Source organism: Schistocerca piceifrons, chromosome 2, assembly GCF_021461385.2.
Source record: "Schistocerca piceifrons isolate TAMUIC-IGC-003096 chromosome 2, iqSchPice1.1, whole genome shotgun sequence".
Lineage (NCBI taxonomy): Eukaryota > Metazoa > Arthropoda > Insecta > Orthoptera > Acrididae > Schistocerca > Schistocerca piceifrons.
In genome coordinates this window covers 866,723,677-867,211,263 of record NC_060139.1, presented here as the reverse complement: position 1 = coordinate 867,211,263, position 487,587 = coordinate 866,723,677, and the positions used below count along the sequence as shown (strand labels likewise).

The 487,587-nt window shown below is 43.7% G+C and overlaps 1 protein-coding gene and 1 pseudogene across 1 annotated transcript; one reads left to right on the top strand and one right to left on the bottom strand.

Moving 5' to 3' along the window:
* Positions 1 to 2,203: 2,203 nt before the first annotated feature.
* On the bottom strand, positions 2,204 to 304,314 carry LOC124775943 (paired mesoderm homeobox protein 2B-like). Its single transcript, XM_047250787.1, has 6 exons — positions 304,223 to 304,314; positions 169,802 to 169,910; positions 141,941 to 142,032; positions 134,695 to 134,796; positions 18,901 to 19,026; positions 2,204 to 2,521 (listed from the first exon to the last, which is right to left on the bottom strand). Exons 2-6 carry the CDS (start codon positions 169,890 to 169,892, stop codon positions 2,204 to 2,206), a joined length of 729 nt encoding a protein of 242 aa, XP_047106743.1. The 5' UTR covers positions 169,893 to 169,910; positions 304,223 to 304,314.
* On the top strand, positions 235,282 to 235,399 carry LOC124778727 (annotated as a pseudogene).
* Positions 304,315 to 487,587: the final 183,273 nt, after the last annotated feature.

The window sequence follows — 487,587 nt, the reverse complement described above, 5'->3', positions numbered from 1 at the left end:
TATTGGTAGTTTCCTGACTATACACGGAATTACGGTTGGGATATGGTAGGACGATTTGAGAACAAGGACTGCATAGAATCTGTAAAATAAATAAATTAAATAAATCACCCACAGAACCTAACTGAAAGCGAAAGACAGTTGAGAACTTCTGGCCGTCAGCCTTCTGATTGCTCTCGTGTGCCAGCCTCGTCATCATCTTAGAGTAGCATGTGCACCTAACGTTCTCAATTCCCTTACTTTTTTACGATCTACAGCTCCCTCATGTATCATGGATATTGCTTGGTGTCTTAGTACATGCGCTGTCATCGTGTGCCTTCTTTTTGTATTTTCCACATGTTCCTCTCCTGGCCGATTTGCGAATAATGTCTTCATTTCTTATTTTATCAGTCCACCTAATTAAAACATTCTTCTATAGCGTCATGTATCAAATGTTTCGATTCTCGTCTTTTTGTGTTTTCGCTCAGTCTATGTTTCACTTCCATACAATGTTGCGTTGCAAATGTACGCTCTCAGAAATTTCTTCCTCAAATTAGGGCCGATGTTTGATAGTAAAAGACTTCTCTTGTGCCGGTACGTCCTCTTTGCCTGTCATATTGTGATTTTTATGTCCTTCCTTCGTGCGTCATGTGTAATTTTGCTTCCAAGGTGTCGGAATTCCTTCACTTCGACTACTTCGTGGTTCCCAATTTACATGTTATGTTTATCACTAATCTCATTTCTGCTACTCATTACCCTCGTGTTTCTTCGGTTTACTCTCAGTTCATATTCTGTTCTCATTAGGCTATTAATCCCGTTCAAAAGGACCTGCAATTCTTCCTCACTTTCCCTGAGGATAGCAATACAATCAGCGACTCTTATCATTGATAACCTTTCACTATGAATTTTATTCCTATTCCTGAACCTTTCTTTGATTACCTGCATTGCTTCTTTGACGTATAAATTGAACAGAAAGGGTGGAAGAGAACATCTTTTATATTTTCTGTATCTTATTCTTGTGAACACTTTGGGTACATGGGCTATTAAGCTGACTGTAGGACATTTCTCGTCCTCATCTGTCCTTGCTATCTACGGGATTGTGTGGATGATATTCTTCCCAAGTATTATGGCATCTCACTGGACACACAGATTCGAGAAACCAACTTGAGTAGTCGTTTAGTTGCCGCTTTACCCAATGGTTAGAAATTCCAGAGGAATGTTATATACGCCTACGCCCCTTCCTTGCTCGCAATTCTTCCAAATCTCTGTTCAACTCTGACTAATACTCGATATCTCCCAAATTATTTGTTCTTCTGTGACCTCATAAGATAGTTCCCAGCCTCACATAGGCTTTAATTTCACCGGTTAATCAATAAAGAGGTTAAGCATAACCTATGAGTAAGTGCATCTAAAATGCAGTCTAGCTGCTGCAAGAATGTTACAAGCGAGTAAGTAATCAACTGTCCGGAGATTAGCAGGAAGAAGGATACACCGGAAGAGCGGCAAGGAAAAATCCATCTATAAAAAAAGTAAACCGTTGTATTACGTTGGTGCGTACGTTCGTAGCATTTTTCCTACAACAGATACACATAATGGAGACTTCAGTAATCAATAACATATTCCCCTTCACTTTTACAGCAGTGTGCCAACGCTAGGATGACTTTCCGATTTCGTAACTGCAGAAATCGCGTGGTTTTGAGGCAAAGAACTCATCGAGTCAAGTTCGGAGATCATTTTCATCCGGAAGGGAAGTTCCTCGGAGGTTGTTCGATAGACGCCCAAAAGGAGAACGTCTGAGGATGCAAGATCAGGAGAATGAATCGTGTGCGGAATCCAGCTCCTGTACAGTGTTCTTTGTCAGTCTAGCAGAACACGGGCGTTATCGTTTACACAGTCTTCCTGGTCGTTGTTCTTGGCTTGTCATTTTCTTGCCTTGCTCTCTCCAGTAGCATTACCCCCCTACACTGGGCAAATGTTCTGGCTGCCTCCGCTGCCGTCATCCCCCTACTAAGCTCAAACAGAAGAGTATATCAGAAATGTTCCGATTTTTAAATTGGCAATTCATTTTCTAGCGTCCAGAGCTCCACTCATTATTTCCAGATGACAAAATGACAACATGCAAATAGCAGCAGTGAACTACAAATAAAAAATGACGGTCTATAAGTAAACCCATGGCAACAGGAATACCAACATGCAAAACAAAAACGCTACGAACTTATGCACTGACCTAATATGTGGGCGATGACGGCGGTACCCACCTGGGACTGTAGGACGCGGGCAGCGAGTTGGCCTCTGCGCCCGCCGCCGCCCCCGCCGCTGACGCCTCCGCCAGCAGGGGAGGCAGCGGGGGCGGCGCCTCCGTCTGCTGCGCCGGCGCGGGGGCGGAAGCGGACGCGGAGCCGGGAGCGCCTGACGCGCCGACGTCGGTGTCGCCAGCGTCGCTGCAGCTCAGCGGAGACCGGCTCGTGTCCGCGTGCACCACTGGCGCAGACGTCGACGCCGCCTCCATGTCCTCTACAGGGCTCGCTCCCTCACGGGACTCCACCTGCGCCCAACCAAAATCCAAGCGGACTCTTGAGCCGGCGTCCGCCATTGTAAGGCTTTGTAAGTAACGAGGAGAAGGCCTCTGACACGGCCAACCGATTCGGCTATTGGGCAGGTCACTTGTGTACAACCAAGTGGAAAAGACTTGTTTTTGAGAAAACCACATTAAAGCTCGTGAAGAGCAGTCAACTAAGAATTGACAAGATCGGTAGAAAATCAAAAACTGAACACTTTTCTTCATTCTACACTAACGGAAAAACAAATCGCAACACCAAAAACTAATTAATGTAGAGTAATGAAATTTCGGGAATACATATGTCTAGTTAACATAGTTAAGTGATTAACATTGTCAGATCGAAGGTTAATGTCAGCGCGAAATAAGCCATTGCAAATGTGAAATGCTGGTGCATAATAACCGGTGTAACCACCAGAATGTTGAATGCAAGTATGCAAACGTGGATGCACTGTGTTGCACAGGTGCTGGATGCCAGTGTATGGGATGCAGTTCCACGCCTGTTGCACAAGGTAGATCAATATAAGGAAGGTTAATGATGTTTGTGGATGACGCTGGAGTTGTCGTCCAATGATGTCCAATATCTGCTCGATTGGAGACAGATATGGTAATCGAGCAGGCCAAGGCAACATGTCGACACACTGCAGAGCATGCTCAGTTACAACAGCAGTATGCTCGCGAGCGTTATCCTGTTGGAAAACACCCTCTGGAATGCTGTTCATAAATGACAGTACAACAGAACGAATCACCAAATTGACGTTCAAATTTGCTTGCAGTCAGGGCGCGAGGGATAACCAGGAGGGTACTCCTGCTCTCATACGAAATCACAGCCCAGACCACGACTCTAGGTGTAGGTCCAGAGTGTCTGCACGCAGACCGGTTGGTTGCAGGTCCTCAACTGGACTCCTTGTAACCAACACACGGTCATCACTGGCACAGAAACAGAACCACCTCTCGCTCGCAACCAGAGAAGACGCAAATGGCGCTGGGGTCAGCAGAAAGCACGCTACAGGGCGTTTGGGTTCCAGCTGAAGTAATCGATTTGTAATAGTTCGTTGTGTCGCTGTGGTGCCAACTGCTGCTCAGACTGCTGCTGCAGATGCAGTACGATGCGCGAGAGCCACACGCCGAACACGGTAGTCTTCCCTCTTGCTACATGGCCGTCCGGAGCCAGATCATCTTGCGAACGTTCTATCTCGTGGCCACAGCTACCAGCAGTCATGTCCGGTGGCTACAATCCTGTCAAGTCTTCCTGCAATATAGGAACATCCAGCCTCTCGTAGCCCTACAACGTGACCTCGCTCAAACTCAGTAAGGTGTTGTCGCCTTAAACGCATTTTTTATTATCTCCACCTCACCATGTCCAATCTCAAAGATAACTAACGCTGACGACCGTTACAGCGTGTATTTAAAGCAAATGTAATTTGCATCCTCAAAGTGGCGATAGTAGTGCCACTTTTATACGACAGGCGCGAAATTTGAACAGATATTTTCAGAAATAGAAACACGCCTGCCAACTTTCCTTTACGTCGCACAACTCCTTCTTCGTGTTGCGATTTTCTTCGTCAGTGTATACGGGATCGGCAAACACATATTTTCCTGGAAAGAACCTTTTTTTACTGTCGCGTATATTCCTGTAAGATGAATGCTGTACAATGATTGCCTCGTTTTGGTGTAGCGACCAAAGCATTTGGTTGAGGAGCAGAGAACCTGTGTTCCAGTACCAAATGCATTCTTCCTCTATTTTTCATTTGTATTTTTTTCCGTTTAGAAACTGGTAGGAATATGAGAATTAATAAAATAAGGAAGGCAAATAAATTTTTCAAATAATTTGAAATAGTAAATTTTGAGCCTCTTTATATGAAAACAATTCTATATGCTTCTAAGTCGAACGTTCGATGCAATTTACCGGATAAAGGGTAAAAACGAAACCTGGCGCATCATAAAATAATGTATTCGTACACGACGTAATATTGCATCACAGTGTCTGTAAAACTGTTGGCCAATGTTCTCCCGTTCTTATAAAGAAGAGATGATTAATTGGGTCCTCGGGGGAAGCAGGACGTTAACTGTTTAACCGACTCGTTAAAAAATGATTACGTCACCTGCTACAAATCCGGTAAATTACAAATTAAATTTACAAAACAAATCTTCAGAATTTATTAAATAAAAAAAATTAATTTAGACGTTTTTGATGCCTAGGCAGGATTTTTTTATTTTTTTTTATTTTTTTTTTTTCCTTATAACAAGTTTAGTTATCCTTTGCCGGCCAGTGTGCCCGAGCGGTTCTAGGCGCTTCATTCCGGAACCGCGCTGCTGCTACGGTCGCAGGTTCGAATCCTGCCTCGGGCATGGATATCTGTGATGTCCTTAGGTTAGTTAGGTTTAAGTAGTCCTAAGTTTAGGGGACTGATGACCTCTGAAGTTAAGTCCCATAGTGCTCAGAGCTATTTGAACCATTTTAGTTGTCTTTTCTTTTTTTTCTCATAAATTAAAGTGCGCTAACTAATTCAGTAGTGCTTTAGAGGTGCTTCAATTGTGTAGCAAAAAAACGTGTGATCTAGAAATTAGAAAAATTTTAAATTAAAAAAAATTTATATCACAAATTGCATTAAGACTACTGTCTCCTCACCGACAGTATCAGGCCTCATATATTGAGGACATTTTAAAACCAAACGTCACTGACAAAAAGTTTTGCCCGACATTGGATTCCTAGGGTGGATAAACAATACTGCCATGTATGATAGCATTTTTATATATGACGAGCGTCAACAGATTTTTTTAGAAATTTGTGGTAAGGTCTTATGGGACCAAACTGCTGAGGTCATCGGTCCCTAAGCTTACGCACTACTTAAGCTAACTTAAACTAACTTATGTTAGGGATAACACACACACCCATGCCCGAGGTAGGACTCGAACCTCCGACGGGGGGAGCCGCGCGGACCGGGACAAGACTCCCTAGACCGCGTGGATTCACCCGATTTCTATGGTAGTAATAGTACCACCGAAGTGTACACCTGTTTTCCAGCAATGTCTACATCTACATGGGTACTCTGCAAATCACATTTAAGTGCCTGGCGGAGGGTTCATCGAACCACCTTCACAATTCTCTATTATTCCAATTTCGTATACCGTGCGGAAAGAGCAAACACGTATATCTTTCCGTATGAGCTCTGATTTCCCTTATTTTATCGTGGTGATCGTTTCTCCCTATGTAGGTCGGTGTCAACAAAATATCTGCGCATTCGGAGCAGAAAGTTGTAATTGAAATTTCGTGAGAAGATTTCGTCGCAATGAAAAACGCCTTTCTTTTAATGATGTCCAACCCAAATCCTGTATCATTTCTGTGACTCTCCCATATTTCGCGATAATGTAAAACGTGCTGCCATTCTTTGAACTTTTTCGATGTACTCCGTCAGTCCTATCTGGTAAGGATCCCACACCGCGCAGAAGAATTCTAAAAGAGGACGGACAAGCGTAGTGTAGGCAGTCTCCTTAGTAGATCTGTTACACTTTCTAAGTGTCCTGTCAATAAAACGCCTTCCCCACAACATTTTCTGTGTGTTCCTTCCAATTTACGTTCTTCGTGATTGTAATACCTAGGTACTTAGTTGAATTTTCGGCTTTTAGATTAGACTGATTTATCGTGTAACCGAAGTTTAACGAAATCCTTTAAGCACTCTTGTGGACGACCTCACACTTTTCGTTATTTAGGGTCAACTGCCGATTTTCGCACCATTCAGATATCTTTTACAAATCATTTTGCAATTTGTTTTGGTCTTCTGATGACTTTATTAGTCGATAAACGACATCGTCATCTGCAAACAACCTAAGACGGCTGTTTAGATTGTCTCCCAAATCGTTTATATAGATAAGGAACAGCAAAGGGCCTATAACACTACCTTGGGGAATGCCAGAAATCACTTCTGTTTTACTCGATGACTTTCCGTCAATTACTACGAACTGTGACGTCTCTGACAGGAAATCACAGATCCAGTCACATAACTGAGACCATATTCCATAAGCAGGCAATTTCACTACGAGCCGCTTGTGTGGTACAGTGTCAAAAGCCTTCAGGAAATCCAGAAATACGGAATCGATTTGAAATCCCTTGTGAACAGCACTCAACACTTCATGTGAATAAAGGGCTAGTTGTGTTTTACAGGAACGATGTTTTCTAAACCCATGTTGACTGTGTGTCAATAGACAGTTTTCTTCGAGGTAATTCATAATGTTCGAACACAATATATGTTCCAAAATCCTGCTGCATATCGACATTAACGATATGGACCTGTAATTTAGTGGATTACTCCTACTACCTTTCTTGAATATTGGTGTGACCTGTGCAACTTTCCAGTCTTTTGGTACAGATCTTTCGTCGAGCAAACGGTTGTGTATGATTGTTAAGTATGCAGCTAATGCATCAGCGTACCCCGAAAGGAACCTAATTGGTACACAGTATGGACCAGAAGACTTGCTTTTATTATGTGATTTAAGTTGCTTCACTATACTTCTACCTACTGGGATAATGTTATTATGGAAATTGTTGAAATTAAACTAGCAACTGATCCCATAAATAGAGAAGCAGGTTTTTGCATAAATTATTCTTAGAATCCCTCTCTGTCTTCGCTCAAGGAACAGATGGACGTAGTTAATGCTACTGGATCTCCAACTGGTGATGAATATTCACTATCGATAACTTCTGACGTTGGTCATCTTTGGTTGTGTTGTGGCATTAGTTGTTTACGATGTGTGTTTGTGGGGGGGGAGGTGTCTTTCTGCATACTCGGCCATCTCAGGGTTTGAATTTATACTACTGGAAAAAGAAAGAAGAACATCTTGACACAAGTGACTAAGGCGTGCCATACTTGCATGGGACATAACGAGGGGGCAGTTAATGCGATGATCAAACACGCAGGGCTGCCGACAATACAGGAACAGCGATATCACCCGAAAATGTTGTAAGCTTCGGAGCAGATGTTCAGCTCAAGAGGCAGTAGTAGCCAGTTTCCGTCTGTGTCTGCAACATTGTCAGCATGCTGCGACAGCATTGGCGTGAACCGTTTCTGCAACTGACGGAGATTGAGCGAGGGGTATAGTGGGTCTGCGGGAAGCTTGATGGTCATATAGCAGAACTGCGCTACACGTGGATCGAGAGATCTCCACGGCGCATCGAGGTTTTCACCAGTGGTCAGCAGAAGGCGCACATCCCCGGCAGCTTGCGTTCGGACAGCGGCAACGCACAAATGCACCCCAAGAGCGTCGCATCTGACCAAGTACCGTATTGGACCGCACCAAGACTTCACAACAAAATAGTGACACTGTTGCTATGAGGGCATCAGCGAGGGCTATTCGCAACTGTCTCTGTGCAGAAGAGCTGCCCTTCTGCGTGCCTTTAGGAAATCTTCCGATCACGCCCCAACATCATGCAGATCGCTTCTAGTGGTGTCGCGATAGGCGCTTATGGAAGGACGATCGAGGACTACTTATCTTCAGTGATGAGTGAGTCGCTTCTGCTTTGGTGCTAATGTTGGTCGTACGCGTGTGTGGCGTCGTGCAGGTGAGAGTGTATACGACAGAGGCACACAGGGCCAACACATGGCTTTATAGTATGGGGAGCGATGTCTCATAACGGATGTTATTCTCTGGCGATCGAAGAGGCAACACTGGACAGTGCACGGTACATCCAAAACACCATTCAACCCGTCCTGTTACCATTCCTGTGCGATGTGCTTTTCCAAGATGGCAGTGCACGTCCACATGTATCCCGTGACACCCAGCCTGCTCTCCACGGTGTACGTCAACTGCCATAGCCAGCACGATCCCCAGTTCTGTCTCCCACCGATCATGTTTGAGACTGAATGAAAGGTTGGAAGTGGGCTGCTTCTGTGTTGGCAGCGCCGTGTAGCGCTTTGCATTGAATCTCTGACTGCGCTTTCTTTGTAAGAGACTCTTTGGCTGGTTGGACTCGTTGTTGGAAGTTAATCGCCAGTAGTGTTGGGCAGTTGGGAGTCAGTGATGGAAGTACTGTTGGGCAGTTGGAGGTGTACAGCCAGCAGTGATGGATGTTAAATGTAAGAAGTTAGCATTGATGAGAGGTAGAGGTCTGAAGTGTTAGCGTAGGCTAACGACCTGGAAGTATCCGACTTGGAGATGAAAAATTATTCATGATTATATATCTTTGTACTGGATGTCAATGACGATTTATATTCATGTTTGAACTGGCTGTCACGTTATTAAGGTAAAAAATACATTATTTGGTTTGCAACAAAATCTCTCCTTTGCTAACCACATGCTTATTAGTAGTTGGTGGCTTTAATAGTTAGAATCTCTTATTTAGCAGGCAGCATTGACGCTCGCTGTATTGCAGTAGTTCGCGTAATGAAGATTTTTCTGAGGTAAGTGCTTAATGAAATGTATAGGTTATTGTTAAGATTTCTTTTTAGTCAGGCCCATTCTTTTGAATTAATCATTTGAAGTCAGGGTGTAATGGTTTTGAGCGGTCAGATTGCATTGCGCTAGAATATTGTGGGTCAGTTTAATTTCACTCAGCAGTTTAAGTAAAATATTTTAATAAAGAAGTTTCAAGGTCAACATGCGCAGTCTGCGAGACCGGCAGGAAATCTGGCCCACCTGAGGCACCAGGCGGAAACGGTATGGCAGCCATTCCGCAAGACTACATGCGTCACCTCTACGATCGTCTCTGCCTGCCTGCATTGCTGCAAAAGGAGGCTATATTCGGCACCAGCGCTGATATTTCGCACGCCCTGTCGACAGTACTCAGATGTGTATGGCTCTGTCGGTGTGATCCGTCGCTTTTCTTCCTTGCAACCTACGTCCTCAATTAGTTGCTGGATGTATTCTAGTCTCTGTCTTCCTGTATGGTTTTCGCCCTGTACTGCTCCCTCTAGTACTACGTAAGTCATTCCTTGGTGTCTTAACAGATGCCTATCATCCTGTCCCTTCTCCTTGTCAGTGTTTTCCACACATTCCTTTCAGATTCTCCGCATAACCACCTCATTCCTTACGTTATCAGCCCACCTAATTTTCAACATTCATCTGTAGCACCGCATCTCAAATGCTTAGATTCTCTTCTGTTCCGGTTTTACCACAGTCCATGTTTCTCTACTGTACAATGCTATGCTCCAAACGTAAATTCTCAGAAATTTCTTCGTCAAATGAAGGCCTATGTTTGATACTAGTAGACTTCTCTTGACCAGGAATGCCCTTTTTGCCGGTGCTAGTCTGCTTTTGAATTCCTCCTTGCTTCGTCCGTCATTGGTTATTTTGCTGCCTAGGCAGTAGAATTCCTTAACTTCATCTACTTCATGACCATCACTCCTGATGTTAGGTTTTTCGCTGTTCCCATTTCTGGTACTTCTCATTGCTGTCGTCTTTCTTCGATTTACTCTCAATCCCTATTCTGTATTCATTAGACTGTTCATTCCATTCAGCAGATCATGCAATTCTTCTTCGCTCTCACTCACTTTGTTCTAAACATCCTCAAGAGTGTCAATAAAATTTCCTTCAGCTGCGTCGACCAAATCATGGTGATCTTTTTTCATTTTTCAGTAGAGTAAATGGACAGCGTTCTCTCGTTGCACTTGTGGCTTGAAAATGAGGGGGTATTCATCTATCGAAACGTCAGCAGACGTCACGTACCTCTATTCCCGTAAGTTGTCTGAGCAAGATAAGGCAAGACTGCACTTTCCCCTTGATGTCCTAAGTACATCGCTGTAGAGGGTGCTCAAGGTTGCCAGGAGACTGGCATGCCACACTCACTAGCCACTACTGTTTATGGACTCAGGCAGGCTAAAATCAGTGTGGAATTACGCATCCGTATCAGTCGTCCAAGTTCTGTTCGATTCTGTGCTCAAGCGGCTTAGAACCGCTGTTGCTGCCTGAGTTGGCCGCCCTGCGCACAGAATTTCACACCCTATGTAGCCCCATATTACCTACAGATTTAATCATGTACTCTGCTACTGTAATGTACATCGATGATAAGTAAAATTTCATCATTCCTGATGTTGCAATTTTAATGGCCGACAGTATAGCCACAGAAGAAATCCCCGGAAAACTGGTGCAACTAGAATACTGAAGTTCGTCCGACTGAGGAAAGAGCAGTCTAGGCACTGCGTTCGGGCGCTACTGTACTTCAGTCACTGCCAGCACAGAGAATAACGGCTAATCTCGTCTTTCTCGGAGAGTCCTCGGGCGAAAGTAATGGATACGTCCCGCGAGCTAATGAATGACGCGGGCGCCGCTGATATTCGAGTCCGGGCGTCGCGAGTACATAAAGCGGGCGTGAGTTACGGCGGCGGTAAATGGCGTGTAAGCAGCCACTTAGCCGACTACTCGCTCTTGGCCGACCGGGACGCCTCCGCAGAATTAATCCGCGCGCGGCGCTGCGGTCGCTCCCGGGGTTAATCACGTGAAGTGCGAGCAGTCTGAAATATGGCGCCGCCGCGCGCGCCGCAGCAAGTTTTGCGCGAGAATTATCGTCTTCGAATCTTGGAATAATTTAGGGCGCTAATTAAAATGAATGCGCCACAGCCGCAGCTGCTAACATCTTAGCAGATGAGGACAAGGAGTTGCTGTACACGCGGCAACAGCCGTCTCCTGCGGCCGGGGGAGATCTTAATTCTGGCGCACTAATAGTAATTAACTACGCGGCGGACTGCCCCGTCTTCCACCCAAGCTGGTGGGCCACAACATTAAGACCACTGCCCACCGCGACACTGAACACTGTAACTTGGCGTTACGGGCACGTGCCACGGTGAGGAAAGTACAAGATTCGTTCAATAATCAATGCCCTGGTTTTCTTTACTGTTCTTAATACGAGGCCCATTTTTAAATTAAGTGCCACTCTTTTCACAATATATATAAATGACCTAGTAGATAGTGTCTGAAGTTCCATGCGACTTTTCGCGGATGATGCTGTAGTATACAGAGAAGTTGCAGCATTAGAAAATTGCAGCGAAATGCAGGAAGATCTGCAGCGGATAGGCACTTGGTGCAGGGAGTGGCAACTGACCCTTAACATAGACAAATGTAATGTATTGCGAATACATAGAAAGAAGGATCCTTTATTGTATGATTATATGATAGCGGAACAAACACCGGTAGCAGTTACTTCTGTAAAATATCTGGGAGTATGCGTACGGAACGATTTGAAGTGGAATGACGATATAAAATTAATTGTTGGTAAGGCGGGTGCCAGGTTGTGATTCACTGGGAGAGTCCTTAGAAAATGTAGTCCATCAACAAAGGAGGTGGCTTACAAAACACTCGTTCGGCCTATACTTGAGTATTGCTCATCAGTGTGGGATCCGTACCAGGTCGGGTTGACAGAGGAGATAGAGAAGATCCAAAGAAGAGCGGCGCTTTTCGTCACACGGTTATGTGGTAAGTGTGATAGCGTTACGGAGAGGTTTAGCAAACTCAAGTGGCAGACTCTTCAAGAGAGGCGCTCTGCATCGCGGTGTAGCTTGCTGTCCAGGTTTCGAGAGGGTGCGTTTCTGGATGAGGTATCGAATATATTGCTTCCCCCGATTTATATCTCCCGAGGAGATCACGAATGTAAAATTAGAGAGATTCGAGCGCGCTCGGAGGCTTTCCGGCAGTCGTTCTTCCCGCGAACCATACTCGAGTGGAACAGGAAAGGGAGGTAATGACAGTGGCACGTAAAGTCCCCTCCGCCACACACCGTTGAATGGCTTCCGGAGTATAAATGTAGATGTAGAAATAAAAATGAAACAACTAGGCTTTTCTTAGCAGTTTTACAGGGCCTTTCAATAAGCAGGTTGGTTTTATTCGGGATTTCAATACACCATATTAATCCCCACTCTTCTGGCTACAAAATTATATTTTTCAATATTCTTTCCATTCAATGGGACGGACTTACAGGACTTTACTGAGAGGGCGTGAATACCCGCATGGTACCACTCTACTGGTGGACATCGTCGCCAACTACTTGCTGCTTCAATAACTGCCCCATCATCGACGTATTGCTTGCCGAGGAGTGAATCCTTCATTGCACCAAAGAGATGGAAGCCCAAAGATACGACATCCGGTCTGTAAGGTGGATAAGGAAGCACAGTCCAATGAAATTTTGTGAGCTCCTCTCGGCCGCGCAGACTTGTGTGAGATCTTGCATTGTCGTGGAGATGGAGAAGTTCGTTTGAATTCTTATGGCCACGAACACACTGTAGTCGTTTTTCTTTAATTTCCTGAGTGTAGCACAGTACCGTCGCCTTAACTTTATCGGCTGAGGATGCGGGTTTGAACTCTTTCTACGGAGGAAAGGTGGTCTAGCGATACTCCATGCACTGCCGTTTTGTTTTTCTGGTTCCAAGTGATGACCCCATTTCCGGCTGTGACGACGCTCGAAAAAAGAATTGCCTCGTAGCGCGCAAGCAATTCCGGACAGATGGTACTTTCTTACTCTTCTTGGTCTTCTGTTAGGTGGCGAGGAACCCGGGGGGGGGGGGGGGGGGGGCATACTCGAACTGGTGGACGATTGTGTCAGCACCGTCAACAGAGACGTCCAGTTGTGCAGCGAAGTGTTTGTGATCTGTCGATCACCTCGAATGAGAGTGTCCACACAGATGCATGCGGCCGACCGGCACGTGGAGATCGGATAGGTTTGCGCGACCTTGTTTCGATGATGCCAGACGCCTCGCCCAGCGACTCACCGTGCTTTTGTTCACTGCCAGGTCTTCGTAGATATTCTCCAAGCGCCTACGAATATCTGCGATGCTCTGTTTTTCCACCAAAGGAAACTCAATGACAGTACTCCGCTTAGAAAGCACGCCCGCTACAGACGCCATTTTGAAGGCTACGTAAAGCGCTGCCACCTATCGGAACTTCATGAAACTACACAGGCTAAAGCAGAATATTCCGTGACGTCTCGCAACAGATATCGCATTTTTTTCAACCAAAGCTGGTCGAGGGAAAGAGTTGTGTTGCATCACTTATTGAAAGCCCCTCTTTTTTTTTTCATAAAAGCCTGCACTTTAATCTACTTTTCTACACAATTCCCATCAACATTAAGCCACTTATCGTATCGTACAACCACCTTTTGAATACCATCCTCGTAGACATCTACCGCCTGATTAGACAAACACTGCAACACGATCGTTGATATCTTCAACGTCGTCATGGCGCTGACCACACAGATGCTTCTTCAAATGCAGGAACACGTGGTAGTCTCTGGGCCCTTGATCGGCCCTGTACGGAGGGTGATCACCTTGGTCCCAGTCAAATAAACCGACCAGCTCCTGGGATTGATTGGCGGCGTGTGGACGGCTGCCGCCATGTAGCAAAACGATCCCCTTAGTCAGCGTGCCACGCCTTTTTTCTTGATTACTCAGCGCAGTTTCTTTGAGGTCTCATAATAAGCTGTAGATTTTATTGTGTCACCACGAGGCAGAAAGTCTGCAAGTAGCACCCCCATACTGGCTCAGAAAAACAGTACAGCCGGCCGCTGTGGCCGAGCGGTTCTAGGCGCTTTAGTCCGGAACCACGCGGCTGCTACGGTCGCAGGTTGTAATCCTGCCTCGGACATGGATGTGTGTGATGTCCTTAGGTTAGTTATTTTTAAGTAGTTCTAAGTCTAGGGGACTGATGACCTGAGATGTTAAGTGCCATAGTGCTTAGAGCCATTTGAAGCATTTGTAGAACAGTACACACGATTTTCCGAGCTGAAATTGCTTGCTTGAACTTCACTTTCTTGGTTAATGTTGAATGCCGCCATCCCATGGATTGCTATTTTGCTTCAGGTGTAAAGTAATACATTCATATTTGGTCGCCTATGACAATTTGGATTCAAAACTCGTCATCTTCCTCACTGCAGTGCTTAAGAAAGTCAAAGAACTGGCTAACGTTTGTTTTTGTGCATTTCAGTCAGCATTTTCGGTACGTAGCGTGAGTATAACTTTCGATAATTTAAACGCTCTGTAACAACTGCACTAAGCACATTTCTTGACGCTTGAGGGAACTCGTAACAAAAGGTTGAAATTGTAAAGCGTCTGTTCACTCTCACTTTATCATCAACTTTCTGTTACAGATCGTCAGTAATGAGTGGAGGTTACGTACATCGTCCCTCATCCTGCATATTCGTACGATCATCTTTAAAAGATCTCTCTCATTTCCGTACCATGCTATCGCTCACAATGTTTTCTCCATACACTTCACTGACCTGACGATGGAATTTCAACCGCTTTCACGCGTTTACCGCTAAGAAGACGAGTCACAGCGCGTGTTTCACATTCGGCGGGATTCTCAGTCGGAGGAGGCATTTAAATTACTTACAAACGAACGTAAAAATGCCGAATGATTCTGTAATGGCGTATGTGGTTTGCCAACAGAGTCCAATACACAATGCCCATGCGCCAAATACCGACCCAGCCTATGCAGCGACGGAATTTAAAAGACGATACTTACTTTAAAAACACGGCCCTGCTTGTCTGTACCTGGGGAACACTTTGAAGATGGTGAGAGCGTAATACATGCAGTGACAACATGATTACGAGTATTGGATAAGAACCTTTACCAACAGGGAACACGTGTTCTTACATAATGGTGGCGTGAAGCCGTAGAGCGTGATGGAGGCTATGTAGAAAAACAGCACACGTAAAAGGAACGTTGATTGATATTTTCAAGTAATTATAATTCTTAAGGATAAATATGTTTTGAGAAAAAGATATGGGGCATTGTTTACTGGATGGCCCTCGTATATAAGTGGAACAGAGATGAATGGGGACTCTACATTTTTCGCTACGCATGGCACCATGTGATAATATACTCTAAAACAAAAAGCGATTCACAACAAAGAAAGTACCGAATGGGACGGAAATCGATGGTTGCGACGTACGTATACAGACAAACAAATGATGACAGTTTCAGAAAAATTGGATGATTTATTCAAAAGAAAAAGCTTCACAACTTGGGGAAGTCAATAACGCAGTCGTCCACCTCTCACTCTTATGCAAGCAGTTATTCGGCTTGGCACTGGCTGACAGAGTTACTGGATGTCCTCCTGAGGTCGCGTCCAAATGGCACGTCAAATCGTCATAATACGAAATGATTGGAAGGTCCTGTCCATAACGCTCCAAACGTTCTCAGTTTGGAAGAGATCCGGCGACCTTGCTGGCCAAGGTAGGGTTTGGCAAGCACGAAGACAAGCAGTAGAAACGCTCGCTGTGTGCGGGCGGGTATTATCTTGCTGAAATGTACGCCTAGGGTAGCTTACAATGAAGGGCAACAAAGCGGGGCGTAGAATATCGTCGATGTACCACTGTGCTGTAAGTGTGCCGCAGATTACAACCAAAGGGGTCCTGCTGTGAAATGGAATGGCACACCAGACCATCACTCCTGGCTGACGAGCCGTATGGTGGGCAGCAGTCAGATTGATATCCCACGGCTGTCCGGGGTGACTCTAGACACGTCCTCGCTGGTCATCGGGGCTCAGGTCGAAGCGGGACTCATCACTGAAGACAATTCTACTCCATGAGATTCGAGCCCGACGGCGTTTCTGGAGACGACACGGACATCGGTGGCACTGTCGCCCGCCACACGGCTCGACAACCAGGGGCCAGTGGTGCACCACCGCGTTATTAACTTCCTCAGTTTGTGAAGCTCTTTCTCTTGAATAAATCGTCGGATTTTTCTGAAATTATAATCATTTGTTTGTCAGTGTCTGTGCATCACGCATACGTACTTGCGTCCCATTCGCAAAATTCTTTCGTGGTCCGTTGTTTAATTTGTGTTAGTGTGTATATAAATTAGGCTTCATCGGTTGTCCTGGGAGGGATCGGGGTGAGAGTGGGATGGGTAGGGGGGGGGGGGTGAGGGAGTTTTGTCGTCAGGAACATAAGCCACTGGATCAGCATGAAGAGAGTGTTGACTGTGGTGAGGGTCAAAAAAATGGTTCAAATGGCTCTGAGCACTATGAGACTTAACTTCTGAGGTCATCAGTCCCCTAGAACTTAGAACTACTTAAACCTAACTAACCTAAAGGACATGACACACATCCATGACCGAGGAAGGATTCGAACCTACGACCGTAGCGGTCGCGCGGTTCCAGACTGTAGCGTCTAGCGCGCTCGGCCACTCTGGCCGGCGCTGTGGTGAGGGAAGGTTAGTTGTGGGACCTGTGCTCTATCTGTCTAAACCATCGACATATGTATCAGGCGGTATGGGGAAATCGCCCTGAAACTTCTTATACACGTTTTGTCAATAGAAAGCAGTCTTCTGTTCCCCTTCCCCATAAAATTTTCTGTATGACGGTTTCAATTTAAGTTGTTCGTAATTGCAATCCGTAGGGTTTAGCTGAACCGACAGCGTAAATCTGTGTGATGTATGATCCAAGTTAAATTTAACAGATTCCTTTTGGCACTTACGAGGATAATTTCAAACTTTTTATTGTTTAGTGTCAACTGCCTTTCTAGGCCGACGAAATATCTCGTGTAAATCATTTTGAAATTCGTTCTGATTTTTTGATAACTTTATTAGACGGAACAGGACAGCATCATCTGCAAACTAAGAGTGCTCCTCAGATTGTCTCCTAAACCGTTTATGTAGTTCAGGAACAGCAGAGGGCCTTGAATACTAACTTGGGGAAGGACAGAAATCATTAGGGTATAGAAAAATATCCACTACCAGTTACGATAAAAGGTTATTTATTTGTCACACGACCGGTTTCGGGCTTGCGCCCATCCTCAGGTGTTTATACATTCATGTAAATGTTTATACTGTTGGAAATTCACAGACATCATTTCTCTTTTACTCAATGACTTTCTGTCAGTTACTAGAAACTGTGACGTTTCTGACAGGAAATCACGAATGCAGTAGCACAACTGTAACAATACGCCACTGGCACGCACTTTGATTTGAATGCGCGTCTGAGGAACAGTTTCAAAAACCTTCTGGAAATCTACAAATATGGAATCCATTTGAGATCCCTTGTCGAAAGCTGTCATAACTTCGTATGAAAAAAGAGGCACTTGTGTTTCAGGTTTCAGAAGAGTTGCTACCAACCTACTCGAAGCTAGAATAAAGTACATAGTCGCAAAGGAAACGGTGTGGCACTTAATTCTTGATTTGTCTGCTATAGACTTCTGGCTTTTATGATATATTAACATTGTTTTCTGCTTTAGTAATTTACTTCCCCAAATAAAATCTTGTATAGAGGAATTGATTATGTATAGCCTTCAGCTATCTGAATATTTTTTGTATTTTTATTTGTGCTGGGGTTAACTTTGGTATCAATTTGATTAACAGCTTGCAAGGTATAATTGTATTGCTATATGTTAATATTCATATTGTTTTATTATTCACATGTAATTTTAAACGTTATTTACAATGTCATATAGAGGAATCTAGTTATGTTCAATCTACAGGCACATACATAACCTCCATACTCAGGAATTGCATGTGAGAGAATCAGGTTTTATTATTTCCTTTTATTCTAAGTATAATTATATTCTTTTTATTAATTATATTAACTTTGGTAACCACTTATATCTAACAATTTATGATTTGTATGTTATCTCATACTTTAATTTTTAAATTTTGAATAGAGGAATCCTATTATGTTTGAACATAGCTGCCTGAATACTTCCTGTATCTAAGATTGTTAATGCAAGAATTTACCAATACCATTATATTTTAATATCCATTATGCTCTTATGTTTCATGTGAAATTCTATCATCATTTATAATCTCACATATAGAAATTTAGCTCAGTTTCATTTTTGGGGCACATGTATAGCCTTACACTCTAAAATTGCATCAGGGAGAACTCGGTTCTTGGTAGATACCATATAGTTTAGAATTCTTTATCTTTGTTTTCTTTTGTGTATATATTTTTATATCTATTTTGTTTTATTTTATACTTAATTAATCATATTAGTCTTTATTAATTATTTTGCATATAAACATCACTCACTGTATTAAAGAGTGTACCAACACACAGAGCAACAGCCAGGGCAGAAACATTAGAAAAAGGTCCGCCTCCACGTGGCAGGGATGGTAACGGAATGGGGACTTGTCAAGCTAACATAACTTGCAAGCAGCCATTACGGCTAAGAGACCTAACACTGCCTGGCTTGTCACTTGTCTTAAGTAGCACACAGCCCACCTTAGTCACCCAGGTGGTGGGCCACTCTGTTGTGTTTTAATGAAAAAAAAAAAAACTCCAGGACCAACACACCCAGCGGTCGCACCCTACTGTAGGCAGCATAGCTACGCCACTGTGGCTAGCATGGCTATATCGCAAGCCACGGCAGAATGCAGTGGCTGAGGAATTGGGTTGGTTGGTGTGAAGCACGGAGAGAGGAGTGTTTGCAATCAGAGCTCGGACTGACCTTGTCGACGTCGAGGGCGTCCTTGTCGGGGTCCCTCTTGCCCCTCTCCTGCTCCTCTCGCTTGCGCTGCTCCTCCTTGAGGCGCTCCGCCTTCCTCCACTTGGCGCGCCGGTTCTGGAACCACACCTGCAAAACGGGTGCCCCGTCAGGCCAACGTCTTTCACATTCATCGGCCAGCTAGCGCCGCAAACGCACACCAGATCGCTCGTCGTTCCACCATACTATCGAGAGAACCACACACCCAACGTGTCACCAATTTCGCTCTTACGATAGTGCAGTGCCTGTGTTATTCTGAATTACGATGCAAAGTTCCTTTGCACACATGCATGCAATCGACTTTCAAGTAAAATGTCTCACGTGTATGGGAATATACGTAATGTATGTGAGAGGTGGCATGAGCCCCCTCTCATATTTCTATCTTATTCTGAGTAATTCGATTTTCCTCTCTAATTGCATGCGGTGAAAAGTTGCTATTCCTTCACACGCGGACTTCCCACACAGCGTCTCTCGTCACCCGGGTGGTCCGGTGACAGGCGGGTTCTGCTGATCTTGAAAGGGTTAAGCCGACGGGTGTGAGGGAGTCGAGTGGATGCTTTCCAGACGCCGACATTGTCATAAGAGCGGCGGCGACACGCTCACAGGGGCCTGACGGAACGGCTGGGCTAGAGATTCCGTTACTTCGCAGAAACTTAGTGAAAACACTTTCTGGCGGGCTACCAGCGAGGCGTGGGAATGACTTGTGTTTCCAGGCAGTCTTGGCGGGCAAATTCCCGCGTTTTCTGCAAAATCGTAACTGTGATTGGCTTGCCCAGGGAATAGCTCTTGCCGTAGCAAAATCGGCGCAGAAATTGGCGCCAAGTATCTCCATTGGTGGAATAGTACTGCGTCGGCAATAGAGGGGAATTTTCCGCCGGTTTTCCAGTTGCTGATTGGAACGTTTAACCACGACCACTGTCGTGGGGGCGGGAATGTTCTGTGTTCGGCTTGTACGGGTGCTCTTGAGAGGGTCGGCTCTCGGCTTTCGGTTGGAGTAAGTTACAAGACTGAGCTCTCGCTGCTCTGGACACCCTGCCTTCCGTTAGCTGTCTAATATACTTTCATTTAATTGTAACTGTTTGACGAAGTTGCTGAAGTTTCGACTTCAACATAACTTTCCGAGTACAGTTGGCAATTGAGCGTTCTGCGTACAAGCGGCCTATGTTGTCCGTCTTGAGCAGTTTTGGCTAAAGTTGACTGTACCGGAGTTACTGTGTGACTTCTCCTTTTAAAATCACTCACTGTACCGTCAGTGATTGAGTAGCGACCCTTCTTCGTCTACTCAGAGGCGTATTTGTGTTGCTAGGAAGTCCTTAGTCTGGAACAACCATATCACGAGAATTTGTTTCGGGCTATACTCACGACATTATCATCACCACTACGGGACGTCGAAGCAACCAGCCATCGCCTCCAGTATGCTAGATCGTGTCCTTGCAGTTAAGAAGACAGCACCAGCAAATCAGGGAATTTTGCTAGGTGATAATCAGAGCTCAGCAGAGCGCGCCTTTTCGTCTTTTCTAACTTTGTTCTGTCTTGGATGTTCATTGTCTGAGTTATCACTACAGTAGCAGCAATTAATGTTGGGTTGGCTGGGTGTTTCTCTTAAGATTTGCAAGGAATTGGCTCCACATACCACTTGGTCATAAATGTCACAATCTAGTTTATGGACAACTTCACCTTCACAGCATTTATTTGAGTATCCAATTTGATGTATTGTAAATGTTTCATGTGTTTTGTTTATTATTTTGAGTTTAGTCATAATAAATCAAATTGTTATTTTGGACAGAACTTTCATTCTGTTAATCGGTAGAGCAACCCTTTCATTTCTCACTACGTTAATGAAACTTTCCTTTATCTAAATAATTTCTATCCAATTAAATTATTGCAGGTGCCAAAATCTTTTCTACTCCACTTGCAGGGTCGATTACAGTCAGTTCGCGTTTCTTCTTAATCCATGTGCAACAGCAAAAGTCGGAGTTAGAAAAATAGGGGGGGGGGGGGGCTTAGAGCATTATTTCCATATGAAGATTCGAGAAGAATTTAGTGCTAAATACACTGCTAGCCCCGGTACCTCGCATATGTACGAGTACAGGTTGTAGTCATATGGTTGACGACATGTGGAAATTTGGGTCTGGTTGTGAGTCGGGGACGGATAGCCAAATGGTAAGGCGGCCACTCGCGATAAGAGGGAAATCCGGGTTCAAGTGCCGGTCCGGCACAAATTTTCATCGTCATTCCATTCTACAGGTGATGGTTGTCCATATTCGCGGCTGCCAACACATTTCATGTATTACATAACGGCTGTAGTCGCCACAGTGCCAGTTCCTTTGGGCATGCATGCATGTCTCAAGGTACTATGCATAGTAATTCGGAATAACGCAGGCACTGCAATATCGTATTTAAACACCGACACCAAGCAAGCTGTTTTCAAGTTGAATAGTTGAATGTCTCACCTGTGCGGGAATATACGAGGGTGAGTCAAATGAAAACCTTAAATTTGCAGTAACAAATTGAAATTTCGCGCCGTTATCCTGTAAGTTGGTAAGCGTGCTACAAACAGCGTGCAGAATGGCCTGCAGATGGCAGCATAGTGCAGATGCACACATACCGTCGCAGTATCAGTATAAAGGTGGCCGCACCACTTGCGACTTGCACCAGAGAGGAACAGCGTTCTGTTATTCGGTTTTTGCGTAGTGAAGGTGTGAAACCTATTGAAATTCATCGACGAATGAAGGTTCAGTACGGTGATGCATGTTTGTCAGAGCAGCAAGTCTGCGATTGGAGTAGGAAGTTCGCAAATGGTGTGATTCGTCCGGGTCAGACGCAACGAGTTGTGACTCCACAGAACATTGCAGCAGTTGAAACCACAGTGAAGGAAAACCGCCGAGTGACACTGAATGACATTGCAGCATGTTTACAGATTAGTCACGGGTCAGCACACCACATTGTGCATGATGTGCTCCAGTTTCACAAAGTGTCTGCAAGATGGGTGCCACGGCAGCTGACTCCTGAAATGAGAGAACGACGTGTTGATGCTTGTGAAGAACTTCTTCGGCGCTTTGAACGAGAAGGTGATGGCCTCCTTGCAAGAATAGTTACTGGGGACGAAACCTGGGTTCACTTCCACCAAACGGAAACGAAGAGAGCGAGCAAGGAATCGCGCCATTCCTCGTCACCAAGTGATTTCCACATGTTTGGAACACTCAGAGACGCAGTGGGAGGAAAGAAGTTCCGTTCTGATGAAGAGGTACGCCACGTGGTGCATGAGTGGTTGCGCAGGCTACCAAAAGAATTTTGTTCTAAAGGAATTTATGCACTTTGTAAGCGCTGGAGGACTTGCGCCGGCCGAAGTGGCCGTGCGGTTAAAGGCGCTGCAGTCTGGAACCGCAAGACCGCTACGGTCGCAGGTTCGAATCCTGCCTCGGGCATGGATGTTTGTGATGTCCTTAGGTTAGTTAGGTTTAACTAGTTCTAAGTTCTAGGGGATTAATGACTTCAGCAGTTGAGTCCCATAGTGCTCAGAGCCATTTTTTTGGAGGACTTGCATTGAGTGTGGGAGAGATTATGTTGAAAAGTGATAAAGCTTTGTACCACTTCTGCACAATAAATAATATTTTAAAAATATTTAAGGTTTTCATTTGACTCACCCTCGTATATGATGAATGCACAAGTACAGGTTGTATACACATTGCATTGTATTGTATTAAACCGGGGCTCTAGAAACGACGGAGATGCTTCGTCCCGCCATAGCCCTCAGTGGTTCACAACCCCACACCAGGCCACAGCAGTCCACCCACCCTACCTGCCACCCCACACCGGACCCAGGGTTAGTGTGCAGTTTGAAATGTAAAGTTCCTTCGCACAGGAAAGCATAATCGATGTACGAGTACAAGACTTAGACACATGGAAGTTTGGATCTGGCCGTAAGTAGTGAATCGATAGCTAAAGGGTAAGGCAACAGGTCGGGACAAGCGGGAAATCCGGATTTCACTCCCGGTCTGGAACCTATTTTCATTGGTGTCATTCCATTATACAGCTGAAGGTAGTCCACATTGACAACCACGAATACATTTAATAAAATTTAATAAATTTATATCAAAACTACATACTGCACCAGTACTTCGTTCAGAAACGTCTCGTAAAAGTAGTAGCACAAACTCAAATTTACGGTACAATGCCGGCCTGAGTGGCCGAGCGGTTCTAGGCGCTACAGTGTGGAACCGCGCGACCGCTACGGTCGCAGGTTCGAATCCTGTCTCGGGCATGGATGTGTGTGATGTCCTTAGGTTAGTTAGGTTTAACTAGTTGTAAGTTCTAGATGACTGATGACGTCAGCATTTAAGTCCCCTAGTGCTCAGATCCATTTGAACCATACGTTACAATAACTTTAGACAGACTTCCTTTTAGTGTCAATGATCTCAATACGAACACAAAAAAAAACCATATACGCCAGTCTCCTACGTTCACATAGCACGATCTACATGTAGACTTGCTTCTAAACGCTGTGACTGCTAAAATATACTACATTCTTAGAAGTAACCACTAGATGTCTGTCTTGAAATAGGATAGGTGGTTTCATACGAAAGGCAGTGGCACTTTAAAAAAATGGTACATTCAGGCAGGAATCACTGGTAGTCAAAGGGTTCAAAGCCACTGTTCGCGGTATGAGGCGCCTTGCCACAGTTCGCGTCGCTTCCCTCCGTCGGAGGTTCGAGTCCTCCCTCGGGTATGAGTGTGTGTGTTGTCCTTAGCGTAAGTTAAAGTTAGATTAGTAGTTTACAAGCCTAGGGACAGATGACCTGAGCAGTTTGGTCCCATAGGAACTTACCACCACCTTTGTCACTGTTTATTTGTATCTTGCGGAGTGCAAAACAACGTGTGTGTGTGTGTGTGTGTGTGTGTGTTGTGTAGAATAGGAGCCGGGTCGCTGATCTGCACAAACCGCGCGAACGCTCCACTGGGCAAGCTTTCGGTGGCGCATATCACACCCCGGGGAGCTGGGGCAGCGAGAGAAGGGCTGTGTGTGTTTGAGCGCAGTGAATGCGTTTTGTCGCGACGCGTCGCCACCCGTGTCGACTGCTCGCAAGAGAGGGAGGGAGGGAGGAGGGGGGGGCACCCAGCCGTCTGGAGTGGCGAGCCCCCCCTCTGTTGTTGTCGGCCGTGTTTGCCTGGCCTGCTCACTGACTGGGCCCTCCACAGCCTCGCCGCAACGCAGTGCAGCTTAACTGCTGCTGCCTGCGTTCCCCTGCTGCCTGTTCTAGAGGGCCACTCCACTTCACAGCTGCGCCACCGCCACCGCACCGGTTCCGCACTCAAGCTTGTTAGCACTGCGGCTCCGTGCAGGACACTGTATCCGACCGATTTCCAGCAGACCTCTTTCTGTTTGCGGAACAGCTGGGCTATGAAGATTGAATTCTCTATACGGTGTGAGCCAGTTGAGATATGACACCCCAAATACACTGCCCGACAAAAAAAGTGCAGCGCACAGAAGACACGGTCGGATGTCAATGTAACTTTGTACACGTACACACAATCTGCGGGTATGTACATTGCTGATATGACATAACTTTACGCTTTTACCGTCATTAGAATCTATGGCGCATTTAAACAATAAGAAATCAGCACAAGGTAGTTAAGTTTGTAGACTGAAAACGTAGCCTGAAACTATGAAATTCTCTAGCTGCCTGGCTGGCCAGCAGCAATTCTCTGTGAAAGGTACAACAGCAGCACATCAGTGTTGTTAACGGCGCGGTAGGGTACATGAGGTGCGTGAACTGCATCAGATCACTCAACAGCACACTGATGCCGCGTACTCGTGTGAAACAGCTTTATCAGCACTTGACGACATAGTCGGCCTCCATGTAGCCGGTGGGCTGAATAGCCCTCTATCCAGATTTTTGGGGGTATTCGACTGTGCCACTGGCCCGATGTTGCGTCGTCGAGGTTTCACTCGACCAAATCTGACCACCACAAGGAAGCATCGCAACATTGTGCACCGAGCACCTCGAACCGCTTCACATCTGCGCCTACAATCCGAGGATAAGTCATCGGCTCCCTGCAACATTCCCTGGCAGCCAGACTGCAGAATTACCACGCGTACGATGCCGTTAACGCGACAACACAATTGGCCCACTTGACGCCATTGGCATAGGATGACACGGCAGTCGGTCGGACCCTATTGGCCCGTCTATGATGAGAACACGGAACTTTACCTTACTTCTGCTGTCTCACGCATGTTATGCTAAAGATTACAGTTATTAATTAATCTCCGTCTACATTTAAATGGATACTCTGCAAGTGACACACGTGCCTGGCAGAGGCTTCGTCGAACCTCCTTCACAACAATTCTCTAAGTATTCCACTCTCGAAGAGCACGCGGAAAAAACTAGCACCTACATCTTTCCGTGCGAGCTTTTATTTCCCTTATTTTATTATGATGATCGTTTCTCCCTATGTTGGTTGGCGTCAACAAAATATTTTCGCATTCGGAGCAGAAAGTTGGTGGCTGAAATATCGTGAGTAGATACTATCGCAAGCGCCTTTTTTTTAATCATGTCCACTCCAAATCCTGTATCACGTTCGTGACGCTCGCTCCCTTCTTTCTCGATAATTCAAAACATGCTGCTCTTCTTTGAACTTTCTCCGTATACTCCGTTAATCCTGTCTGGTAAGGATCCGAGACCACGCAGCAGTACTCCAAAAAGAGGACGGACAAGCGTAATGTAGGTAGTCTCGGGTCTGTTGCATCTTCCAAGTGTTCTGCCAATAAATCGTGACATTTTCTGTGTGTTCTTGTAATTCCTATATTTAGTTGAATTAACAGCCTTTAGATTTGATTGGTTTATCATGAAACCGAAGTTTAACAGATTCTTTATATCCCTCATGAGGATTACCACACACTTTTCATTATTTAGAGTCAATTGTCAATTTTCGCACTATACAGATACATTTTCTAAATCTGTTTTGCAGTTTGTTTTGACAGGTGCAACGACAGAAAATCAGACTATTATTTCAAATGAACAAGCAGAGTTCGGTTAAGTTTAATGTTCTGTCAGTGGCTGATTACATTAGACACGAATTTTCCGTAATTTTTACTCAGTGTCATTAGTTTGTCAAGGTAAGGAGATGTACAGTAAAAACAGCTCTGCAGTAAGGTAGGCACCGTAAGGTGCAATGTTTAATATTTGTGAAATCTCAAGACCAGACATTTTAACTTTTGCTAGTGTACCGAGAGTATGAATGTTATTGTATTTTATACTCAAATAACGTTTGTCTGCAGCAAATGCGCAAAATTCTTGCTTCCAACATCACTATAAGCATCGTCGAGGAAATGACTGCAGCACCTTCTCGAAAATTCCTGGCTATTTATGAATGATTGTCGCGGTCCCAAAACTTCTCACTTACTCGAAAATCTAACTTGAGTTGGTCGCGGATTGTCTAAAGTTTTACAGGTAGCTTTACAGCTGTGCGTTTCCGACCTGTGGCTACCTGGCAAATTTTGCTCGATTCGACGTCGTCTACCCTACTCTGATCTTATTATCAGACTGCTTTTCCCCAACTTGTGCATAAGTTTTATAGAAAGGGACTTATAAGAGGACTTCAGCAACATAACACGCGCAGAACTCAAGCAGCTAGTAAGAAAATACACTATGTGATCAAAAGTATCCGGATACCTGGCTAAAAATGACTTACAAGTTCATGGCGCCCTGCATGGGTAATGCTGGAATTCAATATGGTGTTCACCCACCCTTAGCCTTGATGACAGCTTCCACTCTCGCAGGCATACGTTCAATCAGGTGCTGGGAGGATTCTTGGGGAATGGCAACCCATTCTTCACGGAGTGCTGCGCTGAGAGGTATCGATGTCGGTCGGTGTGGCCTGGCACGAAGTGGACGTTCCAAAACATCCCAAAAGTGCTCTATAGGATTCAGGTCAGGACTCTGTGCAGACCAGTCCATTACAGGGATATTGTTGTCGTGTAACCACCCCGCCACAGGCCGTGCATTATGAACACGTGCTCGATCGTGTTGAAAGATGCAATCGCCATCCCCGAATTGCTCTTCAACAGTAGGAAGCATGAAGCTACTTAAGACATTAATGTAGGCCTGTGCTGTGATAGTGCCACGCAAAACAACAAGGGGTGCAAACCCCCTCCATCAAAAACACGACCACACCATAACACCACCGCCTCGTTATTTTACTGTTGGCACTACACACGCTGGCAGATGATGTTCACCGGACATTCGTCATACCCACACCCTGCCATCGGATCGCCACATTGTGTACCGTGATTCTTCACTCCAAACAACGTTTTTTCTCTGTTCAATAGTCCAATGTTTACGCTCCTCACACCAAGAGAGGCGTCCTTTGGCATTTACCAGCGTGATGTGTGGCTTATGAGCAGCCGCTCGACCATGAAATCCATGTTTTCTCATCTACCGCGTAATTGTCTTAGTATTTGCAGTGGATCCTGATGAAGTTAAGAATTCCTATGTGATGGTCTGGATGGACGTCTGCCTGTTACTCATTACGACCCTCTTCAACTGTCGGCGGTCTGTGTCAGTCAACAGACGGGGTCGGCCTGTACGCTTTTGTGCTGTACGTGTTCCTTCACGTTTCCACTTCACTATCACATCGGCAGCAGTGGACCTAGGGATGTTTATGAGTGTAGAAATCTGACACAAGTGACACCCAATCACCTGACGACGTTCGAAGTCCATGTGTTCCGCAGAGCGCCCCATCCCATTCTGCTCTCTCACGATGTCTATTTTTTTTTTTTTTTAATATAGTGTATAGTGTGGACTGAAGAGATCATCCTTGATGACTTATTCTTCTAGGATGGGATGTAAGGATAAAAGGAAAGCACTTTATTTATTACACATTCAGTTAGGCTTGGGCACGCAATGGGTTCTTTAGCCTGCTGTCTTTGGTGATGCCTATCTCCTGTGGAGGGTGAAATGTGTCAAGGCTGTTATGTGCGACTGCTTCCTCGTGTTATGACAGTTTGCCTATGAGGGGTGAAACGTTATTGACTTCGGTACTCGATACTTGTGCCATCTTGCAGGGTTTACCGTTCCTACAGATTGTAATTGTCGAACTTCGTCCCTAAGGGCATCGATCTTGTCAAAAACTCGTAGAGCCTTGTCATGGACCTTCTCTTGTATAGTGGTCTCGTGGAGTGCGGTGCGGATGTCGACGTTTCTTGTCCACCATGGAGCTCCTGTGATCCATCGATAGCAAATGTTTTGCAGCGCTTGGAGTTTGTTGTAGTTGGAGACGCACGTAGTTCCCCACGAGGTGGAGCCATATAACACTGTGGGTTCCACCTTTGCCCTATACAATTGGAGTTTAGTCTTAGGGTTGAGATCCTTACTCTTCAGGAACGGAATCAACGACCTGGCCATCTTCTGGGCTGCCGTCTTCTTGTCGTCAATATGCTGCGTAAAGAGCAATTTTTTGTCAAGGTAGACACCGAGATACTTCACTCCCGGCGATCATGGGATAAATTGGTCAGCTATTTGGAGTCTGTCGTTCAGAACTGGTTTCCTCCGTGTGAACAGAACGGCTGCCGTCTTCGTCGGGTTGATCGTTATCTTATTTTGCAGCGCCCAGCGTTCCATTACAGCAAGTTGCCGTTGCATCCTAGCAATTAGTTGGTCCAAGTGTCGTCCAGTTGTCAGAAAGGCCGTATCGTCCGCATAAAAACTCGCCGTAACAAGGGGGACTGTTGGGATGTCATTTATATATAAGTTGAAAAGTAGAGGCGAAATGACAGAGCCCTGCGGAATTCCTGCGGAGACCAGTTTCATTTCGGAGTTTTTATCGTCGACTCGGACATACAGTTTCCTGTCCTGCAGAAAGCTGTAGATGAGTCTAATGTAACAATCCGCAATAGGGGTAGTGCGATGCAGTTTGACGATAAGGTTGGGCCGCCACAGCTTATCGTAAGCTTTTTCGATGTCAAGGAAGACACCAATCGTGAAGTGCTGCTTGTTGTATCCTTCTTGTATCCGTTCGGTGATCCGTAGAAGTTGAAGTTCGGCAGATAACTTGTCCTTGAAACCGAATTGTTCGGGTCGTATAACATCATGCGCTGTAAGCGTGTCATGGAGCCTCTGCAACAGCACTCCCTCGAGCACCTTGCCAAGGGTCGGCAAGAGGCTAATTGGCCGGTAACTGTTGGGTTCTGTTGGGTCTCTACCTGGCTTGGGTATTGGAACTACTCGAGCCGTCTTCCATGCCGTAGGAAATATCTCTGCAGAAGACAGCTGTTGAGAATTCGGGTAAGGAGCACAGTTGGCTTGCTGGGCAACTGTTTCAAATCGGTGTTGCTTATGGAGTCGTTGCCCGGCGCATTATTCCGAGTCTTCCGGATAATTTTATGGGTCTCTGCTGGTGTGGTGAGTTGTGGGCGGCTCTGCACAGGCGTAGTACTAAAAGCAGTATAGTCTGCTGTAACGACGGCTTCCTGTTCTTCCAGGCGGACGTCGTTCACGGGGGTCGCTGGTGTAGACATCTGTTCTTGGTAAGTCGTAGCGTACAGCTCTGCCTGGGCGAGTTCGTCATAGAGGAGGCCATCTGGTCCTCGGATGGCTCGTTTAGGTGGCCGCTGGTGTCGTATGTTCTTGACTACCTGCCATTCGTTCTTGGTTCGAAGTAAGAATTCATCCATCTTATCTTCGCAGACCTGCTGTCGCCACTCGGCCACTCTCCTGTGCAGTTCTCGTGTTAAGACGTCTGTTTCTCGTCGATCGATCGGGTTTCTATAGCGGAGCCAACGTCGCCTGCTCCTGTTTCTCTGTGTCTTCAGTTCTTGGAGTAGAGGCGGGAACTCGTCGAAAGCTACTACAGGGTAGAACGTGTGAGTAGTTGCCCTCCGTTTGGCTACCTTTATCTTCTGCGTCAAAGTTTGTACCGCGATGTCGATGGTTTCCGGTGTTGAAACGTCCTGCGTCGGGCAGATATTGTCGTCAAGATATGTTTGAAATTGACCCCAGTTCAGAGTTTATGAGGTTGGGTGTGGAAGGTTGGCCGTTGCGTTTTCCACTATGCTGATAACAGGTCGGTGGTCAGACGAAAGATCGTCGACGGTGCGGAGCTGGAGGTTCGTCTCAATATTTTTGAGGACAGCGATATCTAGGACGTCTGCTTCTTGCCGATCGACGTAAGGAATCCGTGTGGGCTCTCGTGTGCCATGGACTGTGATGCCCAGTTCTTCTTCCATGGCAATCAAAGTTCGTCCACGAGGGTTCGTACGCCGGGAATTCCACGCGACGTGCTTGCTGTTAAGGTCACCTCCTAGGAAGTTTTTGTCAAAATTGGTGAAGATACTCCGTAGGTCGTCTGGCACCAGGTTTTTACCGGGGCTGTTGTACGCCGCAATGAAAGTGATGTTGCCTGCCGCCGATCGAACCGTTACTGCTGTTGCCTCCAGATGTTGGAGGTGTGGTAGTGTTTCATGATGGTGCCGCAGTTCCCTTTTAAGCAGAACTGCGGTCCCTCCACCTCGCTGGCCTTGTCTGTCAGTTCTATAGACGTACATGTTACGAAATCTGAGCTCAGTTGTTGGACGAAGGTGCGTCTCCGATACAAGTGCGATGTCGATTTTGTGACGTTGTAAAAATTCAGTGAATTCTGTTTTCTTGTGTTTCATTCCGTTAGCGTTCCATATACAGATTTTCAGATTTCTCGTGGTCCCAGGGCGATCCATCTTAAGGTGTTCCAAAGGCCTTAAATACACTTTCGATTAAAGAAAGTATCCCCCCTAGTTGTTGCTGCACGGCGGTGAGAAGTTTCGCGACATCAGAGAGCGCTGGAGCTATAGATTCCATCAAATGAGCTGGTGAGACGTAGGTTTCCGGTTCCGGTCGGCGTGGTGATGCTGCGTGGGCGTATGAATAATGCTGGCGGTGCTGTCGAGGTGGAAGTGCTTCAGGAGGAGGCTGTGTTACTGGCTGCCGTGTCGCCGCCGGCTGTTCTTGTGTCGTTTGCTGACGGTGGGGAGGAAGGTGTAGCGTCAGGTTGGAGTTCCGTATGACACGAGTCCTTCGTTGAGAGGGCTGCGGGGAAGACCGTTGTGTATATTTCCTGAGAAGTTCCTGGTACTTCTGGCAGCCACGCCATGTGGCAGGATGGTCCTTTTCACAGTTAGCACATTTCGGCGGAGCCCCTCGGGGATGCGTACATGCTGAAGATCGGTGTTGCCCTCCACATCGAACGCAGCGAGCAGGCAAGCTGCAATAATTAGCTGTATGTTCGAATCGCTGGCAGTGGCGACATTGAACAGGTCCTTCTTGTCTGTTGTAGGTTTCAATAACGACTTTAGTATATAGGAGGTATTTGATGTCGTAAATCTTGTAGTTTTCCTTTTGGGCTGGCAACGTGACACAGTAAGCATCTTGACGTCGTAATTCCTTCGTCTTGTCGTCTCGATTTTTAAACTGGTGGACGTAGATGACAGGGAAACCCTTCTCTATCAGTGCGTCTTTCAGTTCTTCCTCCGTAACTTCGGCAGGTAGACGTTTGACAACCACTTTTAGGTCCTTGTCCTCCGCGGCCTGATGTGTAAAAAAGTGGATGTTATTCGACACAAAGAAATTGATAGCCCGCCGTTGATCTTCATAGGAGTGAAAGTGATATTTGATCATGTCTCGTTGGTAGATGGCCTTAAGACTGCCGTCAATATTCGCTTTCAGCGCCTTGTTGAGTTCCATGTAGTTCTTGGTATGGTAAATAGTAATGGGCGGGACTTTGCGTAGTAAGTTCCGGCCAGAGCCATCTGTCCCCTCTTTATCTGCTTCGAGATTGACATCACTCGTCTGGTCCATACGTTCTGGAGCATCTGTACTATCTTCCGTCGCAATAGCCGCATAACGGTTGGAAGTTTTCAGTTCTTCTGGACGTTGTCGCTTCCGAGAGTTGTTCTGCTTAGGACAAGCGTTGAGTCGTTTTCTTTGGCGAACTAGTGTAAAATCGCCCTCTCCGTCGGCGGGCTGCTTGGTCCAAACTTCTTCAGAGGAGACTCCCTCCATTTCGTCGTCGTCGTCTGGTGGAGAAACTTGTTCCACGTCGTCTACTTGTTCTTCAGGCTGTGAAGTAGGAACTGTACTAGTGGGGTTGTCGTATACTTCCTGACTTTGCAGAATCATGTGTTGTATTTCACGTCTTAGTTCCCGTTGCTGCCCATCGTTCTGTGTTAGCTGATGCCTCTCGTCATAGGGATTTGACGTACGTTGTCCTCCGCTCTGCATTCGCATATCACTCGTCGTGGTCCTGTCCTCATTATGTTGCCTTTCAGAGTCCGTTGTCGTCGCAGGGGTCGTCGCCGTTGTATCCGTCCTGTGGGGAACGGCCGCCGGGACGGCCGGGCAGGCCCCACCGACCGGCCAGCGGCCGGCCCCGGCGCGACCGAGCCGGCTGGCTGGGACGCGCGCGTTCCGTTGTCCGCACTCATCGGCATCGCGCGCTCAACTGACCATGTCTAATGACTACTGAGGTTGCTGATACGGAGTATCTGGCAGTAGGTGGCAGCACAATGCACATAATATGAAAAACGTATATTTTTGGGGGTGCCCGGATACTTTTGATCACATAGTGTACCATGAAGTCGCAAACCACAGTACCGTCGTCACGGGAAGAAGTCTCACGCGCGTATACCCTACCGTACGGTACCAAATGTAAGCAAACACGCAATTCGTGGGTCGCATGTTCTCCTGTACGCTTGAAGCCGATTAGTCAATGCTCTGCTGTCGTAGCTACCAGAAACGGTGCTCGTGGAGGTACTCAGACGTTTACAACGCACAGTGTCTGATCAAAAGAACCCGAACACCGCTATGTGATGCGGAATTTGCCACTAGTTGTCGCGAGAGGCGGACCCGCCATGATAAGAGGTGGCGGGGATTATTACGCTGTCAGTGCAGAAGCAGTAACAGTAGAATGGGGCGTTCAGGAGACCTCAGTTACTGCCAACGTTTACTAGTCACTGGATGTCACCCGAGTAAAAAATCTATCAGGACATTTGTACTCTTCTGAAACTGCCAAAGTCGACTATTGCTGACATGGCTGTGAAACAGAAATGCGAAGGAATAACTACATCTAAGCCAAGACAAGGCACATCGCATGTACTGACGTACAAGGACTGTCAAGCATTATGGAGGGTTGATCTAAAATCTTGGTTGAAACAATCGGAAGTATTCGCTCATGACTTTCAACGTGCTACCAGCACTCCAGACAGCAGAATGACTGTGCGTAGGAAGTTAAAACGAATGCGTTACAATGGTCGAGCAGCTCATCATAGGCCACAAATTAATGTACTGAATGCTGAGTGATGCTTGAGGTGGTGTAAAGAGAGACACCACTGGACTGGAGATGACTGGTGTGGACTGACGAATTACGGTATACCCTTCAGCAATCCGATGAAGGGTTTGGGTGTGGCCAATTCCTGGAGAGCGTTAACTGCCATCACATGTAGTCTCAACAGTGAAGTATGGACAAAGTGGTGTTATGGTATGGCGGTGTTTTCGGTGGTTGCAGTGTGGTCTCCTTATTCCGGTTAAGAAAACGTAAAATGCGGTGGATATGAACACGTTTTACAGCGTACAGTAGAGGAACAGTTTTGAGACGTTAACTGACTGGATCAGCATGAGAAAGCACACTGTCTTATAGTAGCAGCTATCAGGCAATGGCTTATAGTTTACAGACAAGCAGTTTATAGACACTCACATTTATCAAATGGACTGACCTGCCCAGCTTCCCGATACCTTTCAGATGAGTTAGAAACTCGACTTCGCTCCAGATCCCAGCCTCCCACATCACTATGTTCTCTGGTTTCAGTTCTTGAGGAAGAAAAGGCTGCAACTTCTCTAAAGACATAGTATCCGCACCAGAGTTCCAAAGGATTGTAAGGATGGCCACGGGCCTTATTAATGTCCATTAGTACATCTACATCTACATCCTTACTCCGCAAGCCACCTGACGGTGTGTGGCGGAGGGTACCATAAGTACCTTTATCGGTTCTCTCTTCCATTCCAGTCTCGTATTGTTCCTGGAAAGACAGATTGTCGGTATGCCTCTGTGTGCGCTCTAATCTCTCTGATTTTATCCTCATGGTCGCCTCGCGAGATATAGGTAGGAAGGAGCAATATCCTGCTTGACTCCTCGGTGAAGGTATGTTCTCGAAACTTCAACAAAAGCCCGTATCGAGCTACTGAGCGTCTCTCCTCCAAAGTCGTCCACTGGAGTTTATCTGTCATCTCCGTAACACTTTCACGATTACTAAATGATCCTGTAACGAAGCGCGCTGCTCTCCGTTGGATCTTCTCTATCTCTTCTATCAACGCTATCTGGTACGGATTCCACACTGGTGAGTAATATTCAAGCAGTGGGCGAACAAGTGTACTGTAACCTACGTGACCGTGTGTTTCTGATGAGATAGTGTATAAGACATATAATGGTTTTCGTTTATGGCGAATGCTGCCAAACTGTTAGAGCAAATGTCCAGTTGCATGCTGGGAGTCCCGACCGTGCCAACCCCTGACGATCTGTCTTTGGAAGCACTGTAACAACAATTTTGAGAGACTAGATGTGTAAATAGTAAAATAATAATAAAAAACAGCGACTGACGAGAGAAATTTAAGTAACATTTTAGCAGCGCTAACACAAACCCACATGTCACTATGAGTTATCTTGAATGAGCGAATGGGATCAGCCTTAGGAATGTTCTGCGTATACCTACTTCATTCAAACGTAATTCATCCTTTCCACAATTCGCCCCATCAACAGTTTCTTGGCAATGACTTCCTAAATCGGTGAAAGTAGTCCGAAATGTTTCTACGAAAACTGCGAAGAAGTGTGTAGTTTATATGCTCCTTTTGTTTACGGATGAATATCGTTTCTAATCAGGGGCAAATCAGTTTTCGCAGTATGCACTACTGTTCAGTTGGAAATCCACGCTACCTCAAAGAAGTGAATAAAACAGTTTGGTTTGTCACCGTGCTTTCCGAGCTTTTCACGGACCGTATCATCGGTCAGTTTTTATTGATGGGACTGAAAAGAAGAAGAGTTCGTCGGACAAAATATTTGTCATCTTTACAATGGCATTGTACACCGCTGTAGATGAATAACAGGTAACTTGCGGACGTGTGACTGCCCCGGACGTGACAGACTGCGAGATAGGAGCTATCGTGTTTGGAAGTATCTAAGACCACACTGTCAGTGAAGTTGCCAGATTCGTTGGTGTGTCAACGTGCACTGTCCAACGTGTCTACGAGGAATGGTGTCCCACTCGCACCCATCTAACGTGGTGTAACAACAGTGGTTGTAATAAGATCCTAACCGATAGGTCCAGAGACAGGTGTCACGTCTTATCAGTGACAGTAATGGTTTTAAACCAAAAAGAATAACTCTTGTCAGTGAATGTAAATCCATCTAATCCATTTTCGGAGCGAACATTACGAAGAGAACTGCACGCAGTGGACCTTTAGAGTATGGTACCTCACAGCGGAATCTAAAACTGTATGTCATCAATGGGGAAAGCACAGAAACCAAACAGTCATTGACTGAAGGCGTTTGGTGACGTCCGACGAGTCGTAAGTTTGACGATTTTCGAATTATGCGAGGCGTCGAGTGTGTCGGTGGTCCAATGGAGTGTTTAGCTCAAAGGATGCCCGAGATAGTTCTGTGATGTTTTTCATAACACGACCTGAGGTCAGTCATTCACATTACCGTGAACAGGAACCCGGGTGTTTATTTCAGCATTCTAGGTGACCAAGTTTTATAGTTTCTTCTACGAGGGAAAGTCAAAACGTAAAGGGACCTTTAAGAAAAGGAATATTTATTCTAATGACAGAAAACTGAAACCTACGTTGTTTTTCTGCGTAAGCTCCCTGCCCCTCAACACAGGTTGTCCAACGTTTCACTTTTTTGATTCCGTCAGAAAAAAGGTTTTTGTTTGTACCTGTAACCAATTTTGCACAGCATCAATGACTTCTGCATCGGTTGCAAATCTTACTCCCCTTGAGCGTTGGTCCAAACATAAGGAAATCGCTTGGAGCCAGGTCTGGACTGCAAGGCGGATGTTCCAGCGCATTGAATCCAAACTCCTTTCTTGTTCCGGCCGTTCGTTTGGCAGACCGTGGCCGAGCGTTATCTTGCTGCAGAATGACATCTTTTCGCAGTTTTCCGCTACGTTTGGATCTGACTGCAGGTTTCAGTTTCGTTCGCAACACATCACAATAATTCTCATTGTTCACGGTTTCGTCTCCTGGGGTGAAATGAACGGCTACGGCACCTCCTGTGTCCCAGAATAGTGCTGGCATAATATTACCAACTGATGGCTGACATTAAAATTTCTTAACTTCTGGCGATGATAGGTGTTTCCAAACGATGCTCGCAGCCTTACTTGCCGGTTCGTGATGATGCACCCTCTTTGTCTACAGTAACGGATGCTGTAAAAATCCAACCTTCCTCCCGATGATAAAGGGCCAAATGTTTACTAGAGATGTCCATCCTTTGCGCCTTATGCTGCGCCGATAATTCTTTCGTTACCCACCTTGCACACACTTTCCGAAAATTTAGCCTGTGGTGTAAGATGGAATACGCTGAACCGTTACTAATACGTGAAGTATTGGCGATTTCATCCACTGGGATTCGTCTGTTTTCCATCACCATACCTTCAACAACTTCCAAATTGTTCTCAGTTGTTGACGTCGATGGCCAGCCCGACCTTCCCTCGTCACATAGAGAAGTTCCTCCCTGTTTGAAGCGCTGCATCCATTCATAGATCTTGCTTCTCAATAAAGAGTTATCATCATACTGCGCTTGTATTCGACGAGTAATTCACGCAAGTTTAACAGCTTCCGCAAGCAAAAAGCGAATCACTGCCCTCGTTTCCTCCTTGGTGCAGATCGACAATGGAGCTGCCATATTTCACGGTCTGCTACAATACAACGACTAATGCGTGAATAAAAGTGACGCATTGTATGGAATTGTTGCAGACTACAGTACTTCAGCCCTGGATGCTACCAGTGTTACCAAGCCCTACAGAAAGAAATTGCAGAAATCCCTTATTGACTTCCCTCGTCCATCTTTCTGACGAGTATGCTGCGGACATTCCCGCCTTCCAAGACGGCAACAGCCACAATGACAGGGCTGCACGGATGTGTTCGTGGTTTGACGAACACTCAGGTATCTTATCGCAGCAAGACTGTCTTGTTAACCACTCGACCTTAATCCTACAAAAATTAAAAGGGACTATTTGTAACAAGATGAAATTCAATGCTCAATATAATTTGCCCGCAGTTTGGTAGATCTGCGGAAACCAGTCATCAGTGGGTGGATTCACCATCATATAAAATACTTTAAGAATCTCGTGGAATCTTTCCTTCGCCGAGTTAAGGTGATCATCAAGGCTAAAGGCGGAATTACACGGTATTCGCGTGGTGTCACCTGGGTTTGAGTATCTTTTTGTCTGGTATGCTTACTACTATACTATTTTACTAAAACAACATCGGTATCTCGTGGGACTAGTGTCTAACCGCTGTTACCCACACAGAAAATATCTGAGACTGTCTGGAACATAAGGTGAATCGTATCAATCACTCCATCAATTTGGTAGTTTTACGGAACTAATTATGAATGACTTGCTTCAGTTGCATACGACATACCTGAAGAAAATTGACATCTCTTCCTCATCGTATGGAGGCCATTATCTACGCCAGTATAGTCGTGAAACGGTATTAGCTTGATATTTCCTAGGGGTGAGTAATTTTTGGGACCGAGCGAGGTGGCACAGTGGATAGCATACCGGACTCGCATTCGCGAGGACGAATATTCAGCCGTCCTGGGTGACCGAGCGGTTCTAGGCGCTCAGTCTGGAACCGCGCGACCGCTACGGTCGCAGGTTCGAATCCTGCCTCGGGCATGGATGTGGTGTCCTTAGGTTAGTTAGGTTTAAGTAGTTCTAAGTTCTAGGGGACTGATGACCTCAGATGTTAAGTCCCATAGTGCTCAGAGCCATTTGAACCATTTTGATGACCTCGGACGTCCCATAGTGCTCAGAGCCATTTGAACCATTTGAACCACGAATATTCAAACCCGCGTCAGGTCATCCTGGTTTAAGTTTTCGTGACTACCCTAAATTGCTTCAGTCAACTGCCGGGATGGTTCCTTTGAAAGGGCACGGCCAATTTCCTTCCTTAATCCGAGCTATGCTCCGTCTCTAACGACCCCGTTGTCCACGCGACGTTAAACACTAATCTCCTACTCCTCCCTGCCCAACTTCTGGGCCGCTGGGTTTATGACCCATCTCTTATTAAAGAAAAAGTGTCTCCGAATTTAGTTTCCCCATGTATAATAGATTGCGATTTTGCTAAATTGGAAAAAAACTACAGGAAACAATCCCTATGTAGTATTTCATTTGATTAATTTCATTAATGTGCCTATGTAGTGTCACTATCAAAAATGGTTCAAATGGCTCTGAGCACTATGGGACTTAACATCTGTGGTCATTAGTCCCCTAGAACTTAGAACTACTGAAACCTAACTAACCTAAGGACATCACACACATCCATGCCCGAGGCAGGATTCGAACCTGCGACCGTAGCATGTAGTGTCACTATCCAGTCTTTTAGAAAATGTAATAAGAAGTAGCGAGGGGATCGCCGTGAAGTACTATATTAGTAGCTACATGTTGGCAGCCACAGTGTGGTGTTATGTGAGTGACAAAAACGTACACGTAAGGGGATTGGGAGACGAGGCTAACTGCCCTCAGCACAATGGTAATGACCGGAGTGGCCAGGTTGATGTCACTGTACCTGGGGACAAGTCTCTTGTTATGGGCGACGTGACTAGGTGCCAGGTTTTAGTGAAACAAATACACCTCTGAGCGATATAAATATCTCTGAATTTTGAGAGACGAAGCACTCTCGTCGCCGAAGTGCATCACGACGCGAGCGCAAGACCGGACAGAGAAACGACTGGGCTTCGCCAGCACCAGCCACAGGTTCGATACCGGCTGCACCTGTGGCCAGCACTAAGTTCCTCACGGGACTAGCTGCTATAGGCTGACAACCTGCTGTCCGCACCTGCGACTACATGTACTGACAAGGGAACCTCTCCATCGCACCCCCCCTCACATTTAGTTATAAGTTGGCACAGGGGACAGGCCTTGAAAAACTGAACACAGATCAATCGAGAAAACAGGAAAAAGTGTGAAATTATGAAAAAAATAAGCGAAGTATACAAACTGAGTATTCCATGCGTAACATATGCAACATCAAGGACAATGTGAGTTCAGGAGAGCCGTGGTCCCGTGGTTAGCGTGAGGAGCTGCGGAACGAGAGGTCCTTGGTTCAAGACATCCTTCGAGTGAAAAGTTTAATTTTTTATTTTCAGACAATTATTATCTGTCCGTCCGTCCGTCCGATGCGATCACTTTTTTGCGAGTGATTATCAAATCTACAAGAAAACCTAAATCGGGCAAGGTAGAAGAACCTTTTCACCCATTCGCCAAGTGTACAAGTTAGGCGGGTCGACAACACATTCCCGTCATGTGACACACATGCCGTCACCAGTGTTGTATAGAGTATATCAGACGTGTTTTTCTGTGGAGGAATCTGTTGACCTATGACCTTGCGATCAAATGTTTTCGGTTCCCATTGGAGAGGCACGTCCTTTCGTCTACTAATCGCACGATTTTGCGGTGCGGTCGCAAAACATAGACACTAAACTTATTACAGTGAACAGAGACGTCCATGAACGAACGGACAGATCATAACTTCGCGAAAATAAAGTAAGTAGAGTTTCCACTCGAGGGAAGACTTGAACCAAGAACCTTTCCGCAGCTGCTCACGCTAACCACGGGACCACGGCGCTCCTGAGCTCACACTATCCTTGATGTTGCCTATCTTACGCATGGACTACTCAGTTTGTATATTTTGCTTTTTTTTTCATAGTTCCACACAACTTCTTCCTGTTTTCTCGATTGATCTGTGTTCAGTTTTTCAAGGCCTATCCACTGTGCCAACTTATAACTAAATCTGAGGGGGGTGCGATAGGGAGGTTCCCTTGTGAGTTCCCTCTCCGGGACTCAGTATCACAGCGCCAGCCGCCGTCCGACTGTTGCCAGATAGCAGCAGGTCGAGTCCGCGCGCAGCAAGTCTTCACGCCACAGTGGACGTTTGCGGAACTGAGTGGGGCCGTCCCAGGCGTCGTTGCCGACGGAGTAATGGCACGCCACTGACGTCACGACTGTGGCCCACAGAGGCCACCGAACATCCAATGGCCTGCCGTAAGCACTGCTATGCGCTGACTTAGCATCCTCTCACCAGGGTCGAAGCCATTCCTCTTAGGTCGGCGCTGGGCAGCGTCAACCACATGAGATGTGTTTTGACTCACTAGGCCACGACAGCTGTGTTTCCACTGGGCCCTCCAGCCCGTCACCGCCATCACTCACCGCTCCAACTGCACTAGTCACCTGATGCGATAAGCATGAAGAAAGCGGAAATACCTTCCAACGGTGGTACTACCAGTTGAAGGCGGAGGTAACAGGTCTTCAACAGCGCAGGTTTCAATGATAAGAAGCTCACACGAGCACACACCAAGTGAGTGGAAATATTCTGCCTGCACTAGTGTTTTCGTTCCACATTCGAGAGGGTAGTAATATTGTCCGTGATCAGCGTTAAGTCGTCCAACAGCATTAAGCGCATGCTCCCTAAACTGATGTTGGAGCGTGCCGCAGTCATGAACTGCGTTACAGACCTCTTGAGTGTGGAGCTAAAACACCATTACAGACAGAACATTCCCACTTGCCGGGAGTTTTCTCACGTGTGCTTCCAATCAATGAAACATACACTTTCAAAGACTCAAAAAACAAAACAAAAAAATGGCTCCAAGCACGATGGAACTTAACAACTGAGATCATCCCCTAGACTTAGAACTACACTACTGGCCATTAAAATTGCTACACCAAGAAGAAATGCAGATGATAAATGGGTATTCATTGGACAAATATATTATACTAGAACTGACACGTGATTACATTCTCAAGCAATTTGGGTGCATAGATCATGAGAAATCAGTACCCAGAACAATCACCTCTGGCCGTAATAACGGCCCTGATAAGCCTGGGCATTGAGTCAAACAGAGCTTGGATGGCGTGTACAGGTACAGCTGCCCATGCAGCTTCAAGACGATACCACAGTTCATCAAGAGTAATGACTGGCGTATTGTGACGAGCCAGTTGCTCGGCCACCATTGACCAGACGTTTTCAATTGGTGAGAGATCTGGAGAATGTGCTGCCCAGGGCAGCAGTCGAACATTTTCTGTATCCAGAAAGACCGGTACAGGACCTGCAACATGCGGTCGTGCATTATCCTGCTCAAATGTAGGGTTTCGCAGGGATCGAATGAAGGGTAGAGCCACAGGTCGTAACACATCTGAAATGTAACGTCCACTGTTCAAAGTGCCGTCAATGCGAACAAGAGGTGACCGAGACATGTAACCAATGGCACCCCATACCATCACGCCGGGTGATACGCCAGTATGGCTATGATGAATACACGCTTCCAACGTGCGTTCACCGCGATGTCGCCAAACACGGATGCGACCACCGTGATGCTGTAAACAGAACCTGGATTCATCTCCTGTCTGTGATGCATCGTCAAGGGTAACCTCAGCCATGGTCTCCGAGCTTATAATCCATGCTGCTGCGAACGTCGTCGAACGGTTCGGGCAGATGGTTGTTGTCTTGCAAACGTCCCCATCTGTTAACTCAGGGATCGAGACGTGGCTGCACGATCCGTTACAGCCATGCGGATAAGATGCCTGTCATCTCGACTGCTAATGATACGAGGCCATTGGAATCCATCACGGCGTTCCGTGTTACCCTCCTGAACCCACCGATTCTATATTCTGCTAACAGTCATTGGATCTCGTCCAACGCGAGCAGCAGTGTCGTGATACGATAAACCGCAATCGCGATAGTCTACAATCCGACCTTTATCAAAGTCGAAAACGTGATGTACGCGTTTCTCCTCCTTACACGAGGCATCACAACGACTTTTTACCAGGCAACGACGGTCAACTGCTGTTTGTGTATGAGAAATCGGTTGGAAACTTTCCTCATGTCAGCACGTTATAGGTATCGCCACCAGCGCCAAACTTGTGTGAATGCTCTGAAAAGCTAATCATTTGCATATCATATCATCTTCTTCCTGTCGGCTAACTTTCGCGTCTGTAGCACGTCATCTTCTTGGTGTGGCAATTTTAATGGCCAGTAGGTGTACTTAAACCTAAATAACCTAAGGACATCACACACATCCGTGTCCGAGGCAGGATTCGAAGCTGCGACCGTAGGAGCAGCGCGGTTCCGGACTGAAGCGCCTAGAACCGCTCAGCCACAGCGGCCGGCGTCAAAGATTCTTTTATTTCCACAGTCAAGTGGTCGTACTTCCCTTGGAACGTAGCTAGATGTCAATATCACCTTTTCTGCTCCTTATCCTCTCAGGGATCGTTTCTTGCACTTTGTCCCCATTTGGCAAAATAGGCTTGTATATGACTGCAGGCAGTCTGTTAATTACGAGGTACGTTATATGGTAGGTAGCTTGCGGGAGCTGAGTTGAGAAGAAAGCGGCTGGGTAATGTAAAGTTTCGCAAGACTTGAGATAAGTATTTCCTTTACTGTTGCGAAAAACATGGGACAAATATGAAGAGTATTGGATAACTGCTTCCGGTACACGTACACCTGCAGTGTCTCGTACCTTTTGCGGACTTAATTTGACGAGGCCTGGAGGTGGATTAGCCGTAAAGGGTAAGGAGGGGAGCGTCCAGTAATGACATTGGACGGCCGCCTCGGATTTCCGCGGACGGACGACGGCAGATTGCCGCCGGAGCTGATGACACGAGCATCGACCGGGCGCGGCGCCGCAATCTGCGTACGTGTGTCCGGCGGCTCCTGCCCCAGTAACACCACACCGACTCACCTCGCCTTCCGGCGGCAGCAATATTCCCAGTTTTAAGCTGCGCGCCGGAGCTCGGGGCCCGCGCAAGACGTAATGGAATAAATGTTTAATGGAGGGAAACAACATTAAACCGGACAAACTGCGTTTCCCATTTTCCTCGGGAATGCTCGGGCCGGGCTGTGCCGAAAGGGCGAGATTAGATTTTTAGCTTTTAGTGGAGGGAGGGAGGAAAGGGGACGACGGCGTAATCAGCTCAATGTTTTTGAGGAGCGAAATTCGCCGTCCCGTCTGGAATCATCCCTCTTAGGCTGAAATATGAACAAGTTGCGAGGAGCGCGCGCGTGCAATATATTTGTTTGGCTGACGGCAGTGCCCTGTGTTCCTACCCACCCCCGTCTCTCTCTCTCTCTCTCTCTCTCTCTCTCTCTCTCTCTCTCTCTTCCCCCCATCTCCTTCTCCTCTCCCGCTCCACACACTCCTGACACATGCACGTACGTCGTGGCGCGCCTGCTCTCGACTCGACTCCACTGTGCGTTTTCCTCCAGCTCGGCGCGATCAATATTTGAGGCCCCTAAACGAGAAAGTCGCGGCCGATCAGCTTCCGCTACGTCTGGCTCTCCGGTCGGCAGCTGGCGGCAGCTGAGTGGAGGGAGGCGGAAGGCTGGTCCGCTAAATAGCTCAGGTCCACCGGTGGCCTCTCAACACGTAGGGAACTCGTACAAAATCCACGTGTAAATAATCAACTGGTACCAATCCCACCTGAGAGCTGCGCCAGTAAGGTTGGATTTACAACACCTTTAACTTACTCACTTCCGATTACGTAAGATATTTCGGCATACAGTTGTTATGTGATAGACTGTAAAACAAAAAAGGACGGACCACGAGGGAATTATCCGAATGTAACGGAAATCGGTAGATGTGATGTAAAAGTACAGCCAAACGAATGATTACGATTTCCAAAACTGGATGATTTATTTACGAGAAAGGGCTTCAGAGGCTTGGCATTGATTGATACAGAATTGTTGGATACCTTTCTGCAGGAAATAGTGCCAAATTACTACCAACTATCGGGTTAGATCGTCAGAATACCTAGCTGTTGCCGGCCTGAGTGGCCGTGCGGTTCTAGGTGCTACAGTCTGGAACCTGGCGACCGCTACGGTCGCTGGTTCGAATCCTGCATCGGGCATGAATGTGTGTGATGTCATTAGGCTAGTTAGGTTTAATTAGTTCTAAGTTCTAGGCGACTGAAGACCTCAGAAGTTTAGTCGCATAGTGCTCAGAGCCATTTGAACCATTTTTTGAAAACGGGGAGTAGAATGTCGTCGACGTACTGCTGTGCTGTAAGGGTGTCGCGGATGACAACCAAAGGGGTTCTGCTATGAGAAGAAATGGCACCCCACACCATCACTCCTGGTTGTCGGGCCGTATTGCCGGCGACAGTCAGGCTGGTATCCCACCGTTGTCCGGGGGTCTCCAGACACAAGTTCGCCGGTCATCGGGGCTACGTTCGAAGCGGGACTCATCACTGACGACAGTAGTGAGATTCTAGGTCGAAGACGTGTCCGGAAAAGCGTCTCGGTCAATGTGCAGTGCGAGCACCTGTCTCTCTCCCCCGCCCCCCCCCCCTCCCCCACAAATTTCCCTCGCGAGCCGTACTGAAACCAATCACGGGCCGGATCCAGCTTGTGGACCACCGGTTGTCCATCCGTGGTCTACATCTAACTGTTTTGATCGATTCCAGCCTAATTACACTACTGGCCATTAAAATTGCTACGTCACGAAGATGACGTGCTACAGACGCGAAATTTAACCGACAGGAAGAAGATGCTGTGATATGCAAATGATTAGCTTTACAGAGCATTCACACAAGGTTGGCGCCGGTGGCGACACCTACAAAGGTGCTGACATGAGGAAAGTTTCAAACCGACTTCTCATAAACAAACAGCAGTTGACAGGCGTTGCCTGGTGAAACGTTGTTGTGATGCCTCGTGTAAGGAGGAGAAATGCGTACCATCACGTTCCCGACTCTGATAAAGGTCGAATTGTAGCCTATCGCGATTGCGGTTTATCGTATCGCGGCACTGCTGCTCGCGTTGGTCGAGATGCAATGACTGTTAGCGGAATATGGAGTCGGTAGTTTCAGGAGGGTAATACGGAACGCCGTGCTGGATCCCAACGGCCTCGTATCACTAGCAGTCGAGATGACAGACCTCTTATCCGCATGGCTGTAACGGATCGTGCAGCCACGTCTCGATCCCTGAGACAACAGATGGGGACTTTTGCAAGACAACAACCATCTGCACGAACAGTTCGATGACGTTTGCAGCGGCATGGACTATCAGCTCGGAGGCCACGGCTGCGGTTACCCTTGACGCTGCATCACAGACAGGAGTGCCTGCGATGGTGTACTCAACGACGAACCTGGGTGCACGAATGGCAAAACGTCATTTTTTCGGATGAATCCAGGTTCTGTTTACAGCATCATGATGGTCGCATCTGTGTTTGGCGACATCGCGGCGAACGCACATTTGAAGCGTGTATTCGTCATCGCCATACTGGCGTATCACCCGGCGTGATGGTATGGGGTGCCATTGGTTACACGTCTCAGTCACCTCTTGTTCGCATTCACGCCACTTTGAACAGTGGACGTTACATTTCAGATGTGTTACGACCCGTGGCTCTATCCTTCATTCGACCCCTGCGAAACCCTACATTTCAGCAGGATAATGCACGACCGCATGTTGCAGGTCCTGTACCGGCCTTTCTGGATACAGAAAATGTTCGACTGCTGCCTTGGCCAACACATTCTCCAGATCTCTCATCAATTGAAAACGTCTGGTCAATGGTAGCCGAGCAACTGGCTCGTCGCAATACGCCAGTCACTAGTCGTGATGAACTGTGGTATCGTGTTGAATCTGCATGGGCAGCTGTACCTGTACACGCCATCCAAGCTCTGTTTGACTCAATGCCCAGGCGTATCAAGGCGGTTTTTACGGCCAGAGGTGGTTGTTCTGGGTACTGATTTCCAAGGATCTAAGCACCCAAATTGCTTGAGAATGTAATCACATGTCAGTTCTAGTATAATATATTTGTCCAATGAATACCTGTTTATCATCTGCATATCTTCTTGGTGCAGCAATTTTAATGGCCAGCAGTGTATGTTACCCTCGGATTGAAATACCATAGGCCTTGCGGCAGTGGTAATACCGGTTACCTTCATATCACCGAAGTTACCCGCTGTCGGGCTAGATTAGCACTTGGATGGGTGACCATTCGGTCTGCCGGGCGCTGCCGGCAAGTGGGGTGCACTCAGCCCTTGTGAGGCAAACTGAGGAACTACTTGACTGAGAAGTAGCGGCTCTGGTCTTGTAAACTGAGATAAGGCCGGGAGACCTGTGTGCAGACCACATACCCCTCCATATCCGCATCCAGTGACGTCTTTGGGCTGAGGATGACACGACGACCTGTCGGTTGCGTTGGGACTCCATTGCCTTTTCGAGAGGAGTTTAATTTTTTCGGATTGAAATCTAAAGATTGTTGCTACTATAGCTTCAGTTGCTGTGAGCCGTTACAACAGTTTTCTTCCCTATCTTCAACAGTGGTGACCGACTATAAAAAATACCTCCCTTCAGCCACATCGAAACTAGCCATCGACTCTGCCTATTGAGGGCTCAGCCGCAATACAAACACAGCGGCTGGCCGCGGGCGAGAGGCAGCACGCGGGTATTGTGGCCTGGAGTTTCCTAGTGGCCACCCCTGGCGTACCATCTGGCACTGCGGTGGTGGGATTAGCCACCCTGGCGCACACCCCGCTGCCGCAACCCCTACGCCCCATCAGAGGTTTTTATCTGCTCAGCACGCCGCCTCGTGTACTTAGGCGCAATACTGCCTCGCGATAATGATGGCAAATACTAATCCGAACAGCACCTCAGGCAGTGAACGGTCCTTTTGGTGTCTTCTGTTTGGCGTAAATGCGCTGACATCGCACTGTTGTGCTTTCATGGCATACTGACGCTACGACTTATCTTCCATATCTTGTTGAAAAAGACAAACTTTGATTTACGGAATTTGCAAGTGTAGAAAAGCTTTTGACACTGACGACCTGAGAACGCTTTTTAGAATTCTTAAGTTGTAACAGATAAAAAATATCATTGACACAAACGCGAAACGTCATTGCAAGAATGGCTAGAGAAGAAAAGTAAAGACAGATACCGTAAGGAAATCACTGGAGAACGGAGCAGCAGCTGTACGCATACCGTGATTTGAGGTGGCAGGTCATTCCTAAGCAAAAAGGGAGGTGGAAGAAATAAACAGAAAGGCTATAAAAGCAAAGAAACATGCAGACAATATTAAACAATGCGAGTAGGAAGTAGATGAAAGGAAGGTTCGAGATACGATACTGCTTGTCGTTATTGTACACTTCACCTTCAGTTGTTAATTTCATTTGTAAAACGACTCCCAGCTTTCGAAAAATAAGGTACCACGGTCCTATACGACCCATATGCACTTTACCGCCATCTACTAGTACTCGTGCTCCAGATCGGCCCATTGCCTGTGTGTTCCGCTAAGACTTACTAGGGGCTGAGTCTGCATGCGAGGTCATTTCCTCATCGCAACCGATATAGCTGTTTTTTAAGTACCATCAGCAATTAAGTACCTGTAAGCGTTTATCGTAATACATTTACGGGCGTCTGATACCACAATTTCGTGTTCATCCGCTTATCGGCCTTATTTTTCAGGTCCAAATTAGGAAGTTCCTCAGTGCTGACTTGTAATCATACAAGATCATTGGCGGATCTTTCAACATCCGTTGCATTTGATGTTGCCATGATATGTGCGTTATAGAACGTTGGGCAGAGCGTATTGGCTTAAGGGCTTAATGTAATCCAGTCAATGAGTACTTTTCTATCTCCTTCATAATAGGCACCATTAGGTTTTGCACTTAACGACCTCTGATTCGTATGAATGTTGTAGATTTAACCTGAAGGTGCGATTCATTATCGCGAAATCGGTTGTACCTTGATCTTGCAATAAATGAGGATTAGCAGCTAAAAAGCGGACTCAGCATTTTTTAATAAAATTTTAAACCAATTTTTTTTAAACTATAAGTAAGTGTGAGAATCTTTTCTGAATGTTTCCGTAAAGTGTCTCTGAGGCGGGACGTTGCTGCCAGCTTGATAATAAACTAGTGGGATGTGGGAACATAATGGTGACCTCCCGTATGCTGTACTATATCTTAACGGGGTGGAAAAGGTGAGTGACATACTACTAGCCTCAAACAATGTTCATACTGCTCCTGGGAGCTCCACTGCCCTTTCATTTACGTTTCTGTTCTTATATTGGTCGTTGAGAGATGCGGTATCAACTGCCGCGATATAACGTGACAGATGAATGTATTGCCGACTGGTGTGACCGAGTGGTTCTAGAAGCTTCAGTCTGGAACCGCGCGACCGCTACGGTCGCGGGTTCGAATCCTACCTCGGGCATGGAGGTGTGTGATGTTCTTAGTTTAGTTAGGTTTAAGTAGTTCTAAGTTCTAGGGGACTGATGACCTCAGATGTTGAGTCCCATAGTGCTCAGAGCCATTTGAGCCATTAATGTCTTCTTTTTATTTAAGACTTCAAAGAGAGTGCCGGCGGTAACTTGTGTGTGTTCCTGTGATTTAAGTCTATCTGTAAATATTTTACCCTCTGGGCGATTCTTGCCGTAAACTCCCTTGTGTTGAACCGCATAAGCTGGCACTCAAGTTTCAATGTGTCGGACTCGACCAAAGGGAACGACGTGTACCTAATGGGGGCAGACGGAGGTGACGCTCGATTTTTGAATCGATATTCATGATTTTTTTTTTCAATTAAAAAATAAAGAAATTACAAAACTGACTTAAGATGTTTAGTGGACACCATTAAGATTCTATTAAGTTTTTTTTTTTTTTTTTAAGTATAAAGCTTGCGCTTAGAGGACACATCGATGAAAGGCCTTTGAGAAGTGCTAAGGCGATTGCTGTGAGCTCTGAAGGCCACGACTTTCACACTAGAACAACATTTCAAAAATTGATTTGAAACTGATGATACTGTCTAATGTTTTCGACAATAAAACCGATCGAGGTGGCGCAGTGGTTAGCACACTGGACTCACATTCGGGAGGACGACGGTTCAATCCCGCGTCCGGCCATCCTGATTTAGGTTTTCTTTAAATCACTCCAGGCAAATGCTGGGACGTTTCCTTTGAAAGGGCACGGCCGACTTCCTTCCCCATCCTTCCCTAATCCAATGATACCGATGACCTCGCTGTTTGGTCTCTTCCCCCACACAACCCAACCCTCCTGTTTTAAAAGCTCTAGAACGTAATTTTTTTATTGTGCCTGTATTCGTTCTGTCGGCTTGTTGGGACTTGTGTCGAACGAAAAATGTTCATATCAGCTTCTGAACGAAGCTTTTCAGGATGAGATCGCGACGATATTCGTCTGTTACTGGCCTATCTTTTGGCGTTGCAAAGAAACTGTGGGGTATGATCTAAATCTTGTTCGAGTTCTGTCAGTTGTTAAGTTACTGATTCACCCGTTCGCGCCCATACGCTATTTTGCTATTTTTCTGTTGGCGTTTTTAAATAATTTTTGATGCTATATTGACTGGTTGCCTGTTTTCTACGTCGGCGCCTTTAAATTATTTTCGTGTTACTGTATTTGTTTTACTGGCTCTTTCAGACAATTCATTAAGTACCCTACCTATGCTAACTTAATAATTAAAAGCGCTAAGTTTACCAGCGTGTGCCTTATGTACATGGCTTGGATAAAATATACTTGTGAAATTTTTCTGCTGAGTGTGGACTGAGTCTATTTACACTGCTGGATCCCCGCATGCTTACCATTTCAGAATCCAAATCCCTTGCATTTATAATTTTTTAATAGCTGCACGAGAAATTGATATAGTTACATAAGCTACCCTGCTCTCTTTGGTACTATTGTTCAGCCGCTAGTAATCGACGCAAAAACGTAGTGTACTATGTTTCTTCTGCATAAGGATCACACGAACCGACCAAGGATAGTACGGAGAACGGCCCACTGTCTCGTCCAGTCCATTAAATCTAACAGAGCGGGAGGAATCGTGTGAGGGGACTTCAGAGCGCCGCTCTTTCTTTCCGCGGGGGAGACCCGGACGAACCATCTCGGCGGACCAGCGCTGTCATTTTAAGTTCTGCTCCGGAGCTCGGACAGGCGAGCTAAATAAAGTGTATTGGACGCAAATTCGATGTCGTGCGTCAAATTGTGGGCGCTCTATTACATCTGGCGGTGCTGTCAGCCGGGTAGCCGCGAGGGGGGCGAGAGGCGGTTTTCCGCGGAGCGGGCCGGATAGAATCGCGATAATATTGACATTAGCCGGCTGACGGGCCTCTCCCCCTAGCTGCGATCTCCGGGTCTGCAGAGACCACCTCGACCCCGCCGGCCTGCGGTCTACGCTTGCGGCGCAGCGCTAGAGATGGGATGGGTTTTTAAGAAGCCGATGCCTTCAGCCCCCCCCCCCCCCCCCACCTCCAAATCCACTCCCTGTTCACATACGGCGCGCCGCTAACCGGCTTAGCTAGTGGGACCGGTCGGCCGGGACCGCTGAAAATTATTGACATTATTTCAGATTAAATTGGGATTGAAAAAAAAATGTAGGGGGCCACAGGCCCTCGGGCACACGTAGGGGGTGAGGGGTGAGGGTTGAAGATCTCCCCGGGGAGTCGCGGCAGAACGACCGACAAACTCGAGTAGACAGCCGCCGCTGCCGCTTCTACTCCCGGCGCCTCGGCTGCCGAATGAAAACGTGCCACGCAGTTGGCCGGCGGAAAACTTTAACACGTCTCCGTACATCCACCTCTCGGCAGATCATGGAACGGCAGCTGTTACCATATCGCACCCCGGCAAGAAAAGTGGCACAAGTTAAAAAAAAAAAACAAATTACTTTATTTCACTGAAAAATACGGGTGAAGTGCACCAACAGGCTCGAAAAAAGACACGTTTCTCTCTTACAATTTGTCCACTTCAGGGCAGTTGTGTGAAGACGTTGTGGGCTACTACAAGATTCGCCACGGCAAGAAGAGGCTCGTTTCAGCATTGCTACTGGCAAGTGTTGAAGGGTGGCACATTCTGTGTTGTGACGCAGAATAAGGTAAGCTGAATGTGATTAGTTTTTAATTTAATTCATTATTGTAACGTCTATGTGTATACAACGCCTATAACTTACACCACAGTACATGTACGTCTGAAAGAACTCACACTGTTTTGACGATTACAGCTGTTGTAAATATTCCGTTGCAGTTTACAAGGAAAAAATGGAATTTTTTTCTTAAAAAAAGTTCATATTGAATCCTTTTTCTCGGCGAAAAGTATTCCTACATTACATAATCCATTTATGGCACTACGTTGTTGTAAACTGTGTTCCTTAAATTGCAGACTAATTAATGTTCCTTATTAAATTGTGTATTTTGTATTTTTCTTATAAAACAGTTTCAAGTTTTCAGAATGAGATTTTCACTCTGCAGCGGAGTGTGCGCTGATATGAAACTACCTGGCAGATTAAAACTGTGTGCCCGACCGAGACTCGAACTCGGGACCTTTGCCTTTCGCGGACAAGTGCTCTACCATCTGAGCTAACGAAGCACGACTCACGCCCGGTACTCACAGCTTTACTTCTGCCAGTATCTCGTCTCCTACATTCCAAACTTTAAGGAAGTTTCATATCAGCGCACACTCCGCTGCAGAGGGAAAATCTCATTCTGGAAACATCCTCCAGGCTGTGGCTAAGCCATGTCTCCGCAGTATCCTTTCTTTCAGGAGTGCTAGTTCTGCAAGGCTCGCAGAAGAGCTTCTGTGAGGATTGGAAGGTAGGAGACGAGATACTGGCAGAAGTAGAGCTGTGAGTACCGGGTGTGAGTCGTGCTTCGGTAGCTCAGATGGTAGAGCACTTGCCCGCGAAAGGCAAAGGTCCCGAGTTCGAGTCTTGGTCGGGCACTCAGTTTTAATCTGCCAGGAAGTTTCAGTTTCAAGTTTGTTTTGATTTTTTTATTCTAGCTTAAGTAGTAATTTCGCGTGATGGAGTTTCGACAGTCGTATTACGTTACAGTAAGATAAAAAAACACATTTTTAATGGAAAAGTGGCAAAAGTTAACAAGAGAGTCATAGCAAAAACCAAAATAGTTTTGGAAAAACACGAAAAGTGACACAGTTCAAAGAAATAATTAATAATTACCTGGTAACACCTCACGTTCTACGAGAACAGATCTACGTGTTCATATACTGCTGTGTAGAATATAATGGAATTTACTGTCAAAACTACTTACTTAAAATTTGAGGGAAACTTGTACTATTTTATTATCAGTTTTATAGAGTTCTTTAAGTCGGTTTTTCTCGAGTATTGCATTTTTCAGATGTGTCACTATTCTTACCAGGGTGCGATATCTTTATGTAATAGGAATGACGCCCTAGCAAGCTTATTTTTATTGCAATAGATTTCGGTATTACATCACACCATCTTCAGACCCTTGAACACAGTAAACATTCGAACTACTTTACATCAAGACACAGTCTTGTGTTCACCAAATACGCTTGGCGACAAACAAATACATGTAGCAAAAAAAATGTTCAAATGTGTGAGAAATCTTATGGGACTTAACTGCTAAGGTCATCAGTCCCTAAGCTTATACACTACTTAACCGAAATTATCCTAAGGACAAACACACACACCCATGCCCGAGGGAGGACTCGAACCTCCGTCGGGATCAGCCACACAGTCTGCATGTAGCAATAAGAGAATTTCCCACCACCGAAGGAGCTGCTGTTATCAAGTGGCTTGCTTACACACAGAAACTACACAGATAGTCTTAGACAACATCTACGGCAAAGAAAGACGGCAACAAATGGTTCAAATGGCTCTAAGCACTATGGGACTTAACATCTGAGATCAGTCCCCTAGAACGTAGAACTACTTAAACCTAACTAACCTAAGGACATCACACACATCCATGCCCGAGGCAGGATTCGAACCTGCGACCGTAGCGGTCGCGCAGTTTTAGACTCTAGCGCCTAGAACCGCTCGGCCACTCCGGCCGGCAGACGGCAACAGATCAGCAACAATTTACAGTGACTTATGGAAAGAAGTTCTTACAATATATAAATGGAATGTGAAGACTGAGTGGGAATGCAGTGCAATATTCGCTTCCACTGCTCTCTCTCTGAACATGCCAGCAAACATGTACAATGGCTACATTTTTGCCAAGTCTTTGTGCAGTATCGCAGAAGGAATACCCAGCCGCAGTATGCATGCTTACATTCAACATTCTGGCGGTTAGACTGGTAATTAATTTAGCAGGATTTCACATTTTCGATGCCTTACGTCGTGCTTGCATTAAACTGTGATCTTGCAATGTTAATCATTTAAATATGCAACCTCGACAAATGTATTCAAACTCAATGAGATATCGATAAAGGCGTCTTTCTCGCCTCAAAGACATTCACGACTAACATTAATTCAACACGTCGCGACCATTACATCGTGTATTTAAAGCAAACCTGATTTGCATCTGCACTGTCATGCTACTACTGTCACTCTTATGCGACTGGCGCGAAATTTGAATAGACATCATGTGTCATACGTAGAAATACGCCTACCAACTTTCGTTTATGTCGCACAGTTCCTTCTTGGTAAGTCGATTTCTTTTTCTGTCGGTGTACGAGGGTTGCCTAGAAAGTAATGCACCGTATTTTTTTCGTCAGCTATTCTTTATTGAACATAATGAGAATAACACACACGAAAGAATGCTGTTTTATCTACAAACACTATTTTTCCACGGACGTCACTTGTAACGTACAGGGTGTTTCAAAAATGACCGGTATATTTGAAACGGCAATAAAAACTAAACGAGCAGCGATAGAAATACACCGTTTGTTGCAATATGCTTGGGACAACAGTACATTTTCAGGCGGACAAACTTTCGAAATTACAGTAGTTACAATTTTCAACAACAGATGGCGCTGCAAGTGATGTGAAAGATATAGAAGACAATGCAGTCTGTGGGTGCGCCATTCTGTACGTCGTCTTTCTGCTGTAAGCGTGTGCTGTTCACAACGTGCAAGTGTGCTGTGGACAACATGGTTTATTCCTTAGAACAGAGGATTTTGCTGGTGTTGGAATTCCACCGCCTAGAACACAGTGTTGTTGCAACAAGACGAAGTTTTCAACGGAGGTTTAATGTAACCAAAGGACCGAAAAGCGATACAATAAAGGATCTGTTTGAAAAATTTCAACGGACTGGGAACGTGACGGATGAACGTGCTGGAAAGGTAGTGCGACCGCGTACGGCAACCACAGAGGGCAACGCGCAGCTAGTGCAGCAGGTGATTCAACAGCGGCCTCGGGTTTCCGTTCGCCATGTTGCAGCTGCGGTCCAAATGACGCCAATGTCCACGTATCGTCTCATGCGCCAGAGTTTACATCTCTATCCATACAAAATTCAAACGCGGCAACCCCTCAGCGCCGCTACCATTGCTGCACGAGAGACATTCGCTAACGATATAGTGCACAGAATTGATGACGGCGATATGCATGTGGGCAGCATTTGGTTTACTGACGAAGCTTATTTTTTCCTGAACGGCTTCGTCAATAAACAGAACTGGCGCATATGGGGAACCGAAAAGCCCCATGTTGCAGTCCCATCGTCCCTGCATCCTCAAAAAGTACTGGTCTGGGCCGCCATTTCTTCCAAAGGAATCATTGGCCCACTTTTCAGATCCGAAACGATTACTGCATCACGCTAGCTGGACATTCTTCGTGAATTTGTGGCGGTACAAACTGCCTTAGACGACACTGCGAACACCTCGTGGTTTATGCAAGATGGTGCCCGGCCACATCGCACGGCCGACGTCTTTAATTTCCTGAATGAATATTTCGATGATCGTGTGATTGCTTTGGGCTATCCGAAACATACAGGAGGCGGCGTGGATTGGCCTCCCTATTCGCCAGACATGAACCCCTGTGACTTCTTTCTGTGGGGACACTTGAAAGACCAGGTGTACCGCCAGAATCCAGAAACAATTGAACAGCTGAAGCAGTACATCTCATCTGCATGTGAAGCCATTCCGCCAGACACGTTGTCAAAGGTTTCGGGTAATTTCATTCAGAGACTACGCCATATTATTGCTACGCATGGTGGATATGTGGAAAATATCGTACTATAGAGTTTCCCAGACCGCAGCGCCATCTGTTGTTGAAAATTGTAAGTACTGTAATTTCGAAAGTTGGTCTGCCTGAAAATGTACTGTTGTCCCAAGCATATTGCAACAAACGGTGTATTTCTATCGCTGCTCGTTTAGTTTTTATTACCGTTTCAAATATACCGGTCATTTTTGAAACACCCTGTACATCACCTACTGACGGAATTTTGACTGTCCTGCAGCTACGCTACCTGTCGGAAGCGACGGAAACTTGGTGCGCTCACTCAGGAGGCTGCACATAACACATACGTAACATTTCGCATTCGTAGCACTGTTTTCATCTGAGAAAAAAAAAAGCGATGCATTATTTTGTGGGCAACCCTCGTATATTGCGCCTGAGTCATAGGCAACTCGGCACTCCTCTTCGTAGGCTGTGTCCCGTATGGGTGGTCAGTTGCTTGATTTGGGTGAGGGGACCAAACAGCGAGGTCATCGGTCCCGTCATATTAGGGAATGACGTGGAAGGAAGTCGGCCGTGCCCTTTCAAAGAAACCATCCCAGCAATTGCCTGAAGCGACTTAGGGATAGCCGGACGCGGGTTTGAACCGTCGTCTTTCCGAAAGCGAGTTCAGTGTGCTAACCACTGCGCCACCTCCCTCGGTATGTCCCGTATGTTGTAGAGGATATAGCGCATATCGACTTCTGTCGTCCAACGTTCTTTCGGGTGTTGGATGTGCGGAGACAGTACGCGACGTGCCGGCCAATGGGACAAACGTACGGGTTCACAGCTAGCAATATCAGGTGTTTACTTTGTTGAAGGTGGTGTAACGTAACACCGTAATCGATTACATATAAAATAAGACCTATAAAAACAGTTGAAGGTGTCATCCCTACCACATAAAGAACTTAACAGGGGAAGCATCCCCCGGAACACACATTTCAGTAACAGTGTTCATATGTTTACATGTATAAATTTCCAAATTTCAGAGAATAAAGTGGCATAAAAACTGAATCTCAAAAATGGTAAGAAGTTGTAGAAAATTGTAACTGTGTTTCACTTTGTTGCCCACAGTGATAGCATATCGTCCTGACGACTTGTGGAGAACCATGTTAAGGCGCTTATTCAGGCGATCTACTATCAATAGCAAATCCAACACGGTCCGAGTGCATGCAGGTTGGACCGGACGTTCAGTGAGAGGTGAGAGAAGACGGAAAGGACGAGACCTTTTACACATTCTAGGGACAAAATAGAAAGGCTAACTTCCTCGAAGGTAGGAAGAAACGAGCGAATGAAACAGCACTCCTCTGATTTACACTGTATCTCGCACAACCATAGTCTGCCGACCTTTTTCGTAGTGCCAAGTAGTGCCAATACTAATAACGATCAATACCCACGTCGATTTTATATCGTGTGAATTATGATGATGTCAAAGATACAAGCCGGCCGCTGTGGCCGAGCGGTTCTAGGCGCTTTAGTCTGGAACCGCGCAACCGCTACGGTCGCAGGTTCGAATCCTGCCTTGGGCTTGGATGTCTGTGGTGTCCTTAGGTTAATTAGGTGTAAGTAGTTCTAAGTTCTAGGGGACTGATGACCTCAGATGTTAAGTCCCATAGTGCTCAGAGCCATTTGAACCAAACCTTTTCGAAACTTTTTCTCGCTTTGCCCTCCCCCCCCCCCCCCCCCATTCCCAGCCGTCATATACAGACAAAAAATATTGAATGCAAAAAAGTTTATCGCTTATTACATTCCCGCTGTTCATGCAGAAAAGCTTCAGCATCAGGTATGACGTTTTAATTTATTACTTATTTACTACTAACTGTATTTGCAACCCATTCCGCAAATAGTATCTACTTATTCCACGGAACGTGCCGGAAAAATGTATATGATTGTACGACACATAGTTGTAAACTACATTTTCTTGGAGTATCAAATGTGTAAGCCAACGGCATTGCCGCAGTGGTAACACCGGTTCCCGTCAGATCACCGAAGTTAAGCGCTGTCAGGCTGGACTAGCACTTAGATGGGTGACCATTCAGTCTGCCCAGCGCTATTAGAAAGCGGCATGCACTCAGTCCTTGTGAGGCAAACTGAAGAGCTACTTGATCGAGAAGTAGCGACTCCGGTCTCTTAAACTGAAATACGGCCGGGAGAGAGGTGTGTTGACCCCATGCCCTCCATATCCGCATCCAGTGAGGCGTGTGGACTGAGGATGACACGATGGCCGGTCCGTACCGTTGGACCTTCATGGCCTCTTCGGCAAGAGTTTAGTTTTTATTTATCAAATGTGTAACCCATTAACTGATTTGGACAGGAATCAGACGATCGAAGTCGGAGCTCGATTCTGTAAGGAATCGAACGTGTTCACACAGTGGAGGCGGGGAGGGGGGGGGGGGGTGAATTTCCATTTATTATGTTCTAAATACTCATGTAAACGAACTCTTATTATTATCATTATATTCCATATATTAAAATGTCACCACAGGGATATGTGGCACATTAATACTGAGGCTGACGGCTAGTTAAATTTGGGATTAGAGGGACACTGTAATAAACTATGATCTACACCCTCACCCCCATTCTGCTTCTTGCTCCGCCGTCCCTCCACCCTACCTATCTCCATGTACATGATTAGAGTGCAATTCACACTTAAGTGTTTGGCAGAGGGTTCACATCGGATTATTATTCGAACGATTCACTCTCAAAAAACATGTGCAAAAAATGAACATCTAAATCTTTCAGTGTGAGCACTGATTTCTCTTATTTTACTACGAAGGTCATTTCTTCCGATGTAGTGGGAGACAATAAAATATTTTAGCATTTGGAGAAAAAGTTGTAGAATGAAATTTTGTGAATCATATATGTCAATTTATCTCACCAATTTGCGATCATACAAAACGAACTGCCGTTCTTCCAACATTTTCGCTGCCCTTCGTCAGTCCTGTATGGTAAGGATTCCATAACGTGCAGCAGTATTACGGAGCAGGTCGGATAGTATAGACAGCCTAGTGAATATGTTACATCATCTAAGTGCTCTGACAATAAAACTCACTTCTTGTTTCGTCTTCACCGTATGCTCTTTAAGATGATTCTAATTTACGTATTTACTCGTAATTGTAGCCCCTAGGTATTTAACTGAATCTACAGCCTTTACATTTGAGTTATTTATCGTCTAACTGAAATTTAAAGGAATTTTTTAGTACTTATGTGGAGGACCTCGCCCTTTTCTTTGAGTAGGTCAATTGCCACTTTTCATACCATGTACATATTTTATGTAAATCATTTTGCAATTCGTTTTGATACTTGATACTTTACTAGACAGTAAACGACAGTATGCTCAAGCAATTTAAGAACTGAAAATGAAGTTCATCTCAGGAATTCAGTCCGTATCGCACAAAATAAGCTTCACTATTTGCAATAAAACTGCTGTAGAATTCAGATAGTGTTACGTGTATCGTTTTTGTTCTCTCTCTCAATACCGGTTGGCCTACACAAGATTTCCCACCGCGCTAAACAGGTGAAAATTTAATTTTTTTCTGATGTTAGAAACTAGTAGATGAAACAGAAAACTTTAGAACAAGTTAATTGTGAAGCTAGCGATTTGTTTGTCGTAACGAAACCACACTGACACCATTTAGCACATAAGGCGCGAGCTGACTATTGTACGTCTCATTTAACTGAAATTATCTCGTTTTACGGAACACTCACACGGTTATGGTTTGAAGTAGATGAAAATATGATGTATTCATACCATTTATTTCGCATAATGTGTTCAATTTTATTTAATGAAAAAAGTTTACCGCATGTCGAAAATACATTAAGGACACAAGGAAGCGTATTTCATAAATTGATTGTATACCGTTACTATATTAATAAGTATGAGTTTGGATCGCTCTAATTACAGCGTAATGAAATAAAACTTTCGTGCTGCCCACGTTTCGCCTTTATTATTTAAAAGTCATCATCACTAGCCTGAATATCTGTGTTTCCGCTCTTACTTCACATACTGGACAATATACATGGAGGTATAAAGAGATCTGGCACTTTCTGACTTTCTGTGCTGTCATAGTTAGTTGAAATTTCTACTTACGAATTTAGTAGATACTGCTCTAAATGTATTCTTGTTCCAGTTTTATAGTTTTCTTCTCTTTATTTCCAAGCAAAATTTCATCTACACAGCATCAGGAAATGAACAATTGTTTTCTTTGTGTTACACTATTTTGGATGTTGTTCCCCACTGTTGAATGTTATTGCCAACAATCGAATGTGTGTGAGATCTCTCTCTCTCTCTCTCTCTCTCTCTCTCTCTCTCTCTCTCTCTCTCTGTGTGTGTGTGCAATCGAATGTGTGTGAGATCTCTCTCTCTCTCTCTCTCTCTCTCTCTCTCTGTCTGTGTGTGTGTGTGTGTGTGTGTGCGCGCGTGTGCGTGTGCGCGTGTAAATTTGTATTTGTTAGCGCTGTGCAGACGAAATCTCCATGGAGATAAGGGCAAGGACAGCCATAAAATCGGAACAAGAATACATACAAATTAGTAGGTTGAAATATGGCGTCATGGAAAAATGAGAAAGTGCCATAACGGTTTATAAACTTCTATGTCTAATGTCAAGCACGCAAATATGTATATATTTCAGTCCACTGAAGATGTAGAAGAATTCGTTTCATCCAGTTTAGGCGGACCCAAAATGATAATCTACACTAATAATAAATCGGTAAAACTATCGTGTCTGTTTGCTTGTCAGAAACCACGGGACCGATTTCAAACAGACTTGGTGCACATATCACTTATTGTCTGCAAAGACTCGTTGTGGGGGTGAGAACCGCATGCCTAACAAAAGAGTGAGGGTGGGGGTGAAAAAGGAGTGTAGGCCATGACTCGCGAATACTCAGATTTTATTCATCCAGTATTTGAGAACGAGAGTTCTCAGTTACTTGCTACAAACATAATTTCAAACCTTTACGAAAATTTTTTTCGCTGACAGCCCCCCACAAAACGGTGAAAGGAAGAAAGCTTAACGTCTACTACATTTTCGCTGTTCGTGCAGTAAAACCGACGCATCAGTTACGATATCATAACGTTTAAATTTATTGCTTCTTTGCTAGTAACTCTATTCGCAACACATTAAGCAGACGGTATGCACATATGCTGCTGAGTGTGCCTACAAAATTATATCGTTGTATGATACACAGTTCAGGAGATATGAAGGAAGGAGGAGATGGATAGTGAGAGGAGGAGAAGGAGGAAGAGGGAGTAAGCAGGGAAAGGGAAGAGGAGGAGGTGGACAACGGGAAGAGGAGATAGAGAGGAAAGAGGATGAGATAAAGAGAAAGAGGGGAAGGAGGAGTTGGAAAGAGAGAGGAGGGTGTAGCAGATGAACAGAGAGATGGGCGGGATGGGATGCACGGGATGGACAGAGAGAGAAGATGGGCAGAGAGAGGAGGAAGGGAGAGATGGAATAATTTAACTGAAATAAATACATGCCAGGGCAACACCAGGTACTCATACAGTTATTAATAGAATAATACGCGGCTCTGAGGACGAAAGAACAATAAAATTAGATATCTGCATACCGCCTTAAGGGGGGTAGGACGTCAAACGGGCCGTCTTGGAGCAGGAGAGACACCACAAAACATTTTAATTTCCACAGTCTATACTTTTACGAATAAATTCATAAAACTTTGTCAGCATGACCAGGAAGGATTCAGGTTTCACAATCATAGCAGTGGAAGTTCAAAAACATAACAAAATAATTTTTTTTACGTGGGGAAAGTTCATCATTTTTTCACTTCTATTGGCTGCTTTTGTTGCTATAGGTACAAGTTTCTTCACAAGTAAGAGAGATTCTTCGATGAATTTTGCACAGCATACAAACCATACTTGCAGGTGTATGAAAGTCTAGAAATTATTTAATTTATGAAAAAATGAATGTGCTGTTATATTTTAAACTTCATGCTTAGAAAAAACTAGAATTTTATAGTTAATTATCTCAGTTTTTACCACAGTTTTTAATAGATTTGGAAAATTCTAGAATTTCATACATCTGTAAGTATGGTTTGTATGCTGTGCAAAATTCATCGAAGAATCTCCCTTACTTATGAAGAAAAGTGTACCTATAGCAACAAATGCAGCCAATGGTAAGTGAAAAAAAGGTGAAATACAAATGTAAAAAATTAATTATTTTCTTAAATTTTTGAACTTCCACCACTGTAAGTGTAAATCCTGAATCCTTTCTGGTCATTCTGACAAAGTTTTGTGAATTTATTTTTATACTCAGTGGAAATTAAAATGTCCTGTGGTGTCTCTCCTGCTCCAAGTCATCCCGTTTGACGTCCTACCCCCCTTAATAACTTGTTGCCGGAACTGAAGCTAAACGCAGACATAGTGCAGTTGTTCCAGAATACACTCGATACCAGTTCCATATTTGTACACCGAGTAAATTGAGAGTCTGAGCGAGGTGAATGTGATGTGATTCGACGGAACGAGAGAACTCAACACCCTTCACACGTACTCCCGCCGAAGTATCGAGCCTAAAGTAGTTTTGAACAAATTTTACTAAACCAATTTTGCTTTCTATCGCCTGTTGGGAGGGCCTCACATTAACTATCAGGTTACAGTAAATCACTGCGACGTTGGGACCAACACTCGGTTAGACGACACTTACGCATACCTCAGTGCGCGCTACGTCGATAGCTTCTTGAGCAACGGAGTGCGTACGTAAAGGCTCCGGTAAAGGGAAACGGGAAGAAATGAGTAGAGAGAGAGGATCCGCGCTGCAGTTTTCACGGCCTATAGCGCTTTCCGGTTCCCTCCCCCGTCCCACACTGTCTCAGGCGCGCGCGAACCGAGCGCGGTAAACCGAGGTGACATTGATACAATCCCCATGACGGCTTTATTTATGGCGTCTCCGGTTTCCGGGGGATGCAGGGGCGCCGGTTTCTGCGGGCGGAAGAAATACTCTGTAGAGACACTTGGCTCAAACCATCCAGCAGTCCCCCACTCTCAAATACAAGCCGATGTCCCAGACAAAAGTGACTCGCACCTTGTAACTTACCCGTGTATCAGTTCGTATCTCTCCACCAAACTGTAAAGCCTGTACGCCATTGCTACTGATGTGTGAATCATTTATGCAGTCTATTTGCTCTATCAACGACTCACCAACGGTTAATGCAACTGTGGTTATCATACGGTGATACAGCTTGTAGTATTATTACATCTTCATCCACATCTATACTCCGCAAGCCACCTTACGGTGTGTAGCGGAGGATACTTTGCGTGACAGTGTTCCTCCCTCTTTACATGTTCCAGTCGCGTATGGTTCGCGGGAAGAACGATTACTGGTAAACCTCCCCGTGGGCTAGCACCTCTAATTTTATCTTGGGGTCTTTTCGCGAGACATCCGTGGGAGGAAGCAATATGTTGGTTGACTCTTTTAGGAACGCACGCTCTAGCAACTTTTTAACAGTAGACCATACCGTGATGCAGAACGGCTCTCTTCCAGGTGTGCCACTGGAGTTGGTTGAACATCGCCGTGGCGCTTTCGCCTTTACTAAGTGAATCTGAAACCAAACGTGCTGCTCTTCTTTGGATCTTCTTTATTTCTTCTATCAGTCCTGATGGAAGTTTCCTAAGGATTTTTCCAATGAATCGCAGTCTGGCATCTGCCTTACTAGCGATTAATTTTACGTCATCGTACCACTTCAAATCGCTCCGTACCCATGCTCCTAGATATCTTACAGAAGTAACTGCCTCCCGTGATTGTTCTGCAATTTTGTAATCATGTAATACATCTGTAGAGATACTCCGCAACAGCGCGTGGCGGAGGGTATCCCTTATCTCTATTAGTAATATTCTTTCCTGTTCCAATCGAAAATAGGACGAGGAAAAAACGGCTGTCTATATGTCTCCGTATGAGCCCTAATTTCTCGTGTCTTATCTTTGTGGTCTTTTTCGCGTTATGTTAAGTTGGAGGCAACAGAATCGTTCTGCAGTCAGCTTCAAATGTCGGTTCTCTAAATTTTCTCAATATTATTCCTCGTAAAGAAAGTCGCCTCCCCTCCAGGGGTTCCCATTTGAGTTCCCGAAGTATATCCGTAACACTTGATTTTTGTTCGAACCTACCAGTTGCAACGTTCTTTACAAAAATACGTTCTTTATATGGAATACATTGGATGAAGGCGACTGCATACAAATATTTATGTTGTCTTACCTCTCGAGCAGCAACGGTGGAACGCGATATATTCTGGTATCTCATGAAAAAAAAATATGAATGCCAGCTATAGGCTCAGCAGTGTGCAATGCTGTCCATAATATTTGAAAGCCACATGAAATTGTTGTGGCTGATAAATGAAAACATTTATGAAAAAGTCAACTTCTTTGAAAAACATATGACCTGGATAGGGAGGCGGTACTGATTGTGGCGAATTACTAACTTTGATTTTTTGGCAAAATTATATTGCAAGTTAAGTTTGGCTTTTCAAAAACATTTAACAATTGAAATTAGTCAGAAAAATACATCATATTTACTAATTGATCCACAAACAACGATTTATACCGCAAGTATTTTCTAACTTCATTAAACCAGTATACATGCAAATCATCAAATTACATTTAGCTCTGTTAACAAATCTTAAAAACATTACAAAAATTACAAAAATTAGTCTTATTGTCAAATCAGTTTACGTACATTTTGGGGTTACTCAACAATCACAAATTATCAGCCAACTCATCTATACTAACGCGCTGACATAACAAAAATCATAATTATTTAACATCTTTACTTTGCTTGTGAGAAGACTTCTGCTTACATGTTCTCGTAATTCCTAATTTAATCTAACAGTTGGTGGCTTCACACAGCACACCACGAAAACTGCCTACTCCATCGCCTTTCGCTCACAGACAGCTACCTACAATTGTGCGCCAAGCGGGCTCCAACACTACAATCTCAGACCAGAAGCAGTATCTTTGGCTCTGCGATCGTGCACAGTCAGCGATCCGCATTATAGAGCCTGTCAGAGACATACATCGTTTACCACATTCGGGTGCCACATACAAATGTGCACCAGTAGACTCCTTTCACAGTAACAAATCTAATAACCTAACTCTGAACTGCTTTGATGTCTTCCTTTAATACGAACTGGTGTTGGTCCAAAACACGCCAACATTACTCAACAATGGGTTGCACAAGTCTTCTATATGTGGGCTCCTTTATAAATGAGCTATACTTTACTAGAATACTGCCAGTAAACCAAAGGAGAACATTCGGCTTCCTACAACCGTCCCTACGTGCTCGATCCGTTTCAAATCGCTGTGCAACGTTGCGCATAGGCATTTAACCGAAATAATTTTGTCAAGCAGGACACCACTAATACAGTACATACATACACAATATCATCTGCTTTAACTTACATTTTTCCGCATTTAAAGCAGTCTTCACCTTCTGTTCGTGTTACGTTTTGCTTGTTACGTATGCTTACAGAGATTAAGTCCTTCCACCTGGTTTTGGATATCGCTTTGTTTCTTCTTCTTGTCTGTTTGCGTTTGAATACCATTTCTGATATATCTTCCGTCCTAATGATGTCCTCTTTCCATTTCCTTCTGTATTCTTGTACTTTCTTTTCCTTTTAGAGATGACTATCTTAATTTTGTTCTCACTTCCGTATTTCACTTTCCGCACCCGGATTCTTAGTGTAGCCTTTTTTGTAGTTATCCATGTTTCACTTCTATATATTACAGCTGGATGTGACAGTTACAATTAAAACTCGCAACAGAATAGAAGCAGTTGTTATAGTTTTCGGACTAAAACAGAACAACAATGAAAACTTTGACATTTTTGTGGTAATATGAGTGATATCTACAGAAGATGATGCATAAGTTTTTAATCATGCGTGGGTGAACAAAAAGTAAAAAAGGAACGTGTTTTATAGAGACCAGGTTTTTTTAAAAAAGAATTGGTCCGAATATAACACGGTCCATTAAGTTTCATGCCGGAAAAAAAGAGAAACGCAGTAGAGAGAAATGTACGTATTTATAAAAACATGCTCACTCTTAATCACATTTTCTTACGTTGTGACAAGGTAAACCACACAGAAATAACACGCTTCTGATCACAGTCTTCACTGATGTCCCTGTTAACTTCACTACCAGTCAGTGTCAGTATTCTCTCCCCACTCCCACCCCCACCCTCCTGCTGTACGTCGTCTACGCTAGTACCCGGGACCTTGTTGAATCATAGATTTTCAAAGTTTCTCTGTTGCACATATACTCTTCGCAAAATGAATAACAGGGAGTTTGAGATTTGTATCATAGCTGTGCCGAATTCCGAAGGTCGTTGATGGTTTTCGTTTTGCGTTAGCACATATTGGTAAAGACAATTTTTTTCTCTTCGTGTTTAGAGAAAAACTGTGTCTCTTCTATCGCACAAAACAGTGGCTCTGTGAGCGCGATAGTAGTCACTACCCAAATGAAACATCACTAATCGAGGACGATTACAGTAATATCTCATGCACAAAGGTTAATTTACAAACGCTAGCGATATTAGGAAAGCCGGCCAGTGTGGCCGAGCGGTTCTAGGCGCTTCAGTCTGGAACCGCGCGACCGCCACGGTCGCAGTTTCGAATCCTGCCTCGGGCATGGATGTGTGCGATGTCCTTAGGTTAGTTAGGTTTAAGTAGTTCTAAGTTCTAGGGGACTGATGACCTCAGATGTTAAGTGCTGTAGTGCTCAGAGCCATTTGAACCATTTGATATTAGGAAATACACTTATTTTTAGTCCATCGATCACTGTTTTGTATCTTAAAATGACCCTTTACAGGCGCTGACACGCACATGGATGGTGAAAGTGGTAGCGCATCTGCGTAAATACAGATCGACCTAAATATGGGTGATGGTCCCTGAAACAAGTAACACTGAGGTAATAAAGCAGCGACGACGGACTGAACATAAGTTTATTTTCTAGGAATAACGATCGCGTATCTCTCCCTACTGACAAGTCTGTTCGGTTTTGAAGAAACTAGCGGTATTGTGATCGCTCAGGTTTTATAGTCGTGATTGATTTAATGATGTGCCACCGAATTTTCAGCTCAGCTTTTGTTTCCGTTTTGTGCACAATATTTTTTCCCTTGGCCCAGACATTTTCTTTAGGTGCTGCGAGTTTTGCTGTTTGTGCACGCTATTTAGACTCCAACCAGACTATGGAGTATGATAGGTCTCGCCCCTGTTTACAGCGTAATGGGCGTGGGAAGTCGAACTGAGATGTAAGCAGTGCCGCGAGAAACAACACAGGGTGATTCAAAAAGAAGGAACAGATCCCAAATGTTCCCGCATGTCACTGGACAGACAAAGGTTCAAAGTTTCATGTTCGCACAGACTCTATACTATACACTCAACATGAGCACCATCCATTACCCGAGAAACATTCCATAAACATCCGTTTATTGGATCGACAGCTTCAATAAATCGATTTCTCAACTCTTGAAGCGTGGCTGCCATAAGTGTGGGACGCAGACTATCTTTTGAGTACACCACAGAAAAAAAATCGCAGTGTGTGATGTCTGTTGATCTGGGAGGCTAAAAGCAATGAACACGATCTTGTTGTTCACCTCTTCCATTTCAACGTTCTGGGATGGTGGTGTTAAGGTAACGCCGCACCCCAGGGTGAAGTAAAGCGTAACGCCATGCTGCATAAAAATGAAATCATTGGAACCCTAGTGAAGCTGAGGCAACAACCAATTTACAGCATGTCCATGTATCATATTCCTGTCACAATGTACTCTGACATATCCTGTGCCGGCTGAAGTGGCCGAGCGGTTAAAGGCGCTACAGTCTGGAACCGCACGCCCGCTACGGTCGCAGGTTCGAATCCTGCCTCGGGCATGGATGTGTGTGATGTCCTTAGGTTAGTTAGGTTTAAGTAGTTCTAAGTTCTAGGGGACTCATGACCACAGCAGTTTATTCCCATAGTGCTCAGAGCCATTTGAACCATTTGAACATATCCTGTAGGACTGAAACGCAAAATTCGTAGCGTCTCTTATGATCTCTGGGACTCAACTGCTTCAGTAACTGCAACTTATAAGGCTTCATACGCAAACGTCGTTTCATAACACGCCACACCGATGTTTGAGGACGTTTAAGTTGCTGGCCTGCACGTCTTGCGGACTTCCGAGGGCTCCGTATGAAGGCATCTCGGATACGCTCGACATTTTCATCATACCTGTGTGGTCGACCAGTGTTCTTTCCCATGCACATGCAACCAACTCCCATGAATTTTGTATGCCAGTCATAAATCTGCTTGTATAATGTTACTTATAATCCAGCTTGATTGCAATATTTTTTTAATTATATGACCGGTTTCGGTTCATTCAGAACCATCTTCAGATCTGATATTTCAGTTACAGGAGTAACCCGGCCAAATCCAGCAACTTTCACATGCTGCGTCACATGCTGGATTTGGACGGATTACTCCTGTAACTGAAATATCAGATCTGAAGATGTTTCTGAATGAACCGAAACAGGTCATTTGAATAAAAAATAATTTTGCAATCAAGACGGATTATAAGTAACATTATACAATCACTGATTGCTGCTATCTCATCAGACATTATGTCTGTTTTTGCAAAATCTGCTTGTGTAGAGGCGACTTCTTGCTGAATCGACGGAGGAATGTACGTTGCACTTTAACAACGGATAGACTTCCAACACACAGAACGATATTTCTTGTGGTGCAGTCGCATGTTGCTACAAACAATACCGCAGCTGTGTCAAAACTTCGAATTTTCCTCTATCCAGCGACATGCGGAATGTGTTTCTGTCTTTTATAGTTTGTCTCTAGTTAACAAATGAAACCTGTTATTTCCTTCCGAATCACCTGGTAGGCCAGTGTGGTTGAAATCTTGGCGGCAAGCAACCACGTATAACAGCACTACTGGCAACAACTGAAGAAGACAACTGCATTTATCTTCGAAATACTTCGTATAAAAAACACCCGAAAGTGTACTATTAGTGTTAAGTTGCTCCATTTCGAAATACGGAACGAGCGTAACATTTTAAGTTTCTACGATAATGTTAACAGGGTCGAGTGGCTATATCGGGTGATCAAAAAGTCAGTATAAATTTGAAAACTTAATAAACCACGGAATAATGTAGATAGAGAGGTAAAAATTGACACACATGCTTGGAATGACATGGGGTTTTATTAGAACCAAAAAAAAAACCCATATTGCTAGACGCGTGAAAGACCTCTTGCGTGCATCGTTTGGTGATGATCGTGCGCTCACCCGCCACTTTCGTCATGCTTGGCCTCCCAGGTCCCCAGACCTCAGTCCGTGCGATTATTGGCTTTGGGGTTACCTAAAGTCGCAAGTGTATCGTGATCGACCGACATCTCTAGGGATGCTGAAAGACGACATCCGACGGCAACGCCTCACCATAGCTCTGGACATGCTTTACAGTGCTGTTCACAACATTATTCCTCGACTATAGCTATTGTTGAGGAATGATGGTGGACATATTGAGCATTTCCTGTAAAGAACATCATCTTTGCTTTGTCTTACTTTGTTATGCTAATTATAGCTATTCTGATCAGATGAAGCGCCATCTGTCGGACATTTTTTGAACTTTTGTATTTTTTTGGTTCTAATAAAACCCCATGTCATTCCAAGCATGTGTGTCAATTTGTACCTCTCTATCTACATCATTCCTTGATTTATTCAGTTTTCAAACTTATACTGAGTTTTTGATCACCCGATACTTCACGTAATATGACATTTTCTGATACACGTGGTGTTGTGTACATAGTTCCGCGTAGTCAGCGCGTACACAACAGCGCAGGCGCAGCGCTCGTCCGTCTCCGCACTACGAGATGGCGCTATCTTAGAGACGGACCAAATTCTGCTTCCGCCGATCCGCGTATTAATATGTAACGCAGCCAATGAGATTGCTGCTAACGTAGAACCTTTTCTCCTCGCGGATCACACTCGCGCAGTGATACCTGAACGCGCGAGGTATTATACCGAGTGTACAGACCTCCGATTAGTCAGTCTGCATTTATCTGCACCTGTCTGTACCAGTCTACATTAGTCTGTACCAGTCTATAGTCAAGTTTCAGCCTGCGCTAATAAGATTACCATATTCCTGTACATAGCGATGAAGATAAATGAGCAGACACTTTGTCAAGTATCAGAGGTATGTGAGAATAAGATTAACGTACCAAGACCAAAGGAGCTTCAGATTGTCAATTGTAAACAGCATCCAGAATCAAGTTACGTAATGTCTATGCTTTTTATTACTTTAATAAATGTGTGTGAAAATTAATCAAGTTCTGTTTAAAGTTGGTCACCGTGAATCTGCTACTTTAAGCGTGCGCCGGCCGAAGTGGCCGTGCGGTTAAAGGCGCTGCAGTCTGGAACCGCAAGACCGCTACGGTCGCAGGTTCGAATCCTGCCTCGGGCATGGATGTTTGTGATGTCCTTAGGTTAGTTAGGTTTAACTAGTTCTAAGTTCTAGGGGACTAATGACCTCAGCAGTTGAGTCCCATAGTGCTCAGAGCCATTTGAACCACGATAAGACCAAGAGACATATTGCCGACACTCGCCTACTTCGTTAGAGCGGCAAGTCAAATAATCTGATGGTGTGTGTACCGAAGGTCTTACAGTACGCACACCACACATGGTTTGGCGTGCGACTCTATCACGTTAAAATTTCGGCTGGAATCAGATAAATGGGAAAAGAAAGTACCAACAGCGAAAGTTAATACTGTAGTCGATGAGATGTGAGGTGGGATGTAGAGACAGTAGCTGGTGTGGTGGTACTTCCACTGCTCGTCACGAAACGGTGTCCTGCGTTCCTGTCAGTGTAATTGGCGCCGCGAGGTTGGCAGCACGGCCGGCGAACCGCGGAAACAAAGCAGCAGCGAGAGCGCCACTTGAGGTGCGCGCGCCGCTTCCCCCACCCTACCAGCCCGGTCCCTCGCCAACACTTCCCGTCGCGCCGCTTTGTTGTCGTCGTCGTCGACGCTGTAGCGTCCCTTTTCAGCGACGGAGGACATTTTATTGTGTTTCGCTAATTGGGAGCTCTAATCCGAGGAGGCCCGCTAGCGGCGAGAGCACACGCGCACGCTTGCGAGCACAGAGGAGGAGGACCTCCGTGTTTGTCTATTATTTTCACTAAACTCCCTTTGTGCTGTCGCTGTCTGCTTTTAATTGCGTTTCCTCCAGCTTCGTTTGTGCAGCGCGGCAGTGTTTTGTGAATGCCAAGTATCCGTCACCTGCGCTCGCCAAGGGAATACATTAACGCGACGCTCCGCGCGCACGAGACGTCCGTGTCGTTAGCGCTAGCTGGCTGGCTACTGCGCCGCCCGCGTTCCTCTTGCGGCGGTCACCGCTGACGATTTCTGTAATTTAGAAAATAAGGCCGACGGGGCGACGCGACGCTTTAAAAAGAAAAAAAATTCCGCGTTCCCGCGGTGGGACTTGTTTTCGGTGACGGAAATGCATAAAGGCAGCCGAATTAAATCCCGCCTCATCATCGTACCTTGCAGCTGCGTTACTTCGACAACGGCCAGTGTTGTTTGCATACATCAAAACGACACGTGTTTCTGAGTCCTCCCAAAGACCTTCTTGTAGTACAGTAAAGAAGAGACAGCAGCGCAATTTGTTACAGAATACATCCAAAAATCTCTAACCTGTTTGTTTCTCGCGACCCACATAACCGCACCAGACAAAAATTTAACCGCCTTCAGGAGACATGTTGCTAATACCCTGACAACAGCCTCAGTTCGGCGAATGCGAGAGTGCACGAATCTCTTCAGGTATGCCATGTTTAACTGAAGCCACTCAGTCATTATGTTTACATATGACAACTTCCGGAAGACGAATACCGAAACTTTTTTTTTCCGACCGGTTTACATGTTCAGGCGTGAAGCGGTTTTGCTAAACCGGTAGATTATCGCTTTTCCGATCGTCAGATACTTTAACTTTACACAATTGATGTCTGGAAATCAGCCTTTCCGGTTTCTGATTTAGTCAGCGAAATTGCTGTTTGTCTTCGTTTAAATAGTCGGAGGTAGAATTCTTCATTTTCAGTCTAATAACCTTCGCTGCATAAAAAGTCGCTTTGTCCGGATTGGCCGAAAACTTTTGAAAACATGATACAACGCGACAACCGAAGCAAGTTACTAAAACGGTTGTGCGTTTACATGGCACAGAAAATCGACTGTGTTAGTGGAAATCCGGCAGTCAGAACTGCATTTACAGAATAGATGGTATTGGAAAGTCGCTTTACGAACTCTGGTTTTTGGAGCCCTATGCAAACGTAGTGATTAATTTATGCTTATCCATTACGGATATTTTAGAACCGTGACTGTATATTGAATGTAAATAAGTTATACAGAACTGCAACCAGTTACTTTTTTGAATAATTATGTTTTATTCCATGAACCGGTTTTCGAACCTTTTCAGGTTCATCTTCCGATGGTTCCAGGAAATTACATCATTACTGGTAGTAGCATAATGTAGGTGCTGGCTTGCGACAGTATAGGCGGCTTTTTTCGGTTAGTGTCCGTCTGTCTGCTTCCATTTTGATGTCCATTAGTTATATACGGACACACACTTCCACACAAACTACACTCCTGGAAATGGAAAAAAGAACACATTGACACCGGTGTGTCAGACCCACCATACTTGCTCCGGACACTGCGAGAGGGCTGTACAAGTAATGATCACACGCACGACACAGCGGACACACCAGGAACCGCGGTGTTGGCCGTCGAATGGCGCTAGCTGCGCAGCATTTGTGCACCGCCGCCGTCAGTGTCAGCCAGTTTGCCGTGGCATACGGAGCTCCATCGCAGTCTTTAACACTGGTAGCATGCCGCGACAGCGTGGACGTGAACCGTATGTGCAGTTGACGGACTTTGAGCGAGGGCGTATAGTGGGCATGCGGGAGGCCGGGTGGACGTACCGCCGAATTGCTCAACACGTGGGGCGTGAGGTCTCCACAGTACATCGATGTTGTCGCCAGTGGTCGGCGGAAGGTGCACGTGCCCGTCGACCTGGGACCGGACCGCGGCGTCGCACGGATGCACGCCAAGACCGTAGGATCCTACGCAGTGCCGTAGGGGACCGCACCGCCACTTCCCAGCAAATTAGGGACACTGTTGCTCCTGGGGTATCGGCGAGGACCATTCGCAACCGTCTACATGAAGCTGGGCTACGGTCCCGCACACCGTTAGGCCGTCTTCCGCTCACGCCCCAACATCGTGCAGCCCGCCTCCAGTGGTGTCGCGACAGGCGTGAATGGAGGGACGAATGGAGACGTTTCGTCTTCAGCGATGAGAGTCGCTTCTGCCATGGGGCCAATGATGGTCGTATGCGTGTTTGGCGCCGTACAGGTGAGCGCCACAATCAGGACTGCATACGACCGAGGCACACAGGGCCAACACCCGGCATCATGGTGTTGGGAGCGATCTCCTACACTGGCCGTACACCACTGGTGATCGTCGAGGGGACACTGAATAGTGCACGGTACATCCAAACCGTCACCGAACCCATCGTTCTACCATTCCTAGACCGGCAAGGGAACTTGCTGTTCCAACAGGACAATGCACGTCCGCATGTATCCCGTGCCACCCAACGTGCTCTAGAAGGTGTAAGTCAACTACCTTGGCCAGCAAGATCTCCGGATCTGTCCCCCATTGAGCATGTTTGGGACTGGATGAAGCGTCGTCTCACGCGGTCTGCACGTCCAGCACGAACGCTGGTCCAACTGAGGCGCCAGGTGGAAATGGCATGGCAAGCCGTTCCACAGGACTACATCCAGCATCTCTACGATCGTCTCCATGGGAGAACAACAGCATGCATTGCTGCGAAAGGTGGATATACACTGTACTAGTGCCGACATTGTGCATGCTCTGTTGCCTGTGTCTATGTGCCTGTGGTTCTGTCAGTGTGATCATGTGATGTATCTGACCCCAGGAATGTGTCAATAATGTTTCCCCTTCCTGGGACAATGAATTCACGGTGTTCTTATTTCAATTTCCAGGAGTGTGTATTAATTTACACGTTGACAGCGAGACTTTTCCAGCATCTAGCATGCGCTTCTTAATTCGCAATATTGCGGAAGCAAAGAGGTACAAGTGCAGACTTTTATGAATTTTTATATAAAACTGATCATTAATATAAACTTGTTATTCCAGTGTCCAAACAGAAAATTCTACAAGGTATTTTCACGTCTAATGTTCACAAAAATTTTAAATTACACTCTGCAGATTCAAGACAATTCCGAATCCATGCGAACCTTAACTCCAGTTTTCTCAAAACTACGAGAAGTGTAGTTATACATCTTTGCTTCTGACCCCCTAATTTGAATTTTAAAGCTGGGACTGTTCAAGTGAGGTACATTTGCAGGAGAATCAGAAAAGAACGCGGGAAGATGTAGATCTCTGTAAGAAGAGGGAATGGTAGCCGAGGTATGGGGAAATTACAGTATTTTAACTGTGTCACTTCCGTTATTCTACAGGTATGGTTAAAATGGCTCTGAGCGCTATGGGACTTAACATCTGATGTCATCAGTCCCCTAGAACTTGTAACCTCCCCACAAAAATATTTAAAAAAAATAAAATATGAACCAGATGTAACCTCCCCTCGGAAATAAGAATTAAATGAATTTTAAATATTGTAACCTCTGAACAAAATTGGCTTCCATTTATAATCTCTGTGCAGAAATGCATTCACATTTGATGTACTCACAAAATTCAATTCCTAAATCCGGAAATAATCAAAAAATTCAGTAACCTGGTAAATTTTATGACGACAGCAGCGCTGCGCCATGGCCCTGTATTCTGACAAAAAAAGCAAAAAATTCTTACCTCAATAAAAACTGCAAATATATCTGCTCTTACATAAAAAATTTTCGGCACAGCTCCGTGCAATGCTGGCCTATGTGATTCATGAAAGGAAAGATAATCCATTGAATAAAATCTTTAAATTGAAGTGAATGCTTTTTTTTAAAAAAATTACTTTATATTATAAAAATTATTATTGGGGCATTTTTTAAAAGAAATTGAATGACAGTTGACATACATTACTAGATATGCGCAAGGCTGCTTCTTTACCTTCTACAATAATACTCATCCTCCAGAGTCCCGACCAGAGCAGACTGCACATAAGCGCAGACACGCGCCGACTACCGCCGACTACTGCCGACTCACGCAGACTACTGAAAACTACTGCCGACTGATGCAGACTAGCGACAAGCAACAACTAACTACATACTGCTCTCTGGTCAGAGACTCTCCTAAGTCTTACCTGTTGCAGGCCGCGCATACATCGCATACCTCTTACAAACTTAGACCTACTTAAACCTAACTAACCTAAGGACATCACACACATCCATGCCCGAGGCAGGACTCGAACCTGCGACCGTAGCGGTTGCGCGGTTCCCGACTGAAGCGCCTAGAGCCGCGCGGCCACAGCGGCCGGGTTTTACAGGTATTATCAGGAATCAAGAATGCCCTCTTGGTAGCATATCGAATTTATTTATTTAGTTTATTAACAGTGGGCAGAATAACCCACCGACTTGAAATGTAAGGTGGGTGGCATGCTTGTAAGTCTAACAGCCGACTTCTTATTATTACAATCTTATTGATTAACAGTTAATATACTTTTTTTTAAAAAATAATATAACATAATATGTAAAATTTCTCTAAGGTTACGGAGAACTGAACGCTAAACAATCGTTAAGTGATTCTATAAAATTTCGAATCCTGACGACTCTCAAATGAGACTCATATGACTGGAATATTGTCTTTCACCCATTTTTCTTTCGAACAACAGCGTACAAATTGCCGGCTATTTTCTTCCTACTGTCGAACCACACTAACTGCCTCTCGACTATGTAATGTACTTTAAAAATTAAAAAATGCACTACAATAAAGTAATGCCTAGAAATGCCACACTGGACAACGCACTTCCGGTAGAGACAATCATAACTACTGAAATCCGTCGGCTCTCAAGTACGCACTGCTGTGCTGGGTCCGCAGATAAATCACAAAAATCCGCCGATTTACCTTACATGCAGGGTGGTCGGAAATTCCCGTTACAGACTTGTAGGACTTGTAGAGGGGAGTGAGTACATCGTATTTTGAATAGGAACCCATGTCCGGAAACGTCATCCAACGAGACTGCAGAGCCTCAAAGTTATAGGCGCGGGCGTCTGTAAATGTACGTATACACTGGGCCATTCCGTGATTATGTTACAGACTTTCTAGTATGATGGAGAACGATAAACGTATTAATTTGAAGTAAGGATCCCTGTACCGGAAACGAACGAGTCTAAAGTTATAAGCGAAAACCGTTTTGATACCTCTGACAGTTCAATGCATGTACCGGTTCTTGTGTTGCGAAAAGTGTAGGGTTGGTAACTTTCAGTGCAGGTCGTGTGGACAAAAACGAGGAAAAATGTCCAATAAACGTGGGCTCTGAAGTACGTACCTTAACAGCTATGAACACTCGCTCAGTAGAGGAGATGTGTTTCACATTAGCGATGATGAACGAATGGTCATAGCTCCTCAGGTATGCAATTTGGAGCCCACGTTTATTGGACATTTTTTCCTCGTTTTTGTCCACACTACCACCACTGAAAGTTACCAGCCCTACACGCTTCTCAACACAAGAACCGGTACATGTATTTAACTGTCAGAGGTACCAAAACGGTTTTCGTTTATAACTTTCGACTCGTTCGTTTCTGGTACAGGGATCCTTTCTTCACATTAATACATTTATTGCTCTCCATCATCCTAGAAAGTCTGTAACATCATCACGGAATCACCCCGTGAATACGTACATTTACAGACGCCCGCGCCTATAACTATGACGCACTGTAGTCTCGTTGGCTCAAAAGAAAAATTGGCTCTGAGCACTATGGGACTTAACATCTGTGGTCATCAGTCCCCTAGAACTTAGAACTACTTAAACCTAACTAACCTAAGGATATCACACACACCCATGCCCGAGGCAGGATTCGAACCTGCGACCGTAGCGGTCCCGCGGTTCCAGACTGTAGCGCCTAGAACCGCACGGCCACACCGGCCGGCGTAGTCTCGTTGGATGACGTTTCCGGACATGGGTTCCTCTTCAAAATACGATGTATTCACTCCCCTCTACAAGTCGTAGAAGTCTGTAAGGGGAATTTCCGACCACCCTGTATAGAGGGACACGACCTCCGTGCACATGTGAGGGACTGGATCCTCCGGGAAGACGGAAACGACTGGCCTGAGATCGGCAGGCCGTATACATCAAATATCGGCGAAACTGGCCCGCGCTTCTGGCACGTCACAGAAATCTGCTCGCGTGTGGTCGGCTAGGAAAGAAGGGATCGCATTCAGTTCACGGGACGACAGGAAGTTCGGAACGCGCGGCTCTGATCGGACGTCACAGACGCAGCACTCGAACCGCACCTTAAAGAGTGCGTGGATTCGGCCGCGGGAGGGCCCTGGATTGGGTTGTTTTGGGGGAGGAGTTCAGACAGCGAGGTCATCGGTCTCATCGGATTAGGGAAGGAAGGCCAAGGAAGTCGGCCGTGCCCTTTCAAAGGAACCATCCCTGCATTTGCCTGGAGCGATGTAGGGAAATCAAGGAAAACTTGAATCAGGATGGCCGGTCGCGGGATTGAACCGTCGTCCTCCCGAGGGACCTGTAGCGAGGCCACGGAAGCTCCGAGGGACAGAGACTTCGTAGCCCTGCCGAGCAGTTTCTCCTCGGACGATGGCGACACGTCGAGGCGTCACCGTAGCCACGGAGACGGTGTTGAAGCGGCAGCAGGCGCGAAAGGCTCGTTAAGCAGACGAGAGCGGCGGTTCGTGCCCGCGGCGGGTGCCCGGCCGCTCCTAACGAAGCCTGGAATAGACGGCGCGGCGCGGCACGGGAGGAAGCGAGGCGCTGTTGACCCCGGCGTGCAGCCCGGCCTCCGCTCTAATGCAGTTCTCGGCGCTAATTGGCGGCAATGCTCGGCATTTGCGGCAAACGCGGTAACGAGCTCGCCCTCGGCGGCACGCGCAACACTGCCTCTACTCGTACACTCGCGCTCGCGGCCCCGGGCGGCGCCGCTCCAGACCTGCCACTCCTCGTCCTGCTCCTGGCCAGAGTGGGCGCCGGGGCGCTGCCAGCGAGCTTCTGGACGCTGCATTCACCTGCTGCGCTCACTCTATACTTCGGTAGAGACAACCTGTGCTCCCTGGACTATCGAATACAGTTGTAAAACTACCTTAGGCTACCGTAGACTACTATAACTAATCGTACATTGCCATAGTTTCCCTAATACGCAGAAGAGCCAAAGAAACTGGCACACCTGCCCAATATTGTGTAGGGCCGCTGCGAGCACGCACAAGTTCCGCAACACGACGTAGCATGGACTCGACTGCCGTTCGGAGTGGCCGAGCGGTTCTAGGCGCTACAGTCTGGAACTGCGCGACCGATACGGTCGCAGGTTCGAATCCTGCCTCGGGCATGGATGTGTGTGATGTCCTTAGGTTCGTTACGTTTAAGTAGTTCTAAGTTCTAGGGCATTGATGACCTCAGAAGTTGAGTCCCCTAGTGCTGAGAGACAGTTGAACCATGGACTTGACTAATGTCTGAAGTGGTGCTGGAGGCAATCTTGGGTTGGTTGTGGGAGGAGACCAGACAGCGAGGTCATCGGTCTCATCGCATTAGGGAAGGATGGGGTAGGATGTCGGCCGTGCCGTTTCAAAGGAACCATCCCGGCATTTGCCTGGAGCGATTTAGGGAAATCACGGAAAACCTAAATCAGGATGGCCGGACGCGGGATTGAACCGTCGTCCTCCCGAATGCGAGTCCACTGTGCTAACCCTGGAGGCAATCGATACCATGAATCCTGTAGGTATGTCCATAAACCCGTAAGAGTACGAGGGGTGGAGATCTCTTCTGCACAGCACGTCGCAAGGCATCCCAGGTATGCTGAATAATCTTCATGTCTGGGGAGTTTCGTGGCCAGTGGAAGGCTTTAAACTCAGACTAGTGTTCCTGGAGTCACACTGTACCAATACTGGACGTGTAAGCTGTCGCACTGACCTGCTGGAGCCGGCCGGAGTGGCCGTGCGGTTCTAGGCGCTACAGTCTGGAACCGAGCGACCGCTACGGTCGCGGGTTCGAATCCTGCCTCGGGCATGGATGTGTGTGTTGTCCTTAGGTTAGTTAGGTTTAATTAGTTCTAAGTTCTAGGCGACTGATGACCACAGAAGTTAAGTCCCATAGTGCTCAGAGCCATTTTGACCTGCTGGAATTGCCCTACTCCGTCGGAATGCACAGTTCAAATGGCTCTAAGCACTATGGGACTGAACATCTGAGGTCATCAGTCCCCTAGACGTAGAACTACTTAAACCTAACTAACCTAAGGACATCACACACATCCATCCCCGAGGCAGGATTGGAACCTGCGACCGTAGCAGCCACGTGGTTCCGGACCAAAGCGTAATGCACAATGGACATGACTGGATGCAGGTAATCAGACAGGATCCTTACGTACGTGCCACCTGTCAAAATCATGTCTAGAAATATCGAAAAAATGTTCAAATGTGTGTGAAATCTTATGGGACTTTACTGCTAAGGCCATCAGTCCCTAAGCTTACACACTACTTAACCTAAGAACAAACACACACACTCATGCCCGAGTGAGGACTCGAACCTCCGCCGGGACCAGCCGCACAGTCCATGACTGCAGCGCCTTTAGACCGCTCGGCTAATCCCGCGCGGCTAGAAGTATCAAGGGACCCATATCACCCCAAATGCACACGCCCCACACCGTTATAGAGCCTCCACCAGCTTGAACAGTCTTCTGCTGACATGCAGGGTCCATGGATTCACGAAGTTGTCTCAACACTCGTACACGTCCAGCCGTTCGATACAATTTGAAATGAGAATCGTCTGACTAGTCATCAACAGTCCAATGTCGGTGTTGACGAGCACAGGCGATGCGTAAAGCTTTGTGCCGTGCAGTCATCAAGGGTACACCAACGGGCCTTCGGCTTCGAAAGCCCATATCGGTCATATTTCGTTGAATGGTTCGCACGCTTACACTTGTTAATGGTCCAACATTGAAATCTGCAGCAATTTGGGGAAGGGTTGCACTTCTGTCTCTTTGAACGATTCTCTTCAGTTTTCGTTGGTCCCGTTCTTGCAGGATCTCTTTCCCCCCGCAGCGATGTCGAAGATTTGATGTTTCACCGGTTTCCCGATATTCACGGTACACTCGTGAAATTGTCATATGGGAAAATCCCCACTTCTTCGTTACCTCCGAGATGCTGTGTCCCATTGCTCGAGCACCGACTATAACACCACGTTCAAACGCACTCAAATCTCGATAACCTGCGATTGTGGCAGCAGTAACTGATGTACCACACCGGCAGGTGTGGCCGAGCGGTTCTAGGCGCTTCAGTCTGGAACTGCGCAACCTCTACGGTCGCAGGTTCGAATCCTGCCTCGGGCATGGATGTGTGTGATGTCCTTAGGTTAGTTAGGTTTAAGTTGTTCTAAGTTCTAGGGGACTGATGACCTCAGATGTTAAGTCCTATAGTGCTCAGAGCCATTTGAACCATTTGAGATGCTGTGCCCCATTGCTAGTGCGCCGAGTATAACACCACGTTTAAATTCACTTACATGTTGATAACCTGCCATTGTAGCAGCAGTAACCGGTCTAACAATTGCGCCAGACGCTTGTTGTCTAAGGCGCTGCAGTCATGGACTGTGCAGCTGGTTCCGGCGGGGGTTCGAGTCCCCCCTCAGGGATGAGTGTGTGTCTTTGTCCTTAGGATAGTTTAGGTTAAGTAGCGTGTAAGCTTAGGGACTGATAACCTTAGCAGTTAACTCCCATAAGACTTCGTACACACTTTTGAACTAACTGTCTTACATAACCGTTGCCGACCTCAGCATGGTATTCTGCCTGTTTAGATATCCTTGTATTTGAATTCGCATGCCTATACCAGTTTCTTTGGGGCTTCAGTGTAGCTTTCGTCAATTAAGATCATATCCGCGTTACCTGTACGTTAGTCGTGTTGCGTACCTGTCGGCAGCTACCTCATAACGGTTGCTTTTTTACACATACTGTCAGTGTCTTACTACGTAGATTACCGCAAGAACCGGAAAACCGGGAGCGGTAAACCGTCTAGAAATTGAGAATATACAAGGTGAACATTAATAAAACCGACAATTGCAGGGACTAATTCTTGACTGTGAGTGAAGGAAAAAAAGTCCTATAAACGTAAGTCCGGTAAGGGATGATGTGCAACGACGACAAATCGTCCCAGAACACTATAAAGAGCTGCGTCGCATCCTCATCACAACAGATTCTCAAAGTGGCCTCCATCGGATTGCAAAAATGATTCAAATGGCTCTGAGCACTATGGGACTTAACATCTGAGGTCATCAGTCCCCTAGAACTTAGAACTACTTAAACCTAACTAACCTAAGGACATCACACACATCCATGCTCGAGGGAGGATTCGAACCTGCGACTGTAGCAGTCGCGCGGTTCCGGACTGAGCGCCTAGAACCGCTAGACCACCGCGGCCGGCACAACCATCGGATTGCATCTGGTAGCGATAGTAGCTAGTGTCATGCAGGATACATATAATCGTACTTTGGCTTACACCGTATGGCCGGGCCCTTTGCCTAGAGCTTGTACTAGCGTCGTCTCAATATGTTGTAGAAGCCGGTCTTCCAAATCTGGTGTACGCACATTCCGCCGCCTCCCTGCACGTTCTTCTGTCTGAAAGGACCCATAATCACACAAACGTACAAAAAGAGCTTGAAATGTTATGTGATATGGTTGATGTCTGTGAGGGTACTTGTTTTGAGATATTCGTGCTAGCTCTCGACCGTTTCCATCGCCTTAATAGTACACAAACACCATCTTGGCTTGTTCCCGATATGAATACTGGACGATTCCGCTGCTTACAGTACGCTGAGTTAATCACACAGCCTGCATCTCACAAGGAATACACGGCACGTGGTCAGAGGAACTGTCATTCGTCAGCACTATGTACCGTGGCAACGATGCATTTCCGTACACATGTTCATAGGGCCTTTTTTCCTCCATTTTCAGTCAGGAATCCGTCCCTACAGTTTACCAGTTTTAATAATGTTCGCCCTGTATAAAGTGCCGTGTAATATACGGAGAATTCTTGGTCTCCTGTCTGTTACTTAAAAGTAAACAGCATTATTAGCAAAACTGAACTTGATTTGTAACGTGAAACAGAGGAATGTTGCAGTAAAAATAAAGGAGACACTACAGATTTATCTATTTAGTGATAGAAAACGCAATTTCCTCAACCAGAAAGATAAAATGCAAACTGCAAAACAAAAATGTATCAAACTGTGATTCGTCGAATTTATATACGAAGGCTGTTCGGAAACTAAGGTCCGATCGGGCGCGAAACGGAAACCATAGGAAAATCTGATGAGCTTTGCATAGTTGAGTTGAACTGGGTCTCTAGTATGCCCGTCGATCGCGTCACATCGCTCTTTTCAGTTATGAGCACACAGTGAGTATGTAAAGATGCCTAGAACAATAGTGTCTCCCCAAGTATGAGAGCCTGGTGAGAGATTTCGCCTGACGACCTGCAGCCCACATAACTGTCATGCGTTTCTTTCTTCATAATTCTCGGCTGCGCTCGGCAGGGGCAATGGAGATGCTTCTGCAACATTTCCGATGGGAAGTGTTTGATCATCTACAGTACAGTTCGTAACTGGCTCCCCCTGAGTTTCATCTCTGCTCACATGAAATGCTGACTATGAAGACAACATTCTGGCAGAGAATTGTCGGAAAATAGAGGCGGCTGCCTTCTATGACGAGGGTATATCTAAATAGGTACAACGCTACGACAAAAGTCGTATTTGGAGCGGCGACGACTTAGAGAAATAGCTGGGAGGTGTAACTAATTATTCAAATAAAACATTTTTGATTTTCACAGTGGTTTCCATGGCAGTTAGAGTCGAGGGGCATGAAAGGGAAGCAGTGGTTGGGAAGGGAGTGAGACAGGGTTGTAGCCTCTCCCCGATGTTATTCAATCTGTATATTGAGCAAGCAGTAAAGGAAACAAAAGAAAAATTTGGAGTAGGTATTAAAATCCATGGAGAAGAAATAAAAACTTTGAGGTTCGCCGATGACATTGTAATTCTGTCAGAGACAGCAAAGGACTTGGAAGAGCAGTTGAACGGAATGGACAGTGTCTTGAAAGGAGGATATAAGATGAATATCAACAAAAGTAAAATGAGGATAATGGAATGTAGTCGAATTAAGTCAGGTGATGCTGAGGGAATTAGATTAGGAAATGGGATACTTAAAGTAGTAAAGGAGTTTTGCTATTTGGGGAGCAAAATAACTGATGGTCGAAGTAGAGAGGATATAAAATGTAGACTGGCAATGGCAAGGAAAGCGTTTCTGCAGAAGAGAAATTTGTTAACATCGAGTATAGATTTAAGTGCCAGGAAGTCGTTTTTGAAAGTATTTGTATGGAGTGTAGCCATGTATGGAAGGGAAACATGGACAATAAATAGTTTGGACAAGAAGAGAATAGAAGCTTTCGAAATGTGGTGCTACAGAAGAATGTTGAAGACTAGGTGGGTAGATCACGTAACAAATGAGAAGGTATTGAATAGGATTGGGGAGAAGAGAAGTTTGTGGCACAACTTGACTAGAAGAAGGGGTCGGTTGGTAGGACATATCCTGAGGCATCAAGGGATCACAAATTTAGTATTGGAGGGCAGCGTGGAGGGTAAAAATCGCAGAGGAAGACCAAGAGATGAATACACTAAGCAGATTCAGAAGGATGTAGGTTGTAGTAGGTACTGGGAGATGAAGGAGCTTCCACAGGATAGATTAGCATGGAGAGCGGCATCAAACTAGTCTCAGGACTGAAGACCACAACAACAACAGTGGTTTCCATTTCGTGACTGCGCCGTGTGTCGGCTCTCAGCTTATATCGCGCTGTAAAGATTGTTCTGAGTCCTTCCATTTCATCGTTAATTGATTCTTTCATATTTATCGTTATGCTGCATACGATTCTGTTGAGATTCCCCTCTAGCGGCCTGTCTGGTCTTATTGATCTTCGAGTCGTTGCTCCCTGTTAGCCTTGTGTAAGGGAATAAGATCTTTGGGGGGAAGGCCGGTTGGTTGCCTAGCGGTGACGAGTCGGTCGGTCGGTTTTTAAATTCGGGAATTAGAGAATGTCGTACGATGAGACGGCGGCGTGGCGTGGCGGTGGAGAGTTGGCTGTTGTTCCTAGAAGCCGCGTTGTCTATCCTGGCGGTGCGAGACGAGTGGGGCGAGTTGACGGGGATAAAGCTGTAACCTCTTGCTGTGAGCACCCGGGGGCCACGGCTGTGGTTCCGAGTCACTACTTGGTGGGAGCGGCAACGGATGTCTTTAAATTTTCCGTCTGGAGGCGGGAATGGTGGACTAGTAACTCACCTAACCTGAGGAGTGGTATTTCGCCGCCGCGCGTGCAGAGAAGACGAGGGATCCGGTGACAGAGCGCGTAGCTGCGTGACTGTGCCCAGTTGGGTACGCTGGCGACGTGGACACGGTCGGGTGTGAGCAACCTTTGCATCGGAGTTCACCTGCTGTTTCTCTGATAAACTGCAAGTTAAGTTGGTTAAAGGTTTAGATGTTAACTGAAGAATTTTGGTTTGTGCAACCAGCTTCTTTTCTGCCTTGTGGCCTCCTGCGTTCGGGTTTCCTGTCCCTGTCGCCGGTGTATTTATAGACAGTGATCTTTTCCGCTTCTTATTAGTACTGCCCGGTAGGAAGTGTATTTTTGGGCAGTGATTGTTTTACATTACATTTTTTCTGCCTTGTGGCCTCCTGCGTTCGGATATCCTGTCCCTGTCGCCGGTGTAATTATAGACAGTGATCTTTTGGCTTCTTATTAGTACTGCGTGGGAGGATGTGTATTTTTGGGCAGGGATTATGGTTCCTGGTTTGATTCCTCCTCCTCCCCTGGCCTCGTGTGAGGTCGATGTGATTGCTGAATGTGAGGCGTTGCGGGTCTGTTAGTCCGCTTCTAGCCTGAGCATCCTTCGGGAGACAATTGTGGCCGCCCTTACAGTCGGTCGGTTAATTATTTCTATCTCAGGGCATTTTGGTGGCAGGACATGGTATTAAAGTTGTTAGTTATTGTAAAATGTTAAATGGTTGTATTTTACTCTGTTTTTGGCCACTGTTTAAAAAGATTAAGTTTGCTTTTCTTTGGTGCGTTTTTAAAATTACGTGGCTTTAAAATTGTTAGTTATTGTGAAAGGTGAAGGACTCTATCTTGACTTTGATTGTTTTAATCTACTTGGCATCCTTTGAAAATGCTAGTTCTGCCACCCTGTTAGCGAGCCCTTGTAATTTAATATCTTGTTGTGCCAAAGTTTAAAAGAAGTTGGCTCCCTACATGTTCGGTAGCGAAATTGTATGCAAATCGGTGTTTTTTTTTGTTTCATTACTTGGAAAGTTTTAATTTTGTTATTAAATGCTTTATCGAAGTCTGTTTTAAGTAAAATGGCTTGGCTATTAACGGTAAAGTAAAGTTTTTAATTTCATTGCTTGGAAAATTTTGATTTGTTATCAAATGTTGTATCAAAGTCGGTTTTAAGTAAAATGGCTTGGCAGTTAAGTGTAAAGTTAATTGTTTTGAAAAGGCACTCATGCCTACTAGCTTTTTGGATCTGTTCCTGGTCAAGTGATAAAGAAATGACTTTTAATGGTTGAAGTTGAAGTAATCAATAAAGAAATTGTAAATTGCAACTCGACAGTAACCAACTAATTTTGGCCCCGTTTCCCAACTGGGGGTTTTCCCTGATTCATCGTAACACCCGTCCCAGTGACCTATTGGACATTACTTTCCAAATAGTCCTCGTGAAACATGTTTATGATATTAGTAAACCTTTTTCGCAATTGTCAGTAGATACAGGGAACTCTTTCCTTCGATCATGAGGCAGAACATTCTATTGAGAACAAAATAACAATAATACATGCTTGTGCAAAAAAAACGCTACTTGCTTCAAAAGTAATTGCTTTGGTTACATCAAAGCGCAAAAGCTACGCGATCAACTAATTTTTATTATTAAACAATAAACTCCATCACATACAAGTGCAAGATAGGTACTCAGCTTGCGCTTGTATGTAATGGAGACACTTAACACTTATAATGTCGTCTCTCTTGGACGCCTATGTGCTAATTACGACAATTTTGTAAGGCCTGCGTATTATAGGCAACTATTAATATCACCATTGTTTGCCTTGATGTTGTAACCTGTATGTGTCCTAAGATCCGATGATGGCGGCTTTAGTTTCGCCGAAGCCGGTAATTAAGGAGTAAAAAGAATTCCTGCGATCTTGGCTACCAGTTTATTGTTTTATAACCATCTACATCGCTCCCACATGAGCACAATGTGCTCCCTACTAATTTTTATCACTTATAAAAAGCAATTTAGGTTCTGTAAGGATATAAAATACACAATGGACTAACACCAAATGATTTACGGTTCTAATTATGCACGCAACAAACAAAAAAAAAGAAATGAGAAATTGTTGGATCGCAGTTTCTCTCTGAAACATTCATTTATATTTCCTTCCCTATCAGTGCTGCCAATACTACATTTTACTATGACAACGTGCTACGTCGTTTGTGACGCTATGGGGCCTGTTACGAATACTGTGGAGACATTTGTATATCATTTCAATTTGTAATTTTTAAAATCATTTCACCATTTGCTAATTTTCACTGTGTCCTTGTTATTCAACTTGCAAATTACGTCGTATGTGGTGCGTTATTATTTTAACTGAATTTGAGCCGGTTAAGGCCCAAAACTAGATTTAATTTATTTTATTTGTCATTGTGTAATTTGTAATGTTTTCATTACACTAGAAGAACATTTGCTTAGATAATACACAACGCAGCCAAATTATCAGGTAAAATTCTCTCGCAGAGTGTACTTTTGAGCTATGGAAGGGGCACCTTAATTTCATCTTCACTTGAGCGTTAGGGTAGGACGTGCTGAAGGCTTGTTGCTAGATCAGTTACACATCTCCGGGGCGCTGTTTACACTTAACAGTACATGGGGTTCATATAGCTAATACAAACACTACTTAGACACACAAATATTTTTGCTTTGAAGCTCGTCCAGGAGACAAATCACTCCAATATTAAAGATTCGTTTCTCAGGTCAAGTGCACAAAGATAAAAATTAAAAACACGTTACACCAGATATGAAAAATAGTCCATTCGTTTCTGACACATCCAACAAGTATCTGAAGCCGTCAGAATAAGTGATCATACGATGTTTTTGCATAGTCATTCACAGATTCAGGCTGAATATCTTTCATGGGTAACTTCATGAATGAAATGCACTTCGGAGATTTCATTATGTTAAACTATATAGCAATAAAGAAATTAAAGAACAAATATAACAAGAAAATTGTCTCAACCCCTCAATAAATGTTAATGTCTTAATTTAGATAATAAATCAGCAAGTGCGATATGTCATGAGACAAAAAAAGGGTTGCCAAGGTGAGTAGTCTTCGAGTGAAAGCTTATTTACAGTGAACAATGCTACAGCAACCAACAACAAAAGCGAAAAAAGTCGTGTTAATTTATCCACGCGAACGATCAGTAGTAATACCAGAAACGAACCCGAGCCTGGTGTTCAGGGCTGTAACAAAACCGAAAATGAAACTTTAAATTACCAGCAAGGGCTGCCAGATATAGGCTTTGTAAAGCGTGTTGGTCACATGAAAAAAATTTTAAAGAAATGTAGTGCGTCGAAAAATCAGTAAACTGGAATACTTCGTGGTGCGAATTATGGTTATGGGAACAACAGTCACTCGAAACTTTGAGAGTCACGTAAAGAAAAATTGTTCTTATGCAAAAGAGATTAGAGAGACAGGACGGTTTCTAAAGTAAGATCTGCTAGTCAACTGCAAAGGCATTTTTTCATATTTGTTTTATACCACCTTCGCTTACTACAAATGCCCACTGATTTCTGCTTTCTTCATCCCGTGGAAATACGAACACCTTCACTTTTGTCTGCTAATCCAAATGCAGCACAACCTGGTACTGTTTCTGACGATCTGCAGAATGAACGACAGATGGTCAAATATATTCTGCAAATTGTTATCGTCTTTACTTCAAAACATTACGGGTTTCTTCACGAATACTTTATTACTTTAACTTCTAAGAGACACTTTCCACAGTAAAAGTTCATTTTTACTTTCACAGGCGTAAAGTCTATACAACTTGCTGTCCGACCAAAGTGCAAACACACGCAGAGTATATAAAACGTCGGGAAAAAGCTCAAATAAAAAATTGCACTACTCTTGGGTTAGTGTCCACGCTGACAAGACATCCGACGCTTCAATAAAATCTGGGTAACTTCTATGAGATAACTACGAAGAAGCAAATGAAAAGGGGGGAAGGAGAAAACTTTCTGGACTCGCCTATTATTTCATGGCAGCATTTAATATTCTCACCCCAGCCATACTAGATCTAGGATGGAAGTACAGCACAGGTTTCGTACGTCTGACTATCGAAAATGAGGTCGTAACAGGAGATAAAAGCCATTTTTGCTATTAAGAGCAAAGGCAGAAAACAATTTCAAAGAAGGAACAATTACAGAACATGCAGTAACCATTCTTAAACTTTTGGCTTTCTGATCTCATTTCCTTTGGCAAATCATAATAAATAGGAGGTATGAAGAATAACAATTATCATTGGTTTCTCCGTCTTAAACCTACTGCAATTAATTTGAGTTTTTTACACCAGGCGCGTTTCGCTTTTATTTATAAAGCATCTTCTGTCGTCACTCTGGACATGGAAATAGAGAAGCCTTGTAAATAAAAGCGAAAGGCGTCTCGTTTAAAGTGTCTAATTAATTGCAGTAAGCTTAGAAACCAATAATAATTGATTTTAAGAGCTGCTGCGGAAAGAGGACATGCAAACAAATATACAGGTTGTATATAAAGTCCGGGAACACTTCCAATTGTTTATTGCACAAGAACAAAATATTGTACAGATATCATACATACGTCATTTTTTATTTTTTCAATTTTTTCAATTTTTTTTTTTTCCGTGTACACCGCCACAGCGTAGTTTGGTAAGTTGCCGATAGTCAGCGCTAGTCCCAAACATGGCGTCCGTGCTACAGAAGGGGTCAGCTGTTTCATGAAATCCCCTCCCCAATCACCAGATCTCATTCCGTGTGACTTTTTCTGTGGGGACACATTAAAAATCTGCTGTATGTACCGCCTCCACCACGTTCGCATATCGAATGTTTGTAAAAAAAAACTATCAGAATTTCTCTTCAAAGTGCAATATGTATAACGTGTGTACAATGTTTAGTTCTTGTGCAGTAAATAACTGAAAGATTCCCGGACTTAATGTACACCCTGTATTTTCAATAACAGCGCTCTCATTCATTAAAAAAACCGTGAGTTATTAAATCACGATACTTGTCCGACCATGTGGCCCATGATAAGATGATAACAGTTTAACAAACTATTCGCTCTTGAGCGAGGTGATGCGAAATGTACGTTCTTGTTGAGAGTAGGTTAGGTGTCAAATTTCAAATTTGGGGACATAATATTTGACACACCCCACTGTTGTTGAAATTGTGTGAATCTGTTTTTATCATGTGCTAATAAGTGTACTAGCTTATTCTTAGTGGATAATGCAATTGTTATATTGTTTTTTAAATATATCACTAGATTTTTATGAAATAGGGCCTGGGTATGGTGGTACTAGCAAATATTTTTTTCCTGATCAGTATGGCAATTTAATCTCTTATTTTTATGTATTTTTGTGTATAAATTGTGCATTGTTTTGGTTGTGCAGCCATCGTTTGTGGCAATATTTTTTATTACGTCTAATTCTATCTTAAGGCTTTCTTCTAAGTTAAATTGGTCTGTTCTGTGTAGCCTGGCCTCAAATGTTGCATAGCTGTGTGTGATGAATTAGCATGATGTCTGTTGTCTATTGTTCACAACTGCCAAATATGGATAACACTAGATCACAATAAGAAATCGTGCAGTACTTTGAAAATAATTGCTACGAAAAATTCATATGTAATAAAAAGGAAAAAAAACGAATACCGCACACGGATGAAACCCCCGGTCGCAGGTGCATTCCCTCACAGCTCATGGTGGACGGCGGCCACGTTAAGCTAACACAAAGCGCGCGTCCCATACGCTGCCGATACACTGAGCTGAAAGCCTATTAGCAGCAGCGCAAATGCTAAAGAACTGCAGATCCATTTTGAATGTAGCGCTCTTTCATTTGTTTACTGACGTTTTAACAAGCTCATGAATTTTAACATGGAATATAACTGCGATAATTTGATTTCGTGCTCTTGATTTAAAAGGTACCAAATATATTTAGTGACGCCATTAGTGTTTCACTAACAGGGACTCGCATCGGTAATCAAATTACAATTTTTAACCAAAAAGTTATTTTCGCTAATGATATTGCTATTAAAATTCCGACATTATTCCCCTTCGGTGGATTGTGTTTAAACATCAAAGGGCCGGCGCATTCTGTGAAACGTAATTTCTCTAACGAAGTATACGTTTTACGCAGTCTATTTTTTAGATGATTTTAAATATTTATGGCCATAACGAGTGGAAATGACGAATGCAGCGAAAGAATCAGATCAAAAGATATGGTAATCTACATTATTTTCAGCTAAATAAACAAATATGAACACAGTAATCACACATAGATGTATGTCCGAGGTCTCTTCTGTTTATTGTTTTGAAAGTGAGTTTAATAGTTATCCTTTATCTCTTTCTAAAGATTAAGAAAGTAAGTCTGAAGCAAATGTTACGTGAAGGGAAGTTTCGTGTACTGCTTTTCCTTCTGATACTTCTAAATACTTCAGAATACCGAGGCAGGCGACATTAAGGGGGGTAGGACGTCAAACGGGCCGACTGGGAGAAGGAGATGCACCACAGGATATTTTATTTTCTACTGTCTATATTTTTACAAATAAATTCATAAAACTTTGTCAGCATGACCAGGAAGGATTCAGGATTCACACTCATAGCAGTGCAAGTGCAAAAACATAACATATAAATCTTTTTTACATATGAAATTTCATCATTTTTTCACTTACTGTTGGCTGCATTTGTTGCTATAGGTACATTTTTCTTCACAAGTAAGAGAGAGATTCTTTGATGAATTTTGCACAGCATGCAAACCATACTTACAGGTGTGCGAAACTCTAGAAGTTTCCAAATCTATTAAAAACTGTGGTAAAAATTGAGATAATTAATTACAAAATTTTATTTTTTTCTAAACAAAGTTTAAAACGTAACAGCTCATTCGTTTTTTCATAAATTAAATAGATTCTAGAGTTTCAGACACCTGTAAGTATGGTTTGTATGCTGTACAAAATTTATCGAACAGTATCTCTTACTTATGAAGAAAAGTGTACCTATAGCAACAAATGCAGCCAACAGTAAGTGAAAAAATGATGAAATTTCACATGTGAAAAATTATTTTGTTATGTATTTGATCTTCCGCTGCTACGAGCGTGAATCCTGAATACTTCCTGGTCATGGTATCAAAGTTTTATGAATTTACTTGCAAAAGTATAGACAGTGGAAATTAAAATGTCCTGTGGTGCCTCTCCTGCTCCAAGTCGGCCCGTTTGACGTCCTACCCCCCTTAATTATACAGTTTTTTCGCATCTAAAAAATAATACTAGTTTCGCCAATGCTGAAAACACGCTAAGAACATGCAGAGAATCCAACTATAAAACAAGTTCAGAGTGCAAGAATGAAAAGAATTACATGTTTTTATACTGTTTCTGTACAACTAAATTTAATATAGTTCTCACTTTTTGTATACACGTTGACGAATGCTATATCTATAAAAATAATGTTCCTAGTATGGAAAAATTCTGAAGGGAAAGACTAGTTATGTGCGATAACGTTTGTCCACCGCTACTCCAAAACAAACGCATTCTGAGAAACAAACGTATGAAATTACACTAGTCGGACGGACATTTGCACTCTAATCCGTAGAAAGCTTCGAGAGAACAGACAGAGCTAAAATGTAAACATTAAATGCTAATGGATAGAAACAGTGGCTATTTGCAGTGGAAAGCAACTGGGTAAGGAAAGGCAACCCGTAATATTTGTCAAGCAGACGAGGTACTAGTTGACGAACACTAAATGTAAACGCAGCAATCAGTATTTTGTCGCGAAAAGCACCGATATCGCATATTTTCGTAATATTCCATATCTTTAGGAGGTGTAATATAATAACACTGCTGATAAGTCTTACGGCCTAGAGCTTGTAACAAAAAATGTGCAGTCGAAGGAAAATACGTCCAAAGCTCGCAATAGGATCGTTTGTACTACATAAATCTCCCAAATATGAAAAACTGAGATTCCTAGGTTTGAACATCACGATACGGGCACTGGTACAACATGTTACGTTCTTTCACTAGGCTACTACTGTCCCAGCAGAAACCCAATAACCTTGCTGCAAGCGGAAAGATGTAGAAGCTGGACAAATTATAGTATTCAATCAGGTAAACTGGTGCAAACTGACATGCGCTAGAAACGAAGGAGTGCTAGGGAGGGAAGCAGAAGCAGGAAATATAGCAAACGGAGGTGTTTCAAAAACAAACGAAATTGTGATAATTAATATTTAAAACACTAAGTAAGCGTTTTTAAGCAGTCCATCTTGACGGCCGTTGTGGCCGAGCGGTTCTAGGCGCTTCAGTCTGGAACCGCGCTGCTGCTGCGGTCGCAGGTTCGAATCCAGCCTCTGCCATGGATGTGTGCGATGTCCTTAGGTTAGTTAGGTTTAAGTAGTTCTAAATCTAGGGGGCTGATGACCTCAGATGTTAAATTCCATAGTGCTCAGAGCCATTTGAACCATTTTCAGTCCATCTTAATCCATCTAGTGCTAATCTTATCACTTGTAGTAATCAGCCAAACACACAATATGATCTGTTTCTCTTGTCTGACGTATGCTTCGCCATTTTCTCTCCTTTCCTATTCCTTGACATACGAAGTTAAGTATCTCTGGATTCTGGTTTCATTAATCTGTAACCCCATCCTATCGAGAATTTTCTATACATCTCTCTTCACGCCTATTTCTCATAGGCTCTCTTTGCTTGGAGCCTTATAAGTCTATTCATTTATAAAAATCCCTCTGTTGCACCATATTACAAACACTTCAGTAAACCTTGTTCATGTCCGCTACTACACGTTCTGGCCCTGTATATACACTTCCAGAAACTGCTATTTCAATTCAGTGAAAATTTTTTGTTGCTTCTTTCAATCTGATCCTATCGTCTTCCTAATTTCGGCTATTACGGTTAACTTTACTCCGTAGGTAGGCGAATTCCTTCACTTGATCTAGCGAGTGTTCCACTTTTTATATTTTGCTCATTATTATTATCCTCTTTACTACCGTTCAGCTGTTTATGGTTTTTGTTTTTTGTGCCATTAAGCCAGTTCTATCCTATCCATCCGATTCCTCATTTCGTGCACATTTCATTACTCCCCACCAAAGAGAAAAAAGGAGGGAAGATTTGTATGTAAATCCTCGTCGTCAAAGAGGTCATCGAAGATGTGTTCAGCAAACATGAGACAAAAAATTGAGCTCCCAAGTCCATCCAGGCATTTTCTGCTTCATCATCAGTCTTTCGATTGTTTAGCAATTCTCCACTTGGAAGATGTTTTCTACATAATTAAATACTCCTGTATAAAGCAGTGCTGTTTTTAAAAACACCATTCGTGGTCTTCCTCGGGCTATCTTCCCTTGCAACATTCTTTCTAGCACATTTTACAAATGGTTCAAATGGCTCTGAGCACTATGGGACTTAACATCTGAGGTCATCAGTCCCATAGAACTTAAGAACTACTTAAACCTAACTAACCTAAGGACATCACACACATCCATGCCCGAGGCAGGAATCGAACCTGCGACCGTAACGGTCGCGCGGTTCCAGACTGTAGCGCCTAGAACGGCTCGGTCACTCCGGCCGGCCACATTTTACAAGGAACTGGTTGTGTCGTGTTATATGACCATTCCATTCGTGTCTTCTTTGCTCTGCTGCTCTCCTAAACGACCTTCCTTTGCCAGTTCTTTGCAGTACTTCCTGGTTAGTAGTTTTATCCACCCACTTAATCTTTAACAGACGTCTCGAGCACCACACTTCAAACGCTTGAAGAGAATTCATTTCATTTTTCCCTGTTGTCCATATTCCATAGTCATATTGTGTTACGCTTAAAGTACGGCTTTTAACCTCCATTTCCCTTACTTCGGTATTTACGTTATCTGAACAAAACATTTTCCTTCTATTGATGAACACTGCTTTTGGTTCTCTAGTTCTCTGCTTTGTTTCTTCTTTGCTGCTCTGTCTTTACTTATCGTACTATGTAAGCGTTTGTATGATATTGTCTTTTTTATTTTATTTCTCGTAATTTTAATGTTCATTCGTTCTGGTTCCTTAGAGCACACGAGTATTTCTATGCTCTTTGATTTAATTTCCATTTTGTACTCATCCCTTAGTACAGTATCCATATCTTCTAAGATTGCTTGGAGATTTGTTTCAAATGGAGCTATCACAGCTATGTTACCCACAAACCTAATCGTCCGTATTTTTTGTCCATTTATTACGACACCCCTACAGTACGCTTTGCACTTGTTTTTGAAACGTTATAGGTAGATGTTGGATGGAGACCAATGTCTGAGACAGTGATAGAGGGGACTGAAACCACGAATCTTGCAGGGCTATCCACAAATCCATAAGAGTGCGAGGAGGTGGAGATTTCTCCTGAGCAGCACGTTGGAAGGCATCCCAGATATGCTTAATGACGCTCTTGTCTGCGGAGTTCGGTAGTCATCGGAAGTGTTTAAACTCAGAAGAGTGTTCCTGGAGCCCACCGTGTAGCAATTCTGGACGTGGGGTGTCGCATTTTCCTGCTGGAATTGCCAAAGTCCGTCGTAATGCACATTGGATATGAATGGATGCAGGTGATCAGACAAAGCTTACGTACGTGTTACCTGTCAGAGTCGTATGTAGACGTACCAGGGGTCCCATATCACTCCAACTGCGCACGCCACACAGCATTACAGAACCTCCACCGGTTTGAACAGTCCACTGCTGACATGTAGGGTCCATGGATTCCTGAAGCTGTCTCCATACCCATACACGCCCATCCGCTCTATACAATTTGAAACGAGACTCGTCCGACCAGGCAAAATGCTTCCAGTCATCAAGTCCAGTGTTGGTGTTGATGGGCCCAGGCGAGGCGTAAAGATTTGTGTCGTCAGTCATCAAGGGTACACGAATGGTCTTCGGCTCCGAAAGCCCATATCGATGATGTTTGGTTCAATGGTTTGCACGCCGACAATTGTTGATGGCCCAATAAGCGGAAGGGTTGCACTTCTGTCATGCTGAACGATTCACTTCAGCTGTTGTTGGTTTTTGCAGGATCTTTTTCCGGCCGCAGCGATGTCGGAAATTCGATGTTTTACCGGATTCCTGATATTCACGGTACACTCGTGAAATGATCGTACGTAAAAATCCCCACCTCATCGCTACCTCGGAGGTACTGTGTCCCATCGCTCGCGCGCCGATTATAACACCACGTTCAAACTCATTTAAATCTTGGTAACCTGTCATAGTAGTAGCAGGAACCGATCTAACAACTGCGCCAGACACGTGCTGTCTCATATGGGCATTGCCGACCGCAGCGCCGTATTCTGCCAGTTTACATATGTATTTTAATGCGCATGCCTACACCAGTTTCTTCGGCGCGTCAGTGTAGCATTCTTACAGGAAATAGAGAAGATCCAAAGAAGAACAGAACCTTTCGTTACAGGTTCATTTAGTAAGCATGAAAGCGCCACGAAGACGATCAACGGACTTCAGTGGCAAACGCTGCAGGAGAGGCTTTCTGCCAAATGGCTCTGAGAACTATGGGACTGTACATCGGAGGTCATCAGTTCCCTAGAACTTAGAACTACTTAAATCTAACTAACCTAAGGACAGCACACACATCCATGCCCGAGGCAGGAGTCGAACCTGCGACCGTAGCGGTCGCGCAGTTCCAGACGGAAACGCCTACAATCGCTCGGCCACACCGGCCGGCAGACTTTCTGCCACACGGTGTGGTTTACGATTAGAGTTCCGTGAGCGTACGTTCCAAAAGGTGTCAACATATACGCTACTGGCCATTAAAATTGCTACACCAAGAAGAAATGCAGATTATAAACGGGTATTCATTGGACAAATATATTATACTAGAACTGACACGTGATTACATTTTCACGCAATTTGGGTGCATAGATCCTAAGCCTTAATAACAGCCTTTATACTCCTGGGCATTGAGTCAAACAGAGCTTGGATGGCGTGTACAGGTGCAGCTTCAACACGATTCCACAGTTCATCAAGAGTAGTGACTGGCGTATTGTGACGAGCCAGTTGCTCGGCCACCATTGACCAGACGTTTTCAATTGGTAAGAGATCTGGAGAATGTGCTGGCCAGGGCAGCAGTCGAACATTTTCTGTATGCAGAAAAGCCCGTACAGGACCTGCAACATGCGGTCGTGCATTATCCTACTCAAATGCAGGGTTTCGCAGGGATCGAATGAAGGGTAGAACCACGGTCGTAAGACATCTGAAATCTGAAATGTAACGTCCACTAGCCGGCCGGGGTGGCCGAGCGGTTCTAGGCTCTACAGTCTGGAACTGCGCGACCGCTACTGTCGCAGGTTCGAATCCTGCCTCGGGCATGGATATGTGTGATGTCCTTAGGTTAGTTAGGTTTAAGTAGTTCTAAGTTCTAGGGGACTGATGACCACTGTAGTTGAGTCCCATAGTGCTCAGAGCCATTTGAACCATTTGTAACGTAGACTGTTCAACGTGCTGTCAATGCAAACAAGAGGTGACCGAGACGTGTAATCAATAGCACCCCATACCATCCCGCCGGGTGATACGCCAGTATGGCGACGACGAAGACACGCTTCCAATGTGCGTTCACCGCGATGTCGCCAAAGACGGATGCGACCATCTTGATGTTGTAAACAGAACCTAGATCCATCCGAAAGAATGACGTTTTGCCATTCGTGCACCCAGCTTCGTCGTTGAGTACACCATCACAGGCGCTCCTGTCTGTGATGCAGCGTCAAGAGTAACCGCAGCCATGGTCTCCGAGCTGATAGTCCACGCTGCTGCAAACGTCGTCGAACTGTTCGTGCAGACGGTTGTCGTCTTGCAAACGTCCCCATCTGTTGACTCAGGGATCGAGACGTGGCTGCACGATCCGTTACAGCCATGCGGATAAGATGCCTGTCATCTCGACTGCTAGTGATACGAGGCCGTTGGGATCCAGCACGGCGTTCCGTATTACTCTCCTGAACCCACCGATTCCATATTCTGCTAACAGTCACTGGATCTCGACCACCGCGAGCAGCAATGTCGCGATACGATAAACCGCAATCGCGATAGGCTAAAATCCGACCTTTATCAAAGCCGGAATCGTGATGGTACGCATATCTCCTCCTTACACGAGGCATCGCAACAACGTTTCACCAGGCAACGACGATCAACTTCTGTTTGCGTATGAGAAATCGGTTGAAAACTTTCCTCATGTCAGCACGTTGTAGGTGTTCGCCACCGGCGCCAGTCTTGTGTGAATGCTCTGAAAAACTAATCGTTTGCATATCACAGCATCTTCTTCCTGTCGGTTAAATTCCGCGTCTGTAGCACGTCATCTTCGTGGTGTAGCAATTTTATAGGCCAGTAGTGTATATTGCGTTCTCCTACGTATATGTCGCGAAAAGACCATGAAGATTAAACTAGAGAGATTCGGGTACCCACACGGAAGCCTACCAACAATCGTCCTTCACTTCAACCATTCGCGACTAGAACAGGAAAGAAGGGCGGGTGGGGAGGCGGGCGGGGGGGGGGGGGGGGGAGAGAGGATGTCGGTGATTAACGTATTACCCTCCTCCATACACCGTAGATAGCTTGCGGAGTATAGATGTAGAAGTAGATGTATGTTGGCTCTGCAGTCAGCGGCCCCTCGCTTTGAAAGAAAGGTACGTATACGCCACAGTCTACGTCCGTAATGCTGTCTGGTACGTTGCCAGAATTTCCGCTTTCGGTCTGTCAGCGTAAAAACTACCGTAGGCGTGGCCTTGCGGCAGATGTTGTCCTCTATAGCGTCGACAGTCTGTGGCGCCTTTGGGTAACGTTACTGAACATGGGTTCCTGCCCTCAAGTAGCTTTTCACGACGTCCCTTACAACACCTCGAAGTTTGTCGGCATCATTCAAAATATACCGAATATCTGCATAACTTACGCGTTTACAGCAGTTCTCTCCCAGCTTCAATACAGGCACGACATCGTCTCAAAAATGTCTGCCATACCCGACTGAATAGCTCCAGCATCAGTCGAAAATGGGATAACCCGCGTCAATCCTCGTTAGTGCCTCTTCGGCCTTGGTAGTCGTTCCTCACACGATACGTTTCATATTGTTATCTAACGCCCCAATATTTATCGACCTAAATCAAGATATTCACGAAACTTTCTGGCAGATTAAAACTGTGTGCCGGATCTGGACTCGAACTCGAGACCTTTGCCTTTTGCGGGCAAGTGCTCTACCAACTGAGCTCCGTTGGAAAAGCTCCCGAGTTCGAGTCTCGGTCCGGCACACAGTTTTAATCTGCCAGGAAGTGTCATATCAGCGCACACTCAGCTGTAGAGTGAAAATTTCATTCAAGACATTCACGTTCTGCAGTCTCTTTCTGTCCCCATCAGTACCTCTAATTGAAATCAATGGATGGCTGGCCTCACTGTGAAGGGTCCATTTCGTGTGATCGGAGGAATTTTTTAAATAGGAGTAACAGACTCCTCTGGCCGTCTCGAAGATCCAGCGTTCAGTCACAGGATCTGTTAACAACAGATATCGACACCGGAAGATTGAGAACAAAAACTTAGACCAACAATTCTTCGGGTCACTTAAAGATATGAAACGAAAAGATTGGGACGCACACTGAAATAAATACAACAGAAATTAACTGAAAACATTCAAGGGGAAAAACAAACTATCTTAAAGGATGCAGTATGAATTAGAAGTGAAGGTGTTCTATTAATTAACTCTTCTTAATTACTCTACGGCTCTCCTTGTCTGAAAGCGTTCGAATTCTATGGAGCAGACTTTTAGCACCGAATTGCCTTGTGACGCATGGTAATGTATCGAGGCGTGGAGATGAAAGATCGGTGTGCGTGTAGGTTTTCTATAGAAGCCGTAACCCAGGGTTGTGTCCGTTGTTCTCCCCTTATACGCTGAGAAACGGTAGCTGGTCTCCCCCTCCCCCCCTTTTTTTTAAATATTCAGACAAGGAGAGCATCGCAGAAAAATTATAACAGCTACAAATAGTGTTCCGGTGGCGTGGATAGGCCTATTCAGACATCTAGACTGAACGAGCGTTTCACTCGAAATCCAGAGCGCCTGAGAAACAGGTTGTCTGAGACAGAGAAAGAAAAGCTTATCTACCTTATGTTGGCACAGTATCCGGAAATAACGGCAGTCTCCTGCGAAAATATGGCATTCGGTATATTTTGCTCCCTTCAGCTAATACAGATAATCATAATAATCGAGTACAGATGCATCGAAGATCAGCGACACACCCGAGTTCAAGAAACTAAGCAAATCAGCTGTCTCCGAGAACTGCCTTGAATATAATCATGAAATGTAATACGATGAGACCAGTATCGTAGAGCAAACGCCAATTTTCTGGGACAACATAATTAAGCAGTCCGTTGGAACAAAGATGTCAGAAAAATTATTAAGATTCCGCCAGCATCACATCCACCAGAGTCGGAAAACGCTGAGAAACTTTACGTTTCATGGAATATCAGTGCAGGCTCTGAAAGACATAACAGCATCGTAGGGCGTGGTGGGCGTCGTAAACTGAACTCAGCTATTAATAGCGGTGGAAGAGCAGCGGCAGCTCACACAGTAAGTTTGGATTTCAGGCAGCGAGTACATGCAATAGCAAAAATTGCATCACCCGAAGAACACAGCTGGGTCGATAGTCGAAATATTGTGCATCCAATGAAAACAACAAAGCGGCAGAACGCCTGGAAGCACGCCATTAATCAGATTAATCAGTGACGACGAGAAAACATGAAAGATCACCCTGAATCCTCGTGCTAGCAGGAAGCGAATCGCAGAACGTACAGTAAATCGCTGCTCGCTTGAGACGCAGGAGCACTGTCCGCTTGAGTCGCCTGCTGCTTATGCACTTAACGATCGAAACTGAGAGATGACTTACGCAACGAGACCGTGCAAGCGCTATGAAGCTACAGTTTTTTTTATTGCTAACGGCCAATCGCATGTTAATTAATAAACAACACTTATATAGGATGAGGTATTTAAATCTGTTTTTTGGAATTTCTGGAAAATTACAAATCGAATTAAAAAGGGTTTAAAGCTTTTCGTCTCTAAGTGGGGCATCCAGTTACACCAAACTCGACCACCGCGAGGTGGCAACTTTCAGATCTTAAATAGGAACCCTCATTTTTTTTATTACGGATTCCAATTCTCCGGGAAAAAAATACGTAACTTTTGTCTTTAACATTTTTTTCGTTGCGTTAAAGATGGCGCTGTAACCGAAACCGTACGGATTAAAAACCAACGAAATTGACAATATCTCAAAAAAATACACATTAGATTAGGATTCCAGAGGGTCAAAAAGCCAGTTATATTTTAAAAAATAATGAGAAACCGTTTTTGAACCAAAGAATCTTGACTCTGCAGAACACAATACATTACTTTTGAGGAGGAGATCAGTTTTTAACTTCCCGTTAACAACGAGGTCATTAGAGACGGAGTACAAGCTCGGATTATGGAAGGATGGAGAAGGAAAGCCTCCATGCCCTTTCGAAGGAGCCATCCCGGCACCGGCTTTAAATGACTAACGTAGATCAAGATGGGCGGACGCGGGTTCGAACCGTCGTCCTTCCGAATGTGAGTCCAGTATGCTAACCACTGCGCTATCCCGCTCGGTAATACATTACTTTGTCCATATTGTTGGTCTAATTTTTTTCACAGATGATGCTCGACATGTCTTAACTAACGAGCACTCTCTGCCGACCAATAATGCATATTATGCCGATTCAATTGATCACGACTCGTAAAAGTATTTTCATCAGAGAAAAGTATCTGTGAAATAAAACCACTGGTAGAGCACTTGCCCGCGAAAGGCAAAGCTCCTGAATTCGAGTCTCGGTCCGACACACAGTTTTGATCTGCCAGGAAGTTTCATATCAGCGCACACTCCGCTACAGAGGGAAAATCTCATTCTGGAAACATCCCCCAGGCTGTGGCTAAGCCATGTCTCCGCAATATCCTTTCTTTCACTAGTGCTAGCTCTGCAAGGTTCGCAGGAGAGCTTCTGTAAAGTTTGGAAGGTAGGAGACGGGATACTGGCAGAAGTAAAGCTGTGAGGATGGGGCGTGAATCGTGCTTGGGTAGCTCAGATGGTAGAGCACTTGCCTGCGAAAGGCATAGGTCCCGAGTTCCAGTCTCAGTCCGGCACACAATCTGCCAGGAAGTTTCATATCAGCGCACACTCCGCTTCAGAGTGAAAATCTCATTCTGAAATCCATAATCGCCTGCTAGTTCTTATTGTATCCGACTGCAAAAGTTCGAGAGGTTTCGAAAGTCATTGCAACGTAGTTCTTGATGCAGCGCTCAGTGACGAGGATGGAATCTGTATTCATGTGGTATGCGCAGAATACTCATTTGAGAAATTCCTGAACCTCGTGTGATGTGCTGAGAACTAATGTACTTTTTGCTACATAATAACCGGTTTGTCATTAAAAATTTTAGAATAACTACTTTTCTAACGACCTGCCTCCTGGGATGCTAATCCGATGTGCATTTCTTGAGTCATTATCAGTTTTCGCCGGCCAGTGTGGCCGTGCGGTTCTAGGAGCTTCAGTCTGGAACCGCGTGACCGCTACGGTCGCAGGTTCGAGTTCCGCCTCGGGCATGGATGTGTGTGATGTCCTTAGGTTTGTTAGGTTTAAGTAGTTCTCAGTTCTAGGGGACTGATGACCACAGATGTTAAGTCCCATAGTGCTCAGAGCCATTATCATTTTTCAACCGTTTTTAACCCGTTCTGATTTCTGCCTTTTACCACCACGTGTGTTACACAACGAAAGAAATTGTTAAACACAAAAGTTACGTATTTTTCCGCTCGGAATCCGAATGCGTGAGAAAAATGGGGTTTCTTTTTTATGATTGTGAAGTTGAGCTCCATCGCGCCGCCTGAGGGGTGGGGTAGTGAGGTTGAGTTTGACGTCACTGGGTGCCCTCCTTCGAGACGAAAAACTTTTTTTATAACTCTTTCTTTAATCGAATTTGCAGTTTTCCAGATATTTCCAAAAACAGATTTAAATGCCTCACCTGGTATTTACGTGCAAAAGGTAAAATGTTATCCGAAAGTTATGTTCAAAAGCTGATGTAACTTTGGTGTTAACCGATTCTCCCGCCGATTCTTTGTAGAACAACATAATCATAAATGAAAACACAATACTGTGTACGTTCTAGAGGATTAATTTTTTTCGGTATCTACTTTTTGGCATACAAGGACACCATCAGACTTCAGCTAACTGAAAGAACTTACATTGTCTGTAAACAACTTTGAAAATTTTTCTCGTCATAAACAGCGTTCCACGAAATTTCGGGATTGCATCCGGATGACGTCTTGCCATGATATTTCGGCTGACAACCGTTCAGTCATCTTCAGGTGAGTGTTTATTACTGGCGATAGCTAGTTCACATCGCCAAACTTTATACCAAAAAATTTATGTGTAGACGCAAGGGCAGCCGCTACATGAGCGACCTCAGAGTTCCGCGCCACCTGATTTCAGCCCACAAGAATGTTCAATCTACGATGGATGTGGAGAAGGGCCGCTGCCTGCCGTTTCTGGATGCCTTTGTCAGTCGGAAAGTAGGTGGATCATTGGGGCATTCCGACTACCGCAGCCCCACACGTACAAACCTGTATCTGCAGGCGTCTATTTGTCACTATCCATCACGAACTGTGGGCGTCCTTTGAACGTTGGTACATCGGGCACATGTTTTTTCTGATGGAGATAGCTTTGCAAAGGAGCTGGAAAACTTACAATCTGTGTTCAAACATAATGGATCATTGGGGCATTCCGACTACCGCAGCCCCACACGTACAAACCTGTATCTGCAGGCGTCTATTTGTCACTATCCATCACGAACTGTGGGCGTCCTTTGAACGTTGGTACATCGGGCACATGTTTTTTCTGATGGAGATAGCTTTGCAAAGGAGCTGGAAAACTTACAATCTGTGTTCAAACATAATGGATACTGTTCGCATCAGACCTACGCGGCTTTAAGGGGGAAGAAAGGTGACCACCCAAAAGAGCAAGTGGAGACGGTGCGGTTCAGTTCCAAGACGTCCCTCCCACATGCCGGCAATATTTCGTCGAAATTAGGCAAAATCTTAAGGAAACATCGTGTCAAAGTAATCTTCCTCTCACCTTGTGCGCTTCTCTGTTCGGCTAAGGACGATCTGCGATTGCGGATGGCTGGAACCTGCAGAATATCTTGCCAGCGTGGCAAAGCCTGCATTGATTAGACAGCCATGATCGCCACACTCGCCTTTCGCAGCCGAGTAAGTCAGTCATAGCCGAGCATCGTGTCTCCACAGGACATTCCATGAATTATACTGCCACGGAAATATTTGCCTCGACGAGATCCTTCTGGGATTCGATTACCAAACAATCGGTGGAAACACGTTTGGCGGAAGATCCTGTTAATTGCGATGCCTGCTTACAACTCGATAAGGCGTAGATCCTAGAGATTTCTTTAATATGCACAGAAAGGAGACATTTTGGGTCTAGTGATACGTCTAGTGACAACTAATAGATGGAGAAATATTCGAAGGCGTGCGAAACTCTACAGAAGCCGCTGCCTTTGCGCATGCGTCTCCGCGCCAGTTTTTTGGTATAAAGTTAGCCATGTGATCCAGCAATCTCCAGTGCTCAATTCTCACCTGAATATGAATTTCTCAGCCGAAATATCGTGGGAAGAAGTCTACGTCATCCGGTTGCAAACCGGAAACTTCATGGAATAACGTGGGAAAAGATGTTACTCGGCTAATGATACATAAACACAATAGGAGACAGAACTGACAGTTGTAACAGCAGATTATATTAATAACATAGGAAATGACAATCTATTCCATATGTAATAACTCTCACAAGTCATTCTTTACTGGTTCAGTCTCTATATTTATTTGCTGTTCAACTCTTTACCGTTTCGATTGCATTTTCGCTGCAGTGTCAGAGATGACATTTAATCCGCATTCATGCTTCAGTCTAGACGAGTTACATTTTTCCCAATGTTATTTACAAACTTTGTGACTTCTTTGCCGACGGTAGTCAAAAAGTATGATGATCGCCTTGTAGGCCGAAAACAGGTTAACCTGAATACATTAATCCTGTAGAACATACACAATATTGTGTTTTCATTTATAGTTTTGCTGTATTTGCATAAAACAATTCTCTTTAGAGGCACAGTAGATTGCATAAAATCCCAAATTACGGGTGCACGGACGCCATACACACATCCTAGAGCCGTGAAGTTTTACGGCTGTACTCGAAAAACTGTCGGTTCTCAGATATGTATTGGATTTGAGTTGTTGATTCCTTCAAGTATTCGGTTCCATCCATCGCTAATTCGAGGTACTCTAACAGCAGTAACTATAACAAATTTTCTTCACACCAGACCATCGCCTCTGGTAAACGAGCTGGACATAAACAAAGGGATATTTACAGTGGCCAACTCCCAGCCAAACCTAACCTACAGCGTGCAGCGCCTGTCGTGTGCACTCCAATCTGTAAGCGCTCATTCAGCGGAACAAATCCAAGCGCAGAAAGTAATTTACAAATACTGATAACTCTAATGTCGTTACTATTTTTATTAAGGGGCTATTTAATTTGTTTTCTATGCGTGCAGTCTAATCAGATAACGAAACAAAAATAGGAGTGCGAACTTTTTTTTTTCGAAGCCCGGCACCACAATCGATACCACTCGGGTAAGCGCACAGATTTTAATTAATTTTCCGTCTATATTTTGTTACGCCGATACAATTTTATTTGCAGGATTGCGTTTGCTAATCCTGGTAATTAATTCTTATGTATTTTAAAACAGGCAACGTTATATCTGTAATAAAGGCTCGGCCTCATATCCAATATTTAAACTGCTGGAATGAGATTCGGTGCATCGAAAAACTCATTTTTTTTTGTACCAGTTGTTTTTTGGTACAGGAATAACTGAAGAAACGTTCGAGCAATTATTGCTTCGTGAATTATTAACTGGTGCGCTATTGTTGGGAAGGTGTCGCACCAGGAAGCTCATTGCCGCAAATGCCCTCTGCTGTCAGGAAATCAGAAACTCGAAACGGTTTCACAATTAATGAACTGATACACTCATTAGTTATGTATCCGTTCGGAGGAATAGCAAATGAGTTGCGGTCTTCGGTGTCAGTGCAGATTTCAGCTACTATGTCTGCGACCAAGTGTACACAAAGACTAAATCCACTTCTGTTACGACACACATATCCCGAAAGCTATTATAAACAGTGATGCATTAAGGAATTGCCGTTTGCTCTAATATTAACACTGCCGTCCGGCGATACCACAGTGGTATAGTGCGCGAAATAGCGGTCAACAGCCGGCGACACCGCAGTGGTGTTGTGTGCGCAGTGGCCGGCGAAAGCACTTCAGTATGTTTTGCATTGTGTTGGCATTTTGTTTAGGTAACAATAAGTCACACACGTCAACAAGCTTTTTGTTTTTATAAGTACTTGTGCCCTTACGGTTATTTACGATGAATGCGCGGACGTCTTATCTGACATTCCGGACGACTTGGCCGATTGGGAAGAAGACATTGGATATAAAAAAGATGAAAGTGAAGCAGAATCGTAGGAAGATAGTGAAATACGTCCAAGGAGAATTCGGCGAACGCTGCGGTTGCCAACTGATTAGGATGAATCAGAATTTGATTTACCGAGGACCAGTAATAAATTTGACCGATCTCCGGGTCCAAAAATAGTTGCCAAAAATACACAGTTCGTCGAGGATATCGTAGAATTATGTATTGGGAAAGATCTATTTGAATATATTAGCAACGAAACCAAGAAATACTAGAGTCAAAATTGCAGTAGAAGGAAACTGGATAGCAAAAATGCCACATTTGTCGACGTTAGAAAATGGTTTGGGCTTGCTATCCTTAGGGGGATTGTAAAAAAAAAAAAAAAAAAAAAAAAAAAAAAAAAAAAGTTGACAGACACACCGATATTTCGCAAAACTATCTCCCGGAACCGATTCAGACAAATATTATATTTTTTTACATTTTTCCGACAACAATAAACCGGGTAATGCTGACTGCCTTTTCAAAGTGCAATTCGTAATTGATTATTTTTCCAAAAAGTGTAAAAAGCTTTTAATCTAAGTCAAAACATCTCAACTGATGAAGGAATCATGTCGTGGCGTGGATGGTTAAATTTTAAAGTTTACAATCCGTCGAAAATTACGAAATACAGCATACTCATTCGGATGCTGTGTGATTCGAGTACGGGATACATTTCCTCATTCAAGATATATTCCGGCGCTGGACAGCCTTTAGCAGAAACAGTGATCGAACTATTGACACCTTCTTATGGAAAGTGGCATCACCTCTACATGAGTAATTATTATAACAGTGTAGAACTTGCAGGGAAGTTACTTGAAAAGAAAATTCGTGTTTGTGGAACGATACGGCAAAATAGAGGATTTCCCCTACTTTCACGAAAGTAGGGGAACAGGGTCGGGAAGTTATGAGAACTAACGATGAGATTAGCAAAACGTAAGAATTTATAATCTCCCGATGATGTCAACAACGGCAAGCCAAGTAATCCGAATTAGCGCTGCAGGCGCGAAGCGAATAGATTTGCACGAGACGTGCGGACGGCAAAGTGCTAATAATTCAGTAGCCCATTCTTTCTGCACCCACATCTGTAGGCTACGTTCCCTTCGGCGACGGAGAATAGCTACTCTGTGTCGCATTACCTTAACCCCCTCCTCCTCTCCAGTTTCATTCGTGAATGGTGTGCAGGAGGAACGACTGTTAACAAGTCTCCGTATGAGCTCTAATTTCCTTTCTATTGCTACAGTTTCGTAAGATGTATGCGAGAGCAAGTGATACATCGCCTCACAATCTTGGACATGGCTGTTAGCAGTAACTGAATAAGTTTCCAGTTAATGAAGTACACAGCTGCACGGAATTAGCCGACCGGTCTAAGGGCACTGCCGGCACGGTAGCTCAGCGTATTCGGTCGGAGAGTTAGCTGCCCTCTGCAATAAAAAAAACTTAGTTAATTGATCAACAACGAATTTAAACGGATGTCTTACGACGTCCGACCGGAGCAGATGCAACGAACACGTGCAAACAAAATGAGATTAAAAAAAAAGGCGCTGCAGTCATGGACTGTGCGGCTGGTCCCGGCGGAGGTTCGAGTCCTCCCTCGGGCATGGGTGTGTGTGTTTGTCCTTAGGATATTTTAGGTTAAGTAGTGTGTAAGCTTAGGGACTGATGATGGTTCAAATTGCTCTGAGCACTAAGGGACTTAACATCTGTGGTCGTCAGTCCCCTAGAACTTAGAACTACTTAAACCTAACTAACCTAAGGACATCACACACATCCGTGCCCGAGGCAGGATTCGAACCTGCGACCGTAGCAGTCGCGCGGGTCCGGACTGAGCGCCTAGAACCGCTAGACCACCGCGGCCGGCGCAGTTTAGCAGTTAACAGTTAAGTCCCATAAGATTTCACACACATTTGAACATTTTTTTGAGTGAAGTACACAGCCAATCATTTGGGAATTTTTATTTATCTTTAGGCTTGACCCACGTTCCTATACCGCAAAGGGTATCTTCTTCAGAATAACGAGGAGTTACTTGGATTACATTACGTAAAACATGCCACCTCCATGAAGAGCTGAGGCGTTCAAGTCACATACTGACTTAAGCGCCCTAGCTCTTAGCGGAGGCAACATGTTTTTCGTAATTTAATCCAAGTAACTCCTTGTTCTTCTGAAAAAAATACTGTTAGTGGTATCTAAACCTGGGTCAAGCCTAAAGATAAATAAAAATTGCCAACTGACTGGCCGTGTAATTCATTAATTAGAAATACACTGCCTGACAAAAAATGTGAATCACCCAACAAACACGGTCGGATGCCACTGTGAATCGCACATGCACGCACTGTCGGCGGGTATATAGGGTGAACATTAATGAAACCGGCAAACTGCAGGGACAGATTCCTGAAAGTGGAGGAAAAAGATCCTATGAACGTGGTCCGGAAACGCATCGTTGCCACTGTAGTTGGTGCTGACGAATGACGGTTCCTCTGACCACGTGCCGCGTGTCCCTCATGTGTTGCAGATGATAGGGATAGTAGCGCTTGTCATGCAGGATACACATAATCGTACTTTGGCTTACACGATGTGGGAGGGTCACTTGCCTCGAGCTTGTACTAGGTTTCGTCTCAATATCCTGTAGAACGCGGTCCTCCAAATCCGATGTACGCACAGTCCGCCGTCACCCTCCTTGCTCGTCTGTCTGAAGGGACCCACGATCACACCCAGCCCATAAAGGGCTTGATGTGGTTAGTGTCTGTGAGGGTAATTGTTTTGGTATAGTCGTTCTGCCTCTGGATCGTTTCTATCTGCTCAGCCGTACACAAACACCATTTCAACTTGTTCCCGACACGAATACCGGACCATTCTGTTGCTTAGGGTATGCCGCGTCAATCACCCAGCCTGCACCACACAAGAAACACACGGCACGTGGCCAGAGAAACTTTCATTCGTCAGTGCCATCTACCGTGATCAACGATGCATTTCCGGACAAATGTTCATAGGGCCTTACGTCCTCTATTTCCAGCCAGGAATCCGTCCCTGCAGTTTGTCGGTTTTATTAATGTTCATCTTGTATAAATAACTACAGCTGGAATTTTATGTGACAGGCAGAAGGGCCACGAAAGTTAGTTCAAAAAATGGTTCAAATGGCTCTGAGCACTATGGGACTTAACATCTGTGGTCGTCAGTCCCCTAGAACTTAGAACTACTTAAACCTAACTAACCTAAGGACATCACACACATCCATGCCCGAGGCAGGATTCGAACCTGCGACCGTAGCGGTCGCGCGGTTCCAGACTGTAGCGCCTAGAACCGCTCGGCCACCCCGGCCGGCCCACGAAAGTTAGTATTGTTAGAGTTTAGCGTTGTTGCCAGTCCTGGTGGGATGTACGAGGGGTGTGAACAGCTTACTCGTGTAAGATGGTGTTATCAGCACCTGACAGAGTTTGATAGGGTGCTAACTGTTGGTCCCCCTTTGGTCTTCTGGTCGAATCGTGCAATATCCAGACTTTTTGGCAATTCGGATGTGACAGTGGCGCAATGCTGGACTGCTTGGGAACTTGACGGCAGACATACTCGTCGTCGAGGTTCCAGTCCACCGCCTGTGACCACGACAAGGGATGAAACTTCCTGACAGATTAAAACTGTGTGCCGGACCAATACTCGAACTCGGGACCTTTGCCTTTCGCGGGCAACTGCTCTACCAACTTAGCTAACCGAGCACTTGTCTCCGAAAGGCAAAGGTCCCGAGTTCGAGTCTTGGTCCGGCACACAGTTTTAATCTGTCAGGAAGTTCCATATCAGCGCACACTCCGCTGCAGAGTGAAAATCTCACTCTGACCACAAGGGATAATCGTCATATTGTGCGCCAAACGTATCATAACCCATCACATTCACTCCTGCCATCCGAGAACAGGTAATGAGCTCCCTGCACAACCGCGTCATCCCACTCCATCGGTCGGAGACTAGTAGCAACCGGGCTAGGAAATCATCGTCCCATACTTAGGCTGCCGTTAGCACCACAAGAGAAAAGGCAGTGTCTGGCGTGTTGCCGTCACCGGGGAACATGGACTGCTGATGAATGGCGCTACGCTGTTTTCGGCGACGAGCGGCCATCGTCGGCGAATATGGCGGCAATCTATGGAGAGATCCCGTTCTCCCAATACTTTGGAAAGGGACAACGGTGTTGCTCCTCGTGTCACGGTGCTGGGAGCCTTGGGGTAAGCCTTCAGGTCACGGCTGGTAGTGAATGAGGAAACTGACAGCGGTACGTAACGGATATCGGGCATCATCTTTTACCTCTCATTAGACGATATCGTGGTGCCATTTTTCAGCTCCGAGCGGTGTGAGGCGTCTTGTCACGGTCCGCGTGGCTTTCCCCGAGGTTCGAGTCCTCCCTCCGACATGGGCGTGTGCGTCGTCCTTAGCGTAAGTTAGTTTAAGGGGAGTAGGACGTCAAACGGGCCGGCTTGGAGCAGGAAAGGCACCACACGACATTTTAATTTCCACCGTCCATACTTTTATAAATAAATTCATAAACTTTGTCAACACGACCAGGAAGGATTCAGGATTCAAACTCATAGCAATGTAAATTCAAAAGTATAACAAAATAATTTTTTTTTTTACGTGTGAAATTTCATCATTTTTTCACTTACTATTGGCTGCATTTGTTGCTATAGGTACACTTTTCTTCACAAGTAACAGATTTTTCGATGAATTTTGCACAGCATACAAACCATACTTACAGGTGTATGAAACTCTAGAATTTATTTAATTAATGAAAAAATGAATCAGCTGTTACATTTTGAACTTCATGTTTAGAAAAAACTCAAATTTTATGGTTAATTATCTCAATTTTTAGCACAGTTTTTAATAATTTGGAAAATTCTAGAGTTTCATACACCTGTAAGTATGGTTTGTATGCTGTGCAAAACTCATCGAAGAATCTCCCTTACTTATGAAGAAAAGTGTACCTATAGCAACGAATGCAGCCAATAGTAAGTGAAAAAATGATGACACTTCACATGTAAAAAAAAAAATTGTTATACTTTTGAACTTCCACTGCTATGAGCGTGAATCCTGAACCCTTCCTGGTCATGCTGACAAAGTTTTATGAATTTATTTGCAAAAGTATAGACCCCCTTAAGTTAGATTAAGTAGTGTGTAAGCTTAGGGACCCATGACGTCAGCAGCTTGGCCCCATCAGGCCTTATCACAAATTTCCAATTTTATCTATTTTTCAGCTGGACAATGCTCACCGACACTTGTCTCTCTGGTCTGTCAGCGTGATGTTGCCGTCTTCACATTGTCAGTAAGATCCCCAGATCAGTCGCCAATAGAACATGTGTGGGACCAGCTCGAACGTCAATTCCGTCCCCGTGGCAGTATCCAAGAAATCAAAGACTTGTTGCAGGGCCAGCTTGCTTCAGGAGAGGATACAATGCTTTTATGACACCTTTCCGGACCGAAGTGGTGCATGCATCCAGACCAGGTGAGATACAACGTCACACTGCCAAGTGTTTAGTAAATTTTATCCGATTTTGCAATCACTGCAATAAAATCTGTTCCCTCTGAAACCGTGTAATTTCATTTCCCCCTTCGCTTCTGGTGGTTCACCTTTATTGGCAGGCAGTGTATTTCTAACGTGTGTAGATTCTAAGGTTTAGCTGTAGAGCTGCTACGGAAAACAGTAAATAATAGGAAGGCTTTGCCTCGTCCGTATCGATACTTCCCAACAGCGCATTCGCCTAAAAGCTCGCCAAAAGTCCATTTTTAAAATGCGAGTCATTCCTGGAATGCGTAACTTCCTGAGGAAGTCTGGTGGATGGGGCACTGTAGAGGCAGTGTGTTATTTGCTTATTGTCCACTGATACCCAGTGTTGGTAGTCTGTACTCACGTGCCACTCGCAGTGCATTCGTAGCTTCTTTACTGGCTTGCATTAACTCTGCCCTTGTTAATGCGTTAAAGTATGTTTTTACTTGAATTGTGGTGGAAATCAACATTGATTGCAAACATCTGGGCATATACCTGTATTTACAATAATTTTCATTCATATTAGTTCTATTTCCAGCAGTAATCATTCTTTTTTATAATTCATGGTGTTTCCCTGTATATTTATTAATAAAGGGTGACGGAAAACCATTCCTCTATTGGAATTTTAACAAGTAGCCGCTGAATTGCTTTACACAAATAAGCTGTCAGCTCTAAAATATTTCATCTCCGAAATAAATTCTAAAAGCACTTTTTTTTATCCTACGTCCTTCGAAAGTCAAAATTGTGACAATAAAATACCTGTTTGACTTTATGAAGAGTATTCTGAAGAAGAGTTTGTAAAAGTATTTGACTTAGTGGAAAATTATATATTATATAAAGTTACAATGAAGCAAACGATGGCTTGCTTGAGTCTATGTTGAAAGTACCTTCTTAAAAAATAACCGTAATTTGCTGCAAGTACTATTACAATTCCATGTTGCAAAATTCGAGTTGATACGCCATCAAAGTTGTTCGTAGAATTAAGCGAACACAGGAAAAACTGTGACACAGCTATCGAGAAACAATTTTGGAGAATCAGTGCATGCCAGTCAAATGAAGGTGCGAGAATCTGAAATGTTGAGCATGCTATAATGGTTAAAGTTGGTACTTCATTTCCTATACTAGGAGCTAAATAAAGGCAAGTAATAGATCGGAGTCATAGAGACTCACAAGAAAAAAATGGCTTTACACATCCAAGCTTTGTCAATCTTTGTGGAAGCTCCGCTGACAAAGAAACAATAAAAAATAATCCGAACAGCTGATAAGGAGGTCTATCACTGTTACTGTATCCTTCAAAAGGCTAAAAGGCAGTCCTACTCTGTGACTGAATCCTATCAGTTGACTGCCACATGTGCAGAGATTACTTCAAGCCTTGCTTAATCATACATGTGAGTGATTAATATAATATGTCGAAGAGGTTTTAAATGATATTTCAAATGATGACATACAGGATGTCCAGAAAAGGACTCCCTGATTTCAAAATTAAATATCTCGAAAACAAAGATCGATAGAGGAATGCAGTAAACGGTATGTTTATTGTGAAAGCTGTAAGAAGTTTATACAGCAGTTTGAAATAATAGTTACAAAAGCTGCTAACAGATGGCGCTGTAATCGCCATACGTAATGCCTAGTATAAATAGTGATCCGAAGCCCAGAGCGATCAGTTCCACTGCTGAAACGTGAAAGGAGGTTAGCGTACCGAAGGAAGTGATTAAAACCTTGTACTCCACTGAACAATGCGTTTTTCTGGTGCTAGAGTACCACAGGTTAGAAGAGAGTCCTACGGCAACAAGGCGAGGTTTTCAAGCACGATTTAATGTTCCAAAAGGACCCGATGCGAAAACCATTCGTACGCTCTTCGCATAATTTCAACGAACAGGCAGCGTAACTGATGAGCTAGTGGGGCATGTTGGCCGCAAGCAAACCGCAGTTACGCCTGAAAATATCGCCACAGTTTCTGGAATTATTCAGCGAAATCCAATGTCATCCGTTCGTATAATTGCATCTGAGACTGGTTTGAAACGTTCCAGCACGCAGAAAATACTGAGAAAGAGCCTACACATGTTTCCATTCAAAATTCAAACGCACCAGGCCATACCCGTACGAGCTGTCTAACAAAGGGTTGCCTTTGCTAATGAGATGCTCACAATGATTGATACTGAAGGATTTGATGTTGGCTGCATCTGGTTTACAGATGAAGCACACTTCCACCTGAATGGATAAGTGAATAAGCAGAACTGGCGATTTTGGGGTTCCGAAAAGCCATATTGGTGTGAAGCGAAATCCCTGTATTCTCCTAAAGTTACTGTGTGGGCTGCAGTATGCAGCAGAGGCATTATTGACCCTTTTTTCATTCGAGAAACGGTCACTGGTACACGTTACGTTGCAATTTTGGAACAATTTGTCGCCACACAGCAAGCGTCAGAGAATCGACCAGGTACTGAATGGTTTATGCAAGATGGAGCCCATCCACATCGGACCGAACAAGTGTTTCGCTTTCTTGAGGAATACTTCGGGAATCGAGTTATTGCTTTGGAATATCCCAAATTTACTGGTGCAGGCATGGATTGGCCTCCATATTCGTCGGATTTGACTCCCTGTGACTTTTTTTGTGGGGCACAGTGAAAGACATGGTCTACCCGAAGCATCCCGCCACGCTGGACGAGCTTGAATCGGCAATCTCTGTGGCATGTGAATCCATTTCGGTTGAGACACTACGAAATGTGATGGCGAATTTCATTCTTCGTTTGCGCCACCTCTGTAGTACCAATGGTGAACATTTTGAAAACATTGTGATGTGATTGTTTGCAAAGATTGTTTTCATACGATTAATTCTCTTATGTATGCTGATATGAGCTGTACAGCGTACAGCGCCATCTGTTAGCAGTTTTTGCAACTATTATTTCAAACTGCTGTATAAACTTCTTACAGCTTTCACAATAAACATACCGTTTACTGCATTCCTCTATCGATCTTTGTTTTCGAGATATTTAATTTTGAAATCAGGGAGCCCTTTTCTGGACACCCTGTAAATGCATTGTAACTGATATATCAATGGGGTTGTGGTGGTTCATAGCTAATTCAATTCAAACAAAAATTCGAAAACAACTATGACTGTGATGCGAACATATTTCAGTCATCTTTAGTGCGTTGTTAAATCAACAGGGAAATTGAAACATTACAAGAAACAAAAATTGCAAGAGCAGAGGGTGAGTAATCCATAAAACAAACACTGCTGATCACTGTGGTAGGTGCAAAGGTCTGCAACGCAGGAACAGAGACAACATCGGCAACGACAAGCTACATTCACAAGGCTACAACAAAAGACTTCAATGAATTGTCAAAAACCAAAATAATAAATACACAAGCTCCACGCGCGAATTAGGTTTTTCGAATTTTTGTTGCGGTTGTCCTGTGAAATGAACAACAAGGGGTGGCCAATCCGTTCTAAAGAGGGAAAGAAACTTGTACAAGACAGGAAAAATGTCATACAAGAAATGTTTAGAAATCGATTGGGATTAATTGTAGATGTTCTCAAGCTAGGCTATGGAAATAGCAACGATGGAAATTCTAGTAGAAGGTGTTTTGAAGGACCTGAAATATCAGCAAAAATAGTAGATGTAGAACTGCAGCTCGTCTATGGCTTCAGGATTATTCTAGAAGCTATTTCCAATGGTCATAAGAGACATATAGACAAATTTTCTGCTTATGCTGTTGAAACAGCAAGACTATGTGTTGATTTATCTCCATGGCATCCTATGTCTTCCATTGAACACAAGATTTTAGTGCATGGTGCAACTGTTATTGAGCATGCCCTGTTACTTACAAACAGTTTATTACAAGGAGCCGAGTCCCGCAATAAGCACTTTTGTCTGTAGACACAGACGTTTTCCAGGAAATTCTACCGAGCGAGGTGGCGCAGTGGTTAGACACTGGACTCGCATTCGGAAGGACAACGGTTCAATCCCGCGTCCGGCCATCCTGATTTAGGTTTTCCGTGATTTCCCTAAATCGCTCCAGGCAAATGCCGGGATGTTTCCTTTCAAAGGGCACGGCCGACTTCCTTCCCCGTCCTTCCCTAATCCGATGAGACCGATGACCTCGCTGTCTGGTCTCCTTCCCCAAAAAAACAAGAACAACAGGAAATTCTCGTGAGACGAATGCAATCTGAACGTAATAAACAGGCTACTACTGACATCTGATCCATTAATAACAGGTAAGAGACCGAAGCCAAAGAAAAGCAGCAAATCTTTCCAAAACTAAACACATGGATTAGGCAGGTCTGTCAAGCTGAAAATGATGATGATGAAGAGGAGACACCAATAGAAACAGACCTCACGAATGAACAAAACTGGGAGGCATCATTTGAATACTACATAGTACTTAGCTAGGAAATAAAGAATCTAATAAAAATATCATCATTTTGTTTTATTTCATGTTGTAAAGTATGTAAATACATTACTATCCCAGAAATCTGTTTCATGGGGTCTCACAGTGAAGAAAATGTGAATTACTGATTTTGGCCAACTTTTAGTATGAAATATCCCTATGTGTGGTATGTCGAGTCGGTTGCGGATGGGCAGGTCGCTGTGCTACTGTCTGTTCGGGAGTGAAGCAACGAGCTGCTGCAGCCATGGACTTGTGGACCTGCCTACGTTGTGATTTCGGTGATCCTATTCGTTCCGTCTGTCTGGAGTGTGGCTCTTTGCGTTACTCACTGCCAGACTATATTTATTTGGGCATTGCTTGTGATTCTGTGATTGTGCAGGATTGCATGCGCTCACTGTGTGGATAAAAAAAAGAGAGAGAGAGAGAGAGAGAGAGAAAAGAAAAGCAAAAGGCTGCGCGATGCCATGTGAGCATGCTGGAATTGAAACTTCCTGGCGGATTAAAACTGTGTGCCCGCCCGAGATTCGAACTCGGGACCTTTGCCTTACGCGGGCAAGTGCTCTACCAACTCAGCTACGGAAGCACGACTCACGCCCGGTACTCACAGCTTTACTTCTGCCAGTACCTCGTCTCCTACCTTCGAAACTTTACAGAAGCTCTCCTGCGAACCATGCAGAACTAGCACTCCTGAAAGAAAGGAGTAAAGCTGTGAGTACCGGGCGTGAGTCGTGCTTCGGTAGCTCAGTTGGTAGAGCACTTGCCCGCGGAAGGCAAAGGTCCCGAGTTCGAGTCTCGGTGGGGCACACAGTTTTAATCTGCCAGGAAGTTTCATATCAGCGCACTCTCCGCTGCAGAGTGAAAATCTCATTCTGGAATCATGCTGGAATTGTTAGAGGCAGTTAGTTTGTGTGCCCAAGGTAGCCATGTTGAGTGCTCCCAAGGACCATAAAGTTGCATAGTCTCCAACTGTGTCTTTCCTCTGTTGTATAAGCCTGTGTAAATTGGTTGGCATTAAGCATGGGCATGATGCAAGGGTGTGAGGGAACAGTATAGGTTTAAGTTCTGGGCTCCCTGTAGCCCGTCAGTGCTGCGAACGCTTATATTAAGGGCACTTTAAATCCTTGCCCAGCTCCAGGACAGATCCTCTCAACTTGTGCATGTATTCGGTGATCTCATTCTGTGACATGTTCTAATTTCCTTGAGTTTCCTACCACTGTACTTAACGCATTGTCTGTTAATTTGTTTGGGAGCTGGCGAGTTCCCGCTGGGCGTTAAAATTCATTACTTATATGCCTCGTGTTTACTTGTTTAACGTAACCGACAGCAGCTTAACGCATCTGGTACTTTCTAGCTGCCGCGGTTATTTTTCTTAAAACTGCGCAGTGTCCGATGCCTAGGTTGTTGTGTGTTTTAAACAAGGACGATGCCCTCTTAGTTGCTTATTATATGGCAGTTAAGAAGTTTTAATAATTACGTGGTTGAATGATTTTAAAAACGATAAGGTTCATTAATTCTGTATGTTTCTCTGAATTGGCATAGTTAGCTGTACAAAGAATTGCACAAAAGAGAACTTTGCGGTTCGTCACATCAAAACGTTCTTTACTCTCAGAAAAGCGGCCTTATAATTACACTAACGAGGAGAACACGGAAAATGACATAACCCGATTTCACAGACAATTCGCTCAGTGGAAGAGGAATCAAAAATAAGCGAGCACGTGTCTCGGATTATGCGTTAGATACTCGACCGTTTCTGAGAAAACGACGGTCAAAGTGTTCCATGTAATTTAGATGTCAATTATCGCGTGATGAGCTCAGCCGAAATGGTGGCACAGTGGCTAACTTCGCGGTCTACTATTTATTTATTTTTTATTTTATTTTTTCATTTATGTACCCATTCCGTAAAAGGTTACTACACGAATGTTTTTTAGTAAGTCAGGGGATACAGGGGCGTTATATTAATTGCAAAAATACATCTGAATTTCACAATATCGCCGGCCGGTGTGGCCGTGCGGTTCTAGGCGCTTCAGTCTGGAACCGCGTGACCGCTCCGGTCATGGATGTGTGTGATGTCCTTAGGTTAGTTAGGTTTAAGTAGTTCTAAGTTCTAGGGGACTGATGACCTCAGATGTTAAGTCCCATAGTGCTCAGAGCCATTTGAACCATTTCACAATATTTGTTACAGATTTATTGTATAATATATGCGTGTATGATATGTTCTGGGGTCAAATCCATTCACTTTCTCATAGTCTTATATTTTACTCTTATATTTTGTTCTTACTTTCACTCTTTAGGAAGATTTGCGACATTCCCTTGGAAGATACCGATGGTAGAAACATTGGAAACATAAAAAATCCGAACACCACAATAACATTTCTTCGTTCGAATCTCACTCGCGAAGGAAGCGAAAGAAACGTTGTTTGCATTCCTCGTGATTTCACACGTTGGCAATAAGTTCGAGTAAATCACACATAACGAATGACTTTTCCGAAAACTGGAATTTGCTGTAGATTGCGACTGAGGATACTCTACAGTAATTTCACCGAAAACAATTTTTAAATAATTTTCTCTTTTATTTATTTTTTACTTTTTTCCAATTCGTCCACCAGGCATACAATTAGCATACGAATAAGCACAACGTTTTTTCAATATATATACATCGGAAAAATGGGAATGAGCGTTTGGCGTCATTGGCCGGGGGGCCCCTTACGGGGCAGGTCCGGCCGCCTTGGTGCAGGTCTTATTACTTTCGACGCCACACTGGGCGACCTGCGCGCCGGATGGGGATGAAAAGATGATGAAGACAACACAACACCCAGTCCCTGAGTGGAGAAAATCCCCAACCCAGCCGGGAATCGAACCCGGGCCCCTTAGGACGGCAGTCCGTCACGCTGACTAATAATCTTCTACGGACATGGGTAGATAAACAGCTACATGAAAAACAAAAATAAAAACAATAACCTGGTTTCGAACACGGGGCTCAAAACAGCGAAGCCACACATAAGGTAACTCCAAAACTTTGACGTAGTTCTCGCAGAAACGGTCGAGTATTTACAGATAATCCTAGAAAACTGTTGGCTTATTTCGATACCTTTTGCACTGAGCGAAATTTCTGGGAAATTTGGGTTATGGCATTTGCTGTGTTCTGCTCGTGAGTTGTAATTTAACTGTAACACTTCCGTGGCGTACACTCGAAATTACTTTTATATCCGACGTTTTCGCCTCGCTGACTACTTCTTGCTGGGACCAGTCACCAGACTGGTGTGATCTACTAGTAATATTGTTCTGTAGGTGACAGTACTGAATTGTGTCGGACGCCTTGTTTATAGCCACTCCACTTGGGAACGTCCAAAATTTCCCGTCGGTTGGTAGCGATTTACCGGCCCTATGAACGGAAAGTGGGCGCAGCGACGCCTACAGAGCGTTGCCATGTTCAATGTGGCCGAGGCACGCACGCTGTCTGAGGGCCAATGGGCAGAGGGCGGCTACGGCGTTGCCTGGCAACGGCTTGGCGGCGTCAGCGCATGTGCGTCCTGCAGGGCGGGAAGGGGGTGGAGGGGTAGTCGAGGGCGGAGAGGGAGGAGAGGTCGCCATCCCCACCCCGCCAGAGGCGCTCAACGTCGTTACGGCGCACCGTGCGCCCCTAACTACGTCTTGTCGCAGTCTCTGTGCTCCGGACCAGCCGAGACACGGGAAGGCCAGTAGTGGCTGTGATCAACAGCGGGCGCAATGCCATTACATGGCGGCTAGGTCCTGTTTCCTTATCCGAGGAATGCTCTCGAGGACGCTGTATAAGGCCTCTGCTTACTTCAGCTGCATGTCACTGAAGTCTGATTTAAGTTATGCTACTGTTTGGAAAAAGTGCAGCACCAAGACCGAGAGATGTGGTCACAATTAAATCTGTTCCACCGATTAGGAACATAACTCTACACAAATGATTAGCGTTACAGACATGTACATGCTCTGTGACTCCGTGAATTCAGTACAGAGCAGCACCACCACGTGCTGCAATCAGAGCTGTTAGGCGTCATGGCAAGGTATCAAAGCCGCGCGGGATTAGCCGAGCGGTCCAAGGCGCTGCAGTTACGGACTGTGCGGCTGGTCCCGGCGGAGGTTCGAGCCCTCCCTCGGGCATGGGTGTGTGTGTGTGTGTGTGTGTGTGTGTGTGTGTGTGTGTGTGTCCTTAGGATAATTTAGATTAAGCAGTGTGTAAGCTTAGGGACTAATGACCTTAGCAGTTAACTCCCATAAGATTTCATACACATTTGAACATTTTTTTCGGAATCAAAGACTGCTCAAATATGTTACTGGGGAATACTCTACCATGCGGTTTGTATGCGCGTCCACCAAGCAACAACAGTGGCTGCAGGAGGACCCGAACGAACTAGTTGCCAACCGACCATATCTCAAAATGATCGATGGGCGACGTGTTAGGCGAACATGCAGCGCCAGGTCATTCTTCACAGAAGGCTTGCAGACTTCTCGCGATGCGCGGCCGGGCGTTACCCTGCTGAAGTATGGCACGTGGAACGGCCTACAGGAAGGGCAGTACTTCGGGCTGTGAAACCTCCCTGATGCACCGGTAGCTATTCAGATCCCCCTCCAGACATAGGAGGCGAGATCGCGTCTTATAGGAAATGTCGCTGCACTTGGCGTTTGTCTGCTTTGCCGCTCAACGATGCAATCTGCCAGACTGCATTCACCGTGACGGCGTCGACACTGTAGAATAAGATGAAGCGGGACTTGTCCGAAAACACATTTTGTCACTCATCGGCATTCTTGTGCCCATTGCAGTCTGTGGCGCTGGTGGGTCCTGTTCTATGGAAGCCTATGCAATGGCGTGTGTGCCATGAGTTCAACCTGCACAAGATGACGTCGAACTATCGGCGCAGACAGGTCCATGCCCGCTGCAGCGCTCCAGCATCACGCAAATACTGTGGACAAAGCTGTTCTGTCCATTACGGCCAAGCGGTCAGAAAGGAGGTCATCTTGTGCTGTGATCACATCGTGTCGTCCGGTTACCTGTGAGCGCTGTATACGGCCATCTTCCCTCCACAGGCTCCACATATGCTTCACTGCTGAAGCAGTGTGCCCTCTACAAGCCGGAATGTCATGGATCGACAGACCCGCCTCCTGAAGACCAATTATTCTGCCCAGTTAGAACGCCCTCACATGCCATTATTCTATCCTGTGACGTCGGTGAGGCACAGCGACACTTTGTTATAAGTTTACACTTTGTATGATGGCTCTGCACCGCCTGAGCGCCGCTTGACACTGACCAGTCAGGTCATACGAAAGAGGGTGCCGTTGAGCCTACGTACACACCAACCCTCTGACCTTTAAATCACTTATCATGGTTCCGCAGTTCTACACATCATCCTACCGTTGCGTGTTGCAGACCATTGCTTTAGAGTGTTTACTTTTTACAAACATACTGTAGTTGGTATCTGACCAAAGTTATGACGTTGTGGTGACAAGCAAGATCCGCAGGCAGCCGTCTGAGCGCTCTGCTCCCAGTGGCGAAAGGAAATCACTTTGAAGTCTCTGTTTTATGAAAAACATCACAAAAATATCTGATGTTCGCGGATAGTATGCATTTCTGTGGTGTCAAAAAACTATTCTTAATTTTGATTTGGGCCGGAGCTAAGTTTTTTCTTGAAATAGGTGTTTCCCACATGAGAACTGGCAGGCACAATGCTTCGTGCAGCGGAACCGGCAACACAGTGGGGCTAGGCGCCCTATTGGTGTACTGGTGGTGCAAGCAGTCCAGCACGCTAGCTGTGAAATACCAACTACAGTACTCTAAATCGCATTTAAACTGTCTCATCAAAAATATCTCGACAGCCCTTTGCCTTTATGATGGCTTGAATTTTTGGAGGCCACGTTCTGAGTGTCTGTGGAACAATGGCAGACCAATCTTCCTCACGAGACGAAACCGGACTAGATATAAGTAGCCTGTTCATATGTTTGTACGTTGGCAGCGCTATAGTCTGTATTAATATCGCTGACAGCGGTCTGCGCCGTTGGTAACAGACTGTGGTTGGACGGACTAGCAGTTAGCAGTTAGTGAACGGACGGCTTGGACATATGTCCTTCGTGGAGACTCAGTGTTGGTAGGACATGCATTGTAAAATCAGGATGGATGTAGTTGGTAATGTTTGGATAGTAGAATTACTGACAACTACATAATTTTTGGAAGTGGATGTCACATGAATAAGGTAAAATCTGCTAAATACATTTTTTGCTCTTCAACAAAATCTTTCTTTTGCTAACCATATGCCTCTTGGTAGTTAGAGCCTATAGTAGTTGGAATCCTTTTATTTAGATGGCTGTAATTGCTGCTTGCTGTAATTACTGTAGTTCGTGTTATGAAGATTTTCTGTGAGGTAAGTGACTTACAAAAAGTACGGGTTATTGTTAGGATTTCTTCCAATACAGGGCCATTCTTTTTTGTTAATTATTTGAAGCCATGTTGTCACTGTATAGCAGTAAGATTGCGTTGGGCTTGTATATTATGGGTAATAAATGTATAGGTTAAGTTTGAGTTGTCTTTCCAGGGAAAATTCTGCAGGTTAGTGTTTGAAATGATCAAAATAAGAAAACACTACGAAGTTTCGAAGGTAGTGATGTGGAACGCTAGGATCTGGAGCGACGAAAGTGTTCCATTGGTTTCGGAGGGCGAGGGGGGGGGGGGGGGGGGTCCAGGCACGGCAGTCTATTTCAGGAATGCTGTTCCCACGAAGTATTACTTCACACATGCTACTTCAGGCCAGGGAGCATAGTCATACCGACGGAAACAATCGTCGTCTCCGAACCATTTCCCTGCTGTACACAGAACACGATGCTGTTAAATGTGCTCATATCGGTCCATATTCGTCCTTTTCTGAAGCGCGATTAGACGACCACAAACCTAACCACGAACAGCTCCCCCATACCACAACACCGCCTTCTCCATACTTACTGTTGTTCCTACACATGGTGGCAAGTAACGTACTGTAGACATTCGCCATCCCCAAACCCTTCAGTCGGACTGTGCAGGGTACAACGTGATTCACCACTGCACAGCATTCGTTTCCAGTCATCCACTGTCGAGTGGTGTCCCTGATTTCGCCACCTCAAACGTAGCTTAGCATTCACTACAGAAATTTGTCGCTTCACGAGGAACTGCTCTATCATTGTATCCCATTGTTTCTTACTCCCTCCGCTTAGGCTCTGTCCTAGCTGGACTGCAAATAGCGCTTTGGCAGCTCAGGTGACAGCCAGTGACCAGGTCATGTTCCCCTGAGCGGCCCATTGTACCACCACTGATTTTCTGCTGGCAAAACAATACTATCCGCATCCTTTTATAATGGCGGGTTCGCCTTTCATGGCATCTGGTGTTCAGCACTTAGCATCAGCCTCGGGAATAAGTAACTGCGAGAAAGTCGTTGTGTCATTTAACACTTCACACCGAGTTGTCAGTAGCTTCTAACGGTCGTACATCGACTAACTAATTTGCTGAACGGATAATGATCTACTCCCTTGAGTGTAAATACGAGGGGCGTTCGGAAAGTGCTGTAACACACTGTTTTTCTCGGCCAATTTAGCTTGAAAAAACGCAGAATTTGTTTTGGAACGTCGTGAAATATTTCCGATTCTGCCCCTTTAGTTTCATGAAGTTCCGATAAATGATGGAGCTATACGTAGCGTTTAAAGTGACGTCGGTAATGGTGGTGCTTTCGTAGAAGAGAGCTCTCATTGAGTTCTTTTTGGCGGAAAATCAGAGCAGCGTAGATATTCATAGACGCTTGCAGTGAGTAAAAGCATGGTGAATCGTTGGGAGAGCTTCTCCCATCATCACAACAGGGTCGCCCAAACCTGTCCTGTGTCCCGTGTGCCGGCCAGCCGTGAGTACTGGAGTTCTGGAACGTACAGACACACTCATTCGAGGTCGTCGACGGATGACAGTCAAAAACCTCGCTGCACGACTGGATGTCTCTGCTGGTTCAAATGGCTCTGAGCACCATGGGACTTAACATCTAAGGTCATCAGTCCCCTAGAACTTAGAACTAGTTAAACCTAACTAACCTAAGGACATCACACACATCCATGCCCGAGGCAGGATTCGAATCTGCGACCGTAGCAGTCGCGCGGTTCCGGACTGAAGCGCCTAGAACCGCATGGCCACCGCGGCCGGCTCTCTCCTGGTAGTGGTGACACACTCATCCACCACCCTACAACCAGGATCTCGCACATTCCGACTTCCATCTGTCTGTCTCAACGAATTTGCACTCTGTAGGAAGCAGTACGTTGATGATTGGGAAGTTATTGATGAAGCTCCTACGCCGATTAGCAGCGTGGTACCATGTGTGGGCATACAGGCCCTCCCAGTAGGCCCATATAAGGCCGTCGTATTTAACGGAGGTTTGAAAAACAGTTTTCTAGCCAAAAGAGTGGGGAGGAATATGGTACATTGGAACTCTGAAAAAAGCCAACCTGCTTTCAGGAAAAAATGTGTCGCATTACTTATCGAATAGTGATCTGAAAATCCGACCGGAGTGGTATAATGGTTGTGTTTGCGCCTATTATGACTGGATAAGAGCGATTTGGGGTAATGAACCATGGTATACCCTGATGCAAATCCAATGGAAGGGTTTGAGTATGGTGAATGCCTGGAGAAAGTTACCAGCTCTCCTGTGTAGTGCCAAGTGCGGAGGAATGGTGCTATGGTATGTTTATTTCGTGGTTAGAGTGTGGTACACTTATTCCACTTAATACACCCTTTTATACGGAAGGAGATGCAAACATTTTACAGCATTGTGTATTGCGTACAGTAGAGTAACATTTCGGAAATGGTAACTATTTGTACCAGCAGGACAATGATAACTGTGAGCAGCGTTTGAGGGACAACTGATTTTGGGCGATTCCACTGCCCGAATGGACTAGCCTGCAGAGAATTCTGACTGGATGAAACACGTATGGCATAAGTTAGAATATCGACTTCCCCCAGCCTCCAGCGTCCAACATCGCTACCTTCACTGGTTTCCCCTCTTGAAGGAGAATAGGCTGTCATTCCTCCACAGACACTCAGACACCTCACTGAAAGCGTCCCTAGCAGAGTTCAAGCCATCATAAAGGTGAAAGGAGGAGACATTCTGTATTAACGTCTACTAATATGTGCCGCATACTTTCGATCAGTTAATGTACTTACTCAGCTTTAGTACTTTGTGTGTTACGTTCTGGCACCTTTTCCGTCACCTGTCACTCCATCTTCTACCCGTCAATAAATTTAATACACCAATAGCAAACGGTCGCGGTTGTTGAAGGCTTTACCTGTGATCGTTTTTCGTGCTTGCAGTACGAGTAACAACACTTAGTCTGGAGCGTGGTTGTACCTGATCACCTCAAAAAGTCGTTTCCTGGTACAGGCAAGTATAAAGTTCACACAGGACAAAAATTTTCCTCCCCTTCCCATCCCGGCGACGTCAAGCTAATATGGTGTAACACAGCCTCTAAAATTGAAAATGGTCTCGATTCGGCATGTGTGTATCGACCCAGGAACGTATGCTTCTACCCCTGTGAAGATGACAATGATCATCCTGGAAAATGCGAGTAACTACAGTGTACTCATGAAAGGAGGTACACAGGTTCCGTGCTGGGGAGAATGGTGGCATGAGGAAGGGGATCCAGCAACCAACTATGACTAACATTGCTTCAACCCTTATAACAATTTCATAATTAACAGCTTGTCGTAGGAACCATCGTCTCTTGTTACAATAAATGAACAGACACCATCTGGATCTGTGCTGCAGATTTTACACTGTTGAACTGCACTTTGCGGCGCCAGACCTGAACATGATATGCGGCGCGTACCGAAACCGGTAGTCGGTAATAAGAAGTTGTAATCCAAGCGGTGTTTGTTTATTTACTACACGACTCCGGAGAAAGAAACAGAGTGAAAAGAAGAAGAGAAGGAAGAGCAACAAGATCGGGCAACTCATTCACATTGTGCTCACGGTCTCATCCCAAACACAATAGCTCCTTTGCGTCATTATGTCACGTCTCAACGTTGACCACCTCTTGCTGCTATGGTTCCATGCAACCGACTGGCACTTGCTTTTTGATCAAGATAAGGTGACGTTTCGCGCTGTGGCGAGGGGAACGGTAGAAGTCGTGCCTTGCCCCCGCATTATGACTGCCGATAGGAGAGACTGGTGAGGGGATAACAGTGCCGACTCTTTCCTCCAGTGCTGGCACTTTTACCCACTTGTTGTGCATGTACGAAAGCAGACGTGACACACGCGAAAGTATGGCACCGCCCGGGGACAAACGAATATATTCCAGCCAGCGATGATTTTCTGTGCTGCTGATAGTACCAGTAGAAATCGTATCCTTAGTATAGGAAACTGTACATATCACTGATTTAGGTCAGAGGCAGAGCGTCACGTGACCACCTGATCCAATTCTACACCATTCACAGCACTTCAAAGTGAACAATGTGATCTTTCAAAGGGTGGGCCTACTTCTATGCTTCTTGAGCAGACACTTCGTAGCTGATGTAAATACATCCAGACAATAGCTATTAGGGTTGTACGTTTATGTTGCTGTTACAGCTTCAGTTTCTGCCCCATTTTAAACATTCGATATACTGCCGAAACGCAACGACAGAAGGTCAGTGTTTGTCAATGTGGTCGAGTTCAACGGCCACAGAAGCCGAAGGTAATGGGCGTACAGCAGCGACGGAACAACAGAGGGGTGGGGTGGGGTGCCGGCCACCCCCTGCAGGCGACGGATTAGCGCCGGTGTTTGGGCGCGCTTATCCCGGCCTGCTGTCCTGCGTGACGTCACGGCAAATGGCCCATGCGGGCGCCCCGCAGCGCGCCCCGGGGGTTCCCCGAGCAGGGCGCGCAACTCTACACCGGCAGCTCACGGCGCAGCCGGAAGACGCGCTGCACTGCGCTGCGCTCACTCTCCACAATGGAAGGCACTGGAAGCGTGTTGCGTTCAAGCGTGGTGCCGGGAAGGCAATTTTACTTTACGGTACGAACTACCTCTGGATCAGCACCCAGTAAATCCTGCTAGCTGCAGCATAGGTCTTGATATATGGAGTTCAACGAACTATAGTAGTGTCTCTCGCTCGGCTAGTTACGAGGTGATGTCCCCAGAGGTACGATCGACTTTTTGAACAACCTGTATTATGTAGGTCACCATCCCAGGTATCGTACCCTACAGCCATTCACCCTGGTGGGCCGTCTTCTGGAAGTAATCGACAAGAATTTCTTGTGATAGACTAGAGCACTGAAAATAATACAGAACCGAATTATCTGGATGCATTTACTTCGATTTTTTTCCTGCCTTTTCGACGTTTCATATTTCCGTCTATGTTATTGCAATCGTTGTTTCTATTACTCACATGGTATCAATTGCGTTTTATTCATGAAATATTCTCTCGTTTAAGACTTCATCTGCAACATTTTCTTCATGGTGCGAGAAGAATTTATATTTTAAATGTTTGTTTCACAATCACGATCCAAAAAATTTCATCTAGTAACGAAAAATTAATTTTTGACACCATTTCACATAAAAATAGACGAATTATCTTGTCTTTTGTTTCCTAACCGATATATCGGTGTTTTTAAACGTTGAAATCATATTCCAAAAATAATAACAGACGTAAAAAACTGATAACAAATAAAACATTTAATACGATGATTAAAATTATGCAGAAAAGGATCAGAAATAAAAAAATTAAATATAATATATATGCAGTCGTCCCGATAAGGATGTAAAAAAAACGGAAAACCTCTAACGTAATTTGAACCAACAATCTCCAGCATACTAGTCAATAAACATAAACGCTATTCCGCGCGACCTATTGGTAATGACGCCATGGTGCACTATGTGAATGGTTACACAGTCACAACACATCCTGAAATTATTTTTTGTAGATTAGTCGCAAATGAGCGCCCAACAGGGTGAGTGAATGCCGGGTGTGACACCTGGGACCGGGCCGGCCGCGGTGGCCGTGCGGTTCTAGGCGCTGCAGTCCGGAACCGTGGGACTGCTACGGTCGCAGGTTCGAATCCTGCCTCGGGCATGAATGTGTGTGATGTCCTTAGGTTAGTTAGGTTTAAGTAGTTCTAAGTTCTAGGGGACTGATGACCTAAGATGTTAAGTCCCACAGTGCTCAGAGCCATTTGAACCAACACCTAGGACCCTAATCTACACCACTGTACAAATTGTCTCAAAAAGTCAGCCCCCCCCCCCCCCCTCTGGTGACCGATCCTTGTTAGCTGAGCAAGTATCAAGACTGTACCACCACCACCTCTCGGAATGTCGTCTCTGCCTGAAAATGGCGAGTTCTGTGTCCACCCCAACAGCAGACCAAGTAAGTCAGTTCGAAGATCAGATGAAGTTCAAATGGTTCAATTGGCTCTAAGCACTATGGGACTTAAAATCTGAGGTCATCAATCCCCTAGACTTAGAACTACTTAAACGTAACTAACCTAAGGACAGCACACACATCCATGCCCGAGGCAGGATTCGAAACTGCGACCGTAGCAGCAGCGCGGTTCCAGACTGAAGCGCCTAGAACCGTTCGACCATAGCGGCCGACGCAGATGAAGACAAGGACGCACCACCTCAAATAGTACACTGCCGAGATGAGACCTACCTGTGTTCCTTGCTCACCGTTATTGCTGGAAAAAGGTCTTCAGGTGTAACAGCTGGTAAGACCACAAAAGGTAACTTATTTATTGGGGAACATCTCCAATATGTTTGCAATAGGAGCAATAAAGTACGTCAGTGCACCTTAGTAAAAAGGTAAAAAAATTTCAAAGCTCATTAAATACAAGTCGAAATTTTCGGTCGTCAAATTGATACGAGCTGTACCTCGCGCTTGGATATGGGCCACTGGCGGATTGAGAAATGCACTATGTGATGAAAAGTATCCTGACACCCCCGAAAACATACGTTTTTCATACTAGGTGCATTTTGCTGCCACCTACTGCCAGGTACTCCATATCAACGGACTCAGTAGTCATTAGACATCGTGAGAAAGCAGAATAGGAAGCTCCGTGGAACTCACGGACTTCGAACGTGGTCAGGTGATTGGGTGTCACTTGTGTCATACGTCTGTACGCGAGATTTGCACACTTCTACACATCCCTAGGTCCACTGTTTGCGATGTCATAGTGAAGTGGAAACGTGAAGGGACATGTACAGCTCAAAATCGTACAGCCCGACCTCGTCTGTTGACTGACAGAGACTACCGACAGTTGAAAACGGTCGTAATGTGTAATAGGCTGACATCTATCCAGACATCACACAGGAATTCCAAACTGCATCAGGATCCAGTGCAAGTACTATGACACTTAGGCGGGAAGTGAGAAAACTTGGATTTCATGATCAAGCGGCTCATAAACCACACATCACGCCGGTAAATGTCAAACTACGCCTCGCTTGGTGTAAGGAGCGTAAACATTGGACGTTATGTGGAGTGACGATTCACAGTACACAATGTGGCGATCCGATGGTAGCGTGTGAATAAGGCGAATGCCCGATGAACGTCATCTGACAGCATGTGTAGTGTCAACAGAAAATTCGGAGGCGGTGGTGTTATGGTGTGGTCGTGTTTTTCATAGAGGGGACTTGCCCCCCTTGTTCTTTTGCTTGGCACTATCACAGCACAGGCATACATTGATGTTTTAAGCAGCTTCTTGCTTCCCATTGTTGAGGAGCAATTCAGGGACGGCGACTGCATCTTTCAACACGATCGAACACCTGTGGCGGAGTGGTTACACGACAACAGCACCCCTGTAATGGACTGGCCTGTACAGAGTCCTGACATGAATCCTACCGAACACCTTCGGGATGTTTTGGAACACCGGCTTCGTGCCAGGCATCACCGACCGACATCGATACCTCTCCTCAGTGCAGCACTCTGTGAAGAATAGGCTGTAATTCCCCAAGAAACCTTCCAGCACCTGATTGAACGTACACCTGCGAGAGTGGAAGCTGTCATCAAGGCTAAGGGTGGGCCAACACCATACTGAATTCCAGCATTGCCGATGGAGGCGCCACGAACTAGTAAGTCATTTTCAGGCAGGTGTCCGGATACTTTTGATCACATAGTGTATTCCACCGATATATCTAGCGAATTGCGCCCTACAGTTTCCAAGTTGTCAACAAGGCACTGTGCAAGCTGGAGGTTAGTCCGTAATGGTATGGTCTGTGTTTACCTGGCATGGACTGGGTCCTCTGGTCCAGCTGAACCGATGTCCACTGGAAATGGTTATGTTCAGCTACTTGGAGACCGTTTGTTCCCAAACAACGATGGAATTTTTGTTGTTGACAGTGGTCCATGTCACAGCGCTGCAGTTGTTCATGACTGGTCTTTAGGACGTTCTGGACAGTTAGAGCGAATGATTTGGCCACTCAGATCGCCCAACATGAACCCCATCGAACATTTGTGGGACATAGTCGAGAGAGGTCAGTTCGTGCACAAAATCCTGCACCGGCAACACTTTCGCAATTATGGTCGGCTGCAGAGGCAGCATGGATCAGTATTTCCGCTGGAGACTTCAACGGATTGTTGAGTCCATGCCACGTCGAGTTGCCGCACTACATGGGGCAAAGGCGGTCCGACAAGATATTAGGAGGCATCCCATGACATTTGACACCTCAGTGTAGACTTGCTTTCAGTTCCATGCAACATGCAGCTGCATAGTGGGGCCCGCGAGTTTAGGTAGTCTGCACAACTCCGCGGACTCTTGGTGTGCGCTAAAAGAAACGTTAGAATGGGCACTTAGCGCGGTAGTCATTGAGGCCATACGATATGCGATACGACACGTTGCAACAAAGGTTGCGTGATGCGGCGGTTATCCGCACTACATTTGTGTTCCCACAGGAGCGATACAACAAGCAACAAGACCCAGCAGGCGGCAATAGCCTCGAGTGTGATGTGTCGCTGTCAACCTCACCACGGACAACTTCAAAATGTTCAACGTATTTACTCGAGACTGGAAAGAATTATGGCTCTCCTTCCAGCAATAAAAACAATTTCCATATTTTAGCCACATTTAGCACACAGAACTTTATGACCAAAATGCACCAAACGGCGCCTGCATCTCGTGGTCGTGCGGTAGCGTTCTCGCTTCCCACGCTCGGGTTACCGGGTTCGATTCCCGGCGGGGTCAGGGATTTTCTCTGCCTCGTGATGGCTGGGTGTTGTGTGCTGTCCTTAGGTTAGTTAGGTTTAAGTAGTTCTAAGTTCTAGGGGACTGATGACCATAGATGTTAAGTCCCATAGTGCTCAGAGCCGAGCCACCAAACGGCAAGTCTCCAATAGCTACATTCTTATTGCAAACTTTTAACATATGCACCGTGTTTTGCTTAATTTCAAATTATCGTAATAACCATGGGCAACGGAGTGAAGGAAACAGTTCACTATCAAACTGTGATATGAGAGAATCCTCTGCAATAAAACAATATTTTCACCGAGCAGTTTCCTCAAAAGCCTATAAGAAAGATTGCATGGCGGAGAAAATATGCGAATCCCGAAACAGTGGTTATAATTTTTTTACGCCAAATGTAAAAGGTATGCTGAGAAACCAACCACAGAGACGGTTGCAGCATTGCTTCGTCTACATGAAAGAATTTTCTTTTCTTTTCCTTTAGGCATATCACATGACTCGTACTTTTCCTCCTCTTGTATCGCTCGATACAGCTGCGTGGACCTAGTACTGTGCCAATCAATGCGACAGAGAATCGTATAAGTGTTGTATATCGCAGCTGTCCCAATGTGAATCAATTAAATCCCTTCAAATTCATTTCTACGCACTCCAGCGATCAGGGTTGCTTCTACGTAGAATCGCCAGTCGCACCGCGTGTCGCATCGCATATCGTATCGCCTCAGTGAGAACAGCGCATAACAGATTACGACTCATCAACAAACAGTTAATGCTTATGTTAACATCGCCCATCTCTGTCACTAGCTGGTCGGCACATATTCGAAACACACTGCGTGTACCAGTTCAAATTAGGACAGCTTGTGTGAAATTCCAGACTGCAGTGCTATCTCACGGCGAGCTGTGGTGTTACGATCTTTGAAGTTTCAAAAACATCTGTGCGCAAAGTCAAATCGCTAGCGTTTATGTAGCAGGCATCTTGGCAGCGAGTGTAGCAGTACGTGTCTGACATTCGTCGGAAATTGCCAGAGGAGCAGTAAGGCAACATCAAATTAAGAATCCTCCAGCGCTTGTGGGCGAGAATTCGTCGAATTCGACCCGAATACCGAGGGGAATGTTCCTGGTTGCCCCTCCATGACGAAATGACAGCCCACAAAGCGAAGATTATGGATGAGGTTTTGGCCAGAAAATGGATCACAGGCCTGGATCGGCCACCATATTCGCCGAATTTGGGCGCAGCCGACTTCTGGTGGTTCCCCTTGTTGAAATTGGCAGTGAAAGGACACCACTGTCACGCAATTAAAGACAACCGAAGAAATTGTACTGCAGTACTAAATGAAACGTCAAAAAAGGACTACAGTGGTTGTTTCAAAACACTCTTGGAACAATTTTAGTTATGTTTTTATTCAGGGGGAGACTATTTTAATACAGTGATTTTGCGAACATCATCCATGAATTTTATTTTTCAGAGCCGCAGTACTAGCGGAACTGTGACACTGTCTGACGTGCCTGTAGTCATGGAAACGACTGACTCGTACGCAGGGCGGCTGCGAGGAACGTAGTTGCGCGAACGCCCGCAGACACGCTGCGGTCCAGTGGCTGTATATATATATCGTCAAGGCGGGGAGCCGCTAAGAGGTCGGGGGCGGAAGTTGGCGCCTCCACCCCCGCCGGCGGCAATCAGGGTGTGCGGGCCGATGGGATTAGCGCCTCCCCTCCCCCGCCCCTCCCTCCGCTCCCCGCCCCTCCGCGAGCCAACATCTGCCGCCTGATTACCCAGTCCCACGGGACGAGGTCGCGGATCTGCCCGCTAGCTCCGAGGCTGACAACTCCGTGCCGGTGGCTCCCGCTGTCAGTGCGGCAGTGCTGGACGCGTTTTGTCGTCAAAAAGCGGAAATGCGAATGTAAGTAAAGCCGAAGGTTGGAGTGAACACCATAGAGCTTTACAATTCATGGTACTACAGTCGAAAGTTGGATTTAACACCAAAGAGCTTTACACTGAGGTGATAAAACTCATGTGATACTTTCAGATATCGTGTTGGACCTTTTTTCGCCTGGGGTAATGCTGAAACTCGACGTGGCGTGGTCTCTGCAAGTCGTAGGAAGTCCCCTGCAAAAAATACTGAGCCATGCTGCCTTTATAGCCGTCCATAATTGCGGGAGTGTTGGCGGTACTGGATTCTGGACACGAACTGACCTTTCGATTATGTCCCATAAATGTACATTGGGATTCACGTCACGCGATTTTGGTGATCAAATGATTCGCTGGAACAGTCCAGAATGTTTCCAGAATGGGATTTTCACTCTGCAGCGGCGTGTGCACTGATATGAAACTTCCTGGCAGATTAAAACTGTGTGCCGGACCGAGACTCTGACTCGGAACCTTTGCCTTTCACGGGCAAGTGCTCCACTATCTGAGCTACCCAGGCACGACTCATGACCCGTTCTCACAGCTTTACTTCTGCCAGTACCTTGTCTCCCAACTTCCAAACTTCACAGAAGCTCTCCTGCGAACCTTGCAGAAGCAGCACTCCCTTTCCTCCGGGAGTTGGGAGACGAGGTACTGGCAGAATTGAAGCTGTGAGGACGGGTCGTGAGTCGTGCTTGGGTAGCTCAGATGGTAGAGCACATGCCCGCAAAAGGCAAAGGTACCGAGTTCGAGTCTCGGCCCGGCCACAGTTTTAATCTGCCAGGAAGTTTCAGTCCAGAATATTCTTCAAACCAATAGCGAACAACTGTGGCCCAGTCACAACCCGCATTGTCATCCATAAAAATTCCATAGTCGTCGATGAATGGGTGCCAACTGTCTCCAAATAGCCGAACAACCAGATGACCCTGTCCATCCCATGTAAATACGGCCTACACCATTATGGTGCCCGAGCGGTTCTAGGCGCTGTCTGGAACCGCGCAGACCGCTACGATCGCAGGATCGAATCCTTGCTCGGGCATGGATGTGTGTGATGTCCTTAGGTTAGTTAGGTTCAAGTAGTTCTAAGCTCTAGGGGACTGATGACCTCAGAAGTTAAGTCCCATAGTTCTCAGAGCCATTTGAACCATTATGGTGCCACCACCAGCTTGCACAGTGCGTTGCTGACAACTTGGGTCGTTGGCTCTGTGAGGTCTGCGCCACACTCGAACCGTACCATAAGCTCCCACCAACCGAAATCGGGATTTATTTGACCAGGCCAGGGTTTTCCAGTTGTCTCGGGTCCAACCGATACGGCCACAAGCCCGAGAGAGGTGCTACAGGCGATGTTGCGCTGTTATCAAAGGTACTCGTGTCCGTCGTCTCCTGTCATAGTCCATTAGCGCCAGATTCGTCGCAGTGTCCTAATGGATACATTTGTAGTATGTCCCGCATTGATTTCTGTGGTTGTTTCAAGAAGTATTGCTCGTCTGTTAGCACTGACACCTTTACGCAAACACCGCTGCTCTTGATCGTTAAATGAATGCCGTCGGCCAGTGCGTTGTCCGTAGTGAGAGGCATACTGAACTATGGTATTCTCTGCACGCTCTTGACACTGTGGATCACGGAGTATTGAATTTCCGGACGATTTGCAAAATGGAATGTCCCATGCGTCCAACTCCAACTACCATTCCGTGTTCAAAGTCTATTTCCGTCGTGCGGCCATGAACATTTCACATGAATCACCTCAGTGCAAATGACACCGCCTCCAATGCACTGCCCTTTCATACTTTATGTCCGCAATATTACCGCCATATGTATATTTGCGTATTGCCGTCCCATGAGTTATGTCGCCTCAGTGTACTAGCGATGTTACTGCAGCCAAATACTACTTTACCACACTTAACATCTACATCTACATCATCTAAGTCCAGAAGTTTTAATTCTTGTAATTCGAATAAGACAGGTACATTAACTGTCGCAAACTTCAAGTTATACATATACAGGCTCTGTAGTCTGTCTTTGGATTTCTTTAACGGGGCTCTATCATTCACTCTCGTGCAAAAATTATCTAATCTATCTGGGAATCGCAAGTCACCAGTAACAATTTTAGCCAATGTCGGTTAAATTTTGTCCGGCGGTGCGAATATTCGAAAGAGCATCAAGTACACATTATTTCGAGCCATTTAGGAATCTAATGTTTGTAACACTGAGAGTTTTCAGATTTTACAAGATCCATTTCCCTAGGTTGCCAATAAGTTAACTTTTAAACGAATGCTTTCAGAGCAAGATATTTTGTGTGTTTTTAGGACACGTAACGTTTTAGTGATATAGTAGTTGCGTTTTTTATTCTCACATGCCTTCACCTCGCTGTATTTGAATAGTGTGATAAAACGGATATACACCATTCAAAGAGAAGTAAAGGCGAGTTACAGTGAAGCGTGGCATTTTTCATTTCTGTACAGTGAACGCCAATTGAGAAATCAAAGTTAAGAGTAAACTCTCTATTGATAAGTTATGAAGTATGCAGCGGTGGCTAAAAAAAACTGATGAAAGAAACAGAAATAGTACGCAGTGCGTTGAGCAGCGGCTTGTTGTACTGACCTGCACTCGGGCCTCCGTGAGGTTGATCTTCATGGCGAGGTCCTCGCGGGTGAAGACGTCCGGGTAGTGCGTCTGCGCGAACGCGCTCTCCAGTTCCTCCAGCTGCGGGCAAACGCATCCGTTGACGATGGCACACTCACAGCACAAGCGCTCGCAAAAGTAATGAAGGCGTCCACAGACCAAGTCTCGCGCCTAACAAGGAGAGGGCCCCAGCAGTGTGATCGACTCTATGGAACTATCTACACGGTGATGTAGGTTAAGAGCCCATGTACAACACAATGCAGTCATTCACCCTGTGCCGGCCGCTGTGGCCGAGCGGCTCTAGGCGCTTTAGTCCGGATCCGCGCTGCTTTACGGTCGTGGGTTCGAATCCTGCCTCGGGCATGGATGTGTGTGATGTCCTTAGGTTTACGTAATTCTAAGTCTAGGGTACTGATGACTTCAGATGTTAAATCCCATAGTGCTTAGAGCCATTTGGACCATTCACCCTGACGGGCCCTCGATTGCGAGTAATTGAAAAAAAAATCGGAATTTTGTATGACACACTATAGCATTAAAAAGTTGCATTATGTCGTGTGGTTATGTGGTGTAATGGACAGGATGACAACTAAGCAAGCAGGAAGATAGGGGTTCGAATCTTGTCATGTGTGCAACTTTTTTATTTTTAAATCTTTATCGAAATGATTTTGATCATAATTTTTATTCAATTAATTGATTTAAATGTCATTTTTAATTCCATTCCTTTGTCATATAATTTCAATCATAATACTAACTTCTTCATTTACTCTCATTTTTACACCTATCGTTCTTTCTCCACTTGAAATCTTTATTCACGTGTTCTAATTAACTTTGTGTGTTAATTTCGATTTAATTTCTATTACTTTATCACCCTGTTTTCTCGTCCACATTATCGAGTTCATTATATCTATTTCTCACTTTGCTAGAATTTCGTTTTACTTCTAAGCGCGTCTTTCATTTAAATTTTCATCTGCGTTATTTTGTCCGTAGTGCAGTGGATGCTTAGGTTATGTTTTAACTATTTGTATGGCGATTACCGTTTAAAGAAATTGCACAACTGGTAAGAAAAATACATTTTTCACACCATTGCACAAATATAAATAGATTATTTTGTCTTTTCTTCTGTAACTGATGGATCGGAATTGTCAACTAATTGAATTTTATAATAGACAAATGAAATTAAATTCATATTCGAAAAAAATCTGATTGGATAGAGAATGACATAAAGAAAAAAGAAACAAATAAAAAAGTTCATATAGTGATTAAAATGATGTGACAAAGGAATAGAAATAAAAAATTACATTTAAACCAATTAATTGAATAAAAATGAAGAGAGTCGTTTCCATAAAGATTTAAGAAAACTCACATCCTTCTGCATGCGAAACTCGTGTCCTATCTTTTTTTAATCTTATTTTTCTTATTGACGTTCGTTGCATTTATCCGGGGCATATGTCCAAAGACACTCGTTCAAGTTCAGCATTGCTCCATTCACTTCGGTTTTTTTTTTATGAAAGAGGGCAGCTAACAATGTGACCGAACACGCTCAGTTAGCATGCCGGCTCCATTACACCCCGAAACACGCTTTGCAGTACAACGTTTATAACGCTATCGAGTATCACACAAAATTTCGATTTTTTTTCCTCAATTACTCGCAAATGTGGACCCACCAGTGTGAATGGGTGCAGGGTGTGATACCTGGGATCTTAACCTACACAACCGCAGTGATGGTTTCGAAAGGTCGATCGCACCGCTGTTTACCTCTCCTTGTAAGTATGAGTCCCACACTTCAAAAAGTAAGTTATACATATCCTCCCCTGCTTTGACCATTGCGCAACAGCTATGGCGGACTGTCGTAAGATAGTACATTTTCTGGCTTCCTTCCGACACATTTCTGCTGTGGTACGTTAACAAGTGTATCACAGTGTGCAACGGAAATTGCGCGGCAACTGGAAACGCACACCAAAGATAAAGTGTGTGGACAGTATTATTCCTGTGAGTACAGCGTCTAAATTGCACATAGATTCACCGAGAAATTCTAGCAATATATATATATATATATATATATATATATATATATTACGACCAAAACCCGAAATCGGACAAAGCGGGAACTGGCCGGCCAAGTCATGAAGTGGCCAATGTCGCTTTAAATTGGCCGGCCAATGTCCGATCTTTTCCTGATTTCGGGCTACGACTGCCCAGTTCCTGAACTGTAAATTGAACGGACAATGTCCGATTTTTTCCTTGAGCTGGGGATTTGGCCGGCCAGTTTGGAAGTGGCGTAGACAGCTCAGCCAGAATAGGAAGATTGATTTCTAGCTGTATGCAATCTATTTATTTTATCAATCTCATTTATAACAAATATAAGCCTTATACAATCTATCCACTTCATAATTTTTTTCTAATTCAACCGGTAGTCACTTATTGCAACAAATTAATCTTTTATGATACTTGTAATTACACAATATTTTCTTATTTCTGCATTTTCAGCGATTTGTGGCGCATTTAGAAGAGCAATTGCATCGACCATATCCTTGGCCATTGGTCAGTGAATGCAAAGACGATATGGCTCCCAATGATTTTTCTTCTTTGTCTGTGGATTCCATCGTGAGCAGTTAACTTTAAAATAATGTGACAAGACAAGCTTCATGTATGTTTAGTAAATATATTTTCTATTTAAAATGGCCAGGGTAGACCTCAAGTAAGGGGGGGGGGGGGGTACATCACCTTTGACGAAAATTCACAAATTGGTATAAAGTGAGAGCAAATTTAAAAAAAAAAAAAACAAAAAAAAAAACAAACAGCTTACTACATTAAGCGACGTTCCCTTACCACATCTTGAAGACCAGCAGATATCACAAACAAAAATACGAGAAAACGTGACAGTATTCGCATATAATCCTATTTGTCAGTAAGGAAAACAAGGGACAAAGGCACGAGTTTCTGTGAAAAGCAGTAGCTACCGCGTGCATGGCACAATTAGCACTGAACAGTGAGAGAAGTGCTGCCTACCGCACTTTGTTGCCGCATCACAGTATGCAGTGTGACAGCCAGGGATTTCCCGACGTACGCGCATGCGCTGTACCTAACGTAGTTTTTGTAGGCCAATTTGAGGTAGTTTCCCGACTTGATAGACAAGTGGCCCATATCAAACTGTTCGTCTCAACTTGCTCCACACTACTGTGGTACACTGTAAACCTCAAATTGGCCTACAAAAACTACGTAAGCTACAGCGCATGCGCGTCGAGGAAGTTTTTCAACATTCTCGCGCTATATTCACACAAACCATTAGTTCTAGAGAAAAAAATGAATAGGAACTTTTTCGTAGGAAATTTAAGTTTTAATTTTGTACTGCGACACGTTTCGCTGGAGTGTGCAGTTTTCGAGCTAGTAAAGAAAAACGTACAAAAGTGATATTAAATGTGTTCTATCTCGGAAACCATTCGGAACAGGGTATACGTCCATATGAAGTTTTTTGTTCAGAATCACTAATACTGCCACCCCTCAAAGCATATACCTTTCCTCCTGACTCACCATGTATATTAATACTACACATTCCTGTTGCTGACTGTGTAATATAAGCGCAATGGTTTGCCATTCTGTATAATAAGAGCACAGTTACTCAGACTGCTATACATAAATCTTATCTGCAAGTTAAAATTCCTTGGAATCTGTATACATTGAACGTATCGAATTTATCTAACACTCGTAAATGGATAGCCATGCAGTCACCTAAATTAGCTGTGTGAAATCTATATTAGTAAATGGCTAAAATGATCGCCCAGATCTAGTTACTAGTTACTAATTACTAACTTCCGGGTGGAGCATAAATTATATTTTCAATGTTCCTTGGAATTATAGACCGATCTTTAACATTTAGAATGCACTCATAATTTACTCAAAGGAAAAATTTTTTCTACTATTTACTACGTTTTCGCTATTCATGCAGTAAAACTTCAACATCACATGTCATTCAATCAAATTTATTACTTCTTTATGTGCAACACATTTTGCAGAAAGTATCCACATATACTACTGAATGTAGGCCCAGCTGGAAAATTTTACTGTTGCACGACACATAGTTTAGGAGAGATGACTTCATAAACATCGAATTGCGTGAAAAAGTAGGGTTTTGCGTCTTCAGCCATAAATGTTTTACATGCTTAACGTTAAGGTTTTAACCCATTAGCTCATTTGTGAAGTAATTAGACCTTTGAAGCTATTTTATGTATGGGAAGTGGATTTCTTAAAGAGTCAGAGGTAGGATGGAGGGGGAGGCGGCGGGGAGGGGATGATGAGGCAGTGGGGGGGGGAGGGGGGGGGGGAGCGGTACCGGTTCACTCTGTATTAGACTCCATCTCAACATCTCGATACTGAGCAATACATTTTTACATTTTAGGGCTGTTACTAGTATGATTATATTTGGACCTTTCTGGTACTTACCTACGGAAGGTTACTTTTCCTTCTTTGGCGTATTTCGGTTTGCGTTCATAACAGCAACAGTTCACCAACAGTGCAGCTATTAATTGGTATGCATGCGACAGCATTTTTCGGTGCTCATTCCTCGGGTGATAAAAAGGTAGGGTCAGGTGTTTTGGACAACCCTTGGGTTTCGGACCATTTGTGTACCCACAGAAGGATCGTCTTAGTGGCACTATCCTACACTAAAAGGTAAAAGTATGAATATTATATTCTTCCTCCTGCTTAGGCAATTGGAGCGAATCGCTTGGTTCTTTTTGCATTTGATGTGGCCTACGGTGGCTTTGGTGGGACTGATAGAGGCACCATTAGTTCATGGCCGGTTCCTCGCAAAGTGTCAAAAAAGTCTTTTTACTATATTTTCACCGTTAACAGCGGATTTAGAGCCACCCGAGGATTCCAAGAAGGTTTGTCAACAAGTGGCCACGAAACCCTTAACAATTTTGAATTCCAAAATGGCTAAGCACAGCATGTGGCCGATATTTTTGCGATGTGTTCCTCAGATCCGGATCTAGAAAGCCTTGAAAGTTTTGTTGATATCTTTAGCCCTTTCTCAGATACAGCTCTTAAATTTACTCTACTCGTACACGTACAACATGCATGTAAAAATTAAACAGATTGATTGATGACGGGTATACCCTTGATAAACTCGCAACTTTATTAAACTGACGGGTATACCCGTAATGAATGAATAAATAGTGAATGAAAGAATAATGACTGAATGAATGAATGACGCATTTTCGTAAATTCATGGGAGGTTCCTGAGAAAACACCGCAAAAAGCGTTTTTCAACATTTTCCTGCCGTCAGCAGAGGACTGAAACTGATTTGCGGATTCCAAGACGCACAGCAAACTGCTGTAATTCTTATGATATGTTCCCAAGATTCCGGTCTCGAACAGTCTTGAAAATTTTCTAATTATCTTTATCGGTTTCCGAGATACGAATGTTCAAAACTACCCTTCTTATACAGGTAAAATACGTACGCAAAATCGGGTGTGAGGCGAAAATGTAGTTTATAAAGCGATGTAGTACGGATAAGTATGATGTTTCCGTTATTATCTGAAGGGTTGTGGGAACTCTGTGTTCTAGAACTGAAGCACATGCAAACTTTTTTTCTCGCAGAATCCAGTCTGAGGGAGTAAACTTAGTTTTGTGTTCTTTGAGTTTCACATAAGTAAACTACTTAAATTTTGCTGATCAATACATTTCTTTTCATATGAGTTACATGCTCCTAACGGAGCACATAAAATATGAGTATGTTACTGTGTATTCAAAGACTGACTGAAATGTGGGGCACCTACTGCCTTATTCTACCTTCTTCAGCACCTTTAAAAATTTTCGCAAAAGTATTGGCATGCGAACATACTCGCGCTTTTTAATACTGAGAGAGAGGGAGATAGTGGTAGTGGGAAAGAGCTGGAGACGTAATAAATACTAGAAGATAGTACACAGTTGTTGTGATATAAAAAGAGCGAAGGAGACAATGGCAGTGTGAGAGAAAGTGGGACACATTGGCAGTGGAACACAGGTACAGTGAGAAAACAGTGCTAGAAGAAGAGCGAAGGAGACAGTGCCTGTGGGACAAGAATAAAGAGGTGGAAATGGAAGTGGGTGAGAGCCATTGATAATAATAGACAAGGTCTCTGACAATGACAAAGAGGAAGAGAGAGAGAGAGAGAGAGAGAGAGGGGGAGAGGGAGAGGGAGAGAGAGAGAGAGAGAGAGAGAGAGTGAGTGACAGTGAGGAGATAGAGCAGCAGTGGGAAGGAATGAATGAGACAGTAGCAATAACAGAGGACAAGAGGCAGGCAGTGAGAGTGACAGGGAACAGTAGCAGTGGAACAGAACTAAGGCGAATATGGCTGTAAGACAGAAGACAGTGGCAGTTGAAGATCCACAAAGAGGTAATGACAATGAGTTGGGCTGCATGAGAGAGTGAGAATGGACAATTGGGAGTGGACGGGCACGAGAGACTTACAGCAATGGACTAGTGGAGCTAAGCGAGTTACAGTAAGGGCAGCTTCTGAGTGTGAGAGGTGAGCCGCGTTGAAAAGAGCACGAATATGTTCGCATATCAATAATTTTGCGAAAAATTTTAAAGGTACTGCGGAAGGTAGAATGAGACAGCTGCTACCCCACTTTTCAGTCAGAGTGTTTTAGTAAAGAGGAGCATATTTCGGCTTTTTAGTGCTCCCACAAGAGAATTTTTCCGCTGGTAAATGAATGTGTGAAAACAGGGAAAATACGTGCAATATTAAAGTTTCAGACGCAGCGCAAAATGTGAGCAAGCACCGTTACACTTAAGTCATACAATGATTCCAGTTTGACACTGACGTCATGCTCACTTCACAGATAATTATTGTCAGTTGCCTGTTGCTATTTGTGGCAATATAAATGTTATAGTGCACTAACGAAGAGTGTAGCAGTTAGAGCGAATATGATAACGAGGTTGTGCATCTACCACAGAGCGTTATAGTCAACGGCGAAAGAAGGACCCTGACATTTGCAATGGACTTGGCGCGGCTGTTTCGCACAACTATAAAATCAGTCAAGGAACACTGTTTTGTACCTGTTTCCTCGGCAAAATTTCAGTGTTTTGGTGGCGCTATAGCTAGCCGTTCTTTTCACTCACGCAGCTGCGCTAGCGCCAGAAGCTTTTTTCATTTCGCTGTTGACAGCCGGCATCAGCGCTGCCAACCGTCAGGGCTGTCGTATCGCCTAGCTAGAAACTTGGGTTTGAGGTGCTCACCTGTTGCAAGGTGAAGGTGGTCCTGTTGCGTCGCTGCTTGCGGCGGACGAACGTATCATCGTGGATGGCGGGGTGGTAGGAGTAGCTCGTGTCTGCAACACACCCACACATACACTGGTTAGTCGCCTCATCAGATTACTACTACCCGTAAAGAGAGCATTCCCCCTTTATCAGCTATACTCGTCTGAAACATTAGGTGCAATATCAACATGACGAGCAGCTAGGTCGCTGAAATATTGTGCAGTTTCAGGAGCAACATTTTACCTTAACCTGAGAACCACTAAAGCAGTTATTACAATGGGCAAGAGTCAAAGAGCTTGTGATGCCACATTCTCCAGCGGGACAGTGTCATACGAACTATAGGTTACAACAGTTTCAGTTGTGCGTTTTAGACCAAAAGTTTTCGCCAAGTTTTCCTCGTCTGTCAGTCAAATATCAGAACGTGATCCTTTTCCCAGTATTCGCAATTGGAAATTCATATACCCTATCCCCGTCTCGCTGGTATCTGGCTGAGAAGATCTGAGTCCTGATTCGAACAAAAATCTGAAACAGGCCGGACTTCTCACAAGGTTCAAAAAATGGCTCTGAGCACTATGGGACTTAACTTCTAAGATCATCAGTCCCCTAGAACTTAGAACTACTTAAACCTAACCTAACAACATCACACACATCTATGTCCGAGGCAGGATTCGAACCTGCGACCGTAGCGGTCGCGCGGTTCCAGACTGTAGCGCCTAGAACCGCCTTCTCACAAGGGCAAGACGATTCATATGTACCTAACAGCAGCTTCAACCTCCTGTCGCAGCTGGAAGAAAGAGAACATAATTTATTGAAGAGAAAATTTGTATCTTCTCCTGACTGGTTGTTGCCAAATAGAACAAAGATACCAAAACTCAGATAACTGAGTTGAGACCCAACTTCAACTGAGAAAGTGCCGCAGAAACTGAAAAAACTAGTGGAAGACGCTAAAACAGCGGCAATGTATATTACGGAAAGGATTTAAGATTTTTTGTTTGTTCTGATGTTCAGTCCGTAGACTTGTTTGATGTAGTTCATCGTACTGATCTATTCTGTGTAAGTCTCGTCATCTGTGCATAACAACTGCAGTTTGCAACGAATTGAATTAGCTTACTGTATTTAAACCTCAGCCTCCCTCAACAGTTTTTCTCCATCACAGTTTCCTCCATTACAAAATTAACTATTCCTTGATGCCTCACTATCTGTCCCGTCAACTTTTTTTGTCAAGTTACCCGATCTAAACATCTAATCTTCAGAATTCGTCCATAGCTCCGCATTCCTAAAGTTTATATTCTCTCCTTGTCTGTACTGTTTATTGTCCACATTCACTTCCATATAATGCTTCACTTCGTATAAATAGTTGAGGAACGATTTCTTAACATTTAAATTTACGTATGACCTTAGCATTTTTCTTTTTCTTTTTGAGAAAATCTTTTCTTGTTACTGCCAGTCAGCATTTTAAAGCCTCTTTACTTAAATCATGGTCAGTTATTTTTCTGCTGAAATAGCAAAACTTATTCACCACTTTTAATGACTCATTTCCTATGCTAACTACGGCAGTATTGCCTGATTTAATTCGACTACACCCCACTACACTTGACTTACTTTTATTGACGTTCACCTTAAAACCTTTTTTCATGATCTTGTCCGTTACGTTCATTTAAACTCAAAATTTTAATCTTTCCTACTCAAACTTTAATCCCTCTCGAAACTTTTCTTTGCTTTCCTTCACTGCTGCTCACTGTGTAGATTGAATAACATCGCGGATAGGCTACAAACCTTTCTTACTGCCTTCTCAACTACTGCTTCCCTTTCATGTACTTAGAATCTTATAATTGCACTCTGATTACTGTACAACTTGTAGATAATGTCTCTCGTTCTGTATTTTACCGCTGCTACCTTCATAATTTGCAAGAGAGTATTCCACATTATATTGTCAAAAACATTTTCTCTAATTACAAATGCTATAGGCGCAGGTTTGTCTTTCTTCTAAGCGACGCCGTAGGCTTAGTATCATTTCGATTGTCCCTACAACTCTCCAGAAAAACTGATCTTATTTAAGGTCGGATTCTGTAGATGATTCGTGATAGTATTTTATAAACATGACATATTAAAGTGATGTTTCTGTTACACACCTGTCAGTGGAAATGAACCTTCGGAGCATAGTGGATAAAAATATTACTCACACATATATTTTATAAGATCTCTTCATTGCACATTCTCTCTTAGACCTTTCATCCACAACTGTTTGCTGGATGCATTCTAATCCCCGGCTTCCACTTCAATATTCAATATAGTAGCTATGAAGTTATTCTCGGATGGCATAATACGCATTCCACTGTTTTGTCCGTTCTTCTGTGTAATTTTTTGAACATGATCTTTTCCTCGCCCATTCCGCGAAGAATCTCCACAATTCTTATTACAGCCCTCCATCCAGTTTTCAGCATCCGTCTGTAGCACCTCATCTCAAATACTTCTTTCCTCTTCCTTTTCCGGTTTTCCCACAATCCAATGCTGTGTCCCATAAGTACAATGTAAGAAATTTCTTCCATAAATTTATACCTATGTTTGACACTAGCGGACTTATTTTGTCGTGGAATGCTCTCTTACCAATGCTTGTCTGCTTCTTGCGTCCATTATGTTTCGTCCGTCATCCATTTATTTATTTATTTATTTATTGCTTGTCCTTCCGTTCGTCCGCTACGTGGTGGCCAATTCTGATGACGAGCAGAGCAAAAACGTATATGTAGATGCAGATGTCGGAAAATCTGAAGTTTTGAAAACATTTTATTTTAATTTTTTTTTTTTTTACCGACAGTGACTGTGGGCTTTGCCTGCTCTGCTAATATTGGCCACGAACTGATTGACCCTCATTAAAACTTGAGCATATGCACGCTTTGCCGCACACTTTCCCTCCAGCAACATTAAGACTTATTAACATTCTCATTAATAAGTTAACACATAAATACGCGGCCGACAGAAATTTAGAATTCAGCTTGTAAATGAATGTCGATCGGAATCCTATAATTCGAAGGCTAACATTGTGAATAATATACTTACAGCCTCATTTTTAAACTCGTTTCCATTTTCCCCCCTTTTCCTGCTGCCCCTCTCAACCCTCCTCCCTCTCTCCTTCGCTTCCGCGAATTTCGTCCGCGGACATTCTTCCATTATCAACAGTGCAATAACACTGTCATAGGTTCATGAATATGTAAGCGCTCCGCCAGATGTGGTCACGGAATTAAACAGCACTGTCTCCCTCTCTCGCTCGTTCGCGCGCGCACGCTGGCTCTTTTCCGCATTTTTGAAAGTCAGCGCCGCTTAAACACGTGCACGGCCACATGTACACACGCGCTCCCGGCCGCTGTGGGGGGAGGAGAGAGAGTCCGCGCGGCCAGAGAAAATCCCGAACCTCAAAATTAATTTCCTTGTCATAAAAATTTAATGTGGATTTAAAATGCGGCGGCCAGGCGGGAGGCAGCCAGCGCCGCCGGCTTCCTGCGGCCGGCCCGGTAATTAAAATGTTTTATCCGCAATTAACGGGGCACTTAGCGCTGCCACCGACGCCGGCCGGACCTCCTTGCGCAGAAAGCAGGCAAGGCTGCGCCTCTGGCGAGGTCACAGGTCTCGTTTAACTTACAAGGACGGTTGTTTTTCAGCCAGGTTGTACTTGGGAGTGAGAACTGTATCAAACCTCATCTTATCTGGCTCTGAGCACTAAGGGACTCAACTGCTGAGGTCATTAGTCCCCTAGAACTTAGAACTAGTTAAACCTAAATAACCTAAGGACATCACAAACATCCATGCCCGGGGCAGGATTCGAACCTGCGACCGTAGCGGTCTTGCGGTTCCAGACTGCAGCGCCTTTAACCGCACGGCCACTTCGGCCGGCTCATCTTATCTCTGAATGACAGGTCTTACCTATCGGAATTCTGTTGTTTTTTTGGTCTGTACAAGTCAAAATATTATACCGGAGGGCCTTCATGGCTTTCGAGGTGCAATAAGCATGAGATTCACTCAACATTTGACTGACAGGGAGCAAAGGGGAAGGTCAGATAGCTCATGGAGTTTGTCCTCCACAAGGTTCAATACTAGGACCATTCCTGCTCTAGCTCTACATAAACGACCTTATTTGTCATATTGTTCATTGCAAGCAGCGTACCGCAACTGAAGCTACACCATACTTACGTAAGAAATTTACGTCAGTAAAGAGCTTTTGTATGTTTTTATTAAGTGTACCTGGCTACATTAGCCTTGTCCTGTTGATCTTCAGTACTTTACTATGACATTAACAGATGTTCATAAAAACGATTTATATGAACTGTTAAGTTTCTTTTATGCTAATTATTTAGTTGATCACTTAACCAGTATGATACGAGCGACTACGCTGGTTTTTAGCTTGTCACTAATGTCAAATAGGTATTGAACTACATTTTGTCAAGACGACATTCATAAGAACGTCTAAAACAATTATAGGGCAGCTGTATGAACCTATTAATGATCTACTATATAAGATTTAGTGGTTTACTCTACCACTAATAAATGAACAAACATTCCAAATTAGAATTTCTTGATGAAATGATATGCAAATTCTATTTATTAAAAAAAGGGATTTTAAACTATTATATTGGAATGAAACTAGGTTGTTATTTTTGTAATATAGAAGACGTTACTTAAGCTGAGGCTTCTGTACTTCTTATGAACAACCACCTCAGTTCCCCCGTACGCAAGTAAAGTCACTTAGTGACATGTACTGCTGCGAGTTTGTTGGACGGTAACTCACTTCAATGTCGAATGGTATGTTGACTAGAATGGATCATAGCTAATGGATAACGCATTGTTTTACTTATTGTTTTATGTAAACTAGTTCTGATTGTGCAATTTCCTTGTATTTCAGCACTGAAGGTGGCTATTTATAGCTGAAATCTGGACATGCAGGAATAACAAAAACGAGTGGGATTGCTGCTGATTTCTGTCTTCCTATCCTTCGTTAATTAATCTACATTCTCTGTGCACTTTGGTTCTTAATGGATCTAAAGTTGGTAAACGACCTTCAATCATACATTGATAAAGTAGATATTCTGCTCTTTGATGCTAATGCAAGCACCATTTTCTCCAGCATCATCAATCTTTCGGTTAGGTGTGAGGTCTCCATCTTGATCTACTGGAAGCTAACTGCTTCACTCTGAAATACGTACTGACTCTCACATTATTTGTGGCTTGTTTTAAAAATGTCAATCGGGGTCTTCATCGCACTTCCTTTACTTGCACTTTTCCTTCCAGAATGCTAGCAAGCAACTGGTTGCAAAGTATGTAACCCGACCGCTCACGTCGTCTTCCTTCGACTGTATTCCTTAATGCTCTTTCCTTGTCAATTCTTTGGTTGATGTAACTATTTAGTGTTCTGTAACCAGTTCCATGATGATTAAAGTTCTTCTGGGTGTTGTACCAGATCACTGTACTTCACCTGTCGGGGAAAATATTACTAGCACTTGGTTGGAGTGCAATGAGCTGCCCCCTCTCCCCTGTTGCTGCCGATATCTGCATGGAAGATTTTGCTAACTGCGCAAGCTTCTACACCTTTACGCCCCCTTTTGTTGGCCTCGGTATGTAGACGGCACATTCGTCATCTGCCGACTCAGGGAGGAAGGGTTGGAAAGCTTCTTTCAGCATTTAAAAGCCTGAATAAGAATATATAGTTCACTCACGAAACCGAAAACAACGTGCGTTACTATTTTCTGACATAGAGGATATAGAATTGCCAATGGTACACTGGCACACGAAGTGTACCGGAAGTCAACCTGCACAAATTGATACCTGCAAGCGGAGAGCCAGCATTACCCAGTTCAGAGTTCATTTCCGCACATTCTGACTGCCCGTGCCTACCGGATAAGTAACGCTAACGACATCAAAGAAGAACTGAGGAAGCTGCACCACACGTTTCACCGCCAACAGTTATGACAAGAACATTCTAAGAAAACCGATCAAGGCCTTCCGAAAAAATTAACAAGAGAAGAAGGCAAGGAAGAGAAGCTCCCGCTACTACACTTACCATGCGTGAAAGGCGTTAGTGAGTGGCTAGGCTACGTCTTCCGCCGACGAGATTTGAAACCGATTTTCCGGAGCAGACACAGGATCCACAACACGATAGGTTCCACCAAGGATGCAGTCAATAAACTAAACACTGCAGGTGGATATGAAGTACGTTGTGTGTACGGATCTGCCTACATAGGGGAGACAGGGAGACCAGTTAACACACGAGTAGCCGGACGTGAACGCTATGTGGGATTAGCACATCATAATAGATCGGCGATAGCGACAACAGGCGTGACTGTGGACAGCCTGTCTTGTTCCAAGAAGCTCATATGCTGGCGAAAGAGTCGTGGACGAGCCAACGTAAGAGTTCGAGAGGCGACTGACGTCATTACGCAGCCTGACAACATCAATAGAGAGGACGGCTACAAATTTGCGGCGGCCTGAGCGCCTGATATCCCTGTCCAACGAGTCGCGAGAGGTCGCAGCCAGAAGCCTCGTATGGCACGGACGCGACAGCCTAAACAAACAGCTATATGGTGACTGTCAGTGCACTTCCGCGCACACTAGGAAAAAAAAGAGTGCCCACCAGAAGCCAAGAGCTGATTTGCACACCGTCGCCAATCACCGACAAATCAGTTTGACCATGAGCAGCTTCTTTCCTACACTCTCCCCTTGATCATGACTGTCCCATTAGATTCCAGGCCCAATAAGCTTCATAAATATAACGTACTGACGCCGTAAAGAGTGTTTGTTACACTTCCACACCAAAAAAAAGGGGAACCATCACAACTGCATAGGATACCGCGGCCAGAGTCGGTTTACATAAAATTTTTCTGACTGGTTTCGCATCATGGTACAGATGACCAGCAGACCCAGAAGAAGGCCACTGTAACCGTGGCCGAAATATTGGTTTCCTCAGTATATTTTTTTGCATTATAAAACTTTCATGTGGAATATTCTTCGGAACTCTTTCAATAATTCTTTGCCAGGTAGAGTTCAAAGTTTCCTCTGTTCAAAATGGTTCAAATAGCTCTGAGCACTATGGGACTTAACATCTGAGGTCATCAGTCCCCTAGAACTTAGAACTACTCAAGCCCAACTAACCTAAGGACGTCACACACATCCGCGCCCGAGGCAGGGTGTGAACCTGCGACCGTAGCGGTCGCGTGGTTCCAGACTGAAGCGCCTAGAACCGCTCGGCCACACCCGCCGGCAAAATTTCCTCGGGATTCAGATGGAACTGCAGGGCGAAATGCGCAGCAGATGTACATGAAATATATGAATAACTGTGTCTGAAATATGTAACAAATATATAAAATATTTATACATACCAAATTCATGTGACACCTGCGAACGAGAGAGAAGCCTGGAGAAGAAGCTAGTTGACAGCAATAACAGAGCAGTGGGGTAAGAAAATAAGTAAAACTGAATGTTCAAAATTCCTGGATATGCATGAACTGGAAAATACATATGACAGATCTTCTCAAACGACTGAGTTCAGAAACATATGTTCTACGTGTAATTGTTAATCTTGATGATGAAAACGTTAGAAAACTGACTTCTTTTGCATACTCCCATTCATTAATGATATACGGAATAATTTTCTCGGTCAATTCCACTCAGAGACAGAGTACTCAGTGCAAAGAAACTTGTTATAAAGGTAAAATCACATCAGGTGTGTTGTGAAGAACCGGTCACCATTTGAAAATAACAGTAGACTTTATAAAGATGACACTAAGAAAAACAATTTACTTCCACTAGCCACGGCTAAACGTTAGTGTGACACAGGAATAAGCTGAGGATTCAGGCATGAAAATATTTTGCCACCTCTCTTATCAATTGAAGATCCTTTAACTAGTGTTTGTAATTAATTACCGGCCGTTGTGGCCGAGGTTCTAGGCGCGGCAGTCTGGAACCGCGCTGCTGCTACGGTCGCAGGTTCGAATCCTGCCTCGGGCATGGATGTGTGTGATGTCCTTAGGTTAGGTTTAAGTAGTTCTAAGTCTAGGGGACTGATGACCTCAGATGTTAAGTCCCATAGTGCTCAGACCCATTTGAACCTTTTCTGTAATTAATTATCTGGTACAAGCTTACACAAAGTTCATGCCATAAAGTTACGGGGTGGTACGCTAACTATAATTACAGCTATGAATGTATTTTCTTTTGCATATGTAAGGAAATGACAACCACTCGTTTATTAAAACTATTCTGATATGGAATGAAAATATATAAGTAATTAGGAACATTCTAAGAAATATTCACGGTACCAGAACATGTCCCATCATCTTACAGTGTCTTTTTTTCTCCACTGCACAACGCTACGCATGTACGTAACTGGATGGAGTATCCCATAAGAAGCGCGTTCCCATATGTAGGTCGATGTTATCGGAAGTGAGCACTTTTTCCCATTCCGCTGCACATATCCGACGCGAAGATTTAACACAGACGTGGCCAACATGCAGGAATTTGGAGCGGACAGCAGAAACATCGGTACCGTAAATGGTAGCGAAGTACACCAGCTACGTGGAATAAAAGTCCTCCTCTCATCCACTAAAAACTTTTGTTAAATTGAAAAGCTGCCAGTAGATACCGATAACGAAGTTTTCAATTCGATGTCATATAGGGAAAAAGTCTTTCATATTCAATTTAGTTAGTGGGGAAATAGCAGCGCAAGAAAAAAATTTTTTTGCACCAGTGCCGCCTGAGTCGTTATTGCATTTCTGTCCGTAAATGGGGAGTTATATATATGTATAGCTGCCGTTAGCTGGCGAAGCGACAGCCATGGCGGCGGCGCCGACGCGGTGGCGTCGGCTGCGGCGAAGATAACGGTTCCAACTTCCTCTCTCTCCGCGGATGCAATTAATATCTATTCTGGCCGTCGTGACTCGATTACAGGATGTTATTAATTTAACAAGTGGATCAGGTTTGCGAGCGGGTTGGCAAGTTACTACGCCTGGCGCCAGCGCCCGCCGCGCGGCGCTGCCTGAGTAATCGCGTTAGGTTAGGCAGCCTGGTGCGCCTGCGAGCGCGGCCGCCCGCCAGACACACACGGCGCTGCTCTCGGCGAGGCGGGGGGAACCCCCGAAAAATACTGTATGGCGCGGGCTGCGACGGAAGAGCCGGCTGCCGCGAAGCAGCCGTGCGCAATTAACGTACGCGCGAAAAATGGGACACTCTGCCACGGAAAGGGATGGTGCGTTTCCAGAACGTCGATTTTTAACCGTTAAAACATGGCAAAGTATTCCTGATACTGCGCGGTTACTGTTGGTGTGGATTTGATGATAATGCAATTTTCAACAACAGTATACAATGCATCTTACTAGCAGAAATAAGCACATCAGACAAAAAGTTACTCGCTTTTTGGAGACATGACGCTAATGCGGTGTTACACTATCTCCAGCCTTGTTAACGGTCTCAATTCGGCCAGGAAGTTCAAAAATGGTTCAAATGGCTCTAAGCACTATGGCTTAACATCTGAGGTCATCAGTCCCGTAGATTTAGAGCTGCTTAAACTTAAGTAACATAAAGACATCATACACATACATACCCGAGTCAGGATTCGAACCTGCGACCGTAGCAGCAGCGCGGTTCCGGACTGAAGCGCCTAGAACCGCTCGGCCACAGCGGCCGGTCGGCCAGGAAGAGTCCGCACAAGCTGCCTGGATGTTTTCAGATGCTGAGGGTGATGCCTATAGCTGTGATTGTGGATTTGAAGTCGCCTGCAGCATATCCCACCTGCCCATCAGCACGCGATTAGAAGCTCACCCCTTCCCCTTCTCCCCACCCGAGGCAAGCAACATTATTAGAAAGAGAAGGAACCCACTACTGACGTCAAATAGCTGTAGCGATGCCAGCGCTCCAAGCGGTTAGATTTCACATTGCAGTTGCAGTGAATAGAAGACAAGCAACTTATGATCAAATCCACGGCGATCAAGTCCACGGCGAGGCCCTAGATTTCATATTTCTTCGACGAAAGGCGAAATCTGACAAAATTCCGTATTACGCTACCAAATTGCCTTGACAAACATTTGACACATCAGCTTTGGCAAAGAAATATGACAGCGTAATACCGGCCTATGTCATGCCCAGCTGAAGCCCCATATTGATGATCAGATCCTGCAAAGCTACCATACTGAGATGGTGGACATCGTTACGTTTCACTTGTTATTGTAAATAGTGCCAGGGGTTTCCTATGGGATTAATATCGAGCGTTTTAGCGGGCCAGGAGGAATGTGAAAGGCTGAGTAAATGTTCGTCCTATTATCAACGATTCGTATATTGAGTAAGGGAAACTTCACTATATACCTCTCTTATCTCATTTTCACATACCTACTCGAGACATACAACGGGGGCAGCCAGTACCCGCACAGTATTCTTCGAATACAGGTTTCCTAAATTTAGCCAACAGGGTTTCACGAGGATTACATTCCTATTACAGTTTTTAACAGGTTTTTGGGGAGATGTTTTTAATGTGTCAACAGGGTGGCTGGGTCACCGAAGTTTTTTTGTAAGTGGTCAGCCAGTCACATTTCGCTGTGCTGTTCTTTTAGCTCTTCTGTGTTTTGTTTTCCTTCTGTTTTAATTTCTTGATTAACTATCTTGCCGCCTCATTGGTTTTAGTGCATGTGGGAGTGCCTGTGTGATAGAGGCATTGTATGGTCATTTCGTGTGCATGCGTGTACGACAGTTTTCGTTCTTATCCACATTCGTTTATTTTAATCATTAATAGGTCGCTGATAACTTTGCCATTGGGCACCCATAAGATCCCAAAACCACACACACACACACACACACACACACACACACACACACACACACACACAGTTTTACGGAACATTGTCCCAGGAAAAATAGCGATCTATTAATATTTTAACTTATTTAGTAAACAGTCGTGGTTGCATATAAGTTGTTAATTTTTATTTTTAGATGACCAGTTTCGATCCTCTAAAGAGATCATAGTCAGTCTACATTCTTGTCAACAGCAGGAATCGCTGACGTGGAGCAGGACCCCTGCACTGCGTTCTCCACGCCAGCACGGACGGACTTGGTCCACAACAACGATTCCTACTGTAGTCAAGGAATGTTGACCTGATGATGATCTCTTTAAAGAATTGAAACTGGTCATCTAAAAATAAAAGTTAACAACTTATATGCCATCACAACTGAGTTTACTAAATAAGTTAAAATATTAATAGATCGTTCCCCCCTCCATCCACCCACGAACCACACACGACTGTCACCAGTACAGATTTAGATTGACAGTCTAAAGTTCATTAATCACTCCGACCAACTGAACCTGTACGGCTAGTTCAAATGAATGAGTAAAAAACGGTCGCCAGATTAATGTTACTCGACGATTCCTCTAAAAGAATAACCGCTCACATTAATCAAAATACATTCTAAGAAAAAAATTAACCCAAGATAGCGTCCCACGAAGGACAAAGAAATGGGGGGGGGGGGGGGTATAGAATATTGTCCAAGTACCGAGCGCCGCAGGTTTCGACTCCGCGCCAGACAGCATGGACCTCGATTACCACCAGAAGTCTCTGCAGCCGTCGCGCCGTAAGCCGTGGCTGCCCGCGCTCCTGGCCTGCGTATAATGTGAGAGGTCCACCACGGTGGAGCACGTTGTCCCAGCGGCCAACAGCGACGTACCCTATCAAGTATTTAAGCGTCTGCCTCTCGCTCAGCGAGGCAGTATGATATTCGCGTGAGTCTGTCGACATCTCGCCTACAGACAGCGTGTTTAGTTTGTTTCCGTGTACGACTACGAGTGCACGGTGTTCACTCGTGAGCTTTTCTCTTATGATCCCATTGCTTCATGTGTGTTGTTGTTCGTAAGGTCTTGCTCAGTCGTCCGTCGTTGTTCGTGTCCGTCCTTTCCCGTTTGTTTTGTTTGTTCGTGGGTCGCTCCCGTTTGGTCCCGCCGCGCTTTCATTCTCGGCAACCCCGCAACCGTTCCGATCGTGGTTACAAAAGGTACTGTGGATGGAAATGAAATGGCACCTCAGACCTCGGGGCATACGGTGGGCGACAATCAGGTTGGTATCACATTGTTGTACAGGCGTCTCCAGCCTCGTCATCGGCGGTCATTGGGGCTCAATTCGAAGTGGAACTCATCACTGAAAATAAATCTACCGCAGTCAGTGAGTTTCTAGGCCAGAGACGTGCCACACAGCCATGGGTTACCTTCCTGACTGTCGCCCGTCATGCAGTCCGATAACCAGAAGTGATGGTTTGAGTTGCCATTGCATTTCAAAGGAGGATCCCTTTGGTTGTCATCCGAAGCACCCATTACAGCACGGCGGTAAGTCGACGACATTCAGTCTCCCGTTTTGTTGCCCTTCCTGGCAAGACATCCTGGGCTTACATTTCAGCAAAATACACTACTGGCCATTAAAATCGCTACACCACGAAGGTGACGTGCTGCAGACGCGAAATTTAACCGACAGGAAGAAGATGCTGTCATATGCAAATGATTAGCTTTTCAGAGCAGTCACACATGGCTGGCGCCGGTGGCGACACATACAACGTGCTGACATGAGGAAAGTTTCCCACCGATTTCTCATACACAAACAGCAGTTGACCAGCGTTGCCTGGTGGAAAGTTGTTGTGATGTCTTGTGTAAGGAGGAGAGATGCGTAGCATCACGTTTCCGACTTTGATAAAGGTCGGATACTAGCCTATCGCGATTGTGGTTTGTCGTATCGCGACCTAGCTGCTCTCGTTGGTCAAGATCCAATGACTGTTACCAGAATATGGAATCTGTGGGTTCAGGAGGGTAATACGGAACGCCGTGCTGGATCCCAAGGCCTCGTATCACTAGCAGTCGAGATGACAGGCATCTTATCCCCATGGCTGTAACGGATCGTGTAGCCACGTCTCGATCCCTTAGTCAACAGATGGGGACGTTTGCAAGACAACAGCCATCTGCACGAATAGTTCGACGACGTTCGCAGCAGCACGGACTATCAGCTCGGAGACCATGGCTGCGATTACCCTTGACGCTGTATCACAGACAGGAGTGCCTGAGATGGTGTACTCAACGACGAACCTGGGTGCACGAATGGCGAAACGTCATTTTTTCGGATGAATCCAGGTTCTAATTACAGCATCATGATGGTCGCATCCGTGTTTGGCGACATCGCAGTGAATGCACATTGGAAGCGTGTATTTGTCATCGCCATACTGGCGTATCACCCGATGTGACGGTATGGGGTGCCATTGATTACACGTCTCTGTCACCTCTTGTTAGCATTGACGGCACTTTAAACAGTGGATGTTACATTTCAGATGTGTTACGACCCGTGGCTCTACCCTTCATTCGATCCCTGCGAAACTCTACATTTCAGCAGGATAATGGACGACCGCATGTTGCAGCTCCTGTACGGGCCTTTCTGGATACAGAAAATGTTCGACTGCTGCCCTGGCCAGCACATTCTCCAGATCTCTCACCAATTGAAAACGTCTGGTCAATGGTGGCTGAGCAACTGGCTTGTCACAATACGCCAGTCACTACTCTTGATGAACTGTGGTGTCGTGTTGAAGCTGGATGGGCAGTTGTACCTGCACACGCCATCTAAGCTCTTTTTGGCTCGATGGCCAGGCGTATCAAGGCCATTATTACGGCCAGAGGTGGTTGTGCTGGGTACTGATTTTTCAGGATCTATGCACCCAAATTGCATGAAAATGTAATCACATGTCAGTTCTAGTAGAATATATTTGTCCAATGAACACCCGTTTATCATCTGCATTTCTTCTTGGTGTAGCAATTTTAATGGCCAGTAGTGTAATACCCACTCACGTCTCCAGTTTCTACTGCTTGTCTTGGTGCTTGACAAACCCAACCTTGCCGAGGAAGGTAATTGAGAACAGTTGGAGCTTCATGGGCAGGACCCTCCAACCAGCTCTAATATGTCAATTGGACAGAATTTGGCACGATATCCTTCAGGACATCCAATATTCTATCAATCACTGCCAAGACGAATAACTGCTTGCTTACGGGCCAGAGGTGAACTAACACATTATTGATTCGTTGAATTTTTAAACCTCTTTTTATAGAGTAAATTATCCAATTGTTTTCTGGAACTAGAATCGTTGTCTGTACATGTACATCACATCTACACATTCTCGTCCCATTCGGTAGTTCCTTCATGGTGCGTCCTTTTTTTGTTAGGGCAAAAAAAAAAAAAAAAAATGGTCTCCATATTCTCCATATTAATGTTACTCGACGGTTACTAAAGGAATAAAAGCTCACATTAATCGCATTATTTTGCACAGAAATACTCTGGCTAAAATGGCATCGGTTCGATCCTACTTACGACATTGGTGAGCAATTATTGTGACTGTGGACTGCCTGTAGATCTGCAGGATAAAGCACTCCGTCTTCAGGCCACGAGTGGCCTACCGTGACCATCCGACCGCTGTGTCATCCTCGGTGGAGGATGCGGATAGGAGGGACATGGTGTCAGCATACCACTCTCCCTGTCGTATGATGGTATTCTTGACCGAAGCCTCTACTATTCGTTCGAGTAGCTCCTCAATTGGCATCACGAGGGTGAGTGCACCCCGATAAATGGCAACAGCGCATGGCGGCCTGGATGGTTACCCATCCAAGCGCCGACCACGCCCGACAGCGAGATCTGCAAGATCTTGGCATTGACTGATAGAATGTTGGATTTCTTGAAGGATATCGTGCCAAATTCTGTCCAATTGGCACATTAGAGCGTCGAAGTTCAGAGCTGGTTGGAGGGCCCTGGCCATAAAGCTCTAAACATTCGCGATTAGGGAGAGATCCGGCGACCTTGCTCGGAAGAATAGGGTTTGGCAAGCCAGAAGATAAACAGTAGAAACTCGCGATGTGACTGGGTTTTATTTTGCTGAAATGTACAGGGTGTTTAAAAATTCTCACGTACCCCTAGAGGAGGCAGTGTTGACCAGCCCTAGAAGAAAATCTATACTCATGTGTCTGGAAACCAGTACCTGTAGAGATTTAGGGCAAACCGTCCTCTCACTCCTGTCTGTGTCGTAGAAGTAGATACTACAGGTAGTGTTGCATGTCGTTACCAGACATCCTGACGTATCCTTCTTCGCGGTGAAATACACCTCCCTCCATTCACAATGCGTCATATGCATTAGTTTCACGACAGCCTCAGACAGCTCTTGACAACGAAATAGAGGCAGGCATCGAAAGCTCGGGATTTTATCCGAATCTGACGCGGCAAGTTAACCGAGATTTAAACTTTTTTACATGTTTTGCCACGTGTCGACTACTGGCCCAGTGCGATCCAACTCCTGGTTTCGGACTAGAAACAAGGATCAAGGCCAAACGGCGTTGTTTTGCAGCGCGTTGTCAGGGGAGTGCCGGGTAGAGCCCCGCGGTCGGGCCACGCGCCGCTGCAGGGGTGCCAACCCTGCGCGCTGCTGCGCGCTCTGGCCAGCCCTAATTTGGTAACCCCATTATGGGGCGAATTACGGGGATTACAGCGTGTAGGCCGGCGCCGGCGCGGGTCCCGGGAGGCGGCGCCTATCGCAGTGATGTCATCACCCGCGCAAGAGTGCCGCTGCCGCTGCTGGCCCTGGCTAATGGACGGGACGGGATGGGACTCGGGCCCTCTGCGCGCTGCATCGCGACCGACAGGCCGAAACAGCACAACATTGCCGGCGCGGCCTCCGGTTGTCTGGGCGCAGCTGCTGACAATACGCACGAGGTGCAGTCGAGTTACAACACCTCTGATTCTTTTTTTCTAGCAAAGCTGATCGCACGAATACACACTGAAAGGCAAAAACAAATTACGAGGGACGTTCAAAACGAAAATTCAAGACTTTCCTTCTGATAGCAGGTTGGTTTTATTCGGGATTCCAGTACACCACATTATTTTGCCTGCAAAACACTATTTTTCAACATAATCTCCGTTCAATACGGAGACCCTACGCCACCCTACTGTGGGGGGCCTGTCTGCTCGCGTGGTACCACTCTACTGGTGCACGTCTGAACCAACGTCGCCGGCCGCTGTGGCCAAGCGGTTCTAGGCGCTTCAGTCTGGAACCGCGCGACCGCTACGGTCGCAGGTTCGAATCCTGCCTCGGGCATGGATGTGTGTGATGTCCTTAGGTTAGTTAGCTTTAAGTAGTTCTAAGTTCTAGGGAACTGATGACCTCAGATGTTAAGTCTCATAGTGCTCAGAGTCATTTGAACCATTTGAACCAATGTCTTGCTACATCAATAACTTTGCAAGCGGTAATTTACTCACAGGACAGCATCTGTTTTTAACCGCGTAATTCATCATTACCTCAATTATACCTTTGCCCTATTGAGCATTGCTATTATTGCTTACTTCTGTATCAATATCCCAAAAACTCATCCCTAGTGTCAGTAGTGTTCTCTCTATTTCGTTAGAACCCGTACATCACTTCCTTGCAATTGGAGTATCCATGGCTTTTGTAAAATGCCCACCAGCATTCACAATAAGAAAAATAAAAATCTTTTGACACGACGACTGTTGTTTAACATTGTCCTCGAAATAATGATCGGGGAACAAAATTCAATGGTTGAAGTTCAGTTACAAAACCAGAAAGATTGTACGCATCAGAATGTATTCCACGGAACAAGAAACGTGTGGTAGACTACTCGGAAATAACGGAGGGAAACATTCTAGGAATATCGTAGGGAATACCAAATACGGACGTGAACACAAACCATGAACAAATAAGATATTATGTGAAACAACTGAAAATTTCACATCTTTTAAAAAGGGAGGACTGTGATTTTATGGGCAGGTCAAAAGAACCCTGGAACAACATGAAGACCCACATTAAATGGCTCACACAAGTAAAGGGGGTACGGTAAAAATTAATACCATACCATATTCATTAAGTAATAGAAGTCAACATGAGAATACCGTCAACAAAGTAAAGGTGTTGAAAGTCCGAACATCTGCTCGAAGAAAAGTAGATTATCTGGTCGTAGAAACGCAAGGAAAAAATAAAAAATAAGCTGATCTGAACGCAAAAGGGCCACAAAGAAGTAACTGCTACTTAAAATTCAATTGGAACTTTGGCTATGTAGTTAGCCAACTTTATTTCCTATTTTACGGATAGCCATTGTTCACCTGCCAATCTACAAAAATGCAGGAGCTAGTCTGTCTTGGAATTTTACTCGCTACAGTTTGCGGATATGGAGGTTCTGAGCAAGAAAATCTTGTTTATGACTAGTTTCAGGATGAAACAAAAACTTCAAACACGAATCATTCATATCCACATGAGAACAATCATAGTGAAAATTATTGCAATATCAACTGTGACTTTGAACCCAGATTCACTCGCGTGAAATCAATTCTCGTCCGCAGCATTGAAACCATCGAGAAAAGTTTTGTGAAGTCGATCGAATACGAACTTAAGCTCAATAAACACTAAACCCTGGTCTCTCATACAAGAAAGCACCGCGATGTAACCAACTATTTCAATCACAAACGAAGAATTAAGGCTGTAATTTAGCCAGACAAATATCTTTAATATATGATGGGAAGGCAACAATCTACGACCACGCTTTTATCCAACTGAGTAATTGGAGATAAGAAATGGAGACGCTAATGGACCAGGACGACTTAAGACAGCATAAACTGTAAGGATCTGCAGGACTGACACAATAAAAGTAGGGGCACCCGAAGTATGAGAGTCATAAAGAGCCTTGATAACGCTGTGGGGAGAAAATCTACGAAGCTACGAGGAACATAAATGACAAAGAAGGCAGATGGATCGCGCTATTAAATGAGCAGAGTGGGATATTAGAGAAAGACGAGTAGTTCTTCTATCAGTCCTATATTAACTTAATAAGGACATCCTCATAAAGTTTTATGACTCCAGAAGCGAAGTCATGTTCTATAAATGGCTGCAGCAAATGAGCAGTGGTGTCGTTCACGACTTTAGTATGAAACGTTGTCGCAGCGTAGGCTGACAGAAAGGTCATGTAGCGGAAGAAAGTTCTTTCGCTTGTGCTGTGTGTTCTGTATGACCATTTGGTTTGAGCCATTTCATGTAAATACTTTTAGCACACTATGTGCCCTCCGCCACAAACGCTACAGCAGTGTACAGAGTACAATTTTAGATGGCTTTTACATTTATGTTGTTGTACTCTCCTAAGCTAGAGGTGGGGTGATTTCCTCGAAATTAGGAAATTAAAACCAAAGCAGTTCTTTCTAAAGCTGCATTTACACGGACCATGTTTTACAGCAATGTGTGGCCGCAAAAGCATTGTCGTTAATATTGCTGCAATGTGGCTGAAATCTCGGCAATGCTGAGGATGGCCGGATAGCGCAGCCGATTGAGCAAATCCTTGCAGTTAGTTGCCGAAATATGGCCGTCGTGTTCTCTGTCAAGAGTGGAGAATATTTCATAGGGTCTGGCCACATCTACCTCGGTCCTTGTCTCTAAATGCTTTAATCTCAATCTCAGCATTGCTTTTTCTACCGGGAACATTGCTGCAGTGTCAAATCACGTAATCTGAGCACTGAAACAATATGTATTGTTTCCCTTTAGTTAGGGAGATGGCGCACTAACGTACAGGTACTCGATTTCTTGTTTACCAGACTGCAGAAATGGACAACGAGAGAATAATACGGAATCACCGCGAGAAATGCTTGCTTGAACATACGAGGGTAAGTCAATTGTTATCGGCAAAGTAGTTATAAAATTTGATTGTAATCAAATAGGCAACTTACAAGAACATCCTTTTTCGACATAGTCTCCTTGCGTTTCAACGCACTTGGTCCATCGTAGTACGAATGTCCTGATGCTCTCATAAAGGAAGGTTCTCGGCTGAGCTGCGAGCCAGGAACGCACAGTGAGGACAGAAGTACGCGGACGGGCATTGTCGTGCAACAACACAACAACTTTTGACAGCAATCCTCGGCGTTTGCTTCGAATTGCAGGCTTTAAGCCGTCGGCACACGGACCGTGCTGTCGAACGTTAACGTTGAGTGTGCCAAGTTCAACGTGCTGCTGAACGCTCAGGAACGATGCGACTTGTGCATACGGTACGTGGGCCCCAACGTGGTATACGCGATCGCAACGCACTACAGCGGCAGTTGAGCGATGTTTCTAGTTCGTAAATCACACTGTTTACTCAACGGGCGCGCGTAAAATTCCCACGTTAGCACTATTAAAACGCACATTTCCTCCATCGCCCACGAAAAGGAAAGTACCATGTCCAATCAATAAGGACAGAGACATATAAAAGTTCCATTACAAACAGTGTGTTACAAATTTGGAATACTTCTCCGCATAAGATAAACATTATTTCATCATTCCCACATTTTATTAAAACCCCAAGGTCAGTCTTACTCAATCACTGTTCCTACGCAACAGCAGAATCTTTGCAACATGTGAATTACGAAGCGAAAAAGAAAAGGAGCAAAATATCTTTATGGAAGTAGCGCAAGCTGTCCTGTAGATTAAGCCAATCGAACAAAGGCACCCCTCAAAAAAAGGTGAACTTATATTTACATAATATCAAATATCATAGTATATACTTATATTAAACTAATAATGAAGTATCAGAACCTAACAAAAACGCTAATGTTAAGAAATAAAATACGGAAGTGTCAAGAAGCGAACCACCGCCCCAAATATCAACTAAATACCAGACAGTTACGCTACTCATCACGCCTATCCATCAACACGCGGAGACGTCTCGCAATTAATCCAAGTATGTTACCCGTTGCAGAAAACGTTATCGTAGATACGTTACTAATTGAAATTTAATTATAACAAATTGTACAAGAACAATGCGTTTTGGGTGGATCATCCTTGTGTCACTGCCTTCAAATAGCCTACTCTCATAATACGCAAGTTACAATAATTCTTTTGCCATGAATATGATGTTTCTCGTTATTTTATTGGAACGAATCACAGAATTAACAACGGGTTTTCCAATGATTCTCAATTTGCTGGTGCTCAGAAACGGCATATATACATATAGGCTTGAAATGAATGCCAATATGGCGCCTCACAACTCTCTACTGAAGGGAGACGGCGTGCGTGTGACGTAGGTGGCGTTGTGCCATCTCATTGGTCAACGCTCAGACGCACGCTCAGAATATCTGACATGCCAGATATTGCTCTGCACGTTCGGAAAGACTCCCGAAAGTGCTATTCCACGCTATGACGTCAGAAACTCGGCACGCTCAACGTTCAACGTTCGAATGCACGGTCCGTGTGCCGACGGCTTTAGCCTGGCAGTAAGCATCTCACTGTAACGTACACTGTTTATTGTTGTGCCCCTTTCCCCATAATGTTCCAGTACTGGACCTTGTGCGTCCCAAAAAACCGTAAGTATCAGTTTTCTTGCGAACCGTTGAGTCTTGAACTTTTTCTTGCACGGCGAATTTGGATGTTTCTATTCCATACTCTGCCTTATACTCTCCGGCTCGTAATGATGGATCCATGTTTCGTCACCAGTAATGATCCTGTCTAAGAAGTTGTCCCCTTCGTTACCATAGCGATCCAAATGTTTTTTTTGCAGATGTCCAAGCGCTTTTGTTTATGCAACTGTGTGAGTTGTTTTGGGACCCATCTTGCGCAAACTTAATGAAACAGAAGTCTGTTGTGGATGATTTCGTAGGCAGAACCGTGACGAATTTGCAGACGATGTGCCACTTCGTCAATAGTTAATCGTCTGTGCAAGAGAATCATTTCACGTGAACGTTCAATGGTTTCTTCTTTTGTGGCGGTAAACGGAAACTGTCGTCCGGCTCCTTCATCGTGCGTAACACTTGTGCGACCATTTCGGAATTTTTCAATCCATTTGTAGGCACTCCGTTGTGGCAAAACACTGTTCCCGTACTGTACCGAAAGCCTTTGATGAATTTTGGCCCCTGATACGCCTTCTGACCACAAAAAACTGTTCACTAAACGTTGCTCTTCTTTGGTGCAAATAGACAGCGGAGCAGCCATGATTAACAGCACGGCAGCGATAACGAAACTAACCTAGCAGCTTGAAAATTGCAAAGATATAACAACAAATAAACAAAGCATGCGTCATCCACGTAAAACAACAGTACTGCCAAAATAAACAAAAATATCACTAAATTGCGGTTAATAACTGACTTACGCTCCTAAATGTAGATGATAGCCAAGCCTGCAGGCTGCACTGCTGTGTTTGACTACAAACGGCACCTGTGCAGTGCCCTCAGTATGTTTCAATTTTCAGTCATAGTCAGACTAGTGTTCCGTGTTGATCGAAGTCAATTCTAAAGTTGGCAAATTGTTGGTGCTCGTATGATTGGTGCTCCGGTAACCAAAGTAGACGCAAAATCCCCAAGATTGGCGATCTTTTACAGAAGCTCGAAATTTAGCGCGGACTTCAATGCGAGATGCTTATAACAGTTTCCACAACGAAACTGTCTCGAAACCTAACAGAAGATCCTAAGAGATTCCGGTCGTATGTGAAGTATGTTAGCGGCAAGAAACAATCAATGCCTTCTCTGTGCGATAGCAATGGAGATACTATCGAAGACAGTGCTGCCAAAGCAGAGTTACTAAACACAGCCTTTCGAAATGCCTTCACAAAAGGCGACTAAGTAAATATTACAGAATTCGAATCAAGAACAGCTGTCAACACGAGTAACATAGAAGTCAATATCCCCGGAGTAGTGAAGCAACTTAAATCACTTAATAAATGCAAGTCTTCTGGTCCAGACTGTATATCAATTAGGTTCCTTTAGGAGTATGCTGATGCATTAGCGCCACACGTAACAATCTTATACAACCGTTCACTCGACGAAAGATCTTTATCCAATGGCTGGAAAGTTGCACAGGTCACACGAATATTCAAGAAAGGTAGTAGGAGTTATCCACTAAATTACAGGCCCATGTCGTTAACGTCGATATGCAGCAGGATTTTAGAACATATATTGTTTTCCAACATAATGAATTATCTCGAAGAAAACGGTCTATTGACACACAGTCAACATGGATTTAGAAAACATCGTTCTTGTGAAACACAACTAGCTCTTTATTCGCATGAAGTGTTGAGTACTATTGACAAGGGATTTCAGATCGACTCCGTATTTCTGGATTTCCGGAAGGCTTTTGACACTGTACCACACAAGCGGCTTATAGTGAAATTGCGTGCTTATGGAATATCGTCTCAGTTATGTGACTGGATTCGTAGTAATTGACGGAAAGTCATCGAGTAAAACAGAGGTGATTTCTGGCTTTCCCCAAGGTAGTGTTATAGGCCCTTTGCTGTTCCATATCTATATAAACGATTTTGGAGACAATCTGAGCAGCCGTCTTAGATTGTTTGGAGATGACGCTGTTGTCAGAACATAAATTCGATATCTTCGCATATGACAAAGCAGACGGTGTACGACAGGGTTATAGTCTTTCGCCCCTGCTGTTCAAAGTATACATCTAAGACTCAATGACGGAAATTAAAAAAGAAGTTCATGAGTGTTCACTGATGACATTTCTGTCCTCACTGAAACTGAAGAACTACAGTATCTATTGAATGGAATGAACAGTCTAATGAGTACAGAATACGGATTGAGAGTAAACCGGAAAAAGACCAAAGTAACGAAAAGTAACAGAAGTGAGAGCAGCGAGAAAATTAACATCAAAATTGGTGATAACGAATAGATTAAGTTGATCAATTCTGCACTCCGGGAGCAAAATAACCCATAACGGACAAGCAAATATGAGATGATAAGCAGACTAGACATGCAAACAGGGCATTTGTGACCAAGAGAAGACTACTAATATCTAACATATACCTTAATTTGAGGAAGAAATTTCTGAGAATGTACGTTCTAAGCACAGCATCGTACGGTAGTGAAACATGGACTATGGGAAAAGCCGAAGAGAACTGAGACGTCGTACTACAGAGGAAGGTTGAAAATTAGGTGGACTGATACGGTAAGAAATGAGGAGGTTCTGTGCAGAATTCGAGAGGAAAGGAATATAGGGAAAATACTGAAAAGAAGTAGGGACAGGATGGAAGGACATATTTTAAGACATCAAGGAATAACTTCCATGGTACGAGTACTAGAGGGTAAAAACAGTAGAGGAAGACAGACACTGGAATACATACAGCAAACAATTGTGGACGTAGGTTGCAATTGTTACCCTCAGATAAAAAGTTTGGCACAGGAGAGGAATTCTTGGCGGACCGCGTCAAACCAGTCAGAAGACTTATGATTCAAAAAGTAAAAATATTACTACGCTTGTAGTAATCCAAAAACGTCATCTCATCGTGGTATACAAAGCCGGCATACTTTACACAGTGATCCACAGATTAGTAAACTTAACGTTGCAAAAGGAAGAAATTGAACTGGAGCTAAGTACTTTCAATCATACTGCTATTACAGAGAGGCGTTATTTGAACAAAAAACTTATAAAAGACCTTGCAATCTTTTAGAAGGAATAACTTTGGCTAGGCAAATACGGAAAGAGAGGAAGAGTAAGATCACTGCGTTTCCATATTTAGTTATAATCACTCATAAGACAGCAGTGTGTTTCAAGAACTCAGATGTAAGCTCCAATTTCAAAACATAACAACAGACATTATGACATACAGCCAGCAAAAATAAAACGTATTCAGAATAAGGTATTTGCGAAATTAGTTATGGAAACAGACCAAGTTTTTAAACTGGCTTAATTGGAAGGGCGTTTAGCTCACGTTTTGAAGAAGATACTGGAATGAGTGGTAGCAACCTCCCCACTTCCGTCTCACATTCAAAGGCGACAAAATGCAAAGCTCTCAGCGTTAAAGACTCGATGGAAGTTTCCACAAAAATACATAAAGATAAATTGATGAGCTATTAGAGGAAGTGGATATTTCCAATCGTTTTAGACGCCAGAGCGATAAGAGTCTGAAATGAACAGCAAGAGTTGCGGAAGAAAAAATTCCTCAAAAAAATTTTACTAGTTCCCTACGACGTGTTCTTGCAGTAACTTAGAGCTCGCCGGGGTTATTATGGTGACGAAAGACAAACGCGGACGCAGCACACACAGTGGTATAGACAGCTTGACCCTAAGTGATTTTGTCTTACTTTTTAGAAGTAAAATATTACGATACTGTATTAAATTGTTGTAACTGGTAGATTATACACTTCTGTAATTGAAATGTCATTAAATTTACTTACTACTCCAACCCTTATACGTACGCTAACAGAAGTATATCGAAAACCCGTGACACATGTGTCATGTCTATAAATATTCAGAGAACATCGGCATGCGTTCTTTGTATAACCATACGCTCAGTTGGCAATGTTTGTCATTGCACATCTTTTATGGTCAAAAGCTAACAAATATACCCTGTAAATCTGTCATGTGACCATATCGTCGGAAACCTCGTACGTCACCTCACATTGAAAAATTTGTGCATATAAAGTAATAATTAAATTCACTCTGATATCAGCTCCAAGTTTACGAAGCAGTTTAATGAGAGAAAGCGTCGTTAAACCGTTCCGACCCTCTGGCTACAGTTGTGTACATTAAATTTTACTGTGTCTTAGCTGCAACCAAAGACCTTGTAAAAAATAACTAGACTCACTGATGGCGCTGCAGTCGCGGGATAATTTGAACCTTCGGCTGGACGCCGTTATAGTGGTTGCAGTCTGATGTGTTGTGTAGTATTGTTGTTTATGAAGACCCTGATTCAACGTTGTATATTTGTTGGGGCGTACATACAGTATTTGTTACTCGTAATTCTACTGTCTGTACATTCCAATCAAAAGAAGTACAATGGTGAAGAGTTGTGCAGCGATTAATTGTACAAATAAATTCGAGAAAGGAACGAATATTACATTTCACAGGTATGTGAATATTTTATGTTGTTTTGTATGTCAGTGCGCTTGCTTAATAAATGTTTTTGTAACACGGTATTAGCATAATATCTGTGCATCTATTTGCAGGTTTCCTTTCTCAAAACCACACCTGTTACAAAAATGGTTACACGCTGTCAGGAAGCAAGATTTCCGACCGACAGAATACCATTTTACATGTTCTGATCATTTTGAAGAAAGTTGGCTTATCGGTAGTGTTTTCATGGTCTAGGTTAGGTTGAAACTTGATAATTTGGTAGTGAGTTGCCAAAGTACTATGCCATATATAACGCACTTCTCGTCATAAAATCTAAAGCAAGGTAGAGTCAGAAAATATCTATTAATATAGTGGGCAAATCTTCGAGTATTTTGATGCATTTTGCGTACATCTATCGTAAACGAACTACGAAAAATGCTAAGGGTTCAGTACGTAACTTTTAGCTACGGCAGATTCCGGTCTGGTACAGCAGGGGATACAACCCGTCGGCTTTGGATAATGACGTCACAAGTCGCCAGATAGCAGTTTACCATTTTCGCTTTTGCTGTTATGTTTCAGTTTCGTTTTTTTACTGATTGCTTAATAAAGTGGATCTGTTTATTCTATCTCGTGAGATTTTTTTTTTAAAAAGTCAAAAAACACTTATCAGCCACTGAAGGGAGCTACAACACTAAGAAGAATCGCTTCTCGATTGGCGACTTGTGACGTCAATGTCCAAAGCCGACGGGTTGTATCCCCTGCTACACTAGTCCCGCAGATTCCATGTTGTACGTAAGAAATTCATAAACAGTGACTAGTTGCTGTTTGTTCATAAATTAAAAAGCATATTGTAGTAACGTATTTAAATGAGGCATTATGTTTGCGACCTAACTCAAGGGAAGGCATTTTATAACCAAAAGCGATGTATAAACATTCGAACTCCGCGCGCCAGTTTACCACTCTAATGGCCGCCGGCCAGCTATTCAATTTGTCCGCCCTTCACAGTCGACCACTCGTGCGGTTGTGGGGGCCTGGCTGCAACAGAAGTATTTTTTCCCAATGGAAACCTGAAGTACACTTTTGTGAATGTTCAATTTTTTCATGAGGCGCCAGTGCTGCCAACTGTTGGGCATCACAATGAAAATATCAGCAAGTCAATTTAGCAGTGCGCAGCAGCTCGTGACTGCCAGAATACACAAATGTGGTTGGTTCGCTATATTCAACTGTATAACTGAATATTGTTATTTTGCATGGTAATTACTGAATAATCATTTTACTATTTATTACAACAGAGAATATTTCATAATTAGTTATTTTAAAATGAAGCCAAGTGTATAAAGTAAGTTTTGGAAATGAAGAAATATTTTTGTGTAAGTCTTGGCTCTGAAATCATTAGAAAATCAATTAAGAGCATTACCACATAAATAAAACTTTTGCTTCTTCCAGAAAATATTCGTGTCTGAAAGGGTTAAAAAAACAGATTGTTCAGAAGTATATAGCACGCGCCGGCAGATCACGTGAAAGGCGCTTGTTTTTTTAACGTCAACCCCATGGGAAGTCTGTTTACGCATAGCGTGCGACGCAGAGACGGTGACGCGGCTGAGGAAAGCCAGGACAGCGTAACAACAGAGACCTATAGGACTCCGAATGTTTCGGACGTTAGTGTGAATGGTAACAGGAGTCGTGGGAGTGCATGCAGAAAAGATAGAATACTGAGAAAACAAGATAGATGCGACTACAGCATATGAAAAATATCTAAAAACTTGTATTTGACACAAAATGTTGAACATCACGAAAAAATTTGGTGCAATCGGGGCTACTCTTGTACGTTACCAGTTGGCTGCCCCAAACAAATTGGAAACAGTAAGTTATAATTCAAAAGAGAAAAATCATAGGTCTCTTCTTTTATTTACTCAATTTCCTATGAGTCATTCTCAATAAAAGATCGATACACTCAACCGTGTCCCATTACCATCTTCCAGGTGACAAAGAGAACATTATACGCGCGTATAAGTGAACACTTCCTCAAACGTAGAAGAAACATCGGAACATTGTTTGAAGATAAATGCTATGGAATTCATTGCTCAAGATTAAATACTGTACCACGTAACTTCCGTTACTAACATTTCATTGCAGTCAGATTTCATCATGCGAACAACAGGCTTAAATTCTGTCGCACAAATAAACAGTAAAAGTGGTATGTGACAAATAGAAACTGTTTGAATAGTATAACGACAGGTGTATTACAAGTTATTATATCTAGCGTAACTTATATTCTGTTTAGTCACTGCTTTCACATTTAGCAAAAATGATGTAGTGAAGATCTGATATTGTTTTACAAAAAAGGCTTTCAAAAGTGTACTCGTAAATGGACTAAGGCCGAAATTATACAATAAAATAAAATAAATAAAATATAAGTTAGCATTTGCAGACATCAAAGAGTCATTAAAAAATTAAGTCACTTGATATCCACAACTGGAAGAACAACTCTCGTCTTACCTGGGAACCACAGTCTTCAGGAGTGTGCAGTTTCCATTAAGTCCGAGATTGGATCGTTCCTCATCCCTTGCGACCCATCTACCGTGCATTCGTTGACTACAGACATGTCTATCCCACCTGCATTTCAGTCATCATTTCGTCTTGCATTTGTTAGCTTTTGGGTGTCTTGTAGCTGTTCCCAACACGGATAATTCCATCGCGTGCTAAGCTTTTGGAATACTTTGTCTCACTTTTTCACACTGTCTATGCTGATGGTTGCGCATCTGCGCGATTTGAAATTCCGAACAGCTCTTTGGAAAGTGTGTACTACCTGCTTTGAAAGATAACATTTCCATTTTTCACTTTTTTCACATTCACTGTGTTTTATTTGACTCACCTTCGCAAATTTATGACTGTAGTTTCATCAGTCGATAACGCTCGTAGGGCGGAGGTGGTTTTTCAACCAAATATTCTACGATTTGGCATGCAGCTGTCTAGTTCTAGCAAGCTAACATACGTGGTACTTACAGGGATGCGTCGGCGTGAAGGGGTAATCTAAGGTTGGCAGCCGTGGTGCGCTCGAAGGGTGCAGCGACGGCGGGCAATGATAGCAGAACATGCCTCGGTGCCCCGCGATCTGAAACAGGCCGACAACTTACGTTCACTAAACCAACTTTGAACCTGAAAACAAGCATCTGATGATTACTTTGGAGCTGCAACTAGTGAACTGTTCTTCGGGCTTTTTTGTAATTGATTCTGGAAATATATAAAAATTAACATCTAAAGTACCAAAAGTAGACAGTCTTGCCTTAGCGAATTACCGCGATTCTTGTTTGTAGAAAAAATGCACTTATTTTCAGTTTTATTATCTCAAAAAACTGGTTCCGGAGTGATGATCTGATTTCTTGTAGTTAGAAAATAGCCAGTATTAACGGAAACACAATCAGTTTCACACGTCTTGAGAACGGCCTCCTCCACGCCACAGCCTCCTGATGTCACAAATAAAAAAAAATATCTGATGATGGTCTTATAAACGACCGAAATTAGACGCAAGGTGGAATATATACAGCTTATATGCGATCTAGGCTGTTTTGTTGAAATGATTTTAAACTTGCCTTTGTCGAAGTCGCTCATGTCAGTGGATTTCCCCATTTGCGGCCCGTATCGTCGCCAGAATGATTCCCCATTCATCTCTGCTGCGCCTATACAGGGTGATTTCGTGATAACGTTACAGACTTTCAGGAATGATGGAGGAAGGTAAATATGTCAGTCTGATGTAAGGATCCCCGTCCGGTAACGATCATGTCGCAAGATGGACGCCAAAATCGTTCTGATAGCTCTGGCGGTGGACCCCTTCTACTGCAAGCAGTTTGCTTTCCATAGTTTGGCAAGAGGTGGTATGGACTAAAACGAAAACGTGGGCCCTAAAGCATTTGTTCATCTTGCTACTGTTAAAATACATTTTTTTTACTGAAGAAGTGCTCTTAGCTCTTAACGTATCTTTTTTAGAGCCCATGTTTAAGGAACAATATTTTCTTGTTTTGGTCTACATCTTCATCCATACTACGAAAGCCAACTGACGGTGTGTGGCGGAGGGTACCTTGAGTACCTCTATCGGTTCTCCCTTCTATTCCAGTCTCGTATAGTTCGTGGAAAGAAAGATTGTGTGGGCTCTAATGTCTGATTTTATCCTCATGGTCTCTTCGCGAAATATACGTAGGAGGGAGCAATATACTGCTTGACTCCTCGGTGAAGGTATGTTCTCGAAACTTCAATAAAAGCCCGTACCGAGCTACTGAGCGTCTCTCTTGCAGAGTCTTCCACTGAAGTTTATCTATCATCTCCGTAACGCTTTCGCGATTACTAAATGATCCTGTAACGAAGCGCGCTGCTCTCCGTTGGATCTTCTCTACCTCTTCTATCAACCCTATCTGGTACGGATCCCACACTGGTTCAAATGGTTCAAATGGCTCTGAGCACTACGCGACTTAACTTCTGAGGTCATCAGTCGCCTAGAACTTAGAACTAATTAAACCTAACTAACCTAAGGACATCACATGCATCCATGTCCGAGGCAGGATTCGAACCTACGACCGTAGCGGTCGCTCGGTTCCAGACTATAGCGCCTAGAACCGCACGGCCACTCCGGCCGGCTCCCACATTGGTGAGCAGTATTCAAGCAGTGGGCGAACAAGTGAACTGTAACCTACTTCCTTTGTTTTCGGATTGCATTTTCTTAGGATTCTTCCAATTAATCTCAGTCTGTCATCTGCTTTACCGACGATTAATTTTATATGGTCATTCCATTTTCAATCACTCCTAATGCCTACTCCCAGATAATTTATGGAATTAACTGCTTCTAGTTGCTGACCGGCTATATTGTAGCTAAACAATAAAGGACTTTCCTTCTATGTATTCGCAGCACATTACACTTGTCTACATTGAGATTCAATTGCCATTCCCTGCACCATGCGTCGATTCGTGGCAGATCCTCCTGCATTTCAGTACAATTTTCCGTTGTTACAACCTCTCGATATACCACAGCATCATCCGCAAAAGGCCTCAGTGAACTTCCGATGTTATCATATCATTTATACATATTGTGAATAGAAACAGTCCTACGACACTCCCCTGCGGCACACCTGAAATCACTCTTACTTCAGAAGACTTCTCTCCATTGAGAACGACATGCTGCGTTCTGTTATCTAGGAACTCTTCAATCCAATCACACAATTGGTCAGATAGTCCATATGCTCTTACTTTGTTCATTAAACGACTGTGGTGAACTGTATCAAACGCCTTGCGGAAGTCAAGAAACACGGCATCTACCTGTGAACTCGTGTCTATTGTCCTCTGAGTCTCGTGGACGAATAGCGCGTCTTTTTCGTCTTTTTCCTCCTCCCACAATATGGAAAGCACAGAAATTGCAGCAAAAACTGTATCAGAATGATTTTCGTTTACAACGTATAGCTCGGCCGTTTCTGGACCAGGGCTCTTACCTCAGATTGATTCATTTACCCTTCATTATCATCCCTGAAAGTTTGCAACATCAGCACGGAATCATTCTGTATACTTCCTTTGCCGTGTCATGTGCCCGCAACGCCATCAGTTTCACTTAGGCAATGGTCACAGTGTTCTGGCCCTCAGTTTGGCGCAGCTGATGTCATGGAATCCCTCGTTGTTTTATGGACGCAGGTACGCAAGATAACCCGAGGAACGAGAATTCCTTGGCTGAAGGGTATGGTGGCGCCAGCAGCTAAACTATTTTCGACTGTGGACTTCTCGACTGCTTGAAGCTCCCGATCTTTGCGCTCAGCTCACTTGTTGGGACGGTGTCTTGCGTAGCCCTCGCTCGGTGAACGCGCAGCAGCCCGTCTCCCCACGGAATGGGGCAGGGGGGGGGGGGGGCGGGTGAAGTGGGGGGGGGGGGGGGTGCTGCAGTTGTTGGCGCTCTTATCCACTCCCTGGGGAGAGCTGAGCGCTTTGTCGGAATGCCGGCCCCGGGTCATTACCGCCTCATGAAATGTTGACTCAGTCTCTAATTAGCGGCCAGCGTCACGTGCCCGCTGGCTAATTGATGTTGGCTGCCCTGGGACGGGACGGACGCGCTCCTATGGCCGCGCCTGCACCTCTCCACCAATCGATTTGGGTCTTTAGCTCAATGTACGACCGAACTATAGGATGTGGACAAAATCGTGACATGACTTTACGTCCGAAGTCTCTTATCCGACATCATTACGTCTCACTTTCCCACGTTGTAGTACGGGGTCTTTCAGAGTCTCACTGACAGTGTCAACTAACACTGTATGGAGATACGCCTTACCTAAAGAAGAACTGAATCACAACTCGATCAAACATACTTTACATTGACGAATCAAAACATTACGACCGCTGCTGTAAGGGTCCATTATTTCCCACTAAAATATTAATTTTAAATGTAAATCTAGGCTAATGAATATCAAACTGTTTCAGAGAAGGGGTTAAGGCTACAAGTGGGAGAAACTTCCTTTATTAATGAAGATAATAATTGCCCAAGTTTCACTGTTGAGTGCGAGCTGCCACCCAGCTTTGTGTTCTGGGAAAATGACGTGAATGCGGTGGTCTAAGAGGCAATGACTAGGGTATTACAGCTTTAAAATCCTGTTACCATCTACTCATTAACAGGTATAATCTTAGAATGAGAATTTCACTCTGCAGCGGAGTGTGCGCTGATATGAAACTTCCTGGCAGATTAAAACTGTGTGCCGGACCGAGACTCAACTCGGGACCTTTGCCTTTTGCGGGCAAGTGCTCTACCAATCGAGCTACCCAAGCACGACTCACGCCCCGCCCTCACAGCTTCACTTCTGCCAGTATCTCGTCTCCTACCTTCCAAACTTTACAGAAGTTCTCCTGCGAACCTTGCAGAACTAGCACTCCTGAAAGAAAGGATATTGCGGAGACATGGCTTAGCCACAGCGTAGGGGATGTTTCCAGAATGAGAATTTCACTCTTCAGCGGAGCAAAGGTCCCGATTTCGAGTCTCGGTCCGGCACACAGTTTTACTCTGCCAGGAAGTTACAGGTATAACCTTACTTTAAGCGTTTAAGACAATAATGTAGGTATTACAATTACAAACTGTGTATATCTCTTGAGGCAGGGTAAATCACAGCTCGCAAATTACCCAGACTATATTCTTCCAGCAATTGAGAATAGGAGCACTTACGAATGTTCAGCAACTATACACAAAATTTCAACCTTTTCAAAAGTTTTCTCGCTGACACAACCACAAAATAATGAACGCAAAAAAGTTTATAGCTTACTACATTTCTCTCTGTTCGCGGAGTAAAACTTCAGTATAAGTAAACACATTATAATTTATGACTTTCCTACTGCTAACTATCAGCAACAGGTTTTGGAGACAGTAGTCATCTACACCAGTGATAGTATCTGCAAAATTTTATCAGTGAACGCTACGTACTTGAGATAGATCCGAGGTCACAAACATTGAGATGCGAGAGAAACTAACACAGCGTCTTCAACAATAAAGGTTTTACATACTGAACGTCAAATATTAAAGACATTAACTCGTTTGTAAACTAATTAGACGTTTGTAGCTGTTTTATGCATGTGAGTTCGATTCTTTGTAGAATCGGGGATAGGGGGTTACGAGTTGTCTTTTATTAGCCCTCGCGAAGTCCCCCTCCTTTCTTAAACAATAACCCTAGTTACATAATGGGCCCCACAGGACTCACGTCTCCCCTTATACTCCCCCGAGGGCTGCCCGGCTCCAGAATGACACTTCCATAGGCCACTCATCCCTAGGGGCTACAAAACTTGAATGATATTTTCACTCTGCAGCGGAATGTGCCCTGATGTGAAACTCCGCGGCGTATTTAAAACTGTGTGACTGGCCGGGACTCGAACCCGGGAACTACACGTTTCGGGGACAAATGCTCTACCGACTGAGTTACCCAAACGCGACTAATTTCCTACTTCAAAACTCTGTTGCGAAGCTTGCAGGACTAGCACTGCTGTACGAGTACTGACGGAAATAGAGCTGTGAGGGCAGGTCGTTAAGTCGTGCTTGGGTGGCTCTGTCGGTGGTTTTCCTTGGGAAACCCCAGAAAAGTGTCTTTTGTTATTATTCGCTGTCACCAGCGCATGAAAACCCAGCCGAGGGTCCCAAGACGGCTATGAGTAGCAAAGGGCTTTGATTTTTACGGTATATTCCTAAGACCCCGATCTCGAACAACTTGGAAATTTTTTTTCATATCTTCATTTGTTTCCAAGATACCAAGCTTCGAAGTTACCCAGCTTGTACATGTAAAATCCGATGTGAGGGGAAAGTAATGTAGCATGGAGAAATATGCTGTAAAGTGTCTCAGTTATGAACTGGGAACTCCGTTTCGTAGTTCTGAAGCACGTCAAAATTTTTTTGAACGTAAAATTCGGTCTGAGGTATAAAATGCATTTTGCGTTATTTCAATTTCGCATAAGTAACCTATGTAAATATTACTGGCCCATAATTTTCATTTCATATGAGTCATATCCTGCTCCTATCGGAGTCCAAAATATTCGAATATGTTCCTGTTTATTTAAAAGGCTCCGACTGAAAAGAAGGGTACCAGCTGTCTCATTCCACCTTCTTCAGCAGCTTTAAAATTTTCGCAAATATTTTGGTCTCAGAACATATTCGCGGTTTTTATACTGAGAGATAAGAAGATAGTGGCAGTGGCAATGAGACGGAAAAGTAATATATATATACTGGAAGATAGCAGACAGAAAGAACGAAGGAGACCACGGCAATGTGAGAGAAAGAGGGGGACACAGTGGCAGAGGACCATAGTGGACAGTGACAGAACTGTTCTAGAGTGAAACAGACAGTGCCGGAGGGGAGGGGGGGGGGGGGGGAATAAAGAGGAAGAGAAAATGGAAGTGGGTGAGAGCCAAGGATAATGAGAGAGAATATGGCAATGACAGCGAGAAAGAGAAACAGTGACAGTGAGAAGAGACAGCAGCAGTAGGAAGGAAGGAAGGAATGAATGAGATGTTAGCAGTAAGAGATAGCAAGAGGAAGGCAGTGACAGACTGTAGTAGTAGGACAGAACGAAGGATAATATTTGGTTTGTGGGGTGCTCAACGCATGGTTATCAGCGCCCGTACAAATTCCCAATCATTTGCACTGTCCAATCTCACCACTTTCCCGAATGATGATGAAATAAAGAGGACAACACAAATACACCTGTCCCGGGCGGAGAAAATCCCCGATCCGGTCGGGAATCGAACACGGAACCCCGTGATCCAGAGGCAGCAACGCTAGCCAGTAGACACAACGAAGGGGACTGTAGATGTGACGCAGGAGACAATGGCAAAGAGACGCAAAGGGATATTGGCAATGAGCTGGACTGAATGAGTGAATGAATGAGAAAGAGCAACTGGGAGTGGATGGGCTAGTGGGCGTGAGTTACGGCTAGGGGAAACCTTTAAAGGTACTGAGGAAGATAAAATGGGTCACTCGGTACCCCACTTTTCAGTCAGAAACTTTTAAATGAGCAGGAACGCATTCGCACTTTCTGTGCTCCGATAGGAGCATTTTTCCGCTGGTCCATATACAGTGCGGTCCATTGATCGTGACCGGGCCAAACATCTCACGAAATAAGCGTCAAACGAAAAAACTAAAAATTGCGAAACTTATCTAGCTTGAAGGGGGAAACCACATGGCGCTGTGGTTGGCCCGCTAGATGGCGCAGCCATAGGTCAAACGGATATCAACTGCGTTTTTTTTAAATAGGAACCCCCATTTTTTATTACATATTCGTGTAGTACGCAAAAAAATATGAATGTTTCAGTTGGAGCACTTTTTTCGCTTTGTGATAGATGGCGCTGTAATAGTCACAAACATTTGGCTCACAATTTTAGACGAACAGTTGGTAACAGGTAGGTTTTTTAAATTAAATTACGAACGTAGGTACGTTTGAACATTTTATTTCGGTTGTTCCAATGTGATACATGTACCTTTGTGAACTTCTCATTTCTGAGAACGCATGCTGTTACAGCGTGATTACCTGTATATACCACATTAATGCAATAAATGATGTCCGTCAACCTCAATGCATTTGGCAATACGTGTAACGATATTCCGCTCAACAGCCAGTAGTTCGCTTTCCGTAATGTTCGCACTTACATTGACAATGCGCTGACGCATGTTGTCAGGCGTTGTCGGTGGATCACGATAGCAAATATCCTTCAGCTTTCCCCACATAAAGAAATACGGGGACGTCAGATCCGGTGAACGTGCGGGCCATGGTATGGTGCTTCGACGACCAATCCACCTGTCATGAAATGTGCAATTCAATACCGCTTCAACCGCACGCGAGCTATGTGCCGGACATCCATCATGTTGGAAGTACATCGCCATTCTGTCATGCAGTGAAACATCTTGTAATAACATCGGTAGAACATTACGTAGGAAATCAGTATACATTGCACCAAATAGATTGTCATCTATAAAATGGGGACCAATTATCCTTCCTCCCATAATGCTGCACCATACATTAACCCGCCAACGTCGCTGATGTTCCACTTGTCGCAGCCATCGTGGATTTTCCATAACCCAACAGTGCATATTATGCCGGTTTACGTTACCGCTGTTGGTGAATGACGCTTCGTCGCTAAGTAGAACGCGTGCAAAAAATCTGTCATCGTCCCGTAATTTCTCTTGTGCCCAGTGGCAGAACTGTACACGACGTTCAAAGTCGTCGCCATGCAATTCCTGGTGCAGAGAAATATAGTACGTGTGCAATCGATGTTGATGTAGCATTCTCAACACCGACGTTTTTCAGATTCCCGATTCTCACGCAATTTGTCTGCTACTGATGTGCAGATTAGCAGCCAGCTAAAACACCTACTATGGCATCATCATTTGCTGTAGGTCGTGGTTGACGTTTCACATGTGGCTGAACGGTCCGGACACTTGGATGATGTCGTCCAGGATACGGAGCAGCATACAAAGCACACTCCCGTTGGGCATTTTGTTCTCAATAGCCATACACCAACAAGATACGGCCTTTTCCGCAATTGGTAAACGGTCCATTTTAACACGGGTAATGTATCACGAAGCAAATACCGTCCGCACTGGCGGAATGTTACGTGATACTACGTACTTATACGTTTGTGACTATTACAGCGTCATCTATCACAAAGCGAAAAAAGTGGTCCAACTAAGACATTCATATTTCTTTACGTACTACACGAATATGTAATAAAAAATGGGGGTTCCTATTTTAAAAAAAAAACCGGCTGATGTCCGTTTGACCTATGGCAGCGCCATCTGGCGGGCCAACCATAGAGCCATCTGGTTTCCCCCTTCAAGCTAGACAAGTTTCGTTCTTTGTAGTTTTTTCGTTTGACGCTTATTTCGTGAGATATTTGGCCCGGTCTGGATCAAATGGACCATCCTGTATACCTGACGAGTATCTTCCATTTGTACCGTATAGCACTATCGAGCATTGTTGCTTAGAAACAAATGTTAGTAATCAGTGAATGTGACGGCAGCAGGGTAGTGGCAGAGCAACGTACTCGCAGTGGGCAGAGAGTTAAGCCCTGGACGTCCGCCACAGAGACAGCTGTGTCCATCTGTCTCTGGCTGGCAGTCAGTGCTCCGCGCGGCGAGACAGACAGACAGGCTTGGCCGCTGCTTGCAGCTAAGCGCGGGCCGACCAGACGCGTCCCTGTCACCGCCGCGCTTCCCGATTGGAGCTCAAGCCGGCGCGGAGGGCTCCGCGGCAAGTGCTCTCAACAGATTCGGCGATTAAATTTTCATCGAAATCACTTTACGCGCGCAACGTCTTTATCGACGCGGCCGTGATGACGGAGCTTAAGCGCTGACGGCGGCGCAAAACGGCCGCCTGATACCCAATCAGCGGGCCGCATTATGCCGGCAAATCAATTGGCATGGCGAGCGCGCCGTCAAACGGAATGGACGAGTGGCCCGCGCCGGGCCGGACCACGCTACGATAGGCTCGCCGACCGACGCTGTCCGATGCGAGTGCGTACCGGCGGCTGTCCGCCTCCTACTGCGGTGACGAGCACTACTAACCCTCCAGGCCGCCGGGTGTGGCGATTTTCCAAAAAGTGACGCGTCCTTAGGTAGGAATACAACGGTTACACAAAAGTATGAAAAAACCGCCAAAAATGGAGATTTAAGTCAAGCTGGCTCAGTGCGCACTTGTACGAGCGGAGTTCAATAAATAATGCAAAACGTTCTGTTCTCGGCGAATTTCGGTTGAAAAAATGTGGAATTTGCTGTGGGACATCGTGGAACATTCCCACTTTAGCCTCTATAGTTTCATGGAAGGTGGGAATTTAAGGAGATGGGACCTAGATAAACCGACAGAACGAGAGATGTAGAGAGTTTCAGGGAGAGCATTAGGGAACGATTGACAAGAATTTGGGAAATAAATACAATAGAAGAAGAATGGGTAGCTTTGAGGGATGAAGTAGTGAAGGCAGCAGAGGATCGAGTAGGCAAAAAGACGAGGGCTGGCAGAAATCCTTGGGTAACAGAAGATATATAGAATTTAATTGATGAAAGGAGAAAATATAAAGATGCAGTAAATGAAGCAGGCAGAAAGGAATACAAACGTCTCAAAAATGAGATCGACAGGAAGTGCAAAATGGCTAAGCAGGGATGGCTAGAGGACAAATGTAAGGATGTAGAGGCCTATCTCACTAGGGGTTAGACAGATACTGCCTACAGGAAAAGTAAAGAGACCTTCGGAGAAAAGAGAACCACTTTTATGAATATCAAGAGCTAAGATTGAAACCCAGTTCTAAGCAAAGAAGGGAAAGCAGAAAGGTGGAAGGAGTATATAGAGGGCTTGTACAAGGGCGATGTACTTGAGGGCAACACTGCGGAAATGGAAGAGGACATAGGTGAAGATGAAATGTGAGACATGATACTGCGTGAAGAATTTCACCGAGCACTGAAAGACCTGAGTCGAAACAAGGCCCCCGGAGTAGACAACATTCCATTAGAACTACTTACAGCCTTGCGAGAGCCACCCCTGACAAAACTCTACCATCTGGTGAGCAAGATGTATGAGACAGGCGAAATACCCTCAGACTTCAAGAAGAATGTAATAATTCCAATCCCAAAGAAAACAGGTGTTGACAGATGTGAAAATTACCGAACTATCAGTTTAATAAGTCACAGCTGCAAAATACTAACGAGAATTCTCTACAGACGAATGGAAAAACTGGTAGAAGCCGACCTCGGGGAAGATCAGTTTGGATTCCGTAGAAATGTTGGAACACGTGAGGCAATACTGACCTTACGACTTATCTTAGAAGAAAGATTAAGGAAAGGCAAACCTACGTTTCTAGGATTTGTAGACTTAGAGAAAGCTTTTGACAACGTTGAGTGGAATACTCTCAAATTCTGAAGGTGGCAGGGGTAAAATACATGGAGCGAAAGGCTATTTACAATTTGTACAGAAACCAGATGGCACTTATAAGAGTCGAGGGGCATGAAAGGAAAGCAGTGGTTGGGAAGGGAGTTACACAGGGGTGTAGCCTCTCCCTGATGTTACTCAATCTGTATATTGAGCAAGCAATAAAGGAAACAAAAGAAAAGTTCGGAGTAGGTATTAGAATCCACAGAGAAGAAGTAAAAACTTTGAGATTCGCGGATGACATTGCAATTCTGTCAGAGACAGCAAAGGACCTCGAAGAGCAGTCGAACGGAATGGACAGTGTCTTAATAGGAGGACATAAGATGAGCATCAACAATAGCAAAACGAGGATAATGGAATGTAGTTGAATCAAATCGGGTGATGCTGAGGGAATTAGATTAGGAAATGGGACACAAAGTAGTAGATGAGTTTTGCTATTTAGGGAGCAAAATAACCGATGATGGTCGAAGTAGATAGGACATAAAATGTAGACTGGCAATGGCAAGGAAAACGTTTTTGAAGAGGAGAAATTGGTTAACATCGAGTATAGATTTAAGTGTCAGGAAGTCGTTTCTGAAAGTATTTGAATGGAGCGTGGCCATGTATGGAAGTGAAACATGGACGATAAACAGTTTAGACAAGAAGAGAAGCTTTCGAAATGCGGTGCTACAGAAGAATGCTGAAGATTAGTTGGGTCGATCACGTAACTAATGAGGAGGTATTGAATAGAATTGGGGAGAAGAGAAATTTGTGGCACAACTTGACTAGAAAAAGGGATCGGTTGGTAGGACATGTTCTGAGACATCAAGGGATCATCAATTTAGTACTGGAGGGCAGCGTGGAGGGTAAAAATCGTAGAGGGAGACAAAGAGATGAATACACTAAGCAGATTCAGAAGGATGTAGGTTGGAGTAGGTGCAGCTTGCACAGGATGGAGTAGCATGGATAGCTGCAACAAACCGGTCTCTGGACTGAAGACCACAACAACAACACAGTTTCATGAAGGTCCGATAGATGGCGGAGCCATACGTAACCTTCAAAATGGCGCCTGTATCGGAGGTGCGTTCCAGACAGAGAGCTGTCATTGAGTTTATGTGGTTGGTTGATCCGCGGTAGGGGACCAGACATTGTAGTCATCGGTCCTATCGGATTACGGAGGGATTTGCAAGAAAGTCGGCCGTGCCCTTTGAAAAGAACCATTTCGGCTTTTGCCTGAAGCAAATTAGGAAAATTACGGAAAGCCTACATCAGGATGGCCGGACGCGGGTTTCAACCATCGTCTTCCCGCATGCGAGTCCGTCGTGCTAACAATGCGACACGTCGCTCGGTCATTGAGTTTCTTTTGGCGGAAAACCATACTATCACAGATATTCATCAGCGCTTGCAAAATATACATGGGAACCAAGCGTTGTGAGAGGCATCTGTCATCACCGTAACAAGGTCGCGCAAACCTGTTCGATCTCCCGCGAGCTGGCCAGTCGCACACAGCTGTGACTCCTGCAATGTTGGGGCCTGCGGACACTCATTCGAGGTGATCGACGGACCGCAATCAAACACCTCGCTGCTCAAATGGACGTCTCTGCTGACACACTCTTACACCAGTCGCGGTAGCCAAAGGTGTGTGCTCCATGGGCTCCTCGCTGCCTAACAGAAGACCACAAAGGACAAGGAAGTACCATATGTGCGGGACTGCTTGTGCATTACGAAGCTGATTGTGACAATTTCTGGACGCAGTTGTTGATGCAGCTCGACGATGACTCGGACGTCTACCAATAGAGTGGTACCATGTGGACCTACAGGTCCTCCCGTAAGGTGGCGGAAGGCTGCCGCATTGAACAGAGATTATGTTGAAAAATAGGGTTTTGTAGCCAAAATAATGGAGAATAATATGGCGTATTGGAATCCTGAATAAAACCAACATGCTTTCAGAAAAAAAAAATGTTTTTCATTACTTACTGAATGCCCGTTGTATATGACCACGAACGACACCTGCGCAGTTTCCTCAATACGTTGCAAGTGTCAGTCGTGGGTGCATTATTTCTGAGCTAACAAGGGGAGCCCGCCAATTGTGAAATTCAGATTCGATTCATACTGCGCATAATAAAAGCTCATGGCCAGAGGTGTAATGTGGCAAAGCACCAAGATGCACTTCTCAGCCGTTGTCGAGAAAATCGACAGTTAAAAGAAACCGTTGCGGTGAAATACTCTCTACGATTAATAATTCTCTACAGCGTCGTGGCGCAGCGGTAAGCGCTCGGGTTCGTAATCCGAAGGTCGTCGCATCGAATCTCGCGCTATGCAACCTTTTTTTTTAGTATTTGTTTTTTACAATTCAAATATATATATATAATATATATATATATATATATGTTATATATAATTCCCGGCAATCAGTTGCAACAATTATGCATATAATAAGTTGTTGAAAGTCGTTTGTCGTGGAAAAACTGGCGACTTCGAACATCATTATGTTTTCCGCAAACAAAGTTGTATTTCACAAATGTTATTAATTGTCTTCATAATGTTAACCACGTATAGTTAACGGAAGACGTAGAAACGATATTCCGAAACGAATACGTATAGCGTAAGTCAAACGTTCGAATTAGAATAGAGACCCCACGAACACAAATTTGCTGTGGCAGATATGAAATATAAACTCCGTTACTCGCTCGTTACACTTGAATGACAGATGTTGAATGGGCCGAAACGAGCCGCCGCATAACAAAAAATGGTTCAAATGGCTCTGAGTACTATGGGACTCAACTGCTGTGGTCATACGTCCCCTAGAACTTAGAACTACTTAAACCTAACTAACCTAAGGACATCACACACATCCATGCCCGAGGCAGGATTCGAACCTGCGACCGCAGCGATCGTGCGGTTCCATACTGTAGCGCCTTTAACCGCTCCGCCACGCGCCGCCGCATAACAGGGTAGTTGCCTGCTAACTTCGAAAGAAGGTAGATGCGGTCCCTAGCGCAGCTTATAACATTGTCGAAAATCAGTGCGGACGGGAGAGCTTTGGTACACCCTGTTAAAAAAAAAAAAAAAACGGAAAAATTGAGGCGGTACAATTGGAGAGCGATCCGCCTTCACCAACATGCATAAGCAATTTATTAATACTATATATATATATATATATATATATATATATATATATATATATATATATATATATATATATTTGGATTACAAAAAACTAATAATAATAAAAAAATTACATGGCGCGAGATTCGATCCGGCGACCTTCGGATTACGGACCCGAGCGCTTACCGCTGCGCCACGACGCTGTAGAAAATTATTAATCGTCCAGAGTATTTCACCGCAACAGTTTCTTTTAACTGTCGATTTTCTCGACAACGGCTGAGAAGTGCATCTTGGTGCTTTGCCACATTACACCTCTGGCCATGAGCTTTTATTATGCGCAGTATGAATCGAATCTGAATTTCACAATTGACGGCCTCCCCTTGTAAGTTAAGTTCTAACTTGGGCAAATTACTGGTGCTCGTATGGTACGTACTCCTGTAATCAAAGCAGCCGAAATATTTCGTATTTCAATAGGCACCGTATCGAAGATACACTGAAGAGTCAAATAAACTGGTACACCTGCCTAATATCGTGTAGGGCCACCGCGAGCGCGCAGAAGTGTCCAAATAAGACGTGGCATGGACCCGACTAATGTCTGAAGTAGTGCTGTAGCGAAATGACACCAAGAATCCTGTAGCGCTGTCCATAAATCCGTAAAAGTATGAGGGGACCTCTTCTGAACAGGACATTGCAAGGCATCCCAGATATGCTTAATAATGTTCATGTCTTAGGAGTTTGGTGGCCAGCGGAAGTGTTTAAACTCAGAAGAGTGTTCCTGGAACCACTGTGTAGCAATTATGGAGGTGTGGGGTGTCTCTTTGTCCTGCTGGAATTGCCCAAGTCCGTCGGAATGCACAATGGGCACGAATGGGGCTGTTGGCTGTGAAGGAGACAGCCAGTTATGTCTTAGCAATGACTTCGCACCTGTCGCTATGCTAACTGTGGGAAGCGGTATCTGTGTCACTTCGAGCAACTGAATATTCAAACACTTAAGAATCTAAAGAAACTGTATTAAATATTATTTAATATTGTTTAAAGTCGATACACTGCCTTTTGTTATTCAAGAGTATATGGTATAAAAATTTCAGCCTTCCATCTATCATAGTTTCGGAGTTAGAGGAAATTAACTGAAACACCCCAAACCGACACTTAGAGTAAAAAACTCAGTTAGGAATAATATTAGTTTGTCTTTTAGTATCATTTGAAGTTATTTCTGGAGTTCACAAAATGTCAGGTCTATTTATTTGGATTTTCATATTAAAAACGTTAACTACTTTTCATTTTCGTAATATAAATTCCAGAAAAGATTATTATTTAATTAAAATATATTTGTTTTGTTGTTGTGGAATGAATGAAAATGAGTGAGAGTGTGTAAGTGGGACATGCGTAGAAATTCAATATTGTATAATGTACCACATTACGTAACTGTGTAGTGGGAAAGTTGTTTTTTCCCCTGTTTGTTGATGACGTATGCCTAAGAGTACTTACTTTTGTAAGAAGGCAGCCAGAATAGGCGTTTGCAGAGTAATAGTTTTCTAAATAAATTTCCAGATTAGTTTTCCTTTCGTTTGGTTTTGTTCAACATTATATTAGTATTTGCATATTGAAATGACGTTAATGCAACTGGGAACAGTGATCGGCGTACGACAGTTTTGGCATAAGAATGATCTCTAACGATTGTTCTGATTGGCTGGTCATTTTGATCAATCAGAGTTAAGCAGTTCCCGCGCCCAGCCAGGTAGTTGTAGGCTGTGGAAGAAGCAACATTGGGGAGTCGCTAGTCAGCTATTGGACGTGCAGGTCATGTTGCACGTTTCAGTCTTCATTATGAGTAAAACGAAGGAGTAATTGGTTTCTCGCGTCTAGATTGTGTTACCATGAAAGAAGTTGCATTTTCGAACAGTTTGTTGAAAGTTGGAAGTTTTGTAATTGTTTTGGTGGAACATTAGCCGCGCGTGGACTTTCGGCCTGAGTGTAAATTCCGCGTGGCATGTTTCGTATTCATATATGGAATATTTGGCGAGCTGTTTCTGTTAAAGAAATCTACTGAAAAGGATCGAGAGTGAAACACACTATTAGTAGCGGAACTGTGACTGCGAAATCTCGTAATTATTCGGGTCGGACTTATGTATATTTCTGGCTGCTTTGCGTGTGATCTGGATTGCATGATCTGTTAACTGAGAATAGTGGTCTTGTGACTTCTGAAGTCACATCAAATACCTTTACGGGGAGGAGATGGTTCAGGATATCCATGTATTGGATAAATTACGTGAGAAAAGAGCCAGGTTGCTGTGTTCACTAAATTTTTTACTGAAATGTAGAGACAATAACTTGATTCCAACTTTCGCCAGAGTTGTTCATTTTATTAATAGTGTGGCCGCCAACAATATAAAACGCAAGGCGAGTCTGGCTTTAGTAAGAGAACGAATCCGTTTTACGCGTCGTGAGTTAGACGCTGTCGCCAGGAATTTATATTATTTACATCTGAAGATTTCAGCAAGATGTTCTTCCCTTAGTTGGGACTGGATTGACGACGTATCCTGGGCCAAGGCAGACTGGGCTCACAGGGACAGTACGAACAGACAAAGTGCGAAGTTTAGCCAACTCGTAACACGAAAACCGCAAGAAGCTATCTCTGGACGATCCGTGGTGAACCTCACGGAGAAATCTTTTGACGATGCGACGATGTCCGTGCTTGCGAAAGGTTTAAACTTCGCTCCTACACCTGCCTCACTGCCTTTAACGGATTTCATCAGTTCCATTGAGGAAGCCATTAGACGTCTCCCTGTGGATTCTGCAGACGAAATTCGACGTGAATCTTGCCGAACGTTGTTGAATGTGCGCCACAACGGAGTAACATCTCGCCAGCTGAAAGAGCTGCTCTCCGCAGCCTGAGAGAAGATACTAGCACAGTCGTACTGCCTGCGGATAAGGGTAACGCCACAGTTCTTCTGACAAGAGAAGCCTACAACGAGAAGATATATTGTCAGCTAAATGATTCTACGTACCGTAGAATTGAAAAGGACCCAACAAGCCGAATATCAAGGAAAACTACTACCCTTTTGAACGACTGTTCTCTACCTGAAGAAGTTATCAAGAGATTGAGACCACACAATGCAGTACCACCAAGACTCTATGGTCTTCCGAAGATACACAAGGATGGTGCCCCACTACGTTTAATAGTGAGTAATATTGGTGCTGCGACCTATTCTACAGCAAAGTATCTGGCCTCATTACTAAAGCCGTATGTGGGTAAGTGTTGCCACCATATACGTAATTCCGAGGATTTTGTCAGTCGCTTGAAGGAAGTTAAGCTTAGCAGCTCGGATTTATTAGTCAGCTTTGATGTGGTCTCACTTTTTACCAAAATGCCTTTAATGGAATCATTACATCTTATTGGTAACTTATTCAGTGCAGAAATGACGGCCTTGTTTGAACATATACTCTCCTCAACGTACTTTTTATTCAATGACGAATTCTTTGAACAAACAGACGGCGTCGCCATGGGGAGCCCTTTGTCGCCTGTGGTAGCTAATCTCTTTATGGAGGACTTTGAGGAGAAAGCACTTGAGTCTGCTGTTTTAAAGCCTACGGTCTTCTGGCGGTACATAGATGATACTTTTGCTGTATGGCCTCATGGCAGACAGGAACTGGAGAAATTCCTTCATCACTTAAACTCATTACATGAGAACATCAAATTTACGATGGAGATTGAAAAAGAGGGCACTTTACCATTTCTAGACGTGCTAGTACGCCGTAAAAATGATGGGTCATTAGGACATTCTGTGTACAGGAAAGCGACTCACACAGATCTGTATCTCCAGGCGTCAAGCTGCCATCACCCAGCACAAACAGCCGGTGTTCTCAGTACCTTAATACATCGAGCGCATATAATGTCGGATGATGAAAACCTCCACGCAGAATTAGAACACTTGGAGAAGGTTTTCAAAGAGAATGGCTACACTTCTCGCCAAATAAGGAAGGCCATGCGCAACTATCATAACAAGAAGCAACGCACTGAGGACGCAGATGATGACTTTAAATCAACTGCGTTCCTTCCATACGCCGGGAATGTGTCGTCGAAAATAGGTCGATTACTGAAGAAAAATAAAATCAAGGTTATCTTCCGTCCACCAGCAAAGAACCGGGCCCTGGTTGGATCCGTTAAAGACGATTTACAACTGAAGAAGGCAGGCGTCTACAAAATTCCCTGTGAATGTGGCGCTGCATATATTGGCCAGACGACAAGAACTGTCCATGAACGATGTATAGAACATGAAAGATACACCCGTCTGCGGCAACCGTCAAAATCGGCAGTAGCAGAGCACTGTATTTCTTTGGGACATTCAATGGAATACAATGCAACAAAAATTTTATCCCCGGTTTCCGGTTTTTGGGATTCCGTAATCAAGGAATCAGTGGAAATACGTCTTGACAATAATCTTATAAATCGTGACAACGGCTTTCAGCTGGATAAAAATTGGAATCCTGTTATTAAAATTATACAATCACAGCGGAATCGACAGTGTCATTCGATACTCAATGACTAGATGAACCTTTATTTCCACCATCGAGGGCAGCACGTACAACTCGGCTATGCTGCGCATGTCAACACCTGACGCATGCGCTGTAGGATGCCAGTACATTTCACTTGCGCGAGATTCGGCATAAATACCGCGACTGCCCCTGGGCTCTTCAGTAGTTGTGTACTCACCTGATGATGGCCGGACGTCTCTGGGCCGAAATATCGTGGCAGAATGTCGACGGGATCCGGCTGCATACCCGGAAATTATTAGAAGAATAGTGGTCTTGTTAGTTAAGTACATTTGGACTCGATAGCAGGTTTTTTTTTTCATTTGAGCTAAGGGAAATAAAAAACTTGTAGTGGAATTCTGACATTTTACTAAAGGAATGAAGCAACCACCTTCCGCCCGAAATTTACTGTAAGTTATTTACAGGATAGCGTGCTATCAGAGTTTACGTGGACTTAGCAACAAAAGTATTGACGGCGTTTTCTTCAACGCTGCTTTTACGTCGACAGCGCAGTACATACGTATGCAGAGAAACGGGCTGGTTTTCTGCCGCCGTACTGGGGTAGTTAGGACTATTTGCAGTGAATAGTACGACGAACGAGCAGACTTATTTCGGGATTAGCCGAGCGGTCTGAGACGCTGCAGTCGTGAACTGTGCGGCTGGTCCCGGCGGAGGTTCGTGTCCCCCCTCGGGCATGGGTGTGTGTGTGTGTGTTTGTCCTTAGGATAATTTAGGTTAATTAGTGTAAGCTTAGGGACTAATGACCTTAACAGTTAAGTCCCACAAGATTTCACACACATTTGAACATTTTTGAGAAGACTTATTTAACCCGTCCCGCAGCAGGTTGTGTGATCGCTATCTCCATCACCGTTACCCGAATTTGCAACAATTTTGCACGAAGAATGTCAAAAGATTCCATGGAAAACCATACAAGATCTGTACTTATCGACATAAATGGAAGCTCTTTTGACTGCCAACGATTTTCGTACACCGTATGAGGCCCGCTAATCTGTTTTGTTTAGTTGAAGTCTTTCCACGATGCTATTCAGTTTGTACATCGAGCAACCTGTGGAGGAAACCGAGAAGTAATCTGGATCGTGAATTAAAGCTCAGGGAGGAGATTCAGATGGTTCAAATGGCTCTGAGCACTATGGGACTTAACATCTGAACTCATCGGTCTCCTAGAATTACGTTAGAGCTACCTAAACCTGACTAACCTAAGGACATCACACACATCCATGCCCGAGGCAGGATTCGAACCTGTGACCGCAGCAGCAGTGCGGTTCCAGACTGAAACGCCTAGAACCGCTCGACCACAGCGCCCGGCTGAGGGAGGAGAAACACAATCTCTGAAGTTTGCTAATGACTTTGAACTTGTAATTATGTCAGAGGCAGCGAGCACTTGGAACAGCAATTCAGCGGAATGGGTTAGTGTGTTCACGAGCGGCTGTTGTGTAACATTAACAGTAACATTCCGAGAGAGTACCTTCCGGGAAGAGTCGGAAAACGTATTAATTCTCCACACCTGTGTCCCGCGAAATGACCACAACTGAAAGAGTTGAGGAATTAGAGCTAATATGGAGGTTCGCCGATTATCATTCCTTCCATGCACCATTCACGAATGGAACAGGGACCGATAAATCATGTAGGGGTACCAGATGTACACTACGCCGCACACCATCAGGTGGTTTGTGGTGTATACATGTTGAGAGGCACCCACATGCCTTGCTCATACTGTGGCATCAAGCAGTCAGGCCTGCAAGATGAGTGGTCTGCCAAGCGAGTGGATTCATTCTTATTTATCGAGTAACATGAACTCTAGTACTCACACTTAAGTTACAAGTTATCCTCCTATATGATTAATACGCAACGGAAACATGCATCTGACTATCAGTAATTTACAGAACTCTGACTGTACACTACGCACTGGCAATACCACATTTTCTTTCTTTTTTATTTAACGGCTTTTGTCAACACGTGGCCACCGCACTGAATATGAATGGCGCACACATTATAAATTCGGGACATTATGGCAACATACAATTCGAAGGAAATGTCCACCAATCTTTTTCTTTTCACTATCTTATTTATTCCGATAAATTCTCTAACCTAAACACACAAATTCTATAACCTACAACAATAACACATGAGAAATTCCGCCCAGTGGGCATGGCTTTACATTGGTGAATCTCTATATTATGGTCTCGTAATTATTTAACGCTACAGTGCACTTTCTGGATAGGATGGTGGATCTTCTATTATTTCTCACACTTCGACTCTCACAATCATCATCACGAAACTATCCTCCAGACCGAGCAGTACAGAAGGAAGAAGCATAACCCACTAATCTTTTGAAACTACCTTGCTACTCTCCCACGCAAACCACACATACCCGAATTACATGACATACACCACACTACAATATGAAATACTACACAGAGAATAGTCACGACATTATCACTTTCAGCTTTCCCACTTCAATTAATATTTATCCCAGTTTCACACGACACTGCCCCACTTCGTAATTCTACTTTCCTACTATGAACTCTGGAGATATATGCACGTCTTCCTGTGCAATGCAAGCCAAGTGGGGTTGCTGGATAGACGGCCGACTCACCTTGCTTCTCTCTCAGAGTTTGAATCAAGCGTCACACGGAATCATGTCACGCAAAGTAATATTAAGAACATCACACACGCGAGTCCTCAACTGATACCATGGACGAGTACATCTCTTTATCCTTTGTCTCATACACAGATTGAGACTCACACAGTACTCACCACGTGGAAGTACTCGTCTCTAATTTCAAGTCCTGCACACGCCATTTCTTAAATATTTCAACTTATGGTACACACGCTATTTCTTAAATATTTCAACTTATTGTACACACGCTAGTAATTCAGCTTAACTTAAGCACACGGAAGTATTTCAACTTATTGCTACACGTGGTTTCATTGTGACCGTTGGTCACTTCCGAAGATTACTACAATCCCATTAATATTACCTGCCTGACATTTAATTCTCCCCACAAAAGTTCCTGAAATAGAGAAATTATTATTTCAAACTACTCTTCAATATTCCACATGCATACCATGTCTCCACTCTTTCGTCATTACGGAGCACAACTAAATCAGGTCTTAACAGCACAAGATCCAGCGGCAGAGTGCTGAAACATGGCCGTTCTCGAGGTCCTCTCCACCTCTGCTGAAGTGGAGGGAGCACCTTGTTACCGTATTGGTCAGCCACATTTCAGGCGCTCAAAGCTCAGGTAAATTTCATCTCTTTGGTCCCACCAAAGGTGGCCAAAGGATCATCTCAAAAATGATCATATATTCACATTCACTATCTGCGGTTAGCAGACGACCATACATTCATTCATTTCACAGATCTCACCAAACTGGATGTAGGGATTTACTTTGTGGGAGTGCACATGTGATCAATTAAATAAATAAATTGTCATTCTTTCCCAAACTGGTATCCAGCTTCGCTGTATTAATTGAAATTGAGTTATTTTACAAAAAAAATGTGTTGTTCTGACAAAAATAATGAAGTATGTTGTACCTATTTTCAATGTCGGGCGGTACTGTACCCTTTCAATGTACATGTAGAAGATGATACACCAGCACTATGACGCGCGGCCTCACACTTCTCGTGCCACTGTCGAGGACACCAGGACAGTATAGGTGCCTACAGTCCCGACTTTTTACCCGAGCTATCCTATTCTGTGAAAGATCAGGTATGAGACGCTGGAGGGTATCCAAAAAGCACGCGGTACAACGCTGTCTTCCGGCTGCCGGGACCCCAGGGAAAAATTAACAAATAAATCTGAATGGACGGAAATCGGCAGATGTGATGTACATGCACAGACAAACAAATTATTACCATTTCAGGAAAATTTGATGATTTATTCGGCAAATTCTGTCCAACTGGCGCGCTAGATCGTCAAATTCCCGAGCTGTTTGGAGCGCCCTGCCCATAATGCTCCAAACATTCTCAATTGGGGAGAGATTCGGCGATCTTGCTGCCCAACGTAGGGTTTGGCAAGCACAAAGACAAACAGTAGAAACTCTTGCCGTGTATGAGCGGGCATTGTCTTGCTGAAATGTAAGCCCAGGATTGTTTTTCATGAAGGGCAACAAAGCAAGTGATAGAATATCGTCGATGTAGCGCTGCACTGTAATAATGGCTGCTATGAAAAGAAAGTGCATCCCAGACCACCACTGTTAGTTGTCGGGCCGTAAGGCGAGCAGCCGTTAGATTGGTACCTTACTACTGAACGCGGTATCTCCAGGCGAGTCTTCGGCGTTGAAACTCGTTGACTTGAGTAGAACTGTCTTCAGTGATGAGTTCATCTTCGAATTGCCCATATGAGAAGCGAGTACTTGTATGGAGGAGCCCCGGGCAGTGGTGGGGTACCAACCTCAGTTTATGAAGGCCTTTCTCTTGAATAAATGATCCACTTTTCCTGGATTTGTAATCATTTATTTGTCTGTACATGTATATCACTTCTGCTAATTTCTGACCCATTCAGATAATCACAATATAGCAGTGCTGAAGAGTAGGCTGAAGTTTAAGAGATTAGTCGGGAAGAATCTATACGCAAAGGAGATGTGGAAGTACTAAAGAATGACGAGATATGCTTCAAGCTCTCTAGGGCTACACATACAGCAACAACGAATAGCTCAGTAGGAAGTACAGTTGAAGGGGATTGGACTTCTCTAGAAAGGGCGGTCACAGAGGTTGGAAAGGGAAACATAGGTACAAAGAAGATAGCTGCGATGAAGCCATGAGCAACAGAAGAAATACTTCTACTGATATATGAAAGAAATAAAGTCTCTGATGAATGACTTAAATAGGAAGTGCAGGGAAGTTAAGACAAAATGGCTTCAGGCCGGCCGGAGTGGCCATGCGCTTCTAGGCGCTACAGTCTGGAACCGCGTGACCGCTACGGTCGCAGGTTCGAATCCTGCCTCGGGCATGGATGTGTGTGATGTCCTTAGGTTAGTTAGGTTTAAGTAGTTCTAAGTTCTAGGGGACTGATGACCACAGCAGTTAAGTCCCATAGTGCTCAGAGCCATTTGAACCATTTTTTGAACAAAATGGCTACGTGGAACTTGTGGAGACATCGGAAAAGAAATGACTGTCGTAAGGAAGGACTCAGCATATAGTAACGTCAAAATAACCTTCGGTGAAATTAAAAGAAGGGCGGTAACATTAATAGTGCAACAGGAATTCCACTGTTAAATGCAAAGAAGAGAGGGGTAAGTGGAAAGGGTACGTTGAAGGCTTCCATGGTACGATCTTTTTTTTGTGTTAGAGTGAATTCGCAAAGAAACAAACGCTACTGAGAGGCGAAAGAAATGTTTGAAGATGATGTATAATACATGGATTTTCTAAAGAGACATAGAAATGAGCATCAGTAAATTAACAAAAAATTTTGTTTTTAAGGAAAAATATCAAAAATTATTCTTGATAGTGTAACACTAGGAGAATTTCAATATTTTAAGTATCTAGAAAATAATATTAAATTTCGTCGTTTCAGTAATTGACCGTCTTTCTTGAAAGAAGTCATTTTCTACGTAGGCTGTTGTCTTGTTTTAAAATAAACGTTTTGTTTCATAATTTCATTAGCTAATTTCGCTCTCTTAAGCATTATGAAGCTAATCACAGTATTAATGATTATATATATAGCATGCCCTATTCCACACATCAATATGGGGGAGCTAACGTATTACAGTGTCCCTAATAAGATGTTAAGTTCAAACATAAAATGGAAAAAAATAAACGCAGCCATTATGTGAGTCTTGACACTGCCAGCATACAACACACTAAAATACATTAGTGCAACTGTTAAAGTGAAAATACACATGGCGTGGTCTCTCGGATAGTTCCATTAACGTATTTCAATACGTTGTCAGTCATTTGTCATGCATTTTACGGAGTATTAGCTCAGAAAATTATTATAGACAGATCAATCCAGTTTTCAGACCACCGCAGTGACAATGTTTTTAATTTTCAATCGCTAGTGACTATTTCTTCCCCTCGTCGGTTTCAGAAGCTTATTAAATATGCAGAGCACTCCACAAAATATATTGATACGAGGCCCAAATCACTTCTAACTACGATCCAATTTTCTGTAAAAGTATCAATTGTTATTCACAAGATTGTAGTACTTAATTTATGTTGATGGTGCGCAAAATCTAAGTTTGGAACACTGTATCAGTAGTTCATATTTTTGCACTAGGTAGAGGAAATAAAATTTGTTTGGCTCTTTATTTAAATAGTCGTTTTGAAGAGCGAGTGAAATCAAGATTTGAAATAGCTACATAATTTATTATTGGTTACATATGAAAATTTGTGCGGTACCGGGACTCTAACCAAAATTTCCCGCTTTACGCGAGCCGTCGCGTTAACGACTTCCGCTATGGCAGCACCCCTCCCGAACCGACTCAGACCCCCATATGTCACCGTGTATCCACATCCTGCGCTCGCACACTTGCTGGGACGCATGCACGTCTGATGGACATTGCATAGTACGCTGTAAAACACAGACATTGCAAAATAAAATACTATTTCAATCACTGATGTATGCATTTTCATTCCTTTTTCGCCCACTCTCGCGTCGTGTGTTCTGATGCCTGCTTCTAGAGCTGATCGATGTTATGATGTTGTTTTCTTTTTCTTTCTTGTTCGGTCCCGCAGGCCACTTTCTGAATTTTGTTCCTAAATGCACTGGTGTCCAAAAGTAAAACAGTACACCAAAATGTAGCAAGATTCCGTTTATTTTTCCACAAAACAGTATAATCAGGTGGTAGTAAAGTAGAAACAATATAAAGAATACAGAACGTAAACAGCTGCAACGTGCATAATGATAGACAAAAGTGTTCTTCGTTTTTCCCACCTTTATGGATATCCGCACGCATTGCGACAACTGGTTAATGCGCTCAGTATGGAGTGTGACCACCTCTGGCCTGACAAATGACGGGGCGTGCTCTAAATGATTTCATCGATCATATGTTGAATCAATGGCGCTCATTCTTCATGTAGCCGGCCGGGGTGGCCAAGCGGTTCTAGGCGCTACAGTCTGGAACCGCGCGACCGCTACGGTCGCAGGTTCGAATCCTGCCTCGAGCATGGATGTGTGTGATGTCCTTAGGTTAGTTAGGTTTGAGTAGTTCTAAGTTCTAGGGGACTGATGACCTCAGATGTGAAGTCCCATAGCGCTCACGGCCATTTAAACCATCATTTGCCCTGACGTCATTGTTAGCCTGGTTGTCCGTTGACCGGAATGCCATCTTCCTCCGTGCAGGACACGATAGTACGGACATCTGTTGACAGTTTGTATGATTACATTGTGAATAGACACAGGACGGGAAAATAGTGGTTTGTTGCTTTAATTTTGGACACCAGTGTACATTTCTGTTACGTGTGTCCATTAGGATGGCGTTAGCTTCTTTGAGGTTACTTCATGTCTACATCTACATCCATACTCCGCAAGCCACCTGACGGTGTGTGGCAGAGGGTACTTTGAGTACCTCTATCAGTTCTCCCTTCTATTCCAGTCTCGTATTGTTCGTGGAAAGGAAGATTGTCGGTATGCCTCTGTGTGGGCTCTAATCTCTCTGATTTTATCCTCATGGCCTCTTCGCGAGATATAGGTAGGAAGGAGCAATATACTGCTTGACTCCTCGGTGAAGGTATGTTCTCGAAACTTCAACAAAAGCCCGTACCGAACTACTGAGCGTCTCTCGTGCAGAGTCTTCCACTGGAGTTTATCTATCATCTCTTTAACGCTTTCGCGATTACTAAATGATCCTGTAACGAGGCACGCTGTTCTCCGCTGGATCTTCTCTATCTCTTCTATCAACCCCACCTGATGCGGATTCCACACTGGTGAGCAGTATTCAAGCAGTGGGCGAGCAAGTATACTGTAATCTACTTCCTTTGTTTTCGGATTGCATTTCCTTAGGATTCTTCCAATGAATCTCAGTCTGGCATCTGCTTTACCGACGATCAACTTTACATGATCATTCCATTTTAAATCACTCCTAATGCCTACTCCCAGATAATTTATGGAATTAACTGCTTAGATGTCTGCGTAAACCACGCTGGTTGTCCTTTCAGGTTCACAGTTTTACTAAAGATTTGCTTCCTTAGTCTGTCATCATCGTTTCCAGCCAAATACGCCTTGTGCGTATTATGTTTTCTGCATATTCACAGATTGCTTTCTTAGGTTGTAGTCTATTTCATGCTGTTTGTGTTGTCCTTAGGCCAAGTAAGTATCTAACTAGTGTTCAACCTACTTCCATAACTTTTTTATACCGCCTTTGCACACTTGTTTTGGTGTTTCAGCGACATGCAGAGTCTCAGGCCTCACTACTGTATTATGATAATCATCGTGTGATAGCAAAATTAAAGCATTCTTCTTCTGTGTGTTTCTGGTGTTCTGGCATGTATTGCTCTTCTTATTTGTTCTTATCTCTAGATGGTCCTTCTCACTGTTATTTATGCTTAGCCGTTCACCTAGATAATTGAACGAGCTGACTTCTTGATTATGTTGTCTTTTATGAGTAACTTTCGTGGACAGTTTTTAACACTTGTTATTAATACTATATGCGGGAAAGAAATTTGTAAACTAATTTTTCGTGCTTGCATAATTAGATTCCCTTTGCGGATCATCACATTTTATAAGTATGCCTGTTGTCAAGGAAATGATATCTGTGAGTGCCGAGTTGTCCACATAGATATGGTCTTCTTGTTTTCCCAGTTTGATGCCTTTCGAAATAAAATTAATGTAGACGTATCGGAAATTTAATATTTGTCTTAACATACCCAGCACCAAATTAGAAAGTTACGTAAGTATAAAACATAAGCTGTATTTCTGTTTGACTATTTAGCTTGGAAAAATACTTGATGACGCAGTGCTGTTGTATAAATTATTTATTCACAACTTGTTTCGGTCACAGACCAACTTCACAGTGATGTATGTACATACGAACAAAACAGAAGAGAAGACCATCAACACAAATTTCCAAAGAAAAAGTCGAAAACTCCAGATACTTACGAAAAAGCTTTTACCGTGGCAACATCACATGGCACAAATGTCTTTAGATATGAATGATAACGCTGCCAAGTCAAAACATAAGAAACATTTAGCGTAGGTATTCAGTTCTATAGCAATGGCTCAATCAACACGAGAGAAACTCCAGTATACAAGTACGATCCAATAGGCCACAAAGCTAAGTCAAAGATCATTCAGCCAAAGACAAAACACAAAATAAGATGCAACGTAATGTGGTAACAAAATAATGAAAAATACCTATGATGAACACAAGGATTTTACGTAAATACACATACGTTTTTTCACAAAAAACTTGTTTTCTCTTTCGCTGTATGCCCTTCGGCTTAGCTTTGTGACCTCTTGGCTCGCACTTGTATGCTGGATTGCCAGTATTTCGCTTGTTGTTGATAGGGCCGTTCCATTACTATTGAAAACCTATTTTAAATGTTTCTTATGTTTTTGACTTGACCATGTTATCATTGATATCTAAAGAGATGTATGTCATGTGCCGTTGACACTGTGAAAAATATTTCGTAAATGTCTGAAGCTTTCGATTGAACTATTTCTTTGGAAATTTTTTTTTGTTTCGCTTTCCTTGGCTTTCTGTTCTATTTTGTTCGTACCTGCAGCAATTGAATATGGTCTTCGACCGAATCTGGTTGGGACTAAACAATAAGACGACACTGTGTTATCATGCATTTTTCCACGAGTATTGCTGCTCTTAATAGTTTCCTGAAAAAAATTCGAATATTAGTTGTTTTTCGATCACTTTCGCTGGGGGAATCAGAGCTCACATTGCAAAGACAGTGGAAGCAGAGACAAGAGAGCACCGCATTGCACATCGATAAAGTTCAGGGCTCTAGACCATGCTGTTTCAACAGTGGAAATCTTGCGAAAAAGACATATTTCACAACTTATTTGACTGATTTCCAGTTTATATCGGCAGCTGAAATTCTGCACACGGAAGTTTTTTTTTTTCAAAGTTGGCCAACAGTGGGAGAAAATCAAGACAAGTTACGATGTGATAAGGCTCAGCATTCACCCGACCACGATGTTACTACACGTGGCCTCTCTTGGCCGTTGTCTGAAACGCGCGGTGACATTACAGTAAACAAATACACTGGTGACAAAGTATAGTGCAGCGCATTGTGAAAGATTTCGGGACCGTTGTGCATATACTATCAAGCGGTTCAGCGTGTCCTCGTGATCTACAAGGGTTGACTGAAAAGTAATGCCTCCACCTTCGTAACCCTTCAACAGTTGGCAGCATTGGTATGCGGCAGGTACTAGCTCGTTCCGTAGCCTTTTCTCCACAGCTCCAGTTGGCGGGAAGCCTTAGCGTTGAACGGTTGTGTTGTTACAGTGTAAAGTATAGAACCCTGCACAGACGGTCGGTCAATGCGGTTTAAGCAACGTACAGTCATTGAATTCGTGACAGCAGAAGTTGTCACCACAGAGGATATTCGTCAGAGAATGAAAGCAGTTTATGGTGATTATGCTGATGTGAGTGCTGTACGTCGTTGGACGCTAAGTTTAAAGATGGTGAGGCAGGAACATTTGACCTGCGTGACAGAGTTGGACGTCCTGTGACAGTAACCGCCGAGTTCACAAGCAAAAAGTTGACAGACTAATTCAGGACGATCGGCATATCACAGAGAGAAATTACAAGCACAATCGGCATTTCACAAGAACATGTGGGTCACTTTATTGCTTTGCTTGGCTATCGGAAGATCTGTGTACGATGGGTACCCCGAATGCTGATTCCAGAAACGAAAGCGCACAAACTTGAAATTTGCCAGAAACTCCACTCAAGTTACGAGAATGAAGGTGACGCCTTTCTCCATTCAATTGTGACAGGAGACGAAACGTGGGTACACCATTACGACCCGGAGACTAAACGTCAGTCTATGGAATGTCGACACAAAGACTCGCCCCGGAAAAAGAAATTCAAGACGCAGCCTTCAGCTGGAAAAATCATGGCCACAGTGTTCTGGGACGCAGATGGCGTTATCCATATTGATTTCCTCGATCGTGGAACAACAATAAATTCAGAGCGTTACAGCACAACGCTGCAAACTTTGAAACGACGGCTAACAAGGGTCCGAAAGGGAAATGTTTTCCTGCAGCATCACAATTCCAAAGCACACACTTCATGCGCCAGCAAAGCAGAACTTCAGAGACTGAATCTCACCACCATACGGCATCTTCCATACAGGCCAGAATTAGCACCATCTGACTTCCATCTGTTCCCGATACTGAAACACGATCTGCGGAGACATCACTATGCTTCTGATGAAGACGTTGAGAGAACTGTGAGACTGTGGTTGCGGAAACAGAGTGTCGAATTCTTCCGTGACCGCTTCAGAAAACTTGTTCGTTAGCAGAAATGTATCCAATTGGCTGGTGATTATGTGGAAAAGTGAATATTGGTAATTATAGATCACATTCTTAGGATTATTTCTGCGTTTGATTTATTAAAATATTCCCATCCAAACCCAATTGACGAAGCTGGAGGCATTACTTTTCATTCAAGCCCCGTATAATGATAAAAACTCACGATAAGCCGACCGAAGCGCCCTAATCCCAGGTGCAATGATATTGCGGTCGACTAATACGTACATTTCCGATCAAGGGTTTGTTCGTTCTGTCGTTAACATTACCGGTGAAGAAGTTAATCGTCACGTGCTGATGAAAGCTACTTTCAGTCTGAACAGAATCCCCGTGTGGTCGCAACTCGACGATTATGACGCGAGTGGCCTCGGAAACGAAGCGAGCACGTCTTGTGCGGAGCCAACCAAACGGGCGCCCGACAAAAAGTAAACACGACGTTAATCAAGCCTTCGGTCTTTCATCCGGGCGGCGATTATTTACACAGCGTTATTACCCGGTATCTGCGAGGGGCCGCTCGCGCTCGCTTTACACTTGGCCTAAATAAATAGCGGAAACGAAACACTCATTTAATTTACATCTTTTTAATTGGCTAATCAAATGCGGTGATTTAATTTCGGCGTTCTGTGCCGCGCCGCCGCCGAGCTGCGCCGTGCGCCCAGGACCGCTCGGCTCCTAACGCGATTTGTTGACCTTTGAAGCGCGCCGGCCGCGGTCTGCGCGGGCGGCCGCGACATGAAAGCGCGTGTTTGCCCGGGACACACATCCACTTGATTACCGGCTAAATCGCCCGTGTAAATCATATTTTGCGCGGGCGGCCGCGCTGTCGGCGACCGTCCTTTGTCAAGACGCGCGGCGCGCGGCCGCCACGGCTGCCAACGCTGCCGCTTGATAGGGTTAATGGCCGGCCGCCGAAAACCGGCCGAGTGCGGCGGAATGGGTGAGTGGAGGGGGGTTGGTAGCGCTTCCGGGTGGGAGGGGCGAGGGGGGGGGGTCGCAGGATATACAGTACACACGTACAGCCTGCTGCGGACAAACGCGTTTACGCGCTAACGCACACGCAGACACGTCGGCCGCCGTTCGCTGGTTTCCAATGTGTCGCCCCGCCCGGCCCCCCTGAATTATTGAACGGATTTTGGTTTGCGGGTTAGTCTATAATAAACCCCCGTTTTGCCTGTGACAGACCGCAACGCGCGGCCGGGCGGACACACGCCGTCTCTCGCTCTCTCTCTCTCATACACACGCACACGTACGCACGCACGCAGAAACTGTATGTGTGTGTGTGCGGCCGCACGTGTGGATAATTCAGGGCTCGCTCGGCGGCCTGTTGGAAAAGCGACGACAGCGCGCTCCCGCGCCGCGTCGGCACTCCCGCTGAATAAACAATGGAAGCGCGCGCGAACGGACGGTTTAGGCGCGACTTCAAATTTATTGCGACCGGCCGTAGGACGCGGTAATTAAACAACGGCGGGGAGAGCGGCGGTGGCGCCATCTGAGATCCGGCGCGCATGCGCGTTAACTGTCGCACCCCGCCACAGCCGTCTACTTCGTGCGCAGGTGCACGCTGGTCCTGTGCATGGCTGCCACAACAGCAGCGGTTACAAGTTGCCGAGGCGCCTAGGTACGCTTCATTCGTAGAGCAGGTCAATGACTGTACATGTATGTACATAAACAAATTCACGTACATATACGCTACGCTTTCATATTTCTTTGTGTGGGACATATCGCGCTAGAATTGAATTAAAAATAGTTCCCACCCCCCTGTTAGGAGCGGGGTTTTCGGGACTTTTACCTTGAGTGTGAAGCAAACGCCGGGACTGTGAATCCTGACTTAAATACTCCTACTTGGGATTACTTTGTCCCACGAAGAGCTCGACAGCTACTTGGTTGTCGTGACCTGCCTCTCCAGTGGGTCGTTACTCGGAAAGTTCTACCCTTAAGGAAAGAGTGAAAAGTTATACAAAAAAATAAAAAAAGATGCCGAGGCTCATCTCATCTCCCTACTGTTAGAGCTCACCAAAACGTACATTCCAGTAAGAATGTCAATGTCTCTCTACAGATGTAGGCATATCACACACTACTTTGGTGTTCAATTACTGTATAATCGATTTCAAGCTATAATATAGTTTGCGCTACACTAGTGAGTTCCCAGCAAGCGTAGCAATGCCACCCGTAGATACAGGGTGTTCGTCGACTATTTCAGACGAACGGACTTGAGCAGTGCGTACTGTAACGGTTTGAAATGTTGCTTTCCTTAGCTCGTATGATTCTGAAGTTCGTGATGCCGTTTTCTTTCGTATTCGAAGTGCAGTGCGATCTGTATCTTGTCGTTTGGGTTGCATAAATGATTTAACAGCAAAAGTGACAACTATTAGAAATTCATTTGGAAAAAGAGAAGAAAATGCGTATGATATTCTCATATTATCTAATGTCTATTGGCTACTAAAATTTCACATTCAACACCGCGTTTTATGTCACACGTAAACAGGGATGTCGCTATTTGTGTGTAGTTCAGTTAAATTATGTCATGCATGTGGACTCATGCACCGAGAATATACTGAAACGTCCCCTTTTGAACAATTATACACGACTGTCCTTAAACTGACAATATTTTTAGCGCAACGCAATCTGACTTTCAAAAATCCCTACAAAAGAATGGCCCTGACTAACATTAAACTATGCCTTTCAGAAATCACTTACCTCACAAAAATCTTCATTACTCGAACTACTGCAATACAGCGAGCGCCACTACTGCCAGGTAAATAAAAGATTCAAACTACGGAAGGCACTAACTACTGATAGGGATAGTTAGCAAATAAAAGATATTAATAGAGAACAAACAATGTATTTACCTTAATATCATCAAAAGTCATAATATATATAGCAGTTCATGACAAATTACAAAACTCCGCCATCTCTCTCCCCACATCCACCACTGCTGGCGGCTCACCTCCAACTGCGCAACGCTACGCGCTGTTCACATCCAGCTGCCCAACACTACAATGGCGAGTATTACAACAATACAAAGCAGCCAAAGACTGCACACAGCACAGCCAGTGATTTTTATACAGAGGTGGCGTTACCAATAAAAAAACCTAAACAGCCTACTTGTTTGTTGAGGCGATCCCCGAGCTACCTCTTGTAAAATGGATATACTGAATCAGAAAATTTTTGTTTTGTAAATGTAACCGCCTTTTCTTGCTGTATTGTAATTTATTTCTCCCAGACCCGTTTCGCCTTTTTTACTCTATAGCATCTTCAGTGGGATATTTTGTTGACATTGCGTTTCCGCTCATTTGGTCCGGAGGTCGCACTACCACTTAGAGACAAAAAAGAAGTAGTGCACCACAGAAATAAGGGTAAACATGGCGAACGGCGTGAAAGAGAAAGGTTGGATTGTAAAAAAATGCTTATGTTTCGGAAATGAAGTGGTAGAGCGTCCTCCGGATTAGATGAGGTAAAACGCAGACGCCAACAAATTACCCCACTGAAAATGCCTTAGTGTTAAAATAAAAGGCGAAAATCGCCTGGGAGAAATAAATTGCAGTTGCAGCGAGAAAAGGTGGTTTTATTTACAAAAGAAATATTTCTGTGCTTGTTGCAGAGGATGGCCACTCAAAAAAACTTGGCAGATGCGTACGCAACAACTCACGTAAGTTAAATCGCAATAGGACGAATGGCGTATGGACACGTACAGGAAAAGAATGAATAACATATATATGCCGCGAGGAGCCAAACGTGCTAAAAGATCGAGTGCTGTAAGTACCACGAGCGTTCATCCAGAACACCTGCTGTCGTAAGTGACACAGGTACACTGGACATGCCTACCAAATCATCAACTCTGTGTACACATCAACATACTTCAACAAACATTAGGTTCAAAAAATGGCTCTGAGCACTATGGGACTTAACTTCTAAGGTCATCAGTCTCCTAGAACTTAGAACTAATTAAACCTAACTAACCTAAGGAGATCACACACATCCATGCCCGAGACAGGATTCGAACCTGCGACTGTAGCGCCTAGAACCGCTCGGCTATCCCGGCCGGCAACAAACATTAGGGTTCCGAAGTTTCATTCTGAGGCATGTTATCCCAGAGCAGTTACGAATCAAGAACAGTTCACATCCCCAATTCCGGCCTTGGTTTTAAGGCAAGTGACAGATCTGGAAATCCCTTCACAATATTCCAAATTTGGACTCCATCTTTATAAGTATCAGATGTCCTGGTATTTGACTGAATACTCCCTGAATCTTCGCATGAAAACGAAAAGGACACAAAATCGTAGCTTCACTGATGCAGTGCATTTCCGCAAAATTTTTTGTAGACTTTTTTTTCTCCACGTGTAGAGGTAGAGAAAACTGTTTGAGTAAATGACCCACTGGAGAGTCGATCATCATATGGTCTGGTAAAGGGACAGAGGGAGTGGCAATCAGGAATATTTGTGATGGGGCATGGAAAATACTAACTGGGAATACTTGATAGAGGATATGGAGTTTCGACATTTGCCTCCCAACCAAGGGAAACCTCCCGAAAACCTGGGCCAGAACAGGGATGCAAACTGTTCTTAATTCAGTTGTGGGACAACATGTCTTACTCTAATATCTGAAAACTTAGTATGAATTGTAACGTCACTGTCACATATTTAGCGATTTTGTTTCAGCTCTGTTACGATTAGTTGACGGCGTATGGTGTGAACTTGTTATTTTTGCTACGGGTCTAAAGTTACTCGATTTCTCAGTGGAAGGGAGTCAGTTTAGAGTGCTTGGCAGTATAACGTTTGGTGAGTAGGAGGCTTTCACTGTGTCTCAAAAGCAGGGAACGGCTGCATCCTGGGAAGCACCCAGTTTTCGGGGGAAGGTCTTGTTTTCCGAAATGTGCTTGTGGTCAGTTTCTGGCGCTAATCCGTTGCAGTAGGTGCAGGGCCACTGGCCGCCGCTTTCATTTCTCATTTCTCTGTGGATGGCTGAGCATGAGATTTGCCTCTCTGTCTGCACATTTGGTACTAGTACCAAACTAATGAATCGTAGTATACATTTTTGTATGGCTTGACGGGGATGTTTCTGTTGTGTTCCCAAGGTTCTCCATGGGTAAAGGCACTTTCGCATTCGTCACATTGGGAGCAGGATTCCGTTACCACCCCCCCCCCCCCCCCAAGTAGAGTTTGGGAATTCTGGGCAGTTTCGGAGAGAGAACTTTGTTGTTCGTATCTATTCACTTCTCGGCTTTCGTCTCGCCCAGCTGTCCACTCGCCGTTCTTGGAAAATTTATGTGTCGTTCAGGCATTAACGCAGTCCATCTTTGAGCAACTCGCATTTAAATAAGTCTTTTACGCATCTTGCACACCCACTTCTTTGTATTTAATATTTGTCTCGTTTATCTTGTATTTTCAAGCTGCCTCGATGAGGAAGTCTTATTCCTTTCTCTTCATTTAAGAATAATAAAGTCTTGGTTGCGAAATTACTTAATATCAATGACGCGATTCACCCTCTTGGATCATCATCAGACTCTCTATAAAAACAAGAAACCAATCAATTAGGAACAAATAGAGGAAGGGGCGTGATCCTATCTTGCACGACTGCGCTGGTAAAATGAATTTAAAGTAATAGAAACTTGCGTGAAAGTAGCTGGATATGTAACCCATCCGTCATAAAGCCATATATAATGGAAAATGAACACAACAGTAACTGGATATGTAATCCATCCGTCATAAAAACGCATAAAATACAAAGTGGACCTCGTGAACAGGAAAGAAAACCGCCAGTATATCACCAAGAAGGTACAGAAGATGGCGGAAAAATTTCACAGGCTGTCGGATGTTATCTTGAACACAGCAGCTGACTCGGAAAGCCGGCCACGGTGGCCGAGCGGTTCTAGGCGCTACAGTCTCGAACCGCGCGACCAATGCGGCCGCAGGTTCGAATCCTGCCTCGGGCATGGATGTGTGTGATGTCTTTAGGTTAGTTAGGTTTAAGTAGTTCTAAGTTCTAGGGCACTGATGACCTCAGAAGTTGAGTCCCATAGTGCTCAGAGCCATTTCATAAACGGGTATTCATGGGCAAATATATTATACTAGAACTGACATGTGATTGCATTTTCACGCAATTTGTGTGCATTGATCCTGAGAAATCAGTACCCAGAACAACTACCTCTGGGCGTAATAACGACCTTCATACGCCTGGGCATTGAATCAAACAGAGCTTGGATGGCATGTACATGTACAACTGCCCATCCAGCTTCAACACGATATCACAGTGCATCCAGAGTAGTGACTGGCGTATTATGACGAGCCAGTTGCTCGGCCTCCATTGACCAGACGTTTTCAGTTGGTGAGAGATCTGGAGAATGTGCTGGTCAGGGTAGCAGTCGAACATTTTCTGTATCCAGAAAGGCCCGTACAGAACCTGCAACATGCGGTCGTGCATTATCCTGCTGAAACGTAGGGTTTCGCAGGGATCGAATGAAGGGTAGAACCACGGGTCGTAACACATCTGAAATGTAACGTCCACTTTTCAAAGTGCCGTCAATGCGAACAAGGGGTGACCAAAACGTGTAACCAATGGCACCCCATACCATCACGCCGGGTGATACGCCAGTATGGCGATGACGAATACACGCTTTCCACGTGCGTTCACCGCAATGTCGCCAAATACGGATGCGACCATCATAATGCTGTAAACAGAACGTGGTGTCATCCGAAAAAATGACGTTTTGCCATTCGTGCACCCAGGTTCGTCGTTGAGTACACCATCGCAGGCGCTGCTGTCTGTGATGCAGTGTCAAGGGTAACCGCAGCCATGGTCTCCGAGCAGATAGTCCTTGGTGCTGCAAACGTCGTCGTACTGTTCGTGCAGATGGTTGTTGTCTAGCAAACGTCCCCATCTGTTGACTCAGGGATCGAGACGTGGCTGCACGATCCGTTACAGCCATGCGGATGAGATGCCTGTTATCTCGTTTGCTAGTGATACGAGGGCGTTGGATCCAGCACGGCGTTCCGTATTATCTCCCTGAACCCACCGATTCCATATTCTGCTAACAGTCATTGGATCTCGACCAACACGAGCAGCAATGTCGCGACACGAGAAACCGCAATCGCGATGGGCTACAATCCGACCTTTATCAAAGTCGGAAACGAGATGATACGCATTTCTCCTTCTTACACGAGTCACCACAACAACGTTTCACCAGGCAACGCCGGTCAATCGCTGTTTGTGTATGAGAAATCGGTTGGTAACTTTCCTCATATCAGCACGTTGTAGGTGTCGCCACGGGCGACAACCTTGTGTGAATGCTCTGAAATTCTAATGATTTGCATATCCCTGCATATTCTTCTTGTCGATAAATTTCGCGTCTTTAGCACGTCATCTTCGTGGTGTAGCAATTTTAATGGCCAGTAGTGTAGTTGCCACTATTAAAGTTCCTACCCTCATATAGACATTTATGTAAGAGCGCGACATTTGTTTCAGTGCGGGTGTACTGATATTGCCCGAACTCCAATGACAATCAATAATTCGCAAGTACGGGGCTATGGATGAGGGACGCTGCATTGACATGTCTTCGAAATCTGAGTCGACCAGGGACCATTTCCGGATGGCTGAAATGATTAAGGCAACTGCTCATGAGAAACGGTAAATGCGGGTTCGAGTCGCGCTCCGGCAAAAATTTTCAACTTTCGCCATTGCATTACCACAGTGGCCTATCCGGATGGAAGTCACGAATCCCCAGCCAGCCCTTCCCTTTATTTCTCCATTGTCTATTTCATGTAAAGGGCCACAACAGATCTGTAACGCCGTGGAGACGGGTGCAGGCGCCGCGCCGTCGACTGTGAGCCTGTCAGGGTAGGTCGGAGCGGCTCCACTAAATTAGTCGCGCGCGCCATTAGCCACCTAGACAGCTTGGCTGCCTCTGGCTGCAAAACGCTCACGGCCCCACCTGCTGTTCTGCAGGAATACCCTCAGGCCCGGTGCATACCGAAAAACCTCTGTCACTAAGGTTAATAACGCTGCACTTCTACATACACGAAGCGTCTTCAGAAAGTAAGTTACGCATGTCGTCCAGCGCTAGGACAATTGAGTGGCACGTTGTCGGAAGGGAGTTGTTGTTCCGGCTTTCCTGCAGACGAAGTTCTGCTGCGGTACGGATAACAGGTGCGTCACAGTGCGGGAGTGAAAGCGCGCGGCACACCGAAACTCACTCCACAGCTGAAGAGAGGTCCGCGGCTCGTGGTCTTGCGGTAGCCTTCTCGCTTCCCGCTCACGGGGTCCCGGGTTCGATTCCCGGAGGGGCTGCCTCGAGTTGAGTGGGTGTTGTGTGTCTTTCATCCTCATTCACTCGCAAGTCGCCGTAGTGGCGTTAAAGAACTTTTGGAGCCATACGCTCATTCATTGTTAGCTGAAGCGAGCGTCTAATACAGAGACATTTCGCAGACATTTAGAGCACGTAGCGAAGTCTCTACAGCTGACCAGCTCAGATTAAAATAGAACTGAAAATGCGTTTCCAGTTACAGATTCGTATCGTTTATGCAACCAGGGGCTCAATGCTACGAGGCAAGGGGCGGTACACCCGCTAACCAAAAATTCGACGAGGAGAGGACTATCGTATGGCGGTAGAGCAGCAGTTTCCGTGATCTCCAATCATTTAAGCCATAAAACACTCAAGATGGAATAAATCTGTAGAAGTTCCAGTGGTTGTTGGTTTCAAATTTATGGCAGGGTAGCAGAGCAACACCAACCCATCCCGCGTTCAGAGAGGTGGCATCATACGCAGGGCCACCAACCTGCGCGTGAGTGGGCCGGTCGGCAGAAAGCCTAAGCGGCCATCGGTAAGTCCACCCCCAGTTAAGTTGGCTGCAAGGGATCTTTCGCTCTCGGAGGTGTCCGACGTTACAAAACTGCAGAGGGACGTCCTCTCGGGCTCAGCTAGTTGCAGTCCTTCGTAAGCTTTCCTTCATGACCAGCAGTAGCGCGGTGGTTGCCACCATATTTACAGTACTCACACACGTGTTTCGTAGCGTTTTAGTTTTGAAAGTTGGTATTCTGGTTGCCATTTTTTACTTGACGTTTACTGTTGCTATCTCAGTTTACATACTGTCATTCTGCCATCTGGAGATAGTGAGTAAAACTGTCGACGCTAAAAAATGGAGTGCCAAGTGAAGAAATCGGAACGTTACCGACATATTCTTTTGTTTGAGTTCGATAGAGGGGTGACAGCAGCACAGGAAGCCAGAAGCATTTGTGCCATGTGTGGGGATAAAGCCATCGGACAGACCACGGAACAAAAACTGTTTTCTCGTACAAGGTAGGATCGTTTTGACATTAGTGTCTTTTAAACGTTCAAGAAGACCTTCGTGGTTTGTTGAAGATCGTTTAAACGCATTAATTCACAATGATCCACATCAGTGTACTCGAGAACTGGCAAATCTGATGAACTGTGATCATTCCACTTTCGTGCGACATTCGCATGCAGTGGGGAAGATGAAGGAAATCGTGTGTATAAGTACCGCATGCTCTAAGCCAAAATAAGAAAAACCAGCGGGTGACCGTGTGTGCATCTCTGCTTGCTCGTCAGCAATTGGTTCGTGAACAACACCGACCATTCCTACCGTGTATCGTTACTAGTGACGAAAAATGGTGTCTTTATGCTAATATGCTATGTGGTCAAAGTATCCGGACACCTGGCTGAAACTGACTTGCAAGTTTGTCGCGCCGTCCACCGGTAATGCTGGAATTCAGTATGGTGTTGGCCCACACTTAGCCTTGATGACAGCTTCCACTCTCGCAGGCATACGTTCAATCACGAGCTGGAAGGTTTCTTGGGGAATGGCAGCCCATTCTTCACGGAGTGCTGCACTGAGGAGAGGTATCGATGTCGGTCGGTGAGGCCTCGCACGAAGTTGGCGCTCCAAAACATCCCAAAGGTATTCTATAGGATTCAGGTCAGGACTCTGTGCAGGCCAGTCCATTACAGGGATGTTATTGTCGTGTAACCACTCAGCCACAGGCCGTGCACTATGAACAGGTGCTCGATCGTGTTGAAAGATGCAATCGCCTTCCCCGAATTGCTCTTCAACAGGGGGTAGGAAGAAGGTGCTTAAAACATCAATGTAGGCCTGTACTGGAACAACAAGGGGTGCGAGCCACTCCATGAAAAACATGACCGCACCATAAGACCACCGCCACCTCCGAATTTTACACACGCAGGCAGATGTTCACCGGGTATTCGCCATACCCACACCCTGTCATCGGATCGCCACACTGTGTACCGTGATTCGTCACTCCACGCAACGTTTTTCCACTGTTCAATCGTCCGATGTTTACGCCCCTTGCAGAAAGCGAGTCGTCGTTTGGCATTTACCGGCATGAAGTGTGGCTTATGAACAGCCGCTCGACCATGAAATCCAAGTTTTCTCACCTCCTGCCTAACTTTCATAGTATTTTCAGTGAATCCTGATGCAGTTTGGAACTCTTCTTTGATGGTATGGATACATGTCTGCCTATTACACATTACGACCCTCTTCAGCCGTCGGCGGTCTCTGTCAGCCAACAGACGAGATCGGCATATATGTTTTTGTGCTGTACGTGTCCCTTCACGTTTCCACTTCACTATCACATCGGATACGGTGGACATAAGGATGTTTAAGAGTGTGGAAATCTCGCGTACAGACGTATGACACAAGTGACACCCAATCACCTGACAACGTTCGAAGCCTGTGAGATCCACAGAGCGCCCCATTCTGCTCTCTCACGATGTCTAATGACTACTGACGTCGCTGATATGGAGTACCTGGCGGTAGGTGGCAGCACAATGCACCTAATATGAATAAGGTATGTTTTTGGAGGTGTCCAGATACTTTTTATCACATAGTTAACAAGGAAAAGAAAGGAATGGTTGAGAGAAAGGAATAGTTGAACCTAAACAAAGCAGCAACTCGGCGTACAAAGACCTGCACGCATTTGCAAAAGATAATGTTATGCAACTGGTGGAACAGCGACGGTGTGGTGTACTATGAATTGCTTCTCCGGGATTTGACCATCACTTCTATAATCTACTGTTCACAACTGAGACGTCTTGCAGATGTAGTCCAAGAACAACGGCCAGGAAGACTGCCTGAAGTGGTGCTACTCCACGATAACGCACGCCCGCATTACACTAGAATGACAAAAAACACTATAGGGGAATTGGGCCGAGAAGTCATTTCACACCCACCTTATTTACCTGATCTTGTGCCCTCAGATTTTAACTTTTTCCGCTCTCTATCGAACAATCTTTAAAGAACTTTTTTTTTCCAGGTGAAAATACGCGCCTCAGAACCAAGTAATTTCTACAGTCGCAGGATTGAAAAGTTACCACAGATTTGGCAGACGGTTGTAAATAGTACACACACACACACACACACACACACACACACACACACACAGACACTGGTCATGCCGGACTCGAGAGTCCATTATCGCAGCAACTGCGCCTCGGTCTCGCCACAGGACTTTTCCCTCTAAGTGCCCTATCAGTACTCTGCGCGCTGCCCTGCCCTCATCCATTCGAGCTACGTGACCCGCCCATCGCAGCCTACGTGATTTAATAATACTGATTATGTCAGGGCTTGAATAGAGTTCGTGAACCTCTTCGTTATGCAGTTTTCGCCACTCTCCGCTAATGTCATCCCTTTTTGCTCCGAAAATTTTCCTCAAAATTTTGTTTTCAAATACTGGAAACGGCTTTTCATTTTGCAAAGTGAGAGACCAAGTCTCACACCCATACAGCGTAACTGATAGAATAATAGTTTTGTATATTCTAATCTTTAAATTCTTAGACAATATCCGTAATGAAAGTAATCTATTCAGTGAGAAGTAGCACGCATTTCCCGCCCATAATCTCTTCAGTTCGGATTCAATCTCATTTCTCGAAGTGATGTCCACGCCTAGATACTTAAATGTGTTCACTTTATCAAACTGCATGTCTCCAACTCTTAACACTTTCTGATCTACTGCCGTTGGCATTCTAGTAGTAACCAGGAATTTAGTATTGTCTTCACTATTGTAGATAGTGAAGGAGAATATATTATTGACGACCAAAGTCTGTATTACGTGTCTCTGTTGTGTTTACTGAACTTGTAGAGAAACGCACCTACCCAACAAAAGCAATACAGGGTTATTACAAATGATAAGCGATTTCACAGCTCTGCAATAACTTTATTATTTGAGATATTTTCACAATGCTTTGCACACACATACAAAAACTCGAAAAGTTTTTTTAGGCATTCACAATTGTTCGATATGTGCCCCTTTAGTGATTCGGCAGACATCAAGCCTATAATCAAGTTCCTCCCACACTCGGCGCAGCATGTCCCCATCAATGAGTTCGAAAGCATCGTTGATGCGAGCTCGCAGTTCTGGCACGTTTCTTGGTAGAGGAGGTTTAAAGACTGAATCTTTCACATAACCCCACAGAAAGAAATCGCATGGGGTTAAGTCGGCAGAGCGTGGAGGCCATGACATGAATTGCTGGTCATGATCTCCACCACGACCGATCCATCGGTTTTCCAATCTCCTGTTTAAGAAATGCCGAACATCATGATGGAAGTGCGGTGGAGCACGATCCTGTTGAAAGATGAAGTAGGCGCTGTCGGTCTCCAGTTGTGGCATGAGCCAATTTTCCAGCATGTCCAGATACACGTGTCCTGTAACGTCCAGAGGCATCCAGAAGCTTTAAACTGCGCATACCATCGCCGAATGGAGTTAGCAGTTGGTGGATCTTTGTTGAACTTCGTCCTGAAGTGTCGTTGCACTGTTATGACTGACTGATGTGAGTGCATTTCAAGCACGACATACGCTTTCTCGGCTCCTGTCGCCATTTTGTCTCACTGCGCTCTCGAGCGCTCTGGCGGCAGAAACCTGAAGTGCGGCTTCATCCGAACAAAACTTTATGAGTTTTTCTAAGTATCTGTAGTGTGTCGTGACCATATGTCAATGAGTGGAGCTACAGTGAATTTATGAAATCGCTTCAATCATTTGTAATAGCCCTGTACATTGCAAAATAGTCTTAATTTTTGTCGGCCAATTTTCACGCGCCATGAATGTCGTATCGAAGGGAATCGGCGAAGAATTCTGACGTGAAGAAGCGTTTCGTAGAATGTCTACAATCCGCAACAGTCTGACTGCAGTCTATGGGCAAGAAATTGCCGTCCCGAAAATTCGGCAGGCAGTTGCGCGTAGCCAGGAGCATCCGTCCGGTTTGCTCTCCTCGGCTGAGCGCAAGTGGGGGATGAAAAATGGAGGCCCAGTCTTCAGTTATTCTTTTAATGCTCGGCAGTTTGCATAATGAAACAGCTCGAGAGGAATGCTGTTACTCGACTTAGGTACATTTCATATTCATCTGCAAAGGCAGCAGCAGCTCGCTGCCGCCGAAAAGGGGGAGTAATTTGCTCGTGCTGCAGCGCAGTACCTCCTTCCGGAAGAGCGGGCCTCTTCTAGTCGTGTGCGCATGCGCCGTGGACTCGTCCACAGATTCTCCGTGTCCTCCGTGGAGAGGCAGGGCGGTTTGCTAGCGTTAGTAGCCGTAAGTGTCATCGAGACCGAATAGGCGAAACAACTTCTTCTGCAATAACAAGAAGGCGGAGTGAGCTGCTCGGCATCTCGTACACCCAGGCATCCTGTGACTATTTAATGGCTTCAAGCAATGACCCCACACAACCTTTTCAAAAAATCAGAAACACAAGACAAGGTTAAACAGTAGCTAACATTTCTGGGAGATCATCAGTCTTTTCCTCAGATTAATGCCGATATTTGATACTAGCAGTCTTCTCTTAACCAGAATGACCTCTAATCTATTTCTTATGTCCTCCTTGATTCGTCCGTCATGGGTTATCTTCTTTCCAAGGTACCAGAATGTCTTCACTTTATCTATTTCATTGTACCCAATTTTAATGTTAAATTTATCCCTAATCTCATTTCCGCTACTACCCATTGCTTTCGTATTTGTTCGATTTACTCTCCATCGATATTCTGTGCTCATTAGACCGCTCCATTCAATAAGTCCTGTAATTTTTCTTTCATTGAGGATAGGAATGTCATCAGCGAATCTTATCATTGATACCCTTTAACCTTGAATTTTAATCTCACTTTTCATCTTTTCATTTATTCCCGTCATTGCTTCTTTGACGTACAGATTCAACAGTAGGGACGAAAAACTATACTCTGTCTTACACCATTCTTAACCTGATCACTTCGTTCTTGGTCTTCTATTCTTATTGTTCCCCATGATTCTTTTACAAATTGCGAATCATCCGTCTTTCCATATAGCTTATTCCTATTTTTCATAGAATTTCGAACTTAATGCACTATTTTACAATACAGAATGCTTTACCAAGATCGACAAACCCTATGAATGTGTCTTGGTTTTTCTTAAGCCTTGCATCCATTATGAATCGCAACGTCAGAATTGCCTCTCTCGTGTATTTCCCTTTACACACATGACATGAACTTTGATAACTTTTTTTAGAAATCAGTACCTTCACACTTTCATATCATGAATATCGACAACAGTAAAATAAGGGTAACGGAATGCAGTGTGACTAAATCAGGTGAAGCTGAGGGAATCCGACATGGAAATGAGATACTAAAAGTAGTAGATTGGGCAACGAAATAACTAATTCTTCAGTCTTTTCAGGAGATCTTTGACATCTTGAGGTGTTGGGTATTCTGTCGGATACCGGTGTTGTTCTGATGATGGCCACACTAGAGGGAATATACGAGGGTAATCCCAAAAGTAAGGTCTCCTATTTTCTTATAAGTACATAGACCTGTTTATTTCTACAATGGTTTACATCAGTTTACAGCTTGAACATTCAGCTATTTTTCGAAATAATCACCGTTTCTGTCGATGCATTTTTGTAGACGCTGTGGCAGTTTTTGTATGCCCATGTCATACCAGCTCGTCGGCTTTGGCGAAGAAGGATGCCGCCACTGGCGTGATTGTTGCTTGGTCTCAGGTGTAATGTGGTATGCCCAGGTTTCGTCCCCCTCGACAATTGAGTCCAGAAAGTTGTCCTGTTCGGCTGCAAGGCGGTGAAGAAATGCGCGGGAAGCATCAACTCGTTGCCGCATGTGGTCCTCAGTCAGCATGCGTGGCACCCATCTTGCGCACACCTTCCGGTAGTTCAATGTTTCTGTTAAAATTCTGTGAGCGGTGCTTCGGGAAACCTCAGGAACCAACGTGCAGAGATCGTCCAGGGTGATCCGCCGATCTTCACGCATGCTTTGCTCAATCTTCAACACCGTCTCCTCATAAATTGACTGTCTCCCGCTCCTTTGTTCGTCGTGGATTTCGGTCCGACCAGCTGCAAACTCTCTACACCACTTACGAATATTTTTGACATCCATGCACGACTCACCACACACTTCCGTCAATTGGCGATGGATTTCAATCGGCGCGGCGCCCTTTGCGTTCAAAAACCAAATAACTGCGCCCAATTCGCACCTGGCGGTAACATCCAACGGGAGCTCCATCCTCAACGGCTGCCAGGCCGAGACTGAGCGCCTCAGCGCGGTGTGCGCATGTCTACATACAGCGCGTGAAGCATTCTTCATAACAGGGTGACCAACTGCCACACAAATAGAGTTCTGTGCTTATAAAAAAATAGGAGACCTTACTTTCGGGATTACCTTCGTAAAATCCAGACTTCCAAAAGCACGGAAAAAGTTTCTGAAAAGCGGAAATATGTTAACATGGGTTATAAATTTAAATGTTAGAAATTCCGTCCTGAAGGTATCCGTCTGGTATGTAGTGTTCCGGGCAAGTGAAAAAAAAATGGTTCAAATGTTCTGAACACTATGGGACTTAACATCTCAGGTCATCAGTCCCCTAGAACTTAGAACTACTTAAACCTAACTAACCTAAGGACATCACACACATCCATGCCCTAGGCAGGATTCGAGCCTGCGACCGTAGTGGTCGCGCGGTTCCAGGCTGAAGCACCTAGAACCGCTCGGCCACACCGGCCGGCTTGGGGAAGAATGCTGAATATTACGTTATTAAATCGAATAACTGGTGGCGAGGTACTGAATGAAACTGGGTAGACAAGAATGTCATGCCATAACTTGACTGAAATAAGGTATCGATTGACAGACGCATCGTGAGACATCAAATAATAGTAACTTTGGTAACGGAAGGACGTGTGATAGGGTAATAACTGTAGACTTGACTATCTAGTATAAAGGATCAAATAAAGATAGGTTGCAGTAGTTACGTAGAGATTAAAAGGTTTGCACGGGATAGCCTAGCGTGGAAAGCTGCATCAAACCAGGCTTCGGATAGATGATCAGAGCAGTTACATTATGAATATACAGATACTTTTTCCTCATCAACAATCTTTCGATTGGATTTTAGTTTTCCACCTGGATCTATTAGAAGCTAATTTCCTCATTGCTGCATAATTAGAGGCTCCTGGATCACGTGCAGCTTGCTTTCAAAATGCCAGAGTCGGTGTTGCTCGGATAATCTTCGCCTGTTATGTTCCTCCTAGAACATTTACGAGTAATTGGCTGTGTCATATTATGCGACCGCTCCGCCCTTGTCTACTTCATTCTGCCGTCCTTCCAAATGACCTTTCTTCTCTAAGTTTGCACAGGACTTCCTGATTAGTGGTTTTATCTTCAACAGCGCGTTTCCAGAAACTTACTTCAAATGATTCAAGAGATGTCATTTCAAAAATGGTTCAAATGTTCTGAGCACTATGGGACTTAACTTCTGAGGTCATCAGTCGCCTAGAACTTAGACTAATTAAACCTAACTCACCTAAGGACGTTACACACATCTATGCCCGAGGCAGGATTCGAACCTGCGACCGTAGCGGTTGCTCGGTTCCAGACTGTAGCGCCTAGAACCGCACGGCAGTTTTCATTTCATTTTCTACCTATTGTCCTCGTTTTCAGCCATACAGTGTTACGCTCGAAATGTAACCTTTAACTACTTTTTCCTCACTTTAGCATTTATGTTGTTTCAACAGTCTTTTTTCTTTGTTCACGAACATTGCTTTTACTTGTCTGATTCTTTCTTTAACGTCTTCTTCACTTCCTCATCTTCAGTTATCTCACATCGGACGACGGTGAGTCAAATGAAAACCTTAAATATTATTTAAATATTATTTATTGTGCAGAAGTGGTACAAAACTGTATCACTTTTCAACATAATCTCCCCCACGCTCAATGCAAGTCCTCCAGCGCTTACAAAGTGCATAAATTCCTTTAGAAAAAAATTCTTTTGGTAGTCCGCGCAACCACTCGTGCACCGCGTGGCGTACCTCTTCATCAGAACGGAACTTCTTTCCTCCCATTGCATCTTTGAGTGGTCCAAACATTTGGAAATCACTTGGGGGCAAGGTCTGGTGAGTATGGTGGAGGAGGAAGACACTGAAAATGCAGGTCTGTGATTGTTGCAACTGTTGTACGGGCACTGTGAGGCCTTGAATTGTCACGTTGCGAAAGGACACCTGCTGACAGCAATCCACATCGCTTTGATTTGATTGCAGGCCGCAGATGATTTTTTAGGAGATCTTTGTATGATGCACTGGTGACAGTGGTCCCTCTAGGCATATAATACTCCAAAATGACGCCTTTTTAGTCCCAGAAGAGAGTCAGCATAACCTTCCCTGCTGATGGTTCTGTTCCAGACTTCTTTGGTTTTGGTGGTGAGGAATGCCGCCATTCCTTGCTCGCTCTCATCGTATCCGGTTGGTAGAAGTGAACCCAGGTTTCGTCCCCAGTAACGATTCTTGGAAGGAAGCCATCACCTTCTCGTTCAAAGCGCCGATGAAGTTCTTCACAAGCATCAACACGTCGTTCCCTAATTTCAGTAGTCAGCTGACGTGGCTCCCATCTTGCAGACAATTTGTGAAACTGGAGGTCATCATGCACAATGTGGTGTGCTGACCCATGACTAATCTGTAAACATGCTGCAATGTCATTCAGAGTCACTCAATGGGTTTCCTTCGCTATGGCTTCAACTGCTGCAATGTTCTGTGGAATCACAACTCGTGCCTGACCTGGACGAGGAGCATCTTCCACTGAAGTCACACCATTTGCGAATTTCCTACTCCATTCGTAGACTTGCTGCTGTGACAAACATGCATCGCCGTACTGAACCTTCATTCGTCGTTGAATTTCAATAGGTTTCACACCTTTACTACGCAAAAACCGAATAACAGAACGCTGTTCTTCCCTGGTACAAGTCGCAAGTGGGGCGGCCATCTTCTACATCTACTCTACATCCATACTCCGCAATCTACCATACGGTGCGTGGCGGAGGGTACCTCGCACCACAACTAGCATCATCTCTCCCTGTTCCACTCCCAAACAGAACGAGGGAAAAATGACTGCCTATATGCCTCTCTTATCTTATCTTTGTGGTCTTTCCGCGAAATGTAAGTTGGCTGCAGTAAAACTGTACTGCAGTCAGCCTCAAATGCTGGTTCTCTAAATTTCCTCGGTAGCGATTCACGAAAAGAACGCCTCCTTTCCTCTAGAGACTCCCGCCTGAGTACCTGAAGCATTTCCCTAACACTCGCGTGATGATCAAACCTACCAGTAACAAATCTAGCAGCCCGCCTCTGAATTGCTTCTATGTCCTCCCTCAATCTGACCTGATAGGGATCCCAAACGCTCTAGCAGTACTCAAGAATAGGTCGTATTAGTGTTTTATAAGCGGTCTCCTTTACAGATGAACCACAACTTCCCAAAATTCTACCAATGAACCGAAGACGACTATCCGCCTTCCCCACAACTGCCATTACATGCTTGTCCCACTTCATATCGCTCTGCAATGTTTCACCCAAATATTTAATCGACGTGACTGTGTCAAGCGCTACACTACTAATGGAGTATTCAAACATTACGGGATTCTTTCCCTATTCATCTGCATTAATTTACATTTATCTATATTTAGAGTTAGCTGCCATTCTTTACACCAATCACAAAACATGTCCAAGTCATTTTGTATCCTCCTACAGTCACTCAGCGACGACACCTTCCCGTACACCACAGCATCATCAGCAAACAGCTGCACATTGCTATCCACCCTAACCAAAATATCATTTATGTAGATAGAAAATAACGGCGGACCTACCACATTTCCCTGGGGCACTCCAGATGATACCCTCACCTCCGATGAACAATCTTTACACTGAAACTGCGACGGTATGTGTGCATCTGCACTATGCTGCCACCTGCAGGCCATCCTGCACGCTGTTTGTAGCACGCTTACCAACTTACAGGATAACGGCGCGAAATTTCGATTTGTTATTACAAATTTATGGTTTTCATTTGACTCACCCTCGCAATTACACTACTGGCCGTTAAAATTGCTACACCACGAAGATGACGTGCTAAAGACGCGAAATTTAACCGACAGGAAGAAGATGCTGTGATACGCAAATGATTAGCTTTTCAGAGCATTCACACAAGGCTGGCGCCGGTAGCGACACCTACAGCGTGCTGACATGAGGAAAGTTTCCAACCAATTTCTCATACACAAACAGCAACTGACCGGCGTTGCCTGGTGAAACGTTGTTGTGATGCCTCGTATAAGGAGGAGAAATGCGTACCATCACGTTTCCGACTTTGATAAAGGTCGGATTGTAGCCTATCGCGATTGCGGTTTATCGTATCGCAACATTGCTGCTCGCGTTGGTCGATATCCAATGACTGTTAGCAGAATATGGAATCGGTGGGTTCAGGAGGATAATACGGAACGCCGTAGTGGATCCCAACGGCCTCGCATCACTAGCAGTCGAGATGACAGGCATCTTATCCGTATGGCTGTAACGGATCGTGCAGCCACATCTCGATCCCTGAGTCATCAGATGGCGACATTTGCAAGGCAACAACCATCTGCACGAACAGTTCGACGACGTTTGCAGCAGCATCGACTATCAGCTCGGAGACCATGGTTGCGGTTACCCTTGACGCTGCATCACAGACAGGAGCGCCAGTGATGGTGTACTCAACGACGAACCTGGGTGCACGAATGGCAAAACGTCATTTTTTCGGATAAATCCAGGTTTTGTTTACACCATCATGATGGTCGCATACGTGTTTGGCGACATCGCGGTGAACGCACATTGAAAGCGCATATTCGGCATCGCCATACTGGCGTATCACCCAGCGTGATGGTATGGGTACCACTGGTTACACGTCTCGCTCACTTCTTGTTCGCACTGACGGCACTTTACATTTCAGATGTGTTACGACCCGTGGTTCTACCCTTCATTCGATCCCTGCGAAACCCTACATTTCAGCAGGATAATGCACGACCGCATTTTGTAGATCCTGTATGGGCCTTTCTGGATTCAGAAAATGTTCGACTGCTGCCCTGGCCAGCACATTCTCCAGATCTCTCACCAATTGAAAACGTCTGGTCAATGATGGCCGAGCAACTGGCTCGTCACAATACGGCAGTCACTACTTTTGATGAACTGTGGCATCGTGTTGAAGCTGCATGGGCAGCTGTACCTGTACACGCCATCCAAGCTGTATTTGAGTCAATGCCCAGGCGTATGAAGGCCGTTATTACGGCCAGAGGTGGTTGTTCTGGGTACTGATTTCTCAGGATCTATGCACCTAAACTGCGTTAAAATGTAATCACATGTCAGTTCTAGTATAATATATTTGTCCAATGAATACCCGTCTATCATCTGCATTTCTTCTTGGTGTAGCAATTTTAATGGCCAGTAGTGTATTTGTACGATCTCAAGTGCAAATCTGGTGCTGTGAATGCAAGAAAGACGTATAGGAATATTTCCATATGTAATGGATTAGGAAAGGGACGAGGGCAGAAATGGTCAAACAAATGGGAAAGACGTAACGTTGATTTTATTATTAGCCACTGTTTATACATTTTGTTGAATAGAAGCATTGGAGATGTCGATGAGACTCTGTACAGCGCCAGATTTGCACCTGGTGGGCAAAACTGGTACTATTTTTTTTTTCGAGCGTAGATCGGTTCCATGTTAACGCATTAGCGTATCTGCCGTATTATAATTACAGCCCACACTGGACCTCCGTGAGTAGTTGCACTTCAGTTGTAACCACTTGGTAGCTATGGTCCACGATACACACTGCGCGCCGTCGTGACGCCAGAGCGGCTTGGCCCTCGTACCGCACACACAGCCGGCGGCCCCGCGCTCGCGCCATGACGCAGCCCGCCGCGACAAGTAGACGCCGCCCGGGTCCGGAGTTCAGCGACTCTCGCCCGCTGTGCTTTGTTCTCGGCGGCGCCCAGCCTCGTTACATTAGATTATTCCTAATGCGAGCAATAAACTCGGTTAGCTGCCTATATTTCTCCTGATTAACTTAGGCTCGGCCTGCCCCAGCTTCGTTTGACTCCTTAACGATTTAAATTTGGAACCGAGTGACCTTGTACGCTTCGTTGCCTTCCATTCCACCTTATTACTCGGTACGGGCGGCTCCCGGCATTGGTAATTGCTCACCATGTTACCGCTGCGTCTCTTTAGAAATGTAGCTTACTTACTCCATTTGTAGCTACTGAAAAGTAGCCCACATTTGGTGTGAAGAACTCTAAAACTGCTCAAAAATCTTTTGACCCAGAGTTGGGTGCTTTTTTTATTGTAACCCATTATGGAATACTCTCTTGAACTTAGAAAATCGCTACCTACTGTTGCTTGTGAAATAAAGGTTCACCACTGGGGTCGGTCATTCATTTCTTTCGTCTAGCATCATGTAAGGAAGTCTGGCAACTTTCTTTGCTTTCGAGAGCAAGTTGAGGGATGCGCAGTATAGAGACAGGATCGTACTACCTATTGTCCAGTCAACATTGCGGGCACGGGTACGCATGATAATATATGAACACACCGCGCACCCGTCGGTAACGCCTACTTCCAGGATACATTGTCTTGCAATTACTACTGTGGTGTTACATCTCGCCTGCCGACCACTTCCGCTAAAAAATGGAACCCAATGCAGGTGATACCTTATCGCGTGGGCTTGGAAGTGCCTGACTCGATCTTAATTGTAATTGTCAATCAAGCAGTGATTGATCGAAGATAATCATGGGTATGTAGGTGAACAGGCAGGGCAATACCACAGTCACAATAATGGGAAAATCCCAAATTCGACTTTTCACTTTTTTGTTAAAAAAGGTATCAAATATTTGTCATATGGTGCAACATGTCACAAGACTGGGCAGAATGATGTGGACGTTCTGGCATGGCACCTTGCTTAAGTAGCATGGCGTTACAAACTTGGAAATGACGTCCTCGCTCGCTATTGGTCAGCTCCACTTGTAAGGTGTCAGGCAAATCCAACACCTTCCGTGAAAACCCTGACATGATAAGCAAATCCAGTAGTATGTCACATAGCTCCGAATAAATCGTGACATTAAATTAACCAAAGTAATATGAGTAACGAGTGAGCAAATGGAATACCACAGACTAACACAAGAATGCCTAAATGCATGTCATACCTTCCCACCGTGAGACAGACGCAGTTCCGAGGGGAGAAACGAGAACAGAAGCCGAGAGCAGAACCGTGTTAAGCGAGAAGGCCCTACGATAAGGGACGGACACCCACGTCGCTAGGTAACCGCTACGACCACACCACCCGCAAGTTTTTAGCGTGAGACTTTTTCGCGTCTCTGTTACGTTGCAAACTTTAAAAACATTGCCCCACCACGAAAAGTATAACGTTTCTCATTGGATAGACAGAATTTTTGTAAGCGGAGCTTAAGGTTAACATTCAAACCCTGATTGGTCAGATGAAAACACAGCCAGATGGTTTTTTTGTAAACCAACTTAGGTAAATTGTAGTAAGGAGAAGTTAGGAGAGAGTTACTTCGGAGACGGCGAGGTGAGCGGAGCTGCGCTGGCCGCCGCCCCCTGACGAACACTGACAAGGTAATGAACGCACGCGATGCCGCATTTTTGAGAGCATAAGGCTTCACTCAGAACTGTAGAAGTCTCATCTGTTACATCCCCTTTACGTAATACTAGTGTCGATCGTCAATTAAAGCTCATGGTGTTCACATTTGCCGCTTGAAGTAAAAATCTGAAACTCGATGATTTTTCTGTTATATAGTTACTGAGAAGCCACATCAGCCACTGTAATTTACGACAAGTTAGATAAGTAATTAAAGATAACTGAGGGTCCCTGTAGACCATTTTGATAGTTTTCTCTTTTGTGGAACTTAATTTAAACCTAGATTATAGATGTGATATGGCATAGGTCATCCTTCGATCCATTGTAGAACTTGGAAACCCACTCAGGGAATATTCGTTCACATTTTTGTTGAACGCAGTTGGTTTTTACCATCCTGTATTAAAACATTTCCTTTTATCAATAGTGCAATTTATAAACGATGTTTTGTGAGTAGAATAAAATTTCCAATGGTAAACTTAACTGCTTTTTCGACGTTATTTAACCAGCTAACTAAAAATAGGAAAGCCTTGAACCCCTTCCACTAAATTTAGTTAGTTTTAAGATTCCTTTACAGGGAGTGCAGTGGAGCTGACGCTGAAATCATTAAGTATTTGGTTATATCATCGCTAGTCTCACTGAACTCTTCTGAATTCTACATGTCATGTGTGGTCTGACGTCTCCTTACCAGCAACAGGTACCAGGTTCAAACTAGTCAATTCCCTAAAAAAACACGCTCAGAGCGTCGTTGCGCGAAAGTGGTAGGGAGACACGATATAGAACAAACAGACACCACGCAGAATGTTTAGACACTGTATATAGAGAATAAAATTTTCTTCGTTGTGATTGGCTAAAACGAGCGAGACAGAAGCTCCTTGTGTCAGCAAGAACTCTAAGGTCAGGACTGGTAGCATTAGTCCGGTAGCGGTGGCACAGCGGACAGTCCTATCGGCAGCGACCCTCGCCAGTTATGTAAGTTATTGTATTATATGGCTCAAATGGCTCTGAGCACTATGGGACTTAACTACTGAGGTCATCAGTCTCCTAGAACTTAGAACTACTTAAACCTAACTAACCTAAGGACATCACACACATCGATGCCCGAGGCAGGATTCGAACCGTAGCGGTCGCGCGGTTCCGGACTGCAGCGCCTAGAACAGCTCGGCCACAGCGGCCGGCTTTCAAGTGCCACCACGACATTTTGTAGGTGTACTGCGCCGCACGACCAACTGCGTTGTTCGTTGTGAGAGTTATGTCTCAAATTTGGTATTCTCAGGACACTCTTGACACTGTTGCATCTAGAAATATTCAATTCTCTAACGATCTCCGAAATGGAATGGCCCATGCGTCTAGCTGCAACTACCATTCTGCGTTCAAAGTCTGTTCCCCCCGTAGGGCAGTAGTCACATCGGAAAGCTTTCAACATGAATCATCGGAGTACAAATGACAGCTCCGCCAATGCACTGCCCTTCTATAAATCGTGTACGCTAGATTACCGTCATCTCTACATATGCTTATCGCTATCCCATGACTTGCCTCATCTCAGTGTAAAATGTATTAATAATTGCATTAAAAAGAGTTAATCGCGAGCAGGTGAATAGACCAGACCTCTGACGGGAGTAGTGAAACGGAGAAGAACCGCTGCCCCCCTCCATCCCCACCCCAACCTCAATGCGATATATTTCGTTCACCTTAAGTTCAACCCTCATGTAAACAAATGACCGCTCACAGATTGGCCGTGTGGCGCAGTACACCTACAAAATATGTCGTGATGGCACTTGAAAGCCGGCCGCTGTGGCCGAGCTGTTCTAGGCGCTTCAGTTCGGAACCGCGCGACCGCTACGGTCGCAGGTTAGAATCCTGCCACGGGCATGGATGTGTGTGATGTCCTTAGGTTAGTTAGGTGTAAGCAGTTCTAAGTCCTAGGGGACTGATGACCTCAGATGTTAAGTCCCATAGTGCTGAGAGCCATTTGAACCATTTTTTTGCACTTGAAATAGGTCTTATTTGAATATCACTCAGTTAGTTGTTGCTCTAACTGGAATGACACAGTGGGCGTGCTAAAGCACTGAAGTCTTCAATGTTTTTACCAAAAAATGTTTACCTCGCGTGATTCTCGTTTCAAATCTCATTGGACAGTCGCTGCTACTGTCAAAAAAAAAAAAAAAAAAAAAAAATTGGTTCAAATAGCTCTGAGCACTATGGGACTTAACATCTGAGGTCATCAGTCCCCTAGACTTAGAACTACTCAAACCTAACCAACTTAAGGACAGCACACACATCCATGCCCGAGGCAGGATTCGGACATGCGACTGTAGCGGTCGCGTGGTTGCAGACTGAAGCGCCTAGAACCGCTCGGTCACACCGACCGGCTGCCACTGTCTCCCAAGCCGTACTCATCTGGTCTTGACGTTCGTATGCGCTGTGAAAATGAGTGAAACGTAGTAGCAGAAAGCAGTCGGAAAACAGCGAGAAACTGACTGTGCTTAACGTCTTGGAGAAGTTTTAAGGAAAAAAGAACGTTGCTGCTGACACGAAAGATTTCAGAAAGAACATGTGAGTTTACCGGACTCTGTCTCGAGTATGTCAAGTGCGCGGAACGAAAAGAAAACACGGGTAGAGTGTCTAATCTTGGCAAAATATTCCGGACCATGTGCAGCTGGAGGCTTGAGTCGTGGTTCTGCCAGAAACTTAGGAGACGCAATATTTAGGAAACGAACGTAGTGTAGTATTTTAGAATACTTACAATGGACTGGCTGTTGTACCCATGACACAATCATTCCGATAGTGAATATTCCAACAGTTTACGCAAACACACACACACACACACACACACACACACACACACACACACACACACACACAGAGAGAGAGAGAGAGAGAGAGAGAGAGAGAGAGAGAGAGAGAGAGAGAGAGAGTATTTAAGGGCACTTGGTTTCACAATAAACAAACACCGATCATAAGTAAAAATAGTGTGAAGATGCAAGAGATCGTAGTTTTGCCAAATCACAATCTTTGACACATTAAATTATAGAATAAAATATTTATGCGCTTACAGCTTTAGATTCACTTTTGCATTACGGTACGTAATAAATTTTTTCTCTTAATCCAAATTACCTGTATACTGAGGACGTGTGGAAATTTCTGCGGTTTGCAATGTTCAATTGCGCCCACTAGCTATGTTTGCAAATGCTTTATTCTGTAATTCAATGCAATGCAATTACGGTTTCATTGTTCTCCCAACTGTATTGCGTGGAATTTGAAGTTACGCTGTTTGCCTATTGTTCACAGTTTTTTGCTAACCACATATACGGGGAATCAGACGTTTTGTTCTTCAGATGTTAAGATACGCCAATGCTACAGCTGCAGCTTACTACAGCTGGTGAAATGCATCATTCGGTAAGGCAATGTGCGAGTTATGTGGCTGCAGCGTAAACTAAACGCTACGCGGAGTGGCCACGCGGTTTAAGGCGTCATGAACGGACTGCGCGGCCCCTTCCGCCGGAGGTTCGATGATGATGATGATGATTGGTTTGTGGGGCGCTCAACTGCGCGGTTATCAGCGCCAGTACAAATTTCCAACCTTTTCTCAGTCCAATCTCACCACGCGCATGAATGATGATGAAATGACGAGGACAACGCAAACAGCCAGTCATCTCGAGGCAGGTCAAAATCCCTGACCACGCCGAGAATGGAACCCGGGACTCCGTGCTCGGGAAGCGAGAACGCGACCACGAGACCACGAGCTGCGGACCGGAGGTTCCAGTCCTCCCTCGGGCATGGGTGTGTGTGGTGTTCTTAGCATACGTTAGTTTAAGTAGTGTGTAAGTCTAGGGACCGATGGATGACCTAAGCAGTTTGGTCCTTTAGGAATTCACACACATTTGAACTTTCCGTAAACTAAAGGTACCGTACCAACCGTACGCGACTGTACCCGACGGGGCGTGATTTATGCCCCACGAGCTGTAGACCACAGTGAGGTAACAACAGATCTGGAGGAATGCATAGCGCAGTGTTTACTTTCCTGTTAGCTTTAACGAAGAACAGAGTATAATCTCCGCGATACGCATCGTGCGCTCGTGACACTGGAACTAGGAGTCAGAGAGAGACAGACAGGGGGAGAGGGAGAGGGAGAGGAAGAGGGGGAGAGAGATAGAGAGAGAGAGAGAGAGAGAGAGAGAGAGAGAGAGAGAGAGAGAGCAGCACTGACCACCCACCGTCGCAGTCTGCAGGACGCGGGCAAGAAGCGCCGCCGAAGCCGGCGTGGAATGCGCCGCCCCGCCTCTGCCGGCATTAACGCAATTAGCCCGGGTCAAATGGAGCCACGCGCCTGACGTCACGTGGTCGCCACGCGGCCTGCACGTGCGCCGCCTCGCTTCGCGCAGGTGAAGCTGCCAGCACACGTGTGGCCGACACCTCTGCAGACATCTACATCTACATCTACATCTATACTCCGCGAGCCACCTTACGGTGTGTGGCGGAGGGTACTTATTGTACCACTATCTGATCCCCCCTTCCCTGTTCCATTCACGAATTGTGCGTGGGAAGAACGACTGCTTGTAAGTCTCCGTATTTGCTCTAATTTCTCGGATCTTTTCGTTGTGATCATTACGCGAGATATATGTGGGCGGTAGTAATATGTTGCCCATCTCTTCCCGGAATGTGCTCTCTCGTAATTTCGAGAATAAACCTCTCCGTATTGCGTGACGCCTTTCTTGAAGTGTCCGCCACTGGAGCTTGTTCAGCATCTCCGTAACGCTCTCGCGCTGACTAAATGTCCCCATGACGAATCGCGCTGCTTTTCGCTGGATCATGTCTATCTCTTCTATTAATCCAACCTGGTAAGGGTCCCATACTGATGAGCAATACTCAAGAATCGGACGAACAAGCGTTTTGTAAGCTACTTCTTTCGTCGATGAGTCACATTTTCTTAGAATTCTTCCTATGAATCTCAACCTGGTGCCTGCTTTTCCCACTATTTGTTTTATGTGATCATTCCACTTCAGATCGCTCCGGATAGTAACTCCTAAGTATTTTACGGTCGTTACCGCTTCCAATGATTTACCACCTATGGCATAATCGTACTGGAATGGATTTCTGCCCCTATGTATGCGCATTATATTACATTTATCTACGTTTAGGGAAAGCTGCCAGCTGTCGCACCATGCATTAATCCTCTGCAGGTCCTCCTGGAGTACGTACGAGTCTTCTGATGTTGCTACTTTCTTGTAGACAACCGTGTCATCTGCAAATAGCCTCACGGAGCTACCGATGTTGTCAACTAAGTCATTTATGTATATTGTAAACAATAAAGGTCCTATCACGCTTCCCTGCGGTACTCCCGAAATTACCTCTACATCTGCAGATTTTGAACCGTTAAGAATGACATGTTGTGTTCTTTCTTCTAGGAAATCCTGAATCCAATCACAAACCTGGTCCGATATTCCGTAAGCTCGTATTTTTTTCACTAAACGTAAGTGCGGAACCGTATCAAATGCCTTCCTGAAGTCCAGGAATACGGCATCAATCTGCTCGCCAGTGTCTACGGCACTGTGAATTTCTTGGGCAAATAGGGCGAGCTGAGTTTCACATGATCTCTGTTTGCGGAATCCATGTTGGTTATGATGAAGGAGATTTGTATTATCTAAGAACGTCATAATACGAGAACACAAAACATGTTCCATTATTCTACAACAGATTGACGTAAGCGAAATAGGCCTATAATTATTCGCATCTGATTTATGACCCTTCTTGAAAATGGGAACGACCTGCGCTTTCTTCCAGTCGCTAGGTACTTTACGTTCTTCCAGCGATCTACGATAAATTGCTGATAGAAAGGGGGCAAGTTCTTTAGCATAATCACTGTAGAATCTTAAGGGTATCTCGTCTGGTCCGGATGCTTTTCCGCTACTAAGTGATAGCAGTTGTTTTTCAATTCCGATATCGTTTATTTCAATATTTTCCATTTTGGCGTCCGTGCGACGGCTGAAGTCAGGGACCGTGTTACGATTTTCCGCAGTGAAACAGTTTCGGAACACTGAATTCAGTATTTCTGCCTTTCTTCGGTCGTCCTCTGTTTCGGTGCCATCGTGGTCAACGAGTGACTGAATAGGGGATTTAGATCCGCTTACCGATTTTACATATGACCAAAACTTTTTAGGGTTCTTGTTTAGATTGTTTGCCAATGTTTTATGTTCGAATTCGTTGAATGCTTCTCTCATTGCTCTCTTTACGCTCTTTTTCGCTTCGTTCAGCTTTTCCTTATCAGCTATGATTCGACTACTCTTAAACCTATGATGAAGCTTTCTTTGTTTCCGTAGTACCTTTCGTACATGATTGTTATACCACGGTGGATCTTTCCCCTCGCTTTGGACCTTAGTCGGTACGAACTTATCTAAGGCGTACTGGACGATGTTTCTGAATTTTTTCCATTTTTGTTCCACATCCTCTTCCTCAGAAATGAACGTTTGATGGTGGTCACTCAGATATTCTGCGATTTGTGCCCTATCACTCTTGTTAAGCAAATATATTTTCCTTCCTTTCTTGGCATTTCTTACTACACTTGTAGTCATTGATGCAACCACTGACTTATGATCACTGATACCCTCTTCTACATTCACGGAGTCGTAAAGTTCCGGTCTATTTGTTGCTATGAGGTCTAAAACGTTAGCTTCACGAGTTGGTTCTCTAACTATCTGCTCGAAGTAATTCTCGGACAAGGCAGTCAGGATAATGTCACAAGAGTCTCTGTCCCTGGCTCCAGTTCTGATTGTGTGACTATCCCATTCTATACCTGGTAGATTGAAGTCTCCCCCTATTACAATAGTATGATCACGAAACTTCTTCACGACGTTCTGCAGGTTCTCTCTGAGGCGCTCAACTACTACGGTTGCTGATGCAGGTGGTCTATAGAAGCATCCGACTATCATATCTGACCCACCTTTGATACTTAACTTAACCCAGATTATTTCACATTCGCATTCGCTAATAACTTCACTGGATATTATTGAATTCTTTACTGCTATAAATACTCCTCCACCATTGGCGTTTATCCTATCCTTGCGGTATATATTCCATTCTGTGTCTAGGATTTCGTTACTGTTCACTTCCGGTTTTAACCAACTTTCCGTTCCTAATACTATATGCGCACTATTTCCTTCAATAAGAGATACTAATTCAGGAACCTTGCCCTGGATACTCCTGCAGTTTACCAATATTACGTTGACTTTTCCTGTATTTGGTCTCTGAGGACGGACGTTCTTTATCAACGATGATAATGTCCTCTCTGGTAAGCCGTCAGGTATTTTATCGTTTCGCCCAAGGGGGGGTCCCTCTAACCTAAAAAAAATATGTTCGCTGCTCTTCTCTTCTGACAGTTGTTCGGCTACAGTCACAACAGCGTCCATTACTGTACCTATGTCGACGTTGTTTACGCTAAGTGGCTATGGAGTGAATTACTTGAAGGAATAAAGCAACCAGCCACTTTTTTGGATGCTGTATTTTTACAACAGAACACGTTTCGGCCCTTTACCCATCTTCGTCTGGCGCAACATGTTCATATCTTCATCAGTATAACTTTATCTGATCCTTTTTTAATGCTACAGCTGCCCTCTCCAAAACAACAATTCGTTTAGTTACCGTTCCTCATGATACAAACACTTTTAGTTTGGCCGACGCACTGATACAGCTCAGCATTCGGCATGTGAAAATGATGTGTTTGTTTATGTCTCAATTCTATCTAAAGACAAGTTACAGCTTTAGAATGTGTAAGAGAACAGTAGTGGCGGGCTACTAAAAACATGCATCGCGCAACGGATGATGACTGCTTATCCCATGAGGGTCATGCAACAAGTCTTTCATGCCACCTGCGGCGGTAATCGAAGGCACCACGGTAGATATACATAACATGAACATTATTGCAGCCCAACAACTTCTCTTCATGCATGATGTCTCCCCCCACGGCAGTGTCATTATCTTCCAGCTAGAATACTGTTCGTCTCAAGCAACCCGAATCGTGCTACAACTGTTTGAGGAGCTTGATAGTGAACTCACGCTGACGTCTTGGCCAGATCGAAGCCCGATGGAACTCATCTGGGTCACTATCCGAAGCCAGCTCCGCGTCCAAAAACCATTAGTTCGTAATTTAAGGACATTGCGTGACCTATGACATATTGTGCCACATACATCTGGGAACCTACCATGAGTTTATTAAATCCGTGTCGTGCAGTATCGCTGCTATAATGCGTCGATAGGTTGACCAAAACCGTATTAACCAGGTGGTAGCGGTCGCGCGGTTCCAGACTGTAGCGCCAGAACCGCTCGGCCACCCCGGCCGGCCTTCGTCCAACACGAACAGAATTTCCTGGATGTATGCATCACACTCTCTCATGCCAATAATGCGCCAACTCGCTGGTTTCAAGGAACGTTTCGCTCATACCTCTGCGAAACGGCCTGCACGCCTACTCAAGTCACGCTGATCTACTACGTTCGGTTTATAGCGACGAGAGCTGTAGGCACATTTTACCTGTAGGTGGTGTTGCGCCGCGATATCGATGTTGACCTTGAACCCGCGGGCCGACATGGTTCAAATGCTAATCATTTCTGCAGAACATGCTAATTTACATGTCCTGTGAACATTAACGTCCGATCCCTAGTAGTTCAAGGTGTTCTGTTTTTTCTGAACATGAGTGTAGTAAGCACTGCTGTAAGCAATTTATTATTATTCCACTACGAGGGGCGTTTGAAAAGTCCGTGCAATAATAAAAACTACTTACGTGTTTGGGGTAACCATTTTTTTATTTTTCGACAGTCTTCTTTTAGACTCATTCACTTCGTCCAACGCTATTCTAATATGTCGAGCCCTTCCGAATAATAGAAAATGTCCAAGTCTGTAAAATAGCTATTAGTTGCTGCAGTCACCTCCTTGTTTGAATAAAATATTTGTCTCGCCAGCCATTTCTTCAAATTGGGGAACAAATAATTGTCCAAGGGAGCCAAGTCTGGAGAATAGAGGGGATGTGAAACGAGTTAGAATCCTATTTCCATTAATTTTGCGACCACAACTGCTGAGTTGTGTGCTGGTGCATTATCGTGATGGAAAATGACTTTTTTCCGGTCCAATCGCAAGTGTTTTTCTTGCAGCTCGGATTTCAGACGGTCCAATAACGATGAATAATATTCACCTGTAATAGTTTTACCCTTTTCCAGATAGTTGATGAGGATTATCCCTTGCGAATCTCAAAAGACAGTCGCCATAACATTTCCGGCAGAAGGACTGGTCTTTGCCTTTCTTGGTGCAGATTCTCGCTTGGTAACCCACTGTTCAGATTGTTCTTTGGTCTCAGGAGTATAGTAATGTATCCATGTTTCATCCACAGTGACGGAACGACGCTTAAAGTCCTGCGGATTCTTCCTGAAGCATTGCAAACCATCCTTGCAACACTTCACACGATTCGTTTTTGGTCAAGCGTGAGCAATCGCGGAACTCATCTTGCGGCTAGCTTTCTCATGTCCAATGTTTACGCAAAATATTATGTACCCATTCATTCGAGATGCCCACAGCACTAGCAATCTCACGCACCTTAAATCTTCTGTCATCCATCACCATACCATGGATTTTATCAATGATTTCTGAAGTCGTAACGTCCACAGGGCGTTCAGAACGTTCAACATGACTTGTGCCCATATGGCCACTCCGAAAATTTTGAGACCACTTATAAAGTGTTCTAATCGAAGGTGCAGAGTCACCGTAATGTTCATCAGGCTTCTCTTTAGCATTCTGACACGTTTTGCATTTCAGAAAGTAATGTTTAATCACCACACGAAATTCTTTTTCGTCCATTTTTTGACAATCACTCGACTTCCTTGATTCACACGAATGCCAAACGCAAAGAAATAGACCAATATGGCTGAAACTTGGTGTGCGTTCTTTCCAAAGATGCTACTAACTAAACATGACAGAGATACAAGCCGGTGGTGCCATCTCTCCGACTTTGCAAGGACTTTTCAAACGCCCCTCTTAATATAATACGCCACCGCGGTACCTAAAAATAATTTATATGTAGTGTATCTGGAGGGGACGGGGGAAGTGGAGGAACATACACTACAGGCCATTAAAATTCCTACACCAAGAAGAAATGCAGATGATAAACGGGTATTCATTGGACAAATATATTATACTAGAACTGACATGTGATTACATTTTCACGCAATTTGGGTGCATAGATCCTGAGAAATCAGTACCCAGAACAACCACCTCTGGCCGTGATAACGGCCTTGATACGCCTGGGCATTGAGTCAAACAGAGCTTGGATGGCGTGTACAGGTACAGCTGCCCATGCACCTTCAAAGCGATACCACAGTTCATCAAGAGTAGTGATTGGCGTATTGTGACGAGCCAGTTGCTCGGCCACCATTGACCAGAAGTTTTCAATTTGTGAGAGATCTGGAGAATGTGCTGGCCACGGCAGCAGTCGAACATTTTCTGAATCCAGAAAGGCCCGTACAGGACCTGCAACATCCGGTCGTGCATTAACCTGCTAAAATGTAGGGTTTCGCAGGGATCGAATGAAGGGTAGAGCCACGGGTCGTTACACATCTGAAATGTAACGTCCACTGTTCAAAGTGCCGTCAATGCGAACAAGAGGTGACCGAGACGTGTAACCAATGGCACCCCATACCATCACGCCGCGTGATACGCCAGTATGGCGATGACGAATACACGCTTCCAATGTGCGTTCACCGCGATGTCGCCAAACACGCATGCGACCATCATGATGCTGTAAACAGAACCTGGATTCATCCGAAAAATGACGTTTTGCCATTTGTGCAGCCAGGTTCGTCGATGAGTAAACATCGCAGACGCTCCTGTCTGTATTGCAGCGTCAAGGGTAACTGCAGCCATAGTCTCCGAGCTGATAGTGCATGCCGCCGCAAACGTCGCCGAACTGTTCGTGCAGATGGTTGTTGTCTTGCAAACGCCCCCATCTGTTGACTCAGGGATCGAGACGTGGCTGCAAGATCCGTTACAGCCATGCGGACAAGATGCCTGTCATCTCGACTGCTAGTGATACGAGGCCGTTGGTATCCAGCACGGCGTTCCGTATTACCCTCCTGAACCCACCGATTCCGTATTCTGCTAACAGTCACTGGATCTTGACCAACGCGAGCAGCAATGTCGCGATACGATGAACCGCAATCGCGATAGGCTACAATCCGACCTTTATGAAAGTCGGAAACGTGATGGAACGCATTTCTCCTCATTTCACGAGGCATCACAACAACGTTTCACCAGGCAACGACGATCAACTGCTGTTTACGAGAAATCGTTTGGAAACTTTCCTCATGTCAGCACGTAGGTGTCGCCACCGGCGCCAACCTTGTGTGAATGCTCTGAAAAGCTAATCATTTGCATATCACAGCACCTTCTTCCTGTCGGTTGAATTTCTCGTCTATAGCACGTCATCTTCGTGGTGTAGCAATTTTAATGGCCAGTAGTGAAGTAAAGTGTGACCTCACTACCCAGAACCGAAGCCTCGACGCCGGACTGGAGTCATTACGTACCCACGTCTGGAGATGTTCGGGGTTTAATTCACGGCTTCGGCGCCAACTTTGTTGATTCGTAACTTCTACCAACACCGCTTGTCCCTTGCCGGCTAAACACTCGAACCAAAAATTTTCCACACTAGGATTCGAACCGGCATACGTTCGAATCGAGTGCTAACGCACAAGCGTGCGTTAGGGACCTCGGCAGCGGAAGAGGGCTCGAAACTCAAACAGATGTTTAAAAAAGGGACGCCGATAACAGTTTGGTTCTGCTTCCACAGGAAAGCTGTAAATGATTTATAGGTAGCTTAAAAAGCGGCTCGCCGCTTTTGCCACGGTAAAACGGTTACGGATCACGCGAAATGAAAAACTTTATAAAATCAAAGTTTTTAACGTCATGCAGAGTTATCTCATTTACCGCTCGTAAAGTGATCTGTTATTGGGTGCTGCGGTGTGTGAGGGAGTTAGGGGTTTACAGGTGTGTGCTTGTGTGGGGTGGGGGTGAAAGGATGTAGATGTGTTGGAGATGTGCGTGTGTGCTTGTGATCGGTGTCAAACCTGAGGATCAGCGAAACTAATTAACGAGTGCTGGCCGTGTCACCGAGCGGGCGGCGGCGACATTTTGATTCGTCAGTTAGCGGCAATTACGGTATTAGAGGCGCGATCGTGGGATTAGCTAGCGCGGTATCGGCCGTGACGCGGAATTGCTGGCCGGCTTACGGCAGCTGTGATTGCGTGTCGGCGCGACGCGGTGGTACTCTCCCTGCAACCGGCCGCGCTCACACTGTGCTGAGAGCCCTTTTGTAGTCGTCAGATTAAGCCTCCGTCTACATTTGCACACACGCGCCGCAAACGACAGTACGGTGCGTGGTGAGGAGTACCGCACTTTTCGGATTATAAGACGCACTTTTTTCTCCGAAAACTTACCGAGCGAGGTGGCGCAGTGGTTAGACACTGGACTCGCATTCGGGAGGACGACGGTTCAATCCCGCGTCCGGCCATCCTGATTTAGGTTTTCCGTGATTTCCCTAAATCGCTCCAGGCAAATGCCGGGATGGTTCCTTTGAAAGGGCACGGCCGACTTCCTTCCCCGTCCTTCCCTAATACGATGAGACCGATGACCTCGCTTCTGGTCTCTTTCCCCAAAGAACCGAACCGAAAACTTGCCTCCAAATTTCAGGTGTGTCTTATACTCGATTTTAATATAAAAATGTCCACTGTTTGATTTAAAATTTCCGCCAGTCTTAAAAATTACCGTATATTCGATGCTGCGAGAGACCTTTCTCTATCTGGAAAAAATGGATTCACATGGCAGCAGCAGTGCACCGATACGTCGAACATGAGTTGCGGGGATTCACAAGCTTGCTTACACTGCTTCCCTCTCGCCCCGCCATCACAAACCCAGAACACTGTCTGGCATGTTATGCGTCATTGCAGCCTACGGTGCCAGTGAACTTGATTTAAAAGCGATTTGTGTTATCGCTGACAGTACAATTTGTTAGTAGCTAGTTCCGTAATGGAGAAAAATAAAAGGTATTCATAAGATGGCAACGGCCATGCCGCAGTGGTAACACCGGCTCCCGTGAGATCTCCGAAGTTAAGCGCTGTCGGGCGTGGTCGGCACTTGGATGGGTGACCATCCAGGCCGCCATGCGCTGTTGCCATTTTCGGGGTGCACTCAGCCTCGTGATGCCAATTGAGGAGCTACTCGACCGAATAGTAGCGGCTTCGGTCGAGAATACCATCTTCCGACCGGGAGAGCGGTATGCTGACCCCACGCCCCTCATACCCGCATCCTCCACCGAGGATGGCACGGCGGTCGGATGGTCCCGGTAGGCCACTCGTGGACTGAAGACTGAGTGCTATTCATAATATGCGGGCTATAAATTGCAAGTAGAGCACATGCAGAAGAACATGGGAACAGAGCAACCGCGTGGCATTCAGTCCTCCAACAGTAAAAACCTTTCGCGTATGGTGTGATAGTAAAGAAATGAAAAAACTAAGGAAGACTAAACGTGCAAACAGAGGACTAAATGCAAAATGGCTATAATTAGAACATAAAGTACTGAAACGGATTCACTGTCAAAATGGCATTGGAATGAATAAAAAAGTGATTCAAATACACTCCCGTAAGCTAGCGATACAGTGAAACTTAACAGACTTTAAGGGTGGAGTTAGATGGTGCAACAGATTTAGAAGCGCCATGGGCTTGGCAAGCGAACCAAAACCAGAATATATCAGAAAACGCCACTAGAGTATGAAGAGCCGGCCGTTGTGGCCGAGCGGTTCTAGGCGCTTCAGTCCGGAACCGCGCTGCTGCTACGGACACAGGTTCGAATCCTGCCTCGAGCATGGATGTGTGTGATGTCTATAGGTTAGTTAGGATTAAGTAGTTCTACGTCTAGGGGACTGATGACATCAGATGTTAAGTCCCATAGTGCTCAGAGCCATTTGAACCATTTTGAAGAGTATGAAGAAAAAAATGTCTTTCCATCGCTTTATTATTCAACCTAAGGGCCCGGGTTCGCTTCCCGGCTGGGTCGGAGATTTTCTCCGCTCAGGGACTGGGTGTTGTGTTGTCCTAATCACCATCATTTCATCCCCATTGACGCGCAAGTCGCCGAAGTGGCGTCAAAAATGGTTCAAATGGCTCTGAGCACTATGGGACTTAACAGCTATGGTCATCAGTCCCCGATGGCTTAGAACTACTTAAACCTAAGGACATCACAATACCCAGTCATCACGAGGCAGAGAAAATCCCTGACCCCGCTGGGAATCGAACCCGGGAACCTGGGCGTGGGAAGCGAGAACGCTACCGCACGACCACGAGCTGCGGACGAAGTGGCGTCAAATCGAAAGACTTGCACTTCTCACGAAAAGAAGAAAGAAACATACAGCATGTGACTTGAGTAGTAGCACTGCTAGTACAGTGCCACAGGAATCGTCCATGCGATGGTCAAGACTACGGAAAGTTTTGCGGTCTATTTTACACTGATACCCGTACAACACCCAAACGGTGCATCAGTTGAAACCTCATGGTATGCAGGAACGTTCTGAATTTGCTCTTCGGTTTCTGGCCTGGATGGAAGTTGATGACTTAAGACCGGGCAATATTCTATGGTGTTATGGGCCGCATTTTACACTAGAAGGTGCAGTCAGTATACAAACTGCCGAATTTGGATTACCGTTAAACCATCTGCTGTGCACAAAGAACCATTACACTTGCCGTACGTGACTGTGTGGTGTGAATTGACAAGCACCGTTAATCTCGATCCGTTCTTCTTTGAAGTGAAAACATCCAGAGGACCTGTCAAAAGTACCGTAACGTCTGCACGTTATGGAGACCTCTTTGTACAGCATGTATTCTTGCATTGGAAGAGTTAAGCTGTGTGGGTACCACAGTTTTCATGCAAGATAAATGTAAATATCGTGTGATAGGGCCTCCCGTCGGGTAGACGGTTCGCCGGGTGCAAGTCTTTCGATTTGACGCCACTTCAGCGACTTGCGCGTCGATGAAGACGAAGTGATGGTGATTAGGACAACACAACACCCAGTCCCTGAGCGGAGAAAATCTCCGACCCAGCCGGGAATCGGCCTCGAGCCCTTAAGATTGATATTCTGTCGCGCTGACCACTCAGCTACCGGGGGCGGACTTCATGCAAGATATGACACCATCTCACGTCGCTCGCACAGTGAAAGATATGTTTACTGCAACCTTCGACGAACTTCTTTACTCCAGAAGATTCCCAGATGCATGGCCTACAAAATCACCTGATTTGAATCCATGTACCATTTATCTGTGAGGATATCTAAAAGAACGCGTTTACCAGGGACACGTTCGGTCTCTACCTTATCTGATACGTTGCTCAGATTCCACCAGAACCACTACGAGCAACTGTTGATCAAGTCGTTTTACGGATACGGCATGTAGTCGACGTCTGTAGTGCTGTTGCATTAACTACGCCAGATTTGTGCCTGGTGGCCAAATTTGGAACTAATTTTTTCCCCCACCTAAATGGTTCCGCATTAACGAATTAGAATATCTACCAAGTTTCTCTGTTTTACGATTATTTCAGCCCACACTGGAAGACTGTGAATAGCTTCACTTTAATTATAAACGGTCCGCAGCGCGTGGTCTCGCTGTAGCGTTCTCGCTTCCCGACCACGGGGTTCCGGGTTCGATTCCCGGCGGGGTCAGGGATTTTTCCTACCTCAAGATGGTGCGTTGTGTCGTCTTCATCATCATCATTCATCCTCATTACGATCGGAGGAAGGCAATGGCAAACAACCTTCGCTAGGACCTTGCCTAGTACGGCGGTGCGGGTCCCCCGCATCTCTGTTGAGGAGTACTGGACTTCTTCATCATCATCATCATCATCAATTATAAACGGTATACCCGAGGGCTCCGGTATGTCATCGGTAGCAGGGTGAAGTGTCTCGCGGTGAGGGGTGAATTTACAGAGAAGGTGTAACAGCATCCCCACGTGAAGCGGTGTTTTTCGGCCGAGAAGTCCATAATGCAGTTGAGTACTCGCATACGGATTCGAGTAGTCTCGCCGCAGGGCTGAGGGGTGTAGCGCGATGGCGGCGGGTACTCCTGGGATCGAGAGCGCCACCTAGGCGTCCCGGGCACGGGGCGTGCGTGGGTGGCGGCCCGCCGCGGCCCCTAATGGCCCACATCCTGGCGGCTGGGGGCGCCTAATTGTATTAACGAACCCCCACACCGTCCAGCGCGGCGCGCTCCAGCCACCACGCCGCCGCGTGGGCACCCCGGCACGCAGCGCCGTCTCCTCTCCGCTTGTCTCCTCCGCACTTCACTGCGGCGACGTGCGGTGCCGGTAAATCATCGACGGTGATTACGATTTCATCATCGACGCGTGAACATCGATGGCCAACAGTAATCGCCTTCAAAAACATCGATGTTTTCAACATCTGTGTTAAACGACGAATTTGCAGAAGGGCGTAAAAAGCAACAGACACTATTTGATCAAAAGTATACTGTAAACCTATTAGTGGACATTAATACGGGGGGTCTCCACCCCTGCCTTTGAATCGGCTTGAACTCTGCTGGCGACACTACCAATGAGGTGCCTGAAGCTCTGTGGGGGATGGCACCGCATTCTTTCTCAAAACCGAAGCAAGACAAGGTACTGACTATTTATTTATGTACGCATTGCAGTCTGTTGCCTAGAAAGCTAACACAGGCCATACAGTCACATTTTTGTGGATAGTAGTAAATGTTTACTGACGAACCAAAACATTATGACCACCTGCATAATACACTACTGGCCATTAAAATTGCTACATCACGAAGATGAAGTGCTACAGACGCGAAATTTAACCGACAGGAAGAAGATGCTGTGATATGCAAATGATTAGCTTTTCAGAGCATTCACACAACGTTCGCGCCGGTGGCGACACCAACAACGTGCTGACATGAGGAAAGTTTCCAGCCGATTTCTCATACACAAACAGCAGTTGACCGGCGCTGCCTGGTGAAACGTTGTTGTGATGCCTCGTGTAAGGAGGAGAAACGCGTACCATCACGTTTCCGACTCTGATAAAGGTCGTATTGTAGCCTATCGCGATTGCGGTTTTTCGTATCGCGACATTGCTACTCGCGTTGGTCGCGATCCAATGACTGTTAGCAGAATATGGAATCGGTCGGTGCAGCCACGTCTCGATCCCTGAGTCAACAGATGTGGACGTTTGCAAGACAACAACCATCTGCACGAACAGTTCGACGACGTTTGCAGCAGCATGGACTAGCAGCATGGACTGCCAGCTCGGAGACCATGGCTGTGGTTACCCTTGACGCTGCATCACAGACAGCAGCGCCTGCGATGGTGTAGCCAACGACGAACCTGGGTGCACGAATGGCAAAACGTCATTTTTTGGATCAATCGAGGTTCTGTTTACAGCATCATGATGGTCGCACCCGTGTTTGGCGACATCGCGGTGAACGCACATTGGAAGCGTGTATTCGTCATCGCCAGACTGGCGTATCACCCGGCGAGATGGTATGGGGAACCATTGGTTGCACGTCTCGGTCACCTCTTGTTCGTATTGACGGCACTTTGAACAATGGACTTACATTTCAGATGTGTTACGACCCGTGGCTCTACCCTTCATTCGATCCCTGCAAAACCCTACATTTCAGCAAGATAATGCACGACCGCACGTTGCAGGTCCTGTACGGGCCTTTCTGGATACAGACTGCTGTCGTGGCCAGCAGATTCTCCAGCTCTCTCACCAATTGAAAACGTCTGGTTAATGGTGGCCGAGTAACTGGCTCGTCACTATAACCCAGTCTTGATGAACTGTGGTACCGTCTTGAAGCTGCACGGGCAGCTGTACCTGTACACGCCATCCAAGCTCTGTTTGACCCAATGCCCAGGCGAATCAAGGTCGTTATTACGGCCAGTGGTGGTTGTTCTGGGTACTGATTTCTCAGGATCTATGCGCCCGAATTGCGTGAAAATGTAATCAAATGTCAGTTATAGTATAATATATTTGTCCAATGAATACCCGTTTATCATCTGCATTTCTTCTTGGTGTATCAATTTTAATGACCAGTAGTGTAGTTGTTTGTCCATTTTTGCAACGAAATACATCGCTTATTCTGTGTATCAGGGATCCGTCAGTTAATTGACAGATTTGTGGAGGTAACTTGCATTAGCTGTCTACTCGAAGGCCGTGTAATTCACGTAATGTATGAGCCGCTAATTTGCGTACGAGGTGATGGCGCCCTATAGAGATCCAGAAGGGTTCCATAGAATCCACATCAGGCGAATTTAGTCACCGAGACATGAACGTGAGTTCACTATAACGCTCCTCAAACCACTACACCACGGTTCTGGCTGCAAGACACGGACAGTTACTTTGGTGTAATATGACATGGCCGTCGGGGAGGGCATAAACCATGATGCGACGCAGGTGTTCCGCAGCTGCCAGTGTGTCGTCGACTGGTATTACAAGTCCCTCGCAATCGCAGGAGATTGTCTCCCACAGCATATTTCTGCTCCCACCAGCCTGCGTCCTTGGAGCTCTGCAGGTTTCGAGCCGACGATCTCCTCGATGACGGTGTTTGCGGATACGATTAGCTACCTGATGTAGCAAAAAGGGGCTGTGATTCACCCGAAGAGCCGAGCTGCGCGGAATGGCTGATTGCGCGGCTTCCCCTGCCGGAGGTTTTAGTCCTCCCTCGGGTATGGGTGTATGTGTTGTTCGTAGCATAACTTAGTTTAAGTAGCGTGTAAGTCTAGGGACCGATGACCTCAGCAGTTTGGTCCCTTAGGAATTCACACACATTCGTACATTCGAAGAACCGACACGTTTCCATTAATCGACGGTCGAATTCCGAAGGTCCCGTGAACACTGCAGTGGTAACTGACGACGTCATTGGGTCAACATGTGAACATTTAGGCGTGGTCTGCTGCGGAACTCCATATTCATCCATGTACGACAAACGGTGTGTTCCGAAACACTTGTGCGTGTACCAACATTGTGCTCTTTTGGCAGAGATGCCACAGGCACCATTTGTCCTGCTTTGAAGCGCACACGTGTCTACGAACCCCATGTTCTGTGGAGAGTCGTCTACGTCCAACCATTTAGCGCCTAGCGGTAGTTACACTGTCCTACCTCTTTCCGTAGATGCCCACGACAGTAGCACGTGAACATTCGGCCAGCTTTGCCGTTTTCGAGATACTCATTCACAGGCTCTGCGTAATAATAATCTACCCTTTGTCATAGTCGCTTGTCTCAATGGATTTCCGCCTCTGCAGTCAGTATTTTCGCTAGGGCAATCCCCTATCTGTGTCTGCTCGGCTTACATACTTTTGTGACCGCGTTACTTGCCCGCAACGCCACCAGGCGGCGTCCAACTCGCGGTGAGCAGTGGTCATATTGTTTTGCCTGATCAGTGAATTTATTAATTGTTACTGGTACTTAAAAATATTAATTCAACAAAAATGCTACAGCTGCAATTATTCTCTACCACTACAAGACTACAATTAAAAAACCATTAACCACTCACCAAGCTATTCATATTACTGTAGTGTTACAGACTCTGTCCTGTTTACGTTCATTTTTTAGGGTAGATCTAAATTGTTCGTATTTCATTCCGCCGCTCGATCCGCCCTCATACTGCCCCAATCAATATCCATTGTCCGCTGGATTCCTGGGCTTAGCGCAGCACACCCGCAGCGTTTGCACTTTACAAGCGATTCCACGTTTCATTGTAACGTCTTAGAATTCACAATTTCGTGATAACTTTCATCAGTGTAAAGTAGATTCTTGAAAAACCATTTCATTCATTGGTCGCCGACCTCAGCTGTCTTTTCCCCATCTGTAAAGTATCTCGTCTAGCTGGGGTGGCAGCAAACTGCCGTGCGAAGTCTTCCTTGACCTTCCTCGATACTGCGAATGCAGTATCGTCCAAGATGTGCCAGGCTGATTTGTTCCTCAGGGCTGCTCTGGGATCCAGCGTCCTTAATGCCTGAGGACCATCATGCTCTACATCTTCGTGGGGAACTCAGCCCAACAGTGTGTGTTAGAGGAGTGCCCAAATTTCCGCAGCCGCAACTATGATATGATCAGTCTGCCTTTCCATTTTGTACAGGTGCGTAGCGAACGGACCATGATCAGTCCATTCGACGGCTGAAGAAATTTCATTTTGAATCTCTTCCTAGCCAGCCGCTGTGGCCGTGCGGTTCTAGGCGCTTCAGTCTGGAACCGCGCGACCGCTACGGTCGCAGGTTCGAATCTTGCTTCGGGAATGGGTATTTGTGATGTCCTTAGGTTAATTAGGTTTAAGTAGTTCTAAGTTGTAGGGGACTGATGACCTCAGATGTTAAGTCCCATAGTGTTCAGAGCCATTTGAAGCATTTTTTCAATCTCTTCCTGATTTTAACGATAAATTTGTATGTCCTCCTTCCGGTGCCTGAAGAGTCCCATTCATCGTGCCACAGTTGCCACATGCGACTGTAGTGGTCTCAATTACAAGTATCATTTGTACTTCCATTTCATTGTCTCTCTTTAACCATTAAAATGCTCCCCTTATTCTAATCCCCCAAATCCAGTGAACATATTCCCAGAGTTGCTAACAATGTGTCATGCGGTATAGTGAATAGACGCCCGTTAATCTTAGTAGCACTCCTTGTTGAACTCTTCTGAGTAAAGAAACTGGCTTTACTAACTTTAATCTATGAGCCCAAAAGCTCGCACCACAGCCTGCGATTCGTTGCGTGCTCTGTGTTCAAGAGGTGATCAGTGGCCGGCCGTTGTGACCGAGCGGTTCTAGGCGCTTCAGTCCGGAACAGCGCTGCTGCTACGGTCGCAGGTTCGAATCCCGCCTCGGGCATGGATGTGTGTAATGTACTTAGGTTCGTTAGGTTTAAGTAGTTCCAAGTTCTAGCGGACTGATGACGTCAGATGTTAAGTTCCATAGTGCTTAGACCCATCTGAACCATTTTTTTGAAGATCAGAGATGTTGGACGCAACATTCTGCAGCAAATTCGACGTTCTGACTCTTCCCAAAGGTGTCCCTTTGGTTTGGGGTCGGGACTTTCGGCACGCTAGTCCATTTCAGGAATGTTATTACTGTTACCCATTGTCTCGTAGATACAGCTTTATATGAGGTTGAAATGTCATACGCATACAAACGACCATCCTCTCCGAAGTGTTGTTCTGCTGTAAGAAGGACACAATATTGTAACGTGTGTTCGTAATCCTTCCACATTTAGCGTTTTTTTTTTAAATTTATTTTTTTAAAGCGCAACGAGAGGGCCACGCACTAACCACGAAAATACGCACTTACTGTGATACCTCCTCCTCCGCACTGTTGACACTACATACGATGACAAGTGACGTTCTCCACGCATTCGCCAAATCCGAATCCTTCCTATAGTTTCCACAGGGTATAGAGCGAGTCATCACTCCGAAACACCCCTTTCCAGTCATCTACAATGGCTCCGCTCTTTACACCAACTGAAGTGTTGCGTAGCACCGACTACAGAAATATGTGGCTTATAAGGAGCTGCTCGACCGTTGTACCCCATGCCTCTTGAGTATCTACGCACAGTCATTGTACTATCTGGACTGTTCGTAGCACTTTAGAATTCACAAGTGATTCCTTCCTCTCATCTCTTGCGATTTTTTACTATCCCTCTCCGCAATCCTCGACGCTTCCTGTTCGTCAGTACATGTCGTCTACCAGATCTTGGTTTAGCTGTGACTGTTCCTCTGTGCTTCGACTTTGCAATCAAATCACTAACAGTCCACTTTGGCCGCATTAGAACGGTTGAAATATCCCTGACGGATTCGTTATTCGAGTCACACCTAATGACTAGTCCACGTTTAAAGTCACTAACTTTTCCTGACCGACACGTTCTGCTGTTAGTGCCTCTCTACTGACAACACAATACCCACGTCCTCCTCCTCCTCCTCCTCCTCCCCCCCCCCCCCACACACCTTTTATAATGGCGGGCACGCCACTCGTGGCATCGAGTGATCAATTCCGCATTACGTAGGGGTGCCCACATACTTCTGATCATATATTCATGGTGTCATACTAGTAATGGATGATCACAAATCCATAATTCCAGTGGAAAACTTACCTTGTTTTACATCTGAAGCTTTCTTTCCATTAAGAACTCTTCAGTCCAGTCACACAGCTAGTCTGATATTCCGATGTCGGGTATCCTTGGCTAAGGCTATACTGCATAGAAACTCTTCAACCCAGTCACACAGCTTGTCTGATATTCCGATGTGTGTATTTTGTTGGCTCAGGCTACTCTGGACGTCTGTAGCAACGCTTCCTGCAAGCCAAGGAACAGCCCTCTCCCTCACTCATAGTGTATTTCAGCATATTCACTACACAAATCTTAGGCACGATTGCAGCACTGTCGCTGTTCTGGCCCCCTCGCCTTTCCTAATGTAAGTACTTTCTCACACCTACTGCAACACAAACATTCAGATCTTCCTCATAGACACTCCACACATCCTACCCCAACTACATCTTAAGCATCCCCCCCTCCCCCGTAGCTTCGCACCTCAACGGAGCAATACGGTTTTGGAACGTGTGAGGGAAATATTGTCGGGAACAAAGCTGGTAGGGCGGGTCGAGTCGTGCATGGGTACGTTAATCGGTAGAGCACTTGCCTGCGAAATCCGTAGGTTCCACGTCTGAGTCCCGGTCCGACAGACAGTTTTAATGTGCACTGCTAATCTACAGACTGGACAGTCGGTACTGAGATCATCGGCAGCGTGCTTATCTGGCTCAGTGAAAGATACGCTTCGCGACGCTTACTACGAGCAGACGCCGACAGAGAGAAGAGACAGGGAGAGTGCAGCTGTTGCGCGCCTCGCCCCCGGCGAGGACGGCTTCCGGAGCGCCTCAGCTGACGCCTGGTGGTGGTCGGCCGTCGCGCGGCGCCCCCGGGCATCCCAGTTTTGAATGCGAGTCGCCAGTGGCGGGTGGACATTAATGGTGCTAACACTGTTAGCACGGGAAGGATCGAATTGCAGCCGAGGGGGGAGCTCCGCGGACAGAGCGGGGCAATTGAGCGCGATGGGGGAAACGGCCCGTGTGTGAGAGCGGGAGCGAGAGGCCTCTCAACACGCGGCTTCCCTCCACCTCCACCTCCCCCCCTGCTTGTGATACGCGAGCACCCTCCGCACAGCTGCGCCCTCCTGCAGTCCTGAGCCAGCGTCAAGGGCGTACATACATACATACATACGAACTTACACCGGCTAATATTCGGGGGCCTCCTACTGGATAAATAATAATTACCCACACGGCGATAGGCGTTAACGTTGGGGACGCTGCCTCCCCGGACGAGGGGTACGGCACACGTCATCACTGACGCGTGCTGTGCTCAATGAATTTTTATGTTGGCTATGTGGCACAGCTTGTAAATACATGCAACCGCTGCTATCTCTACCAGGTGGCGTATCGGTCTTAGGCAGGGCAACCCATCGACGTAGCGTGACAAGTGACGTGACATGCAGCACGAGAGCTACATTACAGTGGCGTGACAAGCGTGTGACTTGAAGCAAATAGTGATTCGGCGTTATCAAAGAGTAACCATGTCTTCTTCGGACGATTACTGTATTCTGTTTTAGTCATCACATCATCATCACCACCGTCTACATCAGGGGTTGGGCGTTCTTGTCCTTTCCTTCAAAACTTGTCATTCCATCTCTTGATTAGTCTTCTTAAGATCTCTACCTACTTGGTTTATACTGCTTTATATTCATGACTCTTCCATATGGCATACGGTTTATGAGTTCTTTCCAGTATTGTTTTATTGTGCCACGTATGTTTTGCTCATTCAGTTGAGCTCGAATCCATTTCTTTTTTCATCCATTTAAGTATGCACGGAGTAACAAAATGGTATGGCCAAACTTTCAGGGAACATTCCTTACAAGTAGAGGAAGATAATATGGTACTGACATGGGGCCGAAAATGTTCTTTCGTCATGTGCGGCTCACTTTCTACTTCTCTTCACACTCGCATTAATCATGGGAAACACACAAGAAAAAGTATCAGCACCGTGTGAAACATTTTCCTGAGTGAAATGTTCAAAAACTCCCTCGCTAGCAAGAACAGACGCATCAACCAGCTATCGCACTGAATCCCTGATGCGCTGATGTGTCGTGCATGTTTTACAGCGTTCTACAATGCGGACACGATCGTTCTGTACATCTTGTAGTGAGGTTCCATACACAAGAGCAATCAAACGCCTCCACACATAAAAGTCTTGTGGGTTTAGGAGAGCTTAGAGGCCAAGGAAATCGTCCATCACTACCTTGATACACCTACACCTTTGTCGTAGAAAGACTGAAATTTCCTTATTATATTGCTGATCATGAAGCTGTTCTCCTCACAAAACACCTAATAACAGAGCCTCATAGACAAGCAACTAAGGAAAGTCACATATTACAGATTATGTTGGGGAAGAGGGTTTACAGAATGTTCTTTTTCTGTGTCAGTATCCAAGTTACGAGTGTAGGAGAGTTCAATAAATTGTGAAGTGAATAAAACCAATGTAATTGTTCAAACTATTTGTGTGTTGCATAACCTTATAGGGATTCATGGAATTGTATACTCTGCCGCCCGGTGTGGCCGAGCGGTTCTAGGCGCTTCAGTCTGGAACCGCGCGACCGCTACGGTAGCAGGTTCGAATCCTGCCTCGGGCATCGATGTGTGTGATGTCCTTAGGTTCAAGTAATTCTAAGTTCTAGGGAGCTGATGACCTCAGATGTTAAGTCCCATAGTGCTCAGAGCCATTTGAACCATTTTTTTAATTGTATACTCTAAGTCATCTGTTTAGGACAACGTAGACCATACCACCGAGAATTCAGATACAGGAAACCAATAGAGACATACAAACAGTGCTATGTGGATAGGAAATCGGCTCTGTAATTTTTGCAGCTTCAAATGCATTTATGTTGCTGTAGTTCTGGAAAGATGAAAACACTTGCACAGAATAATTTACCTTAGAAAGCTACATCAGACCAGAGTTCAGAGTGAAGACCACCACCACAACAACAACAGTTTCTTTCTGACCCCAAATGAAGCACTGTCTTGTGACAACGAAATGTATACATAAGTACATACCGAAAGGACGTTACATCCAGCAAATCAGTAAAAACAACTGCAGACGTGTTTCATAAAAAACTGCATTACGAATTTCCATTTACTTCTATATCTTCTTTATTTTCTATAAATTAACTAAATGAAATGGCAAGGAAAGCGTTTCTGAAGAAGAAAAATTTGTTAACATCGAGTATAGATTTAAATGTCAGGAAGTCGTTTCTGAAAGTATTTGTATGGAATGTAGCCATGTATGGAAGTGAAACGTGGACGATAAATAGCTGGTGCTACAGAAGAATGCTGAAGATTAGATGTGTAGATCACAAAACTAATGAGGAGGTATTGAGTAGAATTGGGGAGAAGAGGAGCTTGTGGCACAACTTGACTAGAAGAAGGGATCGGTTGGTAGGACATGTTCAGAGACATCGAGGGATCACCAGTTTAGTATTGGAGGGCAGCGTGGAGGGTAAAAATCGTAGAGCGAGACTAAGAGATGAATACACTAAGCAGATTCAGAAGGATGTAGGCTGCAGTAGGTACTGGGGGATGAAGAAGCTTGCACAGAATAGAGTAGCATGGAGAGCTGCATCAAACCAGTCTCAGGACTGAAGACCACAACAACAACAACAACAACAACAACAACTAAATGAATGTCGATTACTGTACCTGTCTCAGATATTTCGCTTGTAATGTTTTATCACTGTTTATCTTGAGCGTTCCTGTTGCTCTATACAGCGGTGCTCGGAATGAAACACAGATATTCCTTCACTACACCAACGGAATGAATACTGATCTAAGGAGCGTCTCTCATTCTACTGTTTACACAGACGATCGCACAACCAGTGCAGAAATGTTCTAAGCTGTAACTAGCACCAAAGTAGTGTGTGGCAAAAGTGCAGCACACCGTATTTATCTGGCAGTTGTGTGTCATGCCTTACGACTCTGTTACGTCGCGCTATTCAAAACCGTAGCTTCCGATAAGTACCTGAATAAAAAAACAGCAACTTTTCTCGGAGAGCTAAAAACTAACGAGTCAACCTACGATTACTTAAGAGAAGGTAGAGTTCTTAGTCACGATCGCTTTTAAACAACCCTTACTGTCGATTACCCATTTCGGTAAGCATGGTTACCAAACTCAGGACTGTGAATGCATTCATACAATGTGAAAATATAGACAGATAAAATTAATTATAACAGCAGGTGCATTTTAATAGCTAAACTGTGTTGCAAAATACCTCGATAAAAGGTTATTACATGTCCCATATACCCGCTGCATAAAAACTCCTCCTGAAACACTGTCAGGTGTATGAGGGACGAGATGAATGCTGCATTGACAATTCAAGGTTGAAACTACAATATACGGAGCAGTTCGTCAGCTGCTCGCATATCATACCACACATTACTGTGTAATTCAGACTGGTAGATGGTGGCAGGTAGTGGCCAGAAAATTGATAATTAGCACCGACGTGTGTGGCTAGTGTATTCATGTATTTCTTACTTAAAATTATTTGTGAACTGTTTTTTAACTACAGCACGATTCCTGTTAACTGTCGATAAAAGATTCCAGAAGACCATTTTAATTATTGAAACGGAAGCTAAAAATTGTCCTTAATACGTTTCACGTGTACAAGGGCTCCTGTGCAGAAGCTGCTTTACAACTTTGTGCGATTTACAAAATTTGCTATACAATAAGCTGCTATATAACGATATTTTATAATTTATGAAATCTCCAGATATATTTGTAGACTTATTAAAATTGCAAATATTACATAAAAATGGAGAAATGTAGTTACAATGTGGGCAATTGCTGAGTCATTTGGATAGCAATCTACGCTGCGGATGCCAACCCAAGTAATTACCACGTATGCAATTAGTAAAATAATGACAGTGATAGTGGGCAATACACTGAATTCACATAGTGACAACAGTTAGCCGATGTGACCACCCATACTGGAACCACGGACTGCGGCTACATCGCATACCACTGATCTACTACTTAATAAAATATAAATTCACCACGATGATATTAAAGGACAGACTAAAGTCAATGAGTTAACAACACATTAAAAACACAAAAACCACTAGCTCGTGAATTAATTACATTCACGCATAGGACGCATGACACTCCCACAAAATGCTCGTTTATAATTTTATTAAGGTTATCTTTCCGTAAGCCGTATTTATCTTCATCTTTTGTAGGTACAGAAGAAAGCGCAATGTCCGAAAAATGTTGGGTGTGGAAAGATGTGTCGCCTGATGTCTACTAAGTATGGGTACCACAGCACATTCTTACGGCACGTTATCTTCATAGGCCAACAAGAGATCTGAATTCAGTACCAGTGGGAACATGTTAATAAACTGCAAACGTCGCAGCATCAGACATGAGCTGGAAAGAAGTTATCATTCTTGGCTAACTTAAGGTTAGTTCATGCAAGACGGTGTAAGAACACGCTGAGTCTGACATTATTATCGGTGCCTGTGGTTATAGTAACTATCCTACACTGTTGGCCATCAGAACTGCAACATCATCAAAGCTGAATTTAAAATGGCATGAAATGTACTCAATTACAGCGCATCCGTAAAAACCTGGTACGTGAAACGCCTCCTACATTATTTATTCAAGGAAACATTACGCAGAGCGTTTCCTATTCAGAAATCACATTTGAATGTTGTTTGTTTGTGAGAAGGTGCGTCGTGTAAGAGGAGACAACTGCCAGCACGTTTCTATTAATATATTGTGGACGTGGGACAGCGGTTGGTCAAATATTTAACAATAAAATTCGCCAAACAGCCGTGCAAATTGAGAAGTTATTTAATTTATTTTCGCTACCAGTCAAGTCTTCAAAGGAAGCACGTGAGAATTCACGACATCCTGAAACAGATGGCCCTGGTATGCCAACGTCGACAATTTTTGAAAATTGCATGTGGTACCTGAAGATGGCGTATTGAATTGCCGAAACTGCTACAATAAAATAGCTTCTCAATTTGTTCGGCTGTTTGGCGAGTTCCTTAAATAAACTACCAGCACGGGGACCGTTATAGGGCCACTTTGTTGTCCGTCTGTTAAAAACCCTTTTCCACAGTAACGATTGGACGTATTAAGTTGAAATTTATGTCATGTACTGTGGTTTCTGGTCCCATGTCGGTGTAACAAACATTAGCTTCTAACTCAATGCAATCAAATGATACGGTCATTTCAGCCACATACTCATCAAAGCCTAAAGAGCAATTTAAGTTGCTCTACAATCATGAAATTTAGCAAGAAATAATGTTTCACAATACAAGTAAAGAAAAAAAACCGAAAACTATTAATTTGTGACTATATCACACGAAAAAATATTTCTTTTATTATTTGTTATCCGACGTCAAACTTGAAATTAAAGTAATAAGCAGGACTGCATACAGGCTGACCGGGTCGCAATGGTAAAAGTCAAACGTCTGGCAAGGAATGACTTTATTGCTCGTATGACGCGTTTCGGAATTTATCCATCATCTGATGGACTAGACTGCGAATGTTTGTTTCAAATACAACTTCAAACGCCATGTCTACGTGCAGTAATCGTTCCTGGATATCTGATGCAAAAATTCCGAGACGCGTCTCGTGAGCAATAAAGTCATTCGTTGCCCGATGTTTGTCTTTTACCACTGCGACCCAATCACCCTGAATGGAGAACTACTGACCAATGTAATAATGGTCGCCTGCCTCCTCCGTGGAAAATGGAAATCTCGTGTGACGGGTCTCCCGTCGGGTGGACCGTTCACCTGATGCAAGCAAGTCTTTCCATTTGACGCCACTCCGGCGACTTGGGGATGAAATGATGATGATTAGGACAACACAACACCCAGTACCTGAGCGGAGAAAATCTCCGACCCAGCTGGGAATCGAGCCCGGGCCCTTAGGATTGACATTCTGTCGAACTCACCACTTTGTTTTCGCATGTTGTTCGTTGTTGATCGTTGTGTTTGGTCGTTGCGGACGTTACACGAGATCCGTTCAAGTTCGTTTGTTGATCCTTCTACTCAGTTTTTTATTACAGAGATCAACCTACTCTCTGACCGAACACGCTGAGCTACCGTGCTGGCACCACTCAGATACCGGAGGTGGATACTTCCTCCATGACTTTATGTCACATTTATATTATTGAAATTTAAACTTTCTCTCAAATTTTGGTGTCTCTGCGACCGATATCTTGCCACTATCAATGTCGATAACTGGCAAAAATGTTAGAGATTCTCGACTCGCGGAATGACTGAACTGTCTGTATACATCAATACATTTGTACGCAACAGTCAGTGCGCGAACCCTGCTCACACCTACCCAACTTTTTTTTTTGTTTTTTTTTTGTTCACTTAAGGGTCAGATTTCATACAAAGGAGAATGTTTTAGGGCATTACAACCGGTGTCATGGCATCTTACAAAGTCACAGGTTAAAATGCAATATAGTGGCAGGGTTTGAACTTTAATAGTCAACTGCTGTCGAGCAAAAATCTGAAATGATCAGTCGATGCAATACCGTCACTTTGTAAGGTTGCATTCTGAGCACAACTGTACGAGCACATGCTACTCACACTCCAGCCTGAAGCGCTAAATAGCGCAACGATTTTTCGGAGTTCTTTCGCAGTCAGGATATAAGGGATCGACCAGTGGAGAAATGCTCCTATCGGAGCACAAAAATTGCGAATATATTCCTGTTTATTTCAAAAGACTAACTGGAAAGTGGGTTACCAGCTGTCTCGTTCTACCTTCCTCAGCACCTTTAATATTTTTCCCAAAAATTTTGGCATGCGAACATATGCGCGCTTTTTTTTTTAACATGCAACTTACCTCAAACTGCTACAAGCTCCACCACCTGTAACTCACTCACACCTACCAGTCCATGCTGTAAGTCGCTCATACCCAGCCACTGCCAGTTGCCCTTTCTCACTCACTCATTCAGTCCAACCCATTGTCATCGGTCGGCCGCGGTCGCCGTGCGGTTCTAGGCGCTTTAGTCTGGAACCGCGCGACTGCTACGGTCGCAGGTTCGAACCCTGCCTCGGGCATGGATGTGTGTGATGTCCTTAGGTTAGTTAGGTTTACGTAGTTCTATGACCTCAGATGTTATGTCCCATAGCGCTCAGAGCCATTTGAACCATTGTCATCGTCTCTCTGCGTCTGTCATTGTCTCCTGTGTCTCAGCCACAGTCCACTTCGCTCTGACCGTCACTGTATCCCTCTTGCTCTCTCCAACTGACAATATCTCAATACTTCCTTCTTTCTTCCTCCTGCTGCTGTCTCTTCTCACTATCTCTCTGTTCCTTGTTGTCATTGTCATACAGTCTGTTTCTCGTTATCACTGGACCTCAGCCACTTCCACTACCCCCTTCACTTTAGCCCTCTCACAGAGGTACTGTCTCCTTCAGTCTGTTCCCAGAGCTGTTCTGTCACAGTCGAGTATGTTCCACTGCCACTTCTCTCACCCTCCCATTGTCTCCTTAGCTCTTTCTGTACCACAACCACTACTACTATCCTCCAGTATTTATCAATTTTCTCACCTTTACCAATGCTACTGTCTTCTTCTCTCTCAGCACAAAAAAAAAAAAGAAAAACCGAACGCGAATACGAGGGTTGTCCAGAAGGTAATTTCTGATTGGTCGCGAAATGGAAACCACAGTGAAAACCAGAAACGTTTTATTTGCAACAGTTAGGTTTACCTTCCACCTACGTCTCTACGTAGGCGCCGCTCCAACTTCGAATTTTGTCGTAGTGTTGTATCAACTTTCCAATATCCTCATCATAGAAAGCAGCCGCTTGTGCTTTCGACCAGTTGTCTGCACTGGTCTACAGATCGTTGTCTGTGGAAAAATTTTGTCTTCATAGCCAGCGGTTGTTGTGAGCAGAGATGAGACTCAGGGGGAGCCAATTACGGACTATATTGTGGGTGATGAAGCAGTTCTCATCGGAAACGCTGCAGGAGCGTCTTCATTGCTCCTGCAGTGTGCGACCGAGAATTGGCATGAAGAAGGAACTGCTCGACAGTTCTGTTATGTGGGCTGCATCAAACAGGCGAAATCTCTAACCAGGCCCTTAACTTGGCGGGAGACGCTATTCCCTACGCATCTTTACCTACTCACTGTTCACTCAAAACTGAAAAGAGCGACGCGACACGATCGACGGGCATACTAGAGACACTGTCCAACACATCTGTGCAAAGCTTTACCGGACTTTCCCAGTGGTTTCCATTTCGCGACCGATCAGAACTTACTTTCTGGACAACCGTCGTATGTTCGCATGCGAAAATTTTTGTGAAAAATTTGTAAAGGCGCAGAGGAAGGCAAAATGGGCCAGCTTTTTTGTCAGTCTTTTAAATAAACAAGAACATATTCGCTGCTCCGATAGGAACATTTTTCCGATGCTTCCGTTCTTTTCCCTACTGCAGCAGGGCATATAACTCATATGAAGTAAATGTATTGGTCAGTAAACTTTATATAGTTTAGTTATGTGAAACTGAAATAACTCAAAACTAATTTTACATCTCTGGCCGGATTTTAAGTGCAAAAAAGTGTTGCATATGTTCCAGTACTACAACATGGGGTTCCCGGATAACAACGCAGACACTTTACAGCACATTTCTCCATGCTACGTTCACTCTATAAACCATGTTTTCCCTCATGCCGGATTTTATGTGTATATTTTGTATGTTAAGTCCGCCCCGATAGCTGAGTGGTCAGCGCGGTGGTCTGTCACGCCAAGGGGCCCGGGGTTCGATTCCCGGCTGGGTCGGAGATTTTCTCCGCTCAGGGACTGGGTGTTGTGTTGTCCTCATTATCATTTCATCATCACCAGTGAAAGGCAACGGGAAACGACCTATGCGCTCATGCGGTGGACCTCTCTGACGAGGCTTCCCCCATGACAAGACCTGCCGTAAGGCAGAACACAAAGTTTTTTTGTGTGTAAAAAGTGGGGTAACTTTGAACCTCAGTATCTCGGAAAGGGATAAAATTTTCAAGACTGCTTGGGGCCGGGGTCTTAGGAATACATCGTAAAAATTACAGCCATTTGCTGTGCATAGCCTTCTCGGAAGCCGCGACTGGGTTTTGATATCCAAAAAACAAGATTTCTAGATGTTTATAACGGATAAAGATTTTTGAAAACGAGGTGATGGTTCTTCTAGATAAATGCCTACAGAATATACCGCTAAAATTTGAGCGATTTGCTGCGGTTATTTACTACTTACATTTAGCCTCATACAGAATTTTAGGTGTGGAAACTGATAAAGATATCAAGAAAATTTTCAAGGTTGTTCGAGGTCGGGATCTTAGGAATAGATCGTAAGAATTTCAACCATTTGCTGTGCATAGCCGTCTTGGAATTCTCGGCTGGGTTTTGGTCCGCTGGCCACGAAGAAAACATAGTAAAAAACCCTTTTTATCGGGTCAACTAATGGTGCATCCATAAGTCTCATCAAGACCAGACATCAAATGCAAAAAGAACCAATCGATTTGCTCCATTTGGCCAAGCAGGAGGACGTGTGTAATATTCATACATTGACCAAGTACTGTAGGATAATGAGGTTAAGTTGATCCTTCTATTGGATATACAAATGGTCCCTAGCCCAAGGGCTTATCCAAAACACTTGATCCTACCAGTATATTATTAACAGAACCAGAAGTATGAGCACTGGGAAATCGTGCTTCTATGCGCGGCGTTTAGGAACATACTAGATATGCACGCTGTCGCTTTTATACCAATACGCTGTTCGCCAATCATGCATTCGTCAGTGCTCATTCACCATTTAAGGTGTTTTTGCAAGACGACTGCTCCTGCAGGTGTTTTAGGGCCAGTGGGCACCGGCAAATGCTCGGGAGTGGGCAGGTGGCGTGGAACAAAGATGAGGGAGGGGGGAGACTGGGGGGGGGGGGGGGAGGGAGGAGGACTAGTACGAAAGGCGACGGGCGCGGGTGTCAGACGGGCGTCTAGTTACCGCCTACTCCGCTCGCGCTCGTTACGAAAGATCTTTTTCATTAATTTCAATTTCCATGTTGTGTTAACCGTCAATCTTAATTTAGCGAGTTATAGGGAGAACTTGCTGGCAAACTTGTTTGAAGAGGACAACCCACATCAGGCCCCACAGTCGTTGCTAATGCCGGTCCATCTGAGACGTAGCGTCAGCTTTAGGCGGAATGCTTAAGTGGCAAATTAAGTCGCTTAACGATTTTACTGCCAGGACGGGCACTTCTCGGTTACACGAGAAGAAATGCGCACATGTGCGCCACATAAACTCTTCCTGACGAATTCCTGCAGCTTCCTACCAACTCGACGCTAGGAAAAGATAATTCTATCGTCAACTTGAAGAAAAAAATTAATGCGTCTGAAATCTTATTCTCTCAATACGTACAGAGTCGCAGAACTGAAAATCAGAATATCCGAGACAGTCGGGCGTCTATTTTCGTATAGTATTCACCTAAACACAATTAGCTACAATCACCTCCCACAATGACTATTCTGAGCCCATTACCGCTCTCTATCGTTTATTAAAAATATTTTTACAAACTTTGTGCTGAATTCATTGCACGAAAAAAGGAATCAAGGCCTACTTGTATGTATTCCCGAATACCCTTCGTTTCTGAGGTATTAATGAGAGATCATATTCAGCCACTTTAGAAATAAAATACAACAGATTTTCTTAACCAGAAATTAAATTTTATTTTGTGAGAGAATCGAGTAATACTATCGACAAAAGTCAACCTGCTTTTCGTACGAGAAATGAAATTTTTATGGATAACAATGCGCGATGTCTCCAGGCCGCAACTGTTCGCGATTGGCGTGAAAAACATTCTGGACAGTTCGAGTGAATAATTTCGTCACCAAGAATGCCCGATAGGTATCCTAACGAACATTTATGGGACATTATAGAGAGGTCGCTTCGTCGACAAAATCCTGCACCAGCAACGCTTTCACAATTATGTTCGGCTACAGAGGCAGCATGGCTCAGTATTTCTGCAGGGAATTTTCAGTGACATTTTGAGTGCATGCCACGTCGAGCTTCTGCACTACGCCGGGAAGAAGGCGGTGCGACAAGATACCCCTACTGGCCATTAAAATTGCTACACCAAGAAGAAATGCAGATGATAAACGGGTATTCATTGGACAAATATATTATACTAGAACTGACATGTGATTACATTTACACGCAATTTGGGTGCATAGATACTGAGAAATCAGTACCCAGAACAACCACCTCTGGCCGTAATAACGGCCTTGATACGCCTGGGCATTGAGTCAGAGCTTGGATGGGGTGTACAGGTACAGCTGCCCATACAGCTTCAACTCAATACCACAGTTCATCAAGAGTAGTAAAAAAAATAAAATGTCGTGTGACGAGGGCCTCCCGTCGGGTAGACCGCTCACCTGGTGCAAGTCTTTAGATTTCACGCCAGTTCGGGGACTTGCGCGTCATTGGGGACGAAATGATGATGACTGGGACAACACAACACCCAGTCCCTGAGCGGAGAAAATCTCCGACCCAGCCGGGAATCGAACCCAGGCCCTTAGGACTGACAGTCCGTCGCGCTGACCATTTTTTTTTTAAATCTCATTTTGTTCGTTCCAGTTCGTTGCATCTGCTTGGGCGGACGTCGCAAGACACCCGTTTCAGTTCGTCGTTTATTCATTAACTCAGTTTTTTTCTTACAGAGAGCTGCTAACCCTCTGACCGAACACGCTGAGCTACCGTGCCGGCTCTCCACTCAGGTACCGGGGATGAAGAGTAGCGACTGGCGTATTGTGACGAGCCAGTTGCTCGGCCCGCCATTGACCACACGTTTTCAGTTGGTGAGAGATCTGGAGAATGTGCTGGCTAGGGCAGCAGTCGAACATTTTCTGTATCCAGAAAGGCCCGTACAGGGCCTGCAACTTCCGACGTGCATTATCCTGCTGATATGTAGGGTTTCGCATGGATCGAATGAAGGGTGGAGCCACGGGTCGTAACACATCTGAAACGTGACGTCCAATGTTCAAAGTGGCGTCAATGCGAACATGAGGTGACCGAGACGTGTAACCAATGGCACCCCGTACCATCACACCGGGTGTGGCGGTGACGAATACACGCTTCCAATGAGCGTTCACCGCGATTTCGCCAAACACGGATGCGACCGTCATGATGCTGTAAACAGAACCTGGATTCATCCGAAAAATGTTTTGCCATTCGTGCACCCAGGTTCGTCGTTGAGTACACCATCGCAGGCACTCCTGTCTGTGATGCAGCGTCAAGGGTAACCGCAGCCATGGTCTCCGAGCTGATAGTCCATGCTGCTGCAAACGTCATCGAACTGTTCGTGCAGATGGTTGTTGTCTTGCAAACATCGCCATCTGTTGACTCAGGGATCGAGACGTGGCTGCACGATCCGTTACAACCATGCAGATAACATACCTGTCATCTCGACTGCTAGTGATACGAGGCCGTTGGGATCCAGCACGGCGTTCCGTATTACCCTCCTGAACCCACTGATTCCATATTCTGCTAACAGTCATTGGATCTCGACCAACGCGAGCAGTAATGTCGAGATACGGTAAACCGCAATTCCGACAGGCTACAATCCGACCTTTATCAAAGTCGGAAACGTGATGGTACGCATTTCTCCTCCATACACGTCGGAAACGTGATGGTACGCATTTCTCCTCCTTACACGAGGCATCACAACAACGTTTCACCAGGCAATGCCGGTCAACTTCTGTTCGTGTATGAGAAATCGGCTGGAAACTTTCGTCATGTCAGCACGTTGTAGGTGTCGCCACCGGCGCCAACCTTGTGTGAATGCTCTGTAAAGCTAATTATTTGCATATCACAGCATCTTCCTGCTGTCGGTTAAATTTCGCGCCTGTAGCACGTCATCTTCGTGGTGTAGCAATTTTACTGGCCAGTAGTTTATTAGGTGAATTCCCAAGACTTATCACCTCATTTTATGCAAAGGCATATTTTCGCTCAGTCTCTGATCGGTCGAGAATTTAAAACCACTGTGAGCAACCGGTAAAAGCAGATGTGTTCCACAGTGTCCCTAGTATTCCCATCTATCGCTTCACTTCGAACTTACGAGTTCTGTGAGCACGTAAAGATGGCTAGAAAATAGTGTCTCCCGCCAAGTATGATGTGTGTGCTGAGAGGCTTCCCCTGATTTCATGCAGCCCTCATATCGTGACTTCCATGCGTTTTCTTCTTCATGACAATAATATTCTCGGACGAACACTGCAGCGGCGAAGAAGATGCTTCTGCAGCGCTTTCAGTGGGAAGTGTTCGATGATTGACTTCTTTTCCTCTGTGTTTCATCTCTTCGTTCGCATGAACCGCTGGCTATAAAGACATAATTTTGGTAGAGAACTAGCTGCAAACCAGCGTATGGAATTGGCAGAAATCACAGGTAGGTGACTTAAGACGAGGGTAGTGGAAAGTTGGTAACATGCTACGACATACGAGGGGGGCCCAAAAGAAACAGGACTCCGAGGGCACTGCCACTCGTAGACGTAGTGCTGGGTTCTCACGCTAGATGGTGTTAGTAGAGACCTTCATGGAACAGCTGTGCAGACGGCGTCAGTGTAGAGTTGAACGTGCAAGTGTGGTATTGTGTTTCTCCGACTGTTGGCGGGTTACCTCAGCGAAGTCGTTATGGCAACTTTAAAAGAACAAAGAGTGTGTGTGAAATTTTGTTTCCTGCTTAAAAAACTGCAACAGAGACACACCAAATGCTTCAGGAAGCCTTCCAGGAGGACGCTATGAGCTGCACACAGGTTTTCGAGTGGTTTGGGCGCTTTAAACGTGGTGAGATGTGTGTTGAAGATCAAGCTCGTTCTGGACGCCCTTCAACATCGCGAAATGAGAACATTGAACAGGTCCACCAAAAGATCAACGAGGATCGCCGCCAAACGATTGACCAAATTTCAGCAGAGACAGGAATCAGTTGGAGCTCGTGCCAGGGGATTTTGAGTGAGGATTTGCACATGAGACGTGTTGCTGCTAAATTTGTTCCGCGCCTTCTCACACAGGAGCAAAAAACCATCCGCGTGAATGTGTGTCAGGACTTGAAAACAGAGATTGCACGTGATCCAAACTTCTTGAACAAAGTCATTACAGTGGATGAGAGTTGGTGTTACGGGTATGACCCAGAAACCAAGCAAGCGTCAAGCCAGTGGAGGACTCCCAACTCTCCCAGACCAGAAAAAGCAAGGCAAGTGAGGTCAAATGTGAAGACGATGATCATTGTATTTTTTGATATTCGTGGAATTGTGCATCGGGAGTTCGTACCCCCTGGCCAGACTGTTAACCAGCACTTTTACTTGGATGTTTTAAGGCGTCTGCGAGAGGATGTGAGGAGGAAACGCCCGGAACTTTGGCGATCAGGTGACTGGTTTCTGCATCACGACAACGCTCCAGCACACACGGCCTTACGAGTAACCCACTATTTGGCATCTCAGAGGTGGTCTGTCTATCCCCACTTTCTGTATTCGCCGGACCCAGCCCCGTGCGACTTTTTCCTATTTCCACGAATGAAAAAAAAAACGCTAAAAGGGGAGCGTTATGACGATGTGGAGGCGGTAAAAACAGCTTCGCAAAGGGCACTGGACAATTTCAAACTTGAAGAGTTCCAAACATGCTTCTAACGGTGGGAAAAAGAGACTTGACAAGTGCATCGCATGTAATGGAGTGTATTTTGAAGATGACTGAAGTAATTTTGTAAAAAGGTTCATCAATAAATGTTTTATGACAACAATCCCGTTTCTTCTGGGTCCCCCCTCGTATGTCGGAGTGGTGACTGTGAAAGGTGTAGCTGAATGTCGCAAATAAAACGTTTTTAATTTTCACTGTGGTTTTCTTCGCGCGACCGATCGAAGGTTGGAAAAAAAAAATAGCCGTCGTATGTTACTAGACTGATAAAATTTCATGTAGGTCATACTCACCGTCGCTTCGTCAGGTGCGAGCAGAAGACCTGGAGTCTGGGTGTGTGTCGCCGGCCGCCCGTGTGTACACTGGTGGGTAGGTGAGTGAGTGAGTGAGTGAGTGAGTGAGCGAGCGAGCGAGGCTGGCGCCTTCCCGAGCGCCAGGGCCGCGGGGGTTCCCCGTTATCAGGACGGCATCGCGGAGACAGCGCGCCGTGTAACGTGATCTCATTTACTGGACGCCCTAATCAACTGGCCGGCCCGTAACTTTTAATGAGCTATTAATTTAATATAGCTCCTCATCATAGCTAGCTGGCCCAGTAGCACGACTCATCCCAACCAGCTAACGGTACCTCCCTATCTCCACGCGATACTTTCGTTCTTCTATAAGGCACTCGTTAACGTCCTCAATACGGGGTCTCTGTGACGAGAGGATTTTCTAAGCCTACATACATTCACAGTACACGACGCATTGCAATTTTTAGTCAACGAATACCTCGTAACCCTATCCGATATTTGAGATGGTAAACGACCTAAGAGGTTCGACTTGCTTAGTTGAAATACATGGATCAGATATTATGACAACTAGTACCACTAGCACTCTGTCTTCAGGCCGCAAGTGGCCCATCGGGACCATCCGACCGCCGTATCATCCTCAGTTGAGGATGCGGATATGAGGGGCGTGTGGTCAGCACACCGCTCTCCCAGTCGTTATGATAGTTTTCTATGACCGGAGCCGCTACTATTCGGTCGAGTAGCTCCTCAGTTGGCATCACGAGGCTGAGTGCACCACGAAAAATGGCAGCAGCACATGGCGGCCCGGACGGTCACCCATCCCAGTGCTGGCCACGGCCAGCCGCGCTTAACTTCGGTGATCTGACGGGAACGGTGTGTCCACTGCGGCAAGGCCGTTGCCCCTATTATGAGCACTGCCCACTGCTATGTTAAATGCCGACTAGTGCCGCTATGGGCACATGACGTCATAAGGAACCGGAGCATGAGCGAATGAAGAAAATCACAGAGACAAGCGACTTTGACAAAGGGCGGATTTTTCTGGCCCGGCATCTCGGAGAGAGCAACTCGGAATTGTGTCTCATGTGGCGAGAACATACGGAAAGCTCTGTAGAGGAATAGAAGCACCAATCTGTGGCTGATCTGACGGTACAGTATATTGCTGGTGCAGGCACTAATGCTTTGTAGCACACTGTGCTGCGTACGCTGTTCAACATGGGGTTCTGCAGTAGACGACCAATATGTATTCCCATGTTGATCTGTCGACGTCGTCAATTGCTGGAATAGAGGGCACAAAATCATCATGATCAGTCTAAACGTGTCAGCTTGTCGACTGCATTACTTTTCTAGCTACTCCAGAGGGAAATCGTCTTAAGTACACGTGCACTTTCTGATCCATTTTCCTAAGTAAAGCAGTGCTCTATCCAAAGACTGGTTTGAACACCACAGTGCTATACTTGGCATGATCCTGTTGATGGTGGAACTGACTTACCCAGCTATTTATAAGGGGACGAATAATGTATGTGAGAATGAGACTAATCTTTTGTCTACCAAAGTTATTATTTTTTTCAAACAACATCGTCCCCTTCAACGTAATTCCCTCAGTGAGCTATGCACTGGTGGAGTCGTTGTTCCCAATCTTGGTAACAACGCTGAAAGGCTCCAACTGGTAGGGTATTTAACGTGGTCACATTCTTCTGAATGTTCTCCAGAGCCCCTGTATTATGCTTTTTAAGAAATTTCTCAGTTTCAAGAAAACAAAAAAGTCACAAGGACGCAGATGAGGTGAATAGTGGTGCTCTAGAACAACAGGAATGCCTACCGAGATAAAAAAAATTCCTTGATGGAAGTGGTCTTGTGACATGGGGCGTTGGCACAAACCTTACGCATGTTGAAATCTTCGGTCCAAATTTGATGAACGATAAAAGTATTTTGACTTCAACAGGTCACCAATCCTCATTGTTGTTACACATAGGTCTGATCTCACAATAGCACGCACGCGTTCGACGTTTTCGTCTGTTTTTTGACGTTGAAGGTCTTCCTGAGCGAGGTTCATCTTCATTGCGTTCTCGGCCTTCGAAAAATGATCTGTGCCAAAGTAAAACTTGTGCTCTTGATAAGGAATGTCCCCCGTAGGCCTGTTTCAACTTTTCAAAAGTTAAACCCAAAGCTTGATGGCGTAACGTTGCACTAAATTCCACTGCTCCAGTTTCGCACCACACAACAAAGCCAAACTTCACTGAAAGCGGTGTCAAAAATAATGTGATGCGTATACGGAGCTGAACGCATTGAGCATCTGTAATGGATGAATACACTGCTCTACTCAAGTAGAACAATGCAACGTTGCCAGATCGCTCACAGTGTTCTCAGTCTCATTACTTTCCCACACATCTCGTTTGAGGACATACAGTTGAATGTGGAATCCGCGCCATGGATTTATGGTACGACACATACCCAGGTAATATGGAGCCAGACTACATTTTCTACACACAGAATATCTACAGGTCTCAGCGTTTTCATGAAACGCATTGAGCATCTGTAATGGATGAATACACTGCTCTACTCAAGTAGAACAATGCAACGTTGCCAGATCGCTCACAGTGTTCGCAGTCTCATTACTTTTCCCACACATCTCGTTTGAGGACATACAGTTGAGTGTGGAATCCGCGCCATGGATTTATGGTACGACACATACCCAGGTAATATGGAGCCAGACTACATTTTCTACACACAGAATATCTACAGATCTCAGCGTTTTCATTTTTCAGCCATAGACATTATCAAATCAAATCAAAACACGAATCACAGATACACTGTATCAAGACAGAAACCAAATCCTGGAGCATAAATACGATGAATATGGTCAACAGCCATACCTTACGTTAGGGTAATAAGTGCCAAGTTTCATTTTTTGATGTAATACATTGAAAGTTGGCTGTCTTGCCTATATGTATCGCAAACATTATAACCACACTCACTTTCAACATGCTACCAATGTTATTAAATCTTCAGCAGACGAAATATCTGCCGATGCGAAGATACCATGTCAATGTCGATATTCCTGAAGTAGGAAACTTTTGGGGACAAAACACATCCGTATTTGGGAAAGTTGGTCAGAAGCTGTAACGGTAACTTCTGGTTGCGCTGAAAAGCAAGTACGTAACTGTGGTGTGAGAGATCGCATTCCTGGTGAAGACGAGACAGAAAGCAGCAATTCCTGGTGAACTGCACTGCAAACTGTGGGCAACGAAATTTATATATTCTTTTACGTGTTCTATGCAAGATATTTCCTTCTTTTCTAGCGGTCAGTAAAAATTGAGCCACTTTCTGGGCGTACTATAATCGCAGAATTTCGATTAGTTGGTTTTCGGTAAGACATGGTCACGCATTGTGCGATTTTAGAGTTAGCCATGTGTACGATTACATTGTGATTGGGACATCTACTTCCCATTGCGTTTCCTACATTCGTCTCAATATACATATATTCCAAATTATTGTTACTGATTTCACACATTACTACCTAATCCTCGGCCTATCTTTCCCATGATTGCAGTGGTCACAATATCGACTTTTTGTAAGAGTTTGAGCAAATTTACTTCGCACACGTATGTAATTTCCTTCACTTCAGTTTATGAGGTAGGATTGTCGCTGCATGAGTCTATACGAGATGTGGGACAGATGCACAGAGAGATCCAGTTGCACAGACTGTTACTGATTGTTGACTGATTTCAGGGCTCTAATTTCAGGGCTATAAGATGGATGCACATAAGCAATGGACGCTACCCGGAAGTAGAGGAAGAGTCTGTTACTAATAAGAGAGATTTCTAGTTATTAGTAAAATGCATAAACATAAAACCACGAAAAGTTTCGACGGTTAAGGCATAAAGAATTTAGCCGCAGATTCGCATGAAAAGGAATGTCTGGAAAACTTACTGGAAGTCGGGAAAGGATGATAGGGCATGGAATGAGACATCACTTCCATGTGACTAGGGGGAGTCTTAATGAGAAAAATTTACGGGAAGACAGACATTGCAGTGTATCTAACAAATAACTGATAGCATCATGTATATGTCTTACTTTGAGAAGAAGGGGTTGGTACGGGAAAGGAACATTTTAGTCTGTTTTGTTCCAGTCTTATCTAGCGCACTTCGACTGTCTTCCTATTTCTTCCAAAACGAATTTTCACGCTGCAACGGAGAGTGCGCCGACATGAAACTTGCTCGCAGCTTAAAAAAGTGCGCCGGCCCGAGACCCGAATCAGGGAACGTTGCCTTTCATGGCCGAGTGCTCTACGGACTGAGCACTTGTCCGCGAAAGGCATATTTCGCTGGTTCGAGTCTCGGTCCGGCGCACTGTTTTAACCGGCTAGGAAGTTTCGTATCAGCGCAGACTCTTGCTTCACAGACAGAACTGTTCGGAACCAACAAGTACCGTGTCTGCATTGAGTACAGTGTTTAGTTATTCTCCGTTCTGTCATATTTCTTTACTTTCTTCTTATCTCTTTCATACTTTTAGACAGTCCATTCACACTAATAGATCTCCTTTGTCTTCTTTGCTTCGGTCACCAGGGTTTTATCGTGTGCGCAACTTCGCACCCGAAGACCTAAGAAAATATTACACCACCGAAAAATCTGTCGTAAGTTTTGATAAGATCGTCGTATTCTAGAAAAATATCTTTTTCTCGTGTCCATACTCCGAATGTAATAATCAGCAGTTCGAAAGCAGTGGGAGAGAAGGACTGAGGAAAACATTCTTGTGGCACCAGACTTTTCCACTATTTATCGGATTTGGGCATTTTTGAAGATGTTATTTTTTCATTAAATAATGTATTGAAACGCGATCGCACCCAGCGTAAAAGACTTGAACAGCCGTATAAGAACACCTCCATTGCTGTGTAAATGGGCTACTGGCAAAACAGGTAAATAAATGTTATGTGAATACGACGCAATTGCTGTGTAATATTTTCTCTCGTCACTACGGTCATCACTTCAGTTGAACAGCAGTTACCGTGGCTCATGCCAGAGCAACCGGGAATTTAAAGTAGTGTGCTTGTTGACTCTGATCTAACATGGGTATTGGCTATTGTCACTGATTCTCGAACATAGCAACAAATACATCATACAATACTTCTGAACTAGTCTTCCAGCTTTGTTATGCAATGGGAACTTATACATTAAATTTTTTAACGGAACTCCGAGAACGCGGTATTAGAAATTATTCACCTTAAAACTTTTACAAATTTTTTAGGATCAAAGTAAAGCTATTGTTTTGGGCCCCTATTATGTTTCAAGTTTTCAGTTATAACTGCATCTCAAGCTTCATGTTATACGCATTATAGACATTTTAAACCTTGTGCTGAAAAACTCGCCTTTAACAGAAAATGTTAATGACAAATTTAGAAGCAATGACCCCTCTCTCAAAATAAATTATGTATGTCAGATGCCCTCACACAAAAAGCGTTTTTTTCGTTACTATCGTAACCCAGGAAATCACAAGTGAACGTCATTAAAATTTCAAATACGACCGATTTCAGGACCTTTGGACAGTTGAATATTCCCCATCGGTAGTAAGAGGTATAGGATGAATCTTTATCACCGAAACGAGTTGCACAATGTCAATCTGTTGCTAGCTATGATTTCCATTCTTCCTACCTATATAAAAAGTTTTGAGAAAATCGGATTTACAAGAAAATATTTAACAAATCTGTTTAAGTATATGAGGAAATTAATCTGTGCACTTAACTCTTTGCAACTGTTTTCTAATGTTAGTATAATATGCAAACTTTCCATCGTAAACGCGTGAAACATATGAAAACGTATAATAAAAATATCTGTTTACAGTGCTTACTGTGTAACCTATTTACCAAATCCTACGGAACGATATTGTTTGCACCTGACCGCCGACTGAAGAGTTCTGGTATGAATTAACTACTACAAAATTAAAAATCTGGAGCATTTCATTCTGTGGCGATAAAGTGTAGAGGCAGACGAGTAATGTACTTCTACGGGAAGCAACTGGCTGTAAGGAAACGGGAAACTAACACAAGTTCATGTTAAGAAGGATGTACAACATGATTGTATCTTAGTATAACTGACGTTGCCATGTGCGTTGAATAAATAACGAAAAAGATAATAAAATGCATGACAACGGAAGAGGTACATAGTCTGATGTTTGCAGATGACAGCCTTTTGAGAAAACATTGAAAATTTAGAGGAGCTCTTAGATAGACTAGAAAGCCTGTTTGGGACAAAATACAGGCGAACATAAGGAAAGGAAAGATGAACGTGATGAGAGGATGTAGTAAGAAGAACCACATACTGGAATAAAACCTCGGGTAGACTCCGCACTAGCGAATAGACTCATTCATCTTAATCTAAGAGACAGGATTTACACGCCTGACAAAGAAAGTGGAGCACGTAGAAGACTAATATCGTACACGTACACACCATCGGTGGATATGTAAATGATCCAGAGTTGCAATTCTCTGCGATACGTGCAACGGCCACCAGAATGTATTAGTGACGTTCATGCGTAGTGTTGTTTCCAGGCCTGGTACACCATATAAGGGACGTGAGTAGCGACAGATGTCGAGTGACCACTGTGAAAGACATGGCGATGTCTCGTACCTGTGTGAGACTGTGTTACTACCACGACACAGAATATGAAAGGGGCCTCATTATGGGTATCCATTTGGCCAGCTGGTCGAATCGTGCAATATCCAGGTTTATGGGGTATTCAGATGTCAGAGTGGCCCGATGTCTGACTGCATGGAAGCGTGAGAGCAGGCATGATCCTTGTCAAGGTTCCGGTCGATCACGTCTGAAAATACAAAGGAAGCAGGTCGTAACACCTTCACGTTTCTGCCTGCCATCCGAGAACAAGTAATGAACTACCTGTAACATTCTTTGCCAACTTACACCCTTGGTCAGAGACTAGCAGCAGTCGGACTAGGGAATTATCGGCGCACGTGTATACTGCCGTTAACATCACAACACAAACGGCTATGTTTGGAGTGGTGCTGTGAAAGGAAAACATGGACTTCTGATAAAAGGCCTTGCTATTTTGTTCAGCGTTGAATTGCGGTTCTGCAGTACGTCGAATGACTAGTGTTGACAAGTATGGCGGCGCACTGGGGATCCGTTCCATTCTTCGAGTTTTTTGGGGCACAGAGGTGTTACTCCTGGCGTCAAAGTACAGGGAAGGAACAATCGGATATGACTTTAGGTCACGGCTGGAAGTGATTGAGGGAAATGTGACGTCACAACGATACGTCACGGGTGCCCTGCTTCCTCAGGTGCTACATCTCATGCAGCAATATCACGGTGCCATTTTTCAACAGGACAAAGCTCGTTCAAAATGGCACGTATATCTAAGAGCTGTCTATCTGATGATGAAGTATTGACGTGGCCAGTAAGATCCTCAGATCTGTCCCCAGTAAATATGTGTAGGACCAGTTCGGACGTCAACTCCGTCACAGGATATCAAGGACCATTTACAACAGCTGTGGGCCAACTTGCCCTCAGGAGACAACATAATGGCTTCACGATACCCTTACCAACCGAATAAGTGTGTGCAACCACTTTAGAGGTGGTGGAACGTCATACTGATACGTAGATTCTACTAACAAGTTCCTTGCAAATTTGACTGGATTCTGTAATTATTGAAATAACATCACATACCCTCTCAACCCGTGAAGTTTCGTTTCTTTCCTCCTCTTATTCTATGTGCTTCACTTTTTTGTTAGGTAGTGTACATACAAGAAGGTCAAAGATCTGAGGCATCAGTGCAACGTCGGTTTGATAACTGATGGAAGGGCGGAGGATAAAAATTGTAGGGAGAGACCAAGATTTGACTACAGTATGTACATTCAAATAAATGGGGCTTGTAGTACTTGTAGATGTGAAAATCCTTGCACACTTCAAACTAGTATGGAGAACTACATCAAGCTAGTCTTCGGACTGAAGACAACAACAACAACAACAACAACAAAACGGCAGGTAGTTTGAGACCGTACGTCTGGAGCACGACATTTCATGGTAGTCAAGCTGAGGCTGTGGGAAAATGGAAGAAGAAGGGACTGAAAAACAGTATTGTAGACTAACATAAATCATAGGAGGCAAGTAAGGTACGAAATAGTTGCTATAAAGACGAAATGTGTAAACTTTTCCGGCCATATAGACCGAGTATTTCACAGGAATGTGGTGGAGTAAAATCGCCGAAACCAACTAATATTCTTAAGTTCTTTTCTTGAGAATGATGGGGAGCTTACCAGTACGAGTATCGGATGTTTTCGATGATTTTAAGGGAACTCATTCCTATGAACTATTCAAACGGTAGAATAAGGTAAGCAAGAGGTCACACCGAAAGCACTGAAATACTTACCAGAAGAAAAGATATGATAGGTCATCGTGTGTAAGGGGTATCCAGGAAAAACTAATAGGATCCTGGAAGATATCGTAGTCTTGGAAATACTGTAGTGGGCACCAATTAATTCTCTGCATGTTCTGTGGGTCATCTTTGCGACAACTCGCTGTTATGTTGATTGTGTAGGTAAGTTTGCAAATAAGATACATTTTCTCTCTGAAAACGCGCCTACATGCTGCCGATTTGCATGATCGTATTCCTACTTTAAGTCTACAATAAAATTTAATAATTGTAACACAACCACACATATCTTATCTTTTCATAAATCCATATGTAAAACTAGAGTTGTAAAACAGATACTCTGTTTCTTTTAAAATGTCGGCACCTTTAAAGCATGTAATTAGTTATTTCTGTAGCTGCATTCTTTGTTTCTTCCAGTAGAAGATTAATGTTAAGTTCGGATGGTGAAGGCTATTTTTGTCCTTCCAGTTCTATTTATGAATGCCACTATTAATTTATTTTGAAATTGAGATTGGTTCTTCTCAACGTATTTTATAAAAAGGTAAACGTAACGTAGCGGTGTTTTAGTATGCCTAGTGTTTTGTCTATACGAGTTTCGAGGTCACCAGATATAATCCTTTATTTAAATGGAATGGAGTTGTGGAAGTGCGCAAAGTAAGACGATTTTCCGATGTTTTCATCACCAAAATTATGAACTACGCGTACGTCAACTGTTGTCGAACTTGAGTTTTTGAGATTACAGTATGTGAACTCCAATTCAGTTTCTAGTCAGTAAGTGCGCCCAGAAATTTTGAACAATCCATTTTACACACATCGCTTCTCCTGAACAGAAGTGAATGAATTGCGATATTTTTTGTTTTCTTTACTTAATGTGAGTAGAAGATCCTTTACACAGAAACAGTTAATATTTTTCCTGCATTTTTCATTTAATGTTCTTTTTATTGCTGCAAAGCTGTTGAGATTGATTGCGATTCTTATATCAGTACTACTACTGCTTTATCAGTGAAAGACGGAAGGTCATTTACATATAGAAAGAAGAGGAGTGGTGCAAATATTGAACAATATAGAATAACAATAGTACTCGTAATCTGTCCGCCACTCAGAAGAAGATTCGCCATAAAATCTATTCACGCTAACATGACCCTTCGTTTCGTATGATGTAAATATGAGGTGAACCACTTGCTCACTGAACCATGAAAGTCAAAAAATTTGCTTTTTCCAAAAGAATGTTGCGAATTGCTAAGTCGAATGTCCTAGACAAATCACATGAAGTCTCAGTACATGAAATTTTGACATTCAGATATTTTAAGACAGGGCCGATGAAATGCTAAATTGTAAGTTCAGTGGACAAAAATTGGCATATGTAAAATAGAATATTGTATATGTTGTACGAGAAGTTCCCGTAAACCTCTTGGCTTTTCCATTCGCAAAAGAACAGCTGAATGTCAAGTACCACTGTCAACTATGTAAGACCACAATGAAGAAGATTTGAAAATGGAAGGATTTAGACCGATGTTAGAGAATGAATTACCTGTCAAAACATGGAGCAACCGATCGTGTGTGATTACAGCAGTATGGAGCTTCACCGCACTTCACTTTTCAGTGCGTGAGTTCCTTGATGGACACTTTCGAGGGCTTTGGACGTCTTTAGACCCGTTGAAATGACCCTGACTTTAACACGCCGGACAACTCATTATGGCGACTAATCAAATGACATGTGGCCCAACGTTGGCACAAGACTAATGAGAAATTGCACAGAAGTATCAGGAAGCCTCTCTGATCGTAACTCTTGAGGTGCTCCGCAAGGTGACAAGTAGAATATGGAGAGCAAAGCTCTCAAATGGTTCAAATGGCTCTGAGCACTATGTAACTTACATCTGAGGTCATTAGTCCCCTAGAACTTAGAACTACTTAAACCTAACTAACCTAAGGACATCACACACATCCATGACCGAGGCAGGATTCGAACCTGCGACCGTAGAGCAGCGCGGTTCCGCACTGAAGCGCCTAGAACCGCTCGGCCACAGCGGCCGGTGGCAAAGTTCTCCCAGGTTTAAGGCAAGAGGGTGCACATACAGATCCGTTAGGTTTGTAGTTTTTATATGTAGGTTCTCCAATACAAAGGGTGTAAAATTACGTACACAGATTTGTACAGTTATTGGAGGTTATGTGACACAAAAGTTGCTAGGGGCCCTTGAAAGGTTGGACGCTGGAGTTGGCTTCAGCCAACGTTCGCAGTTGTCTTTGTACGTAACATGTTGACACTGCAATCTGATTCGCAATACATTTCCCTCTTACTATTAGGGATAAGTTTTATCATGTGACGTACTGCGCGTAAATAGACGGAGAGGTTACACTAATGGTGACAAATGAATGGAAGTAGTATCATTCGTAAAATACGTTGGAGTAACTGTCCGGAGCGACCCAAAATGTAACTACCGCATGAAACTGATAGCATGAAAGGCAGAGGTCAGGCTGAGATTCGTTGGTAGAATCTTACAGAAATTATGGCCTTTGGGTGTTGATGGACGTATCTGTAGCAGATTAGGAAAGAAGCACTGACTGACATTGTTTCCTTGCAGATCACTCACCTGCGGATCTTCTGTCCCAAGCATCAAACTTCGTTTCTTACAGCATATACAGGGCTATTACAAATGATTGAAGCGATTTCATAAATTCACTGTAGCTCCATTCATTGACATATGGTCACGACACACAACAGATACGTAGAAAAACTCATAAAGTTTTGTTCGGCTGAAGCCGCACTTCAGGTTTCTGCCGCCAAAGCGCTCGAGAGCGCAGTGAGACAAACTGGCGACAGGAGCCGAGAAAGCGTTATGTCGTGCTTGAAATGCACTCACATCAGTCATAACAGTGCAACGACACTTCAGGACGAAGTTCAACAAAGATCCACCAACTGCTAACTCCATTCGGCGATGGTATGCGCAGTTTAAAGCATCTGGATGCCTGTGTAAGGGGAAATCAACGGGTCGGCCAGCACTGAGCGAAGAAACGGTTGAACGCGTGCGGGCAAGTTTCACGCGTAGCCCGCGGAAGTCGACGAATAAAGCAAGCAGGGAGCTAAACGTACCCCAGCCGACGGTTTGGAAAATCTTACGGAAAAGGCTGAAGCAGAAGCCTTACCGTTTAGAATTGCTACAAGCCCTGACACCCGATGACAAAGTCAAACGCTTTGAATTTTCGGCGCGGTTGCAACAGCTCATGGAAAAGGATGCGTTCTGTGCGAAACTTTTTTTCAGTGATGAAGTAACATTTTTTCTTAATGGTGAAGTGAACAGACACAATGTGCGAATCTGGGCGGTAGAGAATCCTCACGCATTCGTGCAGAAAATTCGCAATTCACCAAAAGTTAACGTGTTTTGTGCAATCTCACGGTTTAAAGTTTACGGCCCCTTTTTCTTCTGCGAAAAAAACGTTACAGGACACGTGTATCTGGACATGCTGGAAAATTGGATCATGCCACAACTGGAGACCGACAGCGACGACTTCATCTTTCAACAGGATGGTGCACCACCGCACTTCCATCATGATGTTCGGCATTTCTTAAACAGGAGATTGGAAAACCGATGGATCGGTCGTGGTGGAGATCACGATCGGCAATTCGTGTCATGGCCTCCACGCACTACCGACTTAACCCCGTGCGATTTATTTCTGTGGGGTTATGTGAAAGATTCAGTGTTTAAACCTCCTCTACCAAGAAACGTGCCAGAACTGCGAGCTCGCATCAACGATGCTTTCGAACTCATTGACGGGGACATGCTGCGCCGAGTGTGGGAGGAACTTGATTATCGGCTTGATGTCTGCCGAATCACTAAAGGGGTACATGTGGAACATTTGTGAATGCCTAAAAAAACTTTTTGAGTTTTTGTATATCTGTGCAAAGCATTGTGAAAATATCCCAAATAATAAAGTTATTGTAGAGCTGTGAAATCGCTTCAATCATTTGCAATAACCCTATTTTATCACCTGCTAAGGGCAATAGGGAAACTACAGACAATGAGAGATGAGATAATCTGGAGAAACATATTTTCAAAAACGAACACAGGAGGTAGGCGCTGGGGGAGCAGTAGGATTGCATAAGACAGGTTGAATACACACAAGTACACACAACACTACCGTCTTCATTGTAAAGACCAGTTCGCAGAGAGACCACAGAAATAAAATAACGAGTATCATAACAGAAGAAACTTACTATGGGCCACGCTTACGTTAAAAGTAACAGAGATTGGCCAAAACAGCTTACCAAGCTACTTGTCGATCTGCAGCGCCCAGTATCTTGCGGCGTAGTCGTAGTACAGCCTTAGCCACTGTGATTGCGATGTGCTTAGTAAGTCTAAACATCACTAGTTGTTCGCGGATGACTAACCTAGACTGCTCTCAAGGTAACGGGAAGTCCTAGTCACTAAATGGCGGTAAACTGCCGTACACTGCACCTCGGAATGTTGATACCTCTAGAAACTGCAACGGAATGGACTGGAGAGCTGCTCCACAGGTCACTTAAGGGCTCGGTTGAACAGCTACGGTGTACCTCCGCCGTACACGTAAAGGTACTTGTATCCAACCTAACAGGGGTTAGTGGTTGAATCTGGATTGGTCGAGTTCCGGCCCTCAAATAGGTTGACCCGAACTGGAAGTCTCAGAACGAGGGGGAAAACTGTGTGCTTTCGACGACGATTCTAAATAACGGCCAGAAAACCAACTCACATTTCGCCATCTTGGGCGTTTTCTATATTAATTAAACGGAAAATATTAAATTTGTCCTTCCATCTCCAATCGATGGTCCTCTATGTCGACAATACCTCGGTAGCGTCTACGGACTTGGGAAAAATAATTTAGTAGCTCATTTCCTTAATTATAATGAATTGCTAATTAATTAATCGACTGGTCTGAGTTAGGCGTCAGTTTACTCGGAATTTTATTTGGATTTCGTCTGTGATCAGAATTAAACTATTCATTTTATTACTCTCTTCTTTTGTCTTGAGGACTGGTCTGGACAGATGCAGTGGCCTTGCCAAATGCGGTTTGTGCTTAGCATTCACTATGTTACAAAATGTAACACATTCGGGAGGACGACGGTTCAATCCCCCGTCCGGCCATCCTGGTTTAGGTTTTGCGTGATTTCCCTAAATCGCTTCAGGCAAATGCCAGGATGGTTCCTTTGAAAGGGCACAGCCGACTTCCTTCCCCATCCTTCCCTAATCTGATGAGACCGATGACCTCGCAGTTCGGTCTCTTCCCTCCGAAATCAACCCAACACAACAAAATGTAATTCATCCACAGAAGAAGTAGCTTATAAAACACAGGTACCGTGCCCACCACATTCTTCCGACCTCACTCCTAGAGGATTCTTTTCGTGGGGGTAGAGGAACAAAGAGCAAGTTGCCCATCTGGATGAAGTTGCAGCCATGAAACACATGGGTGTTTTTTGCATGTGAGACAACCATTAGCACGCAGATGCCAGTTTTGTATTAATGCAAATCGAAGATATTTTCGGTAATATATCTAAACCAACATTCATCACATGGCACTTTGAACACCGTGTCTGAATATCACTAGTATCAAAATCTTCATGGACCACTAGCAGGAAAATGGTGCACCGGTGATATTTTGTCACATAAAAGTTTCTTTTAATATCATGTAATGACTCTTAAAATTTTGTATTCGTAGTTTTATTATCCCTGTATAAAAACAATTTGAAGCCATTTTGACTATTTTTCGACTGTAACTGTCTCAAGAAATATGTAAAGGTTTTTTTAAATTACTGCTACCAGTCTCAAACTTTGTCAACTATTGCATTACTGATTTATTTAGCGACATGTTTCGAGGTATTACTTCATCTTCGGGCGAAATGGCATTACAAAAACAACTTTACAATGAGGCCATACTGATGTTACGTTGTCTTTTCGTAAATGCTGTGGTCATCAAAAGAAAAAAGATGACCACAGTATTTACGAAAAGACTGTTCAACATGCCATACCAAAGCAGGATTTTTCCGACAGTTTCCATGGTTATATGAACGTTCTGTGCGTGGTAATCAAGTGGGCAGAAACTCTGTAGAACATATAAAGCAAAAATACCATCTTAACTTTCCCCTATCTTTTATTCATTCAGTATCGAAAGTTCTTTGACTCGGGGGATAGGTGTATGGGAACATTGTAGATGTTGAACCTCGTAGGCATATGCGGCGAAAAGATAAACCCAACACTTCAAGCGATGCTTAACACCAAAACAGTTTTAATAAATTTGAAATGTCGTGACCAGTTGCAAGCAATAGAGAATTTTTCGGTTTGTGTGTGTCCAGCTTGTACTATGTGCCTGCGCACTAGCTGTGCGCATTGAGACTGTCCGCGATTTGCCTTGCAGCATTGTCTGTAGACCAGCGAGTTGGAGTCCGCCGCTACATCGCTATCTGAGATTAAGTAGGCCATTGCGTCACCACCTGATGCGCTCAACGTAAAGGAAGAATATGTGAAAAAAGGGGAGCAGAAATCTATAACGCCATTTTGTTGACGTATTGAGACGCGAAACTGGTTACAAATAAACGAAGTTCGTTTTCTGAAAATATGGTGCGTCGCAATAAGTCATTAAAAGATCAAAACGAACTGCAAAATGATTTGCCTGTTGAATCGTGTGAAACGCGCTATGTGAAATGTGGCAGTTCACACTAAAGAATAAGAAGTGTGAGGTCCACCACATGAGTAATAACATTCCGTTAAAGTTCGCTTACACGATAAATACAAACAATTTGGATCCATCACACAGGAAATGTTGTGAGCAAGGTGAATCAGCCGTAAATAGAAATATTAAAAACGGTAGGAAGATTTTTCTGTTTAGCAAAAGTGACAAAAAGCAGATTTCAGAGTACCTGATGGCTCAACACAGAAGTTTTGTCTCAAGTACAGATAGCGTTGAGGATCAGTGGACAAAGTTCAAAACCATCGTACAATATGTGTTAGATGAGTACGTGCCAAGCAAGATCGTAAGAGATGGAAAAAAACCACCGTGGTACAACAACCGAGTTAGAAAACTGCTGCGGAAGCAAAGGGAACTTCACAGCAAACATAAACATAGCCAAAGCATTGCAGACAAACAAAAATCACGCGAAGCGAAATGTAGTGTGAGGAGGGCTATGCGAGAGGCGTTCAATGAATTCGAAAGTAAAGTTCTATGTACTGACTTGGCAGAAAATCCTAAGAAATTTTGGTCTTATGTCAAAGCGGTAGGTGGATCAAAACAAAATGTCCAGACACTATGACCAAAATGGTACTGAAACAGAGGATGACAGACTGAAGGCCGAAATACTAAATGTCCTTTCTCAAAGCTGTTTCACAGAGGAAGACTGCACTGTAGTTCCTTCTCTAGATTGTCGCACAGATGACAAAATGGTAGATATCGAAATAGACGACAGAGGGATAGAGAAACAATTAAAATCGCTCAAAAGAGGAAAGGCCGCTGGACCTGATGAGATACCAGTTCGATTTTACACAGAGTACGCCAAGGAACTTGTCCCCCTTCTTGCAGCGGTGTACCGTAGGTCTCTAGAAGAGCGTAGCGTTCCAAAGGATTGTAAAAGGGCACAGGTCATCCCCGTTTTCAAGAAGGGACGTCGAACAGATGTGCAGAACTGTAGACCTATCTCTAACGTCGATCAGTTGTAGAATTTTGGAACACGTATTATGTTCGAGTGTAATGACTTTTCTGGAGACTAGAAATCTACTCTGTGGGAATCAGCACGGGTTTCGAAAAAGACGATCGTGTGAAACCCAGCTCGTGCTATTCATCCACGAGACTCAGAGGGCCATAGACACGGGTTCCCAGATAGATGCCGTGTTTCTTGGCCTCCGCAAGGCGTTTGATACAGTTCCCCACAGTCGTTTTATAAACAAAGTAGCAGCATCTGGACTGTCAGATCAATTGTGTGATTGGATTGAAGAGTTCCTAGATAACAGAACGCAGCATGTCATTCTCAATGGAGAGAAGTCTTCCGAAGTAAGAGTGATTTCAGGTGTGGCGCAGGGGAGTGTCATAGGACCGTTGCTATTCACATTATACATAAATGACCTTGTGGATGACATCGGAAGTTCACTGAGGCTTTTTGCAGATGATGCTGTGGTATATCGAGAGGTTGTAACAATGGAAAATTGTACTGAAATGCAGGAGGATCTGCAGCGAATTTACGCATGGTGCATGGAATGGCAATTGAATCTCAATGTAGACAATTGTAATGTGCTGCGAATACATAGAAAGAAAGATCCCTTATCATTTAGCTACAATATAGCAGGTCAGCAACTGGAAGCAGTTAATTCCATAAATTATCTGGGAGTACGCATTAGGAGTGATTTAAAATGGAATGATCATATAAAGTTGATCGTCGGTAAAGCAGATGCCAGACAGATTCATTGGAAGAATCCTAAGGAAATGCAATCCGAAAACAAAGGAAGTAGGTTACAGTACGCTTGTTCGCCCACTGCTTGAATACTGCTCAGCAGTGTGGGATCCGTACCAGATAGGGTTGATAGAGAAGATTCAACGGAGAGCAGCGCGCTTCGTTACAGGATCATTTCGTAATCGCGAAAGCGTTACGGAGATGATAGATAAACTCCAGGGGAAGACTCTGCAGGAGAGACGCTCAGTTGCTCGCTACGGGCTTTTGTTGAAGTTTCGAGAACGTACCTTCACCGAGGAGTCAAGCAGTATATTGCTCCCTCCTACGTATATCTCGCGAAGAGGCCATGAGGATAAAATCAGAGAGATTAGAGCCCACACAGAGGCATACCGACAATCTTCCTTTCCACGAACAATACGAGACTGGAATAGAAGGGAGAACCGATAGAGGTACTCAAGGTACCCTCCGCCACACACCGTCAGGTGGCTTGCGGAGTATGGATGTAGACGTAGAATTGGTAGAACATTTAGAAGATGTAACAAATCGACTAAAGAGATTTCATAAGTTAATTGCCTTAGCTAACTTCCCACCTATCTTATACACACTAGGCACACTGCCTCAGAGAAATACAGACACGTCTTGATAACAGTTTTGTCATAGGCCTGTATTGCTGCTCCAAATCACACAAATAATGACTTGCTAATAATTCTAAACCAGTACTCAACTCTTTAATTATTTTGGCTAACTGCAATCAGAGTTGAACTTTCTCGTTTTTTTCCAGTTATTTCTTCTATAACGATATATTTTTTATTGATACAAATAACTTTCTGGGGAGGGCAACCACAGCTCAGAGACATTGTAAATAACGGTAACACCCAATAACTACTCGAATTATCGTAAAAATTATAACAATTAAAAATTCAAGAATTGTGAACTTTACAAAAGTCGCATAGTTTTATGAAGGTGCTTTATTCGCAACTGTCAGTTTCGCGTAGGTACAGACGCATCTTCAGGTTTATAATGGTTATATTTCCATAAATTACATTATGGAAATATAACCATTATAATCCTGAAGAAACATCTATACTGACGTGAAACCGATAGTTACGAATAAAGCACCTTCATACCGCTATCAGGCGTTTGGAGAGGTCGTCATCCTTTTTAATTGTTATAATTTTTATAATAATTAGAATAGTTTTTAAATGTTCAGTGTTGTTATTGTTATTTTTAATTGTCTTAGCCTAAGTCTAGGGATAATAAGATAGCAGGTCTACTAAGAACTTCTATTGATTTTTATGACGAAGGCTTTCTCTAAGTCCTCATCAGCCATATCCTGATATGTTTTATTTATACTTTCTATTAATAAACGTAAACACACCAGTTATTTGCAGGTAGATTTTTTTCTCCTTTGCGTCATCGGTTCTTCGACGTGAAACTTTTTAATTGTTCTTCATAGCGTTCCGATTATTTGTTAAATTTCTTCCTACTTGTTTTGGTCAATCGTGAACAGTGCTGAATTCCCTGGCTTTCTTGCCAGTTAGTCCTTTTGTGAACATACATGTTTCGATGTTTTTATTTATCATCTACGGCTCCTTTTGGGACAATGTGCTGCTTTGTTGTTAAACAGTTCTGGTGTGTTCCAGCTTCCTTTACAGCTTGCCGGCCGGAGTGGTCGAGCGGTTCTAGGCGCTACAGTCTGGAACCGCGCGACCGCTACGGTCGCAGGTTCGAATCCTGCCTCGGGCTTGGATGTGTGTGATGTCCTTAGGTTAGTTAGGTTTAAGTAGTTCTAAGTTCTAGGGGACTTATGACCTCAGCAGTTAAGTCCCATAGTGCTCAGAGCCATTTGAACCTATACAGCTTTCTGAATCTTCTCTAGCCGTTTCGTATGTCATTCGAGTCGTAATACTGAAACTAGACTCTGTTGAGCTACGATGATTCAACTGTTGAGTACCGCACATATACTGTGAAGGAAGGAAGACTTAGATCTACGCCAAACTCGGCACGCAAATATATCTGTCAGCGCCGAGAATCGCTGACGCGTCTCAACGTTATTTGTAAGCATCGAGCTAGGCCCTAATAAGGCGCTAAGACGTAAATCACAGAGCAGACCAGAAATGATGAATCGCAAAAGGAAGTAGAGACAATAGAACAGTTTGAATACTTTCACGCTTGGCCAAAAAATGCACGCTTCGCCGAGAGATATGCGGCGCGTAGATCGTTACGTGGCGGCCGTCTGGTGGTGACGCAATGGCCTACTTAATCTCAGACTGCGCCGTAACGGCAGGATCCTAGCCACTGGTCTGCCGAGAACGCTGCAAGGCAGATCGCGGGCAATTCTCTGTCTCTGAATGTACACAGCTAGTGTAGAGTACAAGCTGAACACAAACCAAAGAAAATGTCTGCTGCTTCTAGCTGTTCACGATATTTCAGATTTCTTTAAGTCGTTAGTGTTACAACTGTTTCGATGTTAAACATCGCTGCAAGTCTTGGGCTAATCTTTTCACTGCATACGCCTAAGAGATTCAATATCTAGAGTATTCCTGTGCAACTACCCAATAAGTCCAAAAAATTTCGAGATTGGATTAATAAAGAAAAATTGAGAAAAGTTAAGATGGTTGTTTTAATGCTTTAGATGTTCGTCATGATCTCCATCCACTTGAGTACAATGCACAGAGGGTTTATACAAATGGTTCAAATGGCTCTGAGCACTATGCGACTTAACTTCTGAGCTCATCAGTCGCCTAGAACTTAGAACTAATTAAACCTAACTAACCTAAGGACATCACACACATCCATGCCCGAGGCAGGATTCGAACCTGCGACCGTAGCGGTCGCTCGGTTCCAGACTTTAGCGCCTAGAACCGCACGGCCACTCCGGCCGGCTGAGGGTTTATACAACCATGTGAAACGGTCAGGAAAGTCCTCCTTTGGGATGTTGTTCAGCTCGTCACATTAGCTTCGTTGTCAGTTACATCGTAAAAGCGTTGACCCTTCGTGTGAATTTCTGCAATTTATCATTTTGTGGTAGGTTTGTACTGAGACAGCAAATGTAATTAATCGTGTACATAAACATGTCTGTTTTATGAGATGGTTATGACATTCAAATGAGAAATACTGTTCTTTTAGTGAGTACCTTAGACTGTGGACGAACGTATATTTGTTACTACCGTTACGGACCTTCAGTTTTTCATAATGCAGGACTACCCATATCAAATCGCATAAGAAATGCACGCCGCCGTCTGAAGTACGTTAAGACATTAAACTTGCTTCAGTAAAATAGTAGTACATATGATGAGATTACAGTTACATGGCGTCTCCACAAGACTGCAAAATGAGTTAAAAATACTTTGTGCCGAGGAGTGGGAAGTATTTACTTAACAGCTCTCACAGATTGGCTCAAGTGTAGTCGTACACAACAGACAGATACAGATGTATTCAGGCAGACAAGAAACAAATCCAGTTATTAACAAGAAACATTAATCATACTGTGACCATTGTATAGAGTACCTGAATTACGTTACTGGCTCTTTTATTTCTTTTATCCTGGAAATAATTTCAAGCAAAAGCTTCAGTGGGTGAGCGAAGAAACGGGCGGGGTACCGCCTTAAAGCTCCTTTTTGTGGCAGAGATGAGCCAGTCGGGAAAGACCGCTGTTTCATCCTCTACTAATAGCGTCATTTGGATGCGGTATTGGGGAGGGGGGGCATAGGGTCAGTACACCGTTCTCCCGGCCTTTGGACTTCAGAGTCGCTTCTTCTCATTCAAGTAGTTCATGCTGGCATCACGAGGCTGACATTTCTCTTGGTTGTAAGGCAAACTCCAGAACTGGACATTCTCTTCCAAATTTCCCTATGAGGTCCCACTCTACCCCACTAACAGCTCGTCTGGAATTTGGTTGCAAAGTCCTTGAGTCGAACAGCCCGTACTACCTACAGAATGAAATGCATTAAAATTTAATCAATTGCTTCACTGTGCATGGCAATTCTCTCTCTCTCTCTCTCTCTCTCTCTCTCTCTCTCTCTCTCTCTCTCTCTCTCTCTCTCTGTGTGTGTGTGTGTGTGTGTGTGTGTGTGTGTGTGTGTGTGTGTGTGTGTGTGTCATTCGACTTCACACTGTCTTTTACAAATACTAGAAGATACCCGTTTTGTAAACTTTTCAGTCGGGGCATGGTCTAGCGGTAACGTCTTTGACTCGTAATCAAAACGTCCTGGGTTCCACCATAGCCATTGCTTAAAATTTTAATAAGAATCATCAGCAATGGCACCCGAAGTCTTCAAGCACAAAGAGGTTACCATCTTACTGCCAATGACCTTGTCAAAGAGGGCAGAGGGACAGACAGAAATTCAGGGCATTCTATTGCCCTCGGGGTGGGAAACTGCCACTAAAAGGCGGAAGAATCAGCAATGATCAACGGCATGAGGAAGTAGGAGGCAATGGAAACCACTGCATTAAAGACAAGTAATGTGAATCCATAGGACATGGGGACTGCCGAGGGCGACGTGATCCTGAGAAAAGCATGACGTAACCAACGAAGGGATGACATTCAGCGAGTCGGAGCATGGAATGTCAGAAGTTTGAACGTAGTAGGAATGCTAAAAAATCTTAAAAGGTAAATACAAAAGCTCAATTTACACAGCATAGCAAAATTAAAGGATCAGAATTTTTTAAATCCCGTAATTGTCTCCCACTGCGACGCGTAAGTTTGGAATTTGGCTGAAAGATTCCTACAAACTTCCTCTATAATGTTTCAGAAGTGTGGCGCCCTGCGGTGTATCCTCGGGCTCGGAAACGCCTCAAACAAGGAGTCTATACATGCGGAAAATAGGCCGCAGCTCGGAAGTTTATGTGAGCTGTGGATTAGTGATATCACATTGGCACCAAATTTCACCACAGTCCTGCCCAATGCCAGCGTGGAAGTTCCCACACGCTGAGAACGTCATCACAGCCAATCTTACCCACATTTCAGTCCATTTTTAGACGTCTCTACGATGGAGGTCACACGAACAGCGTTGAAATCACGCAATTTTCTTAAGGGTGACCGAGGAAAGCATTTCAAACGCACCGCCACTCAGAATCGACGTGGAAAGACGTCTGGGTGCGGCATAAAGAGTGTCGATGAAACCATCCGTTTCCCCGGGGCGTTGAATCCCACCCAGTTCGCTGTGCGATGAGCAACAAGAGGATGTTCTTTTCAACCTTTGACACTGCTGACATCTTCAGATGTTTCAGCCCTTCTCTAAGGACATTGTGGAGCTGCGTCCACAATGAATGTGAACGCAGCCCTTTGGAGTTCAACACAACCACAATTTTTGCTCTCGTGTACAGGTTGTAACAGGGACCGTTCAAACCCATTCGACGGAATTCGAACGTGATGCGAAGCAGGAAAAGATGCCGATGTTTTTTCATCCCTCTTGCTTTCCGTCCTCCTGTGGCGTGATCTCGCAGGAGTGCAACGTTAACAGGCGCATGAATAAAACGGAAAAGGGGCTCTCTAAGACCACCTCAGCTCGGTAACACTTCTACCACACCGATCCTTCAGGACAATTATTTTAAACTTCAGTCTAGTCTTCATCATTACCAAACTGTGATCTGCGTCTATATCTGCTCCCAGATACGCTTTACAATTCTGATCTCTGATTCCTGACTCCCTGTCTGTCCATGATATAATCCAGTTGGAATATTCCCTTGTCTCCAGGTCTTTTTGCAGCGTATCTCCTTTTTTGATATTTTTGTATAGAGTATTCACTATTACCGACTGAATTTTGTTGTAATTCTACTGCCAAGCTCTTATTTTCCCGTAACCTTTCCTTCTCTTCTTTCCGTACAACCACAGGTGAGGGTTAGGCAACCCCTCCAATACGCTGTAGAAGAATTTGCCTGCCTTCAGGTACTAGAGCAGCCGCCAGGCTGGACTTGTCTCAGAGTTTGACAGGTACATTTCTAACGTGAGCAAAAAAGTTGCGTGGGTTTGCACACGAGGATGTTGCCGAACCGCGTGTCTTAGAGCGACCCTCTGCCGTTTTATTCATGCACATGTTACTGTGGCACTTCCGCGATAGCCGTGCGCTTAAAGGCGCTGCAGTCTGGAACCGCAAGACCGTTACGGTCGCAGGTTCGAATCCTGCCTGGGGCATGGATGTTTGTGCTGTCCTTAGGTTACTTAGGTTTAACTAGTTCTAAGTTCTAGGGGACTAATGACCTCAGCAGTTGAGTCCCATAGTGCTCAGAGCCATTTGAACCAACTTCCGCGATAACACGCCAGAGAAGACCTGAAACTAGAAGAGCTGAAAACAGGAGAGCCGAAAAAGCATCATTTGCCTTTGCTGCTTCGGATCGCTTCAGATTTCGTTGACTGCTTTTCAACGGTTCCTAGTGGTTCCAACCTGCATACGAGAGCAAAAATTACGGTCGTACTGCACTCCAAAGGGGTGCGATCACCTAAATGGAGATGCAGCCTCAATATGCTTGGATAAGGGCTGAAACGTCCGAAGGTGCCAGTAGTGTCGAAGTTTGCCAAGAACATCCTCCTGTCGGTTTCGACAGCGAACTGTGTGGGAACCAACGCCCCGAGGTAAGGGGTGGTTTCATTCACGCCCATAAGGCCTTTTCGTGTCGATTGTAAGCGGAAATGTGACTGAAATGTTTTCCTCGGCCATTCGTAAGAAAACTGCGTGATTTCAACGCTGAGCGTCACGGTTCCGACCTCTTCTCACAGACACGTCAAAAGAAAGAGGTGAAATGTAGGTGTCGTGTGACAAGTCCACAGTGGAGTTGCGCAGGATTGTGGTTAAATTTGGTGACAAAGTGATTTAATTAACTGCCCTTACAGCTCACGTGAACTTCCGTGCTGTAGCCTTTTCTCCGCATGCGTCGACACTTTGCTTTTTGAAGCATCGCCGAGCCCGGGAGTGACGTCCGAGTCCGTCACAATTTTGCACCACCACACAGGAAGGTTTAGCCAATTTTGACCCACACATACTGCATAACACAGTAAGGCAAAGCAAAGATGATGTTCTTTACAGGAAATGCTCAATATGTCCACCATAATTCGTCAACAATAGCTGTAGTCGAGGAATAATGTTGTGAACAGCACTGTAAAGCATGTCCGGAGTTATGGTGAGAAGTAATTATGGGGCGTAGAAAAAGTGATCATTTAATTCTGTTGCACAGTGTAGGTACAGTGTGGGTCAGTGGAGTGAAATAAAAGGATGAGGATTTCTGGTCAGACGCACATAGTGTACTATCAACAGCAGCAGAAAATGATGTAAAGAGAGTAGGATTCGTTACGAACAGGAAAGTAGGGCAGAGAGTGAGCTACTGTGAACAGTTCAGTGGTAGGGATATTCTCATCAGATTTGACGGCAAACCAACGCCACAACAATAGCTCCGATATACCGAGTGATAAAAAAAAAAAAATCAGTATAAATTTGAAAACTGAATAAATCACGGAATAATGTAGATAGAGAGGTACAAATTGATACACACGCTAAGAATGACATGAGGTTTTATTAGAACCAAAAAAAAATACAAACGTTCAAAAAATGTCCGACAGATGGCGCTTCATCTGATCAGAATAGCAATAATTAGCATAACACAGTAAGGCAAAGCAAAGATGATGTTCTTTACAGGAAATGCTCAATATGTCCACCATAATTCGTCAACAATAGCTGTAGTCGAGGAATAATGTTGTGAACAGCACTGTAAAGCATGTCCGGAGTTATGGTGAGAAGTACTTATGGGGCGTAGAAAAAGTGATCATTTAATTCTGTTGCACAGTGTAGGTACAGTGTGGGTCAGTGGAGTGAAATAAAAGGATGAGGATTTCTGGTCAGACGCACATAGTGTACTATCAACAGCAGCAGAAAATGATGTAAAGAGAGTAGGATTCGTTACGAACAGGAAAGTAGGGCAGAGAGTGAGCTACTGTGAACAGTTCAGTGGTAGGGATATTCTCATCAGATTTGACGGCAAACCAACGCCACAACAATAGCTCCGATATACCGAGTGATATAAAAAAAAAATCAGTATAAATTTGAAAACTGAATAAATCACGGAATAATGTAGATAGAGAGGTACAAATTGATACACACGCTAAGAATGACATGATGTTTTATTAGAACCAAAAAAAAAATACAAACGTTCAAAAAATGTCCGACAGATGGCGCTTCATCTGATCAGAATAGCAATAATTAGCATAACACAGTAAGGCAAAGCAAAGATGATGTTCTTTACAGGAAATGCTCAATATGTCCACCATAATTCGTCAACAATAGCTGTAGTCGAGGAATAATGTTGTGAACAGCACTGTAAAGCATGTCCGGAGTTATGGTGAGAAGTAATTATGGGGCGTAGAAAAAGTGATCATTTAATTCTGTTGCACAGTGTAGGTACAGTGTGGGTCAGTGGAGTGAAATAAAAGGATGAGGATTTCTGGTCAGACGCACATAGTGTACTATCAACAGCAGCAGAAAATGATGTAAAGAGAGTAGGATTCGTTACGAACAGGAAAGTAGGCCAGAGAGTGAGCTACTGTGCACAGTTCAGTGGTAGGGATATTCTCATCAGATTTGACGGCAAACCAACGCCACAACAATAGCTCCGATATACCGAGTGATTAAAAAAAAAAGTATAAATTTGAAAACTGAATAAATCACGGAATAACGTAGATAGAGAGGTACAAATTGATACACACGCTAAGAATGACATGAGGTTTTATTAGAACCAAAAAAAATACAAACGTTCAAAAAATGTCCGACAGATAGCGCTTCATCAGATCAGAATAGCAATAATTAGCATAACACAGTAAGGCAAAGCAAAGATGATGTTCTTTACAGGAAATGCTCAATATGTCCACCATAATTCGTCAACAATAGCTGTAGTCGAGGAATAATGTTGTGAACAGCACTGTAAAGCATGTCCGGAGTTATGGTGAGGCATTGGCGGTCGGATGCGTCTTTCAGCATCCGTAGAGATGTCGGTTGATCACGATACACTTGCTACTTCAGGTAACTCCAAAGCCAATAATCGCACGGACTGAGGTCTGGGGACCTGGGAGGCCAAGCATGACGAAAGTGGCGGCTGAGCACACGATCATCACCAAACGACGCGCGCAAGAGATCTTTCACGCGTCTAGCAATATGGGGTGGAGCGCCATACTGCATAAACATCGTACGTTCCAGCAGGTGTTTATCAGCCAGGCTGGGGATGATGCGATTCTGTAACATATCGGCGTACCTCTCACCCATCACGTTAGCAGCTTTGCTGTCCAGCGCCATCTGTTGGACATTTTGTGAACTTTTTTTGTTCTAATAAAACCCCATGTCATTCCAAGCGTGTGTGTCAATTTTTACCTCTCTAACTACTTTATTCCGTGGTTTATTAAGTTTTCAAATTTATACTGACTTTTTGATCATCCTGTATATGCCGAAGTCGCAAGTAGGAGATGAAGAGACACGGAAAGTATTTGAGGATACTCAACGTGATTCAATACGCAAAGGGAGATGAAACTCTATCATGGGGGACTGGAAAGTGGTTTCAGGGAAGGAAGACATGAAAGAGTTACGGGAGAATAGGAGCTTGGCAGTAGGATTGAGAGAGAAAGAAAATACTAATTGAGTTCTGCAGTAAACTTCTGATGGAAACAGCGAATACTCTGTTGATAAATCACAAAAGGAGGAGGAATATTAGGAAAAGACCTGAAGACATGGGAAGATTTCAGCTGGGTTACATCATCGTCAGATATTGGATTTTGAGGTGTACCCAGAAGTAGATAAAGGCGCAGATCACAATTTGGTGAGGATGCACAACAGACAAATTTAAAAGAATTGCCCGGAAGAATCCGTGTGGAAAGAAGTGGTAGACATAATTACTGAGGAATGATGAAACGTGGTAGAACTTCGCTAAGGATGTTGATACTGCGATAAGGAATACCACATTAGGCAGTTCAGATGAAGAGGATTGGACATCTCTAAAAGGGGGTTCTCATTGATTTTGTACAGTCAAGCAAGGTGCAAGGAACGTGACAGGAAGAAGTGTTGGGTAAGAGAAGAAATGCTTCAGTTGATCGACGACAAAGAAAGAACAAAAATGCACAGGAAAAGTCAGGAAACTGGCAATATAAATCGGTTAGGAATTAAATAAATAGCAGGGAAGCCAAGGCAAAATGGCTGCACGAAAGATGTGCAGAAATCGAGAGAGAAATTATAGGCGAAGTACTGTCTCGCCAAATAAAAAAGTCAAAAATTAAAAGCAGAGGTGCTAAAATTAAGAGTACATTGGGAACTCCACTGTTAAATGCAGAGTGCAGAGCGGGTAAGTGGAAAGAATACACTGAACGCCACTATGGAGGACTTGTCTGATAACGTGATGGGAGAAGAAACAGTAATCAATAGGAAAGAGATAGGAGTTACACTGTTAGAATCATAATTTAAGAGAGCTCTGGAGGCTTAAGCTCAAGTAAGGCAAAAAAGAGTAAATAACATTCCATTAGAATTTCTAAAATCATTGGGGGAAGTGGCAGTCTAACGACTATTGAAGATGGTGTGAGGAATCTATGAGACTGGCGATGTAGCATCAGAATTTCGTATATATATCATCCATACAATTCCGCAGATAGGAAGGCCATGTAAGTCTGAGAAATATGGCACAGTCAGTTCAACACGTCATGCACCCAAGTTGCTGACAAGAATAATACTTTGTACACAGAAGAATGGAAAAGAAAAACTGGTTCAAGTGGCTCTAAGCACCATGGGCTTAACATGTGAGGTCATCAGTCCCCTAGATTTAGAACTACTTAAACCTAACTAACCTAAGGGCATCACAAACATTTATGCTCGAGGCACGATTCGAACCTGCGACCGTAACAGCCGCGCGCTTCCGGACTGAAGCGCCTAGAACTGCTCGACCACAGAGACCGGCAATAGAAAAGAAAACAGAGGAATTGTTCGCTGACGATCAGTTTAGCTTTAGAAGAGGTAAAGGCACCAGAGGCTATTCTACCGTTGCGCATGATAATGGAAGCAAGACTGAAGAAAAATGAAGAAATGCTCACAGGATTTGTCGGCTTATACAAAGCGTTCGAGAATGTAAAACGGTATAAAATGTTCGAAATGAGAAAAATAGGGGTAAGCTATAGGGAAATACGGATAATATACAACATGAACATGAATCGAGTGAGAACAACATGACTATAGGACCAAGAATGAAGGAAATCTTCCACCGCCTGTACTATTCAATATGTACATCGAAGAGACAGTGACGGAACTAAAAGAAATATTCAAGAATAGGATTAAAATTCAAGATGAAAGGATATCAGCGATAAGATTCGCTGATGACATTCCCATCCTCAATTAAAGTAAGGAAGAATTACAGGATCTGTTGAACGGAATGGTCTAATGAGTACAGAACGCAAATCGAAAGTAAACCGAAAAAAGAGGAAAGTAATGAGAAGCAGAAATGAGAGTAGCAAGAAACTTGGCATCAGGACTAGTAGTAACAAAGTACAGAAAGTTAAGAAATTCATCTACTTTAGAAGCAAAATAACCTATGACGGACGAAGCAAGAAGTACATAAGAAGCACAGTAGCACAGGAAGAGAGGGCATTCCTGGCCAGAAGAAGTCTAGTAGTATCAAAAATCAGCTTTAACGTGAAAAGAGATTCCTGAGAATCTCCGTTTGGAGCACAGTATTGTATGCTAGTGAATCATGGACTATGGGAAAACCGGAAAAGGAGATAATGGAAGCGATGTGCTGATACGGAAGATGCTGAGTGTTAAGTGGACTGAGAAGAAGTAAGGAGCCTCTCCGCAGAATAATGGTAGAAAGGAATATGTGGACGACGCTTATGGTAAGAAGGACAGGATGACAGGATGCGTGTTTAGGCATCAGAGAACATCTTACAACTTTCATGTTGCTAGAGGGAACAACAGAAGGTTAAAACTGTAGGAAGCGATAAAGAATGATTAGATACAACAAATGCTAGGTGGTGTTGAGTGTAAGTGCTAAGGCCGGCCGTGGTGGCCGAGCGGTTCTAGGTGCTTCAGTTCGGAACCACGCCACTGCTACGGTCGCAGGTTCGAATCCTGCCTCGGGCATGGATGTGTGTGACGTCCTTAGGTTGGTTAGGTTTAAGTAGTTCTAACTTTAAGGGGACTGATGACCTCAGATGTTAAGTCCCATAGAGCTCAGAGCCATTTGAACCATTTTTTTTTTTGTAAGTGCTAAGTTGAACTGTTTGGCTCAGGAGATATTGCGGGGGGCTCCATCAAACCAGTTATAAGACAGGTGGCCCTACCCTCAGGAAACTGTGAATGTCTGTCGATTAAGAACGCCAGTGGCGCCATTGATGGATCTAAAAACCTCTCCCTATGTGTCTGAAGCCTCCGGTATGATTAGTTATAAGATTTTTGGAAAAGTAAAAAAAATTCAAAAATTCAAATCTTCGGTTGTAGAAGAAATATTTTCGTTTAGAACAGACAATTATGCATGGGGCATGTTTTCATATACCTAGGGCACTGAAATACGTCAATGTGAGACAACGCAGTAATAAATTTTTCGGAAAATATGTACAGATGTCAGGAAAAAAAATGAATGAAAAACAAACGAAGAAGTGGACAATAATAATGAGTAGGGCTTCCCGTCGGGTAGACCGTTCGCCGGGTGCAAGTCTTTCGAGTTGACGCCACTTCGGCGACTTGCTAGTCGATGGGGATGAGATGATGATGATTAGGACAGCACAACACCCAGTGACTGAGCGGAGAAAATCTGACCCAGCCAGGAATCGAACCCAGGCCCTTAGGATTGACATTCTGTCGCGCTGACCGCTTTTTTTTTGGTTCTCATTTTGTTTATTACTGTTCGTTGTATTTGTTCGCGGCGGACGTCGCATGACGCTTGTTTAAGTTTATCGTTGATCCATTAACTCAATTTTTTTATTACAGAGGGCAGCTAGCCCTCTGACCGAACACGCTGAGCTACCGTGCCGGCATAATGACGTAAAACTTCCTGGCAGATTAAAACTGTGTGCCGGACCGAGACTCGAACTCAGGACATTTGCCTTTCGCGGGCAAGAGCTCTACCAACTGAGCTACCCAAGCACGACATACCGGGGGCGGACAAGTGGACAAGTATTTCCAGAAAGTGACCTGAAAGCAGGTAATACCTTGTGGTTCCAATGAAATTTTGTAAATAAGTGTTAAGTTTCCGCTGAGTAACCTACTGGTAATGCATGTTTTGTACATCCAGTAAACAGCAATTTCTTGTAAAAATATAGGAGGGCTATTCGGAAAGTAAGGTCCGGTCGATCGCAAAATGGAAACCTCAGTGAAAATCCGATGAAGCTTTGCTTAGACGCGTTGGAAAGTGTTTCTGTTATGCCCGTCGACCGCGTCATGTTGCTCTTTTCAGTTCTGAAAGCACAGTGAGCATATACAATTGCCTAGAAAATAATAGTCTCCCGCCAAATACGAGTGCCTATAAGAGATTTCGCCTAATTTCATGCAGCCCGCACTACGTAACTGTCATGCATTTCCTCCTTCATGACAATTCTCGGCCCCACACGGCAGGGGCAATGAGGACGCTCCTGCAGCGTTTTCGATTGGAAGTGTTTGATCACCCACAATACAGGGTTGACTTGGCTCCCTGTGATTTTCCTTTTTTCACTCAGATAAACCGCTGTCTATGCGACAACATTTTGGCACAGACAACAAGCAACCGTACCAGGTCGGGTTAACAGAGGAGATAGAAGATCCAAAGAAGAGCGGCGCGTTTCGTCACAGGGTTATTTGTTAAGAGTGATAGCGTTACGGAGATGTTCAGCAAATTCAAGTGGGAGACTCTGCAAGAGAGGCGCTCTGCATCGCGGTGTCGCTTGCTGTCCAGGTTTCGAGAGGGTGCGTTTCTGGATGAGGTATCGAATATATTGCTTCCACCTACTTATAGCTCCAGAGGAGATCACGAATGTAAAATTAGAGAGATTCGAGCGCGCACGGAGGCTTTCCGGCAGTCGTTCTTCCCGCGAACCATACGCAACTGGAACAGGAAAGGGAGATACTGACAGTGGCACGTAAAGTGCCCTCCGTCACAGACCATTGTGTGGCTTGCGGAGTATAAATGTAGATGAAGCTGCATATCAGCGTAGGGAATTGGCAGAAAGCACAGGCGGCTGCCTTCTATGACGAGGATATTGGAAAATTGGTAGAATGCTGCAACAAATGTATCAGTCGGAGTGGTGACTGTAGAGAAGAAGCTGGAAGGTGTTCACTGTGGTTTCCATTTCGTGACCATTCGGACCTTACTTACCGAATAGCCATCGTACAACGACGGAACTTAGAGATCGTAGTCGCATATATATACTGTATCCATTCTCTATCAAAACTCGCTTGTTACTCAGAAGGTATAATTTCGCACAATTACCTACTCACTTACTGAATTAAACTAGGCAACCTCCGGATTGTATTCAAGTATTTTACTAGCAGCCCTAATCAGAAACTGGAAAGGATGACGATACTGAAGTTCCTGCATCGTTGAGGGCTTTTTTTTTACTCGTAAGCTAAAAATTAATAGAGTAGGTGTAGTTTTTAAACGTTAGGGGCGTCATGGATTCAGTTGTGTCTGAAGGAAGGAAGGTTAGTGCTTAACGTCCCGTCGACAAGAGGTCATCAGAGACGGAGCACAAGCTCTGATTAGGGCAGGATGGGGAAGGCAACTGGCCGTGCTCTTCCACATCTATCCCGGTGTCTGCCTGGAGTGATTTAGGGAAATCGTGGAAAACCTAAATTAGGATGATCGGACGGGGATTTGAACCGTCGTCCTCCCAAATGCGAGTCTAGTGTGCTCGCGCGGTAACTCTGACGCACGAACGAACATTCAAACACAAGCAGAGGACTTCGGTCTCCTCGCGGTGATAATTATTGGAGCAGACGTTACCGACATGTTAAAACTACGCGCCGCTCCTCACAGAGTAAGACTGACTTTCTCTGACATAATTAAAGAAAGAAGTTCAGTAAAGTAGTAATCATTTGACTCTATAGAGGATACACGGCTGCGTACGTAGCAAGTAAATTGAACTATTTACCCATTTATTACTCTTGAAGTTCACACTTTACTAATATGGCGAAGAACGTATGTAATAGTCCAGGCACTGCTTATCTTTTTAATCGCAAATGCATGTTGTTGTGTTCGACAGTCCGGAGGCTGGTTTGATGCAACTCTCGATGCAAGCCTATCGTTTGCAAAGCTCTTCATCTCTGCATAAATACTGTAGGTACATGCACTTGGACTGCTTCTATAGTCAACCCTTGGTCTCTCTAGAATTGTTATCCCCCCCCCCCCCCCCCTTCCATTACCATTTCACCTGATTCCTCAGTACGAGTTCATCAACTAATTCCTTCTTCTACTCAAATTGTGCCATACGGTAGCGCTTCATTAGTTATCCGGGCTGCGCAACTAGCTAGTCTTCAGCATTCCTCTGTAGCACCACATTCCGAAATCTTCTATCATTTCTGTCTGAACTGATTATCTTCCACATTTCACTTCCGTACAAGCCTACACATTACACAAGTACGTACAGAAAAACTTCTCTGAACTTAAACTTATATTCGATATTAACAAATTTTTATTTTTCAGAAATGCTTTTCTTGCTACAGCCAGTCAGCATTTCATTTAGTCTCTACTTCGATCATCGTCAGTGCTTTGCCTTCCAAAATAGCAAAGATCATCTCATTTTCTAATCTAGTTCTCACCCCATTGCCTCATTCAATTCAACTACTACAATCATTTACCTGCAAGTTAACCTATTTTAAAGACACTGTCTATCCATTCAACTGATCTTCCAAGTCCTTTGCCGTTTCTGATAAAATTTCAATATTATCGGCAAACATCGAACAATTTTGTTTCTTCTCCCCGAATTTTAATTCCTTTTCCTTATTTGTATATAAAAATATATTTAAATGACAATATTAAACTTCGAGCAATAAAAACTGCCCCGAGCACGACCAATAGCTTCTAAGTATCCCAAATTCTCAATCCTAGTGTACATCATCGACATGACTACTCTGCAATCCACACCCAATTCTTGGCACAAGTTTCGCAGGAACACTTTCACACTATTTCTCGCCCGTTCCACTCTCGAACAGCACGTGGGAAAAATGGACACGTAAATCTTTGCGTGGTAGCTCCGATTTCTCTTATGATGGTCATTTTTCCCTATACAGGACGCATTTTCGCATTCGGGGAAAAGATCTCGCTGCAATGAAAAACTGTTTTGTTATGATGATTGCTACCCGACCTCGCGTATCATATTCATGTTCACGATAGCACAAACCTAGCCGAACTTCTTCGAATGGTCCGATGTCCTCCGTCGGTCCTATCTCGTAAGGATCCCATACTGCGCAGCATTACCCTAGCGGAGAACAGAGAAGCGTAGTTTAGGCATCCTATCTAGTAGATTTATTGCATGTTTTAAGAGTTTTACCAATAAAATGCAGCCTATGGTTCGCCTTCCCCACAGCATTTTCTGTGTGGTGGTTCCAGTCTAAGTTGTTCGTAACTATAATCCTTAGGTATTTAGTAGAATCGACAACCTTCCAATTTGTATTATTACTGAAATTTAGCGGATTCTTTTTGGTACTTTTGTGGAGGCTCACACTTTTTATTGCTCGAGGTCAACTGGCACCTTCCGCACCATACATATGTCTAAATCATTTTCTAATTCGCACTGATCTTCCGATGATTTTACTAAAAGGAAAAGTGACAGCGTGACCTGTAAAAAATCTAAGAGGGCTGCTCAGATTGTCTCCTACATTATTTGTGTAGATGAAGAGCAACAGAGGGCCTGTAACACTTCCTTGGGGAACGCCAGGTATCACATTTATTTCACTCTATGACTTTCCGTCAATTACTAAGATCTGTGACCTTTCTGTCGTAAAGAGGCAATGCAAATAAAGAATGTAGCCTACAATGCGCCATGTGTATTTAACTCAATGCTTAGTTTGAAGAATCTTTGCGAACAGATGAAACCTTCCTTCTAGCTTCAAAAAGCTAGATATTTACGGAACTTCAGCACCGGAGACTTGGTGTTGCAGAAAATCTGTTCCCACGGTGCTTTCACTGAAGACCCGATGATGGTCATATAAAACTGGGGCAACCGAATTTTCAGTCTGTTTCATGAAGCAGATCTTGTCATAACTTGTTCACAAAGCATGAGTGTGTGCGCCATATTTCATAGAACCTCAGTCCATACGGCACTACAACATAACCATGTTGCGTAAAGAATGTTGAAAATGTGTTGATAACCCCATAATAAAAAGGGTTGATTTACGGTTACCCTCTCTTCTACCACCCAGTGAAGAAAGAAAGATGAGGGTTTAAAGCCAGTCGACGATGCTGTCACTGGAGGGTTGGGTTGTTTGGTGGAGGAGACCAGACAACGAGGTCATCGGTCTGCTGTCACTGGAGAAGACGAGCTTATTGAAGTGTGCTAATATTCAGACAATCGGTTTGATGGTAACCATAGTAACTCTATCGAGTAACGCTACCTGAAAAGGAGAAATGTTCTTTTAAGAGAACACTACGTGGCTAATGATGTGCGCTCTATAAGAAACGAAGACAGTGAATCTACTTCAATATAGGCCTACAGCATATGACATACCGAAGATGGCGTTAAACAATGACATATCACGTAATTTTTTTATTCCTAAAAGTAAAAAACTGGAAGTCTGGAAACGTGAGGAGACAAAAGAATGTTAAAAAATTATGCGGGCTGAAAATTCTATTGCAACAAGGGCAGATAGTTGACACGCCTTGAGGGGAAAAAGCATATGAATGAGCAAGGCGGGTATGTAAGTTGTATTCGTTAGAATATTGGCACAGGCTAGATTTTAGGAGTGAATGCAAAGCAGCCGTGGTACACTTGACTAAAAAAATAGTTATTTTTTGAAGATTCTGGAATGTTTTTAGTTATACTAATTGAGGAACAGTCCAATATTAATTTCGGAACACTTTGTAGTTTCGGTCGAAATCGGCCAACTCCTGTATCGTGTCTGCGTGCCTGTGTGCAGTAGAAGTTAATTTCTGGCGTGAATTTCCCGTAACTGTTACCAAACAACATAAATTAGTACGGGAATAAACAACACCACTACGTAAGGTTTAGAGATTTATTTGCCATATGTAAGAATATAGGAGTCAAACATACTACTCAGTATACGCGCAAAGCCGCGCTGGATTAGCCGAGCGGTCTGTGCGGCTGGTCCCGGCGGAGGTTCGAGTCCTCCCTCGGGCATGGGTGTGTGTGTTTGTCCTTAGGATAATTTAGGTTAAGTAGTGTGTAAGCTTAGGGACTGATGACCTTAGCAGTTAAGTCCCATAAGATTTCACACACATTTTTTATACGAGTAAACAGCCCCGGTCTGCTCCCTCATGAATAATGAGTGTGTATAATGAAACCGTACTGATTTACCTGTATGTGACGGGAGTATGAATGATAAGATTTGATCTACAATTATTAAAAACTACAAGCATTTCTGGCTTGAATTAAAATCAAAATATTTTAGAAGACTGAAAATACAGTTTGTTGCGTTTCGTTGCAAGACGAGATTTTTATGCCTTCGCTTGTGATTTCTCGTTCATAAATCTGAAAGTGATATGTAAGTACGCTATGACAGATGCTGGCATGTTTCCTAACGCCGTAAGTACTGTCTGTCTTGGTATTGGTAGGCAACGAACCACAGTAAACTTAGTCTCCGAAATTATATGACTGAATTAGTGGACATTAATAAACGTAGATGCAAGGACATAAAACGAGTTCAGTGAAAATCGGCCAGGAATGCTGGAACCGCAATGTAACGAATATGTCGTAACCACTGAGGAATTGTTCTAGGCTGGAAGCAAGCGCTGACACTGCATCTGATGGATAGGTTCAGCTGTCATTGTCGCCAGTTTTATACATTGTTTATTAGTGGTCTGTATTAAAAGAATTATAACCTACTTAACATGATAATTTGGCAGACTGACTTACACATCAGTTACCCTGTTCTATGTCAAATCGAAATCGCACAAATGGACTCTGCGGCTGGTCGCGGCGGAGGTTCGAGTCCTCCCTCGGGCATGGGTGTGTGTGTGTTTGTCTCTAGGATAATTTACGTAAAGTAGTGTGTAAGCTTAGGGACTGATGACCTTAGCAGTTAAGTCCCATAAGATTTCACACACATTTGAACAGTTTTTTTTTGAAACCGCACAAAAAAGTGACATTAAAAGAAGGACTCAATAATATATAGTACACATTTTGTTTAATTCGTTAGTTTCTTGTGATACAAAACATTTATCACGTTGTTTTTATATATTGAAAGCAAGAAGAATGATCGCCGTTGAACAGAAATCTGTCTCGGACAGGGTTGCCATCCGCCCCGATATATCGGGAGCGTCGCCGTTATGGACTTTCTTGTCCCGACATGACCCAATTATGTCCCGATTTTGTAAAATATGATATGAGCTTGGCTGACGTACTGAAGTAAGGCCATCTCTTAGCACAACGTGTAAGTGCAGCCGGAGTTGGTTTTATTTATGTCAACAATTTTAAGTTGACAAGGTCGTCTCATAGATGGCGTTGCATCGCCGATGCAAGCACCTTCCACATCTAGCGCCATCGTTCGAGAAAATGCAACACTTCTCCAGTAGTACGGGGCTGGAACTATTTAAGCAGAGCCACGAGGAAGAATCGGGCAGTTCGCGTTTGAATAACGAATCGATAAGACGATCCTTTCTAAATGTAATACCAACAACGAGTGCAAGTTAGCAATGTTTTGAAGTGTTTACTTCGGCTATATAGGGCGAGAAGTGTATAGTGACGTGTACTTCGATGACAAAAGTGTTAATGTCGACTGTTTACCGTCTAATAAACTTATCATAGCTTACAAAATGTCTAAGGGTGGAAAGAGAAAGTGTCACTTTTCAGATGGTTACACAAAGAGTGATCTTTTGTCAAGAAAGCATCAAGAAGCGTTGTGTGAGGTTTGTAGCTGCACCTCACGGAGATAAAGGCAGTTGTGAGGCCTACGAAGAATCACACAAATAGATTCGCGGTAGCATCGACAAATGGTTCAAATGGCTCTGAGCACTGTGGGACTTAACATCTCAGGTCATCAGTCCCATAGAACTTAGAACTACTTAAACCTAAATAACCTAAGGACATCACACACATCCATGCCCGGTAGCATCGACATCAAAGCCTATTTCTGCATTCATGCTAAAAGAAGATACCTAGGAAGAATTCCTCGCTGCTGCTGCAGGACTAACAACAGCTTAGAAAGGTGTCAAGCGTCATCAGGCCTTTACCGTAAAATTAAATGCCGCAGTGTATATTTACTCCACAGTGGCCGCAAAGCAGTCCACAGGCAGGACTAGAGCTACAGCGATTTTTTAAAATATTATAGCAGCACACTTGTTTCCGAATGCATAAAACAATTTCAAGAAGTTTCATTTTACGGGATGGACATCGACGTATCGAACTGCAAGGCTTTTTGTGGAGACAATTCCAATTTCGGAGGGCTACATCGACGCGACCAGCGGAAAGAAAAAAAGATGAAGTAGAAAGTGGATGGCCTACCCATATTCTCCATAATACTATATCAAGCGCTGCTGGAGTCTTAACTGTCGACACTGAAATAATCGTCATGAAAATATTTAATTATTTTTCAATTCGCACGGTAAGGACAGCCCCGCGCGGTCTAGGGCGTGTTGTCACGGTCCGTGCGGCTCCCCCCGTTGGAGGTTCGAGTCCTCCCTCTGGCATGGGTGTGTGTGTGTGCTGTCCATAGTGTAAGTTAGTTTAAGTAGCGTGTAGGCTTAGGGACCGATGACCTCTGCAGTTTGGTCCCGTAAGAGCTTACCACAAATTTCCAATTTTTTCCGGTAAGGACAGAGAATCTGAAAGATTTCTGCTTACACGTTGATGTCAATCATCAGACTCTTCTATCTCACTCAAAAACAAGAAAGCTGACGTCAGTGCCCACAGCTGAGAAAATTCTTAAGCTCTGGATTATATTAAAAGAATTTTTTGATGTCAAAGACTGTCCACCTACAATAATTTCAGAGTTTTTCGGTAGTGCGATCAGTGTAATGCACTTCATGTTTCTACAGTCAATCTTGGGTCTGTTTGGGAAAAAAAATGTAAAATAAGTGGAGAAGGATAAAGTCTCGATAATTGAAATAAGAAATGTATTAATCGACACCCAAATATGTGTGAATGAAAGATTTTTGGATTGTTTTGGGGGAAGAGACCAAACAGTGAGGTCATCGGTCTCATCGGATTAGGAAAGGACGGGGAAAGAAGTCGGTCGTTCCCTTTGAAAGGAACCATGCCGGCATATGCCTGAAGCGATTTAGGGAAATCAGGGAAATCCTAAATCAGGTTGGCCGGACACGGAATTGAACCGTCGTCCTCCCGAATGCGAGTCCAGTGTGCTAACCACTGCGTCACCTCGTTCGGTGTGAATGAAAGAAAGACTGCCAGTTTTAGTGGAATGAAAACCAAAATGAATCTTAACAAATTAAAGAATGAGAACCCTAACCAAGAAATTAATCTGATTTCGAAATTTGAGGAAGAGGCAATGGCTATCTGTACCATAGCATTTGATTACTTAGAGAAATTGACTATTTCTTTTAATAAATATGAAGTATTTGGTTGTATGACACTATCTGAAACCCCAGATTAGGTTATGATTGAAAACACTATTACAAACCTGACTAAAATGGTGCGAAGATTTCTGGCGACAATTGTTTTCACGAATATATGTATCTAAAGAGCTTTTTAGAAACTAAGCGTGACTCGGAAGAATAGAAATCTAAATACTCCGTGGAAGAAAGCTGGATTTACTTTCTTAAGGAAAGCGGAAATACTGAACGCAACACCAACGTCTACAATAATGCGAGTACTTGTTTTCTATTCCCGCACACAACGCCATTGTGGAAAGAGTATTTTCTCTGATGTTGGTCCAGTGGACTGATGAAAGAAATCGATTGCTGTCAGGGACTGTGATATCAGTCTTACAGTGCCAGTTTAACTTCAAGCTGACTTGCATGGAGTTTTATACGGTAAATACGTAAATGTGAAAAAAAAACTTGCTGGAAATGGTGAAATCTTCCGAAAAATATGGTGTACCAGCTACTTCTACCGCAACGAGTTCTATGCAATTGTGTTCTAAATAAAATATCATTAAATAAATTTTTACCTCATTTCTATACTCCCCTCTCAAAGTGACCCGACGAGGTCCCAGCCTGATGTGGCAACACTAGTCTCGGAGCACACGAAAACGGACTGTGGAATCTACTACACCAGTGACGATAGTCCGCTACTAAATAGTGAAAGGCTTCTAGTGGTAATGTAATACAGAAAGCATTGACCTGTATACAGTTTCTGTGACATAGCCGTCGCATAACTTGAGATGGAAGAATGGTACAGAAAAGAAGGTCGAAAGTAACGGTAATTATTATATGCTGAGCGTTCCCGCTATAAAATAAAAGATTATTTAAGCTTCTACAACGCATTTTCGCTTCTATTACTTCCGAATCCAGCGGAGACTTTCTGTGATCCTTTCTTCGTATCTGTGCTATAGTGTAATTGTTTGTGGGGGGAAAGGTTTACATTTTACGTGTGTCATCTATTCGTGAATGCGCTTGCGATTTGCACATTCACGTTCTTCGGAAGGTTACCCGCAGCTGATCAAAGACAGACTGCTGGACTATACAAACTGAAACCATACAAATCCACAGCAGCACAGACTGTATCTACTCTTTTTATTCTTTCAAGGAGCACACGATTCGCCTGTTGTGGTCATAATAGAAGTTGTGGCCAGTGTTGCTTAATATTCCATTCGGACTGTGTGATGAAACTTCGTTTGGACTTCTTCCTTGTTGCAGTCTGTTCAGGCGTGGCAGCCATCTTTATTTATCTTCGTTGATGCTATCTTCTGTTTAAAAATACCAAGTCTACTCCGCATTTCACAGTTTCTAAAATTATTTTGTACTTTGAGGAATTTCAGCGATCTCATGTCCGATTCCCACATGTTACTAAGGTAGTCACTCGTAATCCATGTCTCCTAGCCATGCAGTAAATCCCAACACTTTATAAAATTTCATTCTTGTTTCCATTTTCGTACTTAATGCTCCAGATTGTTCCACGTACTTATTCAGTTTGTGATCGATGTTATGTTTACTGTCAAGTTATGTCACATTCTTACAAAATCGGTTTTTGTTTTAACAGTATGGAAGCGATCTCGCCGGCTGTTCTCAACCTCTGAACGGAGGTACTACATCACTGACTGATAAAATGATGGAATGACTACTCGGAACAGCGTGATTATAAATATAAATCAACTCTTCTATTAACGTGGTACTGAATCAATCACAAAACAGGCGCAATTGCTATACATCAATTTTATAACACTAATCAGACAAAAAATTAGAAGCGTAATTTTTTTTGTCTTGAGCTACAATTGCAGAACATTAAGACAAGAAAAAATGCTTAAGACAGGAATAAAAAAAGAAAATAATTTGCTTACAACACAAAACCACATAACAGGTGTTCAACAATTATTTGGAAAAAATGACCATCTTAACAAATTTACTATCGGTTTCATTAAAATAGTACTACGTGTACTGACGCGTTATTTTATAAAATACCTGAAATGATGAAATACTACAACGTTTCGGCCGTACTGCAGCGGTCTATCTTCAGAATATAGATTAATATAGCTGGAGAGTGTGCGCTTCAATACATTGCATTTCTAACGGAGTCATAAAACCACGTGAAATTTATTGGATTTATGGTACCGTTAGAAACAAGGATGTACTGAAGAACCACTCCCTGGCTCAGTCTATGCCGTGAGCAAGGCAACTGCAACACGGCCGAAACGTTGTTTATTTTAGCATTTTAAATACTATTTGAAATGACTCGGTAGTAACCCAAAATGATTTTAATGAGACTGGCACCAGCGGCAGAAGCCACGTCTTGTTTGTGTTTCCTCGTCCTTCACTACAGAAGATGATATCGCTAAAAGTTACGAGCTCTAAATCAGCTCCAAGCAATCTGTGAAAAAAATGCGTAAAATGTAAAACACTTATTTGAGCTCGTAGCAGTAGAGGTGATATACGTGACATTACGAATCATAATGAAAACGATCGAAAGGGTTCGCCACTTTGGCTTATTCGGAAGTAAAAGAAGCTAAATGCGCGTTTACACAGTCTATGTATAGTTTAAGAGACAGTACAAAGTAGGAAAACAGATATAGAGATAAACTTCCGACGCGGAGAACAGGTTAACGCGAAATGTTACTGCGATCAATGCAAAATACTGCGTAAGTTCATACTTGTTCTTTTCCTTCTAACACGACGTCGCTTCTCGGACGAACAGATACAACGGATTTCTGCCGCAGTGACGTCACCATTACTTAATGATTTCTTCTTATTTTTATTCGTTAGACCGAAGAAAGGTAGTAATGGTTGCTACTGGTGCTACGTTACCGCTCTTCTTAGGGCACTGGCATTGCCCAAACACGCCAGTCAGTTTTCAAATTGATGGTTGGATGAGTCGATGTCGCTGAATTGTGTATCGCCAACAGTGAAATTGAAGTTTAAATCTTTTCGAGTTCTGTTGTGTGTTTAAATAGACTGAGAGTGTAAAAATTAGAAGATATCGAAAGTACAGTTTTTTCGTATGCATCGCTCAACACGAAATTTTGTAACACGCAATGGTATTTCAGTGACCTCAATTCGCTACTGTTGATTATTCAGATGTGAAAGAAGCGATGCTCGTAACGGCAGAAGCTTAAACAGGCTTTTTTTCAGTACAATGGAGGGTATAAAATACAAAAGCACAGTTTCTACTAAGGAGCCGGCGGTTGCTGTCATGAAAAACACTTCACACGAAAAATCGCTTAAAATGGCAAAATACTTAGATCATGACAAAATAATAACTACGCAATTTCATGCATTGTTTTTCTTCTTTTAACGCAAAACCAGAATCGTTCAAACATGAAAAGAGCTCGCTCCTCAGTCGAACAAATACAGGTACTGTTTATAGTAACCTAACTGATGTCCACATTTACGGCTTTTTTAGAGTTAGAGTGAAATCTAGTAAAGAATGTTACCATTTGTCTTCGGACACTGCTATTGTCAAGACACTTCACCTGGTTTTCTTATTTGATGATGCGTGTGTCGAAGTCGGCGAACTGTGTGTCGAAATATTTCTTGTTGTGTTTGTTTGCGTGGCCATCTTCCACAGCTACTTTTAAATACTAGTTATTACTGTTTTCGCGTCTTACGGTTACTGAAAATAAGAGTTTTTCCATAGACGCGTTTCGCTGTCAGCCAATTTAGAAAGAATCTCCAGTGGTCATTTTGGAAATAAATATATCTCTGCATTTACCCGCCCGGTTAGCCGTGAGTGTTAGTGCAACGCTTCCGGGACGCGGAGGTGCGTCAGCTAGTATGGATGTGGTTTTTCAGGTGATTTCCCCAGACATAACTAGGCGAATAACGGGCGGATACCGAAGTCTCACTTCACTTATACGATTCGCAGAAGTTTGGAAAACTTTCGCTCACTTTCAAATGTATGATTTTACTCGCAGACAGTTGAGATACACAGAGTTCCGGTCTGTCAAAACTACTTTTTGGTGGTTTTGGTACAGTACACCAATGACGTAGTAAATGGTAGGATTACCAGTATTATTAGTAGCATTGGTAGGGAAAGAAAGTAACTGAATTTGTGAGAGAAACTGGGATCTGACGACTTAGCTTTGTTTTTTATTCGTTTGTTTTGCACATAATGAGAACCGCACATCACTCAGTGTTAGTTCTTTGTGTAGTTTACGTCATTACAATTCCATAAGTAACAACAATTAGTTGATTTCGTAACTTGCGCACTTTTATGGAATCAAAGCAGTTACTTTTGATGGAAGTAAGTACAATTCACGTGCAGAAACATATAGTTGTCTGTGTAATTGTTTTTGTTGTTTTGAATTGGTCAAAGGCAAGCTTCCTGTTATTATTAGTAAGTACGAAAGTTGTTTATGAGTAACAGAAACATGTTTTATATAAACTAAACGAAGTATTGCTACGATGTTTGTTATGTTTTTGTTCTGCACTTCTTTTAAATTTTACTTTTTCTTAGGAAATTTGCTTTTTCTAGCGCTATATGATAAATCTGTGTCTTTTATTTTACTACAACACCCCTCTATTCCAAACTAAACATCAGCAAATGACTAATAGAAACTGAACTAAACACTGAAAATTTCAGTTTTGCTATAAATACAGCTTCTTTTTAAATAACAGAGAGGGGGATAACTATGTAGAACAAAAATATTCTATAGGTTACATGGCCTTTTATAAGCCATTACAATATTTATAGACGCTCCACAGCTTCTGGTTTCTAAGGGAATGTAGTAAGGCGCTAATTGCTTACGCAAATAAGGCGATCTAAATGAGGGAGCGCCCCATAGGTATGCAACACGCCTAACGCACAGGTAACGGAGTTGCGATATTAACTGACCAACGGTACTAGGAGAACTACCGTAGTCACGCTTATTCATGATAGTCGACGGTAGCCTACGGTAGTTTTACAACACTAGGCACACATATTCCTCCTGGGGGAGGGAGAGTGGTGGGGAGGGGTAACTGGGTGGCGACAGGAAGGGAATCTGGCCATGCCTTGGATGAAACAAACCACACATGTTAATAACCATGCAGACCCAGCTCCGAAGCGGGACAAAGACACAAGAAAAAGAAGTAAAAAAGAAGAAGATGTTTCTACACTTGCTGTTTGTTGATTACAAACTGTTTTTCATGTTTTACACAAAATTTGTAATGAAAACTGTTTATAAAGAATAAATAGCAAATTTAGGAACATATTATGTAACGTTATGCTATATTACCAGAATGACCACTGCTTTGTAAATAAAAGCGAAATGTGTCTGGTGAAAAACAATAAGTTAAACTTAAAATGGGAAGCACTATAGCAATTGAGCGTTTAGTATTATCTATTAAAGTTCCACAAGATTGAACATACATTTTATTTCGCTCCCGTGTATCATTAAAAAAATATTTCGGTGCTCACGGCCTCATGTTAAAACTTTTGCACTGTATATAAAAGGCAAAAAGTGCTAACGGCGGTTTGAGTTCGGTACCTTGGAGCCGTAGTATGCAGCGGACCTCGCGTGCGACGGGTCTATCGGCGGAGTATCCACCCCTGCGGCTGTGCCCGGAGCGAAGCCGGGCCGGTCCGTGGAGGCAGAAGACGCGCCGGCGATGCGGCGGACAGCAGCGGGCAGCGGACGCTGCAAGCTGAGTAGCGGGCGCGGAGCGAATGCCGACTGCGCCGCGGCGGTACCGGCGGCGGCCCGCGAGCATGGCGCCCGCCCCGCGCATGCGCCGAGCGCCGACGGGGCGGGGCCTGCGCCCGCGCCGCCTCACCCCACCGCCGATTATGCTAAAGGATCGGCGCCCGCCGCGTTTGCGAAAAGGGAATAAAGCGCCGCGCGGCCGCGAGGAGGGGGAAAAGGACTCGTCCCCGAGAGGGGGGAGCACGCGAGGCGGGGTCGGAGGAGGCGGCCGCGCCACGTGGTCGCGCGCGAGTGGAGGGGATGGCCACGGCAAGATAAAGTGTTTGCCTTCCGCCATTGGCGGCGCTCGCAGCGCGTGACAAACGCGCTTGTTTGTTCCGCAGACCCGACAAAGCAGGTTACGCCCCCCTGGCATTAACGCGGTTCGGCACCGCTTGTCACCTGACTAAGGCGACCCACTTACGCTGTGGCGGTTGGGGAGGGAGAGCGACTTTGTAAGCAACTCCTCAGTGGAAAACAGGCTGAATCCCGTCTAAGCTTACAGCGTGGCTCAAGATGTAACACACACAAATGGACGTCATAAATACTATATTACTCCCAGCTCTGAGGAAACGGAGCACTTGGAGGAGCTCCACTTTGCATGCTGAAGGAACTTCGTAGTCGTCACCTAACAGTAAAATAATACGGCAGCGATTTTTACTTCTCCTATTTTTGGCTGTAGGACCTGTACCTGTACCTGTTTCCTGATGATGTTGTTTTAGGTACTGTTTCATTGGAATCAGTGTTAAGGTACATTTCATTTTTAGCCTCTGAATTTGATGGAGATTCGTTACACTGGAGAATTTTTTTATATCACAACGTTTCTGGGATGAAAGCTGTTTTCTGAACAACTGAGTTACAAATAATCAACTCTTAGACTGTATTCAGGGTGATTCGGCAGCTCCTACCTATTGGTTTTACGCAACACACAGCACCTTCAAAAACCACACAATGTAATGCAGTTAAATTTTGTACTAGAATAAATTTCTATTGGAGGCGACAGTTATCGATTTATTCGAGTAAAACACGTTTGAGGCTCACTTTTGTACGTTTAACTGGAATAATTCGAAAACTATATCCCAGTACAAAATTTGACTACTTTAAATTTCGTACATAAAGATCCTGTTCATTATTTTCCGAAGGACCACTAGTTTGCGCATAGCGAGCGAGAGAATATGAAAACCTTGCGTGTCGTAGTTGGTGTTGTGGGTTGCATAAAACCCATAGTTAGGGGCAACTGAATCAGTTTGTATAAGGGGCATTCAAATGAAAACGAGACAGATGGAAAAAAGTAGGTAAACTGTTAATCATTTCAAAAGTAATCGCCATAACAGTTAATACATTTATTCCACTGTGAGACAAGACGGTCAGTGCCTTAATGGAATATGCGGTTGCCTTCTATAACAAACTCGTTCCCTCAGTTTAATAATTACGAAGATAATAACTATAGATGATTGAGTTATGGCATATCTGTGAGTGTCAGCGGGTGTGTAAGCGTATAATATCCTAAAAAGGAAAACGCGATTGTAGATCCGTTATTCCCAAGGTGATTGTAACAATTATTAACAACCAATAAATATACCCACATTGATCACCCGTATAAATTATTGACTCGGGTCAACGTCCAGCGAAGTTCGAGGTATGACTCCTCCAGAAGTCCTGGTCACATCAGGTTTAGGAGAAAAAATTAACTTGCTCTCGATGGAATGTCGTAGTATATTCTCCAACTGAATTCTGTCAATAACATAATTCTCTTCATCCACGCGACAAATAGAGGAAAATGTGTAAATATGGAGATCTTCTTCTTTTTTGACTTAAAGGTACTTATCTTTGGTAAAAATTCTACATTTTATACCTTCATTAAAAGCTAAACAAGTTTAAGAAATTATGAGAGGCGAAACAATAATTATTCTATTCGAAAATAAAGATTTACAGAAAGCTTGTAATATGGAACTTCAAAAAAGGGGATGCAAATACGGGCAACCACAGAAAGGTGCAAGAAATCTTTTGAAATATTTTAATGAAATGGGTTAAAACAATACAAAATGGTGGACTAGACTATAAAAAGCAACTTTGGCACCTTTATGCATGAAATCTGAAATTATTTACAGTATTCGCAAACGTAAGTAGCTCCTTCAGCGCCAGCACAGTCTAAGTGTGCCCAAATTTGGCACATAAAGCATTTAATCCACACCTCTCCTCTCCTGTCTTGAGAGAATTTTTCATCACAAAAGATGCCACTTGCGTCGCTTGAGTCTGGTGTATCCCCATCGTTCACATCAAGGTCATTATCGCTGTCCACAAGATGAGGGCTGCAGGAGCCTGAAGAGTCCCATGATGAATCAGATAATTTCTTATAACAAATTTTCTTTTTTTGATGGCATTTGGATATTGTACCTATAACCCTGGAGAAAATCAACGACCTGTTCTTGACAGCACTTTTGTCAAGCGACTTTTTCAACTGACCTTTGTGTGGATTTCCAGTGATGTGGCAGGCAGTTGCTGCTTTTCGTCCCCGCGTTGTGGTTCTCTTCTTAATGTTGGGGACAGGTGATAAATTGAAAGGTGAAACTGCATTTGTTGAAGTGTTTGGAGAATTTCCCGGTGTTTCAATGGCTTCATCAACGCGCATAGCTAGAGCTTGACGTGACTGTGCATCAATATAACTCGAAGAAGACTGTAAGTAGAGGAGCATGTGATTCAGAAACATTACGTCTATGTTCCACTGTGGAGTAAGTTTTTTCTACAGCCAACTCAGCAGCTTTGAAATCATCGTCGGTGACGATGTAACGGTTCATAGGGCATAACGCAGTTACTTTGAACCGCGCGGGATTAGCCGAGCGGTCTGTGGCGCTGCAGTCATGGACTGTGCGCCTGGTCCCGGCGGAGGTTCGAGTCCTCCCTCGGGCATGGGTGTGTGTGTTTGTCCTTGGGATAATGTACGTTAAGTAGTGTGTAAGCTTAGGGACTGAGGACCTTAGCAGTTACGTCCCACAAGATTTCACACACATTTGAACATTTTTGAGTTACTTTGAATCAGTTTATTGCTATCTCATCTGATTGGGTACGAAGGTAGGCTTGGCCAAAAACCTCCATAACGTCGTAAGGTGTGGGAGGACGCCCCTTGTAATCCAACAATACTCTCACTGCCTACCTGTAGTTTGTTTTTAGAGGTCCCATGAACGTCTTATGTAGTGGCTGCAGTTTGTGGGTGCAAGGTGGAGGAGGTAAGACAGTCATGTAGAGTTCTTTCGCCAAGCCAGTCACATCTGGATTTCGAACGTGGCTACAATGACCATCTAAGATGAGGAGAATAGGTCCTTGTTCAGCCGGACATGTTTTCTCAATGAAGTGAACGAAACATTCTGTGAGCAAATTGTTTTTAATCCATCCTGAAGGATGGACTCTACCAATTGCGCCAGGGGGGCAGCCATTCATTAGAACTTGGAACTTGGGACATGTTGGTTCTAGCGAAAATTACCACTGGCAAGACATAATGTCCTGAAGCGCTCATGCATGCGATAGCTGTGATTGTAGCCCCTCTTTCTGCAGACGTTAGAGCTACAATTTGTTTCTTCCCTTTCATCCCTATCACTTATGGCATTTTGCTTTGGACAATGGACAGGCCTGCCTCGTCCACGTTATATACTCGGTCTGCTGGATGTGAGTGTTTGTTGAAAGCGTCCGCCAATAAATCAAAGAAAATCATCACATTCTCTTTACTGAAGCCTAAGGCTTGACAGCTGATCCTTGTGTCTGTCAAGAAGAAGGTCAGCCCAAGCGCGTCCTGCTTCTCCTCCTCTGAGAGGGGTTGTCAAACTATTTCTCTGGGCAAGTAAATATGCCGATCCTCTCAGACCCGCCAAAGTGCACCCAAAGAATTTTTGCTCCATCTCAAGGAGATAACAAACTAGTTGTTTATCGAGGTCTGCATTTAAAATAAGTTCCCTTCCAAGCTTTGTCTCTTGAACCGCTTGTTCAGGGATTTTATCAAGTTTAAGAAACTTCTGCAAAGTGGTGCGAGGCACTCCGATTGTTCTTGCACCATCTTTCACAGAAGCCTCCTCTGCTTTCACAGCTGCTATAGCACGTACCATTTGTGATTTATTCCACTGATGTCTCTGGTTCTTAAATTCATGGCGCTTCATCGTTCTCGGCATTCTGCAAGGAAGAACCAAACGCCTAAGGTCAATTACCGCAATTTGAAAATCCTATTTGTTTCGCCACTTTTTCTGTTTTCCGTCTTTTCCTTAGTTGCTCTAAATTCGTGTAGGTATGTACTGTGTATGCAACTAATTGAAGGCAGTTTCTTTCGTTCGGTGTTACTTACGATACGTTCACATTACGGAATTTGTGCTGCAAAAGTTGGTTCCAGCTTAAAAAACAAGAGAAAAACACGACAAAATGTGGTATAGTAAGATATTATATCTACCACATAATACGTTTATTGTATGCATAAAAGGAAACATGTATTTCAGGCCACTGATGATGCTTCGCAAATAAAAGAAGCGAAACGCGTATGGCAGTAAGCAGACTACCTTATATTTGTTTGTTGGTGCTGTGTGAGTTGTAAACGTGAACTTTAAATAAAATTCGAGTAACCATGTTCCCGTAAAATTATTTAAATATTTCACATTCTTTAAGAGAAGAGGTGGTGTAATTATGGGCCCTCCTTAAATAGGGGCCCATTTTTACACCAACCCAATGGGCCCATATTTACACCAACCATTCTTAAGCAACATGGCCACTATCATGGGTAATCTAAAAGCGTGTGTAACGTAAAACTTGCTTCTAAAAGTAGCTTAGGGTTCCGTTATTCCGGATATCATTGAGAAATTGTTTTCAACTAATCAGAAGGATGTGAAAAAAAAAACTATTTCACATGCCTGCCAAACGTTTGCACTCCTGAATAAACACCAATTCACATAATAACCGACGCCGTAACAATGCTTCCAACTATTCATTGCTACTGTCCATCAACAACAGGCACCGTTTTCAGTCCTGGGTTGGGTTGCGGTTGGGTTGTTTGGGGGGAAGAGACCAAACAGTGAGGTCATCGGTTTCATCGGATTAGGGAAGAAAGGGGAAGGAAGTTGGCCTTGCACTTTCAAAGGAACCATCCCGGCATTTGCCTGGAGCGATTTAGGGAAATCACGGAAAACCTAAATCAGGATGGCCGGACGCGGGATTGAACCGTCGTCCTCCCGAATTTCAGTCCTGGTTGCCAGAGTGCAGCGCTTCCCATAACCTCTTCGTGAGGGGTGCCCGTAATTACATCTGTGCCCATTTTTTACACCTTTTCCTGTACCATTGGTTGAAAATGATCACTTTCAAACTAAACACTCCTCTTAAGATTGACTGGTTTTGTATTCTCATACTGATGCGATTCAAATATCAACATTTTTGATAAAGATGTATTTGACTGTAATCAGGTCACAAGGCAAATTTCACAGCATCTAGTATGGGAACAAGTCTCAGACTTGGCTTCTTCTCCAAGAGTTCACAGAGACGTCATCGGCGCAATGAATTTGCAATATATCATTACAGGAAGTCTGAGCTAACACTTATAAAGAAAAAAAGATCACAGGACATATGCATTTTATAAAGAAAAAAACAATTATATAATTCTTAAGCTTAAGTTTTGGTGATAAAGTTTCATGATTTGGTGTATGTCAGTTATATAATTATCTGCTGCTTACTGCCGAAACAAGAAAAAAAAAAACAGTTTCACAGAACAATTAACGCTTTTATAAGTAATATTTGAAGAAAGACTTCAGTGCGAAGAAAGCATTTAAATATTTATTTTGAACTGAAGACCAGTTTAAACGGTAATTTGCTGTTATCTTCGGATCTGCAGTGTGGCATAACGCATTTGTAAACACATTTTCTATGCCAATAATAATGATATACTTAATATTTTACATATAGGTAACATACCTCATCTGTTTCAAAATCATGCCATCTATTTTGACAATGTTCAAAATTTAAGCTCATAAGAAACGCAAAAATGAAAAGATAGACTTTCAAAACGTAATAGGAAAAAAATAAACGGGTAAATGAAATTTCAAATAATGCTCGGCGGCAAACATATTAATTCCGAAAGCTCCCATGATGAACATAAGATACGCAATTTTCAAAGGAACATCGTGACAATATGAATGCTCTCTAACGATTTATTAAACAGAAGTGTGTCGTCATCTACTATCGAACAGGTGTGTCTGTTGGTAGTAGTTTATCTTGTAGCGAAGGTGAAATAGATAGTTCGTGCGAATTACTATGGGCAGAGGTTATACTCAACAGCCGTACCAAAATAATAATTGGCTCCTTCTACCGACCCCCCGGTTCAAAGAAAACTTGAATCTCATTAGAAATAAGTACCTCACTTATACAGTTATAATTGGTGGAGACTTGAATCTACCCTCGATTTGTTGGCGAAAATACATGTTCAAAGCCGGTGATAGACAGAAAACATCTTCCGAAATAGTGCTAAATGCTTTCTCCGAGAATTACTTTGAACAGTTAGTTCATGAGCTCACACGAATTGTAAATGGTTGGGAAAACACACTTGACCTCTTAGTTACAAATAATCCTGATCTAATAGAGAGCGTCATGATGGATACAGGGATTAGTGAACACAAGGTCATTGTAGCGAGGACCAAAACCATATCAACAAAACTACTAAAAATAAACTCAAAATATATCAGTTTAAAACAGCAGATAAAAATTCGCTTGATGCCTTCCTAAGAGAGAGTCTCCATCCCTCCCAAGCTAATTATGCAAGTGTTGACCAGATATGGCCCAAATTCAAAATATTCCATCGACAGCAATAGATAGATTCATACCGCATAAGTTAATAAGAGACGGGACTGATCCACCATGGTACACAAAATACGTCAGAACACTGTTGCAGGAGCAACAAAAAAAAGCATACCAAATTCAGAAGAACGCCAAGTTTCACGGAAGCTCGAAATTTACTGCGGACGTGAATGCGAGATGCTTTTAATAGTTTCCACAATGAAACATTGTCTCAAAATATGGTAGAAAACTCAAAGAAATTCTGGTCGTATGTAAAATACACCAGCGCCAAAAAACAGCCAATACCGTCACTGCGCGATAGCGATTGAAATGTTACCGACGGTGGTGCCACTAAAGCGGAGTTACTAAATAAAGTTTTCTGTAATTCTTTCACGAAAGAAGGCGAAGTAAATATTCCAGAATTCGAAACCAGAACAGCTGTTAGCATGAGTGACATAAAAGTGGATGTTTTAGGTGTTGCGAAACAACTCAAATCACCTAAGAAAGGCAAGTCTTCCGGTCCAGATGGTATACCAATCAGGTTCCTTTCATAGTATGCAGACACAATAGCGCCTTTCTTAGCAAGCATATACAACCGCTCACTTGACGAAAGGTCTGTTCCTAAAGACTGGAAAGTAACACAGGTCACACCAATATTCAAGAAAGGAAATGGGAGTAACCCCTTGAATTACAGACCCACATCACTGACCTCAATTTGCAGTAGGATTTTGGAGCATATACTGTACTCGAACATTATGAGTCACCTTGAAGAAAATGCCTTAGATACATAACCAACACGGATTCAGAAAATATCGTTCTTGTGCAACACAGCTAGCTCTTTATTCCCATGAAGTAACGAGTGCTGTTGACAAGGGATCTCAGGTCGATCCCATATTCCTAGAATTCCAGAAGGCTTTTGATACCGTTCCTCACAAGCGACTATTAATCAAATTGCGTGCATATGGGGTATCGTCTCAGTTGTGTGACTGGATTCGTGATTTCCTCTCAGAGAGGTCACAGTTCGTAGTGATAGACGGTAAATCATCGAGAAGAACAGAACTGATATCTGGTGTTCCGCAAGGTAATGTCACAGGCCCTCTGCTGTTCCTGATGTACATAAATGATCTAGGTGATAATGTGAGCAGCCCCCTCAGATTGTTTCCAGATGACGCTGTAATTTATCGTCTAGTAAAATCATCAGACGATCATTTCCAATTACAAAACGATCTAGAGAGAATTTCTGTATGGTGCGAAAAGTGGCAATTGGCACTAAACAAAGAAAAATGGGAGGTCATCCACATGGGTAGTAAAGTAAATCCGACAAATTTTGGGTATACGATAAATCACACAAATCTAAGGGCTGTCAATTCGACTAAATACCTAGGAATTACAATTACGAGCAACTTAAATTGGAAAGACCACATAGGTAATATTGTGAGGAAGGCGAAACAAAGACTGCGCTTTGTTGGCAGAACACTTAGAAGATGCGTCAAAACCCAATAAAGAGACAACCTACATTACACTTGTCCGTCCACTGCTGGAATATTGCAGCCCGGTGTAGGATCCTTACCAGGTGGGATTGACAGAGGACATCGCCAAGCTTGTTTCGAGTAGACTGCAGAAGTTTCGCTGGGAAGTCTTTACAACCCTCCACACAGAGCCGATCTCTCCTCACGAGATTTCCATATCTTTTTAGTCCTCAAGAAACACACCCGTGGCCGTTAATTTGCTACGGACGAAGAGGAGCGCGGCTGGGTACAATCATGATACAGTAGGTAACCTCAAACATTTTTCCTTGTTGGTACTCACCATTTGTATCACATTGGGATAAATCTATTAACAGGTACGGTGATTACTCTTGAAATAATCAACACTTTACTTACTTTTTTCCTTCAGCCTCGTTTTCATTTGACTGCCCTTATATCTTCAGCACTATCCTTACAACGCTGCTGCAAACAGCTCAGGGACACTGTAAGATAGTGGACAGCATTTTATTAAAATTCCCGTGGTGGCTTATTTGTCCCGCTAACAAGAGTTGTAATGACGTGAATATGTGATTATATATCACCTCAAAGCCGGGCGTGGCATATTGCAGGACAATATCTCCAGAAACACATTTTTAAAACTGTCACTGACGTAAACGAGGGGGGTGACAGATGAACACGTTTGGCGACACATGGCCTTTGGCTGGGTGTCAGAGCGATTTTTCACAATGGTGGTGCCTTCCTAGGAAAGAATTCGGACTGAGGAGATTAGTTAAAATTCGAAGACGGCACTTATATTAGGTATAGCACGCCTCCTGCTAAAGCGACATTACCACGAAAAATTCTTGTAGTTCATTTCGATTACATTTCAAAGCGCGATTCAGCCTCTTTGCCTGTTGCTAAGCAACGGCCTGCTTAGCGTTCCGCCAGGGGGCACGAGCGCGATCTGTTGCATCGGCTTGACACCGCCACTGGTCAACTCGGCCTCAGCTGTTGCCGACCCGTAACAGATTGGCATTAAAATTCAAGGTTAAATAATGACAGTGTTAAGATTCGCTGATGACTGCTGTCCTCAGTGAAAGTAAAGAAGAATTACAGGACGTGTTGAGTGGAATGAACAGTCTGATGAGTACAGATTTTGGATTGAGAGTAAATCGAAGAAAGACGAAAGTGATGAGAAGTAGCAGAAACAAGAACAGCGAGGAATTTAACATCAGGATTTGTGATCACGAAGTAGAGTAAGTTAAAGAATTCTCGTATCTAGGCAGCAAAATAACCCATGACGGATGGAGGAAGGAGGACATAAAAAGCAGACTAGCACTGGCGAAAACGGCATTACAAGTCAAGGGAAGTCTATTAGCATCAAATATAGGCATTAATTTGAGGAAAAAATTTCTGATAATGTATGTTTTGAAAACAGTATTTATATGGTAGTGAACATGGGAAAGATGAGAATCGAAGCATTTGAGATGTGTTGCCACAGAAGAACGTTGGAAGTTAGGTGGACTGATAAGGTAATGAATGAGGAGGTTCTTAGGAGAATCGGCGAGGAAAAGAATAAATGAAAAACTCTGACAAGAAGAAGAGACAGGGTGGTAGGAAATCTGATAAGACATCAGGAAATAACTTTCATGGTATGAAAGGGACCTGACGAGGGTAAAAACTAGAGGAAAATAGGGATTGGAATACCTCCAACAAATAACTGAGGACGTTGGTTGCAAGTGCTACTCTGAGATGGAAAGATTGACATAAGAGAGGAATTCATGGGCCACAGCAAACCAGTCAGAAGACTAATGACCAAAAAAATTAAAAATAAAAATATTACTACACTTGTAGGAATGGTCATCCAACGGCAGAGGCTGGCGCTGGTAATGTGCGACTTGGACACAGCAAGCAGCTTCCGAAGTTCAACAGCACTTGGAGCAAATGTCTGCATTTTCTATCTGCCAGGGCTGACAAAATCCCGGATATTTTCAAAAATCCTAACCCAGTGCCTAAAATTGGATTTTCATGAGCTTTTTTTCGCATTGAAAATTAAGGAGTTCAATTTAAATTCTTGAAAGGGAAGCGGTGGTTGAGAAGGGTGTGAGACAGGATTGTACCCTATCTCCGATGTTATTCAGTCTGTAGATTGAGCAACCAGTAAACGAAACGAAAGAAAAATTGGAGTGGGAATTAAAGTCCACAGAGAAGAAATAAAAACTTTAAGATTTCCTGATGACATTGTACGAGTAATACTGTCCAAGACAGCAAAGAACCTGGAAAAGCAGCTGAACGGAATGGGCAGTGTCCTGAAAGGAGGATATAAGATGAACATAAACAAAAGCAGGACAAGAAAATGGAATGTAGTCGAATTAAATCAGGTGATGCTGAGAAAATGAGGTTAGGGAACGAAACAGTAAAATCAATAGATAAGCTGCAAAATAACTGATGATGGCCGAAGTAGGGAGGACATAAAATGTAGTCTGGCAATGGCAAGAAAAGCGTTTCTGAATAAGGGAAATTTGCTAACGTCGAGTATAGATTTAAGTGTCAGGACGTCTTCTGTGAAAGTATTTCTGTGGATTGTAGCTACATATGGAAGTGGAACATGGAAGGGGGGGGGGTAAATATTGTAGAGGAAGACCAAGAGATGAATATAGTAAGCAAATTCAGGAGACTGCAGGTTACAGTAGATGAAGAAACTTGCACAGGATAGAGAAGCTGGGAGAGTTACATCAAACACAACAACAGCAACAATTAATTTATTCAAAACACCAAAATATTCTTACAACTACTTTATTAGTGAAAAAAGCTAACAATTCTTCAAGCACACAACATTAATACTGCGCAAACTGTCGCACTATGCATCGGCCTTTTAGAAAGTCCTGATACGGATTCCTTTAATAAGGTGATAAAAAAGCGAAAGGAACAAACTCTAAAACCGTTTCACTATCTTGCTGATATGTTACAGCCAAGATTCAGAAGGAGAAGATTAACTGCTGAACAAAAAGAATGTGCAGAAAACTGCCTCAGATAGATGCTATCCAAATGGATTGCAAGTATTAAGTATTTTAGGATTGGCCACGCCGAGTGGCTGCGCGGTTTGAGGCGTCATGACACGGATTATGCGTATATGAGGATGCATCATAAATTCAAGATTATTATTTCACGTCGTTCGGTTCATTTATATAAATGTTTTCATTGCTACAACTACCCTTGTCCCAGTGACTATACGTGTCCCAAATACTCTTATGATTTAAAACTAATAAAAGGAGAAAGTTTCGCACGGGTCCCCTGGTCTTCAGCTGAATGTTCAACTTCTAATTCTGAAGTTTTATTGTTCATTTGTTTACATTTAGTGAATCTTAATAGTTTTCCGTCATCAGACAACTCGTTCAATTTACAATTCTAAAATGTACTGTTAGTTTGCGTTTATTGAGATTTCTCAGAATTACTGAAGACCAGCTAACGAATTACATAAATATTTGCAGTGCTATTTTTAAAGAAATAAACTGCTTTTCTTTAGCCTGACACTTTACTACTGCTTGCTCCTGCTAGCTGTAGCATTTCATTTCCTCTGGGAGGAACATTCTTACGATATAAACTGGGTTGGGTGGCGGGAGGCAATGCGAAAGACTCTTTGAAGCCAACTGTCGAAGAACCGCCAACGATTTTTGTGGTTGGAACAAGAGCTCAGTTGTACAGGGACATTGGCAGAGAGGAGACTTGTCGTGCAACCGTCACCGTGAAAAGCGAGCCTCTGGTTCCGGCGCCGGATCCACGCACCACTGAGGTCATTGCTGCTCGCTGCAGCGCGCGATGTAGTATGAAGGCCGGCCGGAGTGGCCGAGCGGTTCTAGGCGCTACTGTTTGGAACCGCGCGACCGTTACGGTCGCAGGTTCGAATACTGCCTCGGGCATGGATGTGGGTGATGTCCTTAGGTTAGTTAGGTTTAAGTAGTTCAAAGTTCTAGGGGACTGATGACCTCAGAAGTTAAGTCCCATAGTGCTCAGAGCCATTTTGTAGTATGAATGTAAATACGGCATTCGTAGCAAAACCCTGGCGCCATTCTTCCTGTGATTCCTCACACACAGGCCTCGGTGGGCGAGCGGTTCTAGGCGCTTCAGTCCGGAACCGCGTGACTGCTACGGTCGCAGGTTTGAATCCTGCCACAGGCGTGGATGTGTCTGATGTCCTTAGGTTAGTTAGGTTTAAGCAGTGACAAGTTCTAGGAGACTAATGACCTCAGATGTTAAATCCCATAGTGTTCAGAGCCAATATATATATTCCTCCAGCCGGCCGGTGTGGCCGAGCGGTTCTAGGCGCTACGGTTTGGAACCGTGCGACCGCTACGGCCGCAGGTTCCAATCCTGCATCGGGCACGGATGTGTGTCCTGCCCTTAGTTAGGTTTAAGTAGTTCGAAGTTCTAGGGGACTGATGACCTCTGAAGTTAAGTCCCATTGTGCTCAGAGCCATTTGAACCATTATATTCCTCCCACGCTCATCGTATTTATGTGCTTTTATATTGTTATAGTTCGTGGACTGAAATGCATTAAGAATGTACGCAGTTCTTACCAGAATTCCTGTATTCATAATTTTTTTGTAATACCAGCCCGAATAATAGTTTGTGTGTTGCTATTCTCACGAATGTTGTAGCTCTCGAATCGACTTCCAATCATAATATTACCGGTAGACCCTGCAAATAGCATCGAACCGATGCCCTTTGAAACAGAGTATATACAATTCGATTACTGTGCACAGTTACTTATTCAGAGCAATTGCCGAGTAACATTAATTTGGCGATCGTATTTCATTCCAACCTATTTTGTCGAAAACTGACATTTTGAGAACGTGTAAAAATATAAGTTGATTCTTGCAAGGAAGAAACAGCAACCAGCCACTGTTGATAACGCCACTAGGCCGCGATAAAATGATAAAATTATAAGGTTTTCTGCCACTGTAAGTATTTTACCGTTACTGTTCTTGGACAAAGATGCTCAAAGATGCTCAAAATATGCATGCGCGCGATGCTCTAATAGTGGATAAGCTCTTTGATTAAGTTTTATGTAATCTGTGGCGCACTTGGTCGCTAAACAGATGTTTAGTGCTAGGACATTCTTATTAGACGCATAGTAGCGAGCAGTTGAGTTTTAGAGAAGGAGATGAGACGTTTGTGAGTCTGCCAAAATTATCTGGAATACCTTATCTTCGCAGATGAATACTTGTTTTTAAAGATATTTTTTGATTGTGTGGAGGAATATTTCAAGGTAACCAATCCGCGCGCAAGAATGAAATATTTGTTTGTCAGGACTATTAATTCAAATAAATTTTTGTCCATTAGACAACTAATAATATTCATGATTAGTGTTAATTTGATTTTTGTATTCATTATGTCACAAATGACGCAATTCGATTAAATGTCTGTAATTTTTGTAACGAGTGAATTTCATCATTGCTAGGGTCGCTTTAAGCTGTACAGTCTTTTCTGACAATAATCAGAGATTAATTCAAGAACGCTTTTCTTTAAAGTAAACCCTCCTGCATCATTCTTAGTAAAGCTTTAAATATTTTGTCGTGTGTTAATTGCACCTAATGACACACGCAGCCACAATTTGTTTCTGACAAGCAAAGAAAAATTTAGTAGTGACTAAATTATTTATCTTTAGCTGCTGCATTTGCTGATTTCAATATGCTTTCGAGGAAGTCAGTACAACAGACACAAAAAAGCTTGCTGACAAGAGGTAGGCTACTTTTCTGTCAGAACAGATCTCACTTTGCAAACATTACGTTGTCAGAATTTTCAGGTGTTAATATTAACTAAGTAAATTAATTTACAGTCAGTGGTGAAGGTGATGTGAAATAGTTATTTTCTTCTTAGTTGCGCAGTACTTCATTTTGTACATACAGGGTGTTTCAAAAATGACCGGTATATTTGAAACGGCAATAAAAACTAAACGAGCAGCGATAGAATTACACCATTTGTTGCAATATGCTTGGGACAACAGTACATTTTCAGGCGGACAAACTTTCGAAATTACAGTAGTTACAATTTTTAACAACAGATGGCGCTGCAAGTGATGTGAAAGATATAGAAGACAACGCAGTCTATGGGTGCGCCATTCTGTACGTCGTCTTTCTGCTGTAAGCGTGTGCTGTTCACAACGTGCAAGTGTGCTGTAGACAACATGGTTTATTCCTTAGAACAGAGGATTTTTCTGGTGTTGGAATTCCACCGCCTAGAACACAGTGTTGTTGCAACAAGACGAAGTTTTCAACGGAGGTTTAATGTAACCAAAGGACCGAAAAGCGATACAATAAAGGATCTGTTTGAAAAATTTCAACGGACTGGGAACGTGACGGATGAACGTGCTGGAAAGGTAGGGCGACCGCGTACGGCAACCACAGAGGGCAACGCGCAGCTAGTGCAGCAGGTGATCCAACAGCGGCCTCGGGTTTCCGTTCGCCGTGTTGCAGCTGCGGTCCAAATGACGCCAACGTCCACGTATCGTCTCATGCGCCAGAGTTTACACCTCTATCCATACAAAATTCAAACGCGGCAATCCCTCAGCGCCGCTACCATTGCTGCACGAGAGACATTCGCTAACGATATAGTCCACAGGATTGATGACGGCGATATGCATGTGGGCAGCATTTGGTTTACTGACGAAGCTTATTTTTACCTGGACGGCTTCGTCAATAAACAGAACTGGCGCATATGGGGAACCGAAAAGTCCCATGTTGCAGTCTCATCGTCCCTGCATCCTCAAAAAGTACTGGTCTGGGCCGCCATTTCTTCCAAAGGAATCATTGGCCCATTTTTCAGATCCGAAACGATTACTGCATCACGCTATCTGGACATTCTTCGTGAATTTGTGGCGGTACAAACTGCCTTAGACGACACTGCGAACACCTCGTGGTTTATGCAAGATGGTGCCCGGCCACATCACACGGCCGACGTCTTTAATTTCCTGACTGAATATTTCGATGATCGTGTGATTGCTTTGGGCTATCCGAAACATACAGGAGGCGGCGTGGATTGGCCTCCCTATTCGCCAGACATGAACCCCTGTGTCTTCTTTCTGTGGGGACACTTGAAAGACCAGGTGTACCGCCAGAATCCAGAAACAATTGAACAGCTGAAGCAGTACATCTCATCTGCATGTGAAGCCATTCCGCCAGACACGTTGTCAAAGGTTTCGGGTAATTTCATTCAGAGACTACGCCATATTATTGCTACGCATGGTGGATATGTGGAAAATATCGTACTATAGAGTTTCCCAGACCGCAGCGCCATTTGTTGTTGAAAATTGTAACTACTGTAATTTCGAAAGTTTGTCTGCCTGAAAATGTACTGTTGTCCCAAGCATATTACAACAAACGGTGTATTTCTATCGCTGCTCGTTTAGTTTTTATTGCCGTTTCAAATATACCGGTCATTTTTGAAACACCCTGTACTTCTAACCATACATTGCACTTCATGTTATACAACTTTCATAACTTACTTCAGTGTTAAGGTTCATTTAAATGGTTTTCACTGAGTACACAGCTAGTTTCTTTTGCGATTTAATTAGAATCATTTTCATTATTTCAAATTCATAATTTCACTAAGATTGAAGTTTTGTTTCACGACACTGTTGACAAGCAAGAACAGGGACAACCAACAGTCAGTATTGCTCAGCAGTTGAATACGATATCTTAAGGGTGCGTTACTCTAGGAGAAAGTTTTTGAAAAACTATGTTCAATATTTCGTACAGAGATAAATAACTTACAAAACTTACAAGGTGTGTCCCTGTGCGGGAATCAAAGATACCGCGCGAGTGCAAGGCGTGGGCATTCAGCGACATACGGATGTTTGGGGAGGTCAGGGAGAATTTTTCACACAGCCGAAGTGGGTGAAGAGACCGCTCACGTAAAGTGGGATATCCGGGTTCGTCTTCCGGTCCCACCCAAATTTTCACTTGTCACTAAAAAACTGTACAGCTGAATTTTTGATACTATTGATAATGCTATTTATTTACACAAACTGCGTCGTTACCCGTTTCGAACCTATGACTGTTCACGTGTATATACAAATTTGTTGACGTTTACATTACTTTTCGGTAATTCATGCCCCCTTGTGGTAAAAGTTCCTCGGGGTGGTAGTGGCCTGCAGCAAAAAACGATGTTAGAAACGACATGCTTAAACGTAGGTATCCCTAATAACGATTGACTACAGTGTAAACAAACTTTCAATGTTGACTTGCTGTAGTTATAGTCAGCCCCTGATCTACGATATTTCCGAACCAGGGTAAAAACTTGATAGTGGTGCCATCACCCACCCCTCTCACTCTAGCGTTTGAGACAGACACGTCAAAAGTTTTAAAAAATCGATTCTTCAAAAATGTGTTCATTTTGTAGCGCACATCTGTCTGACGGGTTTGATATGTAAGACATATATGTTCGAGGAAATGTAAGACTTGTTATTTGTTCTTAAGTGTGCCAACGTGCAGTGCCACGTCTCTTCACACAGCATTCTTCTATCGCACGTCACTGTATTTCCTCTGTGGAGTTCAAACGTGTATATTTTGTAATGCGAGCCATCAAACCTATTTTCAGAACAGTGGAAATTAAAATATGCTGTGGTGCCTCTCCTACTCCCAGCCGGCCCTCTTCACACAGCATTTTTCTGTCGCTCGTCACTGTATTTCGCTGTGTGAAATTCACACATGTACATTTCGTAATGGAAGCCATGAAACCTGTATTTAGGACAGTGGAAATTAAAATGTCCTGTGGTGTTTTTCCTGCTCTCAGTCGGCCTGTCTGACATCCTACCCCCTTAAAAAAAACCTCACAATTAATACTGGGTGGGATTATTTGTGGTCGGGATTATAAGAACTCTTCAGAAAATTTGCACTCTTTGTTGCCTATTAGATAATAACTTTCTCTTTTGTGTGACATAAATTAAATACAGGAAAGCATAAAACTAGTAAATACAAGAGGCAAACAAGAACAGCACACGTTTGTTCAATCCTTTGATTTTAGCATTTTTTTCTCTCTAATCTTGCTACAGCTGTACACGGCGTGCCTTCCTTTCCACGAAAGAATCTATTACCCATCGGAGTTCGTCAAACGTTTTTCTACCCGAAAAATCCAAACGTCATCGTCTAAAACTGAAAACGCTGCTAAGTGGTGTGGTTTCTCGATTTGAACGTCTATTTTGTCACTGTCTGCTAGATAAAAGAAACAAGCCTTTCTAATATTGTAGCGGCTGTAACACACGCCAAATAAGCGAGACTGTTTTGGAACAGATGGTCATTTTTATCTATCCCTTTTGCATAAATAACACGGCAGACTATTACAAGCAAAAAGTTGTATACCAGTAAATATTTTCATATTTCATTCATATACTCCAGTTTCTCAATCATGAGATCGAAAAGCAATAGTGGTAGTGCGAAATTTTTATATAAATTTGGAGTCGTCGTATTCTTCCATATACTTTGTACGATGTCCCCGTTTCTTCTCGTTCTAACAAACAATCTTGTCATCACCAATTCTGTAATTGTTCCGAAAACTGTCAAAACTTATTAGCCAGTTAACTTCACTAACCCTACCAGAATCCCCGGTTAAGATACCCCGCGTTTATTGTCCGGTTAGGCGTTATTACGCGTTCGTACAACGCGTTTTCCGCGCTGTCCCGAGAGTAGAACTTAAGCCGCTGCTAACTGTGGACTGTACAACTTCTTGAATAAACCGAGAAGATAATAAGTACTCTTTCTTTGTTATTCATGCTTGTCGTTTATTTGCACTCTGGTAGTCTGAACCTATGGATTTCGCTACTAATTATAACAACGCCTGTGATTTGCACAGTCAATCAACCACATAAAGAAAACAGCGACTGGTATTCACCCCTTCGGGTTTATTCGCCTCAGCTCATACTGCCCCGCCCCCATTCGTCTGCGAGAAGTTCTTGTTGCGACGGGGATTCCCCTGGCGGAGACATCACGTGCACTACGCACGCATTGAAAAATCAACTTATGATTAGTTCAGAAATTAACTCAGAATGTGTTAAAAAACCAACAGGGGTGCGTTTCTAAATCATACGAATAATCGATAGATCAACGTGCACTGGATGGTAGGCGCTTTGTGAAACAAGGTTGTTTTCTTTAAGAATATGAACTTGGCGCCCCCTGAAACAGCCGATCGGGCCAGGTACCCAGTTTGGCACACCCTAGATCCGAGCCTGGTTACAGTTCACTTAGTCGAAAATCTCGCGTCATTCAGTTGCAATGTTGTTTGCTTACGTTCACTAAATTCTGAAAAGAATATCAAGCACTTATTTTACATATCCACACTAAAGTATCACACACACACACACACACACACACACACACACACACAAAAGTTATTGGTACACGGGAAAATGTAAACAAATAAGTCGACACGTAAATGTAACAGTGTCAAAGAACTTATCACTCAGAGATATTACAATATGTACATTGATATGACAGTGGAAAATTTCCAAAGTAAATCGTTCCTTTACACGTAGTTTCCATTCAGAGAGCATTAATCACAAATGAAGTAAAAAAGTACAGAAACCAGTCAGAAAGGTTTCTTAAATAATATTTTGTAAATGTAGTGCTATATACAGGGGAGAAAATAAATTTTGAGAAATAAGTGTGTACAAATAAATAAACATTAAGACAAATGGACATTATTCAGTTACTTCAGCTGGCCACAGGCACGACCGGTCGATGCAATGGGGAAATAAATTAATCTCAAGCAGAGACCAAGGGTGCAGTACTACTACAGGCCGCACATGGGCTGATGAAATGGACTACGAGCGCATTATTTGAAAAATATTTTCATAAATTACTTTTCAGACCTTTTCAGACTCATTTTCATTTTTTTTTTTTTTTGGTCATCAGTCTACTGACTGGTTTGATGCGGCCCGCCACGAATTCCTTTCCTGTGCTAATCTCTTGATCTCAGAGTAGCACTTGCAACCTACGTCCTCAATTATTTGCTTGACGTATTCCAATCTCTGTCTTCCTCTACAGTTTTTGCCCTCTACAGCTCCCTCTAGTACCATGGAAGTCATTCCCTCATGTCTTAGCAGATGTCCTATCATCCTGCCCCTTCTCCTTATCAGTGTTTTCCACATATTCCTTTCCTCTCCGATTCTGCATAGAACCTCCTCATTCCTCACCTTATCAGTCCACCTAATTTTCAACATTCGTCTATAGCACCACATCTCAAATGCTTCGATTCTCTTCTGTTCCGGTTGTCCCACAGTCCATGTTTCACTACGATACAATGCTGTACTCCAGACGTACATTCTCAGAAATTTCTTCCTCAAATTAAGGCCGGTATTTGATATTAGTAGACTTCTCTTGGCCAGAAATGCCTTTTTTGCCATAGCGAGTCTGCTTTTGATGTCCTCCTTGCTCCGTCCGTCATTGGTTATTTTACTGCCTAGGTAGCAGAATTCCTTAACTACATTGACTTCGTGACCATCAATCCTGATGTTAAGTTTCTCGCTGTTCTCATTTCTACTACTTCTCATTACCTTCGTCTTTCTGCGATTTACTCTCAAACCATACTGTGTACTCATTAGACTGTTCATTCCGTTCAGCAGATCATTTAATTCTTCTTCACTTTCACTCAGGATAGCAATGTCATCAGGGAATCGTATCATTGATATCCTTTCACCTTGTATTTTAATTCCACTCCTGAACCTTTCTTTCATTTCCATCATTGCTTCCTCGATGTACAGATTGAAGAGTAGGGGCGAAAGGCTACAGCCTTGTCTTACACCCTTCTTAATACGAGCACTTCGTTCTTGATCGTCCACTCTTATTATTCCCTCTTGGTTGTTGTACATATTGTAAATGACCCGTCTTTCCCTATAGCTTACCCCTACTTTTTTCAGAATCTCGAACAGCTTGCACCATTTTATATTGTCGAACGCTTTTTCCAGGTCGACAAATCCTATGAAAGCGTCTTGATTTTTCTTTAGCCTTGCTTCCATTATTAGCCGTAACGTCAGAATTGCCTCTCTCGTCCCTTTACTTTTCCTAAAGCCAAACTGATCGTCACCTAGCGCATTCTCAATTTTCTTTTCCATTCTTCTGTATATTATTCTTGTAAGCAGCTTCGATGCATGAGCTGTTAAGCTGATTGCGCGATAATTCTCGCACTTGTCAGCTCTTGCCGTCTTCGGAATTGTGTGGATGATGCTTTTCCGAAAGTCAGATGGTATATCGCCAGACTCTACACACCAACGAGAATTGTCGTTTTGTAGCCACTTCCCCCAATGATTTTAGAAATTCTGATGGAATGTTATCTATCCCTTCTGCCTTCATATAGGACACACAAAAGTCATATATTTATTTTCACCCCGTGATGTTGTGCATTGGCTCTGTGACAAGTAGACAGATAAGAACACTTTAATATATCGCAAAGATTGATAATTACAGGGCTTGGACAAACAATATGGAAACATCGAAAGAACATCATGCTCGAACATAAATGCAGGTGGTAGCCAAGCCTGCAAGTTGCGCTGTTGCGCGACGGCGCCTGTGGGATGTCTCAGTACGTTGCGAGTGTCAGTCGCGGTCAGAGCAGTGTTCTGTGAAGTCGTGAGTGCGCTATGTCGACGCTAAGGGAATTCGAACGTGAGCAAACTGCTGATACTGGTGTGGTGGGTGCTCTCGTAACCAAAGAAGCCCAAGTATTTGGTGTTTCACGAGGCACCGTTTCGAAGATTCATACCACACACAGGGAAAGCGGAAAAATATCATCCGATAACCCAGAACGTGCAGGAAAGTGCGTTGGGCGATCGTGACCAACAGTAACTGAAGAGGATTGAAACGAAAAATAATAGGATGACGGCTGCAAGTCACTGCATAAGTGAATGTCGTATTCGCGAACTTTATCAGTACCATGCAATACGAAGGGAGCTCCATAAGCAGTGCACTGCAGGGCGAGCTGGAATTCCAAAACCACTCATTAGTGACGCAAATAAACATTTTTTCTGATACAAGTCCATCCCATGGTACAAAGATGGTTCCCCAAAGGTGATGCCGTATTCAAAGACGACAAGGCCCCTATTCACACAGCTGGCATCGTCTAGGACACTTTTTGTGAGCATGAGGATAAACAGTTGCATCTCCCCTGACCACCACAGTCACCAAATCCCAGTATCATTGAGCTTTTGTGGCTCACTTTGGAGAGAAGGTTGCGTGATCGCTAAACAGTTCCGTCATCGTTGCTTGAACTGGCCAGTAACCGAGCGAGCTGGCGCAGTGGTTAGCACACTCGACGCGCATTCGGGAGGACGATGATTCAAACCCGTGTCCGGCCATCCTGACTTAGGTTTTCCGTGATTTCTCTAAATCGCTTCAGGCAAATGCCGGGATGATTCCTTTGAAAGGGTACAGCCAACTTCTTTTCCCATCCTTCCTTAATCCGATGGGACGTTGACCTCGCTGTTTGATCATTTCCCCTGAATCAACCAACCAAATTGCCAATATTTTGGTGGAAGAATGGTAGCCGGCCGGAGTGGCCATGCGGTTCTGGGCGCTACAGTCTGGAGCCGAGCGACCGCTACGGTCGCAGGTTCGAATCCTGCCTCGGGCATGGATGTGTGTGATGTCCTTAGGTTAGTTAGGTTTAATTAGTTAAGTCGCTTAGTGCTCAGAGCCATTTGAACCATTTTTGAAGAATGGTATAAGATTCTCTTGAAATACACACAAGACCTGTATTGATGCATTCAGAGCCGAATGGAAGATTTTTTGACGGGTAATATGTTGTTTTTGTTGTTTCCCTATTCTTGTTCACCCCCTACACATGGTAATGACAGTATTGTTGTTATTATCCACCTGGCAGCTTGTATTTTCACTGTATATTGGTCCCAGAAAATTAATTACTACTCACTGTATACATTTCACTCTCGCTCGTTAGCTGTTTGAACGGCACGGTGTAGACTGCACGCCGCTGCGAAGGTTTCCCTTTAATCCTGCTGCTGTTGTGCAAAGAACCACATGGCAACTCCCTTCATTCTCTTCCTTTCCAGTATCTCAGCACAGTCCCAGAGAAATATAGCGTGAACATTCATTGTCACTTAAAAAGGAACAGAAACAGAATGCAATGGATTCATTCGGTTAATGTAAAAAGAAATGGATACGCGTTCCGCCGAGCGGTTCGAGGCTCTTCAGTCTGGAACCGCGCGACCACTACGGTCGCAGGTTCGAATCCTGCCTCGGGCATGGATGTGTGTGGTGTCCTTAGGTTAGTTAGGTTTAAGTAGTTCTAAGTTCTAGGGGACTGATGACCTGAGATGTTAAGTCCCATAGCGCTTAGAGCCATTTGATACGCGTTCCATAGCATTCATTATAAGACTTTCAGTACGTTCGAATAATTATATCACCATTCGATGAACTGCATGGGTTGTATTGTATGTATATTAACCGGGGACATAGAAACGACGGAGAGGCTCCATCCCCCCCGCAGTCGCAGTGGTCCACAACCCCACGACGACTACCGCAGTCCACTTCACCCCTCCGCCGCCCCACACCGAACTCGGGGTTATGGTGCGGTTCGGCCCCCGGAACGTCTCACACCAGACGAGTGTAACCCCTATGTTTGCGTGGTAGAGTAATGGTGGTGTATGCGTACGTGGAGAACTTGTTTGCGCAGCAATCGTCGACATAGTGTAGCTGAGGCGGAATAAGGGGAATCAGCCCGCTTTCACCGAGACAGACGGAAAACCGCCTAAAAACCATCCACAGACTGGCCGGCTCACCGGACCTCGACACAAATCCGCCGGGCGGACTCGCGCCGGGGACCAGGCGCTCCTTCCCACTCCGGAAAGCCGTGCGTTAGACCGCACGGCTAACCGGGCGGGCCACTACGTGGGTTACTGAAGGATTCGTTGCGGCTCAAGAGCACATTATTCAAGGACACTATTCAGCATATTCAAATGGTGGCTGTCGCCGTCAGGTAAGTCAAATAAAAATACTACATCACCTTATGGCGAAGTCTTAATAACTTATACTCTGCAGATCATAATACACTGGGTAACTGACTACTGTAGGCAGAGAGGAATAAATAATACATATCACCATCATCATCATTTAAGACTGATTATGCCTTTCAGCGTTCAGTCTGGAGTATAGCCCCCTTATAAAATTCCTCCATGATCCCCTATTCATTGCTAACATTGGTGCCTCTTCTGATATTAAACCTATTACTTCAAAATCATTCTTAACCGAATCCAGGTACCTCCTCCTTGGTCTGCCCCGACTCCTCCTACCCTCTACTGCTGAACCCATGAGTCTCTTGTGTAACCTTGCTTCTCCCATGCGTCTAACATGACCCCACCATTTAAGCCTGTTCGCCCTGACTGCTACATCTATAGAGTTCATTCCCAGTTTTTCTTTGATTTCCTCATTGTGGACACCCTCCTGCCATTGTTCCCATCTACTAGTACCTGCAATCATCCTAGCTACTTTCATATCTGTAACCTCAACCTTGTTGATAAGGTAACCTGAATCCACCCAGCTTTCGCTCCCATACAACAAAGTTGGTCGAAAGATTGAACGGTGCAAAGATAACTTAGTTCAAATGGTTCAAATGGCTCTGAGCACTATGGGACTTAACATCCGTGGTCATCAGTCCCCTAGAACTTAGAACTACCTAAACCTAACTAACCTAAGGACGTCACACACATCCATGCCCGAGGCAGGATTCGAACCTGCGACCGTAGCAGTCGCGCGGTTCCGGACTGAGCGCCTGAACCGCTAGACCACCGCGGCCGGCAGATAACTTAGTTTTGGTACTGACTTCCTTCTTGCAGAAGAGAGTAGATCGTAGTTGAGCGCTCACTGCATTAGCTTTGCTACACCTCGCTTCCCCTTCTTTCACTATGTTGCCATCCTGTGAGAATATGCATCCTAAGTACTTGAAACCGTCCACCTGTTCTAACTTTGTTCCTCCTATTTGGCACTCAATCCGTTTACATCTCTTTCCCACTGACATTACTTTCGTTTTGGAGATGCTAATCTTCATATCATAGTCCTTACATTTCTGATCTAGCTCTGAAATATTACTTTGCAAACTTTCAATCGAATCTGCCATCACAACTAAGTCATCCGCATATGCAAGACTGCTTATTTTGTGTTCACATATCTTAATCTCACCCCGCCAGTCTATTGTTTTCAACATATGATCCATAAATAATATGAACAACAGTGGATACAGGTTGCAGCCTTGTCTTACCCCTGAAACTACTCTGAACCATGAACTCAATTTACCGTCAACTCTAACTGCTGCCTGACTATCCATGTAAAGGCCTTTAATTGCTTGCAAAAGTTTGCCTCCTATTCCATAATCTCGTAGAACAGACAATAACTTCCTCCTAGGAACCCGGTCATATGCCTTTTCTAGATCTATAAAGCATAGATACAATTCCCTGTTCCACTCATAAGACTTCTCCATTATTTGCCTTAAGCTAAAGATCTGGTCCTGACAACCTCTAAGAGGCCTAAACCCACACTGATTTTCATCCATTTGGTCCTCAACTAATACTCGCACTTCCCTTTCAACAATACCTGAGAAGATTTTACCCACAACGCTGATTAAAGAGATACCTCTGTAGTTGTTACAATCTTTTCTGTTTCCATGTTTAAATATTGGTGTGATTACTGCTTTTGTCCAGTCTGATGGAACCTGTCCCGACTCCCAGGCCATTTCAATTATCCTGTGTAGCCATTTAAGACCTGACATTCCACTGTATTTGATGAGTTCCGACTTAATTTCATCCACCCCAGCTGCTTTATTGCACTGCAATCTATTGACCATTTTCTCCACTTCCTTAAATGTGATCCTATTTCCATCATCATTCCTATCCCATTCTACCTCGAAATCTGAAACATTACCGATCGTATTTTCACCTACATTGAGCAACTCTTCAAAATATTCCCTCCATCTGCCCAAGGCATCCACAGGATTCACCAGCAGTTTTCCTGACCTGTCCAAAATACTTGTCATTTCCTTCTTACCTCCCTTTCGAAAACTGCTAATTACACTCCAGAATGGTTTTCCAGCAGCTTGACCCAAAGTCTCCAATAATACATATATTATTTAAAAGTTTCAAAAGCATTTTTTTCATTTATTTGTATTTAATACTGAGCAAAATATTGAGAATTTTTGAAACATCCCTGAATTTAGACCGCGACTCTTCTGCAGATATTGTAACAGATTTTGTTGTTTATCATTTTTGTGCGTTACAGAGGCGGCTTGAAACGAAAGACATACTATCGATAATTGGACTTTGAGGGCAGGCAGCTGAATAGGTAAATTAGTGGTGGATTTCAGCAAGTAATGTGAAGAATATATTTACATTTTTACAATCAGTTCTGTAAAAACTGGTACTTTCCAAAATACGAAGGGGTTCAATAAGTAATCAACACATTTTTTTTCTGAAAGCAGGTTGATTTCATTCAACATTCCAATATACCATATTATTCGCCACCCTTTTGGCTATAAAACCTTGTTTTTCATCATAATCTCCGTTCAATGTGACGGCATTAGGCATACTTACTGGTAGGGCCTGTGTACTCGCAAGGTACCACTCTACTGGTCGACGTCGGAGCCAACGTCTTACTGCACCAATAACCTCCCCATCATCCGCCTTACCGGCAGAGGTTGCGGCTATGAACTTTCTCTTTGCAGGAGAGGTGGTGTGGCGCTACTCCATGGATTGCCGTTTAGTTACCGGTTCGAAGTGACGAACCCAGGTTTCATCGCCTGTCACGGTGTTCGACGAAAATGGTCACGATCAGCCTCGTAACGCGCAAATTATTCCGCACAGACGGTGCTTGTTATGGTCTTCTGTTAGGCGGCAAGGAACCCAGCAGCAACACACCTTTGTGAATCCCCACTGGTGAACAAGTATGTCAGCACTACCGACAGAGATGTCCAGTTGAACAGCGAGGTGTTTGACTGTAATCCGTCGATCCCTCGAATGAGAGTGTCCGCACGTTCCAACTTTGCACGAATCACACCTGTGTGCGGTCTGCGATGATGACAGACGCCTCATCCAAAGACTCACCGTGCTTTTGTTGACTGCCAGAGCTCCATAGACATTCTCAAAGCGTCTATGTATATCTGCGATGTTCTGGTTTTCCACCAAAAGAAAGACAGCTCTCTGTTTGTAATGCACCTCTGTCACAGACGCCATTTGGAAGGGTACGTATACCGTCGCCACCTATAGGAACTTCATGAAACTATAGGGAGTGAAGCGGGAATATTCCACGATGTCCCACAACAAACTCCGCATTTTTTAATTAGAAATTGGCCGAGAAAAAAGATGATGCATTACTTACTGAATGACCCTCGTTTAATTTTTGGAAAGATTGCTCTTACTCCACTCAGTGGAAACACATTTAAAAGAAGGTTGTACAGTGAATATCTTTAGTGAATGAACAAGTTACTCCCTGTATTCATTTTTTCCCTCCTGGTTCATGTCTTGAAATGATGCAATCAGTTCTCAGGCCTACATCGTCCGTCGTATTTTCTGTATAAATCCTGTTGTTGTATTTTCGTGAATTTTGCTCCACAGAAATGTCATTTCTTCCCCCTGCTCAGTGTCTGTTTCCCAAGCTATGTATAGGCCTACAAAAAGAAGTTACGATATCAAAATGAAAGGCAAATAACCTTAGAACTAATTGACTGGCATACACGCTGCTGTTGCCTTGAATAATGCCGTGTCGCGCTGCGCCTGAAGGATGTGAGTCTATACTAAGCTCCCACTACCCTACACATCCCCGTGTTAATGGTACGCAGCCGTCCATTACAATGGGAGAGCCTCGATGCTTGTAACTTTCTTTGAAAGATCTTCTTTGTAGTACTTTGATGAAAGTGTAACTTTCTTTAAAAAAGACTGTGTAATGTATTAAATGAAAACTTGAACTGGTAATGCATACAAAATAGGAGTTGCGACAGCAAGTTGTGTACTTACTCTGTTTTATTGTTACCAAAAATTTTATTCGAACTGATTGGGCAGTGCAGCTTCCAATACCAATACAAAAGTACGGTCACTGCGCAATACATTCAGCCCCTTAGGCACTGAATCCTCTGGCCCCTGCTCAACACTGGTAATTTTGGTCCCTGTGCACATAACTAATAAATAAAATTGTCTTACCTGTAAAGCAGCAACGGAGGATCGCGATATATTCTGGTCTCTCATGAAGAAGAATAAAGTATACTAGCTACAGGGTCAGCGGAAGTGCAAAGCTGGGCGTATTACTTTGAAATGTACATGGAAGTCTTTTGGCTGATAGATGAAAACATTTTAGAAAAATTCAGTGTTTTTGAAAAACATATTACCTGGACAAGGAGGCGGTAGTGACTTGCATAAATGGAAATGTCGTGTGGCCACGGCCTCCCGTCGGGTAGACCGTTCGCCTGGTGCAGGTCTTTCGATTTGACGCCACTTCGGCGACCTGCGCGTCGATGGGGATGAAATGATGATGATTAGGACAACACAACACCCAGTCCCTGAGCGGAGAAAATTTCCGACCCAGCCGGGAATCGAACCCGGTCCCTTAGGATTAACAGTCTGTCACGCTGACGACTCAGCTACCGGGGCGGACAGTGACTTGCATGAATTACTAACACTGACTCTTTCAATAGTGAAATTGTATTGGAAGTTAAGTTTGGCTTTCCAAAACATGTGACGGTTTAAATTACATTACTCAGAAAAATTATATCCTTTTTACTGATTGAGTCACAAACGAGATTTATACAGAAAGTATTATCTAACCTCACTAAAAATGCATAAAGATTGTAACCTCCCAACAGAAAAATAAATATAATATTCACATTTAGTGTAACCTCCCAACAGAAAAATCTCGTTTAAGTTCCCAACAGAAAAATTTCTTTCCAATAAAAAAATTTCAAGTTTTAATGTGATCTTTCATTAAAGACTGACTGCATATCGAGATTAATAACTTTTGACGTCAGCAGTGCTGCGTCATGGCCCCGTGAGATCATACTGAAAAATTCTTACCTCACAATGACGTCGCCGGATAACGCTAGCTATAAGAAATTTTTGGCACAGCCCAGTGCAGTGCTGGCCACTAGATCTTCATTTGTAGGAAAACAACTGATTTTCTTTTGCTTCATCAACATGAGTATGCACAGGAAAAATTCGTAAAATCTTTAAACTCAGATAAGTGACTGGCAAAAGTTTTCTTCAGAACAAAAGTTATTATTCAAACATTTCTGCAAGGAATTACATGGGACTTTAACATTACAAATGTGGTTAAATCGGTTGTGGCAATTAACATATGCGCACGACAACAAAGAACAATAATTATTTTTTAGTACCATGTACTACATCGCTCAGGCACTGCCATCGTTCTGCACGACCGGCTGAACATACGTCAACCGCTGGACTGCCCTGTCCGAACTCCAGAACTCCGGTGCTCTGTGCAAGCTGCTCTCTGCGAGCTACTAAACTCGACTTACTGCCAACACTGCGCTAACCTGCGGTTCTATTGTAGCACAGATATTCCATATCGCAGGCAGCGCGTGAGCAATCCATCGAAATTACATCTGCTCAAGTGCGCTAGCGAATAGTAATGAACCGCTAATAAACCCCTTAGAAGATAAATCATCAAATTACTTATACCTATGTTAAAAAAATTTTGAAACATTATAGAAGGGAAATATCTAAGTAGACTTTTTCATGAAATTTGTTTATGTCCATCTGGGGTAACTCAACAATTGCCAATTATCAGCCAATTCATCTACACTAACGCAATGGTAAAACGCATGTCATAAACATTTAACATCTTTCCTTGCTTGAGAGAAGACTTCTTCTTCCACATTTATATTTCCAATAATACACGTACTCGCAATTCCTACACTATAATCTAACACTTTGTGGCTCCACGCAGCACACCACAAACACTGCCTACTAAATCCCGTATCGCTCACAGACAGCTACCCACCGCAGTGCGCCAAGCGCTCTCTTACTCCAACAGTACAATCTCAGACCAGAAGTAGTTTCTTTGGCTCTGCGGTCGTGAACAGTCAGCGATCCGTTTTACAGAGCCCATTAGAGACATACATCGTTAATAATATAATATTTTCATTTTAGTTTACATTAGTATCATTACAATGTTCGGGCGCCACATATAAATGTACCCCAGCAGACTCCTTTTCATGCTCCACCACAGACGTGTGCCGTGGTCGCAACCGGTCCGTGCAGCGTAGATCTGAAAGCTGTCCGCACCACGGCCACGTACATGGTGCCATGTGGTCGGGTATTAAATGTGTCGTCATAAACCAGCCAGCATCCAGCATGTGTTGTAGGACGACACAGTAGGCACATGGGCGTTTAGCAGCCGTTCTTCACGTATGTATACGTGAATGAAGAAACACTCCAACGTGATAGTATCCCAAGTACCCTCTGGCTTACCCTTTACAATTGTTTCGCAAAGTAAGAGTGTAGATGCATATGTATACTCACAATGTTCAGTCTTAACTATCATTCACTCATTAGACCGTAGTGTGACGCAGAATATCGTAAGACCAAGGGCGATTTAAGGCCCAAGCGACACAAGAGGTAGCTTTGAGATGCTAAGCGGGAGGGGCGATAGAGGTGCCCAAGTTCAAAATTTCTGTACTGTGCGTACCGTAATTACTGGCGAAAATTGACTCAACTGAAACAATACAATAGTAAAACCAAAAACTTCCGAGTTTGCGAAAAAACTGCGAGTGTACTGATATGACCCGCTATTAACTTCTGTATCAAATGTGGTCCTACTTGGAATTTGAATCCAATAAGAGGTTATGTTATGTTATGTTAACCGGAGAGGCTCCGTCCCCGCCGCAGCCGCAGTGGTCCACAACCCCACGACGACTACCTCAGTCCACTTCACCCCTCCGCCGCCCCACACAGAACCCAGGATTAACGTGCGGTTCGGCCCCCGGTCGACGCCCCAGGGAACGTCTCACATCAGATTAGTGTAACCGCTGTGTTTGCGTGGTAGAGTAATGGTGGTGTACGCGTACGTGGAGAACTTGTTTGCGCAGCAATCGCCCACATAGTGTAGCTGAGGCGGAATAAGGGGAACCAGCCCGCATTTGTCGAGGCAGATGGAAAACAGCCTAAAAACCATCCACAGACTGACAGGCTTACCGGACTTCGACACAAATCCTCCGGGCGGATTCGTGCCGGGGACCGGCGCTCCGTCCCGCCCGGAAAGCCCAATTAGAGGTGGACTGAATTGAATACTTTGCATTTCAAACACATCTGTACTACCTAAGACAACACAGAGGGTCGACAAAAATGAGGAAACACCTACATTACCACGGCTGATATACTGTGGGAAAGCAGTTTGCAGTCAAAACAGCTTCCAGTCGTGTCGGAAAGCATGTACACAGCTCCTCCATGGTTTTCGAGGGAGTGTTATACCATTCTTCCTGTAAATTAGTGCAAAGGTTAGTTAAAGATGATGAAGGTAGGTAGGAACTACGCACCCTTCTCTCCAAAGAACACCACAAAGGCTCAATAATATTGAGATTTGCTGACTGTGGTGACAAGGCCAGATTCGACAATTCATCCTCGTGCTCACAAAAACAGTCCTGGACGACGCGAGGTGTGTGTGCAGGAGCCCTGTCATCTTGGAACACAGCGTCACCTTTGGGGAACAAATGTGAACCATGCGATGGACCTGACCAGCCAAAATGGTCAGATAATCCTTGGCAGTAATGCCCCTTTGTAGAGTAACCGTGGTGCCCATCGAACACCACGATATAGCTGCCAAATCTCACCGGACCCTCGCCATCTCTTCGGGACGTAAACTGGGCCAGAAGTTGGAAAAAGAGTGAAACAAGACTCATCTGACAAATTACTCGCTTCCATTGCTGCATATGCTAGGTTTCATGACTTCGGTACCACATTTTACTGTCACAGGCGTTTGCGTCACTGATGAGCGCTCTTGAAATTCCAGCTAGCCCTGCAAACGGATACAGGGTTTAATGAACGCAGGATTGTCGTAGCGAGATTGAATACTATAACCCCCAAATCCTCCAAAAATAAACGAAAAAGATACCTATTCCAAAAATCAGATAAAAATACAATCGACGCTTTCCTGAGAGACCATCTCCACTTCTTCCAAATTACCAAAATAAGTGTAGACCAGATGTGGCTTGTATTCAAAGAAATAGTATCGTCAGCAATTGAGAGATTTATACCAAATAAATTATAAACATCGGAGCTGATCCTCCTTGGTACACAAAACGGGTCAGAAGATTGTGGCAGAAACAACGAATAAAAAAAAAAAACATGCCAAATTCAAATGGACGCAAAATCTTCAAGTTTGGCGATCTTTTACAGGAGCTCTAAATTTAGCGCGGACTTCAATGCGAGATGCCTATAATAGATTCCACAACGAAACTTTGTCTCGAAACCAAGCAGAAATTCCAAAGAGATTCTGGTCGTATGTGAAGTATGCTGGCGGCAAGACACAATCAATTCCTTCTCTGCGCGATATCAATGGAAGTACTATCGACGACAGTGCTGCCAAAGCAGGGTTACTAAAGACAGCCTTCCGAAATTCCTTCACCAAAGACGACGAAAAAGTGTGAGGTCATCCACCTGAGTGCTAAAAGGAATCCGTTAAACGTCGGTTACACTATAAATCAGTCTAATCTAAACGCCGTAAATTCAACTAAATACCTATGAATTACAGTTACGAACAACTTACATAGGAGGGAACACATAGAAAATGCTGTGGGGAAGGCTAACCAAAGACTACGTTTTATTGGCAGGACACTTAGAAAATTTAACAGATCTACGAAAGAGACAGCCTACACTACACTTGACCGGCCTCTTTTAGAACAGTGCTGCGCGGTGTGGGATCCCTACCAGATAGGATTGACGGAATACATCGATAAAGTTCAAAGAAGGGCAGTACGTTTTGTAATATCGTGAAATATTGGAGAGAGAGTCACACGAAATTTCAATCACCAACTTTCTCCTGCGAAAATATTTTTTGACGCCGACTTACGTAGGGAGAAACGACCATCATAATGAAATAAGGGAAATCAGAGCCGCATGGAAAGATGTAGGTGTTCGTTTTTTCCGCATGCTATACGAGATTGTAAAGAAGACAACTGTTATGAAGGTGGTTCGATGACTCCTCCGCCGGGCACGTAAATGTGCTTTGTAGAGTATCCATGTAGATGCAGATGTAGAACTCCCGGTTAATGGAGCTCTCTTCCTGTGGTTTTGGTGCTGTCAATGTTCATGTGAGCGACATTCAGTTCTGCAGTGCCGTTTGCAGCCATTGTCCTCTTATTTTTCGTCACAATTCTTGTTACGGGACAGTTTTCGGGAAAGGCCTCGCAACATATCCAAATTCACGTAACCTCATATTAGATTCACCCTCAACCTGAGTAAGTAATTGCAGTCATAGAAATGGTTTGACAATTAAACGTACAAGCGATCATCAGCATTTGTAATAACCTAAAACAGATTTGCATGCTAGGTGGAAATAAGAGCAAGGTTTTGGAGACACCCTGAAAAGGCCAGGAAGGGAAGCGGTCTTTGCGGCAGCAGCCGGTCCACGCACTAATCCTGTGCAAGTGTTTTACGAGGCGGGGGGAGGAAAAACTTTTAGCGAGGGCTGTGAGTAGGGGGTGACGGAGAATTCCGCCGCTTCCCGACGTCCTAATTACTCTGACCCATTCCACTCTCAATACAAATCCCATGCGGTCTATATAACAGCGTAAGTACCAACGTCATATGACATCATAAGATATCTCGCAACAACGCTTAATCTCTTGAGCCTAAAGGTTTTGGGTTCCACACCCAGAAAGTGCAATTATTTCGGTTGAAATATAACTTGATAGAAATTTCGCAACGACGTTTAATGTAGACAATTGCGCGAAGTTTCACAGCCCTCAGGTGCCGGCCGCTGTGGCCGAGCGGTTCTAGGCGCTACAGTCTGGAACTGCGTGACTGATACGGTCACAGGTTCGAATCCTGCCTCGCGCATGTATGTCTGTGATGTCCTTAGGTTAGTTAGGTTTAAGTAGTTCTAAGTTCTAGGGGATTGATGACGTCAGATTTTAAGTCCCATAGTGCTCAGAGCCATTTGAACTATTTGAACAGCCCTCAGGTCTCTGCCCTTAAGACATAAGGTTGAAACCCCTCAGCCCCAGGCCCCTTACCCTCCAGACTTCAAGATATCTGCACATGCTGGGGGGGGGGGGGGGGGGGGGAGGGCGAACCTGATTTTCATGTAATTTAATCGAAATTTCGAGCAACATTAAATGTAGGCAATTGTGCGAGGCTTCACAGCTCTCAGGTTATAGGTAAGAGCCCCCAGACCCCCTGCCTCCATAGGGCTCTACCCCCATACCACCAAGTCCCTTGCCCCTCCAGCTCCTAAGTTCAACAGTAATAAAACAGTGTAATTATCTCAGTTTCGTGCGACTGTGCTCGAAGCTTCAGAACCACAACCTTAATTTGCCTCTTCCAAAACAGAGTTTAAGCTCAGTAAATATCGCAACAAAACAGCGTAGCTATTTCAGTAACCTAATGTGTGAGGGCTGTGAAGCTTCACACAATTGTCTACATTAAACGTTGCTGTGAAATTTCAATTAAATTACACTGATGAGCCAAAGAAACTGATATACCTGCCTAATATCTTGTAGGGCGTCCGCAAGCACACAGAAGTCTGCAATACGACAAATGTCTTAAGTAGTGATGGAGGGAGCTAACACCATGCATCCTGCAGGGCTGTCCGCAATTCCGTAAGAGTACGAGGGGGTGGACGTCTCTTCTGAGCAGCAAATTGCAAGGCATCACACATATGCTTATTACTGTCCATGTCTGAGGAATTTGGTGGCCAGCGAAAGTGTTAAACTCAGAAGAGTGTTCCTGGAGCTACTCTGTAGCAATTTTGGACACGTGGAGTGTCGCATTTGTTCTGCTGGAATTGCCCAAGTCCGTCGGAATACAGAACGGATGCAGGTGACCAGACAGGATGCTTACGTATGTGTCACCTCTCATAGTAGTATCTAGACGTATCAGGGGTCCCATATCACTCCAAATGCACACGCCCCGCACCATTCAGAACCCCTGCCAACTTGAACAGTCCCCTGCTGACATGCAGGGTCCATGGATTCATGAGGCTGTCTCCACACCCGTACACGTCCATCCGCTCGATACAATTTGAAACGAGACTCGTCCGATCAGGCAACATGTTTCCAGTCATCAACAGACCCACGTCAGTGTTGACGGGCCCTGGCGATGCGTAAAGCTTTGTGTCGTGCAGTCATCAACGGTACGCGAGTGGGCTTTCGGCTCCGAAAGCCCGTATTACACGCTGACACTTGATGGCCCAGCATTGAAATCTGCAGCAGTTTGCGGAAGGGTTGCACTTCAGTCACTTTGAACGATTCTCTTCAGTCGTCGTTGGTCTCGTTCTTGCAGGATCTTTCTTGGGGGGCAACACTGTCGGAGATTTGATATTTTACCGAATTCCTGATATTCACGGTACACTCGTGAAATGGTCGTACGGGAAAATCCCCACTTCATCGCTATCTCGGAGATACTGTGTCGCATCCCCCGTGCGCCGACTATAAACCCACGTTCAGCCTCACTTAAATCTTGATAACCTGCTATTGTAGCAGCAGAAACCGATGTAACAACTGCCCAGACATTTGTTGTCTTATATAGTCGTTGCCGACCGCAGCGCCGTATTCTGCCTGTTTACACATCTCTGTATTTGCATGCCTATATCAGTTTATTTGGGGCTTTAGTGTACAACAGGGCAACCTGCAGTCATGCCTAGCACCTGCATTTATGTGTTTCCTCTTTAACCATCACTGCTGCCTATACAAAGTGTTGTCCAACCTCTATATATCATACTCAAACCAATGGGGACTTGTAAGCATATTTTCGAAAATATGTCGCAAACTGCCTGTTTGCGCACCCATGTTTACTGGAACGGTGTTTGCTGCTGTATCTTATACCTCCATACGTGTTAGTTTTTGTTATTAAATTTGATCCGACCAGTATGTACAATAAAATTTTTAGTGCAATGTCTGTACAAAAGTAAACAATAAATATGATGACGCTCAGAGCTTTGTGTAAATGTTTTCACCTGATGTCATTTCAGTGGCAGTCGTGGCAGTTTAAATTCGTTCTGTCATCCGTAGTTGAATCCAGGTCCACAGCCTAATTTCCTTCTCGTATCACAAACAAATTTGTGTGTTCATCAATTTTCAATTCGTTTTGATATGGTAAGGCATACTTGGCCCCAGCAGAGTAATTAATATAGTAATTGCTTTTATTTTCCAGATGCCTCCACGAAGGACTCTTGACAGAATCTTTTAAAAAACAGATTGCAGTTAATGTACCACAGTTAAAAAAACACTCTAAACTAACAATGAGTTGAAATTAAATTTAAAAAAGTATATTGAATATCTCGACCAAAAAGGGCACAGCTTGAACTAAGCAATTACAGTTATCAAAGTAGTTTTAAAAACAATAAACGAAAGAAGTAATACACTTCAATTATAGCTTCAAATACTTGGTTACTAGTAACATTGATACACGGGTTCAATATAAATAACAAATCATAATCAGCTTCTCTGTAGCAAGGGCAATCAATACACCAAATCAGCTCGGCTCCGCATGGGTGGTGTGTGTGCCTTGCAAATTACGAATATAACTAACCCCAATCGGTCACTTGAGTACAAATACAGAAATGAAAGTTAGACACATGCCATACACTTGAGTACCTAAAAAACATAACCACAAATTGGACATTAAAAACATGAAACGCGTGCCAAGGATAATTATTACTTAAGTGCGCCTGCCAGTACACTGGACTTAATAATCCCAAGGCACAAATATAATTTGTTTATGTAACATCAATGCCTACTTGGGTAGTAGTTTACTTCAATAGACTTCTAGAAACTATCGACGATACAAACTTGTTTCACCGGAGGAAAATCTACTTAGAACAATGTTCAACAGAAATGCTTCTAACATCGCCAAAGCGCGGTCAGGGACAGTTCAATCGAAGCGGGTCTTCCATAGAAGAAGGCGCACTGGCTCAGATGAACACATGAGGGCTCACCAGATCCAGTTCTTCTGCTCACATGAGATGGCCGTAAATTACCAGTAAATATGCCTTAGCAACCTGCAGCCAAGTTTAAACCTTGCTTGGTAGAAATCTACAGTGCAATCGACGCAACACGCTTCGGACGACACTGCTCGATAACGTCATTTCTCACGATGCACCACAACCCGATAACAGCGTCTACAGTCCGTCCACTGCAATGCGTGGTTCCTCTGTACTCTTGCACGGCAGGCGGCGTACCAAACAAGAGCTCTAGCTCAACAGCCGGCCGCGATGGTCTCGCGGTTCTAGGCGCGCAGTCCGGAACCGTGCGACTGCTACGGTCGCAGGTTCGAATCCTGCCTCGGGCATGGATGTGTGTGATGTCCTTAGGTTAGTTAGGTTTAAGTAGTTCTAAGTTCTAGGGGACTGATGACCACAGCAGTTGAGTCCCATAGTGCTCAGAGCCATTTGAACCATCTAGCTCAACACCCGAGGAGCAAAACGCCCCGCTTCCCCCCCCCCCCCCCCCTTTCTCACTCTCTCTCTCTCTCTTTCCAAGCCTTGTGTCCTTAAATCTTTACTTCTCCTCTTCACACACGCCTTCTATTGGGCCTCGACGAAGATTGCTGCGCCGCTGCGAACCAAGACGGTCTTTGACCGCTCTCATCACGAAGCGATAGGTGAGAGCCCACGGCTCACCTTGCGTAGAAAATTTCATAAAAATGTGTTACTGATGAGCTTTTCACTTATAACATAAACTTAGGCAGGTAAACAACGTCCAAATCCCAACACGTCAACATAAAGTGGAAAATTTTTTGTCTTGTTTTCTGTCCCACTTTTTCCGAAGAAAAGCGCAATAACTTGTATATTATGAAACTGGAAAGTTCCATTATTTAAATAAAAAAACATAATATTATATTGCAGAGGTTTTGGGCTGCTGTAGACGATGATGTGAATAATAATGGAAGTTAATTTGCAGAGATATGGCGAAATAATTACTTGTATAGACGATTTCTCTCATTCCCTGTAAGTGGTGAGGTTTATCATTAACTCACCTGTCAGCTGTTGTCCCGACTGTGTCTGCCAAAGAACTAATTGTCTTCTAGCACGGGTTCAGTTGGTGGCTAACTGACATAATCAATAGTGCAATAGAGGGAAGCTACAGACAAGAGAAAATGCGTGTGATCTGGTAAAATCTACCACATTGTTCTTCCTATGACACATAATAAATTGGCGAGGCAGCCTGAGGCATCAGTGTGACGATAAATTTCTGAACGCCAGGTCGTATTGATCCTTGTTGCAGAACAAGAATATAAAACATTCAATCGTGTGAACAGCAACGGATTAAAAAGGTCCGGCTCTTGAAATTCGAGAGAGCGAGAGGAGAGAAAACATGGAGAAGTTTGTCTACTAGAATGGAAGGTAATGGTAGCCCAGGCAGGGCACTTCAGACAACTAGTACGGCATCATCTTAAACAGCGCTGGGCCCATAGCATACTGAACGATTAATAGTATAACTTATAACCCACTGAATTTGTAGAAACTTGTACCGCAAGAAAGCAAGGGAGAGGATGTTGTTATGGGTGACCGGTATACTCTTTCTATAACACAAATGTACACATAGATTACTACAGTTATTGATTTACATGTACTGGAAACTTTACTTAACTTGAATCCATGTGCTGTGGTACAAGCTCAGTCCTTTAGCAGACTGATGTTAAGTACAATTCTGGTTTAGGTAAACTAGTCCCGCTATAGAAACTAATCTAAGTCTAGAGGACTGATGACCTCAGATGTTAAGTCCCATAGTGCTTAGCGCCATTTTTTTTATAGTCACTAATCTGGTCGCTATGTAGTGTCATCGCCTGTGACGAACTCAACCCGATCTGCAACTAAACTGACAGACGCCAAACTGGATGACTGAGTGAGTGAGTGAGTGAGTGGGGCCCTCCGGTCAGCGGCGGCGGCCTAAATACGTGCTGTCGAGAGAGCGTTGGCGGCTTGCTGCTTGTGGGTGTGTCTCTGGCCTCTCTCGTGAGAGCCGCACTTGATCGAGTGCTTACTAATCGACGTTCGCGCTTCATCTTTGCCGATCGGTGTGCTTGCGACTGCTTCCGCCAGCACAGAATGATGACTCGGGGCTGAATTTAGTATCAGCTCATGAGGGGAATGGTTCGTGGTGGCAAACTGTGCACAAAGCATGCTCGCTGGCACTGGTGTCGAGCTCTCGACCATTATAACAGCACATGTCTGTTCAACTCAATCAAGTCGTGACAACTGTCGCTATCAAGGCATTTCTGGATACTTTTAGGCCCGAGGAGCATTCGACACATTAAGCTTCTGCCAACAAGAAAATGGCCATATTCCGACCTATCCAGCACAGCGGTTACCTTTATCTACCCTGTGCAGCAATCAGAAACCACGGCCCCAGGGGTTGGGAATGCTGAAGAGAAGGCAACTTCCGCGAAAACAGCGGACACTCTCGTGTTCGTCCTCGGCAAGCAGCCGTGGCCCGAATTTGAAACTCTCAGCTGGCTAGCTTCTGCCATTATTTGCCGTCTTCCGCTACTGTAGAATTAATCAAATTAGACCCATTAAATTCGTCCACCCGCGACGAGCCCATAGTCTGCTGGTTAGGAAACTGACGGTGCTCTGAAATCGTCGGGGTAAATTAGCCTGATAGCGAATAACTAAAGATTAATTATAACGACTTTTGAAATAGCAGTTTAATCAACTCGAGACCGAGCGAGGTGGCGCAGTGCTTAGCACACTGGACACGCGTTCGGAAGGACGACGGTTCAAACCCGCATCTGCCCAATCTGATTTAGGTTTTCCGTGCCTTCCCTGGATAGCTTGAGGCAAATGCCGGGATAATTCCTCTGAAAGGGCACGGCCGACTTCCTTCCCCAATCCGATGGGACTGAGGACGTCGCTGTTTGGTTCCTTTCCCCAAGTCAGCCAACCAATCAACTCGAGATGCATGTCAAAAGAAAGTTAATTTTCTGAATAACCCGAATCTAACGTCAAAGGTGTTGATTTAATTTACTAAGTGCACTCTCCCTATGTCACTGAGCTGGACTATCCAGCAGTAGAGAATGGTGGCTGCCTTGTCGTCAGTCCATGAAAAGTCTGCGCTCTACAACATCTTCAGTCTTCCCATCCCGTTTAATAGATAACACACTTTTATTGAAACTAGAGCAAATCAATAGCTCTAGTTCCGACTGCACTGAAAGCTTTAATTATCTCAGCACTTACCTTAAATGGAAAATAGTTGTTTCTTCTTTAAACATTTAACACTGGAAAAAGATTCAGAAAGTTATTTCTTTTACAGTCGGGTGTCTATGTACAACTTATTTTAAAATAATGTAAGCCCATTGCCGTGATCACTATGTTAAGGTTTATTTCTAAAGATCCTGCCAAGAGCAGAAGAAAAACAACCAATGGCTGAGATTGAGAAAGGGCGGGTAGCGTGGAAAAATCCCGTGTGTGGCTGAGCTGCACCGATTCCGAACCGTCCAATCATTTCAGTTTCCGTAAGAGTTCATCGAGCAGAAGCACCTTCACTACAAACCTGTATCGCTAATGTCAAAAAAAAAAAAAAAATCAAATGTGTGTGAAATCTTATGGGACTTAACTGCTAAGGTCATCAGTCCCTAAGCTTACACACTTCCTAACCTAAATTATCCCAAGGACAAACACACATACCCATGCCCGAGGGAGGACTCGAACCTCCGCCGGGACCAGCCCAGTTAAGGTCAATATCTAGTTGACTTATGTTGTACAGCAGCGAATTATGACCTTCTTTTGTGGCCGCAAATCTTTCTGAGAATTGGAATTAATTTGCAAACTACAATCCTAGGGAACTCAAATAGCTCTGCTCCGCCATCACACGAACGGCAGTAGATGGCAGTGCTCGGGCTGACGTCGTTAACACAGCAGCACGACCGGCTGCTTTTGAATTGTCGCCGTGATCAGGAAGAGTACACTGCAGGTGAATGGCGTCGCATTGTCTTCAGTGGTGAATCGCGGTTCTGCACTACTGCTTATCACCATAAACGGCGAGTATGGCGGACAACTGAGCAGAGTTTCTATGCTTGACTCGTTTGGAGAGAGGCAGCAGTGTTACTCGATGCGTCGTGGTGTGGGGAGCAATTGATTATGCCTTCAGATCACAACTGCTTCAGACTCAGAGAACTCTGGCGACACACCGATACATAGAGGACATACACTGAAGAGCCAAAGAAACTGCCTAATATCGTGTAGGCCCCAGCGAGCACGCAAAACTGCCGCAACACGAGGTGGCATGGACTCGACTAGCGTCTAAAGTAGTGCTGGAGGGAACTGACACCATGGATTCTGCAGGACTGTCCATAAATCCGTAAGAGTACGAGGGGGTGGAGATATCTTCTTAACAGCACGTTGGAACGAATCCGAGATGTGATCAATAATGTTCATGTCTGGGGAGTTTGGTGGCTAGTGGAAGTGTTTATACCCAGAAAACAGTTCCTGGACCCACGCTGTAGCAATTTGGACGTGTTGGGTGAATGCCGGACATTTGCCACGCTGTACATTTGCCACACTTGCCCCTTCGCCAGATAGCTTGAGTAGCGATCCCTCAGGTAAGGGACGCCCTTCCTCGTACTTCTTCTGTCCGCTTTCAAACCGCCGTCTCCACGTCTTACTCGACACAACCAGTACGTAAGGGACCTTCTTCTTCGATATCTTTTCCGAAATCGAAATATTTATAACTTTTGGGAAACGAAAGCAATACCGACGATTACGTCAGTATGTAATTACTTCTGCCAAGTATAAATATAAGTCACTCTGTCTGCACGGTAGCTTCCTTTCACCCTTACTGATTGCAATGGATACAGTCCATGCAAAGAGAATGCGAATGTACGCTAATCATTTCTTTTCGAGCACTGCATTTGTGCCTACTTTAATTACTACAACTGCATGCCCAAAAGACAATAATGAAAGAAGAAATGGGTATGTGAAAGTTTGAAAAGAAGAACGACATACTCCACGTTAATTTACTCTCTAAAATCCGATATCCCTTGCGGCGAAACATTAATTAATGAAGTGTAGCGGGACAGTGTTCAAAACATGACTGGAAATACGTTCACTAAATAGAGATAAGAACATCTATGATTGACATGTCATCTAAAGTCGACGTACAATTTGAAAATGTTAGAAAAAAGGCCGGCCGAAGTGGCCGTGCGGTTAAAGGCGCTGCAGTCTGGAACCGCAAGACCACTACGGTCGCAGGTTCGAATCCTGCCTCGGGCATGGATGTTTGTGATGTCCTTAGGTTAGTTAGGTTTAACTAGTTCTAAGTTCTAGGGGACTAATGACCTCAGCAGTTGAGTCCCATAGTGCTCAGAGCCATTTGAACCATTTGTTAGAAAAAAGGAAATTAAGTAATACAGAATGCTATACTTGTAACGTACGTTGTTGTTCTACATTGTTTAGCTCTGGTATTTACAGGGTCACAGAGAAAGCATCCTAGGTTTTGGAGGGAAAAGCCGTAATTGTAATGATCTGCACTACAACAGAAACAAGAAGCACAACTTAAGGAAAAATAATGTAATGTGTGTTCCAGCTCATAAGCGACATTGAAGCAGATAGTTCCCGTGACTTAGTATGGGCACAGGCTTTATTCGACAAACGGAATAAATTAATAACTGGCTCCTTTTACCGACCCCCGGTATCAGATGAAAGAGCTGCTGAGCAGTTCAAAGAAAACTTGAGTCTCATCACAAATAGGTACCCTACTCATACAATTATAGTTGGCAGTGATTACTATCTACCTTCCGTATGTTGACAAAAATACATTTCAAGACCCTATAGTAGGCCCTATGGATAGAAAACAACTTTTGTAATTGTTCTAAGTGCTTTTTTTAAAATTATTTTGAGCAATTAGTTCACTAGGCCATTCACATTGTAAATGGTTACCAAAACACACTTGACCTCTTAGCCACAAATAATCCTGAGCATCACGATGGATACAGGGATTAGTGAACACACAGTCGTAGCGAGGCTCAATTCCGTAACAAAGAAATTCAGCAAAACTAAACGCGAAATATATCTATTTATAAAAGTAGCTAACAATTCGGTTGACGTCTTTCTAAGAGACAGTCTCCAGTCCTTCCAAACTATGTAAGTAAAGACCATATGCGACTTAAGTTCAAAGAAATAGTATCCACAGCACTGGAGACATTCATACCAAATAAATTAATAAGAGACGGAACTGATCCCCCACGGCACACAAAACACGACAGAAAGCTGCTGCAAGACCACCGAAAAATCTCGAAGACTGGTGAAGTTCTACTGAGGCTCGAAATTTGGTGCGAATTTCAATGCGAGATGCATTTAACAGTTTCCACAACGAAACTCTCTCTAGAAATGTGGCGGAAAATCTAAAGAGATACTGGTTCTATGTTAAGTAAACCAGCGGAAAGGCTCAGGAAGTACCCTTACTGCGGGTCGGGCGGCGGGTGAGGAGGCGGAGGAGGAGACAAGGGACCCAACCCTTCGGAGCAGGTAATATCGTGGCAAATGTCCGGCATGGCGAATGTCCGCACACCTGTTGGGTATCGCATCGTCCTGCTGGACTTGCTCAAGTCCATCGGAATGCACAATGGACATGAATGGATGCAGGTGACCAGACAGGATGCTTATGTACGTGTCACCTGTGAGAGTCATATCTAGACGTATCAGGGGTCCCATATCACTCCAATTGCACACGTTCCACACCATTACACAGCCGCCAACATCTTCAACAGTCCCCTGCTGACATGCAGGGTCCATGGGCTCATGAGATTGTCTCCATACCCATACACTTACATCCGCTCGATACAATTTGGAACGAGACTCGTCCGACCAGGCAACTTGTTTCCGGTCTTCAACAGTTCAATGTCGGTGTTGACGGGCCCAGTCGAGGTGTAAAGCTTTGTGTCCTGCAGTCATCAAGGGGACACGAGTGGGCCTTGACCACCGAAAGCCCATATAGACGATGTTCCGTTGAATGGTTCGCGGCTTGGCACTGTAATGTACGGAAGGACTGCACTTCTGTCCCGTTGAACGATACTCTTCAGTCGTCGTTGCTCCCGTTCTCACGGGATCTTTTTCCGGCCGCAGCGATGTCGGAGATTTGATTTTTTTTTCCAGATTCCTGATATTGAAAGTACACTCGTGAAGTGGTTGTACGGGATAACCCTCACTTCATCGCTACCTCGGAGTGCTGTGTCCCATCGCTCGTGCGCCGACTGCAACACCACGTGCAAACTCACTTAAATCTTGATAACCAGCCATTGTAACAGCAGTAACCGATCTAAGAACTGCGCCAGACGCTTGTTGCCTTATATAGGCGTTGCCGAACGGAGCGCCGTATTATGACTGTTTACACATCACTGTATTTTCAAAAATGGTTCAAATGGCTCTGAGCACTATGGGACTCAACTGCTGAGGTCAGTAGTTCCCTAGAACTTAACTAGTTAAACCTAACTAACCTAAGGACAGCACACACATCCATGCCCGAGGCAGGATTCGAACCTGCGACCGTAGCGGTCTCACAGTTCCAGACTGCAGCGCCAGAACCGCGCGGCCACTTCGGCCGGCCACTGTATTTTAATACGCATATCTGTACCAGTTTCAGTCCTCCAGTAAAAATCAGAAACATGCTGGGCTCAATGAAGGACAACTTGGGTCTACGAACACCGGGTGTCTATAGCATTTCGTGTGAATGTGGGAAACAATATATTGGACAGACGCAGCGTTGCATAACACAACGCATCTCTGAACATGTGAGAAACGTTCGCCTCGGCCAAAAAGAAAAATCCGCGGTAGTGGAACACAGCCTCAGCAAAGAACACACGTTTCAATTTGAAGAAACCGAGAGACTGTGTACAGCGAAAGGTTTCTGGGACTATTATTAAAGAGGCAGTGGAGATGCGTGTCAGTGATAACCTGGTCAACTGGGATAGTGGCTTACAACTAAACACGGCGTGGAACACAACATTATCAAGAATAAGACGAGAGCGCACCAATGGGGGCAGGTTGGTGGCGGCGGATGGAATAAACAGGCTGCACCGAGACGAGACGCCAGGACCCGGCGGCCGCGGCTCTCCCCCCACCACACGCTGCCGCGCCGATTCCGCTCGTGCCTGGTTGGCCCGACCGGCACCGAGGATGCAGAGGAGCCCGTGGTCTAGCGGCTATACAGGGTGTGGTAGATAAGTAATGAGACTCAGTGTAGAAAAACAAATTTATTGATCCAATTTGTACAAAACGTTAATATTCTTCAAAGTACTCGCCTTGGGCGTCGACACAACGTTGCCAGCGCGTTTTCCAAGCTTCATAGGCCCCACTGTAGTCCGTTTGAGTTATCCCAGTTAGTGCCTTCGTGACAGCACATTGGATGTTCGGAATATCGTCGAAACGATGACCCTTCAGGCATCTTTTGACCTTTGGAAATAGGAAGAAATCAGGAGGACTCAAGTCAGGGCTGTTTGGTGGCTGTGGCAAAACTTCAACTCCAATTCGGGTCAAGTAGGAGGTCACGAGGAATGCTGTGTGCGCCGGAGCGTTGTCGTGGTGGAGACGCCAGCGTTGAGCAAGGTCCTGTCGCTTCCGTTTGACGGCTCTGTGCAATCGCTGAAGGACTTCTTTGTAGAATTCGGCATTGACAGTCTTCCCCTGAGGGACAAACTCTTTGTGAATTAACCCCCGCTTGTCGAAAAACACAATCAGCATTGTCTTGATGCGGGACTTTGACATTCTTGCTTTATTCGGCCGCGGGGATGCCGGTGTGTGCCACTCCGAGCTCTGGGCTTTCGTCTCCGGGTCGTACTGGAATGTCCACGATTCGTCGCCTGTTACTACGTTGTCTAAAAAGTGCGGATTATTTTCCAAATCATTCAACATCTCACGGCAAACGTCCACTCGTTGTTGCTTTTGTTCGGTGGTGAGCACTCGGGGAACCAATTTTGCGCAAACTTTCCTCATCATCAAATCTTGCGTAACAATTTGGTGAACCGTAAATTTATTCACGGAGACCTCATCGGCGATCATTTTGAGACTTAAACGACGGTCGGAGTCCAGGAGTTCTTTCACTTTGGCCACCGTTTCATCCACACGACTCGTTGAAGGGCGTCCAGATCGTTCCATGTCTTCAACGGATTCCCTCCCGTTTTTAAATTCATTAAACCACCGGAACACTTGAGCTCTTGATAGGGAGTCTTCTTTGTAGGCCTCCGTAATCATAGCAAAAGTTTCCGAAGCAGTTTTGCCCAAGCGAAAGCAAAATTTGATTGCATACCGCTGTTCTATCGAGCGATCCATCTTCAGCGTTTTCACAAGTGTCACGGGCACACAAACAACGTAATACGTGAAGCTCGACCCTCACTGCACCAGAGCTCCGACGCGACTGCGAACCGGTTCTATTGTTAGCTCAGATCCCACACCACGTGACGTACAGGTGGAGACCGCCCTGCGAGCGACTGGGGCGCCGCGCGGCGGCCAGTCTCATTACTTATCTACCACACCCTGTAAAGACTCGGACATGGCGTGAAACTGTACACGCAGGGCTTCCCAGGGCCCATAGTAAAACTCATAAAAAGCTATCTACCAGGCAGGAGTTTCTCAGTAAAAGTAGACAACACATACTCAAGAAAAAGACGCATCCGAGCAGGAGTACCCCAAGGTAGTGTCTTAGGGCCCATACTGTACACTCTACTGTATACACAGCGGACACCCCCACAGAACCGGCAGTGGAAACAGTGCAGCACGCTGATGACATTGCCTTTTTCGCACAAAACGTCCTTGACAAAACAGAGAGATGGGCCAAGAAATGGAGCATAACACTGTACAGTGAGAAAACCCAAGCAGACGTGTTCACACATAGAAGGGGGAAGAGACCTCCACGCCGTCGCCCCCCCCCCCCCCCCCCACTCACAGTCTACACAGGCGCAACATAGAGTGGCGGCCTGACATAAAGTACCTCACGGTGACTATGGACCAACGCCTCACATGGCGTAGACACATAGAAGCTCTGAGGGTAAAAGCAAGTCAGAGGCTCCACGTACTATACCCCATCCTAAATAGAGAGAGCAGCCTATCAGCGAACGTAGGGGTTAGGGTGTACTGCAGTCTAGTGCGCCCCATCCTCGAATACGCCTGCCCTGTATGGGGCTACGACGCATAAAACCCACTTAAAAAGATTGCAAGCAATACAGAACAGAGCCTTGAAAAGAGCCTTACATGTAGACTCCAGCTTCCCCACTGCAGACCTGCACGCTGCTGTCAATGTAGAACGTCTTAAAACAAGGTTTAAAAACCTCGCCCAAGCTTTCTACGACAGAGCTAGACAATCCCCGAACCCACTGATAAGTTCCCTTGGTAATTATAACCCAAGAGAATTCAGCATCAAAACTCCCAAATCCCTCCTAACATGAAAACTCACAAATCCACTACCTAATCCCAGATAAACCCAGGAAAATTAAACACTTCTCTCACAAACTACAGGACCACACAAAAAAGCCATGACCATCACCCATCCACTCCAAAAGGCAGAAGTAAATGTCACCAAGACAAAACACTTCACCAACGCAACCTTCAAGCAAGGCTTACAGTAAGAGGGAGCAGCAGCAGAACCCGACACTTCGCCTGAAGATGGCAAGTAAGAAACTTGCTGAAACGTTGCTGGAGAACAACGCATTGACTCGGCTGTCAACCCGAGAAGACTATCACCCACTGAAGTGTTCTACTTTCCTGTTATATGTTAAAACCAACTGCGAAGAATATAAACGACACAGCACACAGCTATGTGTCTAAGAAGCAATGACGGAAATAAAAGAAAGGTTCAGTAGTGGGACTAAAATTCAGGGATATTAATGATAAGATTCGCTAATGTCATCACTATCCTCGGTGAAAGTGAAGGAGAGTTACAGGATCTGTTGAATGGAGTAGATGGTCTAATGAGTACAGAATATGGACTGAGAGTAAATCAAACGAAAGTAGTGAAAAGTAACACAAATGAGAACAGCGAGAAACTTAACATCAGAACTGGGGCTCACTGAGTAGACGAAGTTAAGGAACACTGCTACGTAGGCAGCAAAATAACCCATGACAGACGGAGCAAGGAGGACATCAAAAACAAACTAGCACTGACAAAAAAGGACATTCATAGCCAAAGGAAGTCTGCTAGTATCGAACATTGGCCTTAATTTGCGGAAGAAGTTTCTGAGAATATACGTTTGAAGCACAGCATTGTATGGTACTGAGAAATGGACTGTGGGGAAGCTGGAACGGAAGAGAATCGAAGCATTTGAAATACAAAGCTACAGACGAATGTTGAAGATAAGGTACACTGATAAAGGGAATGAGGGGGTTCTCCGCAAAATCGGCTAGGAAAGGAATATATGGAAGACAGTGACAAGAAGAATGGACAAGGTGACGAAACATCTGTTAAGACATCACGGAACAACTTCCATGGTTCTAGAGCGAGTTCTAGAGAGTAAAATCTGTGGGGAAGACAGATGGACTACAGCCAGCAGATAATTGAGAACATTAGTTGCAATTGCTCCTCAGATGAAAAGTTTCATACACGAGAGGAACTTTTGGCTGACCGCATCAAACCAGTCAGAAGACTCATGACACATGCACACACACACACACACACACACACACACACACACACACACACACACACACATACAAAAAGAGAAATACTGAAGGATATGTATTATTAACATATCACGAGACATATCAATCATTCCTGAACTCATAATATGCTTTGCTCGTAGGTGACCGAGCCTAAGCACGTACTTCCTAACGCCACGCCATCAGACTTAGCAGTGATCAGTGGGTGAGAACCGTTTCACTGGGTGGTCATTCCTCATGTGGGTGTAAGCATATAAGTTGTAGTATATCGATTGTTTGTGTACAATTAAGTGTAAAATGAATACGTCGTAATAGTATAGTACTGAGAGTGTCTACCACGCTATTTTAAAAACATCTGAAGATTAATTTATTTACTATTAATACGAAAATAATCGGTTCGGCGCGCAGACAAGAGGACAGTGCCCTCTTCCCCTAGTTTAGATTATAGTAGGCAGTCAGAACCGAGAAAGTCTGTGTTGTTGCCGTATCCCACGTGTGCTGCAGCAGTGTAACAGCATACCTCATCCCACCTTTTCACACGCCTACTGTTTAACTCCATCAACCCTGTGTAATCTGCAGGAATAATGTGATGCTCCAAGAGCCATAGACGCTACAATGTCCATCACTAGATACGAGCAACAGCCAGTATCTTCCACAGCTTACTTTACATACGATTTCCTATCCATTTTCTTCTAATACCAATGTACACCTTCGTACACCTCCCTCTAACATGTCAGTTCGTTGCTAATGATCGTCGACTTCTGCTCTGGACTGTTCTGTGTCAGATGTAGATTTCGAATGTAGCTGTACTTCCCGTCTGAACAATGATAAAATGATAACATGATCAACACTTACGTCATTTGTAAATTACGGAAAAGCAAATTATTTCCTGCTGCAGCCTAAGACAGCTGAGCTGTCCCCCCAGCCCCCACAACAGTCACTTGTCTCGCGGCTTACATACCCGCTCCCGAGCGCACCCTCGACATTTGCAGCGCTTTTTCCATGGTAAGAACTCCCAGTCAGTGTTAAGCATTAGGCACTGGAATTTTTGGTCTGACTGATGTGTGTTGCAACTAGTTTCAGTTCATGTTTATATTTCCCTGTTTCGTTCCTGTTTCCATGCTAACGAGCAAAAGTCGTATTTTGCTCGAATTCGGGATTGTGATTTGTAATGATGATGGACGGAGCACGGAGGACATAGAAAGCAGACTGGCACTGGCGAAAAATGTATTCCTGTCCAGCAGAAGTCTACTTGTATCAAACGTAGGACTTACTTTCAGAATGAAATTTCTGAGAATGTACCTTGTACAGTTGCGAAATATAGATTGTGGGAAAACCGGAACGAGAGAGAGAATCGAAGCATTTGAGATCTGGTGCTACAGAAAAATGTTGAAAGTTGAGGTGGACTGAATGAGGAGGTCTCGGCAGAATCGGCGACGAAAGGAAAATACGTAAAACACTAAGAAGAAGGGACAGGAAGACAGAACATTTGTTAAGATGCTAGGGATAACTTCCATGGTACTATAGTGCGCTGTAGAGGGTAGAAACTGTACAGGAAGACACATATTGGAAAATAGGAAGTAAATAAGTCAGGACATAGTTTGCAAGCGATAGAAGCGATAGTCGGAGATGAAAAGGTTGGCAAAAGAGACGAATTGGTGGCGGACCGCGTCAAACGTTAAAAGACTGACGACTCAATTTAAATAAAAAAAACTATTCGTGACTCATCACCGTATTACCAATCTGCAGGGAAGGATCCCTCAAATACTGCGCACTTGTTTAATTCAGTACATTCGATATGGTTGGCTGATAAAGTCTGCTCCCTCATTTGTGTGTTTTTTTAGCCCTACACAATGGTGACAGTTCTTGTCAACATTCCAGTCTGCTTCAGAAGTGGTGGTACATGCTAAGAGAATCATTGCCTCTCCAGTTACGGGAAGTAAACTAGTAGGAGACGGATAAACAAAAGACTACTGCGCCACTCCGTTTCAAACCTGTCCTATGTTCACGCAGGGCAAGCGTACCATTACGTTGCTTTAGTTGTATTCCATGTAGCCTACAGAGATTGGCTTCTGGGATGTGGAAAAAACTTCAAGATGTAACTATAAATTCAAAGTAGTGAAATATCATTATATTAATGAATTACAGTGCCAATTCTAATTATACATTTACATTAAATTTAAGAATTTCTTCAGTGGAGCAAAAGGAGTTGCCCACCAGCAAGTTCTTTAATTCAGTCTCAAGTTTCATCTTAAGCTCCACTACATTATACATGATGTATCAAAATATAAAAAAATCCTTTGGTAAATTCAATAAAAGGGACAGTTTATAAAGGATCAGTATGGGAAAATATTGACCAACAAAAGTGACATACAAAACAGATGGAAGACATACTTTTCATAACTTCTCAACTGTAGTGACCCACACTCTTACTTTGAATTGGAAGAACCTGATACAACTGATACAGCTGATACAGTTACTACCCCATCAGTAAATGAAATACAGCAAGCAATAAAGAAATTAAAGAATATCAAGGCTTGTGGTGAGGACAAGATATACGCTGAGCTATTAAAGAATGGAGGCCCACAACTGGAATTAGAAATACAGGCGTTAATAGAAACAATTTGGGAGACGGAAACCATTCCTGCAGATTGGAAAACTGAAATTGTGTGCCCCATATTTAAGAAGAATGATCCACTAGTTTGTGATAACTACAGAGGACTTGCCTTACTGGATGTCACCTACAAAACCTTATCAAGCTGCCTATTAAACAGGCTGATGCAAATAACAGAAGAACTGATTGGGGACTACCAATGCGGTTTCCGCAGAAACAGATTCACATTAGATCATTTATTCATCCTAAGACAAATACCTGAGAAGGCGTGGGAATTCAATGTAGATGTCCACATATTATTCGTAGATTTTAAAAAGCCTATGATAGCATACACCGACAGACACTACTAAATATAATGAAGGAATTTAAAATTCCATCAAAATTAATCAGATTAGTTAAAATGTGTATCGATGAAACTTTATGTCGCATAAAGACACCGATAGGAGAAACTGAAGATTTTAAGGTGGACACGGGACTGAGACAAGGGAATGCCATTTCATCTATTTCATTTAACCTTGTCCTAGAGAAGATTGATAGAGAATTTTCTAAAACCAGTCCACAAGGGATCCAGCTACAGGATATGAACATTACAAGACTTGTCTATGCAGATGATGTAGCACTAATAAGTAGTTCCAAAAGAGAATTAATCAGAATGATGCAAAATTACTACAAAATTGCTGAGAAAACAGGATTACATGTTAATGAAGAACTGACCGAATACCTGTCCATAAGTAAGAAAACCAGAAAAGATGCTCCTCTGACTGTAGATGGATTCCATTTCAAGACTGTTGACCACTTCAGGTACCTAGGAAGTATTTTTAGTAATAACAACAGAACAGATACAGAAATAGATGCCCGTTTATCAACAGCAGACAAGACACTTTTTAGTCTAATTAAAATTATAAGAAAAAAAATCACTTAGCAGTAACTTCAAAATCCACTTATATCAATCGACCATTATACCTGTGATGTTATATGGATGTGAAACATTAATATTTAGAAAGAAAGATGAAGAAAAACTGTTAGTATTCGAAAGAAAAGTACTAAGGAAAATTTTTGTACCTGTATACCACGAAAATAGCATGGAATGGAGAATAAGAAGAAATGAAGAATTAAGAGGGCTGTACAAACACCATAACATCGTAGAAGTGCTCAAGAGGAGAAGGTTGAATTGGGCAGGCCATATAGCAAGAATGACAGAGAATAGACTACCTAGAATGGCATTCAGCAGAACAATAGATGGAACGAGAAGAAGAGGGAGACCCAGAATCAGATGGCGGGATAACATTCGGGAGGACACAATGAGAATGAACAGCAGCAACAACTGGACAAACAGCGCATTGGACAGGCAGAAGTGGAAGAGGCTCATAGAGCAGGCGTATGGTCGATAAGGCCCTTGCCACATGTAAAGTAAAGTAAGTAACATTATCCATAGGACATTAAATGTGTTCTGGTAGGTTGTTGAACATGTGAGTACCCACGTATCAAACTCCTTTTTTGTACTAATGTTGACACGTAGAGGTCTTCGCGGAGGTTGTTTTTAGTCCTGGTGTTATATTCACACTTTTCACATTTTCTTGTGGAAAAAGAAATATTGGTAATCACAAAGAACAGTAACGAATATTTGTATTGTTCAGTTGGTGTCAAAATACCTTGTTTTTTGGGTGGTCTTTGCAGTCTATAATCTATGACGAAGGTAATATAAAGTTTGTACAACGCTACAGCAAGTGTCGAAGTCGGAGCGGCGACAATATAGAGAAGTAACTGGAAGTTTAGCTAACTTTACAAATAAAACATTTTTGATTTTCACAGTGGTTTCCAATTCCCGACTGAGCGGACCTTACTTTTCGAGTATCCCTCTACATTTACCATCCTCTATCATCCCCGAAGGTTTGTACCATCACCATGGAATTATCTTGTATGTGGATACTATCTGCAAAGCGTGTTCCAAATAGAGTTAGTAGTAAAGAAGTCATCTATTAAAGCGTCATACCTGATGCTGAAGTTGTACTGCACGAACAACAAAAATGTAATAAGAGATACATATTTTTCCTTCATTTTTTTAATGGAGTGGCGGGTGTCAGACGAAAACAAGCTTCGAAAAGGTTTAAAATTATATGTAAAGTTTGTTGGAAGATGCTAAGTGCTCTCATTCTTAAATGACGGATGAAAATAGTGTAGGGAATTTGCGCGCTGTGAGTTATGCTATCTGAAGGCAAATACACAGTTTCTAAGTGTAATAGTTCTCTTAGTGTGTTAAACCAACATGAAATTACAGCTCTTAAGGAGTGGATTATAACAGCATTTTAAATTTTTAAATTCTGTAAGTAATTGTATGAAATAGTGAAAATCAAAATTTTATTATATATGAAGATGTCCGAAAGAACAGATACCATCTCTCTTTATATATATATGGTCAAATGGCGCAGATGCACAAACAGTCCCCGAACTCTTACAGGAATCAGCAGTATAGCCGCGATTAATGAGTATGATGGGCAGGGGCACTATGAATATAGTGCGGGACAGTAAGTTGTGACTGTGGGTCTCACGGGAGGCGGAGAAATAAGTCCTACAGTCGCACTATCTTCTGTGTCCTCGGTGGCTCAGATGGATGCCGGCACGGTAGCTCAGCGTGTTCGGTCAGAGGGCTGCTCGCCCTCTTAACAAAAAAACTGAGTAAAGGAATCAACGATCAGCTTGAACGGATGTCTTGTGACATTCGCCCAGAGTAAACGCAACGAACAATACCGAACAAAATTAAAAAAAAAAGAAAGACTGATACAGTATCCGCCATGTAAACATGAGATCCCGGGTGTCGAGTCCTGGTCGGGGCACACATTTTCAACTGTCCCCGTTGACCTCTATCAACGCCTGTATGCAGCTGAAGGTATTCATTTCATTGTAATTTCAAAATTTTAGTGCCTCTTGAAGCCGCTGGACAGGCAAACTGAAACTGGGACAGAGCACCGTGATCCTGGTTAGTCGTTTATTAATATGGATGGTTCACACAATCAAAAACTTAGTGAAGCCGCATCAGGGTGGCTTTCCCATACATACTTACATAAATAAATACATATGGGGTAGCAGGGTAAACAAGTAGCTTTGTTGAAGCAGGACTTTATAAATGTTATATCGCTGGTGAAACGGGATTCACAGCCACATTTCAGATTTAGTTGTTAGTATATGCTACGTTTCTAGCATTTGTAGACTTAGAGAAAGCTTTTGACAATGTTGACTGGAATACTCTCTTTCAAATTCTGAAGTTGGCAGGGGTAAAATACAGGGAGCAAAAGGCTATTTACAATTTGTACAGAAACCAGATGACAGTTATAAGAATCGAGGGGCATGAAAGGGAAGCAGTGGTTGGGAAGGGAGCGAGACAGGGTTGTAGCCTATCCCCGATGTTATTCAATCTGTATATTGAGCAAGCAGTAAAGGAAACAAAAGAAAAATTCGGAGTAGGTATTAAAATCCTTGGAGAAGAAATAAAAACTTTGAGGTTTGCCGATGACATTGTAATTCTGTCAGAGACAGCAAAGGACTTGGAAGAGCAGTTGAAAGGAATGGACAGCGTCATGAAAGGAGGGTATAAGATGAACATCAACAAAAGCAAAACGAGGATAATGGAATGTAGTCGAATTAAGTCAGGTGATGCTGAGGGAATTAGATTAGGAAATGCGACACTCAAAGTAGTAAAGGAGTTTTGCTATCTGGGGAGGAAAATAACTGATGATAGTCGAAGTAGAGAGGATATAAAATGTAGACTGGCAATGGCAAGGAAAGCGATTCTGAAGAGGAGAAATTTGTTAACTTCGAGTATAGATTTAAGTGTCAGGAAGTCGTTTCTGAAAGTATTTGTATGGAGCGTAGCCATGTATGGAAGTGAAACATGGACGACAACTAGTTTGGACAAGAAGAGAATAGAAGCTTTTGAAATGTGGTGCTACAGAAGAATGCTGAAGATTAGATGGGTAGATCACATAACTAATGAGGAGGTATTGACTAGAATTGGGGAGAAGAGAAATTTGTGGCACAACTTGACTAGTAGAAGGGATCGGTTTGTAGGACACGTTCTAAGGCATCAAGGGATCACCTATTTAGTATTGGAGGGCAGCGTGGAGGGTAAAAATCGTAGAGGGAGACCAAGAGATGAATACACTAAACAGATTCAGAAGGATATAGGTTGCAGTAGGTACTGAGAGATGAAGAAGCTTGCACAGGATAGAGTAGCATGGAGAGCTGCATCAAACCAGTCTCAGGACTGAAGACCACAACAACAACACGTATGAGGGGCGTTCAATAAGTAATAAAACAACTTTTTTTTACAAAAGCAAGTTGGTTTTATTCAGGATTCCAGTACGCCATATTATATTTCACTCTTTTGGCTATTAAACTTGATTTTTAAACATAATCTCCGTTCAATGCGCAGCTTCACGACACCACATTACTGAGATGCCCTGCATGCCCGCATGGTACCACTGTACTGCAGGACGTCGGAGGCAACGTCTTGCTGCATCAGTAGCCTCCTCATCATCCACGTACTGCTTCCCTCGGAGTGCATTCTTCATGGGGAAAACCAGACGGGAGATGTAAGATCCGGCCTACACGTTGGATGACGAAGAACGGTCCAATGGACGGTCGTTGTGACCGAGCGCTTCTAGGCGCTTCAGCCCGGAACCGCGTAGCTGCTACGGTCCCAGGTTCGAATCCTGCCTCGGGCATGGATGTGTGTGATGTCCTTAGGTTAGTTAGGTTTAAGTAGTTCTAAGATCTAGGGGACTGATGACCTCAGATGTTAAGTCCCATAGTGCTCAGAGCCATTTGAACCATTTTTTAAACGGTCAAATGAAGTTTTGTAAGCTCCTCTCAGGTGTGCAGAGTTGTGTGAAGCCTTGCGTTGTCATGGGGAAAGAGAAGTTCGTGGCAACGAACATGCTGAAGTTATGTGGTCAATTTCGTGAGGTTAGCACAATATGCTTCAGAGTTAATCGTTGCACCGTGGGGGAGGACGTCGAACAGAATAACTCTTCAGAGTACCAGAAGACTGTCGTCATGACTTTACCGACTGAATGTGCGGCTTGGAACTTTTTCTTGGGAGAAGAGGTGGTGTAGTGCCTCTTCATGGCTTGCCGTTTCGTTTCCGGTTCGAAAATATCAACCCATCTTTCATCGCCCATTACGATGTTCGACAAAATGTTGTCGCTATCAGCCTCGTAACGCTCAAGCAATCCCACACAGATGCTACTTCGTTGCTCTGCATCATCTTTGTCAAGCGGCGAGGAACCCAATGGGTGCACACCTTTTAGTCCCCCAACTGTGGACAAGGTTTTCAGTACTATCAACCCAGACGTCCAGTTGTGCATCGAGGTAACTGATTGTGATCTGTCGATCATCTCGAATCCTGTATAAATAAAAAAAAAATATTGATGTGTAACCTTCCCGAACAGAAAACAAAAAATAAAAATAATTAAATTTGAATAAATAAATTCTGGCGCATGAAAACTGATAAATCTTAATAATAAATGAAAAGCACCAGTTTGCTTTTGTTCTACAATATTACTTTTATTGTATTTATGTCTGAAGATGGCCTTGTAAGCCGAAAACCGGTTAGCTATAAAAGTAATATTGTAGAACAAAAGCAAACTGGTGCTTTTTCATTTATTATTATAATGTTGTTCTACCAAGAACCGACGGAAGATTCTGTTAATATGATAAATCTTAATTCATGAAAAACTGATAAATTTTGACGTAAGCAGCGCTACGCCATGGCCATAAGAAATCAATCTGAATCTGTCCGTGAGAAATAAACTGAAAAATTCTTACCTCGTGATGGTGTCGCCGGATAACGCCGTCTATATATCTGCTCGTAAATGGCACAGCTTAGTCTTAGTGCAATGCTGGCCTATCTACTAATACTGGATAACATTTGTCTGAGATATGAATTACGAGAAACACTGACTTTATTTAGTGACACACCTGCACAGCTGGTCGTGTGATTACTAAAGAATACATGACTATGATCTGACAAAACTTCTGGAATATTTTAATGTAGATAAACGACTGGATCGGGACTGGCAATGGCTAAAGGGGAAATTATTCTTTTATAGTTGACTGCTAAAAACAATTATATTCTTAATTTTCTTACTTTATTGATAAAGATCTACAATCCATTACCCGGGAAAATTGAATATATTACAAATCTGGGTCAACTGGTGCTGACGAATCACAAAAGAAAAGACAGAAACAAATTCATATTAACATCTCAGACAAGTGAGTTAACCACGCGCATGCCAATAAAAATAATAAAATTTACCTTACAATAGCTGGTTGACTTAATTACACTGTTGATTTTTCATGATATTAACAAATATTCATTTGTTCATCATCATTTCATTCCATGGTATCACCTGCAACTGATCACAGTTATTATTCAGTTCCATATAACAAAATTTTATAGTTTGTTCTGCACTGTTACTTTAACAACTACCAACTATAAACTGTGCTGTACTAGCGACAGACCATAACTACACTGTAGCAGCGAGCGACTGCAACTGCTGCAGAGACTTCTCTGACCTGCGACTCTACTGCAGCTCTCTTTTAACAGGGGCAAAGATAGTTTATGTCTCAGGCGGCTCGTGTGAATTGACGTTCTAGCAAGTGAGCAATACATCGATCCCACATTTGCTCCAGCAAGGTCGTGAACCCCTTACAAAGTGTCTCCACGTTCCAACATTGCAAGGGTCACACTAGTGTGCGGCCGGCCGGCAAGAGGGAGATCGCGACCTTTGTCCGATGATGGCAGACGCATCGTACAACGACTCATCGTAGTCATCCTGCAAGCGCCTACGAATATCTGCTATGCTCTGGTTTTCTGCCAAAAGAAACTCAGCAGTAGTTCTGTACTTGGAAAACACCTCCGCTGCAGACGCCATTTTGAAGGCAACATATAGAGCTGCCACCTATCGGAACTTCATGGAACTATAGCGGCGGAAGCGGGAATATTCCACAATATACATAAATGACCTTGTGGATGACATCGCAAGTTCACTTTTGCAGATGATGCTGTGGTATATCGAGAGGTTGTAACGATGGAAAATTGTACTGAAATGCAGGAGGATCTGCAGCGAATTGACGCATTGTGCAGGGAATGGCAATTGAATCTCAATGTAGACAAGTGTAACGTGCTGCGAATACATAGAAAGAAAGATTCCTTAACATTTAGCTACAATATAGCAGGTCAGCAACTGGAAGCAGTTAATTCCCTAAATTATCTGGGAGTACGCATTAGGAGAGATTTAAAATGGAACGATCATGTAAAGTTGATCGTCGGTAAAGCAGATGCCAGGCTGAGATTCATTGGAAGAATCCTAATGAAATGCAATCCAAAAACAAAGGAAGTAGGTTACAGTACGCTTGTTCGCCCACTGCTTGAATACTGCTCAGCAGTGTTGGACCCGTACCAGATAAGGGTTGACAGAAGAGATAGAGAAGATCCAACGGAGAGTAGCGCGCTTCGTTACGGGATTGTTTAGTAATAGCGAAAGCGTTACGGAGATGATAGATAAACTCCAGTGGAAGACTCTGCAGGAGAGACGCTCAGTAGCTCGGTACCGGCTTTTGTTGAAGTTTCGAGAACATACCTTCACCGAAGAGTCAAGCAGTATATTGCTCCCTCCTACGTATATCTCGCGAAGAGACCATGAGGATAAAATCAGAGAGATTAGAGACCACACAGAGGATTACCGACAATTCTTCTTTCCACGAACAATACGAGACTGGAATAGAAGGGAGAACCAATAGAGGTACTCAAGGTACCCTCCGCCACACACCGTCAGGTGACTTGCGGAGTGTGGATGTAGATGTAGGTGTAGATATGTCCCAAAACAAACTTCGCATTTTTTCAACGGAAAATGGCCGAGAAAAAAAGTGTTGCATTATTTATTGAAGGCCTCTCGTACTTGTGATGATCCTAGAGCGAAATGAGGAAAAATGATTATCATTTCATAAAAGTTTCTTCTAACAGCTAAACGAAACGGCAGCGTGGTTAAGCTGAAATACGGTTGGCACTGGCCGGTGTGTAGGCATTAGGCGGCCACCGGTGCTGCAGACGCCTGGGTGTCTGTGGCCTGGTGTCTGGCGGCTGGTGGCTGGTGGCGCGTCCCGCAGGGGCGGACCGAGCCGCTGCCGCCCCCGCCGCCCCCGAGCCGCCGGCCGTGCCCGGCCGGTTCGGATTTCAAGTCGGGCCGCCCGCCTTCCCCGAGCGACCGGCCTAATCGCGTTAAGACCGCACTGACTCAATTAAAAGCAAGTCATAATGCGAGTGTAAATTGTGTTAGATTGTAATTTGGCGCGCGTAATGGCGTTACGGGCACGCGAGAGGCGGGAGGGCGGGAGGCGAGAGGCGAGAACGGCTGTCGGAGGCGGGGGAAGGGGCCGCGACAGGCGCCGATTCGGAGCTCAGACAACACCTCCACCTTCCCGTGTTTAGCGAAAGATATCGCCCAGTGTGACAGGATAAGGGCTAAGTCAAGAAACTGTTTCAATACCTACCTCTCCGTACTGCACGACCTTTCCAGGAGTATTATGGTTTCACTTGGGAATGACGCTACTTTTCAACACAAATTATTAACATGAGATCTCATAACATTAGTCTTTACTTTGAAGGATAACACGGACTATTCTCAGAATAAGAGAAAAACTAGTGGAAGCCAACCGCAGGGAAGATCACTTCGGTTTCTAAGAAAGTGTATAGAATGCTGCTGATCCTTCGACTTACGAGGAATGTCCTATAAGTAACACAACAAGTTATTGCGTCGGCCAATTTCGGTTGAAAAAATCAGAATTTTATGTGGGGTGTCGTGGAATACTCCCGCTTCAAGCGCTATAGCTTCATGAAGTTCCGAAAGGTGGCAGCGCTGTACGCAACCTTCAAAATGTCTGTAATAGAGGTGCGTTCCAACCAGAGAGCTGTCATTAAGTTCCTTTTGGTGGAAAACAATAACATCTCAAGATGCTTGCAGTACGTCTACGGAGATCCGGCAGTGGACAAAAGTACTGTGAGTCACTGATCAAGGCGTCTGTCATCATCGCAATAAGGTTGCAAAGGCCTGTCCGATCTCCCGCGCGGCGGCCGCCTGCACACAGCTGTGACCCTGCAGTTATGGAAGGCGCGGACGCTCTGATTCGATGTGATCGACGGATCACAAACAAACACCTCGTTGCTCTGCTGGACGCTTCTGTTGGTAGTGTTGACACACTCGTCCACCATTTTGCGAATTCAGAGGTATATACCGGCTGGGTTCCTAGCTGCCCAGCAGAAGACCATAAACAGCAACGGAGGACCATCTGTGCGGAATAGCTTACGCCTTACGAGGCTGATCGTAATGACTTTGTGTACAACATTCTCACAGGCGGTGAAACATAGGTTCCGAACTACGACAGCACACGGATTTAGGGAAGTGCAGCATACTGGAGGTTTACTGAATGTCAAGTGAAACGTTTAAATTATTTACACTCACCCTCATAAATTAAGAATAATGCTGATACATTGAAACAACGCTCCGGTTGGCGGTTTTCGGGTTTAAAATCACCTCGGGGTATGACCATGCGGTGCGGTGCGGTCGTCGCACGGTGGCACTGGTAGCAGTCCACATACGCAGAGGTGTGTTGGTGCATGTCAGAGTACGGTGTAGAGAGTAAGTGTGCAGACGTTTTCAGACCTGATAATGGTGACTGTGTGTTGAAAATCACTCAAAGAACACATATTGATGACGTTATGAGGGGTAGAACACTAGGGCGACTGGAGGCAGGTCAAAGACAGCAGGTCATAGCACGGGCCCTCCGTGTGCCACAGTGTGTGATCTCAAGATTATGGCAACGATTCCAGCAGACAGGAAACGTGTCCAGGCGCTACATTACGGCACGTCCCAGTGTATAACACCACAAGCAGGCCGATATCTCACCATCAGTGCCCGCACACGGTCACGGAGTACTGCAGGTAGCCTTGCTCGGGATCTTGCCGCAGAACACTGGAACAGTTGTCTCCAGACACACAGTTTATAGACGACTGAATAGACTTGGTTTTTGCGCCCGGAGACCTGCAAGGTGTATTCCACTGACCGCTGGTCACAGGAGAGCCCGTAAAGCCTGGTGTCAAGAACACAGTGCATGGTTATTGGAACAGTGGTCCCAGGTTATGTTCACGGACGAGTCCAGGTATAGTCTGAACAGTGATTCTCGCCGGGTTTTCATCTGGCGTGAACCAGGAACCAGATAGCAACCCCTTAATGTCCTTGAAAGGGACCTGTATGGAGGTCGTGGTTTGATGGTGTGGGGTGGGATTATGATTGGTGCACGTACACCCCTGCATGTCTTTGACAAACTGCAACAGGTAAGGTTTATCGGTACGTCATTTTGCACTAGTATGTCGGCCTTTTCAGGGTGCAGTGGGTCCCACCTTCCTCCTGATGGATGATAACGCACGGCCCCACCGAGCTGCCATCATTGGGGAGTACCTTGAAACAGAAGATATCAGGCGAATGGAGTGGTCTGCCTGTTCTCCAGACCTACACCCCATCGAGCACGTCTGGGATGCTCTCAGTCGACATATCGCTCCACGTCTTCAAACCCCTACGACACTTCAGGAGCTCCGACAGGCACTGGTGCAAGAATGGGAGGCTATACCCCAGCAGCTGCTCGACCACCTGATCGAGAGTATGCCAACCCATTGTGTGGTCTGTGTACGTGTGCATGGTGATCATATACCATACTGATGTCGGGGTACATGCGCAGGAGACAGTGGCGTTTTGTAGCACACGTGTTTCGAGACGGTTTTCTCAACCTATCACCAATTCCGTGGATTTACAGATCTGTGTCGTGTGTGTTCCCTATGTGCCTATGCTATTAGCGCCAGTTTTGCGTAGTGCCATGTTGTATGGCACCACATTCTGCAATTATCCATAATTTATGAGCATGAGTGGACATCAGTAGCGCAAACAAGAATCAAAAACGGCCGCGCAACTGTACCATGTTCTATCGTATTACTGGTTTCTTAGAAAAAGATTAATTCTCGAAATATTGTCTATGCAAGTAAATTCTGTTTTCAGTTTTATGCTGAACACCAATTAAGCATAAAAAAAAACTACACGTAAAGTTAACTGGCTAGACTTTTACAAATCAGACTCAGGTTTCAACAACTACTCTGTAAACACACTAGTTTTACAATAAGGCAAAATATTTATAAAGCTTTCCTTGTCATTAGCAAGCATACATTCCCATTTAAATAATTAATAAAATACAAACTCAATATTTAACTTAAACTTGATAATTAAATGCAATTTACTTCTTAAGCACTACCCTGATCTTAGACTGGTCTGTTCCTCAACACTTCACACAATGTTACTCTTTCTTCCTCTCTTACTTCACATGAACAACACAGTAGAATTGAACATAGTTTATCAAATTAGCACTCGTCAGCTACAGTAGGGCAAGAATCCTACCTCCTTGACAGTCAGAACAGAAACGTCGCTTCACTGTGTAAGTAGGCTGTTTAGGTTTTTATGTTGGTAACGCCACGTAGTGCCCTGTATGAAAATCGCTGACTGCGTTGTGTGCAGTCTGTGGCTGGTTAGACTCATTGTTGGAATACTCGCTTGTGTAGTGTTGGGCAGTTGGATGTGAACAGCGCATGCCTTCGGCAGTTGGAGGTGAGCCGCCAGCAGTGGTGGATGTGAGGAGAGAGATGCCAGAGTTTTCAGAGGTTACTATGAGCGGACGATCTGCACGTGTGTCCATCAGAAAACGGAAATTTGTAAGACTGGATGTCAGTTTTGAACACTGTTAAGGTAAACACATTGTTTGTTCTCTGTCAAAATCTTTCGTTTGCTAACGATGCCTATCAGCAGTTAGTGCCTTCAGTAGTTAGAATCTTTCATTTAGCTGGCAGTATTGGCGCTCGCTGTATTGCAGTAGTTCGAGCAACGATGATTTTTGTGAGGTAAGTGATTCATGAAAGGTATAGCTTATTGTTAGTCAGTGCCATTCTTTTGTAGGGATTATTGAAAGTCAGATTGCGTTGCCCTAAAAATATTGTTTGTCAGTTTAATGATGACCAGAATAAGTAAATGAAGAACTGTCTGAGTACGTTCAGTTTTGCTCAGCTGTTTGAAAATCAAATAACGTAAGAGTTTTTCCAGCACTGTCATTCTTTACACACAAAGGGGATGATACGAAGGGGAAGTTTCAACTGGTTATTAAACCCGCCGATTCCCCAGATTCAGGACCGTTCTGTCTGAGCACGTAGTCTAACGTAAGCTGCACGTTCTTCCACCCTGCCTGATGCCTAACCACTCCACTCACGGTGATCTTGGATTGTCGGACAGCCACTAAAGGATACAACCTCCGCCCCAGACTGCCCTCGCCACCACCTACTGCGGCCACCGCTCTGCTTGTCCAGCAGTACCGCAAGCTCGGTGGGCACTCTCTTGGCGACCTCAGTTACTTGGAGACAGCCACTGAACGCTCTTGCTCGCCGCCCTTTCCGCAGCTCCACTCTCCAAGCCAGCTCCCTCCACTCACTCTCTACAACACTCAAGATATTAATTATACAGGCCATCTACTTCGCTTGTGCCTCTGAAAAACAGCCGAAAAACTACGGCTAGACCCGATCTAGCAAGCTAGATACCTCGAGACGGCTCAGGTTCATCACTTCGAACCGGAAACAAAACGGCAATCAGTGGAGTGTCGCCGCACCACCTCTTCTCCGAAGAGAAAAGTTCGAGGCCTCTCCTTCAGCCGGTAAAGTTCGGGTGACGGTCTTCTGAGACTCTGAAACGGTCATTCTGTTTGATGTCCTCCCTCATGGTGCATCAATCAGTTGTGAAATGCACTAAAAATATTGTTTGTCAGGAAATTGAAGAAACGACTTAAGCGTGTTCGTCGTCGTAAATATGCAAACGAACTTTTCCATGACAGCGCAAAAAAAAAAAAAAAAAAAAAAAAAAAAAATTGGTTCATATGGGTCTGAGAACTATGGGACTTAACTTATCAGGTCATCAGTCCCCTAGAACTTAGAACTACTTAAACCTAACTAACCTACGGACATCACACACACCCATTCCCGAGGTAGGATTCGAACCTGAGACCGTAGCGGTCGCGCGGCTCCAGACTGTAGCGCCTAGAACCGCTCGGCCACCCCGGCCGGCCATGACAGTGCAAGGTCTCACCCAAGTCTGCGTACCCGTGAGTGTCAGGTGGCTATAATTTTGTACCTTACAATCACTCATCCACATACTGCAACTACAATTAGGCGATGAAGATGATGTCCCATACTCCGAGGAGCATAGGGGACGACGTGGGAGACCCGCACCGCCGTATTAGGCAATGTCCTAGAGGAGGTGGTTTGCCATTGCCTTCCTCCGACCGTAATGGGGATGAATGATGATGATGAAGACGACACAACAACACCCAGTCATCTCGAGGCAGGGAAGATCCCTGACCCCGCCGGGAATCGAAGCCGGGACCCCGTACGCGGGAAGCGAGAACGCTGCCACAAGACCACGAGCTGCGGACCACAATTAGGTATTATTTGATAAGTTGAACATCGTATATGTGAATATTTAAAGGAGGCTGACAATTTCACGCACGCTTTGTAAATATTTGTTAACGCTTATTGCACGAAAGGTGACGGATTGCCTTTGTTATCAGAATGGCGTAATGAATGATTGCCTGTACTAGCAGTGGAGATGAAACGGCAGGCAGAACTCAAGCTCTGGGTGGAAGGTCCACACAGGTGCTGGTTCTCCTTAGGAACAGGAAGTAGCTAGACGGAAATCGTGGCACCTGAGTTCTGGAGCACAGTAGGGTGACGGCTTCAAAATGGTTGTGAGCACTATGGGACTTAACATCTGTGGTCATTAGACCCCCAGAACTTAGAACTACTTAAACCTAACTAACCTAAGGACATCACACACATCCATGCCCGAGGCAGGATTTGAACCTGCGACCGTAGCTGTCACGCGGTTCCAGACTGAAGCGCCTAGAACCGCACGGCCAAACAGGCCGGCAGGGTGACGGCCTGCCGCTATTGTAGCAGGACCGGAAGGATAAACAGGAACTCTGCAAATCTTGGACGCAGGTGAGAGGAACGAAGAAGCGGCACTTCGGAAACCACGCAGGCTGGGTTATTTCCAAGGATTTTTACTCAGAAGCGTACCATTGTACGAGTATAGGTTGTTCCTCGCAAACTTTCCGCGCTGGACGACAAAAGACTAAAATATGGTTGGTCGGCGTTCAATAGAATCTGTAGAGATTCTTCCGTAGTTTCGGGAATATGTTTCGTTTTCGGAATTACGAGGGTGGGGAGCCGATTCTTGCTGGGAAGCCAGCAGTAGAGAGACGTGGACTTCCGCCGTGTGTGACGGTCGCTGGGTATCAGCTTTGTTGTTACGGACGGATTTGATGTCTTTGCTCTCAGGAGTGTTTCTAGTCAGAACAGTTAGGCACTGTACTGTTGCGAACCTACACGATTCTGGACTTAACTTCCGGGTTGAAAGCCGTCGTCGAGTACGCAGTGTTCAGTAGTTGAGAGCACTTCTTCTGCCTATACTTACGTTGAGACGTTATCTGAACTCCGTCCTTCTAGCTGGGAGTTCGCGTTTCTCGTCTGTAGAACACAGAGAAGAAGACACTATTAGAGTATATTAATCAAAGGACAGTCTTCCGCCGTCCGCTCTCTCTCAGCATAGTCCTGACAACCTCAGCTTTTTAAAAACGCCAAGTCCAGCCGTTGCGCCCAAACAGCCAACAGGTCCCAGGAAAGCGTTCGCGTGAACCCCCACTCGGCTCCACGCTTGCAGATGTATTCCCTCCGGGGTCTCCTCTCATTCATCGGCCGGCTAAAACCAACTCACTTCCGCCACCCTTGACAGCTCCGTCATCGACGGCAGAGGACGCCACCATCACGCCGAAGCAGAGATAAACGACCGCAAATACGATCGAGACATCAATATGGAGCCGCCACGGCTCGACCTTAAGTAGAAGATGGAATGAACTCAAATAGACGTCCTCGGAGGGAGGACGACGTTCTTTTCACGAAACACTGTTGACAGAGTTTAGAGACGGGGAATTTATGACTGACTGCAGATCAATTCTACTGACGTTAACGTGCATTTCGCGTAAGGACCACAGAGACACGACAAGTGTAACCTCCCCGCAGAAATTAAAGTGATTTATATTTAAATGTTAATGGACATCGTGCTAAACGTAACCTCCCAGCAGAAATAAAAGAAAAGTTTATGATAATGAAAACGAGCCAAATATTTGGTCCCCACAAAAATTATAGAATAATAATGACCCAAATGTAAACTCGACACAAAAAATTAAGAAATCAAGATTAATCATTAAACCCACAATAATAGGGCAGCTGCGCTGACCTTAGGCCCTGTGCAATAATTAATCAGATAAATTGATTTTGGGAGGAAAAGCATAGGAAATATTGTTTCAATTGGAATGATTCTTTTCTTAAAAAACGATTGCTTTGAAAACAAAATTATTATTGGGGCAATTCTTGAACAAATTAATTACAATTAACATACATTACATTATCAGATGTGCGCAATGCTGCTTCATTACCTTATTTAACAATATACCTTGTCCCGAACTGTGACCAGAGACCCATGTCGACACCCGCCGACTCCTCACACACAACTTCCGACTGAGTACAACTCGCAACTGAACTCTCGCGCAGTCAAGCGCAGACTAGCAACGATAAACAACTCTCTGGTCAGAGATCCTGTCATGCCTCGCCATCGCTGGTAATGAAAACATATGAAACGTACGCGTTTCATAACCCTCCACTGGGGGGGGGGGGGGGGCAAAAATTTGGCGGCGATGGTGAGTCATTTGGAGTTGCCATGAGCAACAAATTTTTTCATAATTAATTAACTTTACAATCACAGAATATACAGATGTAGAACATGAAGTAAATGTGGTGCACATGCACCGAGTACAAAACATATTAGACAATAACAAAATGTGAGTACAAAACATATTAACAAATGACATAAGTGCACATGCACTGAAAATTCTTCAACGTTTTCACAACAAATAAACATAATGAGTACAAACCTCATTGACAAATGACATAAGTGCACATGTACTATAGTTCAGAATACATCAGCAAATCACAATGTACATACAATGAGTAGTAATCATGTTAGAAAATGACAAAAGTGCACTCGCACTGTAGTTCAGAATATATCGAAAAAATGTATAGGCCATGAATACAAATGATGTTAGCAAAAAAATGATTTTCACTATGTTACAAGAATTAGGATAGGAAAGGGAAGGATTGCATCATGGTTGTAGCACTTTAGGTTGCACGCAGCTGCACTGAAAGTCCATATGTTTCCACAGAAGTACAACACCAAGTGAGACAATCTGAAGTTCTTTTCCCAGAAGTGTTTAACAGCGTAGCCAAGACACTGAAATGTAGTAGTAATATTCCATGTTATCATTTTGGCAGTACATCAGGTACACCAAACAGTGGGACCATAATAACGTCTCCATCGCTCACCGTGGTGGACAGCATGTCGTGTCAACACCACGCTCTTACAAGGCACACCAATGTAGAATTAGTGCAAAAACCAAATATAGTGCTCCATGATCAAGAGGATATACAGGACAAATGGATATTGCAGTAATTCAAGGTAGTTAGGTCAGAAGGTGAAGGACATTAAGTCACATACTAGTCTTCATTGGGAATTACATTAGTAGTTTGCGGCATTCATAGCCCAGTTATTGAACATTTCTGTACCATGTATGTAGTATTACAGAAAAATGTTCATTAACTGTTTTACAGAGAGCATTGGCATTCATTGCCTAATTACAAATCATCAGAAGTCATTCGTTTTACAGAGAACATTGAAATCCATTGCCTAATTACAAATCATCAGAAGTCATTCGTTTTACAGAGAACATTGGCATTCATTCCCTAATTACAAATTATCAGAAATCGTTCGTTTTACAGAGAACATTGAAATTCATTGCCTAATTACAAATCATCAGAAGTCATCCGTTTTACAAAGAACATTTTACAGAGAACATTGGCATTCATTCCATAATTACAAATCATCAGAAGTCATTACTTAAAACAGGAGGTAGTCAATAACATAGTATTACAGAATAATGTCGATAATTAATCATTGGTCATCCCAATACAGTAATCAGTAGCATTCATTTCCCAGTTACAAAGCATTATTAATTGATCATTGGTCATCTCAATACAGTAATCAGTAGCATTCATTTCCCAGTTACAAAGCATTATTAATTAATCATTGTACATCTCAATACAGTAATCAGTAGCATTCATTTCCCAGTTACAAAGCATTATTAATTAATCATTGGTCATCTCAATACAGTAATCAGTAGCATTCATTTCCCAGTTACAAAGCATTATTAATTAATCATTGGTCATCTCAATACAGTAATTAGTAGCATTCATTTCCCAGTTACAAAACATTATTAATTAATCATTGGTCATCTCAATACAGTAATCAGTAGCATTCATTTATGCATTCATTATTCAAGTGACATACTGTTCAGAGCTAATCAGAATTACTCAGAACTCTCTTAAACTGGTATCATTATTTGGGACTGGTAATACATTTTTTTGTTAGCAATGCATTGCTTTGGGTAATTATAGGGGAAAGCAAGAAGAAAAAAAAATTGCTTCTGGGTTGTTCCTGTAAATGAAAATGTGTAACGTCATTCGTCATGAGTCAGCTGCAGCAAGGTTATGAAACAAGTAGAGTATATGTAATCACATTCATAAATGACATAGATTTAATGAACAACTGCTTATAGCACATTAATTTCATAAATAATTTCTCCTGCAAAAATATATAAAAAAATTGATTATTAAGCTGAAAGAAGAAACGCATTTTATGCTGAAAAGTCGTGAACTTCGAATTAACAGGTAGTGAAATGTGTATAAAAATGTGTTCCATAGCTGTCCTTTCCAAAACCTTCAGTCATTATACTATGCAATATAACACCTGCTGTCAAAGCGAACTGCAACAAATACTTAAATAACTACATAGCATGAATACATAACTTCCACATTATCCTCACCTGTAAAGAAAAAACTTCATTATTCATCACTTCATTATTTATATTATCATAACTCCATTATTATCATCACCTGTAAAGAAAAACTTCATTATCCATAGTAGCATATTCTTCATCATTATTCATCAGCATTCATTATCATCTGCAAAAAATCACTTCATTACTCATTACATAACTATTCCTTATCTCTAGCATATTCCATCACTAAAACTAAGATGTGTAGTTCTGTCTGACAGCCTGCATCAATCGCCTTGTATTCTGAAAGAAAAAATTAGTTAAGACTGCTATTCTACGATGTGTATAGTATATTCTTGTTAATGCTTGTTAATCCTGATCCATTTACTCTTCCTCACGAGGTTTGCATCTTCTTTCGATCATTCCGAAGGTGAAATTCCCATTTCTGTTTAATGTATTTCCTTTACACGTATCATTTCTTTCTGAAATTGATTAACAAAGATTAATATCTTGCATTTACATCATATACTCACTAAATAATGACTGGTTTATGGTAACATAATTAAGCGTACAGCATAACATGACAGAAAACGTAATATGTGAAAAACTTATATAGTCTTCAGAGGCAAAAATGTACTCAGTGTATCACAATGTAACAGTAAAGTAGTCACGATGTTGAGATATCATAAGGCAAAATGTCAAAGTCAACTGGCGTTTGCTATATCTTAACTATCTCATAGTGCATACAAACAAAACATGAAACAATCGTATATACCTAAGAAAGACAAAAAATGTGACGTTCGTTGTGTTCAGCTTGTATGTTGTGTAGTTAATAGAGGCGAGAATTAAAGACTTAAATGGAGAGAAAATTTAATAAAATTAATATCTCACTAGATAGCATTGCATAATTATTCATAAGATACGTAAGTTTCTCTGGAAAAAAATGTGCACAGTCTGATATGTAACGACAAGAAGAGCGGCCTGCTAACCTTACCTTGCCGGGCACTTGCCAAGAAAAAATACGATAATCATCAGTAAGTGTTCATGTGAATATAATTGCATAAGTGGTCATAAAACCAGCAAAATGGCATTATAGCATGTTAAATCATAAAGTGTCTTCATTCTATAAAAGGTTTGACGTTTGACCAGTGGTGCTTTCCGTTCGATTTTCTGGTTCTCAAAGTTTCGACGTGTACAACATTGGGGTGAGGAATGCTGCGAATCCGATGTGGATCTGCGTATAGAAGTTCAAATTTACTGCACCTACCTTTTCCTTTGTTGGATAAATAGTGTGTACGTACTAATATTTTCTGTCCAATGTGAAAGTCACAGCGTGAACAAACCTGTTTTTGCCGTCTTCTCCGGCGCTCTGCGGCACGTTTGATGTTGTTCAGCGCAATGTCGACTATTTCATGGTGTCTTAGTCGACGAGATGTAGGAAATGTTACTAATTCTTTAATTTTGTTAGGTGGTTCAGCATTTTTCAGTATAACGGACGGAGATAGCATAGTAGATTCATTTAGAATGGAATTAATTACATCTTGGAATGAGAATATGTGTGTGTCCCAATCAATATGTCTTTTGTGGCAGTATATTCTACACAGTTTACCAATTTCTTTCATTAATCGTTCACAAGGGTTCGAAGAAGCATGGTACCTGGATATATAGATCGGAGAAATGTTTCTAGCTCGTAACATACGTGTCCATATAGCAGAACGAAATTGTGATCCATTATCGGAAATTACTTTCAACACATGCCCTACATGAAATAGAAAATGTTTTACAAATGCTTTCGAAACAATTTTAGCAGTAGCTTTGCGTAACGGAGTGAAGGTAATAAATTTTGAAGTGAGTTCAACAGCGACAAAGATGTAGCAAAAACCTCTATTAGTTCTGGGAATCGGACCAAAAATGTCTACAGCTGCCATATGTCTTAATTTAACAGGTACAATGGGATATAATGGAGGAATATGTGAAGTTGTGTCTGACTTAGCTTTCTGGCAGATTTTACATGACGCTAAAACTCGTCGTATACGTTTTTCCATGTTGGTAAAATAACAGTTCTGTCTCAGTATAAGAAAACATTTTCTGGCTCCGTAATGTGCGTAACTTAAATGAGTATACCAGATTAATTTGTTAACAAGCTCGTCAGGAATGCATAATAACCAATTGTTGCTGTCAGGATGAGAGCGGCGAAGCAGAATGTCATTGCGTACAGTGTAATGGTTACTAATCGTAACATTATTCCTATCTTGCCAGAGGTGTTTAATCTCTTTCCATACGTTGTCTTTATTTTGCTCTTTTGCTATGTCCTGTAATGACGACGAAATGAAATTTTCAAATGCAACTTGTTGAATGTACATAACGCTGAAATTTGCTTTGCAGAAGTTGGTTGCGATTTCTTGCTGATTGTTGCTGAGAGAACGAGATAGTGCGTCTGCTACAACATTTTGTGTTCTGGGAATGTGAACAATTGTAAAATTAAATTCCTGTAAATATAGCTTCCATCTGCTTATTCTATCGTGTGTAAATTTAGCTGAAAGTAAAAATTGTATCGCTCTGTGATCTGTGTAAACGGTGGTGCGTCTTCCATAAAGAAAGTGCCGAAATCTCGTAAAAGCCCATACAACACATAATGTTTCCAGCTTTGTAACAGAATAATTTCTTTCAGCAGGTGACAGAATGCGACTTGCAAATGCGATGTTTTTAATTACTGTTGAGCCATCTTCTTCAATTTCCTGAAAAATATGTACGCCTAAAGCAGTGTTAGAACTGTCGGTGGCAATGGAAAAATTTCTGGTAAGATCTGGGTGCGATAAAAGTGGTGCATTTAACAAAGCATGTTTCAGGTTCATAAATTCAGAATGTGCTTGCTTATTCCAGGACCAAATAGTGTTTTTACCTGTCAATTGGCATAATCTAGGTGTGTCTAAAGCAGAGTGATGAATAAATTTACGAAAAAAATTAATTAAACCCATAAAAGCTGCGTAATTGTTTTTTTGTCGTAGGAACAGTAATATCACGTAGAGCTTGAAGTTTTTCCGGATCAGGCGCTATGCCTTCTGCTGAAATTACATGCCCAAGAAATTTTATAGAAGTTTTGCCAAATTGCGATTTACTGAGATTAACTGTGAGTCCTTGTGCACGAAAAGTTTGTAACAGTCGTTCAAGAATCATATTGTGTTCATACCAGTTAGCTTCTGCAATAAGAATGTCGTCTACGTACGTCGTGATAATGTCTTTCATGCAAACGTGTGTCGGATGGCGTCAGAATTAATAACATTTTCGTGAACAAGATTCTGCGTGTCAAAATTATTGCTTAAGTTACTGGAATATACAAACTGTACTGTATTTAATCAAACTCTATCTGGCGTATTATTATTTTCGAGAAGATGCTGTGGCATTTCCACTATTTGAACTGTTCTGTTATTTCTTCCTGACGTCTTACGCTATGGATGACACCTATTGTCTGGTTCATTCATGATAATATGTTGTTGCTGATGTTCTTGCTGCTGAAAAGATCGACTGTTATTAAATGTACCCTGAAAAATTGTGCTCATTATTTTTACGTCTGTCGTGATAGTCATATCTATACGGTGCATTGCGATAGGGATTGAAATAGTGTGTTTTCTGTACGTACTGATTTCCTTGCTGCTGTGCGTTACTATTTGTTGGAGCTGAGACTATACGCGCACGCGGCGAAACATTAAAGTTTGGTTGACCTTGTAGACTGCATTGTTGGTTAGGTATGCTAACCGGCTGACTTTCATGCTGTTGTGGTGAAAAACGTCTATTGTTACTAAAATGTGTTTGCGACTGCTGAAAATTTTGCGCATACTGATGATCAAATTTTTCTCTGATATTAAAATTACGGCGATAGTTGTCATTTCGGGAGTGTCTAAAGAGAACTGTCACTTTCGGTAAATACTTATCTTATCGGGTTTTCATTAGTCATTTCTTAATCCTAGGTAGAGCAATAGTTAAAGAGCTGTTTTGATAGATATAAAGGATAGTAGAAGAGAAGGCAGCAGTGCAGAAAACTAAAGATGAAACATCACTACTACAGCTCGGGGCCCTATGCACGCTACGGCACATATTCATTAAAGCGTAATGAATCCCCTGAGGTCAATTACGTACTGCAAATAAATTTTAGCTTTTGCGTTACAGGCAATGGCGGTAAAAATCCAAAAGAAAATTGTAGTATCCAGTTCAAAGCTAGTTTCTGCATTACAGGTAATAGCGGTGAAAGTACAAAAATAAATCGACGTATCCAGTTCAAAGCGTATACCTGTGCTCTGTCATTATGAAGTTCCTTAGATTTTTTAACACATACAAATTGCTTATAATCAACGTTCTTATCACTGAATGTGTGAGCATGTTCACGATTGTGTGAGAATCTGTTTGTCTGTGTCATTTCAGATTTTAAGTTGCGTAGTCTCTGTAAATTGCCTAGGTTACTCTGGCTACGTGAGTGTGACAAATGCTCGCAACGTGGCGTATTCTGTGACGTATTGTTGACTGAAATAGTTTTCAATTCTGTTACTTTAATACTTTCGTCAATTTGGTTGTTGTGTCGTTCACTTTTATTATCGACTTCCGTATTCAGAGTGTGTGTAACTTCCAGTGACTCTAAATTAAACTCGTCGCGTATCTGTACTGCGTTTTTAGGGCATTGTTCAGTGACTGCATTAATTTCTTGTATCTGTGTTGCGTTTGCTGAACATTGTTCAGTGACTGCATTAATTTCGTCTTTATGTGATTCTGTTGTGCCTACACGTGTACTACTTAATTCTTGTGCAACAGTGCCAACTTCTTCATTACTGTTATTAGCACAAGCCTTAGTATCCTCACGTAATTGTACTTTAGTGTCATGACATTGCACGGTAACACCTGTAATCTGTTCACTAACGTGTTTGTTCTGCTCGTTAAGGTTGTCGTGTTTTTCGTTCGTCAGTTTGAAACTTTCATTAAGTTGTTTGAAATTTTCCCTAGATCGTTTGCTATCTTCAATAAGCTTGTCGTATTTTTCACCCCGTTGTATCAATATTGCCATAATTTGTTCCAAGGTAACATTACCTACTCTATTCTCTGTACTGTTTGATGATGTGTCTGCAATTGTCGCGTTTTGTGAAACCATTTGGTCATTCTGCAATTCTTGAAAATGTTTGCTAATCGGATGCACACTGTTAGTCAATACCTCGGAATTAATGAATCCGACGCATTCTGATTACACAGTTCGTTTTCATTAGAGAAATTTGTCTGTTCATTACGTACATTTTGCAAACCGGTTGTGTTAAGTTGGGCAGCGCTCATTGCAATAGAGCACCCTGCGTCATCAATTGTCGTCAAAGTAACAGAGGACACAATTAAGTTCGCTTGTTCATCATTAAGATCTACATCATTATTAGTGGTTGGAACGTACTGATTGTCAGTGAACGCAGGATTGTCATCAATACATTGCGTGTCACAATTACTATCGGTCAAGTTGTTTAATTCAGTTATTTCACTCGTTATACCTCGCGATGCACTATTAATAGTCTTTCGCGGCATTTTTTCGCTAGTCACAATTATTCAGAAATGAGACAAAAGCAATGCAAAATCCAACAAATACAAATACAACAAAGAGCAACGAATTGCCGATGATCTGAGGAAAGAAAGTCACAAAATTAGTAAAAGCGTTGCGCCAAATGCTAATTATATTTAAGTATATAAGAGCAGATATCTGACTGTTTCTTAGAAGATTCACAAAGAAATACGATCATGGTCCGGATGTCGCCAAGTGTAACCTCCCCACAGAAATTAAAGTGATTTATATTTAAATGTTAATGGACATCGTGCTAAACGTAACCTCCCAGCAGAAATAAAAGAAAAGTTTATGATAATGAAAACGAGCCAAATATTTGATCCTCACAAAAATTATGGAATAAAAATGACCCAAATATAAACTCGACACAAAAAATTAAGAAATCAAGATTAATCATTAAACCCACAATAATAGGGCAGCTGCGCTGACCTTAGGCCCTGTGCAATAATTAATCAGATAGATTGATTCTGGGAGGAAAAGCATAGGAAATATTGTTTCAATTGGAATGATTCTTTTCTTAAAAAACGATTGCTTTGAAAACAAAATTATTATTGGGGCAATTCTTGAACAAATTAATTACAATTAACATACATTACATTATCAGATGTGCGCAATGCTGCTTCATTACCTTATTTAACAATATACCTCGTCCCGAACCGTGACCAGAGACCCATGTCGACGCCCGCCGACTCCTCACACACAACTTCCGACTGAGTACAACTCGCAACTGAGCTCTCGCGCAGTCAAGCGCAGACTAGCAACGATAAACAACTCTCTGGTCAGAGATTCTGTCATGTCTCGCCATCGCTGGTAATGAAAACATATGAAACGTACGCGTTTCACAATGAAAATTAGGGATCATACAGAGACATACAGATGGACGTTTATCCCTCATGAGCCGTGCACAGCTCGCGTTTATCCCATTTATTGTTTGTCATCTTCTATTACGGCACTGCCGCCTCGTTTTCTTAATGCATTTACTGGCGCCACTAACTTCCTACCTTACGTGCCCGTGAGCAGCAGCAGCAGCGCGTATCGATAAGTGTACTGTCGTACCATCTTTGGAGCGACCGATAGTATTTCCGGGTCGTCGTGTGTCTGACAATCAGTTCGGAATGAACCGGCAGTGCAGTCGGGACGCAGCAGAAGTGAAGTCGGGGGACGGAGCGCCGGTGAGGCGCCGACAGCCAGTGCTCGCCGACCGCTGGCGACACATATGAACTGTCCGACGGAGGGAGATTGGAGCGGGACGACCGTTGGTTGGTTGGCTCTTCGGCCGACGTATACTTCGTCCTTTCACCGTTTCTGGGCCTGGGAGTTGGTCGGTTGGCGTGGAGCAGCGAGGAAATCTCTGCTTCGCGTAGTTTGGTCGGGCCCGCTGGCAGCCTCTATGCGGTATCGGAGTGTGGTGGAAGCGTGCTGGGCCCATAACCCATAGGTCCGTGGATCGGAACCACGCTCTGCTACCAGTGAGACCCCCTGCTAAACCTGCAGGACAGGACAGGTAGTTTAAGTTGTGGAAAGGGGCCAAAATAAGCGGCTGTCAGTTACACTCGAACATACAACCTTTTATTTGATCAAACATCACAAGAGCCAAGAAAAATTTAAAAAAAAACACAGCTTTAGTTTTGGAACTTAATCATCGCCTGCGCTGTACAATTTTATGCCTTAGGGGCAAGACCACTTTAACTTAAAAACGGCAGAAAGCCAATAACTTAAAGCTCAACCAAAATCAGAAATTTAAAAGGCAAAGCCTTATCTTAAGACAGTTCCTTAATTAGGCTGAAGGACCAAAGAATCTGACACTTTGAGAGCAAACAACTTAAATTCAAAATCGGCTCAAGCTTCAGCCCAAAGAATCTAACAATTTAAGAGTGTCTCGCCTCCATTTGCTAGCGGAACAGGAAAAGGAGTGACTAGTATTGTTACAAGGTACCTTCCACCATGCAATGTATGGTGGCGTACAGAGTATGTAGATGTAACGTTTCATGGTGTAACACGTTCCATTTCCATCATCACATCTAAATTCCCCAAGTGACATCTGTAAGCACTATGCTCTTCAGCATGCGCATACATGGTGCTCCTTATTTGACGTCAGCTCCCTACCATCAACTGGGTCGTCGGCTCGGACTTTTCTTACCTCTGTTGGCATCCAGCAAAGAACTTCTTCGGTCCAAATGGACCATAAAAGTCCTTCACTGGCGATTCGCCTGCTAGAAGTTCCGCGCAACTGCAATTCATTTTAGCCGTACATGTAATTACGTCTTCCACTCCCAATGAAATGCATCCGAATAACGTTGTGTAATGGGGAACCGAGTACTAGATGTTACAAGGAGCAGAGCCGTCAGTGTAATAGAATATATATGTTGTGTCTATCCTCTGTTTTGATCTTGTAGCCACTATGAGTTAAGACACAAAGGAATTAAAACATTATCTGCAAATGGGCATTGGTCTATACCAACAGGGCAAGTTACCCATTGACATAAATCAGTTCCCATTGGGAGCTAATATCTTTAATTCCTTTGTGCCTTGAGTGTAAAAGGAGGCTGGCAGTACTACAGGGTGTTCAAAAAGTCTCTCCGTAGTGACATATGACTGCCGCGTGTTTCATAAGCCGCAGTGAATATACCGACATGAAACTCAGTGAAATACAAGTTATTAATTTATTGAATATTCATTTTCACTTACAAATTTTCACATTAAATGTTGAAAGTGTCCCCCCTGTTGTTGAATACATAATTCAATTCGTCTAATCATGTTTACAAACACAAGCTGTAATACTTCTTCTGTAACAGAAGCATTGAAAGTGGATATTGCAGTTTTCAATTCATCGGTGTATTTTGGACGGTTTTTATAGAGTTGCGTACGCTGCAGCCCAGAAGAGAAAGTCAGGTGGTGTTAGGTCAGGCGAGCGTGGAGGCCCAAGTCCCTGTGAAATTATGCGATCACCAACACATCAGCAAGCAGTGACATTGAAACGCGAGCTGTATGCGCGGTTTACCATCTTCTTGAAAATAACAGTTCAGTATTTCACTTAACACGAGTTCTCCTATGAATGGGTACAGAACATCACTGCAGTATCGTTGTGCGCTTATTGTTTCGCTGAAAAATATGGGACCCGCAATCCGATGTCTAGAAATTGCAATCAAAACTCATATTTTCACAGAATGAGGTGGTTCCTCATGACTACACAATGGATTTGCAGTACTGCACATATGAGAATTTTGCGAGTTCATGTACCCGGATAAATGAAACCACGCCTCATCAGTGAAAAACGTTTGAGTAAGAATATTCCTTCCATTTTGTTGAACGAAATTTTTGAACCATGGACAATAATGCAGTCTCTTGCCATGATCAGTATTTTTCAGTTCTTGCACGACTGTCACTTCGTATGGGAAAAGTGCTAATTTTTCCTTACAGCTGTGTGGGCCGTTGCGACACTAACATCGATTTCCTGGGCGAGTTTTCTAACTGACTTGTTCGGTCTCGTGGGCATTTTATCGGAAGAATCGAGCAGTTTATCCTCAGAAAAAAGAAGACCACTTCTCGGTGTATCTGTCACTGAACCCGTGCTTCGAAATTTGTTAATCAAATCTCGCACAGTATCGCGATGTGGGAGTGTTGTCTCCGGGAAAACTGAATTAAATGTTTGACGAACTGAAACTGTGTATTTACCGCCAGCTTTGAACACTTGTCAACTAAAAACACACGTTCTTCAATGGATAGCATTTTAACAGTGACAAAAACGAAACAAACGAACAAAGGAACTAAACTTAAATGTTCACGTCAACAGGTAACGACACACACCAACGATACTACTGACGCTGGCTGACATAGACGAAACAATGGGATGTTGGGAGAGTCCACTTGAAGGGAAGTAACCCAGGCAGGCGAACAATCATACGGCACGCGCGGCTAACAATCATACGGCACTGCAGAGACACTTTTTGAACACCCCGTATGTTATCAGTAGACAAGCAGTAACAGCCGAATGGCTCTGTCAGGAGAGTTCACTGACTTCGAACGTGGACTAGTCACTGGATGTCATCAATCAGGGATCCCTCGGCCTTTGTAAAGTTACCCGACTTTGGTGGTATGATTGTAAAATGAAAAGCGAAGAATCAATCCGCTAAAACAAGACCAGACAGACTTAGTGTACTGACGAACAGCGACCGTCGAGCACTGCGGAACGTGGCTGTAAAAAATAGCATTAAATCAGCGAAAGGAACTCGTGAGTTTCAAAATGCTACCCAACGGTCAGCTGGCACAATGCCTACGCGTAGGGACGTAAAATGGACGAGATACAACGGTCGGACAGCTCCTCATGAGCTACCCTCACTGCTAAGTGACGCTTGAGGTGGTGTAAGGGGTGGCACCACTGGATAATGGATGACTGGAAAAGACTGATTTTGAGTAATGAATGACGCTATATGCCGTGGCAGTACTGTAGGGGGGGTTGGGTTATGCGAATGCCTGGAGAACATTGTTTGCAGTCATGTGTAATGTTAACAGTGATGTTCTGAGAAGGTGGTATAACAATAGATAACAACATGGTGGGTGTTTTTCGTGCTTTGGATGCGCCCCCTTGTTGGACTTCAGAAAACGCTAAACGCCGAAGGATCTGAGCAAATTTTACAGCATTGTACGAGGGTCACTCCAAAAGAAATGCACACTATTTTTTAAAAAATCCATCTTTTATTCTACATGTTTGAAAGTTTTAAAGTGTGTAGATACATCCTTTAAAACAATATTTTCATTTCTCCACATGATTTCCATCCCTCTTAACTGCCTTAAGCGATCTTGGAACCAGCGCCTGTATACCCGCACTGTAAAATTCTGGACCAACCTGTTGGAGCCACTGTTTGGCAGCGTGCACAAGGGAGTCATCATCTTCAAACGTTGTTCCATGAAGAGAGTCCCAAAGAGATGATAGTCACGTGAAACAAGGTCAGGACTGTAAGGCGGGTGTTTCAGTGTTGTCCATCCGAGTTTTGTGATCGTTTCCATGGTTTTTTGACTGGCATGTGTCCGTGCATTGTCGTGCAGCAGCAAAACATCCTGCTTTTGACGATGTGGTCGAACACGACTCAGTCGAGCTTGAAGTTTCTTCAGTGTCATCACATATGCATCAGAATTTATGGTGCTTCCGCTTGGCATGATGTCCACAAGCAAGAGTCCTTCGGAATCGAAAAACACTGTAGCAATAACTTTTTATGGTTTGTGGTTTTGAATTTTTTTTCTTGGGTGAATTTGCATGATGTCACTCCATTGATTCCCTCTTCGTCTATGGTAAAAAATGATGGAGCCATGTTTCATCACCTGTCACAATTCTTCCAAGAAATTCATCTCCACCATTCTCACAGTGTTCCAAAAGTTCGCTGCATACCGTTTTTCTTGTTTCTTTGTGAGCCACTGTCAACATCCTGGGAACCCACCTGGCACAAATCTTTTTTAACGCCAACACTTTCGGTGGATGTTTCTCACTATCTCGTTTTCACAGTACAGGAATTCTATGACAGCACGTTGCGTCTGACGAACGTCAAGTGTAGCAGCCATCTTGAAGACATGCTGTGATGGCGCCACTCACGGGAACAGGTTGAACTAGTTTGAAAACAAGCGGGAAGGATGTATCTACACACTGTAAAACTTTCAGACATGCAGAATGAAAACTGTATTTTTACAAAAACATTTTGCATTTCTTTTGGAGTGACCCTTGTATATTACCTACAGAAAAGGAACAAATCGGAGATGATGACTGTATTAGCACGACAATGCACCCAGTTATGAAGCAGCATCTGTGAGGTAATGTTTTACGGACAGTAATATTTCTGAAATGGAGTGACCTGCCGAAATCCCATATCTGAACCCAACTGAACTCCTGTTGGATGGCTTAGAATATCGACTTTGCTCTCGACTCCACTGTCCAACGTTCTTACCTTCTCTGGTTTCGGCTCTGGAGAAAAAATGGTCTGTCATTCCTCCACAGACATTCAAACACCTCATTGAAAATGTTCCCAGCACAGTTACAGCCGTCATAAGGGTGCAGGGTGGACACACGCATATTAGTGTCCACTGAAAGATGGCTTGATACTTTTGATCAGGTAGTGGACTTTATTTTAGTCTTATTACTCGTGTAATTGAATTCGAGGCTTACTTTCATATTCGTTCTGTTACGTTCTTCTATTAGTCGCTGAAGTTCACATGCACTGAAGAGAAACAGTGCTATGTCGTCATCAATACAAAGATGTTCGAAACACGTATCATTAAAATACATTTCTTCTTCGTATCCCAACTTCATGCAGTGAAACCTTCCACTATGCCTGGCGAGTATGATTGTTTTAATCTGAATTATTCTTACCTATCTTTTCTATCATTTCTGAATTTCTCACTGTTCTCTTTGTTCTTTCAAACACTAACATATATTCTATCAGTGTCCCGTTTCTGAAAACCTGCTAGCACAGATATTTTTGAAACTGAGTCGAAACCTTTCAAAGCATTTAGTAATTGATACTCATTGGTCCATTAGGTAACTCATGTATTTGGAATGGTGTATTGTTCGATATCCAATCTTAAACACATTTTGCTTAATTAAAATTCAGGTTTTTATATGCAATTGGTGATAACTTTAGTGAATATAATGTGCATAACGGAGTGCAGGAGAATAGGACTGTAATATTGTCCGCCTATTTTCCTGTGTAGTAGAAGAATTACAACCTTAGTGGCCATAGACATAGATGTCTAATAGAAATAAATATTTAAATACATCATGTAAAAACTAGTTTTCCAGAATTACAGCTATGTCACAGCCCATTTTTGGTACTAGGTAATCGGACAACCTGAAACAAAATAACTAGAAAAAATCCGTATTCGGAAATGGATAATATAACAAAAGCAAACATTCCTTTCAATACAGAATGATATTCTTAAAACTAGACATGGTGGAATAACCTTAATTTGATAAGTGGGCTATATTTTGTGTCTCTTTCATTTTTTCTGGGCTCTTCAGTTATTGCAGTATAAAACGGATTTCATTTTCTGATTATTTTGTATCTTAGTAGGAATGTTGGTAATTTACGAAGAAATTTCAAAAATTACGTCGTCCTTTAAACTCTGTGGACATGAAAGCTTCGGCTGCGTCGCTCACACAACACAGTACGTGAAAACATATGCACCTAATACTTGTGGAATAGGTTGATTTGCAGACGATACTCGAATTTAAGAAATATGTTTACTCTGATCTCCTGAACAAATATTGGAAGATGATTCTGCCTCGACAAACATTTGTCCGACAGCGACTTTCGATGTGGTCTCCCAACGTATTTACGGAAAGCTGGGGGCAGCGTATATTTTCATTCCGATATTTACGTATCACCAGTCCAGGGCAATCCAGAAGCTGCCTCGCAAATCAGACGGAACAATATTAACAGCATACGCAGGTGACACATTTGCAAAATGTCATCATATTTTATTGTGCACTACTGTTGCACTAGTTACTTTAGTTACACTAGTTAGCTTAGTGGGATGAGAGAATATGCCGAAAAGAACCTGACACTCATGGCTCTTGTTTTCCCTGTTAGCATAATTACTTTTGAGCACAATTTCTTTTAATTAGAACACTTTTTTCTAATCATGTTGGACCAAACACTAGCAACCCGCAGGAGACATTACTCTAAAGCTTTGATAATGTTTACTACGAGGAATGGAGCCCACAAGCTTCACTGGTACTTTTTCTATTCAATTTCATTTTAATACATTGTCATAAATTTTAGACATTTTACCTAGAAGTTCTAAACAAGTTATACATATTCATTACACATGGCGACATACAATGTTACCAATATGACAGGTGAGGTTGTAACATTTTTTTATGTGGATTCATTCCCATTGTAATGATGGAATATGGCGTGTACTTCATATTTGTAAATAAAAATAGTTTTATTATTACACTAGGTAATACGTGGTATCATTTATGTGCCTGAAAACGGCAAGTTGTCGAAATTAGCTAATCGCACGACTAAATAAATAAAAGTTGTTTACATTACAGCCTACTATGGGCCATGTTTTCTTTTATCTATAATTCACTTTATTAACCATGTTTTAAGGAATTATCTCAATGCGACGGAAATCGGTAGATGTGATCCACATGCACAGACAAACAAATTATTACAATTTCAGAAAAATTGTATGATTTATTCAAGAGAAAGAGTTTCACAAACTGAGGAAGTGAATAATGCGTTGGTCCATCTCTGGCCCTTATACAAGCAGTTATTTGGCTTGGCATAGATTGACAGAATTATTGGATGTCCTCCTGATGGATATCGTGCCAAATTCTGTCCAACTGGTGCGTTGGATCGTCATAATCCCGAGATGGTTGGAGGGCGCTGCCCTAGAGCTCCAAACGTCTCAATTGGGGAGAGATCCAGCGACTTTGCAGGCCAAGGTAGGTTTTGGCAAGCATAAATACAAACAGTAGAAACTCTCACGGTGTACGGGCGGGCATTATCTTGATGAAATGTAAGCCCAGTATGTCTTGCCATGAAGGGCAATAAAACGGGGCGTGGAATATCGTCGACGTACCGTTGTGCCGTAAGGCTGCCGAGGAAGACAACCAAAGGGAGCCTGCTGTGAAGAGAAATGGCACCCCGGACCGTTACTACTGTTGTCGGCCTTCATGGTGGGCGACAGTCAGATTGGTGTCGCACCGGGCATCTCTAGAAACATATCCAGCCTGGAAACTCACTGACTGGAGCAGAATTGCTTTCAGTGATGAGGCCAGCGTCGAATTAAGCCCCGTCGACCAGAGAGGACGTGTCTGTAGACGCCCTGAGCGACAGTTTCTACTGTTAGTCTTCGTGCTAGCCAAACCCTACTTTGGCCAGATAGGTCGACGGATCTCTCCCTAATTGAGAAAATTTCGAGCATTATGGACAAGGCCCTCCAACCATTTTGGGATTTTGATGATCTAAAGAACCAGTTGGACTGACTACTGGCAGGCGATGGAGTTTGAATGCGTCTGCCGATGTGTCACTGGGAAGATGGCTTATTGTATTGAAGCAGCTGGTCTTTGTAACTGTACTGCAAAATTCTTAAGTTACCTGTTTATCGGAGCACTGGGACATTTAACAAATTGCTTTACTGATACGAATGGTGTTCAGTATCCCCAATGCCCGGCCCTTCGACTTCAAGTGTTCAAATGTGTGTAAATGCCTAAGGGACCAAACTGCTGAGGTCATCGGTCCCTAAGCCTACACACTACTTAAACTTAAACCAACTAATGCTCAGAACAACAAACACACCCATTCCCGAGGGAGGAACCTCCGGCAGGAGCCTTCAACTTCCCAAGCGACCATTGACAGCTGGCCATGTACCAAATGACAAAAATAAAAGGAATTAAACCAACTTAAAAGGTAATAACTTCCAGCTTATATTACTATATAGACTGAAGAGCCAATGAAACTGTACATCTGCCTAATATCGTGTAGGGCCCCCACGATCATGCAGAAGTGCCACAACACGACGCGGCATGGACTCAACTGGCGTCTGAAGTAGTGTTAGAGGGAACTGGCACCATGAATTCTGCTGGGCTGTCCAGAGTACAAGCGGGTGGAGATCTCTTCTGAACAGCACGTTGCAAGGCATCTCAGATATGCTCAATAATGTTCATGTCAGAGGAGTTTGGTGGCCAGAAGATATGTTACAACTCAGAATAGTGTTCTTGGAGCCACTCTATAGAAATTCTGGACGTGTGGGGTGTCGCATTGTCGTGCTGGAATTGCCCAAGTCCGTCAGAATAGAAAACGGACATGAATGTATGCAGGTGATCAGGCAGTGTGCTTAAGTACGTGTCACCTGTCTGCGTCGTATCTAGACGTGTTAGGAGTCCCATATCACTCCAACTGCACGCGCCCCGCACAATTACATAGCCTCCAACAGCTTGAACAGTCTCCTGCTGACATGCAGGGTCCATGGATTCATGGGGTTGCCTCCATACCCGTACACGTTCATCTGCTCGATACAATTCGAAACGAGACTCGTCCGCCCAGGCAACATGTTTCCAGTCATCAACAGTCCAATGTCGGTCTTGACGCGCTCAGATGAGGCGTAATCAAGGTTACACGAGTGGGCCTTCGGCTCCGAAAGTCCACATCGATGATGTTTCGTTGAATGGTTCTCACGCTCACACTTGTTGATGGCCAGTCATTGACATCTGCAGCAGTTTGCGGAAGGGCTGCACTTCTGTCACGTTGAACGATTCTCATCAGTTGCCGTTGGTTCCCTTCTTGCAGAATCTTTTTCCGGCCGCAGCGATGTCGGAGATTTGATGTTTTATCGGGTTCCTGATATTCGCGGCACACTCGTGAAAAGATCGTACGGGAAAATCCCCACTTCATCGCTACGTCGGAGATGCTGTGTCCCATCGCTCGTGCGCCAACTATAACACCACGTTCAAGTTCACTTAAAAACCTTGATAACCTGCCATTGTAGCAGCAGTAGCCGATCTAACAACTACGCCAGACTCTTGTTGTCTTATACAGGCGCTGCCGACCGCAGCGCCGTATTCTGACTGTTTACATATATCTGTATTTGAATATGCATGCCTATACCAATTTCTTTGGCGCTTCTGTGTATGTTACTGGCAGCCTCGGAAAAACTCGAAGTTTGCCGAATTTCTTCAACTACACGTATCTGTAGGCCTAAGACTGTTACACGATTCTAAATTGTTTACATTAGTACTTACGGGAATAGGCAGTCCTTGCCTACGCGTACCCGTGTGTATTGCTGTTGAATTTTTTTTAATGTCCGTATTTACCAGCTGAAAAGTGCTACTATCGGTGGGCAAAAAGGGGGAATATCATCTGTTTAACAAAAGACTAACTGAAAAGCGGGGTACCAGTTGCGTCATTCTACGTTCCTCAGAACATTTAAGAATTTTCCCAAAAATTTTTGCATATGAACATATTCACACTCTTTTTACCACGCTACTCACCACTCACTCCCACAAGCTCCCCTACTAGAACTCTTTCACATCTACTAGTCCATCACTATAAGTCACTCATACCCAATCTCTCCGACTTGCGCATTCTCACTTACTCATTCAGCCCAAATCATTGTCAGTATCTCTTTGTGTATCTCTGTCACTGTCTCCTGTCTCCCAGCCACGGTCTCACCCTCTTGTTCTCTCTTATTGCTATTATCTTATCCATTCCTTCCCACTGGTGCTATCACTTCTCTCTGTCACTATCTCTCTCTTCCTCATTCCCATTATCACAGACTTTCTCTCTTTTTACCACTGGCTCTCATCCACTTCCACTTTCTCCTGCTCTCTATTCCTCTGTGTCAATTACTCTTTTCTAAGCACTGTTCTGCCACGGTCAACTATGTTCCTCTGTCACTGTGTCCCTCGCTTTCTCTCACTCTGCCATCGCCTCCTTCGTATTGTCTACACCACATCTACTGTCTATTGTCTTCCAGTACTTATTAATTTTCCATTTCTTTCCCGCTGCCACTGTCTCCTCTCTCAGCATAAAAGCACGCGAATTTGCTTGCAAGCAATAATTTTGAAATTTTTTTAAAGCTGCTGAGGTATGATACGCCTTTTTGTGCTCTGATAGGAGCATTTTTCGTCTGGTTCTCTTCTTTTCCCTGTCACAGAACGACATATCACTCATATGAAAAGAACTTTATGGGTCAATAAATTTTTGATAGTTTACTTATGGGAAATTGAAATACCGTAAAACCAGTTTTTCACCACAGACCGGATTTTACGTGCACAAAAATTCATCATGTTCTTCAGTATTACAACACAAGGTTTGAAGGACCTATCTGAAGAAAAAAACTCTTTACAGCATATTTATCTGTGCTACGTCACTTTATAAATTACGAATTCGCCTTACACCAGATTTTATGTGCGTATTTTACGTGTACAAGTAAAGTAATTTTGAACTTCTGTATCTCGGAAACGAATAAAGAGACCAGTAAGACTTTCAGGACTGTTCGAGATCGTGATCTTAGGAATAAGTCGTAAAAATTTCAGCCATTTGTGTAAATAGCCGTCTTGAAATTCGGGGCTCGAGTTTAGTGTGCAAAAATCAAGTTTCTGGGGTATTTCCAGACAATGGATGAAGTTTTATGATAACTGGTTGACCGCACTTCTAGGTAAATACCTAGAGAATATATCGTAAACATTTGAACTATACTGCTGTTAGTTATTTAGACATCCGCTGCTGATGACGAAAAAATAGTGAAGGTAGCTTTTTTCATGTTTTCACAGGAAACGCTCACGAACTAAATGGTACGTCCATAAACCCCTGTCGGCTAATGTGGCCGAGCGGTTCTAGGCGCTTCAGTCCGGAACCACGCGGCTGCTACGATCGCAGGTTCGAATCCTGCCTCGGGCATGGATGTGTGTGATGTCCTTAGGTTAGTTGGGTTTAAGTAGTTCTAAGTTTAGGGGACTGATGACCTGAGATGAAGTCCCATAGTGCTTAGAGCCACTGGAACCATAAACTCCTGATGGCGTGGACTACTTGTAATGCAAAAATAACCAACCGATTTGCCTAATCTGTAGGAAGTGTGTAATATTCTAACTTTAACACGATCCATATGTTGGGTATACAAATAGCCCGTAGGCCAAGCACTATACAAAACACTTGACCCTACCTTTCTATCGCCAATAGAACCCGATGTATAAGCCACAAAAAATTACAGTTTTTGTGCTCGGCGTTTCGGATCATATTGGTAGCGTGTGTTGCCGTACGACTATAGATCTTAAAGTTCCTTTTAATTATATTTATATATGGTTATCATATATGCTTCTTGCGATCTACTGACATTATTTTGATGTTCTGAGCATCCACTTAATCTTTTTCTAACGGCATTGAAAATGCTGATCCATGACTGCCATATCGTCGTTAGCCTCAAATTCTATTCCAAAGAGTGGTCAGATATGGTGAATAATTTAACTTAATTAATCCATCGAGTACTGTGGGACCACGCGAGCCAAAACTATTTGCTGATGGAACGGATATCGATTTAATTCACATAGCTTAAATCTGTTACGAAAGTTAAGAATAAAGTTTCATAGAAGCTTATGAAAATCACATAAAATATAGCCCAATTAAGATAATAAAAGAAATATATTTATGAGCAAGACTTTGAACTAATCTCAGGAATTGCTGAACAAAGTAAATGTACGAGGGTAAGTCAATTATTATCCGCAATTTAGTTATATTTTTACTTTCGTAATACTGTCGTTTTACGTTGATGACTCATGCTTTGTTTATTTGTTGTTATATCTCTGCAATTTTCAAGCTGCTAGGTTAGTTTCGTTATCGCTGCCGTGCTGTTAATCATGGCTGCTTCGCTGTCTATTTGCACCAAAGAGGAGCGACGTTCAGTGATCCGTTTTTTTGTGGTCGGAAGGCGTATCAGGGGCCGAAATTCATCAAAGACTTTCGGTAAAGCATGGGAACAGTGTTTTGCCACAACGGAGTGTCTTCGAATGGCTTGAAAAATTCCGAAATGGTCGCACAAGTGTTACGAACGATGAAGGAGCCGGACGACCGTTTACCGCCACAAATGAAGAAACCATTGAGCGTTCACGTGAAATGATTCTCTTAGACAGACGATTAACTATTGACGACGTGGCACGTCGGCTACAAATTATTCACGGTTGTGCCTACGAAGTCATCCACAACAGACTGGGGTTTCATAAAGTTTTTGCAGGATGGGTCCCAAAACAACTCACACAGTTGCATAAACAAACGCGCTTGGACATCTGCAAGAAAACATTTCGATCGCTATGCTAACGAAGGGGATAACTTCTTAGACAGGAACATTACTGTTGACGAAACATGGGTACATCATTATGAGCCGGAGAGTATAAGGCAGAGTATGGAATGGAAACATTCAAATCCGCCGTCCAAGGAAAAGTTCAAGGCCCAACCGTCTGCAGGAAAACTGATACTTACGGTTTTTTGGGACGCACAAGGTCCAGTACTGGAACATTATGGGGAAAGGGGCACAACAACAATCTGTGTACGTTACAGTGAGATGCTTACTGGCAGGATAAAGCCTGTAATTCGAAGCAGACGCCGAGGATTGCTGTCAAAGATGTGTTGTTGCACGACAATGCCCGTGCGCATACCGCTGCCCACACTGCTGAAACGCTCCAGAAATTCAGATTTGAAGTACTGGATCATCTTCCATATAGTCCCGATCTTGTCCCTTCTGACTATCACTTGTTTGGTCCACTCAAACAGGCATTAACGGGCCGTCGATTTGCCTCGGACGAAGCAGTGAAAGAAGCGGTATATTCCTGGCTCGCAGCTTAACCGAGAACCTTCTTATATGAGTGCATCAGGAAGCTTGTACAACAACGGAGCAAGTGTGTTTAAACGCAAGGAGACTATGTCGAAAAATCATGTTCTTGTAAGTTTCCTACTTGATTACAATCAAATTTTATAACTACTTTGCGGATAATAATTGATTTACCCCCGTAGTTTGCCAAAAAAATGTCTTGTAACTTTGAATTGGAAATTTTCAGTTATGTTGGAATCGTACAGAAAATAGAACGTGCAGAATATGGAACTCACCTTTCTCTACAGTGGTTGCGGAAGACTTATCTAAATGCAAATAGTTTTTCGTCTAGCTTTCACTGATACGTTGACAGATACATTCGAATGAGTCCACATTATTAACCACAAATTCCGTAGGAGCAAATGTACATTGTCGAGTCACATTAATGTGACTACCAGACGAAAGTTTGAATAACCATCTTTTACACAGTGGACTCCCGCGAGACTTACAGGAATTGACTGAGTGAGGTTCTGTATGGTACCGACAGATATATGGAGCACTTCTGACTAAAGTGCCGTGTCACTGCGCTAGGTTTCTCGGGTGAGGATCCAAAGCGGGAACAGCAAGATCGACGTCGTCCAACAGATTCTCGATTTGGCTTAAATCCGGGGAGTTTTGTGACCAGGAGAGTATGGTAATCTCATCCTTGTGCTCTTCGACCACGCACGAACACTGCGAGCTGCGTGATATGTTGCGTTGTCCTGCTGGTAGATGTCACTGTGCCGAGGAAAATCAAACTGCATGTAGGTGTGAACATGATCGCCAAAGAGAGATGCATAATTCAGATGATCCATTGTGCCTTGCAGAACCATAACGCTCTCCCTTCGTGCCTGGACCCTTCCAATGATTGTTGAAAGGATTTGCTTTCAAAGGTTTAACTCCATACATGCTAACAGTTGTCTGTGATATCCAGGATTCGGGGAGGTGCGCCAGCCCCGTATCGAATCCGCCGGTGGTGAGGAGGGGCGGTGTGCTGGTCAGCCAGTATGTGGTCTTTAGGCGGTTTACCGCACCATACTATAGTGCGCTTCATTTATGACGGCGGCCGAGTTTAGGTCCGTTCTGCGCATCTGACGTCACAAAACACAGTCAGCCAATGAACAGAGAACAACGTTGCCAGAGCTCAACAGCAGTACAGAGCACGGACAAGTGTCTTCAATTTTAGAAACATTCAGTCAGAAATAAAGTAATAGAAACTTTCTATTATAGAAAGTTTGGAAAAAGCATTCTTTATACAAATTACTTCATATTCTATTAATTAATTAAACAAAACAAGCAATAAACCTCCTAATTCAGGCGATAGCAAGGAAAGATGTTTGTATCAATCTCACGAACCGCTTTTTCGCAATAAGGAACAGTGGTAATTGTTTATTTCCTATTATACTTCGACTAAGCGTGAGTAATTCATAGTCATACCAACAGTGGTTGTCGGTATTTTGCGTCACATTTTAGAGTCCTCAAGGAGTTTAATTAACCGATGAGTTGCGTTAGCGTAGTGGTTAAGGTGTTGGGCTACTACGTGAAAGGTTATGAGTTCATACCTTATGCAGTGCTTAATATTTTCTTTATTTAAAAGCAATATCGAAGTGTCTTAATTCATTAATTTTATTCGTTTGAATGTAATTTTTTTTTCATTTCTTGTGCTTTGTCTCTTCATTAACCCTTTCGCTGCCGGCCGGTGTGGCCGAGCGGTTCTAGGTGTTCAGTCTGGAACCGCGCGACCGCTACGGTCGCAGGTTCGAATCCTGCCTCTGGCATGTATGTGTGTGATGTCCTTAGGTTAGTTAGGTTTAAGTAGTTCTAAGTTCTAGGGGACTGATAACCTCAGATGTTAAGTCCCATAGTGCTCAGAGCCATTTTGAACCCTTTCGCTGCCACAGAGACGTGCTCCCCGCATTCCACGCTGTGCGCGATTTCATCACTGCACTGCTCGCCTGTGCAGACACATGGTGTTCCGACTGCTTAGACACACTTATCATTCGATTTGACAAAAACTATTTGGCCCAAAAATTTGATTTTTACACATCTTCTTGACTGATATCTTCCCCCCATAAATGACTTAATTTTGTTTCGATGTTCAACGCAGTTATTGTGCAGCATTAAATGTAGTAAACCGTTGCACGAAATTTTGAAGAGTTTGCAGAGGTAAAAGCCCATAGCGTATACTTTCCGTATGGTCGATTTTAGTTGCCACAATGTTGAGAATGAAATGTGGATAAGATACCTAAATTTCATATAAAATTTACTGTATAACAATTCTCATTTAATTTAACTACCAGATAGGTGTCGTATGTTATATTAAGAAATATTCCATCTTTCGCGACTGTAACAAAAGTTTTATTTACAAAAAAATGGTTCAAATGGCTCTGAGCACTATGGGACTTAACATCTGTGGTCATCAGTCCCCTAGAACTTAGAACTACTTAAACCTAACTAACCTAAGGACATCACACACATCCATACGCGAGGCAGGATTCGAACCTGCGACCGTAGCAGTCGCGCGGTTCCGGACTGCGCGCCTAGAACCGCGAGACCACCGTTGCCGGCTTTTATTTACACCGGGCGCATTTGGCTCTATTTTAAAACACTTCAATCAATCAAAAGGAAGTAGACAATATACATTACTTTACTTCATGAACTGCGCGCTTCCCCCTAAACGTAAGTTAGCGAACTATACTATACTATGGCGCTTGCTTCTCTTGGCGCGTGCGTCATGTGCAACTGGCAACGCAGCAGTCTCCCGCGTCTGGGCGGGCATGCGCGAGCCGCCAAGACAAAAAAAATGAACTATAGGTATATCGGTCTGATAACCACGTCCGCCTCGGATACACGATTCGTAAACAGAAAACGTTTATAGACTTTCATATGGAACAATAGTACACGAACACAGATGGGGTTCCCATATGGGTGGGAGGGGGGAGGTAGGGGAGAGGCGTGGCGACAACGAGGGCGTCCCCCTGACATCTTCTGGAACTAACGTTGCCAAATCAGCAAATTAACCTGCCGATCCTGTGAAGGTACGGGATAGAGCCCGAGAAAAGAAGAATAAGAAGTAGACGTTTTGTATTTAGACTATAGGGCAGAGGTTAGTTTACCAGTTGATGTGTCCTCGGTTTTAGCTGGCAATTAGATTAATATGGTATACCTTTTAAGATTTTATGATATTTCTAGCTTGCTGTCTATTAGGGAAAACTTTTAATGTTACCAGGGTGGATGGAGTACCCCGTTCTTCTGTAAGTGATCAACCAGCCACACACTCCTGGGGTGTTTAACATGTTTTGTCCTGTGGTCAGTTAAGATTTTAATAGCTCATTTTAACGTTGACAAAGTTGCAAATTGTGTATTCTTACTGGTTTGGTTTGGTTCAAATGGCTCTGAGCACTATGGGACTTAACTTCTGAGGTCATCAGTCCCCTAGAGCTTAGAACTACGTAAACCTAACTAACCTAAGGACATCACACTCATCTATGCCCGAGGCAGGATTCGAACCTGCGACCGTAGCGGTCGCGCGGTGTAGCGACTAGAACCGCTCTGCCACTCCGGCTTGGTTTGGCCAGATAGGTTAATATGAGTGAAATGAGAGAGAGTGACTGTAATTTTAAGTAAAATTATGTTTTAGGCAATTCTAGTTTTAACTTTTTTTAACCATATGCGTCTTGACAGTCAGTTTAACCTTGCTATTGAACACCTTAAATATACAGAAGACACAGTCTTAGACGAGACTCTTAGAGATGTACAATCTATGTAAGGAGAAAAAAAGGTGTAGAAAGCAGAGCGTTGGCAAAGAATTGAGGAAAAAATTTTTTGAGGGGAAGAGGTTTATTGAAACTGTAAATCTGAAATTCTATGTGGAAGTGCAACTGAGGAAAATTGGAACTGCGGAAATTGATAGGATGCTAGACGTAGAATTACAGGAATTTAAAAATGATGTCGTCAGAGTAAGTCGAAAATTCAGGCTTAATGGAGAGAACTAGGGAGGTAAGTCATCTACGAAAATCGTTACGAGAAATTATTAATTTGTTAATGGAGGAAAGATAAAGAGAAATGTTCTGGGGAGGTTAGGACAGAAAAGATTAGAATAACAAGAACAGATAGAGGGTACGGGCAGTAGATAGACATATAGGTATTGCCGCGCGGTGTATCCGCGCAGTCTTGGGCGTCTTGTGACGGTTCGAGCGGCTTCCCCCGTCGGAGGTTCGAGTCCTCCCTCGGGGAAGGGCGTATGTGTTGTCCTTAGTGTAAGTTAAGTAGTGTGTAAGCTTAGGGACCAATGACCTCAGAAGTTTGGCCGCATAAGAACTTAGCAGATATTTCCAAACACATATAGGAATTGGCCCTGTCGAAGATTACATGTAGGCAGTATCAAACAAATCGAAGAGCAGATGACTGAATGAATATAGAGAAAAAGTATGTGGTGTAAGCTGCACAAGAATAAGTACGTCCATATCGGAAGAGGTACTCACGAGTTTCGAAGAAGGAAATTTTGGAAATTTGTGGTAAGGTACTATGGGACCAAACTGCTGAGATCATCGGTCCCTAGGCCTACACACTACTTAATCTAACTGAACTAACTTACGCTAAGTACAACACACACCCATGCCCGAGGGAGGTCTCGAACCTCCGACAGGGACAGTCGCGCGAACTGTGCAAGGAGCCTAAGACCACGCGGCTACCCGGCGCGGTCACGAAGAAGGCAGACAAACACGTCTGAAGAGATCGGAGTGCCGGCTGAATGTAATATAAGCGAAGTGAATTCTTCTGCGCAATTTGCTCGTGGCAGTTCCAATGTGTTACTAAACGAGGCGAATAAATTGTGTACAGTAAAAGCAGACATTAAAATCGCTGACGCAAATGAGCTACAAATTTTGATAAATAATCTTGTCAATATTGCACGATTTTTCAGCGTCACTAGATATGTAGCCGTGGCTTTATGAACTTAGCGCTTACAATTTTTGTAAACAATTCATTATGCAATTACGGCAGTTGTTTCGGAGCTACAGATGTGCGTGAATGCGTGTGTGTGTGTGTGTGTGTGTGTGTGTGTGTGTGTATTAACGTGATTTCATATTTTAAAAGTTCATTTTGTTAAATCCATAATTCAGAGAGCGGCGCGGCGCATCGCTTAGCGCCCGTTAATCAGGCGCCAGCTGCGTTCGGGGAAACCCCCAGCAGGACTGCCACCCTCACGGAAGGAACCGCGCCTGCCCCTGGTTGGCTCTCGCCTCACTGCGCCGCGCCGCGCACCCATTCCAATCTTCGCCCGGAATTAACTCCGTCGCTGCAAGATTTCGCTCGGATTTTCGCGGAGGAGCACAGATTTTGTTTCGAAACTCAATTTGAAATCTTTATTAAAACCAAATTGGACCGGTAAATGAATTATGAGAAATGCGCGGAGAGGCGCACGCCGGAAATTGATACCGTACGGCGGGCACCGCGGCCGGCGCGCCGTGCGGCAGCGAAAAAAAAGAATAAAAGGCTTTAAAAAATGCGCGTCCTGATCGGGCACGATCACCGCCACCGCTGTGCAGCCCGTTCCGAACGGTACTGCGCCCGAGGACGAGGCAACAGTTCTGAAACCAACAGCATCCTCATCATCTTTATCACCAGGAAGAATAGCAGCACTTGCTTGGTACTCTAGCCAATAAGATGTCCAGAATCAAACTTGCGAAAATCAAAGTACACAACTGTTTGTGAACATTGCCAGTACGAAGACGGAGACCTGCAATTATAGTGAAACTAGTGAGCTTGGCAATGATTCGCAATTGCTAAAATATATGTGTGGGAATTGGATATACGTTCTAATCTTCAACTCCACCCTGTCTCTGGTCATCTCCTCCTCCCACAGATCTATGTCCAACTCCTCCTCTTCCTCCCCATCTCTTTGTGTCTTTCTCCTGTACTACCTTCTCCCTCTATGTCTCTCCATCTCCTCCTCCCTCATCTTCTCTCTGTCTATCTCCTTCTTCCTTCTCTCTATTCTATGTCCATTTCCTTCTCCACTCCCCCCCCCCCCCCCCCAATCTGCCCATCTCCTCGTGCCCCCTCTCTCCAACTTGAGACTTGTATTATTGTTATTGGCCGACCGGAGTGGCCGTGCGGTTCTAGGCGCTACAGTTTGGAACCGAGCGACCGCTACGGTTGCAGGTTCGAATTCTGCCTCGGGCATGGATGTGAGTGATGTCCTTAGATTAGTTAGGTTTAATTAGTTCTAAGTTCTAGGCGACTGATGGCCTCAGAAGTTAAGTCGGATAGTGATCAGAGCCATATTGTTATTGACAACGAAACCCTGATTGGGAGCTGGAGACGCTTAAAATGAATAAGTAAATCTATTGGGATAATTGATGAGAAAGCCCTCTCCTGCAGCTTGGGATGTGACGATAGTAGCTACAGTGATGGTATTTCGCATAGTTTTAATCTGCGAATGTGTGGGATTACACAGTTTCAAACTTTTGAGGTTCCGTAGTAGTATTCTAATCAAAAGCCAAATAAATACAAATGTTCTGTTTTTGGTTAAACTAGCTGTGAGGCAGAAAGGAATATGCTATGCTCGGTGGGTGATGTTCAATACGTAATGTAACCAACGCTGTAGTTGGAAAAAATTGGGCTGTACTCACTAAAAATCACTTAAGGTTTTCAGATGGACTCGTAGTGGACTTTGCTGAGCAGGTTACATTTTCGCCAATCTGTTTCTTCAACTGATCTTCTTCCTGATCTGAGCCAAGACTGCACATAAATTTTTGGATTAAATTTTTCCAATGGCGACCCAACAATTATTAGGCAACGTAATCTTCTGGTCACTTCTACCAAGAAACTGTTCCTTTTCTTAGTGTGAATATCATTCATAACACTAAATGATCTTTCGCATTCAGATGTGGAAGTTGGAATTGAATCAGTTATTTGTAGTAATTGCTTAAGGTCTTTACTGTTCGTGTCCGCATATTCCCTGAACGCCTGCATGTATTTTGTCCTGTCTTGGCCGGCCGGAGTGGCCTTGCGGTTCTAGGCGCTACAGTCTGGAACCGAGCGACCGCTACGACCGCAGGTTCGAATCCTGCCTCAGGCATGGATGTGTGTGATGTCCTTATGTTAGTTAGGTTTAATTAGTTTTAAGTTCTAGGCGACAAATGACCTCAGTAGTTTAGTCGCATAGTGCTCAGAGCCATTCTCCTGTCTTGAAGACGAAACCTCACATTTATTAGAGATGCCCCTATTTCCACAAGTTATGTCAGTATCTTGCGGCCATTGCTTTGTCGCTACGAGAGGAAGATCTTTGAACAATACTTCAACCCTCTACTTCCTTTCGTTTTCTGTGCTGCTTTGCTTGGTCTGAGAACCTGTACGGGATGCATTGCTAAGATTGGTAACAAGTCTGTGTTTGATATTTTCAGCAAGACTTCGGTAAAGCTGGCCACTGTTTATTTGAACAACTTTATGGTTGTTATGTGACTCAACGTCTTTAAAAACTGTTTTTAGGTGCTTTAGTTGCGTCCTCAGCATGAGAACCTGGAGAAGATGCCACGTACTCCAGTATTCGGAGACTACGTTTTATCGTCTTGTCAGCTTCGGTAATAATCATGTCTCTTCTTTCAAAATCTGAGAACTGAATTAGAGCGTCGTATACAACCGCTAAATTTACAACAAATTCAGAAGTCAAAGTTTTGCAAAAGACTGCATATTTATACCTTTCTTTGGAATACCTGTAATTATTTTAACAAGAGATCGATAGTTATTCAAAACAGATTTAACAACAATCCATCTGACAGCAAATACTTTCCCAATTTTATTTAGTTTTTCGCCAAGATATGCTGCACATTCTCTAAGCTGAGCTTTGTTTTTGGCCACGTGCTATAGACAATACATTTTATCAAAGGAAAAACAGAAATGAGTAAGACATTTAACCTCATCTCTCGTGTCATGTACTGCTAATTCGAGTCTGGTCCCGGCGGAGGTTCGGTACGCAGCTCGTGGTCGTGCGGTAGCGTTCTCGCTTCCCACGCCCGGGTTCCCGGGTTCGATTCCCGGCGGGGTCAGGGATTTTCTCTGCCTCGTGATGACTGGGTGTTGTGTACTGTCTTTAGGTTAGTTAGGTTTAAGTAGTTCTATGTTCTAGGGGACTGATGACCATAGATGTTAAGTCCCATAGTGCTCAGAGCCATTTGAACCCGGCGGAGGTTCGAGTCCTCCCTTGAGCATGGGTGTGTGTGTTCGTCCTTAGAATAATTTAGGTTTCGTAGTGTGTAAGCTGAGTGACTGATGACCTTAGCAGTTAAGACCCATAAGGTTTCACATTCATATTCACACACATATAATTTGAGTCTGTGGTTAGTACAGTGCCAAACAATCAAGTGGGGAAACGTGTTCTGTTACGCCACAGCAACTCAGTTTCTCTTTCCTAGCATTACAGAGGCTCACTTGCAAATCTAGCAAAGTTACCATTGAGGTAAGAATTCAAAAACCATAAGAACTCAAATTCTGCAAAATGGCGTCCATGACTGAACTGGATGTCGTGTATTTACGTTCAATGAGATCCCAAAAAAATGAATGAACCACAGTGTTTCCTGACATGGCACATCTCAAACACAACACGAGTACTGATAAATTACTGCAACTAGTAAACTCGTGTACCATAATACTTGTTTTAATATTATTTTTTATAAGATGATTAACTATTTTCTTCCTCATTTCTGTAGAGATATCATCAGTAATGTTGGTACAACTGAACTAAAACGTCAGACTCTTTCCATATCCGAACCATTAAGTTCCTTAATTACTGGAAAATCAGGTAATGGACTTCCTAGCTTTGCCTCTTTATATGTTATCCTATGCATTCTACTTGTAGCCTCTCACTGATTAATTAACACTTAACCTACTCCTCTTTCTACAGGTTTGCTCTCAGCACTAGCGTTAGCCATCTCTGCGCTTTTATGACTCACTGATTTTTTATGTTCATGTATTTTCTTTCTTAAACTATTTTGCTGCATTTCTTAAGTATTTCCAAAATAAATAACTTTGGCATCAACAGACTCTTTAGTTGGCTTTAATCCTGAATCATACTGTAGTCCTACCTGATATCTTCAGCACGATAAGAACAACTAAGCTTTTTTTATTACTAGCCATATGTCTTCAGTTTTAAAGTACTGGTACTGAGACACCGATCAGCATTCTGGATAATCTACCTTAACTGAACTTACTTGAGCAGAAGGATTAATTGTATTACCTCCTACATTCTTAAGTTCCTTCTCAAAATCTTTGTCCTTTGAGACGATCCTTCGTTTCGAAGGGTCTGGTTGGTCACAGCTAGCACCGTTCTCTTCAACATCTCTTTTATCATCTGGAGTTTTTCGTTCGCCACTGTTTAACCAGTTAAGCAAGGTCATTGTTACTTTGAAACTATGATGTATGTACACGCACATACACACTTCACACAAACAATTACACAGCGTGGCACTGAATGCACACTACCAAGCGTTTACAACCAGAATAAGCAAAGCTGACAACGTTGCCAACAGCTCAGCATTCAACCGGTTGAACAAGCGTTAGTCAAAGAGAATAATATTCGCTTCTGTTTTAGTTCCGAGTTGTGCCACGAGATAACACTGAACAAGTAAATAATCATTTCCGATTTTTCTTTCTGAAATCCATTCTACAATTTACAGTTGGGCAATTTTTTACAGATTTAAAAAGGAAGTTTAGCAGGTGCGTTTATAACGGGTTTGGATCTTATGGGGTACGCCGTACCGGTCCGAATCGACCCAATTACAGCACTGGGTGTAACACATATTTGTCTGAAAGCAGGATGGTTTTATTCAGGATTACAACACACTGTTTTACTCCCCACCCTTTTGGTTACAGAATCTTAATTTTCAGCATAAAATCAGTTCATGCGACGGACTTATGCCACCTTACTGGGAGGACCTGCATGCCGACTTGGCCATTGGACTCTGCTGGTCGATGTCGAAGCCAACGTCTTGCTGCTTCAATAACCTCCCCATCATCCACGTATTGCTTCCCACGGAGTGTATTCTTCATTGGCCAAACTGATGGAAGTCGGAAGGTGAGATCTAGGTTGTAGGGTAGGTGAGGGAGAGCAGTCCAGTGAAGTTTCTTGAGCTCCTTTCAGGTGCGCTGAATTGAGTAACGCCTTGCGTTGTTATGGAGAACAAGAAGCTCATTTGCATTGATGTGTCAGCACAGCATGGAATTCAACTTTTACACAACGACACAAGCTCAGCACAATAGGCTGGTGGTAAGACTGGACATAGTGACACATCAGGCAATCACCAGACAGTTGCATTGAACATTTATTTATCACATTTAACAAGACAAATAAAAATAAAACCATCAACACATTTTTAAAATTACCATTTAGGTAAGAGAAAGTTACTTCAAAATTTAAACATTCATAAACCACAGCACTTACGGCCTATTACAAATTTAGTGAAATGGGTTAAAAATTATTTACACAAAAACTATAATCAACCTGAAGAACAATTTACTAAAATTTAACAAGGAAATGTAGTCTTTCGTTACTGCAGTGATTGGTATTACCAAAGTAGTTCACAGTACAGGCAACAACAAATCAGATACCATGGCACACAACGACGTTACTTAAATAGCAGGCATCCTACAATGTAGGATATAAAATATAAAATTTCATGTGGCCAAGCAGCCTCGTGTGATTCAACGAACTACGCCCAGAAGCGTACGCCCGCCCACTCAGGCGTTTCCAATACAGGCTCGGCATGGACCCCCAAACAGTAGCAGCAACGGTCACGACTAGGCACGAAAAATTCAAGGACTAGTGGGTATCTACAACAGACTGACATCTGCCTTAAAGAACTAGAAACACAATAATTCATTACAGCACATCATCAGTAGAATTCCAGAATGAGATTTTCACTCTGCAGCGGAGTGTGCGCTGATATGAAACTTCCTGGCAGATTAAAACTGTGTGCCGGGCCGAGACTCGAACTTGGGACCTTTGCCTTTCGCGGGCAAGTGCTCTACCAGAAGTGCTCTGGCAGAAGTAAAGCTGCGAGGACGGGGCGTGAGTCGTGCTTGGGTAGCTCAGTTGGTAGAGCACTTGCCCGTGAAAGGCAAAGGTCCCGAGTTCGAGTCTCAGTCCGGCACACAGTTTTAATCTGCCAGGAAGTTTCATCTGTAGAATTAATCAACCTATTAATGAACATCAGCTAAGCAGTACAAATCTATTATCTTATTTGCCTAAGGCCAATAATACATTAAGCCGCGAGCGAACTAGATACACGGCCAGCCGGCACGCGTGGGCAAAGGGGGCGGAAAACACACAACAGCACAAGCAGGACGCAACCCAGGACCCCCACCCGCTACCAAGACAAACAGCAGAAGTCCCGATAAAACGAAATTAAATGCAAATACCTATCCTGCAGGCTAACGATATATCCAGACCGTCCCCCCTCCCCCCCTTCCCCCCACCAACACCAACGGCGCAAAACACAAGGCGACTTGCAGCAAATACCCACACTTAAATTCGTGATTAAATCAGAATTAATTGCCATATCGAAATACTGTCATTGAAAGAATTCTTGTACTTTCATTAATAGAATCTGCTTCAAAATATTTAAACACACAATAACAACTGGCCTCTCAGTAAATTGTAAGAATTTATGAAACTACTCATTTAGAGTTAGGTACGTGTCTCTCAGACACACTATCACTTCAGATAGAAACGTAACAGTAATCATATTGCAATTCGCAGCAATATATATCCGGAGGAAAATTTTATCCATGTATATCTACAGCAATTGGCCAGCGTAACTCCGTCGTGTGATATAAATACAATAACCAGGCGTCACTTAGACAAGGACCACCCAAACTGTTTTCAATGGCGGTTAACACTGACAATATCAATCTACAAACAGAATGTATCAGCACTCCAGGCCCTAGTAAATGTTAATCATCACATCACGTACAGCTCTCACTAGAATCTTGCGTACTAAGCAAGCTGAAATAACACATTCGAGTACAGAGTCAGTATGAGTAGCAACGGCCGGCCAAGAAAATGAAATCAGCAGCACTGAACCCAGTAATCGATTCTGGCAGTACAAGCAAGGCCCTTACCCTCTTGCTTGTTCGACAAAGCCAGCCGTCGCAGGTCCCGGTGCCAGAAGACATGGAGGAAGCGAAATACACTAACGGCTTCCCACAAGGGAACCTCCCCATCGAACCCCCGTCGGATTTAGTTATAAGTTGGCATAGTGGATAGGCCTCGAAAACCTGAACACAGATCAATCGAGAAAACAGGAAGAAGTTGTGTGGAACTATGAACAAAAATAAGCAAAATATACAAATTGAGTAGTCCATGCGCTGGATAGGCAACATCAAGGACAATATGAGCTCAGGAGCGCCGTGGTCCCGTGGTTAGCGTGAGCAGCTGCGGAACGAGAGGTCCTTGGTTCAAGTCTTCCCTCGAGTGAAGCCGGCACGGTAGCTCAGCGTGTTCGGTCAGAGGGTTAGCCGCTTTATGTAATAAAAAACTGAGTTAATAGATGAACGATGAATTTGAACAAGCATAATGGGATGTCCGCCATGAACAAATACAACGACCACTAACGAACAAAATGAGATTTAAAAAAAAGTGAAAAGTTTACTTTCTTTATTTTCGCAATCACATGATCTGTCCGTTCATTGACGTCTCTGTTCACTGTAATAAGTTTAGTGTCTGTATTTTGCGACCGCACGGCAAAACCGTGCGATTAGTAGACGAAACGAAGTGCCTCTCCAATGGGAACCGAAAACATTTGATCGCAGCGTCATAGGTCAACCGATTCCTCTACAGGAAAACACGTCTGATATATTCTATACGGCATGTGCGTCACATGACAGGAATATGTTGTCGACCCACCTAACTTGTACACTTGGCGAATGGGTAAGAAGATTCTTCTACCTTGCCCGATTTAGGTTTTCTTGTGGATGTGATAATCACTCCCAAAAAAGTGATGAAAACATAAGAGTTTGTCACATAAACTGCAACAAATGAATTGTCTGAAAATAAAAAATTAAACTTTTCACTCGAGGGAAGACTTGAACCAAGGACCTTAGTTCCGCAGCTGCTCACGCTAACCACGGGACCACGGCGCTCTTGGGCTCACACGAGCCTAGACGTTGCTTATCTTGCGCATGGACTACTCAGTTTGTATATTTTGCTTATTTTTTTCATAGTTCCACACAACTTCTTCCTGTTTTCTCGATTGATCTGTGTTCAGTTTTTCAAGGCCCATCCACTGTGCCAACTTATAACTAAATCTGAGGGGGGTGCGATGGAGAGGTCCGCTTGCCAGTAACGTGACTGTTTCCACGCCGTCACCCGGGTAAACAGCCCCTTTTAGATGTGCTCTTCCTGCTGCCTCGCACGGTGCCAGTACTGTCCGCCAAATTTCCCAAACTACGTTACTGATAGGCGTCACAAAGCGAAATCCTCGCTACTTGCTAGAGCTTACCCCTCGCTCCCCGATCGGCCAGGTACGTGGCGCCACCGCGCCCTCTGCGCACACCACCGGAAAGATGACCCATACTGGCGGATGGAATATCGCTGATCGAGCCACACGGCTCATGTATTTTTTGTGACAATGAACACGCTGAAGTCGTTTCTTCAATTTTTTGAGGGTAGCCCAATATACTTCAGAGTTGATCATTGCACCATGAGTAAGGACATAAAACAGAATAACCAATTCAGAGTCCCAGGAAACGATCGCCATGTTTTTAAGCTGAGGATGTGGTTTTTAATTTTTTCTTCAGAGGAGAAGTGGTGTGGCGCCACTCCGTGGATTGCCTTTTTAGTTCCAGTTCAAAGTGATGAATCCGTGTTTCATCGCCTGTGACGATGTTCGACAAAAAATTGTCGTGATCAGCCTCATAACAAGCAAGCAATTCCAGACATGTGGCCCTTCATTGTCCTTTATGGTCTTCTGTTAGGTAACGAGGAACTTGGAGAGGCACGAACCTTGGCAGATGAATGAGTCAGAATTACCAACAGAGGCGTCTACTTGAGCAGCAAGGTTTTTGCGATACGGCGATCATCTCGAATGAGAGATTCCGCATTTCCAACGTTGCAGGTGTGACTGCTGTGCGTGGCCGGCCGACGTTGGGAGATCGGAGAGGTTTTCGTGACCTCGTTGCGATGACGACAGACGCCTCGCGCAACGACTCACCGCGCTTTTGTTTACTGCCAGGTCTCCGCAGACAAAAAAACGGTAGCGCCTAGAACTGCTCGGCCACACTGGTCGGCGCAGTACTAGTTGCTGTGGCTCATAATCTACATGCGAGCACAAGAGAAATATCAAGGCAATCAGGAATTTCATACATGAGAGTTTGGGAAAGCCTGAAGCTCCATAAATTACATCCATATCATGTATCCATTCATCAGGAACTACATGGCGATGACTTCCAATAACGTCTAGCGTTTTGTCACTGGTTAGTTCAGCGGATGCAAACAAACCAAAACTTTTTTGCCAGAGTACTTTTCTCCGATGAGACAACATTCACAAACCAGGGCGAAGTTAATCGCCATAATATGCATTAGTGAACAGAACCCACACTGGATTCGAGAAGTCAACCATCCGCGACCTTGGTCAGTTAATATTTGGTGTGGTATAATTGGCGATAAACTGATCTGTCCATATTTTATCGACAGTAATTTGAATGGCAACAAATATCGTAACCTACTTGAAAATGAACCTCCAGATCTACTTGAAGACCTGAGCATCGAACTTCGACAAAATATGTGGTTTCAACATGATGGTTATCCAGAGCATTATTCATTAGTAGCGCGCGATGTACTAGGTCGACTTTACCATGGTCGCTGGATCGGCAGGGCAGGTCCTGTGAATTGGCCAGCCAGATCGCCTGACCTTACCTCGCAAGATTTTTTCTTATGGGGTTATCTAAAAGATATCGTTTATCAGGAAACGCCTATCACTCGGGAAACCATGATGCAAAGAATAAGAGATGCTTGCGCTGCAATTACACCAGACATGTTATCAAGATGTGTGCAGGGATTTACAGCACGAGTCAATAAATGCATCGAAGTTGGAGATCATCACTTCGGCCATTTGATTTCATAAAACGGTGAGATGCAAGGGATTTACGGACAACAAGTAGACAGAAAGTGAGAGACCTGGGGACTCACTGGAAACAAGCATCCCGAAATTCATTTACTTGCAAGTATTTCCAAATAATCAACAATAAAACGAAACCAATCGTTCCTTTTCAGCACCACCAAATCTTAAACGGGAACACGTTAATCTTTAGTTAGGGAGTGGGTTAGTCTCTCCTCAGTTAGTCTTTTACTTTGTTTACTCTGTGAGTTAATGATTTCACTCGTTAGTAAGTGGGATGTTTGGTTAGTTCAAATGGTTCAAATGGCTCTGAGCACTATGGGACTTAACAGCTGTGGTCATCAGTCCCCTAGAACTTAGAACTACTTAAACCTAACTAACCTAAGGACATCACACACATCCATGCCCGAGGCAGGATTCGAACCTGCGACCGTAGCAGTCGCACGGTTCCGGACTGCGCGCCTAGAACCGCGAGACCACCGCGGCCGGCCGTTTGGTTAGTAAGTTAGCTAGTAAGATGATTTACTTGATAATTAAAAGTTGTGTGGCCACATGGCCATAAAACAAATAAAACTTATCCGAATCTGCGGAAAAGATTAATATTTGGGCCAACATTTGTAAAACTCTAATTCCTCTCTCTCAAACCCCACCCAATGGGGATAGAGGGCGAGTATTAGTTCAAGCGAATCAAAATTTATGAACTAAGTAAATATTTTTTATTTATCCGTAACCATTTACCACGCAAAAAGGAGAACACTGATTTTCTCGAATTACAGCGCCAACTACCACGAATCAAAACAAATGTTTAAGACAAAATTTACTAGTTTCTATGTAGAATCTGATTCTGCAATTAAAATGGGCGTTCCCATTTGAAATTTTAAAGTTGTTTTCCGTCCCACCCCCAGGGCCTGGGGTGGCGGGCTAATTTTAGCACCAGCAGATGTCCCTCTCGAAAATAATCAACTTTGGATTCTACACATTTTTTCATGTGTAGCTTATTTTTCTATTTATTCTGTATACGAACTGATAACCGAAAGTTGCCAAAATATATTAATTAATATTATGAGACAAGAGGAACTTGCGATACTAACCGTTGACTAGGGGTGTAATGGTAATGACTCCTGCGATGCCACTTCTTGGTGCGTATTTTCAACTGCCTTTATATACGTTTTGTTTTCTTTACATGTTCGTATCGTTAGAAATTAAATTTTTACTATCTGCTGTGTATGAGAAACAAAATACTGTTTTTTTGTTTCGGAGAGAAACATACATTAACGGAAAAAATCGCAACAGAAAAAAATAATCTAGAGTAATAAAATTTCGGGAATGTATTTGTCTGGGTAACATATTTAAGTAATATAGCAACATTGCAGACTGACGAACGCGCGAAATGGGTAACATATTTAGGTAATATTGCAAGATTACAGACTGACGAACGCGCGAGATAAGCCATTACAAATGTGAAACCGGTGTGATCACTAGAATGTTGAACGCAAGCATGAAAACGTGCATGCATTGTGTACAGGTGCCGCAGGTCAGTTTCAGGAATGAAGTTCCATGAGGACGCTGGAGCTGTAGTCCGATGATGTCCCATATGTGCTCGATTGGAGACAAGTCTGGTGATCGAGCAGGCCAAGCAACACGTCGACACTCTGCAGAGCATGTTGGGTTACAACAGTGGTATGTGGGCGAGCTGTATCCTGTTGGAAAACACCTTCTGGAATGCTGCTCATGAACGGCAGCACAGCAGGTCGAATAGCCAGACTGACGTTCAGATTTGCAGTCAGGGTGCGTGGAATAACTACGAGAGTTGCCCTGCTGTTATACGAAATCGCACCACAGATCGTAGCTCCAGGTGTAGGCCCAGTACGTCTAATTCAGGGCTTAACAACTGGCCGGTTTTGAGCGCGAGTACTCGCGTCTGCTCAGGCACGTGCTCGCGAGCAGGTGCAAGGTCGTGGAGTAGGGAGGGAGGGGAGGGAGGGGAAATGCGCGCGCACGTTTGAATAGGGCCGCAGTGTGCCTATTGAATTCGCGCCGACTGTGTAACGTTTAAAGTACTACGATCAGCTCTTAACAGTCACTTCGCTGGTTAAGAATCATGTGAAGTCGCCGTTGTGTAACCCCAACCATGCTTTCGCAGTTCAACCCCCATTGGGAGGAATTGTATCTGTTTACTGAAAAAGATGGTGTTGCAAAATGTTTAGTATGTCACAAAACGCTGAATTCTTTTACGAAATTTAATTTGCAGCGACATTATATGTCGTACCACGCGAAAGACGGCGGACGTGGAAAATGTGATTGACCAGATCGTGCACAGGAAGAAGATCTGGACGACGAAGAAAAATCAACTGAGGCAGCTCTCAGAGTGAGTTACAAAATTGCTTTGCTTTTAGCAAAATCCCTGCGCCCCTTAACTGATGGCGATTTAATAAAAGAATGTTTGGTAGTTGCAGCGGAACATTTGTGTCCATCTCAAGTTGAACAGTTTCGGATTGTGCCATTATCTAACATGACCATTATGCGTCGCATACAGGACATGGCAGACGACGTCCAGAGCAAGCTTGCAAATATCTGTAAAGATTTTATGGCGTATTCTCTAGCTCTGGACGAAAGTGTTGATATCACTGGAACAGCGCAGCTTGCCATATTTATTAGAGGTGTTAACAGAGATATTCAGGTGAGGGAGGAGCTCCTCCATGTAGTAGCCATGAAGAACACTACAACCGGAGGTGATATTTTAAGTAGTGTTGAAGAAAGTGCTGAAAATAGAGGATTGTCGTGGAATTCTTCAGTTTTAGTGTCTACAGATGGTAGAGGCATACACTAAGCTAATAAAATTATGTGGCACGTGTACATTCTCCTTTATTTGTTTCATTTGTCGCAGTAATAGTTCGTGAGTGATATCCCTGCAGGTGGCCGCGGATTTACATTGACTGGCGGCAGCTGTTGTGTACCCCACGTGACTCTCCCCACTCTCCGCTCTGGTCCGGCAGTGGGGGTAGCGTGCTCGCGATGCTCCGTGCTCGCGCCTTGCTGCTCACAGCTTGCTCCGCGAGCACGTATATTGTGAAGCCCTGGTCTAATGTAAATACGTTGGTTGCTGCCCCTCAACTACCCTCCTCCTCCTCACCAACATACTGGCATCGAGGCAGAACCAATTTTCATTCGAAAACACAACAGACCGCCAATAAGCTCTCGCTTGACGCCATTGAAGTCGCAAATGGCTGTGGTATTGGGTCAGTGAAGTGCACGCTAGATGGCGTCCGACTCGGAGCTGTCCACGAAGTAACCAATTTGTAACAGTTGTAATTGTGACGCCAACTGCTGCTCAAATTGCTGCTGCAGACGCAGTGCGATGCGCCAGAGCCATACACCGACCACTCTGTGCACTGCCACTTGACCGTCCGGAACCCGATCTTCTTGCCACCGTACGTTCTTGTGACACCACCACCAGCAGTCCTGATGTACAGTGGCTACATTCCTGCCAAGTGTTTCTAGAGTATTGCAGAAGGAACATCCAACTTATCTTAACCCTATTACATGACCTCGTTCAAAATCAGTGGGGTGTTAATAATGGCGTCTTTGTCCCCTTAAACGCATTCGTGACGAACATCATGTCCAGTCTCAAAAGCAACTAACGTTCACGACTGTTGCGGTGTATATTTAAAGAAAACCTGATTTGGATCCTCAAAATGGCGCTACTAGCGCCAGTCTTACGTAATTGGCACAAAATTTGAACAGATATCATCTTAGAGATGAAGAAACACGCCTACCAACTTTAATTTATGTCCCACAGCTCCTTCTTGCCGTTGCGTTTTTACGAATTTGTTTTTTTAATTCGTGCTGTTCATTGTGTTCTACACTTGAGCTGTAGGGCTTCTTTTACGGTAACTGATTCGTGATCTTTCCAATAAATAATAAAATTTTTTTGTGATGACCGTTTTGATTCAGCCTACTACTGATACATACCACGTATTCGTTACCGAAAGTCGCAACTTTGAATATAGGACTCTAAGTACAGTGTATTTTCCAATACTAGCTTCGCATTCTTCTCAAAACATGTTTTAATTTTAGTTCGTGCTTCGTTTCAAGGTACCCAGTACTTTTCTTTTTTTTACAATACTCGATACATTTTCTTTCCGATAAACAGTAAAATCTCTTGTGTTAATCCTTTCGACTTAGTAGTGAGAAGTACATATATTCGTAACTGCTTATTGCAGTCTCCGCTTGAAGTGTACGTGTAACTAAAGTATGTTTTCCGATTACAGCTTCAATTTATTTAGTATAATTTTTTTATTATTTCGTACTTTGTGTTGTGATGCCCACTACAAACTTATAACTTGTTTTTACGATATTAGACTCGTTTTCTTTACAAGAAATGTTTCCCTTATTTGTATATGACTGATGATAGTAGTTGTACTGTAATTGAGCAATGCAGCAATCGTCACAATGGAAGAGTCTTTCTCGAGCTCAGAAAAAAAACCCCGAGGAGTTGAGAGTCGTATTAAGTCCATGTTGACGTTTCGACAGTGAAGGGGTTGTTGATAAAGAGCTCGTCCCTGTTGGTCTCTAGGCCCTCCATCATCTGAATGCACGACCGCGTACGGCATGCGCTATTCAGGAACTTCTGAGTATGAACAAAAATGACAGTCTTTGGTGATGTGAATTTAAGTGCATATGCCCTGGTCCTAGACAACGCTGAAAACATCATCAGGGGCTCTAAAGACTCAGAGAGCAGTGCGGAGTTGACTTCAGCAATCCACGCAACGGCCGGCTCGTTACGCTGTCACACCGCTGTTTAAAATTGCTAATTCATGCCGACATACATCTAGGAGCTTGTAGTTTGGAAGTATTGGCGATGGTATCTTTATTTAGCAATTCGGCCCATAACTTTTCTATTGAATTTTTTTAATGGTATGGTCTCTCTGTACATCCCAGCACAGTGATGACTGGATCTAGATAAAACCATTGTATCTCAGAAACTAATTTTGTGGTTAAAGTTAAAATCTCCTGGGTTGTTGGGCCGCGTCATATTTCCTCTAAAATAATAGACGTCTTGACCCTTCTGATGGGATCTCCTTCAGGATCTTCCGATATCTCCTATTGTTAGAACACTGTCAGAAACCAGTGTCGCGTTCTCTTATATTCCATTGAACGACACGTCTAACAATAAGATGGGGTTTTAAAAAACATTTTGATCATTAGTAAAGTATTCATTATCCTATGAATAAAATCATATAAATAGAGAAACTGTATCATACTATTTACTCTTCGTTAAATTTAATACTATTAGCTCGGTGGCTGTGTATCTCTAACTGAACTATAAAAATTACTCCTGTTTACATGTAAAACTTGTAGCTCGATGTATAAGTTGTGCTGGCAGTTGGCACCTACTGGAAGCAATTGTTTCTGATATTCTGTAGTGATTGCATTGCTGTCCCTCTAAGTAAACAGGTCTAATAATAAAAGACTGCAATCACTCATACAGTTTTTTAGCTTTTAGCAATTAGCGCAGGTGGCGGAGATTGTGTGAATTGCAAATTGTAAATGTATGTGGACATGCTAAAGTGCATTTGGTAAACCTCTTGTAAAATGATTACCCTGTCAATCAGTTTCTATCGTTGTATGTTGAAAGGTGGCTACACTGAGCCACAGCGCCAGAGATTGCGCCAAGAGTATTATTCCGCCGCGTCCACTGGCAGTGCTTGTCGAGATGTCGTAGTGAACAGTGCTTGCTGAGATGTCGTAGTGAAAAGTTCTTGTCGAGAAGTCGTAGTGGAGAGTGCTTGTTCCATGTTTTATGCAGTTGTTTGATGGGATAGACAGCAGATGTTGTTCTAATGGAGATATTGTAATGATCAGAGTGCTTTTCGTCAATATATATGAAGGTTAAATATTCCCTGTTTTTTTTTCATTATTTCAGTGTCTTAAATAATGCGTCATTACAGGTTCAGTTAACAAAGCATCTGGCTTATGTTCTTCTATTAGAGTGTAATTCTGGTTTTCTTGCGCAATTATAGTATTTCTATTTTTTTTAATTACTTCAGTATAAATGATATTTAAAATTTCTTGTCTTATTGAAGAAGAACCGTGCCAGATGTGTACGTTGAATCACATTCCCACACACAGAACAATTACACTTGTGTTTTGGTTTCGTAGGTTTTATAGTTGCTGGGGACCTAATTAATTAATTGTGTTAACGAAAATTTTCTTTCATTCTTTGTTGTTATTCTATGCAGTCAGATTACATACTAAAACTAGTCAGGGCCAACCGTTTACGAGACCTCGTAATCGGACATACTGCTACTAAAAAATAAAAAGTATTTTGCATTCATCATATTTATATAACTAAGCCCCCATGCACGTGGCGACCGCTGCTTCGGATAGTCTCTCGGAATTATTCTGATTGTAAAAATAGTAGACAGTAGTATTGTTGTAATAATTGTAGTTTAGTGATTGTAGTCTATTTTGCATGTGTAGATTTGGTAATTGTCATTCTTCTAATGGTATTTTTTTTTTCAGAATTTAATTTTGTTGTCTTGTATACGCGTTTGACAATTTAGTGCAATTATTTCAATTGTTCGTTAATCGTGTTTGAGGGAAACATTTCGTGTGAATGGTATTGTTGGAGATAAAGAGTCATTGTGTGTAATTTTCGTACAGTGCCGAGTTTTGTATGTTTTGTAAATGATTACGCGATCGATGAAAAAGGCAAAACTGATGAATAGTCAGAATAACGAAATTGTTAACATGGCGAACTCGCCAACACAGAAGAACAGTGTTATGAATAATGAAGTGGAAAACTAATAAGTCGGGAAAATAGTCCGGAAACAGTTCAAAATTTTTCACAATCGAAAAATTTTCAGAATACGTGGTTAACGACAGAAGATATGGAGCAGTTGATGGGTGCAATATTAAATCTGGGATCACAGTTGGAATCTGCATTAAAAACAGAGATGGAAGCAATGGCAACACGGTTAAGTTCACGAATAGGGACATGTTTCAAAAACATGAAAGATGAATCAAAGAAAGAAATTAGAGAAGAAGTACAACCGATTTTGAATGCTCACAATAATAGTTTAATTTCAATAGAAATCAGACAAAAGGAACAGGATAGAGAACAGGAAGAAAAAGATCGCGTGATAGTACAGAAATTTTCAGAGTTAAATTTACAACGTGCACACGATGAGGAAGAAATATTTGAAAGAATCGAGGAATCAGTACCAAATGACAGGACAAATAACTTAACGCAACAATATGAACAGTTAACTCCCAAATGTGCCAATACTGAAACCCGAGTCGCGACACTTACAGAAGACGTAAATAAACAGAAAGAACAATTAGATGACTTATCGGAAAGAGTTGAGGAGATTTCAGATAAATTAACAAGTCTTAGCTTAAATGGGGACAGAGATTCGGATGATACAGCTCCATTACCATTTGCAGAAACTGAAGAGTACCAGAACATAAATAAACATGTTGAAAATCAGGGAAAATTTAATGAACGCGTTAAAAGGGAAGTTGAGGCATTACAAAAGCAAGTTAAACAAATTGAAGGCGAAATCGTAGGAAAAGACAGCAAAAGAAATTTAGAATCACAGATAGCAGAGGGCTTTGAAGAAAATAATTAGTTTCATTTACGGGATGCAACAAGAGAGCGCCAGGCGCGCGAACTCGACAATAATCGACATTGGGACTGGGACAGACGCGGTAGGTCTTTGTCGCCACGAGGCGAAAACTTTGACTATAAACACTTTTTGACTGTTCGGAAATTTAAAATCTTTCGCAATTCTAAGAATGACATACATCCATGTGCATGGTTAGATCAATTTACGTACGCACTTCCGCCAAGTTTGCCACTAAGTCACAAACTGGAAATTATGTGCGGCTATTAAAGTCCTCAGGGGATTCACTACACTAAGTGAATATGTCCCGTAGCGTGCATAGGGCCCCGAGCTGTAGTGGTGCTATTTCCCTTTTAGTTTTCCGCACCGCTGCCTACTCTTTTACTATTCTTTGCATCTGTCAAAAACAACTCTTCTACTATCAATCTATCTAGAGAATCATTAAAGATTAACCGGATATGACTATTTTACCCAAAAGTGATTTCGGAAATTACCGTTTGGACTTACTATATCTTCTGCAGCATTCATTCGTAGTTTAAATGAAATCTTACCTGTGTATCTTCGTGACAATATTACTTCATATGTTGACGACATTCTTATTGCTAAACGTTCTTGGAGCGAACACTACAAATTTTTGGATTCATTATTACGTATTTTTGCAAGAGTTGGCATTACAGTTAACTTGAAAAAATCTGAATTTGGTCGTTCTCAGGTGAAATTTCTCGGTCACATTATTTCTACAGAAGGTATTCTTCCTGATCCAGAGAAACTAGACGCTATTCGTAATTATGCTGTTCCTACCACAAAACGTGATGTTCGTAGTTTCCTTGGTGTCTGTAATTTTCTTAGACGCTTTGTTAGATTGGACAATTTGGCCACACCTCGTTTTTGCGATCTATGTGGAAAGTTCTTTTTAAACGAAAATCGGTTGACAACTCTGTTTGGTTAGTTTGTATTCCTGATGAGTGGGTTAATAAACTGATTTCGTATACACATTTCAGTTATGCACACTTTGGTCCCAGAAAATGCTTTCATAAATTACGAGAAAATTGCTACTTCACTAATATGGAAAACGTATTCGATCTGTTCTTGCCAAATGCAAATTATGTCAAAAGGCTAAGCCGCCAACTATTTCTCACAGAGCACCGTTGTTTCCTATCATTCCAGCGAAATTAAAAGACGTGGCTGCAGTCGATTTGTTCGGTCCAGTGGTTCGTTCTACTAATGGTTTTGCGTACATTTTCGTAGCAGTGGAATTGACATCAAAATATGTGTGTTTTACACCTTTACGCAAAGCAACAGCTCGTTCAGTATCTAACGCTTTCATCAAACATTTTCTTAAAGAAGTGGGTCATGTTGATAAGGTTATATCAGATAATGGATCACAGTTTCGCTCTAAAATTTGGCTTCGTACTCTACGGCGTCGTAAGATTAAACCAATTTTCATTTCACTTTTTCACCCTCAATCTAACGCTTCAGAGAGATGGATGAAGGAAATCAATAAATTGTGTCGTCTTTATTGTCATCAGAATCACAGAACTTGGGATCAGTATCTTCATATTTTTCAAAACATTCTGAATGAACTTCCTAATGATTCAACTTCATTACCGCCTATATTGATATTAAAAAACAAAGCACCGACAAATCGCATTTCTGAAATCGTTCCTTTTCCGCCTACATGGAAACTGCGGCATTCTGAAGTTGTGAACCTGGCTCTGCAAAATATTGCATCTGCGGCTGCTAGAAGAGAGGAATCAGCTAAGCGTCCTGGTCGTTTAAAAATCTTGTCAGTTGGTCAAAAGGTGTTAATTAAGTCTCATCGTTTGTCTCACAAAGGAAAAGGCTTGTGTCGCAAATTTTTTCTGCTTTATAACGGTCCATATAGAGTTCGCAAAATTATTCATGATAACACTGTTGAAGTAGAAACCCTTAAATCTGGACGCTCTAAGGGAATACATCATATATCGAACGTTAAAATTTTTGTGGAATGACATTCTTTTGAGACATCAACAGTTATACGTAAACACACGGAGAATGCAAGGATACCGTGCCGTGTTCCGGCGGCGGCACAGACTCAAAGCAACAGTCAAGTCTGCGCGCCGCACAAGGCAGTCGTTGACCGCAAACAATTACTTCGTACGTCACGCGCCTACAGCTGATCGAACACTCAGTGCGAATGCACTGACAGCCGTAAACAAATACACAGTCTAATTTCTTTGATTAAATTCGGTATAAAGCTATAGTGACTTGATGAATTATGTTATAAACGTTCAGTATTTTTCAGGATACGGTTGTATAAAATATTTAAGAACTTCAGGTAAATTCTGTCTGTGTCTGACGTTAAGAGGACTTGCTATCGAGAAATTTTCAGGAAGAATGTCATTTCGAAGAAGAAACTAATAAACTAAAATGGTAACTATTAATTGAGTTCATTTTTCAGGTAACATAATTCCACTTTGGTACGTACTTGAGACGTAATTTGCTGCTCGCGATTACGTGATTCATACTTCGTATTAACTTATTTTGACAATGATTGATTAATGAACAGGGTTGTTAATTATGTATATTATGCATCGCTTGGCTGCTATGCTTTTTCACTGATGTCACATTATTTTTCTTATGTGCCTGCTGTGCTTATGTATTTAAATTATGATTGTCACCTGATTAGTTGTGCTGATATATATGTAAGTTATACTTTGTGATTTATCTGCTTCCGCCTTCATGTTTACTTATTAAGATGACATATGAACATTTATTTGCTTATGCTGATATGATGCTAATGACTTGTTAATTACGTAAGATATATGTTTGCTGCTGTGCGTATGGATTGCATACTTACACATTTCTGTTTTGTTGTCATAACTACTATTTAATTTGGTATATAGAAATGCTGATATACTGTGTACAAACATAGAGTTTATGTCACACTATGGTATTAATTATAGATTGTTTGCTTGGCAGAGCCTCGTTGTAGGGATTGTGCTGCATCCACTTGTTGACATTCTGTTCTCTACTGGTATATTTACTCGCTATTGCATGTTTTGTTTACGCTCAGTGCCTCATATTTTTAAGATAAGAAAATAAACTGCTATAAGTCAACGAACGATATTAGTACAAGAAACTTCATAGAAGTCACATGAGCGGAGGTTTTATGAAAGATGTATAAATGTAATAGGAAGGAAGCTAACGACATGACATACCAACACCAGGGTTAGACCATTGACAGTTATTACACTGCATTCTTCGTGAGCAATTGAAATAGCAAGTGACACTTGACACAAGAAATACTCCACATGTTTGCTTCTGCAATGATTCTTGAAGTGATGTACACACTGTGAAATATTATGATCATTTACACTCCGTAATCGTACTTAATTACTGAGAGTTATTCGAACTAAAGGCTGTTAGAGGTCATGTATGCATTTCTTTTGTTTAATGATGGACAAGATAACCAAAATGTATTTTGTAATTCATAATGGGTAGAAGATTTGGGTCAGATGGATTACACAGAGGTTGTGCGTGGACACTGTGTATTCAGATTGTATGGGATGATGAAGTTTGCATTAGGATTTTATCTGTACTTGTTCGAGGAGACTGACTAGAAGAAGGAGTTGTTATGGAAGTGAAATGATATTGGCGATAGGTTTATATGTATCGATGTATTGAAGAGGTATTATTGAGGTATTGAGATTGTGTGAAGTTGATGATTATTGGAGTTTTGGTGGACAAGAGGTAAGGTAAATGATATTGATGATAAGGTTTATATGTATCGACGTAAGAGGTATTATTGAAGTATTAAGATTATGTGATGCTGATGATTATTGGAGTTTTGGTGGATAAGAGGTAAAGTAAGTGAGGAGCATTTTTTTTTTTTTTGTTGGTTTATATGGAACAAGGAGGATGAAGATGGCAGACTAGAACACTCAAGTGGAAAGAAGATTGTCTACACACACACTTTGTTAAATCACTAAGCGGTATAAACTTTTTTTTGAAGAGAGGAAGTATTTGCATATCTTGGCATATTGACAGTTGTTCAGCAACTGTACATTTTGATCTGGCTTGGCAAACATTGGTCTTGACATGATGACTATGACGTTGACTAACTATTATTGACTGTTATACATTGCTGCCACTACTACTTGATACACATGATGAACATCAAATTTTGACAGAATTGCATTTACACAGTTAACACTGTTCAATCACACAGTAGTACTTAATGTGGATGAAAGATGAGTGAGTGTGTTTTGTGTGTTTTCCCTTCCTAATCCCAGAAAAGTGGTACCGACTTATCTCCTAAATATTATTTTACTTGCTTGTTGTGGCTTGCGCTGACACCCATAAATATTATAGGTTTACTGATATTTGTGCATTTGTAATAGTTAATATGACAATTATCTGATATGATTTGTGTGTTTATTATAATTTGTATGTTTAGTGTAAGAGCATTGAGAATAATTTTGTAAAAGCAGTTGTGTGTGCATTCAAACTGTTGTTCACACCTGCACCTGTTCAACATTGATGTGTGACACTTAGAAATGTTTAATTTCTGCTGATGAACTGTGTGATTAGTGATAGTGAATATTATGGACTGTTACCTGCACTTTTTCAACATAATGGGTGCCACTTAGAAATGATTAATTTCTGCTGATGAACTGTGTGATTAGGATAGAGAATATTATGGACTGTTACTTGCATTTTTTCTACATGATTGGTGCCACTAGGACATGTTTAATTTCTGCTTATAAACTCTGATGAACAGTGTGATTAGTGATAGTGAATATTATGGACTGCTGTCTGGACCTGCTCATCATTGCTAGGTGCCACTGATGAACTGCTTCTACTGACATAATGTCACTTGTTGGTGTCTGCACCTGTTCAACATTGCCGGGTGCCACAGATGGAACTACTTCTACTGAAATGTCACTTGTTGGTGTCTGCACCTACTCAACATTGCTGGGTGCCACTACTGGAACTGTTTCTGCTGAATGATGTCACTTGTTGGTGTCTGCACCTGTTCAACATTGCTCGGTGCCACTGATGGACTAGTTCTACTGAGATGATGTCACTTGTTGGTGTCTGCACCTGTTCAACATTGCTGGGTGCCACTATTGGAACTGCTTCTACTGAAATAATGTTACTTCTTGCTGTCTGCAACTGCTCAACATTACTGGGTACCACTGATGGACTGCTGTCTGGACCTGCTCCTCATTGCTAGGTGCCACTAATGGAACTGCTTCTACTGAAATGAAGTCACTTATTGGTGTCTGCACCTGCTCAACATTGCTGGGTGCCACAGATGGAACTACTTCTACTGAAATGTCACTTGTTGGTGTCTGCACCTACTCAACATTGCTGGGTGCCACTAATGGAACTGCTTCTACTGAAATGATGTCACTTGTTGGTGTCTGCCCCTGTTCAACATTGCCGGGTGCCACAGATGGAACTGCTTCTACTGAAATAATGTCACTTGTTGGTGTCTGCACCTGTTCAACATTGCTGGGTGCCACTAATGGAACTGCTTCTACTGAAATGATGTCACTTTTTGGTGTCTGCACCTGTTCAACATTACTGGGTGCCACTGATGGACTGCATCTATTGAAATAATGTCACTTGTTGGTGTCTGCACCTACTCAACATTGCTGGGTGCCGCTAATGGAACTGCTTCTGCTGAATGATGTCACTTGTTGGTGTCTGCACCTGTTCAACATTGCTGGGTGTCACTAATGGAACTGTTTCTGCTGAATGATGTCACTTGTTGGTGTCTGCACCTGTTCAACATTACTGGGTGCCACTGATGGACTGCTTCTACTGGAAAGAAGTCACTTGTTGGTGTCTGCACCTGTTCAACAATGCTGGGTGCCACTGATGGAGTGCTTCTACTGAGATGATGTCACTTGTTGGTGTCTGCACCTGTTCAACATTGCTGGGTGCCACTATTGGAACTGCTTCTACTGAAATGATGTTACTTCTTGCTGTCTGCACCTGCTCAACATTACTAGGTACCACTGATGGACTGCTGTCTGGACCTGCTCTTCATTGCTAGGTGCCACTAATGGAACTGCTTCTACTGAAATGAAGTCACTTATTGGTGTCTGCACCTGCTCAACATTGCTGGGTGCCACTAATGGAACTGCTTCTACTGAAATGATGTCACTTGTTGGTGTCTGCACCTGTTCAACATTGCCGGGTGCCACAGATGGAACTGCTTCTACTGAAATAATGTCACTTGTTGGTGTCTGCACCTGTCAACATTGCTGGGTGCCACTAATGGAACTGCTTCTGCTGAAATGTTGTGACTTGTTGCTGTCTGCACCTGTTCAACATTGCTGGGTGCAACTGATGGAACTGCTTCTATTGAAATAATGTCACTTGTTGGTATCTGCACCTGCTCAACATTACTGGGTGCGACTGATGGAACTGATTCTACTGAAATAATATCACTTGTTGCTGTTTGCACCTGCTCAACATTGCTGGGTGCCACTGACGGACTGCTTCTACTGAGATAATGTCACTTGTTGGTGTCTGCACCTGTTCAACAATGCTGGGTGCCACTGATGGACTGCTTCTACTGAAAAGATGTCACCTGTTGGTGTCTGTACTTGCTCAACATTGCTGAGTGCCACTAATGGAACTGCTTCTGCTGAATGATGTCACTTGTTGGTGTCTGCACCTGTTGACCATTGCTGGGCGCTATTGCTGGAATTAATCATTGAAAGCATTTTATGTGAACATTTGTATAAACTGATTTTTTATGTATTGTGTAAACTATTATGTAAAGTCACATGTATGAAAAAAGTTGTATTGCTTACTGTATTTCATAGGTTATTGAAAGGTCAGTGCAAAGTCAAAATTTTATCTAATTATGTGATATTTACGTATTAATATTATCTTTTATTTTTGTCTGTATTTTTGTGGACGAATTTGGTGATATTTTCACCACCAATGCTGGCAAAAATACCATCAAATTCTGGCCCGTGGAGGAGGGGCATATGAAAAGTGGCTACACTGAGCCACAGCGCCAGAGATTGCGCCAAAGAGTATTATTCCGCCGCCTCCACCGGCAGTGCTTGTCGAGATGTCGTAGTGAACAGTGCTTGCTGAGATGTCGTAGTGAAAAGTTCTGTCGAGAAGTCGTAGTGGAGAGTGCTTGTTCCATGTTTTATGCAGTTGTTTGATGGGATAGACAGCAGATGTTGTTCTAATGGAGATATTGTAATGATCAGAGTGCTTTTCGTCAATATATATGAAGGTAAAATATTCCCTGTTTTTTTTCATTATTTCAGTGTCTTAAATAATGCGTCATTACAGGTTCAGTCAACAAAGCATCTGGCTTGTGCTCTTGTATTAGAGTGTAATTCTGGTTTTCTTGCGCAATTATAGTATTTCTATTTTTTTTATTACTTCAGTATAAATGATATTTAAAATTTCTTGTCTTATTGAAGAGGAACCGTGCCAGATGTGTACGTTGAATCACACTCCCACACACAGAACAATTACACTTGTGTTTTGGTTTCGTAGGTTTTATAGTTGCTGGGGACCTAATTAATTAATTGTGTTAACGAAAATTTTCTTTCATTCTTTGTTGTTATTCTATGCAATCAGATTGCGTACTAAAACTAGTCAGGGCCAACCGTTTACGAGACCTCGTAATCGGACATACAGCTACTAAAAAATAAAAAGTATTTTGCATTCATCATATTTATATAATTAAGCCCCCATGCAATGTACGGAGATGGCAATTACCGAAACCGTTTATTTAAATAAAACCTTACCAACGATCTTAGCTGTTTTGAGTTTTTCCAAAGTTCATTGCGTTACAAATCGCCCTCATTCTCGCAGTGTCAGGAATATAGACCACTTAAATATATATTACTCACTTTCTGGCCTATAAAGAAGTAACATTGCGACCCAACTAAGAGCAGATATGGATTCAGTGCTCACAACCCGCAGGATTAAGGTATTCCTAACAAAAACCTAATAATAGTATTTCACTGAATCGATTGACAGATTGTCGCCATGTAAAGCAGATACCGTCCTTTTTTTTTATTTTGTGCTTTTTGAGTCATCAATCTCCGCCATTTCTCTACTGAACCAATCAGAGAATCACTTGCAGCCAAAATCCTCCTACACAGGTTTTACCCTCTATGGCTCGCCAGCACCACAGAAGTTTCTCCTTGATGTCTTAACACATGTCCACCTTGTCCTGGAAAAGTATAGACTTCGGTATGCAGTCGCCATTCATTTTTTTGCCTACCGGCTACCAGTTTCGATACACAGTACCATCCTCAGTCCGTCCCATGCCACGCAGTCACACTTACTCCCCAAGGAGGTGTGTCAAAATGTCGGGATTATGTACTATCTTGTTTTATTGCGAGTCATAGTTTCTCATAATTAAGAGGCACAGGTCTCTTTAAAAGATGGTTCAAGAGCGATACCGTGTCGAATCATCTATCAATACCTATTAACAGACTATGATCAGCGGTTGGTGATCTAGTGGTTTGCTTCAATGCCTCTATTTCGTGGGTCTCGTGTTCGATTGCCGGATGGATGGGAGATTTTTTTCACTCAGAGTCTGGGTGTTTGTGTTGTCCTAATTATTTCATCCCATCTTCAGGTCTTCAAAGGGGTGTCCAATCCACCGAAGCACTTCCAGCAGACGGCCGAATCCCGATGGGTTCTCCCAGGCTATAATACCATGCAAACATCTCATTCACCAGACTAGGAGCAGGAGGCACAAGCAGCGGTCTGATAGGGTGTTACGTAGCAGAGTGGGACGTGGCCCAGACACTGCTTGCGTCGAGGTAGGATGGAGCTGCCACCTTCATTGTGTGGATGTAGCCAGACGTCAGACTACTGGGCTGAGGCGCTGCGCCAGCCGCCTGATGGGCAGCGTTCCAACTCAATTTGTCGCATTAACGTTTGACGAGGGCGGCGGAGGCGGTGGCAACGCGTCCTTCGTTAGGCCAGTACGTGCCGGGGGCTAGCAGACGGCGAGGAGGTGGCAGCACTGATTGGCCGTCCCCTCGCCGCCGTGGGGGAGCCCCTGTGTGTGTGTAGCTTTTGGCTGAGGTGACACTACTCAGCCACTCAATGCTCCCAACTTCAGAAAGCCTACTGCCTTTTCACTGTCATTTCTCAAGTCACTGCACGTGAACTGCTCAGCTGTATCATGAAATCAGTACACTGTGTTTCATGAGGGAACGGGCTCAAGCAACAACTGATAGTGCAACGGCTTGTACCTTATCCACAAAGACTAGCTGACCAGAAGCAGAATCGGCGCTTGCCGACCCCTCACTTCTGTGGCAACGCTGCCACACGATGACACGAAAGGAGCGACCGATTCTCACGGCCGCTCCCGGAAGTCGCTGAAACATCGCAAGCTGTGGACGTTCGCGACTGTCCAAAGCAAACAGGCTCTGGCTCCCATCCGCTGGCGTGGTGTCTGCGAAGGACTGCGCCCTTGAACGGCTTGCTGCATGTGGATAAACCGCAGATAACATTGCCATTTTCTTATACATAGTACTGAATAAAATGGCTCTGAGCACTATGGGACTCAACTGCTGTGGTCATAAGTCCCCTAGAACTTAGAACTACTTAAACCTAACTAACCTAAGGACATCACACACATCCATGCCCGAGGCAGGATTCGAACCTGCGACCGTAGCGGTCGTGCGGTTCCAGACTGTAGCGCCTTTAACCGCTCGGCCTCTCCGGCCGGCTAGTACTGAATAAATGATGTCGTCATGATCTCGACTACTCGCAGGTCTCAGTGGTTTCCGAGGTACAAATACGGTACCTGAATTGTGCAAAGTAAGGTATTTTGGCTACATAAATGAAAACTTTAGGGGAAGATAGAGATTGGAATACATCCGGCATATAACTGAGGACGTAGGTTGCAAGTGCTTATCTGAGGTGAAGCGTTTGGTATAACAGAGGAATGTGTGGCAGGTTGCATCAAACCAGTCAGAAGACTGGTGAACACATGCACACGCAGTTTTGGGCTAAAACGATGGAGTGATGCATCTTACTGTACTGACTAGTTTGGTTCAGAAGAGAGGTAGTGGTTCACTACCGTAGTTCGTATTCTGTACACCAGGGAAAGCGCGACTGCTTACACACGTACTATGGGCGTACTATAAATAATGCAACACTTTTTTTTCTGAAAGCAGGGTGCCTTTATTCATGACAATCTACTATTCCTCACTGTTTTGGCTATAAAACCCTATTTTTCAATATATTCTCTTTTCAGTGTAAAGGCTTACTCATCTTACTGGGAGGGCCTATTTGCCTGCATAGCACCACTCCGCTGGTCGACGTCGAAGCCAACTTCTTGCTGCTCAATAACCTTCCAATTACCCACGCACTGCTTCGCAAGGAATGCATCTTTCACTAGGCCAGACGGATGGAAGTCGGAAGGTGCAAGATCCGGACTGTACAATAATACAATGAAGTTTTGTTAATTCCTCTCGGTTGCGCAGACTTATGTGAGACTTTGTGTTGTCATGGGGAAGGAGATGATCGTTTGCACCCGTCGATCCTCTCGAATAAGAGTGTCTCCACTTTCATACATTGCAGCAGTCAGCTACGTGCCCAACTACCCACTACCAGGTCTCCATAAACATTCTGCAAGCGCCTACTAGCACACTGGACTCGCATTCGGGAGGACGACGGTTCAATCCTGTCTCCAGCCATCCTGATTTAGGTTTTCCGTGATTTCCCTAAATCGTTTCAGGCAAATGCCGGGATGGGTCCTTTGAAAGGGCACGGCCGATTTCCTTCCCCATCCTTCCCTAACCCGAGCTTGCGCTCCGTCTCTAATGACCTCGTTGTCGACGGGACGTTAAACACCACTAACCTAACCTAACCAAGCGCCTACGATTATCTGCCAAAAGAAACAGCTTTCTGCTCGGAACGCACCTGCGTTACAGACGCTATTTTGAAGGCTACTTACAGCGCCGCCACCATTCGGAACTTCACGAAACTTTAGGTTCCGACGGTCGGAGTGGCCGAGCGGTTCTCGGCGCTACAGTCTGGAACCGACGACCGCTACGGTCCCAGGTTCGCATCCTGCCTCGGGCATGGATGTGCGTGATGTCCTTAGGTTAGTTAGGTTTAAGTAGTTCTAAGTTCTAGGGAACTGATGACCTCAGAAACTAAGTTCCATAGTGCTCAGAGCCATTTTTTGATTTTAGGGCCTGAAGTGGGAATATTCCACGATGTTCCACAACGAATTCTGCATTTTGTCAACCGAAATTGGCAGAGAAAAGAAGTGTTGAATGCCGCTCGTACTTCATGCTGACTTTGTTTCGCCTAAGGTCATTGCACATGGCAAGGCGAGCGATTGTGTCCAGTTAATTTACGGTAGATTGACGAGAGAAGGAAGTATAAAAATGCAGGAAATGAAGCAGGCCAAAAGAAATACAGGCCTCTAACAAAGATACTGATGGAAAAGTGTCAAATAATAAGGAAGTAACGTGGCTAGAGGATAATGCAAAGGAGTAAAAACCTGTATACAGGGTGAGCCGTGGCGCTCGTTACTGGCGCGCCAGTCTCTTGGATATCCATTATCGATCCTTCGGTGTTTCTCATCTTTGCTTGCCTTGTTGTTTTCCGCATTCGCGGGGCGAGTGGCAGTTGACGTTTGCTCGGGTGACCTGCTGAGACGCCGCGAGGTACGAGGTGGGAAGCAACCACGTGTATGTGGAGTTGATTGTACGCGGTCTGCCGGTTCAGGATGGAGGATATGTGTTGGCTACCTGCCTGTCTGCTCTCCTGATTTTGCTCGCCGTGTCTTGCGACCGCGTAGCTTGGGTTGCTGCCTGGTGTATCCTACACGAGCCATACCGGACGTCCAGCAGAAGTTAAGCAGCCTTGTGTTTCTTTTAAAGAAAAGGAGCAAATGTGTAAGACTTTTGTAACAAATTTTGGTGGCCTCTTAAGTGTGTCCTTAGCGTTTACAGTGCCTTTGGGGAGAGCTAATTCTTTTAAATTTAAATAGTTATGGTTCCCTGTCCTTTATAATGTTTTGGGGGTTTCATTTGAATTTTCTCTTCGGGGCTCCTTCCTTGTGCTTGGTTAAATGTTTACTTGTATAGCGCGAAGTGACTCCTGGTTAAAACTCGGAGAAGGTGTTTGATGTTACTGCCGCCTCCGGTATTTGTCTTTTCAATTAAGTGTTGTCATCCGTTCGAGCGACCTGGTGTCACTTCTCGTTAATTAATGCTGGTTTATGTGTACTTAATTTTGAATTGGCCATTTGAATTAATATTTTGGAGCGCAGTATAGCACTAAGGCAACTTCATTGTATACCACCTTGTGCCCTGGTCTAGTACCTTAATTTTCAGTGGCACGAGTTAGCTCCACTACCAGTTTTACTGATGTGCTCCCTTCAAAATCTTATCTTGTATAAGTTTGCCCCATGTGTGTCTGGGAACACAGAGATGAGCTTTAGTGTGACTTTAGCGCCAACTACGAAGAATCAAAACAAATGTTTATGACAAAATGTACGTAGTTTTTTATGTAGATTCTGATTCTGCAATAAAAAATGGGGGTTTCCATTTGAAAATTTAAAGTTGCCTGCCACCCCACCTCCAGAAGGCTGGGGTGGCGGGCTAATTTTAGCACCAGCAGATGTCCCCCCCGAAAATAATAAACTTTGGATTCTACACATTTTCTCGTGTGAAGCTTATTTTCCCAGTTATTCTGGTTTGTCAACTTAAAATTTGCACCCTGTATATTTCAGGATATAGATGCCGCTTGTAGAAAAATTAAAGAGTTCTTTGGAGAAAAGAGTAGAGAAGGCTGAACGTGGAAATAATTGTTGAAAAGTTATAAAAGGCCTCGGAAACGAAGACAGTAGAATGGAAATAGTGCAGAAAATGATGAGGTGAGGGATTTAGTACTGCGGGGAGACTCTGATAGAGCATTGAGAGGCCTAAGTGGAAAGTAGAAGACATCCCCTCAGACTTACTGGGATGCTTGCGAGAACCGGTCATGGTGCAACTATTCCACCAGACATGTAAGACATACGAGACACCCGAAATAGTCTCACACTTCAAGAGGTGTGTAACAATTCCTACTCCAAAGAGGCAGGCGCTATCAGCTGTGAGTATGGATAAGGAGGGGGAGGGGGACTGGAATGGAAACTGACAGGGTGAATTTATTTTACTGGTAATTTTTTTAACACACAAAGAGTTTAGTCAAAAACATTAAAAAATTTTAAAAATTAAAACCCACCAAAAAATAAGAAAAACAATGACAAATTACGCTGAAAACTATCTGATTAACTAGGTGGCAGTGGAATTGCAATAGTTATACAGAGGGTTAATATTTAGGAAGAAAAGAAACAATACCTTACAAACAACTGCAGTTAGATGCAAATTTATCAAAGTTTCTGCAGAAAGTGACCTACTGCGTTAAAGAATTATGTTATGACCATAACCAATAATACCGAAACATCAGTTATCCGCAGTTTTTAGATGGAAACATAGCAAAGATACCAAACTGCCTGGCTGTATACCAAATTGTGACAAGCTGCATGTAAAATGCCTTAACTAATTAAAGACAGATAGTAAAACTATTATTCTTTTTCTTTTTTGCGTCCAAGAACGTTCAGAACCCAGTCACCATCAGTTGCTTTTTCCTTGATCAAGACTATCCAGATTGGATTACATGGATCCTACCCAACAGCCTTTAACATCAAATTGGCCAGAAATCTGACGGGCGGCTAGTAAAGCCTCAAAACGACAGTAATTATAAAGCCAAACGACAGAGACTGGTCTTCTTTAAAATCTACAGTCTTAAATACTACAAAATTTAAAAAATCCGGGCATGCACATGTATCTAGGCAGTACACAAATCTCTTAAATCAGTCAGACTCTGTAAGCTGCGCTATCAGCGCGGCGGATTGCTAACCATAGTGGTCCGGGTTCGGTTCACGCCCGAGTCGGAGATTTTCTCCCCTAGAGGACTGGGCTTTGTGTTGTCCTCTCATTCGTATCGTCATAATTGACAGTCCACTATGACTGTACTAAAAAAATAAAAAATAAAAAATCACTTAAATGAGTCAATCACCTGGAGAATATTGGACAATATTATTAACTTGGTACAGAGAATGATTGTACTATCAAAATAGCACAAGCGCAGTTTCTTCCTTTCCAAACTTATCAACGTGAAATTGAAGCTCGGTCAACTATTATTCCATTGACGGCGGCTATAAATGTCTATCATGAAGAACCATTATAAAGCAGTCTCACTAACCACCCCCGAAAACAGAGAATATGTAAAGTTCACAAATTGCTTACTATGGAGTTTTTCTCGGCAGTATCCGGTCCACACTGCAACAGACATAGACCAACATTAATATAGCCGAGCTGCCTTCTTTCTTAAGGAACAGTTCCACATAACCAGCGTAGCTTGAACACAGTCAGCACCCGTGCCGTCTTCCGGTGTTGCAAGCAACCAACAGGCACGTGGAAAACTTGTCATGCTCGAAGCACCCCCAGACTTTCTTTTGCAGACCGGAGTAGCCGCTTAAATCTCCTTCACCGCCAGTGCCCCCTCGCGGTAGGCCAGAGAAGTCGCATAGCTCACTCAGAAAAGGTAGGCGAGCGTAATGACCATCGATACGCCCACTTGTAAGGGACAAATATTGTCGAACTACAAGTTTAATTTACTTAGTCATGGTTGCGAAACACTAACGAATTATGAACAGATGAACCGAAAAACTGGTAGAAGCCGATCTCGAGGAAGATTAGTTTGAGTTTCGGAGAAATGTAAAAGCACATAAGGCAATGTGAGTAAACAATAAAAACACTCAAGAATCAATAACAATTTAAAGCATCTTAAGAAACAACAATTAAAAAAGTGAAGAATGGTGAGGTGCTACCAAAAACCGGAGTCCCACTCCACAACTGTCCATCTACAGAGCGAAATTATAACCTTTATAAACCTAAAGATACATCTACGCTGAGGCGATACAGGTGATTGTGAATAAAGCATCTTCGTACAGCTATGCAGCTTTTGGAAGCACTTCATCATTCTCGACTTTTTTAATTGTTATTTTTAATGGTAATTTGAATGGTTATCGAGTGTTGGGTGTTTTTAATTGTTATTCACAATGTCTTTGAACTATGGTTGTCCCCCCAAAATGTTGTTTGTATACAAGGCAATACTGATTCTACGATTTATCTTAGGAGATAAGTTAAAGAATGGGAAAGTTACGTTTATAGCAATTATAGATTTAGAGAAAGATTTTGAAATGTTTACTGGAATACACTCTTTGAAATTCAGAAGGTAATAGGAATGAATTACATTTAACGAAAGGTTATCTACAACTTGCACAGAAACCAGTTACAAAAGTCGAACTACAGAGCAGGGAAACAACAGTAGGGAACGGAATTAGACAGAACTGCAACTTGCCCTCCGTCTGTAGATCGAGCAAGTATTAAAGGAAACCAATAAGGGATTTGGGAAGGGAATTAAAGTCCAGGGAGAAGAAATAAATGCTTCGGGGTTTGCCGACGTCATAAATTTGTCAGAGACTGTAAAACACTTGGAAGAGCAGTTGAACGCAATGGATAGCGTCTTGAAAAACGGTTGAACATCAACAAACGAAAAACAATTGTAATGGATTAAATAAGATGATGTTGAGGGAATTAGATTAGGATATGAGACACTAAAAATACTCCTTGAGTTATGTTATTTAGGCAGCAAAACAAATGACCAAGGCTTAGGGATGATACAAAATGCAGCCTGGTAATGGCAGTAAAAGTATTTCTGAAAACAGAAATTTGCTAACATAGAATACAAACTTAAATGTTAGGAAGTCTTATCCAAAGGCCTGGAGTGTAGTCCTGTACAAAAGTGAAACTTGAATGACAAACACTTAAGACAAAAAGAGACAGGAAGTTTTGAAATGTGATATTACAGACGATTGCCGGAGATTAGGAGGGTAGATAGAATTATTAAAGCTGAGTACTGAATCGTATGGGGGAGAAAATAAATTTGACACAACTAGACTCTTATGTAAATTGAAAATGGAGCGGGGAGAGAAAGGAAACGGAAGGGACTAATGATATCAGCTGCATCGGGACTTTATGTGGAATCAGTGGCGACGAGCGAAAATGCGTACCGGACTGGGACCCGAACCCAGGATCTCATGCTTACTAGGTAGTTACATTAAGCACTGCGCCACCCCGACACTGTGGTTATCGCAAATGTACGGACTACATCAGCACGCTTCCCAGACTACCAAGACTCCCTAGCGCCACCTATCTGCAGTCCCCGGCCATGTCCTGCATGCTTGCTAATTTTAGATTCCCACTGAAGGTCGAACGTAAATGTGCATCCACACTGAAGGTTTTGGATTCATTCCCCCTGAAAGCGAATCAAGTATACGAATGTGTGATGTCTGTTCTTTCGGCAAGTCTGAAAGGACAGACATCACGCATTCATAAAACTAGACTAAAAGAAGTGATCGGTTGGTAGGACATATCCTAAGACATCAAGAAACGATCAGTTTAGTGATAGTGGAAAGTGTGGAGGGTAAAAATTGTAGACGGAGACCAAAACTTGAATGCAGGTTCGAATGGATGTAATTTTCAGCAGTTACCTTGAGTTGAACAGGCCTGCACAGGATAGATTGAAGTGGAGAGCTGCATCAAGCCAGTCCTCCGATTTAAGACCACAACAATCAACGATATTTACGCTAGCAAGAGACAGCCCACAGTACAGTGTATTCAGTGGTCCAAATGCGGGAGAAATACAGAGGACGGTGACGGAAATTGCGATGGAACATGAAGTAGGAAAGTAGATACTAAAATTTAATAAACACTTCGAAAAAATTAGTCACACCATGAAACTTGGCGAAGGTGTTGATTTTTATCTACATATTCATCTTTCATACGACAATTTTTCTCACTGATGGATGATTTCTTGCAGAAGTCTGCATTTTAGCTGGCCTGGGAGTGAACCACGTCGGCAATCACCCCGTCGTCATTCCGGAAATGTCTTCCACAAAACGGTGTCTTCATTGGAGGAAAGATAAAGGTTTCACTGGATCTACTGCGAATGACCACGTGTCTGAAAATTGCTGCAACAACCTGCAGGACGCTCTGTTTCGAGGTGGACTGCGACGTTAAGGAAGCTATTCGGCGTACATGACACGTTAATGCCGTTGACTGAATCACAGCAGTTACAACGCCTGCCATTTTCCACGTGGAATCATAGAAGACCATCAAACTGTTCGTACGCTAAGGATTCACCAGCTTCCTACTATAAATTATAAACTTCAGTGTTCTTGATTTCAATATGATACAATAACATCGCTCTGATACGCACATCACATTCTTCCGACGCTACCACAACTTCAAAACAATGGCTGATCTAAGAGTCAGTTGTGAGTGCAGTTTCTGTCAACAGCTGTTGCTGATAGTGATTGTTTAAGGAGACCGAACAGCGGAGGCAATCAGTTTCCTATTCACGATGCACACATATATCCAGGTTACTATGAAAGTAGTCGATATATATTTAACACATAAACAATCATGACGGAATTATAAGTTTCTTTCACACCACGAGTTACGAAATAAGGCGTTTGCATTTCGTGGATGGAAACTGGTATGAAGGCACCACAGTCATGTTGTGTTATTGCGTAGTTATTACTTTGTCCAACCTCAGTTCTTCCTAATTACCTCAGAAATTCTCTTCTGCTTTGATTTTGTTATGGTTTGTAGTTCTTGCAATGAAATTGTCGACCACTCTTCTCGTATTGCTCTTTTCAGCTCACATACGACCTCAAACTGCCTCCCGTTGCGATAAAAACGCCTTGCAAGTATTCCACGAAGGTTTTCGCGGGGCTCAAACCTGGGCTTGGTGCAGACCAGAACAAGACATCGATATTTTTATCTTCAAACCATCTTATGGTTCTAGCAGAACCATACAGAGATGCATTATCTTGTTTAAACCTTAGACTTTTATTCCGTAGGTCCTCTTACATTCTAATCAATTCTGTTTCTAACATGTCAATGTTCATAGAGTTCATTCTAGTGTTCAACTAAGAAATGCGCGATTTATCTTTACGCAGAAGTATGTCCAAATCATAACACTTCCATCACCAAAATTTTTCCTCATTCTTACTTGCTGTTTTTTTTTTCTTAAATCACGCCAATAATATTGAAATCCATCCTACCCATCTACATTAAACTTCACATCACTGAAGATCACTTTATACATCCTGAAGTCCGTGACACATACTTTTCAGTCAACTCCTATCTAGCCTGTTTTTGTTTGGGTGTTAATGCGGATTTCAGCTGTCGTTTCTCGAACACAAGATGCTTGTCATATGACAAAAGCTGCCGTACACCTCTAGCAGTTACTGGCAACTGTAAATCTGCAGCAAGTTGAGAAGAATAAAGGTTTGTAGCCCTTCATTTGTGCAAAAGTAACGCTTTTTGTTCCTTAGATAATTTTCTACTTTGACCACATTTTCCGTTCTGTCCACAACATGTGGTCTCACTTCATCTTCTTGGCAACTGGCGATTATGAGTTGCATTTCCTTGTACACATCGATATTTGCCTTTCCACGGCATGATAACTGTTTTCTGCGTGGCATTGTCACAATCGTGGTTCATGTTCACAGCATCCACTGTCACAAATGGTGTCAGTTTCCTGTCTGCAGTAAAGGCACGTACATCGCACAGAGCGGACTGCCTTTATATTGAGTTTCACCCCTACAACCTGAATCGTTGCTGTCTTTTTATAGTGTACGACTGACATCAAATGCGACAACATTTCACTGCATTTGTCGGTATAGTAGGTTTCATACTATTGCATAGACATTGTGCAAAACTGTTCTAGCCGATAATGTTAATTTTCCTACAAATGTCGATGTCTTTGTATGATTTCCACTACTGTACACAGTAAATGCACAACGTATAAAATTTCGTTATGTCCTGCAGTGTATATATGTATATAAATGTATTAACATAACGAAATTTTTAGCTGTATTAATATGTAACGACATAGGAGCTCTTCATTGTCCGGAAAATAGGCGACTTTACCTATCGTCCAATATCTCTTACACTTTTGACATAGTAATACGATCTTTGACGACAAACCGAAAGACAGGCGCAATATTTTGCGAATTTGCTGCACTGTGATCTGTAGTTCATCAGTGGTATAAGTAAAAGCACAGAAAGAAATGGAGGCCTCAAAATTGATAATGATAAAAGAAGTACAGAGACGTTTGCATTTGAATTAATATGATGCAGTCAACAGATTTCAAAAGTTACGTCTACTGTAAGATATAGTGTAGTGGTATAGGATTTTAGAACGATGTAGACTATATTATTGTGCTAGTGAGGCAAAAACTCCTGAGCATCCATTTCTGCGTCGCTTTCCTTCCACCTGCGAAGGTCCCGGGGGACCTCGTCTAACAGCGTTCGCCATTCTGAGGGTAACCGACTTACCGCCATCGACTTCTCAATGTCGTTGCCCTCGCCTATTCCATTTATGTGGCTCTACAAGACGGGAAGCGAGAGTGGAAGCTAAGTAACAGAGTCCTTGAGTGAATTTCGCAATAACAGTATCAAGCGATTTCTGTATTTCTTGTGTGAAAATCACAGCATGTGTTTTATCACTAGTTATTCGCTCTGGACATGATGAAAATGCACAAAGATAGCTCCAGTAAGAAACCTAGCTGCACAAAATCCGCTCGTAGTTCTGTATGAGCAGCTGATGCAGTTTCTGATAGCGCAGCCCTAAAGCAGCTCTGTTTTTTCTTGTAAGTAATTAACTTTATAAGATACTAATTGAGGCTGCTTAACGATTATATGTCTAATACAGGGGCTGAACGACCTTTTAATCCACTAGAATCGTAAATGAATGGCTTTATGAAAGGATAGTCATCAGACTTAGTGATCATTATCGAAAAACAAAATTATCAGCGAACAAGGAGCCTAATCGGTCACCGTAATCGAGAGCTATACGCATGTTTGACACTTGCACGTAAGAGAGAAAGATCATTTTTGTAACGTCATAGACAGTCTGAATAACTGTCAACTAATATTTTCTGGTGTCTTACGGTGTGGCCGAAGAATTAAATGGAAAGCTCAGGCGAGTTTTCTCATTCGTTCATAAAGTACAATGAGTATAAATTTCTATTTACATACTTAGGTGGCGGGGCGGGTGCATTTTAAACTCTCTTGCCGCAGGTAATACCAATTCAGCAACAGAGCGCAGTTACTAGCTGAGTTAAGACAAGGATGGGGAGCCTACGGTCAGTTTTTTTGGGATTAACAATTAATTTATGGTTCAAAAATTGTGCAATTTATTGAATGCAATCCTCATTGCTTTGGGTTAATGAACATGTGTTCATTACTAATATTTTTATGACAGCTTCCACATTACTTAAATTTATACTTTACTTGTTCTCAGGTGTGTGTCTGGAAACACACGTAGGTGTCAATCGTAACAGATTCCTCTGGTGTAGATAATAGTCATATTACGGTAATATCTTCTTCAAAATACGTTGTGAGATACATTATTCATAAAATAACAACCCCACTCATTATTTATTATACGTATAAATGTTAAAGACATTGTAAAGAACGGGATAATTTTAATAGTAATTTAAAATTTATATGTAAAGCTAAAAGTAATCATAATCTCCAGGCACGGCTTCGACCTGGAATCTCGTTCACTGGAGAAGAATTGCCTTAAGGGTGAGTCCCGCCTCGAAATGAGCCCAGATCAACAGCGAAGACGTGTCTAAAGACTCTCCGGTCAGAGGTGGGATGCCAAACTGGCTGTCGCCTGCCATACGGCCGGCAACCAGAAGTGACGGTCAGGGATGCCATCTCAAAAAAATGGTTCAAATGGCTCTAAGCACTATGGGACTTAATATCTGAGGTCATCAGCCCCTACACTTAGAACTACCTAACCCTAACCAACGTAAGGACATCACACACAGCCATGCCCGAGGCAGGATTTGAACCTGGGACCGCAGCAGCAGCGCCGTTCCGTACTGGAGCGCCTCTAACCGCTCGGCCACAGCGGACGGTGGTGTCATTTCTTTTCACAGCATGACCGCTTAGGTTGACATCAGCGGCACCCTTACAGCACACTGGAACGTCGACGACATTCTACGTCCCGTTTTGTAGCCCTTCGTAGGAAGCCTTCCTGGGCTTACTTTTGAGGGAGATAATGCCCGCCCGCACATGGCGAGAGTTCCTACTGCTTGTCTTGGTGCTTGCCATCCCGTGCCTTGGCCAGCAAGATCTAACGCGCCAACTGGATAGAGTTTGGCACGATCCATCAGGAGGGCATCCAACAACTCTGTCAGTCATTGTCAAGCCGAATAACTGCTTTCTTAACGATTAGAAGTGGACCAACGCGTTATTGATTTGCTCAATTTGTGAAGCTGTTTCTGTTTGAGTATATCATCTAATTTTTCTGAAATCGTAATCATGCAGGTGTTCATCACCTCTACCGAGGTGTGTGTGTGTGTGTGTGTGTGTGTGTGTGTGTGTGTGTCTTAGAGTGTATACTAAACTCTTGTTACAGCGTTGAGCGTTGACTAGAGCCGAAAGATCGAAAAGTGTTCCAAGGTATAGCACTTCCCCTGCAACATTAAGGTACATAAACCTAATATTCCAACACTTGTAAGAGAAGCAGCTAGGAAACAAATTCTACTCCGAAAAGCCGAGCGGTTCTAGGCGCTTCAGTCTGGAACCGCGCGACCGCTACGGTCGCAGGTTCGAATCCTGCCTCGGGCATGGATGTGTGTGATGTCCTTAGGTTAGTTAGGTTTAAGTAGTTCTAAGTTCTAGGGGACTGATGACCTCCGATGTTAAGTCCCCTAGTTATTGTAACAAGGACATCGGTAACACGGATCTAAGGCGCTACTGAAAAAACAACAAACAAACAAAAAAGCCACAGAGTTTATATTTTAAACACTGTTAAAACGAAAGGAAGGAAGATGAGGTTTACTGCCTCTCGATGACGAGGTCATCAAAATCTCAGGCTGGGGAAAGATGGGGAAGAAATGCTCACTTTCAAAGGTTGAGTTCCAGCATTCACTTAAAGCGATGTCGGGAAATCACGGACAACCTAAATCTGGATGCCCAGACACATTTTCCGGAACACTGTTCTAGGGTCTTGCCACTGTCCACCCTCACTCGGTTTTGACCGTTCTAGGTTTCTCGAATACCACCTTTTACAGTAGCGGTAAATGCTTACAATTTTTGCCTTGTGCAACGTTACAAATAAAATACAAATACAATAAAAAAAGAAAAAAAATGGGCTCACTCGTTCTAAATTGAAGGTCTTACAAGGCTGAATTGGAGAAAACCGTATAATCGTATTCATAACGTCGATGCATTTGATTCCTTGGACGAGCGACAGTCATAAATTTGCAGTTAGCACCTCGAAAGAAAAGAGTTACATAATTATTTTCTTATCTGGTTGGAGATACATAACAACAGTGCTGCTGTACACTAAAATTCTCACGCCACAGTACCGTAGTACGCCATTAGGAGGGCTGATAGAGAATGGCCAGCCCATCAATGAAATGAAGTATCATGTACGCGTTTTCTGCATTTGAAGGATAAGAACGCTGCAACATACCTGTGCTGAGTTGGTGGAAGTGTGCGGCAGGAATGCCACATCATTTTGACTGACTCAGTGGTTACATATTGCAGGCGCTTCAACCGAGGTCAAAGAACTCTGACTATAAGAGATGGGGCCCCTCCACGCCCGCACCAACGTGGTGACCAAATCAAAAGTTCTACTGTCACCTCCGTCAACATGTTAGTTATCTAGTAAGTGGATCACGGGATGCTGGGCTGTGATGTTATCCGTGCGTCTGGGTAAGACTACGCATTAACACGGTCCATCAGGTGATAGATAGTGGACGAAACGCGAGTGAGGGTAGCGATTTGAAGAGCAGAGGGAAAAAAGTTCCATGGCTCGTGCCGTGGGAGAAAAAAACCTCTGCGACAGTGGGATGGGTAGTAAGAGCAATAATGGCTTACTAGCTGCTATAGTTCATGCAAGGTCGGATTTGTTAGTATGGGTATCATGCATCATTACCTTGGCAAGCGATGGCGATGTATCCCAGTTGCTGCAGCCGCTACATTCCTGGAACAATCAAGATCGGCCATAGATCATCTCACTGTGTGGGGGATGTGTGGAGCTGTCTGCATACAGTGTTCGGTACTGCTTCCCTGCGTGGTGCCGGTTATTCGGCAGTGTATTCCAGCTGAATATCCAGTAATGGCGTCTGATTAACAGGGGCTCACCCGAGGCGCTGCAGTCTGGAACCGCAAGACCGCTACGGTCGCAGGTTCGAATCCTGCCTCGGGCATGGATGTTTGTGATGTCCTTAGGTTAGTTAGGTTTAACTAGTTCTAAGTTCTAGGGGACTAATGCCTCAGCAGTTGAGTCCCATAATGCTCAGAGCCATTTGAAAAAGGGGCTCACCTGTACCGTTGTGTTTGCGTGTGCTTGGCCATAGATGTTAAGGTCTTACAAGTATGTCTTTTGGTCTTTTATGTTTCCATCTATGATTGTGGTCGTAGTTCCCCAGATTCAGAATAAACGGGTTCTGCGAATGTCTGGAGTTTCTGTATAGTCTTGTGGTGAGTTTGTGGATTACCTCCGTGAGAGTATCAAGTCGGTATTCCCGGTGAAGGTCCGCGATGCGTGTGTATCGTGGAGCATTGCTTATGATTTTGAGTACTTTGTTTTGTATGAGCTGCAGACGGCGCAGGCGTGTAGGCGCAGCGTATCCCCAGACAGGAGCTGCGTACGTCATCAGGGGTCGAATAAGTGTCATGTACATTGACCTCGACACCCTTCTGTTCAGTGAGCTACGCCTGTTGAGCATAGGGTAGAGCTGTTTGAGCCTCGCGCTAGCTCGGTTGGTCATTTGTTGTATGTGGTCCCCCCAGAGTAATTTCCGGTCCAGCCAGACACCGAGGTATTTGACTTTCTCACAGAAACGTATTGGGCGTGCATGTAGAGTTATTGGTCCGCAGTATCGGTGTTATCGCAGTTGCTTCGGTCTTCTAGTGAACAGAACGGCTTCGCATTTGTCGACGTTTACTCTAACACGCCATTTCTCCAACCAAGGCTCAGCCATTCTGAGTGCAGTCTGTAAGCGTGACGTAATGTTTGATGGTTTCGAATCTTGCGCGAGGATAGCTGTGTCATCCACGTAGATTGCCATCGATGTAGATTGTGTGTGGTTGAGAGATCGTTTATGTAAAGGTTAAATAGTAGGGGCCCTAGGATGCTTCCCTGGGGTACTCCCGCGTGTATACCGTTTCGTGTTGATTGTTTTCCCTGCACGTCAGTGTTGAAACTCCTGTCTGTGAGGTATGAGTGTATTAGACGCACCAGCCCGTCGGGGAATCCCGCGTCGCTGAGTTTGCGAATGAGGCCGTTGTGCCATAGACGGTCGAAAGCCTTTTCGATGTCCAGGTACACCGCCCCTGTAGCTTTGTTTATGTTGAAGCCATGTGTTATATGTTCAACGACCCGTAAGAGTACTTGTGTTGTGGAGTGGTGATTCCTGAAGCCGAATTGCTCCGGTCTCAGGATGTCATTTGTTATGCAGTGCCTAGTGATGTGTTTGAGAATCACCTTCTCAACAATCTTACTGAGCGAGCTCTGACGGCTGATGGGTCGGTAATTTTGTGGTAGGCTGTGGTCTTTCCCCGGACCTGAACAAAAGGACCTTGGCCGTCTTCCAAAAGGCGGGTAAGTGTTGGTGTTTTAGTATGGTATTCGTTATGTGTGATAGGTACTCAGTAGATTTATCAGTGAACTCCTGGAGGACACGGTTTTGAATGCCATCATGACCAGGGGCTTTCCTAGCAGCGGAATGCATTATAGCCCAGGAGACTTCGGCTGTGCTAGCATGTTGAATGTCGTCGCGCGATGGTTGGGCTAGAATGCGTGTAACCTCTTGGTCAGTAGCAAGTGTGAACACTGGATCTGATGGTACCAGGTTCGGTGTGAATGACGCTGCGAGTGTGTGGGCCGTTAGTTCTGCTTTCTCTTCCGCTGAGTATGCAGGTAAGTCAGGCCCTCGAAGCGTTGGGGTGTATATTTTCTCCCTGGTGAAGTGTCGGGCTAGTTGCCACACGCCAGGTTGTGCGGTGTCCAGCCCTTCGAGTTTTTGGTTCCACAGTTGTGTTCTATGTGTTTGTATTTTATCGTGTATGATGCCCTGTAGCCTGTTAATGTGCTGTTTGAAGTACTGACGCCTGGTGCGCTGCCATTGTCTCCTGAGGCGATTCCTAATTGAGATTAGGCCCAGGATTTCCTGGGACAGGGCCGCCCTGTGTTGTTGTGAGGTGCGATCAGGTATGGTGCCTGCCATTGCGTCCTGGACGGCGTTAGTGAGGGTTTCTACTGCCTCGTCAATTTGTGCCGTTTCGTTAATTTCGTGTATGGGTGGGATGTGGCTATCGAGTGTTTCCTTGAACAATGTCCAATTCGCACGCCCTTAGTCCAACATCCTGCGTTGTTCCATGTGCTGCAGTGTTTCCTCAATGTATAGTATTACAGGTTGGTGGTTTGAGGGCAGATCGTTTTCAACGGCAACGTTGAGTGTCGATGTAATGCCCTTGATGAGGGCCATGTCTAACACGTCTGGCCTGTGTCCCCTCTTATAGGGAATGTGCGTCGGTTCAGTCGGCGTTAGTATAATGTAGTTTCTGCCTAGTGATGTTCATAGAGTTTTTTGCCGTTGGGATTTCGTATGCGTGAATTCCATTCTGGGTGTTTTGCGTTCAGATCTCCAGCGACTATTAATCGTGGTGAAATGTTGAGTAGTGTGCTGATATCGCGTGTTGAAAAGCCTACAGGACTGTTGTATACCGATATCAGTGTGGTGTAGGCTCCGAAAATCCGTCCTGGATTTGTTTTCAACGTCATGTACGACCATGAGATGATGTTGGTTCCGCGATTACTCCTAACAACTCAAAAAAGCCAGCCGATCCGAGGCGGCAGTGGAAATATTTTAGCTGTGTCAGGACAATACAGATTGCTACCTAAGCCGCGTAATCACAGCGTTCGAGACGAAGGAGCACAACAAGCACAGAATGCATGTAGATTCGCCATCGCCAAAAATGGAGATCCAACCATCATCACTCAACGTTTTGCCGAGTATCTTTTGGTACTGCCGTGGGGTGGTGGTTACAAGTTACGTTCGCAGTAAGAGGCAAACTGCCACGAAATGTCCTGACGAGTTTACAGGAAGTTGTCAGACTAAATCTGGACTGGCCTGGACCTACTTCGCAAGCAATTCGGACAGTGAGAGACACCTTCATGAGGAGTCCCAAGAAGCCAGTATGCCAACTGGAATTTTCTCTGTACTGTTTTGGATGATTATGTCTCGTGATACCAAAGGACACATTGCACTTGTTCCAAGTTTGAGTACAAGTTTGAAATGCCTTGGACTAGCAAGACAGAGCGGATTAGGTTGTGGAAAGGGGCCAAAATGAGTTCCTGTCAGTTGCACTCCACATGCAAACCTTATTTATGAACACACAATATTACAACAAGGATGCAAAACACTCGAAACTTTAATCGACCTCCTTTGATTAACTTTGGATCAAAATCCAAGATTCAAAATCCAAGACACAAGGCTCAAGCAAAATTGAAATACAAGGTTCTTCTGGAGGTTTCACCCAAGAATATTTTCTAAATCTTCAATCTAATCGGCTGAAGGCCTTAGCAATTTAATATTAATGGAACTAGGCTGGGGTTAGCATATTAAGCAATAAGAGGAGTTTCAATCAAAAGGCAGAAGGCCTGCCGCTAGGGCAACCCTACAGCAACAAACGTAACTTTGTACACTGTGGCAGTTTATTTTTATCCTGTATAACGAAAAGCATTGGGTGTTTACAGGGTTCCAGGAGAAAAACAAACTGCACGTGGAAATCCACGTTTGAAACCATGATCCATCAAGGCAACAGAGCATCGTATTCGTAGGAGACAAGGCCTGTCTATGCAGCAGCTCTCTCTGTCTTCTCCACTGGTGATCGTGACAACCAGTCGCGATCACTGAATAACAAACAATATTGCGAGTCGTGGCGCTTATGGTATGTCAGCGTACAAAGCCAGGAAGGTGTGGCTTAGGGCAGGAGCCAGCGTCTGTAACTTCGACTGTTTGTAGCGTCGTTGGAGACGTTTCTGGACACGGGTTTCTGTCCTCGATTTGTTCCTCAAGACACTCCTACAACCTTTCGGAGTCACAACATTTGTGGGACACCCTTTAGTTTAAGTAGTAAGAGCGGAGGACTGCGTCCCTGGCCCTTTCTTTTTTTTAATACTATCTGTGGAACACTGCGCTACATGACATTGTTGTGAATCTAGAAATACTACCTTGGTACCTTTAATAGGAGTTAGTGAATGGGGAACGAGGTGTTCGTCGAGAGATGTTTAAAATAAAAGTTTTCTATTCCTTTTGTTGTTTTGAATTACAATTGTTCGTGTACCATTTCTACGGAATGTTTTCCCTTTCACGAGTTACATGACGTTGCCTCGGTTGGAGTGATGCATTCACGTGTAAGAGACGGGGAGTGGGATGTGTGCAGGCTGGAAGAGGAGGTTCAGTCAGGGGTGACAGAAATTGATAAATACAATGAGAGAAACGTCTTTGTTTACTTTAAATTAGGTTTGCAGTGGTATCTCTCAGGAAGGATAAAATTGTGCCATGTTGCATTTTGAGGGCGACAGGCAAAGCAAGGCAAACCTCCGTGTGCTGACCCTGAAATTCCAATTGGGTGATCCAACCGACCACCATGTCGTCCTCTGCCAATGGCACCATTCTCATACGGGGTGTGTAGGAGCATGGTGTCAGCACATCATTCTGCCAGCTTTCTTGGTCTTGGAGCCGCTACTACTCATTCACATAGCTCGTCAAATTGTACTACGTCACAGTCCTACCTGGCTGTACCGGGAATCGAACCGGGTCGTCCGCGTAACAGTCAGACACGCTGGTCACTGAGCTACAGAGACACGGTTGGACGGTCGGGGTTGACGGTTAAAGCTAAAAAAAATATTGAAGAAGATCAGTGACATTTCAGGGAGAACGCAGAATAGTAGATACAGAGGCTGATGTAAGCTACAGGAGACAAAGAGCTAAAACACAAGGCAGTGAGATTCACGAGCATCTCTCTGCTGGCAATGGGGGATGGAGTAACGTGTTCCCTTTCCCACGCCTCCTGATCGGCTACTGATAAAAGGCATGGCTATGTCGAGTCTTAATTCGGGCTGTACTGTCCCTAGCCTGGTCCACCAATTCAGCACCCCTGTATCGGCATGTGTACCTGGCAAGATGGATGTGAAATCTTAACCGGAAATGATAAGACGATAAAGATTATTAAGTGGTAGTAATCCACGTTAAACCTAGTAGGTTGTGCCGGCCGCTGTGGCCGAGCGGCTCTAGGCGCTTCAGTCCGGGACCGCGCTGCTGCTACGGTCGCAGGCTCGAATCCTGCCTCGGGCATGGATGTGGGTGATGTCCTTAGGTTAGTTAGGTTTAAGTAGTTCTAAGTCTAGGGGGCTGATGACCTCAGATTTTAAGTCCCATAGTGCTCAGAGCCATTTCACTGTACTGGTAGCCGCTGCTTGCGCAAGTCAGCTGTTTCCCTGCTGCAACTCTTGCCACTGCGTCCTCATTCCCCTCTGCAGCCTCCCCTCCCCCCTCCCCCCCCCCACCCGCCACCATCCTATTGCGCCTCTGCGCCCTACTCTTTACTCCCTAGCCCGTCTCCCCCTTCCCCGTTGCTGTCTCTGACCCGACACGGCTCCCTTCCCTTTATTTCCTGCCCGCATCGAAAACTAACTTAGTAAATACGAGATTAGCGGAGCAAAAAGTGTAGCTTAGATGAGAGAATTGGCAAAGTACACGGGCGCGGATACTTATTTCATTAGGCCTCAATCCTTTTGATTTAAAATTCAGCTGCATGATTCTATTATACATTGATGCGCGCTGCGCGGCGCGGGTCTGAGCTGCAGGTTTGACCCGCATCTCGAAGGCTGTTGCGATAGCTGGCACCCCTGTCCCGGGGGAATCCCCCTCCCCCGGGGACACCGTGTTTCCTGTGCACTAGCTCCCCGTCTCGTGGACTCGTTACGCACTTTCTACCAACTTCGTACACAAGAGTAATGTGACTGTCTAATACCCAACATGTTCCACGTAGCGAACACAGCCGAGTGGTCTTAACTCTGAGAAACACTACCATGACCGTTTGATTTGGTTTTCCGTTTTTCGTAAATTTCTTCGAATAAATGCTAACTTCCGCAAGACGAAGAGAAAGTCTTAAACGATCTGTTGTCTTCTTCTTCTTCTTCTTCTCCTCCTCCTCCTCCTCTTCTGTCTTCCTTAATATTTCACGTTTACTGCTCGAGGTCGGCATTATTACACAGGATGTTTCAGAAGTGATGGTCAATAGCTCACACACAAAAATTACATGCCAAAAGTACCTAAAAAGCTCCAATAAAAATGGATCCACAAATCAACCGTTGTCGACATACATTACCTGTTGCGGTTTGTGGTGTACAGACGGTAGCAGAGCCAGGTTGGGGAAGGTGTAGGCACATTTATTTGGTCCAAGCCTTGTTGACACAAATTTATTATTTAACAATAATTGGTTATACATCCAAGTTAATATAATTAAGAGTTTAAAAGGAAATTTTAGCATAATTTTTTTTAAACATTCTCTAGAAGAACATGCAGCCCTACTCTGAAACATTACATAAAGGTACTGTTAGTAAAGGGTATATTACATCATACAATAGTGTAACATGTACAAATATAAACAATTACACCAGAAAAATATTGAACTTGGGATTTGTACTACATGTAAATCAAACCTTAAAAAATCCAATTTGGCAAGAGTGCAACAAATTCCCTACTACCTGATTAAAAAAAATGTGGCAATGATAATCAGATTTTTTAAATTTACTTTTTACTTCCTGATTTCACTTAGGCTTACGTAAACACTACACAAATGTCACTTATTTTTCATCCATGTGACATCAGTTCCCCTTTGGTGACAAATACACAAATTTCTACATTATTTTATATCAGTTAAGTAAGCTACAAGACAGAAGTAACATTAACGACTGGTGACATGAGTAAACACTGTCAAGTTTTCAATTTCACGACGGTATTGTTATCTAGTACATTTTCATTTAAATACTCACCCTACGTGTTCCAAAATCAATTCAGTCAGTCTCTAGAAGAAACACAACTTAATACACAAATATGGCAATATCAAGAAATAGATGGGTTTATCCCAAGCAATATTAGTAGAATTAAGAAATTTGCAATTTAAACGCACCAATTTTAACAAAGTCTAATGTAATAATAATATGGACAGAACTTTCATAAAATCATCGACGATAGTGGATACCGTGCCGTACACTATGAAACAAATTAAGAATTATTCACAGTAGACACCTGGCACATGATGAAATTCTCTGAAGTATTTCAAATCACAAAATGTTGGCTACAAGTACCAACCACATAATAAAGTAATGATCATTAAATATAATAAAAGAATATGAAAATTTCGGCCTTAGCCAGGTGACGAGAACCACACCAATGCAGTTTCCTGTTACACTCGAGTGCTAGGCCCAACAAACAACAGCTGGTCATGGAGAACCACGCTAAGCAAGTGAGCATTCCGTCTTCCCCACATGCTCAAGAACAGCCATACTCATCGCAGTTCCTAATCAGCAGGCACTAGTTGACTCCCCGCCACTTCCGTCCTGTCCCATCCCGACCGAGCCGTCCTCCAAAACTGTTGCTTCGCGCACCAGCGCCAACAGCGCCCAGCGACCACGCCCCCTATCGCTGCGGCGAAAACAAGTGAAATAATCTCGCGGGTAAATCAAATGAGCTGAGCCGTGACACCGCTCGCGGTTCATCAGTGTCTAGGAGCAAATGGCATCTCTAAACGCTAAAGTAGGTGTTCGGAATGTTGTCTATGCGTCTGACTGCAACATTGGACTCGTATCTGAAATGAGTTGGGAGTCCTCACAGGCAATCCTGAGGAATTCTGTAAATGCTGAATTCTGCTTCAATCAGCAAGCGCAATTTCTCAAGAGAGTTGACCTCGGTAACGGAGACCAAGCTTTTGGTATGATTCCACAGACAGAAATCCATGGGATTTAAATACGGGGACCTCGGAGGCCATGCCAGAGTTCCTCCTCTACCTATCCAATGTCGTCCGAGCTACAAGCTGGCGCACTCGTAAATTAAAATTTGTTGGAGCATCTTCATGTATGAACCACATGTTCAGTCATTGCTTGAGTGGGACATCATCATGTACATCTGGAAGTACAGTTCGCGGAAACCGTATGTACTGCTGTCCGGTTAGTCTCTGTGGTAGGAAGTGTGGTCCAATTATGTGGTCTTGTGGTCTCCGTGCAGTTCTGCCCAGACGTTCAACGAATAACGCTGCTGATGGTGTGATACATGGGTTGCTTTAGGACTGACATCGGCCAAAATGTGACAGTTGTGTGGTGTTTAAAAACACCGTCAGTGGTAATTCAGACCTCATCCGTGAACAGAATACTGTGTGAAAATGGGGATTCATGGTACACTGTTGTTGCAGGCATTGTTAGAAATTCTCTCTAGGAGGGAAGTCTGCATTGTTGAGGGTTTGTACTCGCTGGAAATGATATGGGTAGAGTACTTGCCGATATAAAATCTCGACACACTGCTATGACTCAGGACGCGCTCTTGGGTAGCGATTTCCTCCTTGTTGAAGCACTTGGATGTTCGTGTACAAGGCGTTACACCTTTTCCTCAACATAAGGTTTTCTGGATCTGGGTCGACCTTCTCTCCCGGTTTCTCTAAGGCGCCTTTGTAACCGGCTAAATGTACGCCTTGCCTGTGGAGAGGAAAAGCTTCTTCAAAAATGACCGGTATATCTGAAACGGCAATAAAAACTAAACGAGCAGCGATAGAAATACACCGTTTGTTGCAATATGCTTGGGACAACAGTACATTTTCAGGCGGACAAACTTTCGAAATTACAGTAGTTACAATTTTCAACAACAGATGGCGCTGCAAGTGATGTGAAAGATATGGAAGACAACGCAGTCTGTGGGTGCGCCATTCTGTACGTCGTCTTTCTGCTGTAAGCGTGTGCTGTTCACAACGTGCAAGTGTGCTGTAGACAACATGGTTTATTCCTTAGAACAGAGGATTTTTCTGGTGTTGGAATTCCACCGCCTAGAACACAGTGTTGTTGCAACAAGACGAAGTTTTCAACGGAGGTTTAATGTAACCAAAGGACCGAAAAGCGATACAATAAAGGATCTGTTTGAAAAATTTCAACGGACTGGGAACGTGACGGATGAACATGCTGGAAAGGTAGGGCGACCGCGTACGGCAACCACAGAGGGCAACGCGCAGCTAGTGCAGCAGGTGATCCAACAGCGGCCTCGGGTTTCCGTTTGCCGTGTTGCAGCTGCGGTCCAAATGACGCAAACGTCCACGTATCGTCTCATGCGCCAGAGTTTACACCTCTATCCATACAAAATTCAAACACGGCAACCCCTCAGCGTCGCTACCATTGCTGCACGAGAGACATTCGCTAATGATATAGTGCACAGGATTGATGACGGCGATATGCATGTGGGCAGCATTTGGTTTACTGACGAAGCTTATTTTTACCTGGACGGCTTCGTCAATAAACAGAACTGGCGCATATGGGGAACCGAAAAGCCCCATGTTGCAGTCCCATCGTCCCTGCATCCTCAAAAAGTACTGGTCTGGGCCGCCATTTCTTCCAATCGAATCATTGGCCCATTTTTCAGATCCGAAACGATTACTGCATCACGCTGTCTGGACATTCTTCGTGAATTTGTGGCGGTACAAACTGCCTTAGACGACACTGCGAACACCTCGTGGTTTATGCAAGATGGTGCCCGGCCACATCGCACGGCCGACGTCTTTAATTTCCTGAATGAATATTTCGATGATCGTGTGATTGCTTTGGGCTATCCGAAACATACAGGAGGCGGCGTGGATTGGCCTCCCTATTCGCCAGACATGAACCCCTGTGACTTCTTTCTGTGGGGACACTTGAAAGACCAGGTGTACCGCCAGAATCCAGAAACAATTGAACAGCTGAAGCAGTACATCTCATCTGCATGTGAAGCCATTCCGCCAGACACGTTGTCAAAGGTTTCGGGTAATTTCATTCAGAGACTACGCCATATTATTGCTACGCATGGTGGATATGTGGAAAATATCGTACTATAGAGTTTCCCAGACCGCAGCGCCATCTGTTGTTGGAAATTGTAACTACTGTAATTTCGAAAGTTTGTCTGCCTGAAAATGTACTGTTGTCCCAAGCATATTGCAACAAACGGTGTATTTCTATCGCTCCTCGTTTAGTTTTTATTGCCGTTTCAAATATACCGGTCATTTTTGAAACACCCTGTACAATCGCGTAGACTCAAGGACACAGCCATTCGCTTTGCCACACATTAAGTGAATGTCATCGTACTCTTCATTGATGTAACCTCTGTTCGTGGTGCCTTCACGTTCGTAACTGACTGTGAGGCCGGAACGGCACAGAGAACGGAGGGAGAAAGGCAACTAATTGCGCATGCGTAAACAAACAGACAGTCGATCCCAAACCTTGAGATATCAACATAAATAACGCGGTATCAAGGGGCGTTTACAATTGGTTTCCAACTCGAATTAGTGCGATACCTCGCCAACAATTGACTTTCGGGCCTTGTTTATTGGAGCTTTTCAGCTACGTTTGGCCTGTATTTTCCTCTTTTGACCAACACTTCTGAAACACCCTGTGTAATTTTTGGCAATGTTAGTGACATGGGGAATGAACATGTAGTTCAAATGGTTCAAATCGCTCTGAGCACTATGGGACTTAACATCTGAGGTCATCAGTCGCCTAGAACTTAGAACTACTTAAACCTATCTAACCTAAGGACATCACACACATCCATGCCCGAGGCAGGATTCGAACCTGCGACCGTAACGGTCGTCGGTTCCAGACTGTAGCGGCCGGCAGAACATCTAGTGACAGCTATAGCTCACAACCTACAAATGCTCCACCTGTGTAGAAAAGGAAAAGGAATGAAGTTACTTGAAGAAATTTGAATTTATTCACACAAATATGCATTTCCAAATGACATCGTAAATGACCATAAGCATTTACTCTACAAAAAAATTTTCTAAGGAATTTCCATAACTTACTTATGCAGCCACATCCTCAAGCACAGTCACGAAGAAACACAGTCCAATATGATTCCATAAAATTCACATTCAGTTGTTCTGCCTCTAGTGTTTGTAAATGTCACTCCAAATGTGAGCAAATTCTTTCATATAAAATGTACTACTTTATTTTTATAATAATCAACATATTTTAATTAGTAATTTTTGAGAACGTTTATCGTTGAGAAACAGCGGTCTGGCTAAAAGTACTTTAAAAATGAGTTACGGTCTCGACCGCAATAAAACATTCATTTAAATGATTACCGGTTTTGGCCAGAATGTGACCATCCTCATACCCTTCATACTGTGATGGTAGGCGGTGGCGATCAATGGAGCTAGTGTTAAGACTCCACGAACGTCAACTGCAGCAGCTGACGTTTGTGTAGTCATAAAACCCGCTCCTATCACCATCATGTCTGAGGATGGTCCCATTCTGACGGAAACCGGTACCCATTGAAATAAGTCTTGTATTGCGGTCGCAACTCTTTGTAATCTATTTTTAAAGTAGTTTAATTAACCAGGCACTATTGTAGTTATTAAATAACCACACAAGCGCCCAGCACAGTAAAGCTAAGCAGTTTCAGTTTTTTTAACCATACAGAAGCTTAAACTACATCTACATCTGCATCTACATGGATACTCTGCAAATCACATTCAGGTGCCTGGCGGAGGGTTCAACCGAATACCTATATCTTTACGTACGAGCTCTGATTTCCCTTATTTTATCGTGGTGATCGTTCCTCCCTATGTAGGTCGGCGTCAACAAAATATTTTCGTATTCGAGAAGAAAGTTGGTGATTGGAATTTTGTGAGAAGATTCCGTTGCAAAGAACAACGCCTTTCTTTTAATGATTTCCAGCCCAAATCCTGTATCATTTCTGTGACATTCTCTCCCATATTTCGCGATAATACAAAACTTGCTGCCTTTCTTTGAACTTTTTCGATGTACTCCGTCAGTCCTATCTAGTAAGGATACCACACCGCGCAGCAGTATTCTAAAAGAGGACGGACAAGCGTAGTGTAGGTAGTCTCGTTAGTAGATCTGTTACATTTTCTACGTGTCCTGCCAATAAAACGCAGTCTTTGGTTAGCCTTCCCCACAACATTTTCTGTGTGTTCCTTCCAATTTAAGTTGTTCGTAATAGTAATACCTAGGTATTTAGTTGAATTTACGGCTTTTAGATTAGACTGATTTATCGTGTAACCGAAGTTTAACGAGTTCCTTTCAGCACTCATGTGGACGACCTCACACTTTTCGTTATTTGGGGTCAACTGCCACTTTTAGCACCATTCAGATATCTTTTCTAAATCGTTTTGCAGTTTGTTTTGATCTTCTGATGACTTTATTAGTTGATAAACGACAGTGTCATCTGCAAACAACCGAAGACGGCTGCTGAGATTGTCTCCAAAATCGTTTATATAGATAAGGAACAGCAAAGGACCTGTAACACTACCTTGGGGAACGCCAGAAATCACTTCTGTTTTACTCGGTGACTTTCCGTCAATTACTACAAACTGTGACCTCTCTGACAGGAAATCACAAATCCAGTCACATAACTGAGACGATATTCCATAAGTACACAATTCCACTACTAGCCGCTTGTATGGTACAGTGTTAAAAGCCTTCCGGAAAACCAGAAATACGGAATCGATCTGAAATCCTTTAGCACTCAACACTTCACGGGAATAAAGAGCTAGTTGTGTTTCGCGGGAACGATGTTTTCTAAACCCATGTTGACTGTGTGTCAATAGACAATTTTCTTCGAGGTAATTCATAATGTCCGAACACAATATATGTTCTAAAATCCTGCTGCATATCGACGTTAACGATATGCATCTGTAATTACTCCTACTATCTTTGTTGAATATTGGTGTGACCTGTGCAACTTTCCAGTCTTTGGGTACGGATCTTTCGTCGAGCGAACGGTTGTATATGATTATCAATTATGGAGCTAATACATCAGCGTACTCCGAAAGGAACCTAATTTATATACAGTCTGGACCAGAAGACTTGTTTTTATTAAGTAATTTAAGTTTCTTCACTACTCCGAGGATATTTACTCCTACGCTACTCACGTTGGCAGCTGTTCTCGATTCTAATTCTGGAATATTTACTTCGTCTTCTTTTGTGCAGGCATTTCGGAAGGCTGTGTTTAGTAACTCTGCTTTGGCAGCACTGTCTTCGATAGTATCTCCATTGCTATCGCGCAGAGAAGGCATTGATAGTTTCTTGCCGCTAACATACTTCACATACGACCAGAATCTCTTTGGATTTCCTGCCAGGTTTCGAGACAAAGTTTCGTTGTGTAAACTGTTATAATCGTCTCGCATTGAAATCAGCACTAAATTTCGAGCTTCTGTAAAAGATCGCCAATCTCGGGGATTTAGTGTCTGTTTGAATTTGGCATGTTTGTTTCGTTGTTTCTGCAACAGTGTTCTAACCCGTTTTGTGTACCAAAGAGGATCAGCTCCATCGTTTGTTAATTTATTTGGTATAAATCTCTCAGTTGCTGCCGATACTGTTTCTTTGAATTTAAGCCACATCTGGTCTACACTTATATCATTAATATAGAAGGTGTCAAGTGAATTTTTATCTGCTTTTTTGAATAGGTATATTTTTCGCTTATTTTTCGAGGATTACAGTATTCAATCTCGCTACAACAAATCTGTGTTCAGTAATCCCTGAATCACTAGAAATAGTGCATTCAGAACCGTTAAGTAAAATATAACGTTGACCTTAGATATAATTTTCCGATGTGAACAAATAAGTCACCCGTCAGTCTGGTGGATGCTACACTGTTTCTGTGCAAGATACAAGTGAAAAAGTCTGTATGCCATGTTTATAAAGGTGAAAAGTGGATCAAAGACCAGAGCAGAAAGTAAGTTCAACCACTAACTAATATATCGTAAATATGCAACTCCCGAATTATACTAGCTAAACAAAACTGTTAATTTGCACAGCATCCAAACTGCTATGGATGTTATAATTACATACAACTTCGGACTGAATATGTATTACGCCAACTGAAGATGGGTGAAAATCCGAAAGGCACATTGGCTTGAATAAAAATACATTAAATAGTTGGTTGCTATGTTCCTTAAAATAATGTGAAGTCGTATTCTCAAGGGCCTTGCTGCATGGCCGAAATAGATTAGCAATGTCTGGTGAATATGAAAAGGTGGAGGGGCTGGGAGAGGAAAAAGACATACCATCGAACTCCGTTCAAGCCGCCCGGTGTGGCCGAGCAGTTCTAGGCGCTTCAGTCTGGAACCGCGCGACCGCTACGGTCGCAGGTTCGAATCCTGCCTCGGGAATGGATGTGTGTGATGTCCTTAGGTTAGTTAGGTTTAAGTAGTTCTAAGTTCTAGGGGACTGATGGCCTCAGATGTTAAGTCCCATAGTGCTCAGAGCCATTTGAGCCATTTGAACTCCGTTCAAGGTCTCCTTCACTCGGTTTGCAGCATGTAGTTTAGCGTTAACATGAAGCAGAATGACTTTGTCATGTCTGTGAGTATACTGCGGGCGTTCGTTTTTAAGTGTGCAATTCAGATTGAGTAACTGTCTTTTGCAGCGATCAGCGTTCGCCGTTTGACCAGGTTGCTATGGGTTACGGTGGACCACACAGACCATGACACATTTTAGCACGCACCTCTTTGAATCGTCGAAAACGACCTCAGCACGTTATTTCCGACAGAGCATGTTCTCCATACGCTTTCACTAGCAAACGATGACCTTCCGCGGCAAATTTCTTGAGATGAAAGCTATTTTGTTTTTGCAAAACCCGTCATGTTGAAGGCACTAAACAGCTCTTCTGCATCTACTGCCCATTCTTCGTCAACAGTGAGAATTAATTCAAGCTCCCAATAATTCTTGTGTGTGGTTAAAATTAAACTGAATCTACACACATTTCCCTCAGCCATTTAGGCACACATTTCGCATCGTTATAATTAACCCGCTAAGTTTATTTAGTTTAACAATCCTAAAGGGAGACCTTAAATAACATAATATCCGTCGTATTCCAAGGAAACCGCGGAAAGGGCCTCTGGAATGGACGGAATGGACATATTACTGAAGGGTATACATACTATTTAAGTGCAAGTATAACTCTTATGCTACGAAATGTTTACACACAATGAAAGACTATATTGCTATATATTGTTATACTAATAATGGGAAAAAATAATTTTATGAATTTCTGCGAACACACACTTCGATGGAACAGAAGTAACTGTCCGACTGGATATTATTTAATTCATTTTATTCATATGTGTATGCATTTATTTCACCCGGCCACATCAGGGCCTAAAGACCGTTTCTTGCTTGTAATCAGACAAGATTACTGAGTCAACAATGTAATGTGTGAGGTAGTACATTGGCAGTACATAACGATAATAATAATAATAATACAAGTAATAATATACTCATTGACCAAAAAGTGATCTAATGACCTCGTTGTCGACGGGACATTAAACACTAACAAAAAGGTGAAGCATCCAAAGGGCGGGGGGGGGGGGGGGGGGGGGGGGAGGAGGAGGACGCGAAATGATACTTCTCGGGTTTAGACGGCATGTGATGTTATTTCAGCGATTACGAAATCGAGTCTAATTTACGAAGAACTTGGCAGTATGAACCCACTTACCAGTAAGACGGCCTGAGTGCATGCACTGATTCGGTTGGGAAGAGTGTCAGAAAGCCGTTGTGTCCTCTCCTGTGGCAAGCTTCCCCATAACTGTTGCGACTCCTTTATATCCTGGGTACTGACACTGGGTTAGTGCTGATGCCCAACTGGTCCCAAACGTCTACATCTACGTCTACATCTACATGGATACTTTGGAAATCACACTTAAGTGCCTAGCAGAGGGTTCATAGAACCATCTTCACAATAATTCTCTATTATTTCAATTTCAAATAGCGGGGGAAAATCGAACACCTATATCTTTCCGTGCGAGTACTCATTTTTCTTATTTTATTACGATGATCGTTTCTCCCAATGTAGATCGGCGTCAACAAAATATTTTCACCTTCGGAGGAGGAAGTTGGTGATTGAAATTTCGTGAAAAGATCGCGTCACAGCGAGAAACGACTTTCTTTTAAGGATGTCTACCCCAAATACTGCATCACGTCTGTGACACTCTCTTTCCTGTTTCTCGATAATACAAAATGAGCTGCTCTTCTGCGAACTTTCACGATGTACTCTGTTAATCCTATGTGGTAAGAAACCCATACCGCGCAGCAGTCCTATAAAAGAGAACGGACAGGTGCAGTGTAGGCAATCTATTTAGTAGATCTTCTAAGTGTGCTACCAATAAATCGCTGTCTTTGGTTAGCCTTCCCCACAACATTCTCTGTGTTTTCTTTCCAGCTTAAGTTGTTAGTAATTGTACTTACCATGTACTTAGTTGCATTTACGGCCTTTACATCTGATTAATTTATTGTGTAACTGAAGTTTAGTGGATTCCTTTTAGCACTCATTTGGATGACCCCACACTTTTCATTATTTAGGGTCAATTGACAATTTTCGCACCGTACAGATATCTTTTCTAAATCGTTTTGCAAATTGTTTCGGTCTTCTGATGGCTTTACTACACTGTGAACAAAACCATCATTTGAAAACAACCTTAGACGGCTGCTCAGGTTGTATCCTGAATCATTTATAAAGATAAGGAACAGCAGAGGGCCTGTAACACAACCTTGGGGAACACCAGAAATCACTTCTGTTTTACTCGATAATTTTCCGTCAATTACTACGAAGTGTGGCCCCTCTGACAGCAAATAACGAATGCAGTCGCATAACTGAGACGATATTCCTTAAGCACGCAGTTCGATTACAAGGTACAGTGTGAAAAATCCACTGGGAATCTAGAAATTGGGAATCAATGTGAAATCCCTTATCAATAGCATTCCACACTTCGTGTGAGTAAAGCGCTAGTCCAGCTTCAAAAGAACGATGCTTTCTAAATCCGTGTTGACTGTATGCCAATAGACCGTTCTCTTCGAGGGAATTGATAATGTTCGAACACAATGTATGTACCACAAACCTGCTTCATATCGCCGTTAACGATATGGGCCTGTAATTTAGTGAATTGCTTCTATTGCCTTTCTTGAATACACGCGTGACTTGTGCAACTCTCCAGTGTTTTGGTACGGATCTTTCGTCGAGCGAGCGATTCTATATGATTGTTAAGCACGGAGCTGTTACATCAGCATACTCTGAAAGGAAGCTAGTTCTTTTACAGTCTGGACCGGAGAATTTGCCTTTATTATGTGAGTCAAGTTGCTACACTACTCTGAGAATATCTACTTGCAAATTTCTCATGTCCGCAGCTGTTCTCGATTCGAATTCTGGAACATTTACTTCGTCTTCTTAGGCGACGGAATTTCAGAAGGCTGTGTTTAGTAACTCTGCTTTAGCAGCACTGTCATCGACAGTATTTCCATTGCTATAGCACAGAGAGGGTGTGGTGGCGAAATAAATAAAAAAAATTAAATTTATTGATTTTTTGCAAAGGAAAAAAATATGGATATAGAATTTTAACTTTAGAATTTTCAAGGGCTTTTAAGGACTGTAACGACTGGCTTTGAACGCGGACAAATTCAGTGCTGACTGGATTTTGCCTGAAATACATTTTCGATTAACAATATTTTGGAATTTGACGTCGCTGTCGATTTATTCAGAGTTCACACCTTAAACGTGGAATTAGTTCTTCTGCCACAATGTTAATTCAATGGTCGCCGTAAATGTTCTTCTCTTTGTTGACCGTGCGTATCTTCCTAAGGCGTCGTCGGCTACTTCAGCGAAGACGGTGTAACAAAGTAATACAATGCTACGTCGATTGAAATAATTCTCGTAAGACTGGAATATTTTTCACTATTTTGTTCACGAGACAATAAGACTTTTCTTGCGCTCGTCGCACAAATCATTAATACTGACAATATGGCTGCCTTGCAGCACACTTAAAAAAAATACGCGTCCGTCACATACAAGGTAACAAGCGAGAGAGTTTTTTTAGCTCCTTCTTGGAGTACGAAACAAAAATGAATCAAATACGGACATTACAGATTATTTTCTACATTCCTCTCAATTTAATCTTAGGCGTAGAATTTAAAGTATTGTATCTCTCTGCGTCGTGATGTGTCATTACAAAGGCATTGATTGTGTCTTGCCGCTTGCATACTTTACATGTGACCAGAATCTCTTCGGATTTTCTGCCAGGTTTCGAGACGAAGTTTCGTTGTGGAAACTATTGTAAGCTTCTCACATTGAAGTCCGCGCTAAATTTCGAGCCTCTGCAAAAAATGGTCAGTCTCGGGGATTTTGCGTTCGTTTAAATTTGGCATACTTTTTTCGTTGTTTCTGCGACATGTTCTGTTAGGGACGGATCTGGGAATCCTTTGACGCCGGCTGCTGTGGCCGAGCGGTTCTAGGCGCTCCAGTCCAGAACCACGCTGCTGCTATGGTCGCAGGTTCGAATCCTACCTCGGGCATGGATGTGTTTGATGTCCTTAGGTTAGTTTGGTTTAAGTAGTTCTAAGTCTAAGGGACTGATGACCTCAGATGTTAAGTCCCATAGTGTTTAGAGCCATTTGAACCATTTTTTGAATCCTTTGACCACGGAAGTACCTCAACATCACTCAGACACGATATTGTCGCTTGAGAGGTGACACATGAGTCGCAGAATGTCCGTGACGTTCCCTCAGTCACTAACAGCCGTGACATGAAGGCATATCCGATGGCTCCCTTCACTCTGACGCCGTGTTAAAACCACTGTGTTTTTTTTTTAAAAAAAAATCTTTGTTCTTCAAAACCCAGTATTATACAAAACTAACCCACCATCTCATTACGGACCCTATCATCTTCACCATCATCGATAAACTGGCTAACGAGGTGTGCCCACTTCGGCACCACAGTCACACGATGGTGTCGCTCTTTTCCCGAATCGGCAAAGATATGCCCTGTACGGGCCATGCCCAGTGAGGAAGTGCAGCAGTCCCTTGCTTGGCTGGAAATATTTCATCCCTAATCTTTCCTGAACGTTTGGTAATAATTGGTGCATTCTTCATCCTGTCTCTTCCCCATCCCAGATTTCCTGCCAAAGTTCCATTCCCCTTCTTTTAATTGTAATTTTATCCCCCACTCTGACCCCCATGATATCCCTAGTTTTTTCAATTTTTCCCTTTTCCACCCAATACCATGCAGCCTGCTCCCTGATTTTTACATCAAGGGGGCACAGGCCCATGAGTATCAGCAATGCTCCCCCTGGTGATGTTCTATATGCCCCTACTGATCGAAGTATCATGTTCCGCTGCACTCTCCTCACGGCCACGGCAGGAACGACCCTCGTGAGCCTGTGGGCCCAGACCCCGGACCTGTAGCCCAAGATGGAGACGAGAATGGTCTTATGATATAGCTTGATGAGATTTGGTGGAAGATGAAATCGTCTACGGCTGATGTTGATGAGATTGTTTAACACTTCTATTGCCCTATGTGTAGTTGCCTCAATATGCCTGGCAAAGCTCCATTTTTCATCTAGTATTACTCCTTGGGATCTAGCTTCTCGACGACGTATAACTGGTGTGCCATCCATCCTAACTATAGGGTTTCTGACCAATTGGCCCTTTAGGAGTAGGTAACTGGATTTGTTAGGTGCTATTTTTTGCTTAGTTCTATGGCACCACTGTGAGAGTAATGTCATGGTTCTCTCAAACTTTGGTTCTAATTCCTCTCGGCTCCGACCGCCAACCAACAGGAGGAGGTCATCAGCGTAAGCTATCACCTCTAGCACATCTGCACAGCTCTCCAAGGTCTCAAGGAGAGGCTCCATATTGATATCCCAAAAGAGTGGCCCCAGGACAGAGCCCTGTGGACACCCCTTTGTTATCTTCTTGCCCACTCTTCCGCTAGGGGATGATAGCCAAACCTCCCTGTCCAAGCAATAGCTCCTGAGACAGCCATATAGCGGCCCTGGACACTCCTTCTCTCGCAAGCGAGAGAAAAGCGAAGGCCACCACAGGTTGTCAAAGGCGCCACTGATGTCCACCATGATGCCAACTATGTACTTATGTGTGGACGACCCGCAGACCTCAGCCCCCATGGCGATTGCGTCAGACGCAGAACGCCCCGGCCTAAAGCCGATCTGCCTGTTGCTCATCCCACAAAGCACTCGGTGTGCCATCAGCCTGTCAGCCAGCAGCCTCTCCAGCAGTTTTCCCAGCAGATCCAACAGACAAATGGGTCTGTAGGACTTGACCCCTTTTGGATCCTTATCCAGTCCCTTTTTTATTATTACAACGTTTGCTTGTTTCCAGATGGTGGGAAACTTTTTGAGGCTTAGGGCCTCGTTGTAGATTCTAGCTAGAGGTGCTACTAGTTGAGGAGCGAGGTATTGCACCACCTCCGCTATGATGCCGTCTAGTCCTGGGGCCTTTCCTCTCTTAAGTGCCTTAATGTGCTCCGCCACCTCGTTCTCCGAGAAAGGGTACACCAAGGTGTTGTTTTGGTACTCTTCTAGCTGAGCTTGCCTAATTAGGCCTTGTTCTTCTGTATCCTCGTTTTCCGTGTTTGCCTAAAACATTGGAAGGTTGGGACCTCTCCCCCACGTCGCAGCCACATTCGCTAACGATGGTCATCCGGAGTGATGCAGAACCGCGATTCATCACTGAACACAATGCAACGCCACTTATCAGCAGTCCATGCTTCCCGGCCAAGACACCACGCCAAACGCAAATGTTCGTGTTGTGGTGTAAATGGCTGCCTACGCAAGGGACGCCAATTAACCAGTCCGGCTGCTGCTAGCCTGTGACCAGTGTTACAGGATGTCACAGAATGTGAGAGGGAGTTCATTATTTGTTCTAGCAATCCTCCCATGTGGCTATCAGAAGTGGTCTACTGGAATCTTAACAACGGGTATTCCTGCCCTCATTAAGATTACATAATCAACATCGGCCCACTGTCAATGCGAATGCCTCAAAAATCACTAACACTAATGCAATTTGATGGTCATTCTACTTGTTACAGCAAATACCAACTCCATTCATTTACATTCCCAAGAATCGTGTGTATGTGTACGAAGTTACGTTGACGTCTGACCACGTCTTCTGGGCCTCTGCGGGCGAGCTGTTCTAGGCGCTTCAGCCCGGAACCGCGCTGCTGCTATGGTCGCAGGTTCGATTCCTGCCTCGAATGTGTGCGATGCCCTTAGGTTAGTTAGGTTTAAGTAGTTCTAAGTCTAGGGGACTGATGACCTCAGATGTTAAGTCCCATAGTGCTCAGAGCCATTTGAGCCACGTCTTCTGGGTGCTTTACTTTATTTATCAGATTCAGTCTATTACGACAACTGATGTTGGATGGTATTCAATATATGTTGCTAACGTTAGTAACGTTGTGTTAAGCAATTTAAACATAACGTACATCTAACGGAAATGTATGATTGAAGTACGGAAGGAATTAAATGTGGAGAAGTTGACTGGTCAGAGGAAGTGTGAGAAACAGTAGGATAGGTTGATATATGAAATGGAAAGAAGGGAAACAGGAATGGATATGGATGGCAAAAGCATGGATAATGTTAACAGTGTGACAGAGATACTGGTTCATTGTCTGATAGATAGAAAACAATTATGATCTGTCGGGAAGGAAATTGCATGTCTGATAACTGATAAAGCTTTAATTTTATGACGGAAAAAGGTTTTGGATACTGTGCGTGTTACTGCGTAGTTTCTTCCAGAGTCGTAGGGCTGACAGGGAGGAGGAGATGAAAGATTTAGTGTTATGCACTGGTGCAACCAAGATGTTGGACATACCCAGTCTGGTATTGGAGCTATGGAATGATAATATGAATTTGATGTTATTGAGTTAATAATTAAATCACTAAAGACCAAGAACTCTCATGGATATGACGGGGTATCTAGCAGAATACTGAAGTATTGTTCTATGTATGTTAGCCCAGTACTTAGCCATATCTGTAACTTTTCCTTTAGGAGTGGTCGGTTTTCTGACTGATTAAAGTACTCGGTAGTGAAGCCACTTTATAAAAAGGGAGACAGGGATAATGTTGACAATTGTAGACCTATTTCTATGCCATTGGTGTTTGCTAAAGTTATCGAGAAGGTTGTATATACAAGGTTACTGGAGCATTTAAATTCACATAATTTACTGTCAAATGTTCAGTTTGGTTTTAGAAATGATTTAACAACTGAAAATGCTATATTCTCTTTTCTCTGTGAGGTTTTGGACGGATTAAATAAAAGGTTGCGAACGCTAGGTGTTTTCTTTGATTTAACGAAGGCTTTTGACTGTGTTGACCACAAAATATTACTGCAGAAGTTGGACCATTATGGAGTAAGGGGAGTAGCTTACAATTGGTTCGCCTCTTACTTTAAGAACAGAAAGCAGAAGGTAATTCTCCGCAATATTGAGAGTGGTAGTGATGTTCAGTCCCAATGGGGCACTGTTAAGTGGGGCGTTCCCCAAGGGTCGGTGCTGGGGCCACTGCTGTTTCTTATTTATATAAATGATATGCCTTCTAGTATTACAGGTGATTCAAAAATATTTCTGTTTGCTGATGACACCAGCTTGATAGTGAAGGATCTTGTGTGTAATACTGAAACAGTATCAAATAATGTAGTTCATGAAATACGTTCGTGGCTTGTGGAAAATAATTTGATGCTAAATCACAGCAAGACTCAGTTTTTACAGTTTCTAACTCACAATTCAACAGACAGAACGGGCATATTATAAGCGAGACGGAACAGTTCAAGTTCCTAGGCGTTCGGATAGATAGTAAGCAGTTGTGGAAAGCCCAAGTCCAGGATCTTGTTCAGAAACTAAATGCTGCTTTATTTGCCATTAGAACAGTATCTGAAATAAGTGACACTTCAACACGAAAAGTAGTCTACTTCGCATGTTTTCATACGCTTATGTCGTATGGTATTATTTTTTGGGGTAATTCTTCTGATTCAAAAAGGGTATTATTGGCTAAAAAACGGGCTGTTCGAGCTATATGTGGTGTATGTTCGAGAACCTCTTGTCTTTCTAATATCATGTTATAATTTCATGTATTGACTCGTTCCATGACCAAGGAGACTTCTCCTTAATTTGGTCCCACGGAACAATAAATAAATAAATGTAGAGGGGAGGTGTTGAGTACAGCAGTCGCTATGAAACCGCCGAAGAAAACATAGTGTGTAAAAATGTTACCTATTCGGTCGTATCCACTGTTACTGAGCTTAGGATGGATTGAAGTTATCGACTGTTGTGGATTGGCAAGACAGCCAACCCACTATGAGAGGAAGCCGAAAGGCACGCGTTTTAGCTCACGCAGGCTGGCGTGAGGTCTGGAACAGGTCAAGGGAATGAGACTAACAAAAAACGTACGTAGCTGCTGGAATACTTAACTTTAATCCATAATTGGTGAACATCGCTCTTGACGGTACATGTTTTACAGCATCAATAGTAACTGGTAATGGCGCCTTGCTAGGTCGTAGCAAATGACGTAGCTGAGGGCTATGCTAACTATCGTCTCGGCAAATGAGAGCGTATTTTGTCAGTGAACCATCGCTAGCAAAGTCGGCTGTACAACTGGGGCGAGTGCTAGGAAGTCTCTCTAGACCTGCCGTGTGGCGGCGCTCGGTCTGCAATCACTGATAGTGGCGACACGCGGGTCCGACGTATACTAACGGACCGCGGCCGATTTAAAGGCTACCACCTAGCAAGTGTGGTGTCTGGCGGTGACACCACATCGACTGTTACGTGAATAGCGAAAGCAAGCGTTCGTGGTAAGTTCAAGCCGTCTGAAGTTTTTTCTTCGTGTGCCATGTTGATATCACAGTAATAATGAACTGATAGGACTCGAGACAGGAATAATTTTTGTTTTATTTGAGGTGAAATATTTTCCAATATTTAACATGCCCTGTAGGCAAGAGAGAAATTTTCTGCACGCTATAAAAGTTTCTTCCTCACATTTTAGACGCTCATCTAAGATCATTCCGAGAACTTTGCTGTTTTCTGAAAGGATAATTGAAAGCATTATCTGATACGGCAGCTGGCGCTTATATACCATTCATTGTCGTCAGCGTATAAGTGGTAATCGCAAGAATGCGACAGAGATGGAATATCTTTGGTACGCAGCAATAAAAGCAATGGAGGGAGCACTCTACCCTCGGGGACTCCTGACAGCACACGTTACCATTATGAGTACTCTGACGAACAAACGGCTCGTCGACATCTGGATCGAGGTTGTTATCAAGCCACCCTGTTGCAGCATTTGATAAATTCAACGCCTTCCTTTTTGTAAGTAATGTATCGACAGTAACAGAATCAGGAACCTTTCTGAAATCAAGCATCTGTAGCAGACTTGATGTCGTCAATCACTTTGATTAATTCAGTTGCTGTGCTGTAGTGTTTTCCTAAGCCTCTTAGATATTTATCCGGATGTTATAAGATTGATGATAATCTGACAACTGTACACGAACAGTTACTCCAAGACTTTAGATACTGCATGTGGTATGTGGGTCGACCTATAGTCGCCTGGTGATTTTGGGTGGTCATTCCTGGGTATTGGTCGGATTAAGCTTAAGCTCCACCACATTAATCATAAGACAATTAATATGTTCTGGAACATTGTTGAATATACATGAACCCGTTTACCCAATACTTTCTTTACTAATTTTAAGTCCTCATAGCCTCTGCAGTACGTTTTCTCTTCTGGCACATATTCAAGCTTTGCACTGTTTTGCTTGCTTGGGGTATGAGAGCAATAGCTCGGTAGTTGGAGCAGTTCCTGATTGGCTACTTCTTGTCTTGGGGGCTGAAGAGATACTTCTACTAGTTTTCTGGTCACTTCCCAGTTGTTCATATTCTTGTACACAATAAATTCAGCACATCAACACCTTCTTGCCCATTTCCTTGTTCATCTCCTCAGATATATTGTCTAGAACTGGGGATTTATAGTTCTCCACATGTTGAAATGCGTTCTCTGTTTCGCTGCATAACATTGTAGGTTCCGACCTAAGTCGCTCGACAGCTTGACTGTCTGTACTGCTGTTGGTTCTAGAACAAAACGCTTTACAGCACTGTTTCCATCTCTCAACAGCGTCTTCCTCGGCTGCGACGGGGTTGCCATTCTCGTTGTCTATTTCCCACGTACGAAGATTAAATTCACCGGTGAAGCGGCTGAGTCTCTTTAAGAGATCAAATACTCACGTATTTGACTGTGATTAGGATGTTTTGTCTCATAACAGATACCGTTAATGAAATATGATACGATTTTTATGCAATTTCATTTTATTTCTCTCCACACGTTTTATGTCTATCTTGACCCTGGGTAGTGTGGATAATACACTCCTGGAAATTGAAATAAGAACACCGTGAATTCATTGTCCCAGGAAGGGGAAACTTTATTGACACATTCCTGGGGTCAGATACATCACATGATCACACTGACAGAACCACAGGCACATAGACACAGGCAACAGAGCATGCACAATGTCGGCACTAGTACAGTGTATATCCACCTTTCGCAGCAATGCAGGCTGCTATTCTCCCATGGAGACGATCGTAGAGATGCTGGATGTAGTTCTGTGGAACGGCTTGCCATGCCATTTCCACCTGGCGCCTCAGTTGGACCAGCGTTCGTGCTGGACGTGCAGACCGCGTGAGACGACGCTTCATCCAGTCCCAAACATGCTCAATGGGGGACAGATCTGGAGATCTTGCTGGCCAGGGTAGTTGACTTACACCTTCTAGAGCACGTTGGGTGGCACGGGATACATGCGGACGTGCATTGTCCTGTTGGAACAGCAAGTTCCCTTGCCGATCTAGGAATGGTAGAACGATGGGTTCGATGACGGTTTGGATGTACCGTGCACTATTCAGTGTCCCCTCGACGATCACCAGTGGTGTACGGCCAGTGTAGGAGATCGCTCCCCACACCATGATGCCGGGTGTTGGCCCTGTGTGCCTCGGTCGTATGCAGTCCTGATTGTGGCGCTCACCTGCACGGCGCCAAACACGCATACGACCATCATTGGCACCAAGGCAGAAGCGACTCTCATCGCTGAAGACGACACGTCTCCATTCGTCCCCCATTCACGCCTGTCGCGACACCACTGGAGGCGGGCTGCACGATGTTGGGGCGTGAGCGGAAGACGGCCTAACGGTGTGCGGGACCGTAGCCCAGCTTCATGGAGACGGTTGCGAATGGTCCTCGCCAATACCCCAGGAGCAACAGTGTCCCTAATTTGCTGGGAAGTGGCGGTGCGGTCCCCTACGACACTGCGTAGGATCCTACGGTCTTGGCGTGCATCCGTGCGTCGCTGCGGTCCGGTCCCAGGTCGACGGGCACGTGCACCTTCCGCCGACCACTGGCGACAACATCGATGTACTGTGGAGACCTCACGCCCCACGTGTTGAGCAATTCGGCGGTTCGTCCACCCGGCCTCCCGCATGCCCACTATACGCCCTCGCTCAAAGTCCGTCAACTGCACATACGGTTCACGTCCACGCTGTCGCGGCATGCTACCAGTGTCAAAGACTGCGATGGAGCTCCGTATGCCACGGCAAACTGGCTGACACTGACGGCGGCGGTGCACAAATGCTGCGCAGCTAGCGCCATTCGACGGCCAACACCGCGGTCCCTGGTGTGTCCGCTGTGCCGTGCGTGTAATCATTGCTTGTACAGCCCTCTCGCAGTGTCCGGAGCAAGTATGGTGGGTCTGACACACCGGTGTCAATGTGTTCTTTTTTCCATTTCCAGGAGTGTAGTTTTCTTCAGATTGCTTCTCTCTTAAATTAATTGTAATGTGGACTGTGATACCAAGGGACGTTTGCACTTTTGGTCGTTTCTATGTCGGAAGTGACGAGGAAACGACCTTCTAGATTCGGTCCCGTGTTTATGATGCTGCTGCTTCCTTCTGAAGACTGATGTTGTGGAGTTTTGTTCTTATCAGCTCACCAAATTCCCGAAGAGCTTCCTTGTTTGTGGGTCTTGGTTGTCTTTCTCCGCTTTTCTTGGTGGATTTTAGCTTAATCCGCATTTTCGTGGATGGCAGACATTGACCACTTCCACTGTCAGCTCCGGCGAAGGTCTTACAGTCCAATGCCGAAGTCTTCCAACATCTTCAAGCTATGAAGAAATGAATCTGGCTTCTAAATCTATCACCAGGTGATGTCGAAGTGTACAGCTGTCTTGGGTGATACTGGAATATAGTGTTACAGAGAGTCACGTCGTTACCGAGCAAGGTGGCGCAGTGGCTAGCATACTGGACTCGCATTCGGGAGGACGACAGTTCAATCCCGCGTCCGGCCATCCTGATTTAGGTTTACCGTGAGTTCCCTAAATCGCTCCAGTTAAATGCCACGATGGTTCCTTTGAAAGGGCCCGGCCAACTTCTTTCCCTAATCCGATGAGACCGATGACCTCGCTGTCTGCTCTTCTCACCCAAACAACCAACCAAGTCACGTCGTTGGTCACACAGAAATCTAATAAGTACTTGTCTGGTTCATTTTTCTCATCTAAACCACAATGACCAACCACAGATTGTAAGTGAGTGTCTTGGTTAGCATCTTCAATGTTAACAATGAAGTCTCCTTGAATTAATGCATGTCTTTGTTAGGGACCTTAGTAACGACTTCTTCCAGTTGTTCGTAGAACTCATCTATATCCTCATCCTATACTGCAGCAGCAGGGGCACAGATCTGAATGATACTGAGTTTACACGGAGAAAAATTCAGTGTGATAGAACGACCTATTCATTAACGGATTCATATAAAAGAGCCAAAATAGCACGGTTGTTCACATTTCTAGAAACGACTATTGCAATACCACTTCTTCATTGGCCACTACTGCCTAAAAAGTACACAGTGCTTCTTCCTAGGGTCATGAAATGGCCACTTTCTGTCCAGTGAGTCTCATTGTCCAGGAGTATCCAGGTTATTCGAGCACACATCTCTCTCTACTATGGCAACTTTTCCCCTCTAAAATAGTTCATCCAGACTGTACTTTGCAGATTTTGAGCTAATTTCTTCTTCCAGTCCTGTTCCCCCTCTGTGGTGTACTGAGATACCAAACAAGAAATGTTTGCGACAGTTGGTACCAGAAGTACCGTGAAACTCCGTCCGCAGCAGGAACATCGCCGCACGCAAACCGGTCACGTAGCCCGTGAGAATGACGTCTACTGGAACGGCAGCGCCACCAGGAAGTAATTGTGCACGAGCAGATGTTGTCAATTTCAAGTTGTAAGTCAGTCCCAGTCTTGCTAGGAAGTCCCTGCAGAACGTTCATCGCGTCTTCAAGTCATCGAGTGAGATATGAACAGTGGCCAATAGGTAGTCAGTGGTTAGTCTTCAGTAAAGACAGAACAGTGAACAAAATTACCGTATCTGGACAGATGCCGCCTGCCTAGAGATTTAACTGAGTGCTGTTAGTTTGGAACTGTCCTCCGAGTAATGCCTCAAGACAGAAGATTAGTTTTCTTCCGACTTTAGTTCAAGGGAAAATTATTTAATTTGGCAGCGCATTCTACAATTGCTGTAACCAGCGTTACCAAAGTTGAGTAACATCTTTTACTATTCATTATTCTGTGTTACTTTCACTGTGTTTGTGCTGCCCTAGAACCACACCTTCATTATTCTTTTTCAGTGACACCTAGATTTTCATCAAAGTGGACGCCTCCAGTCCACAACAATCCCCGCCCTCCTCCCCCCTCCCCGACCCTGGGGTGTTTTCATGAGAAAAAATCCAGTGGTGGTTTCCAGTTGCCTTCCATTGATCTCCGGAAGTTGCCTGTTCACTCAGGTCCCCGCTGGGGTTGGTTACCCAATCTTCCTTGGCTTAACAGGGCACCATGTGTAGGGTAGATGTTGGAGAACTGAGTGACAGATGCTAAGATAACACTCTTGTTGAGTTCTTATAATCGTATGTTAACCCATTTCTCTCTTACCAGAGTCTCTAGTTTTTTTCCAGAGACCCCCAGATCATTTCCTGGCGTGGAAGAAATCATAACGCCCACCTGGCCATTTCCACCCTAACTGAGCGTAGGAAGGAATGACGAATGTAAAATTCACGTCGTATGCAAACATTCATCGGTACTTCGAGTCGTCTGAAGTTAGTTTGTGCCACGCTGATATAACAGTAATAATGATTTAGGAGGACTTTTTGGTTTATTTGAGCTGGAATATTTTTCCAGTTTTTTGGATTGCATAAGGGCAAGGCTGGGGTGTTCAGCATGCTGCAGTCTGCCAACTATATTTTTATGTGTGTTAGCATGGAGTGATCTGCTGTTAAACTATTGATCTTAATCAGTGTTTGCCGGCCCCGAGCGGTTCTAGGCGCTTCAGTCTGGCATCGCGCGACCGCTACGCTCGCAGGTTCGAATCCTGCCTCGGGCATGGATGTGTGTGGTGTCCTTAGCTTAGTTAGTAAGTTCTAGGGGACTGATGATCTCAGATGTTAAGTCCCATAGTGCTCAGAGCCATTTGAACCATTTTAATGTTTCTGGTCAAAAACAGGGAAAAAATGGGACTTGAATACATTTAACTACTAATCCCTGTTTTATTATTATCGCATCTACAGATGAATGTGTGGTACCACATAACTTCAATGGCCATACTGTGGTTAAGTAAAGCCGGAGGAATTTCTGTAGTGAAAACAAGTAAAACAACTTCTTTACCCTGGAGCAACAGAAACAAGCAGCACATTATGCCCTTGTGGAGACGAACCCAATGTTTCGTCGTACCTCATATATGTATATATCCATTGCCTGATGCATCTGATAATCACCCGGAGGCTTGAAGTCAATGATTGATTGTAAACCTTAGGATTTATTACAGTTACTTTTTACGTGGCGAAAGTTTAACTGCGTAACAAATAATGTTCTTAAATGCCACTTTCCCTTACGAAATGCAGACTTATCAATAAATAGCAGACAAAGTGAACAGCATGTGAGTGCCTCTATGGGAACAAGGCAAATGATTTTATAAGCTTCTGAATTACTCAACATGTTTCAACAGAGGTAAGCATTGCTGAGGACAAAGAAGAAGAGAGTAAGTTGTCATTGCTCATTCGCAGAAATCTGCGGCGCTAATAAGCTTAAAACTTCTTTAACAATTAATGAGGCGAGAAAAAAGTATGGATGCTACTTGCAACCACTGAAGCAAGAGATCGAACACACTGTTGAACATAAAACAGCTTAGCTTACGACACATGTGCAAAGACTTCAGCAATTCGGAAAGAGTTTGATACAAAAAAATTAGGACTATGAACCTGCTCTGATCACAATCTAACAGTACGCCAGCAAGCAGTTGCGTTGCTTGTCACCATCATTGTCTAGTGGTACAGTTGCACAGCGTGCCCTCACCAACCAACAGTATCTCCAAAGCGTCCAGCCTATAGCTCGTCCCGCCTATAACTGCTTCGTTTGCTGCCCCACACCAACGAGGGGACCCATATTTTGGAGCACCATCTAGTTAATCACAGCTCCAGCTTCCGGATGCAACCCGATGTCCCAATCGACTCGCGTCAGAAGTGCCCCTAAGGATTCCTTCTTCGCCCGTTTTAACAGACAGACTCTCTCGTAAGATCTCGAAACTTGTTCTGTGAACTTCCAGTAGCAAACGGAAACACGCGCCCAGGAATTCGGCGGGGAAGATCGTTCTACCTACGTGCTTCAAGTTACGTACACCAAGACGGAGAGGGATGGTGATCTCTCCTTGTTCTTCGACCCCCCTCCCCCCTGCATGTGCATTCCAAAGATTCAGCACTCCGTTTATAAGTTCGTCGAGAGCAGAAATTTCGCCTTAGCCCACAGCCAGAATGGGGCGAGATAGGGAGTGTTCATCAAACAGAGGCTGCTGACAGTAAAGGAAAAGTCAGGATTCAAATAGAACAAAGAACCCCACAGATCACTTCTCATAAGCATTGGTCAGAGTGGAAAATGATGGAGATAGCATATGATAATGATAAAATACCGTAATTAGTTGACAGAGTGCAATCTAATGAAAGATGTATCCAAATAAACGGACGCCTTTCAATGCTTTAATAATTTGTTCTTCCCAGTTAAGCATACACGATGTGTCAGCTGGTGCTTAGACACAACTGAATGTCGTCAGCCTGTAAGTGATGATTTCCAGAATGCGGAAAAGATGCAATATTATAGGCATGCAGCGATAAAAACAATGGAGCAAGCACCGAACCCTTGACGACTCCTGACAGCACATATTTCCATTATGAGTTCTCTGACCAACAAACGACTCCATCGACATCTGTTTTTTGAGGTTGCTATTGAGCTACAGTGTTAAAGTGTTTGATAAATTAAACTGCTTCATTTTCATAAGTAATTTATCGAAATCAACTATATCAAGAAATTAATTAAAAGCAAGCAGCCTATCCATTACACGTTTGATGTCGTCAGTCATTTTGATAAATGTTGTTTCTGTGCTATAGTGTTTTCTGAAGCCTGGCTGATATTCATCGTGGATCTTATGCGGTAGAAGGTAGTCTGACAACTATTAGTAAACACTTGCTTCAAGGCTTTAGGTACTGCAGGTAATATGCGGATTGGCTCATAGTCGCCTGGTCACTTTGGGTGATCGTTCTTGTGTGTTGTCCGAGCGGGGTGGCGCAGTGGTTAGACACTGGACTCGCATTCGGGAGGACGACGGTTCAATCCCGCGTCCGGCCATCCTGATTTAGGTTTTCCGTGATTTCCCTAAATCACTCCAGGCAAATGCCGGGCTGGTTCCTCTGAAAGGGCACGGCCGACTTCCTTCCCAGTCCTTCCCTAATCCGATGAGACCGATGACCACGCTGTCTGGTCTCCTTCCCCAAACCCACCAACCAACCATCTTGTGTGTTGGTCGAATTAAGCTTAATCTTCACCACATTTCTCATATGACTTTTAATATGCTCTGGCACACTGTTGAATGTACTTGAAACCATCTATTCGACTCGATTCCGTACTAACGTGAAGTCCTTGAAGCCTTTGTATAGTTTGTTTTCGATCTGGTACAATCGTTTTTTGAGAAAAGAGAAACGTTGGCAACAACAGAGATAGTCAACGGATATATGTACTCTGAAGCACTTCCCAAAATAGCCAGATATTTGAAGATGTCATTGGGGAATCTTCTGGAACCAACGCCATTCTTATGACACGTTTCTATATTGTCAAAATATGGTACTTGTAAGTTGAATTTGCACAAAAATTTATTCTAGAACTAACGGGTGAACATATGCCAAATAGATTCTTTCTTCATTTGGTAACCTCCTATAGCAGTAATCATGCATACTGCAGTTGCAGGTCAAGTAATACACTTCATTAATTGTGGGTGGGTTTTCCAGTCAATATTGTGAACTTCTTATAGTCGTAAAAACGTAATGTATTTCTTTACTTGAGGATTTTTTTTATAGGGTGTAGAGGTCTATGAAAATAATGAATTGTTCGTATTGAAACTTGTCAAAATATAAGGATAATCCGTGTGCCCTGAATAAACTGTTAACGTTTTCGAATCTCTGGTAGCCGTCTTCTCAATAAGAGAATTGGTGCCATATTTCATTCCTGTTCTTGTCTTGACTGAAAAGAACGAGATTTGTCTCCCCTGACAATGTATGCGGAGTACCTTTCTAAAGGGGTAGTTATAAGGTTTTAGTGAGCACTTCACGATCACTAAACCTCTTCGTGGTGTTAGTCCTTGCCATATTCACTCTTCAACGTGACACGTATTTCTCACGGACGAATGATTTGCTGGGGACCTTGGTTGTTAAAGTCCGTAATCTGCCTGTTGTGACGTCCCCTCTCCGCCGCGTGCTGGTGTTGTCGACGCCGTGGAGCTGTTACTGCTACAGCTCGGTCGGTAGAGTCGAGACGCGATGCACGATGATGGGTGCCTCCGTCGGTTAACGAGAGACAAGATCTGAAAAACCTCTTAAGAAATCGTTCCTCGCGTCATGATTAATGTTTGATTGTGAGTCCGCATTGTTTCCTTATTAATGCGAACTGTGCACTCTGATGGCTTGAAGTTGAATTTTTATGTGCCCGGTTAACACTTTAGTGCAGTAATTGATGAATCTTCCCTCATGCGCATCGTCCACATCACCAAAAGCGAGGAAAAAGTTCAATTGCAGATCGCATTGGTCGTTGTTAAGTAAAATTGTTCGCTCTATATGACGCGAGATCCACAGATACTCTTTAACAATGTCTTAATTATCTTGCGTCGTAATATTATGTATGCTCAAACCTTCTTTGTCACAACTAACAGTCCACGAATTTACTTCCAAGTTAAATAGTCACTGTTCATTAACTTTTGATGAGCAATTACCAAATATTCATAGAATGATGGAGGCGACACGTTGAATTTCCACTTTTGATCAACAATTTTATTGTTCCTTTTCGCTAAATGCTTTATAAACACCACGCCATACGCACACACGGTTAATTAGCACTGGCAGTTCTGTTAATGTCAAGTATCGTAACAATTACGACAGCTTTAACCCTCGGCGTGACTGTATGTTCTTCATGTATTCGTGTCAATATCTCCTACTCGAGATTAAACGTGTATTATAGTCTTTTGAAACTTTGTCCATTCCTTTCTATAAGTTCACTTACATGAATGTTGAGTCCAATATTGCCTACTTCCGTTAATAAAGTCCAACAACTCGGTATAGACAGCATAGTGTCTCGGTTCGAGTCTCTAGCCTGAATATCAGTGCACAAAATCCGTGCGTCTACGTCACGCAACAACGACTCTTGAAAGTAAAACAATCTCGTCGCGCTCCGTTCGCTCAACTATGGCAAGAGCTGCTCTCGTATGACTTGATAGCACGATAGTTGGCAAGCGACTTACTTTTTCCGTGAATGAGTATTGTAGACGCACTGAATTTCTTCGTTGCGTTTACAACTCTCTTCCACATAAAAATTATCTCTGACCGACATTTCTTTGGACTTAACTTTCATGGTATTAATTTGCAATTATTACTTAGGTGTTTGGCAAATAACTAAATATGACCTTTTTTCTTCTTCCTTTCTACCAAAACACACTCTGTAATGCTTAATGTTGGTGTTTATCGAGACTTTCTGGTGTTATATCATCGGCAAAGTTGTCGTACCTCTTAGAATAACTTTTCGCTACTTCACATCGTGATGGTCTTTCCTAATTGGGTTTTGGGGTTCATTAGGGTGTTACACTGTTCAGGAAACGTTCCAGCTCGAAAATCACCTCGTAATCCTTCTGGTAATGCCCACCACGCGATTGTTTCTTCATCCAAAAACAGGAAGAAGGCACAAGGTCCCATGTCAGGAGAATACGATATCTGATGGTTATACTCATAGAGGTCCAGAGTGGGCTGTAATTGTCGTAAGGCAGCGAGACTTGATAAATATTCTAATGCGTTAATGCGGAAGCGATTTACGCTGGAAAAAATTTGTTGCAGTTTTCTCCACCAGGTGTAAAACTGGCCTGTGAATTCAAGAAAAATGTGTAGAAATGTTTCCGCATGTAATAGATTAGGAATTGGGTGTGGGCAGAAAAGGTCAGACAAGTGAGAAAGGCATAATGTTGATTTTATTATTAATGGCCACTTGCACAATTTGTTTAATATGAGCAGTGGAGACGACTATGTGTTGCTGTACTGCACCAGATTTGCACCTGATGGACAAAACTGGAAGCAATTTTTTCTAGCATAAATCGGTTCCGCATTGAGCCTTAGCATATCTACCAAGTTTCGCTGCCGTACCATAATTACAGCCCACATTGGACCTCCGTGAGCAGTTGCACTTTAATTATAAGCACCCGCTAACTGATACATTCTGCTTTCAGCCAATCGGTTACGATAAAATGCATGAACCTGATGTACGTAGATAATATTTTAACTTTTGCACGGGGATATCGCGATTCACGCTCTCAGTATCCTTAGCCAAGTAACAAAATATTTCCAATGCCATCAGTTTCTGAGCTCTCGACAGTAAAAAGTCAGTGGTTTGCGAATCCGCAGTGTTCCACCCAGTTCCGTGTTTCACCTGAGGATGTTGCCTGGCGCTTCCCCGTGCTGGCTTGCCTCCTCCCACACAACTCCCTAGACCCCACCCCCACCTCCGCTCTCCTTCACCTCGGCACCGCCTCCATCTCCCGCCAGCGGAGCGCATCTCCATTTCGCGAGATGTGATCTGATCACGGTATTCCTCGATCTCGCCGAGGAAAAACAAATTTATCTTCTCTTTCCTGTCAAGTTTTCTTTCCTTTTTGCTTATTTCTGTGCCCCTCCCAGCCTCCTCCCCGCGCTTCGCTGGGCTCCTACCCATCCGCCGCACTTGGCATATTCTCTCTCTCTCTCTCTCTCTCTCTCTCTCTCTCTCTCTCCCTCTCTCACTCTCTCTCTCCATCCCTTCCTCTCCCACTCGCGCTCCACGGCTTTTCTTTTTATTTATTTCTGCCCCTGTGACTGCATTTCCTTTCATTCTCGATGCTACATTCGGGAAGATCCGCATCCAAATCAATTTATTCTGGTATAGAGATATATTTATATTTTCTCCGTCTCTCTCTGTCTCTTTTTTTGTCTTTCTTTCTCCGTTTTCCTCTCCGCATCGGCTTTTCGCTCTGCAGCCCGTGCCGTCTCCGTGACCTTTAATATGCATGGGTCGTGAAATTTATTTGTTCACATGGCGAGGAAAAACTTTTATGTTTATACGTTGTCTGCGAGGCGACGCGCTGGTGTCTGAATCTTGTACGCCATAAACAGGGACATAAATCCGCCTCGGCGCTGGGAATTTATCTAGTCAGGCCCGGCCGTCACTGCGCCGCTCCTAACTTGCGCCGACATTACGGCGGCGAATAAAATCTCCGCCGCTTCTCACTAAATATTTCTCGTCGCAATGTTGCCGCATAACTTTTTGTGTTTTATGGCGAATTCGTAGTCGTGAGACAAGAAACTCATCATAGGGTAACAGATTCCTTTAGCAGCTATCTTCGAGACATTTAAATTTTATTTCTTTGTTTAAGTATATAAGTGGAGCAGCAACAAGAATCTTGATTAAGTTATTAGTTGTTTTCATCTTCACAAATGGCAGTTCTTAAAAAAGCACAGAAATTTTTGAAAGCTTTTTATTGTCTATTCATCATCGTCAACCTCTAATAACCTCATACAGGAAGGACAACGTACAACTGGCCCAGAAAAGACTAGCGCAGAATTAACCCTACTTAATGAACAGGAGATTTGTCAGTCACAAAAAAATTCTATAGTTATGAGCCAAAAAGGCAAAGGCTCAAAGGAGATGTAATGAGGGTCACTGGAAAGAAAGATTTCTGGTCAGACGAATATAGGGTAATATCAACAGCAGCATGTAATGGTATAAGGGGAGTAGGATTCGTTATGAATAGGAAGATAAGGCAGAGAGTGAATTACTGTGAACAGTTCACTGACAGAGTTGTTCTTGTCAGGATCGACAGCAAACCAACACCGACAACAATAATTCATAGTAAATTCCGACGTCGCAAGCAACAGATGATATATAGTATTTGAGGATAATTAACGGGTAATTCCGTATGTAAAGGAAGATAATAGTCTACTAGCCATGGGGATTGGAAAGCGGTTGTAGGGAAAGGAACAGAAGAAAGAGTTACGCTAGAATATGAGATCGGCAGTATGAAGGAGAAAGCAGATAACTGAGCTCTGCAATAAATTTCGTCTAGCAATAGCGAATACTCGGTTCACGAATACCACGATAAGGAGCAAACACGTGCAAAAGGCCCGGAAGCACGGGTAGATTCCAGCTGTATTACATCATGGTCAGACAGAGATTCCGAAATCAGATTACTGATTGTAAGAGGTAACCAGGCGTGGATATAGATTCATACCGCAATTTAGTAATAATAAAGAGTCGACTGAAGTTTAAGAGAATTTTACCGAATAATCAGTATGGAAATAAGTGGGATACTGAAGTATTGAGGAATAATGAGACGCGTTTGAAGTTCGCTAAAGATGTGGACCACAGTAGGCAGTGGCAGTTCAGCTGAAGAGAAGTCAACAAGTCTTAAATGAGCAACCACAATGGATAGACAAACATACGTGCAAGGAAGGTAACTGCGAAGAAACCTAGGGTAACAGATGAAATACTTCAGTTGATCAACGAAAGAAGAAAGTACCAAAATATTTAGGGAAAGAGAGGATTCCAGCAACTTGTTTCCCTTAGGAATGAAATAAACAGGAAGTGCAGGGAAGCTAAGGAGAAACCGTTGCAGGAACAATGTGATGCAATCTAAAAAGAAATGAACGTTGGAATGACTGACTCTTCATACAGAAAAGTCAAAACAGCCTTCGGTAAAATTAAAGAGTGCAGTAAGAATTCCACTGTTGAACGTAGAGGAGAGAGCGGACAGATCGAAAGAAAACATTGAAGGCCTCTATGGGAGGGAGGACTTGTCTAATGAGGTGGTAGGGTCAGTATGGAAGACAGAGAGGATCCAGTATTAGAATTTAAGAGGCCTTTGGATGACTGAAGATCAAATAAGGCGAAAGGAACAGAGAACATTCCGCTGGAATATATAAAACCGTTGGGGGAAGTAGCAACCAAACGACCATTGAAGTTGGTATGTAAATTCTTTGAGAAAGGTGACATACCATCAAACTTTTGGAAAATATCAGCCCATGCTACTTAATACATCTTTATTTTGAAAGGGCACTAACAAATCAGTTTGCATCGTGATAGAAATGGTGTCGTGAAAACTTAATATCGACCAGTACAAGAACAGGTAAACCATAAAATAATATTTTTTTCTTTACCACCTGTTCAAAATTTTCTGCGTTCAAGTTAACAGTCTACGGGAGCCCATTCCATGCACTGTGTCTTTTTCTCTATGTCAGTCTTCAGAGAACGCACCACTACAGGATATGCGTTCAGTGTCTTCTTCTTCAGGTCGCACTTCTGAATGAAGCGTTAGCCACAGTTAAATCTGTATCAGACTACGAATGACTAGAACATTATGTTTCCTGTATTTTTCTTTTTCAAGATCTGCTTCAGCTTGCCTCTGTTTGAACTGTTTCAAACTTTCACTGTATGGAGACAATTTACAGATTTAGAACGTGCTGATTTTCTACTGTTGGTGGCTCTTGATTTGGATTACTGATTTTGGAAGTGGCTGGATACCATTTGGAGTCATATTGTTGCATCTTGTATGACAAACTCTTGGTGTATTGCAAGTCATTGTCTCTACGTACAAGCCTGCTACATGGTAAGGTTCTATAACGGTCCTAACTTCTTCTTCTTTGCTATGACTGATTCCGATTTGATACTGCTGTTCGCTTAAGACTGTTTATTAAAGGAGTTGCAGGTGTGTTGTATAGTGATTTCCACAGTGTCCTACAAGTAAATACGCAGCTCATATCTCCCACTACGTTGTCAATTAGCTTGTACAATTTAAAGGAGCCTTACTGCACGCAACACGTAAATGTTCTGTAGCAAAACGTTCACTGAAACACCTCACGAAATGTTGGGATTAAACCTGTTCATTTAACTCAACCCCTAGCCAATCTGTTTCTATCGTGAACTAATATGTCTCTGATATTATGTGTTGGACAGCATCTGTCTCTAAGAAAGATTGACTGAAATCGCAGGTGCGGGACTAAAACACGATTTAATTACATACAAAATAAATACGATAAGTGAGACATATAAACAGGTAAAATACCTGGAACTACTATTTAGCAAGAGCTTCTGTAACAATAAATAACTCTTGGTCACTGTTTGCTACTGAAGATGGATATGTGAGGAGGAAGTGCAAGTTTGTTATACGAAAAAGTCGTTCACAGAACTAGTAAATGTGATGTGTACTGACTCATCATCTTAACAGTCTATATCTGTTATAGTTCAGAATGTCCTTGGTGGGAAACTTCAATTATTAACCAGTGCAGTCAACAAACGAGTAAATGAACCCTGACCAGAATGAAGTTAATATCAGCACTGACGAATGAGTGATGACCTGACTTAAAAAGATCCAGACTCTGTTAACAGTTTAGACTTCAAGTTTTTATAATTGCCTCTATTGTTTCTCATACACTATCTTTAATAATGTAAGTTCACAACAAAATTGTTCAGTCTTATCCCTCGTGATTTCAAAATAACGTTAGTTAAATTACAGGCGTTAGGTCAACACACTTTGTTATGTAGCATCTACGTGAAGTTCTGACACTGAAATTGCCGCTCACAGCAAAAATGTAATTTTGAGTTGTTACCGTACTGAAGGCTAACTGCTAAAAGTTAAATTGAAAACTGACTTTACCTATGTAACAGACTTTACTAATATTTCCCTGTAGAAGTTTATTTGTATTCATGCCCTGCAGCAATGAAATGTCGGTTGACAGCAAAGACCTTGTAAAAAATAACTAGACTCACTGATAGCGCTGCAGTCGCGGGATAATTTGAACCTTCGGCTGGACGCCATTATAGTGGTTGTAATCTGATGTGTTGTGTATTACTGTTGTTTATGAAGACCCTAATTCAACGTTGTATATTTGTTGGGACGTACATACAGTATTTGTTACTCGTAATTCTACTGTCTGTACGTTCCAATCAAAAGAAGTACAATGGTGAAGAGTCGTGCAGCGATTAATTGTACAAATAAATTCGAGAAAGGAACGAATATTACATTTCACAGGTAAGTGAATATTTTAAGTTGTTTTGTATGTCAGTGCACTTGCTTAATAAATGTTTTTGTAGCACGGTATTAGTATAATGTCTGTGCATATATTTGCAGGTTTCCTTTCTCAAAACCATAGCTGTTACAAAAATGGTTACATGCTGTCAGGAGGCAACATTTACGACCGACAGAATACCATTTTATATGTTCTGATCATTTTGAAGAAAGTTGGCTGATCTGTAGTGTTTTCATGGTCTGGGTTAGGTTGAAACTTGATAATTTGGTCGTGAGTTGCCAAAGCGCTATGCCATATATAACGCACTTCTCGTCATAAAATCTAAAGCAGAAAATATCTATTAATATAGTGGGCAAATCTTCGAGTATTTTGATGCATTTTGCGTACATCTATCGTAAATGAACTACGAAAAATGCTAGGGGTCCAGTACGTAACTTTTAGCTACGGCAGATTCCATGTAGTACGTAAGATAAATTCATTAATAGTGACTAGTTGCTGTTTGTTCATAAATTAAAAAGTGTATTGTAGTAACGTATTTAAATGAGGCATTAAGTTTGTGACCTAACTTAAGGGAAGGCATTTTATAACCAAAAGCGATGTATAAATATTCGAACTCCGCGCGTCAGTTTACCACTCTAATGGCCGCCGGCCAGCTATTCAATTTGTCCGCTCTTCACAGTCGACCACTCGTGCGGTTGTGGGGGCCTGGTTGACAGTTGACAGTGTGATTGCAAAGATGTTACGTTCGGCAGCTTCTAGACGACTGCTGCTGTAATCTCTGGTGCCGACGCTCAGCTGTCTCGGCGATCGCTGGTCCGTCGAAACATGCCACGAATAAATCACCACTGCTCCAAATGCAGAACGGGACAAGGCCACTTGAGTTAATTTAATACCAAGAACGCAGATTTCCAGAAACAATAGTGGACGCCCAGCCGAGCATCAATCCCGAGGCGCAGTCCGTTCGTTTTCCTCTTCGCCAAATTTAAACCGTTCAGGAACTCGGCTCTCCTACAGATTCCAATACAGTTTTGAACATACCACACCAGACAATAGATAGTCACTGACCCAAAAGAAACCAGTCCGCTTCACTCGTAACATTCAGCTTAACTCACCTGCAACACAGCTCACCATCGCTCCTCAACTGTCTCTTCGTACCATTATTCACAGATATTAATTTCCCTAATGGGCGGAAGCTGCTAAAACTACAGCGACATTCTGTACGTACATGCAATTAATATTACACAATAAATACGATACTGATTCTACGTAATATATAACATTGCATCTGTAGACATAAAGTCATTACAGTCCAAGAAAGTAACGTAAAAAGAGAATGAGAAAAAAGAAAAAATACATGCTGACGTCATTAACGTTTTACAGAACCGTAAACGATTAGCAGTAGTAGCAGATGTACTACAATACAATAACATAAGCAGAACATGCCCGTTAGAACTCCATTTTCTAGAGGTCGTTATAGTATTTTCCATTGTTACTGCTCTCAAGTAGTTCGCTTAAAATAATGTAATCAAAAATGAGGTTGCTAATACTTCTTGGGGATAATGCGTTTGAAACTAACCTGTGAATTCCATACAAAATGCTCCATTTCATGCGTGAAATGGATGACAAACAAATGATGTGGACAAGGTTTCCTTTTGCTGTGTCTGTCACACAAATGTGGTATGACGCTATTTAAGTATTGCCAGTACAGGATGATCACAAGATGCCTTCACAAAGTTCACAAAATCATCAAACCACTTGGTAAAAATATGAGTCTGAACCCAATTACTAGGACAGCAAGCTGAAGTGATCCTGATACGAGATAGCGTGACCTAACGTCCGATACTGTTACGTATTAGTATACCCACGATAGCACATATTAGGAATAAACTATGTTGCGCTAGATACCTTAGCGTCATAGTTACACTGCTCGGTTTGAAGGACAATTCATTATAGTGAATGAAAGAGTGCTTTGCGAAGAATAATATCAAATGAATATTGTTGCAACAGCTTCTCAAATCCAGATACGAAAACTCTACAAATACACAAACTCAAAAAGCTTGAAATTCAACGGCTCTTAAAATCAGGGACTGCGGACAGTCTCCACCTCCTTGATGGTGTTATTGTGACTACTCTACGTCTCAGGCACTGTGAGAACTGATACCTCCCAATAGAAGTGAGAACCTACTTTAGTCAGAATTTGGCTTCCTCACATTAGTGAACTCTCCCATGATAGGCGCCTTTCCTTTACGCTCAAAATCAGTATCAGTAATGATAGCATCTTTTGGTTAAATTAAAAACAATGTCTAATCAGAACATAAATAGACATTTTCTCAAATAAAATTCTAATTGCATTAAGGCAAAGCATAATGGATTCCGTCAGGCCACCAAAATTGAGTACAATTTTCCTCCGAAATTGAGGAAGAAACGAATCGTAATTTTCGTTGGAAGACCATATTCTATGCTCGTCCTATCGATTGGAAAGGTGTGCAATTCCATACCTGCTTATCTCTTTCTGATCATTACACACGTCCAACAGGATTTAATTAATATTGTCTGACAGGATTCAACCGACTTATTCAGACTATTTCCTATTTCACTTCAGGACCAACAGGTATGAGTTCGTCATTAAATATTTACTACTTTACTAAATTTCATCTTAATAATTTTATCTGCTGGAATTGCTTTCCTGTTCTGTCTGCTGCTTTTGTAAATAATTTTATATATACAGATAAAACTTTCTCCTCCGCAGTTTCAATTTGAATCTGATTGTTTTCGAAACTGAGAGTGATAGTGTATTCTACTGTTCCCGAATAAAAGGGCAAAAGGATTGCTGTGAGCATGGCGCTTACATTTGAATGCGTAATTTGTAAAAAAGTATACCACTACCAGATTCATTCGTTCCAAAGAATTGAATAGTTATTAGATTAGTTACTTTCTCGTAAATTCGAAATCCTAGCTTCGTAAGAGAGAAAATTTTGCTAGATGCCTGATTGATCTAAAACCTTTTTCTCCTCATAGTAACAATAACCTCCCACTCTCACAAAACGAAAAGCCTTAGAATAACTTCGATGAATTTTGTTTAAAATGTTGTGAGTTTTGTGATTCAGTTTTTGTTAGCGCGTTCTATGATAGTTATTTTAAAAACTTCAAAGAACAATGTGCACCGGTGTTGTACCCATCAAGACAAGAGAAGCTACTGCAGGAAGGCCGTTGGCATCTACCTCCCTAAGAACACAAAAAAACGGCAAGATGGCGACACAGAACACTGATTCAACATTACGCCGTTCATCAGCAAGGGCTGGATAAGAGCATCGATTATCGATGAGGGCTGAGTGGGATATCGATCATCGTACACAATTCCAAAAATGTAAATGACGTAACAGTTGTGATATTCCGAAATATAAAGGTGTGAACAATGTGATTTACGTCACTAAATTTATGAATGTCGTTTTATACGTTTTTCCACCCAAAACTAAGAGACTCAAATTAAGCAAGCACCCCAGTTGTGAGACTTCTCGACAAACAAGAGTGATTACTCCGAATCTAATTAAAAATTAGGTTCGTGAGTCAGTTAGTTTTGTAGTTAATGAGTTCACTCATTAGTAAGTAGCATGTTTGGTTAGTTAGTTAGCTAGTTAGCTAGTCAGATTATCTGTTTGATAATTAAAAGTTGTGTGGCCTCATGACCACGAAACAGACAAAACTTATCCGAATCTGCAGAAAAAATTAATACAGTATTTGTGTCAACATTTATAAGACTCTAATCCCCCCCCTCCCCTCCCTTATGGGGAGAGAGAGAGAATTTTAGTTTTAGCGAATCAAAATTTACGAAGAAAATAAGTATTTTATACCTATCCGTAACCATTATCCACGCGAAAATAGGAACGTGGATTTTCTTGAATTACAGCGCCAACTACCAAGAACCAAAACAAATGTTTAAGATAAAATGTACGTAGTTTTTTTATGTAGAATCTGATTCTGCAATACAAAATAGGGGTTCCCATTTGAAATTTTAAAGTTGCCTCCTGCCCCAGCTCCAGGGTGCTGGGGTGGCGGGCTAATTTTCTACCAGCAGATGTACCCCCGAAAATAATCAACTTTGAAGTCTACACATTTTTTCGCTTGAAGCTTATTTTTTGAGTTATTCTGGTTTGTCAACTTAAAATTTGCACCATGTATATACCACTCCATCACTATTCCTTCATTACTCTTACACAGTATATAAATACACAGCAACATACTTAAATAGAATAGCACCCACACAATTAACTAAATAAGGTATAGGTTAAAGACAAACTAGTGGCAATGTTACGCTGTGCGGGCTTTCGATTGAAATGATGAAGGGATGTGCGGTGGTGGCTCTCAACTACTTACCCTCAGACTCAAAGTTGAAATATTAAAAGTTTTGGCTGGTTTCGTTGTCTAGGGGCTAGGATACGTAGTTACCGCATTACAAGCCAAATACTGCTGAGTCTACAGTATACAATACGAATATACACATGAATGAAATGGTCAAATGTTGCTATCACTAGGCAATCGCGAATGTACATCTTCCCGCTGAAGAAAAGGTTCAAAGCCGCCCCCACATTCGGTAAGTCGTTGGGCGGTCGTCTGGGATCCTGAAGGTGTTATTCTGTTTGATGTCCTCCAGCATGGTACAACGATCAATTCTGTAGTATATTGTGCTACTCTCAGGAAACCGAAAAACGAGTTCAGTGAGTTCTTCGCCACAAAAATGCAAGTGAACTGCTTCTCCTCCATGACAACGCAATGCCTCACTTAAGTCTGCGCACCTGAGAGGAGCTCACAAACTTCATTGGGCCGGTCTTCCTCATCCACCTTACAGTCCGTATATTACACATTCCGATTTCCATGTCTTTGGACCGGAGAAGGATGCACTCGTCGGGAAGCAGTACGTGGATCCTAGGGCGGTTACTGATGTAGGGTGCTACCATACAGGCCTACAGGACCTCCCTGTAAAGTGCGGTTGAGGCAGTAGCATTGAACGGGGATTATGTTGAAAAATAGGGTTGTATGGCCAAGAGAGTGGTGAATAATATTGGGTATGGGAATCATGAGTGAAACCAACTGGCGTTAGAAAAAAATGTGTTTCATTAGTTTCCGAATGTCCCTCGTAATTTTGATGCTGCTGTCTGTAGTTATACTCCTATTATTTTCCAACACTTTCCTGTAGCTGGACCTGTCCTTGTCTGCTGCGTGGCGAGTTTTTTTTATTTCAATTACCGTTGGATCTTCTCTGACTTCAACCATCCATATATCATCTATAGTGTTCCTTATCTTCTTAGTCAACATGTTGTTATCGATTCTAAAGCTTTGCACTCCCAATTTGAGTTGTCTCAAGCTTGTAATTAGCTGGGCACTCTTTACGGCTCATGATTCCAATTACCGTTGGATCTTCTCTGACTTCAACCATCCATATATCATCTATAGTGTTCCTTATCTTCTTAGTCAACATGTTGTTATCGATCGTAAAGCTTTGCACTCCCAATTTGAGTTGTCTCAAGCTTGTAATTAGCTGGGCACTCTTTACGGCTCATGCTTGACCTGTGCGCAGAAAATTCACGTCTAATTTCGTACTCAGATGTCTCTCAAAATCTTTCGTTCTTCCTCTCCAACCACGTATACACCTTTTTACCGAAATTGACCGTTTTTGAGGCATACGACGCAGTATTTCTCATGAGCGCCGACTGTGTTATTATACGAAAAGATAAAAAAAATGTTCAAATATGTGTGAAATCTTATGGGACTTAACTGCTAAGGTCATCAGTCCCTAAGTTTACACACTACTTAACCTAAATTATCATAAGGACAAACACACACACCCATGCCCGAGGGAGGACTCGAACCTTCGCCGGGACTAGCCGCACAGTCTATGACTGCAGCGCCTTGGACCGCTCGGACTAAAAGATATATACGGCAGTGCTACACCTTCCATTAGACTACTGAAAGATCCAGAATGGAGAGAGGAGCCAGGCAGAAAGGTTCCACATTATCAAAACGGGTCTCATCAGCAATAAAGGACGCTTGCAGATCTCCAACGTGGGAAAAAGACAAGGAATGCGCCTTCATGGAGCATATCTGAGCCATATTCCCACTGATTACCATTGGTGCAAATAAATTTCAGCAACTGTTGGTATTACAGAAACAGTGCAGTATCACTGAGAACTATGCCGGACGCACGATATATAGTGCAGTATATAATTAACTTGATGGTTTTATCATAGTAATGTCGTGTTTAATGGAAACTGCAAGGTGTCTGATTATTTTTTCTCCTACTACATGCACGTCCCAGAGGTCTGGAGAATGGTGCAGGATCATACCGTAGCCAAGGAGTGTCACGTCGCTGCATTCAGTACTCACCTGGTCAGCAGCTGTCTATCGCAGATAGAAGTCTGAAGCTGTGCCACATCATCTGCGGCGATTATGATTACGCAATGAAATAAGTGAATCATAATGAATGAAATGGCCTTTTGGCCACGGTAGAGTCAAGTTCTGTTTTCATGATGTGAGTCGAGATTTTTAATACGCGACGTGATATTTTGATCTCCAGCGAAAATAAACCAAGTTAAATATCAAAATAGCAATCAGTGAGTTATGTAATCTTCCTAATGTGTATAATATAGTAGTTTATTTTCAAATACAGTTGCCGAGGATGTTATGATGAACTAATTACTGAAATGAGAAAGTCTTTAAATTTTACTAAAAGTGAGAAAGTATGTGTCTGATTTGATGGTAGTTCGTCGAGATATACCAATTCCACCTAAACAAAAGGCCAAGCAACCGTACTATGACGTCACAGCCAAGCGACGGTTGTAATACAAAATAGCCCACGCCAAAAGAATTGTGTGAGTCGTAAAATTAGTTAGTATTCAGTTGTTTAAGTGGAAATGAGACAAAAACAGTTAAGAACGCTTAACTGCGATTTAATTTGTGCATAGCATATACAACATGAGTAACACATTTTATTACGTGTTAATATTGTTTATAACCAACAAAAGTGGAGTGACGAAAGAAGTACATCAACGCATAACAAGTGCTAATCACGTGTTCTTTAGTCTGAACAATCTTTTTAAATCTCGTCTGGTATCTCAGAAGAACGAAGTCCATTTGTACACGACACTGGTGAGGCCATTACTTTTATACGGTTGTGAAACTTGAGCGACTTCAGCAACGACAGAAGATTAAATATGTGCGTTTAAAAGAAAGGTACTTCGAAAGATCTATGGACCCGTTTACAATAACATGGAGGGTAAACGGGAAAGAAGAAAGAAAGAAGACCTGAACCAGAGGCTTGGAAAGCCGCACATTGGATGAATATTGGGACAGAGACGACTACAGTGGTTTGGCCTCATCTTATGAGCGGATCCCTTCCTGAGAGAGTCCTCCACTCTCCAATAGCGCGATTGAAGGATCGAGTGACGACGATCCTTCAAGAAGTGGAAGCGGCGGCCTTGGAGGATGACGCTAGAGACCGAAAAAGATGGAGTGCCATCTGCAACAAATCTCTTGTGACTGACAGACATTCCCTTTATTGGGGTTTTTGTATTTGTAATGTTTTTTTCCTATTATTCTCCTGCTGTAGGCCTCAAAGGCCCATTAATGCAATAAATGATTATGATGATGATTAATATTGTTTCGTAATGCTTAATTTCATGATATCACTTTGACGTTGTCACACATACTTCGTTAATCTATTTTGGAGTTGGAACATACGTTTCATAAAATCAGTTTTTTGTACATAAAATTAACTTGCGCTTATTGATACGTCAGCAAAGTATGTAATATACAAAGATGTACATTAGCGATGGTCATCTATACTATCTTTGAATGTATCTTTGCTAGAAATTAGAACAGCTGATTTCAGCCTCAGTCTCTAGGTGGAAGTCGGTGGTCCACACATGGGATAACGTGATTATATGCTTCAAAGACGATGTCTTTGTTCTTGGGTTGTAATACAAAAGAACTATTTCACGTATGGCTTCACATAGGCAATTGCTTTTCGATTGTATGCCAAAACACGTACGACAAATTGCTTATGTGTAAGTAAGTAAGGCTACTTCTATACAGAACTGAAACACAACTGTAGTTATGTTGAATGGTTTTCCATAATGTACGTACTTAATGCAAAACTCATCCATGTTGATATATTATTTTATTTTATAGGGTCTTGAAAACGACTTGTTAATGTCGAAGTTGGCCACTCACAGAACGATTAAGGGATGTAACTGTACAGTCTGTTCGGGACAATGTTTTCTGTCACAAAATTCATACGCACAACCGCTCACACCTTTGAAAAATGTATTCTTTTATGGGCTTCAGCTGTTAGGAACAACCGGAATATTTTTAAAGGTACAATAGTCGTTTAATAAAACATTCATAATCTTTCCAAATAACATTTTTATACAAAAACACTGAGGCAAGCACTTTACAGTCGGTTGTATGGACACAACGTTCTGTCACAGTACAAGTTGAAGAACAAATTCAGTGACTAGAATTCCTTTAGTGAACCTCCATTTGAACAGACCTTCAATTTAAAATATTTATCAACCACAGTATATTAACGATCAATCAAAACCACCTCAGCAGTATTATTACACATTTATGGTGTTACGATCGGTTTAGTTCGTTGAACATTTTCAGCCTGCCGATTTGTGCTAAAGTCAATCTGAAGATATTCAACGAACGAAACCGATCGTAGCCCCATAAATGTGAAATAATACTGCTGAGGTGAGTTTCCGTTAATCATTAACATTAGTGTCAGTTGTGATGCTCGATGTGATCAAGATTAATCACAATGTACACTAAGTATTGGGGCT

What these genes read in the sequence shown, in the direction of transcription:
- LOC124775943 (XM_047250787.1), bottom strand. Translation starts at nt 169,892, where the DNA reads ATGTTCTGCTATCATTGCCCGCCGTCGCTGCACCCTTCGAGCGCACCA. An exon ending in CTTCACGCCGACGCATCCCT is followed by an intron (nt 142,033 to 169,801) that starts GTAAGTACCACG and finishes GGTGTGTTGCAG; the next exon opens with ACACGAGCTACTCCTACCAC. An exon ending in CCACCTTCACCTTGCAACAG is followed by an intron (nt 134,797 to 141,940) that starts GTGAGCACCTCA and finishes GTTTGCCCGCAG; the next exon opens with CTGGAGGAACTGGAGAGCGC.